At 46.4% G+C, this 499,201-nt stretch overlaps 16 protein-coding genes, 3 long non-coding RNA genes, 1 other non-coding gene and 3 pseudogenes across 49 annotated transcripts; 7 read left to right on the top strand and 16 right to left on the bottom strand.

Annotated features, from left to right (window-relative positions):
• The first annotated feature begins 1,458 nt into the window (after window positions 1–1,458).
• Window positions 1,459–10,359, top strand: DGAT1 (diacylglycerol O-acyltransferase 1). 6 transcript variants are annotated; one of them, XM_077166508.1, is made up of 16 exons: window positions 1,459–1,761; window positions 5,485–5,572; window positions 7,673–7,713; window positions 7,786–7,871; window positions 7,950–8,002; window positions 8,101–8,206; window positions 8,372–8,614; window positions 8,688–8,791; window positions 8,887–8,925; window positions 9,015–9,056; window positions 9,150–9,194; window positions 9,269–9,381; window positions 9,453–9,518; window positions 9,646–9,733; window positions 9,822–9,884; window positions 9,972–10,359. In XM_077166508.1, the coding sequence occupies exons 1-16, from the start codon at window positions 1,550–1,552 to the stop codon at window positions 10,146–10,148; spliced, it is 1,566 nt and encodes a 521-aa protein (XP_077022623.1). In that variant the 5' UTR covers window positions 1,459–1,549; the 3' UTR covers window positions 10,149–10,359. The 6 variants fall into 6 exon arrangements, 5 of the variants coding, with proteins under 5 accessions (XP_077022623.1, XP_077022625.1, XP_077022626.1 ...); XM_077166507.1 differs by lacking the exon at window positions 1,459–1,761 and adding an exon at window positions 4,473–5,061; XR_013178103.1 differs by lacking the exons at window positions 1,459–1,761; window positions 9,646–9,733 and adding an exon at window positions 3,009–5,061 and having other exon boundaries at window positions 9,972–10,032.
• Window positions 10,104–35,560, bottom strand: HSF1 (heat shock transcription factor 1). 4 transcript variants are annotated; one of them, XM_077166513.1, is made up of 13 exons: window positions 35,392–35,560; window positions 16,695–16,803; window positions 15,622–15,758; window positions 15,383–15,507; window positions 14,534–14,609; window positions 14,354–14,415; window positions 14,183–14,279; window positions 13,944–14,080; window positions 13,583–13,846; window positions 12,390–12,495; window positions 12,256–12,321; window positions 12,020–12,089; window positions 10,104–11,939 (listed from the first exon to the last, which is right to left on the bottom strand). In XM_077166513.1, the coding sequence occupies exons 1-13, from the start codon at window positions 35,506–35,508 to the stop codon at window positions 11,752–11,754; spliced, it is 1,554 nt and encodes a 517-aa protein (XP_077022628.1). In that variant the 5' UTR covers window positions 35,509–35,560; the 3' UTR covers window positions 10,104–11,751. The 4 variants fall into 4 exon arrangements, with proteins under 4 accessions (XP_077022628.1, XP_077022627.1, XP_077022630.1 ...); XM_077166512.1 differs by having other exon boundaries at window positions 10,113–11,913; window positions 35,392–35,558; XM_077166515.1 differs by lacking the exon at window positions 35,392–35,560 and adding an exon at window positions 35,211–35,334 and having other exon boundaries at window positions 10,113–11,913.
• Window positions 35,561–35,793: 233 nt separating this feature from the next.
• BOP1 (BOP1 ribosomal biogenesis factor) lies at window positions 35,794–59,850 on the top strand. Its single transcript, XM_077166528.1, has 16 exons — window positions 35,794–35,930; window positions 37,322–37,519; window positions 47,465–47,548; window positions 56,896–57,050; window positions 57,134–57,251; window positions 57,328–57,429; window positions 57,570–57,782; window positions 57,858–58,019; window positions 58,105–58,185; window positions 58,261–58,330; window positions 58,413–58,545; window positions 58,620–58,800; window positions 58,877–59,165; window positions 59,256–59,340; window positions 59,419–59,526; window positions 59,603–59,850. Exons 1-16 carry the CDS (start codon window positions 35,865–35,867, stop codon window positions 59,754–59,756), a joined length of 2,199 nt encoding a protein of 732 aa, XP_077022643.1. The 5' UTR covers window positions 35,794–35,864; the 3' UTR covers window positions 59,757–59,850.
• On the bottom strand, window positions 53,714–55,538 carry SCX (scleraxis bHLH transcription factor). Its single transcript, XM_077163165.1, has 2 exons — window positions 54,903–55,538; window positions 53,714–54,076 (listed from the first exon to the last, which is right to left on the bottom strand). The coding sequence occupies exons 1-2, from the start codon at window positions 55,488–55,490 to the stop codon at window positions 54,038–54,040; spliced, it is 627 nt and encodes a 208-aa protein (XP_077019280.1). The 5' UTR covers window positions 55,491–55,538; the 3' UTR covers window positions 53,714–54,037.
• Window positions 59,851–59,969: 119 nt separating the features above from the next.
• Window positions 59,970–261,628, bottom strand: MROH1 (maestro heat like repeat family member 1). 11 transcript variants are annotated; one of them, XM_077166519.1, is made up of 45 exons: window positions 260,799–260,856; window positions 217,556–217,861; window positions 215,363–215,480; window positions 215,086–215,163; window positions 212,363–212,508; window positions 189,988–190,119; window positions 189,284–189,446; window positions 188,934–189,032; window positions 178,377–178,528; window positions 177,613–177,753; window positions 177,038–177,130; window positions 143,115–143,193; window positions 141,727–141,840; window positions 131,165–131,337; window positions 129,596–129,718; window positions 84,950–85,060; window positions 84,424–84,568; window positions 84,291–84,331; window positions 83,826–83,967; window positions 83,401–83,453; window positions 82,859–82,966; window positions 81,944–82,063; window positions 81,343–81,465; window positions 80,333–80,479; window positions 80,182–80,208; window positions 79,017–79,139; window positions 78,802–78,881; window positions 78,424–78,538; window positions 78,251–78,346; window positions 77,716–77,820; window positions 75,059–75,194; window positions 74,861–74,973; window positions 73,832–73,984; window positions 68,965–69,119; window positions 65,456–65,621; window positions 64,606–64,802; window positions 62,834–62,971; window positions 62,376–62,490; window positions 61,766–61,912; window positions 61,509–61,697; window positions 61,150–61,305; window positions 60,936–61,070; window positions 60,736–60,838; window positions 60,569–60,634; window positions 59,970–60,179 (listed from the first exon to the last, which is right to left on the bottom strand). In XM_077166519.1, exons 4-45 carry the CDS (start codon window positions 215,105–215,107, stop codon window positions 60,094–60,096), a joined length of 5,028 nt encoding a protein of 1,675 aa, XP_077022634.1. In that variant the 5' UTR covers window positions 215,108–215,163; window positions 215,363–215,480; window positions 217,556–217,861; window positions 260,799–260,856; the 3' UTR covers window positions 59,970–60,093. The 11 variants fall into 11 exon arrangements, with proteins under 11 accessions (XP_077022634.1, XP_077022635.1, XP_077022636.1 ...); XM_077166520.1 differs by lacking the exon at window positions 217,556–217,861 and adding an exon at window positions 242,774–242,866 and having other exon boundaries at window positions 260,799–260,833; XM_077166521.1 differs by lacking the exons at window positions 217,556–217,861; window positions 260,799–260,856 and adding an exon at window positions 261,378–261,628.
• Window positions 227,278–227,662, top strand: LOC143688503 (BET1 homolog pseudogene; annotated as a pseudogene).
• Window positions 261,629–265,211: 3,583 nt separating the features above from the next.
• LOC143688508 (uncharacterized) lies at window positions 265,212–267,932 on the top strand. 2 transcript variants are annotated; one of them, XR_013178104.1, is made up of 5 exons: window positions 265,212–265,377; window positions 266,463–266,518; window positions 266,691–266,821; window positions 266,914–267,024; window positions 267,391–267,932. It is a non-coding gene; the product is annotated as an uncharacterized LOC143688508 (long non-coding RNA). The 2 variants fall into 2 exon arrangements; XR_013178105.1 differs by having other exon boundaries at window positions 266,948–267,024.
• Window positions 267,473–270,818, bottom strand: HGH1 (HGH1 cochaperone). The gene is made up of 6 exons (XM_077166530.1): window positions 270,118–270,818; window positions 269,946–270,046; window positions 269,757–269,855; window positions 269,471–269,562; window positions 269,254–269,376; window positions 267,473–269,155 (listed from the first exon to the last, which is right to left on the bottom strand). The coding sequence occupies exons 1-6, from the start codon at window positions 270,744–270,746 to the stop codon at window positions 268,988–268,990; spliced, it is 1,212 nt and encodes a 403-aa protein (XP_077022645.1). The 5' UTR covers window positions 270,747–270,818; the 3' UTR covers window positions 267,473–268,987.
• A 47,022-nt stretch (window positions 270,819–317,840) lies between these two features.
• On the bottom strand, window positions 317,841–327,303 carry WDR97 (WD repeat domain 97). Of its 3 annotated transcripts, none has more exons than XM_077166532.1 (24): window positions 327,051–327,303; window positions 326,729–326,865; window positions 326,009–326,637; window positions 325,730–325,851; window positions 324,822–325,524; window positions 324,598–324,740; window positions 324,257–324,493; window positions 324,085–324,175; window positions 323,752–323,884; window positions 323,538–323,659; window positions 323,252–323,318; window positions 322,933–323,082; window positions 322,613–322,837; window positions 322,405–322,530; window positions 322,244–322,324; window positions 320,623–320,751; window positions 320,280–320,498; window positions 320,032–320,196; window positions 319,713–319,910; window positions 319,497–319,618; window positions 319,253–319,415; window positions 318,424–318,845; window positions 318,252–318,310; window positions 317,841–318,130 (listed from the first exon to the last, which is right to left on the bottom strand). In XM_077166532.1, the coding sequence occupies exons 1-24, from the start codon at window positions 327,295–327,297 to the stop codon at window positions 317,955–317,957; spliced, it is 4,866 nt and encodes a 1,621-aa protein (XP_077022647.1). In that variant the 5' UTR covers window positions 327,298–327,303; the 3' UTR covers window positions 317,841–317,954. The 3 variants fall into 3 exon arrangements, with proteins under 3 accessions (XP_077022647.1, XP_077022646.1, XP_077022648.1); XM_077166531.1 differs by having other exon boundaries at window positions 317,841–318,163; XM_077166533.1 differs by lacking the exons at window positions 322,405–322,530; window positions 322,613–322,837 and having other exon boundaries at window positions 317,841–318,163.
• Window positions 327,304–327,320: 17 nt separating this feature from the next.
• On the bottom strand, window positions 327,321–330,470 carry MAF1 (MAF1 negative regulator of RNA polymerase III). The gene is made up of 8 exons (XM_077166536.1): window positions 330,102–330,470; window positions 329,218–329,351; window positions 328,999–329,127; window positions 328,753–328,918; window positions 328,493–328,614; window positions 328,292–328,411; window positions 327,977–328,120; window positions 327,321–327,863 (listed from the first exon to the last, which is right to left on the bottom strand). The coding sequence occupies exons 2-8, from the start codon at window positions 329,298–329,300 to the stop codon at window positions 327,842–327,844; spliced, it is 786 nt and encodes a 261-aa protein (XP_077022651.1). The 5' UTR covers window positions 329,301–329,351; window positions 330,102–330,470; the 3' UTR covers window positions 327,321–327,841.
• LOC143688513 (uncharacterized) lies at window positions 327,977–330,498 on the top strand. Its single transcript, XR_013178106.1, has 3 exons — window positions 327,977–328,619; window positions 329,477–329,532; window positions 329,775–330,498. It is a non-coding gene; the product is annotated as an uncharacterized LOC143688513 (long non-coding RNA).
• Window positions 330,499–330,628: 130 nt separating this feature from the next.
• SHARPIN (SHANK associated RH domain interactor) lies at window positions 330,629–334,970 on the top strand. Its single transcript, XM_077166535.1, has 9 exons — window positions 330,629–331,367; window positions 331,656–331,830; window positions 333,552–333,689; window positions 333,772–333,913; window positions 334,006–334,096; window positions 334,176–334,329; window positions 334,406–334,524; window positions 334,606–334,734; window positions 334,812–334,970. The coding sequence occupies exons 1-9, from the start codon at window positions 331,170–331,172 to the stop codon at window positions 334,893–334,895; spliced, it is 1,230 nt and encodes a 409-aa protein (XP_077022650.1). The 5' UTR covers window positions 330,629–331,169; the 3' UTR covers window positions 334,896–334,970.
• A 1,070-nt stretch (window positions 334,971–336,040) lies between these two features.
• CYC1 (cytochrome c1) lies at window positions 336,041–338,452 on the bottom strand. Its single transcript, XM_077166534.1, has 7 exons — window positions 338,309–338,452; window positions 337,494–337,690; window positions 337,270–337,396; window positions 337,026–337,183; window positions 336,776–336,936; window positions 336,448–336,548; window positions 336,041–336,344 (listed from the first exon to the last, which is right to left on the bottom strand). Exons 1-7 carry the CDS (start codon window positions 338,435–338,437, stop codon window positions 336,240–336,242), a joined length of 978 nt encoding a protein of 325 aa, XP_077022649.1. The 5' UTR covers window positions 338,438–338,452; the 3' UTR covers window positions 336,041–336,239.
• Window positions 338,453–348,206: 9,754 nt separating this feature from the next.
• On the bottom strand, window positions 348,207–351,648 carry GPAA1 (glycosylphosphatidylinositol anchor attachment 1). Of its 2 annotated transcripts, none has more exons than XM_077166539.1 (12): window positions 351,458–351,648; window positions 351,099–351,278; window positions 350,902–351,013; window positions 350,566–350,713; window positions 350,391–350,492; window positions 350,105–350,301; window positions 349,834–350,030; window positions 349,532–349,685; window positions 349,284–349,379; window positions 348,942–349,132; window positions 348,688–348,858; window positions 348,207–348,537 (listed from the first exon to the last, which is right to left on the bottom strand). In XM_077166539.1, the coding sequence occupies exons 1-12, from the start codon at window positions 351,529–351,531 to the stop codon at window positions 348,294–348,296; spliced, it is 1,866 nt and encodes a 621-aa protein (XP_077022654.1). In that variant the 5' UTR covers window positions 351,532–351,648; the 3' UTR covers window positions 348,207–348,293. The 2 variants fall into 2 exon arrangements, with proteins under 2 accessions (XP_077022654.1, XP_077022653.1); XM_077166538.1 differs by having other exon boundaries at window positions 350,872–351,013.
• A 1,270-nt stretch (window positions 351,649–352,918) lies between these two features.
• Window positions 352,919–354,857, bottom strand: EXOSC4 (exosome component 4). Its single transcript, XM_077166548.1, has 3 exons — window positions 354,576–354,857; window positions 353,411–353,617; window positions 352,919–353,316 (listed from the first exon to the last, which is right to left on the bottom strand). Exons 1-3 carry the CDS (start codon window positions 354,744–354,746, stop codon window positions 352,957–352,959), a joined length of 738 nt encoding a protein of 245 aa, XP_077022663.1. The 5' UTR covers window positions 354,747–354,857; the 3' UTR covers window positions 352,919–352,956.
• A 7,323-nt stretch (window positions 354,858–362,180) lies between these two features.
• Window positions 362,181–370,399, bottom strand: LOC143688518 (uncharacterized). Its single transcript, XR_013178107.1, has 3 exons — window positions 368,090–370,399; window positions 365,087–367,399; window positions 362,181–364,392 (listed from the first exon to the last, which is right to left on the bottom strand). It is a non-coding gene; the product is annotated as an uncharacterized LOC143688518 (long non-coding RNA).
• OPLAH (5-oxoprolinase, ATP-hydrolysing) lies at window positions 368,255–379,538 on the top strand. Of its 5 annotated transcripts, none has more exons than XM_077166540.1 (27): window positions 368,255–368,574; window positions 369,292–369,414; window positions 370,955–371,178; window positions 371,258–371,449; window positions 371,730–371,829; window positions 371,916–372,235; window positions 372,358–372,523; window positions 372,611–372,749; window positions 372,822–372,889; window positions 372,976–373,241; window positions 373,476–373,588; window positions 373,671–373,841; window positions 373,938–374,075; window positions 374,168–374,306; window positions 374,421–374,533; window positions 374,700–374,851; window positions 375,426–375,586; window positions 375,785–375,886; window positions 375,974–376,148; window positions 377,462–377,646; window positions 377,724–377,870; window positions 377,954–378,088; window positions 378,199–378,348; window positions 378,486–378,643; window positions 378,730–378,890; window positions 378,998–379,095; window positions 379,331–379,538. In XM_077166540.1, exons 1-27 carry the CDS (start codon window positions 368,340–368,342, stop codon window positions 379,475–379,477), a joined length of 4,278 nt encoding a protein of 1,425 aa, XP_077022655.1. In that variant the 5' UTR covers window positions 368,255–368,339; the 3' UTR covers window positions 379,478–379,538. The 5 variants fall into 5 exon arrangements, with proteins under 5 accessions (XP_077022655.1, XP_077022656.1, XP_077022658.1 ...); XM_077166542.1 differs by lacking the exon at window positions 369,292–369,414 and adding an exon at window positions 370,276–370,327 and having other exon boundaries at window positions 368,449–368,574; XM_077166541.1 differs by lacking the exon at window positions 369,292–369,414.
• On the bottom strand, window positions 379,473–383,527 carry LOC143688516 (sphingomyelin phosphodiesterase 5-like). Of its 2 annotated transcripts, XM_077166547.1 has the most exons (9): window positions 382,989–383,525; window positions 382,068–382,209; window positions 380,716–381,751; window positions 380,560–380,632; window positions 380,293–380,433; window positions 380,126–380,215; window positions 379,971–380,034; window positions 379,764–379,899; window positions 379,473–379,690 (listed from the first exon to the last, which is right to left on the bottom strand). In XM_077166547.1, the coding sequence occupies exons 3-9, from the start codon at window positions 381,541–381,543 to the stop codon at window positions 379,598–379,600; spliced, it is 1,425 nt and encodes a 474-aa protein (XP_077022662.1). In that variant the 5' UTR covers window positions 381,544–381,751; window positions 382,068–382,209; window positions 382,989–383,525; the 3' UTR covers window positions 379,473–379,597. The 2 variants fall into 2 exon arrangements, with proteins under 2 accessions (XP_077022662.1, XP_077022661.1); XM_077166546.1 differs by having other exon boundaries at window positions 380,293–380,632; window positions 382,989–383,527.
• A 97-nt stretch (window positions 383,528–383,624) lies between these two features.
• Window positions 383,625–439,527, bottom strand: SPATC1 (spermatogenesis and centriole associated 1). 3 transcript variants are annotated; one of them, XM_077166550.1, is made up of 6 exons: window positions 438,254–438,367; window positions 429,480–429,619; window positions 400,090–400,659; window positions 399,411–399,929; window positions 399,122–399,261; window positions 383,625–384,032 (listed from the first exon to the last, which is right to left on the bottom strand). In XM_077166550.1, the coding sequence occupies exons 3-6, from the start codon at window positions 400,595–400,597 to the stop codon at window positions 383,703–383,705; spliced, it is 1,497 nt and encodes a 498-aa protein (XP_077022665.1). In that variant the 5' UTR covers window positions 400,598–400,659; window positions 429,480–429,619; window positions 438,254–438,367; the 3' UTR covers window positions 383,625–383,702. The 3 variants fall into 3 exon arrangements, with proteins under 3 accessions (XP_077022665.1, XP_077022666.1, XP_077022664.1); XM_077166551.1 differs by lacking the exons at window positions 429,480–429,619; window positions 438,254–438,367 and adding an exon at window positions 438,968–439,527; XM_077166549.1 differs by lacking the exon at window positions 429,480–429,619 and having other exon boundaries at window positions 383,626–384,032; window positions 438,254–439,525.
• On the bottom strand, window positions 410,346–411,725 carry LOC143686175 (protein tyrosine phosphatase type IVA 1 pseudogene; annotated as a pseudogene).
• Window positions 411,792–411,898, bottom strand: LOC143689156 (U6 spliceosomal RNA). The gene has a single exon (XR_013178620.1). It is a non-coding gene; the product is annotated as a U6 spliceosomal RNA (small nuclear RNA).
• On the bottom strand, window positions 421,712–434,292 carry LOC143685685 (SAM and SH3 domain-containing protein 1-like; annotated as a pseudogene).
• Window positions 439,528–487,475: 47,948 nt separating the features above from the next.
• Window positions 487,476–490,712, bottom strand: GRINA (glutamate ionotropic receptor NMDA type subunit associated protein 1). Its single transcript, XM_077166552.1, has 7 exons — window positions 490,601–490,712; window positions 489,255–489,627; window positions 489,060–489,169; window positions 488,788–488,988; window positions 488,515–488,643; window positions 488,287–488,430; window positions 487,476–488,212 (listed from the first exon to the last, which is right to left on the bottom strand). Exons 2-7 carry the CDS (start codon window positions 489,601–489,603, stop codon window positions 488,063–488,065), a joined length of 1,083 nt encoding a protein of 360 aa, XP_077022667.1. The 5' UTR covers window positions 489,604–489,627; window positions 490,601–490,712; the 3' UTR covers window positions 487,476–488,062.
• Window positions 490,713–499,201: the final 8,489 nt, after the last annotated feature.

Consider the following 499,201-nt stretch of genomic DNA (forward strand, 5'->3'; position numbering starts at 1 on the left):
CTTCAACCCATGCGGTGGAACGGAGGGGTGAGCCCACAGGAGGGGGCTACATAAGGAGACACCCCTTCCCCCGGCTCTGCGCACCTCAGAGGAGTGAATGACTGATGCGAGAGGTGCTTACTGGGTGAGGCCTCCGCACCCCGAGATGGAGCCCACTCGCACTCGACGTTCGGGGAATGGCGCCCGCCCGAGGGTCGCGCCCTGCTGCTGTTCTGGTTGATTCATTGCTTCATGGTGTCCCATTGCTTCATGGTGTCCCAGAAAGCAAGATGCGGAATATCCTGCTGAGTGGCCTCAGCAGTCGCCAGGCCCTGCACGCCGAACCCCTTCGAGCCGGAGGAAGGAGAGTCTCCTTGTGTAGGGGGCGAGCATAGGCCTGCTCCAAGAAACCAAAGCGAGGGAGCAAGGAGTGCGCTTCTCCCGTACCCCAGCGCCGTCAGGTTTTAAGAAAGAGAACCTCCCTCTCGGGCTGGGGCCCGGGAAGCGGTCTTGGCGCAGACGGAGCTTGGGTAGGGGACCCGAGAGGCACGCGCCTGGCCGCGGCATTGCGCGACTTCTGAGGGCGTCTTTCGGGAGGGGTCTCCGGTGGAATCAGGTCCGGCCAAGTGGGGAGTCGTGTAGTCGCTCCCCCGACTTTTATAGGGAGACCTTGGGCCCCGCGGGCGGGCCGGGGCCTGGTGAGGGCTTGGGGGCCGCCTGAGTAGCCTGCACCTTGCCCTCCGCTCTGCCGGCTCTGCAGAAAGGTAGTAGGCGAGGTCCCAGTGACGCGGGCCGGGGCCTTTCTCCAGCTGGGCCCTCTGACCCGGCTGTGTCGGGGACCCTCTGAGCCGCAGATAATCGGTCCCTCCTGTGTTAAAAAGAGGGCTCCTACCATGGTAGCGCCGCGAAGGGTTACGGCACGGAGCGCTCTGGACAGCGCACATTCTGCGAGTCAGGCAGCTCGAGCACCCATGCACACCCAGCCCCACACGGGTCATCCTAAATAAATCGCAAAACGACTCTGCGGCGCTGAGAATAATGATAAAATATTACGTTTATAAAACTGGGACAACGGACCAGCCAGCGGGTCAGGGAAGGCGTATGCTGCCAGGAAACTGGCACACCACTGTGTTTCTCGGAGACCCTCGGGTCATCGGGAGAACAGGGTCTTGCCACCCTCACTCCTCACGTGCACATGGCAGCTCCGACCAGCGCAGGACTACAGCTCCCAGGGCGCCCTGAGCCGGCCCACCCTCACGCGGGACTACAGCTCCCAGAGTGCCATGCGCTCGCGCAGGACTACAGTTCCCAGGGTGCCACGCGCCGGCCCGCCCCCACCTCGCCTAGTCCCGGGCCCGCGGACTACAAATGGACGTGCGCGGCGGCCACGGGCCACTGAGCGGCTTGCGATGCGTCCGGACCGTCATCCGTGAGGCGTGCGCGCGCTGACGGGCATAGCGGACTACGGCGGCCGGCAGGGGGCGGCGGCGGCGGCGGCCGTTGGCGGGAGGCGGGCCTCGGGTGCTGCGAGCCCCGAGAGCACCGGTCTTGGCCGCGGCGGACTGGGGCCATGGGAGACCGCGGTGGCGCGGGCGTCTCCCGGCGCCAGAGGTCGGGCCCGCGGCACTCGAGTCAGGACGGCATCTGCCGGTCCGCGGCGGCGGATGAGGGGGTGCGGGACGCAGCGGCGGGCCCCGACCTGGGTGGCGGGGGCGACGCTCCGGCTCCGGCTCCAGGCGAAGACGGAACCGCCCACGTGGGCAGCGGTCCTTTGGAGCTAAGGTAACGGTGGGCCTCGACTCGGATCTCTGATCCCCTGAACCCTCGGGACCTGCTGGGACCGGGAGCGGCCGCAACAGCGCGGGTTCAGTGTGCGGGAACCTGGCCCCCCTGACCTCACCTGCCAGCGTGCCCCCTGGGAAACTGAGGCTTGGGGGGGCGGGTAACCTGCCAAGGTCACCAGGTGAGGCCCAGCGCAGCCGCTCCTGCAGACCCCTCTCAGTCCGTGTAACTTCAGATGTGTCCAGCCAGGAGCCCCAACTTTAGTGGGTTCTCTCCGTGCCTGCAAAAGTTTGGTGCCCGGTGGGATAGAAATGGGTCTGGCCCAGGTCTCCTTGGGGAGCTTCGCCAGTACCTTGGGTGTAGGGAAGCCTCCCAGAGGAGAGCCAGCCCGCATGGGAGCAGTGTCTGCCTGGGGCAGGGGGCAGTGCACATTGTGACAGTCACAGGGCTCCTTCCCTTCCTAGCTCGATCGCCATTTTCACGCTATCTAAAGGAGCAGGAGCTGAGTCCTGTGCTTTGGTGGAGAGGTGGGCTCTCCTTCGTTGGAGGAAGCTGGGGAGGCCAGGGGAGTGGGGGTTGGGGGTGGAGATAGCTTAGCCTAGCCATTGGCTCTGGGTACACAGACGTCTCAGGTCCTTGGGGGTTCTGGTTTAGGGAGTAGCCAAGGGGCTGGAGGTTCACCAGGAGGAAGTGGGTAATTGGTTAATCAGCTGGCTGAGATTGCCACACAGTAAGCAAGGACTGAGGCTCTGGGGTGTGGGAGTCTTGGGGTGTTCACAGTCCACCTGAGAGATAAGGTAACTTCAGAGTCAGGTGGGCAGAGAACAGTGAGCAAAGGTCGGCAGGGTGGGTGCCACAGGCTCTGAAGGGGAGGGCGTGGCTCTACTGGGGAGTGCTTGCTGCCCTTAGGCCCGGATCTGGGGGGTGAGCGCAGCTGGCCCAGCAGGCAGGAGGCTCCCTGAAGGATTCACCTCTACCGCCTGGCCCCATTTATCCTTCTCTCCAGGGGTCTGGGGTGGCTAGTTTGCCTCCAGAGAGGGTGGTCAGTAGGGTGCTTTTGTGTGAGATGAAGGCGTCTGGCCTTGGGATTGGCAGGGTGGGTAGTCATTTTCCTATTCAGTGCTCGTTCTTGCACAAGCTGCTGCTGAGGAGTGGAATCCTGGGCCCCATAGGAGGAGGGGCAGTGGAAGGTGGGGATGGGTAGCAGGGGCCAACTAACTGCAGCCCGCCCCTGGGTCCGGAGAACATGCCTGCTCTGGGTGCTGGTGGGTGGGCAGTGGGGCCAGCTGTACTCTGGCTGCCCTGCTTGAACTTGGCTTCTGGCCCGTCCTTCCTGCTTCCCTTCCTTACTGCAGCTGCCTCTAGGTCCAGCCCTGCCTGGACCTAGAAGGCTGTGTCATAGTCTTCCTTCTAGCCTCCTCCCCTCCCCTGAGACTTCCTGCTCGTCTAGGGCTGGGCAGGCTCAGGTTCAGGTTCAGGATCTGGGTCTGTACTCTTCCTTCTGACTCCAAAGCAGGGTGTGGCTGTGGGGCAGGAATGAAAGTTGCCACCCTCCTGCGGGACCTCATGTTCCCCTCAGCCCGGATCTCTGTACCGAGTACAGTACCCAGGACCTCTTCATAGCTCTACTGTTCTGAGGGTGTTCTGTCTCCCTTTCCACTGTCCCCCATGCTCATCCAGAGGCCAAGTGGCCATGGGAAGGTAGCTTGGTTCCTGGGCTGGGCTGTCGTGGCTGGCCTTTGGGCCAGAACCTTGTGGGGGTGGCTGGGATCCACTCTCCACGTTGATGTGAAGACGCACAGTGATGCCCTGTTGTGAGGAAGGAGGCCAGTGCCTGCAGTCCAGGGCAAGGCTGCTCCATCAAGGGGAGGGCTGGCTACATGTCCACTTGTAGCTGGGAAGCAGAGGCCTGGGAGCATGGCAGGCCCCAGGCAGGGAGCGGATGGCCAATGGCTCTGGGCACGCTCTCCATACTATCTCCCTGTGCCAGCACTCTGCCTGTTCTCTGCTCCACTTGCAGCTGATCCTGCTGGCACATCCAGACTATTGTGGGCCCTCGCGGAGGGGGGCTTCTTCTGTGGGTTAGGGGACCTGGGAGCAGGGCAGCACAGGGAGGTGGGAGCAGAACAGTGGGGAGCTACCAGAGCTGAGGGTGGGGATCAGGAGGCTGAGGGGGGCCGAGGAGCTGGGGATGGCCTGTGGGATGGTTGGGGCCGAGGTGTCTACTCCCTACTTCAAGGTCACCTGCTGTGATGTCTGATGTCAGAGTGGGACCTGCCACCCTTCCCCTCATGTTGTCTGCAAGCTGCTGCGCAGAAGCGGTACAGCCTTCCTTGTACCGGGCCAAGCGTGGGGCCAGAGGGCCAGGGGTACCTGTGAAACAGCCATGGGGACAGCCAGGAGGCTTAGGGATGGTTCTGGGGAAAAACCATGGGCTTAAACTTGGGGTGGGGCAGGCAGTAGGGAGGCTGGTCTGTTTAGGTCCAGAGACCACCCTGTGGTTCCATGTGGTGACTTCTACCTCCCTGGGTGCCTGGGACGCCCTGGCAGGTGGGAGAGCAGGGTCTGGCTGTGGAGGGAGGGGTCTGGGCACAGGGTAGGCAGGGCCAGAGAGGGAAGGCCCAGCCTTGACCTAGGAATTCAGTCAGGCCCCATACCACCATCCAGGCTAATGAGTGGTGGGGTGGCCCCCAGTGTCCCCTTGGCCCCTGGCCTTGGGCAGGGCCATTGGGCATGGGTGTCACTTAGCCAGGCAGCACCTGAGGCCCGTGTAGCCCTGCCTGGTGCCTCTGCCACTTGCTCTTGCTCCTCACCCCTGCCTGGGGCCTTGCAGGGAAAGGCATGTGTGCATGGGGCGCTGTAGTGTACATGTGTGGGACCCAGAGCTGGAAGGGGAAGACGTAGGCCCTGACTTTTTCTGCTTCCAATACTAGAGAGACTTTGCTCACTGCCATCAGCGCCTCCTGGCCGAGAAGCAGCTACCGGGTGCCCCTTCTGCCTCCATGTTGGCCGTGAGGAATGGGGAGGGGCATGAGGGCCTGCTCTTGTGTTTCTCCCCTGGGCCAGGGACCCCTCACAGATGGGCCCTCGCCCTTGTCTCTGGGGTGCCACAGGCAGGAGCACAGTTATACTGTCCCAGGCACTTGGGAAGGCCCAAGGACAGAGCATAGAGGGCAGTGTTGACGACATCCATCAGCCAGAGCTCTCAGCTGGCCCTCAGACCACAGATGGAGCAGCAGGCCTTGCTGCCTTGGAGGCTGGCCCTGCCTTCCCTCCTCCCCAGCCAGCAGAGGTCTGCAGGTGGGACTCTCCCTGTGGCCCTGATGCCATTTTGTAGCCAGGCCTGTGGGAGCAGTGCCCTGGCTCCAGCCTAGGGTGCCCTGGGTTCCAGGCAGGACTTGTAGTTTTGTAGCAGCCCCTTCCTCTGCCTAAGGGTGCTGGTAGCTTGACGTGTGGGGTTGCTGGGCCCTGGCCCCCTAGCATGCAGGCTGTTGGGACCAGGGGAGAGGTTTGGGGTGGAGTGGCTATTGCAGTCGGTGGCTGGGGCAGAGGGGCCTTGCCTTGTGTGCTTGGGGGCTGGGGCCAGCTTGTGGTTGTGTGCTAGCTCCCACAGAAGGTGTGCCCAGTGTTCACGTCCAAGGAAGGTGTCCTAAGGCCCTGGAGGGCCAGGTCACTGCCCACACTGGGGTGGCTACACCCAAGGTTTCGCTTTTTGCTTGCCAGCTGTCACCGCGTGCAAGACTCTCTGTTTAGCTCGGACAGTGGCTTCAGCAACTACCGTGGCATCCTGAACTGGTGTGTGGTGATGCTGGTGAGTGGGGAATGTCGGGGGACAGGGGGCAGGCCAGGTGTTTGCCTTCTGGGGTGCTGGGTCCAGGTTCTCTCCTGGTGACTGTTTTCCTAGCAGGGTGTGGGACCATGCCTCTCTGTCTCAGGGGACCTTCTGTTCTGGCAGTGGCTGCCCAGGGGCTTCTGGGGGCCAGATTCTCAGTGCTTACTGCTGTGGGAAGAGGACAGCCCTTGGGGGGCCCTAGGGGTGGACTGCACCTGGTAGGCCCAGGGTATTCCCAGGTGGCTTCACTGGGTGGGTATAAGCCCCGGGAGGTAGGCAGGCCCAGTGGGAGGGCGGGAGCAGGAGGGGATCGGCTGGGTGGGGCTGTGGGTTTGTAGACGGGGCATCTGGGGGAGCCCTGGGGTTGGGGCTGGAGCCCCAGCAACCTGCCTGGGGGGGCACAGCAGAGAAGATGGCTCCCTGTGCTGCTCCGGGCTGTGGGCCCAGTTGGGCAGCCCCAGGCCACAGCTCTGTCCCCTGGTCCCCTGACCCCTCTCTCTCTGTGCCTGGCCCCAGGAGATCCCCAGAAAGATGATTGGCTGGAGTGGTCTGAGGCTGTGTCTGGGGAGGAGGAGCCTGCTCTCTCTGGGAACCTCACCTTAGTTGGGGTGGGCCTGGCAGGCCTGTCCTGGCAGAAGCTGGCGCCAGCTCCAGGGGCCAGCCAGTGGGTGACTGGGAAGGGCCAGGGCCTAGCTGTGGCCCCTCAGCCCCTTGGGCTGACTTGGCCTGAAGTCCTGGCCCAGCTCAGACTTGTGACGTGAGCCTCTCACCTGTGACTCCTGTATGGAGGGGCTCCACCTGCACCCAGGCCCTGCTTAGTGTCCCAGCATGTTTCCGGCACCCTGAGCCTGGCTGCACCTTGGGCCTCAGTCAGCTAGGGGGGTGGGGGTCATGCAGTCTGCTGGAGTGAGAAGCTGGCTGCTTTGCATAGCCCAGGGACTCAGTGAGCGGACACTGGGCTTGTGCCAACCCTGGCCCCAGAAGATATTTCAAGGTGCAGGCTGTTCCTGGCCAGGGTGCATCTGTTGGGAGCCAGGGAAGGGCCAGCTGCCACCCCTGGGCAGCCCTGGCCGGTCTCTTTGGGCTGCCTGCCTTTGGCTTGGCCCCTGAGACTTTCCCCTGTTGGGCCACCTCTGCCACCCTGTCCCTGCAGAGTGGTTTGCATGCTCTGGGGGTCCCACTCTTTCACCCTGTGGCCTGGCTCCACAGTGAGCTCTTTCTGGACAGGCTACCCTGAGGCAGCTCTGAGGCTGGGGAACCCCGTGGGGCCGTGTGTCCTGGGGCCCGGCAGGAGGTGGGTAGGCGGAACCTGCTGCTGGGGTGGGGTGGTGGGTGTCTGGACGGTCCTGCAGTTGGCCCCTTCCTCTCTGATCTTGTTGCCCCCTGAGGGAGGGCACACCTCGCATCAGTATTGCTCTTCTCTAGTGCTTGCTTGGCTCCTCTGTACCCTGCTGACCCCTATGCAGGATCCAGGCTCTGGGTGGCATTAGTGGGCTGGGGTCAGCATGCCTTTGGGTGGGACTCAGGCCTGGGAAGCTCCTTTGGGAGCTCCAGGCTGGGTCTGCAGGGCTGCCCAGGGGCTGCAGAGGTGGGACTGCTGGTCTCCTGACCCCTCCCAGACTCTGACCAGTAGCTTTCTGCTGCCTCCTGGTACCCAGACCTTTTGCTACAGCCTCTTGCTGCACATTGGGTGCTGCAGGGATGGCCTGGAGGGGACAAGCCCTGGTCAGGTGGGCGCCACCCTCCTTGGCCTGGGCCACCAGCAGCGGCCAGCCTCTGGGGCTCTGCCAGGCCTGGCTTCCCTGGGCCAAGGACTTCCTGGGATCTGGGTAGGGCTTTGGAGCTGTGGCCTGGCGGTGCTGTGTGGGCTGTGGGAGCTAGGTGCCTGTGGTGTTGCAGTGGGTGCCCTGTTGTGGCAGTGAGGAGTTTGGACTTGCCCTGCACGGAGTGGTACCAGGCCTAGGAGCCCGCAGGACTCAGGCTGTGTCACTGGCCTGGGGGTGCTGGGGCTGCTGGGGTACTATGTCCAAGGTAACTGGGGCATTGACTTACCCGTCCCCTCCCCGCCCTCTCTTGCAGATCTTGAGCAATGCACGGTTATTTTTAGAGAACCTCATCAAGTGAGTGGTTTCTCCCTTGCCCGCGTTGGCTCCCTGTGGCCTGGCTCCCCTGCTCAGGTCCTGTTCCTCCAGGTACGGCATCCTGGTGGACCCCATCCAGGTGGTATCTTTGTTCCTGAAGGACCCCTACAGCTGGCCTGCCCTGTGCCTGGTGATTGGTGAGCTGGGTGCCAGGTTGGGGCGGCAGGTGGGTGGCACAAGCTCAGCCCTGAACCTGCATGGCCTTCTGTCCTCAGTGGCCAATGCCTTTGCTCTGGCTGCGCTCCAGGTCGAGAAGCGCCTGGCAGTGGTAAGCAGTGCCTCTGGATCCAGCCCTGCCCAAGCCCCCAAGTCCCTGTCCAGCCATCCTACGCCCACCCTGGCTGATGCTTGCCCCCCTTGCCCTAGGGTGCCCTGACGGAGAACATGGGGCTGCTGCTGCATGCCACCAACCTGGCCACTGTGCTCTGCTTCCCTGCGGCGGTGGCCTTCCTGGTGGAATCCATCACGCCAGGTGCACCCAGCCCCCACCCTGGTCTGGCCTCAGGAGAGAGATGGGTGCTGCAGGTTCTGCCCCTGGCACAGTTCTCCAGTGGGCAGTGATGGGGGGTTGGAGTGAGGGGGCAGTGGGCTTAGCAGTACGTGGGGAGCGTGCCCCTGAGCCCACCTCTGTCCGCAGTGGGCTCCGTGCTTGCGCTGTTGGTCTACACCATCCTCTTCCTCAAGCTCTTTTCCTACCGCGATGTGAACCTGTGGTGCCGGGAGCGCAGGGGCAGGGCCAAGGCTGGCGGGGGGTGGCCCGCTGGGGCCCCCGCTCCCAACCCCTCGCCGTCTGCTCTGCCCATGGCCTCTGGAGACAAGAAGGTCAACAGGGGCCTGGTTCAGCGTGTTGTGAGCTATCCTGACAACCTGACCCACCGTGGTGAGGCCCTGTCGGGGCTGGGAGGCATGGTGCCAGGCCTGTGCTGGTGCCAGCCCCTGCCCTCCTGTTCCAGATTTGTACTACTTCCTCTTTGCCCCCACCCTGTGCTACGAGCTCAACTTTCCCCGCTCACCCCGGATTCGGAAGCGCTTCCTGCTGCGGCGGATCTTTGAGATGGTGAGGTTGGGGAGCTGCCTGGGTACAGTGGGGGTGTTGGGGGATGGCTTACACTGGGACTCGCACTCAGCTACTGCTCCCTGCTTGCTCCTCAGCTTTTCTTCACCCAGCTCCAGGTGGGGCTGATCCAACAGGTAAGGGGCCATGCACAGTGGGTGGGGCATGGTTGGGTAGGTGGCTGTGGGGTGGGTGGCTGCAGCCTTGACACTGCACCCCTTTGCAGTGGATGGTCCCCACCATCCAGAACTCCATGAAGCCGTTCAAGGTGAGCACTGCAGTACCTGGGGCTGGGGGCCTGTGGGCCTGGGGCCCGGGGCCAGGGCCAGGGCCCAGCACAGGCTGACCCCCGTTTCTACAGGACATGGATTACTCCCGCATCATCGAGCGACTCCTGAAGCTGGCGGTAAGCAGTGAGGATGCGCTGGGGCTGGGGGTGGGGCTGGGGTGTCCCTGAACTGGAGCCTGTCCCCTTTGCAGGTCCCCAACCACCTCATCTGGCTCATTTTCTTCTATTGGTTCTTCCACTCATGCCTGAACGCTGTGGCCGAGCTCATGCAGTTTGCAGACCGAGAGTTCTACCGTGACTGGTGGTGGGTGGCAGGGAGGGTGGCGGTGGGGTCAGGGGCACAGCCTGCGCTGAGCTACACTGCCCCCTCCCCAGGAATTCTGAGTCGGTCACCTACTTCTGGCAGAACTGGAACATCCCTGTGCACAAGTGGTGCAACAGGTGAGTGGGTGAGCGTGCATGTCACAGGGGTGAGCTGTTGGGTGGAGAGGCTTGTGTGTGTGCACACGGGCAGGGTGTGTGTGTGGGGGGGCATAGGCCCCGTCCCACCCTGGTCCCTGCTCCGCAGACACTTCTACAAACCTATGCTGCGCCGAGGCACCAGCAAGTGGGTGGCCAGGATGGGGGTGTTCCTGGCCTCGGCCTTCTTCCATGAGGTCAGTTGTCCCTGCAGGTGTGATCCACCTGCCCTCTGTGGGCCAGAGCTGCCCAGGAACTGACCTGACCTGCCCCCTGTCCCCCCAGTACCTGGTGAGCATCCCCCTGCGCATGTTCCGCCTGTGGGCATTTGCAGGCATGATGGCCCAGGTGAGCCCCCACACCCCTCCCCTGGGTCCAGAAGGGGCTAGGTGACCCCCAGACCTTGCTAACCGAGGTCCTGCCCATATACCCCAGATTCCGCTGGCCTGGATTGTGAGCCGCTTCTTCCGAGGCAACTATGGCAATGCAGCTGTGTGGCTGACGCTCATCATAGGGCAGCCTGTGGCTGTGCTCATGTACGTCCATGACTATTATGTGCTCAACCATGAGGCCCCCCACGCTGGCCCTTCCTCACTGCTGCCCGCTCCCTGACAGAGGGCGAGTCACAGGCCCCTGGGACCCTCCCCCCTCCTTCTGGATGGGACAAGACGGGCCAAACACACCCACTGGCCTGGCTGTGCCCCCTCCACTGGGCCTGGCCACCACCCAGCCTGACTTGCATCCACCCTGGCCACCCGTCCTGGGCCTGTCCACCCGAGGGCCAAGTGTGTCAATAAAGTGCTGTCTTGAGTGACCTCCCTCAGCGTATTGGGGCACTCGTGGTACCCTCAGAAACCCCTGGGGTTGGTCTCAGGGCCTGGGGTGGAGGGGAGCAGCTCTGGGGCATGTGCTTTGGGGGATTAGGGACAAATTTCCTGTCTACCCAGGGCCTCAGGCCATGGTGCTAGTGGGAGGGGATGCTGGGGTGCATGATGGCCAGCAGGGGGAGCAGCAGGCCCAGGCAGCACCCTCACAGGACTTGCATCCTGGCACCACTGCTCAGCCTGTGTGCAGTAGGGTGGCCTCCCAGGAGTGCCCAGTTCACCCAGTGAGGGTGTGAGTGGGTGTATGTGTGGAGTGTGTGGTGCTGGCAATGTCTGGTGGGAATCTGGGCACAAACCTTTACCCTGGGGTTTTTCCTCCCTGCCCCACCTGGCATAAATACATGTTTGTGGAGGGAAGGGGGTGGGTAGGCAGAAGGTCAAAAATGGAGGGAGCAGTTTGGGGAAAGGGTGGCACAGGCTAGCCTGCTTCAGGGCCAGGCCATAGCCCCTTGACGTGTCCCAGGACTGGAGGGGTGCTCAACTGAGGTCTGAGGGTGGTGACCCCAGGATCCAGTTTCTGAGGCCCCCAGGCTGTGGGCAGAACAGGGTCCCATCTGGTCACCCAGCCAGCACACCTGGCCTCTGCTCCTGTCCCAGCCATGGGGGCACTGCCAGGTTAGGGTGCTTTTGGCCCCAGGGGTGGGCAGGACTGGTGGGAACCCCAGTGTCACGACATACCCAGTGCGCCCATCCTCCCCTCCCCTGGCCTGAGTGTGAGTAGAGCCCTCAGGAAGGGAGCCCAGCTGCCTCCCCCCACCCTCTGAGGCAAACTGTTAGGTCTTGTAATAGTTGTGGGTAAACCCTGGTCCCTTACAATCAGTGTGCCCTGGGCAGCCACCTCCCTCCTGGAGGCTGTGGCAGCCCAGCCTCAGGGCAGGAAGAGAAACAGACACTGAAACCATAAGCACAGAGCTTGTCTGTTTATACATTTCTGTGCGTCCTGTCTGTCCATTTGTCCACCTGTACTTGTATCTGTTATCTACATCAAGGGAACATGGACTTCTCATGTAAAAATCCAAAATACAAATCTGCCTATTAACAATCTGCAGGGTCAGTCCACGGTGTGCCAAAGATGTCCCCCACAGCCCAGGGGGCATGTGAAGCTGGGGCAAAGCATCGAACTGCTGCGGCCATCACCTGTCAGTGGCCGACCTGAGTGCCCCCTTCCTCACCTGGCCAGAGGGTTGGGCGGCCAATGGCAGTGGCCCCCGTGAGCCTGCCTTTCGCCATGGCCAGCCCTGTGCTAGGAGGGAGGGCGGGCAGCCCTGGCTTGCTCCTTCCAGGGCTCTAGGAGACAGTAGGGTCCTGGGCTTTGGGGGGCTCCGAGCCCGTCAGCAGGGAGATGGTGGGGTCCTCTGTGTAGTCATCCGCCTCAGAGAAGTAGGAGCCCTCCCCCAGCTCAAAGAGCACAGGCAGGTCGGTGCTTGTAACATCCACGGGGCTGGGTTCCACCAGCAGCAGGGGCTGTGCTGTGTAGTGCACCAGCTGCTTCCCTGCGGGGTGGGCCGGGGAGGTAGAGCTAGGGGAGGACCAAGGTGGGGGGTCCGGGAGGGGTGGGGGCTGTGGGTGGGGTAGGCAGGGGTGTTTGGGTTGGCTCACCTGAGTCGGGGCCACAGTTCTCAGCATCCAGCTGCCTGGGTGGCTCCTGGGGGGAGAGGAGCTCCTGGATCTGCCAGGACCCCAGGGGGGGCGGAGTGAGGGCCCCACAGTTGGCTCCCCTGCCCCACCTGGCTCTGCTGCAGAACACACATATGGCTGGCCTCCCCACTGCTGGCTGCCTCTCTACCCCATGCACTGTCCCCCATTCCCCGTCCCACAATCCCCCCACCACGCACACTGGCCAGGCTGCTGTCGAGGTCAGGCAGGCTCACGTCAGGCACAGCCACCGAGGGACTGAACAGCTGTGGGGAGAAGGGAGGTCAGGGCCAGCCCAAGGTGGGGTCATGGGGGGTGACAGGTGGGCACTCACATCCAGCAGGGCACTGGTGTCCACACTGAAGCCATGGCTGCTCAGCAGACTCTGCAGGTTGTCCAAGTTGGAGTCCATGGCGTCCAGGTGGTCGCTGAGCTCGTTCCTGGCCAAGGTGAGTGGGAGGCAGTGAGGATGAGCCCCTGGCTGCCTCAGGAACACGAGGACACTGGGGCTCTGTTAAGGAAGCTCCCCTCCCCTGGAAGCGGTGGCCCTCGTTTGCCAGGGGCCTGTGGGGCAGGAGTGGCTGGGATCAGATGGAGAGTGACGGGCGCTGCACACCGAGGGGCCTGCACTGGGCTGGAAGCCTGTCTGGTCCCTGGGAGGCACCAAGTGCAGCTGGGGTTTTAGCTCTTGTAGTGGATAGGGGCAGGCGGCAGCTTCTCTGGCTCGACAACTTCTCCTTCAATTTGGAAGATGAAGGATGGACATGTGCTAGGCATGTGACTGTGGCCAGCCCACTCCCTAGTGCTGAGGGGACATGCCCTGACCCAGGCCAACCCACCTATGCCTTGGCTGCCAAGCACTAGAGGGGCCTGTCCTGTCCGCATCAGTGACTGGGCCCCTGGCTCTGGCCTAGGCAGACCCAAGAGGCCCCCCTGCTGCAGGGGCCCCGATGACCCGTCAGCAGTCAAGGCCAGGCCAGGTCTGGCTGGGTGAGGGCCTGAGCTCACTGGGAGCCCTCCTCCCACCCCCAGTCGGGGCAACGCTAACCCTGGCTGGACTTGGCCATGTAGAGAGAAAGAGGAGGGGCAGGGGAAGAGGCGGGTGACCCCAGACATCTGTGGAGTATGAGACAAACTGCAAGATACAAAGACAACGGCCACCCGCAGCTCCATGCCGGCCTCCCTACCCCACCCCTGCTCAGCACCTCTGTCCTGGCCAGGCCGGCAGCACACAGAATGAGGCCACAGGGCTCAGGGCACAGGAGCTGGGAGGCTCCAGGGCCCCTGGCAGCAGGCCAACCCACCCTCCCTGTACCTCAGGCTCCTATCTCAGTACGGGTGCTGTGGGTGGCCTGGCCAGTGACCCTCCTCAACCCCACACAGGCCTGTGATGAGCACATGGGTAGGCCTAGCAGGCCAGGGGTAAGGGTGTCTGAGGCCAAACAGTGGCCTGCAATCCAGGACAGACCTAGCCGCCCTGGCCCTGCTTCTAGGGGCTTGGGGGTAGGGTGGGCCCAAGGTACTCACTTGTCCAGGCAGGCGACGCTGAGGCACTTCTCAGGAACCGAAACAGGTGGGGACGTGGGGGTGCGGCCCCCAGCAGGGGTGGGCAGTGGGGCTGTGGGGACAGGTTCACCTTCGCCCAGGATGGAGTCGATGAGGGTAGATGGGGACAGGGGTGTCTCCACAATGGAGACTGGCTGCCCAGGGCTTGCCTCCTCCACCTGGGGGCTCCGAGGGGGGCTGGGTGGCTCCTCCTTGACGCGCACCAAGGGGCTGCTGGACAGGGGCCTGGATGGTGCAGACCCGGATGGGGGACATATACTCAGTGAGGGCCTGGCTGGTGGCCCCTGCACCTCCCCCTGTTCTGCCCGGGCCCTGGTCCCACCTCTCGGCTCGGCTCCTGCCGGTGGCTGCCAAGGGGCTGGCAGGGGCCAGCTCAGTGACGTCAGAGATGATGGGCCCAGAGCTGGTGACAGCGTCCGATGAGTAGAGGCTGGAGCTGCTGTAGGCCGGGGACGGCGCCTAAGAGCAGAGCTGAGCTGGCTGCGTGTGGGGGCCCCGGCAGCTCCTGCCCCCTGGCTGCCCCAACCCTGGGCTGAGGCCCCGTGTCTGCCGCGAGCTCACCGAGTATGAGGCAGCGCCGTGGAGGTGCTCCAGGGAGAACTGGCGGCCATACTTGGGCACGGAATGTGCTGGGCTGCCATCGTTCAACATCAGGGGGCTGCGGAGAGGGTCCAGGTTAGTGCTGGGCGCCCCCAGGCCTCGCCCCGGGCGCAGGTCTCCCCGGCACCTCACATCTTTCTCTTCACCCCCAGGATCCGGTTCGACTGCACCAGGGAAATCAGGAACTGGATGAGCTGCAGACAGAGGGGATAGGTCACCAAGGGCACAGGGGTCAGGGACGTGGTCACTGCAGAGGCAGGGGCTGGGGTTGCAGCCTCCCTGGCTGCTGGCACTGCCCTTGCCTGTCCACACCTTGTTGACCACCTTCTGCTGCTGCGCATGCTTCTGCCGCAGGCTGGCCACCTCCCGCCACAGGGCTTCATTCTCACTGCAGGGAACCAAGGTGGGCAGTCCATAAGCACTCAGCTCTGACCCTGCATGACCCAGGGCCCCTGGGAAGGAGGAGGGCACCAGACCCTCCCACCCCTATCCCAGAAGGTGTGGGGCTTCACCACCAAGGTGGGGTATAGTCAGGAGCCTGGCTACTAGCCAGGCCCCACCCGCAAACATTTTAAGGAGGAGACAGACGTAAAGGTAGCAGCTGGTGAGGGTGGACAAGGTTGGGGCCCTTCTTGGGCCAGGTTCAAGGTGTCTGATCCTGCGCTCTGCCCACTACCCTCCTCATCCATGAGACCACACTGCCAGGTTCATGGAGGGGCCTGAGAGCCCAGCTCTTCAGACCACAGAGCAGCACACAGGGTGTACTGCATCTCTGGGGAGAAGGTATTTCATGTCCAGGAAGGTGAAGCCCACTGGGCCCACTTCCAGGTCATAGGTGTCCCAGATATGGCATCCCAAGGACCTGCCTCCCCAGGCCACACTAGAGAAAGCTGCCTGAGCTGCAGTTCATACGGCCCCCAGAGCCCCAGGCAGGTGGGAAGGGGCCAGGCAGCTCTTCTACTGCCCTGCCCCAGAAAAGGGACCCCCAGCCTAAGATGCTGAAGGAAGGCTGCAGGGCGGTGCTCTGAGAGGAACAGGCCAGAACGGGGTGGTTTCAGGGAAGGGTGAGGGCAGAGGTGCAGGGGTGGGGGGTGGTGGCTCCTTCTGGGGACCCTGGCAGGCAGAGCTGCTAGGGGGTGGGGGGCCTTGAGCAGCACCCACTGCTTCATGGCCAGGAGCTTTGAGTCCATGTTCTCTTGTTTGCCCTTCATGAGCTGCACATCCGTCAGCAGCTTGCTGACGCTGTCCTGGCGCATCCTGACATCCTCACTCTTCAGGGTGGACACCTGGCCAGGGGGGAGGGCAGGTCACCAGGTGGCCAGGAGCCACCAGTCCCCTGCCTCCCATCCTCACGCCTGACCCGTGCTGCAGGTCAGTGGTTCGTGGGTGGCAGCACTCACGCTGGTCACTTTCCTCTTGATGTTCTCCAGCAGCTGCTCCTGGCCGCGCAGGAAGCATGGGTGCTGGAACTCTGTGTCGTCCTTCTCTGGCTTGACCAAGCCGCCCTGCTCAATGTGCACCACTTTCCGGAAGCCATCTGTACATGACAGAGATGGGGTTAGCACTACCTAAGGCCAGGACCTAATAAACCATGACAGCCAGGCCACTGCCCTGCTGGCAGGTGATGGAAGGTTCCAGAGAAAGGCTGAGAAGGGTCTGGTTTGAGGCCTGGTCTTCCCTGCCCCATTGCCCAGACCTATGGAGACTGGTGACCTGAGTGGGGCCTCTCCAGCTGTGCTGCGCAGGGGGATGGACAAGGTGACCTGGGCAGGGCAGTTGGTGTGGGCGGCAGTCCCTGGTGTGGGCTGATGGGTGAGTGACCTGGGAAGGGCTGGGGCCACTCTCCTCGGCTGCTCCCCTGGGCATTCCTGGGCCCTGGCCCTTGGGGAAGACGGTGGGCCAGGGCGGTTGGGACAAGGAAGAGCAGGCCACAGCGCCCTGCCTACGGCTGGCTTCTGCAGATGCCCCTGGCTATCTGTGTAGCTGTATCCCACCACCCTCACCGCTGCGTGACTGAGGGCCAGCCACTGTCCTCACACAGAGGGCCAGATAGGCTGCTGCGGGTGCCAGGGGTAAATGAGTGCTCAGAAAAACTCTGAAAGGAGCGTTACCAGGGCACTGCTGCCGCTGTCTGCAGACATGCCCGGTGGCCAGATGGACAGATGTTGTTGGCACTGGTGTACAGGGAAGCCGCCTGACCCCTCTAGGCCACCACGAGAAGGACCTGGCCCCAAGGCTGAGCAACACTGGTGGAGTACCCCCGCCCCCCAACAACCCCACTACCACCGCCTGTGCACGGCAGCCCCAGGCTCCAACCCCAGGCCTTTCCTCCCCAAACGCCCTGGGCTCCGCACGACACCCTTGGCAGGTGCACAGACAAGGTCTAGTGGCGCCACCGTCGCCCAACGGGCCACGACAGGGATCCGGGCTGCTGTGGGTGGTTTCCCACATCCGGCCCACAGCTGGTACTCACACATGTTGAGCTGCCGCACGAAGCTGGCCATGTTGTTGTGCTTGAAGTACTTGGGCAGCACCTCCTTGGCAAACTGGCCCTGGTCGAACACGTGGAAGCTGGTCCCGCTCTGTGAGAGACAGTGGGCAGGGTCACTGCAGCTGGTGACCAGGGGAGGGCTGGCGGGAGACAGCGTCCACCCCTGCTCACCAACCAGACACAATGTGCCCTGCCCTATCCCTCTGCCCAGATCTGCCTGCTAAGGCCCGGGCCCCAGACGAAGAAGGCCCTGGGCCTAAGAAGCCACACGGGCCCCAGACGAAGACTTCTTCGCAAAGATGCGGCTCGCTCACCTCAGCGGTTCTCTCCTGGGCAGCCGGGGCGCTCCCTGGTGCTCCCAGAAATCCCAGATGCTAAATGTCAACACATTGACACTTCTGACATCCTGAGCCCTTTCCTTTGGAAATCTGTTTCTTGTCATTAATCAGCAATTTTTCCCTAAAAAAGCTAAGACCTCAAATTAAGGCATCCAAGGAAAGGGGAATCTAATTTCAGTGGACAAGATGGAGTTTTGTTCAGAAACACAATTTCACTATTCTTTTGGCTGTGAGACAGGAAACAGACTGTTAAAAAAGTTGCACACACTGCTCTTCCTCTTCCCTTTCTCTCCTTGGTCCTGCAGCCATCAGGGCGGCAAGACAGGTGCCCTTGCTGGCTGGAGGCAGGGTGGCCGGGGTGGGTGTCTGAGACTGAGTAGTGTAGAGGCGGCGGCTAGCCTGGGGCGGGGGTCCAGAGCAGGGCCAGAGGATGGTAACGGGACAGTGCCACACTCAGGGGGAATGACAAAGGACAGCGGGAGCCAATGTCCCATGGTGCAGTGCAGGAAGGGAGGTGCAGACACAGGAAGGAGAAAACCAGAATAATCCCTATGGTGCTGGATGAGAATTGGAACACTGTGTTTCAAAATATATAGAGATATTAAAATGTAGATTTAAATGTGTGACTTGACTGAAAATTTTCTCCTCCAAAAAAACAATGAGAAAACTGGCAAGAGATGTCAGAATCAAGTGTTTAAGAACTCAGGGAAAAGCCAAAGAACTGCAGCAACCCAGAGAGCAGGTACTCAAGAAAAACAACGGTATCTTGGTAAAAACATCAAACTTTGAGGCATTTTTACTTGCTCTATCCCCACCCTATTCTCCCTAGTTCTTTGGTGGCCTTGAAAACCAACAGCCCAGAACCACAGAGAACCAGGAGGCCAGCAGACAGGGGTGGGTAGGGGGTGGGGGGCGCAGAGCAGGCTGAGGCTCCTTGGATGCCTCCTTCCTGGAGAACTTTATCTCACCTGCCTGTGGTTTCCTGGAAGATGCCGCCTGTAAGACTGTCTTTATTGGACTTGACTTATACTCTCCCAGAGCTTCTCCTCAAGGATGTTTGTTGAAAACATTTAGAGGTAACTTAAAAATCCTGTGACTACCTGGGACAGTGGATAACAGTTGGGCAAACAATAGGCTAAATACAACGGTGAAAAGGAAAAGCTGAGAGATGACATGGGGCTAAGGGCTTTGAAAAGCACGAAATATTCCTGAGAAGCTAGAAGCCAACCAAGCGTAGGAAAGACCTCAAGAGGCCCTACGCACTTCCTCTGGCTGACTGGGGGGTTCTCTGTAAGCAGGAAGCGAAGGCTAAGGTAGAACCATCAAATGCCTGCCTGAATGTTGAAGGCACATGCCCTAACATCCAAAGGAGACCCCTGACTTATTGGTCCCAGGCATTTAAGGAGATCTGTTTTATTATTAGTTGACCAACAGAGACTTCAGTAGCCTAAACCAACAAAGAATATAGACTCTGTAGAATTAGAAAATCACTAAAGAATGACGATAAACAGCAACAACAACAAACCCTGGGGACAGGAAGAATCTGATTTCCAGAGTTGACACTTTATATTCAAAACGTTCAATTTTCAACAAAAATTAAATGAGACATGCAAAAAAAAAATATGAGCCACACAAAGGAAAAAAATCAATAAACAGAAACTGTCCCTGAGGAAGGCCAGGTGTTGGACTTACTAGACAAAGATTTAAAATCATCTATTTTATTATTTTATTTTTTTAATCACCGATTTTCAATATGTTTACAGAACTAAAGAAAACCGTATCTAAAGAACTAAAGTATGAGAATGATGTTTTACCAAAAATCACCTATTTTAAATTGTTTAAAAAACTAAAGAAAACTGTATGTAAAGAACTAAAGTAAAGTAAGAGAATGATGTTTTACCACATTGAGACTATCAAGAAAGGTGTGGAAATGATAAAAAGGAACCAAACAGATGTCCTGGAGTTAAAAAAAAAATGCAGTAACTAAAGTAAAAAAATCATTAGTGGGGCTCAAAAGCAAATTTTAGTAGGAACAAGAATTAACGAACTTGAAGATGGGTCAGTTGAGATTATTGAGTCTGAGAAACAAATGGAAAAAAGAATGAAGAAAAATGAACAGAACCTCAGAGGCTTGTGTGACATCATTAAGTGTACAAAGATATGTGTAATAGGAGTCCCAGAAAGCAAGAAAAGCAGAAAAGGGTAAAAGGAATATCTGAAGAAATAAATGTGTTCCAAATTTGAAGGCAAACACGAATCCACACATCCAGGAATCCCAACAAACTCCAAGTTGGATAAACTCAAATCCAAAGCTAGGCACATTATAATCCCATTGCTGAAAGCCAAATACATAGAATCTTGGAAGCAAGAGAACTGGCTCGTCATGTGTCAGGGATGCTCAGTGAGGTTAACAGCCCCTTTCTCTGTTATTTCTCACTAGAAATGACTGGAGGTCAGAAGGCAGTATTACAAGTGCTCAAAGAAAAGAGCACAGTCAACCAAGAACTCTACATACAGCAAAAATGATTCTTCAAATGTGAAGAGATTTCCATTTCTAGGATGGCAGCATGGGTAGTTCTATGGAACAACAGTGAAACAAGCAAAGCAGGTGAAAACTATTTTAAAAACCTCAACCATTTCTAAAGTGTATGGAACTTGTCCTAAAGGCACATAGCAAATACAGAAACATTTATTCATGAAAATGTACAAAAACTCAGTAAGAAAGAGAGGGTCAAAAGGGACTCGGCCCAACCATTGCCGCCAGGGTGCCCGAGCCATGCTGAGGAGTGATGCAGGGGGGAGACAACCTATTCACACAGCCCAGCCAAGCACCGCACACAAGCCCTGGGGTTCAACCCACACCGCTGCATGTGCAAGGACTTTCTTCCTTTCTCATGCTAAGTAAGAGTTGTTTGTCCATGGCTGACCCTCAGCTTGCTTATCCACCCATCAGCTCATGCACATATATGCTGTACCAAGTTTTGGGCTACCACGAACAAGACTGCTATAAATATTGTGTACAGATCTTTGCGTTGACTTATGTTTTCATTTATCTTGAGAAAAACCTAGGAGTAAAATGGTTGGATCGTGTGGTATGTTTAACTTTATAAGAAACTGCCAAATTGTTTTCCAAGTGGACCAACTATTTTGCATTCCCAAAAATGTCCTGGAGTTTCAGTGGCTCCACATCCTTGCCAGCCCCCAATACATCAGTTAAGCTTAGCCATTCTAGTAAGTGTGTGGTGGTGCTTATTCTTTTCATGTGCTTATTTGTGATTTGTATAACTCCTTTTAGCTAAATACTTATTCAAATCTTTTGCCTTTTAAAACTTTTCTGAGTTTTTTGTCTTACTGATAAAACATTAAGAGTACCTAGTAATATTTTGGATACAAGTCCTGTATCAGATACATAAGTAGTTTTTGCAAATATTTATCCCCCTAGTTTTTGGATTGCTGTCTTCTTAACAGTGCATTTGGAGGGACAAGTTTTCAACTTTAATAAGGTTCACTTTACCAAATTTTTCATTTTGTGCTTTTTAAGTCCTAAGAAATCTTTGCCTAACTCAAGATCACGAAGATTTTCCTCCTTTCTTCTACAAGTTTCAGTTTTAGCTCTTATATTTAGATCTATAATTCACTTTGAATTAATTTTTGAATAGAGTGTGAGATAAAGGACGAGTTTCACTTTTTTTTTGCATATGGGTGTCTAATTACTGCAGCAGTTGATTGAAAAGACTATTCTTTCTTCATGAATTACCTTGGCACTTTTGTCAAAAATCAATTGGCCTCAGATGTGTGGGTCAATTTCTGACCTCTTTTCTGTTGCATTGTTTTCTATCTTTATACTTGGGCCATATCACTCAGTAATGATTACTGTAGCTTTCTGTAGATTTCTTGAAAATCTACTGTAGATTTCTTGAAATCAGATGGTGTGAATTTTCCAACTTTGTTCTAGTGAAAAAAAACCTGTTTGGCTATTCTCCATCCTTTGCTTTTTTGGATTTGACTTAATTTGATTGGCATTAAATCTATGAGTCATCTGTCCTAGTCTATGGTATTTATCTCCATTTATTTAAATCTTTTGTAATTTTTCTCAGCAATGTTTTGTATTTTCAACGTATAAATATTGCACATATTTTGCAAGTATCAATGTGGTAGCAAGCCTACAGACAATCCCCACTGATCCCTACCTCCAGGTATCCATCCCCTTGTGCTACCTCCTTCAGCAATGCACCAGGGGTTGTTGTGTCTAACAGGGGCAACCAGCAGAAGTGACAGTATTTGAGAATACTATACAAAGTTCGCCTTGAGCTCCAGGGGAAGCAAGCTGACATGCTATAAGCAGCCCTATGGAGAGGACCCCTAATGGGACACTAAAGTTTCCAGTCAACAGCCAGAGAGGAGCTGAGGTCTGCCAACAACCACTTGAATAAGTTTGGAAGCAGAAACTTCACCCCCAGTGTCCAGCAGTGGTGTCCAACAATGCCTGCAACCTCACGAGAGACCTTGAGCCAGAATCAATCTGTGACTCTCAGAAACTGAGCCAGTAACACATGCTTGTTGCTTGAAGCTGTCAAGTCTGGGAGTAGTTGTTTAGAGCAATAGGTAGCTACCGCAACTCCTAAATATATATATGTATATATATTTTTGTGTGCATGTGCAATTATAAATGACTTTTTTAATTTTTTAATTTTATTTTTTTAAATACCAAAAGACACCAAATAAATGCAAACATTCCTATTTTGATCATTCCATTCTACATACATAATCAGTAATTCACAGTATCATTACATAGTTGCATGTTCATCATTCATCATCATGATCATTTCTTAGAATATTTGCATCTATTCAGAAAAAGAAATAAAACGAAAATAGAAAAAAAATTTATACATACCATACCCCTAACCCCTTCCTTTCATTGATCACTAGCATATAAATGCCTTTTAAAAATATATATTTTCAATAGTTTGCTGTTAATATGTAGAAGCACATCTGACTTTCATGTATTGACCTTGTATTCTGTAACCTCACTAAACCCATTTATTAGTTCTAATAACTTTTTTTATGTAGACTCTGTGGGATTTTCCAAGTAGACAGCCATACTGTCTATGACTGGAATCACTTTTATTTCTTCCTTTCCAATCTATTTCTTTTAAAAAATTTGCTAGACTGCCCTGGCTAGGATGTCCAATACACTGCTAAACAGAAATGGAAAAGCAGACATCTTGCCTTTCCCCTCCAATCTTAGGGGAAAAGATTCAGTTTTCCACTATTAAGTATAATGGTAGCTGTGGGATTCTTGTAGACGTTCTTTATGTGATTGATTACTTTGAAATTCCCTTTTATTCCTAGTTTGCTGAGTTTTTATCATAAAATAGAGGTTAAATTTTGTCAAATGCCCTTTCTGTCTCTGAGATGATCATATGGTTTTCCTTCTTTTCTCTGTTGATATGATAAACTACCTAGGGTCTTGTTTGGTAAACCAGCTTTGCATCTTAAGAATTTTATTCCAGTCTTATGCCTTAGGTAGTTTCTGATGAGAAACCTGCAGTCTTTCTTATCTTTGTTCTCCTATATGCAGTTTCCTTTCTTTTTCTCTGTATCACTTCTTTCCACATTTGATTGAGACATATTTGATATGGTTTTGTGTTAATCCTGCTTGGGATTCATTTGTGGATTTCTGGGTTTACTGTTTTTTTAAAAAAAATTGGGAAAAATTCAGCTATTATAAAAAATTCCAGCTATTATCCCCCCTCCCTTTTTTTCTGGGACTTCAACTGCATGTTAGATTAACTGATATCATTCCACCTAGACTGTTCATTTTCTTTCAGTTTTTTTTGTTTCTTTTTGTGCATGTATCACATCTCTTTCAGCTGCCATAACAAAGTACTAAAAAATGGTTGGCTTAAAACAGAATCTTGGGCGGGCCACGGTGGCTCAGGAGGCAAGAATGCTTGCCTGACAGGCCAGAGGACCTGGGTTCGATTCCCGGTGCCTGCCCATGTATATAAAAAAAAATAAAAAAAAACAACAACAGAATCTTATCATTTTCCACTTCTGGAGTCTAGATGTCTGAACTCAAGGCATCAGCAGGGCCATGCTCCCTCTGAAACCCGTAGGGAAGCATCCTTCCTTGCCTGTTCTAGCTTCTGGTGTTTGCCAACCATCCCTGACCTTCCTTGGCTTATGGATGCTCACCCCACTCACTGCCTCCACCTCCCCCTCTTGTCTGCCATTTCCCCTCTTCGTATAAGGACACCAGCCACCCTGGATTAGGGACTGTCCTACTCCAGTACAACCTCATCTTAGCTAATTCCATCTGCATTCACTATTTCCAAATAAGGTCCCATTCCCAGGACTTGAACACAGCATTCTGAGGGCACAAAAGGGTCGCTGTGGACAGCACTGCTCTTCCAGGTCAGTCCTTTACTTCTGCAGGTTCTCATCTGCTGTTAATCCCTTCCAAGGACTTTTAAAAAATAAGGTTTTAAGTTTAGAATAGTTTTAAATTTACAGAAAAGTTGTAAGGGTAATAGAGTTCCACATACTCCATTCCAAGTTTCCCTATTACTAGAATTTTACATTAATGTGGTCTACGTACTCCAATTAACAAGCCAATATCGATACATTATTATTAACTAAAGTCTACACTTGATTCAGATTTCCCTAGATATGCCTAATGTCTTTTTCTGTCCCACGATCACCTCAGGAGACAAATTACATTTGATCAATTTACCAGTTCTCTTTAGGCTTCCCCTGGCTATGAATTTTCTGTCTTTTTAATGACCTTGGCCATTTTTTAAAAAAGTAAAAAATTTTTTTTAATTAGAGAAGTTATAAGTGTACAGAAAAAAACACGGAGAAAACACAGAATTCACACATCGCCCCCATTGTTAGATTACAGTTCACTGTCCAGTCCTTTCGTGTTTTCCTTTTTTTAAATTTTTACTCTAGTAACACATATACAACCTAACATTTCCCCTTTTAGCCACATTCAAATATACAATTCAGTAGTGTTAACTACATTCAATGTTGTACTACTATCACTACCATCCATTACCAAAACTTTTTCATCACCCTAAACAGAAATTCTTAATCGAGGATTAGTCTGTCATTCCCTACAGTATGACTGCATGAATTAGCTATTAGCTAAGTATTTCATAAGAGAGATCACATAATATTTATCATTTTGTGTCTGGCTTATACTATTCAACAAAATGTCTTCAAGGGTCATTTACGTTTTCATATGTCTTAGAACTTCACTCCTTTTTACAGCTGAATATTTCATTGTATGGACACACGACATATTTTGTTCATCAGTTGTTGGACACTTGGGGTGCTTCCATCTTTTGGCTATTGTGAATAATGCCACTATGATCAGTGGTGTCAAAATATCTGTTCAAGTGCCTACCTTCAGGTTTTTTTTTGGTATATACCCAGAAGTGTGATTGTCGGGTCATATGATAATTCCATATGTAACTTTCTGAGGAATGTCAAACTTTTCCACAGTGGCTGCACCATTTTATATTTCCACCAACAATAACTGAGAGTTCCTATTTCTCTACATCCTCTCCAATACTAGTCGTTTTTTAAAATAGCGGCATACTTTTGGGTACGGAACGGTATCCCATGGTTTTGATTTGCATTTCCCTAATGGCTGATGATGCTGAGATCTCTTCATGTACTTTTTGGCCATTTGTATATCTTCTTTGGAGAAATGTCTATTTAAGGCTTTTTGCCCACTGTTTTTTTTTTTAGTGCATGGGCTGGGACTTGAAAGAATTCTACTACTGAACTACCCATGCACCCTCTTTTCACCACTTTTTAATTGGGTTGTTCATACTTTTGTTATTGAATTGCAGGCATTTCTTTTATATTCTGGATATTAAACCCTTATCAGGTATGCGGTTAACATATTTTCTCCCATTGTGTAGGTTGTCTTTTTATTTTCATGATGAAATGCTTGGATGCACAAAAGTTTTCAATTTTGATGAAGTCCCATTTATCTATTTTCTATTTTGCTTCTCATGCTTTTGGTATAAAATGTAAGAAACTATTGCCTAAAACAAGGTCCTGAAGATGTGTCCCCTATATTTTCTTTTAGGAGCTTTATATATAGTCCTGGTTCTTATATTTAGGTCGTTAGATCCATTTTGAGTTAATATTTGTTTATGGTGTGAAGTAGGGGTTCTCCTTCATTCTTTTGCACACAGATATCCAATTTTCCCAGCATGACTTGTTGAAGAGTCTATTCTTGTCCAACTGAGTGGACTTGACACCTTGTCAAAAATCAACGGTCATACATAGATATGAGGGTCTATTTCTGAATTCACAATTTGATTCCACTAGTCAATGTGTCCATCCTTGTGCCAGTACCATGCTAATTTGACCACTGTAGCATTGTCATAGGTTTTAAAACTGGGAATTGTGAGTCCTCCACTTTATTATTCTTTTTCAAGATGGCTTTGGTCCCTTACTCTTCCATATAAATTTGAGGATTGGCTCTTCCATTTCTACACAGAAGGCTGCTGGAATTTTGATTGGGATTGCAATGAATCTGTAAATTGCCTGAAAAGAACTGACATCTTAACACTATTTAGTCTTTCAATCTATAAGCATAAGATGGCCTTCCAATTATTTAGGTCTTCTCTGATTTCTTTTAACAATGTTGTGTAATCTTCTGTAGAAGTCCTTTACATCCTTGGTTAAATTTATTCCCAGACATTTCAATCTTTAAGTTTAAGACATTTCAATCTTTAAGTTGCTATTGTAAATGGAATTTTTTCTTGATTTGCTCTTCAGATTGTTCCTTACTAGTATATAGACACACTACTGATTTTATTAGCTCTAGTAGTTTTCTTGTGGATTTTTTCAGGATATTCTACATAAAGGATCATGTTCTGTACAAATAAGGAAAGTCCTACTTCTTTTTTTTCGGTTTTGCATGCCTTTTATTTCTTTTTCTTGCCTAGTGGCTCTGGCTAGAACTTCCAGGACAATGTTGAGTAACAGTGGTAACACTGGGTATCCTTCTGACATTAGAGGTCTTTCAGTCTTGTACCATATGTACATTAGCTGTACATTTTTCATATCTGTCCTTTATCATGCTGAAGAAGTTTCTTTCTATTCCTAGTTTTCTAAGTGTTTCAATCAAGAAAACATCCTGGATTTTGTCAAATGTCTTTTCTGTGTCAATGGTGATAATGTGCTTTTTTCTCCCTTTGTCCTATTTATGTGTGTTTTACATTGATTGATTCTCTTATGTTAAACCACCCTTGTATTACTGGGATAATTCCTACCTGATCATGGCGTATGATTTTTTAATGTGCGGTGGCTTTGTTTTCTAACAAATAACTAAATAACTAAATACTATTTAGTTGGGGATTTTTACACCTATATTCAAAAATGTTTCTTGGACCTTTATCTGACTTTAGAATTAGGGTGATGTTGGCTTCATACAATGAGTTAGGGAATGTTTCTTCCTCTTGAATTTTATGAAAGACTGAGCAGGATGGGTGTTAATTCTTGGAATATTTGACAAAATTCACCAGTGAAGACATCTGGTTTTGGGCTTTTGTTGGGAGGTTTTGATTACTAATTCAAATTCTTTACTTGTTATTGATCTGTTGAGAGCTTCTATTTCTTCCTGAATCAGTGTAAGTAGTTTGTGTGTTCCTAGAAAGTTATTCATTTCACTTAGCACATATAATTTGTTAGTGTAGAGTTGTTCATAGTATCCCTTTATGATCTTTTTTGTTTCTGTGGAGTTGGTAGTAATGTTCTCCCTTCAATTTCTGTTTTTCAGTTACTTATGTCCTTTCTCGTTTTCTTTGTCAGACTAGCTAAAGTTTTGGCTATTTTGTTGAACTTTTCAAAGAACCAACTTTTGGCTTCATGGATTTTCTTTACTTTTTATTCTCTAATCCATTTATCTCTGCTGTAATTTTTGTTATTTTGTTCCTTCTGTTCAATTTGGTTCAGTCTGCTCCTCTTTTTCTAGCTCCAGTGTGAAGTTAGATCTCTGACTTGAGGTCTTTCTTTTTTAATGTGAGCACTTAGAGTTATAAATTTTCTTATCAGCATTGACTTTTGCGGCATCCCATACATTTTGGCATGTTGTGTTTTCATTTCCTTTCACATCAAGATACTTCCTAATTTCCCTGTGATTTCTTCTTTGATCCATTGGTTAAGAGTGCACTGTTTAATTTACACATATTTGTTAATTTTCCAGTTGTCCCTCTGTAATTGGTTTCTAGCTTCATTCCATTGTGGCCAGAGGAAATACATTGTGTTATTTAGTCTTTTTTGTGACCAAATACATGGCCTATCCTGGAGAATGAGCTGTGTGTACCAGAAAAGCATGCATCATGCTGCTGAGTGAATAGTTCTAGCTATGTCCTTCAGGTCTCATTGGTGTATAGTAATGTGCCAGTCTTCTATTTCCTTGTTGATGTTCTGTCTAAATGTTTGATCCATTTTTAAAACTGGTATATAGAAGTCTACTATTAATTTAGAACCATTTACTTCTCCCTTCAAATCTGTCAGTATTTGCTTCATATATTTTGGGGCTCTGTCCTTAGGTACATTAATATTCATAATTAAGTCTTCTTGTTGAATTGACCCCATTATCAGTACGTACTGGCTTTCCCTGTCCCTCATAACAAGTTTTTTGCGTAAAGGTTATTTTATATGTTACTATAGGTGCTTGAGCTTTCTTTTGTTACTAAATGCAGAGTACTTTTATTTTTTGCCATTCTTTCACTTTCAGCCTAATTGGGTCTTTGAATTTAAGGCAAGTCTCTTGTAAATAGCATGCAGCTGAGTCTTGCTTTTTAATCCATGCTGCAAATCCATTTCTTTTTGTGTGAAAAGTCCAATCCACTTACACTTAAAATAACTACTGTTAATGTAGGACTTTCTTCTGCCATTTTGCTGTTAAGATCTTTTTAAGTTTCATGCTTTTTTATCCCTCAACTCTTCCATTAATGCCTATATTCATAACTATGATTTTTTTTGTATTGTATAATTCTGAGTCCCTTCTCATTTCTTTCTGTATATATTTTCTTTGTGGTGGTTACCAGGGGGCTAACATTTAATACCCCAAATCTATAATAATCACGCTTGATTTGATACCAACGTAAACACATATACTGTTCCTATAATCCTCCATACCCCAACCTTTTTGCCATCTTCATTACAAGTTGTATCTTTATATAGCATATGTCCCAAACCATGGGTTTAACATTATTATTTTTAAAATTTTTTATTAATTAAAAAAATTACAAGAAAGAAACATAAACATTCCCAACACATACACTCAGCAATTAACATTATTTTTAATTCATTTTCATTTTAGAACCTGTAAGAAGTAAAAAGTGGAATTACATACCAAAATACAATAGTCCTGATATTAATAGTCACCATATGGTTACTTTTACTAGAAGTCTTCATTTCGTTATGCTTCTTTGATTCATTATGTAGAATTCTTTCCTTTGAGTATGAAGAGCTCCCTTTAGCATTGCTTGTAGGGTCAGTCAAGGGGTGAACTCTGGGAATGTCTTAATCTCTCCCTCACCAGATAAAACATTCTTGTTTGGCAATTGTTTTCTTTCTGCACTATAATTATTTTGTCCCACTGCCTTCTTGCCTCCATGGCTTCTGATAAGAAACTGGGACTTAATCTTACTGGAATTCCTTTGTACATAACATATTGCTTTCTCCTTGAAGCTTTCAGAACCCTCTCCTTGTCTGTGGCACTCAATAGTCTGACTACTATGGGTCCGGTGTGTTCTCTTCTAGTTTATCCTGATTGGGCTTCGTTAGGCTTCTTGAATGTGCATATTTGTTGGAAGTCTTCTGCCATTATTTGTTTGAATATTCCATCTGCCCCTTTTCATTCTGGGACTCCTAAAATGCATATATTGGTACCCTTGATGGGGTCCCAAACATCTCTAAGGCTCTGTTTGCTATTTTAAAATTCTCTCTGCTCCAGAATCATTTCAATGGCCTCATCTTTTAGTTCCCTGATTCTTCCTTTTGACAGCTCCAATCTGCTTTTTTTTTTTTTTTTTTTTCATGGGCAGGCACTGGGAATCGAACCCAGGTCTCCAGTACAGCAGATGAGAATTCTCCCTGCTGAGCCATCGTGGCCCGCCCCCAATCTGCTTTTGAAACCACTAGTGAATTTTTCATTTCAGTTACAGTAGTCTTCAACTCCAGTATTTCTGTTTGGTTCCTTTTAAAAATTTCTCCCTTTATAAGCTCATAGGAGGTGACTTTTTTAAAGTCTTTTTCTGGTATGTCCCCAATCTGGTTTTCTACATTGATGTTATCTGAACTTCTATCTTATTCCTTTGAGTTGGCCATCACTTTCTGTTTCTTTGATTTGTAATCATCTGTTGCACACTGTATTTTTTTAATATTTTAAAGTGTTAATTTTAAAGGAACCAGTCCTTGAGATGGCTGTTCCTTAAGTTTGTATCCAGCTAGTGAAATGATAGAGATTTCCTTGAGTACCAGGAGCTAACAAAAGCAGACATACCAACGCAAAGCCCAGGCTTTGTTTAGGTTTTCCCTCTCTGCACTGGAGTCTGAAAATTGCCTCTAAGTGGAAAACCTGGGCAGTTCCATGGTTCACCTAAGTCCTGCCTTCCCTATTTTCCAATATTTCTCAGGACTTAAAGGCTGAATTCAAGTTGAATGTGCCATGTAAGCACTCCCTGAACAGCTATACTGAGGCTATTAGAGAATACACATTTCATCCCCCTCACCCTAGTAAGTCCAGGTTTCTTCTCTGACGATTACAGACATCTCCTGGAGAATGTCTTAACGTGTACTTGGGATACAACGAAAACCAGGAAGAAGTAACAGGGAGAAGCAGTTCCTAGCTACTGGCTGGTGAGCAATGTTTTTGCATCCTGAAATGCAGTTCTCAGTAAATGCCAAGTGTTGTCATAATTCTCTGTCTGTGGCCTTATTTTCTACAACACTGTTCCCTCCCTGAAAGCATTACATTTTTTGCATGTTTGTATATTTTTTACAGGGAGAGGTCCATGTCTTTTAAAAGCTTCCATGACCCAAAATAAGTTAAAAACAATTGTACTACAGGAGAAGGCCCATCTTAATTTGTTAAGCTCCTGCCCAGGAACACAAGCCCCCCCCCCCCCCTTTTTTTTTTACATGGGCAGGCACGGGGAATCGAACCCGGGGTCCTCGGGCATGGCAGGCAAGCACTCTTACCTGCTGAACTACCGTGGCCCACCCAGCCCTCCCCTTTTTATTCCCCCCCCATCAGAAGACTAGTCAGTATTATGTGCTGTTTCCTAGACATGACTGACTGCGTTCTAGGTCCCCAAATGTGGGGCTGGGCTTTAGGAACAGCAAGAAAATGTAGTGAGTGGCTGGAGCTGGCAGATAAATCCTGTTTGCAAGGAGAGACTGGAGCAGACAGGTCATCCCAAGCTGGGTCCGAGAAGGGGCAGCTCTCAAGGGTCTTCCCCCAGACCCAGTTTTGTCCTTACATGTGGCATCTAAGAGAGAGACCTTCTTATATACAAATGTCCTGCTTCTGCTTAAGGCAGCAATGGTCAGCTTCCCTGCAACACAAGCACCCTAACCAACACAACCCTCCTCAATCTGGCTACAGGTCACCTGCCCTACAAGACCCTGGAGCACTGGACCCTCAGAGGTTTGCCAACTTGTCCCCTGGCCAACAGGCTCACCTTCAGTCAGAAAATGTTTTGGCGGACTGGCCTCTCTTCCTTCCCTGGCAGCTCAGGTGACCCCTCCTCTGCTCTCTCAGTGGACAGACAATGGCTCCCCATGAACCAGGGACTCCAGGGTTGGGCTGACCACTTCTCCTTCCCCCTCCAGACCTTCAACAGTTGTAAGCAAACCCTGGTCCTGTGCAGTGTGGTAGGCTTGGGTGTATCCTGGGTATTTTCTCATCCCTCCTGGAGGCTGCGGCAGTCCAGACCTTCCGGCCCCTTCCATGGCCTCCACACCCTTCCTCACTGTACCAGGCCACCCACTGCCTGCTTTCCCTCCCTAGGCCAGGAAGAGGCCCCAAAAGTAGAGGCTGTCCGTTTATAGCTCTCTGTGTGTCCTGTCCACCTGTGCATGTGTCTGTCTATCTGTACCCTAGGAGAAAGTGGGACTTATCATGTAAAAGTCCAAGATTCAATTCTGACTAGTAATCAGTTTTGTTGGTCAGTTCAAAGTGGCATGAGGTCTAATTAAGAAAGCAACCTGAGCCAATGGGGTATGAGTCAGGCAGGGGCTTGACCCTGAGGACGTGGAACGGGTGGTGTATGATGCTGTCCTCAACTTGGACAGCATAGACTTTGGCTTTGACCTTACCAATTTCTAGCTCTTACTTGGTTAAGCTTCCTGATTGCCTAGAGATTCAATTTTCTCATCTATAAAATGGGAATTCTGTCACCTACTCACACAGTGATGGATGGAACAGACATAAATGACATGAGAGGCTTAACTGGAGGCTGGCACATTAAATAACCCAGCTGTGTGGTCCCGCCAAAGTCTGCCAAGGAGGTCTCAGGGGGCCTCTGGCCATGCCCACTATATTGATGCAATAGCCTAGGATGCTCCTTCAGCATTTTGGGGCTAGGTTTTTCAGTCCCAGGTCAATGCGCAGATCCGCCAGGGCAGGGCTCGGTCTGGCTGCCCTTTGCCCCCTGGTACGCATGCAAAGCCCTGCCCCGGCTGTCTAAGAACTGGGCTGCCTCACCTATCTCTCAGAGTCAGGGAAGCTATGGAGCAGCTTCCTGCCAGGGTTCCAGGAAGCTGTATGTGAGCAGAACCTTAGCTAGTTGAACCCCCACCCCTGGAACCACACCTGGCCCTAAGGTCATGCTTCCGCCTGTCTCCTTCCTGGCTCTGGTCCCGGAGCTGGCTTCCTTCTGCTTATCCCTTGTGGAACCTCACAAAGAACTGCTACTTCTGGCCCCACCGCGCCAAGTACTTTTACCTGTAAATGCCTACATGGAGACCAGTCTGGACCAGGGTGCTTCCTCATCCTCAGGTACCCCTGGCCCTTACCTCAGCTCTCAGCCTTGCCCTTGCTCCTAGGGAGAAGGGAAGAATCAAGGCTGGGATCTGGGATGGAAGTTAGGAGGCACTCGCTCTCAGGGCTGGCCTTGAAGACGAGAGTGCCTCCTTGACTTCTGGGCCCCAGCCGCCTCTCTCTGGCCTCTCCCTACCCCTGCTCCTTGGGCCCAATGGTCTGCCCTGGCCCTGCAATGGTGAGCTGCTAGTGCCCCCTCATTTGTTTGGAACAAAAATGTGCCCGTGGACCTTGCCTCTCATGTCCCCAGCCAGTGGTCAGCTTCCGGGGCCGGAAAGCTCCCTGAGCCCAGCTCTGGGCTGGCCATGGGCAGGCACCATCAGCAGTAGAGGGAGACAGCGGGGAGGGACACATGGCTGGGAAGGTTCCTTTTAAAAAGGTCTATCAGGACAGTGACCTGGGTGAGTTACCAGGTTGAAAACATCTGCCCTCTGGATTCTGAAAAATATGTTTACTTCAGAAAAGTCAGAAATAAGATTATAATGATAATGATTATCACCTATAATCCCTCCATCCAGGGATAACAAGTGTTAACTTTCACTTCTCCTTTCAGTCGTTCTAAAGGACTCAGTGGAACATGCTCTTGGACACACTGGGATTCTAGAGTATGGGGGTTTCCAGCCTTTACTTCTCACTATGCTTGGCTGTATCTCCATGTTTTAAAACTCCCTGAAGAGGCTGCTGTCCTCCTGGCTTAGCCTAGTGCTCTGCAAACAGCCTAAAGAGAGTCTTGCAAAAGGAAGTAGTTCAGTAGTGGAAAGAGGGGTCACTGAGCAGAGGGGAGTGGGGAGGCTCAGAGAGGATGCTAGGAAGGCTCTGGGCTCTATGCGCAGAACTTTCAACACAGCTGTTCAGCCCTGTCTGAGTCTCTGGGCACCTCTGGGACAAGACATGGAGAAGCCAGTGGGGTGGGGTAGGGGGCATTCTTATGGCTCTCTTCCCAACACCCACCAGGTCCGTCCGTCTGGTCCCAGGTCTCCCTCTACTACAGCAGAGACCCAAGCCCCAGGAGTCCACCCCATGCTCATGCCTTCATGCTAACCCTTGCAGTCACTAAAGACCCCCTGTAAAGGATAAGCATGGGCTGTGCCGTCCTTTGGGACCTATCTGAGGAGCACCTGATCTCAGGAGGCCCTGGCCTGCTCTGGTAAAATCACTGTACCCGGTGCATCTTTGATGAACAGAGGTTTGTGGGGTGGGAAGATAACACTCCCAAGGATGTAGCAGCTGCGGCAAGCCCATCGCCACCAACCAAGGGTTAGGGAGGGGGTCCAGAATCTTAGCCTGGGGGAAGCTGCCAGCATCCGCAGGCAGTGAGAAGTGTTCAGCACAAAGACAGGGCACCTGAGAGCACAACCATATCAGCCTCCTAAGGCCCGGTGGGCTGGGTTCTGGGCAGCCAGATCTGCAGAAAGAGCTGGACTTTCCTTTGCGGCTGTGGGGCTTTCACCTGCGCCCTTGGAAGCCATGGCCTGGGGGTGACCGCTCTTTTCTTGGGGCCAGCAGTCCTCTGCCCCCCCTGGAAATGGGCCTCCCTCCACCTTTCAGCCAGTACTTTTTCTGTACTCTCTGAGAACAGCAGCCCCACAACCCACCAACTCTAGCTGTTTGGTCTAAAGCTGACCAGCAGAACTACCTCTCCATGTTCCAACCTGTCCCTTCACGGACAGAACCTGTTGACAGGACCCACAGGGAATGTGTCTGGCTGGGAGCAAGAGAGCAGAGCACCCTGGAGAGGCCACCGTGGACAGCACTGGTGGAGGCTGGCCATAGACTTGATCTGATAAGTCTGTGCCATGCAGGGCCGAGACTGTGAGCACGACAGGGTAGGATGCATCTCCTGAGGAACAGGCTTAGAATATCTGGAGGAGCCTGATGTCTGCCCCAGCTGGCTAAGAGTGTTTCCAGCTAGTTCAGAAGAACGAGGACCAGATAGAAGGAGAGGCTAGGATAAAGGAAGAGAGAGATGTGGAATCATTTCCCTTAGTTGGGAAAGCTCGAGGCTGAGGATGAACGAATGACTATGACATGGAGATAGCTTGAGGAAAAGTACACTGCCCCTTGCAGGACTTGTGCCTCCATAGAGGAGAGGAAGGTGGGCAAAACCTAACAAGAATGCTGCAGTGAGGGCAGTGAACGCCCTTCAGGCTGGGCAGGGCTTTAGCAACAGGCGCCCCAGAAGGTGGAGAGCCTCCGCCTGGGTACGCGTCACTGTCAAGGGCTCACAGGCCTGGCCTCTTTAGAGGGAAGCGCTCAGCAGGGTTAAACTCTGCCCTTTTCGCTCCCAGATCAAGCGTGCCCAGACGCGCTCAGCCCTATTCCCTTCCAGACAGGGCAGCCTTCAGGCCACTAGTCATTTGCCAGCCCAGGCAAGGGCGTTTGCCAAACACGATGGACAGTAGACCCGGATTTCCAACTCCAGACACAATCACGGACTTCCCTCTGCAAACCGGAGCTGCCCAGTCTTGCAGGGCCTAACGGTGTAAACAAAACTGCTACCAGGCAACTGAAGACAGGGACTCAAGCAGAGACGGCCCATAAAGAATGAAAACAAAACCACTTTTGGGAAACCCGTAGGAGAGAAACTTGTGCATCCTGACGCTGTACTTTCTGTTCTCATTCCCCTTTCTCTCCCAATACAGCAGTGCCCTGCGACCACGGGCAGAGTCCTGTTATTCTCTGCCGAACTGCTGATCATACCACCCTAGGAAACACTTTGGCGTGATGTTTTTAGTGAAACAAATGCTTGTTCTAAGGACAGCTATGCTTCTGCAACGTCTAACACTTAGCAAAAGACCAAAGCAGGAGGCCCATTCTCCCCCTCCTAACAAAACTTCAGCTGAGCAGGAGCTGAGCAAGGAGGAGGGTGAGGAATGCGGTAGGCTTGAACCTGCTACAGTGACAGCAGCCTCCGAACCAATTCGTGTGTGTGTGAAGACTACAAGCATTTCTTCCTGGGGCTCAAAACACCCTTCAAAGGGGACTGAGTTTCAGAGCCGCTTTTCCTCTCAAGGGTTCTGGGTCTGGGACCACTGAAAAATCCCCCTTCGTGGCCCCGCGGCGGTTGTTGGGCGGTACCTCAAGCTTGGTGGGTTAGCAGGTGGGAACACGGCCCCCGCCTTTCTCGAGTTCCACGGGTGGAAGCTCCCTCACCGGAGACTGGCGGGCCGCCTGCCCCCATTTCCAGGGAGGCCCCCGCGCCCCGCGCCCCGGCAGGCCGGCCTCCAGCGCGCACGCGTGCCCGCGCCCAGCCCCTCACCGGGCTCCAGCAGATGAGCGCATCGGTGTCCGGGTCGCTCACGAGAGTCCACAGCTTGGTGAGGAAGGCCGGGACGTTGCTGGGCCCCGCCGCTCCGGGGCCCACGGGCAGATCCATGTTGGGCCACGCGAGGAGAGGCCAGGAGGCCGACCGCGAGCAGGGGCCGAGGACCGCGCTAGAGCCGCCGCCGCGCCTGCCGCCTGGGCCGCGCCGCCGCCACCCGCTGCGCACACACGGCCCCGGGGCCTGGCATGGCCGCCGCCATCTTGCGACGGGCGCGCTCCAGACGGCACCGCCCACGACCCAGCGGCGCGCGCGCGCGCGCGCGCAGACGGCACCGCCCCGCCGCCGCCCGCCAATCGGAGTGGGGCGGAACCGATCGTGCCCTCTGACCCGGTCCCGCCCCGCGTGCGTTGGGCCTCTTCGCTGCCGGAAGAGGACGTTAGCCGAGCCAAGCGGGCGCGCTGCGAAGCATGCCGGGGACGCGGGGTTCGCGGTCCGGAAAGCGGCCCGCGGGGCCGGAGCAGGAACCGGAGGAGGTGGGCACGGGGCACCGGCGTGGCGTGTGTGATGGTAGCGCGGTGGGGGTGCAGCCGAACCCGGGGCGGCGCGCACGTGGGGACTGGGGCCGGAGCGCACGTGCTGCGCACGGGGCTCGGCACTGGCGCCACCTCCCTGCCTTGGTCCTACCGGGGGGTTGCTGGCGCTGTACCCCCGGCCTATGTTATCCACGCGGTCAGCGGCGAACAAGAGACGACTTGGCAGGCCCTAGCGCCCTCCCAGCGCGCGGACACTGGGAACCTGCGCGCTGTTGTTGGACCCGGGTGGCTGGGCCTTCTTGGAGCCGCAGCGTCGGGAGTCGCGGGCGGAGCACAGCCGTGCAAAGGGGTGGTCCCGCGTCGGGTGCAGTTACGTGGGCTTGAGGAACAGTATCTGAGGAGGGAAATGGGAGGGAGGGGGGTCCTGTACCAGTTGTGTCCTTAGTACTTTTTTTTGTGTTGTGTTATTTCATTAACATATTGCTTGGCTTCTCATAAAAAGTAAAAGCTTAAGAGAACGAAATAGGCAAATACAACCCACCTCAGCAGCGGCAGGGCCACTGCCCCTCAGCTCTGGCTTGTCCGAGGCTTACCTGCATCCAGGGCTTGCATGGTTGAGCTCTCCCAGTCGGCTCCACTCAGCTGCACTGCTTGGAGGTGTGGGCACTGTGACCCCCAGCCAGCCAGCAGCCTTTTGGGTCTGAGCATGGTGTTCCCTCCAGTTTGGCGGATGCCTCAGTAGTTCGTTGTGTTTGCTCCCAAGCCCTTTTAGGCTATGTTTCTTGCCGTCACCTGATGTAACTAACTAAATATTAGAGATAAATCCTGTGAGAGAGTCATGTCTGTGGATGAAAACAGGCTGTCCAGATAGGTGACATAGTTGTAAAATTTCAAAGGAAGAGGGAGATCTCAGATTCTGCTTTCAGAGTTTGGGTTCTTCTTCTGCCTTAGTGACCCATGACTGGCCTGCTCACCTGGCTCCAGAGCATGTGGACAGGTGGGCCATCAGCTCTGCTGGCCCTCCCCAGAGAGGGCAGGTGGATGTGTACAAGGGGGTCTGTCTCTAGCTGTTGGTCCTCTTCTCGATGGATAAGGAGACTTCTACTGTAGGTGGTCAAAGCCTGGAGGGTCTGTGCCCTGCCTCCTTTGCCCCCTAGTGCATTCCTGACTGGGGTGGTGTAGAACATCTGGGGAGGCTTTGGGGCTTTAGGTGCCGGTGGAGGGCTGGTGCTGGTGACAGGGTGGGAACTGAGCATGAAGCTGAGAGAACACTTGTCTATCCTAGGGGCAGGTGGGGTGCAGAAGATGAGAAAGGATTGGGTGAGGCTAGGTGATTTGGGTGAGGGGTTCTGCTGGGGTCCAGCTGTAACCAGTGCTGTGCTTCCTTGTAGCCTTCTCTACTCTGCCCGACTGTTCCCAGCCACAGTGAAGCCAGTGACTCGGGCCTCTCCGACAGTGAGGAGAGTGTGTTCTCAGGCCTAGAAGATTCTGGCAGTGATAGTGGCGAGGATGGCGACAAGGGAGAGGATGGAACCAGCAGCGACGAGAGCCACTGCAGGGCGTATAGAACTGCTGAAGCACAGCCGCAGGTGGGTGGTTTCTCCCTGGCTCTGGGCTGCTGGGCCCCATGGCTTTCTTCCAGTATGCTTGGGAGCCCTGAGGGCATGTTTCTCCTCTATGTTCTGGGGTCGTCTGGGGTTAGTGAAACCTGCCTGCTTGAAGCTGGGGGTGGTCTGCACGCCAGGGTGCCAGTTTTAAACCTCAGCATGTGGGTCAGTCTGTGGGGAGCTCCCAGCATTCCACGGAATGCAGGTAGTAACTGGACTTGGCTGCAGCTGACCCCGAGTGGGGGTCTTTCCCCCACTCTGGCATGAATTTACACCTGTGTGTGATCTTTAACTCTGATCCGTAGTCAAGAACCATGGCTTAACATACCTTTCATGCCTAAAAAGAGTTTGAGAGGAGCTTAACTATTACAGTATAAAATCATTGACTTCAGAAGGCCGTGAAACTCATTTATAACAAATTACCAGGGTGAGCACAGCAGTCCCTCGCCCAGGTGGAAGCCATGAGAGCCGGGGCTTGCTGGTGCCTGGCTATGGGAGTGGATCTTCTTAAAGAGGCAGAAGGGTTAAGAAGAAATGAAAGCTTCCCGCCTGGCCAGATACCCGCGTGGTGCAGAGCTGCGCCCGCTGTCCTCAGAAAGGGCGCTCCTGGTATAGCTCTGGCTTATAGGACCATGGGAACCTTTTTTGTTGCCTCCTCCTTTTTTCCAATGATTTTTTATTTGCACATTTTAACAACTGCTGTTTTCAAAATATATAACAAAAATATTTTTCTAAACGCAAAGTAAGTACCTCTGTGGTATAGAATTTATACCTATGTGTGATCTTTAATTCTGACCCGTAGTCAAGAACCATGGCTTACATGCTGGGCACAGCTGCCCTTTGCCGTCAGTTCATCCCCTTCACAGACCTGCTGTGGGTTTCAGAGTAGTGTTTGTACAGTCTTTGTAATGCCCAAAGCATCAAGATGTCACATCGAAATGTCACAGAGGTTGTAGGGGAGAGAATCAGTGGGCCTAATTGTTGATGCTTATGGTAACAAGCCATCAAAAAAGAAAAAGCAACACATGAGATAAAAGAGAAGTAAAAAACAATTGTCCCTAAGATCAGGGAATATGAAAACCATCACACTGTTTAAATTTGAGGCATTAGAAACAGCGAAACTTCTTTAAAGTTATATAAAACAACTGTAGCTCAGAACCCTGGCATGGTCAGGGCGCATGTGAGGCAGTGACAGATGTACAGACAGGCCAGGTACAGGAAACACTAATTACTCAAGCAGTTAGTTAAACAAGTAGAGAAATTATGCATTCTTTCCAGACAGGCCTTCATTTTCTGAAGTAAAAGCTTTTAAAGAAATATATGTGTGCCATATATTTTAAAAAGCAATCATCAAAATTTAAATCCCCATAAAGAGGACTTTTTTTGTAAGTAAATAAATAATCTTGCTAAAAATTGGTGAGAGAATAGCTTTAGTCACATTTGCCACCTCTCTTTTTTATTCAGGAAACATTTGGCAAGTGTTTTTAGTCAGCAAAAACACTGACTGCTGGAGTGGTGGGGAAATTGGGCCTGGGGAGCAGTCTCTGCTGCTGGCAGCCGTGGTCACAGTTACCTCCTTCGGTTGGTAAAATGAGGCCAGCCTACAGTGTCTCCTTCAACTCTGTCGTTCTTGGAACCTTGTTGCAAAATGAACAGTGGTCTTCCTGGTAGAATACTGGGGTCCTGTGTCATGGCTGATATTCTCTACTGATGAAATCAGCTCTCATACCCATAACTTGCATTGTCAAAAATTACATCATAAAAATCAAGAAAACCAAGAAAAATTTCATTCTGAATACACAGAACAGCTATAAAGAGATTATTCTGTGGAATGTGTCCAAATACATATAAGTAGGGAGTAGGCTTCCCTTGAGGGAGGTGGAAGGCTCTTTCTAGCAGTGGAGAGGCGCAGAGGGTTGGGGTGTTGGCCACCTCAGGCTGTGGCCGAATAGAAGTCTCTGGCTGCTCTGTGAGCATCCTGGGGTCATCAGTTGTGTCCTCTTTGGGGGTTATCTGTCCTCCAGTTCACCCCTCGTAGTTGTTTGACCCCTCCCAGACCAGGAAAAAGGATTGCAGTGGAGGAGGTGCCACCGTTTCCTGCATCTGCCCCCTCGCTCTTCAGTGGGGGTAGTGGGAACTGAGCCGGCAGGTCAGCCGCTGTTTGCTGAAGGTGCTCGGTCCCCTGAGTTGGACCCTCAGGTCAGTGCCCTTCATCCTGGATTGGTGTCCTTGGTGAGGCTAGCAGCTGTGGTTGCCCTCCACTGTCCACACGGGGGCCCAGCCATGGGGGCCTGCAGGACTAGTGGCCCCTAAGTTGGAGGAACCCTTGCTGGCTGTGGCTCTCCTTGTTGGGGACTCTCCTGTGGATGGCACCTGGCCATGGGCCCTAGGAAGTGAGTTACTTTGCAAGTGGAAAGAACAGTACCAGGACCCGCTGAAGTACGAGGGGACTTTTCTGTGACAACAGGTAGCCCTACTTGGCTTTTCCCTGTTGTCCCCTTTGTGGTCTGGTTTCTGCAAGGTCTTTGCCGAGTTCACTTTTGCCTTGCCCTCACTGTTCTCACTTGGCCAGCTACCACACCGTTTCCCCCACTGTCTACCCCATTGTCGATAAGACCCTAACCCTCGAGCCTTCCTAAGGCTTCACCACTTCTTAACAGGAGGTGATATGGAGAGTAGCCCCCCTCCTCATGCTAGGAAGCACCATGGCGTTGGGGCTCCTGTGGGGTGGGTGGGCCAGAGCAGGTGTGGTGTTGGGGCTGGACCCAGTGGTGAGGTCAGGAGACAGGTCAGATATATGTACCAGGGCATGGAGAACAGGGGCAGCCACAGCCATGGCTCAGGAGGTGGGAGGCTGTGCTGCTCGCACAGGGGCAGGTGGTTGCTTGGTGGCTGTGGCATGTCTGGAGCCTGCCGTGAGTACTTGGCGTGTGCTTGGGCTCCCATTATCCTTGTCCTGCCCCGGGAGCAGATGGCCTGGCTGCGATTGTCCCTGGTCAGCTCGTCCCCATGGAGACATGATGGGTATTGCCACCTTCCCACCCTGTTCCCACCAGAGCCACCTGTGAGGGACCCACCTCACTCACAGCTGAGCCGCCAGGGGCTCGGGCCCTTTTCAGAGCAGTGAGGGTGCTGAGCCCCTGTCTATTCTGCCTTGGTGTGCACCTGTGAACACATGGAGCCTGTGCGCGGCCTCTTGGGGTTTTGAGCGCCTCCTGCCATCTGGTCCCGTTCCTGTGTCCAGGCAGCCACTGTGTCCTGCTTCTTGGGGACCTTCCTGGGGTATTCCTTGCCTGTCCACACTGCTGTGTCTGTATAGAGCTTTCCATTGTTTCCTGACATGGGAACACGTGGTGTATGGTTTAGGTCATCATTTGCGGATGGTTTGGGGGATGTGTGGTGCCCCCCGCGGACAGCCATGGTGAGTGTGCCAGGCTGCAGATAGACACTCGCCCCCTTTGCTGTTACCCATGGGTGACAGCCATGGCCTCGCTTATTTCGCTTCTCATGTGCTAGGGTTCCTGGTATCACTTCTGAGCAGGGTTTCTAGGTCAGGGTGGACGCACTTTCCATTGTGACAGGCATTCCCAGCATTCCCTTCTGGGCAGTGTCCCAGCCCAGCAGCCACATTTGGCAGGGCTGTGCCCACGCTCAGGCCCCATTCACTCTCATCTCTGCATCCCGGTCCTGGCACGTCCTTCCTTCTGTGATGAACAGGCCGTTTTCACTCCTCGTGTTTTGAAGGTCAGGCTCTAAAGTCTGGTTTCTGTCTGTTCTAGTTTGCTAGGTGCCAGAATGTAATAGAAACAGAACAGCTTTTTTTTTTTTTTTTTTACATGGGCAGGCACCGGAAATCGAACCCGGGTCCTCTGGCACGGCAGGCGAGCCTGCTGAGCCACCGTGGCCCGCCCCAGAACAGCTTTTAAAAGGGGGAATTTATTAAGGCTGAGAAAATGTCCCAATTAAAGCAAGTCTATAAAAATGTCCAAATTAAGGCACCAACGAGATGTTAAGTTCAGGGTTTCTCTCAACTGGAAAGACACGCGGTGAAGTCTGCTAGCTTTCTCTCCAGGCTTCCTGTTTCAGGAAGCTCCCCTGGGGGTGTTTTCCTTGTTCGTCTCCAAAGGTCTTAGGCTCCATGGGCTCTTGTGGTTCTCATGGGTGTCCTGGCTCTGCTGCTCTTTCCAAAAGATGTTTCCTCTTTTAAAGGATTCCAATAAAGTAATCAAGACCCACCTGGAATGGGCAGAGTTCCATCTCCTTCTCATGAAAGGTTAATACCACAATTGGGTGGGCCACATCTCCTTGGAGATAATCTTATCAAGTTTCCAACCTATAGTGCTGAATACGATGAAAGGAAATGGCTGCTTCCGCAATCCCAAGATGGATCAGGATTAAAACATGGCTTTTCTAGGGTGCATCATTCTTTTAAACCAGCACATTCCACCCTCTGGACCCTAAAAACCACATATTTTTCCCACATACAAAATACATTCATTCCGTCACAATATCAGAAAGTTTTAAACCATTTCAGTAGTAGTAAAAATGCAATACAAAGTTAAAGCCAGTACAGAGTTGATGAAAGTCTGTTACAGGCATGGTCTGTTCTAAGGCAAAATTCTCTTCAGGCTCTGGACCTATAAAACTCAGAACAAGTTATTTGCTGCCAACATACAAAGGAGGAACGGTTGTAGGATATATGTTCCCATTTCCATAGGAGAAATTGGGAGGAACACAGGGTTCAAGGGACCCAAGTAGTTTCAAAAACGTGCAGGGCGAACTCATAGTCATTTATCTTTGGGGTTTTAGAAAGTGGCAGTCCCACCCTTTCCAAGGGCCTATGCAGCAGCCCACACCTCTCCGAATGCAACCTTGGGGGACATTGGGGAGCCCACCTTTTTCTCAGCTCCATCCTCTCCAAGCATCGGGGCCACACCAGGGCTCTCTGCCATCTCTAGGGTACACGTTCAGCCCCTCCGTGTGGTGGCAGCCAGGCTCTCCCCAAACCCCAAGGAATGTGCTTCACCCTCTCCAAGGTGGAACAAGTCTTCCACTGTAAGGTGGAAGGCCCATCCTGTCTTTGGGGCAAACTTCTTCCTCTCCAAGTGCTTGGGTGGGTCTGCTCTTTTGGCCCAAGGCTTCTTGACTTCAGCCCCACTTTCCTGGTTCTTCCCATTTATACAGGTTCCACAGCAGTTTTGTAGGCTTTCTATATAGCCAGCAAGGATTGTGCCCATAAGACAGGAAGAGTTTCCACAGATCCTTCCCGAATAACTCCGTCTCCAATCCTGGCTTTCTCTGAAATGTCTGGCTGGATCCACATTTGGTTAAATCCTCACGTGGGGCACCACCATTCTCTGGGGTCTCTCGTCCTGGAAGCCCAGAATTTTCCAGAACATCAGTTTCTGGTTTCTTTGTACCTAAGAGTTCAGTTCCCAGCTTATCTCTTTCCTGTGGCATTTCACTATAAGCTGCAAGGAAAAACCAGGCTACACTTTCCACATTTAATTTGGAGATCTCTTCTGCTAAATATTCAAGTTCATGACTTTTAAAATCTGCCTTCCAGCCAAAGCCACTAGTCAAGTTTGCCAGATTTTCTGCTATTTTCAAACAAGAATTGCCTTCCTTCCAGTTTGCAGTAACACACACTTCATTTCTGTCTAGAGCCTTGTCAGAAGTATCTTTAGAGTCCACATTTCTACCAACAGTTTCTTCAAAGCATTCTAGGCCTTCTCAGTCAAACTCCTCACAACTGTTACAGAATTTTCCCCTTAATTATTTAAAAAGCCGTTCTAACATGTTTGTTATTTATGAACCACAGCAGCACCCCACTTCTTTGGTATCGAACTCTGTTCTAGTTTGCTAGCTGTGGGAATGTGATGTTCCAGAAATGGAATGGCTTTTTAAAAGGGGAATTTTTTAAGTTGCTAGTTTACAGTTCTAAGACTGTGGAAATGTCCAAATTAAAGCAAGGTTATAGAAATATCCAATCTAAGGCATCCAGGGAAAGATACCTTGGTTCAAGAAGACCAGTGATGTTCAGGGTTTCTCTTTCAACTGGAAAGGCACGTGGTGAATGTCGTGGTGTCTACTACCTTTCTCTCCAGGCTTTAAAAATTTTTTTGTTGAGAAATATCTTCACACACATACTTTCTATGCATGGTGCACAATCAGTGGCTCACAGTATCATCACGTAGTTGTGTATTCATCACTATGATAATTTTTTTGAACATTCGCATCACTCCAGAAAAATAAATTAAAAGAAAAAATTCGTACATACTATATACCTTACCCCTCCCTCTAATGGACCACTAGTGTTCCCATCTACCTAATTTATTTTACCCCACCTTGTTTATTTATTATTTATATCTATATTTTTTGCTCATCTGTCTGTATCCTGGATATAATGAGCATCAGACACAGGTTCTCACAATCACACAGTCACATTGTAAACGTTTTATCTTTACACGGTCATTTTCAAGAATCTAGGCTACTGGAACACAGCTCAACAGTTTGAGGTACTTCCCTCCAGCCTTTCCAATACACCATAAACTGAAAAGGGATATCTGTATAATGGTAAGAATAACCTCCAGATAACCTCTTGACTCTGTTTGAAATCTCTAACCCACTGAAACTTTATTTTTTCTTATTTCTCTCTTCCCTCTTTTGGTCAGGAAGGCTTTCTCAGTCTCTTAATGCTGGGTCCTGGCTTATCCCAGACTTTCTGTCCCTTGTTACCAAGGAGATATGTACCCCTGGGAGTCATGACCCGTGTAGGAGGAAGGGCAGTGAGTTCACATGCTGAGTTGACTTAGAGAGAGGGGCCACATATGAGCAACAAAAGAGGTTCTCTGAAGGTGACTTTAGGCCTAATTTTAAGTGGCTTAGTCTATCCTTTGCAGGGATAAATTTCATAGGGGCGAACCCCAAGATCAAGGGCTTGGCCTATTGATTTGGTTGTCCCCACTGCCTGCGAGAATATCAGAAATTCTCCAAATGGGGGAGTTAAATATTTCCCCCTTCTTCCCATTCCCCCAAGGGGACCCCACAAAAACTTCTTTATTCACTGCCCAAATCGCTCTGGATTTATCAGAGCATGACTCTAAGCTGGACAAACCAACAAAATCTCATGTCCTATTCCAGATTCCATGTACTTTTATGGGGTTCAACTAAACTGACCATAAAAGTTAAATTAGGAAATGCACTACCCATAATATAAATTTTAAATCAAATAAACATCTCACCCTTGAGTCTCACCCAGAAGTTGAGGTTTTAAAATATGCAGGATATCATCCTTTACCCAGTCTTCATTCATTCATACCTCTAGTTGAAGTCTAATCCCTTTTCAACTTTTTAAACAGTTCCTGGATGAGGTACTGTTCACTTTCATAGCTTTGGAGCTCTAACTCTGAGTCTCAGATGTCACATAAGTACCCAGCATTTCTGGGAATGACCATGTTCTCTGTAGGGTTCTTGTTTCATGAAGCTCCCCCGGGTGCATTTTCCTTCTTCATCTCCAAAGGTCTCTGTGTGGGCTCTTGTAGTTCTAGTGGCTCTGCGATTCTTTCCAAAAAATGTTTACTCTTTTAAAGGATTCCAGTAAACTAATCAAGACCCACCTGGAATGGGTGGAGTCACATCTCCCTCTAATTAGAGGTTAATACCCACAATTGAGTGAGCCACATCTCTGTGGAGATAACCTAATCAAATTCCTACCCAGCAGTGTTGAGTGAGGGTTAAAGAACATTGCTTTCCTGGGGTACACCACAGATTCAGACCGTCACACCACCCCCCGTTCATGGGTGGGTCCTCTCTGAGCTCTGCCCGGGCCTCTGTGCCATGTGGCCTGTGGCCCCTGCCCGGCCCCTGCTGGACCTCAGCTCCAGGAAATGCCCTCGAGGCTGCCTGAATTGCAGGAAAGGTGTAGGGCTCTTTCTGGTCCTTTTTTCCAGGACTTTGGCCTGGCCCCTGCTCCTCTGTTGTGCGTCTGCTGCCCCTGTGACAGCTGTGTGCCCCACGCCACTCACCCCCACATGCTGCAGCAGCAGGCCTCGGGCCTCCCGTGCCATCCGCGTCTGAGGCATGCGATGGTGGCGCGGTGGCTGTCCTCCTCCCCGGGGTGCTGTTGGTTACCCATCACTGTGTGATGGGATCTCAGCAGTTTAGAACAGCTGGCATTTGCCCCTACCTTTATCTGGGGCTCGTGGCCAGGATGTTGGTAGCAGCTGAGTTTGCCAAAGGCAAAGGTTCTCTGGCTCACGGGGCCACCAGCAGGAGCTCAGATGGGGAGGAGTCTGCAGATGCTGGTGGGGGCCTTGTGGTGGGGGGACTGGGGACAGCAGGGCCGGGTGCTGTGGTTTTTGGCCCCGGCCCTGGCAGATCTGGTAGTGGAGAATGCTCGCCTACAAGGCTGTGCCCCTGCATGCTCAGGCCCCCAACCTTGCCCCATCATACCTTCCCCAAGGGTGGGCTGCGGAGTCCCCTTGGGTTGCAGGGACAGCGCAGTGCCACAGGCCTTCATCTGCAGTTTCCGGGTTGGTGTCCTTTTTCCCTTTCACCATATCTTGTTTTTTAAGTGAAAAAAAAATTAGCATTAGCTTAAGAGCACTGTGTGCAAAATGTGGAGGCGCCCATGCAGCCTCGCTGCTGCCCTCTTGTGGCCACTGCATGCCCACATGGGGGACACCCCTGGCCAGGCTGCACTGGTGGCTGCCGGCCTCCAACCACAGCGTCTCCACCCTCCCCTGTTGTTTGGTTTCTCTGGATTGGTACCTCTAGGGTCAGACCTCAGGACAGGCCTGCTCAACCCTCTGCCCCCAGCTGGACTCCCACCCCCATGGTTGCGAGGCCCAGAAGTGCTGTGGGCAGTGGACAGGTGAGCAAGCCTTGGCTCTGCTGTAGGAGGCTGTGCCCAGGAGGCCCTGTGGTTGATGGCTCAGAAGGTGGATCCTGGCTGGAGGCAGGGGCTTCAGTCCCCCTCCCTGCCCTCTGCCCACTCAGCCCAGGGGCCCTGGCCCACTTGGGGTGGCAGGCAGATGTACCCCCTCTCCTGCGCACATAGTCAGGAGAGTGGGGTGTGTAGGAGGGAAAGTGGAAATAGGATCCAGCCTCGCTTCTGGCCTGGAAAAGAACTTAACCTCCTATCCCTGTGCACAGCGCAGGGGAGAGCAGGCGGGAGGACCTCAGGCCTTTGGCTTCTGCTGCTCAGCCCGGCTTCAACTTCTTCTGCTCCTGTGAGCACTTACTGCCCCCGGGGCTGGGAGGTAGGGGCTGCCTTTCCCATCAGCAGCCCTGTTGCCAGTAAACCTGATCTGTCCGAGCCTGCCTCCCCCATCTAGGGAGAATCTCTTTTCCAGGTTAGGGTCTAAGTTCTGGTTGCACCCACTTGCTGACCTGGAGCAGGGGCTGCCTGGCAGCCGGGGGATGGAGTGGGAGGTGGGGTCCGGGAGGGGATAGAGGGGGGACAGGGTCCCTGGCTGGCCACAGTTCCATGCTGCTCTGGGTGCCTGGGGTGGATTCTGCTAGCCCTGTCCTTGCTGCCCCATGCCCCTCCACCCCCCAGGTTGGGACTGAGCCCACGGTGAGCTGAGGGTGCGGGGGCCGCTTTTGGGTCAGGAGCTATCCAGCTGGGTTTTAAGTTACTGGTGTGTGGGGGAAGATGGAAGCAGGGTGGGGGTGGTGATGGCTCTTTCTGTCCCTGGGGGTCTGGCTGGGGGGCCCTTGCCTGTGCCTGGCAGGCTTCTTGGGAGGAAGAATGTCAAAGCTGGGGGTTCCGAGGCTGGGGCAGATATGGTGCTAGGAGATGAGGTGGCAGGTGGCCTGTGGGCCTGGGTCCAGCATCAGGTTGGGGAGGACATGCAGGGACCCAGGCCCACCCCAGGTCAGAGAGCATTTTGTGGCCCCTGATGACTGCTCATCTCTCCGCAGGCTGGATCTCCTTCCCTGAAGACGGCAGTGGCGGGGAAAGCCCAGTGTGAGGATGAATACGTGGAGGACAGCTCTGATGAGGAGGTGGGCTTGTATGCCTTCCTGCCATGTAGGGTGGGCATGCACTGTGGTGGTGTGGGAAGTGGGCTGTGCCAGGTGGGGTTTGCACCCAGCTCTGGACAGCACCGTGGGGTCTGAGCGGCGGCTTCTGGGCCCAGGGCAGAGGGTGGGGGCCACAGCTATTGGGGCTCACTGTCAGAGGGTGGGTGCTGGGGGGGGGCGCTGACTGGGCGGAGTTGGGGCATGCCTGGGCCTGGCAGTTCAGGAGGGAGCCGGGCACACCATCCATGCCCAGGGGTGGCCAGTGAGGGCAGTGCGTGTCCCCTTTCTGTGCCTGTGACTCCAGGCTGTGACCCAGCTCCTGTGCCCCTGGGTGGCTGGGGTTGGGTGTCTTGGAGTTCTCGGGAGGGGCCTTTGGTTCGGGGCCTTGGGGATGGGTTCCTCACTCAGGTCAGTCAGGGGCTGCCTCCCCGGGAGCTCTTCCTCCCTGCCGGCAGCCCCTCCCCCACCGGCAGTCCCTCCCTCTGCTCCTGGCCGTGGCTGCACGCGCCTTGGCCGCCTGCCTGCTCCTATCCGCCGTGCGCTCTGAGAGGAGAGACAAAACAAAATAAATTGGTTTCCTGGCCGGAGTACGGGCGCTGGGCTCCCGGCCTGCCTCCCCCCGTGGCGTCGCTGGCGGCGGCCACATCCTGGCGGCTCCTGGGTTCTGGGTGCCGGGAGGACGCGAGGAGGGCCGTGGATGGTGGGCGGGGCCGGGTGGGGGTCTCCCGCTGCCCGGGCCCTGCGGGGGCGCTCGGCGTGGGCAGCCCGCCGGGCCAGGAGGAAGCTGGCGGGGGCCGCAGGGGCCTCCTCAGCGATGACTTTCCCACATGTGGGCTGTGAGTGGCGGAGCTGAGCCCCCCGCCCACCCTGCTGCTGCCAGGATGGCGGTGCAGCCCGAGGGGGCGGCCCAGCTCAGCTTTCAGGGGCCAGGCCGGACCTTGCAGATGCTGCTGACTCCCCCAAGAGAAATGGCCGGCATCTGGGGTCTGCTTGGACCTGGGGGGCGGGCGGAGGAGAGGGGCTTTAAAGCCTAGCCAACAGCCATGGCTGATTTCTCCTGGGTGCCCAGGATGGAGCTCAGTGCCTGTGGGCTGGCTCCACCCTCCCCCACTGCCTGGGGGTACCCACACTGTAGCCTTTCCTGGGTGGGGGACACCCCCCCCCCACGCTGAGTGCTGTGGTCAGCAGCTCAAAGGGGCATATCGTGCATCTGCAAGGCCGAGCACCTGTCAGAGCCTCCTGGCAGGCCCTTTCTGCCCAGTGGGGTTGCCTTATCTCTACAGATTCCTCCTTACGTACCCCCAGTGGTGGTGGCCTAGGGGTCAGGATCCCAGTTCCTTGGCTGGCTGTTGGGCTGCACCGCAGAGCCAGCCTCCCTTCGGCCAGGCACAGCTGTGTGGCACATCAGCCTGGCTGCTGGTGCTGGCCTGGCGGGTGGGTGCGGCCTGCAGCTGGAGGAAGCCAGGCTCAGGCACCCTGATGGAGTGTGTGTCTGGAAGATGGGACCTCGGCGGGAGCCAGGGGGCATGCAGCTGGGGGTGTGGGGTGGACTTGCCCCCTGGCACCCCTCCCCTGTGGCCTTTGCTCCTATCATCTGGGCCTGCGGGTGGTGAGGGGTCCAGAGGGCTGGGCCTTCTGACAGCTGGTCTGCTAAGACCTGTCTTTGGGGCACCCCTGGCTCCTGACACTGGGACCTAACTGCCTAAATCTGATTAGCCAGTTCCAGGGGAGCGCTCAGTCCACCTGCCCAGCCCCCTCCCCCAGCTCAAACGCCTGGGAGCAGGGCTTGTGCTGCTACTGCCCCTCCCCCGGCTCCACAGACGTGATCTCATCCTGGGAGGTGGGCGGGGTGGGGGTGGGGCCAGCTCCCTGCTATCCCCCTCCCAGAGAGAGCAGCTGTGAGAAACTGAGGCTGCAGGGCTGTCTGGGGAGGAGCAGTGCCCCCCCCCCACAGGAAGTGTGGTTGGGTAGGGGACGTTTGCCCTTGAACTTGGCCCAGAGGGGCTAGGGAAGCCACCACTAGTTGCTGGGCCTGGGCCTGATTGTTGCGGGCGAGGCTGCCGCCCTGGCCCCCCGCCTGGCCCCCCCTCCGCCCAGCCGTCCCTTGGGGCCCCGCGGGGCCGGGCCGGCGTCTGCCTCCAGCCTCTGCGATCCCCTCTGCTCTCGCGCCAAGCGCCATTAATGGCTTCTCCCGGCTACTGAACCGGCAGCTGCCTCCGTGCTGGCGGCTGCTCCCCTTCCCCCAGCGGGCGCGGGAACGCCTGCAGCCCCGACTCAGGCCCCCAGCTGCGCTTATGTGGCCCTCCCAGAGCCCGGCACCCTTGGCTCCTCCCGGGCCTGCACCCACCCTCTGCCCTGGCCATGGCTGGAAGGCCCCAGCTCTGAACTGGGGTGGGGAGTGGGGGTGTCACGGTGTCCCTCGGTAGGGCCTGGTCCCGTTTTCCCAGACTGGGCCCTGGGCCTACTCTGGCCTCACTGCCTGTGGGTTTCTTTGGCCTCCGTTTTCTTTTGCCTCTGGCTGGGAGGGGACCCTCCAGGAGGCCTGGGGCTGGGGCAGCAGCTAATGGCCAGGGAGGGGCTGCAGGAAGCGGGGCACAGACTCCCCAGTGCCGAGGGGCTGCTCCAGGCAGTTAGGTGGGTGAAGGGTCCTGGGACGGATTCTTGTCGTGGGGGGGGGGCTTCACCTTGGGGCTGGGAGCATGAGAAAAGGGGTGAGGGGTGCTGGCTGGCTGCAGGGACAGTGGGGCCCTCAGGCAGGGCCGAGAGGGGGCTCTTTCAAGGGGTGCCCAGAGTTGGGATGGAGAGGAGATTGGGCAAGTGTGGGACACCAGGAACCCCAGACTTAGGACCATTGCGTCTGTGGGTCTGAAGGGTAGGGCTCTGAGCAGGCCCAGGTTTGAAGGTGAGTGGGTTGGAGTGGGTGACTGATTCAGGATAGGTCAGACAGGCGAGGAGGGGGCTGGGGCTGAGCCCCTGCCCCTCAGTGCTTGTCATTCCCTGGACAGGGTGTCCCTGGGGTGCCTGGGTCAGGTATGAGGCCATGGGAGCAGGGTCGCCTCAGTGTTACCTACCCTGTGAAACCCCCAGCTGTGGCAGTGCCCGCAGGAGGCTGAGCAGGGCTGAGAAGGGGGCTCCACCCACACGTGAGCGCCTCAGCCCATGGGGGCGCCAAGGGCCGCAGTGCAGTCAGAAGATCGGGGCATCACCAGTAGAGGCAGTCCTAGGGAGGAGAGGATGCCTTGGTGGTGTTGGGGGACGGCAGGAAGATGAGCCGGCTCTGCCCACCCCTTGTACCAAGTTCTGGTTTCTACTCCAAGGATCGCATCCTGCTAGAACTTTATGCCTGCTCCAAGGCAGCAGGTGAGCCTGGGGTGGTGTGGCTCCAGCCTCCCCCCTCCCCTGAGCAGTTCGACAGAGATAAGCCCCCCACCCCCAGTAGAGGGGGTGCACAGGAAGGCCAGGGGCGCTGGAGACAGAGGCGGGGCTCACGCGCAGGGCTGGAGGCTAGAACACTGCGGCATTGTAACCCGAGAGGGGCCGGAGGGAAGCGAGCGCGCCCGGGCGGGGGCGGCGGACCCCGCACTCCCGGGGGACAGGTGGGGAGCAGAACGAGGAGTGAGTGAGAGATTCCAGAGGTGGGCCGGCTTCCTCTCCCGGCAGACGGCCCCGGGGGGCGGGCGGCGGGCCAGGCGTACCTGCACTTCCAGTCTGCGCCCCGACAGCTGCAGCCACTTTGGGGAGGGGGTGGGGGAAGGGGGAGGGGTGGGGGAGGGGGGTGTCTAAAGAGCGGAAAAACCCCAGCCGCTGCAGGCCAGCGTGCGGTTCAGCCTGGGGGTGGGGGTCCTTGTCCAGCCTCCTCCTGGGCTCAGAGGTCGGGGTCAGGGCTGATGCTAGGCTCCTCCGCCCTGCCCGCCCGTGGGGACACGTGTTTCCTGGCAGCCACAGGTGCTGAGCAGGGCGGGGGTGGCTGGCCTGGAGTGGGGGCGGCTGTGATGGATCATGTGGCGCTGCCAGCAGCTCGTTCCCAGGATGGGGACAGGAGCTGACAGCTTCCAGCCCGGCTTGGCCCCAGCCATGGCCGCCCGCCCTCCCTGCCTCCGCCTTGCCTGCCCAGCCTCTGGGCGCCCTGCAACCCACGGCCCCAGCCCCCAGGGAGGACACTGTGGGGGTGGGGGGGCCCTGTGCCTCAGGTCTGGTTTGGATTTCTAGAGCAGCAGAGGGTGACGCGCTCCCCGCCTAGGCCCCGCCGTTGCTACCGGCTCTCATGGGGAGCTGCTGGGTGGCTGCCCAGGCCCCAGGCCGGCCAAGCTGCAGCCACTGCAGGAGCTGCCGGCAGAGCCATGGACAGCCTGGGAGGGCCCCGAGGTGTGGAGGCACGTGCCCTGCACCCCTGCTGTGGGGAATCTGTGGCCAGACTGGCCCTGGGGTTACTGGGTTCAAGGCTGCTGACTCTTACCCCCTTTCCCCAAGCCTGCACCCCCAAATCTCAGCTCTTGTCTGGAGGCCTGAAGTTGACTGCCCCCTGTGTTCTCACTGGGCCTGCCCAGATCCCCTCCCTGCCCCATAAGGCCCTGCTCTTGATGGCAGCAGCCCCAGTCTGTCTGGGGGGACCTGTCCTGCCTGCCGTGACCCTGTATGTCTGACAACTTGGTCTCCACAGTGTTTGCTGCCCCAGCCCCACGTGCTCAGCCCTGGAGGCATTTCTGGAACCTGTAGCTTCTTCCCTCTGCCCCACCCCCCCAATCGCTGGGCTCCAAGCACTGTGTGCTGTCCACAGGGCAGGCCATTAGGAAGACCTCCCATCTTGGCTCCCAGTGCACATGTTCCCTCAGTTCCCGAGGGGGCTCCCAGCTGATCCCCACTCTCTAGCTTTGTGCAGAGGGCCCTGGTAGGGGGCATGCGAGTCCTGTGGATATAGGGCAGGCGAACACGGAGACTCCAAGCCTCTGCAGGGTGCACTCCTCCAGCCTCACCCTGGATTCTACCAGCTGCCTGACTGTCTTCTCCTGGAAGGTTAGGGCCGCATGTACAAGGCAAGGGGGTCCAGCCGCGGCTCCCGGCTGGACTCCACCCCCATCCTGGTCCTGGCTTCTGCCAAGATGGGTGCCCTCCTCCCTCCCTCTGGCCAGCTGTAGACTCATAGGACTAGGGAACGGAAGCACGGGGTGGGGTTTCTCTCTCAGTGCACTCTGCCTTTGTGGCTTTCTTACCCTATTTCTATCAGATGACTGCGACTCCTCCAGGGTCTCAATAGCCCTGATTTTGAGGACTTTCTCCAGAGTTACAGCATTCCTCCGTGCGCCCGAGGGCCCCTCCAAGAGCAGGCAGCTATGGCCTCACCCCTGGGCCTCTGGGAGTGCTCAGTTCAGGAGGGCAGCCCACTGCTCTGAGCAGGGCCCAGTGGCGCCTGCACCTGGTGCTTCGGCCACTTCCCAGCTCAGGGAGGGGGCCTGCACACAGGGCCCAGGAGCTCCCTCTGCTACGCTGAGACTGTCACCTGCAGGATTTTAATGGGTGGCCAGCTGTGCACAGCACATGGGGGGCTGGGGGACGGCCAAGTCCCTGCTCCCCATGGGGCAGTCTGGGCAGGGACAGCAGGAAGAGGGCGTGCAGGCTGGGTTGGGCTCCCTGGGCTGTCTCTCGCCTCTGCTGTGGCTGGGGGAGTGGGGAGACATTGGAGCTGAAGAGCGCCCCCGCTCCCCACTCCCTGCCTCTACCCCACAGGGAAGGACTTGGGGGCAGCCTGGCTGTTATGGGAGATGTGCAGGTTTTGAGGGCTGTGCCCCAGCCCTGACTCAGCCTCTCTTCAGGGAGTGTCACTGGCGCCGGCCAGTCTGCAGGGAGAAGGGCCCAGTGCGGACCCCTCTTGGCCTCTCCCGGGCACCCTGCTCTCCACCTACTCTGGCCCCACAGCCACAGTCCATGCAGCCAGGCCCGTCTCCTTGCTTGGCCTGGGTTCCCCAAGGGGCCACCCATACCCTGAATGAACGGTGGGGTCCCTCTCAGAAAACTAGGGTGTCTCTAACTCCCAGGGGTGGGTACACACGGGAGGAGACAGCCACTGTTGCCGTGGTGACCCCTGCCCCAAGACTGTGGGGAGGGTGGCTGCTTAGGTTGCTCGAGAGGATATGGTGCCTGCGTGTTCACAAGATATGGTTTTGTTTTTAATTATACAAAGTTTTCAGAATTTATATTATGTCAAAGACATGAAATGCCAGCACAAGGTGACCCAGAAGAAACCAAGGTGGGAAAAGTCCAGGTGGGCCTGGGTGGGTGCTGGGGGCTAGCTCTGAGCTCCGCTGCCACCGCCTGTCCAACTGTCTGGCTGCTCTCGCCATCTGCCCACAGCCTGTGGGCTCACCGGGCCTGATGCAGCAGGCAGCTCTGTCCCCATCAGGTCCGTAGTGGGGGGCCATCCTTGCCGTCCCCCCCCCCAGCGCCATCCGTCCCCGGGCTGATGTTGCAGGCCTCCTAGCTCCGAATCGCCGTCTTTCTGTCCCGATCCTTGCTCTGTGGGGGGAGGGGCAGGGTGTCAGGGTGGGGCTGACGGACATCATCTCTGCAGCCCCCCTGTCCCGGCGCTCCCTGGGGTGGCAGGCGCAGAAGCAGTCCCTTTCCTGGTTTGCCCTAACTTTCTCCATGCAGTGTGGGGAGGGGAGCACGCTGTTACACAGCCGAAATTGTAAAATTAAATTTCCCAGATGTTCAGGCCCCAGGAGCTCACGCTCGTGCTGTCTGGAGAGGAAGTGGGGATTGGGGAAGGCCGGTGCTGTATTTTCTCCCCGCTCACCCTGCTTTCCGGTGCCCCCAGGTACTGCAGGGCTGTAAATCTCAGCCGGCCCCTGCCCCAGCCCCCCACCAGTCTCTGGCTGCCCCAGGCAGCACTGCGGCCTGGTGTCTGTGCCTGGAGCTCTGCTTCAGCCATGGGGTGAAGGGCAGCAGGTGCCCGAGCTGGCTGCAGGTGCCAGGAGGTGTGTGGTGGCCAACAGAACCCAGGGGCTCTTCTTCCTCACTGCCTACCCCCAGCCCCCACTCTCCCCTGAGCCTATTTCCAGTCTCCCTGAGGCTGGTGCATCTGCACTGCCTTTCCTCCTGGAACCCCCTCTAGGTCTTCCCTGTGTTGTGTCCCCTGGCCCCATAGTTCCCCTAAGCATCTGAGGGTCCTGGGACAGGACTGAGTGAAGGCCTAGTCCTGTTTCCCATCTCCTGGGGCTGTCCCCTGTCTGGGGCCTCCCTGTTCCACCAGCCTGGCCAGGTGTCTAGTCCCATGTGCCCTGGAGGCCCCTCTGCTTTGCTGCAGCCTCTTCTGACTCCTCCGTGGCCCTGTGGCACTCACCAGCTTTCTCTGGTTGCTGAGGCAGAAGGTGCAGATCTGCTTGGGCTGCGCGTTCTCGCCGTCTCGGGCTGGGGGCGGCGGCGGCGGCGGCGGCGGTGGTGGCGGTGGGGGGGGGCTCCCAGCGTGCGCAGGGTGGCAGAAGGCGGGTCCCGAGTGGCAGGGCTGCCCATCGCCGCAGGCCTCGCCCACCAGCAGCACGTTGCCCAGGTGGGAGATGTAGCTGGAGGCCAGGCGCAGCGTCTCGATCTTGGAGAGCTTGCGGTCAGCCGGCTCGGTTGGGATGAGTGTGCGTAGCGCCGTGAAGGCCGTGTTCACGCTGTTGGTGCGGTCCCGCTCGCGTGCGTTGGCCGTGTGCCGCTGCCGGGGCTCCCGGCCCGCCCGGCCCCCAGGCCCCGGGCCACTTCCCGCCCGCCGGCCCCCGGCCCGGCGCCGGGCACCCTGGAGGCCACAGCGGGCCGCGTGCACGCGACACGGCTTCTCATCGGAGCCCGAGCTCTCGCTACCGTTGTCCTCGTCCTCCGACAGCATGCTGACCTCGGGGTACAGGTAGCGGCCCGGTGGCGCCGCGCGCAGCATGGCGAAGGACATGGGGCCACCGTCAGCTCCACTGCTTGCCGCTCATGCCGCCGCCGCGGGCCTGGGGCCGCCCGGGGCCAGGTCCGCCTGCCGGGCGCCGCGCACACGTGCGTCCCGAGCTGGAAGGCGGCTGCGAGTTCGGCCTTTAGAGCCGCGGGGCCCGCCCCGCCCCTGCGCAGGCCCCGCCCCCGCCCCGCCTTCAAGGCTCCTTTGAGAGGGCCTCGGTCCCGTGGCCCTGCCCTCTCCCAGCCGCTTGCGGGGGCCTCTGTCCATGGAGGATGCGGGGGTGGAAATGGGCCACGGGGGAAATGGGCCCCGGAGGCCGGCTGCTCCAAGGGGAGGAGGGTCGGGCAGGATGCTGCTGGCCCTGCAGTCTTGGTCTCCAGCTCTTCTGTCCTAGGTGCGCTTGGGCCCTCTGTGCCCACCTATGTGCAAGGGTGGGGACAGAGAGGGGGCGTGCAGACATGCATCTCCGGCTGTGAGGCCTGCCTGTGTGCCTGCACCTGCTCTCTTGGCCTGGCACAGCTGTGCCCTCCATGGGAGCCCTGGACCTCCCTGTCCTGGGTTCCTGTAATGCCCAGAATGGGGCATAAATGATCTCTGAAACACTCATCCTGTTGATGTAGTGCTCAATTCAGGATGCCATTGTACATTTGGGGGCTGGGCACTGAAACACCCCAACCCCATGAAGAGGGAGGGAAGGGCACCCCCTGCAGGGGGCAGAGGCATAGGGGCTGCTTTGGGAAAGGGGCAGAGGTCTAGAGTCGTGTTCTGCTGCATGGGGGGGGGGGTGGTCTTGGGCTCCATCTGTGCTCAGGCCTGCCCAGGGCCCCTCCCCACGTGGCTACTGTTGCAGGAAGTCGCCTCTGGCCAAGCGGCTGCCTGGGCAGCAGCCCTGGGCTGGGTGGAGGGAGGTGGTGGCTGGCAGGGGCTGTGGCCAGGAATGTGTGTCCAGGAATGCAAGGGCTCTGCCCTGGGGGGTGGGGGTGGAGTGCCCATAAGGGGTGCCTGGGTGAGGTGGGGGAGGGGAGTGAAGGCTTACTGGCTGAGCCGTGCTGCCTCCTCTGTGGGATGGGTCAGGGGCTTCCCTCAGCCCCTGCCCTGTGGCTACTGCCTGCGAAGGGCCCCGCCGACGAGCGCCCACGGCGATGAGGTCACCTCTGTCTGTGGCTGCCGGGAGCCCCGGCCAAGCGGTCCTGGGGGGGGTGCTGGCACCTCTTCAGTGGAAAATGTGAAGGTGCAGCCCGGCGCCTCTGAGGACGGGTGGGGGCAGTGCTGGCGGTCATGCCACGTCACAACCCAGGCCAGGAGAGGGCATGGGCCGGGGTCTTGCAGCCACAGGACCCCTTCAGCGCCCCCTCCTGTAGCTCCTTGGTGGTGCGCAGCATGTGGGGCTGACAAAGGGTGCCCACCACAGGACATCCGGAACACGGTGGGCAATGTGCCGCTGGAGTGGTATGAGGACTTCCCGCACGTTGGCTACGACCTGGATGGCAGGCGTATCTACAAGCCCCTGCGCAGCCGCGACGAGCTCGACCAGTTCCTGGAGAAGATGGACGACCCTGACTATTGGTAGGTGTGGTGCAGGACTGGACAGAGGTGGGCAGGGTGGTGGGCTCAAGTGATGGGCTGGGCCCTGACAGATGGGTCCCCAGGCGCACAGTGCGGGACCAAATGACTGGGCGGGACATACGGCTGACTGATGAGCAGGTGGCCCTGGTGTGGCGGCTGCAGAGGGGTCAGTTTGGGGATGTGACCTTCGACCCTTATGAGGTACGTGGTGGGGAGGCTGACCCGGGGGCCCGGGTTGTGTGGGAGGGCCAGGCTGGCATGTGTGCTCATCCTCCAGCCCGCCGTGGACTTCTTCAGTGGTGACCCCATGATCCACCCAGTGACCAACCGTCCAGCTGACAAGCGCAGCTTCATCCCGTCCCTGCTGGAGAAGGAAAAGGTGCACCCCAGCCCCCAAGCCAGGAACCTGCCCAAGCTGGCCCCCACCCTGGCTGTACTCCCAGCCGGCCCCCCCCCCCAACTGACCCCTTTGTTTCTTGTTGAGCCCCCAGCCTTGGCCCTAAATCCTACTGTGCCCAGGTCTCCCGGCTTGTGCACGCCATCAAGATGGGCTGGATCCAGCCTCGCCGGCCGCAGGACCCAGTCCCCAGCTACTACGACCTCTGGGCCCAGGAGGACCCCAATGCTGTCCTGGGGCGCCACAAGATGCATGTACCTGCACCCAAGCTGGCCCTGCCTGGTCATGCAGAGTCATACAACCCGCCCCCTGAGTACCTGCCCAGTGAGGAGGAGGTGGGCCGGGCTTGGGTACAGGTGGGGCTGGGGCTGGGGCCTGGGCGGGGTCTGGGCTCACCCCTGTCTCCACAGCGCCTGGCCTGGGAGCAGCAGGAGCCTGGTGAGAGGACGCACAGCTTCCTGCCGCGGAGGTTCCCCAGCCTCCGGGCTGTGCCCGCCTATGGCCGTTTCATCCAGGAACGCTTCGAGCGCTGCCTTGATCTGTACCTGTGCCCACGGCAGCGCAAGATGCGAGTATGTGGGGGGTGGGTTGTGGTTGTGGGGGCACTACATGGGAGGTGGCTGTAGGGTGGCAGGCTGGTGATATCCCCTGCCCTAGGTGAACGTGGACCCCGAGGACCTCATCCCCAAGCTGCCACGTCCTCAGGCCCTGCAGCCCTTCCCCACATGCCAGGCCCTGGTGAGCAGAGGCAGGGAGGGGTGGGGAGGGATGGGGAAATACGTGTGTGCAGCCAATCAGCCTTCTGCTTTTCAGGTCTACAGGGGCCACAGTGACTTGGTCCGCAGTCTCAGCATCTCCCCAGGGGGCCAATGGCTGGCTTCAGGTGGGTTGGGGGCAGTGAGGGAAGGGCTGACGAGCCTGGAAGACAGGCTGAACGGACTACCAAATGCTCTTGCCATGTGCAGGCTCGGATGATGGCTCGCTGAGGCTCTGGGAGGTGGCCACCGCCCGCTGCTTGAATGCTGTGCCCTTGGGGGCTGTGGTGAGGAGTGTCGCCTGGAACCCCAATCCCTGCATCTGCTTGGTGGCTGTGGCCGTGTAAGTGGGGGTCCGGGCAGGGCCTGGGGCAGCAGGTAGCCTTGTGCTGAGGGTGGGCTCTGACTCTCCCACAGGGAAGATGCAGTGCTGTTGCTGAACCCGGGCCTGGGGGACTGGCTGGTGATAGGCAGGACTGACCAGCTGCTGGGCACCTTTGTCCCCCCTGAGGAGCCCCCACTGCAGCTGGCCCAGTGGCTGGAGGTGTCGGAGGAGGAGCGTCAGGGGGGCCTGCGGCTGCGCATCAGCCACGGCAAGGTGTCAGGGGTGTGGGGCTAGTGGGCAGGGGCAAGGCCAGTGGGTGGGCTCCTCAGTCACCAGCTGCTCTTCCCAGCCCGTGGCTCAGGTGGCCTGGCACGGGCGTGGGGACTACCTGGCCGTGGTGCTGGCGGTGCAGAGCCACGTGCAGGTGCTGATCCACCAGCTGAGTCGGCGCCGCAGCCAAAGCCCGTTTCGCCGCAGCCATGGGCAGGTGCAGCGCGTTGCCTTCCACCCCACCCGGCCATTCCTGCTCGTGGCCACACAACGCAGCATTCGCCTCTACCACCTGCTGCGCCAGGAGCTCACCAAGAAGCTGGCACCCAACTGCAAGTGGGTGTCCAGCCTGGCTGTGCACCCCGCAGGTGAGGGCAGGGGCTGGGGGCCTAGGGGGGGTTGGGGGCTGGGCTGCAGACTGCAGGGCCTTGGGAACTTGCCCCCACCCCCATCCCCAGGTGACAACATCATCTGTGGCAGCTACGACAGCAAGCTGGTGTGGTTCGACCTGGACCTTTCTACCCGCCCGTACCGGGTGCTGAGGTGAGGGGCAGGCTGTGGCTCCCCAACCCCGCCCCGCCCCCAACCGGGCATCCTCCAGCCTCTCTCTCCTCACCACAGGCACCACAAGAAGGCCTTGCGGGCCGTGGCCTTCCATCCCCACTACCCGCTTTTTGCGTCTGGCTCTGATGACGGCAGTGTCATTGTCTGCCACGGCACAGTGTACAGGTGAGCCCCCTGGCCTCCCCCGCCCCCACGTAGGCCTCTTTTGTTCTGCCGCTGAGCCTCCCCCCTCCCCCCACAGTGACCTGCTGCAGAACCCGCTGCTGGTGCCCGTGAAGGTGCTCAAGGGACACACGCTGACCCGCGGCCTGGGTGTGCTGGATGTGGCTTTCCACCCCAGCCAGCCCTGGCTGATCTCTGCCGGGGCTGATAGCACTCTGCGCCTCTTCACTTAGGCCTGCTGCCCCTCATGCCACTGCCTGTGGGATCCCTGGGCCCCCCCCCCCCCATGCTCAGGACCTTAAATAGAGGCTTTGCTGCTGTTTTTGATCCTGGTGTGACCTTGTGTTTTGACGAGGGGCCCTGGGTTCCCCCAAATGGACAGGTCAGGTTACTGGCTAGGCCTGCAGCCTGGACCTTGTCCCATAAGGAAAGGCTGTGTCGCCACCAAGGAGCAAACAGCTTTATTGAAAAATAAGGGGTACACGAGGGCTTGTCCTCCATACCCTTGGGCCTCTGGGGTCATCACCCCAGCGGCAGGCTGCCCAGCTGCTGCCGAGGGGGCCGGTGGCCTCAGACGAACTTCACCAGGCGGCCCAGGGTCTCGGCAGCCCTCATGCGCACCATGGGGGCAGGGTCCTTCAGCAGGAGCTGGAGAGCTGGGGGTGCAGAGGAGCCAGTGCCGGGTCTTCCGCCCCACCCGGCTCAGCTCCCGCAGCTAAGGTAGGGAGGACCCGGTCTCTGCTGGAAGGGGGCCTGGACTGTGCCGCCCGGGAGGGCTCAGGAGCCAGCGGAAAGATAGTTTTTCCTTTTTTAGTGTTTTTTAAGCTCTCTTGGAACAGTTAGGAAGTTTCCGTGAATTACCAGAGACGATGAGGTCACCAGTGACAGGGAAAAAATCCTTGAAATCCAGGAAAATCACTTAGTCCCCCTGTTGCCCACGGGGTCAGCACAGCCCCAGCAGAGTCTTGCAGGTTGGGGAGCAGCGGGGGCGGAGGTGGGGGGGGTGGGGGCGGGTAGAGCTGGCCTGGCCTCAGCTGCCACTCACCAGCTATGAGCTGTTCCAGGTCCACCTGGGGGGCCTGCTCGGGCTCGGCATGCAGCACCAGGAAGCCTGCGTGTGGGGTGGGAGGGTGGGGGGGTGTGGTCAGGGGCACTGGGAAAGAAGAGTCAGGGGCGTGGGGGTTGTGGGTGGGGGGCGCAGGCTGAGCTCACCTATGAGCATGGGTGCAGCAGCGCGCACACCTTCCCAGCTGCTCTTGAAGTAGAAAAGACTGGTGCTCAGCAGGCGGCCCAGCACGTCTGGGAAGTGGTGCATCTGTGGGGATTGGGAACCATCAGCATGTGTCCCCATTCCTACTGGCCCGCGACTTAATCCGTGCAAGTCGGCCCCATGCCCTGCCCACGCCCCTCACCAGGCACTTGCTGGCCGCATTGAGGAACTCGCCGACGTGCAGAATACGGCCCTCCTGCAGGTGCTTCTGGAATGCGGCCGCCAACTCCTCGCATTCCAGGTTGGGACCGCACATGCACAGAGCGAACCTGCAGGCCTGCAGGGCAAGGCGCTGAGGCCCTGCTGTTGCCCCGGTGCCCGCCCCACCCACACCCACGAGCCCCACTGTCACTCACGCTGACCACGCGAGCTTGGGGGTCCTGCAGGTGCAGAAGCAGGGGTGTCAGTCCGCTCAGGGTCTGCTCTAGGAACGCGTCCTCGCAATTGCCATGGCAGGCCTGGTTCAGGTGGCCGAATAGGCTGAAGGACGCCCTGCGCAGCTCAGTCTTCTCCTGGAGGCGGCACCGCGTCAGCAGGCCGGGTGTGGGGGGTGGGGGCAGGGGCCTGGGGTCAGGACGCTCAGGCCCAGCATTGAGCGCCAGGCAGGACCCTGTATCCCTGGGGCTGATGGGATGGGTAAGGGCAGGGGACAGAGGCTCTGGGGAAAGGGGCGGCAAGGGCAAGGTGCATTGGAAAACCCCTTCTGCGGGCCTACACTGTCGAAGAAGGGCCGGACGCGGATGGCGACATGCAGTAGCACTGAGTGCAGCTCCGTGGGCTCCAGCAGGGCCAGCAGCCGGGCCAGGCCCTCCATGGCTTCCAGAGCCACCAGCCCATGCGGCTCATCTGTGTCGTCCAGTCCTCCCAGCATGGCCGTCAGCAGTCGCAGGCCGTGCGTCCGTACCTGGGGACAGCTGTGCTCAGACTGCGCCCTGGCCGCCTCACTCTGCCCATCCCCCACCCACAGCCCACCTGGTCTGGGGAGCCAGCCATGGCGTTGGCTAGACCACGGAGCACGAGCCGCCGCACGCGGGCACTGGTATCCTTCTGCCGGGCAGTTAGGTGGTCCAGCAGTGACTCGAGCAGCAGCAGGTCGTTCACCACGTTGCTGCAGAGCAGCTGGAGGCAGAGTGGCCAAAGCAGGGGAGCACGGGGTGGGGTGGGGGGCTCAGGACGAGGCCTGGGGTGCCCACTCGTTCCCTACAGCACCTCTGCTTGGGGCTCCACCTCTTGGCTTGGACAAACCTCCATCCACCCCAACCCCAAGAAAAACCGTCTTACTTCCAGGACAGGATTTTGATCTATCAGCCACAGGGAAAGCCTGCTTTGCCTGGGGAGCCTTGGAGCCCAGGTCTGCAGCCTCTCCTCACTCCCACCCTTAGGCTCGCCAGACCACGGCCTCCAGCCCCCCTTCAACCACCAAAGTCCTCACCATCCGTGGCAGGGTGAGGGCCAGGCCATGTAGCCACTGCAGAGCAAGTGGCTGCCCTTCTTGCAGCTCACAGGGCTGGAGCTTGTCACTTGGTTAGAGGGGCAGGTGAGGCTGGCCTGCCCATCGGGGGACCCTCCCCAGGGTCCTCACCTCTGCAAAGAAGGCTGTGGAGGTGACCCTCTGGGCCTCATAGATATTGTTCTGCGTGGAAACCAACGTCCTCATCACCAGTGGGAGCCGGGGGCCCGCATGCTTGGCCATGGCACTGAAGAGTGTGTAGGAGAGTAGGGCCGGCAGGGACCCGGTAGAGGGTTGCTGCCATTCCTCCCCCAAGCCTTCCTCCCGTTCTTGACACCCCTCCTAGTCAGACTTCTGCAGGAAGGGGGCATAAGCCGTCTGCAACCTGTGCTGCACGCCATCCTCCCTGCTCCCCACTGCATGGGGACCTGCCAAGCAACTCGGCCTCCTTCCACATGCTGCTGGGGTCCCCAATCTGGTGACCACCCCATTGGGGTCCTGTGCTTCCCTAGGTGTCCCAAGGCCCAGAGACATGCCCTGAACAGACCTGTCCTGGCTGTGACAATAGGCAGGGACCCTGCCCCGCTTACCTGGCCAGCTGGGCAACCCCTTCCTCATGTCCTTCGGAAGTTCTCAGCAGCTCCCAGCCTCCCTCCTGTCCCATAAGCTGGACCACGTCTTCGCTGCCAGCCCGCCGCAGCATGGTTTGCAGGGCATCCACTGCCAAGCTGCTTGGGACACCAGGCACTCGATCCTTCCACCTGGCATCTGCCACCCCACCAGGGAGCACAGTGTGGCTCCCACACATCCACACAGCTAATGCACATGCACACATGACATACTCATGCAAAATATATCCCCACTAGGAAGATTATCTGAGGGGAATGGGTGCAGTAGAAGTGTCTCTGTCCCAAGAGCTCCCAGTGAGAAGCACCCCCACATGGAGCAGATCTGAGGGGCCACTCTGGGACCAGGCCGGCGCAGGGGACGTGTGGGAGGTATAAAAGTGGGCAGAGTTGGGGCACCAGGCTGGGGCACTAACTCTTCCCATAGCCTTTTGGGGTGGTGCCACTATACCTCTGGTGGGGAATAGACAGTGTGAGGCCACAGAACAAGGCACCAGGCATGTGGGCTCAGCTGCAGGCCTCACCAAGGGCAGTGCATGAGGTCTGAGGGGTGGGAGAGTAGCCACCTTGGAGCCCACACCCAGGCTGCCCTCTGCCTGTCCTGACCCCACTGCCCACAAGGCCTCTTCAGGGGGCTCGAGCCCCCATCACCCAGCCAACCTGAGCATATGGATAGCCATGGCAGTGCCTCAACCTGCCCATGGCCTTGTGCTAGGATGGGTGCTCCTAACTACTAGCTGCTCCTGTGACAAGGTGGCACGGGGTGCTTTGGAACTGAGACCATGAGCGGCTGCTGACCGGGCTCAGACTCACAAGCTGTGGCTGCAGACAAGCTTCTGTGCCCAGGCAGTGCAGGGCAAGCGGGGGTTGGGGGGAGCAGGGGGAGCAGAAAGGCCAGGACCCAGAGTGGGGGAGGCCTTCTAGAGCACCATGCAGGGATGGGGGCCCTGCAGTGTGCTTGCGGACCAATTCCGACATCACTGTGGGAAGGATAGGGGGCCTGGGGCAGCCGCAGCACCCAGAGGCAGGCACCCAGCCCAGGGGCTCCCACCTGACACGTTCCCTGAAATCCTTCCGGGCTAGGCCCTTGTGAGGCCCCGGACTCTTACGGACCCCTTCCCTGAGAGGATATGCCAGAATGAAGCTCACTGTGCCCCAGGAACCCCGTGATCCAAGGCTGCACAGTTGTGGGAGCTTCTGCCCCTGGGTAAGGGGCGGTTCTGGGAGATGCCCATGTTGCATCCCCAAGTCAGGGCTGGGGAAGGAGCCATTGCCCCAGCGACCCCTTAGCCCAAGACGGGGGTGTTGGCTGGCTGTGCAGGCTGGAGACAGGGATACAGACCACCAAGGTTTGGCCTGCTGGGTCCAGTGGCCTCAGGAAGCAGCTGAGGAGGCCACCGGTGAGGTGAGGAGACTCAACCCCTAGAGCCACCCTGTGCAGAACTCGGGACTCAAACCCACACCAGCTCATGGCTTAGACGGCCTACAGGCAAGCAGTCCCCACAGGGAGGCAGCTGGCATCTGAAGCATGAGAAGGAGCTGGTCTGGGCTCTGAGGCTAAGGGCTGGTTCCCTGACTACCCAGCTGGATTGCTAAAACTGCAGGAAATGCCCCTCAGGAGGCCTGGGAGATGTGTGTACATGCACTCGTTGCACAAGCCCCATGCAAACGCCTGCACGCAGACCCACGTATGTGCTGGAGCTCACACGTTCTGGGTGGGAAGGCAGGGCTCTTACCTGCAGGGCTCAAGGGCTCTGGCAGGGGCGGTACTGCCAGGACCCCTCCTCTCCTTGGCTTGAAGATTTCGGGGTAGCTGGATACCCATGGAGCAGCCGATGCGCAGCAGCAGGGCCGCAAACAGCTCGGGGTACAGCTCCAACACCGCTGGCCCGGACGCGGGGGCTGACATGACTTCAAGCAGCGCACATGTGGCCTGGGGGTTGGGGTGGCTGGTCTGGGGTTCTCCTGCCCAGGTGGGACCTGCACCCTCAGGGCTGGGGTGGGGATGGCCCAGAGGCCCGAGCAGCCCAAGTCTCCCTCCTGTGCCCCTCTCCCTGCCCCACCACTCTGAAAAAACAAGGGAGGGGTAGGAAGGGCCCTCCGGGGGGCCCCGTCCTAACCCTCTGGGGTGAGGAAGCAGGAAAGGGGCAGGGTGGGCTCCACAAGGCGGACCTCGGACCATCTGTTCTCGGTTCTTTAGAAAGGAGGAGGAAATTTTCACAGCTGCTTTGCTGCTTAAATGTTGCCAAGCTGGGTTTTTTTCTTCACCACAGTATAAAGCACAAAACGATCTCCCCTGGGAGCAAACACCTGAGAGGCCCTTTATAGGCCTGGGTTAAGAGCCGCAGGCAGCAAGCAGCTCTGTGTGCCACAAATGGGGCCCAGGTGCCCGCAGGGGTGGAGGTGGGCGGCACTCAAGGACACCTGGGGGGTTGCTTCTCCCACTGACTTAGCAACACTGTCCCCTCCCAGGCTCCCTGGCACATGCCCTGGGGGAGGGGAGAAAGCAAATATCCAGGGAGAGGAAGGCGAATGGGCGAGGCGGGGGTAGGGTGAGAACCTCGGACCTCCCCAGTCTGCACTCACTGCGAGGGGCAGCACGGTGGCCACACGCTCAGGCGTGCTGCTCAGCAGGAAGGGCCGGCTCTCTTTGAACGGGATGTCCCTGCCCATCTTCTCCAGTAGAAGTCCCAGAACCTGAGCAGTGAGGCTGGGGGCCACGGCCAGGGCCCGCCACAGGGTGCAGGTATGGCTGGAGCAGAGTGGGAAGGGGATACCTAAAGGCTACTGCCAGCCGTGGGCAGTTCAGTCACCGCTGTTGCCTACCACCCTGGGGCCTCATGCTGCTCAGCAGGGCACGGTAGGCTCCGTCCCAGCTGGCTGTCTGATAAGTGGTGCCTCGACACCCTCCCCGACCCTAGGGCGCTGTCCAGGTTGCCTCTGGTGCTGAGCAGGCAGGAGAGAAAGAACAAGGAAGAAAGATGTGGAGGGCCTGGGGCTGGACAGGTCCCAGTTGAGGCCCCAGAGGCAGCCAGAAGCAAGCCCAGCTTCTCTGGGGGAGGTGGTGCCCATCCCAGCCTGGGTACTCCTCCCAGGAAATTCCCAGGAGCAAGGACCAGCACATGGTGAGAGAAGCAGGCACACAAGGAAGAAGGTGGCATCCCAGACGGCCAGGCAGGGGTGCTCAGACACAATGGAGCTGTTCCTTCGTGTTTAAAGAGAAATGACCAAGCTCAAAATATCTCAGGAAAACTGGATACTCTAAAAATGGATGCATCAAATTTGAAAGATGTGGTGGTTTGAAATTATGTACCCAGAAAAGCCATGTTGTTTTCCTAATTCAATCTTGTGGGGCAGATCTTTTGTTTAGGGTGGAAATTGACTGGATTATTTCCATGGAGATGTGATATGCCCAATTGTGGGTGTAAGCTTTTGATTAGATGGAGATGTGACTCCATCCATTCAAGATGGGCCTTGATTAGTTTACTGGAGTCCTTTAAAAAGGGAAACATTTTGGAGAAAGCTCAGAGGCCACAGAAACACAGACATTTAAAGATGCTTGGAATGCCAACAGAGAGAGAAGACACCTGGATACAGGCAGGTATTCTGTATCTGATTCCACCACGTGCCTTCCTGTGAGATGCTAAGCAAGTCAGAGCTGTGTCCCAGAGGAGCTAAATGAAGGCCCAGAGACACTTAGAGAGGAACCCACTGGCATGAGAAGCTGGAAGCAACAAAACTGGGAACAAGTATCAGCAGACACCAGCCACGTGCCTTCCCATGTGACAGACATCGGCCTTTCTTGAATCAAGGTATCTTTCTCTAGATGCCTTAATTTGGATATTTAAAACTGTAAACTTGTAATTTTTAAAATACCCCTTATAAAAGCCAAACCATTTCTGGTATATGACATTTCTGGCAGTATTGACAAACCAAACCAAAAGAGAACCAAACAGCCCTTTCAGAAATGGGAAACCTGACCTGGAAGGCCAGCCAGAATCCGGTGCAGAGGACAGGCATGGTGGACAGAAGTCAGAGTGCTAAGGTAGAACTTGCAATCGACCCGAGTCCCAGGAGCGGGGAGAGGAGGCAGCAGTGGTAATGTCTGAAAGTTAGAGGTTGAGAACTTTCCAGAACAGATAAGATGGCAGTCCCCAGGCCCAAGCAGCCCAGCAGCTCCCTGGCAGGACAAACAGAAAAAGATCCCCACCTGGACTGCAGTGAGACCGCAGAAACCAGCAACAGGTGGAGAAAAAGCAAGCAGTGTCGTGCAGCTGCTAGCTTGAGCACCACAGGTACAAGAAAAAAAGAACAGGTTCTCTCAGTGCACTTTGCCAAAGCATGGGCCGAAAAGAATCCTCCACCCTGCCTACGCAACACTCAAGGATGAAGAGTTTGTCACAACGATCCTTGCCAAGGAGGTGGTTCTGGAAGGTGTTTCAGGCAGAAGGAAAAGTGGTAGAGATCTGAGGCGGAAGGAGGGGCTTGTGGGGAATGTGTGAACTAGCGCACACCCTGCTACGATGGATGGCGAGAGAGCCACCCTGGGAGGCCCAAAAAACTTCCAAACAGGGCCAGGGAGCAAGCGGTTTATGCTCTGTGGGCTGGATGATCTCTGTCTCCACCAGTCACCCCATCACTGCAGTGTGAAAGCAGCCCCAGGCAATAGAAACCAGTAGGCATAACCATGCCCAATAAAACTCCACTCAGGGTTCCTGAAATGTGAATCTCATACGATATTTATGTGTCATAAAATGTTATTCTTTTTTTGCTTTTTAAAAGGCATTGATGAACACATCATGGTTCTTAAGGAAATGGCCCACGGCCAAGCTCTGCTCCTGGACATATGTATGAAAGAAGAGGTGGCTTCTGCACAGCCGGGGGTGGGGGCCAGTGTGTTCACAGCCTTGTGCCCCTAGCAGCTCTGGGCCAAACACAACCCCAGTGCCCATCCAACAGGGATGGTGTATTTATTTATCCACAGGAATCGGATTCCAAAGCCATGAAAAGCAGCAAGCCAGCATCCACCGGACGTGTGTCCTGAGGTCAGCCACCCCTCAATGACAAGCCAAGAGAAGGAGAGGAAGGAGACACATGGGCAGGCCACGAGAAGTGAGCGCACACAGGTGTTAACTGGTGTCTTGACAAAAGCCTCTGGCCAAGCATGACCGCACTCCGCAGCCTTAGATCTTCTGGACGGGGACTTATCTAACGCTTTTAGGGAACGACTAGAAGAAAAGAAGCAGAGCATATGATTTATAGACTAATGGAGTAGGAAATCTAAAATTACAGAAAATATCCTGTCACTCTATAAGAAAAAAGAAGAGAACAGGAGGTGAGACAAACAGAAAGTTAGAAACAGGGGACTTAGACCACACCATCTCAGTGGCAAGATACAGCTGTTTACCATGTGAAAGGGACATGCCTCAAACAGCACAGAAAGGCTGAAAGCAACATAACAGGAGAGGGGATGCCGCAGACGCCAGCCAAAAGGTCTGGTGATGAGAGCTGAAGAGCGGCGTGCCACTGCTAGGCCAGGCGGCCGAGAGCAGCAGGCAGTGAGGAGGGGTCAGGCCTGGGGTGGGGACAGAGGACCTGGCAGAGTACTGCAAAGAGCAAAACATCGATGGAAGCTGGGAGGTGCGAGTTTGGGAAGAACCTGGGTTGTAGGTGGTGGTCACCAGCCGACCATTGAAGTAGGCATTGGGACTCAGACCTGGGGTCTGCTCAAGGGTCAGTGGCTGCCCTGGAGGACTAGAATGAAACAGGCAGACAGCCAAGGCTCCAGTGAGCTCCCCAGAGCGGGCAGGACAGAATGGCAGGGAGCCAAGGAGCAGCGCCAACACCACCCAGGAAGTGCCACAGCTGCAGGCAGAGCCCAGCATGCAGGACAGACACCAGGAAGGTCTTAAGCAGGGATGGCACATGAGTGAGCCAGGTCTCTTCCCAGGTGCAGATCTGGCTCTGCCCCACATTTGACCCAGGGTGTTCATGAGGAAGTTCCAGGTGACACAGGTGCGGTGGGGGGCTCAGGGTGGAAGACCCATGGCAGAGCCCAGCCCACCCACCTCTCAGGCTGGAAGACATTTGGATACCTGTCGAAGGGCAGGGGGCTGCCCAGGAGGCTGGCTACCACGGCGGCACAGTGCTGGGATGCCAGAAGGTAGACACTGTGCTGGGCGGTCCTCAGGACATGCTCCTCTGGGGGCTCCTGGAGCTTGGAGCGCAGCACGTTCATGATCTCTGGCACCTGGGGATTGGCAGGCCATCACACCTGTGCCAAGGCAGGCTCCCTGGGACATGCCCCTATACCAGGGGCTTCATGACCAGGACAAAGCAGGGGGGCATCCTCCGGAAGGTCTGCTGTGAGCCCTGCTGCTGGGGGCTGGCAGACACAGCCCCTCACTGGGGAGCCTTTGGGGCCTGGCAAACCGTGGGAAGCAAGCAGCTAGGGCCTGTGCTCTGTCTCCATAAATTTCTTTAGTTTTGCCCTCACTGTCAAAGGACAAGTAACAATGCAGAAGTCCAGGGGCCAAAAGACACTGGGAAGTCTGCAGTATCTCCTAGGGCCCCCCAGGCATCTGCCTCTGCTCTCTTAACTTTCCAATTTGTCCTTGGAGTTTTATAGTTTTCCCATGGGCCCATGTGTGAATTTAGTTGTTTATGCTTTCTTTTCCAAGAACTAAAAAAGTTTTTGAGTACATTATACATTCAAAATTCACAGAAGGAATAACAGTGAAGTGTCCTTCTGCCCCTAGGACCCTAGGTGCTCAGCCTCCCCAGGGGCAGCAGAGTGCAGGGCTTTGAGCCCACCCAGGCACGCACACAGCTTCAGTTTTATGCATTCTGCTTTCACTCCGTGAGTCCCCCCACCCCCACTCTTTTCTCTCCCCTTGGGGCTCCTACCACAATGCCCAGGTAGGGGGTCCCTTCCCAGCATCGGTGCCTCCTGGGCACCTCCCCTCCTCCTCTGTGAGCATCCCGGTCTCTTTTAACCCATCTATTCAGTTTTCATGCTGCTGATTCCACCTTCTGTTCCACGAAGGACCAGCTGCGTACTCTGGCATTCTCGTCTTTTCTCATTGTGCCATGTTTTTTCATTGTGGTTTCTATGACTCCTTACCTTGTTAATGATTTTCAAAATAATTTACTTTTAACTGTGGTAAAACATATAACATAAAATCATTTTAGTCATTTTAAGCAGACAATTCTTTGATATTAGGTGCACTGTGTTAAAGAGAGCATTCATTGAATGAATTTGGCACCCTTGTCAAAAATCAGTAGACATGTGAATTTATCTCTGGTCTCTCAATTCTATTCCGTTGGTCTGTATGTCTGTCCTTATGCCAGTACCACAGTTTTAATTGCTGTAGCTTTGTGCTAACTTCTGAAATCAGAAATGTGAATCTTCTAACTGATCTTCTTCAAGGCTATTTTGGCTCATGTGGATTTGAGGACCAGCTTTTCCATTTCTGTAGAGAAAGGCTGTTGGGATTTTGATAGGGATTACACTGAATTTGCAAATTGCTTTAGGTAGTAAATGTGGCACGTAAGCTTTACTGAGATGTAATTCAAAGTACCATATAATTCACCCATTAAACTGTACCATTCAATAATGGCTTTTAGTATATTCACATAGTTGTACAATCATTACAATTTTAGAGCATTTTTCATCACCCCCAAAAATAACCCCATACCCATTAGCAGTCACTCACCACTTCTTCCCCTTCCCCCAGCCCCTGGAAACCACTACACTACTTTCTGTCTCAACAGATTTGCCTACTCTGGACATTTCATGTAAATGCAATCTTTGTGCCTGGCTTCTTTCACTTAGCATGACATCTTCAAGGTTCACCCACACTGTGGCACGAGTGCACTTCTTTCCTTCTAATGGCTGAACAATATTACATTGCACAGACATACCACATTTTGTTTATTCACCCACAAACTGATAGATATTTGGGCTGTTTCTACCTTTTGGCTGTTGTGAATAATGCTATGAACATCTGTGTCCAAATTTTTGTGTAGACAGACATCCTCAATTCTTTTGGATTTATACCTATACATGGAATTGCTGAGACATAAGTAAATGTTTAACCCTTCGAGAAACCACCTGACTGACTGCTTCCCAAAGTGCTGTACCACTTCATAGTCCCACCTGTTGTTGTTTCCACTTTAACTCTTTTTAAGTGTACACTCCAGTGGCAACAAGCAGGTTTACAGTGCTGTAAACCAGCACCCCAGAGACTTAGCCTGCATCAAGCATTACTGTCATATTCTCTTCCCCCAGCCCCTGGCAACCCCTAATCTATTTCTGTCTCTGTGAATTTGCCTATCCTAGGTATTTCCTATAAGTGGAATCACGAAATATCTGTCCTTTCGTGTCTGGCTTATTTCACTCAAAGTGATGTTTTCAAGGTTTATCTGTGCTGTAGCATGCATCCGTGCAGAAGGTACATTCTGTGGCATCAGAATCTTATTTCTTTTATGGCTGAGTAATATTCCATTGCATGGATGGCTGCACTACATTGTGTTGTATCCATCATCTGTTGATAAAGACTTGGGTTGTTTTCACCTTTTGGCTATTGTGGAAAATGCTGTTGTGAACAATGGTGTACAAGAATCTGAGTCTCTGCTTTCAATCCCTTTGGCTATATATGTAAGAGTGGAGTTTTGGGTCATATGAAAATTCAATATTTAACTTTTTGAGGGATACCCATACTACTTCCCATTGCAGCTGCCCCATCTCACATTCCAACTATCAGTGCATGAGGGTTCCAGTTTCTCCACGTCCTCACCAACACTTGATATTTTTTGTTTTTAAAATAACAGCTATCCTAGCATCTCATTGTGGTTCTGAAGAGTAATTACGTTGAGCATCTTTTTACATTCTTATGGCCATATGTGAACCTTCTTTGGAGAAATGTCCATTTGAGTCCTTGGCCCACTCTTTAATTGGTTTGTCTTTCTGTTGTTGAGTTGTTAGGATTTCTTTATATATTTTGGATGCTAATCCATTACCAACATATGACTTGCAAATATCTTCTCTCATTCTGTGGACTGTCTTTTCACTCTTTTGATAGTAACCTTTAATGTACAAAATATACCTATTTTTTTCTTGTGAAACTTGTACTTTTGGTGTCATACTTAAAAATCCATTGCCAAATCTAAAGTCATGAAGATTTTATCTTATGTTTTTTTTTTCCTCCTATGTTTTATTCTAAGAGTTTTGTAGTATCAGCTCTTACATTTAGGTTTTCAATACATTTTGAGTTTATTTTGTATATGGTATAAAATAGGGGTCCAATTTTGTTCTTCTACATGTGGCTTGTTGTTGAAAAGACCATCCTTTCCACACTGAACAGTCTTGGGGCCCTTGTTGAAAGTCAGTGGGCCATAGATGTGAGGATTTATCTCTGGCCTGTCCTTCGGTGGAGTCTCTGCTTTTACTGTTTTTTTTTTTTTTTTGCATGGCTTCCTCACATGTTCCCTTTGCAGCAAGTCCTCACCCCCCCACAACACGACCTACATAGAACCCATGGCGTCATCTTCCAGCTCATCCCCTGAGCACGTTTCTGCTGTGTGCTCCAGTCTACAATCACTGCACTGTGTGGGGGAAAGGGATGTTTAGTCTGGTCACATGGCCTGTGCTGTAACTACATTTTCTGATACCACGTCTGGGAGTCTTCATGCCAGGGTCTCACAGGACAGGGAAGAAAACAGCCCCCCAAGTGCTCGTGTGGTAGGTCACGTGGGCCAGGTCATGTGTGCCAGGAAGGTGGATGCATAGGCAGTTAAAAAGTATAAACCGGGAGTCAGGACTCCCTTTCCCAAGTGGGATGTGGTGAGTGTCATGTGTGAACCAGAGCTGGGAAAGAGGCAGCTCAGTAGCCCCACTATGAAGACAGCAGCACACTCAGAACCCAGGGGAGGGTGGTGTGCAAGCATGTGTGTGAAATACACCCTACTTCCTGCACAGCCCTCAGCCTCCAGGAAGGAGGCATGCCTGCTACCCCATAACCCCCTGCTGCAGACCTAGCATGTTCCAAGGGCCCCAAAGGCCCAGACCTCAGAAGCATTCTAGGGAGGGCCCCAATGCTTGCTGACATCCAAGTAGACAAGGACATAACCAGGCACCAAGTCAGATGGCTCTCATAGGCTGACAATGCACAGGAGGGACCCACAAAGAGCCCCAACATGGGAAGCGCTCACGAAGACAGGTGAGACCTCGTTTCTCCATGTTGTGGGGGAACCTGAGGGCTCCTGGAGCTGCTTGAACGCTTCGCATCAGGGCACCGAAAGGTTGCCACCCTGTCTCTTTAGGAACAGCCCACTTTTCTGCTGTGGGTTTCGCCTCAACATGATAAAAAAGTCCTCTCCCATGTAACCAGGGGCAGAGCCCTTTCGTTGGCTGCCTCTGTGTGACTCACACACTCCCACTCAGCAGCCCCCGTGCCATTGGAACCACTGCCAGACCCGGCCTCTGGACATGGGGATGTGCCTTCAGCCCTCACCTCCCACAACAGACGATGCTTGCTTGGGAATCAACACATGAACAGCCAATGGATGCCCGCAACAAGAGAGGAAAGATGGGGGCTTAAGAAGTTTGCTAGGTGGATGAAGAAATGGTAGGGTTGAGGGGGTAGTTGCAATGAGGGCTGGTGGACTATGTGGGACCCTGGGGCCACTACAGCCACCCAGCGGTGCCTGCCCCCAAGCTCCCTGAAGATAATGCTGAATAAGACAGCCAGCTCTGCTATTTCCCTTTCCACGTCCTACTGTCTCCTTGATTTCTTAACAGAGATGCTTTTGCCAAATTCTAACCTTTGTCTTCAAACAGAGGAAAGTGATTTGCCCACACCAGGTCCAGGAGGCAAAAGGGCAGAGTAGTGACTGTGAGACCCCAGCCAAGGGGGAGGGCAGACCCACCTGCAGTGCTCTCCAGCCTGCCCCAGGCCTCACCTTCTCCAGCAGCAGGGGGCCGCGTTCCTTCAGCAAGCAGCTGATCATGACTGCCGCGGCTCGGGAGCAGTTCTTGTCAGGATCTTCCAGGCCCTCGAACAGGGTCAGGAGGAGGCCGATGAGCTGATCTGGTGGGAGGCGCTTCCCAATGATCTAAGGAGAGGCTGATGGTGTCAGAAGGAGGCAGGGAGCCCCCTGAGGTCTCAGGGAAGCAGTCATGAAAGGAAGTCAGCATCCCTCAAGGCACCTCCAGCCAGATGGGAAGGAGGCGCTACAACTCTTGGGACGGGCTGCGGGTGGGACAATGTGTTCCTACCTCCCACCTCCAGCCCTTTCCCTGCCTTACCCAGGACCCTGTGTCTTCCAGGAGCTCCCGCCGGGGGCTTCTCCTGACCAGCAAGCCCAATCTTGGACCATGGTGAGTTATGGGCAGATGTGCCCAGGATGGAGCTCTGCAGGCCAGGACCTTGACTCACCCCCCGCTCAGAAACCCATCCAAATGCCTTTCCTCTCTCCCTTTAGCACAGCACACATCAGCCATAAGCATCTGCCAATGAGCAGCCTTAGAGCCACTGGGAGGTGCTGGCAGAAGCAAAACACGCACATCCTCTGGATGGGGCCCTCACTGGGGTCTGCTGAAACTGGTTCTTGGTACCTCTGCGAGCTTCTGGCTCAGCATCAGCCACCACATCGAGTCTATCCACTGCACTGGAGAACACCAGCACACCCACAGCCTGCACGGTTCTGCTCAGAAGTCTGTATTTCAATGCATACAGGTGACGCTAATGTAGGTGGAAGGCAGGAGACTGGAAGGACCTGGGACTCAGCTTCCTCACAGGTCTGCAGCTCTCACACCTTCCTCGGGTGGATGGCACTGCCTGGCTGGCCAGCAGTGATATAACAAAACTGGCACTTGGACATCCTACCAGATGGCTCGTTCCCCGAAGAAGGCCTACCCAGGGTGATCTGCCCCAGGCCTACACCACAAGCGATGGCCAGCACCTGCCTGCCCTTCAGCAGGAGAAGTACCTGGCCTATGCTGTGGCAGGTGTGAAAGAGGATGGTAGGGTCTGGGTGTGCAAGTCCATCTCGAAGGGTGAGGAGTCTTTCAGCCACGTCATCTCGGTAGTCTCGGGCAAAGCCTGCAGAAACAGGCGGATAAGGGTGGGGCTGGTGACCCTCCCAGTGCTACAGGAGGTGCAGGGGGGAGGGACGGCAGGCACTCACCCTCGTAGCCCAGCTGAAGGTAGAGCAGGGAGTGGACACAGCCCACGGCCTCCTGGCGGGTGGTAGGCCACATGTCTGCACAGCGCGGGGAGAAGAGGCCGACGAGGAGGCCCAGGTTGTGGAAGGGCACCAGTGCCTGGGGGAACGACAGGCTAAGAGGACACTCAAGGAGGCAGGTGCCCGGGAGAGGCAGGTACCAGTCTCCAGCCCACGCTGACATGGGTGAAGACTCTCAGTCGGAGTTGGAACTCAGGCTACAGGCAGCAGTGCAGGGCCAGGAGGGCAGCCTGTCCACTCAGCCTCAGCGCTCTACTGCCTGAGCCTCTCTGGCATTGGCGAGCTTCCCCCGCCAGGGTCATCCTGCCCCTGCCCGGGTCACCCTGCCCCTGTCCACCCCTGCCTGGATGCGTGGCTCTGACCACACTTGGTCCACCTGGTCCCTAAGCAGGGAGGAGGGCCACACTGCAGAAGATGCCAGGACAGGTAGGCAGGGCCCACCACCCAGGGCCCCAGACAAGTGGGGAGCTCACCAAGTCAGCTGCCCCCTAAGAAATGCCCTCCCCCAGGAGGTTCTGTCTGCAGACACAGGGCTGGATCCCTGTCCCTTGGAGCCCTTCCTGCTCTCCTCAAATACCAGCCCTATCCTCTGTCCCCAAATGGTCTTGCTTATTACTTCCATAGGTCCCGCGACAGCCATTACCCACCCCCATGCCAGTCATCTGGCTCACAAAGATACTCAGGTTCTCCTCCCCTGAATGCCATGGGCTAACCAGGAGGTGTCCTCACTCCGCCCTCTCCCAGACTCCCTCAGGAAGCACACACTCCTGCTCCTACATATCCTACCAAGAAGGCCTCTACCTAGCATGCCTGCCTGCAACCACCCATCCCAAAGTCACCAGGATGAGAAAGCAGAAGGCTGAGGCAGGAGGTTAGTAGTACGTCTCTCCACACACCAGGCCCCAGCTGGGTAAGCTACATGAACTTGGACCACAGGAGAATAGAAAGGAAGAGGCCCTTCCTAGCATGCACAGGGGCACCAACCATCACGAACACAAGGATGGACATGCCTAACCTGATAGATGACAAAAGCCACTATTTGTTCCTTTTAAGAATCCTCACTTCTGGAACTGGCAACCCGATCAGGCATCATGCCTAACGGTGAAATCCTCAGATAAGGTGCTGACGCCATGCCAGTCATGCCTGGAAGTGCCGGCAACAAGGCCAAGCCACATCAGCTCCATCGACACGGGGCAGAGGCAGCCCTGACTGCTGCATGCACAAGAAGCCCAAGGGTGCTGTCATGGTTAGGGACAGGTGTCAACTTGGCCAAGTTGTGGTACCTGTTCATCTGATTGGGCAAACGCTGGCCTGTCTGTTGCAATGAGGACATTTCATAGGATTAGGTCATGATCACGTCAGCTACATCCACAGCTGATTCCATTTGTAATCAGCCAAAGGGGAGTGTCTTCTGCAATTAGTGATGCTAAATGCAATCATGGAAAGCCATTTAAGGAGGACTCAGAGGAGACAGGTTCCATTCCTGCTTTGGCTGGTGAGCCTCTCCTGTGGAGTTCATCCAGGCCATCCATTGGAGTCATCGGCTTCGCAGCCTGCCCTGTGGATTTTGGACTCTGTGTTCCTATGGTCACGTGAGACACTTTCATAAATTTTATATTTGCAAGTGTTCCCTGTTGATTCTGTTTCTCTAGAGAACCCTAACTAATACAGGTGCCCACTCGGGAGCCACTGCAAATAACAAGGGGGTTCCACAAACCACGAGCAGTGTCTGTGTACTGGAAAATCCAATTTTCCATGTCACCAGCCATAACCAAGTGTTAAACATAATCAAAGAAAAAACTATATTGACGATGGCAACAAAATCTTAAAACTAAGCATGTGAGGTCCACATGAAGGAAACCAGACTGTTGGAGGGACTAAAAGAGGAAGAAGGGAGTGAAAGATACACCTTTGTGGAGCATAACACTTGTTACTAAAGACATCACTGCTCAACAGGTTAGTTCCCCAATTTGGTGGCACCCATCCAAATGCCCCTAGGATGGTTTAGGACAGGGTCACTTATCCTAGAGATCACCTGGGTTAACAATCTTATGAAAACAACTGGGAAAATTGTGAAAAAGCATATGAGCTAATCACTCTGAGTGAATGTTAAAAAGCATAGCATGAGGCCTAAGGCCCCACGCTCCTACTCCAGACCCAGGCCCGACCCCACCTCCAGATACTCCCCACCCCAGCCTGGGTACTTCCTTCCAATCCAGGCACTCCCCACCATGGCTGTGTGATCCACCCTAGGACATGCACTTAGGGCACCCTGCCTTCGCCCCAACTGCCACTTCTATCCAAGTTGCACAGCTTTGCCTCTTTTACACCTGGCTCCACATCCCTGTTCTCCCAGCTGGGGAGATATATCAAACTTGTTAGTCCTGGCCAGCAGGGGTCCCCAGGGCCAAGGATGTAGGTCGTATTTGACAGTGAGTGGCCAGCCCCAAATAACTCCTGGGCCAACAAGTCTTGACCCTGAATCTCCAAAAAGTAGGTTCTAGCAGCCGGTGGGGCGCAGCTGAGGCCACGCAGGAGGGTCAGGGTAGGCGGCAGCTCCCCAACAGCAGAGCAGGGTGCCTCCTGGGTGTGGTACTCACGCTGACATGCAGGTGTTCCAAGAAGTAGTGCAGCAGGCTGGCACTCAGGCCCAGGGCCCGCTCTCGCTCGTGACCCCGTGGGGACTTGATCCAGGGGACCAGGTGCTAAAGAAGAGGGGCAGGGCTGCATCACAGGCACCGGTACTACAGGGTCAAGTGAGGGCTGTGCCAAAGGATGCCCTCCTGGCAGCACCAGTCTCATGTGGCCCTTCCCTCTTGGCCCTGGCACCCCTCCCAAGGCTCCACCAAACCTGGGCCCAGAAGCTGAACAGCTCCAGAAGGGCGTACAGAAGGTCAGGGGAGAGCCCTCCTTGGTCTCAGAAGGACATTCCTGGGAGGAACGTGCTGCGAACTACCGCAGCACAGGGAAGGGCAGGGAAGAGGGATGCAGCACTGCCACAGGCTCCCTTTCCATCCCGCACTGCACACACAGAGACAGAGCTGCAACCGCCTCCCTCCCAGGATCAGAGACAAGTCAAGAGGGGGTTCTGGGACAGATGCTAGCTCACATGTCTGTGCCACGCACACCACCTACCTCAACCATGACCTGCAGGCCCTGAGGGGTCATGTTCCTGTGTAAAAGACCTGTCAACAAGTCCTCCAGGGAGCGGACTGTGTCTAGATGCAGGGACTGGAAAAGGAGAGTGAGTGACCCCACCAGGACGGCCTGTGCCCTTCCCACCGCCCGCCCAATGGGAGGGGCAATACCTCCTGGCTGCTGGAGCCTTCCCCGTCGTGCTCAGGGGGCAGGGCCAGGACGCTGTGGAGGCAGCTGTGGACCACATCTGCCCGCATCTGCTCTTCAAGTGCTGGCTCCAAGGAGCTGAGCAGTTGGTTAAGGGGTACCCAGGGCAATGGCCAGTGGCAGGGTCATCTCCAGCCTGGCTTCTGCACAGCTTCCAGTCCCCACATTGGTCAGCACAGAAGCCTGCGTTCCCACGTGTTCCCTGCCAGGGCTGAGCCCAACCCCAAGGTATATGTGAGCATACTCTTTACATACACCATACCCCACAAGCAGGCACCCCCACGTATATCCATGCACACCCACACACATGCAGACGTGTACCCGTAGAGAGGGCAGGATACACCAGGTATGTGCAGGCAGCCATGGCTTTCTTCCGAAGAGGTGTTCTCAAGGAGTCCAGGGGCTCTGCCCTGATGAGCTCCTGGAAAAGCACCATGGGGCTCATCCCTTGTAAGAATGGCCGGCTGCTCTTGCTGACCAGCTCCTGCCCCTCTGACCCTCATCAAGTGGCCAGACAGGAGCTCTGAGGAGCAGGACCACAGCCCAATCCACTCACCATCATCCGTGCCATCAGCTCAGCTTTCTGTGCAAAGTGGAAGGTGCTGGCCTGTGGGCTGCTACAGACAGCCTGGCTCACCATGCAGACACTCTGGACAAGACACAGCTTCAGGGTCGGGTCCTGGAGGGACACCCAGGCTGCAGGTAGGCTGTAGAAGCTGTTGCCTCTTGGCCCATGAGTGTGATGCCCATAGCAGGCGGCTTCCCACCAGCAGCAGAGTTCTGGCCACAGGCCCCTCTTTCTCTCCCCAGCCAGGACAGGCCCTTCTTGCAGTGGACCTCAAGAAGGCATCCTGCCCTAGCTCTCACCCACAGCCACATGGGGCCGAGAGCCACCAGCCCAGCGGTATTGCTAGGTCCTATAAGGGTCCTGAGCAGGACTCAAGAGCAGACACTGCACCCTATGTGCCCTGCACCATATTCAGTTTGGTGGGAGGAGGGCGCATCCCAGAAAAGCCACAGCACAGCAGGCCCCCTTCCTACCTGTTCCACCCACTGGTCTCTATGGGGTCAGAGAGTTGTTGCTTTGTGGCCGTTGGTAGGGAATCTAGAAGGGCTGCTAGGAAACGGCCACAAATCCCAGGACACAGCACACTGCTGCTTCTCTCACTCCCCCCACCCCAGCCAGGTCCAGGTGAAGGGCCCGAATATCTCCAAAGCAGGGCTTCCCATTGCCAGGGCAGGCTGCCTCATCAGGTTAGTGCACAGGTTCCAGAAGGGAAGCAGGTTAGTGTGGCCAGCAGACTGGGGCTGGGGCATGAGTGGGCACAGGTCGGACATCCCGTCCACTTCCCAGTCTTGGACCTGGCCATACTCCTGGAAGCTGGGTGGAGTCTGGAGAGACACGGCCCCAGTGGGCACTGGGGATCAGAGCCAGAGGAGGTACCTGGAGCTTTCTGAGGCTGGGGCTATGACCCTGAGGTGGAGGGAGCCCCCTCCTCCTTCCCCACCCCGTGTCCACGACCCAGGGACAAAGAAGAGGTCCTGAGCCCCCATTTAGCCCCAAAGGCAGGGGCTGCTCCATAGGAAAAGCAGGGCCTGGAGGGCCCTGGAGTGTGCTCTGGGGGTTCTCACCCTCTGGCTCTGCTTTGAAGCCCCCAGCCCAGCCCAGAAGGAGACCCAACAGGGAGGCTGAGTTCAGACTTAACTCCTAAACACTGTACCTTAGTCTCTACCTTTATTCCCAGAACCTGAGCAACAAAAAGTAAAATAGGTTAAAAAGTGAGATGCTGGCTGGTCCAGTCTCCGACCACACAGAAGGCTCCCGGGGTGCCGGCAGATCCCAGTTCGCTCAGTAGCTGCTGAGGGGCCCACCTTGGTGTAGAAGTACTGGAATATGTTTCGGAGGATGTCTGACTCGACCCGGGCTAGCACCAGCTCGCGGGGGGCCTGCGCCGCCACATGCCCATAGCACAGGATCAGTGCACTCTTGACTTTTTCTACCTCGCTTTCATTCCGGTCCTGAGAAGTCAGAGGAATTGGCAAAACTTCAACTATTCAATGAAACTCTCACCCCCACAGGATGCCATGGACTCCAACTAGGGAGTCTCCAAACTCTTGAAGTCCTTCTAGGGAAGATAGGCTAGAGCTGGGGAATGAGGTCAGAGGCCTAACCCTGAGTACAGCCTGGAGGGCCCATCTCTCTTCAGAGCAGGAGGAGGAGGGGCCAGGCTGGCCAGGTGCAGGCCCTATAGGACCAAGTTCAGAGGACAGTGCAGCAGGAAGGCATGGGGGCTCCACAATGCGGGGGGGGGGGGGGGGGTGAGGGCCCACATTACAGGGGCTGAGGGTATCAGAGAGGACACAGAGACCTGAACGTCTGCCCAACTGTGGGAACTGGGGGTGAGCTTCTCCATGCTCAGGTCCAACTATCCAAGGACAATGACAAAGGCAAGCTCCAGGAGCAGAAACTCAGGGTAGCAGTGGGCAGGTGAGGGTGCAGGGCAAATGGGGGTATGTAGCGATGACCAGCTCTCAGCCCCACTGGGTAGACCACCTGCGCTTCGGAGGAACACAGCCTGTCAGCCACCAGGGGACGGAGGGCCAAGACCAGCAGGACAGCAGGAAGGACTGGTCGGAGTGCTCTTGCCTACCCTTGCCAACAGGACCTACCAATGCCCTCCTGCCCCCCAACCACGCAGAGGCATCGCCTGAGCCTCAGCACAGCCCAGGCCCTGGTTTCATGCTGGATCGGACACTTGTGAAAAGACAGAGCTGCCCTGAGTTCGAACCCAGTAATATATATATCACAATACCCAGGCACAGAAGCCAAGGAAGAATCAGGGGATGGCCATCCCACCCCAGACATCAGACTGACTCCGCACCTTAAAAATGCTGAAAATGCCGATGGATTTTCTGAATGTGTCCGATTTGACAAAATCTGTGAGCTGGGCCAGGGTGTCATCAAGGTGGGAAATAGCACAGATTCCAAAACAAGAGGCAAGGCCCTGGGAAGGCACGTGGACACACTCACATGGGGCAAGGAGGGTAGGGCTCAACCTGAGGCCCCAGGGTGGGCAACAATTCCCCTTCCGTAAAAACACAGGGAGGGAGTCTGCAGGTGGGTGGGCCACAAGGGACAGGAAGCAGCAACTCAGCTGTCTGCCCTGGGGCGCTATTACACCTGGACCTCCAGCAAGGGCCCCAACTCTGCCTGCTGCTGACTCACAGAAGGGACATGAGTGGGCCCAGGAGACCTCTGGCACACATGCGCACATACACAGGCACATGCATGGTGAACACAGCACACACACACACACACAAGTGCACACACACATACCATGTGTACGCACGCAGGGTGCACACAAGCCCCTGCACAAGCCAGCACCACAAGCGCAGTACTGGCTGCCTGAGTAGGGGTAGAGGGGCCTGCTGTCGGCTGGGATTCGTGGCACCCTGGGCTTCCCGGGGGGAGGGCACAGCCACCTCGCGTTCTGTCTCTTCCTGGAACCTGGCTGTCTCCAGTAGCTCCTGAAGATGCTTCCGCACCACGTCCTTACTTGAAGTTGCCCCCAGGGTGGACCCAATGCACTTGTACAGGAAAGTCTGGAACAGAGCCAAGAGGAGAGTTGTGCTGAACCCCAGAGTTGGGGGCTGGACAAGGGCCAGGGGAACCCAGCTAGTCTCTGAGTGTCTGCGGGGAGTGCAGGAGCCTGTGGGCCACTGCACTGCACAGCACCAGCCCTAACTGCAAGGTCACAGGCCTTCCCTTCCCAGTCAGCCAGGACCACACAAGCCAGAAGCTCAGGCAGCAAGTGGTTCACAATGAAAGTGCTGAGACTCAGAGTTCAAAGGGTGGGGCACCCAGGAATGGTGCCTGTACTGAGGACACCTCCGAGCACCATGGGCACCTTGAGCTGCGGCAGGCCCCCCAAAGGACAGGAGGCCCTGCAGCCACTGGAGGCTGTGTGGAGACAAGGCCCTCGATACACCGCTACAGGCGCAGGACTTGACTACAGGAACAGGGGGAGGCAGAGGCTTTGTGGCTTAAATGCTTAAGTGAGGCGACCTAGGAGTCAGTTCACATGGTAGAGCCTGGCTCCCCTCTGCACCCTGTGCAGCTGTGGCCAGACACCCATCTCCCAGCCTGCTCTCCTGAGGGCCTGTGCCCCTCCCTGGTGCCCCTTATCCCAGGGCACCTCCTCCTGGAGCACCCCCTCCCACGGCACATCTTTCCGGAACCCCACTCCCTGCACCTCCTCCTGGAGTGCTCTCCCACTCTTCACACTCCCTCACAAGGTGTACCCTCCCTGCACATCCTCCTGAGGTGCTCCCTCCCCATAACTCCTGGGGCACTCCCCCACTCCCCACACCTCCTCCCAAAGTATCTCCGCCTCACACCTTCTCCTGGGGTGCTGCGTTGTAGCAAGGCAGCTGCTTGCACATCTCCAGGCTCAGCTGGCAGATCCAGGTGTTGTCAGAGATGACAGCCAGAGTGTCCCGCAGGAACTGTGAGCAAGAGCAGACGCTGTAAGGCCAGGAGGCACTAGTGAGGGTCCTACTGGGAAGGTGCCACTGCGGCATCACCTGCCCGAGGCTCTGGCACAGTCCACAGGTGGCCCTCTAACAGAGCAAGGGTAGCAGAGGGGAGGCTCAGCTCGCAGTGCCCGGGCAGGCAAGGCCAGGGTTGGGCTTGGCTGGGAGGCTCAAAAGCCCTTGAAGTGAGCATGGCCACAGGCTGGTCCCCATTCCAGCAGCGTGAACAACTGGGTGGTGATGCTCAGGCCCCACAGCAAACCTGCCGCCTCCAGCCCTCCCACCAGGTAAAAACAGACAGTGTGCCCCTGAGAACAAGCACCACCCCACCCCAAAGGTCTGCTCTCTAAGGCCAGACATGGTCTCTGTGCCCCGCCAGGATGCGCCCTGGACTTCCAGTCTCTTACCATCAGTAGCTTTTCCTCCCATTCCTTCTGAGACAGGGTTTCCTTGGTGTGCTCTGAAATAGCCCATTACCCTGTCACCCACGCCCTGCCAAGTAGGCTTGTCCCAACATGCACATGCAGGTTCCCTGAGCTGGCACCTGGCCCTCAGGAGCAGCTGACCAGCCTTGGGCGGAGTTCATGTCCCCCACCTCCCCTGGGAACCCAGTCGGGACCCTCTCCTAACCCACATCAGCAGCTGCTTCTTCTACTGCACAACACCCTCCTCCCCATGTTTGTTTTTATAACATGGGCAGGCACCAGGAATTGAACCTGGGTCTCTGGCACGGCAGGCGAGAACTCTGCCGCTGAGCCACCGTTGCCTGCCCCCTCCTCCCCATGCTGAGCCCTCCTCTTATGGAAACACCTCCAGCAGGACTAGGTCTTACCGTCCAGGTGCTCTACCAGTAGGCGAATGGCGGTCCCCCAGCACTGACCCAGTGAAGGGTGGATGTCATGATGCAAAACACTCAGGAGCCGCAGGGAGGCTGCACCCCGACCGTCCCCAAGGTAGGGGCTGGCAGAGACAACCTGGAGTGTGGGCAGGAGGGGTAGCATGGGAGCAGGACAGGGTCTGTGCATGGCTCACTCCTGGCTCCCAGGCATCTACTGCCCAGGGTCCTGAGACCCTTGGACTCAGCTCTTCGCGTTGCACAGTTCTCTCAGAACATGGGCAGAACCTGACGACCAGCAGCAAATAAGATGCTCCACCAGAGACAGTGTCCTCCCCATCTCCCCCACACCCAGGGGAAAGCCCTCCCCATGGACCTGGGTTAGCACCCACAGGCTCCCACCTAGGATAGGCGATTCAGCCCAATTTCCTATGCAATTAAACACTGAAGTGCAAGACTCACCAGGAGTCTGGTGGTGATGGCATAGGGGGATGGGAGGTTCACTGAAAATGAGAGAGGCAGAATTATCACACGGCAGGAAGCCCCCAGGGCTAAGGTCTGGAGCTGGCTCAGGCTGAAGGCCAACAACACATACCATTGCTGTCATATGGGATGAGGAAGGCATCTGTACCCGCCTCCTGCCTCTTCAGGGCCAGGTGCACGAGGCTCCTGCAGAGCGGGCTCAGAGCCTGGGTGAACTGCACAGGGGTGAGGAACTCGAGCAGATATGGCCAGAGTACCTGGGTGGGAGCGGGCCTGGTCTGTGGAGCGTGGGCCACCCAGAGCAGGAGGGTCCAACCCAAAGGCCGGCCTCCTCAAAACAGGTCGTGCAGGGCAGAGAAAGGCAAGGACCCAGAGGACTCTCCAGTGCAAGGATGAACCTGTGGGTTTTTCTGTCCAGGTAAGAGAATGCCCACAGAATGCACATGCCGCTCAGGTGAGGGCTGTGCTGCCCAGATCACCAGGGTTCCGGAGGGGGTGCTGCCAGTTGCAAGGCTGGGGCTAGCCAGCTGCAGAGGGTGGAGTGGGAGGGTGAGGTCCCTGGGAGAAAGCGGGCGGGAGTCCCAGGGACCCAGCCAGAAAGCCCAGCTGCTCCCCCCAGGCAGGGGTTGCACACTCACATCATCCATTCTGTCCACAGTGGCACTGATGAGGAAGAGGGTACTGACACTGATGGACCGAACACTGTCTGTGTTGGGGTCCTCACTGTCAGGACCCATCTTCTCAGGCTGCTGGAGGCAGGAGAGCAGGGAGAGCGGGGAGGAAGCAAAAGGCAAAGTGTGAAAAATTAAAAGGGCAGGAGAGGTGTGTGTATGCAAGGGTAGTTCAGTGATAGAAATCTCGCCTGCCATGCCGGAGACCCAGGATCGATTACCGGTCTATGCACTTTCCAAAAAACAAACAAACGAAAATTCAACAAATGGTGCTGCAATAATGGGATATTCACATGGAAAAATAATGAAATGTGACCACACCATACAGCATGCAAAAAAAATAAAGGCAAAGCATGTGGGGGCTGCATGGCCCACTGCACCATGCCGACTCTGCGGGGAGGCAAGGCAGGAATAGACGTTGCCTCTGGAGAAACAGGACGAGCACTTGGGCACATCTGCGTCACCCACCAGATAGCAAACATGCTCCGAGTCAAAGTCACTCAGGAGTACAGGCTCACCAGCTTTGGTTCCTGATCTCCAAAGTAAAAAAACCCTGTGCATTTCTGTGCTGAATCTCTAAGAAAAACATCTTCAGCCCTAGGCTTGACAGAGTGCCATCTGGAGAAAGGAGATGTCCCTATGTGGACATGAGGCTGAGAAATTTCCATTTCCCTATCAGCAAGAGTCTCTAGGCTCGGCAGCAATGGGATCTCCCTGAGATGTGGGCACCCCCACCTGCTGTGCCAGGCTCCCAGGCCTGCATGTCCTGGAGAGCTTCCGCAAAAGGAAGACTCGCTTTCCAAATACCTTTCCTGAGTCTTCCGTTCATGCTTTGAAATTCAAAGAGAAAGCGGCAAACTGTAGTGACTGTAGGATGTTTGTAACATCTCTCAGAAATTCAAGATAAAGTAGAAAACATAGGGATATTTAGGTCTTGAAAAATAATTTTAAAATATGCTATGAAAATATGGATAGAACTTATACCAACACACATGAACACTTTAAAACCTAACCAGCTATTTGGGTACAAAGAAAATCTGTTGAACAAATTCTTAAAAATAGAAATCATACTGGCCAAATTCAATGAACACAATACAATAAGATGACAAATCCACAATAGCCCTGAAAAAGTATTCCCTTGGATATTTTTAAACATCTTAAAAGAAACACTTGTGCTAAAACAAACTCTCAATTATCTGATAATTAAACAACGAGCGCACACTGTCGCACATTCCATCAGAAGCACAAGTACTAGGGTACACTGACTTGGTAAGCATCCTATTTAAGCAAGGGAGAGTATATCAACATGAGCCCAAAATAAGGAAACTAAAAACAACAAATACTATGTGAAAAATGGTAGCAGTTGAAATAAAGAATTGGATGTAGCTGGGGATACTGGTTTGAATCTATTATGTACCCCAGAAAAGTCGTATTTTAATCCTGATCCAATCTTGTGGGGGCAGCCATTTCTTCTAATCCTGATTCAATACTTTAGGTTGGAATCATTTGATTAGATTTTATCCAGGGAGATGTGACACACCCAACTGTGGGTATTAACTTTGATTACATGGAGATGTGACTCCATCCATTCCAGGTGGGTCTTGACTAATTTACTGGAATCCTTTAAAAGACGAAACATTTTGGAAAGAGAGCCAGAGACAACGGAGCCTAGAGAAAGGACAGATGTCTTAGAGCTGACAGAAATGACAGAAACCTCAGAGTTGACACAGGGCTGATAGAAACTTCAGAGCAGAGCTGGCACAGATGCTGACATTTGGAGAACAGAGACACAGATGTTTACAGATGCTTGGAGCCCAGCAGACATTACCATGAGATGTTAAGCAAGCCAGAACCCGGAGAGAGCCAAGGGAAGCCAAGAGATGAAAGCCAGCCCCAGAGAAAAAAAGTAAAGAATCCCCACAGGAACAAAGGCTGAATGAAAGCAACGGAATCCAGAAGCAAGGGACCAGTATGCCTTCCCATTTGACCATCGGCCTTCCTTGAATTAAGGTAACCTCTTGTTGGTGCATTAGTTTAGACATTTCTAAAGGCTTAGAACTGTAAACTTGTAGCTTATTAAATTCCATCTATAATAGCCATTCCAAGGGGGTGCAAGGGTAGTTCAGTGGTAGAATTCTTGCCTAACATGTAGGAGATCCGGGTTCAATTCCCAGTCCATGCACTTCCCAAAAAACAAACAAAAAATTCAACAAATGGTGCTGCAATAATGGGATACTCATGTGGAAAAATAATGAAATGTGACCCTGCCATATAGCATACAAAAAAAAAAAGTCATTCCATTTCTGGAATATCACATTCTGGCAGCAGGGAAACTAATACACTGAGGAAGAAATTACTCAGAAGGAAGGGGAGGAAGAAAGAATGAAATCTGAAAGACAGACTAATATTATAGAAGCACAAATGCCAACATTCAGACAATAGAAGTATCAATATTAGAGAGAAATACAAATGGAGGATAAGAAATATTTAAAGAAATTCAAAAGATAAATTCCCCAAAAAGAAAAGATAAAAAGACCTCATCTTGGAAAGCCCAGAGTGGGGACAAGGGAGGCATGAGGTGAGCCTGGAACATCCTTTTGTGCCAGAAAGTTAGGAGCGGCCCAGAGAGTGATGGGTCCAGTCAATGTCCCATGAAAGGGCTGCCATGGGCCATGTCCAGGGTACTGTGAGTTGCAGACGCCTGCATAAACTGGTCTCCATTAGTGGGTGTGGGTGTGTGAACACATGGGTAAGAAAAGCCCTCTGTTACAACAGACTGCCATTAGAAAAACTAACAGAGCTAGAAGATGGTCAATTAATGCTACAACTTGTAGGGGGAAGGGTGATGAACAGGAGAATATTTACTTAGTCTTAAAGTCTTATTCTTACTAACTAGTAAGAATAGTTACTAATCATAAGGGGCAAATAGTAACTTTGCAGGGCAGAGCCCTGGCACCCACCAGTGATGGGAATAGCAGCCCCATCTTGCACACTCAATACTTCCAAGGGGCTCCTACCTAAAACGCAGCACCTGAATCTAGTCACAGGGAGATACCAGCCACACCCCAATTGAGAGCCATTGCCACAGAATCCCTGGACTGAACTCTTAAAAAACATCAAGGTCAAGAAACACAAAGAGAGGTGATTAGAGGAGGATAACAACTAAGCATAAACGCATGACTATGGATCGGACCCTGGACCAGGAAGTAGCCAGAGAGGACACAAGTAAGAAAACCGATGGCAAGTGAGTATGGATGAGGCGAGCACAAAGCCTCCACGGAACAGTTACCGGTTTTGACAACTGTGCTATAGTTACGTGGGAGAGTATCCTTATTCTCAGGAAACAAACACTTGAGTATTTAGTATTTAGGAATAAAAGGATACAATGTCTCCAACTTATTCTCAAGTGATTCAGAAGACAAAATCTGTGGGTGTATGTCTGTGTATAAAATATATAAAGAATGCAAAATACATGAGAAAACCAGAGACAAATACCTCTTATGAACAATGACATAAAAATCCTCAACAATGTATTAGCAAACTAAGTATAGCAATATATAAAACCAAATATACACCATCACTGTGCTGGTTTGAATCTGTGGTGTACCCCAAAAAAGTCATGTCCTTTAATCCTCATTCAATATTGTTAGGTGGGAGCATCTTGATTTTCCATGGAGATGTGACCCACCCAATTGTGGGTGGTAACTTTTGATTAGATAGTGTACTGGTCTGAAAAGGTTTATGTACCCTAGAAAAGCCATGTTTTAATCCTAATCCCATTTTGTGGGAGCAACAGTTTCTTGTAATCCCTATTCAGCACTATAGGGCAGAAACTTGATTAAGTTAGTTCCAAGGAGATGTGACTCAATGAATTGTGGATATTAAAATTTACTAGGTAGAGGCAACTCCACTCATTCTATGTGGGTCTTGATTAGTTTACTGGAATCCTATAAAAGAGGAAACACTTTGGAGAAAGTTGGAGATTCAGAGAGAGCAGAGACGAACAACATAGCCGTGTGAAAGCCATGACAGAGAACGCCGCAGAACCACGAAGCAGAGTCTACCAGCCAGCGACTTTTGGAGATAAAGAAGGAAAACTCTTTTATCTCCTGATAAAAGATATCAGCTTCCTGATAGCTGGAGAGGAAGCTAGCAGATGACGCTGTGTTCATCATGTGCCCTTCCAGCTGAGAGAGAAACCCCGACTGTGTTCACCATGTGCTTTTCCACTTGAGAGAGAAACCCTGAACTTCATCGGCCTTCTTGAATCAAGGTATCTTTCCTCGGATGCCTTAGATTGGACATTTCTATAGACCTGTTTTAACTGGAACATTTCCATGGCCTAAAAATTGTTAATATGCAACTTATTAACTTCCCCTTTTTAAAAGCCATTCCATTTCTGGTATATTGCATTTTGGCACCTAGCAAACTAGAACAGATGGCTTCCATGGAGTTGCGTCTTCACCTATTCAAGGTAGGGTTGCTTACTGGAGCCCTTTAAGAGGGAACCCTTTTGGGAAAAAGTTTGAGAGCCATGAGAGCCCATGTAGCCAGAGACCTTTGAATATAAGGAAGGAAAACGGCCCCAGGAGCTTCATGAAACAAGAAGCCAGGAGAGAAAGCTAGTTGACTTCGCCATGTGCCCTTCCAGCTGAGAGAGAAACCCTGAACTTCAGTGGTCTTTCTTGAGTGAAGGTAACCTCTTCTTGGTGCTTTAATTTGGACATTTTTATAGCCTTGCTTTAATTTGGACATTTTCACAGCCTTAGAACTGTAAGCTCGCAACTTAATAAATTCCCCTTTTTAAAAGCCATTCTGTTTCTGGTATATCGCTTTCCGGCAGCTTTCAAACTAGAACAATGGCCAAATGCAGTTTATCCGAGTAATGCTAAGTTCTCTTAATATCCAAAAATCAATTATTGAAATACACCATATCACTAGAAAAAAGGACAAAACCATATGATCACTTTAATAAACACAGAAAAAGTGTGTGACAAAATTCAGCACCTTTTCATGATAAAAAGATTCCAGCAAACTGAAAGAAAAGAGAATGCTCTCAACCTGATAAAGGGCACCTGTGGAAACCCTCCCACTAAGCTCTTGCTGGCATGAAGGAGCAAATGCCCCCAAGGTCAGGAATGAAACAAGATTCCTGACCCACTCTTACCACTCTTACTCAACACTATCCTGGAAGGTCTGGCCAGGGCAAATGGGCAACAAAATTAAATTAAAGACATTTGGATTGTAAAGGGAGAAGTAAAACCATATTTGTAGATGACATGATATTATATATAGAAAGTGCTAAGGAATCCACTAAAAGTTAAAATCGGAGTAAGAAAGGTCACCAAGTTACAGAATACAAGGTCAATATTAAAAAACAAAATTCAACTCCTATAAAGTAGCAGTGATTGAAAACAAAGCTAAGAAAACAATTCAATGTACAATAGCATAAAAACTACCTAGGGATTCCCATGGGACCAAAGGAGGAGGTGCCCAAGGCTCTGGAACTACTCAGGCTGTGTTCACTGCTTGCTGGTTGTGAGTGAAAACCAAGAGGAAGACCGTCGTCGGTTGAGTACAGAGAATGGAGTGAGTGAACTTGAAAGAGGTAGTTAGACTTCACCAGGAAGAGTGGTCCCTGCTGGACACATCCCAGAAAAAGCTGCCCACAGATGTGATGCTGGACAATGTCAGTCATTTGCTCTCAATGGGCGTGTTTCCCTTTGCTGACCTGCAATGTCCACCTTATTCTTCTCTGGTCACTGTGGTGCTCTGAAGCTGCATGAATGAAAGAAATACATGTTCTTAAAACTATTTCACTCCTGTGAGTGCAGATCCATTGTAAGATGAGGTTGCTTCAGTTTAGCTGTGTGTTAGTTAGATTCAGTTGTCAACTTGGCCAGGTGAGCATACCTAATCTTGTTGCTGCGGACATAAGCCAACCGTATGTGAACCTCAACTGTTGCTAATTACATCTGCAGTTGGCTAGGAGGCGTGTCTGCTGCAATGAGTGACATTTAACTTAATTGGCTTGTGCTTAAATGAGAGAACGCAATGTAGCACAGCCTAGCAGCTCAGCATTCCTCATCTCAGCACTTGCAGCTCAGCCCAGGCCTTTGGAGAAGTCACCCCGGGGAAAGTTGTTGGAACCCAGGGGCCTGGAGAGAAGACCAGCAGAGACCATCCTGTGCCTTCCACGTAAGAAAAGAGCCTCAGTGGAAAGTTAGCTGCCTTTCCTCTGAAGAACCAACAAAATAAATCCCCTTTTATTAAAAGCCAATCCATCTCTGGTGTGTTGCATTCCGGCAGCTAGCAAACTAGAACAAGCTGCGACCCACCTGATTCAGGATGGGTTTTAATCTTATTACTGGAGTCCTTTATAAGAGAACAACATTTAGACAGGGAGAGAAAGAACCATAGGAAGTAAGAAGCTGAAACCCAGAAGACAAGGAAGAGACACAGGTATGCTGCCATGTGCCTGGCCATGTGACAAGCTTACAACCAAGAGTCTCCAGCAGCCAGCCCGAAATGCCACAATTCTGGGGAGAAAATGGTTGGACTTTTTGCTTGCCTTAAAACCATAAGCTAGACTTCTGGGAAGACGGAAGGGTAGGCTGGGGTTGCCTCTGCTCCATGGAGTAATAAGAAAGGGGATGGAAAAGAAGACTGAGCCTATGGTCCCAGGGGGGTAAGTGATCAAAGAGGGTCTTCAGCATTCCATAGGGAGGTCCTAGTAGAGAGAGGCAGGGGTATCGGGACGGGGAGAACAGGGTGGGTCTGTTCAGTCCCAGACACGTGCAGATCTGAGGAAGTGGACTGTCCCTCCCCTCCAGCTTGTGCTAGCAGCTAGATGGAGAGACCTCCCAACATGGCTCTGTAGCTGGCATGCCCAGCCATCTACAGCAGAAAGTGACACTCCTGGGCACTCAGATCAGTTGCCCCACCAGGTGCCACAAGTGGCTGTCCTATCAGGAGCTCTGGGTGTCAGATCTGCTGGGGACCAGGCGCTGTGGTCACCTGCCTTGCTGGATGTTGTGATAAGCCACCCCATCCTGTGCGCTGAGACTGGCTGCTCCCCATCCCACCTGCCACACATGCCATCTTGTCCACCCAGATGCAACAGCTGGGAAAGGATGGGCCTAAGGGGAGGAGGTGGCTCAAAAGCATAATCTGCTGGGAAGAAGCGGCAAGTGCAGCTATCAAACTTCCTATCTGCCTAGTTTTTATCTGGGGGTGGTGGTGCATGGGCCAGTAATTAAGCCTGTGTCTCCTGCATGGTGGGTGGTTGTTTGGCCACGGAACTACCTGTGCATCCTAGCATAGCTTTTAAAGGAACCCTTAGGTAGAACTGCACCACCTACACGAGATCCAGGCCTTGGTTTGGCAGGGAATTACTGACACACCAAGTGTAAAAAGAAACCTACAATGCAAACCAACTAAATAGAAAACTTTAGACAAACGAAGGAAGACAATTCGCAAAATAACTTTACTAAGATAATCCAATGCCCTCAAAACAACAGAATATCACAAAGTACATGAAGTTCCAGGCAGTATTAGACCAGCTAAATGACCAAATCAAAAGACTAGAGGGATCAGAGAATACAGAACAATTACTCAAGGATATTTATAAAGAAATAAATGATATTAAAAAGAGTATAAAGAATTTTAAAAATTAAACAGCAAAATGACAGACCTCACAGAGATGAAAGATACAGTAGACCAAATTAGAAATATACTAGACAATGACAGCAGATTAGAAGAAGCAGAAGGAAAAATAAGTGAGCTAGAAGACAGAACAGTTGAAGTAGAGTGGAAAAAAAAACAAACAGCAAGAAAGATGGAAAAATGAGACTGTATCTCAGGGAAATTATGGACTACAAAAGGTGAGCAAATACAAGAAACACTGGTATGCCAGAAGGAAAAGAGAAGAGTACACACGGCTGGGAAGGTTAGTTGAAGGTATAATCGGGAAAACTTCTCAACCCTTATAAAAGACATAAACATGTAAATCAAAGAACCCAACTAACCCCAAATAGAATAAACCCAAATAGTCCAGTTCCAAGACGTATACTAATCAAACAGTCAAATACTGAAGAAAAGCAGAAAGTCCTGAAAGCAGCACAAGAAAAGCAATCTACTACATACAAGGGAAACCACATAAGACTGAATTTGAACTACTCAACAGATACTATGGAGGCAAGTAGGCAGGGATATGACATATTTAAGAACCTGAACAAGAAAGACATCCAGCTAAGAATTCTATATTCAGGCAAGTTGTCTTCCAAAAAGAACAAAGACAATCCTGCTCAAACTCTTCCAAAACACTGAGGAAAAATGAATGCTATCTTACTCATTTTATGAAGCAAACATCACTTTAATAAGAAAACCAACCATCAAGCAGGAGACCTGGGCTCAACTCCTGGCCCATGCAACCCCTTCCCCCTCAAAAACTACCTCAGCAATAAGCAGACCCTGAAGACAAAAGGAGACATCCCAAGATAGATTGAGAATGAACTCAGGCTGGTGCCCACAGAAAAGAGGGGAAAAAAAAACAAAAAACAAAAAAACTATGACAAAGCTATTTGAGCTAATAAACAAATTCAGCAAAGTAGTGGGATACAAGATTCACGTACAAAAATCAGTAATGTTCCTATATACAAGTAATGACCTATCTGAGGAAACAATTAAAGAAAAAAAATTTATTAAAAATGGAGACCAAAAGAATCAGGTATCCAGGAATAAGTCCAATCAGGGATGTCAAGGACTTCTACGCAGAAAACTAAAGAACATTGCTAAAACAAATTTAAAAATGACCTAAATAGATGAAAAGACATTCCATGTTCATGGATAGGAAGGTTGAATGTCATTACAATGTCAATTCTACCCAAACTGATGTACAAATAAATGCAATATGAATTAAAATCCCCATAACATACTTTGAAGACTTGGAACAGCTGGTTATCAAATTCACTTGGATAGTGTTTTAGTTTGCTAAAGCTGCCAGGATGCAACACACCAGAGATGGATTGGCTTTTTTGTTTGATCGGCTTTTAATAAGAGGACTTTAGTTACAAATTTATAGTTCTTCAGAGGAAAGGCAACTAGCTTTCATCTGAGTTTCTCTGTCACATGGGATGGCAAATGGTGATGACAGCTGGTCTACTCTCCTGACTTTTGGGTTCAAACGACTTTCCCCAGGGTGATTCCTTCCTGCATCTCCAAATATCTGGGATGAACTGCAAGTGCTGAGATAAGGTATGCTGAGTAGCTTGGGTGCTGTGTTGAGCTCCCTTCTGACCTCTCCCTTTTAAACCCTCAGCTAGTTAAATTAAACATCACTTATTATGGAAGGCACTCCCCTTAGACAACCACAAATGTAATCAGTCATAGGGGAATTTCACATGCTGGTGATTTAAGCCCACAGCAAGAGAACAAAGGGGTATGATCATCCCGCCAAGCTGACACCTGAACCTAACTATCACATAAGGGAAAGACACCCTGAATAGCTAAATATAGCAGAAAAAAGAAAAGCAAACTGGAAGGACTAACACTTCCTGACTTTGAAACAGTATAAATCCACAGTGATCAAAATAGCATGGTACTGGCACAAAGATAAAAGTATTAAATAGAATAGAATCAAATAGAGAGTGCGGAGAAAGACCACCAGATCTATGGACAATTCATCTTTGATAAGGCCCCCAAACCCACTGAACTGAGACAGAATAGCCTCTCCAATAAGTGGGCATGGAAGAATTGGATATCAATAGTCAAAAGAATGAGAGAGGACACGTACCTTATACCCTATACAAAAATTAATTCAGAATGGATTAAAGACCTATATATAAGAGCCAGTACCATAAAACTTCTAGAAGAAAATATAGGAAAACATTGTCAAGACCTAGTAATAGCAGACAGCTTCTTAAACTTTACACTCAAAGCACAAGTAACAACATTAAAAACTGATAAATGGGAACTCCTTAAAATCAAAATTTTCTGGGCCTCAAAGGACTTTATAAAAAAGGTGAAGAGGTGTTATTCAAGATGTAATGGAGAGGCTGGAGGGAACGGCCTGAAAATGTGCAGCTGTGTTCCAGTAGCCATGTTTCTTGAAGATGATTTTATAATGATACAGTTTTTACAATGTGACTGTGTGATTGTGAAAACCTTGCATGTGATGCTCCTTTTATCTACCTTGTCAACAGACGAGTAGAACATATGGAATAAAAATAAATAATAGGGGGAACAGTTGTTAAATTTAGTTTGAAATGCTAGTGGTCAATGAAAGGGAGGGGTAAGGGGTATGGTATGTATAAATTTTTTTTCTGCTTTCATTTTATTTCTTTTTCTGAATAGATGCAAATGTTTCAAGAAATGATCATGATGATGAATATGCAACTATGTGATGATATTGTGAATTACTGATTATATATGTAGAACGGAATGATCATAATAGGAATGTTTGTGTTTGTTTGGTGTTTTTTAGTATTTAAAAAAATAAAATAAAATAATTTTTAAAAAAAGGTGAAGAGGCAACCAACTCAATGAGAAAAAATATTTGGAAACCACCTACGGGATAAAAGTTTGATATCATATGTACATAGAGAAATTTTACAGCTCAACAACAAAAGAACAAACAATCAATTATAAAAGGCAAAGGATATGCGTAGACACTTTTCCACAGCAAATACAAATGGCTAAAAGGTACACGAAGAGATACTCATCTTCATTAGCTATAACGGAAATGTAAAACAAGACTACAATGAGATATCACCTCACAAACTATAAGACTGGCTGCTATTAAACACCTAGAAAACTACACATGTTGGAGAGGAATGGAGGAACTGGAACACTTATTCACTGTGGCTGGGAATATATACTGTTGTAGCTGCTGTGGAAGACACTTTGGCAGTGCCTCAGAAAACTAAATATTGAGCTTCCCAATGACCTGGCAATGCCAATACTTAATATATACCCAGAAGAGCTGAAAGCAGTGACACAAACAGACATTTGCACACCAATGTTCACAGTGACATTATTCACAAATGCCAAAAGATGGAAACAATCCAAGTGCCTATCAATGGACAACTGGATAAACAAACTGTGGTACACACATAGGTGGAATATTATGCAGCAGTAAGATGGAATGTGATCTCAAAACATGACAATGTGGATGAACCTTGAAAAAATAATGCTGAGTGAAATAAATCAGACAAAAACACTGTATGATTTTGCTATTATGACTCTAGTAAAGGTAATTTTAGAGGTTACACTACAGAATATAGCAAACCTAGAGGTATACAAAAGCTAGAGACAGAGGAAAGGTTATCCAATGAGGTTGAACTTAGATTTAAGGGAATGGATAGAAGTGATGGTAGCTAATTAGTGGGATTATAAGTAACATTGCCTTATTGAAGGTGAATATGATTGAAAGAAGTTGCACAGTGTCATGGATCCCACCAATTCTACAATTATAAATAAGTTCTCCTGTTGAAATGTTTTCAACAAGAAAGGATGTTGAATTTTGTCAAATGCCTTTTTTGCATCAATCGAGATGATCATGTGGTTTCTCTACTTTGATTTGTTGATATGGTGTATTACATTAATTGATTTTCTTAAGTTGAACCATCCTTGCATACCTGGGATGAATCCTACTTAGTTATGGTGTATAATTCTTTTAATGTGCTGCTGGATTCAATTTGCAAGAATATATATATATATATATATATATATATATATATATATATATATATATATATATATATATATATTGCAATGATCTGCAAGAATTTTGTTGAGGATTTTTACATCTATATTCATTAAAGATTGGTCTGTAATTTTCTTTTCTTGTAGTATCTTTGGCTTTGGTATGAGAGTGATGTTGGCTTCATAGAATGAGTTAGGAAGATTTCCCTCCTCTTCAATTTTTTGAAGAGTTTGAGCAGGATTAGTACTAATTCTCTCTTGAATGTCTGGTAGAATTCACATGTGAAGCCATCTGGTCCTGGACTTTTGTTTTTGGGAGCTTCTTAAAGCTCCCTGGACTGATTCACTTTCTTTACTTGTGATTGGTTTGTTGAGGTCATATATTTCTTCTCAAGACAATGTTCATTGTCATGGCTTTCTAGGAAGTTGTCCATTTCATCTACATTGTCTAGTTTATTAGCATAAAGTTGTTCACAGTATCCTCTCATTACCTCCTTTATTTCTGCAGGGTTGGTAGTTATGTCTCCTCTTCCATTTCTGATTTTATTTATTTACATCCTCTCTCTTCTTCTTTTTGTCAACCTTGCTATGGGTCCATCAATTTTATTGATTTTCTCATAGAACCAACTTCTGGTTTTGTTGATTTTCTCAATTGTTTTCATGTTCTCAATTTCATTTATTTCTGCTCTGATCTTCATTACTTCTTTCCTTTTGCTTGCTTTGGGGTTAGTTTGTTGTGAGGCCTGGTAATTCTGTATAGCTTAATGTAACACTCAGAAACATTCCACACTATGGTGGGCTGAAAAATAAAAAGTATTGGTAGAGTTCAATTCCTGCCCACCCCCTCCCCCAAAATAAAAAATTACAAGTGGTGCTACAATAACAGGATAATCACATGGAAAAAAAAAAAGAATGAAATGTGACCCCCATCATATAGCATATCAAAAAAAAAGCATTGGTAGAGTCTCTCAAGGGAATGGAGAAAAAATATGAAACTATTAAACTTTCCCATTTGGAAAACCTTGATGCTCTCTCAAACATTAGGAACTCATAAGAAAATATACCACAACCTTAATTTTGAAGCTTGCCCATATGAAACTTATTTCTATATTGGAAAAGGTGAGAACACCTATAATTATGCCTAAGAGAGGCTTCCAGGAAATGTCTGTACTTGATCATATGTGACTTCTCTTTCTCTAAGGTTAACTCTGCAAGGAAAATCATTACCTTCCTCCCTACATGAGAGATGACATTCAGGGGTGAAAGTTTCCCCAGCAATGTGGGACGTGATCCCAGGGATGAGCCTGGCCCTGTCACTGTGGGATCAATAATACTTTTCAGACCAAAAGGGGGAAAAGAAATGTAACAAAACAAGGTATCAGTGGCTGAGAGAGTTCAAATAGAGTCGAGAGGCTATTCTGGAGGATTCTCTTATGCAATCTTCAGCTAGACTTTGCTAATTACAAGGGTTTGCCAAGCCCCAACCAATGTCATGCCTATTAAACCTAAAGAACACTTCAGGCTCTAACTGAGACGCCATAAAAGTTTCATGCACTAAGTTTATTTTCCTGAAACCCATGACCTCCAGGGTATTCCTAGGCCAGAGAAGCCCTGAAACCCAGAGGGGTCAGCCTCTCTAAGAATATCAACTAATTCCATCCCTCCTATTCTATATTTTTGACACTTTTTTCAACATGACAAAATTATAAAGATCTTTATAGATTGGAAGAAGGGTCAAAGGAGAAGAAGGAGTTATATCAGAGAAGACAGGATTTAACAAACAAGTATGACTGCTGAATTACTATATCAATGTTTCTTTCAGCTTCTAGTATTTTGGAACAGCTAGAAGGAAAAACCTGACACTGAAATGTAACCCATACCAAAGTACACAATCTGTTCCTCAGTGCCTGTTGGAGCGCACTTTGAAAATTATTGTTTTATATATATATGTTATATTTCACAATAAAATACATTTTAAAGAGCCTACAAAGCTAATAAATTTCCACTGCATAAAAAGCCTAGGAAACCAAAACAAATTTTGGTACCAGGAAACCAAAACAAATTCTGCCTCGCAAATAAAAAAATATGAAAACAGGTTCGGAACTGATTAATGGGTAGAGGCTGAAAGACTTGTGAGGCTCTTGATAGTAAAGGCCTAGATTGCTTTGAAGAGACTGTCGGTAGAAACATGGATGCTAAAGGTACTTCTGATGAGGCCTTAAAAGAAAATGATGAATTGTTCTTGGAAATTGGAGGAAAGGCAACTTTTGTTTTTAAAAGTGGCAGAGAAGTTGGGGAAATTGAGTTTTGATGTTTGATGGAAGGCAGAACTTGACAGTGGTCAATGTGGATATTTAGCTGAGGCAATTTTCAAGCTAAGTAAAGCCTAGTTTCTCCTTGCATCTTATAGTTTAATGTGAAGGAAAGGGATAAGCTGGGAACAGCACTCCTGGGCATATAGAATTCAGAAACTGGTAACTTCTGGAAAGTGAGTCCCCAGAGACTAGTGCACCACATAGGGATTAACTAAACATGGGACCAATCAGCAATTTCCAAGGAAGTCGCCGATAGGAGGTGCAGTTATCCAGGAAGGATTTATGGAAAGTCCTCTTGTCTGATGGTTTGAACCTCTGCAAACTACATGCAAAACCCACAATTTTTTTGTGTGAGATCTGTATGAATGGAACCACTGCCAGCCTGAACTAAAAGGGAAGGAAAAGGATCAGATTGAATGAGAAATCACTTCAAGGGCAGAGTCATGGAAGCTTTGACAAAAGATATCACAGGCTAAGAGATCGAGCCCACCCATACGCATGGAGAGCATGAGCCTGCCCTGAAGCTGGAGATGGCGGGCCTTCCTTCCCAATGTTCAGGGAGAGTGCTGCCATCTCAATGTTCTCAGAGGCTGGGACCTGTGGTCCAGGGACTATGGAGAGTTTTGCCACTAGACCACTGTGCTCAGAGGGTGGAACTTTCATTCCAGTGTGTGGGGAGAGCATCCTATTAAAGCAAGGGAGAGTAAATCAGCATGAATAAAAATAAGAAAACTCTGAAAACAACAAATACCATGTGAAAAATGATAGCAGTTGAAATAAAGAATTGGGTGTGGATTTGGAAGAAACTACTCAGAATGAAGTCACAAAGTAGAGAAGTTGATCTGAAAACTGGCATGGCATTGCAAGGGACCTAGAAAAACCAAGGCATTCTGCAACAGAAGAACACATTTGAAGGAATCGCACTTGCCAATTTCAAAATTGCCAAAAAGCTACAGTTAGTAGAGTATGGAGCTGTCCTACGGATAGATGTACAGGCCAATGGAAAAGAATTAAGAATCCAGAGATAAACCCTCTCCTTTACAGTCAATTGATATTTTTTTAAACATAACAACATACAAACATGAACATTCTTACCATAGGATCATTCCATTCTTGGTATATAATCAATAACTCACAGTATCATCATATAATTGCATATTCATCACGATGATCATTTCTTGGAACATTTGCATCAATTCAGAAAAAAAAAAAGAAAAAAACTCATACAAACCATATCCCTTACCCCTTCCTCTCATTGACTGCTAGTGTTTCCATCTACCCCATATATTTTAGCCTTTGTTTCCCCTAATTTTTTCTATACCCTTTACCACTCCCTTTCATTGATCACTAGCACTTCAATCTACTAAATTTATTTTAACATTTGTTCCCCCATTATTTATTTTTAATCCATATGTTTTACTCATCTGTCCATACTGTACATAAAAGAAGCATCAGATACAAGGTTTTCACAATCACACAGTCACATTGTAAAAGCTGTATCTTTATATAATTGTCTTCAAGAATTAAGGCTACTGGAACACAGCTCAACAGTTTCAGATACTTCTCTCCAGCCATGCCAAAACACCATAAATTAAAACAGGTACCTATATAATGCACAAGAATAACCTCCAGGATAAGCTCTTAACTCTGTTTGAAATCTCTCAGCTACTGAAACTTTATTTTGCCTCATTTCTCTCTTCCCCGTTTTGGTCAAGAAGGTTTTCTCAATCCTATGATGCTGGATTCCAACTCATCTTGGGATTTCTCTCCCATGTTGCCAGGGAGATTTACAACCCTGGAAGTCAAATCCCATGTAGTAGGAGGGAAGGCAGTGAGTTTACCTGTTAAGCTGGCTTAAGAGAGAAGCCACATCTGAGCAACAAGAGGTTCTCTAGGGGTGACTCTTAAGCCTAATTTTAAGTAGGGTTAGCCTATCCTTTGCAGGAATAAGTTTCATAGGGGAGAACCCCAAGATAAAGTGATTAGCCTATTGATTTGTTTATCCCCACTGCTTGCAAGAATATCAGGAATTCCCCAGATGGGGAAGTTGAGTATTTCCTCCTTTCTCCCAAGTGCCCCAAAGTGAGGTATGGTATTATTTATCTTCTTGTTTCTGAAATTTCATTCAACATACAGTCCTTAAGTTTCATTCACCTAGTTGCATCCTTCACAACTTCATTCCTTCTTGTGGCTGCTCAGTAGTCCACTGCATGTATATACCGCAGTTCCCCCTTTGTTCCCTAAGTTATTGTACCTTTAGGCCGCCCCCATCCACTGTGGATAAACACTAGTATGCAAATACCCACTCAAGTCCCCACACTCAGTTTCTCTAGGTAAATACCAAGCAACAGCGTTGCAGGATCACATGGCAACCCTATCTCTAGCCTCCTGTGGAGCCACCACACAGCCCTCCAAGGGGCTGCACCTGTCAGTTTCCCTACCAAGAGTGAATAAGTACACCTCTTTCTCCACATTTTCTCTAACACTTTTTTCTCTCCGTTCACTTTTTTTTCGTCTTTCAGTTTCCCTTAGTCTTTTTTTTAACTTTTTTTCATTGCAAAATATAACACATATATTAAAAAGCAATAAATCTCCAAGCCTCTTCCAACACGAAAAAGTTAGAATAGGCATAGCCCAAATACCCCTAAAAAGTGGGAGAAAGATCAAAGGTGATAGTGGAGATATATAGAGAGGTCTCTGGTCATTTTTAAACAGTTTTATTCATACATCGCACATTCCAACATAAGTAAACAGACATGCCTTCATCATCATGATCTATATGAAGACATTTCCTTTTCTTCCACAAAGAATCCATTTTGGCATAATGCCTTTGTTACATTCAGTGGAAGCATATTACAATGTTACTGCTGACTATAGACCCTAGCTCGCACTGACTGTTCTTTTTCTTGTATACTATCCACTTTAAACACTCTGCAATGCTGATATTCATTTGTTTTCCCTCATGCAAAAATATTTTTATATTTGGATATTTAATCACACCATCGTCCACCCCAGGCATTCCTGTTATATTGTCTCAGTATTTATCCTCTATCTTTCCTTCTGGTTTCATATGTGCCCCCAGTCCTTCTCCCTCAATCATACTCACATTCAGCATACTTATATTATAGTGTTATAATAGTCAATTGATTTTTGATAAGAGTGCAGAGAAAACTCAACAGGGAACGAGTAGTCTATTCAACGAACAGTGCTAGGGTCGCCAGATAGCCACATAGAAAAGAATGAATGTGGACCCCTACTTCACACCATACACAAAAGTTAACTCAAAATGGATCACAGAACCAAATGTAAGAGTTAAAACTATAAAACTCTTAGAAGAAAATGTCGACAAAAATCCTTGTGACCTTGGATTGGGCAACAGTTTCTGAATCAGACACTAAAAGTACAAATAATAAAATAATACATAAATTGGACATTGAATTAAAAATATTTTTGCTTCAGAAAACTGAAGCAAAACATAAAACACTGTCAAAAAAGTGTAAGGGCAGGCAATGATGGCTCAGTGGCAGAGCTCTCACCTGCCATGCCAGGGACCTGGTTCGATACCCGGTGCCTGCCCATGTATGAAAAGAAAAAAAATTTTTATATAAGTGTAAAGAAAAAAAAAAAACCCCACAAGAATGGGAGAAAAAATTTTAAAAATGAGTTATCTGTTAAGAGAGTTCTAACCCCCCCAAAATGAGAAAAAATAAAAAGTTCTACCTAAGATATAAAAAGAACTCTCATATCAGTAATAAAAAAATAAACTAATTAAGAAGTATGTAAAGGAACTGAATGGCCATTTCTTCAAAAAAGATATGCAAATAGTCAATAAGGACATAAAAATATACCCAATATCATTAGCCATCAGGGAAATGCAAATCAAAACCACAATCAGAGACCACTTTACCCAACTAAGATGGCTATGATTAAAAAGGCAGATAATAACAAGTGTTGAAGAGGATGTGGAGATACTGGAACACTTATATACTACTGCTGGGGATACAAAATGGTGCAGATATTTTGAAAACAGGCAGTTCCCCAAAAGGTTAAGCATACAGTGACCACGTTCCTAGGTATATACCCATGAAAACTAAAAATACCTGTTCATGCAAAAACTTTACATGAATGTTCACAGCAGCATGATTCCCAACAGTCAAAAAGTAGAAACAACTCAATAAATAACAACTGGTAAACGGATAAATAAAATATAGTATATCCATATAATAGAATATTTTTTGGACTATCATTTGGCAATAAAAAGGAAGTACTGATACATGTTACAACATGCAAGACCTTGAAAACATTATGCTAGGTAAGTCAGTCACAAAGATCACATATTTTATGATTCCATTTACATGAAATGTCCCGAACAGGCAAATCCATGGAGACAGGAAGTGAATTAACGGTTGCTTAGGGCTTGGGAAGGGGAGAGCTGGGAAGATAACAGTGCTTACTAAAGGGTATGAAGTTTCTTTTTGAATTGATGAAATGTTCTAATATTAGAACATGGTACTGGTTGCACAATGCTGTGAACATACTAAAATCACTGAATTGAGATTGTAGGAAGATGGCAGAGTAAGCTCTAGAAATCGGACCCTCAACCAAAACAACTAGTGAACTGGCAGCAACTGTCTGGATCAACCACCTTGAAACTCCAGAGTTTAGGGTAATACTGTGCAGCATCCAGAGAAATGCTAGCATTCTCTCTGGAGAGAGAAATGGAGAGGCTAGCAAACTGATAAAAACCATGAATTTCACCTTCCTCATAGTGACTACCACCCTTAGCCCCCAATCACGTGGCAGGCAGCTGGGGGAACTGTAGTCCAAGTCCCTGGTGCAATGTGCTGGTGACAGGGTGGACTCTAAGGACTTCCTTGGCCTCTAGAAACTGGGTGAGTGTATCTGTTGCTAATCACTGTTTTGCTTGCTCCTTCTTTCACCAGGGGGCTGGCAAGGAAAGTGGCCAATGTCTCAACCCCACAAACAGAATGGAAGAGCAGTCTGAGAGAAAGAGTACTCTTTTGTTCTTTATCTCCTTTCTCTGTGTGGACACAAGAATATTCTGTAAAAGTCACAATCTGAGGCTCCAGCTTGCAATAAGAAAAAGAAAAAAACAATGAAAATCAGCAATCCCAAAAGAGTGGGATAATAAGATATCCAGAGTTATAGTTTAACATTTAGAATGTCAAGTTCTCACACAAAAAAATTACACAACACATGAAGAAGCGGGAAAGTGTGGCCTATTCATAGGGAAAAGCTGCACAGAAACCATCCTTGAGGAAGACCATACCTTGGAACTATGCATCAGAGACTTTTGTATCAACTGTTTTGGAACTAAAACAGGGACAAAAACTCAAGGAAATTAGGAAAACATTGTCTAATCCAAATAATGAGGCAAAAATTATAGAAAGACAGAAACTGTGGGCTTGAAAAGTACAATAATTGAAATAAAAAACCCATCAGAGCGATTCAAAAACAGCTTTGAGCAGGCAGAAGAAAGGATAGGTAAACCTGAAAACAATATTAATGAAATTATCCAGTGAGGGGCTGTGGTAATTAGATTCAGTTGTCTACTTGGCCAGGTGAAGGCACCTAGTTCTGTTGCTGTGGACATAAGCCAATGGCACGTGAACCTCATCTGTCTCTAATTACATCTGCAGTAGGCTAGGAGGCATGCCTGCTGCAATGAATGATGTTTGACTTAATTGGCTGGTGCTTAAATGAGAGAGCACAACGTAACACAGCCCAAGCAGCTCAGCATACCGCATCTCAGCACTCGCAGCTCAGCCCAGGACTTTGGAGATGCAGAAAGAAATCCTCCTGGGGAAGGCTGTTGGAACCCAGAGGCCTGGAGAGAAGCCCAGAGACTATCCTGTGCCCACGTAAGAAAGAACCTCAGTGGAAAATTAGCTGCCTTTCCTCTGAAGAAATGACAAAATAAATATCCTTTTATTAAAAGCCAATCCGTCTCTGGTGTGTTGCAGTCTGGCAGCTAGCAAGCTAGAACAGGGGCTGATAGGAAAAAAAGCATGAAGTAAAATGAACAGAACTTGAAGAACCTGTGAGATATCATCAAATTTATGAACACTGTCTCAAAGGAGTCCCAGAAGGACAAGAGAGAAAGGGGGAGAAATACCTTTGAAGAAAAAATGGCCAAAAACTTCTGAAAGCTGAGGAAAAGCATGAATTTACACATCCAAGAATTTCAATTCCAGGCATGATAAATACAAAGAGATCTAAAATAGGACACATTATAAAAAATTGTCAAAATCCAAAAACAAAATAAAATTTTGAAAGACCCAAGGGAAAAATAACTTTTCATATTACAAGGGATCTTCATTAGGATTAACATCAGGTTTCTCATGAAGGCAGTGGGATGACATATTTAAAGTCTTTAAAGAAAAATACTGTCAATGAAGAATTCTTTACCTGAAAAAAATTATCCTTCTAAAATGAAGGAGAAATCCAGTAATTTATAGATAAACAGAAGATGAAAGAGTTCATTATCAGAAAAAATTGGTCTACAAAAAACATGAAAGGTCCAGTGCAACCAGTGGTCCTGTGGATCTGTCTCTTGTTTCAACAGAGTTTGTACGAAACAGTCCCAGGGACTACCTCCCCATGTGTTTAGACCCCCACCCCCAACTGCCTCTCCAGTGCAATGTCCAGTACCATCTTCTCGGCCATCCCCTACTTCCAGAACCAACTAACACTGTTTTTGTTTTGTTTTGTTTTTGTGGTTAGCTCCTCAGTGTTGACCAACATGAGCTTCCAAAGCCACCAGGATTTACCAAAGAGGAGGCCTCTGTTAACGGCCTGGTCAACCTGCATCTGCTGGCCTCTTTCAGCAACCTCTCTGAGGGTTTCTGTTTCTACGGCGATGAGGTAGACCAGAAGGGCATGGACCACTTCTTGTGCAAGTTGGTAAAAGAGAAGTGCAAGGGCACAAAGTGTCTCGGAAGAGGCAAAACCAATGTGGCAGCCATGCCCTCTTCCAGGAAATGCAGAAGCCATCCCAAAATGAGTGGGGTAAAACCCTGGATGCCAAGGAACCTGGTCTTGGAGGAAAGGCTGAACCAGACCCTTTGGGGATCTGCATGCATTGGGTTGCGCCAACACAGACCCTCAACTGTACGACTTTGTGGAGAACCATTTCCTAAAAGAGGAGGTAAAACTCATAAAAAAGATGGACAATCACTTGACCAACCTCCACAGGCTGGCCAGCCTGCAGACTGGGCTGGACAAATTTGTCTTTGAAAGGCTAAGCCACAAAGGTCCAGAGGCCTTTGCAGTGGGGGTACCGTCGGCATTCCCTTAGCATCCAAGCTTCTGCCTGAGTCCCTCCCTCCAGACAGGAGATGTCTTTTTTCTTTTTAGCATGGGTAGGCTCCGGGAATCAAAGGAGATGTCGTTTTAACTAGTCCCCCTGAAGTCCTTTAACAAGCCAGTGAACCAACTGTAAACAATAAAAGAATACAGATTTTTGCAGGAAAAAAAAAAAGAAGTGCAAGAGAAAATCCTTCAGGCTGAAAGTAAAAGGACAGTAGACAGTAAGTCAAAGCCCAAATTACAAATACTGATAAAGGTAACTACCAAGGTAAATATAAAATCATTTATTATTGTATTTTTAGTTTATAACTGCTTTTTCACCACAATGACTTAATATGAGAATTAAAAAAAACATTTAAAATCTATGTTAATAGACATACAATGTATAAAGACTTAATCTAAGGTAAAAAACAATACAAAGGGGGTAGAGATTAAGATTCCTAGTAGTAGAAAGTTTATATACTATGCAAACTAGGTTGGTACTAGTCAAGCTAGGTTGTTAGCTTTGATGTTAACTTAATTACAATGCTAACTACAAAGAAAATAATTTAAAAACACAGAATAGGACAAAAGAAAAAATCAAAATGATACTCTAAAAAAGGAAAATATTTTTTATAAAGGCAATAATGGAGTAATTAAGGAACAAAATACATGTAAGAGATATGGAAAACGAATAGCTTAATGACAAAAGTAACTCATTCCCTCTCAGTAATTACCTTAAATATTGATGGATTAAAGTACCCTATTAAAGACAGAAATTGGTAAATTAGACAAAAAAGCTTGATCAACAAAATACTTGCAAATTGCATCCAAGAGAACATTAAAAGAATTATACATCACGATAAAATAGGTTTTCTTCTAGCTAAGCAAGGATGGTTCAATACAAGAAAATGATTAATGTAAGATACCACATTAACAAATCAAAAGAGAAAAACCACATATTCACCTCATTTGATGCAGAAAAGGCAACTGACAAATCCAAGCATTGTTTCTTCTTAAAAAAAACTTCAAAAACAGGAATAGAAGGAAACTTCCTCAACTTGATAAAGGGCATATAAAAAGAGCCCTCAGCTAATAGCATACTCAATAGTGAAAGGCTGAAAGCTTCCCTTTAAGACTGGAAACAAGAAAAGGATGCTAAATGTCACCACTGTTATTCAACATTGTGCTACAAGTTCTACCTAGAGCAATTAGGCAAGAAAAATAAATAAAAGACATCCAAATCAGAAAGGAAGAAGTAAAACTTTCACTATTTGGAGGCCATATATTTAGAAAGTCCCCCCAAAACTGATGACAAAGTTTCTAGAGCTAATAAGCAAGTTCAGAAAAGTGGCAAGATACAAGATCAACATGCAAAAATCAGCAGTGTTTCTATACAATAGCAATGAGCTATCTGAGGACGAAATCAATAAAAAAATTCCATTCATAATAGCAACTAAAAGAAAAACATCTTTTAACTAAAACATCTAGGAACAAACTTAACCAAGGATTTAAAGGACATGTATACAGAAAACCAAAAAAACATTGCTAAAAGAGTCTCCTTGGGGAAATGGCAAGAAAGGAGGAAAATTCAACTTCCCCAAGTGGAGAACTCCTGATATTCTCACAAGCGGTGGGGACAACCAAAGCAATAGGTTGAGCCCTCAATCTTGGGGTTTGTTCATAGGAAACTTAATCCTGCAAAGGATAGGCTTATCCTACTTAAAATTAGGCCTAAGAGTCACCGCCAGAGAACCTCTTTTGTTGCTCAGATATGGCCTCTCTCTCCAGCCAACACAACAAGCAAACTCACTGCCCTCCCCCTGTCTACATAGGTCATAATTCCCAGGAGTGTGGACCTTCCTGGCAATGTGGGACAGAAATCCTAGAATGAGCTTGGACTCAGCATCAAGGAATTGAGAAAACCTTCTCTACCAAAAGGAGGAGTGAAATGAGACAACATAAAGTGTCAGTGGCTGAGAGATTCCAAACGGAGTCGAGAGGTTATCCTGGAGGTTATTCTTACGCATTATACAGATATCCCCTTTTTAGTTTAAGGTATATTAGTGAGGCTAGAAGGAAGTGCTTGAAACTGTAGAGCCATGTTCCAGTAGCCTTGTTTGTTGATGATGATTGTATAATGATATAGCTTTCACAGTGTGACTGTGTGATTGTGAAAATCTTGTGTCTAATGCTCCTTTTTTCTCACCTTATTGACAGATGAGTAAAACACATGGATTAAAAATAAATAAATAATAGGGGGAACAAATGTTCAAATAAATTTAGTAAATTGAATTGCTGGTGATCGGTGTGGGGGAGGGGTACGGTATGTATGAATTTTTTTCTTTTTTCTTTTTATTTCTTTTCCTGGATTGATGCAAATGTTCTGAGAGGTGATTGTGGTGATGAATATAAAACTATGTGATGATACTGTGAGTTATTGATTATATACCAAGAATGGAATGATCATATGGTAAGAACATTCATGTTTGTAAACTGTTATGTTCAAAAAAATTTTTTTTAATTAAAAAAAACAAAAACATTGCTAAAAGAAATCAAAGAAGACCTAAACAAATAGAGAGGCATATCATATTCATGGGTTGGAAAGCTAAATTATGTTAAGATGTCAATTCTGCCCAAACTGATCTACAGATTCAATGCAATACCAATTCCAATAGTCTACTGAAATGGAAAAGATAATATCAAATTTATTCTGGACAGAAAGGAACCATGAATAGCCAAAGACATCTTGAAAAAAGAAAAATGAAGTGGGAAGACTCATGCTTCCTGACTTTAAAGCATATCATAAAGCTGCCATGGTCAAAACAGCATAAAGATAGACATATTGAACAATGGAATTGAACTGAGAGTTCAGAAATAGACCCTCAAATCTGTAATCCAAATAAAGACAAATAACCCAGTTTAAAAGTGAAAAAAAGACATCGTTCCAAAGAGGAAATATAAAAGATAAAACTTCAATATCTGAGTGAGAGTAAAGCAAGAAATGTTTATTTGGTACAAAATTTATGTTTTATGTTTTGACTAGTGTATTTCCTAATTTAACTTATATGGACAGCTTACTTGAACATCGTAAGTGGAACCTTGATTTTCAAGGGCATGAGATTTTATAGGTTTGTCCAGGTTAGTGTGATGCCCCAATAAATCCCAGAGGGATTTGAATAGTGAATAAAGAAGTATTTGCAAAGTCCCCTTGGGGGGATGGGGAGAAAGGGAGAAAATTCAAACTTCCCACTTGGAGAATTCCTGATAATTCTCACAAGCAGTAGGGACAACAAAATCATAGGCTAGGCCCTCAGTCTTAGGGTTTGCTCCTATGAAACTTATCCCCACAAAGCATAGGCTAAGCCTACTTAGAATTAGGTCTAAGAGTCAACCCAGAGAACCTCTTTTGTTTCTCAGATGTGGCCTCTTTCTCTCTCAGCCAACATAGCAGCGAACTCACTGGCTCCCCCTTCTCTATGTGGGACATGACTCCCAGAAGTGTGAATCTTCCTGGCAAAGTGGGACCAAAATCCTAGAATGAGCTGACTCAGCATCAAGGGATTGAGAGAAATTTCTTGACCAAAAGGAGGAAGAGAGAAATGAGATAAAATAGGGTATTGGTGGCTGAGAGATTTCAAACAGAATCAAGAGGGTATACTGGAGGTTATTCTTATGTATTAAATAGATATCACCTCGTTAGTCAAGATGTAATGGAGAGGCTGGAGGGAACTGCCTGAAAATGTAGAGCTGTGTTCCAGTAGCCATGTTTCTTGAAGATGATTGTATAATGATATAGCGATTGTGAAAACCTTGTGTCTGAAGCTCCTTTTATCTATGGTATGGACAGATGAGTGAAAAATATAGATTAAAAAATAAACAAATAATAGGGGGAACAGGTTAAAATAAATTGAGTAGATTGAAATACTAGTGGTCAATGAAAGGGAGTGGTAAGGGGTATGGCCTGCATGAGTTTTTTCTTTTTTCCTTCTTTTGCTGGAGAGATGCAAATGTTCAAAAAGATGATCATGGTGATGAATACGCAACTATGTGATGATATTGTGAGCCACTGATTGAAACCATGTCAACAATGTTTGTACGTCAATTGGTATGGGAGAAGGAGTCAAGATGGCGGCTTAGCAATGTGTGCGTTTTAGTTTGTCCTCCAGAACAACTACTAAATAACCAGAAACAGTACAGAACAGCTCCCGGAGGCACATCAGTGACCAGACACACAGCGTACCCCAGTCTGGACCAGCTGGACCGGCTGCAAGCCTCCCCAAAACCGTGAGTTCCTCAAGCCGTGGTGGCCGGTGCCAGGCGCCCCTCCCCCACAGGCGGCTTCCCAGAGGGAAAGGAAAGAGACTCTAAACCTGGTCAAGAGGAGTTCACTCATTGTGCTCACGGAAAAACAGGAAAGGGGGAGGAAACAGAGGTTTTAGTGGCTGTGTTTCTACAGAGACTTGGCAGCCTCTGGATTCAGCAGTGGGACTTCTTGGGCTGCAACTGCCCCAGGCATAGGCAGAAACGAGCTGCTTTCAGGGCTGTCTCCCACCTGTGCCTTCCCCAGGGGAGAGGTGAAGCCCAACTCAGGTGGAATCCCTCTCTCAAGGAATTCAGACCCCAGGGCTTGGCAATTTGAAGCCATTAAAACCAGCCTACAACCTCTCCAGTGATCCCTGTTTTCCTTCCACAGATAACTTGCTCTAAGGTCACAGGTTCACAGCCAAAGAAGAATTTTACCTTAGGACAGACCATGTCTGCAACTGATTTTGATGAGATTTTGTATTGTTTCTGACTTTGTATTGTATTTTTATTGTTACTGAAATGGTAACTGGTAATTGGTAGGCTTATGTGATTCTGTGAATAGAAGGAATGCATGTTGTATATGGAAAGTACATGTCTTTGGGGGGTCCAGAGGGTAGAATGTGCTGGTTTGAAACTGTTAGGCATCCGAGAAAAGCCATATTCTTTATTCTAATCCAATCTTGTGGGAGCAGACCTACTGTTGGACCAGATCTTTTTGATTAAGTTGTTTCCATGGAGATGTAACCAACCCAACTGTGGGTAGGACCTTTTCATTAGGCAGTGTCCATGGAGATCTATCTCCACCCATTCAAGGTGGGTCTTAATCCATTTATTGGAGTAAAAAGTTCAGAGCTGACACAAAGACATTTGGAGATGCAGAAAGAAAACACCCCTGGGGAAGTTGTTTGAAAGCAGAAGCCACAGGACTAGCAACACCAGCCATGTGCCGTGCCAGAGGACAGAGGTGTTCTGGACACACCAGCCTTTCTTAAATCAAGGTATCATTGTCTAGATTTCTTAGTTTGGACATTTTTATGGCCTTAGAACTGTAAACTTGTACTTAATAAATCCCTTTGTGCTGGTTTAAAAGGATGTATGTACCCTAGAAAAGCCATGTTTTAATCCTTATCCCATTTTTTAAAGGCAACTGTTTCTTCTAATCCCTATTCAGTAACTGTATGTTTGAAACTGTAATTAGATCACCTCCCTGGAGATGTGACTTAGGGAGTAACATCTTGATGTGATCTTGAATGATCAAGAGTGGTTGTTAAAATGGATTAGGTGGAGGCATGTCTTCACCCATTAGGGTAGGTCTTGATTGGTTTACTGGAATTCTATAAAAGAGGAAACATTTTGGAGAATGAGAGAGATTCGGAGAGAGCAGAGAATGCTGCAGTACAACAAAGCAGAGAGTCTACAAGCCAGTGACCCTTGGAGGTGAAGAAGGAATAAGCCTCCTGGAGAGCTTCATGAAACAGGAAGCCAGGGGAGAAAGCTAGCAGATAATGCTGTGTTCACCATGTGCCTTTCTAGATGAGAGAGAAACCCTGACTATGTTCGCCATCTGCCTACTCACTTGAGAGAGAGAAACCCTGAACTTCATCGGCCTTCTTGAACTAAGTATCTTTCTCCGGATGCTTTTGATAGGACATTTCTATAGACTTGTTTTAATTGGGACATTTTCTTGGTCTTAGAACTGTAAACTAGAAACTGATTAAATTCTCCTTTTAAAAAGCCATTCCATTCCTGGTATATTACATTCCAGCAGCTAGCAAACTAGAACACGCTTTATAAAAGGCAACCCATTTTTCATATATTGCAATCTGGAAGCATTAGCAAACTAAAATATATATGTACTAGCATGAAAATGTGTTCAAAATCTATTACATTTACGGAAAGCAAGTGGAAAAACAATTCTTACAACAGGACACTTTCTTTTAATATTATATTATTTGTATAAGCTACAGATTTATGCAAATACATGAAACAATATTTAAGTAACATACAAAAATGCTAATCATCCTAACCTCTAGAAAGCTATACTTTACTTTTCTATGGGCATAGGCATATCCGTGGTGTTTTGATAGTTTATCAGGATGATAAGTTAATGTATTATTTTTTATTTTTTTTTTTTTTTTTTTTAAAGGAAAGACAGAGAGAAGGAAGGAAGGATAGAAGGAAGGAAGGAAGGAAGAAAGGGAAACATCTTTAAACATTTTCTTGTTTTATTGTATTCTGTTTCTCCGTTTTTGTTACATGGGCTGGGGCCGGGAATCGAACCGAGGTCCTCCGGCATAGCAGGCAAGCACTTTGCCCGCTGAGCCACCGCGGCCCGCCCAGTTAATGTATTATTATTGTGCTTAAAAAAGCAAACCGAGCACCAAAAAAGGGATAAAGAAATTCCAAGATCTTTATATTTAAAAGCTCATTTAAGGATTAAAGTTTACTTCAATAATTAATCAATTAATTAGATAAATTTTTAAAATTATAGTTTTTAAAAATTAAAAAATCATAAATCTCTAACTGAAAATTAATGACAGTGGGGGTAAGTGCCAAGATAGCAGCTTAGCAAAGTGCGCAATTTAGTTCATCCTCCAGAACAGCTACTAAATAACCAAAACAGTACAGAACAGCTCCTGGGGCCATGTCAGTCACTGGATACACAGCATACCCTAGTCTGGACTAGCTGGACCAGCTGCGAGCCCCCCCAGAACCGTGAGTTCCCCAAGCAGCAGGGCCGGCGCCCCTCCCCCATGGCTGCTTCCCAGAGGGGAAAGGAAAGAGACTTTACCAGCAGCAGGGGCTGAGCCTAATCAAACACCAATTGTGGCATTAATTAACAAATTCTCACAACTAAAAATAGGTCCCCAGCTCAGATGAACCTGGTCAAAGCAGAGGTCGCTCATTTATGCCCCGGCACCAAGGGGGCAGGGCTGACAGAAAAAGAAAATAAAAAAAGAAACAGAGGTTTTTGTGGCTGTGTTTCTACAAAGGCCTGACAGCCTTTGGATACAGCCGCAGGACTTCTCAGGCTGCAACTGCCCCAGGCATAGGGAGAAACAAGCTCGTTTGAGGGCTTCTCTGGAGCTTGTGCCTTCCCAAGGGGAAGAGTGAAGCCCGACAAGGTGAAATCCCTCTATCAAGGAATTCAGACACCAGAGCTTGGTAATTTGAAGCCATTAAAATCACCCTACAACCTCTCCTCTGTCTCCACCATGCCCCCCGCAGGAAGAGTCTGCCAAAGTTAAAGGTACCGCATCATCTTATGCTGGTGGGACCTGCAGGCAGACAAGCGCCACATACTGGGCAGGATAAGAAAAATAGAACCCAGAGACTTCACAGGAAAGTCTTACAACCAGCTGGGTCTCACCCTCAGGGAAAATTGAAGCAGGTGATTCTTTCCTCTTGACGGGAGGCCAGCTTGGTCTGGGAAAATGCAGCTGGAGTCTGTAATACCTATGTAGACCCTCCTAAGGGTGGGGAGGGAAAGGCACCATATAGGCAGGGCAAGAAACAAAAAAAAAAGAACTGAAAAAATTCACCTCTGTTAAACAAAACCTAAGGTAGAGGTCCAGAAAAAGCTGAACTGAATGTCAAAGAACAGACAGACAACAAATTCATCCAGCAAGAAAACCCTAGTAAAAAAAGTGAAAACAATCTCCAGAATAAACTAATTAAGGTAATTAAATGCTTAGACATCAGCAAAAAATAACAAATCACACTAGGAAAACTAAAGATGTGGCCCAATCAAAGGAACAAACCAACAATTCAAATGAGATCAGGAGTTGAAACAATTAATTCAGAATATACGAAAGGACATGGAAAACCTCATCAAATATCAAATCAACGAATTGAGGGAGGATATAAGAAAGGCAAGGAATCAACAAAAAGAAGAAATCGAAAGCCTTAAAAAACAAATCACAGAACTTACGGGAATGAAAGGCACAGTAGAAGAGATGAAAAAAACAATGGAAACCTACAATATTAGATTTCAAGTGGCAGAAGATAGGATTAGTGAACTGGAGGACGGAACACCTGAAATCCAAAAAGCAAAAGAAAATACAGGGGACTTCGGGAGAAGATGGCGGCGTAGTAAGACGCGCGGGTCTTAGTTCCTCCTCCAGAACAGCTACTAGAGAAGTAAAAACGATTCAGAACAGCTCTCGGAGCCACGACAGAGACCAAGAAGACAGCATACCCCATTCTGGAACAGCTGACTGGCTGGGAGAACTCGCTCTGGTGAGATCGCCAAGGGGCGCGGGCTTCCCCGGACCGGGGCGGCAGGCGGCTGAGGTCCCTCCCTCCCTCCTTCCCGGGCCGGCTGGGAGAATTGGACAGGCGGTCCCCTCAAGCCACGGCGGCTGGCACCACCCCCACACGCAGCCCCCAGGACCAGCTGGGAGAATTGGATCGGAGATCCCCAAGCTGCAGAGAACGGCGACCGGGGTCCCTTCCAAACACGTGGCTTCCCGGTCCAGCTGGGAACGGTGGATAGACACTTCCCCAAGCTACGGCGGCTGGCGCCCACCCCCCAAGCTTGGCGCCCCGGGCCGGCTGGGAAATTTGGACAGGCGTTCCCCCAAGCCACAGAGGCCGGCGACCCTCCCCACGCGCGGATCCCCAGGCCGGCTGGGAGATACGGATTGGCACTCCCCTAAGCTGCTTCGGCTGGCGACCCCCCCCACCTAGAGCAAGAGTTTTCCAAAGTTAAAGGGGCCACAGCATCTTTTACTGGTGGGACCCGCAGACAGATGAGCGCCACGATCGCCACCTACTGGGCAGGATAAGAAAAACAGAGCCCAGAGATTTCACAGAAATCTTTCAACCTGCGGGGTCTTACACCCAGGGAAATCCGATTAAATGCCCAGACGCCAGGAGAAGATAATGGATCACGCTCAGAAAATTGAAAATATGGCCCAGTCAAAGGAACAAATCAATAGTTCAAAAGAGATACAGGAGCTGAGACAACTAATGCTGAATATACGAACAGAAATGGAAAACCTCTTCAAAAATCAAATCGATAAATTGAGGGAGGACATGAAGAAGGCATGGGCTGAACAAAAAGAAGAAATAGAAAAACTGAAAAAACAAATCACAGAACTTATGGGAATGAAGGACAAAGTAGAAAAGCTGGAAAAAAACAATGGATACCTATAATGGTAGATTTAAAGAGACAGAAGATAGAATTAGTGAATTGGAGGATGGAACATCTGGATTCCAAAAAGAAACAGAAACTATAGGGAAAAGAATGGAAAAATTTGAACAAGGGATCAGGGAACTCAAGGACAATATGAAGTGCACAAATATACGTGTTGTGGGTGTCCCAGAAGGAGAAGAGAAGGGAAAAGGAGGAGAAAAACTAATGGAAGGAATTATCACTGAAAATTTCCCAACTCTTATGAAAGACCTAAAATTACAGATCCAAGAAGTGCAGCGCACCCCAAAGAGAATAGACCCAAATAGGCGTTCTCCAAGACACTTACTAGTTAGAATGTCAGAGGTCAAAGAGAAAGAGAGGATCTTGAAAGCAGCAAGAGAAAAACAATCCATCACATACAAGGGAAACCCATTAAGACTATGTATAGATTTCTCAGCAGAAACCATGGAAGCTAGAAGACAGTAGGATGATATATTTAAATTTAAAAAAAAAAAAAATTGCCAACCAAGACTCCTATATCCAGCAAAGTTGTCCTTCAAAAATGAGGGAGAAATTAAAACATTCTCAGACAAAAAGTCACCGAGAGAATTTGTGACCAAGAGACCAGCTCTGCAAGAAATACTAAAGGGAGCACTAGAGTCAGATACGAAAAGACAGAAGAGAGAGGTATGGAGAAGAGTGTAGAAAGAAGGAAAATCAGATATGATATATATAATACAAAAGGCAAAATGGTAGAGGAAAATATTATCCAAACAGTAATAACACTAAATGTTAATGGACTGAATTCCCCAATCAAAAGACATAGAATGGCAGAATGGATTAAAAAACAGGATCCTTCTATATGCTGTCTACAGGAAACACATCTTAGACCCAAAGATAAACATAGGTTGAAAGTGAAAGGTTAGGAAAAGATATTTCATGCAAATAACAACCAGAAAAGAGCAGGAGTGGCGATACTAATATCCAACAAATTAGACTTCAAATGTAAAACAGTTAAAAGAGACAAAGAAGGACACTATCTACTAATAAAAGGAACAATTAAACAAGAAGACATAACAATCATAAATATTTATGCACCGAACCAGAATGCCCCAAAATACGTGAGGAATACACTGCAAACACTGAAAAGGGAAATGGACACATATACCATAATAATTGGAGACTTCAATTCACCACTCTCATCAATGGACAGAACATCTAAACAGAGGATCAATAAAGAAATAGAGAATCTGAATATTACTATAAATGAGCTAGACTTAACAGACATTTATAGGACATTACATCCCACAACAGCAGGATACACCTTTTTCTCAAGTGATCATGGATCATTCTCAAAGATAGACCACATGCTGGGTCACAAAGCAAGTCTTAACAAATTTAAAAAGATTGAAATCATACACAATACATTCTCAGATCATAAAGGAATGAAGTTGGATATCAATAATAGACGGAGTGCCAGAAAATTCACAAATACGTGGAGGCTCAACAACACACTCTTAAACAACGAGTGGGTCAAGGAAGAAATTGCAAGAGAAATTAGTAAATACCTCGAGGCGAATGAAAACGAAAACACAACATATCAAAACCTATGGGACCCAGCAAAGGCAGTGCTAAGAGGGAAATTTATTGCCTTAAATGCCTATACCAGAAAAGAAGAAAAGGCAAAAATTCAGGAATTAACAGTCCACTTGGGAGAACTGGAGAAAGAACAGCAAACTAACCCCAAAGCAAGCAAAAGGAAAGAAATAACAAAGATTAGAGCAGAAATAAATGAAATTGAAAACATGAAAACAATAGAGAAAATCAATAAGACCAGAAGTTGGTTCTATGAGAAAATCAATAAGATTGATGGGCCCTTAGCAAGATTGACAAAAAAAAGAAGAGAGGATGCAAATAAATAAGATCAGAAATGGAAGAGGAGACATAACTACTGACATCACAGAAATAAAGAAGGTAATAGCAGGATACTATGAACAACTTTACGCTAATAAATACAACAATTTAGATGAAATGGACGGGTTCCTGGAAAGACATGAACAACCAACTTTGACTCAAGAAGAAATAGATGACCTCAACAAACCAATCACAAGTAAAGAGATTGAATTAGTCATTCAAAAGCTCCCTAAAAAGAAAAGTCCAGGACCAGACGGCTTCACATGTGAATTCTATCAAACATTCCAGAAAGAATTAGTACCAACTCTCCTCAAACTCTTCAAAATAATCGAAGTAGAGGGAAAACTACCTAATTCATTCTATGAAGCCAACATCACCCTCATACCAAAACCAGGCAAAGATATTACAAGAAAAGAAAACTACAGGCCGATCTCTCTAATGAATATAGATGCAAAAATCCTCAACAAAATTCTAGCAAATCATATCCAACAACACATTAAAAGAATTATACATCATGACCAAGTAGGATTCATCCCAGGTATGCAAGGATGGTTCAACATAAGAAAATCAATTAATGTAATACACCACATCAACAAATCAAAGCAGAAAAATCACATGATCATCTCAATTGATGCAGAGAAGGCATTTGACAAGATTCAACATCCTTTCCTGTTGAAAACACTTCAAAAGATAGGAATACAAGGGAACTTCCTTAAAATGATAGAGGGAATATATGAAAAACCCACAGCTAATATCATCCTCAATGGGGAAAAAATTGAAAACTTTCCCCCTAAGATCAGGAACAAGACAAGGATGTCCACTATCACCACTATTATTCAACATTGTGTTGGAGGTTCTAGCCAGAGCAATTAGACAAGAAAAAGAAATACAAGGCTTCAAAATTGGAAAGGAAGAAGTAAAACTATCACTGTTTGCAGATGATATGATACTATACGTCGAAAACCCGGAAAAATCCACAACAAAACTACTAGAGCTAATAAATGAGTACAGCAAAGTAGCAGGTTACAAGATCAACATTCAAAAATCTGTAGCATTTCTATACACTAGTAATGAACAAGCTGAGGGTGAAATCAAGAAACGAATCCCATTTATAATTGAAACTAAAAGAATAAAATACCTAGGAATAAATTTAACTAAAGAGACAAAAAACCTATACAAAGAAAACTACAAAAAACTGCTAAAAGAAATCACAGAAGACCTAAATAGATGGAAGGGCATACCGTGTTCATGAATTGGAAGACTAAATATAGTTAATATGTCAACCCTACCTAAATTGATTTACAGATTCAACGCAATACCAATCAAAATCCCAACAACTTACTTTTCAGAAATAGAAAAACCAATAAGCAAATTTATCTGGAAGGGCAGGGTGCCCTGAGTTGCTAAAAGTATCTTGAGGAAAAAAAACGAAGCTGGAGGTCTCACGCTGCCGGACTTTAAGGCATATTATGAAGCCACAGTGGTCAAAACAGCATGGTATTGGCATAAAGATAGATATATCGACCAATGGAATCGAATAGAGTGCTCAGATATAGACCCTCTCATCTATAGACATCTGATCTTTGATAAGGCCGTCAAGCCAACTCACCTGGGACAGAACAGTCTCTTCAATAAATGGTGCCTAGAGAATTGGATATCTATATGCAAAAGAATGAAAGAAGACCTGTATCTCATACCCTATACAAAAGTTAACTCAAAATGGATCAAAGATCTAAACATTAGGTCTAAGACCATAAAACAGTTAGAGGAAAATGTAGGGAGATATCTTATGAAACTTACAATTGGAGGCAGTTTTATGGACCTTAAACCTAAACCAAGAGCACTGAAGAAAGAAAGAAATAAATGGGAGCTCCTCAAAATTAAACATTTTTGTGCATCAAAGAACTTCATCAAGAAAGTAGAAAGACAGCCTACACAATGGGAGACAATATTTGGAAACGACATATCAGATAAAGCTCTAGTATCCAGAATTTATAAAGAGATTGTCCAACTCAACAACAAAAAGACAGACAACCCAATAACAAAATGGGAAAAAGACTTGAACAGACACCTCTCAGAAGAGGAAATACAAATGGCCAAAAGGCACATGAAGAGATGCTCAATGTCCCTGGTCATTAGAGAAATGCAAATCAAAACCACAATGAGATATCATCTCACACCCACCAGAATGGCCATTATCAACCAAACAGAAAATGACAAGTGCTGGAGAGGATGCGGAGAAAGAGGCACACTTATCCACTGTTGGTGGGAATGTCAAATGGTGCAACCACTGTGGAAGGCTGTTTGGTGGTTCCTCAAAAAGCTGAATATAGAATTGCCATACGACCCAGCAATACCATTGCTAGGTATCTACTCAAAGGACTTAAGGGCAAAGACACAAACAGACATTTGCACACCAATGTTTATAGCAGCATTATTTACAATTGCAAAGAGATGGAAACAGCCAAAATGTCCATCAACAGACGAGTGGCTAAACAAACTGTGGTATATACATACAATGGAATATTATGCAGCTTTAAGACAGAATAAACTTATGAAGTATGTAATAACATGGATGGACCTAGAGAACATTATGCTGAGTGAGTCTAGCCAAAAACTAAAGGACAAATACTGTATGGTCCCACTGATGTGAACCGACATTCGATAATAAACTTGGAATATGTCATTGGTAACAGAGACCAGCAGAAATTAGAAACAGGGTAAGATAATGGGTAATTGGAGCTGAAGGGATACAGACTGTGCAACAGGCCTAGATACAAAAACTCAAAAATGGACAGCACAATAATACCTAATTGTAAAGTAATCATGTTAAAACACTGAATGAAGCTGCATTTGAGCTATAGGTTTTTTTTTTGTCTGTTTGTTTGTCTTTTTTTTTTTTACTATTATTATTTTTATTTTTTCTGTATATTAACATTTTATATCTATTTCTGTTGTTCTGCTAGTTCTTTTCCTAAATTGATGCAAATGTACTAAGAAATGATGATCATGCATCTATGTGATGATGTTAAGAATTACTGATTGCATATGTAGAATGGAATGATTTCTAAATGTTGTGTTAATTTCTTTTTTTTCTTTAATTCATGAAGAAAAAAAGAAAATACAGGGAAAAAAATGGAAAAATATGAGCAGGGACTCAGGGAATTGAATGACCATATGAAGTGCACGAATATATGTGTTGTGGGTGTCCAAGAAGGAGAAGAGAAGGGAAAAGGAGGAGAAAAACTAATGGAGGAAATTATCACTGAAAATTTCCCAACTCTAATGAAAGACTTAAAATTACAGATCCAAGAAGTGCAGTGTACCCCAAAGAGAATAGATCCAAATAGACGTACTCCAAGACACTTACTAATCAGAATGTCAGAGGTCAAAGAGAAAGAGAGGATCTTGAAAGCAGCAAGAGAAAAGCAATCCATCACATACAAGGGAAGCCCAATAAGACATGTGAAGATTTCTCAGCAGAAACCATGGAGGCGAGAAGACAGTGGGATGATATATTTAAATTACAAAAAGAGAAAAACTGCCAACCAAGAATTCTATATGCTGTGGAAGGCAATGTGGCAGTTCCTCAAAAAGCTGAATATAGAATTGCCATATGACCCGGCAATACCACTGCTAGGTATCTACTCAGAGGACATGAGGCCAAGGACACAAATGGACATTTGCACACCAATGTTTATAGCAGCATTATTTACAATTGCGGAGAGATGGAAACAACCAAAATGTCCATCAACAGACGAGTGGCTAAACAAACTGTGGTATATACATACGATGGAATATTATGCAGCCGTAAGACAGAATAAAGTTATGAAGTATGTAACAACATGGATGGACCTTAAGGACATTATGCTGAGTGAGATTAGCCAGAAACCAAAGGACAAATACTGTATGGTCTCACTGATATGAACTGACATTAGTGAATAAACTTGGAGAATTTTATTGGTCACAGAGACCATCAGGAGATAGAAATAGGGTAAGATATTGGGTAATTGGAGCTGAAGGGATACAGATTGTACAACAGGACTGAATGTAAAAACTCAGAAATGGACAGCACAATACTATCTAACTGTAATACAATTATGTTAAAACACCAAACGAAGCTGAATGTGAGAATGATAGAGGAGGAGGGCTGGGGGCATAAATGAAATCAGAAAGAAAGATACACGACAAAGATTGAGATGGTATAATCTAGGAATGCCTAGAATGTATAATGATAGTGACAAAATGTACAAATTAAAAAAATGTTTTTGCATGAGGAAGAAAAAAGGAATGTCATTACTGCAGGGTGCTGAAAATAGATGGCAATTAATATTTTAAAATTTGAACTCATGTGTGAGACTAAAGCAAAAAATGTTTATTTGGTACAAAATTTATATTTTGAATAGTGCATTTCCTAATATAACTTATGTAGACAGCTTAATTGAACACCATAAGTACATGGAACCTTGAGCAGGACATGAGATTTTGTTGGTTTGTCCAGAGTGATACCCTGATAAATCCCAGAGTGATTTGATCAGTGAATAAAAAAATACTCTCCTTCGGGGAATGGTGACTACAGGGGAAAATTCAATTTCCCCAAATTGAATTCTTGATATTCTCACAAGCAGTGTGGACAACCAAAGCTATAGGCTGAGCCCCCAGTCTTGGGGTTTGTTCATATGAAACTTAACTCCACAAAGGATAGGTCAAGCCTACTTAGAATTAATTCTAAAAGTCACCCCATAGAGAACCTCTTTTGTTGCTCAGATGTGGCCTCTCTCTCCAGCCAACACTACAAGCAAACTCACCACCCTCCCCCTGTCTGCATGGGACATGACTCCCAGGTGTATAGACCTTCCTGGCAACGTGGGACAGAAATCCTGGAATGAGCTGAGACTCAGCATCAAGCGATTGAGAAAAACCCTAGAATGAGCTGAGACTCAGCATCAAGGGACTGAGAAAACCGTCTTCACCAAAAGGGGGAAGAGTGAAATGAGACAAAGTGTCAATGCCTGAGAAATTCCAAACAGAGTCGAGAGGTTATACTGGAGGTTATTCTTACGTATTAAGTAGATATCACCCTGTTATTCAAGATGTAATGGAGAGGCTGGAGGGAACTGCCTGAAAATACAGAGCTGTGTTCCAGTAGCCATGTTTCTTGAAGATGATTGTATAACGATATAGCTTTCACAATGTGACCATGTGATTGTGAAAACCTTGTGTCTGATGCTCCTTCTATCTACCTTGTGAACAGATAAGAACATATGGAACAAAAGTAAATTATAGGGGGAACAAATGTTAAAATAAATTTAGTTTGAAATGCTAGTGATCAATGAAAGGGAGGGGTAAGGGGTATGGTATGTATAAATTTTTTTCTGTTTTCATTTTAGTTCTTTTTCTGAACAGATGCAAATGTTCCAAGAAATGATCATGATGATGAATATGCAACTATGTGATGATATTGTGTATTACTGATTATATATGTAGAATGGAATGATCAAAATAGGAATGTTTGCGTTTGGTATTTTTTTTGGTATTTAAAAAAATTAAATAAAAAATTTTTAAAAAAGGAAAATTAATGATAGTAAAAATATCAATAACTCAGCAGTGATAAGCTTAAAGTCCATCCATCACATAGAAAAACAATTAAAAATCTGTATTGACAATCTGTTGAAAGAGCAAACTAGTTTTTCTCTCCCTACTGTGGTATAATTCTTCAATAAATGATTTCCATCTGTTTTCCTGAAATTAACACAGTGTAATCACTTTTCTTTCATTAAACTTTTTCTTCCACAAGGGTAAAACAAGGGGGTGCATGGATGATTCAGTGGTAGAATTTTTGCCTGCCACGCAGAAGACCAGTGTTTGATTCGTAGCCGATGTACTAACAACCCTCTACCCACATCCCCAAAAAGAGTAAAGCAGTGAATCAAGTAAAACAAACAATATAAACAAGGGCACAGCACAAATGAATGAAATGACAAAGAGAGAAATGGAAAAGAGTACAATTACAAAATATGGTAACCTGAAACAATAAATGAGGTAATTCTCTGACAAGACTGCTGAGCATGTGTCTCATGAACTAAAGCACAAGATTATCTCAACACCTTGTACCTAAAGATTAAGAAAGAGGAAGGTCCTACAGACACTCAAGGAACAGACGTGGGGAGAGCACCAATTCATTCTGAGGCTGCTACAGCTTTGACTCCAAACACGACAGGCCTAGCAGAATGGGACAGGAATGGGGAGGGTAAAGACAGAAGGGCTAGAAGCCATCTCTTTATTTATAAATTTTAAAATACCAAATAAAAAGTGATCAAGTTAAAATCCAAGTAAAGTTTATGTGTGATATGCAAACATGTTTTAAACATTAATAAATCTTACCTCACAGAGTAAGGAATAAAACAATAATTTAATAGAGGCTATAAATGGAAGCCATTCTTGATAAAAACCCAAAGCAAGAACAAAACATGTAACTTCTCTAATTTGATAAAAGACATCTACCTGAAATCTAGGGCAACTGTCAAACTGAATTACAATGCATGGAACCTGTTTTGGTTAAAACCAGTAGGAGCTATGGGCATTCAACATCACGCTAGAGTCCCAGCCAGTGTCATGAGAAAAGAAAAAGGAATGAGGTATAAATATCTTTAATAAGAGATAAAACCACCAGCTAGAAAAAAAATCTTCCTGCTAGAAAACCCAAGGAAATTAGCTGACAAACTATTAGAACTAAAAATAGTTCCATAGGGTGTAATCAACATATCAAAAATAAAATGCTTTACTATGTATTAGAAAGAAGAAATAAATGTGCAAATACAGTATGAAAAGATCCCACTTATACTAGCACCATAAATATTTGAAATACCTAAGAAGAAATGTAAATATATAATACATAAAACTTTACTGAAGGACATGCAAAAAAAGGACATGAGGGCACGCCACGGTGGCTCAGTAGGTAAGAATGCTTGCCTGCCAAGCCCGAGGACCCGGTTTCGATTCCCGGTGCCTGCCCATGTAAAAAAAAAAAAAAAAAAAAAGGACATGAATAGGTTCTAAACAAACTGGAAACACGGACCATGATGTTTCCCTTTCATTAATGTGTAAATTTATATCAATTCAAACAAAAATAAAAAAAGAGACATAAATGGAATAATAAAATAAGTTAATTAATCCAAAAGCAGGCAGAACAAAAGTACAAAAGAATAGAGAAAGAACAGATGGAACAAAAACAAAACAGCTACAAGACGGTAGATTTTAACCCAATATATCAATGATTACAGTGAATTTAAATGTTCTAAACAATCCAATTAAAAAAAAAAGCAAAACTAAAGTACATATTGTCAACAGGAAACTCACTTTAAATATAAAGATATAGGCTAAAAGTGAAAGGATGGAAAAAAGGTATACCATGTAAACACTGATTGATGAAAAGCTGGAGTGACTATATATTAATATCAAGGCAAATTTCAGAACAAGAAATAATACTGGGACAAGGAGTAACATTTCATAATGAGAAAGGGGTAAACACATCAAGAAGACAACTGATCATGAAAGTGTGTGTATCTAACAGTAGAGCTTTAAAATTCATAAATCCAAAAGTAACAGAAATTAAAGGAGAGACAGACAAACTCACAACTGTAGTTGGGGGACTTCAATACTCCTCTCTCAATAACTGACAAAAAAGGGGGCCAGAAAATCAGAAAGGATATAGAACTAAAAATACCTCCAACCAACTGAACCTAATGATATTTATAGAATACTTCACCCAACAACAACAGTGCACATGGAACTTCCACCAATATATGCCTAATTCTGAGACACAAAACAGCCTCAAACAATTTAAAAGAATTAAAATCATACAAAGTTCTCTGACCACAACAAAATTTAACTAGAAATCAATAACAGAAAGATATCGAGAAACCTCCCAAATATTTGGAAATTAAACTACACACATATAAATACTCCACAGGGTAACAGAGAAAACCACAAGAAAAATTAGAAAATATTTTGAACTGAATAAAAATGAAAACACAGCATAGTGAAATTGTGACATGCAGGTAAAGCAGTTCTTAGAGGGAGACTTACAGCATTAAATGTTTACATTAGAAATGAAGAAAGGCCTGACTCAAATCAATGATCTAAGCTTCCACTCTAAGAAAGGAGTAAAAGAACAAATTAAACCCAAAGCAAGCAGAAGAAAAGAATGAAGAGCAGAAATCAATAATTTAAAAATGAAAATAGAATCAACAAAACCAAATCCTGAATTATTTGAGATCAATAAAATTAATAAACCTCTAGCAAAATTGATCAAGAAAAAAAAAGACAAACTGTCAATATCTGTTATGAAAGAGATATTACCATAGATCTTACAAACATGACAAAGTTAATAAAGGAATATTATGTAGAATTTTATGCCCATAAATTTGACACCTTAGATGAAAGGACAAAATTACTGAAAGAAGATGTATAGGAAAGAGCTGACCTAGCAGGCTGGGTGTTTGCAGGGTTGACCTGTGAGTGGAGTCTGGGAACTTGGCTTTTTCAACAGTCCCTAATAATAAGATTGTTCTATGGCCTAAGCCTGAACTCCTTTCCTCTGGAAGTCTGGAATTAGGATGGCTGTGGCTGACAGACACACAACTAGCCTCTGATAAAAATCTTGAGCTCTGAATCTCAAACAAACTCCCCCAGGCAGAAATACTACACTTTTACAGATGCATTTTGACACATTCCTGCTTTGGACAACAGTTTCCTATTCAGATAAAACATACATTTCCCATTTGTTATAGCATCCCAGTCCTGGGTATTAATATTTATTTACTCAAAGGAGGGGCTTGGGCCAAGATGGCAGCTTAGCAATGTGCGCATTTTAGTTCGTCCTCCAGAACAACTACTAAATAACCAGAAACAGTACAGAACAGCTCCTGGAGCCATGTCAGTGACCAGATACATAGCATAGCCCAGTCTGGACCAGCTGGACCAGCTGTGAGCCTCCCCAGAACTGTGAGTTCCCCAAGCCGCGGCGGCCAGCACCCATCCACCACAGGCTGCTTCCCAGAGGGGAAAGGAAAGAGACTTAACCAGCAGCAGGAACTGAGCCCAACTAAACGCCAACTGTGGAATTAATTAACAAATTCTGACTACTAAAAATAGGCCCCCGGGTTAGGTGAACCTGGTCAAAGCGGAGGTCACTCATTGGGCTAATGGAAAAAGAGGAAAGGGGAGGAAACGGAGGTTTTTGTGGCTTTCTACGGAGGCTTGGTTGCCTCTGGATTCAGCGGTGAGACTTCTTGGGCTGCAACTGCCCCAGGCATAGGCAGAAACAGGCTGCATTCAGGGCTTGTTCCCGCCTGTGCCTTTCCCAGGGGAGGGAATCCCTCCCTCAAGGAATTCAGACCCCAGGGCTTGGCAATTTGAAGCCATTAAAACCAGCCTACAACCTCTCCTCTGTCTCCACCATGCCCCCAGCAGGGAGAGTCTGCCAAAGTTAAAGGTACTGCATCATCTTATGCTGGTGGGACCTGCAGGCAGACAAGCGCCACATACTGGGCAGGATAAGAAAAACAGAGCCCAAAGACTTCACAGGAAAGTCTTTTAACCTGCTGGGTCTCACCCTCAGGGAAAATCAATGCAGGTGACTCCTTCCCCATGATAGGAGGCCAGTTTAGTCCAGGAAAATCCGACTGGAGTCTATAATACCTACGTAGACCCTCCTAAGGGTGGGGGGAGGGGGGAAAGGCACCATATAGGCAGGGCAAGAAACAAGAAAACAAGAACCGAAAAATTATCCTCTGTTAAACAAAACCTAAGCTAGAGGTCCAGAAAAAGCTGAACTGAATGTCAAAGAACAGATAGACAACAAATTCATCCAGCAAGAAAACCCTTGGTAAGAGAAATGAAAGCAACCTCCAGAATAAATAATTAAGGTAATTAAATGTCTAGACGCCAGCAAAAATAACAAATCACACCAGGAAAATTGAAGATATGGCCCAGTCAAAGGAACAAACCAATAGTTCAAATGAGATACAAGAGCTGAAACAATTAATTCAGAGTATACGAGCAGACATGGAAAACCTCATCAAAAACCAAATCAATGAATTGAGGGAGGATATGAAGAAGGCAAGGAATGAACAAAAAGAAGAAATGGAAAGTCTGAAAAAACAAATCACAGAACTTATGGGAATGAAAGGCATGGTAGAAGAGATGTAAAAAACAATGGAAACCTACAATGGTAGATTTCGAGAGACAGAGGAAGGGGTTAGTGAACTGGAGGACGGAACATCTGAAATCCCACAAGAAACAGAAACTATAGGGGAAAAAATGGAAAAATATGAGCAGGGACTCAGGGAATTGAGTGATAATATGAAGCGCACGAACATACGTGTTGTGGGTATCCCGGAAGAAGAGAAGGGAAAAGGAGGAGAAAAACTAATGGAAGAAATTATCACTGAAAATTTCCCAACTCTTATGAAAGACCTAAAATTATAGATCCAAGAAGTACAGGATACCCCAAAGAGAATAGATCCAAATAGACGTTCTCCAAGACACTTACTAATCAGAATGTTAGAGGTCAAAGAGAAAGAGAGGATCTTGAAAGCAGCAAGAGAAAAGCAATCCATCACATACAAGGGAAATCCAATAAGACTATATGTAGATTTCTCAGCAGAAACCACGGAGGCGAGAAGACAGTGGGATGATATATTTAAATTACTAAAACAGAAAACTGCCAACCAAGAATTCTATACCCAGCAAAATTGTCCTTCAAAAATGAGGGGGGATATTAAAACATTTTCAGACAAAAAATCACTGAGAGAATTTGTGACCAAGACACCAGCTCTGCAAGAAACACTAAAGGGAGCACCAGAGACAGATATGAAATATTTTTTTACTCAAGGAAACAAAAATGTGTGTTCTCATGAAAACCCATACCGAAATATTCATGGAGACTTTATTCACAGTTGACAAACCTGGAAACAACTTAAATGTCTTTTCACTGTTGAGTGGATAAACTAACTACTGTGGTGCCTCCAAATGATGGAATGCTACACTGCAGTTAAAGGAACAAATTGCTGATATATGTTGTAACTTGGACAAACCTCCAGTGCATTATAACAATAAAGAATGCAGACTCAAAGAGTACATACTACATGATTCCATTTAAATGACATCCCAGAAAAGGCAAAACTCTAGGGACAGAAAACAAATCAAGGCTGCCAGGGGCTAGGGGCTGTCAGTGCTGATTACTAAGAGGCAAAGGGAAGTCTGGGGATAATGGGCATGTTATCTTCCTTCAGTTCATGCCTAACAACCTACAAAACTGTCGGAAGGACACCAAAGTCAAAATGGGTCAAACTAACAGTGGACTTTTCTTTTGTGGCTTCCAGGAAAAAAGCAGCAAACCTGACTGCCTTTTCATAACAGGTTTATAGTCAAGAAATTCTCCTCTTATTAAATGCAAAGTAAACTACCTGCACTCACTTTTGGTGAACTGCATTGTTTTGATGTACACTTGGTCTGGGGGTGTAGGGAACTGGAGGGACATGAACAGTGGGCCAGGAAGCAGGCAGGCAACTCTGTGCTGACCAGGGAAGAATGGCTGGTCCCAAGGCCGTGGAATCCTTTGGCAGTTCTGGCAATTCAGTGTGACATTGAGGTCACCTGGTCACAGCTACAGTTTATTTCCACAACATTCTAACTGACTCCCCTGCAAGAAAACTGGCTTTTGTTGGGCACTTTTTACATGGAAAACCCGCAAGAGAATGAGGCTCTTCTGCCCTTGCTCTCAGTCCTCCAAGAGCTAACCCAGCTAACCAGGACTCCCTGGTGGCTGAGAGCCCAATGCCCAACAATGGCCAGGCAGCACGTAGATCAAGCATGCTTACTGGTTCCAGGCCCAAAGGACACAGGAGAGGGGCCTTTCCTTACCTCCAGCTCAGGGACCAGCGCACACTGCTGCACGATGTACTCCACCATTGCCCTGCCTCCAGGCTGCTCCAGGTAACCATGGTGGGCCATGGCACTGATCACCTGCACCACAGCCCGCTTCACCTGTCCATGACCAAAGGGAGATAAGGAAGGGGTCTAGAAGCAGAGCGCTCAGATAGTGTCACAATGGTCGGTCTGGGGACAAGAACTTCACCCGCACCCACACCTGCACCCAGACACACACCTATACCTTCACCGGCACTGGTACCCACATCTGCACTCACATCTACACTCACACCCGTATCCATACCTACTCTTACAGCTGTACTACACATATACCTATATCCACATCTGTACCCACAACTGTACTTGCACCCACCTCTGCATCCATATCTGCACTTGGATCCACAGCACATCTATACATGCACCCACATCCACACCTGTATTACACAGAAACTGCTCTGCACCCATACCTATAGCTATAGTCACAACTGTACCCACACCTGCATCTATATTTGCACTCACACCTGTATCCAGACATGCACCTGTACCCACAACTGCCTGTACCTTCATCCATACCCACATCTGTACCTATACCCACATGTGCACTCATATCTGCACCTGCATCCACATCTGTACCTGCGTCCACACCTGCACCCACAAGTGCACCCACACCCGCATCTGTATTTGCACTCACAACTATACCCCCCACACAGCTGTACCCAGACATGCAAGTATAAATGCACCTGCATCGGTACCCACACCTGCACTGGGGGAAATATAATGAGATTCTCATAATGGTCCTGATGAGCAGGCCCAGGGACCCACAGGATACCTAGGACCAATGCAAAGACTGGAGTAGCTCCAGAGGGGCTGGAGGGTTCTCCTCAGTCCCTGAGCCAAACAGATCCTGGGCTGATCATAGAGTGGCTGGCCACGGTCCCTGGGTAACTTGGTGAAGGGTAAAGGATTGGCCTTTCCCCTGGGCCATGGCCACTGGGCCTATGGACTGTATATCTGTTAAGAAAACTGTCTACTGGGGACCTCGGGCCATGCCATACAGTCCATGCCTAAGGTGAGATTCATGGGCGCAAGCTAGGGCCACCATCACAGCCTACAGTCTGATTTTGGGTGGTGGAGGCTTTGGACCTTGGGAAGTCAACCACATGGCAACCAACCACGTCTTCATGACTGACCACCCCATGGAAAAACCCTAGTCCCAAGTGCAGGCCAGCCTCCTTGGATGGCACTCCTCCAAGGGTGTGGTCACACGTCACTGCCTGGAAGAGTTGCTCCTGTTCTGATTCCCTGGGGAGAGGACACCTGGTAGTGCCCCATTTGGGGCCCTCCTGGGCTCTGCCCGGGTCCTTCCCTTGGCTGACTGCAATCTGCACCCTCGGCTGGAAGGGACCATGGCCACAGGTAGGGCAGCTTCCTAAGTTCCATGAGCCCCTCAGGTGAGCCACTGAGCCTGCGAGTGGTCTCGCAGAATGCTCCCCAACTTCACATTTGGTTCATATCTTACTCTTCCTATCAAGAGCAAGAAATGGAAGTGCTCTCTGCACTTGCCTGTGCTTCCCATCCAAGGGCTGGCAGCCTAGCCGGGCAGTCCTGGCCACATGCAATGCAGCAAATTAGGTGAGGCTCAAGCTGACCCATCCAGGTTACCTTGTTGTTGGTGTCCAGAAGAGGAAGCCTCATGGAAGAGAGAATGAAGGGTTTCTTAGCTTCCATCTGAGTAGCTGCAAAAAACCAACAAGATGACTCAGTCTCCCAGTGAGATGGAGAGTGTCTGCCACATTCAGGCCTGCTGAAGCCAGAGGACACCCACCCCACCCTGAGGGCCAAGGCCACATTCCACAGGTCTGGCCACCCATGAAAGGGAGAAAGGGAGCATAAGAGCAAAACACACTTGCTTAACTCATGGGAACAAGTTGACTTTTTCCCTTTGAAAATAACATGATTTTTCCTAACTAAAAAGTTAAAAGACAGGCAGTTTGTAAAAAAGAACAGGCTTAAGGGTTTAAATTCTGGGGCAGTGACTTTAGTGGTTCACAAACATAGCAGCATCAGAACCAGCTGGGGAGCTCATTACAAAGCATGGCCCTGGCTTGTTCCGACACAACAGGTGTGGAGTGAGGGGCCCTGAGTTGGTGTTTCCCACATGTCATTCAGTGAGCTGGGGCTGCTGGTCTAAGGAGCTCACTCTGAAAACCACCATATAACCCTTCATTTCCTGATATTTTAATGGGGATAAAGAAGTCACTATCATAGAAGCAGCTGAGTGATTAGGAAAGATAAAAACAGTGTGCCCAGCAGTGTTCTGGGCTGGCTCTAGCGTCAGGCAGGCTATGTGTGCCAACTCTTATTCTCTGGATGGAGAACTACCTTCCACTACACAGAGGAAGAGCCCAGGCCCGGGGCTGGTGAAGTCTCAGTGCTGGTGAGCAGCTGAGCCCGTGCTCCACACCACAAGAGAGCTGATGTCAGCTCGTGGTTATAATGTGGCAAAACAGCAAAAAAACACATCTACTGTACATGCTGAGAAAATAGAGATTATAGACTGAATTACAAGACAAAACTTTAAAGCTTTTACCAAATAGCACAGAAAGATATTTTCATGACCTTGGAACTGGTAAGTAATTAACAAGATACAAAAAGCACTAACCATTGAGAAAAAGGTGATAACAGATCACAGTGAAGGTTAGTATGCCTGTTCATCAGAGACAGCATGAAGCAGACTGAAAGGTACACAACGAGTTCCAACAAGCTGCTGAGAAAGCAACAGACAATCCACAGAAAAATGAGCAGAAGACTCGAATGGTTCCATGGCAGAAGAAGAAACCCCAGCAACTAACACACATTCAGGGGTACTGGGGCCCATCGATATCAGAGAGAGGCAGGATGGCACAGATGGCTGGGGTGAGTCAGAACGGGCATGAAAGCAACCGGGACTGAGGGAAGATCAATCCAAGCCGGAAGGAGACCAAGCAAGGAAGTCCCCAAGATGAAGCTGCCACACAGACAACAGAAGAGTGGGCTCCTATATAAGATTGTAAATTAACGCATAAAAATGAGCAGCAGAAAAAGTTCTGAGGGCAAATCCTGTACATGGTAATCATAAGAAAAGAGGGAGTAAGGAGCTGAATGACATCTCTACAAACAGGAGAAAAACAGACCAGAAAGCCCACAAAACAAAGCAAAACTGCAACTTGGTTTCAAGACAAGCTAAGTGGCATTAAGAAAATGAAACAAGACATGAAAGAAAGGCTTAAAGAGACAGGTGACAGAACAAAGGAACAAATTATAAATAAGAGAAAAAAATCATCTCAGAAATGAAGACCAAACTAGCAGAAACACAGTGAGTAAATACAGTAAGTGAAGCCTTAAGAGAAACAGGAGATAAAGAGGCAAGATCTAAATATGCAGAAGAAATGAAGAGATAAAAATGGCAGCACAACATTGTGAACTAAGAACACTAAGGTAAATATCTGAATGTGATTAAACAGGGGGTATGTTGGGACTGTATACATGGTAGTAGAATAAAAATGTTTAAAACACCCAAGAAACTACACTACACAAATGGTGAAGTTAAATCACGGACTCTAGTTAATGGTTCAAGTATAAAAATGTGCTCTCCTCAATTGTAGCAGATGTTCTGCAATGATGTGGGGTGGTGTACGGGAATCCTGTTTTATGCATGATGGTTCTGTAAACCTACAACTAAAATAAAAAAAATTAAAAATTGGAAAATAAGGAATGAGCTAACAAGCCAATGGACGACTGGAATGCATACCACAATGCCAAAGAAGCCAGTCCAATTGTATACTTTTATTTATATGGTATTTTGAAAAAGGGGAAAAAAATTATACAAAGTAAACTGGTAAGAGGTTGCCAGGGGTTTTCAGAAAGAGAGAGAGGGTTGAATAAGTGAAGCATGGGGGATTTTTAGGGCCATAAAACTATTCTGTATGATATTTTAATTGTGGATATATGACATTATGCTTTTTTTAATTCTTTAATAAATTTTTAAATTAAAAAAATTTATAGGAAACACAAACTTTCTTAATATACGATCATTCCGTTCTGCATGTATAATCAGTAATTCACAATATCATCACATAGTTGCATATTCATCATCATGATTATTTCTTAGAACATTTGCATCAATTCAGAGAACGAAATAAAAAGACAAGAGAAAAATAAAGTGAAAACAGAAAGAAAAAAAAAGTATACATACCATACCCCTTGCCCCTCCCTTTCATTGATCACTAGCATTTCAAACTAAATTTATTTTAACAGTTGTTCCCCCTATTATTTATTTTCATTCCATATGTTCTACTCATCTGTTGACAAAGTAGATAAAAGGAGCGTCAGACACAAGGTTTTCACAATCACACAGTCACATTGTGAAAGCTATATCATTATACAATCATCACCAAGAAACATGGCTACTGGAACACGGCTCTACATTTTCAAGCAGTTCCTTCCAGCCTCTCCATTACATCTTGTATAATAAGGTGATATCTACTTAATGCATAAGAATAACCTCCAGGATAACCTCTCAACTCTGTTTCAAATCTCTCAGCGATTGATGTTTTGTCTCATTTCATTTTTCCCCCTTTTGGTCGAGAAGGTTTTCTCAATCCCTTGATGCTGGGTCTCAGCTCATTCTAGAGTTTTTCTCAATCCCTTCATGCTGAGTCTCAGTTCATTCTAGGATTTCTGTCCCATGTTGCCAGGAAGGTCCACACCCCTGGGAGTCATGTCCCATGTAGACAGGGGGAGGGTGACGAGTTTGCTTGTAGTGTTGGCTGGAGAGAGAGGCCACATTTGAACACAAAAGAGGTTCTCTTGGGGGTGACTCTTAGGCCTAATTTTAGGTAGGCTTGACCTATCCTTTGTGGGGTTAAGTTTCATATGAACAAACCCCAAGCCTGGGGACTCAGTCTATAGCTTTGGTTGTCCACACTGCTTGTGAGAATATCAAGAATTCAACTTGGGGAGGTTGAATTTTCGCCCATACTCACCATTCCTCAAAGGGGACTTTGCAAATACTTTTCTACTCACTCATCTAATCACTCTGGGATTCATCGGGGCATCACTCTGGACAAACCAACAAAATCTCATGTCCTATGAGACAAAGTGTCAATGGCTGAGAGATTCCAAACAGAGTCGAGAGGTTATCCTGGACGTTATTCTTACACATTAAGTACATATCACCTTGTTATTCAAGATGTAATGGAGAGGCTGGAGGGAACTGCCTGAAAATGTAGAGCTGTGTTCCAGTAGTCATGTTTGTTGATGATTATTGTATAATGATATAGCTTTCACAAAGTGACTGTGTGATTGTGAAAACCTTGTGTCTGATACTCCTTTTATCTACCTTGTCAACAGACGAGTAGAACATACAGAATAAAAATAAATAATAGGGGTAACAAATGTTAAAATAAATTTTTCTGAATTGATGCAAATGTTCTAAGAAATTATGAATATGCAACTAAGTGATGGTATTGTGAATTACTGATTATATATGTTGGTGTTTTACTTGGTTTGTTAAACTTTTTTAATTCATGAATTAAAAAAAAATCTCATGTCCTATCCAAGGTTCCGTGTACTTATGTTGTTCAACCAACTATCTACATAAGTTATATTAAGAAATGCACTAGTCTAAATATAAATTTTGACTGGATACAAAAAACTCAGAAATGGACAGCACAATACTACCTTACTGTAATATAATTATGTTAAAATACTGAATGAAGCTGCATGTGAGAATGATAGAGGGAGTAGGGCTGGGGACATATTGAAATCAGAAAGAAAAATAGATGTTAAAGATTGAGATGGTATAATCTAGGAATGCCTAGAGTGTATAATAATAGTGAAATGTACAAGGTACAATTTTAAAAATGTTTTTCCGTGAGGAAGAACAAAGGAATGTCATTATTGCAGGGTACTGAAAATAGATGGTAATTAACATTTTAAAATGTCACCTTCTGTGTGAGACTAAAGCAAAAAATGTTTATTTGGTAGAAAATTAAAATTTTGACTAGTGCATTTCCTAATATAACTTATATAGATAGTTTGATTGAACGCCATAAGTACTTGGAATCTCAGGTAGGACATGAGATTTTGTTGGTTTGTCCAGAGTGATGTCCCGATGAATCCTAGAGTGATTCGATCAGTGAGTGGAAAAGTATCTGCAAAGCCCCCTTTGGGGAGTGGTGAGAACGGGGAGAAATTCAACTTCCCCAAGTTGAATTCTTGATATTCTCACAAACAGTGTGGACAACCAAAGCTATAGGCAGAGCCCCCAGTCTTGGGGTTTGTTCATATGAAACTTAACCCCATAAAGGATAGGTCAAGCCTACTTAAAATTAGGCCTAAGAGTCACCCCCAAGAGAGCCTCTTTTGTTGCTCAGATGTGACCCCTCTCTCCAGCCAACACAACGAGCAGTCTCACCACCCTACCCCTCTGTAAGCGGGACATGACTCCCAGGGGTGTGGACCTTCCTGGCAAAGTAGGACAGAGATCTTGGAATGAGCGGATACTCAGCATCAAGGGATTGAGAAAACCTTCTGGACCAAAAGGGGGAAGAGGGAAATGAGACAAAATGGCAATGGCTGAGAGATTCCGTTTCAAACAGAGTCAAGAGGTTATTCTGGAGGTTATTCTTATGCATCAAGTAGATATCATCTTGTTATTCAAGATGTAATGGAGAGGCTGGAGGGAACTGCCTGAAAATGTAGAGCTGTGTTCCAGTAGCCATGTTTCTTGATGATGATTGTATAATGATATAGCTTTCACAATGTGACTGTGTGATTGTGAAAATCTTGTGTCTGATGCTCCTTTTATCTACTTTGTCAACAGACGAGTAGAACATATGGAATAAAAATAAATAATAGGGGGAAGAAATGTTAAAATAAAAAAAAATATATATATATGTAAATATATATATAAATTTTGTACCAAATAAACACTTTTTGCTTTAGTCTCACACGAGTTGAAATTTTAAAATATTAATTACCATCTATTTTCAGCACCCTGCAGTAAGTACATTCCTTTGTTCTTCCTCATGCAAAAATATTTTTAAAATTTGTACATTTAGTCATTAATTATACACTCTAGGCACTCCTAGATTATACCATCTCAATCTTTATCGTCTCTCTTTCTTTGTGATTTCATTTATGTACCCCGCCCTCCTCCCTCTATCATTCTCACATTCAGCTTCATTCAGTGTTTTAACATAATTGTATTACAGTTAGGCAGTATTGTGCTGTCCATTTCTGAGTTTTTATATTCAGTTCTGTTGTACAATCTGTATCCCTTCAGCTCCAATTACCCAATATCTTACCTTATTTCTCTCCTGATGGTCTCTGTTACCAACAAAATATTCCAAGTTTATTCACTAATGTCAGCTAATATGAGTGAGACCATAGAGTATGTGTCCTTTTGTTTTTGGCTAATCTCACTCAGCATAATGTCCTTAAAGTCCATCCATGTTGTTACATACTTCATAACTTTATTCTGTCTTACAGCTGCATAATATTCCATTGTATGTATATGCCACAGTTTGTTTAGCCACCCATCTGCTGATGGACATTTTGGCTGTTTCCATCTCTTGGTAATTGTAAATAATGCTGCTATAAACATTGGTGGGCAAATGTCCGTTTGTGTCCTTGCCATCATGTCCTTTGAGTAGAGACAGCATATAGATGGGTCCTGTTTTTTAATCCATTCTGCCAGACTATGTCTTTTGATTGGGGAGTTTAATCCATTAACATTTAGTGTTATTACTGTATGGGTAGTACTTTCTTCTACCATTTTGCCTTTTGGATTTTATATGTCATAGCTAATTTTCCTTCTTTTTACCTTTACTCATAGTCTTCCTTTCTACACTCTTCTCCACACCTCTTTCTTCTGTCTTTTCGTATCTGTCTCTAGTGCTCCCTTTAGTATTTCATGCAGAGCTGGTCTCTTAGTCACAAATTCTCTCAGTGATTTTTTGTCTGAAAATGTTTTAATTTCTCGCTCATTTTTGAAGGACAATTTTGCTGGATATAGAATTCTTGGTTGGCAGTTTTTCTCTTTTTGTAATTTAAATATATCATCCCACTGTCTTCTCGCCTCCATGGTTTCTGCTGAGAAATCTTCACATGTCTTATTGGGCTTCCCTTGTATGTGATGGATTGCTTTTCTCTTGCTGCTTTCAAGATCCTCTCTTTCTCTTTGACCTCTGACATTCTGATTAGTAAGTGTCTTGGAGTATGTCTATTTGGATCTATTCTCTTTGGGGTACACTGCACTTCTTGGATCTGTAATTTTAAGTCTTTCATTAGAGTTGGGAAATTTTCAGTGATAATTTCCTCCATTAGTTTTTCTCCTCCTTTTCCCTTCTCTTCTCCTTCTTGGACACCCACAACACATATATTCGTGCACTTCATATGGTCATTCAATTCCCTGAGTCCCTGCTCATATTTTTCCATTATTTTCCCTATATTTTCTTTTTGTTGTTGGATTTCAGGTGTTCCATCCTCCAGTTCACTAATCCTATCTTCTGCCTCTCAAAATCTACCATTGTAGGTTTCCATTGTTTTTTACATCTCTTCTACCATGACTTTCATTCCCATAAGTTCTGTGATTTGTTTTTCAGACTTTTGATTTCTTCTTTTTGTTCATTCCTTGCCTTCTTTATATCCTCCCTCAATTCATTGATTTGGTTTTTGATGAGGTTTTCCATGTCTGTTCATATATTCTGAATTGTTTCAGCTCCTGTATATCTCATCTGAAGTGTTGGCTTGTTCCTTTGACTGGGCCATATCTTCAATTTTCCTGGTGTGATTTGTTATTTTTGCTGGCGCCTAGACATTTAATTACCTTAATTAGTTTATTTTGGAGATTGCTTTCACTTCTTTTACCTAGGGTTTTCCTGCTGGATGAGTTTGTTGTCTATCTGTTCTTTGACATTCGGTTCAGCTTTTTCTGGACTTCTAGCTTAGGTTTTGTTTAACAGAGGATAATTTTTCAGTTCTTGTTTCTTGCCCTGCTTGTATGGTGCCTTTTCCCCCCACCCTTAGGAGGGTATACATAGGTATTATAGACCCCAGTTGGATTTTCCCAGACCAAACTGGCCTTCTATCAGGAGGAAAGAGTCACCTGCGTCGGTTTTCCCTGAGGGTGAGACCCAGCAGGTTGAAAGACACTCCTGTGAAGTCTCTGGACTCTGTTTTTCTTATCCTGCCCAGTTTGAAGCGCATGTCTGCCTGCATGTCCCACCAGTATAAGATGATGTGGTATTTTAACTTCGGTAGACTCTCCCTGCTGGGGGCGTGGTGGAGACAGAGGAGAGGTTGTAGGGTGATTTTAATGGCTTCAAATTACCAAGCCCTGGTGTCTGAATTCCTTGATGGAGGGATTCCACCTGAGTTGGGCTTCACCCCTCCCCTGGGGAAGGCACAGGCTCCAGACAAGCCTTCAAAAAAGCTTGTTTCTGCCTATGCCTGGGGCAGTTACAGCCTGAGAAGCCCTGTCGCTGTGTCCAAAGGCAGTCAAGCCTTTGTAGAAACACAGCCACAAAAACCTCTGTTTCTTTTTTTATATTCTTTTTACATCAGCCCTGCCCCACTGGCGCCAGGGCAAAAATGAGCGACCTCTGCTTTGACCAGGTTCACCTGAGCTGCGGCCTATTTTTAGTAGTAAGAATTTGTGAATTAATTCCACAGTCAGCATTTGGTTGGGCTCAGCCCCTGCTGCTGGTAAAGTCTCTTTCCTTTCCCCTCTGGGAAGCAGCCTGTGGGGGAGGGGTGCTGGCCACCGCAGCTTGGGGAACTCACGGTTCTGGGGGGGCTCTCAGCCGGTCCAGCTGGTCCAGACGGGGGTACGCTGTGTGTCCGGTCACTGACGTGGCTCCAGGAGCTGTTCTCTACTGTTTCTGGTTATTTAGTACTTGTTCTGGAGGACGAACTAAAAGGCGCACATTGCTAAGCCGCCACCTTGGCCCAGAATCGACACTATGCTTTTATTAAATCTCATAAAACTTGACAGCACAAAGAGTAAACCCAATGTATACAAATTTTAAAAAGTCATTTAGAAGTCAGAGGATCTCAGAATGGGAATGCAGAGTATTACAAAATAATCTGACTATATAATAAACCGAGTTGTATGAAATAAACTCATTGAAAGGGGTAGGGGCAGACTTAAGGAAGTTTTGAAATGAGAGGAGACTAAAAAAGCAAAAGGACCTGTTCATAAGCACACAGCATAGATGATAACATTGTTTTTCAAAGGCGTATACAGTTTAACAATTCTGAAACCATTATGCACATACCTCGGACATGAACAACTAAATACGTGATGGTAAATGGTGGACAGCCAAGTTTCTCACCGATACAGTGGTAGATTACAGAGAAGCAAGGGGCAGAAGCAAGAATGATCCCTGTGGTGATGGACTAGAGCTGGAGGTATCTGCATGAGTCAACAATTACCTTAATAGAAGTGGATTTGGATACATATACATATTTATATATTTGTGTATGTACACAGATTAGGAAAAACATGCATTTCCTTGCTAAGTCAACATTACCAAGTAGAAATAAGCATATGTAGAGTCCAGACCTTGATTTTTAAAATCATTCTCCAATAAAAGGCACTAAACTCTTTGGAAAAAAGATTCTAGGCTGGGGTAAGGAATGAAATGAGCCTGGAGCCCTGAATACTGCCTGAAAGCAAAGAGGTGCTTTAAAAAAGCACAATGGGAGCATGTCAAGGGGACAAGGGAGCACATTGAAAGAGCTCTCAATGGTTAAAGCTGGAACAATTTGAGTTAGAAAATTTTTAAAACAGCATTGGATTTTTCCTTTTTGAAGAGGTTGTGGGTTTACACAGAAATCATGAGGAAAGTACAGAGTTCTCATTTACCACCCTCATACATACAGTTTTCCCTACTGTTAACATTTTGTATTGGTATGGTACCTTTGTTACAATTAATAAAACAATAGAAAAAAAAAAAGGAGTCAAGAGAAAGTGATAAATGTTGAAGACAGGTAAGGAAGACTGAATATACAGATAACAGGAGCCCCTGAAGAAGAAAACCAAAGCAAGGGGACAATATGAAATGCTAGAACCCAACATACTGGAAGAACAGGCCAGGCACCTGAGGATACCGACCCATTGCCCCAAAATGACCAATACAAGGCAGTCTAATAAAATTACAGCACTATCAAAAAAACACCTCTCAACATCTAAGGATACAAGCAGAACCAAAAACAAAACAAACAAAATACATGGCATATAAGAGGAGAGAAAATTATCACCTGACTTTGACAGCAATGCTTCATGCCAGAATAGGGTTCCCAGATAAAATATGGGCCGCCCGGTTAAATTTGAATTTCAGTTAAACAACAAATAATTTAGTGTAGGAATGTCCCATGCAATATTTGGGACATCTGTTTGCTTGCTTGCTTTTGCTAAATCTAGCAAACCTATGCCACAAGAAAATGCAGTAACATATTTAAAGATACTCAAGGAAGTAAAATATGAACCAAGAATTTTATAGCCAAAAAACTGACCTTTAAATAAAAAGGGTACAGGTAAAGTGTTATCAACATACAACTCAAGAACTATTGTTCCTCTGAGTCCTTCCTCTGGAATCTTCTAGAGAATGAGCTTCAGAGAAGAGAACGGCAAGAGAGACGTGGGCCTAAGAGCACTCCACCTGCAGTTACCTTGGAACTAAGACTAATGGAGGACCAGGAGGGAACCAGCAAAGTGGAAAGGCTATTTCCTCAGACCATGAAAGACAAAGGACACATTTGTTCAAACAATGAAGGATAGGGGAGCACACAAAAACATTTTCCTTGTTTTCTGTGATTTTTTATTGATGGTGGCAGCATTAATGCCATTCCAGTGCTGGTGCAGTGTTGTTGGAGCACAAGGCCCAAGGCAGATGTGGATGGCTGTACTAGTTTTGCAACTATTCAAAAAGCTCAAGATTTTATAAAACAGAAAACTGGGGTAAATATTTTTGAGAATTAAAATCAGGCTGCTTCTTTTCATCTAACAAGGGATGGCATATGCCTTCTTCAGACACCACACCCACGGGAAGGCAGCCCATATGTGTGAGCGCACTCACCGGCCGAGTTGATGACGTGCCTCACGACCTGCAGGGTGCCCACACGGACCCTCTCATGGCTGGTGTCCAGCTTGGGCAGCAGGAAGGCCAGTAGGCGGTCTGGAGAACAGCAGGCTGCAGAGCAACACAAACAGCCAGTCACTCTACTCTTCTCACTGATGAGCCTCTCTACTGTGGGAAGCTGACAGCATCTCAGGAAGCTCCTGGTTCTGACTGTCCTTTCCACAGGGCCTGTCCAGGCCGCAGGGTCTCAATATAGCAGCAGTGGCATTGCCCAGTGTGGAGACGTAGGTCACGCTGAGGGGCAGGCGCCCTGTTCCAACATGGGGGATCAGTGCACCCTCCTTGCCCTCCTAGCTGGGGCCAATCTAAAGCTGGGGGGTGACTTGGGACCCCAATGAGGCCCCCATGCAGGGCATCTGGATCTGTCTTTCTCAAAGGGCTCTTCACCCACCACAGGAATGGGAACTTTCTAGCAATCACCTCTGCAGGTTCTTTAACCTTGGCTAACCTTGTCATCACCCATCAGGTGGTCTCTGCACACCTGCTCTGCAGGGTCCACCCGAGGATTCAGGGACAGTCAGGCCTGCTGTCCTATGCCCACCATATTCCTCCCCTTGCAGCAGGTGGGGCTCCGGCCTCTCTTCCCCTCAACCACTGTTCCCCCTGCCCCACCTTAGCAAGCAGGGACCCACTCCCTCAACAGCAGACTCAGTCACTCCTGAAGAGTCTTGTTTAAAGACACAATGCTGAAAAGACCGGGTCTCTGCTCTCCAAGAAACCAGAGCACCCTGGCGGGGGGGTGGGCAACAACAAGCAGCCAGTGACCTTCCAAGTTGAGGGATTAATGGAGGCCATGCAGATTGACCATCTCAGGAGCCCCATGAAAAATGGGGGAGGGGGTCACATGCCTAGCAGAGGAAAAGCAGAGGAGACAGGTGCAAAGACCTGGAAGGAACTGGACTGAGCGTTCTGAAGCAAAGAGGCCAAGGGAGCAAGTGGTAGGCAAGGGGCCAGGAGAAGGAGCCCCTGGATGGTGAGTCGGAAGCCTCTGGAAGGGGTATAAGCAAGGGAATAACAATGTCCTTAGGACAGGGCCCGCCTCTGTGTGGAGAACAGGTGCTTGGGGCTGCTGCCATCACCAGGCCCAGCCACTAAAGACCCTGGAGTGAGGGTCCTGGGTACACCAGCCACACACAGGCCCTGGAAGTGGTGGAAGAAAGAAGCCTCCTCCCCTCCCAACCTGCCCCAAATCTGCCACCGTACTCTGCCCATAAGCAGTCAGTCAGCCAAGCACAGCAGGCTCAGTCATGCCCTTCTGCTCACGGGCTGGGCCCCAGAGGCTCATGGCGCACCAGGGGCTAGGGAACACGCCACCTAAAGCTCACCTAGCACGGTGAAGCAGCGCAGCACTTCCTTCTGGTTGTTTACTACCAAGGGGCTCGACAACTCCACAGGCATGCAGATCTGCAACAGGACAAAGGACACAGGTCACAAGGGTGGCTCTGCCTGCTGGAGCCCAGCTCTGGCCCCAGGAAGTCCACGCGTTCTCCATAAATGCTGGGCCCCAAGGAGTCCGAGCTGAAGGTCCAGTTCCCACCTCAGCAGCATGCAGAAGGTGCTCATCACTTTCTGCCCCTTCTCACGCGGGCGGAGGTGAGGCCCAATCCCCTGATGCAGGAAGCCTCACCCAAAGAACTACAGGCTGCTCCAGGGTCCGCACCTTAACCCGTGCGGTGGGAAGAGAAATAAGCAGACAGACAGACAACAACATGCACAAGCACAATGGGAAAATTCTGGCTCCTTCTACATCTTGCCCTTCCCACCAGGAGGAGCTTGTTTTCTAAAAAGGAGAACAAGAGTTAAAAAAAAAAAAAGGAGACATTGAGATGAACTCAATTTAAAAATGGGCAAAAGATATGAACAGATAATTTTCCACAGAGGAAATACAAATGGCTAAAAAGCACGTGAAAAGATGTTCATCTTCACTAGCTATTAGGGAAACACAAATCAAAATCCCAATGAGATATCATCTGACACCTGTAAGAATGACCACAATTAAGCAAACAGGAAACTACAAGTGTTGGAGAAAACGTGGACAAATAGGAACACTTATTCACTGCTGGTGGGAATGTACAATAGTACAGCCACCATGGAGGACAGTTTGGCGTTTCCTCAGGAAGCGAAGTATATAGAGTTGTCTTATGAACGGGCAATCCCACTACTCAGTATTTCCTCAGAAGAACTGAAAGCAGGGACACGAACAGACATTTGCACACTGAAGTTCACAGCAGCATTATCCACAACTGTCAAAAAACGGAAACAAGCCCAGCGTCCATCAACAGATGAATGGATAAGTAAAATGTGATCTATACACATTATGAAATATTATTCAGCAATAGGAAAGAAATTAAATCCTAAAGCATAGGACAACACAGCTGAACCCTGAGGACATAATGTTGAGTGAAATAAGCCAGACTAAAAAGGAGAAATATTTTATGATCTCATGAATATGAACTAATTATAATATATAAACTCATAAACATAAAATACAGAATATAGGTTACCCAGATACAGAATGAGGCTAAAGAATGGGGCGCAGTTGTTTAATATGTTCAGAATGTTTACCTCAGGTGAATTTAAAACATTTGGAAATGATTATAGGTGACAGTAGCATGGTATTGTCAGAATAATTAACAGTGCCAAATGGTGGGTGAGTGGGGTGGAAAGGGGAAGTTTAGAGCCATGTATGTCACCAGAAGGAAAGCTGGAGGTTAAAACATGGGAATATGTAAAGACGGTGAATTGGGAATATGTAAAGACAGTGAATCTTGTGATGGACAATGATTGTGATTAACAGCACAAATATAGAAAAGTTTTTTCATGAACTAGAACAAATGAATGGCCCTATTATGAGGGGCTAATAGTAGACAGATACATGAGGAAAAATGTACCTATTGTAAACTGTGGACTATAGTTAACAGTAATTTTTTTTTTTTAACATGGGCAGGCACCAGGAATCGAACCCAGGTCCTCTGGCATCGCAGGCAAGCATTCCTACCTGCTGAGCCACTGTGGCCTGCCCAACAGTAATATTTTAATACTCTTTCATTAACAAGTAACAAATGTACCACACCAATATTTAATGGGTGAATAACCGAGGTGGAGGATTTGGGTTTTCATTTTTCTTTTTCTTTTCTGGAGTAATAACAATGTCCTAAAATTGATCATGGTGATGCACAGACAACTATGTGATGACACTGTGAGCAACTGATTGTACACTTCAGATGTTTTGTATGGTGGGTGAATACATCTCAGTATAATTGCAAAAACAAAAAAGAGACCAGGTCTTGCTTCTGAGGGCATTCGTCTAGAGTACAGAATACTCTGGAAATCAAAACACCAAATTTCACTAATTTAAATTTTTTTAAGTTGCATTGGTAAAAGTAAAAAGCAGATGTGTTTTTGAGGGGATAGTCGAAGTACCCCCACCTCACCCCCCAGCATGGGCTACTTGTAGTCTCCCAGGGTGCTCACTCTCACTAGGACAGGGCACTCAGGGCTCTAAAGCAACTCTTTGGCCAATACTGTCTTACAAGTGAGAGGAGATGGCCAACAGTACGGAGGAAACAGACCTCCCAAACAGACTAGCAGGGCAGCTGACCAGGGTCCACCCCACACTGGATGCAGCCTGCTCTAGGGTCCTAGGTAGCTCCCTGTTATTTCTATTCTAAATATCACAGCTCATCGTGAAAGGGACTGCAGCATCCTGCTACACTCTGCAGGAAGGCAGTGCTACCACTTCTCAAGGACATTAAAGCAGCCCTACAGAGAGGCCTACATGGTAAGGAGAGGAGGCCTCCCACCAACAGCCCAGTGAGTGCACCATGTAGGCAGCAGATCCCCCAGCAGTTCCAACTGGCAAATGGATGGTGACCTCAGGAAAGGCCCTGAGCCAAAACCAAGCCCCTCAGCCTCAGCCAGATTATGGACCTTCACTGACTGTGAGATAATAAACAGTTGTGGCTTTAAAGTGGTGAGTTTTTGGGTAATTTGTTACACAGCAATACATAACTAATGCAAATGGAGAGTCAACTGGAAAAAAAGATAAAGCTGGATTCTCATTCATTCCTTCCCTAAAATAATTTTTAGATTATTTTAAAAGTAGAGGGAAAAATGAGAAAACATGAAAAATAATCTTTGCATTTGAAAGCTTTTCAAGTAAAACAAAACCTGAACCACAGCACAAAATGTGAATAAATGATGATGCAAAGCTGAAATAATTTTGCATGGCAGAAAAGCACCATAAGGTATCAGTGGCTAAGAAGGTTCAAATGGAGTCAGGAGGCTATTCTGGAGGCTACTCTTACGCAAGCCTCAGCGAGATACTGTTAATTACCATGGTTTGCCAAACCCCAAACAAAACCATTCCTCTTAACCCCAAAGAACACCCAGGACTCTATTCAGCAAAAGTTTCACACATTCAGATGATTTTCCAGAAACCTACAAACTCCAGATGGGTTCTTAGGCCAGATAAGTCCTGAAATCCAGAGGGGCCAACCTCTTCAAGAACATCAACTATTTCCTTCCCCTTATCCCATACTGTCAACATCCCTTTCCAACATGAAAAAGTTAGAATGGCATAGCCCAACTATCCCTAAAGATTGGGAGAAGGATCAGAGAAGCAGGAGTTATAACAGAGAAAATAGGATTGAACAAATGAATATGACTGTTGAATCATTATATTGATATTTCCTTCAGTCTCTGGGGTCTTAGAGCAGCTAGAAGGAAAAAACTGAAATTGTGGGACCATAACCCATACCAAACTCTGAAATCTGTTCTAAAACTACTCGTTACAATGTAGTTTGTAACTGTGAAAGTTTTTGGGTTTTTGTATATATTTCACAATAAAAAATTTTGAAAAAGCACCATAAGCAGAGTAAAAAAATAAAGGACAAAGAAGGAATGAATATTTGTATATATATGAGTCAGGCTTAAAGAATTACTACAGATTAAAATGAAAAAAAGATCTAAAACCCAATTTAAAAAATGAAAGACATGTACAGTTCAAAGAACAGAAAATACTGTTTTTTACCTGAGCTATTATATTTGCATTTTCCCTCTTAGAGCCATTCTCTGCTCCCACCCTAACAGATAATCATTCTAGATTAACAAGCATCATTGTCTTTATGATTTACAGTTTTTATAGCTTATACTTTTTGGAAATGTCTATTGTTTTGTGAGACTATTTTTATATTAAGAAGATGGTGCTATGCTATATCTCCCATTTTTTCTCGAAGGTTTATAGAGTTGTAAACTTTCAAAGTGTACAGCCAATGATCTTCAGTATGTTCAGAGTTGTGCCTTTATCACCATAATCAATTTCAGAACATTTTCATTACTCAAAGAAGAAAAACCCCATACCCCTGAGCAGTCACCTCTCAATTCCTTTATTTTCCCTCAGCACTACAAATCCACTAATCAATTTCTGTCTCTATAGATGTATTTATACTTATATAAATGGAATCATACAATATATAGTACTTTGTGTCTGGCTTCTTTCACTTATCAGGTTTAAAAAAATTATTTTTATTTAGAGAAGTTGTAGGTTTACTGAAAAGTCATGTAAAAAAATACAACGTTCCCATACACTTCCCTATTTTTGACACTGCATTGGTGTGGTACCTTTGTTACAATTGATGAAAGAATATTAAAACAGTACCATTAACTTTAGTCCTTAGTTTATATTAGGTGTATTTTTTCTCATATATCACCATATTATTAATACCCTGCATTAGTGTCATACCTTTGTTATAATTCATTAAAGAACATTCTTACACTTGTACTACTGACCCCAAACCATCATCCGTGAAGGGTTCATTGTGTTATACAGCCCTATGGTTTATCTTCTAGCTTTCATTCTAGTAACATAAATGACCCAATACTTTGTCCTTTAACCACATTCACAAACATAATTCAGTGCTGTTAATTACACTCACAATAATGTGTTACCATTACCACCAGCCATTTCTTAAATGTTTACAACCAATCTAAATAGAAATTCTGTACAAATTAGGCATCAGCTCCCCATACTCTACTCCTGATCTATCCCTTGGTAACCTATTTCCAGATTCTAACTCTATGTGTTTGCTTATTATAATTAGTTCACATCAGTGAGATAATACAATAATATTTGTCATTTTCTGCCTAGATTATTTCACTCAGCACAACGCCCTCAAAGTTCATCCATGTTGTCACATGCTTTGCAACCTCATTCCTTCCTCCTGCTATATAACGTTCCATTGTATATATAACCACATTTTTGTATCCAAAATGTGATGGACACTGGGGTTGTTTCTATATTTTGGCAATTCTGAATAACAATGTGCAAATATCTGTATAAGTCCCTGCTTCCAAGTCTTGTGGGTATATACCTAGTAGCAGGATTACCGGGTCATAAGGAAATTCTATACGTAACTTCCTGTGGAACTGTCAAACTATCTTACACAGCAGCCACAACATTCAGCACTCCCACAAGCCATGAATGACTGTTTCTGTTTCTCCACATCCTCTCCAACACTTGTCATTTTTGCTTTTTTAATAGTAGCCAGTCTTATGGATGTGAAATGATATCTCACTGTGCTTCTGATTTACATTTCTGTTAATAGCTAGTGCTGTTAAGCGCCTTTTCATGTGCTTTTTTTGGCCATTCCTATATCCTCTTTAGAGAGATGTCTATTCAAGTCTTTTCCCATTTTTCAAGTGGGCTGTCTTTTATCTTTGAGTTGTAGGATTTCTTAATACATTCTGGATATTAAACCCTTACCAGATATGCGGTTTCCAAATATTTTTTCCACTAAGTAGGCTATCTTTTCACTTTAATGTACAAGTTTTTAACTTAATTTTGATATGGTCCAATTTATCTGTTTTTTTCTTTTGTTGTTTGTGCTTTAGGTATAAAGTCTAAGAAACCATTGCCTAACACAAGATCCTGAAGATACTTTGCTATTTTTCTTCTAGGAATTTTATAGTTCTGGCTCTTATATTTAGGTGTCTGATGTAATTTGAGTTAGTTTTTTGTATGAAGTGTGAGATAGGAGTCCTCCTTCATTCTTTTCCACATGAAGATCCAGTTCTCTTAGCACCATTTGCAGAGGACACTATTCTTTCCTAGTTTAGTGGACTTGACACCCTATTCAAAATTCAATCAGACTCTTAGTGGTACAGGACATGAGGAGTGAAAGTCTTCCTGACAACGCAGGGCATGAGTCCCAGGGCTGAGTCTGGCACTGGTACCGTGAGATCAACAATCCCTTTTGGACCAAAAGGTGGAAAAGAAGTGTAACAAAATAAAGCATTAGTGGCCAAGAGAGATCAAATAAACTCAAAATGCTATTCTGGAGGCTGCTCTTATGCAAGCTTCAGTTAGATAGTGCTAATTGCCATGGTATGCTAAACCCCAATCAATACCACTCTTGTTGACTCTTAAGAACACACAGGGCTCAAACTGAAACTCTATACAAGTTTCATGCACTAAGTTTGCTTTCCTGGGACCTATAATTCCCAGAGTGTTCCTAGGTCAGAGAAATCCTGAAATCTAGGGGGACCGGCTTCTCAAAGATTATCAATTAATTACATCTCCTGATCCTTTATGTCGATACTCCTTCTCAACATGAAAAAATCAAAATGCTCATTGTTCAAAGATTCCTATAGACTGGGAGAAAGATCAAAGGACAAGGAGGAGGTATAACAGACTGTGACTACAGAATCACTATATTGATACTTCTTCTAGCCACCACTGTTCTGGAGCATAGAAGGAAAAATCTGAGATGGCAGAATGGTAGTCCATGACAAATTCTCTGGGACCTGCTCTCTAACTATTTGTTCAGCTATAATTTAAAAATTATTGCTGTTTTCTTCCTTTGCTATGTATATACATTATATTTTACAATAAAAAACATTTTTGTAAATGTTTATTTCTTACAAAATTTATATTTTGACTAGTGCATTTCCTAATATAACTTATGTAGATAGTTTGATTGAACACCATAAGTACTTGGAACCTCAGGTAGGACATGAGATTTTGTTGGTTTGTCCAGAGTGATGCCCCGATGAATCCCAGAGTAATTCGATCAGTGAGTGGAAAAGTATTTGCAAAGCCCCCTTCGGGGAATGGTGAGAACAGGGAGAAATTCAACTTCCCCAAGTTGAATTCTTGATATTCTCACAAGCAGTGTGGACAATCAAAGCTATAGGCTGAGCCCCCAGTCTTGGGGTTTGTTCATATGAAACTTAACCCCACAAAGGATAGGTCAAACCTACTTAAAATTAGGCCGAAGAGCCACCCCCAAGAGAGCCTCTTTTGTTGCTCAGATGTGGCCCCTCTCTCCAGCCAACACGATGAGCAGTCTCACCACTCTCTCCCCTCTACCTAGGACATGACTCCCAGGGGTGTGGACCTTCCTAGCAACATGGGACAGAGATCCTGGAATGAGCTGAGACTCAGCATCAAGGGATTGAGAAATCCTTCTGGACCAAAAGGGGGAAGAGTGAAATGAGACAAAGAGTCAATGGCTGAGAGATTCCAGAGTCAAGAGGTTATCCTGGAGGTTATTCTTATGCATCAAGTAGATAACATCTTGTTATTCAAGATGTAATGGAGAGGCTGGAGGGAAGTGCCTGAAAATGTAGAGCTGTGTTCCAGTAGCCATGTTTCTTAAGGATGATTGAATAATGATACAGCTGTCACAATGTTACTGTGTGATTGTGAAAACCTTGTGTTTGATGCTCCTTTTATCTACTTTGTCAACAAAGGAGTAGAACATATGGAATAAAAATAAATAATAGGGGGAAAAATGCTAAAATAAATTTAGTTTGAAATGCTAGTGATCAATGAAAGTGAGGGTAAGGGGTATGGTAGGTATAATCTTTTTTTTTTTTTTCTTTCCTGTGTTCGTTTTATTTCTTTTTCTATTGTCTTTTTATTTCTTTTTCTGAATTAATGCAAATGTTCTAAGAAATGATGAATATGCAACTAAGTGATGATATTGTGATTATCTACGTTGATGTTTAAAACAAACAAACAAACAAGTAAAAAACGTTTCTGTCTTTTTAAAAAAAAAGCCTCAACCAGCCATAGATGTGAGGGGCTATTTCTGAACTCTCAATTCAATTCCATTGGTTAATATATCTATCCTTCTGACAATACCATGCTGTTTTGACCATGGCAGCTTTGTAATATGCTTTAAAGTCAGGAAGTGAGGAGTGCTCTGACTTCATTTTTCTTTTTCAAGAAGTTTTTGGCTATATGGGGCCCTATACCTTTTCAAATACATTTGAACATTGGCTTCTCCATTTCTGAAAAATAGGCTGTTGGGATTTGGGGATTGTTTTGAGTTTGTAAATCATTTTGCATAGGATTAACATCTTAATATTTAGTCTTCCAAACCATGAACATGGAATGTAATTCCATTTATTTAGTCTTCTTTGATTTATTTTAGCAATGTTTTATAGTTTTCTGTGTGCAAGTCCTTTACAACTTTGGTTAAATTTATTCTGAGATATATGATCTCACAGAAATGAAAGATACAGTAGACCAAATCAGAAATTAAATACTAAAGACACCTGTTAGCAGATTTGAAGAAGGAGAAGGAAGAATAAGTGAGCTACAAGAGAGAAAAACTGAATTAGAGCTCACAAAAGAACAAATGGCAAGAAAGATGGAAAAATTGCACCTAGATCTTGGAAATGATGGACAACAAGAGGCACATGAATGTAAGTATCACTGGTGTCCCAGGAGGAGAAGAGAAGAGTAAAGGGTTGTGAAAGTTAGTTGAAGATATGATTGAAGAAAACTTTTCAACCCCTATAAAAGGCATAAATATACAAATCAAAGAGGCCCAACAAACTCCATATAGAATAAATCTGAACAGGTCTATTCCAAGACACATACTAAACAAACTGTCAGGTGTTGAAAGTCCTTAAAGAAGCATGAGAAAAGCAATCTATTACATAAAAGAGAAAACACATAAGACTGACTTGAGACTACTCAACAGGTACCATGGAAGCAAGAAGGCAGTAGTATGATATCTTTAAGATCCTGAATGAGAAAGGATTTCAGCCAAGAATTCTTTATCCTGTCAAGTTATCCCTGATAATTGAGGGAGAGATTAAAATCTTCAAAGACAAAGAAAGATTGAGAGAACTAGTCAACAAGAGAATTGCCCTACAAGAAATACTAAAGGGAGTCCTGTCAGCTGGGAAAAAAAAAATAAAAGATATGAGAGGGAGGCTTTGAGGAGGGCACAGAACTGAAGAATATGAGTAATGGTAATTTAAAGGAAAAAAGAGAGAGAAAGAAAATAATATAGAGATCTGACAGAAAGTAAAGGTTAAGATGGCAGAGTCAAGAACTGCTTAACTGCATCCCATTTGAATGTTAATGAGCTAAACTCACCAATTAAAAGATAGACTGGCAGAATGGTTTAAAAAACATAATCTATCTATCAGTTTACAAGAGATGCATCTTAGACTCAAGGACACAGTTAGACTGAACGTGAAAGATTGGAAAACATCATCTATGAAAGCTGTAACCAAAAGAAAGAAGGAGTAGCTATACTAATTTCTGACAAAATAGACGTTAAATGTAAAGATATCCTAACAGAAAAAGGAGGACACTACATATTAATAAAAGGGACAATTCACCAAGAAGAAATATCAATCATAAATGTGTATGGCCCCAATCAAGGAGCTCCAAAGTATATGAAGCACACATTGAAAAAACTGAAGGGAGCTATAGACATAGCATCAGTAAAAGTGGGAGACTTCAATACACCACTCTCCACTAGAGACAGAACAACCGACAGAGGGTCAACAAAGAAAGAGAATTTAAACAATATAATAAATAAAAAATAATAAGACACATATAGATCATTACACCCCCAAACACCAGGATATACATTCTTCTCTAGTGCACATGGAACGTTCTCTAGGATAGATCATATGATGGGATACTGAGTCTTTATAAATGTAGTAAGATTGAAATTATCTAAAGCACTTTCTCTGATCATAAATGCAATAAAGCTGGAAATTAATAATCACCAAAGAACCAGAGCTTTCACAAATATATGGAGATTAAACAACACACTCTTAACTAATCAGTAGGTCAAAGAAGAAGTTGCTTGAGAAATCAGTAAATATCTGGAGACAAATGATAATGAGTATACAACACATCAAAATTATGGGATGCAGCAAAGGTAGTGCTGAGAGGGAAATTTATTGCCCTGACTGACTATATTAAAAAACATGAATAAGCAAAACTTGATGATTTAACTGCTCATCTGGAGAATTCAGAGAAAGAACAGCAAACTAACCCCAAAGTAAATAAAAGAAATACTAAAGATTAAAACAGAAATAAACAAACTGGAGAGAAATAAAACAATAGAAAGAATCAACAAAACTAAAAGTTGGCTCTTTGAGAAAATCAATAAAATTGATAGACCCCTAACTAGGCTAAGGAAGAAAAAAAGAGGACTCAAATAAACAAAATCAGAAATGAGAGGGGGGGTCATTACCACAGATTATGAAGAAAATTTTAAAATCTTAAAATAATATTATGAACAATTATATTCCAACTAGACAAATGAGATGAAATGGAAAAATTTCTAGAAACACATGAATTATCTATACTCAAGGAGACTCAAGGAGAAATAGAAGATTTCAACAAACTAATTACAAATAAAGAGATTCAATCAGTCATTAAAAATCTTCTCGCAACAGAGGCCTAGATTGTAAGCATTTAGAGCCATGCACTACAGTAACTTTCGAGAAACCTGCAACCTCAAGATGGGTCCCTGGTCCAGGTAAGTCCTGAAACCTAGCCCAACCTCTCCAGAACATCAGATAGGTCCATCTCCCTACCCCATATTTGTGACAGACCCTTCCAATATGAAAAATTTAGAATTGCCATAGCCCAAACATCCCTAAAGAGAGAGATGGAAAGATCAAAGGTCATGGTAGAGTTATACAGTGAAGATAGGAATTAACAGATGAATATGAATGCTGAATCATTAAATTGTTATCTCTTTTAGTCATCAGTATCTTAGAGTAGCTAGAAGAAAAAACCTAAAACTGTGGAAGGGTAACCCATTTCAAATCTGAAATATATTCTACAACTAATTGTGGTGCTGTGCTTTGACATTTATAGCTTTTTTGCATATATGTAATTTTTCACAGAAAAAAGAAGGAAAAAAGTCTATTGTGGTGATAAAAAATACTTAAGTACTCTAGCCTCTATATTCTGGAGCAGGTAGAAGGAAAATTATGAGAGGATCATATGGTAGCACATGACAAACTCTGGGGTCAATCCTGTAACTACTTATTGAAGAGTGCTTTGAAAACTATTGCTTTCAAAATTAAAAAAACAAACAAACAAAACAAAAAATATATATTTATTACAACTGTTCTCTGTATGTTCAAGAAGCTTGGGGCAAGATTGGACCTATTAAGTAAAGATGTGGAAGATTTTACAATAAAAGACCCAAAACAAGCAAACAAAAAAACTATTGCTATTTTATTTCTTTGCTTTGTGTATATGTTATACTATACAATTAAAAACTTAAAAATAAAAAATAAAAGCAACAAAAATAAAATAAGTCCAACATTACCACCTCTCCGAAAATAAACCTGACATATCAAAAAGTTAAAAAAAAAAATCTTCTCACAAAATCTTCTCAATCGAAAGGGGGAACAGAAAAATGAGACAAAATAAAGTCTCAGTGGCTGAGAGATTTCAAACAGTCGAGAGGTTATCTTGGAGGTTATTCTTACACATTATATAGATATTCCCCTTTTAGTTTTAAGGTGTATTAGAGTGGCTAGATGGAGGTGCCTGAAACTGCAGAGCTGTGTTCCAGTAGCCATGTTTCTTGAAGATGATTGTATACTGATACAGCTTCGCAATGAGACTGTGTGATTGTGAAAACCTTGTGTCTGATGCTCCTTTTATCTACGATATGGACAGATGAGTAAAAAATATAGATTAAAAAATAAACAAATAATAGGGTTAACAAATGTTAAAATAAATTGAGTTGACTGAAATACTAGTGATTAATGAAAGGGAGTGGTAAGGGTATGAGAAAAAAATGGGGGAACAAAGGCTAAAATATATTGGGTCGATGGAAATACTAGTGGTCAACGAGAGGGAGGGGTAAGGGGAATGGTATGTATGAGTTTTTTTCTTTTTATTACTTTTTCTGGAGTGATGCAAATGTTCTCAGAAATGATCATGGTGATGAACATATAACTACATGATGAAATCATGAGCCACTGATTGCACACCAAATATGGAATGTTCCCATATGTTAAGAATGCTGTGTTTGTATGTTGTTTTGTCAATAAAACTATTCAAAAAAAATCTTCTCACAAAGAAAAGCCCAGGCCAGTTTGGCTTCACAGAAGAATTTTACCAAACATTTCAAAAAGAACTAACACCAATCTTCCTCAAACTCTTCCAAAAAATTGAGTAAAAAGGAATGTTACCTAACATTTTATGAAGCTAACATCATTCTAATACCAAAATCAGATAAAGACAATACAAGAAAACTACAGACCAAACTCCCTAATGAACACAGATGCAAAAATTCTTAACAAAATGCTAGCAAATAAAAAAAATTTTTTTTAACCAAAATACTAGCAAATTGAATCCAATGACATATCAAAGGAATTATATATCATGATCAAGTGTAATTCATACCAGGAATGCAAGGGTGGCTCAACATAAGAAAATCAATTGATGTAATACAGCATATTAACAACTGAAAGGGAAAAATCACATGATCATATTGATTGATGCTGAAAAAGCATTCAACAAAATCCAGCATCTTTTCCTGATAAAAACACTTAAAAAGCTAGGAATTGAAGGAACCTTTCTCCATATCATTTACATATATGTAAAAGCCATAGCCAGCATCATACTTACTGGTGAGAAATGGAAAACATTCCCCTTAAGATTGGGAATGAGACAAGGATACTCATTGTCACACTATTTTTCAACGCTGTAATAGAAGTTCTAGCTGGCGTGATTAGACAAGAGAAAGAAATTAACAGAATCCAGGCAGGAAAGGAAGAAGTAAAACTTTCATTATTTTCAGATGACATGATCCTATACTTAGAAAATCCTGAGAAATCTACAGCATTGCTATCTGAGCTAATAAAAACATTCAGCAGTAGTGGGATACAAGATTACGGTCCAAAAATCAGTAATGTTTCTATTCACAAGCTATGACCTGTCTGAGGTGACAATCAAGGAAAAAATTCTATTCAAAATAGCAACCAGAAGAATTATGTAATAGGAAAACGCCTAACTAGGGATGTCAAGGACATTCCATACTCCTGGATAGGAAGGTTGAATGTCATCAAGATGTCAATTCTACCCAAGCTGATCTACAGATTCAATACAATACCAATCAAAATCTCAACAACCTACTTTGAAGACTTGGAAAAAACTGGTTATCAAATTTACACAGAAGGGAAAGAGACCTTGAACAGCTAAAGATAGCTTAGAAGAGTGAAGTGGGTGGACTATCACTTCCTGACTTTAAAGCTTACTATAAAGCCACGGTGGTCAAAACAGCATGGTACTCACACAAAGACAGAAGGACTGACCAATGGAATAGAATTGAGAGTGTAGAGATTGACCACGACATCTGATCTTCAGTAAGGACCCCAAATCCACTGAACTGGGACAGAATAACCTTCTCAATAAATGGGCATGGGCTCTTTGTCCGCCGGCCCGCCGCGCGAGGCGCCCACGCCCCACAGCAGCCAACCCGCCCGCCCTCCTCTCTCCTCTTTGTCCGCCGGCCTGCCGCGCGACACCCACGCCCCACGGCAGCCGACCCGCCCGCCCTCCTCTCCCCTCTTTCCCCTCCTGCTCCGGCGGCTCTCCAATCACCACGGTGCCCTCTTCCGCCTTCACCGGCTCGTCCGCCACCAGCCTCGACAGCCTTGCCACCCTCACCTTTCCTCCTCCAGAACAGCTACTGGGGGAGTGGAGACAATACAGAGCAGTTCCCGGAACCACGACGGAGATCAAAGGGACAGTGTAACCCCATCCTGGAAGGGCTGACTGGGAGAACCAGATCTGGTGAGATCACCGAGGGACGCGGGCTTTCCTGGGCGGGACGGCAAGCGGCCGGAGTGCCTCCCTTCCTCCTTCCCAGGCCAGCTGGCAGAATTGGGCAGGCGGTCCCCTTGGGCCGCGGCAGCTGGCATCTCCACCACGCGAGGCCCCCCAGACCAACTGAGAGAGTTGGGTCGGAAATCCCCAGACTGCGGAGAACGGTGACCAGGGGGTCCCTTCCAAACACGTGACTCCCCGGTCCGGCTGGGAACAGTGCACTCTCCCGGGCTGCGACAGCTGGCGCCCTTCTGCCACGCTTGGCGCCCCGGGCCGACTAGGAAATTCAGTCGGGCGCTCTCACGTGCTGCGTCGGCCGGCGACCCTCCCCGCGTTCGAACCCCCGGGCCGGCTGGCACTCTTCCAAGATGCTTCGGCTGCCGAACCTCCCCCATGGCGAGAGTTTTCCAGAGTTAAAGGACCCACAGCAACTTTTACTGGTGGATCCCGTAGACAAACGTGTGCCACGAGCGCCACCTACTGGGCAGGATAAGAAAAACAGAACCCAGAGATTTCACAGAAAAATCTTTCAATCTGTGGGGTCCAACACTCAGGGAAATCTGACTAAATGCCCAGACACCAGCAGAAGATAACGGATCACGCTCAGAAAATTGAAAATATGGCCCAGTCAAAGGAACAAACCAATAGTTCAAATGAGATACAGGAGCTGAAACAACTAATGCTGAATATACGAACAGAAATGGAAAACCTCTTCAAAAACGAAATCGATAAATTGAGGGAGGACATGAAGAAGACATGGGCTGATCAAAAAGAAGAAATAGAAAAACTGAAAAAACAAATCACAGAGCTTATGGAAGTGAAGGATAAAGTAGAAAAGATGGAAAAAACAATGAATACCTACAATGATAGATTTAAAGAGACAGAAGACAGAATTAGTGATTTGGAGGATGGAACATCTGAATTCCAAAAACAAACAGAAACTATCCGGAAAAGAATGGAAAAATTGGAACAGGGTATCAGGGAACTCAAGGACAATATGAACCGCACAAATATACGTGTTGTGGGTGTCCCAGAAGGAGAAGAGAAGGGAAAAGGAGGAGAAAAACTAATGGAAGAAATTATCACTGAAATTTCCCAACTCTTATGAAAGACCTAAAATTACAGATACAAGAAGTGCAGCGCACCCCAAAGAGATTAGACCCAAATAGGCGTTCCCCAAGACACTTATTAGTTAGAATGTCAGAGGTCAAAGAGAAAGAGAGGATCTTGAAAGCAGCGAGAGAGAAGCAATCCATCACATACAAGGGAAACCCAATAAGACTATGTGTAGATTTCTCAGCAGAAACCATGGAAGCTAGAAGACAGTGGGATGATATATTTAAGTTACTAAAAGAGAAAAACTGCCAACCAAGACTCCTATATCCAGCAAAATGGTCCCTCAAAAATGAGGGAGAAATTAAAACATTCTCAGACAAAATGTCACTGAGAGAATTTGTGACCAAGAGACCAGCTCTGCAAGAAATACTAAAGGGAGCACTAGAGTCATATATGAAAAGACAGAAGAGAGAGGTGTGGAGAAGAGTGTAGAAAGAAGGAAAATTAGATATGATATATATAATACAAAAGGCAAAATGGTGGGGAAAGTATTACCCAAACAGTAATAACACTAAATGTTAATGGACTGAATTCTCCAATCAAAAGATATAGACTGGCAGAATGGATTAAAAAACAGGTTCCTTCTATATGCTGTCTACAGGAAACACATTTTAGATCCAAAGATAAACATAGGTTGAAAGTGAAAGGTTGGGAAAAGATATTTCATGCAAATAACAACCAGAAAAGAGCAGGAGTGGCTATACTAATATTCAACAAATCAGACTTCAAATGTAAAACAGTTAAAAGAGACAAAGAAGGACACTATCTACTAATAAAAGGAACAATTAAACAAGAAGACATAACAATCATAAATATTTACGCACTGAACCAGAATGCCCCAAAATACGTGAGGAATACACTGCAAATACTGGAAAGGGAAATAGACACATCTATCATAATAGTTGGAGACTTCAATTCCCCACTCTCATCAATGGACAGAACATCTAGACAGAGGATCAATAAAGAAACAGAAAATTTGAATATTACAATAAATGAGCTAGACTTAACAGACATTTATAGGACATTACAACCCACAACAGCAGGATACACCTTTTTCTCAAGTGCTCATGGATCATTCTCAAAGATAGACCATATGCTGGGTCACTAAGAAAGTCCTAACAAATTTAAAAAGATTGAAATCATACACAACACTTTCTCGGATCATAAAGGAATGAAGGTGGAAATCAATAATAGGCGGAGTGCCAGAAAATTCACAAACACATGGAGGCTCAACAACACACTCTTAAAAAACAAGTGGGTCAAAGAAGAAATTCCAAGAGAAATTAGTAAATACCTAGAGGCAAATGAAAATGAAAACACAACATATCAAAACTTATGGGACACAGCAAAGGCAGTGCTAAGAGGGAAATTTATTGCCCTAAATGCCTTTATCAGAAAAGAAGAAAAGGCAAAAATGCAGGAATTAACTGTCCACTTGGAAGAACTGGAGAAAGAACAGCAAACTAATCCCAAAGCAAGCAAAAGGAAAGAAATAACAAAGATTAGAGCAGAAATAAATGAAATTGAAAACAATAGAGAAAATCAATAAGACCAGAAGTTGGTTCTATGAGAAAATCAATAAGATTGAGGGGCCCTTAGCAAGATTGACAAAAAGAAGAAGAGAGAGGATGCAAATAAATAAGATCAGAAATGGAAGAGGAGACATAACTACTGACCTCACAGAAATAAAGGAGGTAATAACAGGATACTATGAACAACTTTACGCTAATAAATACAACAATTTAGATGAAATGGACGGGTTCCTGGAAAGACATGAACAACCAACTTTGACTCAAGAAGAAATAGATGACCTCAACAAACCAATCACAAGTAAAGAGATTGAATTAGTCATTCAAAAGCTCCCTAAAAAGAAAAGTCCAGGACCAGACGGCTTCACATGTGAATTCTATCAAACATTCCAGAAAGAATTAGTACCAACTCTCCTCAAACTCTGCAAAAAAATCGAAGTGGAGGGAAAACTACCTAATTCATTCTATGAAGCCAACATCACCCTCATACCAAAACCAGGCAAAGATATTACAAGAAAAGAAAACTACAGGCCGATCTCTCTAATGAATATAGATGCAAAAATTCTCAACAAAATTCTAGCAAATCATATCCAACAACACATTAAAAGAATTATACATCATGACCAAGTAGGATTCATCCCAGGTATGCAAGGATGGTTCAACGTAAGAAAATCAATTAATGTAATACACCACATCAACAAATCAAAGCAGAAAAATCACATGATCATCTCAATTGATGCAGAGAAGGCATTTGACAAGATTCAACATCCTTTCCTGTTGAAAACACTTCAAAAGATAGGAATACAAGGGAACTTCCTTAAAATGATAGAGGGAATATATGAAAAACCCACAGCTAATATCATCCTCAATGGGGAAAAATTGAAAACTTTCCCCCTAAGATCAGGAACAAGACAAGGATCCACTATCACCACTATTATTCAACATTGTGTTGGAAGTTCTAGCCAAAGCAATTAGACAAGAAAAAGAAATACAAGGCATCAAAATTGGAAAGGAAGAAGTAAAACTATCACTGTTTGCAGACGATATGATACTATACGTCGAAAACCCGGAAAAATCCACAACAAAACTCCTAGAGCTAATAAATGAGTACAGCAAAGTAGCAGGCTACAAGATCAACATTCAAAAATCTGTAGCTTTTCTATACACTAGTAATGAACAAGCGTGGGGGGAAATCAAGAAACGAATCCCATTTACAATCGCAACTAAAAGAATAAAATACCTAGGAATAAATTTAACCAAAGAGACAAAAAACCTATATAAAGAAAACTACAGAAAACTGCTAAAAGAAATCACACAAGACCTAAATAGATGGAAGGGCATACCGTGTTCATGGATTGGAAGACTAAATATAATTAAGATGTCAATCCTACCTAAACTGATCTACAGATTCAATGCAATACCAATCAAAATCCCAACAACTTATTTTTCAGAAATAGAAAAACCAATAAGCAAATTTATCTGGAAGGGCAGGGTGCCCCGAATTGCTAAAAACATTTTGAGGAAAAAAAAACGAAGCTGGAGGTCTTGCACTGCCTGACTTTAAGGCATATTATGAAGCCACAGTGGTCAAAACAGCATGGTATTGGCATAAAGATAGATATATCGACCAATGGAATCGAATAGAGTGCTCAGATATAGACCCTCTCATCTATGGACATTTGATCTTTGATAAGGCAGTCAAGCCAACTCACCTGGGACAGAACAGTCTCTTCAATAAATGGTGCCTAGAGAACTGGATATCCATATGTAAAAGAATGAAAGAAGACCCGCATCTCACACCTTATACAAAAGTTAACTCAAAATGGATCAAAGATCTAAACATTAGGTCTAAGACCATAAAACAGTTAGAGGAAAATGTAGGGAGATATCTTATGAATCTTACAACTGGAGGTGGTTTTATGGACCTTAAACCTAAAGCAAGAGCACTGAAGAAAGAAATAAATAAATGGGAGCTTCTCAAAATTAAACACTTTTGTGCATCAAAGAACTTCATCAAGAAAGTAGAAAGACAGCCTACACAATGGGAGATAATATTTGGAAATGACATATCAGATAAAGGTCTAGTATCCAGAATATATGAAGAGATTGTTCAACTCAACAACAAAAAGACAGCCAATCCAATTACAGAATGGGAAAAAGACTTGAACAGACACCTGCCAGAAGAGGAAACACAGATGGCCAAGAGGCACATGAAGAGATGCTCAATGTCCCTGGCCATTAGAGATATGCAAATCAAAACCACAATGAGATATCATCTCACACCCACCAGAATGGCCATTATCAACAAAACAGAAAATGACAAGTGCTGGAGAGCATGCGGAGAAAGAGGCACACTTATCCACTGTTGGTGGGAATGTCAAATGGTGCAACCACTGTGGAAGGCAGTTTGACAGTTCCTCAAAAAGCTGAATATAGAATTGCCATACGACCCAGCAATACCATTGCTAGGTATCTACTCAAAGGACTTAAGGGCAAAGACACAAACGGACATTTGCACACCAATGTTTATAGCAGCGTTATTTACAATTGCAAAGAGATGGAAACAGCCAAAATGTCCATCAACAGAAGAATGGCTAAATAAACTGTGGTATATACGTACGATGGAATATTATGCAGCTTTAAGACAAGATAAACTTATGAAGCATGTAATAACATGGATGGACCTAGAAAATATTACGCTGAGTAAGTCCAGCCAAAAACTAAAGGACAAATACCGTATGGTCCCACTGATGTTAACACACATTCGAGAATAAACTTGAAATATGTCATTGGTAACAGACTCCAGCAGGAGTTAGAAACAGGGTAAGATAATGGGTAATTGGAGCTGAAGGGATACAGACTGTGCAACAGGACTAGATACAAAAACTCAAAAATGGACAGCACAATAATACCTAATTGTAAAGTAATCATGTTAAAACACTGAATGAAGCTGCATCTGAGCTACAGGGTTTTTTTGTTGTTGTTGTTTTTTACTATTATTACTACTTTTCTATATTAACATTTTATATCTTTTTCTGTTGTGTTGCTAGTTCCTCTAAACCGATGCAAATGTACTAAGAAACGATGATCATGCATCTATGTGATGATGTTAAGAATTACTGAGTGCATATGTAGAACGGTATGATTTCTAAATGTTGTGTTAATTTCTTTTTTTTTTCTTTCTTTCCGTTAATAAAAAAAATAAAAATAAAAAAAAATAAATGGGCATGGGAGAACAGGATAGCAACAGCCAAAAGAATGAAAGAGGACCCCATCTTATACTGTATACAAAAATTAATTAAAAATTGATTAAAGACCTAAATATAAGAGCCAGTACCATAAGACTCTTAGGAGAAAATGTAGGGGTATATCTTCAAGATCTAGTAGTAGGAGGTAGCTTCTTAATCTTTCCACCTAAAGCACAAGATGTTTAAGAAAAAATAGACAAATGGGAACTCCTTAAAATCAAGAGCTTCTGTGCCTCAAAGGACTTTGTTTAAAGAGTGAAGAGGCAACCAACTCAATGGGAGAAAATATTTGGAAACCACATATAAGATAAAGGTTTGATATCCTATGTACCTAAAGGAATTCTAAAGCTCAACAGCAAAAGAACAAACAAACCAATTATAAAATGGGCAGAGGATATGAATAGGCAGCCTTCTGAAAAGCAAATACAGATGGCTATAAAGCACATGAAGAGCTGCTCATATTCATTGGTTGTAAGGGAGACACAAATTTAAGACTAAAAGGAGATATCACCTCACACCTATAAGAATGGCTGCTATAAAACAAACTGGGAAAAAAAACAGATAAAAATATAAACAAACAGGAAACTAAATGTTGGTAAGGATGTGGAGAAATTGGAATACTTATCACTGCTGTATAATGGTTCAGCTGCTGTGGAAGTCAGTTTGGCAATTCCTCAAAAAACTAAATACTGAGTTGCCCTATGACCCAGCAATACCAATACTCAGTCTATAACCAGAAGAGCTGAAAGCAGTGACATAAACAGACATTTGCACACTGATGTTCATGGTGACATTATTCACAATTGCCAAGAGATAGAAACAATCCAGGTGCCCATCAACAGACAAGCGGATAAACAAAATATGGCACAGACTTCCAGGAAGATGGCCGACCAGAGTAGCTCCAAATTAGCCCTGCTCCACAGAAAATTTAGAGAAGGGGCAGGAGGGCAACTGAGGCAGCAATTTGGGAGTGCGGATGACCCAAGAGAGTCTTCTGCACCATATGTAGCAGCCCTGGTTGCAGAGGACAAAGAAATTGAGAAACAGAAAGCCGGAGCCTGGCACAGAGACATGCAGGCTCAGAGCCCACGGGAGTGCACGGGCTGGAAAATGGGACTAGGAAGTAAGCAAGGCCGCATTCCTTGGCTGCGCTACCCTCACCAGCACAACCCCGTGACCAGCGACATCCACACCCCATACAACTGAAGCCCATCACCCACTCCCCTTACCCGCCCTCCAGGCACCCCCACCCCACCAGCACCAGGTGCACATACCTGCCCCACACTCCCACCCCAAGTGCAGCCCACCCCACCTCTCCTGCACCCCTCCAGAGAACTACCTCTCCCTCCCTGTTTCCTTCAGGCTGTTGACAGTGCATTAAGGTTGCGAGTACTAACCTTCATACCTAGGCTACCACCACCCCCGCCCCCCCCCCCACCCCATCCATAGTGTCGCACAGTCTCACCCCGCCTGAGCTCAGCGCATCCCTTTATGGCACTCCCAGGTCCATGCACGCACACAGGCCCCCAATCACATCATTCAGCTCTGGGAACCACACTTCACAGCAGTCCTAGAACCACATATGTGCACAGCCCTCAGCCTCACTTCCCAGCTCTGAGAAAGTGCCGACCTGTGCAGCCAGGTCACATCTGCCCTGTGCTGGTTTGAAAGGATGTATGGATCCTAGAAAAGCCATGTTTTAATCAAAATCCCATTTAGTAAAGGCAGAATAATATCTATTCAATAATGTATGTTTGAAACAGTAATCAGATTGATCACAGACTGGAGATGTGATTTAGTTGAGTAGTTGTTAAACTGGATTAGGTGACATGTCTCCACCCACTGGGGTGGGTGTTGATAAGTTTCTGGAGTCCTATAAAAGAGGAAACATTTTGGAGAATTAAAGATTCAGAGAGAGCAGAGCAGAAAGACATAGCCATAAGAACCAGGGTCCAAAAGCCGGCGACTTTTGGAGATGAAGAAGGAAAATGCCTCCTGGGGAGCTTCATGAAATAAGAAGCCAGGAGAGAAAGCTAGCAGATGATGCCTTGCTCACCATGTGCCTTTCCAGATGAGAGAGAAACCATGACTGTGTTCACCATGTGCCTTCTCAGATGCAAGAGACCCTGAACTTCATCAGCCTTCTTGAACCAAGGTATCTTTCCCTGGATACCTTTGATTGGACATTTCTATAGACTTGTTGTAATTGGGACATTATCTCGACCTTAGAACTGTAAACTAGCAACTCATTAAATTCCCCTTTTAAAAGCCATTCTGTTTCTGGTATATTGCATTCTGGCAGCTAGCAAACTACAACATGCCCCCAATCCATGAAGGCATAACGCCATCCTGCTGCCACAGCTCTGCACGTGTGCACAAGGAGCCCCGTGCCTTAGACCAGCACACACCAGGGTTAGGCCCCCCAGACTGGTGCACCCACACAGCTACATCTTCCCTGGCTGCTGAGCGCCCATGTTCACAAGCATCAGTGTAACATCCCCAACTACACCCATACCCGCCCTGAAACAAATTACTATACTGAGTGCTCCACCCCATGCCCTGTTTCCTTCTGTACAACCATCCTGCAAACACAAAGCCTTAAGACGACTGAAAGAAATCAACTCCCAAAGTAAATCAATCAAGATATTTACATGTGACGAAGACAGCAGAAGATCACTAAACATATCACAATGCAGACAGATATAGCCCTGCCTAATAACCAAATTAAAATACTAGAGGAGACACAGCCATTGGAACAACTAATCAAAGACGTTCATACAACTCTACTTAATAAAATAAGTGGGATAGCAAATGACATAAAGGAGATCAAGAGGACAGTAGAAGAGCATAAAGAGGAATTCTAAAGAACAGAAAAATAGCAGAAATCACAGAGATTACTCTGTTGACCAAATAAAAAACATACTAGGGGCACACAACACCAGATTTGAAGAGACAGAAGAAAGAGTAAGTGATAGAGAGGACAGGATGATTGATTTCAAAGACTCAAAACAGCAAATGGCAAAAAAGATGGAAATAATTTAATGGGAACTCAGGGAAATGACAGACAAAACAAAGCACACAAATAAAAGAATCACAGTTGTCCCAGAAGGAAAAGAGAGGAGTAAAGGGCTAGGAAGAGTAGTTGAGGATATAATGGAGGAAAACTTCCCAACCCTCATAAAGGATATAAATATACAAGTCAAAGAAGCCCAATGAACTCCAAACAAAATAAACCCAAACAGGCCTTCCCCAAGGCATGTATTAGTGCGTCTAATGTTGAAGAGAAGCAGAAAATCCTGAAAGCAGCAAGAGAAAAACAATCTACTACATACAAGGGAAATTAAATAAGACTGAGTTCAGACTACTCAACTAGCACCCTGGAGGCAAGAAGGCAGTGAGTGGTATGATACACTCAAGATTCTGAAAGAGAAAGAGTTCCAGCCAAGAATTTTATACCCAACCAAACTGTCCTTCAAAATTGAGGGAGAGATTAAAGTTTCCACAGACAAAGAAGTCCTGAAAGAATTTGTCAACAAGAGACCAGCCCTACAAGAAATACTAAAAGATGTTCTGCTGGCTGAAAAAAAAAAAAATACAGGGGAGGGAGGTCTGGAGGAGGGCACAGAACTGAAGTGCACCACTAAGGGTAATTTATTTATTTATTTATTATTATTATTTTTTTTTTTTAAAGGGGAATTTAATAAGTTGCTAATTTACAGTTCTCAGGCCGAGAAAATGTGCCAGTTAGAACAAGTCTATAGAAATGTCCAGTCAAAGCATCCAGGAAAAGATACCTTGGTTCAAGAAGGCTGATGAAGTTCAGGGTTTCTCTCTCAAGTGGAAAGGCACATGGTGAACACGATCAGGGTTCCTCTCTCATCTGGAAGGGCACATGGTGAACACAGCATCATCTTCTAGCTTTCTCTCCTGGCTTTCTGTTTTATGAAGCTCCCTGGGGGGCATTTTCCTTCTTCATCTCCAAAGGTCTCTGGCTGTTGGACTCTGCTTCTCGTGGCTATGTCATTCTACTCTCTCTGAATCTCCTGCTTTCTCCAAAATGTTTCCTCTTTTATAGGATTCCAGTAAAGTAATCAAGACCCACCTAGACTAGGTGGAGACACGTCTCCACCTAATCCAATTTAACAACCACTCTTGATTGAGTCACATCAATCAAGAGTTTCAAACGTCCAGTGCTGAATAGGGATTAGAAGAAACGGCTGCCTTTACAAAATGGGATTAGGATTAAAACATGGCTTTTCTAGGATCCATAACATCCTTTTAAGCCAACATACACGCTCCCCACTCTCTCCCCTAAGCCCCTCAGCCCTGGAAGCCCGAGCCTGCTCTGTCTCTGCAGTCTTGCCTGTTCAGGGCATTTCACAGAAGTGGAATCCCACAGGGCGGGTCAGCCCTGGCCCCGTGTCTTCAGGCCTCGTGTCCCCCGTAGCTGTGTCAGGACTTCATTCCTTTTTATGGCCGAGTAACGCCCCGTGGCCTGGATGGCACTCACTGCGTTGAGTCCTTCTCCTGTTCCTCTGTCCTGAGAGTCCTGCTCCCCAGCTCTGTGAGCTGGTTCCCAGGCGAGGCAGGACTCCTGCCGGAGGGTGGGAACTATGCAACTTATTTTGCTCACAACCAGGCTCCTCTTAACACTCCATAGTGCTCTCTTTTCCGTTCTCTTTCTCTTCCATTCCATTAAAATGTGCTAGTATCAAGCCACTGAGCTGATTTCAGGACTCGCTGTAGGCTGTCTCTTGGGGGGGTTCCGTGGGCAAAGCCGAGTCTCAGGCCCCTCCCAGGGCTACACAAGCTGCATCTTTACCCCAGGGAGCCAGGGTTTGAGAAGTGTGGCTGTCAGTCGTGGCGAGAACACCCATCAGGTGGAGATCTGGGAACTGGGACTTCGACGTCCTGCACGGGGACGTGGTGTTCAGCCTGTACCACACGCGGCGGGAGCTCGGGCCGGGCATCCAGGAGCCGGGGGCCAGCGGGCGGCTGGAGGCCAGAGGCCGGGGCTGGGGCATGGACTACAGCTGCGTGGAGGCGCCCCTCGTCTCTTTCCTCTCCAGGGGTTCCATGTCCAGCCTGGAATCCTGCACCAGCGGCTTCTCCCAGCTCAGCGCTGCCACCTCCTCTTCCTCTTCCAGCCAGTCCCACAGCAGCTCTCTCATCTCCAGATAGCTGGGAGCCCACTCACCTCCCATGTCCAGGACCAAAAAACAGAGTTGGTGTGAAGCCAGGGCCCAGCTGCGTTCCAGGGGCCGTCAGGAGCCACGGCACTGACCCAGCTCCGTGGCCTGTGTGCAGCACAAGTCAGGGCCATCTAGTTCCGGCTCGTGTCAGGAAAAGCCCGGGGCCCATCCGGCCACCTGCAGGTCTGCCTGCAGCTGCGGCCTCTGCCATGTCTTCAGGACTCAGCCCTGCGCTCTACACTTCTAGCTTTGCTTTCCCTGGGGTCAGCTTCATTTTCAGGCTGGCTTTCCCCATGCAGGGAACCCCAATTGCATTTGGTTCCCCTACTTCCTTCAGCTGCAGAAGAGAACCTGTGTCCCCAAAATGTTCCAACTGTCACCCCAGACTCTTAGCCTGCTTGGACATCAGACCAATTCCTGACCCAGGAGCCACTGCCATGGCAATGAGCTAAGGGTAATTTAAATAATACAAAGAGAAAGAGGGAATATATAGATCTAACAAATAAAATAAAAAAGATAAGATGGTGGAATCAAGAAATGCCTTTTCAAGGCCCATGAGTACAAAGACCAATAGGGAAGGGCAGTCACTGAAGCACTGTGTGGAGTCAATAAAACTGGGAAGAGCCCACATCCCAGCAATAAGTGACTAAATAAAGTAAAACAAGAATAATGGTAGGAGACTTCAATACGCCACTCTCTTCTATAGATAGGACAACCAGACAGACGATCAACAACTTGTTAAAAACAAGTTATTTAACTTCAATCAAGAAGTTAAATAACTTGATAAATGAATTAGATCTAAGCCTCCCTGGCAACGTGGCACAGAAGTCCTAGAATGAGCTCGGACTCAGCATCAAGGGATTGAGAAAATCTTCTCAACCAAAAGGGGGAAGAGAGAAATGAGACAAAATAAAGTGTCAATGCCTGAGAGATTTCAAACAGTTGAGGTTATCCTGGAAGTTATTCTTATGCATTATATAGGTATCACCTTTTTAGCTAAGGTGTATTGGAGAGGCTGGAGGGAAGTGCCTGAAAATGTAGAGCTGTTTCCCAGTAGCCAAGTTTCTTGATGACTGTATAATGATATAGCTTTCGCAATGTGACTGTGTGATTGTGAAATCCTTGTGTCTGATGCTTCTTTTATCTACATCATGGGCAGATAAGTAAAACATATGGATTATAAATATAGGGGGAACAAATGTTAAAATAAATTTAGTAGGTTGAAATGTTAGTGATCAATGAAAGGGAATGGTAAGGGGTATAGAAAAAAAATAGGGGAAACAAAGGCTAAAATATATTGGGTAGATGGAAATACTAGCAGTCGATGAGAGGGAGGGGGTAAGGGGTATGGTATGTAGAGTTTTTTTCTTTTTTCTTTTTATTTCTTTTTCTAAATTGATGCAAATGTTCTAAGAAATGATCATGGTAATGATACTGTAAGTTTGTGATTATATACCAAGAATGGAATGATCATATGGTAAGAATATTTATGTTTGCATGTTGTTATGCTTAAAAAAATTAAAAAATTAAAAAAAAATAAATATGATGTGGGAAAAAAATGTGGTATATACATACGATGGAATATTATGCAGCAGTTAAGACAAAATGATGTCCCAAAACATATGACAACATGGATGAACCTTGGGGACATAATGCTGAGTGAAATAAGTCAGACACAAAAGGATACATACTGTGTGATTTCATCACTCTGACTCTAGTCGAGCCTCCAGTATTTTGGTGCAGCTAGAAGGAAAAATCTGAGATGAGCGAATGTTAGCCCATAACAAACTCTGGGACCTGTTTTGTAGCTGCTTATTGAAGTATACTTTGAAAATTATTGGTTTTTGCTTTCTTTACTTTGTATATATATGCTATATTTTATATAAAAAAAAGGTTAAAGAAAAACAAAAACCTACAGGCAGCTATAGCAATATTAGATAATATAAATTCCTGAAACCAAAAATTTGAAAATGTTTAGTAACATAGGTCACTACTACAGCAAACCAATATTTATAATAACTTTCTACTTGATACTTTGAGAATGTAGTTTTGATAGTTAACCAAATGGTATTTAAGACAGTGTTTAATATTCAGAATCTAAGAAACTCTTATATCTGTAACTGTAGATTTTTTCCTTCCTTGTTTAATTTTAAATTGGTTATGAAACATATTGTGCAAATAAAGCTTTACAATGATTATTTAGGTATTTTATTTAAATATGCTCATGAATAAGCTAACTAATATATTCATTTTAGGTGTTTAAGATTTTCATGTTATGGTGATACATATACAACTATGTGATGATATTGTGAGTTACTGATTATATACCAAGAATGGAATTATCACATGGTAAGAATACTCAAGTTTGTACGTTATTATGTTAAAAGAAAAAAAAACTTTTTTTTAAATTTCAAAGCACAGTAAAAAAAGATTTTCAATGTAATTGTAAAAAATTTGTATCTTCATATGTTTACTAACATAGGTTATTATTATAGCAATGCAGATATCTGTAACAATTTTCTATTTGCTATTATGAGAACATTCACCGTTTTGACAGCTGATCAAATGATATTTAAGTTATTGTTTAATATTTAAAATTTAAGATAATGTGCTGTATGAACTTGGATATTTTCTTCCTTGATGTCTTGTTTTTTTCTTTAACCTGGGCAGGCTCAAGGAATTGAACCCAGGTCTCTGGCATGGCAGGCAAGAATTTCATCACTGAGCCATGGTTGCACCTGCCTTAATTTTAAATTGGGTTATGAAACTTAACTGTGCAAACACAGGTTTTACAATGATTATTTGGATACTTTATTTAAATATGCCTAAAGTTAAGCTAACTAAGATACCCATTTTTGGTGGTTCTAAGTGTATTGTTTGTTTTCTTAAAAAGAAAAGAAAAAGAATTTTTAAAAAGAGAGAGTGAGAGAGCGTATGCTTGTATTTTGAGGATACAGTCCTACTGGGTTTTACATTTACCCTTTTAAGCAATCCTTACTGATGATCTTCATTTCTCCACAACTACTTCAAGCCACTCTCTTCTGTCTTTTCCTTTCACAACCTGCATAGTTCCCTTTAGTAATTCTTGTAGGGCAGACCTCTTGTTGATAACCTCCCAGCTTCTGTTGATCTGTGAGTATTTTAAACTCTCCCTCATTTTGCTACACTTTTTTAAAACATATTTTATTGTAAAATATAACTTATATACAAAAAAGAAACAATTTTCAAAGTACATTTTAACAAGTAGTTACAGAACAGATTTCAAAATTTGGCATGGGTTATAGTTCCAGAATTTCAGGTGTTTCCTTCCAGCTGTTCCAAGATACTGCAGTCTAAAAAGAAATATCAATATAATGATTCAGTAGTCATTCTCATTTGTTAAATTCTAACTTCTCCGTTATAACTCCTTTTTCTCTTTTGATCCTTCTCCCAATCTTGAAGGATATTTGGGTTATGCCCATTCTAACTTTTTCATGTTGCAAAAGGGTGTCAACATTATGGAATAGGGGAATGGAACTAGTTAATGTTCTTGGAGAGACTAGCACCTCTGGATTTCAAGACTTATTAGATCTAGGAACCATCTGAAGGTTTTAGGTTTCTGGAAAGTAATCTTAGCATGTGAAACTTTTGTAGGATCTCAGATAGAGCCCTAGGTGTTCTTTAAGGTTAACAGGAATGATGTTGGTTGGAATTTGGCAAACCGTGGCCATTAGCAACATCTAGCTGAAGCTTGCACAGTAGCATCCAGAATAGCCTCTCAACTCTATTTGAACTCTCTCAGCCACTGACAGCTTATTTTGTTACATTTCTTTTCCACATTTTGGTCAGGAAGGCATTGCCAATCCCACGGTGCCAGACCAGGCTTGTCTCTGGAAGTAATGTCCCATGTTGCCAGGGAGACTTTACACCTGGATGCCATGTCCCATGTAGAGGGGAAGGGCAATGAGTTTACTTACCAAGTAGGGCTTAGAGATGCTCCCTCATTTTTTTGGGGGGGAGGGGGTACATGGTCCAGGAATCGAACCCAGGTCTCCCGCATGGAAGGCAAGCATTCTACCACTGAACCACCCGTGTACTGTCCCCCTCATTTTTTTTTTAAATTTCCAAGAACATTTTAACAAGTAGTTATAGAACAGATTTTAACATTTAACTACATTCCACAATTTGTCATTTTTCCTTGTAGCTGCTGCTCCAAGACACTGGAGTCCAACAGAAATATCAATATAATGATTCCACAGTCATACTCATTTGTTAAATCCTATCTTCTCTGTTATACTCCTCCTTCTCTTTAAATAACATATACATAAAAGCAGTAAATTTCAAAATACATTGCAACAATTAGTTATAGAACAGATTTCAGAGCTTGGTATGGTCTACAATTCCACAATTTTAGGTTCTTATTTCTAGCTGCTCGAAGGTACTGGAGGCCAAGGCATACTTTTTTGTTGTTGTTGTTGTATAACATATACAAAGCAAAGAAAGAAAAAAACAGTAATTTTCAGAGCATTCTTCAACAAGCAGTTATAGGACAGATCCCAGAGTCTGTCATGGGCTACCATACCATCCTCTCAGATTTTTCCTTCTAGCTGCTCCAGAACATTCCTCCCCCTCATTTCCGAGAGATTGTTTTAAAGGATAAAAAAAACAGGTGCTGACAGTTTTCTTTTTCAGTACCTTAAATATAATGTACCACTGTCTTCTTGCCTCCATGGTTTCTAATGAACACCACTTGAGTCTCACTGAGGATCCCTTGTATATGATGAACTACATTTCTTTTGCTGCTTTTCAAATTCTCTTTATCTTAGGCATTTGACACTCTGATTAGCTTGTGTCTTAGAGTAGATCTGTTAGGATTTATTCTGTTTGGAATACACTGAGCTTCTTGGACATTTATATTTGTGTCTCTCAACCACTCTCAATTTTTTCTGTTCTTTTCTCCACCCATTCTTCTGACTGTATAATTTTGATTGCAAGTCTTCCAGTTCACCAATTCTTTGTTTCTGTCTGTTCAAATGTGTTGTATGCCTCTAGTGTATTTTTAATCTCCAGCACTTTGCCTTTCATCCTCAGTTTATGTTTCTTTTCAAACTTTTTTTTTGGCACCAGGAATCAAATCTGGGTCTCCAGAATGGCAGGCAAGAATTCTGCCACTGAGCCACTGCCACACCACCCTGTTTCTTTTTATAGTTACAAATTCTTCTTCATGCTCATACACTGTCTTCTTGATATCTTTTATCTCTTTATGAATATATTCCTTCATCTTCTTAAATTGATTTAGATTTGTTTGGACATCTTTGAATAGTCATTCCAATTTCTGAGTCTCCTCTGATGTTTTAGTTTGTTCCCTTGGCTAAGCCATATCGTCCTGCTTTTTAGTATGGCTTCTAATTTTTTGCTATGTCTAGGTATCTATCCTGTCTTAGAGCAGTTCAATTTTTAAAAAATTTTTATTAATAAAATCAATCAACATACAATATGAACATTCTTTTTTTTCATCACATAGTTGTATATTCAACATCATAATCATTTCTTAGGACATTTGCATCAATTCAGAAAAAGAAATAGGAAAACAGAAAAAAAATTCATATATACCATACCACTTACTCCTCCCTTTCATTGATCACTAGCATTTCAATCTACTAAATTTATTTTAACATTTGTTCCCCCTATTATTTATTTATTTTTAATCCATATGTTTTCCTCATCTGTCCATAAGGTAGATAAAAGAAGCAACAGACACAAGATTTTCACAATCACACAGTCATATTGTGAAAGCTATATCATTATGCAATCATCTTCCAGAAACACGGCTACTGGAACACAGCTCTACATTTTCAGGCAGTTCCCTCCAGCCTCTCTATTAATGCCTTAACTAAAAAGGTGATATCTATTTAAGGCATAAGAATAACCTCCAGGATAACCTCTCAACTCTATTTGGAATCTCTCAACCACTGACACTTTATTTTGTCTCATTTCTCTCTTCCCCTTTTTGGTCAAGAAGGTTTTCTCAATTCCTTGGTGCTGAGTCCCAGCTCATTCTAGGATTTCTGTCCCACGTTGCTAGGAAGGTCCACACCCCTGGGAGTCATGCCCCATGTAGAAAGGGGGAGGGCAGTGAGTTTGCTTGTTGTGTTGGCTGGAGAGAGAGGCCACATCTGAGCAACAAAAGAGGTTCTCTTGGGGGTGACTCTCAGGCCTATTTTTAAGTAGGCTTAGCCTATCCTTTGTGGGGTTAAGTTTCATATGAACAAACCCCAAGATTGGGGGCTCAGCCTATTAGAGCAGTTCAATTTTAAACACACATACACACACACACATAATGCTGTTCTCTGAGGCTTTTCTCCCTCCAGTTTCTTAACTATTAGGGTTTCCTGAGACCAGGAAATTTAGGGTTTCCTGATTGAGGTCAATCCAGAAAGACAGTCACTTTAGAAAAGTCAGTACTGCCGTTACATGTTCAGCCAACTGAAAGTGGACTAAGGGCAGAACAGTTCTTACCAGCTTTTCTATTATGATCTCCCTTTTTTCTGTTTCCCCCAACTTGGGACCCTTTTGTATGCAGTACTCGGTAGTGGCTTGTGTTCTGCTCTGGGTCTCTGTGGACGTAGGTCCCTGTACCTGGATATGCATGGGCCCCTAACTTGCAGCTGTGAGTCTACCCTCTCCGTCTGCAGTGGGAGAGAGCTGGATCATGCTGCCTTACTCCCAGGCTGGCTGGAATGAGTGACGTGGAGGTGGGGAACAGGCTCATCTCCTACATGAGATTTTTCTGTTTCTTCTATTCAGCATTTTGGAATCCATCTCTACCATTCTCCAGAGTTCTAAGCAACTGGAGTTTGTCCTCTTATTTGCTGAATCTCTGTGGCAGCTTTGTTAGGGGATGTTTTATATCGCTATATTGATGACGTTAAGAGTTGTAAACTTTTTCTCCATAGAGGACTGGCATTCTTGTTTAGGTTAATTCATAGATACATCATAATAAATACTTTTTAAACACCATCTAGTCAGTCACTGCTGATGCGGAAAAACGCTATTCATTTTTACAGTTTGTCTCATATATGTACTTGCTGAACTTTCTCATCAGTTCTAATAGTTTGTGTACTGATTTAGCTTTTCTAGATGAATGATTCAATAGTTCATAAAATAATTCCTAGTGAGCACTTGCTATGTAACTAGATACTATGTACAACTGTGAACAAAATAGACAAAAATTCCCACTTTACACAGTAAGCATTCTAGACAGGAGTGACAAGCAATAAACAAGGAGCAGACAAGGGGAGAGTAGAGGACAGATGACAGCTCCATTTGCACTTCAAGCTTGACCAAGTTCTTTCCCTGTAGCTGAGGACTCCATCAGCAGTGATAGTGGAGGGTCCTTCTGCTCTCCAACTTAAGAGGAATGTGCCCAAAGTTCCCTCTTAATTATGCCACGTGCTGAAAGACTTGGGTATACTCTTCCTTTATCCAGTTAAGGAAGTTCCTCTCTAATCCTTCTTTGTTAAAGGTTTATAAAGGTAACTAGGTGTTGGACTTCATCAAAAACTTTTTCCATATCAACTGACATCAGATGATATTTAATTTAATAAATGACAGAAATCAATTACTGTAATGACATACATGGATAACTCTTCAATGCTGAGCAAACCTAGAATTCCAGGGTCAAGTCCTAACTGATAATATGGTTTTAAAGGAGAGCATGAGGTTCAGTTAGCTGTTATTTTGTACAAGATCTTTACATCTATCCCACTTATAATCTTAGATTTTCTTGCTTGACCCTGTATTGGATTTGTAATGAAGACCAGCCTCACAGACTGAATCAGGCAGCAGCGGATCTTTTTCTGATTTTCAAAGCAACTTGTTTAGGATGGGAATTAATTGTTCCTTGAAAGTTGGGTAGAACTCAACCATAAGACCATTTGGGTCCAATTTTTGTTTTAAGAAGGAAAGATCTAGGAATATCGTTTCTACTTCTTTATTGGTTTATTCAAGTTCTCTATTTCTTCTCCTGCCAATGCTGACATTTCCAATCTTTCTATGAATCTATTTCATACAGTTTTTCAAATTCATTATCACATAATTGTTTATAATTGTTACATTATTTTTTAAAAGCTCTCTTGAGGCCCCTTTCTCCCTGTCCCTTTACCCTCTAGCAGGATTCCTCAGGAGGGTGAGTTGGGGTTGGGACTGACATTCTAGCTGCGTGGGATGGGCTGGCAGAGCAGAAGAGAAAAGGGGGTAGGGGACACAGAGCAAAGAAGGTGACACCCTTTGCTTCTCTTTCAGGGACTCCTTAGAGAGCCACCTACCCTTGCTGTCTCCAACTTCGCACCCTCCCCACTTCTCTTGCAACAGTCCCATCAGACTTGCACCCTGCCGGTCCACCTAACAGGCCCTCTGTTGTCACCTGTGACCCAACATTCCAGCTGGCTGTTCCTGCTGGGTCTTCAAGACAGCCCCTAGCTTAGCCTCCCTCCACCTCCTCCACTGGCTCTCTGACAGGTAGTCTGCAACTCAGGGGTGCCCAGTGCCCATCCAGGGGCTCACCTCTGTCCTACTTCAGTCTCACAAGGACCCTCTACCCAACGAGCTCTGGGCTACAAGTGCCTTGTGAAGCCTCTCCCTGGCCTGACTCCTCTAACTGCCGGCCTGCAGTGGCTCAAAGAGGCCTACAGGAGACCCACACTGCACAGCCCCTTGGGGAACAGTCACCCTGTTTCCCCATCCCTTCCCCCAGAATACAGCCACTCCCCAGGCCTGCGCCATGCCTGAACCAACTCTGCCCTGCTCCTGGCCTCTATCTCCTCTCGCTGGATGCTACAGGACTCCTGAGTGGCTGCCCACCACTACCTGGGCTCACAATCTAATCTCACAGCAGCCTGAGTGAGCCCTTCTAGGTCAGTCCTCTGCTCAGGAGTCTGCCATGGGTCCTACTCCTCACAGGATGCAGTGACCCATCCAACCCCACTGTCCCCTCAGTTTCTTTATCATTCTTGGACCAGACGCCATGCAAGCAAGCCACATCTCTACACCGCCTCTCCCCTCACCTACCTGGGCATGTAGGGCGGCCAGGAGAGCGTCAAGCTGGATCTCCAGTGTGCGGCTACCCACACTCACAGATGCTTCAAGGATCTGGCCTAGACTCTATCCAGGCAGGTAAAAGACAAATAGTCAATCAGAGCTTCCAGTGTTTTGCAGGAAGACATTCAGAGATCAGGGACCCTGTTTCAGGGCTCAAAAGAGGAGGTACTACTTTGCCCTAGGAATACAGAGACATACAGGAGTGGATGGGCCAAGGAAGGGCATTCCCAGGTCAGAGGGGAATCCCAGGCCCATCTGGCTGGGGCAGTGGGACAAAATTTGACTGGGTCCCCAGGCCCAGCTGGCAGACTGGGCCTCTCCTGCATGACCAGACAGCCCTGCCCTCCACAGCTTCTGCTGAATCCTATGGATAACAATCCAGGGCCACTACTCTTCCACAGGGAAGGTATTCCTGCCTGGCATCCTCCACCCTCCAAATGAAGGCTGGTCCTCGGGAACCTTTTGGTACGCTCCATCCTCAACAGGGCCATGGGACTGCCCCGTGTATGTGCAAATGTGCAAGGCTTCTCAGGGCTGGAGTGTACCTTGGACACGTGGAAGGCCTCAGAGTGCTTCTTGTAGAGGGAGAGGATCCCAGGGATGAGCTTGGGCAGCTGCTCCTCCAGTTTCTCATTGGGCAGCAGGTGACTCATGGGCCCTAGGGCCTGTACCACGGCGAGCCGGAGCTGCAAGGAGGGTGACAAGTGCTCACATCAAACCAGCACCAGCCTGTCACAGTCAGCAAAAGCCAGAGCCTAGAGCAGGTAGAAGGAAGCTGGATCCAAACGGCCACCCCTCCGCAGCCCTGTGGTCATGTCATGACCATTGCAGCCAGGGGTTGGGGGAGGACACATACATAAAACCCACTGTGACATCAGCACCCTGTGCCATCATGCTGGGCCCCTGCCCTCCTACCAGTGCTAGGGAAACTCAGGGTGGAAAGGGTGGGGTCAGAAGGAATGTCCAGTACATCTGGGCCCAGGAGAAAGTTCCTACAAGGACAGGGCAAGTCACACAGCCCAGCCCAGGCACCGCACTGGTGTGGGGACCTACAGGTGAGACCATGCAGGTGTAAGGACCCACAGGGAAGAGACCACACTGTGTGGTGACTCACAGATAAGAGATCATGCAGGTGTGGTGCCCAGCAGGGGAGAGACTGTGCAGGTGTGGGGACCTGCAAGTGGACACTGCACAGGACCCCAGGGAAGGGGAGAAAACAGAAGCCTCTAGTGGACCCACAGAGCAGAGGCCAGAGCTGAACATGAGGACTTCAGGAGCAAAGGGTCCTGTGGGTGCTGCTGGGCGGTACCTTGGCTTCACGACTCTGCAGCCAACGAGTGAAGAGAACCTCATAAGCACTGAAGATATCGCTGGAAAAGGCGTCCCTCCTGACGGTGGGGTCCGGAGCCTGGTCCAGGTTGGCCAGGTACTCCAGGGTGCTCTCGCTGAAGCGCTGCAGAGCTGTGGGGAGCCCCACAGCAGTGAGGATGGTCACACAATCTCCTGAGCGGTGCTCTGCCAGCTCACACTGCAGTCCCCGCAGGGATGGTCCAGCAACAACCGGCAGGACAGCCTCCCGCCATCCCACTATGGGCCCAAGGAGACACTCTTCCTGAACACAGAGGGAATGTGCTGGGGTACTAGAACCCCAGCAAACAGCCCAGATTTAGGGCTGGGTGAGGTAAGGGAAACTAGAAAGGAAGATGCAGGAAGCGGAGGGAGTGCCTGAACCCCTAGCCCCTCTCTGCTCCATCCTCTCCCGTCTCTTCTCTCTGTGCTGTGCAGTAACAAGCTGTGGGTCTGGACAGATGGGTCCGTGCCTTGCCATCAAGCTGGGGACTCTGGACGGTTAAAGAGGTATTACAGAGTACTGTGGAGCCCATGGGGCATGTGGGCTGCCCAGCCTAGGGCTCCTGCAAGAGGTATCTCCATGGCAACTTGTGGGTTGGGTTGGGTGGGATGGGGACAGAACGCGGACAACACTGGCCTGGGTTGCGGCCTCATTTTGGTTCTTCACCATAGAAAGGAGGTAGAAGCTTCAGACCCTCAAGAGACTTAAACCAATCAATGGATTTTACCACTGTTTATTTTCCTTGTATAGGTTATAAAATTTTATTAGTACTTCAAGCAACGAAATGACATAAAAATGACGGGAACCACTCCGTAAATCATCTCCTAGACTAAGATAGAACACGTCACTAGTGCCACTAGGGTCCTGCACTCGTCCCCAAGCCTACCCTGGCCCTCCCCAGGGCATTCCCAGCCCTCACCCGTAGCACGATAAACGATCCCCAAAGCCATCTTGAGAGCATGGCCTTGGGGGCCAGAGTCTTGCTATTTGATGCTGTCAGCGGGACGGGCAAAGGGCACCATGCCACAGTGTTGTGGCTGCAGTGCTCAACACAGAAGCCATAGGCCATGTGTACCCACTGAAATTAAAATTAACTTGCATTTAAAATTCAGCTCCTCAGCCACATGGGCTGCATGACAAGTGCTCAAAAGCCACACACTCACATCCCCGCCTCTCTGTCCTCAGCTACTCATTCCATGCAGGAGTGCCCATGGGCGCAGCCATAGGACGTGCGAGTATCCTCTGCACTACCGTCCTGGGAGCCTCTGTGCATGCCGCAGGTGGATCACCCTGTGTACATGAGTCTCCTGGGGGCATAAGCCACAGTTGTGAGTGTTCCGTGTACCTCAGCTATTTTTACCGTGTAACACCGTACACCAAAACTCAGTAGCCTGAGCACACTCATCTGCTTCCTGGTCAGGAATGCAGGTGCAGCTTTGCCAGGCCCTGGTGCCTGCTTCACCTCACGGCTCGGCTGAGGAAGACTCTGCTTCTCAGTTCACTCTCCTGGCTACAGACCAGCCTCAAGACCTCGCTGGCTACTCTCTGGACACATTGGTTCCTTGCTGCGTGGGCCTCTCCGCAGGGCAGGAAGGAGGGAGAGAGCAGGAGAGTGAGCAAGATGGAAGCCACAATCTCGGAAGTGACAGCCCATCGCTGAGAGTGGGCTCCATTCATTCAAAACGAGTCCACAGGTTCAGGCATACCCCAAGGAAGGGAGCATGGGGCACTTGGAGGGCCTGACTCGAGAGTGCCCACTGGCTCCACGGAGGCGTTTAATAAATTACTGTCCCAGCAGTTCATGCTGACTTCTACTCGCAACCATTTCTTTCCTCACTGGTTTGAGATTCTAACTGAGTCATATTCAGTCACCCTGTTTCTAAGGACAGTGGTTCTCACACTCTAGCAGTGTCAGGAACCCTGCGGGTTCCACCTACCCCAGAGCTTCACATTCAGCAGGTCTAACAAGCTCCCAGGGAGAGCCACTGAGAAATCCCAAAGTTGGAGAACCTCTGAATGTTCCAATGTAAACGGGATTTTCTTCAGCCAAGTATCCCAATACCAGGATGACCCAGTAGAGTATCTCAGTCTGCCTGGGACTGACAGGTTTCCTGGGATACAACTTCAGAACTAAACCAGGACACTTCCAACACATTCCACTGAAAAAGTTAAATCTCTGAGCTCAGGGTTTCCTGGTCCACACAGAAAGAATAAACTTGAACACTAAATCTACACGAAGGCAAACCGATGGTTACAAATTCTCAGGACAGAGAATGAAAAACACATCAAACTACCACCCAGAGCCCATGTCAAGGCAGAAGCATCACTGTCTCTTTGTCAGGGAGTAAATTTCTCACCAGCTGCCTTGTACCAAGCACGGGCTTTGGAGGGCCCAGTTTGAGTGGGTTTGGGCCCCCATCTTACACATAACAAGTCCTTGATGGCTAAAAACCAGGCCCAAGGTGCTTTGGAGCCATGGGCTCCGCACCCCTCCAGACCTCAGCTCCTGTCCTGTCCAGGGATGTCGCTTCTGCTTTCTGGAGTTATGCAACTAACAGGTATTTGTTAAACCAACACAATACTTCCAGATGTTCTGTAGCAGGGAGGTTTTCAGGCTAATACAGTACCACACTGCCAGAGGGAGTACCCCCTCCTCCAATGTTATATACACATAAAGGTTAAAACAGCAATGCCCACATACCTATGCCACTCCAATCTCCCCTACTCTAGAAGCAAACGCTTTGATTAGGATTTTAACTCTAAAAAATCCATCTGTGATGTTTCTTACTAGTTTGCAATTTTGGCTTTACTTAGCGACTTCCTGCAGGACCAGGTACCATCTCATTCCATCCCTTCTTCCAAGGACACAACTACAACTTTCCAGTCTACGCCAGAGCAAAGGTGTATTTCAAAGTGCAAAGAGAAGCATGGCTCCCTGCCCATGGTGGACATAGGTTTGCCCAGACAGGGACTGCCTTGAAAGGCTGAGGCACTCTGCTCCCTTTATTGCCAGCTATGCTGCTGGTGGGCAGTGCACTCATCACCAAATGTTTGATTTGCTAAAGCTGACAAAGTGCAATATACCAGAAATGAGCTGGCTTTTACAATGGGGATTTATTAACTTACAAGTTTACAATTCCAAGGCCATGAACAACATCTAAATTAAGGCACCAACAGGATAATGCCTTCTCCCCCTGGACTGGCTGCCAGCATCTCATTCCTCTGTCACACAGCCAGGTACATGGTGTGTCTGCTGGGCTCTCCCTTTTCTCCTAGATTTCGTTACTTCCACCTTCTAGCTTCGATGGCTTCCTCTCTTCACTTCTGCATGTTCTCTCTTTTAACTCTGTCTCTCTTCACTTCTGTGGGGCTTTTTTCTCTCTTTTATTCTCATAAAGGACTCTTGAGAGAATTGAGACCCACCTTAAATGAGGCAGGTTACATCTCAATGCAAATAACCTAATAAAAAATCCCACCCACATATTTGTTTGGCACCTGAGACTCAGAGTTAGAGCTCTGAAGCTGTGAAAGTCAGCATTACCCTGTACAGCAACTGTTAAAAATGGTGAAAAGGTGATCAGACTTCAACTAGAGATATGAATGAAGCTGATCTGGACAGAACTAAAGTAAAAAGAATACAGGGTGAAGGATGATATGGTCTTTATTTTAAAACTTCAACTTCTGTGTGAGACCAAAGGGAGAGAGATTTATTTGGTGCAAAATTTATATTTTGGTTAATACATTATCTAATTTAACTTGCATGGTAAGCACCATAATTACATGGAATCTTGAATAGGAAGTGAGATCTAATTGGTTTGGACAAGTTTAGTGTGATGTCTCAATACATCCTAGAGTAATTTGAGCAGAGAATAAAAAAGTATTTGCAAGTACCCTAGGGGTACTAGGGAGAAAGGAGGAAATTTTCAACTTCCCCATTTGGGGAATTCTTGATATTCTTGCAAGCAGTGAGGACAACCAATTCAATAGGCTGAGCCTCAATCTTGGGGCTTGCCCCTATGAAATTTATTTCTGTAAAGGAAAACCTAAGCCCATTTATAATTATGCCCAGAGAACCTCTTTGCTGCTCAGATGTGGCCTCTCTCTAAGCAAACTCGGCACTAAACTCACTGCTTTCCCCACTACATAGGACATGACTCCAAGGGGTGTAAATATCCCTGGCAACATGGAACAAAGTCCCAGGATGAGGCAGGACCTGGCATCAAGGGATTGAGAAAACCTTGTGGCTGATACTCCCCTTATCCAGTGTATGGACAGATGAAAAAAGAAATAAGGACAAAAAATAAATAAATAATGGGGAAGAGATAAAGGGAAAAAATGGGTAGATTGCAATTGTAATAGTCAATGAAATAGAGGAGTAAAGTTTATGGGATGTATGAATTTTTTCTTTTTTCTTTTTATTTCTTTTTTCTGAAGTGATGCAAATATTCTAAAAATGATCATGGTGATGAATACACAACTATGTGATGATATTGTGAGCCAATGATTGTATACTTTGGATGGACTGTATGGAAGTGAAGATTTCTCAATAAAAATACTAAAAGAAAAAAAAGACCCCACCCACAAAAGGTCTACAACACATGGGAATGGATTAAAAAAGCATAGCCTTATAGGCTAAGCCTACTTAAAATTAGGCCAAAGAGTCACCCCCAGAGAACCTCTTTTGTTGCTCAGATATGGCCTCTCTCTCTCAGCCAATATGACAAGCAAATTCACTGTCTTCCCCCTCTCTTTGTAGAATATGACTCCCAGGGGTGTAAACTTTCCTGGCAATGTGGGACAGAAATCGTAGAATGAGCTGGGACTCAACATCACGGGATTGAGAAAACCTCCTAGACCAAAAGGGGGAAAAGCGAAATGAACAAAATAAAGTGTCAATGGCTGAGAGATTCCAGAGTCGAGAGGTTATCCTGGAGGTTATTCTTATGCATTAAGTAGATATCACCTTGTTATCCAAGATATAATGGAGAAGCTGGAAGGAACTGCCTGAAAATGTAGAGCTGTGTTCCAGTAGCCATGTTTCTTGAAGATAATTGTATAATGACATAGCTTTCACAATGCGACTATGTGATTATGAAAACCTTGTGTCTGATGCTCCTTTTATCTACCTTATTGACAGACGAGTAAAACATATGGATTAAAAACAAATAAATAATGGGGGAACAAATGTTAAAATAAATTTAGTAGATTGAAATGCCGGTGATCGGTGTGGGGGGTGGAGTATGGTATGTATGCATTTTTTTCTTTTTTCTTTTTATTTCTTTTTCTGGATTGATGCAAATGTTCTGAGAGGTGATTGTGATGATGAACGCACAACTATGTGATGATATTGTGAGTTATTGTTTATACAGCAAGAATGGAATGATCATATGGTAAGAATGTTCATGTTTGTATATTATGTTTAAAAAAAATTAAAATAAAAAAACCAAAAAAAACCACATGACCTTTTCTAGGGTACATACAGCTTCAAACCAGCATACCAGCTGCAAACACTGGCTGCTCAATTTGTGGTGACAGGCATCAGAATGGAGAATACACCTGGCATGAGCCCTTAAGATAGCAGCCTCTACTTGCCAAACCCAGTTGTCACTCAAGAAAGGAAATATCAATACAGTAAAGATGGGAGAAGATGTCAGACCTACAAAGGGGAAGGGGACCAAGAGTGTTCCAAAACAGCAGGTCAGTTTCGGTGCAAAGCCTCAACTTAGGTGCAGCTGGAAGGATCTGCGGCATCGACATCACATGGCGGTGGGGAGGAGTATCATGCCCGAGTCAAGCGACACACTCATGGCTGTGTACTGGCCTTCCTATGAGAAGCTGCCCCCTCCAGCTCATGGATGGCCTGCCTTAAGCTGTCCTGCCTGAGCACTCTCGGCCATATTCTCATGGCCCTGTGAGAATTACTGCGTATTCACACCCACAACCTCCATAACACCCCACCTGTCTTCCAGGCACTGCCAAGACCTACTTCTCCCTTCAGCAGGCAGCTCACACGCAGAGTCTCAAGTCTGTGGAGATTCAGTCACAAATTCCTTTTTTACCCAAGGGCTACTATTCTCTCCACTCAAGGAGCCCCATCATTGTTGTAATGCCAAAGGAGCTGCAGAGAGGAAGATGTTGATGATGAGGGGAAGAGCCCAGCACTGTGGGAAGATGGGAGAGCCAGAAGCTCCAGGAACCAGTCCTTCCACCAGAACGACAACAGAACTAGCAGGAATTGTCAGAATCAACTATTTTAAAACTTTGGAATCCGATCCAGGGGAAAATGGAAGGAAGAGGGAGGTAAAATGGGGTAAATATCAGTGAATTTCACCCTCTGTGTAGTGGCTACAGTCCCCTGTTCCCCTTTCCCCAGCCATGTGGCCAGCAGGAACTGGGGCTGCAGCCTGGGCTCCTGGTACAGCTCACTGGTGCCAGGATATGCTGTTAGGACCTGGGCCTCCAAAACCTGAGGGGGTGTGGTCTGATCCCTGACCACTGCTTTGAATCAGCTGCATTGGATGGCGGGAGGCTCTGAGGGCCACCACTGCTCCAACCCCCTCAGGCAAAAGCAGCAGAGGATTATTAAAAGGCAGCACATACCTTTTTTCACTCCTCTTGAAATTTTCTGTCCCCCATTTGGGAGCAAAAAAAGTTTGGAAAAATCACAAATTGACACCTCCAGACCTCAACAACAAATAATAATACAAACATCTAGCAATTCCAGGGGATTGGGAGAACTAGATTTCCATATTAATAGCAACATAATACTCAAGATGTGCAGTTCTCAAAATGAGCTAAAGGAATGCATATGCAAAGAACTAAAGGAAATTAGGAAAATGCTGTCTGTATAAACAAAAAGAAATTACAAAAAGAAACTAAACAGGAAATTTGGATGGGAAAATTACAGTAATTAAAATAAAAAAACAACTCATAAACAGTTTCAACTACAAATGTGAACACACAGCAGAAAGGATTAATGAATTTCCAGATAAGACAACTGAAACTATCTAGCGTAAAAAGGCAGAAAGAAAAAAATAAATAACAAAGAACCAATTTTTGTTTTTTGTAAATTCTCTCTATTGCTTCTTTTTGTTATTGTTGTTCTCCAATTCATTCATTTCTACTTTAATCTTTATTTGTTTTCTTCTGCTTACTTTAGGTTTAGTTTGCTGCTCTTTCTCTAGTTTCTTCTGTTATTCGGTTAGCTCTTCAGTTTTAGTTCTTTCTTCCATTTTAAGGTAGGCATTTAGAACTATAAATTTCCCTCTCAGTACAACCTTTGCTGCATCCCATAGGTATTCATACATTGTTGGTTTCGTTTGCTAAAGCTGTCAGAATGCAATATATCAGAAATGGGTTGGCTTTCTCAATCGGGATTTATTAGGTTACAAATTTATAGTTCTAAGGCACTGAAAATGTTCAAATTAAGGCATCAAGAGGAAGATATCTTCTCTGAAGAAAGGTTGCTGGCATCCGAGGGCCCTGTCACATGGGAGGCACATGACAATATCTGCTGGTCCTTCTCTCCTGGGTTGGTTTCAATGTCTCTCTCTTATCTCCAGCAACTTTTTTCTGGATTTCATCTTTTAGCTTCTCTGAGCTCTCTGAGTTTCATCTGTCTTTTATCAGCTCATGAAGCACCCCAGCAAGGTGATTAAAACCCACCTTGAATGGGTTGGGTCACATCTCCATGGAAACAACCTAATCAAAAGGTCCCACCCAACAATAGGTCTACCTCCACAGGGAAGGATTAAGAGATCATGGCCTTCAATAGGGTATATAAAAACTTCAAACCAGCACAATTGTATTCTCACTTTCATTTGTCTCCAGATATTTACCGATTTCTCTTGCAATTTATTCTTTGACCTACTGATTATTTAAGTGTGTGTTGTTTAGCCTCCATATATTTGTGAAAGTTCTGGTTTTTTAGTGGTTATTGATTTCCAGCTTCTTTCTGTTATGGTCAGAGAAAGTGCTTTGAATAACTTTAATCTTCTAAAGTTTATTGAGACCTATTCTGTATTCCAGCATGTGATCTACCCTGGAGAACAATCCATGAGCACTAGAGAAGAATGTATATCCCGGTGTTTTGGAGTGCAATGATCTATATATTTGTTAGGTCTAATTCATTTATCACATTATTTGTAGGTCTTGTTGTTCTGGTGTACTGAAGTCTCCCACTATCGCTGTAGAACCATCTATTGCTCCCTTAAGTTTTACCAATGTTTGCCTCGTGTACGTGGGAGCTCCTTGATCAGGCACATAAACATTTATGATTGTCACATCTTCTGGGTGAATCATCCCTTTTATTAATAAATAGTGTCCTTTCTTGACTCTTTTACTATTCTTGCATTTAAAGTCTATTTTATCTGGTATTAGTATAAGCTACCTGTGCTAGTTTGAAACCATTATATACCCCAGAAAAGCCATATTCTCTTAATCTAATCTTGTGAGGGCAAAGCTATCGTCGGGTGGGACCTTTTAACTAGGTTGCTTCCATGGAGATGTGACCCCACTCATTCAGGGACTCCCCATTCCATTAACTAGAGTCCTTTAAGAGAGAGACATTTTGGAGAAATGATGCTTGGAGATAGAAAATGCCCCGGGAGATGCTAAGCTAAGACATGAAATGAGTTTACCCTGGAGAAGCTAAAAGAGGACCCTGGAATCAGAAGCTGAAAGCATCAAATCAGGAGTAAGGTCCAGAAGATGCCAGCCACAAGCCTTCCCAGCTGACAGGTATTCCAGATGTCAGCAGCCTTTCTTCAGAGTTCAGGTATCATCTTGTTGATACCTTAATTTGGACATCTTCAGGGTTTTAGAACTGTAAACTTGTAACCTAACAAATTTCCTTTGTAAAATCCAATCAATTTCTGGTATATTGCACTCTGGCAGCTTTAGCAAAGCAAAACTCTACCCCTGCTTTCTTTTGGCTACAACTTGAATGGAATATCTTTCCACTTTCAGCCTATTCCTATCTTTGGGTCTAAGATGAGTCTTTCGTAAACAGCATATAGATGGATCACATATAGTTTTTAATCTATTCTGCCAATCTGTATCAAAACTAACTAATTGTTGCAATGTGCTTTGAATATTCCTTTTTGGTATATATATTATTTTTCACACAAAGGAAAAAATATATTTCTTCTAACCTTCAGTGTTTTGTAGCAGCTAGAAGGAAATATCTGAAATAGTGGAATGGGAACCCATAACAAACTCTGAAATCTTTTCTGTATCTACTTATTGAAGTGTTCTTTGAAAACCATTACTTTTGTTTCTTTTGTATATATGTTATATTTAACATTTTTAAAATGTTAAGCAAGAATTGCCATATGACCCAGCAATTCCACTCCTAATTATATACCAAAAGAACTGAAAGCAGGAATTTGGACAGATAATTGTACACCAGTGTTCATCATAGTATTACTCACAATAGCCACAAATTCGAAGTCACCTAATAAATGAATACACAAAACATGGTTTATGTACACAATAGAAAATATATTCAGCTGTAAAAATAAGTGCACTGCTGTTACATGCTTCAGTGTGGATGAACCTGAATACATCATGTAAGTGAAAGAAGCCAGACCCAAGAGGACAAATATTATATGATGTCTCTTATATGAAGTAATAGAATAAAGACAAAAAGTAGAATAGTGGTTACCAGGGTGAGGGGAAGAGGGAATTAGGACTTATTGTCTAATGAGTATGAGTTTTGGTTTGGGATGATGAAAACAGTCTGGAAATAGACAATGGTGAAAGTTATACAATATCGTCAACATACTTAATGTCAAAGAATTGTCCACTTAAAGTGGGTAAAGTGATTTTTGTTATGTGTATTTTATCACAATTAAAAATAGTGAATTATTTTATAAAAGAAAGGAAGGAGGAGGCTGGGAAGGAGAAGTGGGAGTAGACACTCTGAGAAGAGTCCCCCATTCCCACACCCCTTCCCCATCCCCACATTCTGTCACAGGGCACTGGGGAGCCTAAACAAAATCAGCCCCCTTTCCCAAATGGACTCAGAGGCAGGGACTCCATAGTTGATCCTGAGAGAAACACAGGTGTCCAGAGTCCTATTCTAGAACTCGCCCAAGCTAAGAAGCCATAAGACTAACATGGCCCCTCAGTGCCCCGGCCCAAGTGGGCCCAGACATGAGAATCCTCAGGTGGCCAGTAAAGAGAACACATCTGCCTCCTTTTTAGGAAGTCCTGCAGGCCTGGGGACCATTCCAGCATGGAGGGGAGAGTGGTGGCCTGGGAGTTCATGCTTTGGGGAGACAGTTGTCCTGCACCTTCCAGACCCCTCCCACCTGATGTCTTCCAGGGGAGGCCCCATAACAGCAGAGAAATCCCTCAGGGCAACAACCTGAGGCCAACACCCACCCCCTACTGCCAGCAACTACTGAAGGCAGAGGTCCCTCCTTCCCCAGGGCCACCCTCCCCAGAACGCCTAGGGCTGTTGTCCTGAGACCCGTGCCCGCCCTGTCCCCACCCCAGGCCATGCCATCTCACCACAGCAGAACACGGCTTTCAGGGTGTCATTCTTAGCCAGGCCCAGCATGGGCAGCATGGTGCTCAGGATGGAGGTCAGGAAGGGCACCGTACCGAAGACTGCCAGAGGGGAGGCATGTCACAGGTGGCTCATTGCAGCAGCCCCACCCTGTGACCCCAACCCTGGCCCACCCTCCTGTCCTTCCAGCACTGCCTGTGCTCCTTACAGGGAGCAAAGCCAGGTTGGGGGAAGTGCCCAATGGGAGCTGATAGGGGTTGGGGCAGGACACTTAACCCAAGGGCCTGAGGGCCTGAGGGGCCAGTGTGGATTCTCAAAGGCTTTGAGTCACAATGAGCTCAGGGCCACCCACCATTGGCGACAGAGAGGCTGGCAAATGTCTGCACCACGATGCAGTGCGGCAGCACCCCAGGCACAAACTTGCCCAGCAGCTCCTCCATCACCTCATTGATGAACCGTCTGCCCACTGCCACGAGGACACTGCTGGCAGCCTGCTGCCAATCGCTAACCAGTTCCTAAATACAGAACACACACATCTGAGCTGATAGCTCTGCAAAGGGAAAGCAAGGCCTCACCCGGGCATCTCCCAAAAGCATGTTCTTTATCAGTCAAGGGCGGCCAGGAAGGCAGTACCCTATATGCAGTGACCCATAGTGAGGAGGGGCAAAGAACATGACTCAGGGCTGTGCAACCCCACTCCTCCTGCCCTGAAAGGGCTGTCCAGGATCCAGAGCCTGAGTGGAGCTCAGGGTACCAGCCAGGGCAGGTGAGAGGCTGCAAGAGGCAAAGTGCTGCCCCCATCCCCAGCCCTGGGAAGCAGTCCTGCTGCATGGCCCCCATGCCCTGCATTTGCCAGGGGAGTTGGCCATCTTGCTCGCAGCTCATTTCCCCTGAAGCCATGAGGCAAGTCCCATCCCTCTCAGGTGGTCAATGTGCATGGCAGCAGCAACTAACATAGACCACCTTGGACACAGCAGCTATCATTAAGGCAGAGAAGCCTCCTTCTGGACCAGAAGGCAGGTGTATGAGGGAGCGTGAAGGCAGGGTGCCACTCACCTTGACCTTGGTCATCTCGCTGGAGGCCAGCAAGATGACAGCCTTGGCTGTGCTCTGGTCCAACCGGCTGAGGTGGCTGCTCACAACAGCCTCCATGGCCTTCAGAATCATCGTCCGGTGAGGATGAGCCAGCTGCAGAGAGAGGTGGTCCTCATAAGCCCACTTCCCTGCCCACACCACTTCCTTTCTCCACGGAGACAGCGTGTAGGTAGGGGAAGAATGGCATTCGCTCATCCTCCAAGTGCCTTGTGTGTAAGACCCTGGGTGAATGCATATAGGGTGCAGGGTCTTCAGAAGGCAGGTTTTCCATGCAAGGCAGACAGAGAGCGGAGGGTGTGCCATCAGCCCTCCCATCTGAGGACCAGCTGCTCCCCCATCCTTGGGTCCTACTGGAACCCCTTAGGGTTTACAGATGTGCTTAAGCTGCCCAGACTTAAATGTGAAACAGCAGCAGCACCATCCCAAACCCTATTCTGCCATAACCCATCACTCTGGCCCTGCTTTGGCTGGGACTTGCTTACCTGCCTCCACAGTGTACCCTCCACAAAGTGCTGCCACTACCCCCGCTCTACCCTGACTATAAATCCAGCAGGTGCTCTGTCCTCACCTCTCCTGAGGACAGGTAATGGCTGTGGTGAGGGAAGGGCAGCCAGCAAAGGGAACTGAGGTACTTGGCTGTGACAGAGGAAACTCCAGAGAAGCCTAAAGTCCCAGGAGCCCTGGTGTGAGGGTCGAGCAAGGTGAGGCCTGGCGAGAGGGAACCCCTCCAGGTCACAGTCTGCCAGCAGCATGGCCAGGAAGAGGCTCAGTTAACAGGAAGTTGGAGGTAGTGGAGTTTGGAGAGATGCAGACCAAACCTTCCCCGTGAATGTGGGGCAGGGGGCAGGGTGTGAGCACAGATGGGGTGCACAAACAATGGAAAGGCAGCAGGGGGGCCTGCACCCCAGGGCTGGGCAGAGGTGCAGAGACAGGGCTATAGGGGAAAGGAAGCAGCTCTGTGCCAGCAGGGAAAGCAGAGGTGGCTTCAGCCCATGGGGCACTAGCCCTGGCCCGATCGCTACACACCTCAGGGGGAACATGGCTAAACCCAAAGAAAAAGGGTCTCAGAACAACTGCCACAGAAAGCACAGAGCAGTCTTGGGATGAAAACTCACTGCCTCCCTGACAGAGAAGTTTCTGCACCCTTGTCAGGGTTGCAATAAGGCACCCTAACACCAGGAGACCAATGGCCCACACAGTCTGCTGAGGGAAGGAAGTGCAGGGGCACTGGGGACAGGGGGATGCATCCACATGCAGGAGATTCAGCCCTGGAGCCACTTGGGTTAAGAAAGCCACATTGTTCTTGGCTGGAACTTGAGGGCCAAGTGCCAAGAAACACTATACGACCGTGGGCGGTGATGGCAGCCTTGGGCAGTGGTGGCAGTCTTGGGCAGTGGTGGCAGCAGCCACAGGCACTGGTGGCAGTCTTGGGCAGTGGTGGCAGTCTTGGGCAGTGGTGGCAGCCGTGGGCGGTGGTGACAGCTGCCATGCTGCTGGGCCTAGCCATGGCATGCCTTATAAACACAAGGGACACTGTCAAACTCAAGGGCTCTTTCAGTGTCTGCATTCGATAGCTGAAATGTATGCATCCGTTTGCAAAGTCAGCTGAGCCTGTGACACACACACCATTCGTTTTATCACCAGGCTTACACAGAAGGGTGATTTTTATTCTTGTAAAAAGCCACTGGGGATAGAACGCATCTCTGAGTACACTAAAATTTCACACAAAACCTGTAACAGCATGGGGTGGAGGGACTTCAATTTTAGGTTCTGTGTTCCTACTACCTCAATGGTGAGGAAACATGGCAAAAATTGTACCCTCTGATGGGTTGGGAGATGACCATCCTGAGCCTGCAGCTTCCCCTTGGCAAGCAGACTTTAGTTTCTATTTAAATTCTGAATTAGATAATAAATAATTTCAAACTTTTATAAAATTGGGTACATTTTCCAGGTGAGCGACAGAGAAGCTTACCTCTTTCCTCACTGGGAGCAGCTCACTCTATAGAGACCATCTTTGAGAAGTGGCTCAACGCGGATGAGAAAAACTGATGGAATCAGAAATTGGTGGGGTTTTGTACTTTTTCTTTGTCCAGCAAGGGAATTTTTGGAAAGTATGGAAGATTAATATCAACCAGTCAGACTCTGAAATCAGCAGTTGCTCAGTTGTCAAGAGCAGCCTAGATAAAGCAGCTAGAACTTTTATTCCCTCTCGATTTGGATTCATATTGCTTCAGTTTTCTTAAAATACTTCATTTTTTGGTTCCTGGTCTCAGAAATACATACCAAGGTGTACTATATGCTATTTTTATTTTAAGCCACTTTTATTTCCTTTTCACACATCTGAGCAAGTTCTTGGGGAGCTTTGCTTCACCCCAACTTCCTCTGCCCCCCCCCCCCAAAGAGACGGATTCCCTGGGCGCCAATTCTATGGCCTCACTTGTGGCCACCAGCACATCCCTCCGTCCGTCTTGGCCAGGTGACCCACCAATGCCAGATCACTAACCCTGAAGTTCATTGCATTCAACTGAGCCACTGCAACCATGATACGTTCTATAAAGGAAAATCTGGGTGCCCACAAAAAAGAGGCATTCTCCATGAAAAATGTTTTGTAGCAATCTACATTTAAAAAACAAACAAACAAACAAAAAAAACCTCCAAATATGTCTCTCTGACTTCTGTTCTAGGATTTGGTCTGAATTTTGTTTTACTTTATAGCTATAATTCTTATGTTTTATTTTTAAACCTCCTCCCTTAACAGTTGTCCTATCTAGGAAAGTTTTTTTAAAAACACTCTCTTTGCTCAAACGAACAAGGTAAACAGCACCTTTAAAATAAAATTACACGATGGATATTTGATGAAAATAACTACCTATTGGTGGATCATTCAGAGTTGTTTGTTTTTAAAGAAAATCTTTATTTCCATTTTATACTGCTCTTTAAAGTTCAACGGCTGATCAGATATGTCTCACTTTCTCTAAGCCCAACTCTGCAAGTGAAATCATTGCCCTCCCCTCTACATGGGACATGACATTCAGGGGTGAAAGTCTTCTTGGCAACGTGGGAGAGGACTCCCAGGGATGAATCTGACCCTGGCACCATGAGATCAATAATCCCATCCTGACCAAAAGGGGGAAAAGAAGTGTAACTAATAAAGTCCTCAGTGGCAGAGAGAGTTCAAATAGAGTCAAGAGGCTACCCTGGAGGTTGTTTTAAGCAAGTTTCAGTTAGACATTGCTACCTATCATAACCTGCCAAACCCCAACCAGGACCATACCAGCCAATCCTAAAGAACACCTAGGACAATATATAAGATTCCTCAAGTGTTCCATGCACTAGTGTAACTTTCCAGAAACCTACAACCTCCAGATGGGTCCCTGGTCCAGATAAGTCCTGAAACCTAAAAGGTCCAGCCTCTCCAGAACATCAGATATTTCTCTCTCCCTACCTCATATTAGTTACAGATCCTTCCAACATGAAAAAGTTAGAATGGCCATAGCACAAACACCCCCAAAGAGAGGGATAGAAAGAGCAAAGGTGATGGTGGAGTTCTACAGAGAAGATAGGATTTAACAAATAAATATGACTGCTGAATCATTAAAGTGCTATCTCTTTTGGTCTCCAGTATCTTAGGGTAGCTAGAAGTAAAAACCTAAAATTGTGGAAGTGTAACCCATGTCAAACTCTGAAATATGTTCTAAAACTAATTGTGGTGCTGCACTTTGAAATTCGTTTTTTTTTTTTTTTGGTATATATATTATTTCTTATAAAAAGAAAGAAAGTTGATTGTGCTGATAAAAAAAAATATTTAGGCCTTCTAGACTCCAATGTTCTGCAGCACACAGAAGGAAAAACCTGAGAGGATCGTATGGTAGCCCATGACAAACTCTGGGATCAGTCCTGTAACTACTCGCTGAAGAATGCTTTGAAAACTACTACCTTCTTTTATTTCTTTGCCTTGTATATATGTCATATTATGCAATAAAGAAGTAAAAAAAAAAAAAAAAGTTCAATGGCTGAAAAGCAGCCATCATAACTGACAAGTATCCATGGCAGCCCAGCCCCACAGCCAACCATCCTGAGGCCTCGCTGGGGTCTAAGCTGGTGGAGGGATGTGCCAGTAGTGATGTCAATGCCTAGAACAGCAAGCGGACAGTGCCCTGGGGCTGCTGACTGCCCACTAATGGGCTCTCAGCCCACCTACCCACCCATTTGTAATCAAGGACAGGTGAATGAGCTTTCCCGGTTCACCGACGCAGGTGTGATTTCCAGATCAACTACTCTGACATCCCAGCAGGTTGCCAAGGGGCCCATGCCCACTGGCCTTTCCTGCAGGACTGACTGCAGTGATGGAGTGGACAGAACTAAGTACCCGGGTACTCTACAAACATGATGCCAAATGGCCGCCATGCTGTCCATCCTGTGTGCAGTCCATCAGCGTATGCCCCACATCTTTAATGGAGACAGGCAAAAAACATTCACTTAAGTAGACTTTAATTTTAACCCCTACTATAATGACCAGGAACTAAAGTCTCCATTCCACCTGAGAATGTACCAAGAGTTAACGTGTCTTTTGAGACTGGGCTTACGCTCCCTTATAATAACCTTAAAACCAATGTACATCTAACAAAACCCAACTACATCAACTAGTTCCATCCCCCTATCCCATATTATTGACAGCCCCTTCCAACATGAAAAAGTTGGAATAAGCATAGCCCAAGTACCCCTAAAGAGTGGGAAAAAGACGAAAGGTGATGATGGAGTTACACAGAGACAGTAGGGTTTAACAAATGAGTGACTGCTGAATTGTTACATTAACTTTTCTTAATCTGTAGTATCTCAGAGTAGCTAGCAGTAAAAACCCAAAATTGTGGAACTGTAACCCTTACCAAACTCTGAAATTGGTTCTACAATTGTTACAACATGCTTTGAAATTTATTGCTTTTTTGTATATATGTTATTTTTCACAAAAAAAAAGAAGAAAAAAGGAGGAGGAGTATAACAGAGAAGATAGGGTTTAACAAATGAGTACGACTGCTGAACCATTACATTGATATTTCTTTTGGTCTCTAGTGTCGTGGAGCACTAGCAGAAAAAATGAAAAATCGTGGAACGGTAACCCATAACAAACTTTAAAATCTGTTTCTATAAAAACTACTTAAAATGTACTTGGAAATTTATTGCTTTTTTGTATATGCTATATTTCAAAATGTAAAAAAATGTTAAAAAAATGCCTTGATGTGCATCAAAGAACTTCATCAAGAAAGTAGAAAGACAGCCTACACAATGGGAGACAATATTTGGAAATGACATATCAGATAAAGGTCTAGTATCCAGAATTTATAAAGAGATTGTCCAACTCAACAACAAAAAGACAGACAACCCAATTACAGAATGGGAAAAAGACTTGAACAGACACCTCTCAGAAGAGGAAACACAAATGGCCAAAAGGCACATGAAGAGATGCTCAATGTCCCTGGCCATTAGAGAAATGCAAATCAAAACCACAATGAGATATCATCTCACACCCACCAGAATGGCCATTATCAACAAAACAGAAAATGACAAGTGCTGGAGAGGATGCGGAGAAAGAGGCACACTTATCCACTGTTGGTGGGAATGTCAAATGGTGCAACCACTGTGGAAGGCAGTTTGGCGGTTCCTCAAAAAGCTGAATATAGAATTGCCATACGACCCAGCAATACCATTGCTAGGTATCTACTCAAAGAACTTAAGGGCAAAGACACAAACGGACATTTGCACACCAATGTTTATAGCAGCATTATTTACAATTGCAAAGAGATGGAAACAGCCAAAATGTCCATCAACAGACGAGTGGCTAAACAAACTGTGGTATATACATACGATGGAATATTATGCAGCTTTAAGACAGAATAAACGTATGAAGCATGTAATAACATGGATGGACCTAGAGAACATTATGCTGAGTGAGTCTAGCCAAAAACTTAAGGACAAATACTGTATGGTCCCACTGATGTGAACCAACATTCGAGAATAAACTTGGAATATGTCATTGGTAACAGAGTCCAGCAGGAGTTAGAAACAGGGTAAGATAATGGGTAATTGGAGCTGAAGGGATACAGACTGTGCAACAGGACTAGATACAAAAACTCAAAAATGGACAGCACAATAATACCTAATTGTAAAGTATTCATGTTAAAACACTGAATGAAGCTGCATCTGAGCTATAGGTTTTTTTTTTGTCTGTCTGTTTGTTTGTCTTTTTTTTTTTTACTATTATTATTTTTTTCTCTATATTAACATTCTATATCTTTTTCTGTTGTTTTGCTAGTTCTTTTCCTAAATCGATGCAAATGTACTAAGAAATGATGATCATGCACCTATGTGATGATGTTAAGAATTACTGATTGCATGTGTAGAATGGAATGATTTCTAAATGTTGTGTTAATTTCTTTTTTTTTCCTTTAATTAATTAAAAAAAAATGCCTTGAGACAGTTCCACTCAAAGTGTGGTCTTCACACGAGTGCCAGTGTGTTACAATATAAGTACAGAAATCAAAATTAGCCTTTAGAATTTTGGTTATTTGGCCATAAGTTACCTTGGTATGTGGAAGAACTTGAATTTGTAGTGGCTTTGTTAATGTCCATCAGTATACTGTTGCTATTAAATGCTGTAATGACTAGAAAAGATGTAATTCTTAGCTTCAAACAGTTTATACTCTAATTAGAATTACACATGTACTAGGAAATGGTATAAGACAATAGTAATATAGGAATAAAAATGCTGGACAAATTTAAAAAGCAGATAAAGCATTCTTTAATTCTTTAAGAAGACCTCATAGAAGAGATGACACTTGTAAGAACTTTAAGAAAGAAGCACTTAAATAGAGCACTCTAAATTAGATTTCTAGAAGCCATAACTTGATTTTGTGAATATTCCTGCTATGATTTAGCATTTAGGAATAATGTTGAGAAAAAATTGAGTTTTTTTTCCCTGGATGTATTTTCATGATCAAAAACCTGATTATATTTCAAACTTGAGCTTCTATGACCTTTGAAGATAGTGCTGAATTGGACCAAGAGATTTTAGGCATATTGTAATCATTTGTGTGTTCTGAGTATAAAGTATATAGATGCCCAGTTGTACTTCAAACACAAGCATAAATTTCTTCCTCTCTCTATTATTTAGTAGCATCGCTATCTCTTCTTCCCTTCATGAATACTGTTATTGAAAGGAAGTATGGGGGGATCCAAGATGGCGGCTTAGTAAGGTACATGCGTCTTACTTCCTCTGACTCCAAATCAACCAATAGGTGAACAGAAACAGTACAGAACAGCTCCCGGGGCTACAGCAGGGAATGGACACACAGCGTAACCCAGTCTGGACTGGCTAGTCTGACTGCGAAACTCGGCTGCGGTGAGATCCCCGAGCAGCGCGCGATTTCCCGAGCAGCCGCAGCTGCAGCGGTCCGAGCTAATCCCTCCCTCCTTCCCGGGCCGGCTGAGAGTATCGGAGAGGCAAGCTTCCCAGCCAAGGCGGCCGGTGCCACACTTTTGCGGGCAGCTTCGAGTCTCGCCTTCGAGTCCGCGGCTACGAGTCTCGGATCAGAGGGCTATCCAAAGTCTGGGCTGCCTAGTCTGACTGCGAGACTCGGCTGCGGTGAGACCCCCGAGTGGCGCGCTATTTCCCGAGCAGCCGCAGCTGCGGCGGTCCGAGCTACTCCCTCCCTCCTTCCCGGGCCGGCTGAGAGTATCGGAGAAGCAAGTTTCCCAAGCCGAGGCAGGCGGCGCCCCTCTTTTGCGGGCAGCTTCAAGTCTCGGCTTTGAGTCCGCGGCTATGAATCTCGGATCAGAGGGCTATCCAAAGTCTGGGCTGGCTAGTCTGACTGCGAGACTCGGCTGCGGTGAGACCCCCGAGTGGCGCGCGATTTCCTGATCAGCGGCAGCTGTGGCGCTCCGAGCTACTCCCTCCCTCCTTCCCGGGCCGGCTAAGAGTCTCGGAGAGGCAAGTTCCCCAAGTCGAGGCAGCCGGCACCCCTCTTTTGCGGGCGGCTTTAGTTTTGGCTTCGAGTCCGCGGATACGAGTCTCGGATCGGAGGGTTATCCAAGCCGTGGTGGCCCCCCCCCGCGGGAGGCTTCCTGATCCGGTGGGGAAACCCCCAGGCCCGCGGTGGCCCGCGACCAGCCACAGGGTCCCCTCAAGCCGCGGAAGCTGATGCCCCCACTACGCGCGGCCCCTGAACCAACGGAGAGAATTGGATCCGAAACCCCAGGCCGCGGAGATCGGTGACTGGGGGAGACCCATTCCAAACACTTGAGACAAACGTGTGCCACGTGCGCCACCTACTGGGCAAGATAAGAAAAACAGATCCCAGAGATTTCACAGAAAAATCTTACAACCTTGCTGGGTCCGACACCCAGAGAAATCTGAATAAATGCCCAGATGCCAGCAGCAGAAGATAACTGTCCACGCTCAAAAGATTGAGAATATGGCCCAGTCAAAGGAACAAACCAATAGCTCAAATGAGATACAAGAGCTGAGACAACTAATGCTGAATATACGAACAGAAATGGAAAACCTCTTCAAAAAGGAAATCGATAAATTGAGGGAGGACATGAAGAGGACATGGGCTGAACATGAAGAAATAGAAAAACTGAAAAAACAAATCACAGAGCTTATGGAAGTGAAGGATAAAGTAGCAAACATGGAAAAAATAATGGATACCTACAATGATAGATTTAAAGAGACAGAAGATAGAATTAGTGATTTGGAGGATGGAACATCTGAATTCCAAAAAGAAACAGAAACTATCGGGAAAAGAACGGAAAAATTTGAACAGGGTATCAGGGAACTCAAGGACAATATGAACTGCACAAATATACGTGTTATGGGTGTCCCAGAAGGAGAAGAGAAGGGAAAAGGAGGAGAAAAACTAATGGAAGAAATTATCACTGAAAATTTCCCAACTCTTATGAAAGACCTAAAATTACAGATCCAAGAAGTGCAGCGCACCCCAAAGAGATTAGACCCAAATAGGAGTTCTCCAAGACACTTACTAGTTAGAATGTCAGAGGTCAAAGAGAAAGAGAGGATCTTGAAAGCAGCAAGAGAAAAACAATCCATCACATACAAGGGAAACCCAATAAGACTATGTGTAGATTTCTCAGCAGAAACCATGGAAGCTAGAAGACAGTGGGATGATATATTTAAATTACTAAAAGAGAAAAACTGCCAACCAAGACTCCTATATCCAGCAAAATTATCCTTCAAAAATGAGGGAGAAATTAAAAAACATTCTCAGACAAAAAGTCACTGAGAGAATAGGTGATCAAGAGACCAGCTCTGCAAGAAATACTAAAGGGAGCACTAGAGTCAGATACGAAAAGACAGAAGAGAGAGGTATGGAGAAGAGTGTAGAAAGAAGGAAAATCAGATATGATATATATAATACAAAAGGCAAAATGTTAGAGGAAAATATTATCCAAACAGTAATAACACTAAATGTCAATGGACTGAATTCCCCAATCAAAAGACACAGATTGGCAGAATGGATTAAAAAACAGGACCCTTCTATATGCTGTCTACAGGAAACACACCTTAGACCCAAAGATAAACATAGGATGAAAGTGAAAGGTTGGGAAAAGATATTTCATGCAAATAACAACCAGAAAAGAGCAGGAGTGGCGATACTAATATCCAACAAATTAGACTTCAAATGTAAAAGAGTTAAAAGAGACAAAGAAGGACACTATCTACTAATAAAAGGAACAATTAAACAAGAAGACATAACAATCATAAATATTTATGCACCGAACCAGAATGCCCCAAAATACGTGAGGAATACACTGCAAACACTGAAAAGGGAAATAGACTCATATACCATAATAGTTGGAGACTTCAACTCACCACTCTCATCAGTGGACAGAACATCTAGACAGAGGATCAACAAAGAAATAGAGAATCTGAATATTACTATAAATGAACTAGACTTAATAGACATTTATAGGACATTACATGCCACAACAGCAGGATACACGCTTTTCTCAGGTGCTCATGGATCATTCTCAAAGATAGACCATATGCTGGGTCACAAAGCAAGTTTTAACAAATTTAAAAAGATTGAAATCATACACAACACTTTCTCGGACCATAAAGGAATGATGTTGGAAATCAATAATAGGCAGAGTGCCAGAAAATTCACAAATACGTGGAGGCTCAACAACACACTCCTAAAGAACGAGTGGGTCAAAGAACAAATTGCTAGAGAAATTAGTAAATACCTAGAGGCGAATGAAAATGAAAACACAACATATCAAAACTTATGGGACGCAGCAAAGGCAGTGCTAAGAGGGAAATTTATTGCTCTAAATGCCTATATCAGAAAAGAAGAAAAGGCAAAAATTCAGGAATTAACTATCCATTTGGAAGAACTGGAGAAAGAACAGCAAGCTAACCCCAAAGCAAGCAAAAGGAAAGAAATAACAAAGATTAGAGCAGAAATAAATGAAATTGAAAACATGAAAACAATAGAGAAAATCAATAAGGCCAGAAGTTGGTTCTATGAGAAAATCAATAAGATTGATGGGCCCTTAGCAAGATTGACAAAAAGAAGAAGAGAGAGGATGCAAATAAATAAGATCAGAAATAGAAGAGGAGACATAACTACTGACCTCACAGAAATAAAGGAGGTAATAACAGGATACTATGAACAACTTTACGCTAATAAATACAACAATTTAGAGGAAATGGACGGGTTCCTGGAAAGACATGAACAACCAACTTTGACTCAAGAAGACACAGATGACCTCAACAAACCAATCACAAGTAAAGAGATTGAATCAGTCATTCAAAAGCTTCCTAAAAAGAAAAGTCCAGGACCAGACGGCTTCACATGTGAATTCTATCAAACATTCCAGAAAGAATTAGTACCAACTCTCCTCACACTCTTCAAAAAAATCGAAGCAGAGGGAAAACTACCTAATTCATTCTATGAAGCCAACATTACCCTCATACCAAAACCAGGCAAAGATATTACAAGAAAAGAAAACTACAGGCTGATCTCTCTAATGAATATAGATGCAAAAATCCTCAATAAAATTCTAGCAAATCGTATCCAACAACACGTTAAAAGAATTATTCATCATGACCAAGTAGGATTCATCCCAGGTATGCAAGGATGGTTCAACATAAGAAAATCAATTAATGTAATACACCACATCAACAAATCAAAGCAGAAAAATCACATGATCATCTCAATTGATGCAGAGAAGGCATTTGACAAGATTCAACATCCTTTCCTGTTGAAAACACTTCAAAGGATAGGAATACAAGGGAACTTCCTTAAAATGATAGAGGGAATATATGAAAAACCCACAGCTAATATCATCCTTAATGGGGAAAAATTGAAAACTTTCCCCCTAAGATCAGGAACAAGACAAGGATGTCCACTATCACCACTATTATTCAACATTGTGTTGGAGGTTCTAGCCAGAGCAATTAGACAAGAAAAAGAAATACAAGGCATCAAAATTGGAAAGGAAGAAGTAAAACTATCACTGTTTGCAGACGATATGATACTATACGTCGAAAACCCGGAAAAATCCACAACAAAACTCCTAGAGCTAATAAATGAGTACAGCAAAGTAGCAGGCTACAAGATCAACATTCAAAAATCTGTAGCTTTTCTATACACTAGTAATGAACAAGCTGAGGGGGAAATCAAGAAACGAATCCCATTTACAATCGCAACTAAAAGAATAAAATACCTAGGAATAAATTTAACCAAAGAGACAAAAAACCTATATAAAGAAAACTACAAAAAACTGCTAAAAGAAATCACAGAAGACCTAAACAGATGGAAGGGCATACCGTGTTCATGGATTGGAAGACTAAATATAGTTAAGATGTCAATCCTACCTAAATTGATTTACAGATTCAATGCAATACCAATCAAAATCCCAACAACTTATTTTTCAGAAATAGAAAAACCAATAAGCAAATTTATCTGGAAAGGCAGGGTGCCCCGAATTGCTAAAAACATTTTGAGGAAAAAAAACGAAGCTGGAGGTCTTGCACTGCCTGACTTTAAGGCATATTATGAAGCCACAGTGGTCAAAACAGCATGGTATTGGCATAAAGATAGATATATCGACCAATGGAATCGAATAGAGTGCTCAGATATAGACCCTCTCATCTATGGACATTTGATCTTTGATAAGGCAGTCAAGCCAACTCACCTGGGACAGAACAGTCTCTTCAATAAATGGTGCCTAGAGAACTGGATATCCATATGCAAAAGAATGAAAGAAGACCCATATCTCACACCCTACACAAAAGTTAACTCAAAATGGATCAAAGATCTAAACATTAGGTCTAAGACCATAGAACAGTTAGAGGAAAATGTAGGGAGATATCTTATGAATCTTACAATTGGAGGCGGTTTTATGGACCTTACACCTAAAGCAAGAGCAGTGAAGAAGGAAATAAATAAATGGGAACTCCTCAAAATTAAACACTTTTGTGCATCAAAGAACTCCATCAAGAAAGTAGAAAGACAGCCTACACAATGGGAATCAATATTTGGAAACGACATATCAGATAAAGGTCTAGTATCCAGAATTTATAATGAGATTGTTCAACTCAACAACAAAAAGATAGCCAACCCAATTACAAAATGGGAAAAAGACTTGAATAGACACCTCTCAGAGGAGGAAATACAAATGGCCAAAAGGCACATGAAGAGATGCTCAATGTTCCTGGCCATTAGAGAAATGCAAATCAAAACCACAATGGGATATCATCTCACACCCACCAGAATGGCCATTATCAACAAAACAGAAAATGACAAGTGCTGGAGAGGATGCGGAGAAAGAGGCACACTTATCCACTGTTGGTGGGAATGTCAAATGGTGCAACCACTGTGGAAGGCAGTTTGGCGGTTCCTCAAAAAGCTGAATATAGAATTGCCATACGACCCAGCAATACCATTGCTGGGAATCTACTCAAAGGAATTAAGGGCAAAAACTCAAACGGACATTTGCACACCAATGTTTCTAGCAGCGTTATTTACAATTGCAAAGAGATGGAAACAGCCAAAATGTCCATCAACAGACGAGTGGCTAAACAAACTGTGGTATATACATACGATGGAATATTATGCAGCTTTAAGGCAGGATAAACTTATGAAGCATGTAATAACATGGATGGACCTAGAGAACATTATGCTGAGTGAGTCTAGCCAAAAACTAAAAGACAAATACTGTATGGTCCCAATGATGTGAATCGACACTCGAGAATAAACTTGGAATATGTCATTGGTAACAGAGTTCAGCAGGAGTTAGAAACAGGGTAAGATAATGGGTAATTGGAGCTGATGGAATACAGACTTTGCAATAGGACTAGATACAAAAACTCAAAAATGGACAGCACAATAATACCTAATTGTAAAGTAATCATGTTAAAATACTGAATGAAGCTGCATTCGAGCTATAGGTTTTTGTTTTGTTTTGTTCTTATTATTATTACTTTTATTTTTTTTCTCTATATTAACATTCTATATCTTTTTCGGTTATATTGCTAGTTCTTCTAAACCGATGCAAATGTACTAAGAAACGATGATCATGCATCTATGTGATGATGTTAAGAATTACTGACTGCATATGTAGAATGGTATGATTTCTAAAAAAAAAAAAAAAAAAAAGGTCAGCACAATACTGCCTAATTGTAATGTAATCATGTTGGAACGCTGAATGAAGCTGCATCTGAGCTATAGTTTTTTTTTCTCTTATATATTTTTGTACGTTTTATTTTTATTTTTGTTTTCTCTCTGTGTTATCACTTTATTTCTTTTTCTGTTGTCTTGCTATTTCTTTCTCTAAATCGATGCATATGTACTGAGAAATGATGACCATACACCTATGTGATGATATTAAGAATTACTGATTGCATATGTAGAATGGAATGATTTCTAAATGTTGTGTTAGTTAATTTTTTTTTAATTAATAAAAAAATAAAACAAAATTAAAAAAAGAAAAAAAAAGAAAGGAAGTATGCAGGATCAAAAGCTTTGTGAATTTATTATCAAATTTATCTCTGATTATCTGCACTCTAGATAAATACAAACTATAGTGGAATAGTTATGGAAGATGATAGAAAGTTTAATGAAACAGATTGTGCTTTTTATAGTCATTGTTGTCTGTAAGCTCTGAATGAATGTAGAGAGTTGTAAAAAGGAGCTTATGAAAGTGAATTCTGTTTGTCATAGCACTGACCATAATTTACTAAGTCTATTTATTTATTTAAAAAAAAAAAGCTTTTGTGTCTAACTGGTATTTATAAAAACTAAAGTTTAGTTTCCTCCCTGTTAAAATAATGTGGTCTTCAAAAGGCACGTGAATAAAAAAATTTAAAAAATAAATAAATAAAAAATTTAAAAAGGCACATGAAAAGATGCTGTACTTTCTTGGCTATTAGGGAAATGCAAATCAAAACCATGATGAGATATCACACCCACCAGAATGGCCATTATCAATACAACAGAAAATGACAAGTTCTGGCGAGGATGTGGAGAAAGAAGCACACTTATCCACTGTTGGTGGGAATGTAAAATGTTACAACCGCTGTGGAAAGCAGTTTGGAAGTTTCTCAGGAAGCTAAGTATAGAATTGCCAATTGATCTGGCAATACCATTGCTAGGTATCTACTCAGAGGACATGAGGGCAAGGACACAAACAGACATTTGCACACCAATGTTTATAGCAGCATTATTTACGATTGCCAAGAAATGGAAACAGCCCAAATGTCCATCAACAGACGAGTGGCTAAACAAGCTGCGGTATATACACATAATGGAATATTATGCAGCTGTAAGACAGAATAAAGTTATGAAGTATGTAACAACATGGATGGACTTTGAGGACATTATGCTGAGTGAGATTAGCCAGAAACAAAAGGACAAATACTGTATGGTCTCACTGATATGAACTAACATTAGTGAATGAACTTGGAGAATTTCAGCTAAGAACAGAGACCATCAGGAGATAGAAATAGGGTAGATATTGGGTAACTGGAGCTGAAGAGATATAGACTGTGCAAGAGGACTGATTGTAAAAATTAAGAAACAGATAACACAATACTAATTAGCTGTAATACAACAATGTTAGTACACTGAATGAAGCTGAATGTGAGAATGATAGAGAGGAGGACTGAGGGCACAAATGAAATCAGAAGGAAAGATAGATGATAAAAATTGAGATGGTATAAGCTAGAAATGCCTAGAGTATACAATGATACTGACTAAACGTACAAATTTAAAAATGTTTTTGCATGAGGAAGAACAAAGGAACGTCAAAACTGAAGGGTGCTGAAAATAGACAGTAATCCATATTTTAAAACTTTAACATATGTGTAAGACTAAGGCAGAACATGTTTATTTGGTACAAAATTCATCATTTCACTAGTGCGTTTCCTAATATAACTTATGTGGACAGTTTAATTGAACACCATAAGTATATGGAAACTTGAGTAGGGCACGAGATTTTGTAGGTTTGTCCAGAGCGATGCCCCGATAAATCTCAGAGTGATTTTAACAGTGAATAAAGTATTTGCAAGGTCCCCTTGGGGGAATGGCAAGATAGGGGGAAAATTCAACTTTCCCAAGTGGAGAATTCCTGATATTCTCACAAGCAGTGGGGACAACCAAAGCATAGGCTGAGCCCTCAATCTTGAGGTTTGTTCATAAGAAACATATCCCTGCAAAGAATAGGCTAAGCCTACTTAAAATTAGGCTTAAGAGTCACCCCCAGAGAACCTCTTTTGTTGCTCAGATGTGGCCTCTCTCTCTCAACCAACATGATAAGCAAACTCACTGCCCTCCCCCTCTCTATGTGGGACATGACTTCCAGGGGTGTAAACCTGGCAATGTGGGACAGAAATCCTAGAATGAGCTGGGACTCAGCATCAAGGAATTGAGAAAACCTTCTCGACCAAAAGGAGGAAGACAGAAATGAGACAAAATAAACTGCCAATGGCTGAGAGATTTCAAACAGATCAAGAGGTTATCCTGGAGGTTATTCTTACGCATTATATAGATATCACCTTTTTAGTTAAAGCATATTGGAGAGGCTGGAGGGAAGTGCCCGAAAATGTAGAGCTGTGTTCTGGTAGCCAAGTTTCTTGAAGATGATTGTATAATGATATTAATGATATAGTTTTCGCAGTGGGACTGTGTGATTGTGAAAACCTTGTGCCTGATGCACCTTTTGTCTACGGTATGGACAGGTGAGTAAAACATACGGATTAAAAATAAATAAATAATGGGGGGAACAAATGTTAAATTTAGTAGATTGAAATGCTAGTGATCAATGAAAGAAAGGGGTAAGGGGTATTGTACGTATGAATTTTTTTCTTTTTTCTTTTTATTTCTTTTTCTGAATTGATGCAAATGTTCTAAGAAATGATCATGATGATGAATATACAGCTATGTGATGATGCTGTGAGTTACTGATTATATAACAAGAATGGAATGATCATATAGTAAGAATGTTTGTGTTTGTATGTGGTTATGTTTCATAAATAACAAAAAGAAATGCTAGTGATCAATGAAAGGGAGTGGTAAGGGGTATAGAAAAAAATAGGGGAAACAAAGGCTAAAATATATTGGGTAGATGGAAATACGAGCAGTCAATGAGAAGGAAGGGTAAGGGGTATGGCATGTATGAGTTTTCTACTTTTTTCTTTTTCTTCTTTTTTCTGAACTGATGCAAATGCTCTAAGAAATGACCATGGTGATGATGTTGTGAGTTATTGATTATATACCAAGAAAGGAATGATCGTATGGCAAAAATGTTCATGTTTGTATGTTGTTATGGTTAAAAAAAAAGTAAAATAACATGGTCCTGGCACCATGGGATCAACGGTGCCATCCTGACCAAAAGGAGGAACAGAAGTATAACAAATAAGGTATCAGTGGCTAAGAGAATTTAAATAGAGTTGAGAGATAACTCTGGAGGCCACTCTCACATAAGCTTCAGTCAGACATTGCTACCTACCATAAATTACCAAACCCCAACCAAAACCATTCCAGCCAATTCTAAATAATACCTAGGGTGTTATATAAGATTCTACAAAAGTTCCATGCACTAGGGTAACTTTCCAGAAACCTACAACCTCCAGATGGTCCCTGGAATGGATAAGTCCTGAAATGAAGAGGGGCCAGCCTCTCCAACTAGTTTAATTCTCCATCCCATATTACTGACAGCCCCTTCCAACATGAAAAACTTAGAATGAGCATAGCCCAAATACCCCTAAAGAGCGGGAGAAAGATCAAAGGTGATGGTGGAGTTATACAGAGAAGGTAGGGCTTAACAAACGAGTATGACTGCTGAATAATTATACTGATACTTCTTTTAGTCTGGTACCTTAGATCAGCTAGAAGCAAAAACCTAAAATTATGGAATTGTAACCCATAATTTGGATTATCTGAAATCTGTTCTAAAACTAATTGTTACAATGTGCTTTGACATATATTGCTTTTTTTTTTTGTATGTTATTTTTCCCAAAAAAGAAATAAAAATTTCTTCTAGCCTCCAAGTGTTTTGGAGCAGCTAGAAGGAAAAACCTGAAATAGAAGAATGGTAACCCATAACAAACTCTGCAATCTGTTCTATAACTACTTGAAGTGTACTTTGAAAACCATACCTCTTTCATTCTATATATGTTATATTTAACAATAAAAAATGTTTAAAAAAAAAATTCCTCATCAGTAGGAGGGCTCACTGTGACTGTCTCTGGAAGGGCACTGTCCCAGGCCCTGCCCCTGTGGTCATACAGGTCACCATGCAGCCCCTGCTCTGGTACTTCAAAACGGACATGCGGTCTGTGGCTAAATTGTAGCTAAAATTCCCTCAATAGAATGAGCATCTTGACAGAAGGCCACGGATTAGAAAACAGATGATAGTTTTTGAAGGTAAAGCCAGGAAAAAAAAAGAGAACTTAAAGAACAAAAATTCAGTCATTACTTTAAAATTTGTTCTATTTCTGCCTCTTGTATTAGCTAGGGTTCTCTAGAGAAATAGAATCAGGAGATAGCCATAGATACAAAATTTATAAAAGTGTCTCACCCAAAGGTAAATAATGGGGGGAGGGACAAGAATTAAGAGGAGGTTCAGATTTCCTATTTGGTGAGGGTGTGCTTATTGGTTTTCTGTCTCTTGGGAATAATGAAATTATCTAAAATTGAGAATGGTGATGGATTGTAGACTTTGGGCCCTACACATGATGCCTGATGAAAGCAGGTGGCTGAAGGATGTGCTGACTGAGAAGTAGATTGGCAAATGATGGTGTATACTTATGAATGAAGGTTGTGCTGCTACAAAAAGGAACAAAGTCACAAGGCATGCAATGATGTGAATGAACACGTGGGACGTTTCCTGAGACAAAATACGCCAGGAACAAAAGAACAACAATGGTATGGTCTCCTTTAGAAAATGCTTATAGGAAAACAGGGACCTAGATTGTAAGCTTCTAGAGCAGATACATTAAGTTCGGAGTGGTGATTATTATTTCCGGATTTTGAGAGGCTGTTTTATATATAAAATAATATATATATTATGAATACATATAAAATACATTTGTTCTACAACTAATTGTGGTGCTGTGCTTTGAAATTTATAGCTTTTTTGTATATATGTTATTTTTCACAAAAACTAGAAGGAAAAAAGTCTATTGTGATGATAAAACAATATCTAAGCCTTTTAGCCTCCTATATTCTGGAGTAGCTAGGAGGAAAAAAATCTGAGAGGATCGTATGGTAGCCTATGACAAACTCTGGGATCTGTCCTGTAACTACTTGTTGAAGAGTGCTCTGAAAACTATTGCTTTTTTATTTCTTTGCTTCATATATATGCTATAAAGCCTTCTGGTGATTAGATTAAGCATCACTCATTCACAAGACACTCCCCTTTGCTGATTATAAATGGAATCAGCTGTGGATGCAGTCAACGTAATCATTATTTAAGTTCATGAAATGTCCTCAGTTCAATAGGCAGGTCAGTGCTTGCCAATCAGACAACCGGGCATCACCACCTGGCCAAATTCATTCGTGAACCTGACCATGACATCTCTCTTCCCCAAATCAAGCCCCCCTGGCTTGACAACCTACATGAAGGAGCTCTTGCCCATTAACTCTGCCTTCCTGCACTGGCCTCAGCTGACACGTAAGACTGGATCTGTCCATCTGACGTCACCCTCTTCCAATGCACAGGCTGGGTCCCGCTGGCGGAAAAGCACCTCACAGTGCTCCACAGAGCACTAACTCATGTGCTGCCATGCCACAGGCCCTCAGTTTTGCACGCATGTAGCTGTAATTACACTGACACAGGTCGGAGCAGCTTAAAAATATCACCCATATCTCAAAATATGAGTGATGGTCCAATGAGGCTGCATGTTTTCCCTGTTCTCTGTATCTCTCAGGAGACAGATTTAATAAGATGTGAAATATGTACACTATGTAAGATGCATGGTTAAGTTGAAATAAATAATATGCAAAGGACAGGAATAGGAAGCAGTCCAAATCTCTGGGAAGCAGTCTGCAGGATTATACAACATGAGAGGGAGAGGAGCAAGGTGCCTGGCAAAACCCTAGGATCTGCGGGATTAGAACTTCCAATTTAATTTTTACTTACATAAATGTACAATTGTAAAGGAAGAATAAAAAAATAAATTCATTGAAAAAAACTAAAAAGGTTAAATGATGGGTAAAGAAATAACTTAGAAAATCTAAGAAGTGTAGAGAACACTTTATTTTGCCACAAACTGCTAAAAGTAGTAAAGACTCTTCTGAACACTCCTGGGACACCATGATGAGTCTGTCAGCTGACCCCAGAAGGCACGGATGAATACAGCATGCCATGTGCACTGCAAGCAGCCACAGCAGGAAGGGGTCTCATCAAAAGGCACCAAAGAAGAAGTGACACAGGGAGACACACTGCGTACAGGCAGGAGGGGCAACTCCACACCCCACCTCAAGTAACTGATAAATTCGATGCAATGCTTATCAAAGTCCCACCAGGCTGGCCTTAAGATTCATACGAGAACCTCCATAAAGGACCAAGAGTGGCTCAGACAGCCCAGGCCAGGAGAGGGGGAAGAGGGACCCTGAGTAGATTTGAAAACTTCAACTGGGGATTACACAGACTGCAGAAACGCAATCATTTCAGTCCACTCTAATGACCTGGAGTCAGGCAGACCCTGCAGGGACAGAGCAGACCCCTCCAAGGTCACACTGAGGGCACCAGTCACAAGTTCAGAGGTCCAAGCCATCTGCACCTCTGACCAACTGGATACAACTGTGGGGGTTTCCACCACCCACTCAGGTTTGGTAATTCACTGTAATGACTCACAGAAGTGCTGTACTCACAGTTATTGTTTATTGAAGTAATAGGACACAAACAAGTAGCCAAAAGATGACATGAAGAAAGCAAGTCTTGGAAGGTTTCAGAGGCTGCCTCTGTGATCGAGCTACAACGATCCGAACAGAGTAGAAATATGTGTCTTAACAATCAGGGAAGCTCCCGTGAGCATCTACTGCCCTGAGTTTACATGGGGTGCTATTAAATAGGAGTGACTTTTAGAATTGAAGTTCACATGGGTGAACTCAATTTGCGGTTCCCTCTCCTCCCAGGGGTCGGAGAGGTGGGCTGATAACGATGTGGATCAAAGCCCCTACCCATTATAATCTGCTGTCTTTTTGGTGTGGCTGCCCCTCCCTGTAACTACCATGAAGAACAAAAACCACTTCTGGCACAGGAAATTCCAAACAGTCAGAGGCTAATTTCCCAAGAACTGAAGACAAAGGCCAGCCAAGTTTTTCTGCAGACCCTCAGGCACAAGCTCTCATAAAGCCATAGCACAGGAAGCTCACAGCCACTCACCAAATGTTTTTGTGGAGCTGGGCTGCTTTCCCCCTGTGATGGTGAAGTTCAGAGGTCAGCACTGCTCAGTTATGGTGTCCAGTGGTTTGATTTGTCAAACATCAGCCTGACTGCTACTGTGTGGGTATTTCATGTACTGTGGAGGTGGATTTGCATTATAGTCAATTAACTGCATCTACAGCTCACTACATCTACCATTAATACAGAAGACTCTCCTCAGCAATGAGGGGAGTTTCCTTATCCAATCAGTTGAAGGTCTTAACAACAGACTTTTTTCTCTCTACTTTGCCAGCCAGCTTTTTCTGGTAATTCAACTTCACCTCCACCGAGTTTCCAACTTGCAGCCTGCCCTGTGGAATCGAGACTTTACAGTCCCTGAGGTCGCATAAGCCAATTCCTACATTAAATTTTTAAATATTTACATGTATGTTACATACATATAACCTTGACTGATTTAGGATCTAACATTTCACAGATAAGAGGGAAGTAATTCACATTGCATACACTGCCCTTTCTACATATCAAGATATATAAAACAAAAGGAAAATGGTCTATTTAGACCACAAAAGCCTCTTCCTCTACCAGGAATGGCCCAAACCACACACTGGGGAAAACTAGAAAAGGTGGATAATTACTTAAGACAACAGTATGCTAAAAAGGAAGCAGAAAATTGCTGAACTCAGGCCTAAGACCAGGCATAAATCCAAGGTGGTAAAAGTACCTGAGGGGACTCCCCCCAGGGGGCACCAGCAGTGTTGGGACACCCCTGCAGACTAAGTAAGCTGGAGAAAAAACTCTGTGTGTGTACAAAAAGACATTCTAGAGTAGTAAAGCTACAGCCCTGTGCTACCCTTGCCCAGAGACCCTTGTTCAATTCCAGGGTGAGAGGAAGCCCCTCTGGAGGATGAAAGGGACACGACCTCCAACATAACCTAACAACCTAACATGGGTCCCCTTGTGGTTCACTCTCACCCTATGCATTTTAATTTCTGTGACTTTTTCTTTTAAGTCACTGTCTCTCCCTCTGGGCAGGGATCAAGTAGTCTGTCCCTCTAGCAGCACCAAACCCAGTGCCAGTGCCCGGGCACTGGGTGACAGGGTCACACACAGGGCCTCTGTCCTCAAGCCAGCAGCACTCACACTTGTGTGTGAAACACTGCAACAGGGACTGCCAACCATTTTGAGAGATGGCCCCTCCCTTGCCCCTTTGGGAGACACAGCCACACACACACACAATAAGACAAGGCCAAGCCATCTCTGCCCCAGAAGGGCCCTTCCCTTGGTCCTGGACTAATCCAAGGGAGCCAGGACAGTCCTGGGCTTGACTCCCTGACCCCCACTTGCCCCAGCCAATCCACCACACGATCCACTGCACCCCACTGAGAGCTGCTCCTTCCCAAGAAGGGCCAGGCCAGAATGGCAGTACCTTCTCGTGCTGCCGCAGATGCTCCTGACAGGCATTAAGTGTCTGTTCCGGCTGAGACTCCCCCAGCACGCACAGCGCACTGTACACCTGCTCCTGGACCAGAGGGTCCTTGTCGGTGATGGCATCCATCAGGGTGGCAGAAAGCTCTGCAATGATAAAGCCCCAGTTCAGTATCTCTTCCCGACACTTCAGGCCATTCTGACCCACAACCTCCCCCTCTGCCTCTCACCTGGCTGGGACTTCCTGTGGGGCCTGCCCATCACTACCCACCCTAAGCCCACCATCTAACAGAATATCACCGTCTTCCTCCCTGCTGGGCTGCGGGCTACAGGGGGCACAGGCAGAGCTCAGTCAGGCTGCACTTTCACCACCCTCCCAGCCCACTCCCACCCGACCTCCTTGCCCAGCACCTGCCACAGCAGTCAGCAGTACAGCCAAGCAGGTGCCTGCAAGGGGTCAGAGTCCAGCCCACTGCGAGAAACTGCCTGACCGGCACCAAGTGCTGAGGCCCTAACTGGACAGGCCCCACCCCTGCCCTACCGCCTGCACTTACACAAAATCAGACCCTCTGATGCTGCTTGCTGGACATGGACTCACTGTGCTCCACGAGGGGCTACACAGACACACCCACTTTGAGCCCATGCCCAGCCCCCTGCTGTGTAGAGCCCACAGATGCCCTGGGCCCCAGCCTCCTCCGATCCTCTGCTCTGTGTGCTGATAGCAATCCCGCAGCCCTGCAAGAGGGAAGGTGCTAGGGGTGGACCACAGTGGCTCAGCAGGCAGGAATGCTTGCCTTCGATACCAGAGGACCCGGGTTCGATTCCTGGTGCCTGCCCATGTAAAAAAAAGAAAAAAAAAAAAAAAGAGGGAAGGTGCTGGGCAAACTGGAGACACCATGAACCCAGCTGTCCCTGCCCTCATGGCACCTACAGCCTCACAGTCAAAGAATTGCTGAATGTGTAACTCCCAACAACAAGTGCTTTGAGTGTAAGGCTGCGGTGCTACAGGGGGCCCAGCAGGGATGACCTGGCCCCTGACCTTTCTTGGTCACACACTGTGAAAGGCATCTGAGAACACCAAATCCAGCTACCCGCGCTGGGACAACTGCCTCTTCTGAAGACTGTCTGTCCCCTGAGACTCTAGACCACAAACCCTGGACAAGAGTTGTGTTTCACTCTGCAGCGTGGTTCTGCAGGGATGGTGCTTGCCCTCACTGCAGGCCCGTGTGCCCCAGGGAGCACAGAAGGAGCCCTCGGCCAACAGACACTCTGGCATCAGATCTCACTGCTGTTGTGAGACACCTGCCCCTACAGGGCTCTTAAAAGCCCTTCATCGCTAAAGTTCCATAGCTAAACAAATTTGCTGATCCAAAGTAGTAAGATCTAATTATATCTAAGGTCAAGTTCACCCCCGAAAACCAAGTATGACCTCTTCTACCTTCCCATTCCAGAGTTTCTTGCATTTGTTTTTCTAATTATGATACTTCATCTGTGGATTCTTCTGAGTGTCTATAGGTACCTGCAATCCACCAGCTATGACTGATGCCACTGTCTCTTTCCTTCCTCATCTTTTGCTGGTTGGGACCCAGGACCTACCTGCATCTAGCTCGTCATCACCTGGTTCTTCCTGCCAAGGCCCACACCCCATTTCTGGCCCCTGAGGCTGTCTTCTGTCTGCCCTCACAGAGTCCCCAGGAAGAATGCCACTGCTGCCACTCTGTAAGCCACAGGAAACCATGGTCTTGACTGTGGGGTACTGAGGTCACGCACAGTAGGTGCAGGATCCACTTTGGAGCTTGTTTAGAAAAGGGGGTGTCGGCTCAGTGATTCTGGGAAAGTCCCATCTAGGTCTTTTCACCATCAGCACAGAGACCCCACGCCCCATCTTCTTCTTGGAACTGTGCTGGCAAACCCACTCAAGCAGCTCTGATATGTTCCCTGTTTATTCAACACTCACATCTTCAAAACTACTCCCAAATGCAAGGATAAGAGGTGGGAGCCCCAGGCTTGACAACCACGCCCTACTCCAGAACAGCTGAGACTCCCGGCTGAGCAGACATACCAGCAGTAAGGACCCATGGAGAAACCTTCGTGGAACATTCTCGAGGCCTCATTCTGACATGCCCCCAGCTGGGCCCGCCTCCAGGAGCACATCCCACACTCTACTTGCCTTGCATTGCCTCCTGGAGCACACCCCACACTCCACCAGCCCTATCTTATCTCCCAGAACACACCTCACATTCCACCTGACTCCCATCGCCTTCCAGAAAACACCCTACACTCCAGCTGCCTCCTCTTACCTTCCACAATATTCCCCACATTCCAGCTGCCCCTTACCCCTTGGAGTGTACCCCACACTCCATCTGCCTCCCAGAGCACACCCCATAATCCATAACCTCCTCGAGTGCACCCCATACTCTGCCCGCCACTGTCACCTCCAGGAGCATACCCCACACTCCACCACCTCCGCTCACCCCCAGCAAACAGCCCACACTCCATTTGCCTCCTCTCACCTCACATTCCACCTGGCTCCTGTTGCATCCCAGACTGCACTGTACACTCCACCTACCTTCCGTCACCTCCCAAAGCATACCCCACACCCCACGTGCCTCCTCTCATCTCCTGGAGCACAGCCCACACACCATCTGCCTCATCTCACCTCCCAGAGTGCACCCCATACTCCACCTGCCTTTTGTCGCCTCGCGGAGCACACACCACACTTACTCTTTACATACACCTTAGCCATTGCTGTTAGTTGAGTTTCCTCTTGAAAGTTATGAAGATGTCAGCTTCTTCTCAAACCTGAGATAACCAAAAAAATGCAAGATTTTAAGCTTCAGCCTCTAAATGCCTAAGGCCTAAGTCTACAAGCAATTATTACTTTTGTGTAAAACACATCATGTAAATGAATTCGTTCTGGGGGAAGTGCCTCTGCCATATGCCAGAGTAAAGCCATTCACTGGAATAAAAGGCACCATCATTTACCCTCTTTACCGCTTACTTTCCGTCTGTGATTGCCTGACAGCTTCCCTCAGCAAGTCATACACGGAGCTCATTTACACAGAGCAGACCCGGAGGAGGGTGGCAGCTCTCTGACCTATGGCATCCTCCTCTTCACTCTGTAAAGAAAAGGGGAAACCCACATTGTTCACAGCAGGCAACACCTTCTTCTTTAGGCCCAGAAACAATGGGCTATAGTAGTTGGGATTTCCCAAGCCTCAGAATTCTAACACAATATTAAACGAGCATCCTGGCAGCTCTTAGTGAGACTGGGTACTCCAAGCAGCAATCTCAAGGAACAATGGTGTTCAAAACCACAATCTCAAACACATCCCATGTTGATTCCCCAGCCGCAGCTTCCAAGGAGCACAGGTCTCGAAGCACCAGTTGCCACAGGTAGTACCCAAAAAATGAAGTCTACCAAGACTGCAAGTGCCCACAGCGCTGAGCAGTCAGCTGTTCAAGTCCTCAGCTGTAATCCCGCAGGGAACTGTAAGCAGCAGACAATCTCTTCCCCAATACCACAGGTCTGCTCTCTGCTAGAGACCCCACTGACCTTTCTTCTTTTGCTTGCCTCCCAGTTGTCCACTCCCCATCCCAACCTTGACAGGAACGCCACAGGAAAGAGGCCACCACCCACCCTGGCAAGGCAGGACATGTTCACCTGGTTGTACATACATAGGAGGAAGCCAAGTGAGAAGACATGTGACAAATGGAAAGTAACGTAATTAAAATTAAGTAAGAAGGATCTTCCGGGAAGATGGCTGAATAGGGTAGTTTGAGATTAGCCCTGCTCCAGGGAAAAGTTCGAGAAGGTACAGGAAGGCGACTGAGGCGGCGATTCGGGAGTGTGGCTGACCTGGGAGAGCCTTCTGCACCACATAGGGCAACCCTGGTTGCAGAGGCAGAGGAACTGAGAGGCAGAAAGCTGGAGCCTGGAGTGGAGGCGCAAAGCCTGCGGGAGTACACAGATGGCAGCTGGGTACTAGGAAGTAAGCCAGGCCAAGTTCTTTGGGCATGCTACCCTCACCAGCACAGCCCCGTGACTGGGGACTCACCCCATTCCCCACACACGTGAACCCTGTCACCGGCTCCCGTTCCCTGTACTCCAGGTGCCCCCACCCCAGCAGCCCTCAGAGCAGGTACCTGCCCAACACCCCCACCCCAAGTGCAGCCCGACCTACCTCTCCTGCACCCTTCCTGAACACTACCTCACCCTCCCGGTTCCCGTAGGCTGTCACCAGCACAAAAAGGCTGCAGGCATTAACCTCCATATCTGGGCTACCCCCGACGTCCCTGCCCACAGTGTTGTACAACCTCACCCTGGCCCCCTAAGCTCTGTGCATCAGTTTACGGCATTCCTAGGCCTACACATGCGCCCAGGCCCCCAATCATGTCATTCAGCTCTGGGAACCCCACTTTACAGTCCTAGAAATGCACACATGCACAGACCTCAGCCACACTTCCCAGATCTGAGAAAGTGCTGACCTGCGCAGCAGGGTCACATCTGCCTCCGATCCTTGAAGGTATAATGACGACCTACTGCCAAGGCTCTACACCTGCGCACAAACGGCCCCGTGCCTCAGACCAGCACACACCAGGGTTACACTCCCCAGACCAGTGCACCTGCACAGCTACATCCTCCCTGGCCACTGGGTGCCCACGTTCACAAGCATTAGCATAATACTCCCAACCTGCACCCATACCTACCCTGAAACAAATCACCATACTGAGTGCTCCACCCCATGCCTGTTGCCTTCTGCACAACCATCCCACAAACACAAGACCTTAGACTACTGAAAGAAATCAACTGCCAAAGTAAATCAATCAAGATACTTATATGTGACAAAGACAGCAGAAGATCACTAAGCATATCACAATGCAGAGAGATAAAGCCCTGCCTAATGACCAAATTAAAACACCAGAGGAGACACAGACGTTGGAGCAACTAATCAAAGATGATCACACAACTCTACTTAATAAAATAAGTGGGATAGCAAATGACATAAAAGAAGATAGTAAAAGAGCACTGTTGTAGTTTACTAGCTGCCGGAATGCAATATACCAGAAACAGAGTGGCGTTTAAAAAGGGGAATTTAATAGGTTACTAGTTTACAGTTCTAAGGCTGAGAAAATGTTCCAGTTAAAACAAGTCTATAGAAATGTCCAATCAAAGGTATTCAGGGAAAGATACCTTGGTTTGAGAAGGCCGATAAAGTTCAGGGTTTCTCTCTCAAGTGAGAAGGCACATGGTGAACACAGTTACAGTTTCTCTCTCAGCTGGAAAGGCATATCGCGAGCAAGTCATCATCTGCTAGCTTTCTCTCCTGGCTTCCTGTTTCATTAAGCTCCCCGGAAGACGTTTTCCTTCTTCATCTCCAAGGTCGCTGGCTTATGGGGTCTCTGCTTCGTGGTGCTGCAGCATTCTCTGCTCTCTCCAAATCTCCTTCACTCTCCAAAATGTTTCCTCTTTTATAGGACTCCAGAAACTTATCAAGATCTGCCCAAATGGGTAGAGACATGTCGTCACCTAATCCAGTTTAACAACCACTCTCGATTAAATCACATCTCCAGGGAGATGATCTGATTACAGTTTCAAACACACAATATTGAATAGGAAATATTCTGCCTTTATGAAATGGAATTTAGATTAAAATATGGCTTTTCTAGGGGACATACATCCTTTCAAACTAGTACAAGCATTAAGAGGAATTTGAAAGAATAAATACAAAAATAGCAGACATCACAGAGATTAAAGACTCTGTTGACCAAATAAAAAACATACTAGAGGCACACTACACCAGATTTGAAGAGACAGAAGAAAGAATAAGTGATATAGAGGACAGGATAACTGACCTAGAAGACTCAAAATAGCAAATGGGAAAAAAGATGGAAAAAACTGATTTGGATCTCAGGGAAATGATAGCCAAAACAAAGCGCACAAACGTAAGAATCATTGGTGTCCCAGAAGCAAAAGAGGAATAAAGGGCTAGGAAGAGTAGTTGAGGCTATAATGGAGGAAAACTTCCCAACCCTCATAAAGGACATAAATATACAAGTCAAAGAAGCCCAATGAACTCCAAACAAAATAAATCCAAATGGTCCTTCCCCAAGGCATATATTAATAAGTCTGTCAATTGCGGAAGAGAAGCAGAAAATCCTGAAAGCAACAAGAGAAAAACAATCTACTACATACATGGGAAACCAAATAAAACTGAATTCAGACTACTCAACTAGCACCCTGGAGGCAAGAAGGCAGTGGTACGATATATTCAAGATCCTGAAACAGAAGGACTTACAGGCAAATTGTCCTTCAAAACTGAGGGAGAGATTAAAGTTTTCACAGACAAAGAAGTCCTGCAAGAATTTGTCAGCAAGAGACTGGCCCTACAAGAAATACTAAAAGGAGTTCTGCCGGCTAATAAAAAAAAAAAAAAAAGACAGGGAGGGATGTCTGGAGAAGGGTACAAAACTGAAGAGCACCGCTAAGGGTAACTCAAAGAATACAGAGAGAAAGAGAGAAAAGAATACATGGATCTGACAAATAAAATAAAAAAGATAAGATGGTAGAATCAAGAAACGTCTTTTCAGTACAACTTTGAATGTTAAAGGATTAAATTTACCATTTAAAAGATACAGATTGGCAGAATGGATTAAGAAATATAATCCAGTTAAAGAGACTAATCTTACACACAAGGATACAAATAGATTGAAAGTGAAAGGATTGGAAAAAGGTTTCTCACGCAAGTTGTAACCAAAAGAAAGCAGGAGTACCTATATTAATATCGGACAAAATGGACTTTAAATGTAAAGACATCATGAGAGACAAAAAAGATCACTACATACTAATTAAAGGGTCAAATCACCAAGAAGATATAACAATCATAAATGTTTATGCTCCCAATCAAGGAGCTCCAAAGTACATGAGACAGACATTGGCAAAACTAAAGGGAGCAACAGATATTTCAACAATAATAGTAGGAGACTTTCATACACCACTTTCCTCTAAAGACAGAACAACCAGACAGAAGAAAACAAGGAAAAAGAAATGTCAACTTGTTAAATGAATTAGACCTAACATATATATAAAGGTCACTGCACCCCAAAGCACAAGGATATATATTCTTCTCTGGTGCTCATGGAACATTCTCCGGGACAGAACATATGCTGGGGCACAAAAACAGGTCTTTATGAATTTAAAACACTGAACATCTGGTGAAACAGGATTAATCACTCTAGAGCTAATCCTTTCAAGTGGAGGTTGGATGGCCAACTCCTCAAGGCAGGCTGGAGGTGGGGCGGCTATGTCCTCAGGGCAGACTATTACAGGGTTATCTAGAGAGACTCAGCAGGACCTCGGGTTTCAACCTCACCACGGACATCATTATCAATCCATATGTCACCATCCCATTTTTCAGAGTCCCACTCCTTTCCAATCAATGCCCTCACTTTGACGGCTTATACCATGCAAGATCGCGATTTCAGTTTACATTGTAAAGCTGCTATTCTAACAAAAAGATTCTGAGTCTGGTGTGATTGTGAAAACCTTGTGTCTGATGCTCCTTTTATCTACCTTATCAACAAACGAGTAAAACATATGGAATAAAAATTTAAAATAGGGGGAACAAAGGTTAAAATAAATTTAGTAGATTGAAATGCTAGTGATCAATAAAAGGGAGGGGTACGTTTATAGTATGTATGAATTTTTTTCTGCTGTCTTTTTATTTCTTTTTCTGAATTGATGCAAATGTTCTAAAAAATGATCATGATGATGAACATGCAATTATGTGATGATATTGTAAATTACTGATATATGTAGAACGGAATGATCATATGTTAAGAATGTTTGTATTTGTTGCTATATTTTTTAAAAATTTAAAAATTAATAAAAAACAGATTCTGAGTCTGATTTTCGGAGATCTCAAGTCTACGGCTACAGGAAATTAGATTTTCCTTCTGAACACTCATAGAAGCGTTTATATCTGTCAGATGCTGTGTAAGCTTCTCATTTGAAGCATTAAGCCTAACCCTTTCAGTCATTAATGTATACAGCATATCTAATAATAACCAGCCAACATCTCTATACCTCCTATTTCCATAAAACTCCATAAAGATGTCAAAAGCATTATCCCCCAGACCCTGGCTCCATGCAAGCAAAGCCTTAGAAGAATCAAATGGTTGATATTTTGACTATCTCTTTTGCCAACTCACCCCATGGACTGGCAGTATCGTTTTGATTACGGGAATCAGAGTCCTTAGTGCCTCTGAGTCCAGTCAGAGTACAAAACCAATCGAAAATTCCATTTTTAAGATTCTGTTTCTTAAGAACGACTCCCGGTATCAGGCTGTATCAGTTAGGGTTCTCTAAAGAAACAGAATCAACAGGAAATATCCATAAATATAAAATTTATAAAACTGTCTCATGTAACCATGGGAACACAGAGTCCAAAATCTGTAGGGCAGGCTGTGAAGCTGATGATTCTGATGGAGGGTCTGGATGAACTCCACAGGAGAGTCTCACCAGCAGAAGCAGAAAGAGAGCCTGTCACTTCTGAATCCTCCTTAAAAGGCTTCCAGTGATTAGATTAAGCATCATTCATTGCAGAAGACACTCCCCTTCGCTGATTACAAATGGAATCAGCTGTGGATTTAGCCAACGTGGTTATGATTTAATTCTATGAAATGTCCTCATAGCAACAGAAAGGCCAGCACTTGCCCAACCAGAAAAACAGGTACCACCACTTGGCCAAGTTGACACATGAACCTGACCATAACAGTGTGTTTACTGGTTTTCTTTCTCTTGGGAACAATGAAATTATCTAAAATTGAGAATGTTGATGGACTGTGGACTTTGGGCCCACTACATGATGCCCAATGAATGCAGGTGGCTGAAGGAGGCACTAACTGAGATTGGCGAACAATGGTGTACACTTATGAATGAAGGTTGTACTGCTATAAAAAGGAACAGAGTCATGAGGCATGCAACGACGTGAATGAAGATGTGGGACATTTCGTGAGACAGAATACGCCAGAAACAAAAGAACAAGAATGGTTCTTTTATAAGCATCTTCACAAAATGCTTATAAGAAAACAGGGGCCTAGATTGTAAGCTTTTAGAGCAGACACATTAAGTCTGAAGTAGTGATTATTATTTCTGGATTTTGAGAGGTTTGTTTTATACATATAACCTGATATTTAGAGATAAGAATGAAGCCGAAAAGGTTGGGGTTAAAGTAATTCAGAACATAGGGGCGAGTAAGACAGTGTCTACATTTTAGAACCACACATACCCTTTGAGACCAATGGAAGAAAGGTTTATATGGGAGAAAGACTATGGAATTATTAATTAAACCTTACCATCATGGGATCCCCTGACAATGTGTCAAACATTAGGGACACCCAAATCAATAGGCCATGCCCTTGATCATAAGGCTTACTCTTGTGAAGCTTATGTAGGTAACAGAGAAGCTTAGCCTACCTACAGGCATGCTTAAGAGTTACTTCTGGAGGACCTCTATTGTTGCTCAGGTGTGGCCTCACTCTCTCTAAGCCCAATTCTGCAAGTGAAATCATTGCCATCCCCCCTACATGGGACATTGACATCCAGGGGTGAAAGTCTCCCTGGCAACGTGGAAGATGACTCCCAGGGATAAATCCAGACACAGCACTGTGGGATCAACAATTTCATTCTTACCAAAAGAGGGAAAAGAAGTATAACTAATAAAGTATCATGGCAGAGAGAGTTCAAATAGAGTCAAGAGGTTACTCTGGAGGTTGCTCTTAAGCAAGCTTCAGTTGGACCTTGCTACTTCTCACAACCTGCCAACCCCGAGCCAGGACCATTCCAGCCAATCCTAAAGAACACCTAGGGTAACATATAAGATTCCAAAAGGGTTCCATGTACTAGAGTAACTTTTCAGAAACTTACAACCTCCAGATGGGTCCCTGGACCAGTTAAGTCTTGAAACTTAGAAGGCCCAGCCTCTCCAGAACATCCGAATGTTCCATCTCCCTAACCCATATTAGCAACAGGCCCTTCCAATATGAAAAAGTTAGAATGGCCCTAGCCCAAACACCCCTAAAGAGAAAGCTGGGAAGATCAAAGGTGATAGTGGAGTTATACAATGAAGATAGGATTTAATGAATGAATGTGAATGCTGAATCATTAAATTGCTATCTCTTTTAGTCTCCAGTATCTTAGAGCAGTTAGAAGTAAAAACCTAAAATTGTGGAATTGCAACCCATATCAAACTCTGCAATACGTTCTACAACTAACTGTGGCGCTGTGCTTTATAAATTTATTGCTTTTCTGTATATATGTTATTTTTCACAAAATAAGAAGGAAAAAAGTCAACTGTGATGATAAAAAAGTATTTAAGCCTTCTAGCCTACTACATTCCAGAGCAGCTAGAAGGAAAATTTGAAGGATTGTATGGTGGCCCATGACAAACTCTGGGATCTGTCCTGTATACCTGTTGAAGAGTGCTTTGAAACTATTGCTTTTTTATTTCTTTCCTTTGTATATACATTATACTGTAAGAGAAAAAAATTATTTTTAAATGTATTGGCAAAGTTTCTTGAAGGATGGGAGAAAAATTAAGAACTGTTAAACTTTACCACTGGGGAAACCCTGGATATTTTGCCAAACATTAGGGACACACAAATCAATAAGCCAAGTCCTTGAGCTTAAGGCTTGCTCATGTGTACCTTATGTATATAGCAGAGAAGCTTAGTCTACCTATGGGAATGTCTAAGAGTCATCTGCAAGAACCTCTTTTGTTGCTCAGGTGTGGCCTTTCTCTCTCTAAGCCCAACTCTACAAGTGAAATCATTTGCCCTCCCCCTACGTGGGACAGCCAGGGAGGAAAGTCTCCCTGGTGGCATAGGAGATGACCCATCTCCCAGATGAGTCTGGTGTTGGTACCATGAGATCAGCAATGCCATCCTGAGAAAAAGGGGGAAAAGAAGTGTAACAAATAAGGTATCAGTAGCTGAGAGAATTCAAATAGCGTCACGAGGCTACGCTGGAGGTCACTCTTATGCATGCTTCAGTCAGACATTGCTACCTATAATAACTTGTCAAACCCCAAAGAAAACCATTCCTGCCAATCGTACAGAATACCTAGGGTATTATATAAGATTCTACAAAGGTTCCATGCACTAGGGTAACTCGCCAAAACCTACAAACTCCAGATGGGTCCCTGTACCACATAAGTCCTGAAATGCAGAGGGGCCAGCCTTTCTAGAATATCAACTAGTTCCATCCCCCTATCCCATATTATCGACAGCCCCTTTCCAAAATGAAAAAGTTAGAGTGAGTACAGATGAAATAGTCCTTAAAGAGTGGGAGAAAGATCAAATGTGATGGTGGTGTTATACAGAGAAGGCTGAGTTTAACAAATGAGTACAAGTGCTGAATCTTTATACTGATATTTCTTTTAGCCTCCAATACCTTATATCAGCTAGAAATAAAAACCTAAAATTATGGAATTGTAAAAAGAAAAAAAATTGTATTCTGGCAAAATCATCTTTCAAAAGTAAAAAAGAGAAATTAAGACGTTTACAGATAAACAAAAGCTGAAGGAGTTCATTATCAGAAGAACTGCCCTACAGGAAATGCTAAAGGTGATCCTTCAGGCTGAAAAGAAAAGGACACTATATGATAACTTAAACACAAATAAGAACTAAAAAGCATTGGTAAAGGTAACTACAGAGGTAAACATAAAATTCTGTATTATTGTACTTTTGGTGTGTAACTGACTTCTTCCCCCTAAATGACTTAAAAAGGCAAATGTGTAAAAGAACATTTAAAATCTATGTTAACAGGCATACAATGTATAAAGATGCAATCTGAGACAATGACAATATAGAGAGGTAGGGACGGAAATACACAGGAGTAGAGTTTGTATATTACTGAAACTATGTTAGTACTAGTTTGGTTGTTATTAGATTAAAATGTTAATTGTAATTACTGAGGCGACAACTAAAAAAATAAAAGATACAAAAGAAGCAAAGAGGAAGGGAATAAAAATGGTTTACTGCAATAAAGCAACTAAACACAAAACAGGCAGTAATGGAGCATTTGAGGAACAAAAATCATACAAGACAAACAGAAAACAAATAGCTAAAAGGCATAAGTAAATGTTTCTTTCTCAGTTACTACCTTAAATGTCGATGGACTGAAGTTCCCTACTAAAAGGCAAAGATTGACAGCGGGGATGAAAAAACATGACCCACCTATATGCTATCTATAGGTGACTCACTTTAAGAACAAAGACACAGAGACAGAGAGATTGAAAGCTAAAGAGTGGGAAAAGATATTTCCTGCAAACAGTAATCAAAACAGAGCCAGAATGTCTATATTATTGTCAGACAAAATAGGGCTTAAGTCAAAAAAGGATTACAAGAGACAAAGAAGGACATTACACATTGAGAAAAGGTCCAATCCAGCACAAGGATATAACATACATACATACATACATATATATATATATATATATGCACCTCACAACAGAGCCTCAAAGTACATAAAGCAAAAATTGATAGAACAGAAAAGGGAGAAATAGATAACATTATAATAGCAGTGGGAGACTTTCAATACCACTTTCAACACTTAAAAGAACATTTAAACAGAAGATCAATAGGAAACCAGAGAACTTGAACATTATTAACCAATTAGACCTAATGGACAGCTGGACATAAAACCTAAAATTGGGGAATTGTAAAAAGGAGAAAAAATTTTATATCTGGCAAAATTATCTTTCAAAAGTTAAAAAAGAGAAATTACCCAACTACAGAAGAACACACATTCTTCTCAAATGCACAAGGAATGTTTTCCCAAATACAGCATACATCAGGCTACATATCAATTTTAATAAATTTTAAAATATTGAAACCATAAAAAAATCACCTGGGACCACAAAGAATAAAGCTCGAAATGTATGACAAAATAAAAACTGCAAAATTTGCAAATATGTGAAGATTAAAATACATACTTTTTTTATTTTTTATTTTTTTCTATTATTGTTTTATTTCTTTTTCTGTTGTCTTTCTATTTCTTTTTCTAAATCGATGCAAATGTACTAAGAAATGATGAATATGCATCTATGTGATGATATTAAAATATATACTTTTAAAAAAGCAGTGGGTCAAAGCAGAAATTAGGGAAATTAGGAAATATATTGAAATGAATAAATACAAAAATTAACATACCAAAACTTATGAGATGCCAGGAAAGCAATGCTAAGGGAAATTTATGGCTGTAAATGACAAAACTAAAAATGAAGAAAGAATACAAATAAATAATTTCACACATAAAGAAACTAGAACAAGAAGGGCAAACTAAATCTAAAGTTAGTAGAGGAAAAGAAATAATAATGATTAGGCAGAGATAAATGAAATAGAGAGAATCAACAAAATCAAAAAAAGCTTAAAAAAAAAAAAAGTCAATAAAAGTAACAAACATTTACCCAGAGTGACAAAGAAATAGAGGGAAAAGGCACAAATAACTAAAATCCAGACTGAAAGTGGGAAACTAAGAGGATCATATGAGTGTATTATATGCCAAAAATTAGAAAACCTGGATGAAACAAAGTCCTCAAAATCACCTAATCTAATGCAGGAGGAAATAAAAAAATCTCAATAATCCTATGACAAGTAAAGAAACTGAATCATTACTTAAAAATGAAGAAGTCCAGGACTGGATGGTTTCAAGCTGTATTCTATCAAGCTGTCAAAAAAACCCTGATACCAACCCTTTCAAATTCTTCCAAAAAAACAGAAGGACTACTTCCTAGCTCATTTTATTAGGCCAGCATTACCATGATCAGAAAGTCAGATAAAGACAGCATGAATAAAGAAAATTACAGATCGGCAAACCGAATCCAACAGTACATTAAAAGGATTATAGGCCATGGCCAAATGGGACTTTTTCTAGGAATGCAAGGATGGATCACATAAGAAATTCAATGTAATATGGCACATCGACTGAATGACAGAAAAAAAAAAAAACATGATCATCTCAATTGACTCAGAAATGGCACTTGAAATCTAACATCTTTTCATGATAAAAAACACTCAGAAAAGCAGGAATAAAGAACTTTCTCAACACGATAAAGGGCATTTATGTAAAATCCACAGCAAATATCATACTCGATGGTGAAAGTATGAAAGCTTTCTCCCTAAGATCAGAAGTAAGACAAGACTGCCCACTGTCAACACTGTTATTCACCTTGTACTGCAAGTTCTAGCTACAGCCATTAGGTAACAGAAAGACATAAATGCATCCAAATTGGAAAGGAAGAAGTCAAATTATCCCCATTCACAGAAGACATGAACCTATTTCTAGAAAATCCATAAGAATCCATAAACTTCTAGGACCAATAAATTCAACGCGGTATAAGTACACAGAATTTAATTGGATTCTATATTATCAGTAAGAATGTCAAAAGGAAATCAAGAACTCCATTTAAAATTGCATCTAAAAGAAGCAAAAAATCCTAAGAATAACTTTAACCAGGGAGGTGAAAGAGTTCCTACAAAAGCTGGAAGAAATTAAAGAAGACCTAAATAAATAGAAAGACACTGTGTAATAATGGATTGGAAGACTTAATATTGTCAAGATGTCAATACTGTCTCCAAAGTAATAATTCAATGCAATGCCTATAAAAACATAAGCAGTCTTTTTTGAGGAACTGTAAAAGCTAATCCTCACATTCATATGGAATTGCAAGTGGACCCAAGAGTCAAAACAACTCTGAAAAATAAGAAAAAAGTTAAAGGACTCACACTTCCTAATTTCAAAAGTTACTACAGGCGCGATGTTTGGACCCCACTGATGTCACGGCACTTCAGGGGAAGAAGTCGGTGTTGTGCAGGGCACTGAAAACGCGGTCTGGGTCATCCCTGGCCCCTTCCTACTCAATCCCGCCCCTGCCTTTTCCCTCATCCTCTGGCAGGATGAGGCGTGCAGGCCTGGGTGAAGGAGTACCTTCTGGCAACTACGGCTATGCTAACAGTGGGTATAGTGCCTGCGAAGAAGAAAATGAGAAGCTCACTGAAAGTCTGAGAAATAAAGTAACTGCTATAAAATCCCTTTCCACTGAAATAGGCCATGAAGTGAAAAATCAAAATAAACTACTAGCTGAAATGGATTCACAGTTTGATTCTACAACTGGATTTCTACATAACACATGGAGAAACTGAAGATTTTATCCAAAGGGAGCCAAACAAAGTTGCTGTGCTATATGATGCTGTTTTCAATGCCTTTTTTGTCATTTATTGGATTATTAAACTGAGGTGATGCAAGTAAGTGTGAGTTTGGAATTTATTCCAACTTAATGACTTGAAGTTACACTTGGATAAAAATCAGCATCAAAACACTTATTTTACAAATACTATGGCATTTTCCATTGAAGATTACCAAAGTTTACTTGTTTTATAAATCATATTACATAAGATAGTGTTCCTGGATATCATTTCTTAATGACTCATTTTTAACCCCTGTCTCCAGGGGTATTGAGATGGCTTGAAGTCAGTCTGGACCTAAGAATCTTTTTCTACTGCTTGTTTACCATCAAATTAAATAGCAATATAATAATCTGTTGTTAATACAAACGTAGGTTTGTGTTCTATATAAAGAAATTTAGAGGGACAGGAGCAAAAATATCTGCAGAGCCTGATGCTGAGCTCTTGAAGGGGGCGAACACAGTTGTGACAGAGTAGTGAATGCATTATCTTGAACTATCATCAGCGGTGAACTTCTACTCCCCTTTGCTCCTCTACTCAGCTAAAATTGTGGGCCAATTTCTTTTTATCTCCTCTTTATAATTTTTTACGAGAAAACTTCTCTTCCTCTTCTGCCCAAAGACAGACATTCTTTTAAAGTCTGTCAATTTGGCATATTTTAGTAGGGCCCAGCACAAATGTGTACCAGTACAGTTATTTGATATTGACTTTATAAATTCCATAAACTTGGCTTTAAGTAATTTTTTATGGCTTTGGCTACTTAGGTAGGTCATTTGGTTATCATTTGTGACAGAATAATGTGACACTAAGTAAATTGCTAAGCTCTGAGTGGAAATAAAATGTTCAAGAAAATTAACTGCTGCTGCTTTACTGTGCTCAAAGTAGATACTGAAAATTTTCAAGCACTGAATCTGGATTGAGTATTGTTATTTTAATCCAGTATGTTTGTTTATAAAAAGCAAAACATAAAAGTGGACTGTTGAGTAGAAAGAAATATTAAAATGTTAAATACTCTGTGTTGCTCCATTTAGAAATTTATCCATGTATAGACTCCAAAATTAAATTGTTTAATGAAAAAAAAGTTACTACAAAGCTACAATAACTTAAACAGTTTGGTACTGGCATAAGCACAGACATATATACGAATGGAAAAGAATCAAGCATCCAGACATAAATCCACATGTCTATGGCCAGCTGAGTATTTTTTTATTTCAAAGCACATTTTACGGCCAGTTGATTTTTTAAAAAATATTGAGAAATCGTCACACATATATATTCCACACATATATATTCCACAATCAGTGGCTCACAATATCATCACATAGTTGTGTATTCATCACCATGATCAGTTTTTATAACATTTGCATCATTCCAGAAAAAAAATAAAAAGAAAAAAGAAAGAACTCATACATCCCATACTTCTTAACCCTCCCTCCTCTCACTGACCTCTAGTATTTCCATCTATCCAATTTATTTTACCATTTGTCACCCATATGATTTTTTTCTATCCATATTTTTTACTCATCTGTCCACACCCTAGATAACAGGAGCATCAGACACAATGCTCCCACAATCACACTGCAAATGCCGTATCTTTATACAATTGTCTTCAAGAATCTTGAAGACAGAACAAAGTTCAACAGTTTAAGGTATTTCTCTCCACCCACTCCAATATACCATAAACTAAAAAGGGATATCTATATAATGTATAAGAATAACTTCAAGGATAACCTCTCAACTCCGTTTGAAATCTCTCAGTCACTGAAACTTTATTTTGTCTCACTTCTCTCTTTCCCTTTCAGTCAAGGATTACTCAATCCCTTGATGCTGGGTCCAGACTCATCCTGAGATTTCTGTCCCACATTGCCAGGGAGATTTATACCCCTGGGAGTCATGTCCCATGTAGAGGTGGAGGGCAGTGAGTTCACCTGCCAAATTGAATTAAAGAGGCCATATCTGGGCAACAAAACAGTTCTCTAAGAATGACTCTTAGGCCTAATTTTAAGTAGGCTTAGTTTTGTGTCTATCCTTTGCAGGAAAGTTTCATAGGATCAAATCCCAAAACCCAGGGCTCATCCTCTCTATCTGTGTATCGTCACTGCTTGTGAGAGTTATGAGAAATTCTACAAATGGAGAAGTTGAATATTTCCTCCTTTTTCCAGAGTACCCCGAGGGGACTTTGTAAATACTTTTTTATTCACTGCCTAAATTACACTGGGATTTATCAGGGAATCACACTAACTTGGACAAAACAACAAAATCTCATGCCCTATTCAAAATTCCATGCACATATGGTGTTCAACTAAATGACCACACAAGTTAAATTAGGAAACGCACTACCCATATGTGCCGGTTGGAATCTGTGATGGACCCCAGAAAACCCATGTCCTTTAATCTTCATTCAACATTGCTGGCTGGGAACATTTTGATTGTTCCCATGGAGATGTGACCCACCCAACTGATGGAGAGAATCCCTTTTTAGAGCCACGAGAAAGCCACAGAAAGCCTCAGCTCAGCCGAGCAGAGCCAAGAGGTCGAGAGAGCCCATGCTGCAAGAGACGTCTGGAGAAGAAAAAGGAAAATGCCTGCCGGAGAACTTCATGAAACAAAAAGCTGGTAGAGAAAGCTGAGAGACTTTGCCATGTGCCCTTCCAGTTGAGAAAAAAACCTTGAACTTCATTCACCGTTCTTGAATGAAGGTATCCTCTTGTTGATGCCTCTATTTGGACATTTCTATAGACTTGCTTTAATTGAGACATTTTCATGGCCTTAGAACTATAAACTAGCAACTTGTTAAATTCCCCTTTTTAAAAGCTGCTCTGTTTCTGGTATCTTGCATTCTAGCAACTAGCAAGTTAGAACACCATAATAAAAATTTTGTACCAAATAAACATCTCTCCCTTTAGTCTCACGCAGAAGTTGAAGTTTTACCCTGTATTCTGATATACCTTAGTCCTAGCCACATCAGCTTCATTCACATCTCTACTCAAAGTCTGATCACTTTTTCAACTTTTTAAAAAGTTCCTGTATAGGGTACTACTGACCTCCATAGCTTCAGAGCTCTACATTTGAGTCTCATATCACATAAACACCCAAAGTTTCTGCGACAACCATGCTATCTACAAACATCTCAGCATCTCAAAATTGAGAATTAACAGCTATACCTCATGAGTATATGTGACTGCCATAAGAGCTCACAATCTAGGACCCTTTACAATAGGCCCCAACCTGATACCCATGCTCTTGACTTCAGTTCACCAAGTTTTTACATTACATTTAGTCCATATGATTTGAGGCATGATAATATTTGTCTTTTTGTTCCTGAGATTTCATTGAATATACAGTCCTTAAGGTTCATTCACCTAGTTGCATGCCTCACGACTTCATTTCTTCTTGCAGCCGCTCAGTAGTCCATTGTATGTATACCTCAAAGATCCCCCTTCTATTCCTCTGTCGATGTACCTCCATTCACTGTGGATCTGGAACACTGTGGTCATAAACACCAGTGTGCAGATGTCCATTCAAGTCCCCGCACTCAGTCCCCCCAGGAATATACTAAACAACAGGTTTCAGGATCATATCTAAACCCACCCGTGGCCTCTTGTGAAACCATCACACTGCCCTCCAAGGGGCTGCACCTCTCAGTTTCCCTACCGACAGTGAATAGATACAAATCTCTTTCTCCACATTTTCTCTAGAACTTGTTTCTCTCCATTTATTTGTGGGTTTTTTTTAGAGTGTACATATATTATTTGAATAAGCATTTTTTAAAATTTATTTTGTATTATCAAACCAAAACAACATACAAACATGAACATTGCTAACATACATTCTGTATATGGTGTACAATCAATGGCTCACAATATCATAACAGTATATTCATCACCATGATCTCTCTCTCTGTTCATTTTTAAAGTTTTATTCCCACATCATACAATCCAGCCTGAATGTATAGACATGCCTTTGCCACCATACTCTATCTGAAGACATTTCCTTTTCTTCCACAAAGAATTCATATCCCTTCCCCATGCCCCTGGCCTGCTGACATTCAGTTTTGGCATCATGCCTCTGTTACATTCAGTGGAAGCATATTACAATATTACTGTTGACTACAGGCCCAAGCTTGCACTGATTGTACTTTTTTTGCCATATACCATCTATTTTTAATACCCTGCAATACTGACATTCATTTGTTCTCCCTCATATAAAAACATTTTTTAATTTGTACATTTAATCACCATCACCGTCCATTCTAGACATTCCTAAATTATACCACTCATTCTTGATTCTCATATGTGCCCCCAGCTCTTCTGTGTCTATTATACTCACATTCGGCTTCATTCAGTATATGTATATTATTCTGCTACAATCAGGTAGTATTGTGCTATCCATTTCCGAATTTTTACAATCAGTCCTGTTGTACAATCTGCATCCCCTTCAAAACCGATTACCCAATATCTAACCTATTTCTATCTCCTGATAACCTATTTTCTTAATTGAAATTCTCTAAGTTCACTCATTAATGGAAGTTCATGTCAGTGAGACCACACAGTAGCTGTCCTTTGTTTCTGGCTAATTTCACTCACCTTAATATCCTCAAGGTCCATCCATGTTGTTATATGCTTCATGACTTTATTTTGTCTTACAGTTGCATAATATTCCATTGTATCTATATATCACAGCTTGTTTAGCCACACATCTGCTGGTGGACATTGGGTTGTTTCCATCTCATGGCAATCGTAAATAATGCTGCTATAAACATTGGTGTCCATATATCTGTGTCCTGGCCCTGAAATCTTCTGATTAGATAACAATGGGATGGCTGGATCTTATGGCAATTCTATACTTAGCTTCCTGAGGAACCACCAAACTGCCTTCCAGAGTGGTTGTATCATTTTACATTCCTGCCAACAGAGGATAAGTGTGCCTCTTTCTCCACAACCTCTACAGCTCTTCTCATTTTCTGATTTTTTGATAATGGCCATTCTAGTGGGTGTCAGATGATATCTAGTGGTTTTGACCTGAATTTCCCTAATAGTGAGTAAAGTTGGGATCTTTTCATGTGCTTTTTAGTCATTTGTACTTCCTCTTCTGAGAAGAGTCTGTTCATGTTTTTTGCCCACTTTTTTTTTTTTTTTCAAGGGCAGGCACTAGGAATTGAACATGGGTCTCGGCATGGCAGGCAAGAATTCTGCCACTGAGCCACCATGGCACTGCTTGTTTGCCCACTTTTTAATTGGGTTGCTTGTTTTTTGTTGTTGAGTTGAAGAACCCCTTTATATATATTATTGTCTATTTGCACTGGCTAGAAGGTCCAGCACAATGTTGAATAACAATGCTGACAATGGGCATCTTGTCTTGTTCCTATGTTCCTAATTTTACAGGGAAAGCTTTCATTCTTTCCCCATTGAGGATGATGTTAGCTGGGGGTTTCTCATATATTCCCTTTATCATGTTGAGGAAGCTACATACTACTCCTATTCTTTAAAATGTTTTCATCAAGGAAAAATGTTGAGTTTACCATATGGCTTTTCTGCCTCAATCGAGATGCTCATATCGTTTTTCTGCTTGGATTTGTAGATATGGTGTATTACATTAATTGATTTTCTTACACTGAATGAACCTTGCATATCTGGATTAACTCCTACCTACTTGGTCATGGAGTATAATTCTTATATTGTGCTGCTGGCGTCAATTTCAAGTATTTTGTTGAGGATTTTTGCACCTACATTCATTAGAGAGAATAGTCTGTAATTTTCTTATCTTGCAGTGTCTTCGTTTGGCTTTGTTATTAGGATGATGTTAGCTTCACAGAATGAATTAGGGAGCTTTCCCTCCTCTTCCCTTTTTTTGAAGCATTTGAGCAGGACTGGTACTAATTCTTTCTTGAATGTTTGGTAGAATTCATATTGAAGTCATCTGGTCCTGGACTTTTCTTTTCCAAGCAGCTTTTTGATAACTGATTCAATCTTTTATTTGTGGTTCATTGTTGACGTTATCTATTTCTTCTCAAGCCAGTGTGATTGTTCATGCCTTTCTAGGAAGCTGTCCATTTCATCTACATTGTTGAATCTATTAGCATAAAGTTGCTCTATAGTATCCTGTCATTACTTCCTTTATTTCTGTGGGGTCAGTGGTTATGTCTCCTCTTCCATTTCTGGTTTTATTTATTTGCATCTTCACTCTTTTTCTTTTTCTCAACCAGGCTAAGGGTCCATTAATTTTATTGATTTTCTAAAACAACCAATTTCTGGTTTTGATCATTTTCTCAGTTGTTTTCACGTTCTCAATTCCATTTACTTCTGCTCTAATTGTCATTATTTATTTTTGTTTGCTTTGGAGTTAGTTTGGTGTTCTTTCTCTAGTTCTTCCAAGTGAACAGCTAATTCCTCGATTTCTGCTCTTTCTGCTTTTTTAATATACGCATCTAAGGAAATGAATTTTCCTCTTAGCACTGCCTTTGCTGCATACCATGCATTTTGGTGTGCTGTGTTTTTATTCTCCTTTGCCTCAAGATATTTACTGATTTCTCCTGTAATTTCTTTCTTGGCCCACTGGTTGTTTAAGAGTGCATTGTTTAGCCTCCATATATTTGTGAATTTTCTGGCCCTCTGCATGTTACTGATTTCCAACTTCATTCCATTATGATCTGAGAAAGTGTTTTGATATAATTTCAATCTTTTTACATTTATTGCAACTTGTTTTGTGACCCTGCTTATGGTTCATCTTTGAGAATGATCCATGAGCATTTAAGGAAAATGTGGACATGAGAGGAGCCAAGATAGCGGCTTAGCGAGGAGTGGGATTTAGTTCATCCTCCAGAGCAGCTAATAAATAGCCAGAAACAGTACAGAACAACTGCTGGGGTCACGTCAGTGACCGAACACACAGTGTACCCCAGTTTGGGCCAGCTGGACCAGATGCAAGCCCCCCAGAACCATGAGTTCCCCAAGCTGTGGCAACCAGCGCCCCTCCCCCACAGGCTGCTTCCAAGAGGGGAAAGGAAAGAGACTTTACTAGCACCAGGGGCTGAGCACAACCAAACACCAATTGTGGAATTACTTAACAAATTCTGACTACTAAAAATAGGCCCCCAGCTCAGCTGAACCTTGAGTAAAAGAGGAGGTCACTGGTTTTGCCCCAGCACAGAGGGGGCAGGGCTGACAGAAAAAGAAAAAAAGAAAAAAAAACAACAAAACAGGATTTTTGGATCTGAAAAGTCTGGGCCCTGCAGGAAAGGAGGGGGCACCTGGAGATACATGGCACAACATACCAATTTAAGCTCTTGATTGGCAAACCTGAGGAACCAGATCCTGCTCTGAAAAGGATTTTTCTTTTTCTCTTTGTGGCTGTGTTTCTATGGATTAATTACTCTTTGGATACAGCTGCAAGGCTTCTCTGACTCCACTGCCCCAGGCATAGGCAGAAACAGGCTTGTTTGAGAGCTTGTCTGGAGCCTGTGCCTTTGCCAGGAGAGGAGTGGAGCCCAGCACAGCTGGAATCCTTCCCTCAAAGAATTAAGACCCCAGGGTCTGGAAACGTAAAGCGATTAAAACCAGCCTACAACCTTTCCTCCGTCTTCACCATGTCCCCAGCAGGAAGAGTCTGCTGAAGTTAAAGGTACCGCATCACCTTATGCCGGTAGGACCCGTTGGCAGAAAAGGGCCACATACTGGTCAGGGTAGGGAAAAGGTAGAGTCCAGAAACTACATAGGAAAACCTTTTAATTTGCTGGGTCTAACCCTCAGGGAAAACTGACACAGGTGACGCTTTCCTCCTGAGAAGAGATCAGTTTGATCTGGGAAAATCTGACTGGGGTCTATAATACCTAAGCAGACGCTCCTAAGAGGTGGGGGAAAGGCACCATACAAGCAGGGCAAGAAGCAAAAAAAACAAGAACTGAAAAATTCTGATCTATTAAAAAAAACCTAAGCTAGAGGACTAAATTAAGGTGAACTGAACATCAAAGAACAGATAGACAACAAAGACACCCAGGAAAAAATTCCTAGGGGAAAAAAAAGTGAAAGCAATCTCCACAATAAACTAATTAAGGTAATTAAATGCCCAGAGGCCAGAAAAAAATAACAAATCACACTAGGAAAATTACAGAAATGGCCTAGTCAAAGGAACGCATCAACAGTTCAAATGAGATACAGGAGTTGAAACAATTAATTCACAATGTTCGAACAGACATGGAAAACCTTACCAAATATCAAATGAACGAATTGAGGGAGGATATAAAGAGGGCAAGGAATGAACAAAAAGAAATCGAAAGTCTGAAAACACAAATCACAGAACTTATGGGAATGAAACGCACGGTAGAGGAGATGAAAAAAACAATGGAAACCTACAATGATAGATTTCAAGAGGCAGAACACTGGATTAGTGAAGTGGAGGACGGAACATCTGAAATCCGGCAAGAAAAAGAAAATATAGGAAAAAAAATGGAAAAATATGAGCAGGGACTCAGGGAATTGAATGACAACATGAAGCGCACGAATATACGTGTTGTGGGTGTCCCAGAAGGAGAAGAGAAGGGAAAAGGAGGAGGAAATTATCACTGAAAATTTCCCAACTCTTATGAAAGACTTAAAATTACAGATCCAAGAAGTGCAGCGTACCCCAAAGAGAATAGATCCAAATAGACATACTCCAAGACATTTACTAATCAGAATGTCACAGGTCAAAGAGAAAGAGAGAATCTTGAAAGCAGCAAGAGAAAAGCAATCCATCACATACAAGGGAAACCCAATAAGACTATGTGTAGATTTCTCAGCAGAAACCATGGAGGCAAGAAGACACCGGGATGATATATTTAAATTATTAAAAGAGAAAAACTGCCAACCAAGAATTCTGTATCCAGCAAAATTATCCTTCAAAAATGAGAGAGAAATTAAAACATTTTCAGACAAAAAAATCACTGAGAGAATTTGTGACCAAGAGACCAGCTCTGCAAAAAATACTAAAGGGAGCACTAGAGACAGGTATGAAAAGACAGAAAAGAGAGTTGTGGAGAAGAGTGTAGAAATGAAGAATATGAATAAAGGTAAAAAGAAGGAAAATTAGATATGATGTATAAAATCCAAAACACAAAATGGTAGAAGAAAGGACCGCCCATACAGTAATGACACTAAATGTTAATGGATTAAACTCCCGAATCAAAAGACATAGACTGGACCTAGAGAATATTATGCTGAGTGAGTCCAGCCAAAAACTAAAGGACAAATACTGTATGGTCCCACTGATGTGAATGGACATTCGAGAATAAACTTGAAATATGTCATTGGTAACAGAGTCCAGCAGGAGTTAGAAACAGGGTAAGATAATGGATAATTGGAGCGGAAGGGATACAGACTGTGCAACAGGACTAGATACAAAAACTCAAAAATGGTCAGCACAATAATACCTAATTGTAAAGTAATCATGTTAAAACACTGAATGAAGCTGCATCTGAGCTATAGGGTTTTTTTTTTTGTACTATTATTACTACTTTTATTTCTTTTCTCTATATTAACATTTTATATCTTTTTCTGTTGTGTTGCTAGATCCTCTAAACCGATGCAAATGTACTAAGAAATGATGATCATGCATCTATGTGATGATGTTAAGAATTACTGAGTGCATATGTAGAACGGTAAAAAAAAAAAAAAAAAGACATAGACTGGCAGAATGGATTAAAAAACAGGACCCATCTATATGCTGTCTACAGGAAACACATCTTAGACCCAAGGATAAACACAGGTTGAAAGTGAAAGGTTGGGAAAAGATATTTCATGGAAATAACAATCAGAAAAGAGCAAGAGTAGCTATACTAATATCCAACAAATTAGACTTCAAATGTAAAACAGTTCAAAGCGACAAAGAAGGATACTATGTATTAATAAAAGGAACAATTCAGCAAGAACATATAACAATCATAAATATTTATACACCGAGCCAGAATGCTCCAAAATACATGCGGCAAACACTGAAAAGAGAAACAGACACATCCACCAATTCACCACTTCAATTCACCACTCTCATCAATGGACAGAACATCTAGAGACAGAATCTACTATAAAGAAACACAGAATTTGAAAAATATAATAAATCAGCTAGACTTAACAGACATTTATAGAACATTACACCTCACAACAGCAGGATACACATTTTTCTCAAGTGCTCATGGATCATTCTTAAGAAAAGCCAAGCTGGGTCACAAAGCAAGTCTCAATAAATTTTAAAAGATTGAAATCATACAAAACACTTTCTGAGATCACAAAGGAATGAAGTTGGAAATCAATAATAGGCAGAGTGCCAGAAAAATTCACAAATATATGGAGGCTCAACAACACACTCTTAAACAACCAGTGGGTCAAGGAAGAAATTACAAGAGAAATCAGTAAATATCTTAAGGCAAATGAAAATGAAAACACAACATATCAAAACTTATGGGATGCAGCAAAGGCAGTGCTAAGGGGGAAATTTATTGCCCTAAATGCCTATATCAAAAAAGAAGAAAGAAGAAAAATCAAGGAATTAACTGTACACTTGGAAGAACTAGAGAAAGAACAGTAAACTAACCCCAAAGCAAGCAAAAGAAAAGAAATAATTAAGATTACAACAGAAATAAATGAAATTGAGAACATGAAAACAATTGAGAAAATCAACAAAACTAGAAGCTGGTTTTATGAGAAAATCAGTAAGACTGACAAGGCTGGCAAGCTTTGCAAGCTGGCAAGACTAGCAAGGCTGACAAAAAGAAGAAGAGAGAGGATGCAAATAAAGAAGATTAGAAATGGAAGAGGAGACATAATCACTGACCCTACAGAAATAAAGGAAGTAATGACAGGATACTATGAACAACTTTATGCTAATAAATTAGACAATGTAGATGAAATGAACAACTTCCTAGAAAGACATGAACAACCAACATTGACTCGAGAAGAAATAGACGACCTCACAAACCAATCACAAGTAAAGAAACTGAATCAGTCATTAAGAAGCTCCACAAAAAGAAAAGTCCAGGACCAGATGGCTTCACAAGTCAATTCTACCAAACATTCAAGAAAGAATTAGTACCAATCCTGCTCAAACTCTTCAAAAAAATTGAAGAGGATAGAAAGCTACCTAACTCATTCTACAAAGCAAACATCACCCTCATGCCAAAGCCAGACAAAGACATTACAAGAAAAGAAAACTACAGGCCAATCTCCCTAATGAATATAGATACAAAAATCCTTAACAAAAATAGATGCAAAAATCCTCAAACAAAATTCTTGCAAATCGAATCCAGCAGCATATTAAAAAAATTATATACCATCACCAAGTATGATTCATCCCAGGCACACAAGGATGATTCAACATGAGAAAATCAATTAATGTAATACATCATATCAACAAATCAAAGCAGAAAAACCACATGATCATCTCGAATGATGCAGAAAAGGCATTTGACAAAATTCAACATCTTTTCTCGTTGAAAACACTTCAAAGGATAGGAATAGAAGGGAACTTTCTCAACATAATAAAGGGAATATATGAAAAGCCCACAGCTAATATCATCCTCAATGGGGAAAAACCGAAAACTTTCCCCCTAAGATCAGGAACAAGACAAGGATGTCTACTATCACCATTGTTATTCAACACTGTGTTGGAATTTCTAACCAGAGCAATTAGACAAGAAAAAGAAATACAAGGCATCAAACTTGGAAAGGAAGAAGTAAACTCTCACTATTTGCAGATGATAAGATAATACATGTCAAAATATTGAAAAACCCACAGCAAAACTATTAGAGCTAATAAATGAGTACAGCAAAGTGGCACATTACAAGATCAGCACTCAAAAATCTGTAGTGTTTCTATATAAAGTAATGAAGAATCTGAGGAGAAAATCAAGAAAAAAATTCCATTTACAACTGTAACCAAAAAAATAAAATATTACGAATAAACTTACCTAAAGATACAAAAGATCTATACAAAGAAAACTACAAGAAATTGTCAAAAGAAATCACAGAAGACTTAAATAAATGGAAGGGCATATGATTTTCATGGATTGGAAGACTAAATATAATTAAGATGTCAATTCTACCTAAATTGATTTACAGATTCAATGCAACACCAACTAAAATCCCAAAACCTTACTTTTCAGAATTAGAAAAATGAATAACCAAATTTATCTGGAGGGGGAGGGTGCCCCAAATAGCTAAAAATATCCTGAGAAAGAAAAATGAAATTGGAGGCATCATGCTACTGACTTGAAGGCATATTATGAAGCTACAGTGATCAAAACAACATGGTACTGGCCTAAAGATAGATACACTGACCAAAAGAATAGAATAGAGTGTTCAGATATAGACCCTCTCATATATGGACAATTGATCTTTGATAAGGCAGTCAAGCCAACTCACCTGGGACAGAACAATCTCTTCAATAAATGGGGCCTAGAGAACTAGATATCCACATGCAAAAGAATGAAAGAGGATCCACGTCTCACACTCTATACAAAATTAACTCAAAATGGATCAAAGACCTAAACATTAGATCTAAGACCATAAAACTGTTAGAAGAAAATGTAGGGAAACATCTTATAAATCTTTTAATAGGAGGCAGTTTCCCAGACCTTACACCCAAAGCACAAGCACTAAAGAAAGAAAGAAAGTTAAATTTTTAAAATATTAATTACTATCAGTTTTCAACACTCTGAAATAATGACATTCCTATGTTCTTCCTCATGCAAAAACAATGCTAAACTAAACACTTTTGCGCATCAAAGAACTTCATCAAGAAAGTAAAAAGACAGCCTACACAATGGGAAACAATATTTGGAAACGATATATCAGATAAAGGTCTAGTATCCAGAATATATAAAGAGACTGTTCAACTCAACCACAAAAGGACAGACAACCCAAATACAAAATGGGCAAAAGACTTGAACAGACACTTCTCAGAAGAGGAAATACAAATGGCCAAAAGGCACATGAAGAGATGTTCAACTTCCCTGGCTATTAGAGAAATGCAAATCAAAACCATAATGAGGTATCATCTCACACCCACAAGAATGGCCATTATCAACACAACAGAAAATGACAAATGCTGGAGAGGATGTGGAGAAAGAGGCACACTTATCCATTGTTGGTGGGAATGTCAAATGGTATAACCGCTGTGGAAGGCAGTTTGGTGGCTCCTCAGGAAGCTAAATATAGAATTGCCATATGACCTGGCAATACCATTGTTAGGTATCTACTCAGAGGACATGAGGGCAAGGACACAAGCAGGCATTTGCACACCAATTTTTATAGCAGCATTTTTACAATTGCCAGAAATGGAAAACAGCCCAAATATTCATCAACAGACAAGTCGCTAAACAAACTGTGGTATATACATATGACAAAATATTATGCAGCCGTTAAGACAGAATAAAGTTATAAAGTATGTAAAAACATGGACGGCCCTTAAGGACATTACGCTGAGTGAGATGAGCCAGAAACAAAAGGAAAAATACTGTACAGTCTCACTGATATGAACTGACATTAGTGAATAAACTTGGAGAATTTCGTTGGTAACAGAGACCATCAGGGGATAGAAATAGGGTACGATATTGGGTGATTGGAGCTGAAGTGATACAGATTGTGCAACAGGACTGAACGTAAAAACTCAGAAATGGACAGCACAATACTACCTAACTGTAATACAATTACGTTAAAACACTGAATAAAGCTGAGTGTGAGAATGATAGAGGGAGGAGGGCTGGGGGCACACATGAAATCAGAAGGAAAGACAATAAAAACTGAGATGGTATAATCTAGGAATGTCTAGAGTGTATAATGATAGTGACTAAATGTACAAATTTTAAAAATTGTTTTTGCATGAGGAAGAACATAGGAATGTCATTATTGCAGAGTGTTGAAAACTGATAGTAATTAATATTTTAAAATTTTAACTTATGTGTGAGACTAAAGCAAAAAACGTTTATTTGGTGCAAAATTTATATTTGACTAGTGCATTTCCTAATGTAACTTATGTAGACAGCTTAATGGAACACCGTAAGTACATGGAACCTTGAGTAGGGCATGATATTTTGTTGGTTTGTCCAGAGTGATGCCCCGATAAATCCCAGAGTGATTTGAACAGTGAATAAAAAAGTACTTGCAAGGTCCCTGTTCTAGTTTACTAGCTGCCAGAACGCAATATACCAGAAACAGAATGACTTTTAACAAGGGGAATTTAATAAGTTGCCAGTTTACAGTTCTAAGGCCGAGAAAATGTCCCAGTCAAAACAAGTCTATAGAAGTGTCCAATTTAAGGCATCTGGGGAAAGACACCTTGGTTCAAGAAGGCTGATGATGTTCAACGTTTCTCTCTCAGCTGGAAGGGCACATGGCGAACACAGCGGCGTCCGCTGGCTTTCACGTGGCTCTACCAAAAAGGAACTCTCTCCCAAACGTTTCCTACTTTAAAGGATTCCAGTAAGCAACTCCACCTTCAGTGGGTGGAGATACACCTCCATGGAAATCATCTAATCAAAAGTTACCACCCACAATTGGTTGGGTCACATCTTCATGTAAACAATCAAAATGCTCCCACCCAGCAACACTGAATGAGGATTAAAGGGCATGGCTTTTCTGGGGTCCACCACAGATTCAGACCAACACATCCCCTTTGAGGAATGGTGGAAGGTGGGGAGGATTCAACTTCCCCAAGTTGAATTCTTGATCTTCTCACAAGCAGTGAAGACGGCCAGGGCAATGGGCTGAGCCCCCAATGTTGGGGTTTGTTCATGTGAAGCTTGGCCCAACAAAGGACAGGTCAAGCCTACCTAAAATTAGGCCTAAGAGTCACCCCCAAGAGAACTTCTTTTGTTGCTCAGATGTGGCTTCTCTCTCCAGCCAACACAACAAGCAAACTCACTGCCTTCCCCTTGGCTACATGGGACATGACTCCGAGGGGTGTGAACCCTCCTGGCAACATGGGACAGAAATTCTAAAACGAGCTGAGAAGCAGCATTAAGGGATTGAGAAAAATCCTTGAATGAGCTGAGCCTCAGCATCAAAGGATTGAGAAAAGCTTCTCGACCAAAAGGGGGAAGAGTGAAATCAGACAAAATAAAATGTCAATGGCCGAGAGATTCTAAACTGAGTCCAGAGATTATCCCAGAGGTTATTCTTACACATTAAATAGGTATCACCTTGTTAGTCAAGATGTAGTGGAGAGGAGACTTCCGGAGAAGATGGCAGCTTAGTAAGACGTGCAGGTCTTAGTTCCTTCTCCAGAACAGCTACTAAAGAAATAGAAACAGGCTCTCTTTCTCCGCTGGTGGTGCTCCCACCGCCAGTCAGCCAGCCCTCCTCTCCCTCTTTCTCCGCCGGAGGCGCTCCCGCCGCCAGCCAGCCCGCCCTCCTCTCCCTCTTTCTCCGGTGGCGGCGCTCCCGCCGCCAGCCAGCCAGCCCTCCTCTTCCCCCTTCTCTGCCACCATCTTGCCCTTTTCTTTCCCCTTCTGCTCTGGCGGCGCTCCATCCGCCATCTTATCCTTCCCTTTCTCCTCCTCTCCGGCGGCTCTCCAACCACCACCGTGCCCTCTTCCGCCTTCACCAGCTCCTCCGCCACCGTCCCCGACAGTCTTGCCACCCTGACCTTTCCTCCTCCAGAACAGGCACTGGGGGAGTGGAGACGATACAGAGCAGCTCCCGGAGCCATGACGGAAATCAAAGGGACGGCGTACCCCATCCTGGAACGACTGACTGTCTGGGAGAACCAGCTCCGGTGAGATCGCCGAGGGGCGCGGGCTTTCCCGGGCGGGACGGCAAGCGGCCGGGGTCCCTCCCTTCCTCCTTCCCAGGCCAGCTGCCAGAATTGGGCAGGCGGTCCCCTCGGGCTGCGGCGGCTGGCGTTTCCACCACGCGAGGCCCCCCAGACCAACTGAGAGAGTTGGGTCGGAAATCCCCAGACCGCGGAGAACAGTGACCGGGAGGGTCCCTTCCAAACACGTGACTCCCCGGTCCGGCTGGGAATGGTGCACTCTCCCGGGCTGCGGCGGCTGGCGCCCTCCCGCCATGCTTGGCGCCCCGGGCCGACAAGGAAATTCGGTCGGGCGCTCTCCCGGGCTGCAGCAGCCAGCGACCCTCCCCGCGTTCAGACCCCCGGGCCGGCTGGCACTCTTCCAAGCGGCTTTGGCTGGCGAACCTCCCCCATGGCGAGAGTTTTCCAAAGTTAAAGGACCCACAGCACCTGTAACTGGTGGAACCCGCAGACAAATGTGTGCCACGAGCACCACCTACTGGGCAGGATAAGAAAAACAGAACCCAGAGATTTCACAGAAAAATTTTTCACCCTGTTGGGTCCAACACCCAGGGAAATCTGACTAAATGCCCAGATGCCAGCAGAAGATAACGGATCACGCTCAGAATTGAAAATATGGCTCAGTCAAAGAAACAAACCAATAGTTCAAATGAGATACAGGAGCTGAAACAACTAATGCTGAACATACGAACAGAAATGGAAAACCTCTTCAAAAATGAAATCGATAAATTGAGGGAGGACATGAAGAAGACATGGGCTGATCAAAAAGAAGAAATAGAAAAACTGAAAAAACAAACCACAGAGCTTGTGGAAGTGAAGGATAAAGTAGAAAAGATGGAAACAACAATGGATACCTACAATGATAGATTTAAAGAGACAGAAGATAGAATTAGTGATTTGGAGGATGGAACATCTGAATTCCAAAAAGAAACAGAAACTATCGGGAAAAGAATGGAAAATCGGAATAGGGTATCAGGAAACTCAAGGACAATATGAACCGCACAAATATACGTGTTGCGGGTGTCCCAGAAGGAGAAGAGAAGGGAAAAGGAGGAGAAAAACTAATGGAAGGAATTATCACTGAAAATTTCCCAACTCTTATGAAAGACCTAAAATTACAGATCCAAGAAGTGCAGCGCACCCCAAAGAGATTAGACCCAAATAGGCGTTCTCCAAGACACTTACTAGTTAGAATGTCAGAGGTCAAAGAGAAAGAGAGGATCTTGAAAGCAGCAAGAGAAAAACAATCCATCACATACAAGGGAAACCCAATAAGACTATGTGTAGATTTCTCAGCAGAAACCATGGAAGCTAGAAGACAGTGGGATGATATATTTAAGTTACTAAAAGAGAAAAACTGCCAACCAAGACTCCTATATCAAGCAAAATTGTCCTTCAAAAATGAGGGAAAAATTAAAACATTCTCAGACAAAAAGTCACTGAGAGAATTTGTGACCAAGAGACCAGCTCTGCAAGAAATACTAAAGGGAGCACTAGAGTCAGATACGAAAAGACAGAAGAGAGAGGTATGGAGAAGAGTGTAGAAAGAAGGAAAATCAGATATGATATATATAATACAAAAGGCAAAATGGTAGAGGAAAATATTATCCAAACAGTAATAACACTAAATGTTAATGGACTGAATTCCCCAATCAAAAGACACAGACTGGCAGAAGGGATTAAAAAACAGGATCCTTCTATATGCTGTCTACAGGAAACACATCTTAGACCCAAAGATAAACATAGGTTGAAAGTGAAAGGTTGGGAAAAGATATTTCATGCAAATAACAACCAGAAAAGAGCAGGAGTGGCTACACTAATATCCAACAAATTAACTTCAACTGTAAAACAGTTAGAAGAGACAAAGAAGGACACTATATACTAATAAAAGGAACAATTAAACAAGAAGACATAACAATCATAAATATTTATGTACCGAACCAGAATGCCCCAAAATACGTGAGGAATACACTGCAAACACTGAAAAGGGAAACAGACTCATATACCATAATAGTTGGAGACTTCAATTCACCACTCTCATCAATGGACAGAACATCTAGACAGAGGATCAATAAAGAAATAGAGAATTTGAATATTACAATAAATGAGCTAGACTTAACAGACATTTATAGGACATTACATCCCACAACAGCAGGATACACCTTTTTCTCAAGTGCTCATGGATCATTCTCAAAGATAGATCATATGCTGGGTCACAAAGCAAGTCTTAACAAATTTAAAAAGATTGAAATCATACACAACACTTTCTCGGATCACAAAGGAATGAAGTTGGAAATCAAAAATAGGCGGTGTGCCAGAAAATTCACAAATACGTGGAGGCTCAACAACACACTCTTAAACAACGAGTGGATCAAAGAAGAAATTGCAAGAGAAATTAGCAAATACCTCGAGGCGAATGAAAATGAAAATACAACATATCAAAACTTTTGGAACGCAGCAAAGGCAGTGCTAAGAGGGAAATTTATTGCCCTAAATGCCTATATCAGAAAAGAAGAAAAGGCAAAAATGCAGGAATTAACTGTCCACTTGGAAGAACTGGAGAAAGAACAGCAAACTAATCCCAAAGCAAGCAAAAGGAAAGAAATAACAAAGATTAGAGCAGAAATAAATGAAATTGAAAACAATAGAGAAAATCAATAAGACCAGAAGTTGGTTCTATGAGAAAATCAATAAGATTGATGGGCCCTTAGCAAGATTGACAAAAAGAAGAAGAGAGAGGATGCAAATAAATAAGATCAGAAATGGAAGAGGAGACATAACTACTGACCTCACAGAAATAAAGGAGGTAATAACAGGATACTATGAACAACTTTACGCTAATAAATACAACAATTTAGATGAAATGGACGGGTTCCTGGAAAGACATGAACAACCAACTTTTACTCAAGAAGACATAGATGACCTCAACAAACCAATCACAAGTAAAGAGATTGAATTAGTCATTCAAAAGCTTCCTAAAAAGAAAAGTCCAGGACCAGATGGCTTCACATGTGAATTCTACCAAACATTCCAGAAAGAATTAGTACCAACTCTCCTCACACTCTTCAAAAAAATCGAAGCGGAGGGAAAACTACCTATTTCATTCTATGAAGCCAACATCACCCTCATACCAAAACCAAGCAAAGATATTACAAAAAAAGAAAACTACAGGCCAATCTCTCTAATGAATATAGATGCAAAAATCCTCAATAAAATTCTAGCAAATCGTATCCAACAACACATTAAAAGAATTATACATCATGACCAAGTAGGATTCATCCCAGGTATGCAAGGATGTTTCAACATAAGAAAATCAATTAATGTAATACACCATATCAACAAATCAAAGCAGAAAAATCACATGATCATCTCAACTGATGCAGAGAAGGCATTTGACAAGATTCAACATCCTTTCCTGTTGAAAACACTTCAAAAGATAGGAATACAAGGGAACTTCCTTAAAATGATAGAGGGAATATATGAAAAACCCACCGCTAATATCATCCTCAATGGGGAAAAATTGAAAACTTTCCCCCTAAGATCAGGAACAAGACAATGATGTCCACTATCACCACTATTATTCAACATTGTGTTGGAGGTTCTAGCCAGAGCAATTAGACAAGAAAAAGAAATACAAGGCATCAAAATTGGAAAGGAAGAAGTAAAACTATCACTGTTTGCAGACGATATGATACTATACATCAAAAACCTGGAAAAATCCACAACAAAACTCCTAGAGCTAATAAATGAGTACACCAAAGTAGCAGGCTACAAGATCAACATTCAAAAATCTGTAGCTTTTCTATACACTAGTAATGAACAAGCTGAGGGGGAAATCAAGAAACGAATCCCATTTACAATTGCAACTAAAAGAATCAAATACCTAGGAATAAATTTAACCAAAGAGACAAAAAAACCTATATAAAGAAAACTACAAAAAACTGCTAAAAGAAATCACAGAAGACCTAAACAGATGGAAGGGCATACCGTGTTCATGGATTGGAAGACTAAATATAATTAAGATGTCAATCCTACCTAAACTGATCTACAGATTCAATGCAATACCAATCAAAATCCCAACAACTTATTTTTCAGAATTAGAAAAACCAATAAGCAAATTTATCTGGAAGGGCAGGGTGCCCCGAATTGCTAAAAACATCTTGAGGAAAAAAAACAAAGCTGGAGGTCTCGCAATGCCAGACTTTAAGGCATATTATGAAGCCACAGTGGTCAAAACAGCATGGTATTGGCATAAAGATAGATATATCGACCAATGGAATCGAATAGAGTGCTCAGATATAGACCCTCTCATCTATGGACATTTGATCTTTGATAAGGCAGTCAAGCCAACTCACCTGGGACAGAACAGTCTCTTCAATAAATGGTGCCTAGAGAACTGGATATCCATATGTAAAAGAATGAAAGAAGACCCGCATCTCACACCTTATACAAAAGTTAACTCAAAATGGATCAAAGATCTAAACATTAGGTCTAAGACCATAAAACAGTTAGAGGAAAATGTAGGGTGATATCTTATGAATCTTACAACTGGAGGCGGTTTTATGGACCTTAAACCTAAAGCAAGAGCACTGAAGAAAGAAAGAAAGAAATGGGAGCTCCTCAAAATTAAACACTTTTGTGCATCAAAGAACTTCATCAAGAAAGTAAAAAGACAGCCTACGCAATGGGAGACAATATTTGGAAATGACACATCAGACAAAGGTCTAGTATCCAGAATTGCCATACGACCCAACAATACCATTGCTAGGTATCTACTCAAAGGACTTAAGGGCAAAGACACAAATGGACATTTGCACACCAATGTTTATAGCAGCATTATTTACAATTGCAAAGAGATGGAAACAGCCAAAATGTCCATGAACAGATGAGTGGCTAAACAAATTGTGGTATATACATACGATGGAATATTATGCAGCTTAAGACAGAATAAACTTATGAAGCATGTAATAACATGGATGGACCTAGAGAACATTATGCTGAGTGAGTCCAGCCAAAAACTAAAGGACAAATACTGTATGGTCCCACTGATGTGAACCGACGTTCGAGAATAAACTTGGAATATGTCATTGGTAACAGAGACCAGCAGGAGTTAGAAACAGGGTAAGATAATGGGTAATTGGAGCTGAAGGGATACAGACTGTGCAACGGGACTAGATACAAAAACTCAAAAATGGACAGCACAATACTACCTAATTGTAATGTAATTTTGTTAAAACACTGAAGCTGCATCTGAGCTATAGTTTTGTTTGTTTGTGTGTTTTTATATATATATATTTTTTTTTATTATTTTTTTCTCTATATTATCATTCTATCTTTTTCTGTTGTTTTGCTAGTTCTTTTCCTAAATCGATGCAAATGTACTAAGAAATGATGATCATACAGCTATGTGATATTAAGAATTGCTGATTGCATATGTAGAATGGAATGATTTCTAAATGTTGTGTTATTTTTTTAATTAATTAAAAAAATAGTAAATAAATAAATAAATAAATAAAGGGGGAACAAATGTTAAAAATAAATTTAGTTTAAAGTGCTAGTGGTAAATGAAAGCGAGGGGTAAGGGGTATGGCATGTATAATATTTTTTTTTTCTGTTATCATTTTATTTCTTTTTCTGTTGTCTTTTTTATTTTTTTCTAAATCGAAGCAAATGTTCTAGAAATGATGAATATGCAACTATGTGATGATATTAAGAATTACTGATTGTATATGTAGAATGGAATGATATCTTAATGTTTTGTCTTTTAATTTTTTGTAATTAATTAAAAAATTAAAAAAAAAAAAAAGATGTAGTGGAGAGGCTGGAGACAACTGCCTGAAGGTGTGGAGCTGTGTTCCAGTAGCCATGTTTCTTGAAGATGACTGTATAATGATAAAGCTTTCACAATGTGACTGTGTGATTGTGAAAACCTTGTATCTGATGCTCCTTTTATCTACCTTATCAACAGGTTTATCTACCTTATCAACAGGTTTATCCACTTTAAAACATACTAAATAAAAACAAATAATAGGGGGAACAAATGTTAAAATAAACTTAGACTGAAATGCTAGTGATCAATGAAGGGAAGGGGTAAATGGCATGGTATGTATGTTTTTTTTCTGTTGTCTTTTTAGTTCTTCTGAATTGATGCAAATGTTCTAAGAAATGATCATGATGATGAATATGCAACTATGTGATGATACTGTGAATTACTGATTATATATGTAGAATGGAATGATCATATGTTAACAATGTTTCTTTGTTGTCATACTTAAATTAATAAAAAATTTAAAAATAAAAAGCAAAAAAATGGATAATGTGTATACCACTGTTATGGCACGTAATGTTTTGTAAATGTCTGTCAAGTTTAGTTCATTCATTTTATTATTCAAAATCATTGCTTCTTCATTTATCCTCTCTGTAGGTGCTTTATCCAATGATAAGAGTGGGGAACTTATATCTCTATTGTTGTAGAGGCGTCTACTTCACTATTTAGTGTTTTCAGTGATTGCCTCATATATTTTGGAGCACTCTAGCTTGGTGCATAAACATTTAAGATTGTTATGTTTTCTTGCTGAATTGTTCCTTTTATTAATACATAGTGTCCTTCTTTGTCTCTTTTTAAATTATACATTTGCAGTCTAATTTGTTGACTCTTAGTCCTGTTCTTTTCTGATTGTTTTTGCATAAAATACCTTTTTCCAACCTTTCACTTTCAACCTATTTTTGTCAATGGATATAAAATGAGCCTTCTTTAGACAACACATAGATGGGCCCTGTTTTTAATCCATTCTGCTGATTTATGTCTTTTGATTGGGGAGTTTAATCCATTAACATTTAGTATTATTACTGTAAAGGCAGTGTTCTTCTACCATTTTGCCTTTTAGATTTTATATGTCATATCTAATTTTCTTCTCTCTTTTTACCTTTACTGATAGTCTTCATTTCTATCCTCTTCTCCACACCTCTCTCTCTCCTGCCTTTTCCTCGCTGCCTGTATTGCTACCTTTAGTATTTCTTGCAGAGCTGGTCTCTTGGTCACAAATTCTCTCAGTGATTGTTTGTCTGAAAGTATTTTAATCTCTCCCTCAATTTTGAAGGACAATTTTGCTGGATATAGAATTCTTGGTTGGCAGTGTTTCTCCTTTAGAATCATAAATATATCATATGGTTGCCTTCTTGCCTTCATGGTTTTTCCTGAGAAATCCACCATCTTATTGGGCTTCCCTTGTATGTGATGAATTGCTTTTCTCTTGCTGCTTTCAAAATTCTTTCTCTTTGACATCTGACAATCTGAGTATTAAGTGTCTTGGAGGATGTCTTTTTGAATCTGTTCTGTTTGGGGTATGCTATACTTCTCAGATCTGTAATTTTATGTCTTTCATAAGAGTTGGAAAATTTTCAGTGATTATTTCCTCCATTAGTTTTTCTCTTTTTCTTTCTCTTCTCCTTCTGGGACAATCTCAATGCATATATTCATGTGCTTATGTTCTCTGAGACCTTGCTCATATTTTTCAATTCTATTGCCTATATTTTCATTTGGGTATCATATTTCAGATGTCCTGCCCTCTAGTCCACTAATCCTTTCTTCTGCCTCTTCAAATCCATTGCTGTAGGTTTCCATTCTTCTTTTTTTTTATGGCTTCTATCGTGCCTTTCATTCTTTTCAAACTTTTGATATCCTTCTTTTTGTTTGCCCACTGTCTTCTCTATATCCTCCCTCAACTGTATGATTTGATTTTTGATGAGATTTTCCATGTCTGTCGAACATCCTGATTAAGTTGTTTGAACTCCTGCCTCTCAACTGAATTGCTGGTTTGTTCCTTTGATTGGGCCTTGTGCTGGTTTGAAAAGACATATGTCCTATAGAAAAGCCATGTTTTAATCTAAATCCCATTTCACAAATGCAGAATAATCCCTATTCGATACTGTATGTTTGAAACTGTAAGCAGATCATCTCCCTGATGTGATTTAATAAGAGTGGTTGTTAAGTTGGATTAGGTGACGACATGTCTCCACCCACTTGGGCGGATCTTGATAAGTTTCTGGAGTCCTATAAAAGAGGAGACATTTTGGAGAATGAAAGAGATTCAGAGAGAGCAGAGAATGCTGCAGCACCATGAATCAGAGAGTCCACAAGCCAGCGACCTTTAGAGATGAAGAAGGAAAACGCCTCCCAGGAGCTTCATGAAACCGGAAGCCAGGAGAGAAGAAACTAGCAGATGATGCCGTGTTCACCATGTGTCCTTCCAGATGACAGAGGAACCCTGACCATGTTCACCATGTGCCTTTCCTGATGAGAGAGAAACTCTGACTGTGCTCGCAATGTGCCACTCCACTTAAGAGAGAAACCCTGAACTTCACTGGCCTTCTTGAACCAAGGTATCTTTCCCTGGATGCCTTAGATTGGACATTTCTATAGACTTGTTGTAATTAGGACATTTTCTTGGCCTTAGAACTGTAAACTAGCATCTGATTAAATTCCCTTTAAAGGCCATTCCGTTTCTGGTATATTGCATTCTGGCAGGTAGCAAACTAGAACGCCTTATCATCAATTCTTCTAGTATGACTCGTCAATTTTTGCAGGCATCTAGGCATTTGATTTCCTTAATCAGTTTATTCTGGTGGCTGTTTTCACTATTTTACCTACAATTTTCTTGCTATATGGCTTTACTCTCTAACTGTTCTTTAGCATTCAGTTCAACTTACTCTAAATCTCTAGCATAGGTTCAGTTTGAGTAATCAGAATTTTTCAGTTCTTGTTTTTCTGTTTCTTGCCCTGCCTATATGGAACTCTTTTTTTCTTTTCAGGAGGGTCACCTCAGAAATTACAGACCCCTGTCAGATTTTCCCAGACCAGATGGCCTCCTCTCAGGAGAAAAAAGTTGCCAGCATCAGTTTTCCCTGAGGGTGAGGCCCATAAGTTTGTCACACTTCCTGATGAAACCTCTAAACTCTGAGCTTTCCTATCCTGCCCAGCATGTGGTGCTTGTCTTCCCGTGGCTTCCCACCAGGGTAAAGTGATATGGTGTCTTTAATTTCAGCACTCTCCCTGCCAGTGGGTGGTTGATACAGAGGTGAGGTTGTAGGAAGGCTTTAATTGCTTCAGTTTTCGAGTCCCTGGGGCCTGAATTCCTTGAAGGAGGAATTTCATTTGAGCTGGGCACCACCTTTCTCTTGGTGAAGGTACTGCCTTTAGGGAATTAAATCCTTCCACATGACTGGTGACTTTGTCTCTCAGACAAGCTTAATTAGGTCCTTGCCTGGGACAGTGATGGAAGCTAAGAAGGCTTTCAGTTCTATTTAATGAATTGCTAAGGAGTAGGGGGAAAAAAGCAAAAATAAAAAGCCTTATCAGAGCAGGACCCCCACTCCTCAAGTTTGTTAATCAAGAGCTTAAGTTGGTACATTGCTGTATGTATCTCCAGGTTCTATGCGCCCCCTTTCCATGGGGTCCAGCCCTTTTCCAATATTTTGTGCTGTCCAACTCAAAAAGCCTCTGTTGTTGGTGGTGGTTTTTTTCTGTCAGCCCTGCCACATCTCTGCCAAGGTAAAAACTCCTAGTAGCTTTAGTGCTTATTTCATGTTTATCTGTAGAGAAAGCCTGTTTTCAGTAGTCAGAATTCGTTAATTAATTCTGCAACTGGAGCTTGGATGAGCTAATCCCTTGTTGCTAGTACAGTCTGTTTCCTTTCCCCTTAGGAAACTAGCCCACCATGCCTATGCAGGAGGGGTGCCAGCCTCCACGGCTTAGGGGACTTAGAGTTCCATGTGGTGTCTCAGCTGGTTCACCTGGTCCACACTGGTGTACGCTGTGTGTCCAGTCACTGCTATAATCCCAGCAGTTGTTCTGTATTGTTCCTGGCTTTTTACTAGCTGTTCTGGAGGATGAACTAAATTCCACAGCTCACTAAGCCACCGTCTTGCCCCATCTATGGCCAGTTGATTTTTGACAAGGGTGCCAAGGCCATTCAATGCAAAAAGACTAATCTCACTAACAAATGGTGCTGAGACCTTGAAATCCACTGCAAAAAAAAAAAAAGAATATGGAACCTACCTCTAACCATAAACAAAATTTAATTCAATGTGAAGCTGGAAATCGGTAATAGGCAAAAGACAGGAAAATGAACAAATTTATGGCGGTTAAACAGCACAATTCTAAACAACCAGTGAATCAAAGAAGAAAGTGTAAGAGAAATCAGTAAATATCCTGAGATGAATGAAAACAAGAACATAACATATAAAAGCATGTGGGATATTACAAAAGCAGTGCTGAGAGGGAAATATTTAGGCTTAAACATGTACATTCAAAAGGAATAAAGAGCTAAAATCAAAACCTAACTATATAGCTGGACAAATCAGAAAAAGAACAGCAAACTAATCCCAAACCAAGCAGAAGGAAAGAAACAACAGTTTAGAGCAGAAACAAATGAAATTGAGAGGAAAAAAAAATAGAGAATCAAAAAAAGGTGAGCAAATTGACAAACCCTTACCTACACTGACAAAGCAAAAAAAGAGAGAAGACCAAACAGAGTCAAGGGAGGTTATCCTGGAGATTATCTTGCACATTAAATAGATATCATCTGTTTAGTTAAGGTGTAATGGAGAGGCTGGAGGGAACTGCCTGAAAATGTAGAGCTGCATTCCAGTAGCCATGTTTCTTGAAGATGATTGTATAATGATATAGCTTTCACAATATGACTGTGTGGTTGTGAAAACCTTGTGTCTGATGCTCCTTTTATCTACCTTATCAACAGATGATTAAAACATATGGATTGAAAATAAATAAATAATTGGGGGAACAAATGTTAAAATAAACTTAGACTGAAATGCTAGTGATCAAAGAAAGGGTAAGGGGTATGGTATGTATGAATTTTTTCTGTTTTCTTTTTATTTCTTTTTCTGAATCGATGCAAATGTTCTAAGAAGTGATCATGATGATGAATATACAACTATGTGACAATATTGTGATTTATTGATTATATACCAAGAATGGAATGATCCATGGTAAGAATGTTTGTGTTTGTATGTGGTTATGTTTCATAAATAAATAAATAAACGGAGAGAAAGAAAGATGAAAATAAAGAAAATCCAAAATGAGAAGGGGGTCATCACCATGGACCCCAAAGAAATAAAAAAGATCATAAGAGGATATTATGAAAACTGTACACCAACAAACTAGAAAACTTTTTTTTAGGTGAAATAGATAATTTTGTAGAAATACACAAATAACCTACACTGAATCCGAATAAATAGAAGACCTCAACAAATCAATCATAAGAGACTGAAACAGTCATCAAATACCTCCCAATAAGATGACTCCCAGGGATGAGTCAGCCCTGGCATTGTGGGATCAACAACTGTGTGATCAACAACGCTATCTTCACCAAAAGGGGGACGGTATCAGTGGCTGAGGAAGTTCAAATAGAGTCAAGAGGCTACTCTGAAGTAGCTCTTATGCAAAGTTCAGTTAGACATTGCTACCTATCATAACCTGCCAAACACCCAACCAAAACCATTCCAGCCAATCCTAAAGAACACCTAGGGCAATATAAGATTCTACAAGGATTCCATGCACTAGGTTAACTTTCCAGAAACCTACAACCTGTAGATGGGTCCCTGGTCCAGATAAGTCCTGAAACCTAGAAGGGTCGGCCTTCCAGAACATCAGCTAGTTTCATCTTCTGACTCCTTATTATTGACAGCCCTTCCAACATAAAAAAGGTAGAATGGTCATAGCCCAAATCACTTTAAAGAGTGGAAGAAAGATCAAAGGTGATAGTAGAGTTCAACAGAGAAAGAAGAGTTTAACAAACGAGTATGAGTGCTGAATCATTATATTGATATTTATTTTAGTATCCAGTATTTTAGAGCAGTTAGGAGTAAAAACCTAAAATCGTGGAATTTTAACCTATACCAAACTCTAAATCTGTTCTACAACTAATTGTTGGACTGTGTTTTGAAATTTATTGCTTTTTTTATATATGTTATTCTTCACAACAAAGAAAAAAAGTCAATTGTGATGATGATAAAATATTTATCCCTTCTAGCCTCCAATGTTCTGAAGCAGCTAGAAGGAAAAATCTGAGAGGATGATATGGTAGCCCACGACAAACTCTGGGATCTGCCCTGTAACTACTTATTGAGAGCTTTGAAACTTACTGCTTTTTTCTTTCTTACATTATTCATTATACAATAAAAAAAGTTAAAAAGAAAAAAGAGACAGAGAGAGCAAACATAGTCTAGATTAAAAGAGACTTGAGAGACTCATCAAAAAAAAAAAAAACCCTCCTAACAAGGAAAAGCCCAGGATCAGGATCAGACGGCTTCACAGGTGAATTCTAACAATCAAAGAAGAATTAATATTAATCCTGCTCAAACTCTGAAAAAGTTGAGGAAGAAGGAACATCACCTAACTCATTCTATGAAACCAACATCACCTTAATACCAAAGCTAGATAAAGATACTATAAGAACACTAGAGACCAATCTCACTAATGTATATAAATGCAAAAATCCTCAACAAAACAGTGGCAAATTGAGTCAAACAGCATATGAAAAGAATTATACACCATAACCAAGTGGGCTTTATCCCAGGTATGCAAGGGAGGGGTGGAACACAAGAAAATCAATTACTGTAATACACCACATTAACAAACTGAAGAACCACATGATCATCTCAATTGATGAAGAAAAGGCATTTGAAAAAGTCCAGCACCCTTTTTGATAAAAACACTTTGAAAGGAATAGAAGGAAACTTTCTCAACATGATTTAGGGCATATATGAAAAACTCACAGCTAACACCTTACTTGGTGAAAAAACTGAAAGCTTTCCCGTTAAGATCAGGAATAAGAAAAGGATGGATGCCCACTGTCACCACTGTTATTCCAACTGTGATAGAAATTCTAGTTAGAGCAATTAAGGGGGGGATAAAAGGCATCCGGGAGGTGGGGCAAGATGGCAGCACAGTGAGGTGTGGAATTTAGTTCGTCCTCCAAAGCAGCTAATAAATAGCCAGAAACAGTACAGAAGAACTGCTGGGCCACGTTAATGACCGGACACACAGCGTACCCCAGTCTGGATCAGCTGGCCCGGCTGCGAGCCCACCCAGAACTGGGAGTCCCCCAAGCCATGCTGCCCTTCCCAGAGAGGAAAGGAAAGAGAGTTTACCAGGAGCAAAGGCTGAGCACAACCAAACTCCAATTGTGGAGTTAATTAACAAATTCTGACTGCTAAAAATAGGCCCCCAGCTCAGCTGAACCTCAAGTAAAAGCGGAGGTCAATGGTTTTTGCCTGGGCGCAGAGGGGGCAGGGCTGACGGAAAAAGAAAAAAAAAATTAGGTTTTTTTTCGATCTGAAAAGGTCTGGGCCCTGAAGGAAAGGAGGAGGCACATAGGACCTGGAGATACACAGAGCAACGTACTAACTTAAGCTCTTGATTGGCAAACCCGAGGAAAGGGGATCCTATTCTGAAAAGAATTTTTCTCTTTCGTTTTGGTGGCTGTGTTTCTACTGCTTGACTGCTCTTTGGATACAGCTGCAAGGCTTCCTGGGCTCCACTGCCCCAGGCATAGGCAGAATTAAGCTTGTTTGAGTGTTTGTCTGGAGACTGTACCTTCCCCAGGAGAGGGGTGGGGCCCAGCTCAGGTGGAATCCCTACCTCAAGGAGTTCAGACCCCTGGGTCTGGAAAAGTAAAGCGATTAAAACCAGACTACAACCTCTCCTCTGTCTCCACCACGCCCCCAGCAGGGTGAGTTTCTTGAATTTAAAGGTACCACATCACCTTATGCTGGGGGGACCTGCAGGCAGACAAGCACCACATACTGGGCAGGATAGGAAAAACGGAGAGCTCACAGGTTTCACAGGAAAGTCTTCCAACCTGCTGGGTCTGACTCTCAGGGAAATTACCTTATCGACAGATGAGTAAAACATGTGGATTAAAAATAAATAAATAATAGGGGGAACAAATATTAAAATAAATTTAGTTGACTGAAATGCTAGTGATCAAAGAAAGGGAGAGGTAAGGGGTATGGTATGGAAGATTTTTTTTGTTTTCTTTTTATTTCTTTTTCTGAATTGATACAAACGTTGTAAGAAATGATCATGATGATGAATATACAACAATGTGATAAAAGAATGTTCATATTGTATGTTGATTGTTTTATTAATAAAAATTAAAAAAAGAAATATCATCTCACACCCACTAGAATGACAACTATTAAAAAAATAAGTGTTGGAGAGGATACTGAGAAATAGGAATACTCATTCATTGCTAGTGACGATGTGAAATGATACAGCCATTGTGGAAAACAGTTTGGCAATTAACTCAGAAAGTCAGTATAGAACTACCACGTGATCTGGTAATCCCACTTTTAGGTGTATACTCAAAAGAATTGAAAGAGGGAGTCAACCAAGTATTTGCACACCAATGTTCACAGTGGCATTATTCACCATTGCCAAAAAGTGGAATTCATCAACCGATCAATGGGTAACAGAAGTAGTACATACATGCAATGGAGTATTATTTGGTCATAAAAAAGAAAGGTGTTCCAGTACATGCTACAAACTTGTATGAACCTTGAACACATTATATTGCGTGAATAAGCCAGCTGCAAAAGGAAATACTGAATGAGCTAAACTTACGTGAAATAAGCAGAATAAGCAAATTCATAAAATCAGAAACTAGAATACAAGTTATCAGGGGCTGGTTTGTGAAGGAGAATGGGGGGTTAATGTTTCTATTTGGGGTGAAGGAAAAATTGTGTTAATGGGTGAGGATGCTGGAGGCAAACTGTGAATATAATTAATGCCACTGAATATTATATCTGAAAATGGATAAAAAGGGAAATTTTAGATTACATTTAAGTTAACACACAGAGATATACATCTACACAACAGAACTGTACAGCCCAGAGAATGAACCCTAATGTAAATAATGAACTAATGTTAATAGCTTAATTATAATAAAATTGTTTGATCAATTGTTGCAAAATATCACACTAACGCAAAATGTTAATCAATGGGAAAACTTGTGAGAGGAAGGTATGTGGGAACTCTGCCTTTTCCGTATTATTTTTTCTGTAAATCTACAATTGCTCTAATAAAATAATATTGATAACGACAAAAACATCTATTTTTAAAAAACTAAAAAAAAAAGAAATCAATGAGTAAGATATCTGAGAAATCCCCACATAGTTAGAAACTAACATAACAAAGTCTTGCTATGTTAAGCAAGCTTGTCCAGAATATTTATTAACTCTCCTGGGCATCAGAATCACCTGCAGATTTTTAAATTTTCCAATGATGCTGGGCCGCAATTAAATCATCAACATCAGTAGGGGGGACCCAGATATGTGCATTTCCAAAAGGCTCCGCAGGGGAGAATAATGTGCAGCAAGAGGTAAGACCCTGCAGACTCATCAGCTCAAGCAATCTCGCTCAGGTGGCATCACCCTCATCACCATGACCATTTCGTTTGTACCTGATGGTCTTCTACTGACCTCAGGATGCCACACCTGCACCCTCCTCACACCCCTAGCCCATAGGACCTTCCCTCAGCACAGGTGACAGAGAGAGAACTTGGGCTGACCACCTAGGGAAATACAATTCTATACCTCATAAAAATACCATTTCTCAACATAAGCCATGCCCAGCTATAATTCATATTCAAATTTCCCAAAGCCATGGGGGTCCTCAAGGTTCAGTGCAGAAAGAATGTCTCATAGTCAAACAGCAAGTATTTCCTCAGCAGCGAGTACAACCCACATGAGTCTTTCCTGAGGTACTTACTTCAAGAACATTAAGCTGAGTGAACCAAGACAAAGAGTCTTTCAACTTCAATAATTCAGCTAATGAAAGGGGGAACACTGATTACAAACAAGTAGTAACTCGAAAATCCTCATCTGAGTCTCTGTGTGATCCCGGGTCAGAAAAATTCCTTCGGGGGGTTCTGCCTCTCACCTGCCAGTCTTCTCGCCACACACAGCAAACAACACTGGAGGAAGAGGACAACTGAGATCCAGGTGTAAACGAGCCATGGCATCCTGGATATTCAAGTCAAGATAGCAAAACCCTACCTCAGGACATTCCACGAACCCCAAAAACCAGGAGTCTGGACACAGATCCTGCTGACAGCAGCACTGGAGCCTCCTGCCCGCAAGGGCGGTGCAGGCAGCAGCATCACAGACCTCTGCCACCACGGAATGGCCCTGGCCCATGACTCCCACAGGGTATCCAGCTCTCACCTCCCCCAGAACCCAGAGCCTGCCAGGCATCTTCACTCAAACACAACAGCAATAAAGCCCAAGTCACCGTCTTTTCACCCCAGACCTCACCCCAACCCAGTTCCACCTTCCTCTTTTCCTAGATCATCATGTGCTCAGCTCTCTGGATCAGAAGTCACCATCACCCGTGGTTCCTCCGTCTTCCTCCCAACACCCTAACAGACCACCCATCTATCCCCTTCTTCTCCACCTCTATCCACTGCCACCACGCCCTTCCAGAGTAGGCCCTGCTGTAAGCACTGCCCCCTCCCAAGGCAGCCTCAGCCTGCCCACCAGTGTCCTTCACGTCCCTGATGGCCACTCCACCACTCCAGTTTATGCCCCCACGGGCAGGGCTCCACTGGCTCCTGCCCAGTCCTTTCGGTCGCCCTCACATGCCTCTTTCGGGCTGAAGTCTCTGTACAGTCTCTGCCTGTCCCACTCCGTCTGGGCACCAACCTCCGTAACAGTGCGGAGAACCTAACGCACCCGAGGCACCCGAGGCTTCGGGGCGTTCAAGGCCCAGGCTTAGCTTCCATTACTGAGGATCCTCCGCTGGGGGATGGGGGAGCGGAGGCGTGACCCTGACGTGGCCCCTGGGCTGGAGAGGAGGCCAGGACAGGGACCCGGTCCCCACCCCCAGGTAAGGGCCAGGGCAAGGGATCAGGGACCCCACACCCCCAAATAAGAGCCAGTGAAGGGAACCCGGACCCCGCGCCCCCAAGGAAGGACCAGGGCCCGAGGGCCCCGCGCCCCCAGAGAAAAGAAAGGGCCCGAGGACCCCGCGCCCCCAGAGAAAAGAAAGGGCCCGAGGACCCCGCGCCCCTAGGGAAGAGCCAGGACAGGGGACCCGGACCCCGCGCAGCGCTCAGAAGGAAAGGGAGTCGCAAGGTTCCCGGCCCCTCTTCCGGGTCGAGACGCTGTGCAGCCGGCTCGGAGGGGAGGCTGGGCGCCCCAAAGCGCACCTGAGCCCAGGAACCGGGCGGGCCTCCGGGCCCCGCAACGCCCTTCGGACTCTCGCTCGGCGGTGACCTTGGAGCAGGAACCCCGTTCTGCTTCCACCCTTGGCCCAGTCGAAGGGGCGACGCAGGCCTACCCCGCCCAGGATTCCCCCAGCGCCGCAAATGGCGTGGTTCCCGCCCGCCTCTTACCTGAGGAGAAGCCGCTACAGCCGCCAGGGTGCTGCCCTCCCGCCCAGCGCCAGACGGAGTGGGCGGAGCAGCCGCACGCGGAGCCCGCCCGCGCCACCTGCTAGCCAACCGCGGCCCTCACACAGCATCTGGGCCCGCCCCCTCCGCCTGCTAGCCAACCGCGGCCCTCACACAGCATCTGGGCCTGCCTCCGCCGCCTGCTAGCCAACCGCGGCCCGCACGCAGCATCCGGGCCCGCCCCAGCCGCCTCCTAGCCAACCGCGGCCCTCACTCAGTATCCGAGCCCGACCCCCGCCAGCTCCTAGTCCATCGGTGGGGAGGGTTGGGGTGGGGCGAAAAGCTGTTGGCGTAGACCGCGCTATGCCCTGTCCAGTGCCCGAAACGACGCGAACGCGCAGGCTCCGACTCGGCCTCGGCCTCAGCCCGCCCCCGGCCGCCAAGTGACCCCTGCACCTGACTGTCGAGCGCGAGCGCTGCGACGAGGGCCAGAGGCCAAGAAGCCCGCGTGGGTACAGCCGGTCTCTGCACAGATGCCAGCCTCGGGGCGGCGCGGGCCCGTCTCGGGAGCGGTTTCCTTACCTGCGCGCACCGAGGGCCCGGGGTGAACACGCGCAGGACGCCTGACGCCCCCACCCGGCGCAGCAAACGGGCTCCCGGGAGGACGGCAAGGAGAGCTGTTCTGCCGGGGCCGCGGGGGTGACCAGGAGGACAAGTGCGTCCACGGGGAGGGCTTCAAGAACCGTGCCCCTGGGACTCGCGAAAAAGCCGAAGATGCAGAACTATCTCCCGAAAGACCCGGAGCGCCAGATGTGCACGTCAACACGCGCTCAGCAAGGGTGCTCCGCAGTGGGGGTAAGGACCGCCCCCACCGCGCCGGCGCGGTTCTCCTTGAGAGTCCCCAAACGAGCGCTGTACTTCGGCTGCCTGCGTACCTGCCACCACTTTCAAAACCCTATAGTCAACTAACAGCGGGTTATCAAATAAAATTATTAAATAACTGCAAAGAAAATTCAACTCCAGCTCACATACATGCTGTGAAGGGGTGCCGCTGGCTTTGGGAGGTGCCACTGGGTCTGAGAAAGGATGAAAAGGAGCCAGATCCCCGAGAACTGGGGGAGAGGCTTCCTGGGCAGATGTACTCACGTGCACAGAGGCCCCGGGGCTGAAACCGCCCTTAAGCATTCATACACCAAAAAGCGGGGAATAGTGTTCTAAGGAAGTGATAGGTAGCAAGCACTACGTACAGGACTGAATGATGGTCCGTTAAAGGGGCCATCAGGCCGACTTGCTGCAGGCGGGTTGGGGGAGAGCAGGAGGCATGGGGTGCAAAGTGTAGACCGGGGGGTAAAACCCACCGCTGGGTGCTGCTGAAGCAATGCAGGCAGAAGAACCGTTTTCCACAAGGGAGACAGACTTGAACCTGTTTTTGTTGTGGGGAGGGAGCCCAGTAGAGAGGGAAGGAATGAAGGCCAGAAAGAGAGGGGGTGCTCTGCAAATGGGGGATCTGGCAGGGGAACAGCTCTAGGAAGAGAAGCAGGGAAGGGCTGTGTGGCAAAGGGTACCCAGAGCCTCAGGAAGTTTCTGGGGAGGAAGGCAGGAGGCCTTTTCCAACATAAAACCTTGGCAGTGTCTCCCTGTGGCCCACCTGCTTCAACAGCTTCCAGCCAGGGAGGCTCTGGCCTCCCCAACTTCTGTAGCCATCGTTTTACTCCTGGAGCACACACAGCTCTGGGGATGCATCATTGTGGTTAGTCTATATGGCATACTCTGCCTATGCCAGTCTCCCTTCCTCCACCATAAGCTCTACAGAAGCAAGGCCAGGTGTTCCTTTTGCTCCTGGCACATCAACGAAATAGATGAGAGTTCCAGTGAGAAGAAAGAGAAGGAAAATCAAGACTTGCAAAGGAAGGGTGGACAGGAGCAGATGGCTCTTGTGGCCCCTGCCTGCTGTCTCTCAGCCCAGCCCTGTCTTCCCGTTGGCCCTGACGACAGAAGCCAGGAAGCAGAGGACAGAATGGCCACTGGCTGCAGCTCCAGGGAGACCAATTCCTTTGACTCTACCTACCCCCTTGTGCTTCTCCAGCTCTTGTAAACACCTAAGTAACCAATCCCCTGTATTCAGCTCCTGCTGCTTGAGATAACTGCTGCAGTTCCTTCTTCATATCATATTTTCTAGGTAATTTGCTAGACAAGAACTGTGGGTGGAAGAGGGGATATCAAGCACAAGCCCTGCTTTCCAGAAGCCACTGGTCTAGCAGGAATGAGGACACAGGTCTCACCTGCTCACGCCAGGCAGTTCCCAGCTTCACTGCAGAGAGCCCACCTCCACCCGTGAATCCCCAGACCTTCACTGGGAAGCCAGGCTCTAGAGGGACCTGCCAGGAAGGCAGACTGGCCAGGCTGGCTCCCACCCTCCAGACCCACAGCCACCATGCCTTGCAGCTCACAGCAGAGAGACACTTGCACCTGGGCTCTGCCACAATTGGAATCTGCAAAATGGGCATGACCAGGTCATGTTCAGATTGGAGGTCATAGATGTGGATGGCCTGGCTCAGGGTGAGCAGAGCAGGGGTGCCTGGAAACAGTGGCTTAGTTAATGTGTACACAGCACAGAGCAGGCGCTCAGTGAAGGTGGCAGCCCCTCCCGGCAGACTAGAGAAGGAAGAGGTCCTGTTGTGCCTCGCTACTGGAACTGGAGTGTTCCAGGGGGGCCCAGGCCTAGGGAAGGGGGGTGGTTCAGTCTGCAGAGAGGTTAGGGCTGTTGGCCTGGCGAGGTTGGCCACCTGCACCAGGGCCTTGGCCCAGACTGGAGAAGCTTCCACGGCCCAGGGAAGGAAGGCCAGAATGCTCCCCTCCACCCCAACTCCCACCCCATGACCACCTCCTGGCTCAGCTCTTTTACAGCCCACCTAGCCACCTCCTGGGCACCCTCCCAGAGGGCAAAGAGGTACATTAGATACAGTTACTGTTTTCCTGTAGACAAAGGGATTTTCCCTTTTTTCTTTCCCTGTGTCCTTAGTCTTGGGGGGTTTAAGAAAAACCCTATAAGACTCAAGCAAAAAATGTTTATTTGGTACAAATTTATACTTTGACTAGTGCGTCTCCTAATATAGCTTATGTAGATATTTGGTTGAACACCTTAAGTACATGGAACTTTGTATAGGACAGAAGATTTTGTTGGTTTGTCCAGGTGATGCCCTGATGAATCCCAGAGTGATTTGATCAGTGAGTGGAAAAGTATTTGCAAAGTCCCCTTCAGGGAATGGTGAGAACGGGGGAAAACTCAACTTCCCCAAGTTGAATTCTTGATATTATCACAAGCAGTGTGGACAACCAAAGCTACAGGCTGAGCCCCCAGTCTTGGGGGTTGTTCATATGAAACTTAACCCCACAGGGGATAGGTCATGCCTACTTAAAATTAGGCCTAAGAGTCACCTCTAGGAGAACCTCTTTTGTGGCTCAGATGTGGCCTCTCTCTCTCTCCAGCCAACACAGCAAGCAAACTCACCACCCTTCCCCTGTCTACTGGGACATGACTCCCAGGGGTGTGGATCTTCCTGGCAACGTGGGACACAAATCCCAGAATAAGCTGAGATTCAGCATCAAGGGATTGAGAACACCTCAACCAAAAGGGGGAAGAGTGAAATGAGACAAAGTGTCAATGGCTGAGAGATTCCAGAGTCCAGAGGTTATCTTGGAGGTTATTCTTACGCATTAAGTAGATATCACCTTGTTACCAAGATGTAATGGAGAGGCTGGAGAGAACTGACTGAAAATATAGAGCTGTGTTCCAGTAGCCATGTTTCTTGATGATGATTGAATAATGATATAGCTTTCACAATGTGACTGTGTGATTGTGAAAACCTTGTGTCTGATGCTCCTTTTATCTACCTTTTCAACAGACGAGTAGAACATATGGAATAAAAATAAATAATAGGGGGAACAAATGTTAAAACAAATTTAGTTTGAAATGCTAGTGATAAATGAAAGCAAGGGATAAGGGGTATGGTATGTATAATCTTTTTTTTCTCTCTGTTATCGTTTTATTTCTTTTTCTGTTCTCTTTTTATTTCTTTTTCTGAACTGAGGCAAATGTTCTAAGAAATGATGAATATGCAACTATGTGATGATATTGAGAATTACTGATTATATATGTAGAATGAAAGAAAAACCCTAGCCTCCTTTCTTGATCTCCCCTCCAGGTTTATTTAAAGGCCTTTTGTGTTAGCCACCTCCAGGGCAGCCCCCAGAGGCCAGATCTGTGGTTCTAGCCTTGTGCTGAGTGCTCTCCCCTCAGGAAATGGGCCTCACACTGGACAGAGCAGATGCTGGGGCAAGGAGGAATCCCTCTTCAAGGGCACAATGTAGGCACAGCTCTAGAACCCTCCATTCTAGAACCTGCCCCAGCTTCCCCAGAGTCTGTTCTCCCCCGTACCAGTTCACACTGTGTTAAGTCTCCCACCCTGAACACTGAGCCCTGGTTGAGCCCCAGCATCTGGCCCAACCCTGGAAGTCTCTAGAGACTACTTGGCTGCCACCTGGACAGGTCTCCTGCAGCCTGTCACCTGCTGCCCTTGCAGTAAGTTAGATCTCAGCTATGCCCCCACCACCCCTCCCATGGCCCAGGTCTGAGCTGGACCACCACACCCCCTCCCGCAGCCCCATCCTCGATGAAGGGCAGTGGCAGGCACAAGCTGGACCAGCGAGCCTTCGTGGAACAGGTGCAAGAGTGCCGGCACAAGGGCTACCTACTGTCCTCCAAAAAAGATCGGCTCCTGTCCTAGATTCTGCTCACCCCCAGTCCTGCTTCCTCCCAGGGGCTGCAGAAGACCCGGGGAATGCAGCCTGGCTTCCCCAGGCTGGCCCCTCCCAGTCCCAGCAGGCCCTGAGCAGGCCCTGAGGAGATAAGGGGCCTGGGAAGGAGGAAGGGGGAAGGGCAGCCATCTGAGAAGACTGCCTATCCAGCAGAGCCCTTGCCAAGCACAGCAGGGTGCAAGAAGGACATGGGGTTTGTCCTGCCCTGCCTCCAGGGGTGCTGTGGTCCACACCCAGCAGCCATTCTGCAATCCCAGGTGGCCATTAAGGTGGTCTGCACGGCCAAGGCCCCTGTGGAGCTCTCCCGCAAGTTCCTGCCCCGTGAGATCTCATACCCCACACCTGAATGTGGTGGGCAGACGCCCCAGGGACAGCCCGCACCCTACCCCACCCCACCCTCCTGGCACCTGCTGCCCACCCAGGCCCGGCCCCGCCCCTACCTGGGACTTCCCGGTGGCCCTCAGGTTCAGCGCTCAAGCCCACCCTGAGAGCCCACTTAAGGGTACAGGGCAGTCTGGCACCTTCTCAGTTGACGGGGGGTAAGTGGGGTCCAACAGGTTCAGCTCTATGAGATGTACCAAAACAGCCAGCGTTCCTACCTGGTGCTGGAGCTGGCCGCCTGCGGCAACCTCTTGGAGCACATCAACACCATTTCGGACCACGGCTGCTACCCGGGGTTGGAAGAGGAGGAAGCCTGCAGGCTGTTCTGGCAGCTGGTCAGCTCCGTGGCCAACTACCACAGCGTGGGTGTCTTGCACCCGTGAGGGCGCTGCCCCACCCACCCACGTGACACATTGACCCCAGCCCACCTCAGCTCAGGTTCAGCCACCCCTTTCCAACCCCACGCAGGGACCTAAAGTGTGAGAACATCCTGCTGGATAACCGAGGTTTCCTGAAGCTGACTGGTGAGTGGGTGTCCACAGTGGCACCCAGTCTGACCCCAGGCCCCATCCTCACCCACAGTAGAACCCTACTGGCCCACACTCCGTGTACCCACTCCCTCCACCGTCTCTCCAGACCACCCAGCCTCCTGCACCCAACCCCCAACCATGGTTGCCCTCCTTGCATGCTCTGCAGACTTAGGCTTCGCCAACCGCACCGGGATCAAGAACAGGCTGTTGAGCACCTTCTGCGGCTCTGTGGCCTACACGGCCCCGAAAGCCTATGAGCAAGAAGTATAGTGGGGAGCAAGCCGGCAGGGGAAACCTGTGAGTGCCGCCCCAGGGCGCCCCGGCGGCGGCCTTTCCCAGAGGGGAGGGGGGGCTGGGGAGGGCGCGCCCTGAGGAGTCCGTGCCCCCAGAGGTGTCATCCTCTATGCCGTGGTGACCGGGAAGCTGCCCTTCAAGGAGCGCCAGCCTCACCGCATGCTGCGCCTGATGCGCCGCGGGCCCACCTTCCGGCTTGTCCCCACGTGAGTGTCGAGTTTCTGTCCCTCCCAGGTCCCAGCTGAGGGACCTGAGCCCAGAAAAGGCTCATCCCACTGGTGGCAGGGAGACCACCTGGCATCAATGCACCGAACTGCCCGGCTGGGAAACAGGCGGTCCGCGCCCGGCGGCGACGGGGAGGCCTGGGCGGAGGGCCCGACTCAGCCCTGCGCTCAGCAAGGGCGAACTCGGTCTCCTGTCGGGGAAACGCGCACGCCCGCCAGCAGCCGCGAGGATGCGACCGGGCGAGCGCTCAGGGCCGCGCGCAGTGTTTGTTGGCCGTGACGAGGGTGGGGGGTGGGGGTGGACTGGGGCGGTGGCATGAGGCCAGGGCGGTGCGCTCTCGCCCGCAGACTGCAGGGACCTGGTCGGCGGCCTGCTCCAGCTACGTCCGCGCGCGCGCGCGTCTAAGCCTGTAGCAGGTGGCTGCGCATAGCTGTATGCTGCCCACCGTGCATGCGCTCTTCCGCACCGCCCTAGACGCCAAACCAGGTGGGAGCGGCTTCGCCACCGTCTGCCCCTCCCCGGTCGGATCCCGCGGCGGTTCGCTGCAGACAAGCAGATTGAGGCCAAACTCATGGCGCCCCCGGACTACGAGGTCGCTCCTGCAGATGCAGTGCCCCCAGCGGCAGGGCGTCCCCTACGAGAGAGCCCCCGGTCCTACGCCTGGCTACGGGGAACCCACGTCTCCGGAAGCCCACCCCCCGGGAGGAGGGGTTTCTGCTGTGCTGGGGCTCCAGAGTTCAGGGTTGGACAACCGGAGGGTCCCTGGCGCCTCCAGGCAGCTGCTATCCCTGTTCTCGTGTCTGCCCTTAGGAAGGCACCTCGGTGCCACCCAGACAATTGATGGGTTGGCTGGGCAAAGGACGAGGGAGGCCAGATAAAGCATTTATTTCTGTCAGAGCCCAGGGCGTGGACTTGTAATGTGAGAGAGCGCTGGGTGGCCTGGGGGCTCACTTACCATGCTGCCACCAGTTCTGCCCCAGGGAGAGATACAGAGGGGACCTCAAAGTACTGATCAGGTGTCCCAGGGGGAGATGGGAGAGTACAGGAAGAGCCTCAGAGAGAGGGGCAACTGAAGATATATGAGGTGGTGGTGGGGGGCAGAGATCCATGGATTCAGAGGGGCCCAGAGCACCCACGAGTGAGGAGCAGAGTAGGGAGAGAGTGTCCCCCAACAGTCAGGGAGGCTCAGCGGCTGCAGAATGGGGAGGGAGCAGTGCTAATGGGCTCCAAGGGAGCAGAGAATAGCTGAGGATAGGGTGAGCAACACAGGCAAGGAACCCTGAGGGTGCAAGACCTGGAAGGTCTTGAGCCCTGAGGCTCAGGGGAGCTAAGCAGGGAGAGGCCCTGGCTAGAGGGGGTGAGGCACCAGTTCAGTTGAGCACTGGGACACGGAGGACCTGTGCTGAGGACAGACAGTAGAGATCGTAAAGGCAGAGCAGCACCCAGCAGCCTGGCCAGGTCAGGCAGAGGCAAGTTCAGACTTGGGAGGGCAGCAGTCCTCAGAAGGCCCCAGAAAACAAGATCCAGGTCATGGCTGGGTCACGGGAAAAAGTCCCAAGAGCACTTTGGGGCTGGGTCTCAGGCAGGCTGAGCTTGAGGAGGCCCCACAGTGCCTTCAGGACTGGGACATTCCAGCTTGCCCCTCAGGGATGTGACATTTTGCTGTCTGGTCCACTGCTGTGCCACGGAGGGGACCTGCACCCTGCTGGCCACCCTTCCACTCTCTCTGATGTTAGAGGGAGCTGAGAGCCACAGAGCCTGGGGGCAGCAACCAGGTGCAAGACCCAGTCCTGCCATGCCCAGCGGACACTCGTCCTAGAACCAGGAGACCAGAGTTCTTAGCAGACACCTGGAGCCTAAGTGCAGCTCTGACTCTTAGAAGGGCACTGCCTCTGAGCTGCAGGGACCAGAGGGGCCTGGAGCAGGTGGCAGGCTGCAGGGGCCTCAGGTAGGCTCCGGTGCCAGCTCCCGCTCCTGCCGTTCCAGCCGTTCCCGCTCACACTGCTCCTGTTCCTGGAGATCCAGCTGTTTCAGCTGCTGCTCCACATCCTCAGGCACCTGCACCTGCAGCAGGTTTTCCATGCCTTGCTCTGGCTCATCCCCAATAAGCACCTGCAGGCAGGGGAGGCAAATGAACAGCTGAACAGCAGTATTCCCCCTAACCCACCAACCCCCAGCCTAGCAATTCTCTCCCCCGCCCTTGCATCCACCTGAATGAGCTTCTCACAAGTCACCCGCACATCAGGTTCTGGTTCCCAACTGTGCAGCTCTCGCAGGATCAGGTAGGCTCCCTGGTCCCGCACCTGCTGCCGACCAGGTGCCGTGGCTGTCAGCTGGGGAGGGACAGAGGCCACCCAGAGATCAGGATTTGCATTCATGGTGGGGGAGTGCATAATGTGGCCCGAAGCAGGGTGCCTGCCTGCTCACCAGCATGATGGCCTCAATCAGCATCTTGCGGATGTCAGCATCAGACTCTCGCTGCTTATCTGGCGGCAGGTACTGCAAGTCAACAGGCAACCCTAGGAGCAGGCATGAAAGCCACTGGGTCCCTGGGCTGGGCTAGGTCCTACCTGTGTAAGCCCCCCTGTGCTCAGCAGGACTCCCTGCTGGAACACTTAAGAAAGAGCCAGGTCTGGACACCCCTTTACCCTCACCCCTACTGACCTCCTCCACCTGGTAGGCCCACCCTAAGGCCCCTACCCAAGCCACTCACTCGCCATTTCCACCTCAGAGAAGTCTTCAGGCCCAGCCAGGGGCAGTAGCAAAAAGGGGAGAATGTCCACTTCTGGCCCAAGCAACCACTCGTGGTGTCCTGGAAAATAGGGAAAGGGCGTCCAGAAGGCCACCGGAATCCAGTTCCCACTCAGGCAGTGCCCCCACTCCCACCCCCACTGCCACTTACCATGCTCGAAGCAGCAGTTGCGCAGCGTCCCCACCACTCCACCCCTGCGCACAGAGGACTCTGGGTATTGGGTAAAGGGCAGCAGCCGCTGGATCACGCACCTGGGAAGGGAGTCCTTCAGTGCCGGCCCTGCTCGCTTCTACCCACTCCCGCCGGCCGCCCTGGGCTTCACCTGTCGTGGTCCAGCAGGAAGGCGCGCGCCGCGGGCAGCTGGCTGAGGTTGGAAAGCAGGGGCCCCAGATAATCCAAGGACGCGCGGGAGTTGTAACCCGGCGTGCACAGCGCGCGCACCAGCCCCTCCAAGACCGAATCCCCCGGCTCCGCGGTCGCCACCACCGCCATCAGCGCGACACAAGGCTCCGGCTCACGGCTGAGGTTGGCTAGGGCTGCAGCCGCCTCCTCGGCCCAGGGCCACTGCGGATCCAACACGCGCCCCAGCAGGCGGGCAGGCAGCCCGGGCTCGGCCGCCAGCAGCGCCTCGTGCAGCCGGGGATCAGCAGCCAAGTTCACTAACGCGCGGGCAGCGTCGCGGGTCGGGGCCGGGGCCGGGGCCTCCGCTAGCTCAGCCAGCGCCCGCAGCAGCGCCGCTTGCCCCGCCAGCAGCGCGCGGCCCGGCTGGGAGCCTGTCAGCGCCAACACGTGCCTCGCCGCCGCCGCCTTCAAGTCCGCGCGCGCCCCGGGCGCCAGGAAGGGCAGCAGTTCCGCAGCCTCTGCTTCCGTGCGGGTCTCTCGTCTCGGCGACCCTATGGGGTCGACGGCGCCGCGCCCCATCCCTCCGGTGCCAGCCTCGGGCTCCCCCATGCGGGCCGCAACTTCTGGTGTGCGGGAGGCCAGTCAGTTCAACTCGCGGTTCAGCTGTGCGGCCGCGGCCCCGCCCACTAGGGAAGCGGAAGCCGAAGTGGCCAATCCGAGGCTGCGGCCTCCGCGCTGGGGGCGGGGCGACGCCGGAGCCCGAGGGATTGTGGGGCTCCGCGCGCAACCAGAAGTCGCTGATGTAGGGCCCTGACTGTCCCGGAGGCGCGTTGCCCGGCGGCTAAGGGAGACAGCTGGCAGGGCCGGCAGGCCGCGGCCCCTCACTCCGAGCCCTGCTTCGCTGTGATCCGTCAATACCCCGGCTGTCGTAATTAGGAAGGTCCGGGGGCGCCCCTGCGCCCTCTCCTTAGCCTGCAGCCGAGGCCCCCGCAATCTGGCCCGACACCCGTTTCCACACTCGCCGGGGTCAAATGGTTTTCCAAAATTTGGAGAAGTAGGATTAGCAGACATCCTTGGGGCTAAACCCATTAGTATGGTTATAATAAAGGCACATATGTACACACCCTCGAAAGCAGTACTACGATCAAGATAACGGACGTTTATCCATCACCTCCCAAAATTTCCTCCTGTCCCTTTGCAATCTCTCTCACCCCTTCTCCCCCATATCTTAACAACCACTAATTTGCTTTCTGTCACTTAGACTACTTTGCATGTTCTAAATGCTTTTCAAATTTTTGCTATTAGAAATGCAGCTACTATGAACATCCACGTGCAAGCCTTGGTGCAGATGTATATTGTCGTTTTCCTCGGGTAGATACTCAGAAGGAAAATGGCTGGGTATTATGGAAGGTGGATGCTATTTCTGCTTGAGCCACTTACCGGTTTATCCCCTCCACTCCAAAACCACTCTCCTTTCCTACTCTTTGTTGAGGGAGCTGGAAGCGCAAACCCTAATTCCTCCCAGCTGACATGATGTTGTGCTTTGTCAAAGGAAGGTCCTGGAGCCACATTATTCATGGGGATCCAGTGTTCATCAGGACCTGCCACTCAACAGTGGGGGCCTATGGCCATCAGATGACAGATGTAGTTTTAGCTCAAGTTTGATTCACAGGGGCCCAGTAGGTCCATGGACTTTTGCTGGTATTATTTTCCTAGTCACTCAATGTATAATTGGGGTAGACACAGTCACTCAATGTATAATTGGGGTAGACACACTTGGCTGTCACCCATGGTGTAAAGGCCATAGTGATGGGAAGGGCTAAATGGTAGTCCCTGGAACCTTTTTTGGGGAGGGTGAGGGTGGGGGTGTGCTGTGTGTGCATGGTCTGGGAATTGAACCCAGGTCTCCCACATGAAAGGCAAGCATTCTACTACAGAACCACCCCTGCACCCAGTTCCTGGAACTTTGCCACCCTGCCAAGATGTTTAAGCAGAAACAATGCTGTATTCCTGGGAAAGTGCAAAACACAGTGCCACTATCAGGAGATCAACTTGGGGCAAGAAAGCATAAGAAGCTCCAGGTACCTGCTTCCCAGTCAAACATGGTTGGACCTTTAAAACTTTATGCCAAGTGAAAGTTTTTTTCTTTATGCTATGATCATTTCTTGGAACACTTGCATGTATTCAGAAAAAGAAAACAGAAAAAAATTCATACATACCATACCTCACACCCTTCCCCCTCACAAATCACCAGCATTTCACTCTAAATTTATTTTAACATTTGTTCCCCCCATTATTCATCTTTATTCCATATGTTTTACTTGTCTGTTGATAAGGTAGATAAAAGGAGCATCAGACAAGGTTTTCACAATCACAGTCACATTATGAAAACTGTATCATTATACAATCATCTTCAAGAAACATGGCTACTGGAACACAGCTCTACATTTTCAGGCAGTTCCCTCCAGCCTCTCTATTACATCTTGAATAACAAGGTGATATCTACTTAATGCGTAAGAATAATCTCCAAGGAGAACCTCTCTACTCTGTTTGGAATCTCTCGGCCATTGACACTTTATTTTGTCTAATTTCACTCTTTCCCCTTTTGGTCTAGAAGGTTTTCTTAATCCCCTGATGCTGAGTCTCAGCTTATTCTAGGGTTTTCCTCAGTTCCTTCATGCTGAGTTTCAGCTCATTCTAGGATTTCTGTCCCACATTGCCAGGAAGGACCACACCCCTGGGAGTCATGTCCCATGTAGACAGGGGGAGAGTGGTGAGTTTGCTTGTTGTGTTGGCTGGAGAGAGAGTCCACATCTGAGCAAGAAAAGAGGTTCTCTTGGGAGTGACTCTTAGACCTAATTTTAAGTAGACTTCACCTGTCCTTTGTGGGATTAAGTTTCATATGAACAAACCCCAAGATTGGGGGCTTAGCCTATAGCTTTGATTGTCCGCAGTGCTTGTGAGAATATTAAGAATTCAGCTTGGGGAAGTTGAATTTTCCCCCTTTCTCACCATTCCCCAAAGGGGACTTTGAAAATACTTTTTTATTCACTGTTCCAATCACTCTGGGATTTACTGGGGTATGATTCCATTCTTATTAAATGTTCACAATAGGGAAATCTACAGTGACAGAAAGTAGATTGCTCATGGCTGAAGAAGCCGGAAGGATGGGGGTGGTAATCGTTAAAGGGTATGGGGTTTCTTTTTGAGGTAATGAAAATGTTCAAATTGATTGGGTGATGTGCAGGTTTGAAACTCTAGTGTACCCCAGTTCTTTAATCCTGATTCAATATTGTTGGTTGGGATCTTTTTGATTAAGTTGTTTTCAGGGAAATGTGACCCACCTGATTGTAGGTCGGACCTTTTGATTAGGTGGTTTCCCTGGAGATATGTCTCTGCCCATCAAGGTTGGGTCACTTACTAGAGCCCTTTAGGAGGGAATCATTTTGGAAAAAGCTTCAGATGAAGACTTTTGGAGATGAAGAAAGAAAATGCCCTCAATATCACGGGAATTTGTGATATTCTCACAAGCAGTGGGGACAACCAAAGCAATAGGCTGAGTTCCCAATCTTGGGATTTGTTCATATGAAACTTAACCCCACAAAGGACAGGTCAAGCCTACTTAAAATTAGGCCTAAGAGTTACCCCCAAGAGAACCTCTTTTCTTGCTCAGATGTGGCCTCTCTCTCCAGCCAACACAACAAGCAAACTCACTGCCCTCCCTCTGTCTACGTGGGACATGACTCCCAAGGGTGTGGACCTTCCTGGCAACATGGGACAGAAATCCTAGAATGAGCTGAGACTCAGCATCAAGGGATTGAGGGAAACTTCTTGACCAAAAGGGGGAAGAGAGAAATGAAATAAAATAAAGTGTCAGTGACTGAGAGATTTCAAACAGAGTTGAGAGGTTATCCTGGAGGTTAGTCTTAGGCATTAAATAGATATCACCTTGTTAGTCAAGATGTAATGGAGAGACTGGAGGGAACTGCCTGAAAATGCGGAGCTGTGTTCCAGTAGCCATGTTTCTTGAAGATGATTGTATGATATAACTTTCACAATGTGACTGTGTGATTGTGAAAACCTTGTGTCTGATCTCCTTTTATCTACCTTATCAACAGATGAGTAAAACATATGAAATAAAAATCAATAATAGGGGAAACAAATGTTAAAATAAATTTAGATTGAATTGCTAGTGATCAATGAAAAGGAGGGGTAAGGGGTATGGTATGTATGATTTTTTTTTCTGTTGTTTTTTATTTCTTTTTCTGAATTGATGCAAATGTTCTATGAAATGATCATGATGATGAATATGCAACTGTGTGATGATATTGTGAATTACTGATTATATATGTAGAACGGAATGATCATATGTTAAGAATGTTTGTGTTTGTTGTTATATATTTTTTTAATTTAAAAATTATTTTAAAAAATGAAAAAGAAAAATGCCCTCAGGGAAGCCATTTTGAAATGAGAGGCCTTGAGAGAAAACTGGCAGAAGTCACCCTGTGCCTTCCTAGCTGACAAAGAAATCCCAAACATCATTGGATCTTTCTTGAGTCAAGGCATCTGTCTCTGGATGCCTTAGTTTGGACATTTTTCTTGCCTTAGAACTGTAAACTTGTAACTTAGTAAATTTCTTTTATAGAAGCCAACCCATCTGTGGTATATTGCATTTCCGGCAGCATTAACAAACCAAAACAGGTGATTACACATATCTTTGAATAGTCTAAAAACCACTGAATTGAACACTTCAGTGGTGAATTGTGTAGTATGTGAATCAAATCTCAATTAAACTGTTAAAAAAAAGAAATTAGTTAATGCCTATCGAAGGTGAATATGATTGAAAGGGGTTGTCTAAAGTCATGTATTTCACTGTTTAACACTACAAATATAATTAAGTTCTTGCACAAACTACTTCAAATTATAACACTTGTACAAAGAATTAATAATAGAACGGTATATGGGAAAAATTACATATTGCATGCTGTGGACTGTACTTAACAGCAATACCTTACTAGCACCACATTAATGCTAGGGGTAAATAATTGAGAGAGATAAGGATTATGGGATGTTTTGTGTTTTCTTCTTTTTGTGGCTGTGTATACCTGTTATTTTTCTCATTGGAGCAATGAAAATTGTCTAAAATTGAGAGGATCATCATACAACTAAGTGAGGATACTGTGAGACATTGAATGTACACTTTGGATAGAATATATGGTATGTGACTATATTTCAACAAAACCTGCAGATTCAAAAAAATTAAATAAATGGACAGAAAGATTCAAGTGCTGGAGAAGAGATGGAGAGAGAGGTATACCTATTCAGTGTGGGTAGGGTAGAAGAATGGTGCAGCCCCTCTGGAGGGAATTGTAGTGGATCCACAGGAGGCTAAATATAGGGTTGTCATAGGAGTAGGCAATCCCATTACTAAGAATAGACATGGGAGCACTAAAATCAGGGACACAACATTGCACTCTGATGTTTATGGCAGCATTACTCTCAACAGTCAATGGATGGAGGTGACCAAAGGTTCCATCAACTGATGAGCAGAAACTCAGATGCAGACACTTGGAGAACTGTTGCTTCAGAACAGACAGAGACACAGACGTTTGGAGGTGCCTGGAGTGCCAACAGAGAGTGCAGATGGCCTAGACACTGGCAGAGCCCAGCAGATGCTGCCATGTGCCTTCCCATGAAATGCTAAGCAGGCCAGAACCCAGAGTTGTGTCCCAGAGTAGCTAAGAAAAGGCCCACAGATATTTACAGAGGAAACCACAGCTGGAAGCAACAGAACCAGGAACAGTGACCAGCAGATGCCAGCCACATGCCTTCCCATGTGACAGCGGATTTTCTTAAATCAAGGTAGCTTTTCCTGGATGCCTTAGTTTGGACATTTTTCTGGCCTTAGAACTGTAAACTTATAATAAATTCCCTTTTTAAAAGCTACTCCATTTCTGGTATTTTGTATCCTGGCAGCTTTAGCAAACCACAACAGTAAATCCAAATACTGGGTAAAGGATGATATTATCTGTATTTTAAAACTTCAACATCTGTGGAGACCAAAAGAAGTGATTTTTATTTTGTCCAAAATTTAAATTTTTTGTAACACATTTTCTAACTTAATTTGTTTGGCCAGTTTATTTAAACAACTTCAATACATGAAGACTAAAATAGGGAATGAGATCTTGTGATTCTGTATAGCGTAATATAATACCATCATACATTCCAGAGTATTATGGGCAGATAATAAAAAAGTATTTGCAGAGTCTCTTGAGAGACTAGAAAAAAAAATGGAAATATTAAACTTCCCTACCTGGGAAATTCCTGATATTCTCTCAAGCATTGGGGACTCCCAATTTAATAAACCAAGCCCTTAATCTTGAGGCTAGCCCTTTTGAAAGTTATTTCTGTAATGGTGAAGCTAAGCCTACTTATAAACATGCCTAAGAGTCACCCCCAGAGAACCTCTTTGTTGCTCGAATGTGGCCTCCCTCTCTCTAAGCCAAACTCTGCAAATAAACTCATTACCCTCCCCCTTATATGGGACATCACTCAAAGATGTCAGTCTCCCTGACAACGTGGGACATGACTCCCAGGGACGAGCCTGACCCTTCCATGGTGGGATTGAGAATGCTTTCTTGAACAAAAGGGGAAAAGAAAAGTAACAAAATAAATTTTCTGTGGCTAAGAGATTTCAAATAGAGTTGAAATCAAGAGATTTCAAATGCTGGAGGTTACTCTCATGCACGTATTAGCCAGATATTTCAAATTGCCACAGTATGCCAAGTCCCAACCAGCAGTGTTTCTGAAAACCCTAAAGAAAACCCAGGGCTCTATCTAAGACTCTATAAAAATTTTACTTAGTAAGTTTATATTTCAGATACTTAAAACTTTCAGATTTTCCTATGCCAGATAAGCCCTGAAAACCAGAGGTACCAGTCTCTCCCATAATATCAAAAGGTCCACCATAGCCGATCAATTTAGCCTGTGAAGTTGGAGGATTCTTGGAGAAAGCTGTGAATTATCGTTAATTTTGTCAGAAGGGGTCTCTAATTACAGCTGCTGTCCCAGATGTGCTCAATCAACGTGATTCCTGGCCTTTACTATGGACTTGGCGGATACATTTTTCTCCACGCTGATTTGCAAGGAAGGACCACCAGACATTGTTTGCTTTAAGTAGCAGGGCCAGCAGCACAGCTCCCAGCTTCTAGGCGACATCAGTTCTCCTGCTTTCTTCCATAACATAGTCCTCAGAGATCTTTGTTATCTCCACAAATTGTCACATTGGTCCATGACATTCCCGACTAGCAGAAAATAGCACAATTTGATGTGCCTTTGTAAGATATTTTACCAAGACGGTGGGAGCTAAACCTCACAACATTTCAAAGGCTCCAACTTCAGTGAAGTTTCTGGGATTTCAGTGGCTGGGGACCTGTCCATTGTGAAAAGAAACTTGTAAAGACAAATAACTGCGTCTCACCCCACCCAACCTAGGAAAAAAAGGCACACCACTCGACATGCACTTTTCAATTTTGAGGGCCGCATATCGCATCATGTGTTACTTTGAACTATCTGTAGATTCACCCCCAAAGCTGCCAGTACCGAATCGGCACCATTCAAAAGGCTTTGCAACAAGTCCAGGTAGCACTGAAAGCTGTTCTACCACTTGAGCCTTTATGATGTTGCAGAATAAATGATACACATGATGTGCCCATGGCAAATGAGGCTGCTGTACATGCTCTGGCAAGTACAAATTTTAAAAATCACAGTGCAGAATGCCAGGATTTTGGAACAAATCTCCTCCCCCAAATGCAGAATATTGTCCTGGTTTTGAGAGGCAGCTCTTGGCTTGCTCCTGGGCCAGGGTAGAGTGAGCATCTAACCACAGGACCTCAGAAGACCATGCAGCCTGAGCTTCCATCATGAAGCTGATGTTGTCCCACCTACCTGGGCAGCAGATTGAATAGGTGCAACAGCAAAAGATCATCAAATGGAAATTACCGAGCTCGGACAGGTCCGGAAATTACCAGTGAGTTCATCAGGAAGTGGCTCAGCCTCCTTTACCAATTCCTGTTGCATTGCTTCCTTTTCTTCAGTCAATGCCCAGGGCCTCTTGGAGAGTTTCTTAAAAGCAGCTGACAAAAGAGAAAAAAAAATTGAGCTTGACTTTCAAACAGGCCTGCATGATCTTGTGGTACCACCCAAATGTGGACAGCTGCACATGACAGCTGTCATTTTCTCTGAAAAATAAGGGTGAAAGATAATCTTCTCAGTGGGCAGGACTTCAAGTAATATATTTTGTGTGCCACTATGGTGAAGTGAGAGGTGGCCAAGAGGCAGGGGTCTGCACGGGTAGTTGAAGGCAATTTGGCTGGATGGCCTGGTTAGGGAGAAATGACTGGAAGATTGGTGATAAGGAAAGCTGGGAACAAGGCATGAGTGCTGATCTCTCAAAACGGGCACTGTGTCCCATTTGAATGACAACAAAGGACAGCCTCTGCAGACGACTTATCCTAGCAATCATGTGACAAAATGGCATATGCTGTGCATATTCCTTCTCTTTCCCTACACCTTCCAATGCTTGCCTAATGGGCTTGGGAAACAAGGTGTTTTTTCCATTTGCCAAGGCCGATTTGGCTAACACTGCTGTTGAGTGCCTACTCTGCCAATGGAAGAGACAACCACTGAGCCCCCAATATGGTGCCATTCCTGGGACGACAAGCCAGCTGCCTGATATCAGACTGGTTATACTGGCTGTGCCAGTTTGAAAGGATTTATGTACACCAGAAAGGCCAAGTTCTGATCGTAATCAGTCTGGTGGGAGCAACGGTTTCTTCTAATCCCTGTTTCAGTACTATAGGTTGGAAACTCGATTGGGTTATCTCCGCAAGATGTGACTCAATCAAGAATGGGTATTAACCTCGATTAGGTGAAGACGTGTCTCCAACTATTCCAGGTGGGTCTTGATTAGTTTCCTGGAATCCTTTAAAAGAAGAAGCATTTTGGAGAGAATGTCTCTTGAGAACAACCAGAAAGCAACAGCAGAGCTGAATGGAGCCACGAGGCGAAGAGAGCCACAGAGTCCACCAGCCAGCGGCCTTTGGAGATTCTGAGAGAGCAGAGAACACTGCAGAACCACGAAGCAGCGAGTCCCACAAACCAGCGGCTTTTGGAGATGAAGAAGGAAAACGCCTCCCGAGGAGGTTCACAAAACAAGAGGCCTGGAGAGGAAGCCAGCAGATGCCGCCATGTTCGCCATGTTCCCTTCCAGCTGAGAAACGCTGAACTTCATCGACCTTGAACCAAGGTGTCTTTCCCTGGATACCTTGGTTTGGGCATTGCTATAGACTTGTTTTAATTTGGACAATTTCACAACCTTAGAACTGTAAACTAGCAACTCAGTAAATTCTCCTTTTTAAAAGGTTCTGTTTCTGGTGTGCTGCATTCCGGCAGCTAGCAAACTAGAGCACTGGCCCTCTTCCATCATGGCGGGGCTGAGTCCTCCTCACTGGAACTGTCATATAACCAGTTACACTGATTGATCTGCAGATGCTAAGCCAGCCTTGTATTCCTGCAATAATCTCCATTTGGACAAAGGTTACCATTTGTAAGTGCTTTTTAATTCAATTTGCTAAAATTTTGTTTAGAACTTTTGCATCTATGTTGATGATATTAGTCTGTAGGTTTCTTCCCTTGTAGTATCTTTGTCTGGTTTTGGGATCTTGAGATCAGAACGACTGGGAACACATTCCCTCCTTCTCAACTTCCTGGAAGAGTTCTCTCTTTATATGTTTGGGACTGGAATTTTCTTTCTGGGAAGATTTTCCCACCACAAATGCAATCCTTTTAATAGATGTAGGGCTATTCAAGTTATAATTTTCTTCTTGGTTAATATTTGGTAGTATGTGCCTTTCAAGGAGTTACTCTATTTCATCTCAATTGTCAAATTCATTGACATAAAGTTATAATGTTCCTTTTTTATTGGTATAGGCGGGCTCCGGGAATCAAACCCGGGTCTCTGGCTTGGCAGGTAAGAATTCTGCCACTAAGCCACCATCACACCTCCCTAGTTTCTTTTTAATATCTGTGAAAACTGTAGTGATCTCCTCTCTCCCATATTGATAATTTGTGCCTTCTTTCGTTTTTTCTTTGTCCATATTGCTAGAGGTTTATCCCATCTAGTTTTTTGTTCCCTTTTCTTCTTTTACTGCCTTCTTTTGCATCAATCAAGAACCTTTTTTTTCATGATTCTATTTTATCTCCTTTGTTGGCTTATTAGTTATAATTTTTTTATTGTTATTTTAGTGGTTGCTTTGGAGTTTATGGTATAGATCTTTATCACAATCCACCTTCAGGTGGCTTTATGCCCCTTCGCATAGGAGATAAGTGCCTTACAACAGCGAATGTCCACTCCTGCTCCAACCCTTGTGCTTTGTTGTCATGTGTGTCACTTCCACGCTGCGAGCCCCACCATACATTGATATGAATATTCTCCCACACTAAGGGTTAGGATGACGCCTCTAGAAGTGTGATGACCAAGAGAGCCACTCAGGGGGACAACCTCCTCCCAGAGTCAGCGGGTCATAAATTCCAAGAGCTGGGACTTACACCAGGGTGAGACTCTGGGAAGGGGACTGTGCATGGAAGTGCCATGGGAATTGAGGAGGAGGGTGTATGACTCCATGGAAGTGGTCACCTCTGCAAAAGAAACCACATGTTTGATGCACACAGATCCCTGCCTTAAAAATTGAAAAATTGTCAAGAAATCCAATTGGAATATTATGGATTATCTAGGCTAATGGTGCCCTCTAGTGGATAAAGTTGACTAAGACAAAAATGTGCATCCTCAAAGCTCTTGGTCAACGCTAGCTGGGGAGTCTTAAATATTCCCCAGATAAATGAAAAGATCTAGAGCTTTGGGAAATAATTTCAAAGTTACAGAAAAGGAACAAGAAAAATACAAAGAACTTCCAAATACCTCATGTGGTAGTTAGATTCAGGTGTCAACTTGGCCAGGTGAAGGCACCTAGTTCTGTTGCTGTAGATATGAGCCAGTGGTACGTGAACCTCATCTGTTGCTCATTACATCTGCAGTCGGCTTGGAGGCGTGTCTGCTGCAATGAATAATGTTTGACTTAATTGGCTGGATGCTTAAAGGAGAGAGCTCTACGTAGTACAGCCCAAGCAGCTCAGCATATCTCATCTGGGCACTTGCAGCTCAGCCCAGGCCTTTCAAGATGCAGAAAGGAACCACCCTGGGGAAAGTTGTTGGAACCCAGAGTCCTGGAGAGAAGGCCAGCAGAGATCACCCTGTGCCTTCCACATAAGAAAGTTGAAAGTTAGCTGCCTTTCCTCTGAAGAACTAACAAAATAAATCCCCTTTTATTAAAAGCCAATCTGTCTCTGGTGTGTTGCATTCCGGCAGCTAGCAAATACCTCATAACTCAGGGACCTCAGTCAAGTTCCCAAGTTCCACCGGTCAGTCCAGCAATGACCTTTTATTTAGCAAAAGGCGTTGTCACGACTCTTGCCTCCTTCAGTCCAGAGCAGTTCTTCAGACTTTCCTGCACTTTCACACCCTTGACACTTGAAGAGACCGGCCAGCTATTTGGTAGAATGCTCCCAAATGTCAGGTGTTACCTCACGATTGATTCAGCCTGAACATTCTGGTGGAAATATCATAAAAGGGCTCTGTGCTCCTTTCGTTGCATCCAAAAACGTGGAACACGATGTCGACTTGTCCCAAGTCCTGCCCATTATGAATGTAATGGTGGTGGAGGCAGGTCAGACTTCCCCACTATCGTTAGCCCTTTTCTCTTTGTATCTTCTCTAATCATTTTTAAAGGATCTCAGGGAAGATGCTTTGAGACTATGTTATTATCTCATTCCTTATGGACATCAGGTTTTTCATGTATTTTTTTTCCTCTGATGGTTGTCGAACAGTGATTTTCTAATTTCATCATTTTCACTGTAGGAAAGAGCTTTCTCTTTTCTTTCTTTACTTGTTTTATCAATGAGGGCTAATGAATTCCTATTCTATTCAAAGAAATATAGTACTTTACTATGATTAGTTTGATGCACAAGCAGTCCTGAAGTTGGCCAGTTCAGCCTTCAGGGAGGCTCTGGGGTCCTTCTGACTGGCCCCTACTGCTCTTTGAGCCCTTCCTTAACCAATTTTTTGGGGGGAGGTGCATGGTCCAGGAATCAAACCCCGGTCTCCCGCATGAAAGGCAAGTAATTTGCCAGTGAACCTTCTTAACCTTTTGGCACAAAAAAGATGTTCCATCTCACAACTCAACAATGAAGAGACAAATAGCCCCGACTTAAATGGCCTTAGGATTTGAATAGACATTTCTCCAAAGAGATATGCAAATAGCCTGGAGGCACATGAAAAGTTGCTCAACACCATCCCCACTAGAGAAATGCTTGTCAAAGCCACAAGGAGATGCCACTTCACACACCGAAGAATGGCTATAACCAGGAGAGACCAGAACAAGTGCTGGCAAGGCTCTGCAGAAACTGGACCCCTCATACACTGGTGGGAAGATGCAACACTGCAATGACTGAAAAACGGTCTGGCAGTTACTCAAATGGTTAAACACAGATTTACCATACGACCCAGCAATTTCACTCCTTGGTATAGACTGATGAGAACTGAAAACAATGTATACTCACACAAAAACTTGTACACAGGGCGGGCCATGGTGGCTCAGTGGCAGAGTTCTCGCCTGCCACGCCGGAGACCCGGGTTCGATTCCTGGTGCCTGCCTATGTTAAAAAAACAAACAAACAAAAAAAAACTTGTACACAACTGTTCAAGCAGCATCATTCCCAGTAGCCAAAAGTGGAAACAACCCACATGTCCATCATCTGATGAAAAGATAAACAAAATACAGTATATCCACACAAGGAAAATAATTAAGCCTTAAAACGAAGTGAATCGGGCGGGCCACGGTGGCTCACTGGCAGAATTCTCGCCTGCCATGCCAGAGGCCTGGGTTCGATTCCCAGAGCCTGCCCTAAGCCAAAAAAAAAAAAGGAAGTGACTCATCTGTACACTAATGTGCACTGAAAACATGTAACCCACCCAAATGTCCACCAGCAGATAATGGCTAAGCAGAACGTGTCCGTCCATATCATGGATTATAACTCGGGCACGGAGAGAAGTGTAGGGCTGGTACATGCTATGACAATGACGAAGTCATCACGCTGAGCGAAATAAGCCAGACACAACAGGACACATATTGTACGATTCCATTATTTTGAAAGGTACAGAATAGGGAGAGAAAGTAAATTAGTGGTTGGCAGGGGCTTGGGAAGAGGGTGGCGGGTCCTGACTGCTTGTGGGGAGGGCCCTCCTTTTGAGGTGCTGAGAACGCTCTGGGATTCCATCATGGTGACTCCCAATCCCAGAATACGCAACATACTGCTGACGGCAAACTGTTTTTTTTTTTTAGTTGACTCTTTAAAAAAAATTATTTATTAATTAAAAAATAAAGAAACAAAATAAAACAACATACATAATCCATAATTCACAATATCATCACTTAGTTGCATATTCATCATTTCTTAGAACATTTGCATTACAAAGGAGTAGAACATATGGAATAAAAAATAAATAAAAGGGGGAACAAATGCTAAAATAAATTTAGTTTGAAATGCTAGTGATCAATGAAAGCGAGGGGTAAGGGGTCTGGTAGCTATAATCCTTTTTTTTTTTTCTTTCCTGTGTTCGTTTTATTTCTTTTTCTATTGTCTTTTTATTTCTTTTTCTGAATTAATGATGGCAAACTTTGAAGGGGCGGATCTTATGGTATGTGAATCATATCTCAAATTTAAAAAGACATTCCAGATTCACTTTGAACTTGTGTCTCTGTCTTGGAACCAGCCATTTCTCCCCGGAGCCTGGATCCCTTCGATGGAGAGCGCTAGTTAGACTGGGGGAGATGGGTGCCGGATGTTTGCTTTGGGTTTTCAGAGCCGTTTGAGTGAATGAAGCTGAGACTGTGTGCACACGCGCAGCACTCACTCTGGTACCACTCCCTCTGTCTTCATTCTGGTGTTCCCCTTTATATCTTGGCACCTCTGGGCTAAACTCTGGCTGAGAGGCAGCAGGTCACATGCAGGGGGGCAGAGCGAGCTTTGCTGTGTTGGGGCCCCAGCCTGGGTGCAGTGGCCGGCAGAGGCCCGGGGAAGAGTTGGAGCTTTTGTTGGGACCAAGGGGCACAATGTGGGAAAGTCATTTGAAAACAAATGCCCAAGTAGGCCCTAAATCAAGACTCTCTCTCTGGGCTTCCTCTCGGTGGGCCACCCCCAGCGCTAATGCCCTAACCGCTAAGGCGACGGGAACCCTAAAGCGCCACGGGGCCCTGTCAGGCCCTGCCCTCCACTGGACAGCGCCCTGGTCAGGGTGGCCTGTGGTCCCTGGAGCAACCAGAGGCTTCCACAGCTGCCCTCTGCCCTGGAGCTAGTGGAAACAGAATAATGCAGGCCCCGGGGGACGAGAGGAACACCTGCAGTGTGAGCACATGCCTCTTTTCAGGGGAATGAATGAATTAATTAATGAACAATTAGGAAACACTCTCTGTGGGCTTACAGGCATCTTAAAGGAGGTAGATGCTATAAAACTATCCAGCCTGCTTGGATCAGAAGGTGGAGAAATTAGGCAATGACGATGCTGGCGTCCGGACAGAACCTCCCTGTCTTCCAGTGGAATGAGGGCCCTCCTGACACTCTTCCCTGCTGGCCCACGGGCAGAGCAACGTGCTCCTGCTGGGAAATCGAGGTATCACCACACACGTCCAGGGCCTTCGTGCCATGGCATCAGAACTCCCCAAAGTGTGACCAAAAGAGGAGAAAGAAGCGTAACAAAAAAGGTATCAGTGACAGAGAGAGTATTTCAAATGGAGTCGAGACGCCACCCTGTAAGGTTGCTCTTCTGCAAGCTTCAGTTAGACATTGCCGCCTGATGGAACCAAAGCCATTCCTGCCAACCCGAAAGAACACCTAGGGCGATATTTAAGATTCCACAAAGGTTCCATGCACTAGGGTAACTTTCCAAAACCTGCAACTTCCAGATGGGTCCGTGGACCCGATAAGTCCTGAAATGCAGAGGGGCCAGCCTTTCCAGAACATCAACTAGTTCCATCCCCTGTCCCATATTATCGACAGCCCCTTCCAACATGAAAGTGTTAGCATGGGCATAGCTCAAATACTACTAAAGAGTGGGAGAAAGATCAAAGGTGATGGTGGAGTTATACAGAGAAGGTAGGGTTTAACAAATTAGTTTGATTGCTGAATCATTATACTGATATTTCTTTTAGTCTCCAGTATGTTAGAGCAGCTGGAAGTAAAAGCCTAAAACTGTGGAATTGTAGCCCACACCAAACTCTGAAGTCTGTTCTACAGCTAACTGTTGTGATATGCTTTGAAATTTATTGCTCTTTTGTATATATGTTATTTTTCACATTAAATAGAAAAAGTCGATTGTGATGATAAATGCGCAAGCTATATGATGATATTGTGAACCATTGATTGTAAACTTGGATGATTACATGGTATGTGAACATATAATATATATCAAGTAAAATATTAATTAAAAAGTCTATAAAACATTAAAAAATAAATGAGAAATTAAGACATTTACAGATAAACAAAAGCCAAATGAGTTCATTACCAGAAGACCTGCCTGCAAGAAATGCTGAAGGGAATCTTACAGACTAAAATAAAAGCACACTAGACAATAACTCAAACATATAAGAAGACATAAAGAACATTCATAAAGGTAACTACAAATATAAAATCCTGCATTATTGTACTTTGGGTTTGTAACTGGTTTTTTCCCAAATGACTTCACAGGCAAATGTGTAAAATAACATTTAAAAATCTATGTTAATGGGTATACACAGTATAAAGAAGTAATGTGAGGCAATAACAATACAACGGAGGAGGGACAGAGATATAAAGGAGAGTTTGCATACTACAGAAAATACGTTGGTATTAGTAGAACTAGGTTGTTATTAGTTGAAGACATTAATTGTGATTACTAAGGTACCCACTAGAAAAGTAACTATAAATTATAGGGAAAAAGAACAAAGGAGGGAATCAAAGAGGTTCGCTATAAAAAAAAACCCAGCTAAATACACTGGAGTAATTGAGGATCAAAAAACATATAGGACATATAGAAAATTAAATGCTGAATGGCAGAAGTAAATCCTTCCTTCTCAGTTACTACCTTGAATGTCCGTAGATTGAACTCCCCTACTAAAGGCAGAGTCTGGCAGACTGGATGAAAAAGCAAGTTCCGCCTATAAGCTATCTACGCGAGACTCACTCTAGGTACAAAGACACAAAGTAGTTGAAAGCAAAAGGGTGGAAAGAGAGAGTCCATGCAAACAGTAACCAAAAGAGAGCCAGAGTGAATATATTAACATTAGATAAATAGACTTAAAGTAAAAATAAATACATTACAAGAGACAAAGAAGGTGTTCTAGTTTGCTAGCTGCTGGAATGCAACACACCAGAGACCAGAGCTTTAAATCCCCTTTTATTTCATTAGTTCTTCAGAGGAAAGGCAGCTAACTTTCATCTGAGGTTCTTTCTTACGTGGGAAGGCTCAGGGTAATCTCTGCTGGCCTTCTCTCCAGGCCTCTGGGTTCCAACAACCTTCCCTAGGGTGATTCCTTTCTGCATCGCCAAAGGGCTGGGCTGAGCTGCGAGTGCTAAGCTGCGAGTGCAGAGATGAGTGAGGTATACTGAGCTGCTTGGCTGTGCTACATTGAGCTCTTTCATTTAAGCACCAGCCAATTAAGTCAAATGTCATTCATTGCAGCAGGCATGCCTCCTAGCCGACTGCAGATGTAATTAGCAACAGATGAGGTTCACATGCCATTGGCTCATGTCCACAGCAACAGAACTAGGTGCCTTCACCTGGCCAGGTTGACAACTGAATCTAACTACCACAGAAGGCTATTATCTGTTGTTAAAAGGATCAGTCCAGAAAGCAGTTATAACAATTATAAACCTTTATTCACCTTACAAAGAGCCCCAAAACATATGTAACAGATATTGGCAGAATTGAAAGGGGGAGAAATAGATAGTTCTACAATAATAGTTGGAGACTTCAATATATCACTTTCAATAATTGATAGGACAAACAAAAAAATTAATAAATAAATATAGGACTTGAACAACACTATTACCAAATCAGACCAGTGTTTATTGTATATAGAATTCTTCACCCAACAACAGCAGAATGCATACGCTTCTCAAATGCACATGGGACATTTTCCAGGATACACATATCTTAGATCACAAGTCAAATTTTAATAAATTTAATAATATTGAAATAATGTAATGTATCGTCTCAGACCACAATAAAGCTAGAAATTGATACCAGAAGGAAAACTGAAAATTTACATATGTGTGTAACACACTATGAAACAACCAGTAGGTCAGAGAAGAAGTCATAAGGGAAATTAAGAAATATCTTGAGACAAATGAAAATGAAAACACAATATACCAAAACTTATGGGAAGCAGCGAAGCATTGGTAAGAGGGAAATTTATAGCTCTAAATGCATACATTAAAAAAGAAGAATGACCACAAATCAATAACCTAACTTCACATCTAAAGAAATAACTAGAAGAGGAAGAGAATATTAATCCCAAAGTTGGGAAGGAGGAAGGAAATAGGAAAAATGAATGCAGAGATATATGAAATGGATTAAAAACAATAGAGAACTTTAAAAAAATAAAAAGTTGTGGGTTTTTTAATAGCATAATTAAAATCAACAAACCTTTAGCCAGACTGATAGAGAAAAAGAGAAAGATGACACAAATAACTAAAATCAGGAGTAAAAAGAAAACATTACTACTGACTTTACAGAAATAAAAAGGATTATATGAGGGTACTCTAAACAATTATGTGCCAACAGATTAGAAAACCTGGATGTATAAATTCCTATATGCACACTAACTACCTACACTGAGTCAAGAAGAAATAGAAGATCTCACCAAACCAATATCTAGTAAAGAGGTTGAATCAGTACCCAAAAACCTCCCAACAAAGTAAAACCCAGAACCAACTGGCTTCAAAGGGGAATTTACTAAATATTCCACAGAAGGATTAATGTAAATAGTGCTCAAACATTCCAAAAAACTGAAGAGATGGGAACTCTTCCTAATTGACTTTACGAGTCCAACATCACCCTCATATCAAAGCCAGATGGAGATACCACAAGAAAAGAAAATTTCAGACCAATACCCCTGTGAATATAAATGCAAAAATCCTCAATAAAATACTGGCAAACCAAATACAACAGTACATTAAAAGAATTATACACCATGATCAAGTGAGATTTATTCAAGGTATGCAACCATCCTTCAACATAAGAAAATCAATTAATGAAATACACCACATTAACAGAACACATGACCTGATCGTCTCAATTGATGCAAAAAGGCATTTGACAAAATGCCAGCACCCATTCTTAATAAATAAAAAATCTTAGAAAACTTCCTCAACATGATAAAAGGCATGTATCAAAATCCCTAAGCTAAAATCATATCCAGTGGTAAAAGACTGAAAGCATTCCTCTAAGATTAGTAACAAGGCAAGGATACCCAGTGTCACCACTGTTATTCAACAATTGTACTGGAAATTCTTGCCAGAGCAATCAGGCAAAGAAAGAAAGAGTCATCCAAATTGGAAAGGAAGAGGCAAAACTTTCCCTATTTGCAGATGACATAATCCTAAATACAGAAAACCCTGAAAAATCCACCACAAACCTACTAAAACTTATTTAAAAGTTCAGCAAAAGTTGAAAGTACATCGGGAGGTGGGGCAAGATGGCAGCTTAGTGAGGCATGGAATTTAGTTCCTCCTCCAAAGCAGCTAGTAAGGAGCCAGGAACTGGATGGAAAAACTGCTGGGGGGACATCAGTGACTGGATACACAGCATACACCAGTCTGGAATGGGTGGAACAGTTGAGAGCCCACACAGAACTGTAAGTCCCCCAAACCATGGAGTTCAGCGCAGGCTAGCTCTCCGAGGCAAAGGAAACAGACTTTACTAGTAGCAAGGGCTTAGCTCAATCGAGCTCCAATTGTGGAATTAATTAACAAATTCTGATGACTGAAAATAGGTCCTGAGCACAGATAAACCTGGAATAAGCCCTAAAGGTACCAGGAGTTTTCATCCCTGAAAAGAGAGGGCAGGGCTGATGGGAAGAAAAAAAAAAACACAACAGAGGCTTTTTCCCCCCATTATTTATTTATTTAATTTTTATTAATAAAACCAATCAACATGCAATACGAATATTTTTATCATATTTATTTATTTTTAATCCATATGTTTTACTCATCTGTCCATACCATAGATAAAAGGAACATCAGACACAAGGTTTTCACAATCACACAGTCACATTGTGAAAGCTATATGCTTATACAATCATCTTCAAGAAAAATGGCTACCGGAACACAGCTCTGCAGTTTCAGGTACTAGCCACTCTAATACACTATAAACTAAAAAGGGGATATCTATATAATGCATAAGAACAAATTCTCCAAGCTCACTCAGCATAATGTCCTCAAGGTCCACCCATGTTTTTCCGTGTTTCATGACTTTATTCTGTCTTACAGCTGTGTAATATTCCTTCATATGTATATACCACAGCTTGTTTAGCTACTTGTCTGTTGATGGACATTTGGGCTATTTCCATCTCTTGGCAATTGTAAATAATGGTGCTATAAACATTGGTGTGTAGATGTCCATTTGTGTCCTTGCCCTCATGTCCTCTGAATAGATACCTAGCAATGGTATTGCCGGATCATATGGCAATTCTATACTTAGCTTCCTGAGGAACTGCCAAACTGCCCTCCACAGCAGTTTTACCATTTGACATTCCCACCAACAGTGGATAAGTGTGCCTCTTTCTCCACATCCTCTCCAGTACTTGTTGTTTTCTGTTTTTTTTTTTTGGTTTTTTGTTTGTTTTATAATGGCCATTCTTGTGGGTTTGAAATGATATCTCATTGTTGCTTTTTTTCCAGTTATTAACGTATTTTTGTTAATACTTTTGTTATATAATAAGACACAAAAATTTCTCCTTCATTGACAAATGTTCTAGTTTGCTAGCTGCTGGAATGCAATATACCAGAATCAGAATGGCTTTTAAAAAGGGGAATTTAAGAAGTTGCTAGTTTACAGTTCTAAGGCCGAGAAAATGTCCAATTAAAACAAGTCTATAGAAATGTCCAATCAAAGGTATCCAGAGAAAGATACCTTGGTTCAAGAAGGCCGATGACATTCAGGGTTTCTCTCTCATCTGGAAAGGCACATGGTGAGCATGACATCATCTGCTACTTTCTCTGCTGGCTTCCTGTTTCATGAAGCTCCCTAGAAGGTGTTTTCCTTCTTCGTCTCCAAAGGTCACTGGCTTGTGGGCTCTCTACTTCTCGTAGCTATGTCATTCTGCTCTGCTCTCTCTGAATCTCTTTCATTCTCCAAAATGTTTCCTCTTTTATAGGACTTCAGAAACTAATCAAGACCCACCCAAATGAGTGGAGACACGCCTCTATCTAATCCAGTTAACAACCACTCTTGATTAAATCACACCTCCAGGGAGATGATCTAATTACAGTTTTAAACATACAATGCTGAATAGGGATTAGAAGAAACAGTTGCCTTTACAAAATGTTTAATAGGATTAAAACATGGCTTTTTTAGGGTACATACATCCTTTCAAACCAGCACAACAGGCTTTATTTATTTATTTATTTATTTATTTTCTATTATCAAACCAAAACAGCATACAAACATGAACATTCTTTTTTTTTTATTAATTAACGGAAAAAAAGAAATTAAGCCAACATTTAGAAATCATACCATTCTACATATGCAATCAGTAATTCTTAACATCATCACATAGATGCATGATCATTGTTTCTTAGTACATTTGCATCGGTTTAGAAGAACCAGCAACACAACCGAAAAAGATATAGAATGTTAATACAGAGAAAAAAATAAAAGTAATAATAGTAAAAACAACAAAACAAAACAAAAACCTATAGCTCGGATGCAGCTTCATTCAGTGTTTTAACATGATTACTTTACAATTAGGTATTATTGCGCTGTCCATTTTTGAGTTTTTGTATCTAGTCCTGTTGCACAGTCTGTATCCCATCAGCTCCAATTACCCATTATCTTACCCTGTTTCTAACTCCTGCTGGACTGTTACCAATGACATATTCCAAGTTTATTCTCGAATGTCGATTCACATCATTGGGACCATACAGTATTTGTCTTTTAGTTTTTGGCTAGACTCACTCAGCATAATGTTCTCTAGGTCCATCCATGTTAATACATGCTTCATAAGTTTATCCTGTCTTAAAGCTGCATAATATTCCATCGTATGTATATACCACAGTTTGTTTAGCCACTCGTCTGTTGATGGACATTTTGGCTGTTTCCATCTCTTTGCAATTGTAAATAACGCTGCTATAAACATTGGTGTGCAAATGTCCGTTTGAATTTTTGCCCTTAATTCCTTTGAGTAGATTCCCAGTAATGGTATTGCTGGGTCGTATGGCAATTCTATATTCAGCTTTTTGAGGAACCGCCAAACTGCCTTCCACAGTGGTTGCAACATTTGACATTCCCACCAACAGTGGATAAGTGTGCCTCTTTCTCCGCATCCTCTCCAGCACTTGTCATTTTCTGTTTTGTTGATAATGGCCATTCTGGTGGGTGTGAGATGATATCTCATTGTGGTTTTGATTTGCATTTCTCTAATGGCCAGGGACATTGAGCATCTCTTCATGTGCCTTTTGGCCATTTGTATTTCCTCTTCTGAGAGGTGTCTATTCAAGTCTTTTTCCCATTTTGTAATTGGGTTGGCTGTCTTTTTGTTGTTGAGTTGAACAATCTCTTTATAAATTCTGGATACTAGACCTTTATCTGATATGTCATTTCCAAATATTGTCTCCCATTGTGTAGGCTGTCTTTCTACTTTCTTGATGAAGTTCTTTGATGCACAAAAGTGTTTAATTTTGAGGAGTTCCCATTTAATTATTTCATTCTTCAGTGCTCTTGCTTTAGGTTTAAGGTCCATAAAACCGCCTCCAATTGTAAGATTCATAAGATATCTCCCTACATTGTCCTCTAACTGTTTTATGGTCTTAGACCTAATGTTTAGATCTTTGATCCATTTTGAGTTAACTTTTGTATAGGGTGTGAGATATGGGTCTTCTTTCATTCTTTTGCATATGGATATCCAGTTCTCTAGGCACCATTTATTGAAGAGACTGTTCTGTCCCAGGTGAGTTGGCTTGACTGCCTTATCAAAGATCAAATGTCCATAGATGAGAGGGTCTATATCTGAGCACTCTATTCGATTCCATTGGTCAATATATCTATCTTTATGCCAATACCATGCTGTTTTGACCACTGTGGCTTCATAATATGCCTTAAAGTCAGGCAGCGCGAGACCTCCAGCTTTGTTTTTTTTCCTCAAGATGTTTTTAGCAATTCGGGGCACCCTGCCCTTCCAGATAAATTTGCTTATTGGTTTTTCTATTTCTGAAAAATAAGTTGTTGGGATTTTGATTGGTATTGCATTGAATCTGTAAATCAATTTAGGTAGGATTGACATCTTAACTATATTTAGTCTTCCAATCCATGAACATGATATGCCCTTCCATCTATTTAGGTCTTCTGTGATTTCTTTTAACAATTTTTTGTAGTTTTCCTTATATATGTTTTTTGTCTCTTTAGTTAAATTTATTCCTAGGTATTTCATTCTTTTAGTTGCAATTGTAAATGGGATTCGTTTCTTGATTTCCCCCTCAGCTTGTTCATTACTAGTGTACAGAAATGCTACAGATTTTTGAATGCTGATCTTGTAACCTGCTACTTTGCTGTACTCATTTATTAGCTCTCGTAGTTTTGTTGTGGATTTTTCTGGGTTTTCGACGTATAGTATCATATCGTCTGCAAACAGTGATAGTTTTACTTCTTCCTTTCCAATTTTGAAGCCTTGTATTTCTTTTTCTTGTCTAATTGCTCTGGCTAGAACCTCCAACACAATGTTGAATAATAGTGGTGATAGTGGACATCATTGTCTTGTTCCTGATCTTAGGGGGAAAGTTTTCAATTTTTCCCCATTAAGGATGATATTAGCTGTGGGTTTTTCATATATTCCCTCTATCATTTTAAGGAAGTTCCCTTGTATTCCTATCTTTTGAAGTGTTTTCAACAGGAAAGGATGTTGAATCTTGTCAAATGCCTTCTCTGCATCAATTGAGATGATCATGTGATTTTTCTGTTTTGATTTGTTGATGTGGTGTATTACATTAATTGATTTTCTTATGTTGAACCATCCTTGCATACCTGGGATGAATCCTACTTGGTCATGATGTATACTTCTTTTAATGTGTTGTGGGATACGATTTGCTAGAATTTTATTGAGGATTTTTGCATCTATGTTCATTAGAGAGATTGGCCTGTAGTTTTCCTTTTTTGTAATATCTTTGCCTGGTTTTGGTATGAGGGTGATGTTGGCTTCATAGAATGAATTAGGTAGTTTTCCCTCCGCTTCAATTTTTTTGAAGAATTTGAGGAGAGTTGGTACTAATTCTTTCTGGAGTGTTTGATAGAATTCACATGTGAAGCCGTCTGGTCCTGGACTTTTCTTTTTAGGAAGCTTTTGAATGACTAATTCAATTTCTTTACTTGTGATTGGTTTGTTGAGGTCATCTATGTCTTCTTGAGTCAAAGTTGGTTGTTCATGTCTTTCCAGGAACCCATCCATTTCATCTAAATTGTTGTATTTATTAGCGTAAAGTTGTTCATAGTATCCTGTTATTACCTCCTTTATTTCTGTGAGGTCAGTAGTTATGTCTCCTCTTCCATTTCTGATCTTATTTATTTGCATTCTCTCTCTTCTTCTTTTTGTCAATCTTGCTAAGGGCCCATCAATCTTATTGATTTTCTCATAGAACCAACTTCTGGTCTTATTGATTTTCTCTATTGTTTTCATGTTTTCAATTTCATTTATTTCTGCTCTGATCTTTGTTATTTCTTTCCTTTTGCTTGCTTTGGGATTAGTTTGCTGTTCTTTCTCCAGTTCTTCCAAGTGGACAGTTAATTCCTGCATTTTTGCCTTTTCTTCTTTTCTGATATAGACATTTAGGGCAATAAATTTCCCTCTTAGCACTGCCTTTGCTGCGTCCCATAAGTTTTGATATGTTGTGTCTTCATTTTCATTCGCCTCGAGGTATTTGCTAATTTCTCTAGCAATTTGTTCTTTGACCCACTCGTTGTTTAAGAGTATGCTGTTGAGCCTCCACGTATTTGTGAATTTTCTGGCACTCCGTCTATTATTGATTTCCAACTTCATTCCTTTATGATCCGAGAAAGTGTTGTGTATGATTTCAATCTTTTTAAATTTGTTAAGACTTGCTTTGTGACCCAGCATATAGTCTATCTTTGAGAATGATCCATGAGCACTTGAGAAAAAGGTGTATCCTGCTGTTATGGGATGTAATGTCCTATAAATGTCTGTTAAGTCTAGCTCATTTATAGTAATATTCAGATTCTCTATTTCTTTATTGATCCTCTGTCTAGATGTTCTGTCCATTGATGAGAGTGGTGAATTGAAGTCTCCAACTATTATGGTATATGAATCTATTTCCCTTTTCAGTGTTTGCAGTGTATTCCTCATGTATTTTGGGGCATTCTGGTTCGGTGCGTAATATTTATGATTGTTATGTCTTCTTGTTTAATTGTTCCTTTTATTAGTAGATAGTGTCCTTCTTTGTCTCTTTTAACTCTTTTACATTTGAAGTCTAATTTGTTGGATATTAGTATAGCCACTCCTGCTCTTTTCTGGTTGTTATTTGCATGAAATATCTTTTCCCAACCTTTCACTTTCAACCTATGTTTATCTTTGGGTCTAAGATGTGTTTCCTGTAGACAGCATATAGAAGGGTCCTGTATTTTAATCCCTTCTGCCAATCTATGTCTTTTGATTGGGGAATTCAGTCCATTAACATTTAGTGTTATTACTGTTTGGATAATATTTTCCTCTAATATTTTGCCTTTTGTATTATATATTTCATATCTGATTTTCCTTCTTTCTACACTCTTCTCCATACCTCTCTCTTCTGTCTTTTTGTATCTGACTCTAGTGCTCCCTTTAGTATTTCTTGCAGAGCTGGTCTCTTGGTCACAAATTCTCTCAGTGACTTTTTGTCTGAGAATGTTTTAATTTCTCCCTCATTTTTGAAGGACAATTTTGCTTGATATAGGAGTCTTGGTTGGCAGTTTTTCTCTTTTAGTAATTTAAATATATCATCCCACTGTCTTCTAGCTTCCATGGTTTCTGCTGAGAAATCTACACATAGTCTTATTGGGTTTCCCTTGTATATGATGGATTTTTTTTCTCTTGCTGCTTTCAAGATCCTCTCTTTCTCTTTGACCTCTGACATTCTAACTAGTAAGTGTCTTGGAGAACGCCTATTTGGGTCTAATCTCTTTGGGGTGCGCTGCACTTCTTGGATCTGTAATTTTAGGTCTTTCATAAGAGTTGGGAAATTTTCAGTGATAATTTCTTCCATTAGTTTTTCTCCTCCTTTTCCCTTCTCTTCTCCTTCTGGGACACCCACAACACGTATATTTGTGCGGTTCATATTGTCCTTGAGTTCCCTGATACCCTGTTCAAATTTTTCCATTCTTTTCCCAATAGTTTCTGTTTCTTTTTGGAATTCAGATGTTCCATCCTCCAAATCACTAATTCTATCTTCTGTTTCTTTAAATCTATCATTGTAGGTATCCATTGTTGTTTCCATCTTTTCTACTTTATCCTTCACTTCCATAAGTTCTGTGATTTGTTTTTTCAGTTTTTCTATTTCTTCTTTTTGATCAGCCCATGTCTTCTTCATGTCCTCCCTCAATTTATCGATTTCATTTTTGAAGAGGTTTTCCATTTCTGTTTGTATATTCAGCATTAGTTGTCTCAGCTCCTGTATCTCATTTGAACTATTGGTTTGTTCCTTTGACTGGGCCATATTCTCAATCTTCTGAGCATGAACTGTTATCTTCTGCTGGCGTCTGGGCATTTAGTTAGATTTCCCTGGGTGTCGGACCCAACAAGGTTGTAAGATTTTTCTGTGAAATCTCTGGGTTCTGTTTTTCTTATCCTGCCCAGTAGGTGGTGCTCGTGGCACGCGTTTGTCTCACGTGTTTGGAAGGGATCCCCCTGGTCACTGTTCTCCGCGGCCTGGGAATTTCCGATCCAATTCTCTCAGTTGGTCCGGGGGGCCGCGCGTGGTTGGGGCGTCAGCCGCCGCGGCTTGAGGGGACCCTGTGGCTCCTTTATTAATTCCCCTATTGGTGTTTGGTTGGACCCAGTCACTGCCACTGTCGGAAATTCCCTCCTCTCCCTGGAGGGGTGTCAGTCACCGGCCGCAGCGGCCCGGGGAATTCGCCACCAGACCAAGAAGCCACCCGCGGGGGAGGGGCGTTGGCCTCTGCGGCCTGGGGAATTCGCCACCCGACCAGGAAGCCGCCCGCGTGGGAGGGCCACCGTGGCTTGGGTAGCCCTCTGATCCGAGACTCGTAGCCGGTCCAGGAAGCCGCCCGCAAAAGAGGGGCGCCGGCCGCCGTGGCTTGGGAAACTTGCCTCTCCGAGATTCTCAGCCGGCCCGGGAAGGAGGGAGGGAGGAGCTCCGGCTGGCACAGCTGCCGCTGCTCGGGGAATCGTGCGCTGCTCGGGGATCTCACCACAGCAGAGTCTCACAGTCAGACTAGCCAGTCCAGACTGGGGTACGCTGTGTGTCCATTCCCTGCCGTGGCCCCGGGAGCTGTTCTGCACTGTTTCTGTTCACCTAGTAGTTGCTCTGGAGGAGGAAGTAAGACGCACGTACCTTACTAAGCCGCCATCTTGGCCCCTCCCTCCTCAACATGAACATTCTTAACATACAATCATTCTGTGTATGATGTAAAATCAATGCCTTCCAATATCATATATTAGTATATTAATCACCATGATCATTTTTTAGAACATTTGCATCATTCCAGAAAAAGAAAAAAGAAGAAACTCACACATACCAGATCCCTTACCCCTCCCTCTCATTGACCACTAATATTTCCATCTACTCAATAGATTTTAACCTATTTTCTCCCTATCTTTTTCTATACCCCTTACCACTCCCTTTCATTGTTCACTAATATATCAACCTACTAAATTTATTTTAACATTTATTCCCCCTATTAATTTTTAATCTGTATTTTATACTCATCTGTCAATATTGTAGATAAACAGAACATCAGACACAAGGTTTTCACAATCACATAGTCACATTGCGAAAGCTGTATCATTATACGTTCATCTTCAAGAAACATGACTCCTAGAAAACAGCTCTACAGTTTCAGGCACCTCCCTCTATCTCCCTAATACACCTTAAACTAAAAAGGGGATATCTATAAAAGCATAAGAATAACTTCCAGGATAACTTCTTGACTCTGTTTGAACTCCCTCAACCACTGACACTTTATTTTGCCTCATTTCTCTCTTCTCCCTTTCAGTCGAGAAAGTTTTCTCAATCCCTTGATGCTGAGTCCCAGCTCATTCTAGGATTTCTGTCCCACATTGCCAGGGAGGTTTACACCCCTAGGAGTCATGTCCCACATAGAGAGGGGGAGGGCAGTGAGTTTGCGTGTCATGTTGGCTGAGAGAGAGAGGCCACATCTGAGCAACAAAAGAGGTTTCTTGGGAGTGACTCTTAGGCCTAATTTTAAGTAGGCTTAGCCTATTCTTTGTAGGGTTAAGTTTCATATGAACAAACCCCAAGATTGGGGGCTCAGCCTATTGCTTTGGTTGTCCTTACTGCTTGCCAGAATATCACGAATTCTCCACATGGAGAAGTTGAATTTCCCCCCTTTCTTGCCATTCTCTCAAGGGGATTTTGCAAATACTTTTTAAATCACTATTCAAATCACTCTGGGATTTATCAGGGCATCACTCTGGACAAACCTATAAAACCTTACACCCTATTCAAGGTTCCATATCTCATTGTGGTTTTGATTTGCATTTCCCTAATAGCCAGGGAAGTTGAGCATCTTTTCATTTGCCTTTTAGCCATTTTCTGAAAAGTGTTTGTTCATGTCTTTTGCCCATTTTTTTTATTGGGTTGTTTGTCTTTTTGTTGTTGAGTTGAACAATCTCTTTACATATTCTGGATACTAGACCCTTATCTGGTATGTCGATTCCTAATATAAGACAGAACACTTTTTGACAATAACTGCTTTCCTTCAATCAAACACTGTAGAAAAACCCCAGCTGCTCCAACCCCACCCCCACCAACAAAAACCCAATGGGGAGTGGGGACATCCATCCACTCCCAGCAGCACCACTCCCTGTCCCTGTGGGATGAGGCTGGGTGGGTCTGGGATTCCACCCCCACTGGCCCCCACCACCTCCATGATGCTGTCAGCAGAGGTCTGTGAAACAGAAGATTTCTATAAGATGCTGTCTCATAACAAAATACCCAAAATGCCCAGGGCACAATAGAAAGTTACGTGTTGTTCCAACAACCAAGAAAATCCCAACTTGAGAAAGAAAGGACAGTCGACAGTTATATCGCTGAGATGACAGATATTGGAATTATTTGACAGGTGTTCAGAGGCTAAACACCAAATAATAAAAATGTTTCAGTAAGAAATTACTGACATCTTGAAATAAATGAGAAATAGAAGTCTCAGGAAAAAAAGATATAAAGAAGAATCAAACGGAAATCTTAGAACTGATAAATACAATCACTAAAATAAAAAAAAATTGCTGGCTAGTTTCAATAGTGGAATGGAGATGTTGAAAGGAAAATTCAGTGAACTTCAAGACAGAACAATAGAAATTACCCAATTGGAACAACAGAGAGTAAACAGACTAAAAAAGAAAAAAACAAAACAAAACGTGGACAGATCATACCATATCCAGACATGAACGCAAAATGGATCAAAGACCTAAATGTAAAAGTATAAAACTCCTAGAAAAAAATACATAGGTTTCAATCTTTGTAACTTTGGGTTTGGCAATGCATTCTTAGATATAACATCAAAAAGCACAAGCAACAAAAGAAAAACTGGCTCAATAGGACTTTATCAGAAAACAGTTGTTCTTCAATGGACACCACCAAGAAAATAAAAACCCAGAGAATGGGAGAAAATATTGCAAATTGTATATTTGAAAAGGAACTTGCATTTTAAACCTGTAAAGAGCTCCTGCAACCCAAATAATATAAAAATAAACAACCCAGCTTACAAATGGGCAGAGGACTTCCACTCAGTGCCGATGGCACTAGAGGTGGCAGAGCCACATTAGAAGACAGCTTGGCCGTTGCATAATTATGAAACTAAAGGAGGCTTCCCATTCATTCATTCCAGCAGTCATGCGTGGGCTTTGACCCAAATGGGTTGACAACTTACGCCCACACAAAAACATGACATGTATGTCTATAGCAGTTTTATTCGTAATTGCTCCGATTTGCAAGCCACCAAGATGTCCTCCAGTAGGTGAATGGATAAGTAAATTCTAGTGTATCTACACAGTGGAGTATTATTCAGCAATGAAAAGAAATGAGCTACCAAGCTATGAAAAGAGAAACTTCTATGCCCATTGTTAGGTAAGGAAGCCACTCTGAATAGGCTGCGTACTCTGTGATTCCAATTATATGACATTCTAGAAGAGGCAAAACTATAGAGATAACAAAAAGGTATCCCAGGGTCTCAGGGTGGCGGGATAAATAAAAGGAGCACAGAGGATTTTTAGGGCAGTGAAACTATTCGTATGGTTGATACATGGCATCACGCATTTTGCCCAAATCCGTAGAATTATATGCACAAAGAGTGAACCCTAATGTAAACTAAGGATGTGAGTGAATGAGTTCTTCAAATGTAACGAAACCTGATGACGCATAGTAATAATAGGGGAAACCTGTTCAGGAATGAGAAGACAGAGGGAGTATATGGGGGTTCTCTGTAATGTCTGTATAATTTTTCTATAACCTAAAACTGTTCTTAAAGTTTATTAAAAGAAAAATGGGAGAGGATCTGAATAAACATTTCTCCAAAGAGGTACAAATGGCCAATGTGTTCATGAAAAGATGCTCAACATCTACAAACTAAGCCACAATGAGATTCTATTTCACATCCACCAGGATGGCTATAACTAAAAAAAAACATTAATAAGTGTTAGCAGGTATATAGAGAAATTGAAAATAGGTGTTCGAACAAAAACTTATGCATAAATGTTCATAGTAACACTGTTCGCAATAGACAAAAAGTGGAAGAAACCTTAATCACCAACAATAGAAGAATGGATGAACAAAATGTGGTATATCCATACAATGGGATATTACTCAGCCTCACTAGGTAAGTCTATGCAAAATCTGTATCTCAATTTTTCAAAACATCAGTGAAGCACCCCAGAATGGCCATTATCAATAAAACAGAAAACGACAAGTGCTAGAGAGGCTGTGGAGAAAGAGGCACTTACCCACTGTTGGTGGGAATGTCAAATGGTAAAATTGCTGTGGAAGTCAGTTTGGCGGTTCCTGAGGAAGCTCAGTATAGAACTGCCATATAACCTGGCAATACCATTGCTAGGTATCTAAACAGAGGACATGAGGGCAAGGACACAAACGGACATTTGCACACCAATATTTATAGCAGCATTATTTACAATTGCCAAGAGATGGAAACAGCCCAAATGTCCATCAACAGATTAGTGACTAAACAAACTGTGGTATATACATACAATGGAATATTATGCAGCTGTAAGACAGAATAAAGTCATGAAGCATATAACAACCTGGATGGACCTTGAGGACATTATGCTGAGTGAGATTAGCCAGAAACAAAAGAACAAATTCTGCATGGTCCCACTGCTATGAAGCTCAGCCTGCTTAAAATTAGGCCTAAGAGTCACCCCCAGAGAACCTCCTTTGTTGCTCAGATGTGGCCTCTCTCTCAACCAACAGGGCAAGCAAACTCATTGCCCTCCCCCTCTCTATATGGGATATGACTCCCAGGAGTGTAAACCACCCTGGCAATGTGAGACAGAAATCCTAGATAAACTGGAACTCAGCATCAAGGGATTGAGAAAACCTTTTCAACCAAACAGGGGAAGAGAGAAATGAGATAAAATAAAGTGTTAGTGGCTGAGAGATGCCAAAATGATTTAGGAGTTTATGCCCGTTTTTCTTTTTTTTTTTTAATTTTTAATTTTTTTGAAAGCATAACATACAAATACGAACATTCTTACCATACGATCATTCCATTCTTGGTATATAATCAATAACTCACAATATCATTGCATAGTTGCATTTTCATTGTCATGATTATTTCTTAGAACATTTGCAACAATTAAGAAAAAGAAATAAAAAGAAAAGAGAAAAAAATTCATACATTACCCTTCCCTTTCATTGATCACTAGCATTTCAATCTACTAAATTTATTTTAACATTGTTCCCCCTATTATTTATTTATTTTTAATCCATTTGCTTTACTCATCTTTCCATAAGGCAGATAAAGGAGCAGGGACTGGGCACGATCAAATGCCAATTGTGGAACTAATTAACAAATTCTGACTACTAAAAATAGGCCCCCAGCTTAGGTGAACCTGATCAAACCGGAGGTTGCTCATTTTTGCCCCAGCGCCAAGGGGGCAGGACTGACAGAAAAAGGGAGAAAAAAAAGAGAAGGAAACAGAGGTTTTTGTGGCTGTGTATCTACAAAGGCTTGACTGCCTCTGGATACAGCGGCAGGCCTTTTCAGGCTGCAACTGCCCCAGGCATAGGCAGAAGTGAGCTCTTTGGGGGCTTGTCTGGAGCCTGTGCCTTCCCCAGGGGAGGGGTGAAGCCCAACTCAGTTGGAATCCCTCCATCAAGGAATTCAGACACCAGGGCTTGGTAATTTGAAGCCATTAAAACCAGCCTACAACCTCTCCTCTGTCTCCACCAGGCCCCCAGCAGGGAGAGTCCGCCAAAGTTAAAGGTACCGCATCATCTTATGCTGGTGGGACCTGCAGTCAAACAAGCGCCACACACAGGGCAGGATAAGAAAAACAGAGTCCAGAGACTTACAGGAAAGTCTTTCAACCTGCTGGGTCTCACCCTCGGGGAAAACTGACGCAGGTGACTCTTTCCTCCTGATAGGAGGCCAATTTGGTCTGGGAAAATCTGGCTGGGGTCTATAATATCTAAGTAGACCCTCCTAAGTGTGTGTATGGGGGGAAGGCATCACACAAGCAGGGCAAGAAATAAGAAAACAAGAACTGAAAAATTCTCCTCTGTTAAACAAAACTTAAGCTAAAGGTCCAGATAAAGCTGAACGGAATGTCAAAGAACAGATAGACAACAAATTCATCCAGCAAGAAAACCCTAGACAAAAGAAGTGAAAGCAATCTCCAGAATAAACTAATTAAGGTAATTAAATGCCTAGACACCAGCAAAAAATAACAAATCACAGTAGGAAAATTGAGGATATGGCCAGTCAAAGGAACAAACCAACAATTCAAATGACATACAGGAGCTGAAACAATTAATTTAGAATGTACGAACAGACATGGAAAACCTCATTAAAACCAAATCAATGAATTGAGGGAGGATATAAAGAAGGCAAGGAGAGAACAAAAAGAAGAAACTGAAAGTCTGGAAAAACAAATCACAGAACTTATGGGAATGAAAGACACAGTAGAAGAGATGAAGAAAACAATGGAAACCTACAATGGTAGATTTTGAGAGACAGAACATAGGATTTCTGAACTGGAGGACGGAACATCTGAAATCCAACAAGAAACAGAAACTATAGGAAAAAAAATGGAAAAATATGAGCAGGGACTCAGGGAATTGAAAGCCATTATGAAGCACATGAATATATGTGTTGTGGGTGTCCCAGAAGAAGAGAAGGGAAAAGGAGGAGAAAAACTAATGGAGGAAATTATCACTGAAAATTTCCCAACTCTTATGAAAGACTTAAAATTACAGATCCAAGAAGTGCAGCGTACCCCAAAGAGAATAGATCCAAATAGAAGTACTCCAAGACATTTAATAATCAGAATGTCAGAGGTCAAAGAGAAAGAGAGGATCTTGAAAGCAGCAAGAGAAAAGCAATCCATCACATACAAGGGAAGCCCAATAAGACTATATGCAGATCTCTCAGCAGAAACCATGGAGGCGAGAAGACAGTAGGATAATATATTTAAATTATTAAAAGAGAAGAACCGCCAGCCAAGAATTCTATATCCAGCAAAATTGTCCTTCAAAAAAGAGGGATAAATTAAAACATTTTCAGACAAAAAATCACTGAGAGAATTTGTGACCAAGAGACCAGCTCTGCAAGAAATACTAAAGGGAGCACTAGAGACAGATATGAAAAGACAGAAAAGAGAGGTGTGGAGAACAGTATAGAAATGAAGAATATGAATAAAGGTAAAAAGAAGGAAAATTAGATATGATGTATAAAATCCAGAAGGCAAAATAGTAGAAGAAAGTACTACCTATGCAGTAATAACTCTGAATGTTAATGGATTAAGCTCTCCAATCAAAAGACATAGTCTGGCAGAATGGATTAAAAAACAGGACCCATCTATATGCTGTCTCTACTCAAAGGACACGAGGCCAAGGACACAAATGGACATTTACACACCAATGTTTATAGCAGCATTATTAACAATTACCACGAGATGGAAACAGCCAAAATGTCCATCAACAGAGAGTTGGCTAAACAAACTGTGACATTTACATAAGATGGAATATTATGCAGCTGTAAGACAGAATAAAGTTATGAAGTATGTAACAACATGAATGCACCTTAAGGACATTATGCTGAGTGTGATTAGCCAGAAACAAAAGGACAAATACTGTATGGTCTCACTGATATGAACTGACATTAGTGAATAAACTTGGAATATTTCATTGGTAACAGAGACCATCAGGAGATAGAAATAGGGTAAGGTATTGGGTAACTGGAGCTGAAGGGATACAGATTGTGCAACAGGACTGAATATAAAAGCTCAGAAATGGACAGCACAATATTACCTAACTGTAATACAATTATGTTAAACACTGAATGAAGCTGCAAATGAGAATGATAGAGGGAGGAGGGCTGGGGCATAAATGAAATCACAAAGAAAGATAGATGATAGAGACTGAGATGGTGTAATCTAGAAATGCCTAGAGTGTATAATGATAGTGACTATATGTACAAATTTAAAAAATGTTTTTGCATGAGGAAGAACAAAAGAATGTCATTACTGCAGTGTGCTGAAAATAGATGGTACTTAATATTTTAAAATTTCAACTAATATGTGAGACTAAAGCAAAAAATGTTTATTTGGTACAAATCTATACTTTGACTAGTGCATCTTCTAATATAACTATGTAGATAGTTGATTGAACACCTTAAGTACATGGAACTTTGTATAGGACACGAGATTTTGTTGGTTTGTCCAGGTGATGCCCTGATGAATCCCAGAGTTATTTGATCAGTGAGTGGAAAAGTATTTGCAAAGTCCCCTTTGGGGAATGGTGAGAACGGGGGAAAACTCAACTTCCCCAAGTTGAATTCTTGATATTCTCACAAGCAGTGTGAACAACCAAAGCTATAGGCTAGCCCCCAGGCTTGGGGTTTGTTCATATGAAACTTAACCCCACAGGGGATAGGTCAAGCCTACTTTAAATTAAGCCTAAGAGTCAACCCCAAGAGAAACTCTTTTGTTGCTCAGATGTGGCCTCTCTCTCCAGCCAACACAACAAGCAATCTCACCACCCTCCCTCTGTCTACGTGGGACATGACCCCCAGGGGTGTGGACCTTCCCGGCAACGTGGGACAGAAATCCTAGAATAAGCTGAGACTCAGCCAAGGGATTGAGAAAAACCCTAGAATGAGCTGAGACTCAGCATCAAGGGATTGAGAAAACCTTCTCAACCAAAAGGAGGAAGAGTGAAATGAGACAAAGTGTCAATGGCTGAGAGATTCCAGACAGAGTCGAGAGGTTATCCTGGAGATTATTCTTATGCATTAAGTAGATATCACCTTGTTATTCAAGATGTAATGGAGAGGCTGGAGGGAAGTGCCTGAAAATGTAGAGTTGTGTTCCAGTAGCCATGTTTCTTGATGATGATTGTATAATGATATAGCTTTCACAATGTGACTGTGTGATTGTGAAAACCTTGAGTTTGATGCTCCTTTTATCTACCTTGTCAACAGATGAGAGGAACATATAGAATAAAAGTAAATAATATTAGGGAACAAATGTTAAAATAGATTTAGTTTGAAATGCTAGTGATCAATGAAAGGGATTAGTAAGGAGTATGGCATGTAAAAAATTTTTTTTCTCTACTTGTTATATTTTTTTGTTGTCTTTTTATTTCTTTTTCTGAATTGATGCTAATGTTCTGGGAAGTGATCATGATGATGAATATGCAACTATGTGGTGATATTGTGAATTGCTGAGTGTATGTGTTGGGAATGTTTGTGTTTCTTGTAATTTTTTTAATTAATAAAAAATTTTAAAAAAAAAGAGGTTCTCAGGGGGTGACTCTTAGGCCTAATTTTTAAATTAATTTTTAAATTAAAAAAAATGTGACAAGGAAGAAACACATTCTTAACATATGATCATTGCATTCTACATATATAATCAGTAATTTACAATATCATCACATAGTTGCATATTCATCATCATGACAAGTTTTTAGAACATTTGCATCAATTCAGAAAAAGAAATTAAAGGACATCAGAAAAAGAAATAAAATGAAAACAGAAAAAAAATTGCACAAACCATACCCCTTATCCCTCCCTTTCATTGATCACTAACATTTCAAACTAAATTTATTTTAACATTTGTTCCCACTATTATTTATTTTTATTCCATATGTTCTTATCTGTTGACAAGGTAGATAAAAGGAGCATCAGACACAAGGTTTTCACAATCACACAGTCACATTGTGAAAGCTATATTACTACACAATCATCATCAAGAAACATGGCTACTGGAACACAGCTCTACATTTTCAGACAGTTCCCTCCAGCCTCTCCATTACATCTTGAATAAGAAGGTGATATCTACTTGATGCATAAGAATAACCTCCAGGAGAACCTCTTGACTCTGTTTGGAATCTCTCAGCCACTGACACTTTGTCTCATTTCACTCTTCCCCCTTTTGGTCGAGAAGGTTTACTCAATCCCTTGATGCTGAGTCTCATCTCATTCTAGGATTTCTGTCCCACGTTGCCAGGAAGGTCCACACCCCAGGGAGTCATGTCCCACGTAGACAGGGGGAGGGTGGTGTGTTTGCTTGTTGTGTTGGCTGAGAGAGAAAGGCCACATCTGAGCAACAAAAGAGGTTCTCTTGGGGGTGACTCTTAGGCCTAATTTTAAGTAGGCTTGACCTATCCTTTGTGGGGTTAAGTTTCATATGAACAAACCCCCAAACTGGGGGCTCAACCTATAGCTTTGGTTGTCCATACTGTTTGTGAGAATATCAAGAATTCAACTTGGGGAGGTTGAATTTTCCCCCGTTCTCACCATTCCGAAGGGGACTTTGTAAATACTTTTTTATTCACTGTTCAAATCACTCCGGGATTTATCAGGGCATCACTCAGGACAAACCTACAAGATTTCATGCCCTACTCAAGGTTCCATGTACTGATGGTGTTGAATTAAACTGTTCACATAAGTTATATTAGGGAATACACTAGTCAAAATATAAATTTTGTACCAAATAAACATTTTTTGCTTTAGTCTCACACATAAGTTAAAGTTTTTAAATATGAATTATCATCTATTTTCAACACTCTGCAGTATTGACATTCCTTTGTTCTTCCTCATGCAAAAACGTTTTTAAATTTGTACATTTAGTCACTATCATTGTACACGCTAGGCACTTCTAGATTATACCCTCTCAATCTTTATCATCTATCTTTCCTTCTGATTTCATTTGTGTCCCCAGCCCTCCTCCCTCTGTCATTCTCACATTCAAATTCAATCAGTGTACTTACATCACTGTATTATGTAGTTAGGTAGTATTGTGCTATCCATCCTGTCACTCAGTCTGTATCCCTTCAGCTCCAATAACCCGATATCTACCCTATTTCTATCTCCTGATGGTCTCTGTTCTTAACTGAAATTCTCCAAGTTCATTCACTAATGTCAGTCCATAGCAGTGAGACCATACAGTATTTATGCTTTTGTTTCTGGCTAAATTCACTCAGCACAATGCTCTTAGGGTCCATCCATGTTGTTACATACTTCATTTATTCTGTCTTACAGCTGCATAATATTCCATCATATGTATATACCACAGCTTGTTTAGCTACTCGTCTGTTGATGGACATTTGGGCTGTTTCCATCTCTTTGCAATTGTAAATAATGCTGCTATAAACATTGGTGTGCAAATATCCATTTGTGTCCTTGCACTCATGTCCTCTGAATACATACCTAGCAATGGTATTGCTGGGTCATATGGCAGTTCTATACTTAGCTTCCTGAGGAACCGCCAAACTGCCCTCCACAGCGGTTTTACCATTTGACATTCCCACCAACAGTGGATAAGTGTGCCTCTTTCTCCATATTCTCTCCAGTACATGTTGTTTTCTGTTTTATTGATAATGGCCATTCTGGTGGGTGTGAGATGATATCTCATTGTGGTTTTGATTTGCATTTCCCATAGTCAGGGAAGTTGAGCATCTTTTCAGGTGCCTTTTAGCCATTTGTATTTCCTATTCTGAGAAGTATCTGTTCATGTCTTTTGCTCATTTTGTAATTGGGTTGTTTGCCTTTTTGTTTGAGTTGAACAGTCTCTTTATATATTCTGGATACTAGACCCTTATCTGATAAATCGTTTCCAAATATTTTCTCCCATTGTTTAGGCTGTCTTTTTATTTCTTGATGAAGTTCTCTAATGCACAAAAGTGTTTAATTTTGAGGCGTTCCCATTTATTTATATCTTTCTTTAATGCTCATGCTTTTGGTGTAAGATCTAGGAAACCGTGCTGGAGGTTATTCTTACACATTATATAGATATCCCCTTTTTAGTCTAAGGTGTATTAGAGTGGCTAGACAGAAGTGCCTGAAACTGTACAGCTGTGTTCCAGTAGCCATTTTCTTGAAGATGATTGTATAATGATATAGCTCTTGCAATGTGACTGTGTGATTGTGAAAATCTTGTGATGAGTAAAACATATGCATTAAAAACAAATAAATAGCCTGGGGGCACAAATGAAATCAGAAGGAAAGATAGATGATAAAGACTGGGGTGGTATAATCTAGAAATGCCTAGAGTGTACACTGAGAGTGACTAAATGTACAAATTTCAAAACGTTTTTGCATGAGGAAGAACAGAGGAATGTCAATACTGCAGGGTATTGAAAATAGATGGTAATTCATATTTTAAAACTTTAACTTATGTGTGAGACTAAAGCAAAAAAATGCTTATTTGGTACAAAATTTATATTTTGACCAGTGTATTTCCTAATATAACTTATGTAGTTTGATTGAACACCTTAAGTACTTGGAATCTCAGGTAGGACATGAGATTTTGTTGGTTTGTCCAGAGTGATGCCCCGATGAATCCCAGAGTGATTCTATCAGTGAGTGGAAAAGTATCTGCAAAGCCCCCTTTGGGGAATGGTGAGAATGGGGAGAAATTCAACTTCCCCAAGTTGAATTCATGATATTCTCACAAGCAGTGTGGACAACCAAAGCTATAGGCTGAGCCCTCAGTCTTGGGGTTCATTCATATGAAACTTAACCCCACAAAGGATAGGTCAAGTCTACTTAAAATTTAGGCCTAAGAGTCACCCCCAAGAGAACCTCTTTTGTTGCTTAGATGTGGCCTCTCTCTCCAGCCAACACAACAAGCAATCTCACCACCCTCCCTCTGTCTACGTGGGACATGACCCCCAGGGGTGTGGACCTTTCCGGCAACGTGGGACAGAAATCCTAGAATAAGCTGAGACTCAGCCAAGGGATTGAGAAAAACCCTAGAATGAGCTGAGACTCAGCATCAAGGGATTGAGAAAACCTTCTCAACCAAAAGGAGGAAGAGTGAAATGAGACAAAGTGTCAATGGCTGAGAGATTCCAGACAGAGTAGAGAGGTTATCCTGGAGATTATTCTTATGCATTAAGTAGATATCACCTTGTTATTCAAGATGTAATGGAGAGGCTGGAGGGAACTGCCTGAAAATGTAGAGCTGTGTTCCAGTAGCCATGTTTCTTGATGATGATTGTATAATGATATAGCTTTCACAATGTGACTGTGTGATTGTGAAAACCTTGTGTCTGATGCTCCTTTTATCTACCTTGTCAACAAACGAGTAGAACATATGGAATAAAAGTAAATAATAGTGGGAACAAATGTTAAAATAGATTTAGTTTGAAATGCTAGTGATCAATGAAAGGGAGGGGTAAGGGGTATGGTATGTATAAATTTTTTTTCTGTTTTCGTTTTATTTCTTCTTCTGAATAGATGCAAATGTTCCAAGAAATGATCATGATGATGAATATGCAACTATGTGATGATATTGTGAATTACTGGTTATATACGTAGAACAGAATGATCAAAATAGGAATGTTTGCGTTTGTTTGGTGTTTTTTGGTATTTAAAAAAATAAAATTAAAAAATTAAAAAAAAAGTCTCTGTGTGGTAAGTCCAATATCTGGGCTTCCTTGGGAATATTTTCTGTCCAACTGTTTTTTTTTTTTCTCCTGGGAATGAGCCATATTTTCATGTTTCTTTGTATAATTTGTATTTTTTGTTGAGAACTGGACATTTTGAGAATGATAACGTGGTAACTCTGGAAATCAGATTCTCTGCTTCCTTAGGGATTGCTTTCAAGAATCAGTCTTCTGCTTGTGTAATGACTTTTCCAGATTATTTTTTATAAGGTCTGCATTCCTTGTTGTGTGTAGTCCCTGAAGTCTCTTCTCTGTCAGCCTGTGACCTGACAGAGATTTCCTTAAATGTCAAGTTTCAGCAGCTTCTCACTTCATCAAGTACTCCCCCGGTTGCTGGAAGGGACTGGTCAGATTTAAAAGTTCCCAAATAGTTTATTCTGGTTGTTGTTCCCCAGCTTAATTGCTGTTTTGGTGGAGAAGCGAACCCCTGAGTCTTCCCACTCCCTCCCTTTCCTGTGATATCACCCCTCAGTGGTTGCCCCCTACATCAGTATAGAATAAGATCTTGTCACACGTGTAGACCATGGAACCAGAACCCACCCCAAGCAAAGCAAAGTTCCATTACCACAAAAGTCTCTCTCGTGCTACCTTTATAGGTCCACCCATCCACTTTACCCACCCCACCCCTCAACCAGGCCACAACCAGCTGTCCCTCATGTCTATAGTTTGACATTTTGAGAATGTTATAAAAATGAAGATCTACTTTCACTCAGCATAAAGCCCCTGAGATCCACCCAAGTTGTCCTGTATATTGATGGTCTGCTCCTTTCCGTTTCTGAGTGGTAATCCATTGTATGGCTATAACACAGTCTGGTTAGCCATCCCCCATTTAAGGACCTGATTTAGTTTCCCATCTACTAAGACAAATACCATAAAATGGGTTAGCTTTAACAATGCGAACTTACCGGTCCACAGGTTTGAGGATAAGAGAACTCCAAACTCAAGGTGTCAGCAAGGTGATGGTTTCTCCCTGAAGACGGCATTTTGGGCTGGCTGCTGGCCATCTGCGGGGTTCCTTGGCTTTTCTTTTCTCTTTTCTCTTCTGAGATGCTGACTTCCAGCTTCTGGCAGTTCCTTGTGGCTTCTCCCTCTGTGGCTTTCTCTATAAAGCCTCCAGGGACAGGATTAAAACCCATCCTGACTGAGGAGGGCCACGCCTTAACTGAAGGAGCCTCATCAAAATGTCCTATTTATACTCGGTGCACACCCACAGGAATGGATTAAGATTAAGAACATGGTTTTCCCCTGGGGTACATAACCCCAAGCAGCCAAAGGACCTTTGTGTCATTTCTAGTTTTGGTGTATTACCAATAAAGCTGATATAAATATCCAAATGCAGATTTTGTATGAACATAAGCCTTCATTTCTCAGGGATAAGTGGCCAGGAGTGCAGCTGTTGGATTGCATGGTAGTTGCATATTTAGTTTTATAAGAAACTGCCATACTTTTCCTTAGCAGCTGCACCGTTTCACATTTCCAGCAGCTAGTGTGATGAGTGAGGCTCAGCTGCGCCACACCGGTAATACCATTTGGCATTATCACCTCTTTTTTTTTTTAATCACCTCTTTTGTTTTAATCATTCTTTTACTTCTTTCATAATTTAGATTTTATTGGTTGTTTTGAAGATCACACCAAGACGTCACGAACAATTTGCACACAGTTCTCAATGTCTGTACCAAAAATCTAAAAAGCCGTGTAACTGTAATTCTGTTTAGCGTTATTCCAGTGAGTTTCAGCTTAAAATGTGGGGGGCAAGTTTTCCTTAAGAGAATGTCAAGTACCAGCATCTTCAAATGTTGATAAGCTGTTACATTGTAAGTCTCACTAGTTCACAATTTAGGTGATACACACCACACACTCACATTTCCAGTCTTTCACAGCATATGACAAAATTGTTAGGAGACATGGAGAGTCACAACCAAAGATGTTAGGGTGTGCACACAGCTTCAACAGGAAGCCCAGACCTGGGAGCACTTTTAAGAATGAATTCTACTAAAAAACATAGGAACAGATGTAACGGAAAATGTCCAACACATATTAAATGCATGACTGTGACTCCAAGTCGCCATCTAGTATCATTGTATGATAGAGTATAAAACCTACCACCCCTGCTCTATGGAATGTTAAGTTGATTTCCAGGACAAGCAAACCTCTCTGTAATTTAATATCCCACTATTTTCCGGTTGTACCAAAAAAATAAAACATCTGAAATTACTTCCCTTTTTAAAAAAAAAAAAGCAATTATACTTTCAAAATAGGGTGAAATAAGACTTCAATCTCCTTTAAAATTTTTCTTCTGAGCTACTAAAAAACTTGCATTTACAAAATAAGTGATAATTTTTCTCTTAATTGTACAGAACACTATTAGTACTAACTAACATGGTAATCAATATTAGACAGACTTCAGCTACTTCAACTTCAAATGGACTTTTCTTATTTTCAGTTTTTCCATATTCTACCAACAAGTATTTCGTTGGTTGCTTAGCTAGCCACTTCCACTTTTCCTTTTGGTTGCACCTTTTTTTTTTTTTTTGGTTTTTTTTTGTTGTTGTTGTTGGTCTAAATATCCTTACCCATTGCCTTTTTTTGGCTTCATCTGCACTTTTGCTGGAGCAGGTTTAGCTGACAGCCTGGAGACCTCCTCCTGGGCAGCAGGGGCTGCAGGAGGGTTCAGGCCCAGGGGATGCTGGGACTGTTCTTAATTTGCATTTTCCTAATGGTCTGTGATGTTGAACGTTTTTTCATATGCTTATTTGCCATCTGCTTATCCCCTGGTGAAACGTCTGTTCATGTCTTTTGCGCATTTTCTAATGGGATTATTTGATTTCTTTGCTGTTGAATTTTAGCGTTGTATATATATTTTGGATGTGTACCCTTTGTCAGACGGGAGCCTTATCTTCTCATCCTCTTAACAAGCCATTTACCAGAGCAAGATTTTGAAGGTTTTATGATGTCCAACTTACTGATTTTTTTCCCCCTTCCTTTGGTGGCATCTGTAGGAGCTCTTCACCCATCAGGGCATCTTGAAGGTTTTTCTCTTATGGTCTCTTCTAATAAAAATTTTATGTTTTGCATTTAAATCTATGATCCATTTTGAGTTTGGCCTTTGATTTTAGGATGTTTTTTGCCGTAGTTTTTTTAGTCATCACATTTGTCAACCTGTTCTTTCTTAGTATTGTCCCTACATTAAAATTTTATCTAAACTGTTCTTCTAATATACTAATTCCTTTATTTTCTATGACCACATCCACACAAAGTGCTTCCTCTGTGCTAGGCACTGCCCGCCCTGTAGAAACTCACTCAGCAAAAAAGCAGCCCTGCCCGAGAGTCATCTGAGCAGGATTGTCCCTTTTATAGTCAGGAACCTGGGACATTGGAGGACTTGGGTAATTGGTTATGGTCATGGTTAGGAAGGGGAGGGACTCTGCCTGAACGTGGGCAGCCAGCCTCAGGGTGGGTCCTTGTGCATGCCACCCTGCCCATTTGTGGACAGCCAACCTCGGCCAGAACCATTTATGCACCCAACCGTGTCTTCCCCACTGAGATGCAATGACAAGGTGGATGTAAATTAAATACATGTGTATGCAATGGATAGATGCCTGGGTTATCTGGTCTGTGCCACTATTTCCCAGTTATGATATCAATGCTTGTCTTCGTTTGCCAGAGCTGCTATCATATATGCCACAAGCCAATTTGGGTTTACCAACAGGAACGTACTGGCCCATGGTTCTGAGGCTAGGAGAGGTCCAACCTCAAGATACTAGGGAATCGGGAGGTGCAACGGTGGCTCAGTGGCAGAATTCTCCCTTGCTATGTCGGAGACCTAGTTTCAGTTCCCAGTGCCTGCCCATGCAAAAAAAAAAAAATTCTAGGGAATGTGGGACATGACTCCCAGGGGTGTAAACTTCCCTGGCAACGTGGGATCGAAATCCTAGAATGAGCTTGGATTTAGCCCATCAAGGGATTGAGAAAACCTTCTCTACTGAAAGGGGGAAGAGAGAAATGAGACAAAATAAAGTGTCAGTGGCTGAGAGATTTCAGAGTCGAGAGGTTATCCTGGAGGTTATTCTGATGCATGATATAGATATCCCCTTTTTAGTCTAAGGTGTTATGGAGTGGCTAGAGGGAAATGCCTGAAACTGTTGAGCTTTGTCTCAGTAGCCATGTTTCTTGAAGATAATTGTATAACGATGTAGCTTTCACAAAGTGACTGTGTGATTGTGAAAACCTTGCATCTGATGCTCTTTCTATCTATGGTATGGACAGGTGAGTAAAAAATATGGATTAAAAATGAGTAACTAATAGGGGGAACAAATGTTAAAATAAGTTGGGTAGATAGATATAATAGTGGTCAATGAGAGGGAGGGTTAGGGGTATGGCATGTATGCATTTTTCTTTTTATTTCTTTTGGTGGAGTGATGCAAATGTTCTAAGAAATGATCATGGTGATGAATACACAGATATGTGATGATACTGTGAGCCATTGATTGTACACCAAATATGGAATGTTCATATGTCAAGAATGTTCGTGTTTGTATGCTGTTTTTTAAAAAAACGAAAAGACACCAGCGAGGGTTTCTTTCTCCCATAGTCCCCGCGCATGCCCGGGTGTTGGCTGCCAGCATCCTGGGGCACTTGGCTTGACTCTCCGCCTGTCATACAGCAACGTCCTCTCCTTTCTGCTCCCCTGGCTTCTGGTTTCTTCTCCTCAAAGGCCCCCAGTAAGATGGATTGAGACACCCCCCCATTCAGGTGGACCCCCCCCCCCTTAACTAAAAATACCATGTCCCAGAAGTCCTGGTTACTTTGGGCTCACAGGGAATGTGGATTCAGATTACGAGCACATCCATGCCGGGCTCCTGATTCACCCAGCGGGCTCCGCTCCCCCTGCGGGGTGGACAGTAAATACAGACATTCGAGGCGGTCCCCACTTGCTCACAGTGCAAGAATAACTGCCGAATGGCCACTATTTAACATCTTCCTGGTAGTCCTGGTCAAACAAAAAAGGAAAGGAAGTCAGATGTATAGTTTTTTGCATTTTTTTATTAATTAAAAAAAATTAACTAACACAACCTTTAGAAACCATTCCATTCTACATATGCAATCAGTAATTCTTAATATCATCACATAGATATGTGATCATCATTTCTTAGTACATTTGCATCGATTTAGGAAAAGAATTTGCAAAACAACAGAAAAAGATATAGAATGATAATATAGAGAAAAAATAATAATAATACAAATAAAAAATATATAAAAAAGGAAAAAAACAAAAAACACAAACAAACAAACAAAAAAAACTATAGCTCAGATGCAGCTTCATTCAGTGTTTTAACATAATTACATTACAATTAGATAGTATTGTGCATTGGTTTTTTTTTTATTTCTTATTTTAAAAAATTGTTTTAGATGAATAGTCTTGCAAAGACAGAAGAAATGGGCATTATTTGCCAGTGCTCTGACTGCCTGCTTAGGAGATTCAAGACAGTTAAGAAACTGTCAGCAGGAAGCACTGGACTCACCAGTGGCCATGTGCCAGCCGACCAGAGCTTCCCAGTCCCCAGCAGACCCTGAGGACCCAGCTGGAACCACAGTAAGCATCTCTCAGCAGAGGGGATTTAACTCGGGGACTCGATGACACAGGTGCTGGGTGATCAAGAGGAGCAAATAGGACCTCTGCAAGGCAAAAACCGCAGGAAGCGGCTACCACCCCTAGGCCAGAGGAACCAACTGGAGGGGGAGCGGGGGGGGGGGGGGGCTGTGGTTACCAGCTCTGCAGACACCCGCGCAGCCCCTTTGATCTGTGGATCAAAGCAGAGCACCAGAATCTGAAGGTGTCAGCAATACATTTCCGTCCTCGTGGTGGGAGGGGCCAGGTGACATGAGGTGACCTCCGTCCCAAGGGGCTGTCTCAGTGCACCCAGCTCACCGGTGCCTTAAGGACTGCACCCAGGTAAGCCCTCCCAGGCAAACCCCTTCTTACCAAGTTCTCCCAGGATGACGTGTGTGTCCCCACCTAAGTATGCGTCTCTAAACCACACAGTCCCACCCTGGCAGTGTCGTGAATTTTATCCAGATGGCATCGCCAGCCCACGCTCTTCCCAGCGTCAGAGGATTTGGGGCTCTGCCGAGAATTTAGTCATCAGGTTTTTTGCTGGCAGGCAGATGGGGCATTTGCAGTTTTACACGATTTTGAACAACGCTGCCTCCACCATTCCCATCTGCGTGGCCTGTCCCACCTGTGCCTACTTTCTCTAGAGTTTATCCTGAGGCGTGGAATTACTGGGTCAGGGGAAGGACATGCAGCCAACTTTCCAGGTAACGCCAAGAGCCTCCCAGATGGCCAGGGGGCACGCTCTCCACATCCTCACATTTCGCCACCATCAGATCTAAATGTAAGATTTTGTAAATCTAGGGAGCATGAAGTGGTACACCTGAATGGTTTTCTTTTCCTTTTTTCCTGATTATTGAGGTTGAAAAAATATATGAATGGGCTATTTTGACTTCTTTTGTGCAGTGCCTAGTCTGAGCTTTTGTACATGCTCCTCTTTGGTTGTCTGAGTTTTCCTATTTTTTAATTGCTGTTGATTTAATGGAGTGTGCTGTAAGTTCGAGAAGTCCTGGAGGTATTCTCCTCCTACTCTGTGGCTTGCCTTTTTACTCTGCGTGGTATACTCAGATTAATAAATTTCTCAATTTTAAAAATCATATAGTAGTATCCTCTTAGTTTCCCAGCTGTTAAAACAAACACCATGCAACTGGTTGGTTTAAACAACAGTATTCGAGTTGGCTCATGGTTTGGAGGCTCAAGAAGTCAAAAACTGAGGTGTCAGCAAGATGACACTTTCTCCCCAGAGAATGTGGCGCTCGAGGCTGGCTGGCCTCGATCCCTGGGCGTTGGCTTTTGTCACGTGGCAATGCACGGGGCGGCTTTTCTCCTTTCTCTTCCCAGTCCCGGTCCCTTTGACTTCCAGCCCCTCGCTGCTCCCTGCAGTTTCTCTTGCCATGTCCGATTTCCTTGGCTCATAAGGGCTTCAGCCACATGGATTAAGACCTGCCCTTTTTCAGGGGGGCCACATTTTAAATAGGAACATCTTCCAAGGTCCCTACTTACAGGTGGGCTCTGACCCATAGGGCCAGGAGCTGGGCCCTGAACACGCCTTTCGTGGGAAACATGATTCAATTCCCCCAAAATATGCATATTAATCTTTTCCTTCATGATCAGAGCTTTTCTGTGACTTGTTTACAATCTTTCCTACTTTCTCGTGTTTCTGTTTTTAGAAACATTGTTTTCATAATTTAAAAAGTGAAACACCAAAAGAAAAAAAAAATAATAAAACACCAGAACTACTCTTACGGGCCTCATGTTTCTTGACTGCCATTTATGATTCCTTTTTAAAAAATGCTCAATCTCCCATTTCCCTAGGCCATGCACAGGCAGGCTTCCTCCCAGCAAATGAAGCCCTGCCTGGCCATAGAAAGGGTCACAACTTGCAGCCCCACAACATGAGAGCTGTGCAGTTTGGGGTTTCCCAGAGAGGTGCACAAGCCGCTGAGAAGAAACTTCTCAAGTGGGAGTCTGACGGTAACTCAGACTATCCTTCAGAAGACTGTCCACAAACCCTGGCAGGACTGCAGGGGTGCGAAGCTGCACCCGGAGCCCTGGGCTTCCCTCCACTCTTCCCCCTTTGGCCCTAAAGGCAGGTAGATGTGAGGTCCCTTCAGACTGCTGGTCTCACCGAGTGCCACATCACTGTGTAAATACCCCCCTCATACCAATCCCCTGGCCACTGGCAGCCTGGGAACCACCATGGGCTTGCATCCCCCAGTCTCAGCATCCAGTAACTGACTGAGTGCTGACAGCTGAGCCAGGAGGGTCCCCCAGGTAAGACAGGTTCACTCCCTGCAGTCAGTGCACCCATCTCGACTCCCCTATCCATTCCAGGCACCCCCTCCCCCAAAACAGAAGTGGCGTCCAGTGTGTTGGGGGGCCACTTCTGAACTTTATTCCAGCTCCAGGGAGACAGCGGGGGTCCCAAGCCTGATATGGGAGGCGAGGGCAGGCAGGGGCCACCAGCCGGGTCAGCTGTAGCTGTCGGGGTCCGCGTCCCGGGGCAGAAAATAGCGCTGCAGGGCAGGCTGTAGGAGCAGCGGGGGCAGTGGGCGGGCTGGGGTGGGCCAGTCTGGGGGGAAGGGCTGGGGCTCCACCCTGGGCAGTGGCAGCTTCAGGATCCGGATGGCACCGTCTAGGAAGCGGCCTGCGGGGCGCAACCACGGCGGCGGTTCGGGGCCTGCAGGGAACTCGCAGTGACGCCAGGCCCAGCGATGGGGCGGTGCGCGTCAGGGTGTCGCCTCTCCCGGTCGCTCGGCACTACTCACCCCGCGCGCTCATCTCGGGCTGAGCCTTGGCTTCCAGCAGCCGTGGGATGGGGCCACGCCTGCGGGACCCGGAGGCGTGTTGAGCGGCGCCGGGCCTCACCCCCGCGTTGCGGGGACCCCATCCCTACCCCGCACCCCACGCAGGCCTCAGCCCGCCCCCGACCCCGCGCACCGGCAGTCCAGGGGCTGCCGCACCACTGTGTCCGGCACCCGCGAGCGCGGTCGCTCCTCCTCTTTCTCTTCCTTCCTCAGCAGGCCCCGGTGCCGCGCCAGCTGCCGCTCGCAGAAGAAGTTGAGCGCGTCGATGGACTCCAGGTCCAGAATCTGCCTTTGCGACCAGACCGTCATATGCAGGGGCAGGGGCACGCTCGGCAGCACGGCAGGGGCCGAGGTACGCAAGGCCACCCCCGGCGATGCGCTGAAGGGCTGCAGCGACTCCGAGAGGGTGCGTCTCGTCCGCCCGGCGCGCGCCGGCCTTGCCTGCGGTTCCCGGGCCGAGAGCAGCATGATCTGCGAGGGTGTCTCGGAGACGCGGGTGTGCGGCCAGATGCTCGAGGGCGCAGCGGAGACGGCGAAGGCCTGCGACAGGCTCTCCTTGGGGGCAATCAAGGAAAGCTCCACAGTCTCTGGGACCTTAGGCAGCACCACGGACAGCTTGGCTGGACCCGGCTGCCAGGTTCCCATCTGTGGGTGAGGCAGGAAGCAGCGCCTGCTCCTGGGGAGCTCACAGCTCATCGAGCTCCGGGCCCAGGGAGGACGTCCCTACACTTACAGTAAAGTCTTGGGGTCCCAGCCCGAGGCCCCAGCTGTACATCGTCAGCGCCGGGAGCCACCAGGTCCCCAAGATGCACGCAAGGGGGCGCCGAGCTGAAGGACGGCAGAGTCTGCCAGCCTCATCTGCCACCCCCACCCCCACCCCAGCCAGCACCTGGGGAAAGCCTCAGGGGAGGAGGTGAGAGGCCCCTGCGGCAGGTGGGTGGCCCGGCCCTCCCCGCCCAGACCTGCAGCTTCTGGACCATGTCCTCCAGCTTCTGGCCACAGCGAGTACGCAGAGAGGCCTTGCAGCCCAGCTCGGAGCCCTGGACCCAAGTCACCATCTCCCTGAACAGGAAGCCCTGAGGGTCCTGGAGTCCCAGCCCACTCAGCAGCTTCTTGAGCTCTGGCCTGGGGAGAGGTGAGCGAGTCTCAGGCCGGAGTCGAGGCCAAGGTGGACTGGTAGTGGTGGTGGGAGTGCGCGGGTCTCACTGGCAGGCAGCAGGTGAGTAAAGGAAGTAGCTGAGCAGCTCCAGCACCACGTCCCGGGACTCCAGGGTGCAGGCCAGGAGCAGCTGCAGCGCCAGCATCACGAACTGCTTCTGCTTCCCGTCCTGAGGGGAGCCCGAGGGGAGGGCTGTGGGTGCCGGAGGCCACGTGGGTGGCGGAGGCCACGTGTGGCCGGGTGGGGCGGGCCGAGAGCCGCACCTGGAGGCTGGGGGGCCGGTCTAGGTTGAGCAGGTGCACGAGGGCGCGCTGCAACCGGCCACGGAGGTTGCAGCTCACGTCGGGCAGTAGGCGCAGCAATGCGCTCAAGATGTTCACGCCGTCGCTCCAGGAGGCCGCCTCCAACGCGCCCACCAGCAGGGAGGCCAGGCCCTCCGCCGTGCTCACCTCCGGGTACGCCTGTGGGCCCGCGGGCTGAAAGCCTGCCCACGCGCCTCCCTCCCCACCCCGGTGCCCCCACCCCGCCCTGCCCGTTCCTCCCCAGCCCCTCTGCCATCCCCCCTCCCCCTCCCCACCGAACCTCCAGGGTGAAGAGTGGGAACAGCTTCTTGAACCAGTTCTGGCAGAGGAAGAAACGCAGGGAGCTGGGCAGATGCCCGAAGCTCTCTTCCCAGAGCGAGGGGCCCAAGGAAAGTGCAGAGATGGCCTCGACTTCGCCGGGGGCCGGGGAACCGTCCGCGGAGCTCTAGGGAGAGCAGTGGCAGCTGCAGGCCCCCTCTCCCAGCCGTCGCCACCAAGCCGCCCTCCGGCGGGGCCCCGGGCGCGTACCAGCGACTTCTGCTCCAAAGGCACTAGCGGCTCTTCCGAGGGCGTCCCCTGCGAGCTCAGGGAAGGCAAGCTCCAGTCCAGCTCCTCCTCCGTCTCCTCCTCCGCCGGTTGCTCGTCCCCAGGCTGTTCTCCTAGCCACTGGACCAGCTTCCGCTGCCACAAAGCGCCGTGTCGCCCGCTGCTCCGCGACAGCCAAAAGTCGTCCCAGCTCGCGCCTGCCTACGGGAAGGGAGGGCGAGAGACGCGGGCGGCTGGCGGTCTGTGGGGCCACCGCCCCCTGCCTTGCCCCGCTCTGCCCTACCTTGCCCCGCCCCTGCCCACCCCGCCCCACCTCGCCCCTTGCCTTGGGGGCCCTTTTGGAGGCCAGCTGGGCCAGGGCTCCCGCGCCGCCCATCGCCGTCTGTGGCCACAGCCGCTGCAACACCACCGAGTTGGGCACAAAGCCTGGGAAGTGGAGGGGCCGCAGGAAGTGCTGCAGGGGGCCAGAGCAGGTGTGGTGAGGGCCTGAATGCCTACCCCACCCCTTGGCAGCACCCAGACCACGGCCCCAGTCCTCCCAACACACACACAGCGGGAAGGGTGGACGGGGAGGCCTCAATCGCCATAAGCAAAGTCAAGGAACCCCTGACATGCCCCACATGCTCTCAACAAAGTCCAGTCTCCAGCCTCAGGACAGGAAAGTCTGTAAGACCCAGGTGCCCAACCCTAAACAACACCTTAAGGCTCTACCTGAGATTCTACAAAGGTTTCATGCACTATGATTACTTTCCAGAAACCTACAACCTCCAGATAGTTTCTAGGCCAGCTAAGTCCTGAAACCCAGAGGGATCAGCCTCTCTAGAACATCAACTAGTCCCATCCCCCGACATCCCTTTTTAACATGAAATAGTTAGAATGGGCAGAGCCAATCACCACTAAAGACTAGCAGAAAGACCAAAGGAGAAGGAGTTACACAGAGAAGACAGGATTTACTTATTATTATTACTTTTTTTTATATGAGCAGGCTCCAGGAATCAAACCCAGTCTTTGGCATGGCAGGCGAGAATTCTGCCACTGAGCCACCATTGCCCACCCGAGAAGACAGGATTTAACAAATGAATATGACTATGGAATCATTATATTGATATTTCTTTTAGTTTCTGGTGTCTTGGAGCAGCTAGAAGGAAAAACCTGAAATTGTGGAACTATAACCAATACCAAATCCTGAAATCTGTTCCATAACTAATTGTTACAGAGTGCTTTGAAAATTATTGTTTTCTTTTTTTTTTTTTTGTATATATGTTATTTTCCACAATAGGAGGATGTTAAATGAATAAGCAAAAAGGAAAAAAAAAAGTGCTCTCATCGATTGTAACAAATGTTTCACATCAATGCAAAGTGTTGGTGTAATTGTAGGACACCTGTATCTTAGGAACCATTGCTCTGTAAACTCACAACTTCTCTAATAATAAAATGTTTTAAAATGAAAACAAATTTTAAAAAAAGGAGCAGGTCCCAGAGTTTGGGCAGACTGTGCAGCAGCCTGGGTAGGTGACAGTGGGGGGAAGGGAGGAGGCCGCGGGCTGCCGGGTGGGGGGCGGGTACGTGTGTTGGGAAGCAGCAGATTGCAAGGTGCCAATCCAGGCGGGACAGGGACTGGGTCTCCCAGGGGCCACTGTAAAGTCCATGGATCCCCACCTTCCCCAACAGGGGACAGGTGGAGGCTCTGGCTCTGTTTGTCCCCAGTCTGCCCTGGGAGCCCTGGATCCCTGGCCCCCAGCAGCAGGGAACCCCAGAGGGTGGCCAGGCAGGGGAGGGGGTGGAGGGACCTGGACCCTGGGCCCCTGGGCTACAAGTGGACATAGTCTCTGGTCAGATTTGGACACAAAGGTTTTCAGCAATGGGGCACTGAGGTGGGCAAGAAGAGTGCCCCCCCATCTCCAAGGGGGCTGCCACTGGGAGGGCTGGGAGGAACGCTTGCTCACTTTGTCTCGGAGATGAATGGTGGCAGGAAAGAAGCCTCCGAGCTTAGACAGTGGCTCCAGGTGATGTTTCTTGTATGGGGTCTGAAGACAAGATAGGAGCTCAGAGTGGAGCACAGACCCCACACCCTTGCACCCCACCCATGGATGGCTGGAGCCCTGACCTTGGGCTGAAGATGGGAGGGTGATGGGTCCAGGGCCACCTGCATCTCCTTTTGGAGCCTCTCGGACTGCAGCTGCAGGTCCAGACTGAGACCCAGCCTGGAGCTCAGGGAAGAGCAGGCCAACAGCTGGACGTGGGAGAAGCAGCCATGGGCTGGTGCAGGGGCTGAGAGGCCAGTAAGGGGGCGTGGGAGAGCTGGGAGGCCTCACCTGGGATGCCTTGCTGTGCACACTGCCGGAGGCAGGTGGCATGGGCAAGAGGACCCGGGGCGCTAAGCGCTGCCACAGGGCCCCCAGGTCCTGTGGGTGCAGGGCTTTTGGTGCCATCTGAAGCTTGGTGCGGACCCCAGTGCGCCTGGGCACATTGCTGGCATCTCTCTCTACGGGGATGGTCACATTACTCCAGTCCTGGGATACCCTTCCGAGTTGCATCCCCTGGGAGGGGTATTGGGAGGCAGGTGGCATCAAAGGCCCCAATGCCCAGGAAAGGGGAGGGGCACGAACCAGGCCGGAGAGAGCCCTGCACCTACCAGCAAGCCAGGGCCATAGATCAGGTGCAAGTAGTTGTCAAAGGCTTCTTGGTGCTGCTGCCAAGATAGTGGGGGCTGGGCTGCAGGGATCACCAGCCCCAACCTCAGCTGCTGAAGGTCATGGTCCCGGGCAGCTAGGGCTTTGATGGCCTGGGGTGGGAGACAGCAGTTAGCCCATTCTTTTTTGGACTTGGTCATGCACTCCCCAAGTAACTGTTGGGATTTCTTGCCTGCCTCAGGGACTGAAGGTTGAGGTCTGAGTCTGGGTGGGGGTTGGGGCTGGGGCATTGTTGGGCTGAGAAGATTGAGACCACCCCACCTCCTCCAACACTGGCTGTGGCTGCTGAGGTGTCGCCTTCTGATGGTGGATGGGAGACAGGGCCGCACTGCAGACAGGACAGAGTGAGTGCAGATGACGTTACCGGTGGGATCAGGCTGGGGCTGGGACATGGTTCCAGCCAGGAATGGGATTGCCAGGGCTGGGACAGGCTTGTGGCATCCCCTGATAGCACCCAGAGCCCTGGGGCCTCATGGTGAGGACATGTAGCCATGCCCTGACCCAGGTGCTGCTGGGTAGGGGCCTTTAGGATGTGTGGGCCGCGAACCTCAGGCTGGTAGACCTATGCAAGCTGGCGAGCCTCTGCAGCTGGGCTGAGGTCAGCGATTCCAGGCTGGTTAGTGGCAGTGGAGGGTCATCCACCACTTCGGGGACCTTCCGGCACAGCTTCTGAGCAGGGGAGAGCAGCCTGCAGCCCCGACCTAGAGACGCGTGTCCTCCCTGAACAGCCCCGTCTAGCCCACCTTGTGGACGATGCACACCTTCACCAGGTAGGAAGTGGGCAGGTAGAGCGTGTGGGCCACCAGGCAGAGGCGGGAGCCCAGTGCCATCATGAGGTCTCCACTGCTGCTGCAGAAGGCCAGGGCCTGGGGGGCGCCATTCAGCTGCAAGAGCCTGGAGGGTTGCCCAGGGGCCAGAGTCCAGCCCCTGCTTCATGGGCTGGGAAAGGGAGGCAGGAGCAGCAGCAAGACCTTCTCCCCCCACCCAGCTAGTGGTATCTGGTGAGAGCAGAAGGAGAAGCCCCTGGCTGTCCACCTCCCCCATTTCCATCCCTGGCCCCACCTACTCCTGCCTCCCTCACTGGCCCAGCGCACCGCAGCAGGCGGTTCTCCCAGGACCAGATGCGGACGGTGCAATCCAGGCTGGAGGAGGCATACAGCTTGAGCATGGGGCAGCAGCACAGGCCTGGGGTTGGGGGTGGGGGAAGAGGTGTCAAGGAGCAGAGAGGTACCCTGCCTGAGCCTCGGCTTTGCCCTGCCCCCTCACCGGTGATGTGGTCCGTGGGGTCATCCTGGGGCCGGTGGTCAAAGCGTCGGCTGTTCCTCAGGCAGAATTGCACCAGGCCATAGGTGGCACTGGCTGGGGCTTCAAAGCCCACGGTGACGCGCGTGCCAAATGGGCAGAGCACCACGGCTGGGTGGCAGCAGGAGAAGGTGCGCAGCAGGCTCAGGCTCTCCTCGGCGTAGGGGAAGACACGCCACATCTTCACCGTCAGGTCCCCGCCTGAGAGTGGCCGGAGCCGGGGCTGGGCTTGGGGGTGGGGGTAGGGTAGGGGCGCTCCCAGAAGATGACCCGGACGGGGCTGGGGTGGGGGTTGGGAAACTTACCCGAAGACACGACGCAGTTCCAGGTGGACGCAATGGCAGTGACTGGGCCCGGGCTGTGCGCCTCCGTGTGGAAGACGGTCTGCGACGAGCGCCAGTCGAGCACCAGCAGCGCACCGTCAGTGCATCCGACCACTGGCAGGTACCTGCGGAGGTTAGAGGAGCCCGCTGGCTCAGGCCCAGCTACCCCGCCCGGTCGTCCGGCCCTCGCCAGCTCTGACGCCTACCGATTCTTGTCCTTCCAGGCCCCGGCTGCGTCGCTGCGGTCTAGTTCGCCCCCGTGCTGGCGTACGAGCTCCCAGGAGGTACGCGCGCTCGCGGGGTCCGTGAGATGGTTGTACAGGTGCAAGCAGCAGGGCCGCGGGGCCGGAGCCGGCGGCGGGCAGACGCGGTGCAGCACGCGCATGGGATAGCACGCCGCATTGGCACGCACCAGGTGCCCAGAGCGCGTCAGTAGCCACAGCACCTCGCGCGGCAGGCAGTAGGCCACCGCGGCCGCGCAGTCCTCCGACCCGAGCAGCAGAGCGCACACCACGTGCCCGGTGGAGGCCGATACCAAGCAGACCGAGCCGTCGGCGCACGCACACACGAGGCGCATGGGCAGCGCTGGGAACGCGGGCGCGGGTAGCGGCGGCGCCAGGTGCAGATGGAGCACCGGCGCCGGCAGCTGCGCCAAAGGCGAGTAGAGCTCGCGCACTTGCCACAGTTCCACGGCGCTCGCGCTCAGCGAGAGCACCGGCCAGCCTGGCCTGGCGGGCGCCAGCAGGCGGCTCACTCTCCTGGACTTCAGGTCCCCCGCATCCCAGGAGCAGCGCGCCACCTCGCCCACCTGCGCCGCTGCCTGCAGGTCCCACGTGCGCAGCGTTCCGTCCTGCGAGGCGGACAGCACCAGAGCCGTGTTTGGGAGCACGGCTATAGCGGTCACCGGGCCTGCGGGAGGGGCGCGGGTCACACGGGCGCGCGGGGGCGAAGGGGGGGAAAGGGGGTGGGGCCAGCAGCCCAGTTGCTGCCCACGCAGAGGAGCGTGATCAGAGCGGTCCGGGAGTCCCAGACAAGCCTAGGGCTTTTGAAGGCAGAGAGGCCCGCGCCTGGGTAGGGGAGAACGGGCCTCAAGAGCCGCTGGGGCACGGCGCACCTCCGTGGCCCACGAATACCATCCGGATCTGCCAGTTGGCCTCCCACACCTTCACCGTGCTGTCCCGGGAAGCTGTCACCATGGCCTCCACCGCCTCACAGTACGCCAGGTCGGAGATGGTGCTGGGGTGGAGGAGGCCCGGCGGACTCAGGATAGCCACTCCGGCCCCTCCCTATGCCCGGCGTGTGCACCCTCTCCACTGTCGTGACCGGCTGCCCCCATAACTCGTGCCTGCCCATCAACATCCCCTGGCGTCCCCAAACCCCCTACCATCCTCACGTTTTGTGCAAATCGCGCCGCACATCTACGAGAGCCCAGGCGTGCAGATCCAAGGTGAGCACTGCCGAGCCGTAGGCCGCGAAGCAGCGCGGGGCGTGGTAGGGCCGCGGGGGCCCCAGAGCCAGGCGGCTCAGCGGACCCGCGGGGCTCGGCGGCAGCTGCAGCGGAACCCCGCACTGCATCAGGCGACGAGACCCTGACCGGAACCTCCAGAGTGCAATGCTGCCGCCCGCCTCGGCCACAAGCAACAGCCCGGCCTGGGGCACTAGCAAGCAGCAGATGGGCTCGCAGCCTTGCTCCCTGCCCGCCCCGGGCTTGCTCAGCCACAACAGTCTGAGATCGGTCCCTAATATGGCAAGCCCTACGGGGCCCCACCCTACAAAGCGGCCCACGTCGCCCAGTGAGCCCGGGACGGTCACCAGCCCCGTGAGCGCGACAGGGGCCAGCAGTTTCTCGTGTGCCCAGCCATCCTCTCTGTGCAGGTGCAGGCAGCCCGCCCCATCCAGCACCACCAAGCGACCGCCCGCCGGGTCCTGGGCCACCGAGCGGAGCCCTGCGGCCAATTCTAGGCGGCGCAGCGGTTCCAGCCCATGCGTCAAGCATGCCACGTGCAGCTCGGCTCTCTTTTCCTGCGGGCCAGGACGAGCAGACCTGCAATCAGGCAGGAGACTGGGCGACAGGGACGTGCTGGGAACTCCTGAGGGAAGGGCCTGGCCACACCTTTTCCACAATGCCGTGGAGCCCTTTGCGCAGCAGCAACCACAGCTGGCGGGCTCGGGCACTCATGGTCATCATGCGCCACTGCGGGTGCGTCGCGAAATAGTGCAGGGCCTGCTGCGTCTCCGAGAACGATGGCTCTGCGGAAGGGTGGCGGAAGCCATTAGTGCGTGGTCCTCGTCCTCAACACTGGGAATCCCCTGTGGCTACTGCTAGGTCAAGGGCCTGCTCAGAGTGCGGTGGGCGCGCAGGGATGGAGCCTGCACCTAGGCCTGCTTCCCTGCTTTGGGAGCGACATGCGTGGGGCAAAGCCAGGCCGCCTCACCATTCTTCTCCTTGAGCAACCCCGGGTCTGGGACCTCATAGACATCCGTGTCGTATAGATCTGTTTCCAGAGCCAAGTTGTCGCTTTCGCCTGAAAAGGGGTTGGCTGCATCCGACACTTCCGACTCCATGGGGGCGGCTGAGGGTCCAGGCAGCCCAACAGCTGCCGAAAACCGTCCAGGCAGGCCGTTGCTAAGATACCTGACGCCGCTGGCCCCGCCCCTGACGCCCGCCCCGCCCCTTACCATACCAGACCACCCCAGAACTGCGCTAAATCACAGAAACTTTTATTGGAAAGAAACGAGCTGCAGCAAACTGACACTCAGTGCACGCGGCCGGGCAGGTGAGGTTGGGAGGGGGGTGTATAGGTGGGTGTCAGTGTCCGGCCCAAGCTCCGCAGACCACTGGGGTCTCCATGCTGGGTCTCTGACCGCCGAACCCCAAGGCGGGAGTGTGAAGGGCCAGGCCTTGCCAGTACAAAATACAAAAATAAACTCTGTGGTCCAGCTGACCCTGCCTCCTGCAGTTCCTTTGGGCAGGCTCCCTCTTACCAGGCCCCTGCTGTCCAGTCCAGCCGCAGTATGGGCAGCAGGGGCCTGAGGGGGAGAGGTTAGGTGAACAGTCACAGGCTGGAGCCCAATGGCTCAGTGGGCGAGGCCTCGGGTGGCGCCATGGCTGTGGCAGCAACAGGCTCTGGCCAGCAGTGGGGGAGGCCCTGGGGCCCCTCAGGCAGACAGGCAGGTCCAGGCATCAATTGGAGCTGGATGAAGCTGGGGCCTCTGTTCCTCCTTGTCACATGCAGATCACCTGGACCCTGGGCAGAGGTTGGTACAAAGGCCTTTGAGGAGCCACAACTAGGAGACCAGGCAGAAGATCCCACCATGTCCACCCACCTTGGGAAGCTGGGCCATGGCCACCATCACACACCTGTCCTCCTCAATGGCGCTGGTCTCCTCGGGCCCACCTTCACGGCCTGAGCCTCCACGTTCCTCCTCATCCTCTTCCTCCTCCTCTTCTCCCAACTCCATGTCCAGCTCGTTGCCCACCTCCGAGCGTGTATAAGTGGAGCCACTGGGGGAGGAGGGAGCATCGATCTTTGGATCACCCGACCCCAGGCTGCCACTGGTCCCTGAGGGACCCAGGGAGGATGACCTAAGACAAAGTTGGGGAGCAAGGTGGGGAGAATGGGGGTGGTCGGGGGGAATGGTGTGTGGGCCCCATGGGGCACTGAGGGGGGCCCACCTGATGGAGCGGCAGCTGAAGAAAACAATCCGCTTGAGCCGCTTGTTGTAGAAGAAGTAGTTGAAGGACCAGAGACTCCCATCCTCCCCGAAGGGGTCTGAGTCCAAGTCTGGGTTGTAACTGGGAAGTATGGGTAAGAGGTGGCATGAGGCCCCAAAGTGCCACCCCACCTGGAGTCTCCCTGCAAGGACACTGGCCCACCTGTAGATGTCACATTCAGCCAGGCAGATCTCCTCATCCACTGCATTCCACAACTGCGGTTTCAGGGCCTTGAAGTCCTCCCGCACAGCCGAGAAGAGACTGCAGTTGACTGCATTCACCACCTAAGGTGGGTCACAGTTAGGAGCGGCAAGGACCCAGGGCAGCACTAATGGACTGGGTGGGAGCCCAGGGGCCACCAGGGTGGGGGTGTACAGTGGGGATGGCTGTGAGGCCACAGTCTCTTCCCCCGACCCCCTCACCCAGCTGAGACTGGGTTCCCGGCTGAATTCATGGCTGCGGGCTGCGCTGAAGTCATAATCAGGCCGGAAGGATTCGTTGAGAGTTGCAATCAGGTAGAAGAGAGTCTTACGGCTGCACTTGTCACTGAGGGGGCCCTCATCCTCACCTCCTTGGCTCTTGCTTAATCTGTATGGAAAGACTGTCAGCCCAGCCCTGTATGCCTCAGTTCCACAATCATCCCACTGGCAGGCCCCACCCTGGCTCACCTGCTGGGGCTGAGGCCTGAGGTCTGGGGTGGGGACAGGGCCTCCAGCACATGTGGCTGGCCCTCCTGGCAGAACTGCTTGAACATGTGCTTGTCATCTCCCGCCATCTTACATGAGTAACTTTCAATCCTGCAGAAACATAGGTGGGACATGGCGCACCCCCACCCACTCAATTCAGGGGTCAGGACACAGTGTCTCTCTGGGGAGCCCCAGCCTCACCTCCCAATGATGTGGGCATCTCCTGTTTCCACAGTCAGCTGCGAGTTGATGGCCTCAAAGCTGGAGTTCTCCAATAGCTTCATGGTCCTTGGTTGGGGGGGGGGGGGTCTGGGCGCCACAGGGGCTAGTGGTGCCTGGGGGTGGGTGAGCAGGCTATGGATACCTGGCCATGTGGGACTCCATCTCCAGTGAGTGTAGATGCATAAACAAGCTGGATCTATCCCTGCCCATGCTTCAAGGATGCACACCCCTCCCTCAGCCTGCTCTGGAGCCCTGGTCAGAGAAATGATGAGATCCTGCTACCTGAGGCTAATGGTAAGTCCAAGCACCAGGTAAGCCACACCCCCAAAACTTCCTGTGAGTTCTGGGTTCAGGCTTTGAAAGGGCACCGGGAATCCTGGGATTGCTGGTTTAGTCTTGCCCTCAATGCCACTCCTTAGGTCAGAAGAACCCACACACACCATGAGGGTCACACAGAGTCGGCTTAGGGATATGCGTTCCGCAGTACCCCTTGGGTCGGGTTGAGATCCGCAGCCAGAGCAGAAACGCCCTTCCAGGTTAGGAATTAGGACACCTGGAGCTCCCGGCTTGCGGTCACCTGCACCAGGTGCACTTCACTGCTCTACTGGCTGCTTTCCGAAGAGGAGCAGAGGAAACCCAGGGGCGCCACCGTTCTTCTCCGCAAAGACGCCAAGGAGTAAAGGGAGGCCCCGCGGGGCAGGGCCGGCCGCCGGGGCTAGGGGAAGCCCGACCTGGCCGCGGTGGAACTACAAGTCCCAGGAAGCAGTGCGCCCGGAAGAGCGCACGCGCACTGGCGCGAGGCCTGCTGGGGACTGTGGTCCCGACGGCCGGAGACACCGGCCCGGCACAGGGCGGACGCCTACCTGCTTGGCTGGGCCGAGCCCGGTAGGGCGGCAGTGGTGCCGGTGAGAAGGCAGTAGGTGCTGCGGCTGCGGGCAGAGCGGGCTCCTTAGGTCCGGAGAGCGGCGCCGCGACCTCCACTCTGGCCGCACTGTATCCGGGGGAAGAAGCTCCGCGGCGACGTCCCGTTACTCCCGGCCCGGCCGGCCCATCGGGACTGCCACCGCGACATAGCCTCGCCCCACCCCTCACAGCGCCCGCCTCTCCCGACCGAACTGCCCGCCGACCGCCACAGATAGCCCCGGCGACCGAGCAAGCAAGCGACCTCCGCCTCCTCCGGCTGGACAACAACAAGCGTCCGCAAGGCCCGGCCCCACTCCTCTGAATGGTCCACTCCAGCTTTCGGGGTCCAGAGTTCGAGTTGCTATTGGGTACGTTATCCGCCGCTCATTCTTATTTCTCGCTTCTACTGGCTGGCGCGTCTGTCTGTCACCGTCCTAGGCCCCCTCCCCAAGAACACGCCTTCCCGCTGGCGCTCATTGGCCGCGGCCGCGCCCGCTCCATCCCCGCGGCGGTCGTTTCCGTAGAGGCGGCTCGCAGATTTTGCGCGCTGCGTGGGCGGGGCGGAGGCCGAGAATCTCTTAGGAGAGTGTCCCTGCTTGAGTGTGCGGCTGGGGCGGCGGGATGCCCCCGGAGCTGGCGACTTGCGGCAGAACTTCGTCTGAAGGCGATGTCCATCTCCAGCTGAGGCAGCGGCGGGGACTGGACACTGACTTTTGCGCGGCTCCCGCTTTCTAGGTCCGGCTCGTGCTTCCTTCCAGTGACACAGGCCCGCAGGTTGGCCTCAAGGCCGCAGCGAAGCGCCCCGGCGCGCTGCACGGGCTCGGCCCAACCCCGCCGTCTCCAGCCTGGGTAAAGCGGGCGAGTCAGGCCCGCCAGGCTCACTTTGCTCGACTCCCCCTCCTGGTCCCCGACGCCCCGGCTGTGCCCGGAACCTCAAGTTCACGGCTGTGTTTCCAGCCGGCGGTGGCGCTCAGTCGGCCCGGCGCACGGAAGCGGGCTCGGAGGGCCCAAACGCTGCTGGACCGGAGATGGCGCCCCCGGCTGGCGGTGCGGCGGCGGCCTCGGACCCTGGCTCGGCTGCGGTGCTCCTGGCTGTACACGCCACCGTGAGGCCGCTGGGCGATGGGCCGGGCGCCGAGGCGCAGCTGCGGAGGCTACAACTAAGCGTGAACCCCGAGCGGCCCGGGTGCTTCCGACTGGAACTGCGGGGCGCGGGGCCCGGGGCGGTGAGTAGGGGGCGGCGGGGCGTGCAGCCGGGCCGACCTGGGCCCCGGCGGGACGCGCGCGACTCCCCTTTTTGTCAGACATCGAGCAGTTCCTTCGCCTTGCTTTCCATTTCCTCGAGTGTAAAAGGGAGATGATACTGGTACTTATCTGTATAGGTCTTTTTGCAGATTTCATAAAATAATTTGCGTAAGGGGCTTAGGACAGTGTAAGTGGACTGTGTTACCTCTCACTTTGATTATCATGGGGTGTCGGGGAAGCTATTGAACGTTGTTTCTCCCCTTTCTCAGATCAACTTGGAGTGGCCCTTGGAGTCCATCTCCTACACCGTCTTAAGCCCCAACCAGCATGAGCTGCGGCCTCCATCTGGAGGACCTGGGGCCCTCAGCCTGCATTTCTCCAACCCTCAAGAAGCTCAGCGGTGGGCAGCCCTGATCCAGAGTGCCACCACGGAGGGGCAGAATGGTCAGTACCTGGAGCAGATACTTATTTGTTGTGCAAAGGACTATGGCTGTTCAGAGAGAACTCCAGAGCAGTCAGGGCCCTGGTCCTAGGTGGGAGCTGTAGCAAGGAAAGCCAGGCCTACCCATCCCCTGCTGAGGTCTGGGAAGTCCCCAGAGGAAGAAGAGTTAGAGATTAAGGAGCTGGGATGTGTCAAACCAGAGAGAAACTGCGGGAGCAGAAGCAGCAGGGCCTCAGTGTAGGGTTGGGTGGGAAGAACAAATGATCTCAAGACCACTGGGAGGGTTTTCAAGTGGGGAGGTAACAAGCTGAGGCTAATAGAAACTTACATAGTCACGTGGGGTGGTGCAGCTAGAGCTGGAGTGGAAAAACATTTCCAGAGATATTGAAGAAATGGAACTGGCCAGATGGAAGAATTAGTGGTTGAGGCTGAGAAAGATGGAATGACCAAAGGTAGGAGGGTGCCCAGATGAAGTCCTATTTGGGAGGGCATGCAGAGTCTGGGCTGGAAAGGTATGGATTGGGAATTGAAGAGGCCAACTGAGGTTACCAGGAGAGAGAAACAAAGAAGGGAATGTGGGCATGCAGACAGTGCCGTGGGGAAAGCAAAGAGAGCCCGTGAGCAGATGAGGAAGAAAACCAGATGGCACAGTAGAGCAGAGGCCCAAGCAGCTCAGCTGTCCAAGAGAGGGTTTTTTGCTAGTTCATTTGTCCATTTACTAGATGGTGTTCAGTGCCTGGGTGCTGGTGATTCCACAGTGAACAAGACCTCAAACCCCAGCCCTCTTGGAGCTTGCATTTCTGGGGGTGGGGGTGGGGAAGCAGACATACAATATGAGTAAATAAAATTTCTCATTGGTGGAGGGATGAGATTGCTGGGGCTGGTAGGGTGGCAAGGCCTTGCTGAGGAGCGACAGTGAGTGAAAGTGGAAGGTTCTGGCATGAGCCACGGGCCAAGGGAGCAACAAGTACAGAGGTGCTGGTTTGAGCACATGCAGGCAACTTGAGGCTCAGAAGAAGCACTGGCACTGGGTGCTTGGCACTCCTATTTTACTGGGGAGACACTTCAGATAACTGGGGGACTGCTGAAGGCCATCCCAAGATCTGTTTGCCCTGGGTGGGGCCCTTCCCCACAATAGGACTTGAGGTGGAGGTAAAAAAGGGAGATGGCAGGCATGCTCCTTTCTGTGAAGTTGCAGAAAGGAGGCAGTAAATACATAGGCTTTATTTGGAATGGCTTTGTGCTCAAGGTGGTGGCAAGAGAAAGGGGCATGGACATCCCACTCACTGGGGCTGATGGGCAGGGTCCTATCTGAGAGGTTGCTTGGCTTTTGCTCTGAGCTGAGTGGGAATCCCTTGCTGGCAGATAGGGCCTATAGAGAGTAGGTGAAGTGACCTGGCCTTTGTGGAGCATTGGGGCAGGTAGGCCTGGGCAGTAGAAGGGGTCCAATAGGACTCCAGAGCCCAAGGATGAACCAAGTGCTGCTCTATTCATGGAGAGAGGTCAGGGCAAGGTCCTGGGAGGGAGTTTGCAAGGGCCAGTGATGAGGAGAGAAGAGATGGCTTGAATTGGGGCCCCATGTGGTTTCTGGCTATGCTGGCCTGAAGAAGTCCAAAGCAAAGACCTTAAAACTCAAAACCAAAGGGCAGAGACCAGGGGCTGAACTGAGTTGGGGAGCCAGATCACCAGAGGCCACCTGCCCACCCCACATCTTTCTTCCCAGGTAGGAGCAACCCACCTCCAGGTCTGGCCCCAGAAACGTGCTCTGTTTCCCCACCCAGCCCTCCTGAAGCCCCCACACCCAAGGGCCCCCAACTCGAGATAGATTCTCCTTGGAGCTCCGGAAACTTGAAGGAGAAAGGTGAGGAGGGGCAGATTGCTGAAGGGGTTTGGGGAAATGGCCAGTGCCCCGTATTTATGGCTGGCCTTACCTCCCCCCACAGAAGAGCTGGTGGGGTGCCTGGCCCGGGCCATCGCCAGTGGGGATGAGAAGGGCGCAGCCCGAGTGGCTGCCATGCTGGCCCACAAGCAGGTAGCTCTCAGCGTCCAGCTCCCGGAGGCCTACTTTCCTCCAGGACCTGTCAGGTGAGCTCGGCCAGGCCCTTCAGCCTCACCCCCTGATTTTCCAGCTCTCCTCAGTACCCCAGTCTGTCCCACTGACCCATATTCTGGCTTAGGTTACAGGTCACGGTGGAAGATGCTGCATCTTCAGCCCATGTCGCAATGCAGGTCCATCCCCACTGCACCATTGCAACCCTTCAGGACCAAGTGAGCACAGGATGTGGGGAGCCCTGCTGGAAGGGGTGGTTGGGGTGACACCACCCTGGTCCTGATGCTCTGGCCACAGGTGTTCTCGGAGTACGGCTTCCCACCTGCCGTGCAGCGTTGGGTCATTGGGCAGTGCCTGTGCATGCCTGAGCGCAGCCTTGCCTCCTATGGGGTCCGGCGAGATGGGGACCCTGCTTTCCTCTACCTGCTGTCAGCCCCTCACAAAGTCTCAGGTTAGTCCTCTGGCGGGGTGGGTGAGGGGGCTGGGGTATAGCTTGAGTCAGCCCTGAACCCTACTTTCTGCCACAGGACGCAGCCTTCAGTGCCCCCACAAGATGGATGGGGAACTAAGCCACCTGTTCTCCCAGTCACTGGGGCTGCCACAAACCCTCCAGCAGACTAGCACCAGCTTCCCTAGCTCCTTGCAGGTAGGCCAAGAGACTAGACAGGGTGGGGGCAGGGCTTGGTGGCTGAGGGCAGAATCAGTGAAGAGTATCCCCCCTCTGCAGCCTGGATGGCCGTGTCCCTCCTGCACGTTCATCAATGCCCCAAGCCGCCCTGGCTGTGAGATGTGTAGCACTCAGAGACCCTGTACTCCAGACCCTCTTCCCACCGCCTCTACCCAGCAGCCACCAAAGGTCTCAGAGGTGTGGGGTGGGGGTGGCGGGAGGTAGGGCAGCAGAACAAGCAGGAATAACCCATCTCTCCTTGCCAGGTCACAAGGAGAGAGGATGGCCCATCCCTCCCAGGCGTGAGGTCCCTAGACTCCCTCTTGAACCTCTCAGGGGACCTCTTGTGACTCTACTGCAAACAAGAGGACTAAGGGAGGGATCTACAGTCTAGGGAATATTAAAGATATTTCTGAGCCAGCCAAGTGCCTTTCAGCTTGCCTTCATGCAAACCATCCTCAGCCAGCCAGGGTCATAGGTGGATAGAGAGCTGGCCAGGCCAAGGTTTCAGGGCCACTTATTCCCTGCAGATAAGGACGTTGCAGAGGTGGGGTGTCCCCCACCCAGGCAGTTACTAGAGTAGACTTGGACCCCAAATTCACTGCTCACAGGAGCATGGCACTGGGTCCCCTGGCCACTGACCTTGGGGTTGAGACACAATGGGTGGAACTGCCCCTGGCTTGCTGTTCTGCAGAGATGACATCCTGGCTCTGTCCACACACCTTCCAGCATGCACTCCTGTCCTCCTTCCTTAGCTGGAGTCTATGTACAGTTCTGGGTTGCTCCAGTCAGCATTGCATTTACTAACAGTGGAGGTGGGTGCATTAATTCCCTTAGGAGAGGCAGGAAAAGCTCAAGAGGCTCAGCCCTGGACCAGTACTGCTGAGGCCAGGCCTTTTTGGTTCTCCTGTCACTGATTCTCACTGCTATGTAAACTGGCCCCTGTATCACTGCCTCTTGTGGACTGCTGCAGTGTGCCTCTCATGTCAAACACTGGCATCTACACAACACACCCAGTCACCTCTTCCCTGTCCCTCCCCAACATGAACCTTTTCCATGGAGGGCACCTCTAGGAGTCATTCCAGGCAACACTTCCCATAGAGGATTGCTTGAGCCTTGCCCCATTCCCCATCCTGCACCCCAAATTAGTGACTAGGTATCACCCCTTGCTGAAATGCTGGCCACAGGATGGATGCCAAAGGGCTCACCATACTGATACCTGACATATTCCAGCAGGTGTCAGGCTCCTGGGCCATGGCCAGCCCAGGAAGCCATTTAATTTCTCTGCCTGGAAACGCCCTTCCCTGCTGAGCCACCTCTGAGCAGCCATCTGTCTGCTTCTTGTCCTGTCAGTGATCAGTCCTTTCTGGACTTTGCCCCAACCACTAGTCCAGGGTCATGTTGCATCAATGTCCCAGAGCATCACAAAGACAAGGGCCTTAGTCCCAAGGTCCCCTGCAAACTTCATCCTTTCATAAAATAACTCAAGGGTATGTACATGTTGAGAAACTTAATTTATTCCCATGATGGGGGTGCTGGAGAATCAGGAGCTACAGCCAGATCTCCTGTCCCCCTCCCTCTTATCCCAAAGGAAGAGAAGCTTGGCCACACAGGCCTTGAGGTCTGACCAGGCCCAGGTGTCTCCTGGGTACAAAGCCCTGTTTAGGTTGGATGGCAGGCATACGTTGGCAGGGTCACTTGGGTGGCCGATACGCCAGTTTCCGGCTCTTGAGGACTGACCATTTGTGCCGTTTCATGGCATAGAGGAGGGGTAGCAGCAAGCCCATCATCATCAACATCTGGGGGGCAGGGTGGGTCAGAAGAGAGGGGAAGAAGAGGGGCCCCAGCCCAGCTCCCAGCCCCTGTCTGACGTCCACCATGTCCCTTGCCCACCCCTCTCACCTTGAGTCCCATGCGTTTGCGATGGTCATGCTCTGGCTCAGCTGCCCAGCGCAAAAAGGTGCAGACATCCTTGGCTACCTGGGACATGGTGGCTGGGGTGCCTGACCAAGGACAGGTAAGTGATGTCTATACTTGCCCCAACCAGGGGCAGCCCTCAGAGTACACCCCTCCATGGAGCAAAAGGAGAACAGCCCCTGCCAAAGGCTTCAAAGGGATGCAGACTTGAGGATGCATACATGGGTCCACGCCAGACACAGAGTTAGTTGTGGGAGCTGCCTGTGAGCACCTAAGCTGATGAGAGGGACAGACAGCATGCCCAGAGTCTTACCATCATCGAACTCTAAAACTTCATTGTAGATGGGAGGTGCCATGCCGATGGCCTGGCCAGGGAAGAAAGGGTTGAAGTAGAGGCCTTCCCGCAGTGACACTCCAGTGGGTGGCTCACAGTAGCCAGTGAGCAGGGAGAAGACGTAGTCCTCGCCACCATGCCTGGAGCCAAGATCTGCAGCTCATCAGAACCTGCAGGCGTTAGCGCCTCCTCCCTACCCCCAGCACCAAGCCACAGGTGGCTTGCGTACCTAGCTCGCACGATGTAGCTGAGGTCAGGGGGCAAAGCCCCATTGTTGGCAGCACGAGCAGCCTCAGGGTTGGGATATGGTTTTGGGAAATAGTCTGACAGCTTCCCTGGCCGCATGAACATCTCCCCATCTTCGTTGGGGCCGTCCTGCACCTCCACCTGCCACCGAGAGTCCCATCACAATCCTGCTGTCCACCAGAGTGGGAGCCCCAAACCCTGGATCCTCCATAGCCCAAGCCCTGTACCTCCTCAGCCAGTGCCTTGACTTCATCCTCTGTGTAGCACACGCCCACCAGATGGCGATAAGCCAGATAGTCCATACTGTGGCAGGAGGAACATACCTGCTTATATACCTGGAAGCCCCTCCGGATGCTAGACAGAGATGGAAAAGAGAAAGGTTAGGAAAGCCCAGGGTTCCACCCCAACCAAGCCGCCCCAAATTTCCCAACGTCCCTAGCTAGCAGCACACCTGGTGTGGTCCAGAGAGGAGAGGAGGCCACGGTGAGACCAAGGATAGCTGGGAGGGTGCAGCTCCAGGTCACTGGCACTCACGGCAGAATGCAGAGCCACAGCCAGCCCCGCACCCCCTGCCGCCAACATGCCTAGGGCTGACAGCATCACTTTCCGACCCCGGGACAGGCCGGAGTTCGACGACAAGGACACTGCCTGAAAGAGGCCCGCTCAGCGCCTGCCAGAACAGGCCCACTCCACCTAGGGTGTGACTCTCAGCGCCCACCGCTTACACTCACCCACCCAGCAGTGTCACCTTCCGCAGAGAGCAGCAGGAGACCCTACCCTACCCTCCCAAATTCGCTGCGGACTCCTGGACCGGAATTCGACCCTGAGGAGGGGTGTGAGGCATGTTCTTGGATCCTGGGCCAAGGCACGGGCCGAGGTGAGCAAGGGAGCTGGGGCAGGCCAAGGTCACAAGCAGCTTGGTCGAGGTCAGACTGGCATTACTAAAGGACGTGACCCAGTCTGGACAACCAGAGGCGGGAGCGGGCCCGGGGCGCGCCCTTCAGGAAAAGCCCCCAGACCCGGCAGCGAGCCCGCCCCGCCGCCCCCCACCCTCGGACCAGGCGCCCTGGCGGTGAGAGGAGTTGGCGCCCGGCCCTGCTCCTGGGAGTCCAAAGTGGGCGGGCAGCGCGGAGCCTGGCCGGGGCGGGAGCGCCGGGGCTCCTGGGTCGTTGCCTGTCCGCCCCTGCCCGCGCCCGAAGCCTCCCCGCCGTGACCTTCACGGGGCTACGGGGCCGTGTGACGGGCATGGCCTGGGTAAGCGCTCACCTGAGGCGTCTGCAGCGAGAGCTTCCCGGGCCGCGCACAACACAGCAGCCCCCGGGCCCGGGCGCCCGGGAGCCCTGCACCTCGTGGGCCCAGGACCGCCCCGCGCAGCGAAGCCGCTGCCGCCGCCATCTTGGCCCTCTTCAGCGAGGCCGCCGCTCCCGGCGGCCCCGGAGCACCGCCAAGCCCAATCCTCGCGAGAGCTGGTGCGGAAGGGGGCGGGGCCTGCGCAGAAGGACCGCAAGCCGGCGCAGCGGTGTAGGTTGGTTTGGGCGCGCGCGCTGTGTTGGAAACCCAGGGTTGGACGGGACGCCTTCGCGTTCGCGTCTCCCTGTTGCCGTGACAACGCCATGGCATTCCTATCCTGCTCCGCCGGCCCGGTCTCCCCGGTGGCCGGCGTCCTCCGACGCCTGAGTGCCCCCACCGCGAAACCTGCGACATCATCGAGACCCCCGAGTGCTTGCTGGGTCGGCACTGCCAGGCGGGACCCTCCAGGATGCGGCGGAGAGAGTCGTCCGGTCGGCCGCTACCTAACGTGCGCCTCGGCGGCACGCGGGCCCTGGCTCCAAGAAAGGGCGGCGGCCTCAGGTTTGCAACCCGCACCCTGGGACTAGCACAGGGGTAGGTTGGCCCCCCCTTCAGGCTGAACCCCTGCCCTCTCCTTCATCAGTACGACGAGGATTTATTAGGCATATACTGTGCCCTGAAACAGCCGCAAAGACCCCTAACAGAGCAGCCAAGTTCCCTGAAGAAATTGTAGTCTGTAGTCCGGCAAATGGTAGAGTAAGTAAATTCAAAAATTCATCCCTCCATAAAAGAACAAAAATACTGGCGTAAATGGCCAGAATCAGCTTTTTCAGAACTTGGGAGTTTAAAGGTTTGCAGCATCGGGGGAAATGTTTATTCTTAAAAACAAAACAACACAAAATTGAGTCTTGGTAAGAATAGAAAGCTTTGCGGTGGCTTAACTTTTCCTAGTTCCATCCCAACTCTCCAGCTCACTGGAAACCATGAAAAATAACAACCTGCATTCCTGGCACAGGAGGGGCAAAAACGGACTTCATTTGCAAAAAAACCAAAATTGCCATTACTTATCCTGTCTGGTGCACCGTTGTAGACCCCACTTACAAGATGACTGGAAGCTCACCCATTGTCAATAACTTTCTTCCTGGGAGTGTCAGAAGCAGTGGCAGACAAGCGTTTAACTCTGTAGCCAAGTGGGGCAATAGATACTAGCTGGGACAAACAACAGGCCAACCAAATAGCAAAAAAAAAGAAAATCTGGAAATTAGATGTCCCCAGAGCTCTGAAAAGCCCAACATGTTCCTGGGAATATAAAAAGTCACACACATATGTAAGGCCGTATGCTAGCTCAAAAAGACCTGAGAAAGCCCCAAATTTTCACCTCTGGCTGACCTTGAGGCTCTGGGCAAGCAGAAAGTGAAGGCTAAGGCAGCACGCCAAAGCACACACAGGGCCCTTAGAGAAAGACTGCGAGATTATCAGTTCCAGGATTTTTTTTTAATTATTTTTTTAAACATTTTTAAATTGTGAAACATACATACAAAAAATATATACATTTCCAAGTATGTTTTAACAAGTAGTAATAGAACAAATTTCAGAGTTTGGTATGGCTAACCAAATAGAGACTTCAGTTGCTACACAAGACTTGGAAGATTTAGTTGAGAAAAATCACCAAATAAACAACAACAAAACCCAGGAGAGAAGAGAACCTGATATCCAAAGTTATCACATATTTTGTTAAATGTTCAGTTTTTAACAAGTAATTATGAAACATGAAAATATACACAAGAAAGTATGGGCCATAAATAGTACAGAAACACTAATCACAAGAAACCAGTCCAGATCTTGAACATATGGGACAAAGACTTTAAATTAGTCACTTTAAATATATGTTCAAAGAGCTACAGAATCCATGTGTAAAGAAATGAAGGAAAATAAAAGAATGAGGTCTTAGTCTTTTGGTTTCATGGGCTACTCAAGCAAATACCATGTAATGGCTTGTCTTAAATAATGGAAACATATTAGCTCACTGTTTTGAGGTTAAGAGAAATTCCAAAACAAGGCATCATCAAGGGATGCTTTCTCCTGGAACACCGTGGCGTTCTGGGGCTGGTTGCTGGCAATCCTTGGTCCACACGGCAAGGCATGTGGCGACCTCTCCTGATGTCTGATTCTCTTCCAGGTTCCATTGATTTCAGCTTCTGGCTGCTCTCTCTGTGGCATTCTCTCTCTCTGTCTAATTTTCATTCTGCTTATGAAGAACTCCAGCAATAGGATTAAGACCTGTCTTAATTCAGGTGGGGCACACCTTAACTGAAATAGCCTCATCAAAAGATCCTACTTACAGTGGGGTTAAAGAACATGTTTTGCTGGGCTATGTACAGCTCCAAACCACCACACTAACCAAACAGAGAATATCGGTAATAAGACAGAAATGATAAAACAGTCACATAGAATACTGGAGTTGGAAAGTACAGTAATGAAAATAAAAAGTCATAAGAGGAATTGAGCAGATTTGAGCAGGCAGAAGAAAAAATCAGTAAACAGGAAGATAGTCAATTGAGATCATCCCATCTATGAAATAGAAAGGGGGGAAAAAAAGAATAAAAATGGAAAGAGCCCCAGAGGGCTGTGTGACACCATCCAATATACCAGCATAAATGTCACAAGAGTCCCAGAAAGTTAGGAGAGATAGAAAGGCCCAGAAGAAATATTTGAAGAAATAATGGCTGAAAACTTCCCAAATTTGATAGAGAACATTAATCTACATATCCAAGAAGCTCAATGATTTCCAAGTAGAATAAACCCAAAGAAATCCACAATTAGTTTGCTGGTTTGAGACTTTTATGTACCCCAGAAAAGCCATGCTTTTAAAATCTGATCTTTTGGGTATAGACTTATTGTAGCTGGGATCTTTTGATTAGATTATTTCATGGAGATGAGGTCTTAATTAGTTTATTGGCATCCTTAAAAGAGCTCATGGAGAGAGAGAGAGAGACAGCAGAGAGATGGAACCAACGTACTGATGTTTAGAGATGCTAAGCCAAGAGATGAATTCCACATTTGCCCTGGAGAAACTAAGTGAGGAACCACAAACATTCAGAGTGAGTTACTGGAAATAGGAGCTTAGAAGCTGTTTGAAACCGGAAGCCAAGAGAGAAGGACAGCAGACATCACCATGTGTTTCCCATGTGACAGAGAAACCCTGGACACCACCAGCCTTTCTTCAGAGTCAAGGTATCTTGGTCTGGATGCCTTAACTCAGACATTTTCATGCCCTTAGGACTGTACATGTGTAACTTAATAAATCCCTTTTGAAAAAGCCAATCCATTTCTGGTATATTGCATTCTGGCAGCTTTAGAAAGCTGAAATACCTAGACAAATAATCAATACAATCAAAGGCCAAAGATAGAAACGATCTTGAAAGCAGCAAGAGAGAAGTAACTGATCACATACAAGGGAGGCTCAGTAGGACTAACAGCCCATTTCTCATCAGAAACCATGGAATCCAGAAGGCAGTAGGAGGATACTATTGAAATTTATTTAGTATTATCTGAACAAGATCATTATGAATTAAGATGTTGATTATACCCTCCAGGGCACTCATTAAGAAATTGACTAAAAATATATAGTAAAAGAAACAATAAGGAAATCAAAATGGTACACCAGGAAAATGCTAGCCCAAAAGGAGGCAGTAATGGAGGAATTGAGGAACAATAAAGACGCAAGACATATAGAAAACAGATAGCAAAACAGCAGATGTAAATCCTACTTATCACCGACTACATTCATCTCCAATAAAAAAAAAAAAAAACAGTTTGGCAGAATGGATAAAAATAATAAGAGAACATGATCCAATATACGCTGTATACAAGAGAACTGCCTTAGAGTCAGAGACACAGGTTGAATGTAAAAGATTGGAAAAAGATGCACCATGCAAACAGTAACCAGAAGATTTGGAGCAGTTTACTAATATTAATAAAGTAGGCTTTATGGTGAAAACTGTTACTAGAGTCAAATAAATACTTTTATACTGAAGAAAGGGTGAATATATTAAGAAAGACATAAAAATTATAAACATATACATCTAACAACAGACGCCCAAAGTAAATAAAGCAAAAACTGACAATGTTGAGGGAGATATAGACAGTTCTACAGTGATGGCTGGAGACATCAATACCCCACTTTCAGTAAGGAAGAGAACAACCAGAGAGAAGATTGGCAGGGAGAACAGAAGATTTGATCAGTGCTATAAACCAACCAGACCGAGCAGACAGCTACAGAACATTCATCCACAACAACAGAGTACACATCGTCCTCAAGTCATGTGGAACGCTCTCCCAGATAGGTGATATTTTGGGCCATAAAATAAGTCCCAATAAACTTAAAATTATTGAAATCATACAAAGTATTTTCAACAGAACAAAATTAGAAATCAGTAACAGTTGGAAATTTGGGAAATTCATAAATACATGGGAATTAAACAGGCACTCCTAAGTAACTGATGAGTCAAAACAGAAATCACAAAGAATATATATGAAATACCTTTAGGTAAATTGGAAATATATCACAGCACACCAAAACTTATGGGATGCACTGCAGGCAGTGCTTTGAGAGAAGTTTAGGGCTGTAAATGCCTATGTTTAAGAGAAAGAAGATCTTAAATCATTAATGTAGCCTTCCGACTTAAAAATACTAGAAAAAGAAGAGTAAATTTATACCCAGAACAAGAAGAGATGATAAAAATCAGAGTGGAAATTAGTGAAATAAAAATAGAAAAAATAATAGAGAAAAAAAAACCCCCAGCAATAACCAAAGGATGGTTCTTTGAAAAGATCAACAAAATTGACAAACCTTTTAGCGAGACTGATCAAGAGGAAAAATGAGAAGTCCAAAATTACCAGGGTTGATGAGGGCAATAGAAAGTGACCGCTAATGGTATGGTTTCTTTTAGGGGTGATGGGAATGTTCTGGGATTAGACAGTGGTGGCAGCTGCACGGACTCGTGAAGATGCTAAACCCACAAACTGCATACCCTGAAGTGGTCAAGTTTACAGTATGTGTCTTGGTTTCCCAGGACTGGCTTAACATGGCAGAAATGTCCTCTTTCACAGCTCTGCAGGCCGGAAGTGTGAAATCAAGGTGCCAGCAGTGCCTTGCTCCTGGCGTCCTGTGGGGGAGGCTCCTGCCTGGCCTCCTGAGCGCATGGTCTCGCCTGGGTCGGGGCCATCCCATCTGCAGCGGCCTAAGCAGCCCTACCTCCAAACACCATCACAGCCATGGGGACCGAAGGTTGGGACTCGCACATGAATTTCCAAGGGAGCAAGTCAGCCTGTAACAACGTGAATTTAAAAATGTTTGTCCAAGTTTATATCTGTCATGTTCTTGAAAGCTGAGAGGTCCAGCCACTCTCTTATGGCTGTGTATCATGTCTAGCATATTTTAGGCACTTAAATGTTGGATGGACTTGGAAAAAAAAAAAGAACATCTTGTGGGGAGAATGAGACAGGATAGATTGCAGCAGTTACTGCTATGGCGGCGGGGGGTGGGATGTAGGGGTTGGGGGGGTGGGGTGGGGACACAGGAAGGGCCCATGTGGGATGCCTGGGTGCCCCTGTGGGGCCCTGGCCCTTAAACTGAGAGGACTGAAAGAAGATGGGTGCAAAGCGGGGCTCAAGGGGAGGAGTGGGCACAGGCCTCGGTGAACAGATGTGCCAGTTTGAATCTATGGTGGACCCCAGAAAAGCCATGTCCTTTTTTCATCATTCAATATTGCTGGCTGGGAGCTTTTTGATTGTTCCCATGGAGATGTGACCCACCCAATTGTGGGTGGTAATTTTTGATTAGATGGTTTCTATGGAGTTGTGACTCCACCCATTCCAGGTGGGTCTTGATTCATTTACTGGAATCCTTTAAAAAGAGGAAACATTTTTTGGAAAGAGCAGCAGAGCCAAGAAAAGCAGAGAGCCCATGCAGCCAGTTGGAGATGAAGAAGGAAAAATGCCCCTGGAGGAACTTAATGAAGCAAGAAGCCTAGAGAGAAAGCTAGCAGACGCCACCATGTTTGCTACATGCCTTTCCAGTTGAGAGAGGAACCCTGAACTTCATTGGCCTTCTTGAACCAAGCTGTCTTTCCCTGGATGCCTTACATTGGACATTTCTATAGCCTTGCTTTAATTGGGACATTATCAGGGGCTTAGAACTGTAAACTTGCAACTTAATAAATTTCCCATTTTAAAAGCTTTCCGTTTCTGGTGTATTGCATTCCGGCAGCTAGCAAACTAGAACACCAGGTGTGTTAGTTAGATTCAGTTGTCAACTTGGTCAGGTGAGCATACCTAGTCTTATTGCTGCGGACATAAGCCAATGGTAGGTGAACCTCATCTGTTGCTGATTACATCTGCAGTCGGCTAGGAGGCGTATCTGCTGCAATGAGTGATGTTTGACTTAATTGGCTGGTGCTTAAATGAGAGATCGCAATGTAGCAAAGCTAAGAAGCTAGGCATTCCTCATCTCAGCACTTGCAGCTCAGCCCAGGCCTTTGGAGATGCAGAAAGAAGTCACCCCGGGGAAAGTTGTTGGAACCCAGGGGTCTGGAAAGAAGACCAGCAGAGATCATCCTGTGCCTTCCACTTAAGAAAGAACCTCAGTGGAAAGTTAGCTGCCTTTCCTCTGAAGAACCAACAAAATAAATCCCCTTTTATTAAAAGCCAATCTGTCTCTGGTGTGTTGCATTCCGGCAGCTAGCAAACCAGAACACCAGGTAATGCCTGAGTTTATCCTAAAGGCTATGTGCTTCTGCTGTAGTGAAAGCCGGGAATGCCAGGCCAGGTCTGCCCTGTGTGAGACCTTAGGGGCTGTTAGCAGCTCGGAGGAGGCCAGCAGCAGAGGGGAGGCCCAACTGCACCCCAGCCCACCCACCAGCCCCAGCCAGAGGCTGGACACAGCAACCTCTGCGAGGAGGGCAGGAAGCACCCTGGAGGAAAAGAGAGGAGCCCGAAGGGGAGGTGGGTGGGGGCAGGGTAGGGGAGCACCCGGATTGGCGGCTCAGGAGGTGGGGGTGCTGCGGGATGGAGCTGCTCTCCTGAGACCACAGAAGGGACCCTGCAAACCTGAGGAGGGGTGCCACTGACTTGAGCCAAAAACCAACTCTGAACTTTTCACCTCCAAGGCGGAACCCCCAGCCCTCCTCCAGCTGTCCCTCCCCAGCCCGGCTGCACCTCCAGCTCTCCCCCTGCGGCGGCTGCAGCGCAGGGCACCCCACGTCTCCAAAACCCGTACCTGTCCTCGGGATCAGTCGCTGGACTCGCCCCGACCCCCTCCGCCTCTACCAGGGAGGAGGTCCTGGCTCCTCGGCTTCCACCAGCCAGGAGAGGGGCTAGGAGGGCGTGCGCCAAAGGATTGAGCGGATGAATGAATGAGAGGCCACAGTGCAGGGTTTGGGTTTGGTCCCTGATGCGCAACCCCCGTGTCTCCTGTGCCCCTGGAGCCTCCTCCCGGTCCCAGCGCTCGGCTCCTCCCGCTGCCCCTGGGCTCTCCACCCGACACCCTCCCCAACCTCCCGCCGCCGCCTTCCCTGCGCCGGGCCTGGACGGAACGTGGAGGGAGCAGGACCGGGCCGCGCCGCTCTTCCCCTCTGCGAAACCAGCAGCAGACAGACTTGACCCTCGGTCCAGGAGGCCGCACAGCCAACGACGACGACACACTCACTTGTAAACCCTCCGCTACAGGGGGTGGGCATATCCCATCACATCCACATTCCAGCGGCAGGAAAGAGGGACGGGCAAGGAGGGGCACAGCCGCGCTAGGTGAGGGCTCTTCCTGGAATTTGCATCTGAGGTGTCTGCTGTCAGCCTTATGGCCACAGCTTGGTCATAGCCACACCTTGCTGCCTGGGAGCCTGGGAACGTGGTATTTGTTTTGGGTGATCTGTGCTCAAGCAAAATGTGGGGTTCTATGACTAAGGAGGCAGAGAATGGTTATTGGAGGACAAGCAACAGATTCTGCCTCCCCCAAAATAAAACATTTAGAATCACATCCTCATCCCTTCTACATTTTGAAGCCAGAATTGGAGAGGGGACAGGGAGAGAGTCAGGGTTTAGCAGGAACACAGAATAGAAAGGACATTTGCCATATGAAAGGAAACCAAGAGCCCCAAGGATGCCGGCAGCAAGCAGGCCAGAGTCTTTAGGGAACAAGCCTCACGGATGTCTAGACTTTGGACTTCTAACCTCAAGGCCACGAGGCAATAAATTTCTTTGGTTTAAGCCGCACCATATGTGGTGTCTGTGAGAAGAGCTGAACAAACTAAGACACCTACAAAGGAATTTGGTATCAAATGTTATTCCACAAAGGCAAAAAGAACAGAAGAGATGATGGAACAAAAGTTCCTATAAGTTTTAGAACCAGGAGTGGTACCTGACTTGGCAGGGGGGAGAATGGAGAGAAGCCAGTCCCCTAAATGTGGGGTAAAACCAGTGGGGCAGTTTATTTATCAGAGAACTGATGTGAGAGGCTCCAGCCTTGGGGATAAGTGAGCTGATTCAGGCAAGTTATCAGGGCTGCTCCAAACAGTGCGGTCCTTGCCCCAGAACCCCAACAATACCAGCTGCTGATGACCTATATCTCCTCCCTGGAGAAAGTAGCCCTTGAGAAAAAGGGGATCACCCCATTGTACAACCTAGCCAACTCCCTCCTCTAGCCTGGAACTCCTCCCATGGGAAGGCAAGGCCCCAAGGAGCAGCTGTCCTACCGTGTGGCCACAGTGGGGAGTGGGGGAGTGATGGGGGGGTCTCTTACCCCCAGGGATACTCAACATTCTGATGTGATGCTAGAGGGGACACCAGTCCTTCAAGTGGACTCCTACAGAGCCTCCTGGCTTCTCCAGGGATCAGAGCCACATCCTGTCTTCATTCCTAACACTGACATGGCATTGGCAGGGACACTGTGTCCTGTGATGAGAAGCCTCCGAGTCATGCCACTGGGGTCTCTGATGTGACCCTGGCATCACCAAAGGGTCACACAATACCTTTCTCATTCTCCAAATCGGCACTGATTATCCAGTTCCCCTCAGCAGCCTCTGGTAGCGAATGGCTTCTCTCCCAGCCCAACAAAGTAAAGATTTCTTTGTGCTGGCCCAATGCCCTCCCAGGCTCAGGAGCACCCAGCCCTGCTGCCTTTGGGGCTGACAACTCCAGTGCCAGCTGCACTGCCTGGGTGACGCTGGGTGGGCTCCACAGTCTGCCTGTCCTTGCCTGGGCACCTATTCCTTTGGTTCTGCTCTAAGGAGGCTGGGTCAGGGCCCAATCTCACACCAAGGCTGCGGCTTCAGCTGTCCCCTCCACACAGCCTGTGGCCCTGGGCCTCCTCCACAGACACTAGGTCCCACTGGGCTGCTTCTGCCGCTCAGTCCCTGCAGTGAAGATAGCCTTCTGTAACTGCCAGTCCCTGGGTACCTAGCTTCCCTCAGGCCCATGAGCCCACGACTTCCTGTCCTCAAAGCCTCTTCATCAGCACTGTACCTTGTAGGAGGCAACCATGCATGGAGACCTCCAAACCCAAGCAGACCCCCTGGACCAGTATGGCATGTGGTTGGCGAGGACAGGTCTGAACAGTGGCCTTTTCAGGGTCCATGCCCTAGGGTCTGAGGCTTTCCTATTCCCAAGGCTATGCAGTTCAGTGTCCCTTACCCCTCAGCAGTGCTGCACGTGGCCAGAGATGCCACCCCAGCAGCTGAGCAAGGGCATCTGTGGTCTGTGGGGTCCATGCACATACACCTTCAGGGAGAAGAGGCAGGAATACCTCATTCCTGCAAGATGGGGCTTCTTGTCCCAATGTTCTGGGCCCCTTGTGCACAGTGAGCAGGATCCCAAAGAGTGACTGAAAACTCCTGTTTATTTCCCAGGAAGAGGAAGAGGGATGGGGGCCTGGAGCCTCTGGTTGCAAGTCCAGAGCAAGTGGATGTCACTTCCAGAAGAGTACGTTCCAGAAGAGGAGCCAGCAGGGGTAGAGGCCAAGGGACAACAGAGGGAAGAGCAGGGCGCCATAGGTATAGTGCTCCAGCACGCCCTGTGCCAGCGCCGCCAGGAAGAGCTGCCAGCCCTCAACCAATGACAGTGGCATCTCTTGCAGCTCCCGCCACAAGAAAAGACTGCCCAGGAGGATGGCTGCCGGGCTTGTCAGCAGTAGTAGCACAGCGTACAGCAACCTGGTGGTGGTAGGGGTGCTGTCAGGCAGGCTAAGTGGTGGGGGGCACAGGTACTAGGAGGGGATGGGGGCCATACCAGGTGGGCTCCATGGTGGGGGGGGGGGGGCTGTGCCAAGGACAGGCTCTGTGGCAGGGGTGGTCAGCACGTACCGGGGCCCATGGGGCTTGGTGAGTGCTGCAGCAGGCACCATGGTAGCAGCGAGCAGGAAGCCCAGTGAGAAATTGGTGATGGCAATGCAGCCCAGTTGCAGTGCCAGGCAACTCAAGGCCACCAGCTTCAGTGCCATCCAGCTCCTGTCCGGGTCCTGTGCACTCATTACCCTGCAAGGCCAGGGGCTCAGAGGCAGCCCAGAGGCGTGGAGACAGCCATGGCCCCTGCCCCCACCTCCAGCCCAGCCCCTCACCGTTGGGTATTGTGCGGAAGGGCCAGGCCAGCTGCAGAGATGGCCAGCAGTGTCAGAACCACGGCCTCGGCCTCAGCCACGGGGAAGTGCTGGGCAGCCACATGCTGGCCCAGTACCGGCAGAACGTAGAGTGCCAGGCCCATGGCCTGTGAGATCAGCAGAGGTGCCACAAGCGAAGCCAGCCCCACGCCCTGCAGGCACACAGGATACTTGAAGATGGGCCATGGGGCCACTGGGACCCCAAGCTCCACCCCCCACTCCAAAACTGAAGTTGTCATGGCAGCAAGAGCCATAACCTGGATCCTGGAGGACAACCCTGATTCCAGGAGGGGGTGCCATCACCTGTGCTGGGGCGAGGGGGGGGCTCTGTCCAGGGGCCCCCCCGGCCTCCTTGGGACCTACTCCAGCCTCATGGAGTTGCATCCACAGTTCCAGAGCGTGGCCCAGTCAAGGACCCAGACAGAGACGTGATGGGATGTGCTAGGTGAGGAACCCGGGCTCACCCCCTTCCCCCCAACCCAGGGCAGGATGGTGGCCTCGCCCAGCCTAAGGTGGCGAGAACCAGGCACTGTCACGATGGGAGAGGATATCTTGAGACCGAGAACCAGGAGTAAGAAGCTGATGGCGGGCATGTACAGGCCGATGGATACAAAGCGGGAGAGAGCAGGGAGCAGGTAGAGGAAAAAGGACTGGTGCAGTCGCTCCAGGAGGTGGTTGAGCTTGCGGAACATCCCTTCGAGAGCCCTGCCGGCATGAGGGAGGATTACGGCTGGCTAGACCCCCGAGAGGGTGCCAGTTTTGGGCCCTCCCCAAGCCCAGACACTGGAGGCCCTGGTCCCCACCCACCCTAGCTGGACACTGCCTTGAGCACAGGAGAATAGACGCCACTTACTTGCCCACTGCCACCAGGTCATATTTGTACTGGCGGAAACTGTTGATGCCACGGAGGGTCAGGGCCTCCACACGGTAGCGCAGGAAGAGGCCATGAGGGCCATGGGGACAGCCAGAGGCTTGCCGCAGAACCATGAGCAGTAGTGTCTGCAGGCCTTGCAGTGGCCCATCCACTGAAGTCCAGTCCTGGGGCTGCAGCTTTGGGGGCACAGGCACAGGGTCAGATAATACCTCCCCTGGTTCCCTGGCCCCAGGCAGGTATCCTGCCCCACCTTGCCTTGCAGTGTGCACAGCAGCCCCCCTTTCTGGCAGAAGGTCTGGAAGAGGTTGAGCAGGTCAAGGTTGGGCAGCTGACCATTGAGGCCCTCCACAGCCACATCCAGACTGGTGACGACGTCACTGCTCAGCTCCAGGGCCACGGCCGCCTGGATGGCCCCAGCCCGGCCCTGCAGGGGGGATGACTGCATACCTGAAGGGGCAGGTGAATGAGCTGCCAGTGGGGCCTGGTGGGAAGAATAGCCCCAGGGGAGGGAGTTGAAGCAGCTTCAGGGCACCTACCAGTGATGTTGACATCATGGTAGGCCTCAAGCCAAGCCTCAGTGCCCAGCAGGTCGTGCTCCGTCACGAGAAAGATGATATCCTTGGCCCAGTAAATCTGCCCTGGAATCCAGGAGGGTCAGCAGGGGCTGAGGGAATGATCCCACCCTCCCAGCCCCTGGCCCCTGAGCCTCACCCCGGAAGTGGGCAGCAAGTGCCAGTAGCAGCCCTACAGCCTGGCTGTTAGCAGAGTTGGAACCGCAGGGTACAGTAAGCATCAGCGACTCTGTGCTGGCAGCGCGTGGGGCCCGCAGAATGCCATACACATTGGTGCCCGATACCATCTGTGTACAGTGTTGGTGGGAAAGCCTCAGTATGGGTTTATCATGGAGGGTGGACCCCCCCTTTCTAGCCATAGAACGCCCCTACCAGAGATGTCCTGGCTCCAATGCCCCCGTCCCCACTGGACTTCCCAGCCCCGCGCTTCCCTCTACCCAGGTGCCTTTTGGTTCCAGGCACAACCCCCGAATACATAGCGCTCGTGGGCTTCATCTGGGAAAGGTAGTTTCCGGGAGAAAGTCTGCGTGTAGACCTCCAGCCCCACTGACCGCATTGTCCGTTCCAGCCAAGTTACTGGCAGAGCCCTGGAGACACAAAGAGAGTCCCTGAGCAGCCTCCCCGGAGTTGCCTGCCATGGCTTTTCCCCGTGCCCACGGCTCTGACGCTCACCCCAGCTTCCTGCGGTGGGCCGCGAAGTCCCGGGCGAAGCCCCGGGCACGGTCTCCGCCCGCAAACTGCTCCTCCACCATGGTGGACCCCATGGCGTTCTCCGACATGTAAGTGCGCTGGGCTAGCGGGGGGAAAGCCAGCGCAAGGAACCAGGCGATACCCGCCACGTAACTGAGCACGCTGCGGGGAGAGGGGGCGAGGAGCGTTAGCGAGACCCGGGCTCCCAGCCGGAGGCCTTGATCTCCATGTGAGGGATCGAGGGGGGCATCCCTCGATGGCTCAGACCCGGGCATCCGGGACGCCAAGCGCGAGAGCGCAGCACGCGCCCTGGGCCCCGTTTCCCCAGGCCCGGCCCTTACCAGAGAGGCGTGTTGAGGCGCAGCACTAGGCGGGCGAGCGCACGCCGGCGCACGGGGTCGGACAGGAGACCCATGGCGGAGCGGAACGGCTCCTGAGCCCGGTTCCGCCCGCCAGCTCTGACCGCCTAGGGCGCGCCGCCCCTTTCAGACTCTCGGCTCTGCAGCCGCTAGCACTTCCGGTCCCCACGGGCCCGGCGCATGCCCAGAGAGAGGCCCAGACCCCGTCCCAACACCGCCTTCGCGCATGCCCAGAGCAGAGGCACGGCGTGAAGGGGCGGGACCGGAGTCCAGTTCTCCAGCCTGCGCGACGAGGGACCTGGAGGCCGCCCTCCGCACCGGTGGGGGGCGCTGCCACGCGGCCGGGACAAGTAGTGATGACCGACCACGGACCGGGCTGGTCAGGGGCAGCGAGAACGCGCCGGCTCGAAGGCTCGACCGCAGGAGAATCAGAAGGGTCAGTGGTGGGCAGGGGCAACACCAAGGAGGTGCAGAGATATTGGAGGTGCTGCTGCTGGCAGTGACGGGTCTGAATGGCCATGGAGTGAATGGGAAGTAGGACAGGTTGTGTGGAATGAAGCCAAGGCGGTGGAAGAATCCTTCCCATGGACATCATGGCAACAAAAATGGCAAGTTCCCGAGTGGGGTCGGCGTGAGCTCAGTGCTGTCACCTTGACATCAGCGGAGTGGAGAGCTCCCGTCGGGTAGGAGTGACACCACCGGTGGAAACTGCTTCCAGCGAGAGACCTCATGTGGAGTAGGAAGTGGGGAGCCTAACTCCTGCCCAGGTGAGGAGGCTCCTTGGATATTAGAGATGCCCCTGATGCCGGGGGCTCAGGAAGGGTTGAGGGCAGGAGGAGGTGGTGCCCCTATTCAGAAAGGAGACTGAGGAAGAGGAGCTTGCTGAAGCAGAGGTTGCCTTGGTAGGACAGGGCGAGGGTCTATCTCAGTCTAGGGGGCAAATGAGGGGAGAAAACTGCAGTTGAGAATGGGTGCCTGTGGTATTTTAGGAGCCCAAAATAAATGGTTAAGATGCACTCCAGGAGCTCCTAGGGGAAGGGGGTCAGCCAGTCCAAGCTGTGGTCCAGAGGATATGGGAGAAGTCCCCTATCTCCATGGTGGATACCCAAGGCCCCTTGAATTCACCCTCAGCCCCTGTGCTTAGGGCTCTGGAAGCCAGGGCCATATCTGCTGGTGTGAGGATAACAGACTGTGTGGTCTAATGGCCTGGCTCATCCTGCCAAGGTAAGCTGCCTTGACCCCTTCCCGGCACACACTGTTCTCTCAACCCAGGGACCCCTCTTCTGGCCCAACTACATCTTCCTTTTCAGGGCTTCAATCCAGACACCCCAAGAGGTATGTGTCTATGAAGGGGGAGGGTCCTAGGTCACCTCCAGAAGCCAGCACCAGGGCAGGGAAGTGCTGTGAGGAGGCAGGGGATTGAAACACTGGGGCACATCCAGGTAGGGGAACAGGGCTTTATTCTGGGGGATGGCTGGGGGTCAGTCCCCCAGCAAGAGGGAGGCCTCCTGCACATGCTGCCGGACCACGCGGTCCAGCAGCGTATGCACGGCATGGGCAGCCCGAGTGCCAGCCTCCAGCACCTGCTCCAGGTGGTCCTCATGGAGCCGGGCATCCATCTCCAGCAGCGCAATCTGGCCTGAAGCTGGCAGCAGGGCCAGGGCCAACTGGGGTCCACCAGCTGCTTCCTCCACGTGGCTCAAGTCTGCCAGCGCTGTGCCATCCACAAACCCAGCTGAACAGGCACACACAAAGTCTCTCATAGGTATCCCAGCATCCAGCACTGCCAGCGTGGCTGCATTCACACAAGCTGCATAGGTCCCGCCATCTGCCTGCAACACCTGCCAAAGGGACACCAAAGCCATTTGTCCATGAGGCTGCTGACTCCCTACCCTTTGTTCCTCCTATCCAGGCTGAGGGCTGTTGCCTGCTCACTTGGACATAGATGTCAATCTGGGAGCGTGGGTGCAACTGTGTGAGGATGGCTGCCTCGAAGGTCTGGCGCAGCTGCAGGCCCATCTCATAGGACTTGCGGTCCCCATGTGGCCGTCGCTTGCGCTCACCGGTGCTGAAGGTGGCCGAACTGTACTGGCAGTTGACCAGCGCCCTGTCAGGTAGAGCTCGTGCCCGGGAGCCCCGGATCTGGGGGAAGGAAAGGCACATGAGCCAGCCCCCTCTTCCCAGTACACACTATCCTGTTCTGTGACTCACAGTCTTACCTCAGCTCTCTCTCTCCACCTCCAACTCTCAGCAAGGAGCACCTACATTACCTCCAAAGCATGCCCCCAGGAAAGGCCACTCCCCAGTTTCTAAGCCACTGTCTTCTCTGGCTGTGTATGCCTTAATTGGCTTTCCCGTTACCATGCTTCCTGACCCTGAGTATGCTTACAAATATCAAGTCTGACTCATTTCATGCTTACCTTTCAAAGGCTTTCCGTCAAACATAAAATAAAATCCCAAGTCCTTTCCTCTTTTGAAACCACTCAACCTCACTTAGAATTTATACCCTGTCCCTCACCTGCAGCCTTTGTGCCCTGCAAACATGCCTTGCTTGTCCCCACCCCTCCAGCCTTCATGTTTCTGATCCCATCGCCAGGGCAGCTGAGCTCCTAGACTCACACGCTTAAGCAGACATTACTTCGGTGCTTTCACGGCGGGCACTGTTCTGGCACTAGCGATAGGGCAATAAAACAAGTGGCACAAAAGTCCCTGTTCTTATGGAGATTACATTCCAGGGGAGGAGACAAACGATGAGGAGGTCAAAATTGATGTCTAAGGCGATGGGAGGGAAGGGGATGGGAAGTGTATGCTGGCAGGGGTGGGTATATGCCACGCGCAGACGGTGGTCTGGGAAGACGCGGCCCTGGGACGGCGACTTCGGAGCAGACCTGAGAGGGGCGAAGGAGGGAGCGGTGCAGCCGGGAGAGTACGGACGCCACCGAGGGCGAGCACTCGACACCTCAGACAACAGCAAGGAGAAGTGCAGGCCGCACGGGACGGGGGCCGACGACCACCGTGGGAGCGGAGGGGCGAGAGGCCCCGCGTGGCCCCAGTGCCCGCCGGGGAGCTGCCCGGCCCGCGCATTCCCACGCCCACTCGCCTCGTGAGGCCCGTACACCACCGCCAGCGCCTTGGTGTTGCCCTGTTCGATATAGGCGGACCCGTCGGCCTGCGCAAATACGCCCATCCGCGCCTGGATCTTGCGCAGTTCCCCAGCGCGCCGCCCGTCCACGCGGTAGCCCTGGTCCGACAGTAGCTCCAGCCCTGCCATGCCGACAGCCGCCCGCCCAAAATCCCCGCGGCGCGGAGAGCTACGGCACCCGTTTCCGGCCCCAGCGAACTACGGCTCCCGGCGGCCGCAGGTTCCACTTCCGGCCCCAGGAAGCTACAACTCCGGGCGGACACACCATTTCCGGTTCCGGGTAGCTGGGGGTCTTGACCCTGGGGATGGGGAGGCGGAGCTGCGGCGCTTTTGAAACTGGTCTCCCGCGGCTGCTGGTTCCCGGGCGGGGCGGGGCGGGGAGCCCCGACGAGGACGAAATCCCTCAGCCGCGTCCCCGCCCTCCTGCCCCGGGGGTGTGTCGCGGAAAGCCCTTCTCGCGGGCCCCGGGGCTCCGCACCTCCTGGTCTGCCCGCTGGCCCCTCGTGCCCCCGTCCGGCCCACCTCCGGCCCGACCCTCGGCAGCCTGGCTCCACCTTTCTTCTTTTTGGATGAACAACCTTCCTTAGCCAACTTCATCTGTTCGCTGTGTCGACGCCCCGCACGGGGCGGCGAGTGTGTTCTGAAGCCAGTTCTGCACCAGCATGAGTAGATTAACAATCGTCTCTAGCATCGACTTCGCTGGCCGGAGCCTGACCAAATCCTCCCCCCTCAGCCCCCGCGGGACGAGCCCCCAAACGCCCACTCCAGCTCTACCCCGCAGAAGAGGAAGTGAGTCAAAGCAGGTGGTTTGAAATAAAGTTTGTTTTTCCTTCTTCTTTTTTTAAAAATATGTGAGCCTGTTTTCCAAGCTCGGACAAATAGCGGCCGGCCCACAAGGGGTGGACATCCACTGGCAGGGTGGAGGGCCTTCTGCGTGCCCTGTCTCTGGATTCCCTTAGTCTGATGGGGGGCTTGTAAGATCAGTCCCTTGATCAGGAGCTTGTCTCTTTGTCTGTCTTGTTCAGTTTTGTTCACTTCAGGCTCCTGGTGAACCAGCAAAGCTCTTCACCACTGCCGTGGAGGTGGTGGCTATGTGTATCTCAGGCTACCTCTTCTTGTCCATAGCAAGTGGATAACCAAATATACCTTGCATTTCTGCCCATTGGGAGGTTTCCCTTCACCACTGTCCTTCAGCGCCACCCCCTCCCATATAGAAGGGCTGCCACGTGCAACAGGCCACCCATGACAAGTGCTGATCTGTCCCACTAGCCCACCTTTTTTTAATAATTTTTTTAATTTTTTTAAATATAAAAAAACCCACCAAATGAATGCAAGCATTCCTATTTTGATCATTCCATTCTATATATATAATCAGTAATTCACAACATCATCATATAGTTGCATATGCATCATCATGATCATTTCTTAGACTATTTGCATCAATTCAGAAAAATAGACAACAGAAAAAGAAATAAAACAAAAACAAAAAATTATACAAACCATACCCCTTACCCCTCCCTTTCATTGATTGCTAGCATTTCAAACTAAATTTATTTTAACATTTTCCCCCCTATTATTTATTTTTATTCCATATGTTCTACTCCTCTGTTGACAAGGTAGATAAAAGGAGCATCACACACAAGGTTTTCACAATCACACAGTCACATTGTGAAAGCTCTAGCATTATTCAATCATCATCAAGAAACATGGCTACTGGAACACAGCTCTACATTTTCAGGCAGTTCCCTCCAGCCTCTCCATTACATCTTGAATAACAAGGTTATGATATCTACTTAATGCGTAAGAATAACCTCCAAGATAACCTCTCCACTCTGTTTGGAATTTCTCAGCCTTTGACACTTTGTCTCATTTCACTCTTCCCTCTTTTGGTCTAGAAGGTTTTCTCAATCCCCTGATGCTGAGTCGCAGCTCATTCTAGGGTTTTTCTCAATCCTTTGATGCTGAGTCTCAGCTCATTCTAGGATTTCTGTCCCACATTGCCAGGAAGGTCCACACCCCTGGGAATCATGTCCCACGTAGACAGGGGGAGGGTGGTGAGTTAGCTTGTGTTGCCACTAGCCCACCTTTGAGTCAGATCTGTTGTTTCCTTCTCTGTCACCTGGCTGCTGGAAGAAGGCCATGGGTCAACGTTGATTGAAGAAAGGGTGTTGGCATGGCAAGTTACATGGGAGACTGGCCCACCTGCCAGTCATTTGTTCACATCTGAGCTGCTTGAGACAGGTAGTTGCAGGCGTCTCTTTTGAGGCTGGCTGGATGTTGACTGCACATGCCTGGCCTGTAACTTGGTGGACCAGAGACTGGCCAGGGTTAGCATTCACCATCACTTGTGTCCCAGGCCAGACCAGCAGTCTGCATGAGCACCTGCTTTTTTAAATTTAGACTACTCTGCTATGGGGGGCAGGGCCTTGCTCTGGAATCCTAGGGCTGGGCTCATCAGAGACTCCGTACTGCATCCACCCAGATATGTCCATGTTAGATCTGCCATGAAAAGTGAGTAGCCTTTGAGTTTCTTTACTAAAGGGCAAAGAAGAAAAATCATTCACTAAACCAGTGGCTGTATGTCAAGTACAGAGGTTGTGTGGATAAGCTCTAGTAAAGATACCACATTCAAAACAGTAGCTGTGATTAGGGTTACCACCTGCTCAAATTTACATCGGCCAGCAGGCCGTCTGCCATGATCCATTCGGTTTTCAGGATTACACAGGTGATTAGATGAGGATATGAGAGAGACCACCACCCCTGCCTCTAATTTCCCCAGGGTTAGGACATTGCTTTCACTTACTCTTCTGGTGGGGAAGAAACATTTTTGAGGCACTTCTACGTGTGTCTTCCTCTAATAAAGGCTCACCTCCACAGGTCAAGTAACCAGTGTGTGCGTCTTCCACCTTCCAGTTCTTTGGGGAACAAGGGAAATAGCCACAAAGCCCAAGAGCCCTTGGATCCACTTGGACAGATTTGGGGCAAAACCTGACCTTCATACATTCCCAATCTAATAGGAGAATCACGCTGATGCTTTGTGGGGCCCTTATGCAAACAATGTGATAGAAAATGTATTCAAATTCAGGGGCCACATGAGGTATAGTGACTTAGTGGTGAAAATTTAAGATAGTATTAGAAAAGAGGTAGCTATGCATTTGTTTATTGTCCAGTCAGTGCACAGAAAGGGTCTTTGTAGGGTCCGAGAACCATCGCTTCCTCTTCAGGTTCATTAACCATCATTTACGGTTTTTTATTGTTTATAATTATTATGTATCTGATGAACTGACCCTTTTATCATTATAAAATATCCCTCTTTGTTCTCTAGGAACATTTTCTGTCTTAAAGTCTGTTTTGTCTGACATTGGTCACTCCAGCTTTATTATGATGGCTGTTTGCATGGCATTTCTTTTTCCATTCTTTTGGTTTCATTCTATTTGTATCTCTGAATTTAAAATGTGTTCCTTGTATGGATAGTGTGTTTGGCTGGGGTTCCACCAGGTAAACAGAACCAGTAGGAGATACACGAGAGAGAGATGTATTGCAGGGAATTGGCTTACATGATTGCAGAGGCTGATGAGGCAAGTGCTAAATCCTAGGGCAGGCAGGAAACTCCCAGGCAGGATTTAATGATGCACTATACAGGCAGAATTCCTTCCTCAGGAGGACCTCAGTTTATCTCTTAAGGCCTTTCAACTGATTGGATCAGGTCACCAGAATTGTGGAGGGTAATCTCCTTTACACATAGTCAGCTGATTGTGGTTGTTGATCACAAGTATAAGTTTCTTCAGGGCAACACGTAGATTAGTGTTTGAGTATCTGGGTAGGATCGCCTATCTAAATTGACACAAAACCGACAGTTGTGCACACAGCCTATGATTGGATCTTGTTTATATATCCAGTCTGACAATCTGCCTTGTGATTAGATCTTTAGGTTCCTTCATATTTAACGTTATTATTAATATGGTTGGATTTACAGTGGCCATTTTGCTATTCATTTTCTCTATGTATTTTGTCTTTTTTGTTCCTGATCCTCCTTTATTGCATATTACATGGGTATTTTTAATGTGCCATTTTAATTCCTTTATTGATTTTAGCTATATTTTATTAGCTGTTGTCTTAGGAATTACAATATATGATTTAATTTATGGAATCTGGTTGTTTTTTTTGGCATGGTCAGACTCCGGGTATCGAACCTAGGTCTCTGGCATGGCAGGTGAGAATTCTGCCACTGAGCCACTGTGAGATATAGAAACTTAATTCCAGTGAGATATAGAAAATTTGCCGCATTATAGCTCCATCCCCTCCCCTCTTTGTGCTATAATTATCACATATGACACATCTGCATGTGTTACAAATAATGCTGCCCTAATGATCCTGCAGCCTACTGCCTGGGGTCTGTAAGTGTTATTTTATGTGCCATAAGCGCCTCAGGTTGATTGAAGCAAGGGCCTTGAGATGTGAAGGTGCCTGGGGGGTTTGGGGTTTTGAACAGTGGCTGCACCATTTTACATTCCCACAATGTATGAAGGTTCCCGTTTCTCCATATCCTTACCCATCCCTGTTACTTTCAGTTTTTTAAATAGTAGCCATCCCAGTGGGTATGAAGTGGTATCATCGTAGTTTTAACATCCATTTATTTAGTGGCTAATGGTGTTGAGCATGTTTTCATATACTTATTGGTCACTTGAATATCTCCTTTGGAGAAATGTCTATTCAAGTCTTTGACCCATTTGTTTTAAAATTTATTTATTAAATGTCCCAACATACAAACATAAACATTCTTATCATATGATCATTCCATCCTACATATATAATCAGTAATTCACAGTATCATCACATAGTTGTGTATTCATCATCATGATCAATTCTTAGAACATTTGCATCAATTCAGAAAAAGAAATAAAAAGAAAGCAGGAAAAAGTTCATACATACCATGCCCCTTATCCCTCTGTGCTGGTTTGAAAGAATGTATCTTAGAAAAACCATGTTTTAATCAAAACCCCATTTCGTAGAGGCAGAATAATCCCTATTCAATACTGTATGTAATTAGATCATCTCCCTGGAGATGTAACCTAATCAAGAGTGGTTGCTAAACTGGATTAGGGGAGACATGTCTCCATCCATTTGTGCGGGTCTTGATTAGTTTCTGAAGTTCTAATAAAAGAGGAAACATTTTGGAGAATGAGAGATTCCGAGAGAGCAGAGAATGCTGCAGTGCCATGAAGCAGAGAGTCCATGAGCCAGGGACCTTTGGAAATGAAGAAGGAAAATGCCTCCCAGGGAGCTTTATGAAACCAGAAGCCAGGAGAGAGAGCTAGCAGATGACGCCCTGTTCACCATGTGCCCTTCCAGCTGAGAGAGAAACCCTGACTGTTCACCATGTGCCTTCTTACTTGAGAAAGAGACCCTGAACTTCATTGGCCTTCTTGAACCAAGGTATCTTTCCCTGGATGCCTTTGATTGGACATTTCTATAGATTTGTCTTAATTGGGACATTTTCTTGGCCTTAGAACTGTAAACACACAACTTATTAAATTCTCCTTTTTAAAAGCCATTCCATTTCTGGTATATTGCATTCCAGCAGCTTGCAAACTAGAACGCCCTCCCTTTCACTGATCACTAGCATTTCAATCTACTAAATTTATCTTTTTTTTTTTTGATTTGAAAAATTTCTTTTTTTTAACATGGGCGGGCACCGGGAATCGAACCCAGGTCCTCTGGCATGGCAGGCGAGCATTCTTGCCTGCTGAGCCACCGTGGCCCACCCTCAATCTACTAAATTTATCTTAACATTTGTTCCCCCTTTTATTTATTTTTAATCCATATGTTTTGTTCATCTGTCCATAAGGTAGATAAAAGAAGCATCAGACAAAAGGTTTTCATCATCACACAGTCACATTGCGAAACCTGTATCATTATACAGTCATTTTCAAGAAACATGGCTACTGGAACACAGCTCGACATTTTCAGGCAGTTCCCTCCAGCCTCTCTGTTACACCTTAACTAAAAAGGTGATATCTATTTAATGCATTAGAATAACCTCCAGAATAACCTCTTGACTCTGTTTGGAATCTCTCAGCCATTGACACTTTATTTTGTCTCATTTCACTCTTCCCCCTTTCGGTCGAGAAGGTTTTCTCAATCCCTTGTTGCTGAGTCCCAGCTCATTCTAGGATTTCTGTCCCATGTTGCCAGGAGGGTCCACACCCCTGGGAGTCATGTCCTACGTAGAGAGGGGGAGGGCAGTGAATTTGCCTGTCATGTTGGCTGAGAGAGAGGCCAGATCTGGGCAACTAAAGATTTCTCTTGGGGGTGACTCTTAGGCCTAATTTTTTTTTCTACTTAAATATTATTTATTATTAAAAGTTTAATTTTTAAAATTTTAGTCATTTGCCTTTAGATTATTTAGAGACCTGCTAAATTCATTTAATATTATCAACTGCTATGTCACTGAATAGAACTGTGATATCATCTATTTTCCATGACTTTGGGGTATAGGAACTCACATTTCTCCCTTTTGTCTATCATCCAGTGTCTCCTCCCCCAAACCAATATTCAGACCCTTTAGCTTTAGTCAGAGAAATGCCTTTGACTGCTGGCAACTTAAAAAAATTGTGGCCACAAGTTGTATTCAGTTCTCAGACACATTTTGATCCATTTACACGGGATTCATTTTCAAGTAGGCTAACATTAAAAACTGGGAGAGTCACTTAGGAAATTAGATTTCTGGCTTTTGATAAATAAGAATCTCTGTAAACACTTCATCCACATTTTTGCATGGTAATGATCAACGGAATGATATTGAGGCTGTTCTGTTTAAACATAGTGAGACTGTTCTAATTCACCACATTCTCCTCCACCCATACTCATTCACTTATTTGGGACGTATCTGGTCCTCAAACATATTCAGGTTATGATACAAAATGATGGGATTCAGGGTGGTGCAATGGTGGTTCAGTGGCAGAGTTCTTGGCTGTCATGCTAGAGACCTGGGTTCGATTCCCGGTACATTTAAAAAAGAAGAGACCTTCCAGGGAAGATGGCAAATTACGGAGCTCCAAAACTCATTCCTTCTTCCAAAATAGCTTGTGAACAGCAGGAACTGTCTGAATCAACGGTTCTGGGGCTCCAAAAACCAGAATAACACTTGGTTCAAGAAGGATGATGTTCAGGGTTTCTCTCTCAAGTGAGAAGGCACATGGCGAACACAGTCAGGGTTTCTCTCTCATCTGGAAGGGCACATGGTGAACACAGCTTCATCTGCTAGCTTTCTCTCCTGGCTACCTGTTTCATGAAGCTCCCCGGAAGGTGTTTTCCTTCTTTATCTCCAAAGGTCGCTGGCTTATGGGCTCCCTGCCTCTCATGGCTATGTTGTTCTTCTGGGCTCTCTCTGAATCTCCTTAGGCCTAATTTTAAGTAGGCTTAGCCTATCCCCTGTGGGGTTAAGTTTCATATGAACAAATCCCAAGATTGGGGGCTCAGCCTATTGCTTTGGTTGTCCCCACTGCTTGGGAAAATATCAAGAATTCTCCACTTCGGGAAGCTGAATGTTACCCCTTTCTCACCATTCCCCCAAGGGGACTTTGCAAATACTTTTTAATTCACTGTTCAAATCCCTCTGGGATTTATTGGGGCATCACTCTGGACAAACCTACAAAATCTCATGCCCTACTCAAGATTCCATGTACTTATAGTCTTTTACCCATTTTTTAAAAAATATTTTTATTGATAAAACAACATATAAACAATCTTAACGTACAAACATTCCATACATGGTATACAATCACTGGCTCATGATGTCATCACATAGTTGTGTATTCATCACCATGATCATTTTTTGAACATTTGCATCACTCCAGAAAAATAAAGAAAAAAGGAAAAAGAAAAAACTCATATATACCATACCCCTTGCCCCTCCCTCTTATTGACCATTAGTATTTCCATCTACCCAATTTATTTTAACCTTTGTTCCCCCTATTATTTATTTTTTAATCCATATTTTTTACTCATCTGTCCATACCCTAGATAAAATGTGCATCAGACACAATGTTTTCACCATCACACAGCCTTGACCCATTTTAAAACTGTTATTTATCCTTTTGTTATTCAGTTGTAGGAGCTCTTTATGCTGGTTTGAAAATATTATGAACCCCAGAAAAGCCATGTTTTAATCCTAATTCAGTCTTGTGGGATCAGCCATTTCTTTTAATCCTAATTCAAAATACTGTAAATTGGAAACTTTGATTATCTCCATGGAGATGTGACATACCCAATTGTGGGTGTGATCTTTTGATTAGATGAAGGTGTGGCTCTACCCATTCCAGGTGGGTCTTGATTCCTTTAAAAGAGGAAACATTTTGGAGACAGAAAAACTTCATAGAAGCTGACATAGGTATGGACCGATGGAGAACACAGACACGGATGTCTGGAGATGCTTGGAGCCCAGCAGACATTGCCATGAGATGTTAAGCAAGTCAGAACCTGGAGAGAGCCAAGTGAAGCCAAGAGATGAAATCTAGCCCTGGAGAAGTAAAGTGAGGAACCCCCACACGAATAGAGGCTGAAAGCAACAGAGCCCAGGAGCAAGGGACCAGCAGACGCCAGCCACGTGACTACTCAGTGACAGAGGTGTTCCTGACCCATCGACCTTTCTTGAGTGAAGGTACCCTCTTGTTGGTGCCTTAATTTGGACACTTACACTTCCTTAGAACTGTATTAAATTCCCTCTTTTAAAAGCCATTCCAGTTCTGGTATATTGCATTCTAGCAGCTTACAAACTAACACAGGATGCTAAACCCTTATCAGAAAAATGGTTTCCAAATGTTTTCTCCCATTCTATAGGTTGTGTTTTCATTTTTTGGACATTATCCTGTTTCTTTCTATGTCTCATAATTTTTTGCTGAAAGCTAGCTATTTTCGATAATTATGATGGCAACTCTGGATTATGATTAGCTACCCGTAGGCTTGTTGATGTTGCTGTTCTCATTAGTTTGTTTATTGGTTTGCTTGGACCAATTTTGCAAAGTCTGTTTTCCCCACAGTGGGCAGCTTCTGATGTCATGCTCAGTGCCCACCACGCCTAGTTTAATTTTTTTTGTTTGTTTGGTTTTTGTTTGCTTGGGTAGGCACCAGGAATTGAACCTAGGTCTCCAGCATGGCAGGCGAGAATTCTGCCATACCCCCAGCTTAATTTTTTATTCCCCAGTTTAATTTTAAACATGGCTTCTTAGAAGTCATACCTCAGTCAGCATAGCTCAATGTTCAGCCACTGTTGAGTCGGTGGTTGTACTTAAGCTTCTCAAGCCAGTGAGGCTCCAATCCTTTTCAGATCAAGCTGGGTGTTGCTTGCGGAATGCTTTCATGTCTGCCCCACATTTGACCACTGTGGTGGTCTGAATAACACCCCCTAAAGATATCCGGTTCCCCTCTCTGAAGCTCATAAATGTTGCCTTCCCTGCCAAAGAGGAGTTTGTAGATGTGGTTAATTTCAGAATCTTGAGATGGGGAGGGTCTCCTGAATCATGGAGGTGGGCCCTAGATATAATTACAAGTGTCTGCTAAGAAGGAGCCATAGGAAATTCATCTACAGAAGAGGAGAAGGCAGTGCAACCATGAGGCAGAGATTGGAGTGATACAAGCCAAAGAAGCCAGCAGTCACCAGGGGCAGGAAAAGGCAAGGAACAGATTCTTCCCTGGAGCCTCCAGAACGAAGCAGCTCTGCTGACACCTTGATTTTAGTCCTATAATACTGAGTTCCAATTTCTGGCCACCAGAACTGTAAGAGAATGAGTCTGCGTTAAGTCACTACGTTCATGGTAATGTGTCACGGCAGCTACAGGAAACGAGTATATCCGGGACCGTGGCTTTCACAGCCCGCTCTGGTTGCCCCATGTGCACAGCCCTGTGCCATCACAGCACTTTCTGTACCCCTAGGAATGGACGTGACTTTAGCAGTGGCTCTTCTCCTGATTCTCTTTTTAGACTTCTGGCTGGCCTGCTGTTTCCTTTGTTACCCTTATTTCCTGGAGTGATTGGCTTTTCCATCATTTCTCACCACCGACATCTCCGTTGTTTTCAATACTGCCTTATGACAGGATTTTCTCCACTCTGTCCCCAATAAATGCAGGCCCCTCAGCAGAGCTGTGGAGCTGCCAGTCCCCCTATCTTCCCTCTTACCCTGGGCAGAACCTTTGTGCCATAGCACTGGAGCTGGGGGTAGGAAGCCCCAGTCTTCTCGGATGCACCTGCCTGGATGAGAGGCTCTGCACACAGAGGAGGACTGGGAGACTCAGTGGTATGCCCCTCTGTTCTAGTTTGCTAGCTGCTGGAATGTAATATACCAGAAATGGAATGGCTTTTAAAAAGGGGAATTTAACGAGTTGCTCGTTTACAGTTCTAAGGCCAAGAAAATGTCCCAATTAAAACAAGTCTATAGAAATGTCCAATCAAAGGCATCCAGGGAAAGATACCTTGGTTCAAGAAGGCCGATGAAGTTCAGGGTTTCTCTCTCAAGTGAGAAGGCACATGGCGAACACAGTCAGGGCTTCTCTCTCTCATCTGGAAGGGCACATGGAGAATACGGTGTCATCTGCTAGCTTTCTCTCCTGGCTTCCGGTTTCATGAAGCTCCCCGGGAGGCATTTTCCTTCTTCATCTCCAAAGGTCACTGGCTGGTGGACTCTCTGCTTCGTGGTGCTGCTCTTTCTGAATCTCTTTCTCCAAAATGTTTCCTGTTTTATAGGACTCCAGTAAACCAATCAAGACCCACCCAAATGGGTGGAGACATGTCATCACCTAATCCCATTTAACAACCACTCTTGACTAAATCACATCATCCCAGGAGATGATCTGATTACAGTTTCAAATATACAGTATTGAATAGGGATTATTCTGTCTTTATGAAATGGGATTTATATTAAAACATGGCTTTTCTTAGGGGGGCATACTTCCTTTCAAACCAGCACACCCTCCCAGGATGAAAACCGAGTCCTGTGACTGGAAACCAGGGGAGTTAAGGGGCTCCTGTCTGCTGGCTGTTCTCTTCCAGAGTAGTGCTTCTAAAACCCAGAGCCGCAGGGCAGGGGCGCAGGGAGGGGAGCAGGCAGGCTCAAATGCTCAGTTCCTGCTAGGGTTTAGTACATTTTCTTGTGTAAATGCTTTTCAACTTGCTGGTATTGGTCAATATCCAGAGGCTTTACATGCTTTGTACATTATACTTTTTCGACAATTCAATGGGGAGCTTTCTCACTGGGGAGAGAGCCCACCGACCTCCTCACACAGCCATTCCACAAGTCCCACCCTTGCCTGGCCTCTAAAAGTCAAGTCCTGGAACTGGGACGCAGTCACTTCTGCCACATTCTACAGGTTCAAGGAAGGCAAAAGCCAGTTCAGAGTGAAAGAACTGGGAAAGAGGATCCTCCTCCGGAGGAGCAGGTTTTCTAAAGCTGGGGACATCTCCCATCACTGCCCAGTCTCCTCTGATGAGGTAGAAGTGGCTGCTTCTGCAGGTGGTGGGGGCTCAGGGGTTTTGGTGGGGCAAGCTCTACACTTAGCTCAGTCTCAAGTCCTGACGTTGACATGGGATATCAGCACATCTCATTTTCTTTGCAACCATGCTCCTTTATTATCAGGTCCCAGGACCCCTCTAGAGCTGATATGGAGGCTACATTAGCTTTCTGTGGCTGCAACTAACAAAATATCACAAACTAAGTTAACTTCTTAGCTCCTAGCATGGTGGGTCAGCAGTCTGGGCATGGCACGGCTGAGTAAGGTCTCGCCGCAGGGTCTCAGAAGGCAGAAGCCAAGGAACTGACTGGTTGCACTCCTGCCCAGCAGCTCTGGGCAACAATCCACTTCTGAGCTCATGCAGGTTGTTGGCTGAATTCAGTCCCTGGCGTTGTAGGACTCTGTTCTGCTCCCTTGCTGGCTGTCGGTTCCCAAGGGCCAAAAGCACACCACATTCTCTCACGCTTTGAATCAACTCTGCCAGCAAGAGCTGGGTGGGCTGATCCCTAAGGCGGCCTCGTCATGGGAATAAGCTCCCACGCACAAAGGAAACCTGGGGCCTACTTGGAGCTGGGCCGGCCCCAGCCTACCCTCAGATTCCCAGAACCAATCAACCTCTGGGAGTTGGATCTCTAGTATTGCCACAAGTACTTCACTCCCCAACCATTATAGGGAGTATGAAAGTTGTCATTTCCATAGAGATTAAGTCTGGTTGCCACCCAGTCTCCTAGAGAATTGTGTTCAGCTAGTGCCTCCCTCCTCCCCATCACCATAGGTGATAGCTCCCCACCAGGATCCCAGTATCCCACACAACCAGCCCAGGGGAATGTGAGGTACTTGGCAGGGGGATGGAAACACCCCAGAGAACCTACCAGTTAACAAGTAGAAACTCGAGCAATCAAACCAGCAAAAAGGAAATGATGCAATGAAATGACTGATAATGCTAATGAGAGAGGATAGAAAATCACAGTACCATGCCAAATCGTCCACCAAAATAACGACTCGGTAGAAGAACAAAATCCTCTGTATACCCCAAAATGCAAGCCCACTTGTCACTTCGCCACTAGCCCACCCTATCCAGGGTGGAGCCTGGCATCCTCAGCCTCAGGGGATGTCCTGGCTGCCTTCACCTGCCCCTTCCCCAAGGCTGCCCTGTGTGCCCATGTTGTTACCCCAGCGCCCAGTTCTTCATGCTCCTGGGCTCTTGCTGGCCCACCTGGTCCCCTGTGGGTCCTTGCGCCCTCATCTCTGGTGCTGGTTTGAAAGGATGTATGTCCCCTAGAAAAGCCATATTTTAATCAAAATCCCATTTCATAAAGGCAGATTAATCCCTATTCAATACTGTTACTGTATGTGATTACATCATCTCCCTGGAAATGTAACCCAGTCAAGATTGGTTGTTAAACTGGATTAGGGGAAACGCATCTCCACCCATTTGGGTGGGTCTTGATTGGTTTACTGGAGTCCTATAAAAGAGGAAATATTTTGGAGAATGAGAGAGATTCAGAGAGAGCAAAGAAAAACAACATAGCCACGAGAAGCAGAGAGCCCACAAGCCAGCGACCTTTGGATACGAAGAAAGAAAACTCTTCCTGGTGAGCTTCACGAAACAGGAAGCCAGGAGAGAAAGCTAGCAGATGATGCCTTGCTCGCCATGTGCTCTTCCAGCCAAAACAGAAACTGTGTACACCATGTGACTTCTCACTTGAGGGAGAAACCCTGAACTTCATCAGCCTTCTTAAACCAAGATATCTTTCCCTAGATGCCTTAGATTGGACATTTCTATAGACTTGCTTTAATTGGGACTGTAAACTAGCAACTTATTAAATTCCCCTTTTTAAAAGTCATTCCGTTTCTGGTATATTGCATTCCAGTAGCAAGCAAGCTAGAACACCTTCCACTCTCCACCCCTGCTGTGGCTGGACCAGACATGCAACACCCCCCCTGTAGGGGCCCTCAAACACCCACCTCCTGTTGTCTTTGGGAGATGCTTCTCCTGGGGGCTCCCAGGATCGGGGGCAGGGATGGGCCCCATCAGTGGTCCATCCCATAGGGGGCAAAGGTCAGAGGTCAGGTGGCCCCTGCCCATGGTTGGGTCTGGAAGCCCTGGAATGTGGCCGAGGCCCAAGAACAGGGGCAGCCTCTGACCTCACAATGGCGGGGTCTGCTGTCCAAGGTGAGCCGCTGGCGGCCCCCCAGCTGCTGCCCCCTGCCCGGCATGTCCCTCCTCAGCAGCTATGAGGGCCTGCGGCAGGAGATCCGGCGGCTGGCGCAGGAGAACGAGGAGCTGCGGCGGCTTGTGCAGCTCATCCAGGAGAACCAGGAGCTAAAGCTGGTGCTCAGAAATCGGGGCAGTGGCCTGGGCTTCTACAACTCTGCATTCCTGGCCGAGGTGGCCGCCAGCCCCTGGCCAGCCCGGCGCAGGACCATCAAGTTTAAGGATGCCAAGAGAGGTGAGCCAGGCCAGGGGCTCACGGGGCCTACCCAGAGCCCACCAGCTGCCCTCTCATCAGTGGGGGCTTCATGCAGTCAACTTGTGCCAAGAGGGCGAGCAAGTGGGCAAAAGCCCCCGCCCTGGGGAGCTAGGACATGGCAGGTGCCAGTATGAGCCAGGAGGGAGTATGGGGCACAGGAAAGGGCAAGAAGCTCTTTTAGGAAGGGCCAAAAGAGAAGGTGGTGTTTTTGAGAACATGGTGTGCAAGCAGGGCTGCGAACAGAGCTGGAATGAAGCGAGGGAGCCACGAAGCTGGACTGCAGCTTTGCAGCCTCCAGAATGGTCTATGCAAAGGGCCCTGAGGTGGCAGTGAGCTGGGCGTGCAGAGCCCAGAACCATGTCACTGCATGGGGTGCATGAAGGAGGGCAAGAGGGGGGATCAGGTATGCCTTATAGGGCAGAGGGAGCCTCTAGGTGCTCTCTTCGTTCCCTGGACTGTCAGGGGGAGGGGAAGGATGGGGTGTGAGAGAAGTCAAACTGAATGGATTTTAAAGATTGAAGTATCAGGATTTCTGGGAGGTTGGACTTGGGGAATGAGAGAAAGGGGCTGGAGTGAGGGGTTGTGTGTGAGCCCTAGAAGGGTGGAACTGCCCTTGTGACCTCCAGGCCCGCTGGAGGGGCGGAGCCAAATGGAGCCAGTGGGCATATTGGGGCTCAACTTAATTCTGGCCTGCAGAAGTTGGCACCAGGGCTGGACTGTGTGGCTTTACCAAGGAGACAGTGTCACTAGAGGGAACCACCCAGGGCATGCTGACATGTAAGGCAGAGAGGATATCGCCAGGAAGGGGTCAGAACACAGGTGGGTGGCCAGAGAGGACTAGCTCAGCTGACCTCCCAGGGCCCCCATGGCTACTGCTCCACTGGGATCCCTTCTTATGGCAGACCTGCTTACCTCCCAGAAGCTGACAGATGGACAGACAGAGTTCCCTACTGGGTCCCAACTTCCCAGGCCCCTCAGGTCCTGAGTACCAGTGCTCCCCCCACCCCCAGCTGCCATGAGACTCACCTGCGTAGGCTCCTCCTGGGGTGATCCCTTAGCCCAGCCTCTGCCCCTGCCCCACCACTCTCCAGCCAGGGGGATGGAATGCCAGCTGAGGTTTCCTTGAATGTGTCAGCAAATCCAGTGAAGGCTGGCTCCAGGACAGGAAGGGTCCACGGGGGAGGAGACTTGTTTTCCTGGGGCTTAGATAAGAAACACAGCAGCTATGGCCCTCTTGCCTGCCTGTGGACACAGTGATGGCTGCCCTAGGGAGGAGCTGGGGCGGGGGGGCTGTCCCCTAGGGGACAAGTCCCTGCCAAGATCTGCTGGGAGGGCATCCAGGCCCTGGGAAGGGAGAGGGCAGGGTCCAGAGGGCGGCCGAGCCTGCAGAGGAGCCAGCGGACAGGCAGTGGTGCCTGGTGAAAGGAGCCGAAGACTCAGGTCTAGGAGCCTGGGGCCTGCGCAGCGCTGGGTGGGACCTACTCAACGCTTTAGGTGGAGACGGGAGGCCCCCAGGAGGCAGCATCCTGCCCGGAGTGCCTCCACCCTCAGGGCAGCGCCTGGACCACCCTTCCCCAGGGCTCCCCTCACCGCCCCTCTCCGAGGGTTCTGGGGGGGGGGGAGGAGGGCGAATTGCGTCCCCCGCACAGCAGAGCAAAAACGCCAGGCCCCCCCCCTCAGCCCCAGCCGGCCCTGACCTCCAGGAAACGCGCCTCCTGCTGGGTGGTCCCGGGTAAGCGGAGGCGTGGGGCCCCTTGTGATCCCGCCCCTTCGAGCCCTGATCACCAAATGGTGTGTGTGCGTGTGTGAGGGAGGGAGGGAGGGAGGGAGGGTGCGGGCCGCGACAGCAGACGGTGGTGTGTGCCCCGTGTCCCTGGCGGCGGGGCAGGGTCCGCGACCGCAGCGACACCCGCAAGCAAGCGGCTGGAGAGAGACCCCGCGGCCGCCCCCGGCCGGCTCGCCCCGCCCCGCGGCCTCGCGCTGGCGCCGACAGGAGAAGGACGCGCGCTGCCCGGACAGGCCGCACTGACGCAACCGCACACCACGCGCCCGGGACCCGCCCCGCCTCCGCCGTGTCCCCGCGCGCCCCGGGCGCCCGCCCTGCGCCTGCGCCCTCCGCCCGCCGCGCTCCGACGGGTCGGCTGACACCCCCACACCCCCTCCCCCCTCCCCTCGCTTTGCTCCGGCCGGGCGCGCTCGGCCACGGCTTGAAGGTCGCCTGCGGAGTAATTGGCATTCCTGCCCCCGCCGCCGTCCCCTCCCCTCCCGCTCCCGGGAGAAGGCTGGAGGCTCCGGCCCGAGGGGCTCCCGCATCCGAGCCCTCGCAGGGCAGTCCTTGCTGACCGCGCGTCCCGTCCAGTTCTCCCAGGGCTCCCCGCGGAAGAGCGGCTCCTGGACGGCGGCCCTTCCGTCATGGGCAGCCCCGAGGGGCGCTTTCACTTCGCCATTGACCGCGGAGGCACCTTCACGGACGTCTTTGCCCAGTGTCCCGGCGGGCACGTGCGGGTCCTGAAGCTGCTGTCCGAGGACCCTGCCAACTATGCAGATGCCCCCACCGAGGGCATCCGCCGCATCCTGGAGCAGGTGGGCCGGGGTTGGGGGTGCGCGCAGGCCGGGCGGGGGCCCCGGGGCAGGGCCCTGACGCTGACTGTGCGCTCCCCAGGATGGGGGCGTGCTGTTGCCCCGGGATCGGCCTCTCGACACCAGCCGCATTGCCAGCATCCGCATGGGCACCACCGTGGCTACCAACGCGCTGCTGGAGCGGCGCGGGGAGCGCGTCGCTCTGCTGGTGACTCGAGGTTTCCGGGACCTGCTGCACATGGGCACTCAGGCCCGCCAGGACTTGTTCGACTTGGTGAGCTGCCCCCATGACCCCCAGGCAGCCCCACCCTTCCGCAGGGGTGCCATGGAACGACCCTGGATCCCAGTATCCCAGAGTGGGCACACAAAGGGGCCTGAGCCTGGGCCCTGGGGGTTCAGGTTGGGGTGGGAGCCCCTGCTGGGAAGGAGCTGTTGGGGGGGGGAGAAAGTGCCTCCTGGGGGTCCTACTGGAGCCCTGCTCACTCTGCCTGTTTCCTGGGTCCTCTGGTCTGCCCTGCCCACCCACCAGCCTCTGAGCCTCTGCCTGCCCCCAGGCAGTACCCATGCCCGAAGTGCTGTACGAAGAAGTGCTGGAGGTGGACGAGCGTGTGGTGCTGTATCGTGGGGAGCCGGGCACCGGGACGCCCCTCAAAGGTGTGGGTGCCTCTGGGTGTTGGGGGTGAGGGCGTGCCCAGACAGCCGTCTCTGGGCTGTGGCCAGCAGCGATGGGCTTCCCACAGGCTGCACGGGGGCCCTGCTGGAGGTGCAGCAGCCGGTGGACCTGGACAGCCTACGCGGGAAGCTGGAGGGGCTCCTGGCACGTGGGATCCGCAGCCTGGCGGTGGTGCTCATGCACTCGTACGCCTGGGCCCAGCATGAGCAGCAGGTGGGCACGCTGGCCCGTGAGCTGGGTTTCACCCATGTGGCGCTGTCCTCTGAGGCCATGCCCATGGTGCGCATTGTGCCACGCGGGCACACGGCCTGTGCCGACGCCTACCTCACACCCACCATCCAGCGGTACGTGCAGGGCTTCCGCCATGGCTTCCAGGGCCAGCTCAAGGTAAGGCTGCTCCCCTGCCCAGCCCCTTGCTGCCCATCCTTCACTGCCCACCTGCCTGCTTACCCCTCCCCCTGCACCTGCTCACTCGCCCGGGTCACCGCTCACCCGTCTCCCGCCTTCAGGACGTGCAGGTGCTGTTCATGCGCTCTGACGGCGGCCTGGCACCCATGGATGCCTTCAGTGGCTCCCGGGCTGTGCTCTCGGGTCCTGCAGGGGGTGTGGTTGGCTACTCGGCCACCACCCACCGGGCTGAGGGCTGCCAGCCTGTTATCGGCTTTGACATGGGAGGTACGAGGGCCACGGGGTGGGCGCCGGGCATGGCTGGGCGTCCAGGCTGCAGGATGACTCCCTGCACCCACCCACCTCGCCCCCCAGGTACGTCCACTGATGTGAGCCGCTACGCTGGAGAATTCGAGCATGTCTTCGAGGCCAGTACAGCCGGCATCACCCTCCAGGCCCCCCAGCTGGACATCAACACGGTGGCAGCTGGTGGGGGCTCCCGCCTCTTCTTCAGGTCAGCCCCCTACCTGGGATGGGCACCCAGGCTTCCATCCTGCCCAGTGCCAACTCTGGCCCCTTCCCTCAGGTCAGGCCTCTTCGTGGTTGGGCCTGAATCAGCAGGAGCCCACCCGGGGCCCGCCTGCTACCGCAAAGGTAAGGGTCCCCGCACCTCCAGGCCCTGGGCTGCCTACCCCGCACCCCGTCTCCAGCCCCCAGCCCTCATTGTGCCCATCTCCCAGGGGGTCCTGTAACGGTGACGGATGCTAATCTGGTCCTGGGCCGCCTGCTGCCTGCCTCCTTCCCCTGCATTTTTGGGCCGGGAGAGAACCAGCCACTGTCCCCAGAGGCCTCCCGCAAGGCCCTGGAGGCTGTGGCCACCGAGGTGAACAGCTTCCTGACCAATGGGCCCTGCCCATCCTCCCCGCTGAGCCTGGAGGAGGTGGCCATGGGCTTCGTGCGTGTAGCCAATGAGGCTATGTGCCGGCCTATCCGTGCACTCACCCAGGTACACCTGCCTCCCTGTGCTCCCACCCCATGCTCCTCCTCCCTGCCCCTACCCCTAGGCCCACGCTTCCACCACCCTCTCCCCTCCGTGCCCCCAAACCATCCCCCGGCCCCACCTTGCCCAGGCCGCCCGCTGGCTGGCTCTGCAGCCTCCCTTGCCAGCTTGACCTGGTGAGGGGATGCAGGGCCAGACAGGGTGGGGTGATTGAAGCCACTGTCCCCGCCGGCTCCCCAGGCGCGAGGCCACGACCCCTCAGCCCACGTGCTGGCCTGCTTCGGGGGAGCTGGTGGGCAGCATGCCTGCGCCATCGCCCGGGCCCTGGGCATGGACACCGTGCACATTCACAGGTGCCTTGGGGTGGGGTGGGCCCTGAGCTTGCAGCCCTGGGGTTGGGACCTGCCCTCCCTCCTCACGCAGCTGTCCTCACAGGCACAGTGGGCTGCTCTCTGCACTGGGGCTGGCCCTGGCAGACGTGGTGCACGAGGCCCAGGAGCCCTGCTCCCTGCCCTACGCACCTGAGACCTTCACGCAGCTGGACCAGAGGCTGAGCCGCCTGGAGGAACAGTGTGTGGATGCCCTGTGTGCCCAGGGTTTCCCCAGGTGGGAAAGCAGAGATGTCACGGGGCCCTTCATACCGGACCGGGGAGTCCCAGCTCGGTGGCCCAGGAGGCCCTGCTGAACTCCCATTGCCCGCAGGTCCCAGGTCAGCACTGAGGGCTTCCTGCACCTGCGCTACCAGGGCACTGACTGTGCCCTGATGGTGTCTGCCCACCAGCACCCGGCCTCCACCTGCTCGCCCCGGGCCGGGGACTTCGGGGCTGCCTTCGTGGAGAGGTGTGTGGCGCCGTGCCCGGGGGTCCTATGGAGGTGCCTGCCGGCCATGGTGCTGCCCCCTGACTGCTCTCCCGGGGCCGGTGGGCCTCCAGGTACATGAGGGAATTCGGCTTCATCATTCCTGAGCGACCGGTGATAGTGGACGACGTGCGGGTGCGGGGGACTGGTCGCAGCGGCCTTTGCCTTGAGGACACCCCCAAACCCCAGACTGGGCCTCCCCGGGTTGACAAGGTGCGTGCCACTGCCTGTGCGGCCTACTCCAAGCCAGGGGACGTGGGGACCCCCCTGGGGAGATCCAGGAAGGGTGCTGGACTGAGGGGCTCACTCACCCTATACTCCTCACAGATGACCCAGTGCTACTTTGAAGGGGGCTACCAGGAGACCCCTGTGTACTTGTTGGGAGAGCTGGGCCATGGGCACAAGCTTCAGGGGCCCTGCCTCATCATCGACAGCAACAGGTGAGTGAGGGCCCGTGTGGGAGGGGCCATGGCAGGGGAGGGGAGCTGTGGGCCCATGGTGCAGGGCTGAGGGGTCCTCTGGGTAGGGTGTCTGCTGGCTGGAGCCACGTAGTGGAAGGGCTTGGTCTTGCCTGGCCCTTGCATCCCCTCTGTGTGTCCCCCCCAGCACCATCCTGGTGGAACCTGGTTGCCAGGCAGAGGTGACAGACACTGGGGACATCCGCATCTCTGTGGGGGCCGAGACCACCGGCACTGTGAGTGCCCAGCTAGACCCCATCCAGCTGTCCATCTTCTCTCATCGCTTCATGAGCATTGCTGGTGAGTGGCTGTGGCCGTCCTCCCGCAGCCCTGGCTCCTAGGACCCAGCCTGCCCTTCCTTGAAGGGTGGGCACCAGGGGTGGTCTGTGGACAGGGCAGGGGTAGGCGCCGAGGCCATGGCAGATAGTACTGCCCACTGGGCTGGGTGGCAGGCTGGCTGGGGGCCAGGGGCGGCAATGGGGTGAGCAGTGTGGCCCTGGGATAGCCGGAGCAGGTCCTGGGCAGGAGGGTGCCAGTGTCATGTGCACAGCAGCTGCATGGCGTGGGGCTGCCTCTCCTTTCTGCTCCAGGAAACTGAGGCTGGGGGTAGCCAGCCACCAGTTTTGGGCTGGACCCAGAGCAGAGTGGAGGGGTGCTGGGCAGGGCCAGAGCATCTGAAAGGGACACCAGGGCCACCGTTGAGACCCCAGGTCAGGTCCTGGGGGCCCGAGTCAGGTGGGCAGGCTCCAGGGATCCTGAGTCCCCAGCGCACATGCCCCCGTGGGGCCCTACTTCCCACAGGCATTGCTGTGCTCAGTGAGGCACGGCCAACACCCTGGCCTTCACCAGGCGCCTGGTCCCTCTGTGTCCCCAGAGCAGATGGGGCGCATCCTGCAGCGCACAGCCATCTCCACCAACATCAAGGAGCGGCTGGACTTCTCCTGCGCCCTCTTCGGGCCTGACGGCGGGCTGGTCTCCAACGCGCCCCACATCCCTGTGCATCTGGGTGCCATGCAGGAGACTGTGCAGTTCCAGGTCTTGCTGAACCTGCCTGGTCCCCCAGCCCCTGTGACCTCCTTCCCCTCCTCCACTCCCTGGTCCCCCAGCCCCGCCCCTCTACCTCACCTGCCCCTCCCCCCACCCTGCCCCCAGCCCACCCGCTGGTGTTCCCCCATACCCTGCCCTTCCCCGTGTTGTACCCCCAGCTCTGCCTTGCCTATCTCCTGGTTGCAGATCCAGCACCTGGGGGCTGAACTCCACCCCGGTGATGTGCTCCTGAGCAACCACCCCAGAGCAGGGGGCAGCCATCTGCCCGACCTGACTGTCATCACGCCGGTGAGGGCTGCTGTCCCACTACCCGTGGTGGTGGTGGTGGGGGGTGGCGCTGGCTGGGCTGCTGACTGCCGCCCTGCCCCTCTTTAGGTGTTCTGGCCTGGCCAGACGCGGCCTGTGTTCTACGTGGCCAGCCGGGGGCATCACGCTGATATTGGGGGCATCACCCCGGGCTCCATGCCCCCCCATTCTACCATGTTGCAGCAGGAGGGTGCTGTCTTCCTCTCCTTCAAGCTCGTCCAGGGGGGCGTCTTCCAGGAGGAGGGTGAGCAGGAGGGGGCTGTGGCTAGGGGCTGGAGGGTCAGTGGGTGGGCACCCTGGCCGCTGCCCTCAGTGGGCCAGGCTGGTCAGGTGCTGGGACACAGTCCATGGTGCTAGAGTGCTCTAGGGGGCAGGGGAGGGGGTGATGACCTCACAGGGCTGGGCAGCAACCATGAGAATTTGAGGCAAGCTCTGTCCGAGTCCAGGCAGGCGCTGTGGGAGGTGGTTTGGGATGCAGTGAGTTGGTTGAGACTCCCAAGGGTTGGGGTGCCATAGAGAGAGGAGATTATTTCATGGGGTGGCAGCCGCTCCTGGTGTCTGCCTTGGGTCTAGGCACTGGAGAGAAACAGTGGGGGTGGGGGGGCAAGGCCCCCCTTCCCCCAGCTCTGGAGGGCTTTGCTGGCTGTTGCAAGGACCTGGGCCCGAGCCCCTGGGCCTGGGTGGTGGGGAAGGCTCTGAGCTGGGAGTACATTGGGCAGCCTGCGTACCATGAGAGGCTGGGAGGACCCAAGAAAGCCTTGGGATGGGGGTGGAGGGGTGGGGTGCACTGCAGCCCTCCTGGGTAGGGGATATGCTGAGCCTTCAGCCTGGCAGCAAGGTGAGGGGTTCTTGGCTGGTACTGGATGGGATTTGGGGTGGAAGTGGCTAGAGGGTGGAGACCCTGGCTGGGCACAAAGCTGTAGGATGGTGGGATTCCTAGGAGACAGGGAGCAGGAAATACAGGGCCACAGAGGGCTGGGAGCCCCAGGAGCGGTTGCCCCAGAGTGAGGGGAGGTGACATGGGTGGGTGTGGTAGCAGAGCCACCAGCTGCTCTGGGTGCTGTGAACACAAAGCAGGTTGAGTCAGGCCTGGTCTTTCCTGGTCAGTGCAGGGCATGGGTGGTGGTGGAGGAGAAGGAAGCAGTTTTTCTCCTGGGAGAGGGGGCAGGAGGGGATGAGCCAGGTGGTAGGGAGGCAGGGCAGGGCCCTTGAAGCCTCTGGCTTTGGGCAGCAGGAAGGATGGCAAGAGGAATGTGCTGAGGGACTTGCCCCCCTTCCCCTCTCAGTGTAGCTTCTCCCTCTGGTGTAGCTCCTGGCCAAGGCCTTGGGTGCCCCTAGGTGCTGGGTGCAGGAGGGAGAAGGTTCAGCAGAAGGGTGGAGAATGGGGTGCTTGGGCACAGGGGGGCCGAGATCCCTCGAAGAGCCAAGTTGGGGGAGCACCCAATCCTAAGGTGGAGGGGTACAGCAGGCACAGAAGAGGTCCCAGATTACCATGGTGATGGGGAGGGAGGGCCCAGGTTGGAGGACGCCTCAGATGGTGGTTCCCTGGCCATCCAGCGGTGACCGAGGCCCTCCAGGCACCAGGCAAGATCCCGGGCTGCAGTGGGACCCGGAACCTGCACGACAACCTGTCAGACCTCCGTGCCCAGGTGGCCGCCAACCAGAAGGGCATCCAGCTGGTGGGGGAGCTCATCGGGCAGTACAGCCTGGAGGTGGTGCAGGCCTACATGGGCCACATCCAGGTGGGCCCCAGGGGCACTGATGGGGGCAGGATGGTGGGCAGGCAGGGGGTGGGCAGTGCTAACACTGGTCCTTCCAGGCGAATGCCGAGCTGGCCGTGCGGGACATGCTCCGGGCTTTCGGGTCGGCCCGGCAGGCCCGGGGCCTGCCCCTGGAGGTGTCTGCCGAGGACCACATGGACGACGGTTCCCCCATCCGGCTCCGTGTGCAGATCAACCTGAGTCAGGTGGGGCTCATGGGCGGGCGACCCCCCTCTTCCCCGGCGCGGCCGCGCTGCTGACGCTGGGCACCTCCCTCCCACCCCCGCAGGGCAGTGCGGTGTTTGACTTCAGCGGCTCAGGCCCGGAGGTGTTGGGCAACCTGAATGCCCCGCGCGCCATCACGCTTTCTGCCCTCATCTACTGCTTGCGCTGCCTCGTGGGCCGCGACATCCCGCTCAACCAGGTGGGCGGGGCCCCCGGAGGGGAGGGGCCCGACCCCCACGCGAATCCAGGGACGCCACCGGGGCCCACCCCCACCCGCCACCCTGAAAGCCGTTCCCCGCCCCCCTCCAGGGCTGCCTGGCGCCCGTGCAGGTTGTGATTCCGCGGGGCTCCCTCCTGGACCCGTCCCCGGAGGCGGCCGTGGTTGGGGGCAACGTGCTGACCTCCCAGCGTGTGGTGGACGTCATCCTGGGGGCCTTCGGGGCCTGCGCCGCCTCCCAGGTGCGGCCGGGGTGGGCGCCAACGCCGGGGCGGCGGGCTGTGTGGGGGTCGGGGTGGGGGCCCTCGGGGGGGCGGGGCAAGCCGGGATGCCCCCACCCACCCACGCACGCGCGCGCGGGCGGCGCTCGCCTCTCCAGGGCTGCATGAACAACGTGACGCTGGGCAACGAGCACATGGGCTACTACGAGACAGTGGCGGGCGGCGCGGGCGCGGGTCCCGGCTGGCACGGACGCAGCGGGGTGCACAGCCACATGACCAACACGCGCATCACTGATCCCGAGATCCTGGAGAGTAGGTGAGCGGTGCTGCCCGCAGGGGTCGGGGGGAGGCGAGGGTGGCGGCAGCCGGGCCGGGGACGCGCTGAGTCCCGGCTCCGCGCAGGTACCCGGTCATTCTGCGCCGCTTCGAGCTGAGAAGCGGCTCCGGGGGCCGCGGCCGCTTCCGGGGCGGCGACGGCGTCATCCGTGAGCTGCTGTTCCGCGAGGAGGCGCTGCTGTCCGTGCTGACCGAGCGCCGCGCCTTTCGGCCCTACGGCCTCCATGGTGAGGGCGCCGTCGCCGCCGCCGGGAGAGACCCCCTCCCCGGAACCCCCCACTCCCGGCCCCCAGCCCCCATCCTCGGACCTCGCTCCTCTGTTCTTTCCCTGCAGGGGGTGAGCCCGGCGCCCGCGGCCTCAATCTGCTGATCCGCAAGGACGGCCGGACGGTGAATCTGGGCGGGAAGACGTCGGTGACCGTGTACCCCGGAGTAAGAGTTTCGGCCTTCCATGCTCCCCTTCGACGGTCCCCTTTCCAAAGTGGGGGTGGGGGGTGGGGTGAACAGAATCGCAAAACTGACCAGAAACCGAATTTAATTTGGCTTCCGACAAAAAAAAAAAAAAAAAAAAAAAGCCGTGCACGGGGCCTGGGAGGTCCAGGCTGGCAGGGAGATAGGGTGCCATGGGAGGCACACCCTGCATTGAGCCCGCCCTTCTGTCTCCCAGGACGTGTTCTGCCTCCACACGCCCGGCGGGGGGGGCTATGGGGATCCCGAAGACCCAGCCCCACCGCCGGGATCGCCCCCGCAGGCCCCGGCCTTCCCGGAGCGCGGCAGCGTCTATGAGTATCGCCGGGCGCAAGAGGCCGTGTAAAGGCCCCCAGAATAAAGGGCCCTGAAGTCGCTCCCTTCCCAGGCGCGGCGACCCCTGCCAAGCTTCTGCGTTGCGTCTCTCTTCCCATCGGCCGCCCTGCCTGTCCCCTGCGTGTCCGGGTCACGAGGGCGTTGACACTCGCAGCCGCAGCCCCACCGCCAGGTGGTCCGAGAGTCCCGCCAGGGCGGTGCTGAAGGTCACCTGCTCCACCTCCTAGGGGTGGGGGGTCGGGTTGAGGGGCTGCCCCGCTTCTCTGCCCGCCCGCCATCCCAGCCCAGACACTCACCGGGCTCAGCGGGCCCCCCGGTGCTCCTCGGTATGTGATGTAATCCAGGCGCCGGCCCCGCCAGGGCTCCGAGGGGCGGCTTCCACGAGGTGGGCCTGCCAGGTACCTGAGGCGCCCTTCCTTCTGCTCCAGGGCCCTGCGAAGAGGTGGGGTCACCAAGGCCAGGGCATTCCTCCAGGTCTTGGATAGGCTCAGTGCTCCCCTCACCTCCGCAGCATCTCCGGGGAGCAGGCCACTGAGTGGTTGAGCGCGGAGGTGCTCAGCAGCGTCCCTGGGGGAGGGGCAGGGGCATGAGGGGCGGGGTCAGCGTGAGCTATGGCCGTCGGGTCCTTCTCAGGCCGCAGCCCTCCCGGGTGCTGTACCCAGGGCCCAGGGTTGTTCTAGGCGCGTGCCCAGCCGACAGGGGTCCCGGAAGCTGTTGAAGAGCTGGTGCTCCTGCTCGCGGGCATCGTCTGCGGAGAGAGGGGGGCTCGGTGTGCGCTCGGTGGCCGGGCCCGGCCGCTCCCGCCCCGCCGGGGCCGCCGCTCACTCAGCGAGCAGTTGTCGAAGTTGAAGTCGCCCAGCAGCATGCTGAAGGCCACAGCCTCGGCCTCCTGGCGGCTCTCGGCCTCGAAGTGCTCGACCCAGTCCAGCAGCAGCCTGAGCTGCTCGCAGCGCACGGGCCCGTCCTCTGCGGGGAGGGCGCCCTCAGTCCCGGGTGCGGATTCGTCCTGAGCCTTCTCCCTCCCCTCAGCCCCCACCGCCGGGGTCGGGGGGCGGCCTGCCCAGGAGCCCTTGGATCCCACCCCCAGCTCACCGCTTGGAGCATGCAAGTGTGTGCAGTGCAGGAAGCCCACGACACGGCGCCCGTCCAGGAAGCCCAGCTGCGCCTGCAACACCACGGTCGGCCCAGCTCCCCTCACCCTGGGCCCCCTCGCCCCGCCCTCTCCCGGGCCAGGGCGGCCCACCGTACCTGTGCGGACAGCAGCCCCTTGGAGGCCAGCGCGTCCTCGCGGCGGGCGTTGGGGAAGGCGCGGAAAGCTGCGCGCAGCAGCGGGTACCGCGAGGCCAGCAGCAGCCCGCTGCCCAGCAGCTTGAGGTACGGCCCCGGCTGCAGGCCGAGCGCGCCCACATCGTACAGCACCGGGCCCAGATTGGGCGCCAGGAGACGCACCAGGCGGCGCGCCGCGCGCAGGTCGAACACCTCCTGAAGGCACACGAAGTCCAGGCCCGCGGGCACTGCGGTCACCAGCATCCCGCGCGGCGCCCCGGTTGGCTGCAGGCTGCAGCCTGTGGCCCCGTAGCGCGCTGACCGTAGGCCAGCGAGCAGCGCGGCGCCCACGGCCTCCGCCCGCTGTTGGCTATGCGGAAGGTTGCTGAAGCGCGCCAGCCCGTGGGGCAGCAGGCACACGTTGGCGCTGAGGAAGCCGAAGCAGCGCGCGGGTTCAGCGGGCGGGCGCCAGGGAGCGGGCGGAGTCCAGCACTGCGGAGGGGGCTGGTAACAGAAAGGGCGGCGCCAGGTCTGCAGTGGGAGCCAGAGCAGGAGGCCGGGCAGCGCCAGGGGCAGGCAGGCGAGCAGCAGCAGTAGCGCGGCCACAGCGCCCGCCGCCGAGCTCAGCCATTGCAGGCCACTGGGGCGCGCCGCTGGCGCCCAGTAGCCCAGCAGCTGGTCCAAGGCCCAGTAGGCCGGGAAGAGCAGCACGCGCGCCAGGGCGTGGAGGGCGTGCAGCACCGGGTGCGGGAAAGGCGAGGGCCGCAGGGTGCTTGGAGCCGGGGGCCTGGAGTCCGACGGGGACTGCATGGCACAGGAGGCTTTTTGGCCACAGGACGTCCCGGCAGGAAGCGTGTGAATGGACCCTCAGAGCGCCTGCAGGGGAGCCACACTGGCCAAGGCCACGTGGCAGCGGCCGTAGAGGCTCCGTGTCCCGCGAGCCTGCGGCCTTGGGCGCAAGCGAGAGGGGCGCGCCCGGGACGCTGCCCTCTACTCACCCGCGCGAAACTCGGCGGCGCTTAGGAAGAACGAAAGGGAAAATGAAAGAGACTCTGGCCTCGCAGCCCCGCCCCCAGCCGTCCTCGCCCCGCCCGCACCTCCCCAGAAGGCCGCCGGGGAGCCCCGGAACCCCTTCAAGCGCGAGTGGGAACTGGGCACAGCCAGCAGCAACATGTGGAGACCGACCCATTAGGTGCGCGTTTTCCCGCTGGCGGGCTAAGTGCCGTGGGCGCTGCATCCCGTCGCCCTTCCCCCACCCCCGGCAGGTCAGCGTGGAATCCGCCGGGAGCTCCCGCTGCCTAGATGGAGGAGCCCACCCCGCGCCCACTACATACCATCTCCCCGGGTCCGCGAGGTCCGCGCCTGAGTCCAAAGACGCGACAACAGGCGACATGAACGGCCTGACCTGCCTTCTTCCGCCTAGCGTCTTGCAGAGCCCCCCAAAGGCAGGCAGGCGGTGTTGGCGTCACTGCGACCCTACCGCAAGAAGTTTCCAAACCGGGGTGAGGAACCGTTGATTCCGCTTGCCGGGCGGCTCCCAGGGGGCCACGCGAGCCAGATAGAAGGCAGCTGCCCGGTCCGCGGAGCCCTCTCGCACCCACTCCGTTGGTTTCCAAGACCTGGCTGCCACGCGCTTCCAGGCGCAGTTCTATACCTTGGGTCTGGGGCACTGCTCGCCTACTCCTACAGCCCCACGTTCCCTTCTGTGAACCAGCCTCTACGTCCCCCCACCGCACCCCCTCCCCAGTCCGGGAACAGGAGTTTTTTTATATTGCCCTGGAGTTTGGGTCAGGTCTGCCCTTTAGCCTGGCTGGGGGACCTTGGGGGTGGGGGGTGGGGAGGTCTGTGGGCTCCTCCGGGCTTGGCTCCAAGTTGTCCTCTGGGTCCAGCATCCTTCCCTGCCCAGGAGCTAAGCAAGAGGCTCACTCATCTGGCTGGATCCCCTAAAGCTGTAGTACTCCTGGGAGGGAGTGCTAAGAAGCAGTGAGCTTCTGGGGTTCTGGGCAACTGGAATGTAGGGTCTGCCCCCCAGTGCTCACCTTGCACACATTTTCCATTTGCTGCAGGAACCCACTTGTGCCCTACACCCCTTGCAGGTTGTTGATATGCATTCCCCTCTTTGAACCTCAGACTTGGTGGTGGCCCCATTCCACTCTGCCCTTCTTTGGCTGCACCGCTCCAGGACCCTCACTGTGGTCTGCACTTCCGCCCCTGTCCGCCCTCTGCCCGTGCAGCCCCGGCTTCCTCCCCCTTACCTTACTGAGGCAACTCTCCTTTTCCACCTTGTGGATTGGAGACCAGCCTGCAGGGTTGCCTGAGCTGCCCCTCCCTCCTCTCCCAGAGACACACCATCCTGGTCGATGCCACTTTGGGTTCCGGCCCCTCCCACAATCCTTCCCCCTCCTGAATCTAGAGGTTTCCTCCTGCGTCCCACCCTATAGCACTGCTCCCCTCCTCCTTCCGTTTTTCTCCTCCCCTGCCCTGCTCTCCCCATCCTGCCTGTACCCCTGCAGGGGTCACTCTACCCTCATAGCTTGGAATCCCCCACCCCCAGGTTTCCAGGCACCTGGTGGAGCAGTCTCCTGCCGGTAACCCTCTTTTGTCCCTGCCTAGTATGGAGGAAGGAACTGTACACCCACACCCTTGTCCCCTCCCACCTCTGCCTTCTGCTCCCCACCCATTTCAGATCAGTGCACCTCTCCAGTCACCCTGGCTGGCCCCTAGCCACTCCCCGTCCTTCCCACTCCCCTGCATCCCAGTCCCAGTCTCAGGGGCTTGGGAGGGGTCCTCCGCCCTCAGACCCGTCCCTCGGCCCCAGTGGGGGCCAGACCCCGAGGGTAGGCAGGACCGGAGGGGGTGGGGCAGCGTGGGGAAGGCAGCACCGCCCAGGGGTGCGGGAGCGAGCTCGGGCCCAGCGGCCAGCATCTGTGCAGAGCTTTAATGACCGAGCGGAGCGTGGAGGGGCCTTGTCACCAGATGAACATGGGCTTGCAGTCGTCGTGCGCCAGCTGGCTGAGGCAGGAGAGCAGCAGCAGCGCGTCGGTGAGCATGCTGGGGTGCACGGTCTCCACCAGCACGCGCTGCAGGAATTCCACCGTGTAAGACCCGCCCTCTGAGGCCGCCAGCTCGGGACGCTCGCGCAGGATGCCGTAGGCATTCACCAGCTGTTCGGTCAGCGCCGGGTGCACGCGCCCGTTGTATCCCAGGCTCTGCAGGCGGTTCATGATGCTTACGTAACGCTGCGTCAGCGTCTGGCATAGCTCCTCGTCCAGCTTGTGGTCGCTGGGGTTCAGGGAGGCCTGCGCGAGAGCTGCTGTCAGAGGCCCTGCCCGCCCCAACTCTGGCACAAGGGTTTGCAGGTGAGACCCAGGGGCTCATGAAGGGGGTAGGGGAGTGCTGTGGGTATGGCTAGTGGAGGCTGGGGATCAGGGGCTATGCTCCCAGCCAGGGGCCCTGGAGGTCCCAGGAAGTGCCAAACCAGCCCGGAGGGGCTGCTGCTGGATTTGGGGGTTGGGGGAGGGGGTTGTTGAGTCTGAGCAGAGGGCAGGGAGAAGTTGCCAAGGCATGGCAGGCAGGCTTCCTACAGGAAAGAGAGGCTCCCTCGCTTGGCAAATCCTATGCTGTGGCTGTCTTGAGATTCTTAATTTTTGAGCAAAGAGGCCCCACATATTGTTTGCCTGGGGTCCTGCAAATTATGGGGCCTGTCCCAGGTGCTGCTGTCCGCACCTGCCCCCCTGCACCCAGCCTCAGCTCCTAGACCTTTCTCTCCATACCTCCACAGTCAAATTCCAGTCCGACGGGGCCACTCCCTGTCTGAACCCCTCCATTGTCCCCACTGCTCAGCCAGCCTCCAAGATCTTCCTGAGCTGGTCCTGCACTACCACCACCCAGCTCCACCTCCACTGTCCCCTCTGTGCACCCTTGTTCTCCACCTGCTGGGAATGCTCTTTCCCACTTATTGCTCTGAAGTTCCTCAGGCATCACCTCTTCCAGGAAGACTCCCAGGGTTGCCCCCTCCCTGGCTGGTGCTCTCTGAGCAGCGGGGATGGAGTACGGGCATGTGGGCCAATCCCTGGGGATTGTCATCGAGGGCCGTGGGCAGCAGTGGACGCTCCTCCCTGGTGCTTCTGGAACCCAGGCAACTGCCTGGGGACACACCCGTGGGCAGCAGTGGACGCTCCTCCCTGGTGCTTCTGGAACCCAGTCAGCTGCCTGGGGACACACCAGTCCCCCCAACTAAGGCTCCTCACTGCCTGAGCCTTCCCCTTCTCCCCCACCCTGTTCTCAACTTCCCCATGTCAGACACGTTACAGGAGCTCAGCAAACATTTGTGGGTGGGTGAACCCAAGGCCATTGATGTCTGCGTGGTACCCAGAAAAGTGGGTGCAAATCTTTAAGCCCCAGCCCCTGCTGAAGAGTTGGGGCTCATTGCCTGTTCATGCCACCAGTGTAGCTGAGCTTCCACTCTATGCCAGGCCTGGTGCCCGCAGCTCGAGACCCAGCAGTCCACTGCAGACAGACACATACCCACATCACAAGGGAGCCTGAGCGAGGAGAGCAGTAGACACGTTTAGACCAAGAGATAAGGCTGGGGCTGCCGCCAGCAGGAGTCCCAAGGACGGAGGGTGGGTGAGGAGGAGCAAGAGCAGGACGAGCACCCTTCAGAGGGGGCTGTCATCATGAGGCCCCCCAGGAGCAAGGAATCTAGGTGGGGTTAGAGCAGGGTATTGTGGGAAGACTTGCTAAGGATGAGGCTGCCTCGTCCTACTCCTGGGCAGGGAAGCTGACCGGAAAGGGCAGGAGGCTCTGTTCATTTGCTGCACAGGTCTTCTCTCAGCCCCTCCTTGCTTTGGGTGCTGCACCAGGTGATGGTAATTCCAGGGTGAGCAAAGGATCCTGAGTTTACCATTATGACCAGGGCTAGGAAGGTGAGGGCCACATGTTGTGATCACTTCATGGGGCTGCGGTCTGCACAGGCCTCAGGGAGGATATCCTGGAGTGAGAGGGTGTTGTGCAGAGATCAGGAGGGCAGGAAGGAGGAGAGAGCCTTCCAGGCTGAGGGACCAGGGGCAGGAGCAAGGGGCATGCTGGGAGAGGGGGTTCAATGGCTGCCTCTGTTGCTATCTTGGGTCTGAGCCTCAGTTTCCCTGCTGAGACCCGAGGCAATCCCAGGAGCCCCCTCCCCCAGCAGGGTTGTTTTAGGAGTGAGCCCTAAGCACAGCACCCACAGGTCTGTTATGGGGAGACTGCATCCCCATCCTGATGCCTGAACATCTGGCAGAGCTGTGTTCCTAAACTTTTGCTCTGGGTGCCACATAAAGGCATAGAGAAGGGGAGGGGTGGTGCCAGGCTAGTGTCCCAGGGTGAGGCCAAGGCCGGGTTGTGGGTGGGGAGGAGACGGGCGTGGCAGCACTGCTACTATCTCAGCTCCCAACTCCCCACCTTCGTCTCCTGCCCCTTGCAGCATGACCTGGCCCCTCTGTCATTCTTTGATTGCCTTACTCATTTCTGGAAGGCCCCTCCAGGATGAGCTCCCCGAGGGCAGGGACAGGGCCTGGCTGGTATACACTTGGCATACACTGAACGCTTGATACTGGTCAAGGAATGAATGGTTGGAGAAGTGACTAGAGGGCTGGGACTGGAGACAGGAAGGAGGAGTGTGAAGTGGGTGGAGGTATTAATTAGAGGGAGAGTGTCTAGTTGTTGGTGTTGGATGGGAGGCGGGGTGAGAGAACAGGTACAACCAGGTGCCGGGCTACCCTGAAGCTGGGAGCATGTGGCCTCCATCCAGCCTCTCCATCCTGGGACTTGTGACACTGACTACAGGCTCCCTCAGAGGGAAATGGTAGCAAATATTTCTGAATCAGTCTCATACAGACCTTGTGTTCTGATCACAGGGCGAAGGAGTTAGACAGTGAGATAGCTCCATGCCCCTCCAAAGGTGGAAGCTTGAAGCGCCTCATAATCCACTCAAGAGTTACAGAAGAAATCAAATGCAGTTGATACTAGATTTAACCCACACGTCTGACCCTGGGGTGGCACCCAGAGACGCCCTGAGGAGGCTGGTACTTCAGCGGGCACACTGGCCCGTGGCATCCACCCTGGCAGCTGCCCCATCTGGAGACCCCCCAGGTCAGCATTCACCTGACCAACCGCTGGGTGCTGAGTTGTTAAAGATTTTGAATAGCTCCCTTACTAGAGGGAACATCATTGCCCAAAATGCATGTAGTTAAAAACAAAAGGGATGTAAAATAGAATGTTAGAGGCTTCAATTGCAGAAAAGAATATAGCGAAGTAAATGTAAAGGTAGCAGGGGGACGGAAATAACAAACAGCAGAAATCAGGAAGCAGAACCGCAAAGAATCAGCCAAGTAGAGCAGCTCATGGAGAGCACAGCCCCTTGAGCCCAGGGCGATTTCAGCCCAGGCCACCCAGTCCAGGCCACCTTCTCACCTTCCCGGCACCCGCCCCCCCCCCACCGGCCTGGCTGCCAGGTCTCACCCTTCATTAAGTTCAAGCCACTGGGGTTAGTGTATGACCGAATGACCGAGCCCTGACCCCGGGAAACCTAGCCCCGCCCTGGAGGAGCGAGCCCTGCGCCTGCGGCTGCGCCCCAGGGCTGATCTGACCCTGACCTAGTCAAAGCAGCTAGTCCCTCACTCAGGGCGGGGCAAGGCAGCAGAGGTCACACATCACAGCAAGTTAGCATCCCGTGTCCTAAAAAACCGCCTCCTCCTGTCTCAGTTTGACCCCAGGGACCCGTGGGGCTTAACAGAAAATCTAGTGCATTGAGAGATGGGAGAGAAAAAAGAACGCGATTAACTGTTGAGCTGTGTTCCAGCAGCCTTGATTCTTGAAGACGATTATATAAAGATATAAAGTTTACAGTGTGATTGTGTGATTGTGAAAACCTTATGTCTGATGCCCCTTTTATCCAGGGTATGGACAGATGAGTAAAAAAATATGGATAAAAAATAAATAATGGAGGGGGGGTAAGAAGTAAAATAAATTGGGTAGATTGAAATACTAGTGGTCAGTGAGAGGGAGGGGTAAGGGCTATGGTATGTATGAGTTTTCTCTTTTTATTTATTTTTCTGGAGTGATGCAAATGTTTTTAAAATGGCCATGGTGATGAATACACAGCTATGTGATGATACTGTAAGCCACTGATTATACACCATGTATGGACAGTATGAAGATTTGCAATAAAAATATTAAAAATTAAAAAAGCATGTGATCATCTCAGAGAAAAAGCCTTCTACAAAGCTCGGTATTTGTTCATGGTAAAAGATCCCAACATAACAAGTAGAGGGAAAGTATCTTAATCTGATGTGGCAGATACTGAAATGGGCTCACGCAGCTTTCCTTCTAGCATCTTCTATTGCTTTCCTGAATCCTAAAAGATTGGAAGCTAAAAATCACCTTTTCCAGACTTCCCTGCAGCGCGACCCACCCCCTCGAGCTGAGCTTCCGCCAAGCAGGTGCATGTGGGGAGGGAGGGGGGCTTGAGGGCAGGAGTGGGCAACTCCAGGAGGTCCCTGCAGGGATGCAGGTTTCCTGGGGAGTGGGTGGCTGCAGGACGTGTACCCCGGGGGCCTCTGGCACAGCGGGGGCAAAGGTGAGCCCACCGGAGATGTCTCTTGGTGTGCTGGCGTTTTTACTGGTTGTACAGCAAACTCCTCTGCCTGTCTGGAGCCTCTCCAACCACCTAAATGTCTTTAATAAACCCTGTTCTGCTTCAGCCAGCTGGATGCTGTTGTTTGCAGCCCAGAACTCTGGCTGATTTGCCTAATAAAGAAGATCTGTCAAAAAGCCTAGAACACATATCATACTGAACGGTGAGACGAGAAGCAGTGCCAGTAAAGTCAGAAACAAGGATACAGTTGCTCGTATTATGTGCTTCTTTTAAAAACTACTGAGAATCAAGCCAATGTGAGAGATGATATGATAGAGAAATGAGATTTAAGAATTAGAAGAGCTGCAACTGTCCTGATTTGTAGGTCATAGGAATGTCTAGATAGAAAAGCCAAGGTGATTTACAAGCTGTTAGGACTAGGAAGAGAGGTTTGGTAAGGGATCTGGATACAAGAATTAAAAACATTTGCAGCAGGCTCGCAGATGGAACTCGGAGAGCCTGGGGGCACCCCAGACCCCGTGGGCACAGCCACGAGCCCGTCTACCCACAGTCCTCACAGTTGTCCTCATGCTGGGCCTAAGAGGCTAAGAGGATGGGGCTCGGAGCAGCTCCCCCAGAGCCATCCCAAACCCCAGAACCACCAGGCATGCCTGTTTCAACAAGGGCCACCAAAATTCTGGCTGCTGAGGTCTCCTGGTCAATGAGAGACAGTCCTGGCAGTTGGGTAGAAGAGGTGGCAGCATGAGCACAGGAGCAATTGTTAGTTGGGCTTAAAAGATGGCATAGCCCCCTGCAAAGTCATGATAAAACCACCAAGCCAAAAATCTACAGCAAAGCTACTAGAGCTAATAAATGAGTATGGCAAAGTGGCACAGGGTACAAGATTTTTCCCAAAACCAGTAGTGTTCCTATACACTAGTAATGAGCACTTGGAGGAGGAAATCAAGAAAAAAAATTTCCATTTACAATAGCAACCAAAAGAATAAATTACTTAGGAATAAATTTAATGAAGAATACAAAAGACCTATACACGGAAAACTACAAGAAATTGCTAAAAGAAATCATGGAAGACCTAAATAAATGGAAGAGCATACTGTGTTCATGGATTAGAAGACTAAATGTAGTTAAGATGTCAATTCTACCCAAATTGATTTATCAATTCCATGTAATATCAATTGAAATCCCAAAAACTTACTTTGCAGGACTAGAAAAACCAATGACCGAATTTATTTGGAAGGGAAGGATGCCCCGAAATCGTTAAAAGTATCTTGAGAAAGAAAAATGAAGTGGGAAGTCTCACACGACCTGCCTTTAAAGCATATTTCGAAGCTACAGTTATCAAAAAAGCATGGTACTGGAATAAAGATAGATATAGTGATCAATGGAATTGAATAGAGTGTTCAGATATAAACCCTCTCATCTATGGACAATTGATCTTTGATGAGGCAGTGAAGCCAACCCACCTGGGACAGGGCAGTCTCTTCAATAAATGGTGCCTGGAGAACTGGACATCCATAGGCAAAAGAATGAAAGAGGATCCATGTTTTAGTTTGCTAGCTGCTGGAATGCAAAATACCAGATACGGAACAGCTTTTTAAAGGGAGAATTTAATAAGTTGCAAGTTTACAGATCTAAGGCCGAGAAAATGTCCCAATTAAAGCAAGTCTATAGAAATGTTCAATATAAGGCATCCAGGGAAAGATACTTTGATTCAAGAAGGCCGATGAAGTTCAGGGTTTCTCTCTCATCTGGAAGGGCACGTGGCAAATGCGGAATCATCTGCTAGCTTTCTCTCCTGGCTTCCTGGTTCATGAAGCTCCCCAGGAGGTGTCTTCCTTCTTCATCTCCAAAGGCCATTGGCTGGTGAACTCTTTGCTTCTTGTGGCTATATCGTTCTCTGCTCTCTCCAAAACTTTCATTCTCCAAAATGTTTCCTCTTTTATAGGATTCCAGTAAACTAATCAAGACCCACCCAAATGGGTGGAGACATATTTCCCCCAATCCAGCTTAACAACCACTCTTGATTGAGTCACATCTCCAGGGAGATGATCTAATTACAGTTTCAAACATACAGTACTGAATAGGGATTAGAAGAAATGGCTGCCTTTACAAAATGGGATTAAGATTAAAACATGGTTTTTCTAGGGGACGTACATCCTTTCAAACTGGCACATTCCACCCTCTGGACCCTAAAAAAAGACATATTTTTCCAATATACAAAATACATTAATTCCATCAAATATCAGAAATCCTTAAACCATTTCAGTAGCAATACAGATGAAATACAATATTAGAAATAGTACAAACTCCTATCAAAATTAGTTACAGGTATGGTCTGTTCTAAGGCAAAATAATCCTTTAGCTCTGGACCTGTGAAACTCAAAACAAGTTATTTGTTGCCAACATACAAAGGAGGAGCATTCATAGGATACATATACCCATTTCCATAGGGAGGAGGGAACACAGGAGTCACCAGACCTGAGCAGTTTTGAAAACCTGCAGGGCAAACTCCATTAGATTTCAAAGTCTAAGAGATACTTATCTTCAGGGCTTTTGAAAGCGTCAGTCCCACCCTTTCTAAGGGCCTACACAGAGGCCTGCTTCTCTCTGAACACAACTGTGGGGAACATTGGGGAGACCACCTTTCTCTCAGCTCCAACCTCTCCAAGCATCTGGCTGCACCGGGCTCTCTGCAGTCTCTGGGGCATATGCTCAACTCCTCCATATGGTGGCAACCAGGCTCTCCCCAAACCCCAAGGACTGTGTTGCACCCTCTCCAAGGCCTGAGGCAGGCTGACTCTTCCACTACAACAAAGTCCTCTCCACATGCTTGGGTGGGTCCACTCTCCCGGCCTGAGGTTTCTTGACTTCAGACCCCAGGCTCCTTGGCTTTGCCTCTGAAGTTATTTTTCCTCCAAAATATTCCTTCTTTGTCATTCTCAGTCCCGACTGGCAGTGGTTCTCTTTATACAGATCCCACAGCACTCTCATTGGCTTCCTATGCAGTAGCCTTGGATTGTGCCCATCAAACATAAGGAGTTTCCACAAATCTTTCCTGGATAACTCCATGTCCAATCCTGGCTTTCTCTGAAATGGCTGACTGGTTCCACATTTGGTTAAATCCTCACATGGAGCACTATTCTCTGGGGTTTCCCTTTCTGGAGGCCAAGAATTATCCAGAACTTAAATTTCTGGTTTCTTTGCACCCAAGAGTTCAGTTTTTTAGCTTATCTCTTTCCTGTCACATTTCGCTATAAGCTGTGAGGAGAAACCAGGCTGCACTTTCCACATTTTATATGGAAATTGCTTCTGTTAAATATCCAAGTTCATGGCTTTTAAAATCTGCCTTCAAGCCAAAGCCATTAGTCAATTTTGCCAGATTATCTGTATTTTAAAACAAGGATCACCTTCCTTCCAGTTTGCAATAACGCATGCCTCATTTCTGTCTAGGACCTTATCAAAAGTGTCTTTAGAGTTCACATTCCTACCAACACTTTCTTCAAAGTATTCTAGGCCTTCTCTATCAGGCTCCTGGAAACTCGTCCAAAATCTTCCCCTTAGCCATTTAAGAACAGTTCCAACATGTTTGGTATTTGCAAGCCACAGCAGCACCCCACTCCTGGTACCAAAATCTGTTTTAGTTTGCTAGCTGCTGGAATGCAATATACCAGAAACGGAATGGCTTTTAAAAAGGGGAATTTAATAAGTTGCAAGTTTGTAGTTCTAGGGCCGAAAAAATGTCCCAATTAAAGCAAGTCTATAGAAATGTTCAATCTAAGGCATCCAGGGAAAGATACCTTGATTCACGAAGGCTGATGAAGTTCAGGGTTTCTCTCTCAAGTGGAAGGGCACATGACAAACACAGTCAGAGTTTCTTTCTCATCTGGAAAGGCACATGGTGAACACGGTCAGGGTTTCTCTCTCATCTGGAAAGGCATGTGGTGAGCACAGTGTCATCTGCTAGCTTTCTCTCCTGGCTTCCTGTTTCTCGAAGTTCCCCGGGAGGCAATTTCCTTCTTCATCTCCAAAGGCCGCTGGCTGGTGAACTCTCTGCTTCTCATGGCTATGTCATTTTGTGCTCTCTCAGAATCTCCCACATTCTCCAAAATGTTTCCTCTCTTATAGGCTTCCAGCAAACTAATCAAGACCTACCTGAATGGGTGGAGACACGTCTCCACTTAATCCAGTTTAACAACCACTCCTGATTGAGTCACATCTCCAGGGAGATAATCTAATTACAGTTTCAAACATATAGTACTAAATAGGGATTAGAAGAAATGGCTGCCTTTACAAAATGGGATTAGGATTAAAACGTGGCTTTTTGAGGGTACATACATCCTTTCAAACTGGCACAATCCATCTCCAACCTTACCCAAAAATTAACTCAAAATGATCAAAGACCTAAATATTAGGGCTATGGCCATAAAACTTTTAGAAAAAAATGTAGGGAAGTATCTTGCAAATCTTGTAAGAGGAGGTGGTTCCTAGACCTTATACCTAAAGCACGAGCACTTGAAAAAAAAAAGATAAATGGGAACTCCTCAAAATTAAACACTTTTGTGCATCAATAATTTTGTCAAGAAAGCAAAAAGGTAAACCTATGCAATGGGAGACAATATTTGGAAACCACAAATCAGATAAGGTTTTAGTATCCAGTAAATATAAAGAGATTCTTCAACTCAACAACAAAAAGACAAACAACCCAATTACAAAATGGACAAAAGCCATGAACAGACACTTCTCAGAAGAGGAAATACAACTGGCTAAAAGGCACACAAAAACCTGTTCAGCTTCACTGGCTATTAGGGAAGTGCAAATCAAAACCACAATGAGATATCATCTGACATCCACTAAAATCTCCATTATATATATATAAAAAAAACAGAAAACAAGTGCTGGAGAGGATGGGAAAAGAGGCACATTTATCCACTGTTGTAGGGAATGTAAAATGGTACAACCGCTGTGGAAGGCAGTTTGGTGGTTCCTCAGGAAGCTAAGTAAAGAATTGCCATATGATCCAGCAATACCAATGCTAGGTATATACGCAGAGGACCTGAGGACAAGGACACAAATGGACATTTACATACCAATGTTTATAGCAGCATTATTTACTTTGCCAAGAGATAGAAATAGCCCAAATGTCCATCAATGGACGAGTGGTTTAACAAGCTGTGGTATAAACATATAATGTAATATTACACAGCTGTAAGACAGAATGAAGTCTGCCCATTGTGGTTCACATGGATGGACCTTGAGGACATTGTGCTGAGTGAAATTAGCCAGAAACAAAAGGACAAATACTGATGGTCCCACTGATATGAACTAACATTAATGAGTGAACTTGGGAGAGCTGAAGTTAAGAACACAGGTTATCAGGAGATAGAAATAGGGTAGAGATTGGGCAATTGATGCTGAAGGAATACAAATTGTGCATCAGGACTGATTGTAAAAATTCAGAAATGGATAGCACACTACTATCTGATTATAGCACAACAATGTAAGTACACTGAAGCAGAATGTAGGTATGATTGAGGGAGAAGTGCTGGGGCATGTATGAAACCAGAAGGAAAGATAAAGGATAAAAACTGAGATGGTATAATTTAGGAATGCTTAGAATGGACAATCATGGTGATTAAATGTATAAATATAAACATGGTTTTGCATGAGGGAGAACAAATGAATGTCAATATTGCAGTATATACCTGGAGGAACTGAGTGTGGGCACACGAATGGACATTTGCACACTGGTGTTTATGGTGGCAGTGTTTGCTGATCCACAACGGATGGAGGTGGTCTAAGGGTACATTGACCGAGGAATGGAAGAGGGAACTATGGTGTATACATACAATGGACTACTGAGCGGTGGCAAGAAGGAATGAAGTTGTGAGGCACGCAAGTATATATATTAAGGACTGTATATTGAACGAAATATCCGGAACAAAAAGACAAATATTATCATGCCTCAATCATATATATGGACTAACTATAATATAAAAACTCGGTATCAGGTTGGGGCTTTTGTAAAGGGTCCTAGATTGTAAGCTCTTACAGCAGTCACATCTATTCAGGAGGCATAACTGTTATTTCTAAATTCGAAGATACTGAGCTGCTTATAATCTGGTCGTACCCAGAAACTTTAGGTATTTATATGACACCTGAGACTCAGAGAAAAGTCCCATACGGTGATTGTTTAAAAAGTTGAAAAAGGGATCAGACTTTGAGTAAAGATATGAATGAAGCTGTTCTGGGTAGGACTACAGCAAATTAGAATACAGGGTAAAGGGTGATATCGTTCATATTTTAAAACTTCATCTTCTGTATGAGACTAAAGGGAGAGATGTCTATTTGGTGCAAAACTTAAATTTTGGGTAGTGCATTTCCTAATTTAAACTGTATGGTTAAAGTTTAGTTAACACCAAAATCTTGAATAGGGTGTGAGATTTAGTTGGTTTGTCCAGGTTAATGTAATGCCCCAATATATCCCAGAGTAATCTGGCAGTGAATAAAGAAGTATTTACAAAGTCCCTTTGGGGGACTGGGGAGAAAGAAGGAAATATGGAACTTCCCCATTTGAAGAATTTCTGATATTCTCGCAAGCAGTGGGCACAACCAAATCAACAGGCTGAGCCCTCAATCCTATGAAAGTTATTCCTGCAAAGGACAGGCTAAGCCTCCCTCAAATTAGGCCTAAGAGTCACCTCCAGACATCTGTTGCTCAGATGGAGCCTCTCTCTCTAAGCCAACTCGGCAGGTGAACTCATTGCCCTCCCTCCTATGTGGGACATGACTCCCAGGGGTGTAAATCTCCCTGGCAATACAGTATAGAAATCCCAGGATGAGCCAGGACCTGACATCAAGGGATTAAGAAAGTCTTTTTGACAAAAGGGGGAAGAGAGAAATGAGACAAAATAAAGTGTCAGTGGCTGAGAGATTTCAAACAGAGTTGAGAGGTTATCCTGGAGGTTATTCTGACGTATTCTATAGATATCCCCTTTTTAGTTTATGGTGTGTTGGAGTGGCTGGAGGGAAGTACCTGAAACTGTTGTTAGTCAAGTTGTACTGGAGAGACTGGAAGGAACAGCCTGAAAATGTGGAGCTGTGTTCCAGTAGCCTTGATTCTTGAAGATGATTGTATAAAGATATAACTTTTACAGTGCGACTATGCGATTGTGAAAACCTTGTGTCTGATGCTCCTTTTTTTCAGGGTGTGGACAGATGAGTAAAAAATATGGATGAAAAACTAAATAAACAATAGGGGGGACAAAGATTAAAATAAATTGAGTAGCTGGAAATACTAGTGGTCAATGAGAGGAAGTGTTAAAGGCTATCATATGTATGAGTTTTTTTTAATTTCTTTTTGTGGAGTGATGTAAATATTCTAAAAAATGATCATGGTGATGAATACATGGCTATGCGATGATACTGTGAGTCACTGATTGTACACCATGTTGGAACTGTATGTGTGTGAAGATTTCTCAATAAAAATGTTAAAAAACAAACAAACCACAGCCCATTCAGGGAGGAGATCTAGCTAGTCCTCATTACACAGTGCCTTCGGTGTAAAGCTATACAGGATTCGTGAGGCAAAAGAGCTGGTTTTGGACATACCAATTTTGGTCAGGTTCAGTGGGTCTCTGTAGTATGTAGGGCTTCTATGCCACTGCTGACATGGAAAAGAAAAAGAAAAACAAACAAACACCCAAGATTTTTTAAGGAAAGAAAGCCAGAGGCTGGGCAAAATGGAATCAGACGCAGATGGAACAAATGGCGAGGCCAGGCAGAAAGGATAGGCTTGGGGAGACAGAGGCGTCTTCACAGTCCCCAAATGAGACTGGACCTCAGTCAGCCTGCAGCAGCCCTGCAAGGACCAGCCAGGAGGAGGCCACTGGGCCTCCCGGGACCAGTGCATGGCTCTGGGCTAGGCAACAACTGATCCCAGCAGAGCCGATCACTGCTGATGGAAATTAAGGAATGGGGTTCACAAATCTGGGATCCCTGACAGTGACTACTGTGCAACAGGCCAGCAGGGGTGTGGGGTAGAAGCCAGGCTCCGGGGAAGCCGAGCTGGCCTTGCCATCCTCAGACACTGGAAGGATATACTTTCCTTTGTCATCCTCCTGCCACTTCCCTGCCACTTCCAGCCACTTGGGGCTGTTCGATTCTATGGCATAACCAGTATCTTTCGAGTGAAGGCAAGAAGCCAATTCTTCCATTAAACAGCCAGGCATTCGTAGAATCTTCTACTCAAAGTGAATTTCCAAGCAATGTGAAACTTAAGTTTAATATTTAATTTCTGGGTGGAAGTGTATGTAGGCTTATGGTCAAAATTAAATGTGGTCTTTGACAATGAAATATCAGGTGCAGCATTTCAGAGACACAAATGGCCATGTGCCTCCAGCACTGTGTGTCCATTTTCAGGCAGTCACGCCCAGTGGGCCCTGGGAGAAGCACTGGGAGGCGGACAACTGGGTAGGCAGCGGCAAAGGATGCCGGATGCAGGCCCTGGCAGGAGCCTCAGAGACAACAGGTGCTCAGGCGTCATCGACACTGCAGAGGTGCAGACTTCCCCCTACTATCATCTATAACTCCATTCAAAATTACACAACTTTTTGCCTGGAACTTAACAAACTGACCCTAAAAGTCATATTGAGGAGCAAACAATTTGGAGCAAGAATGGGGTAGGATTATCCCAGACTTGCACTGGGCCCTGTGGCGGAGGGGGCCTTACTGACCACAGGGGCTGGGCAGTGGTGCTTTGCCCCCATCCTCTGCCTACTTGAGCCCTGGGAGGCTGACCCAACTGATCCTGTCAGTGGACTCTGTCCTCCTTGGCCACCAGGAGCCCCCCAGGAGCTGGAGGAGGAGTGGGGGGCCATGTAGGACTACCATGGGTTGGCTGTGTCCCTGGAAGGAGGGTCTCAGCTCCCGCCTGTGTCCTGTCCGCCCTGCCCTCTCTGTCTTCTGGTCTCGGGGCCCCCTCCCCTCCCCACGCCCTCCAGGCCCTGGTCCTGTGCTCCCTCTTGGAGGCCTCTGCATTCTCTACCTCATGTCTCCCCACATCATTCTCTGTGGGTGCCCCCCCCCCCCACTGGGTCCATACACAGGGCGGGGGGCACGGGTTCCCAGCCTGTTCACAGTGGTCACTCACAGGTGAATTAGAGATTCAGATGGGAAAAACAAAGTTTTAAAGCTTAGAAGAAAATACAGAGTAATTTTAGGAACTTCTCACAGGGAAGGCTTTCTTTTTTTTTTTTGTTTAATTTTTTTAATTAATTTTTAATTTTTTTTTAAATACTAAAAAACATCAAACAAACGCAAACATTCTTAACTTTTGATCATTCCGTTCTACATATATAATCAGTAATTTACAATATCATCACATAGTTGCATATTCATCATAATGATCATTTCTTGGAACATTTGCATCAATTCAGAAAAAGAAATAAAAAGAAAACAGAAAAAAATCCACACATACTATAACCCTTACCCCTCCCTTTCACTGATTACTAGCATTTCAAACTAAATTTGTTTTAACATTTGTTCCTCCTATTATTTATTTTTATTCCGTATGTTTTACTCATCTGTGGATAAGATAGATAAAAGGAGCATCAGACACAAGGTTTTCACAATCACACAGTCACATTGCAAAAGCTATATCATTATACAATCATCATCAAGAAACAGGGCTACTGGAACACAGCTCTACATTTTCAGGCAGTTCCCTCTGTTACACCTTAACTAAAAATGGGATGTCTAATGCGTAAGAATAACCTCCAGGATAACCTCTCGACTCTGTTTGGAATCTCTCAGCCACTGACACTTTATTTTGTCTTATTTCTCTCTTCCCCCTTTTGGTCAAGAAGGTTTTCTCAATCCCTTGATGCTGAGTCTCAGCTCATTCTAGGGTTTTTCTCAATCCCTTGATGCTGAATCTCAGCTCATTCTAGGATTTCTGTCCCAGGTTGCCAGGAAGGTCCACACCCCTGGGAGTCATGTCCCACTTAGAGAGGGGGAGGGCAGTGAGTTTGCTTGTGTTGGCTGGAGAGAGAGAGGCCACATCTGAATAACAAAAGAGGTTCTCATGGGGGTGACTCTTAGGCCTAATTTTAAGTAGGCTTAGCCTATCCTTTGTGGGGTTAAGTTTCATATGAACAAACCCTAAGCCTGGGGGCTCAGCCTATAGCTTTGGTTGTCCACACTGCTTGTGAGAATATCAAGAATTCAACTTGGGGAAGCTGAATTTTCAGGGAAGGCTTTCTTAAGCAAGAGGTGAAAAGTACAAATAAAAAATGGAATGTTGCATCATTCTGACCACATTGAAAACTTAAAACCGGCGACACAAGACCCTTAAAACAAAAGGAAACTGCAACCTTCAGACCTGGATGCAAAACCAATCCAGGCAACCCAAAGCACCTGGCATACCGGTTACACCCAGATGGGCAACAGCACCAAGATGAAGACGCGAGAGAAGCACAGCAGGGACACGGACAGGCTGTGTCCAAAGGGCAGCACGAGTGGCCCACTAGCAGCGGCCATGATGGCAGCCCACCCCTACGTGGGCACAGTGGCACCCCTCTATGGGCCACTGGGGCTGGCCCGCAGGTTCTTCCCGGGCCAGACTCCCTGGGGCACCCCTCTGGCTCGGTGGACTGAAGAAGATCCCCCCACTCCCACCCCGCCCCGTCCTGGCCAGGGCCTTCGGGTCCCCACATTTCTGCGCGGTGCCCGGAGGCGGGGTGGGGGGCTGCACACCTGGATGATCTTCTCGGGAATGTTGGAGACGGTGAAGCCGTAGAGGCGCACGCGCTCGGGGAAGATACTGGAGAGGATCCTGCGGTCCAGCTGGAAAGCGATCTCTCCCACCAGCCTCTCCCAGGCTACCTGCTTCGGCTCTGGGGGCGAGAAAGGGTCTCAGTCAGCCGAGCCTCTGGCGGAGAGGCCGGTCAGGAGCCACGGTCAGGGGCCAGGCGGCGCGACAAGAGGTTTCCCCCGGCCCCATCCCCACCCGGAACTTGTCCCGAACCTCCGCGACGTGGCTCACCGCGCGGGCCGTCGGGGAACTTGCTGGTCTTGCGGTGGGCCAGCTTCCGCTCCAGCTCCAGGAGGCTCTTTCGAGATGGCTCCGCGGGCCGTGGGCCCCGGGTGGCAGTCACTGAGGTCGGGGAGGGCGAGGAGCAGGGCGGGGATTCGGGGTTGCGCGGAGGGGAGTGAGGCACTAGCGCGGGCTGGGTGGGGGAGCTGGAGGGCTGCTGGGTGACAGCTGTGCTCGATGGGGTGCAGTTGGCTGCGACAGCCTGGGGGGCAGAAGCGGCGGCGGTGGGCAGGGCTGTGGTGGCGGAGGGGGTGTTTGGGGAAAGGGGCATGGGGGCAGGGATGGCCTGTCCCTGGGGGGCGCTGGGCTGTGCCCCGGGGGCCGCGGTGCTGAAGAAGGAGGCCCCCGTGGGGCCGGGCGTGCCCACGGTGCTGATGGGTGTGGAGGTCTGGATGGGCGTGCCCATGAGTGAAGTGCCGAGGGCCTCTGGGTCCTGGGCCGGCCTGGGCTGCTCGGCAACGGGGGGTGCTGGAGGCGAGGTACCGGGACAGAAATGATAAGAGGAGGATTAGAGCCCAGCGGGACCAGGGCCTGGGAGGGGCCCACGGGGTGTCCCCTCGGTGACCTCTTGCCCCTCTGGCCCTAGGGCACCTGCCCCCTTGCCCTCCCCCCACCCCACACCTGTTACCTTTGCAGGCAGCTGCCGGCCCTGGGCCTGCCGAAAGTGGGGGCCCAGAGGGGAATCCATGGAGGGGCTCTGCCAGCCTCACCTTCGTGTTCTCCGACACCGCCTGGTTGCCCATGGGGTTGGCCAGAAGGTTCTGAGATACACCCAGGGGGGCAACTGGGGGGGGGAGCAGGGGGCTGCCCAGTGGAACGGTCAGGGGGCCAGGCATTGGGGCCATCAGGGTGCCAGTTGACGGCAGGCCCAGGGAGCTGGTCAGCGTGCCCGCTGGAGCCACTGCCATGGGGCTGGTCAGAGGACTGGATAGGTGGCCAGTCAGGGGCCCCGTTGATGGCAGGCCCAGGGAGCTGGTCAGTGTGCCCGTCGGAGCCACTGCCACGGGGCTGGCCAAGAGGCCGGTCAGGGGCCTGTTCTGGGACACGGCTCCTGAGCAGGACAGCAATGTGTTCATAGGGCCCGTCAGGCCGGGCTGCGGGCTGCCCAGCATGTCAGCCAGGGGCGCCAGGGTCATCGTGCCCACTTCTTCCAGGTGTGCTTCATTTGCTGCTGCCGGGGGTGGGGACAGGAAGACACCTAGGGGGACAGAGGAGGCACTGAGACCCCAGGTGAGTACCTCTGGGAGCGAGGAGGGTAGCGATGGGGTCCCAATCTAATTGCAGTTCTGCCTCTGGCCACTGACAGCCTCAGCTGCACCTTGCCTTCAAGGTGGGCCTCCAGGGGTGGCATGGGGCCCGGAGGATGGCTTCCTCATAGGCCCCCGAGGGGCTGGGCCCCTCTCTCCACCTTTGCAGAGATCTCCAGAGGCTTCACCTCCAGTTTGCCCAGGCTCTGAATGCTGACCCCCCAAGCCCCACGGACGTCCAGCTGCCCTGCCCTCAAGTCTGCCTAGGGGCCGGCTCCTGACGCCCCTCTCTGAGGAGAGGGGTCTCCTCCTGGCTGGTCTCAGGGGTCACCAAGTTGGCCTGCTATTTCCTGGCCTCCTGTCCCCACCCTTGTGGGGATGAGGCATGACATGATACACAAGGTTGGGGCTCCTCGGGGAGGCACAGCTGGGACCCACGGAGCCCCAGTATCCCTGGCTCAGCCCTGTGGGTGCTGCTGTGGGAACAGTAAATGCAGACACAGCCCCAAGAGGCGCAGGGGCAGCCCCCCAGCCCTGCCTCGTCTAGCACCCCCTCCTGCCAGGGCCTGCTCACCATCCATCTGTTTGGGTGGAAATGGGAGGTGGCCACTCAGAGGCACAGCAGCTTGTGGGGGCGGGGGGGAGAGCAGGGAAAGCTTTTGTGAGTATGTTAATTAAAACGTCTACATTAAAAAAATGTTTTTATTCATATGAAAGCAGCATATGCTCATTATGGGGTAAAATGGAAATACAGAAAAGTCAAAAAATAAAATAAGGAGGCACAGGTGGTTCAGTGACAGAAAGCTTGCTTTACATGCGGGAGACCTGGGTTCAATTCCTGGACCATGCACCCAAATAAATAAAATAAAGTAAAAGCCGCTGCTAATCCAGCCATCCCATAATCAGTCAGTAGCAAAAGCTTGGCGTGGCCCAGAAGGTTTTCTCCACATGCTCACATGGCTTAGGGGCCAGTAAGAGTCTTCTGTAAAGGGCGTCCAGTGAGAAATACCTCCGGCCTTGTGGCTGTTAGTCAACCCTGCAGTAGTGGTGTAAGACTGTTCTAGTTTGCTAGCTGCCTAAGTGCAATATACCAGAAACAGAATGACTTTTAAAAAGGGGAATTTAATAAGTTGCTAGTTTACAGTTCCAAGGCCGAGAAAATGTCCCAATTAAAACAAGTCTATAGAAATGTTCAATCAAAGGCATCCAGGGAAAGATACTTGGTTCAAGAAGGCCGATGAAGTTCAGGGTTTCTCTCTCAAGTGAGAAGGCACATGGTGTACACAGTTTTTCTCCTGGCTGGAAGGGCACATGTCAAGCATGACATCATCTGCTAGCTTTCTCTCTTGGCTTCCTGTTTCATGAAGCTCCCCGGGAGGCATTTTCCTTCTTCATCTCCAAAGGTCGCTGGCTGGTGGACTCTGCTTCTCGTGACTATGTCATTCTGCTCTGCTTTCTCTGAATCTCTCTCATTCTCCAAAATGTTTCCTCTTTTACAGGACTCCAGTAAACCAATCAAGACCCACCCAGATGGGTGGAGACATATCTCCCCTAATCCAGCTTAACAACCACTGTTGATTGCGTTACATCTCCAAGGAGATGATCTAAGCACACATAATATTGAATAGGGATTATTCTGCCTCTACGAAATGGGATTTTGATTAAAACATGGCTTTTCTAGATCCATCCTTTCAAGCCAGCACAGAGACCATCCGCAGACACAGGGACATGCATGGACGTGGCTGTGTTCTCATCAGACTTCATTTACGGACACATGATGTGCAGGAAATAGTCTTCTCTTGATTTTCATTCAGCCATTTAAAAAGTAAAATCCATTCCTTGCTTGTAGGCAGTGCAGGCGGGCGGGGGCGGGGTCCCAGGCCCCTTTGGGCCTGCCCCTTCATGCTGGGCTCACACCCCAGCTGCTTCCAGCAGCATCAGCCTTTGAAAACAGTAGAGATTTCATCTTCGGGATGTGCCGCTGTCTACCGAGCCTACTCCAATTGTTAGCCATTTAAATAGATCCCAGTTTTTCCCAGTGAAAAATAAGCCTACATATCATTAGCAGGGCCCCCTGGCCTGGCAGGCACGTTAAAGGCTCCACAGGCTGGAGCAGGGAGAAGGGCCGGTTTTGGGCCTCCCATTCTCACAGCCAGTGTAGCCAGTGACCAGAGCAGCCAGGCAAGAAGAGAGGAGCCATCTTGGTCCACACCTAGATGGGGAGGTGGCTGCTGTGAGGTGACGGGCAGGCTGGGGGCAGAACCAGAGCTCTTGGCCGCTGCTGAGTGTCAGAGTGCATGAGAGGGGCTGGAGCTGGGTCCCGAGGGAAAGGCCATAAAACGCATTTTGGACAAAGTTGAATTCTGGGTGAAAAGCCTTAAACAGGACAGAGACGGGAAGTTATGAGCCCATGGGTGTGATTCAAAGAGAGATACTACCAATACGTATAAGGGAAGCCCACGGCACCCCCAGGAAGCAGTGGAGGGGAGCTGCCCAGCCCAGGGAGGAGGGGACAGGCCAGAGCCTGGGGGTCTGGGTCACCCGACTGGTAAAGGGGACCTAATGCCAATGCCACATGCTGGGAAGGGGTGGAGGTGGGCGTCAGCGGCAGGAAAAGGGGCTCCAAGTGAGACAGAGGCTGATGGAGGCAGAGGCAGGGCAGGCCTGGGGCAGGCCAGGGACCTCCTCTCTGGGACCCCCTCTCTGGGACCCCAGAGCCTGTGGGGAGGGAGGGGTATATGTCAGTCCTTACAAAGACCATCCTCTTGTTGGTTCTGTTATGGTAAAAACTGGAAACAACCAAATCCAGACAAATCCTTAACAAATTATGAAACACTCAAATATAGCTTTGATGAGAAATAACTTAGGGGGTGCTGTTTTGAAAGACCTTAAAAACCACAATGGAAAATGTTTATAATGATAATGTAAAAATATGGACTAAAAATGAAGGTGTATATTTTCCATTTTTGTTTGAAAAAAAAAAAACCAAACAGGTGAATAAAGACTCCCACGTTTCTCCTCTCTCAATGTAGAGTTGATTCTTTTTTCCTTCTTTATAGTTCGGTAAAATTTCCAGAAGTTTTATAATGTACATGTATATATTTTTTGTCATTCACTTTTCTGCATACTGCTATAAACATACAATTTTTAAAATACAAACTGTAAAACTCCATTTGCAAAAGTCTGCTCCTGTAAGGGTGCACACCAGCAGGATTCTTAAACTTTTTTTTCTGTCAATTTTGCTTGTTATATATGTATTTATTTAATTTATTTTCGTTATACATATATATTTTTAATTTTTTATTAATTAAAAAAATTACAAGAAAGAAACGTTTTTAATATATGCTTATTCTGTTCTACATACAAATCAGTAATTCACAATATCATCACATAGTTGCATATTCATCATCATGATCATTTCTTAGAACATTTGCATCAATTCAGAAAAAGAAATAAAAAGACAACAGAAAAATAAAACGAAAACAGAAAAAAAGAAAAATTTTACATACCATACCCCTTACCCCTTCCTTTCATTTATCATTAGCATTTCAAACTGAATTTATTTTAGCATTTGCTCCCCCTATTATTTGTTTTTATTCCATATGTTCCTCTCATCTGTTGACAAGGCAGATAAAAGGAGCATTAGACACAAGGTTTTCACAATCACACAATCACACTGTGAAAGCTATATCATTATACAATCATCCTCAAGAAACATGGCTACTGGAACTCAGCTCTACATTTTCAGGCAGTTCCCTCCAGCCTCTCCATTACATCTTGAATAACAAGGTGATACCTACTTAATGCGTAAGAATAACCACCAGGATAACCTCTTGACTGTTTGGAATCTCTCAGCCATTGACACTTTGTCTCATTTCACTTTTCCCCCTTTTGGTCGGGAAGGTTTTCTCAATCCCTTGATGCTGGGTCTCAGCTCATTCTGGGATTTGTGTCTCAAGTTGCGAGGAAGGTCCACATCCCTGAGAGTCGTCCCACGTAGACAGGGGGAGGGTGGTGAGTTTGCTCGTTGTGTTGGCTGGAGAGAGAGGCCACATCTGAGCAACAAAAGAGGTTCTCTTGGGGGTGACTCTTAGGCCTAATTTTAAGTAGGCTTGACCTATCCTTTGTGGGGTTATGTTTCATATGAACAAACCCCAAGACTGGGGGCTCAGCCTATAGCTTTGGTTGTCCACACTGCTTGTGAGAATACAAGAATTCAACTTGGGGAGGTTGAATTTTCCCCGGTTCTCACCATTCCCTGAAGGGGGCTTTGCAAATACTTTTCCACTCACTGATCAAATCCCTCTGGGATTCATCGGGGCATCACCCTGGACAAACCAACAAAATCTCACATCCTACTCAAGGTTCCATGCACTTATGGTGTTCAACCAACTCTACATAAGTTATATTAGGAGATGCACTAGTCAAAAAATAAATTTTGTACCAAATAAACATTTTTTGCTATAGTCTCACACATAAGTTGAAATTTTAAAATATTAATTACCATCTATTTTCAGCACCCTGCAGTAATGACATTACTTTGTTCTTCCTCGTGTAAAAACATTTTTAAATTTGTACATTTAATCACTATCATTATACACTCTAGGCATTCCTAGATTATACCATCTCAATCTTTATTGTCTGTCTTTCTTTGTGATTTCATTTATGCCCCCAGCCCTCCTCCATCATTCTCACATGCAGCTTCATTCAGTGTTTTAACATAATTGTACGAGAGTTAGGTAGTATTATGCTGTCCATTTCTGAGTTTTTATATTCAGTCCTGTTGCACAATCTGTATCCCTTCAGCTCCAATTACCTAATATCTTACCCTATTTCTATCTCCTGATGGTCTCTGTTACCAACGAAATATTCCAAGTTTATTCACTAATGTCAGTTCATATCAGTGAGACCATACAGTATTTGTCCTTTTGCTTTTGGCTAATCACATTCAGCATAATGTCCTTAAGGTCCATCCATGTTTTTACATACTTCATAACTTTATTCTGTCTTACAGCTGCATAATATTCCATCCTACGTATATGCCACAGTTTGTTTTGCCACTCGTCTGTTGATGGACATTTTGGCTGTTTCCATCTCTTGGTAATTGTAAATAATGCTGCTATAAACACTGGTGTGCAAATGTCCATTTGTGTCCTTGCCCTCATGTCCTTTGAGTAGAGACAGCATATAGATGGGTCCTGTTTTTTAATCCATTCTGCCAGACTATGTCTTTTGATTGGGGAGTTTAATCCATTAACATTTAGTGTTATTACTGCATGGGTAGTACTTTCTTCTACTATTTTGCCTTCTGGATTTTATATTTCATATCTATTTTTCCTTCTTTTTACCTTTACTCATAGTTTTCCTTTCTACACTCTTCTCCACACCTCTCTCTTCTGTCCTTTTGTATCTGTCTCTAGTGCTCCCTTTAGTATTTCTTGCAGAGCTGGTCTCTTGGTCACAAATTCTCTCAGTGATTTTTTGGTCTGAAAATGTTTTAATTTCTCCCTCATTTTTGAAGGACAATTTTTCTAGATATAGAATTCTTGGTTGGCAGTTTTTCTTCTTTAATAATTTAAATATATCATCCCACTGTCTTCTTGCTTCCATGGTGTCTGCTGAGAGATCTACGCATAGTCTTATTGGGCTTCTCTTGTATGTGATGGATTGCTTTTCTCTTGCTGCTTTCAAGATTCTCTCTTTCTCTTCGACCTCTCACATGCTGATTAGTAAATGTCTTGGTGTACATCTATTTGGATCTATTCTCTTTGGGGTATGCTGCACTTCTTGGATCTGTAATTTTAAGTCTTTCATAAGAGTTGGGAAATTTTCAGTGATAATTTCCTCCATTAGTTTTTTTCCCGCCTTTTCCCTTCTCTTCTCCTTCTGGGATACCCACAACACGTATATTCATGTGCTTCATATTGTCTTTCAATTCCCTGAGTCCCTGCTCATATTTTTCCATTTTTTCCCTATAGTTTCTTTTTCTTGCTGGATTTCAGATGTTCCATCCTCCAGTTCACTAATCCTGTGTTCTGTCTCTCTAAATCTACCATTGTAGGTTTCCATTGTTTTTTTCATCTCTTCTACCGTGACTTTCATTCCTTAAGTTCTGTGATTTATTGTTTCAGACTTTCGTGTTCTTCTTTTTGTTAATTCCTTGCCTTCTTTATATCCTCCCTCAATTCATTGATCTGGTTTTTGATGAGGTTTTCCATGTCTGTTTGTATATTCTGAATTAATTGCTTCAACTCCTGTATCTCATTTGAATTGTTGGTTTGTTCCTTTGACTGGGCCATATCTTCAATTTTCCTAGTGTGATCTGTTATTTTTTGCTGGTGTCTAGGCATTTAATTACCTTACTTAGTTTATTCTGGAGATTGCTTTCACTTCTTTTACCTAGGGTTTTCTTGCTGGATGAATTTGTTGTCTCTCTGTTCTTTGACATTCAGTTCAGCTTATTATGGACCTCTAGCTTAAGTTTTAACAGAGAATTTTTCAGTTCTTGTTTTCTTGTTTCTTGCCCTGCTTGTATGATGCCTTTTTCCCCCTACCCTGAGGAGGGTCTACATAGGTATTATAGACCCCAGCTGGATTTTCCCAGACCAAACTGACCTCCTATGAGGAGGAAAAATTCACCTGCACTGGTTTTCCCTGAGGGTGAGACCCAGCAGGTTGAAAGACTTTCCTGTGAAGTCTCTGGACTCTGTTTTTCTTATCCTGCCCAGTATGTGGTGCTTGTCTGCCTGCAGGTCCCACCAGCATAAGATAATGTGGTACCTTAAACTTTGGTTGGGGGTGTGGTGGAGACAGAGGAGAGGTTGTAGGCTGGTTTTAATGGCTTCAAATTACCAAGCCCTGGTGTCTAAATTCCTTGAGAGAGGGATTCCACCTGGGTCGGGCCCACCCCTCCCCTGGGGAAGGCACAGCTTCCAGACAAGCCCTCAAAACGAGTTTGTTTCTGCCTATGCCTGGGGTAGTTGCAGCCTGGGGCAGTTGTGTTGTATCCAGAGGCAGTCAAGCCTTTGTAGAAACACAGCCACAAAAACCTGTTTTCTTCTCTTTTTTTCCTTTTTCAGTCAGCCCTGCCCTCTTGGCGCCAGAGCAAAAATGAGCGACCTCTGCTTTGACCAGGTTCACCTGAGCTGGGGGCCTATTTTTAGTAGTCAGAATTTGTTAATTAATTCCAAAATTGGTGTTTGGTTGGGCTCAGCCCCTGCTGCTGGTAAAGTCTCTTTCCTTTCCCCTCTGGGAAGCAGCCGTGGGGTGGGGCACCAGCAGCCGCGGCTTGGGGAACTCACGGTTCTGGGGTGGTTCGCCGTCGGTACAGCTGGTCCAGACTGTGGTATGCTGTGTGTCCAGTCACTGATGTGCCCCCAGGAGCTGTTCTGTATTGTTTCTGGTTATTTACTAGTTGTTCTGGAGGACGAACTAAAATGCACGCATTGCTAAGCTGCCATCTTGGCCCGGAAGTCCTCCTTTTTTTTTTTTTTTTAACTTCATTATTGGCCCCAGGTATTTAAGGAGATTTCTGTCGAACCATGAACTGACCACTAAACCAATGCACCAAATTTCAATGACCACACAGGAGAAAGAATATGGTCTTTACAAAAATGGTTTATAAAAATCACCGGACAATTAAAATTCACAGTGAACAGGGACGATAAACAATGGAAATTAGGGAAAATGTGATTTCCAGAGTTACCACATTATAATATTGTAAATGTCCAGTTTCAACAAAAAATTATGAGGCATGCAAAGAAAGGAGAATGTATGGTTCAATCACAGAAAAATATTTTAATGAAAACTGTCCTGGAGGAAGCTCATACATTGGACTTACTACACAGAGATTTTAAATCAACTGTTCTAAATATGCTCAAAAAGCACAATGAAACCATGGACAGAGAGATAAAGGAAATCAGGAGAATATTGTCTCACCAAATAGAGAGTATCATGAAAGAGATGGAAAGTAAAAAGTTCTTTATGAAATTCTGGAGAGGAAAAATACAATAACTGAAATGAAAACATGACTCGAGGGGATCAGCAGCAGATTTAAGCAAAAGAAAGAATCAACACAGTTGAAGACAGGCCAATTGAGATCATCCAGATCAAGGAACAGAGAGAAAGCAGTGAAGATGAGCAGAGCCTCAGAGACCTGAGACACCATCAAGTGCACTAACAGACGTCACTGGAGCCTACTTGGAAAAGAGAAAGGGGAAGAAAAATATTTGAGGAAATAATGGCTCCCGAATTCCCAAATTTGATGAAAGACACAAGTCTACACATTCAAGAATCTCAATGAACCCACAGAGATCCACTTTGGGACACATTATAGTCAAATTGTCAAAAGACAAAAACAAAGAAAATCCTCAGAGCAGCAAGAGAGAAGCAATTCATCACATCCAAGGGATACTCAATTAGATTGAGTGTTGATTTCTTATATATATTAAAAAAAAAAATCTGGAGGCCAGAAGGCAATGGGTTGACATATTTAACGTGCTGAAAGATAAAAACTGTATATTCTATACCCAACAAAACTATCCTTAAAGAATGAAGAAGAAATTAAGACATTTCCACTTAAGCCATAGCTAAGGGAGCTCATTATTAGTAGACCTGTCTTACAAGAATGTTAAAGGGAGTCCTACAGGCTAAAATGAAAGGACATTGGATAGTAACTCAAAGCACTATGAAGAAATAAACTGGTAAAAGAAACCACACCGTGAACATAAAAGTCAATATTCTTGTAATATGTTATTATTATTATTATTTTTGCATTTCATTATTTATTTAGATGTTTAAGCTCTCACACTAAGTTTTTACAAGCTGGTGAACACGGACAAATTATTTCTCTCACAGAACTATAACCATACATTCCCTGACAGTATAAATATATGGCTGAACTAATTTTAATACACATCACCATTTATCAATTACAAAATAAAACAAATTATAAAGTATCCAAATATTAAGTCACACACAGCTCAAAAGGCATGTAAAATAGTAGATGTCTGCTGAATCACTAGCAGAAACTTACTTCTTTTTTGCAAGAGGTTGGGAAAAAAAGGAAAAAAAAAATCACACCAAACAAAAATAATAGTTGATAAACAACTTTCAACAGATAAGGGAAAAAATTATGAGAATTTCAGAAATTTTGATTAAGAATTATTGTAGCTACCCCAACAAAGCATCTTAAAAATTACTAAAATTAAAGTGCATATCCTACATGTTCTGAATAAAACAAAAGCAACATTTTACTAAAAAATATTTAATAACCCCCTTCCATTTGTCATATCTTCCTGGTTAAGTTGTACCCCAAAGTGTATACATTAAATTAACTGTAATTTTTTTTTTGTCTGGAGACATTAAAGACGTGTTTCTGTACACTGTAGATTTTCAAAATGGAGGTTTCCTCTAATGTCACAAAATGAGTTATAGATAGACATTAAAAAATCACCATAAGAGTTGGTAAAAATCTAACAAAATTCTATCGCTGTGCAAACTTTATGTATACTGGAACGAATGTGGGATATGTAAACATACAGTAAACAGGAAAATAACCATACAGGTGCTACTTTCAATGTTTGAAATGACTGAAGAATAAACCACATAAGGTCTAGAGTGTTATAGTTGCTGGGATTTTAAGTTCTTTATGATACTGAAAATATACAAATATTGTGCTGGGTATTTTGGCACCTAATCTCTAAATTTCTTATATATTGATAAAATTCTGGCATGAGAAGAGATTTAAAGATGGCTTATAATACAATACAGCATGATTTCAGGAAAGGTCAACTGTTACAAATGGCAAGCCCATTTTAAATGTTGACCAGCAAGAATTTTTTGCTAAGGGTCCAAACAGGCTGACTGTAGCCCAAACGTGTAGCATGGTAAAACTGCTTTTCAGTACTCCTATGGAAGCTTCCCTGGACTTAGTCACCAACATGTTGGCTAATACATGTGACAAATTAGGTCCTTCTTCTCTCATTAGGTCCTTCCTCTCTCAAGTTCTACTTCCAAGGCCATAGCATCAGGCACCCCCGTTTTACTGAATGCAACAGTTGTTTCTGTGACCACTGGAGCCTTTGAAGCACAGCTGCATCTTAGGATGATACTTCTCCAAATATGAAAGTTGCTTGTTAAAAGCTCCATGCAGCTTTTGTCTTATGAACCATACTGCGTCTTCATATTTCATTCCGCCTTCACTCAGTGGTGGGGCAACAAGCTCTGCTGCTCTCCCAAGACCTGCCACACAATGAATGGCAATGCAGCCACCAGATCTTCATGAAACTTAATTTTTACAAGACTTAACCAATCATCAACATTCTGATCAGATGGTGTTGCACCACCATCAAAAGGCCAATCAAGAACATGAATGCTTTCTTTCTCCATAAGAGCATTGTTGTAAGTTGCTTTACCTACTCTTACTATCGTGCTGACTCCGTACTTGAGTTCCTCGATAAACTTGTTTAAGGTTGTATTGGTTGGATTATGTATGATGCGATATCTCATGTTTTTGCACGTGACTTCCATAGGAGCTGGGTGGTCCATTCAAGCCATGCCAATTTAGTTAAAAACACTTCAATAGGGTAATGAAAGAATTAAAAAAAATCGAATACAGAAATGATGTAAAGAAACCTCAATCCACTCCACTTGAAACCCTGCGCTTTGAGTGTTAAGTTGGGAGTAATGGGAAATGCAATGAGCCTCCCGATAAGAAGCAGCAGTTCTTCAATCCAGTAATACTGAGGCCATATAAAGCAGTGCACTGACCCGGCCCGTTTCAGTTCCGCAGGTTAACCACTCTCATGGGGGTTTCTTGGCGGGTAGTGATGAGTTTCTACAGTTCATCTGTCTGCATAGAGATTGTGCAGTATGCTCCACTGCCATTCAGAAACTCCATAAGAACAACGCAGAACTGAGGAATATGTTTACCCATTGAAGATTGTGTTTCTGCATGAGCAGACTCTGGGAACTGAACCCGGGTTTCCTGCATGCGAGGCAATCATTCTACAACTGAGCTACCCTTGCATCGCCCTATAATTTGGCATTAACCTGTCTTTCTCTTCCTTCATAATTTTTTTTAAAAAATATGGAATGCTTCAAGAATCTGTGTGTCATCCTTGTGCAGGAGCCATGCTAATCTTCTCTGTATCATTCCAATTTTAGTAGATGAGCCACCGAGGCAAGCACTCTTTCTTTACAATTTAAAAGACAAATGTATAAAACAATAATTATAAATCTATGCTAACGACACAATATAGAGAGGTATGATCAGTGACAATAACAATGTGCAGGGGAGAGGTGGAGGTATACAGGAGGGTTTGTGTAGCACTGAATCTACATTGGTATTATTCAAACTACAATGCTACTAATTTAAGATGCTATTTTTAATCCCCAAGGTAACAACTAAGAAAATAACTAAAACATATGGAGAAAAGGAAATGAGAAGGGAATCAAAATGTGTACACTAGAAAAAGTTACACACAAAGAAGGCACTAAAAGGGGCAGGTGATGGTGGCTCAGCAGCAGAGTTCTAGCCTGCTATGCCGGAGACCCAGGTTCGATTCCCAGTGTCTGCCCATGAAAAAAAAAAAAAGTTCATGGACAATTACCTTTCATGCAGAAGACCCGGGTTTCAATTCCTGAATCGTGCTTCCCCCCCACCAAAAAAAAAAAAAAAAAAAAGTTAACAAACAAAAAACACAGGTATTAATTGTAAAGTAATCATGTTAAAACACTGAATGAAGTTGCATCTGAGCTATAGGTTTTTGTTTTGTTTTGTTTTGTTTTTGTTTTTTGTTTTACTATTATTATTACTTTCATTTTTTTCTCTATATTAACATTCTATATCTTTTTCTGTTGTGTTGCTAGTTCTTCTAAACTGATGCAAATGTACTAAGAAACGATGATCATGCATCTATGTGATGATGTTAAGAACTACTGAATGCATATGTAGAATGGTATGATTTCTAAACGTTGGGTTAATTTCTTTTTTTCCGTTAATTAATTAAAAAAAAAAGTGAGTAACTGCAGGAAAAAAAAAAGAAGGCACTAAGGAGGAACAGAAAATAAAAATATTTACAACATATAGAAAACAAACAGCAAAATTGCAGAAGTCCTTCCTCATCAGTAATTCAAATGTAGATGGAGTAAACTCTCCAGTTAAAAAGCAGACACTGGCAGAGTGGATAAAACATGATCCAACTATATGCTGTTTATAGGAGACTGACTTAAGATCTAAAGAACCAAATAGGTTGAGAATAAAAGGATGAAAAAGATAGTCCATGCAAACAGTAATCAAAACAGAGTTGCTGTACTAATAGCAGGCAAACAGACTTTAAGAAAGTTTATTACAAGACAAAGGACATGATATATTGAGAAATCAATCCATCACAAGATATAAAAAATATATATTTACAACTCTGATGTCCCAAATCTGTGAAGCAAATACAGAATTGCACAGCAAAACAGACAGTTCTACAACAATAGTTGGAGACTTCAGTACTCCCACATTCACTGATGCATACAACAACCAGGCAGCAAATCAGTAAGGAAAGAGGATTTGAACAACACCCCAAAACAATTACATTAGTGGAAATATACATAAAAAAACTGTTACCCAGTAACTGTGGAATACACATTTCTCTCAGGTGTATGTGGGACATTCTTCAGGATAGATCATATGTTAGGACACAAATAAAATCTTAATAAATTTAAACATGTTGAAATGATACAAAGTATCTTCCTTGACCACAATGAAAAGAAGCTAGAAATTGATAACAAAAGGAAAACTGGAAAATTTACAAATATGTGGAAATTAAACAGTACATGTTTAAACAAACAACGAGTCAAAGAAGAAATCACAAAGGGAATTAGAAAACACCTACAGACAAATACAAACAAAAACACAACCACCAAAACATACAGGATTCAGTGAAGGCCATGCTCAGAGGGAAATTTATAGCTGTAAATGCCTGCATTAATAGAAAAGAACACAAATTAATAATCCAACCTCACACCTAAAGGAATTACAAAAACAGCAAACTAATCCAAAAGTTAGCAGAAGGAAGAAAGTAGTAAAGATTATTACAGAGATAAATGAAATAGAGAAAAAAACCCAAAAGTTGGTTGTTTCAAAAGATCAATAAAACAAAAAACTTTTAGCTAGACTGACAAATAAAAAAAATAAGAGCAGGGACACAAGTAAAATCGAGAATGAAAGGGGGGCCATTACTACTGACCTTAGAAAAGTAAAAAGGATTATAAGAAATAAAAAAGGATTATAAGAGGATATGAGGAACAATTGTACACCAACAAACGAGATAAAGTAGATGAAAAGTACAGATTCCTAGACACATACAAATTACCTGAACCGACCCAAGAAGAAATGGAAACTCTAGACAGACCTATAACAAGTTAAGAGATAAAGAATAAATCGAAAACCTCCCAACAAAAAAAACTTAAAGGTTTCTAATGACATTAGTTCCCAAACTAATGAATTATCAGAATTACCTGGGGAGATCATTAAAAATAAATATTCCTGAAGCCATGTGATTCGGATGACTAGTCAGGTTTGGGAATCACTGATCAACACAATCAATCATTCACCTGAAACGTTATTCCTGTCTTAGGTATTCCTTCGATATCTACCTATGCTTAAATGTCTTTGTCAGGAACTCATTATCTCCTGAAAAAAATCCATTGTTACATGGGGTTGAAATCTTTCCACCTGGAGTTTCTATCTGTTGATTCTAGTGCCACGTGCTGCCCCAAACAAGTCAAACTGCTATATTCCACACAACAGCCCTTCAGTTATTTGAAGCAGTAGGCACATCCCTGTAAGCACAGCTTCCTATTTGGTTGTTTTAAGTCTTCTCATACAATACCTCATGAAAATAAGGGACATCTTATTACATTTGAAGATTAAAGTTCATGTGCTGCAAATGGCTCCTGCTTCATACCACCCTTCTTCATTTTCCCCCATTTTCTTTGGTTTTCTCTAAAGCCATAGAAAAAGACAAGTCTTACATCATCACACAAATTAAAATGCACATAAATATCCATCTGTGTGTTAAAACCCAGGGCTTTAGGATGGTGCCACGGTGGCTCAGTGGCAGAATTCTCACCTGCCATGCCAGAGACACGGGTTGATTCCTGGTGCCTGCCCATGCCCCCCCCAAAACAAACCAAAACAAAAAACTCAGGGCTTTAAAATGGATGAAGAAGGATCTCATACCTTTCATGGATGCCTCTAAATCACCTATGGCTAAATTATTTAGCAGACAATGGACCATGGTAAAGCTGGGTATCTGGGGTGCGGCTGGGGTTGAGTTGGGGGATGCCGGATTTCTCTGGATGGGGTTTGTATCATCTTTGTAACTGTCCTTAAGTTTGTCCTGTAAGTACTTTAAAATAACAGTTAAAAATTTAAAAACAAACAAATAAAAACCTCCCAGCAGTTCGTGTACAGAATAACCCCTGTGTACATGCGCAGTGCCTGGATGTCAGTGCCACTCTATCAGGTGGCAGCCTGAAAGCCTGAACCAGGACACTCACCTCTGTCTTGCCCTCCCAGAATGTGTCCTTCAGGCAGACAGAAGCAGTGTGCTATAGCTAAGGCAATGTAAGAAACAATTAAAGCGGATTGGCGCAAAAGATTACCCGCTTTAAGGCAGACAATAGAGCACCTGGGATTGGGGCTGGGAGTGTATTTTATGGAGAGGAGAGGGGCATACAGAAAAGACATAGAGGACCTCACAGTTTTGCCCGAGACTGATCTTTTTGGAGGAGTAAAAGGAGAGAAAAATAATATTCCATGCAAATAATTATCAAAAGAGAGCTGAGATAACTATACTAACATTAGGTAAAATAGACTTTAAATAAAAAACTGGTCAGGGGCAAAGAAGGACACTATATACTGATAATGGGATAAATTCAACAAGAAGACATAATAATTATAAATATATATGCACCTCATGGCAGAGCCCCAAAATCAATGATGCAAATATTGACATATTTGAAGGATAAATACATGGTTCTACATTAAGAGTATGAGACTTAAATACATGACTTACGATAGTGAATAGAACATCTAGTTGGAAGATCAAAGATGAAGTAGAGGACATGAACAAGACTGTAAACCAACCAGACCTAACAGACTTATATAGAACGCTTCATCCAACAGCAACTGAGTACATATTTTTCTACAGTGCGCACGAGTCATTCTCCAGGATAGACCATATGCTTGTTCACAAAAAAAGTCTCAATAAATTAAAAAATGTCAAAATTCTACAATTTATCTTCTCTGACCACAATGGAATGAAGCTAAAAATCAGTAAGGGAGAGCTGGAAAAATGCACAAATATATGTAAATTGACACACTCAAACAACTAATAGGTCAAAGGAGAAATCATAAGTGAATTATGGGGTACAGCAAAGACAGTGACGAGAGGAAATTTATAACTCTAAAAGCCTATATTAAAAAAGATATTATCACAATTGGAATAACTAGAAAAAGAAGAGCAAACTAAACCCCAAGTGAGCAGGAGGAAAGAAATAAATATTAAAGTGGAGATAAATGGAATAAAGAATTAAGAAAAAACAATACAGGGAATCAATGAAATGGAAAGTTGGTTCTTAAAAAAGATTAATAAAATTGACAAACCTTTAGCTAGACTCATAAACAGAAAAAGAAAGAGTGCACATAACTAAAATCAGAAAGGAACGGGGGACGTTACTACTGACCCCATGAAAATAAAAAGGAATGTAAGAGGATATTATGAACAATTTGATGCCAACAAATTAGATAACCTAGCCAAAATGGACAAATTCCTAGAAACATACAAACTATACTAACTCAAGAAACATAACGTTTCAACAGATTGAATCAGTGAAGTTTCCTAGACTGCTTAAACAAATACCATGAAATGGATTGGTTTAAACAGTGGGAATTTATTAGCTCATGGTTTCGAGGCTAAAAGAAAGCTTAAATCAAAGCATTATCAAGGCAGTGCTTTCTCCCAGGAGACTGTGGTATTCTGGGGCTGGCTGCCAGCAATTCTTGGTTGGCAAATGGTAAGGTATATCGTGGCATCTCCTGGTCTCTCTCATCTCTTCAGAGCTTCGTTGATTTGAGCTTCTTATTTCTTGTGGCTTTCTCTCAGCCTAAATTTCATTCTCTTAAGAGGACTCCAGTAATAGGATATTAAGACCAATCCTGGGTCACACCCTAACTTAAGTAACCTCACCACAAGATCCTACTTATAATGGGGTTCATACCCACAAAATGGATTAAGTTTCAGAACATGTTTATCTGGGATACATATGGCTGCAAACCACCAAAATCAGTAAAAGGCATCTAAATTGGAAAGGCAGAAGAAAAACTTTCCCTATTTCCAGATGACATGCTCCTATATATAAAAAATCCTAAAAAATAAATAATAAAGATACTAGTGCTAATAAACAAATTTATTAAAGTGGTGGGGTACAGTATCAACATGGAAAAATCAGTAATGTTTCTATATACTAGTAATAAAATTCTGAAAAGGAATTCAAGAAAAAAAATTTCATTTGTAATAGCAACCAAAAGAATCAAGCATCTAAGAATAAATTAAACCAAGTATATAAAGGACTTCTACATGGAAAACTACAAAACATTGCTAAAAGAAATCAAAGAAGAAATAAGTAAATGGACATTCTGTGCTGAAGGACTGGAAGAATAAATTTTGTTAAGATGTAAGTCCAAAGGGATTTGCAGATTCAACACAATCCCAATAAAACTTCCAACAGCATTCTTTGCAGAAATGGAAAAATCAATGATCAAATTTATATGGGAGGGTAAGGGGCCTGAATAACCAAAGCCATCTTTAAAAAGAAGAATGAAGTTGGAGAGCTCAAACTTTTCAATCTCAAAACTTATTACAAAGCTATAGTAACCAAACAGCATGATAGTGGCACAAGGATGGACATATAGACTGATGGAATTGAATTGAGAGTTCAGAAATAAGCACTTATATCTACAGTCAACTGATTTTTGACAAGGGTGCCATATCAATGGGGAAAGAATGATCTCTTCAACAAAGAATGCTGGGGAAACTGGATATCCATATGCAAATGAATGAATATACCATATACCAAATCAATCCAAATGGATCAAAGACCTAAATATAAGAACCAGAACTATAAAACTACTCCTGGAAGAACACACAGGACCTTATGTTAGACAATAGTTTATTATACTTTACACCAAAAGCACAAGCTATATATATAAATGGTATGTCATCAAAATTGAAAACAAAGGGCTTAATTATGAAAGTAAAGACAACCTATAGAATGGGAGAAAATATTTGGAAACCCTACATCTAATAAAAGTTTAATATCCAGAATATATTAATGATCTTAAACTCATCAGCAAAAAGGTAAAGTCAATTAAAAATGCTCTAAAGACTTGAATAGATAATTCTTCAAAGATTATGTACAAATGGCCAAAAAGTACATGAAAAAATGCCCAATCTAATTAGCCACTAAGGAAATGCAAATCAAAACCAGAATGAGATACCATTTCGTATATGCTAAAATGGTTACTATTTTTTTAAAAAAGCAGAAAGTAAGTGTTGAAGAGGATGCAGAGAAAAGGGAATGCTCATTTAATGCTGTTGGGAATGCAAAATTATGTAGCAATTCCTCAGAAAGCTAGGTTTAGAATTTCTATATGACCTGGTAATCCCATTTCTGGGTATATACCCCAAAGAACTGAGCAGTGACTCAAACATATTTGCACAGCAATGTACACAGTGCCATTATGTCAACCCATTTGCCCATCAACAGATGAATGGATAAACAAAATGTGGTACATACATATATTTTAGTTTCCTGGGCTGCTCAAGCAAAAACCATGCATGGTTTGGGTTAAACAACGGGAATTTATTTGCTTATGGTTTTGAGGCTAAGAGAAAGTCATCAAGGCAATGCTTTCTTCCCGAACACTGACAATTGGAGCTGGTGCTCCTTAATCCTGGGGTCCTCTGTCACATGGCAATGCACATGGTGGCCTCTCTTGGTCTCTCTCGGTTCTGTGGATGACCAGCTTCTGATTGCTCCCTCTGGCTTTCTCTCTCTCTCTTTGTCTGAATTTCATTCTGTTTATAAAAGACTAGTAATAGGACTAAGATCCATACTGAGGTGGCCATATGTAAACAGAAATAGCCTCCATCAGAAAGTCTTACTTACAATGGATCCACATCCCCAGGAATGGATTAAGTTTTTCTGGAATACTGCCTCGGTTTGCTAAAGCTGCCAGAATGCAATATACCAGAAATGGATTGGCCTTTTCTTTTTTTGGCATAGGTAGGCACCAGGAAAAGAACCCGAGTCTCTCGTATGGCAGGCAAGAACTCTGCCTGCTGAGCCACAGTGGTCCGCCCTGAATTGACTTTTTACAATGGGGATTTATTAATTTACAATTTACAGTTCTTAGGCCATGAAAATATCCAAATTAAGGCATTAACAGGATGATACCTGGACTCAGAAGAAAGGCTGCCAGCATCTGGGATACTCTGTCCACTGGGAAGCACATGACAGGTGTCTGCTGGTCCTTCATTACCTTCAGCTCTGGTTTCCAGTGGCTTCCTCCGTGGGTCCTCTCTTAGCTCCTTCTGGGGCTTTTCTCTGTGTTTTCTCAATTTTTTCTGTCCTTTATCCTCATAAAGGGCTCCAGTAAAAGGGTTAAGACCCATCTTGAAGGCCTGGGTCATATCTCAAATTGAAATAACCTAACCAAAAGGCCCTACCCACCACAAGTCTACACCTACAGGAATGGATTAAAAGAACGTGGCCTTTCTGGGGTGCAAAACAGCTTCAAACCAGCACAGGTACTTACAGCTCCACACCATCACAACATATAATAAATACTCAGCTGCAAAAAGTGATGGAGTTCTAATATATGCTACGACATCCATGAACCTTGAAGATATCATGCTAAGTGAAATAAGGCAGAAACAAAAGGACAAATATTTAGGATCTCACTTACATGAATATGCAAGTTCATAGAGTCAGATGCTAGAATTCAGATTACCAGGACTAGGATGGAGTAGGGAATGTGGAGTTAATACTTAATTGGTAAAGAGTTTTCTTCAGGTTGAAATCAAAGAATACTAGATAACAATGTGAAGCCATTAAGAGAAATAAAAAACATAGGTAAAGGTAACTACACAGGTAAATATAAAATCCCGTGTTGTTGTCCTTTAGTTTGTAATTGCTCCCCCTACCCCCCATGACTTACCTGCAAAAATGTAAAATGACATTTTGAATCTATGTTAGTGGGCATACAATGTGTAAGAATGCAATCTGAGCCAGTGACAACATAAAGGGGGAGGGACAGAGACATACAGGAATAGAGAGGTCATAGACTGCTACAACTAGGTTGTTACTAGCTGAACCAGGCTATCATTAGTTTAAGATGTTAAGAGTAATTATAAAGGCAATGACTAAAAAGATAAACAAAAAATAGAAAAAAAGGAAAGAAGGGAATCAAAATTGTATACTACAAAACAACTAAATACATAATAGGTAATAATGGAATAGTTGAGGAACAAAAAACATACAAGACATACAGAAAAATAGCTCAATGGAAGAAGTAATTTATTGCTTCTCATTTATTAGATGTCAATGTCAATGGATTAAACTCCCCTATTGAAAGGCAGAGAATGGTAGATTGGATGCAAAAGGATGATACATCATCATGCTGTCTACAAGAGAGCCACTTTAGGTAAAAAGACATAAGGAATTAAATGTAGAAGGGTAGAAAAGGATATTCCATGTAAACAGTAATCAAAAGAGAGCTTAAGTGGCTATATAATTGTCAGACAAAATAGACTTTAAGTAAAAAAAGATTACAAGAGACAAAGAAGGATAATGCATATTGATGAAACTTTCCATCAAGCAAGAAGATACAACAATTGTAAACATAAATGCACCTCTCAGCAGAGCCCCCAAATATATGAAGCAAAAATGACAGAATTGAAGGGAGAAATGGATAGTTGCTCAATAATAGTTGGAGACTTTAATACACCACTTTCAATATTGACAGAACATTTAAACAAAAGATCAAAAAGGAAATGGCAAAAAAAAAAAAAAAAAAGGAAATGGCACATTTGAACAATACTTTTATCCAGTTAGACCTAATGAACTTGTATAGAACACTCTACCCAGTAACGGCTGAAACCAAATTCTTTTCCAGGACACATGGGACATTTTCCAGGACAGGCCACATCTTATGGCCACAAAACAAATCTTAATAAATTTTGTAATATTAAAATCAAAGTATCTCCAGAAGCACCAGCCTCTGCAAAACATTAATTAATTCCATCCTCCTATCCCATATTATTGACAGCCCTTTCCAACATGGAAAAGCAAAAATGAACATAACCGAAATACCCCTAAAGGGTGGGAGAATGATCAAAGTTGGTGGTAGAGTTATGCAGAGAAGATAGGGTTTGACAAATGAATATGAGTGTTGAATCAATATACTAATATCTTTTAGTCTCCAGTATCTTAGAGCAGCTAGAACTAAAAACCTAAAATTGTGAAATTATAATCCATACCAAACTCTGAAATCCATCCTATAGCTAATTGCTGTAAGATAATTTGAAATTCATTGCTTTTTTGTATATGTGTTATTTTTCACAAAAAAAGAAAAAGAAGAGTATAACAGAGAAGACAGGATTTAACAAATGAGAATGACTGTTCATTATATTGATATTTCATTTGATCTGCAGTATCTCAGAGCAGGTAGAAGAAAAAATGAAAAAATATGGAACTGTAATCCATACAAATTTGAAAAGCTGTTCTATAACTACTTGTTAAAATATACTTGGAAATTTGTTGCTTTTTTTGTACATATGTTCTATTTCATAATAAAAAAGTTTTAAAATAAAAAATTAAAAAAAAATCAAAGTATCATCTTAGATCACAATAGAGTAAAGACAGAGATTAACACTGGGAGGAAACCAGAAAACATACAAATATATGGAAATTAAACAGCACTTCTATTTTATGAACATAAAACTTTTTAATAATACAGAAACAGAAATTATGACCCACAAACTAGAACAACCAGGTTTCAAACAGCATGTTCACTGTTGTGTATACCCACAGAGAAAGGGTTAGCCGTGCTGGGATGAAGGATGATTCCCACTTTTTTTCTTTTGAGTTGATTCCTGCTCAAAGACTGGAAACTGGGGGCTGGCAAAATCTTGGTGTGTTGGGACCCAGTTTTCCATGCTTTGCCATTGTCCTGGGTCTTGCTGCTTTCATAGAACCCCGAGTCTCACAGTGACCATCCACTCAGGCCCTGGCTGTCCATAAGCAGCTTCTCCTGTGATCCTGACTGGTCACTGTTACTGTCCTACTCCTGTAGCAGCTCCACCGCCATTAGGAGTCAAGCCCTGTGCTCTGGGTCCCTGATATTCAGCTCGTCCATGTCTTTCTCCTCCAGGAGCTGGAATGTGTCCACATACTCGTAGCCATTCAACAGGAACGTGGGCATCTGCTCTCTCAGGTTGCTCGGAGGGAGGAGATCCTCCACAGATCTGGGCTGGGGCAGCCTTCCCTTTCTTCTCCTCCTGGTGGGGAGCTTGGGCCGCTCATCCTCCTCATTGAGCACGTCCACATAGATGAACTTGAAGGTGCCGACCTTGTTGACCAAAGGCCCATCCAAGGGCCCATGGGTGGCTTGCTGATGAGATCAGTGACACTGATGGCATGACCTTTCTTGAGTGTGAACAAGTCTGTCGTAGGGGGTAGGCATGAAGTCCGTGCGCACCCTGGCACACCCGCAGAGGGGCCCCGGTAGGGGGGTGCTTCATCGTCCCCATCTTCTGACTTGACACTTACCCTGTTGCTGATGGAGCAATCAGTGGCGCTCACTGACCACTCACTGAGCTCTGCAGGCTCTCCACAGAGCCCTGGGCCTTGAGCTTAGGCCTGTCCAAGTGGGCAGCACCAGGCTGGGAAGAGGGAGGGGAGCCTCCAGCATGCCACTGAGGCTGGAGTCTGCTCAGAGGCCAGGCTGCTGCATTTTTTTCACATTCTCTTCCTCATTGCCTCTTTCACTGATTTCACCTTTTTTTCTAAGAGAGATGTGGGAGTAAGTGGGTGATTTGATTATTTCCCTGTACAAAAAAAATCTTCTTTACCTACTTGGGTGGAATTATTACTGCCAATGTGCACAGAACAGTTGGTCAAGTCAAATCCTCCATAGCTGGAGGTTCTCCTATGGTACAGAGACCCGAGATCCTTCTTTATCTCCCCCTTGGTTAGTGAGGTGGAGACCTTCTGCAGCTTTTCTTCTTCTGGGCAGGAGAAGAACATCCTCATCTTCTTGGGGGGCTTAATCAGGCCTTGACCATCTCCTTTGCTGAACATTCTGACCAACTTCTGCCTAGCTCCCCAGGTGTCCAGGTTGCTGGATGGCAGAGAAGGATGAGGGGGTGTGAGTAATTTCCCAGAGCCTTCTTGGGGCAGCCCTCAAAGGAGAATGGCTTCCTGTGCACCCCGGAGTAAAAGTCGGGTCATCGACCCACAGCTGGGGGGCTCTCGAATATGTGCTGCTCCCCACCTTCAGTGCTTTTCATTTCTTCCGTCCTCATGAGCTTCTTTCTGAACCGGTGATTAGAGCTGACCAGATTGTGGAGCCTCTTAGACATTCTATTTGTTGTCTTGAATTGCAGCTGGATGAGCCCTCATATGCCAGGTGGGGGCCATCAGGCCAGTCGGCAGACTCCAGGCAGGCTGCCAGCGCTGGGCTCTGTACTCCTTGGGCCTTGCAAACGCTTCAACGGTTATCATCTTGTCCTTGACCAGCTCTCTTCACAGCTGGATCTGTTCCTCATCACTCATCCTCATTTCACTCGCAACATGTGGTAGTTAGATTCAGGTGTCAACTTGGCTAGGTGAAGGTGCTTAGTTCTACTGCTGTGGACATAATGGCATGTGAACCTCATCTGTTGTTGATTACATCTGCAGTCGGCTAGGAGGCATCGGACATCCTAGGGCTGGCCTGACCCGGGCCTCGGCCTCTGCAACTGCTCCATCTTCCATGGCGCGCCCCACCTGGGGTTCTGCGAGCCAGTCCCGCAAGCACCCCTGCAGGCTCCAAGGACACTGTCTGCATGCTGTGGAAAGGCTGGCGCCTCTGGCAGGAGCCCGGTCTGCCTGGAGCTGCTGCCGCCAGATGGCCTTTCCTGCAGCAACAACCAACAGCACCCTATTAAACAACCAATGGATCAAGGGCAAAATCACAATGACGAAATTAGGAAATCTTTAGACCAAACAAAACACAGCTCATGGGATGCAGTGAAGGCAGTGCTCCTAGAAAAAACGTATAGCTCTGAATGTCTACATTAAAAAGGAAGCACAATTACAAATCCATAACCTAGCTTCACATTTGAAAATACTAAATAGGAAGAACTTAAAAGCTAGTAGAAGGAAGAAAATAGGAAAGATTAGAGCAGAGACAAATGAAATAGACAATGGAAAAACAACAGAATCAACAAAACCAAAAGTTTATTTTCTAAAAGATCAATAAAGCTGACAAACCTTCAACCAGACTTACAAAGAAAAAGAGAGAGTATACATATAATAAAATCAGGAATGAAAGTGAGATCAGTACTACCGATCTTACAGAAATAAAAAAATTATAAACAAAATCTTTATTAATTTTTAAATTTTTTTAAATATAACAAACACAAACATTCTTACTATATGATCATTCCATCTACATATATAATCAGTAATTCACAGCATCATCACATAGTTGCATATTCATCATCATGATAATTTCTTAGAACACTTGCATCAATTCAGAAAAAGAAATAAAAAGAAAACAAAAAAATTCATATATACCATACCCCTTACCCCTCCCTTTCACTGATCACTATCATTTCAATCTACTAAAGTTATTTTAACATTTGTTCCCTCTATTATTTATTTTTAATCCATATGGTTACTCGTCTGTTGAAAAGCTGAGCTGGGGGCCTATTTTTAGTAGTTAGAATTTATGAATTAATTCCACAATTGGAGCTTGGTTCGGCTCAGCCCCTGCTGCTGGTAATGCCCCTTTCCTTTCCCCTCTGGGAAGGAGCCTGTGGGGGAGGTGCACCGGCCACCGCGGCTTGGGTAACTCACGGTTCTGGGGGGCTCACAGCTGGTCCAGCTGGTCCAGACTGGGGTATGCTGTGCGTCTGATCACTGACATGGCCCCAGCAGTTGTTCCATACTGTTCCTTGCTATTTACTAGCTGCTCTGCAGGATGAACTAAATCCCACACCTTGCTAAGCCGTTATCTTGGCCACCCACTTATTGGTCAGATAAACAAAATCTTTTTTGTTTATAAAAAAGAATATGAACAAAATATGGCAACAAATTAGAAAACCTAGATGAAATGAAAAGATTCCCAGAAACATCCAAAATTGCTTAATCTGATACAAGAAGAAATAGAAAATCAGACCTAAAACAAGTAAAGAGACCTAAAACAAGTAAAGAGATTGAATCAGTGATTAAAAACCTTCCAACAAAATCCAGGATCAGATAGTTTCACTGCTGAATTCTATTAAACATTTAAGGAAGATTTAACACCAATCCTTTTCAAACTCTTCCAAAAAATGGAAGAGGGAGGATTACTTCCTAACTTATTCTATGAAGGCAGCTTTACCCTGATACCAAAGCCAAATAAATAACACAAGAAAATAGAATTCCCTGTGGTAGTCTGGAGTTTGTGTATACCCAAAGGTCATATTTTTAAATCCATTCCTGTGGGTACAGACCTGATGTAGGTGGGAATTATTTTTTAGATTATTTCTCATTTACCAATAAGTTGTAAAGGCAAATACATTTCTAATTGGAAGAGACTTTAGTCATTTAATCACACATTGATTTTTCATCACATAGCTGTGCATTTATTATCACAATCAACTTTTTGTGAAAAATAACATACATACAAAAAGCAATACATTTCAAAGCACATCATAACAATTAACTGTAGAACAGATTACAAAGTCTGCTATGAGTTATAATTCCACAATTTTTGGTTTTTACTTCTAGCTGCTCTAAGATACTGGAGACTAAAACAAATATCAATATAATGATTCAGCACTCACACTCACTTGTTAAATCCTATCTTGTCTGTATAACTCCACCATCACCTTTGATCTTTCTCCCACTCTTTTTCAGGTTGGAAGGGGCTGTTGATAATATGGGATGGGGGATGGAACTAGTTGATGCTCTGGAGAGGCTGGCCCTCTGCATTTCAGGACTTAGCTGGTCTAGGGACCCATCTAGTGGTTGAAGGTTTCTGGAAAGTTACCCTGGTACACAAAACCTTTGTAGAATTTTATATAATACCCCAGATATGATTTAGGATTGGCAGGAATGGTTTTGGTTGGGGTTTGCGATAGGTAGCAATGTCTAACTGAAGTTTGTGTAAGAGTGACCTCCAGAATAGCCTCTCGACTCTATTTGAACTCTCTCAGCCACTGATACCTTGTTTGTTACACTACTTGTCCGCTTTAGATCAGGATGGTATTGTGATCCCACAGCGCGAGGGCCAGGTTCATCCCTGGGAGTCATGTCCCACACCACCAAGGAGACTTTCACTCCTGGTCGTCATGTCCACGCAGGCGGGAGGGCAATGGTTTCACTTGCAGAGTTAGGCTTACAGAGAGAGGTCACATCTGAGCAGCAAAAGAGGTCCGTCCTCTGGAAGTAACTCTTAGGCATACTGATAGGTGGGCTAAGCTTCTCTACTACATACACAAGCTTCACAAGAACAAGCCTCAAGATCAAGGGCTTGGCCTATTGATTTGGGTGTCTCTAAGGTTGGACACAGTCTCAGGGGTTTCCCCGGTAGTAAAGTTTAATACTCTGTATTTTTATTCCCTTCTCCTCAAAGGACTTTTGCCAATACTTTTTAATTATCTGCTTAATATACTCTGGGATGTATCCAGGCATTACATTAAGCTATACAGGATTAAAGGCCCTCATTCTTATTCTGGCCTCCCTGTGTTTGGCTTGTTTAAATTAGCTATCTAGACAGGTTGAGTTAGATTATGTGCTACAGAAAAATTTAGGTTCTGGACAAAATAAACTTTTCTTCCTTTGCTCTCAAAGAGTAGATGAGGTTCTAAAATACAGACAATGTCTTCCTTACCCCTGTTTTCTGAATTACTTTAATCCCGACCTGATCAGCTTTGTTCTTATCTCTAAATACCTGGTTATTTTATTAAACACCCTCTCAAAATCCAGAAATAACAATTACCACCCTGGACTAAATGTGACTGCCATAAGAGCTTATAACCTAGGCCCCTGTTTTCTAATACGTATTTTCTAAATGAAACTGTACAATATTTGCTCAAGGTGGGACTTTTTGATTATTTAGGTTATTACAGTTGAGGCCTGCCCCAGGGTGGGTCTTAATTTCCTTACTGGAGCCCTTTATAAGAGATGAAATTAAGAGAAGCTCATAGAGAAAGGCTCTGAAGAAGCTAAGAAAGGACCCACAGAAGCTCAGAGAGGAAGCCACTGGAACCAGAAGCTGAAAGCAATGAAACCCAGGAACTAAGGACCAAGCAGATGCTGGCCATGTGCGTTTCCAACTTTTGTCCCAGATGCTGGCAGCCTGTCTTCAGAGTCCAAATATCTTCATGTCAATGCCTTGAGTTGGACATTTTTACAGGCTAAGAACTGTAAATTGTTGATTAATAAACCCCCATTGTAAAAGCCAAACCATTTCTGGTATATTGCATACCAGCAGCTTTAGCAAGCCAAAACAATCCCTGATGAATATAAATGCAAAAATTCTCACCAAAATACTAACAAACTAAACCAATGGTATATTGAATGGATTAGACACCATGATCAAGAGGGATTTAGTCCAGGAATGCAAAGATGGTTTCACCCAGGAAAATCAATCAATGTAATACCCCGCTTTTACAGAATGAAAAGAAAAAAAAAAAAAACAATGATCATACAATTAATGCTGAAAAGACATATGACAAAACTCAGCACCATTTCTTTATAAAAACACTTAGAAAACTAGGAACAGAAGGAACTTCCTTAACATGATAAACGGCATTTATGAAAAATCTACAGCTAACATCATACCTAATTGTGAATGACCGAAAGCTTTCCCTCTAAGATTAGGAAGAAGATAAAGATGCCCAGTGTCAGGTATAATATTCAAAATTTTATTGGACATTCTAGACAGAGAAATCAGGGAAGAAAAAGAAATAAAAGTCATCCAAAGCAGAAAGGAAGAAGTAACTTTCCCTATTTGCAGATGACATGATCCTTTATACAGAAAATAGCAAGGAATCCACAAGAAAGCTACTAGAGCTAATAAAGGAGTTCAGCAAGGTGTGAGAGGACAAAATCAACATGCGCTAATCAGTAGTGTTTCTATATACTACTAATGAACCAGCTAAAGACGGCAAGAACAAAAATTATATTTATAATAGCAACCAAAAGAAACAAATATCTGGGAGTAAATGTAAAGGATGAGTACATAGAAAACTACAAAACATGGTTACAAGAAATCAAAGAAGAACTAAACAAATGGAAGACCATTCTGTGTTTATGGATTGGAAGACCAAATATTGTTAAGATGTCAATTATATCCAAAGTAATACACAGATTCAACGCATCCCTATCAAAACTCCAACAGTATGTTTTCAGAATGGGAAAGTCAATCATCAATTTTTTATGGAAGGGTAGGGTCCCCAAACAGCCAAAACCATCTTGAAAATGAAAAATGACATTGGAAGACTCACATTTCCAATCTTAAACGTAATACAAAGCTACAGTACTCAAAACAGAATGGTACTGGCACAAGGACAGACATGGAGTAATGAAATAAAATTAAGAGTTCAGAAATAAATCCTCACAGCTACGACCAATTGAGTTTTTTTTCCCGGTTCAGATGATCTGGGTTTTTAAAGTAGTTTTATTGGGATATATTCATTCCCCACAGAGTCCACCCAAAATATACAATCAATGGATCACTGTATCATCACATAGCTGTGCAGTCATCACCACAATCACCACAATCTAAAATGGGGGAGGGTATACAGGTGGTTCAGTGGTAGAATGCTCACCTTTCATGAGGGAGACCCAGGTTCGATTCCTGGACCATGCACCCCGCCCCACCCGTGTGGTGGGGAGTGGTGTGGGACTTTTTGTTTTGTAACTGATTTTTTTTTTTAGGTGCATGGTCCGGGAATTGAATCCATGTCTCCCGCATAGAAGGCTATATCAATTTATTTTTGACAAGGGTGCAAAGTCCACTCAATGGGGAAAAGATAGTCTCTTCAACAAATGGTACTGGGAAAACCAGATGTCTACATGCAAAGAATGAAGATGGACCTCTACCTCATACCATACACACAAAAATCAACTCAAAATGGATCAAAGACCTAAATATAAGAACAAAAATTATGAAACTCCTAGAAGAAAACACCGGGAAGTATCTTTAGGATCCTGTGTTAGGCAATGGTTTCTTAGACTTTATACCAAAAGCATGAGCAATAAAAGAAAAAATAGATTAATGGAAGTCAGCAAAATTTAAAATCCTTTGGGCACCAAGGGATTTTATCATGAAAATAAAACCACAATCTACACATCAGAAGAAAATATTTGGAAACCACATGTTTAGTTTCTTTGGCTGCTTAAGTAAATACCATGCACTTGGTTGGCTTTAAACAACGGGAATTTATTTGCTTACGGTTTGAGGCTAGAAAAGGCCAAATCAAGGTGTCATCTAATCAATGCTTTCTTCCTGAAGACTGGTGTTCTAGAACTGGCTGCTGGCGACACTCGGTCTTTGGCTCCTCTGTCACATGGTATTTCAGTTTGTTAAAGCTGCTGGAATGCAATATGCCAGAAATGGATTGACTTTTATAAAAGGGATTTATTAGATTACAACTTTACAGTTCTAAGGCAATGAAATTGTCCAAATGAAGGCATCAACAAGAGGATACTTTCATTCAAGGTAGGTCAATTATGTCCTGGGTTTCTCTGTCACATGGGAAGGCAAATGGTGGCATCTGCTGTTCTTCTCTCCCAGCTTCTGGTTTCAAACAGCTCTTTCAGCTTCTGGCATCTCTCAGGGTGCCCTCCTCTATCTCCAAATGTTTGTGCCTGAGCTTTCTCCAAAATGTTTTCTTCTTAAAGGACTCCAGTAAGCTGATTAAGACCCACCTTGAATGGGTGGGGTGACACATTTCCATGGAAACAACCTAATTAAAAGCTCCCACCCAACAACAGGTCTGCCCCCACAAGACTGGATTAAAGGAATATAGGCTTTTCTAGGATACGTAACAGTTTCAAACCAGCACACATGACAACACAACTGGCCACCTCTCCTGTCTCTCCCCTCTCTTCCAGTTTCTGTTGAACCTCAGCTTTTTGCCTCCCTGACTTTCTCTCTCTCTCTCTGTCTGAGTTTCATTCTCTTATAAAGGACTCCATGAGTAGGAATAAGTCCCATCCTGGTCCACACTTTAAGCAGCTTCATCAAGAGTTCCTATTTACAATAGGTTCACACCTACAGGAATGGATTAAGTTTAAGAATTTGTTTTTCTGTGACATATACAGCTTGAAATCACCACACCACACACGCAATAAGGGTTTAACATCCAGAATATATAAAGAAATCCTACAACTCAATAATAAAAAGGCTAACAACCCAATTAAAAAAAAAACCAGGCTAGAGGCTTGAACAGACATTTCTCCAAAGGAGATATACTAAAAACCAAAAAACACATGAAAAAATGTTCAATATCATTAACCATTAGGGAACTGCAAATCAAAACCACAATGGTATATCATACCACACCTACTAACATGGCAATGATTTAAAAAACTGAAAATAAGAGTTGGCAAGGATGAGGAGAAATAGGAAGCTTCATACATTGTTGGTGGATATAAAGCGGTGCTGCCACTGTGGAAAACAGGATGGTGGTTTCTCAAAAATTTAAATAAGAATTACTATATGACCTGGTAATTCAACTCCTAGATACATATCCCAAAGGAACTGAAAACAGGAATCCAGACATTTTTGTACATCAGTGTTCACTGCAGCATTAGCCACAACAGCCAAAGGTGGAAGCAACCCAAGTGTCCATTAACAGCTGAATGGATAAGCTAAATGCGGTGAAACGATGGAAACTATTCCACAGTAAAAGGAATCAAATTCTGGTACATGGGACAACATGGATGAAACTTGAAGACATCATGTTGAGAGGAATAAGCCAGACACAAAAGGACAAATATTGTTTGAAGTCACTGATATAAGTATAATAAGAAATTTCATTGAGTCAGAAAAATATAGATTACGAGGGGCCAGGGTGGGGGTAAGGAATGGGGAGTCAATGCTTAAATTGTACTGAGTTTTTATTTAGGGTGATGGAAAAGTTCTGGTAATGAAGGTGGTGATGGTAGCACAACATTGTGAATGTAATTAACACAACCAAATTACGTATTTGCATGTGCTTTAAAGGGGGAACTTTAAGTTTTATATATGCTACTAGGGGAAAAAAAACCCCACAGGACTGTACAAAACAAATAGTGAACCCTTATGTAAACCATATGCTACACATAATAGTACAATTTTAAAAAGTTCTTTCATCAGTTGCAATAAAGGCACCACACTAAGGCAAGGTGTTACTAATAGAGGGCATATGGGGACTGTGCCTTTTAGACATGATTTTTCTGTAAACCTACAATTTCTGTAATATAAACAAATAAAAGCCAAAGTCCTAAATTTATAAATGCAGTTAACAATTTCTTACACTGTTTAATGGAACTTCTGATTTCTCCCCAAAACTTGCTGCTCCCAGATCCCCGACTCCCCATCACAGGGGAAGCTTCGTGTTTCTCCGTGCCTTGGCCAAAACTCTGGGATCGGCCTCGACCCCTGCCCCACTCACCCACGTGCAATGGATCTCACCGCCCCTCCCGGGACCCTGCTGGACTCTCCCGGGCCTCGGGTCGCCCCTCCGCCCCTCAGGCACTCCGCTGGGGCGACACGCTATAGGGGTCCTGCGAGGGCCAGATGAACCCACCCACGTCCAACGGCGAGCCTGAGGCGCCGCGACCGGCCGCCGCATGGCGCACCCGAAGCTAGCCACGGGCGCAAGACCTTCCTCCGGGTTCCCATCCAGGACGTGGGCGGGGCCAACGCGTGGGGGCGGGGCCAACGCGTGGGGGCGGGGCCAAGGCATGGGGCGGGATCAGGCTGGGGGCGGAGTCGGGCCAGGGGTAGGGTCAGAGTTTGGGCAGGAGGTTGAGGCCCTCAGGTTGAGGACAGAGAGAAGGGCCCAGCAGATGAAGTGAGACCTGTGAGTGAATGCGCTGTTGGGAAATTCCTGAGGCGGAACGTGTCCTGAGGGGGAGACATACCTTGAGGGTAGGACGTGTCCTGAGAGGTGATGGGTTCTGAGGGGTCAACAGATCCTGAGGGGGATGGGCCCTGAAGGGGGATGAGTCCTGAGGGGGGGATGGGTCCTGAGGGGTGACGGGTCCTGAGGGGGGATGGGTCCTGAGGAGGGATAGGTCCTGAGGGGGGGATGGGTCCTGAGGAGGGAATGGGTCCTGAGTGGGGATGGGTCCTGAAGTGGGAATAGGTCCTGAGGGGGGACGGGTCCTGAGGGGGGGATGGGTCCTGAGGGGGGGACGAGTCCTGAGGGGGATGTTTTGTGAGGGGGGATGGATCCTGAAGGGGGATGGGTCCTGAGGGGGGGACGAGTCCTGAGGGGGATGTGTCCTGAGGGGGACAGGTCCTGAGGGGGCTGAGCCCTGAGGGGGGCTGGGTGCTGAGGGAGGTGGGTCCTGAGCAGTGAAGGGTCCTGTGGGGCTCAGGTCCTGCCCTACCTGAAGAGAGGTATAGCTGAGCGGTGGGTAGACAGGGTGGGGAGGTAGGGGCAAGGAGGGTAGTTAAAACCTCTCCTGAGAAAGGAAGGCCGCCTCCTGTCCTGGACACCCACATGCCTGCAATCCACAGAGGACCGTGCTCAGGCAGGAAGGGGAGGGGAGAGTGAGCAGTGGGGCCAAGGCCTTTCAGCTGTCCCATCCTGTCTGCCTGTCATGTCCTGACTGCCTGTCCTATCCTGTCTGCCTGTCATGTCCTGACTGCCTGTTCCATCCTGTCTGCCTGTCATGTCCTGACCGCCTGTCCTATCCTGTCGGCCTGTCATGTCCTGACCGCCTGTCCTATCCTGTCTGCCTGTCCCATCCTGTCTGCCTGCCGTGTCCTGACCACCTGTCCCATCCTGTCTGCCTGCCATGTCCTGACCGCCTATCCCATCCTATCCGCCTGTCCCATCCTGTCTGCCTGCCATGTCCTGACCACCTGTCCCATCCTGTCTGCCTGCCTGTCCTGACCACCTGTCCCAACTTGTCTGCCTGCCATGTCCTGACCGCCTGTCCTATCCTGTCTGCCTGTCATGTACTGACCACCTGTCCCATCCTGTCTGCCTGTCATGTCCTGACCACCTGTCCCATCCTGTCTTCCTGTCATGTCCCGACTGCCTGTCCCATCCTGTCCACCTGTCATGACCTGACCGCCTGTCCCATCCTGACTACCTGTCATGCCCTCATTGTCTGTCCCGTCCTCACCGCCTGTCCTGTTCTGACTGACTGTCCTGTCCTGACTACCTGTTCTGTTCTGACTGGCTGTCCTCTCTTGATCATGTCTGCATGGAGGAGCCAGGTCTGATCCAGTGGGGGCAGGAGGCAGTCTTGGTAAAGTCACTGTTTTAGAGCCTTGGTCATCACTGGGTTTGGCCCTCCTTTCCTGGCTCCTTGGCTACTCCTACAACCCTGCCGTTCCATCCATCTCCCCCATCTTCTTCAGAGAGCTTTCTGACAGGACTCAGAGTAATTTCTGGCCTTTCAAGAGCGGGAGGCCTTGGAGTCCTCATCATGCCCTGCCTCCACCTGCCACGAACATGGGGCTAAAGACTGAAGCTCTTGGGTCCCGTTTTGTCCCTCGGAAGTGAACTTGGCCAGCATCTACTGATTTCTTGCTACTCAGGTCACCCACTGTGCTGCAATAGTTGGCCCTTCTGGCTTCTTTTTCCTGCTGTTGAAGCCTCTCCAGATTGCTAGTGCCCTGGGCTTTCTGTCCTCCCCCTCTGACACCCTCTGGGCCGTGCTTCCCTTTCAGCCAGTGCAATCTACCATGCAGCAATACTCTTGCTGAGTCATCCTCAGTGCCTCTCCCAGGCACTGGCCGCTGCTGGGGAGAGGGTGGGGGCGCTGTCTCCTCTTATATTTCTAATCCATTGGCACTAATGCCATCAGAGCTGCTGCGTGGCCAGGCAGCCTTCCCCCTCCCCTCTTCTTTTACTTTCAGTCCCTTTTAGACCTTCCCCATCCCACCCCCACTCCACCCCTACTCTCAGAGAATCACATCTTTACAGAGAACACTGAAGCCACAGGTCTGCAGTTTCCTCAGCTCCCACCCCTTTTCCCCAGCCCTACTTGCCTGCCAGCGCTTGCTTCCCTTCCTCCTTCTGCAGGACAGTGGAAGACATGTTCTTCCTGCTGTCAAGGCCAGTCCACCCTGCTCCCTGCCCAGACCGTGGCTCTATCAAGTGCACCTTTCTCTTTGATATTTTCACACTGTCTCTCCTGGCTCTTTCCCCTCCATAGCTAAACAGATTCAGGTCTCTGCATCTAGGAAAGAAACTCTTGACTCGTTGCCTCTCTCCAGCTATCACCCTCGCTCCCCACCACTTCCTGAAAGCCAGAGGTCTTGACCTGAGTGTGGGCATATTCTATGTCCATTTTCTCACCCACTCTTCCCCTCATTCCATATGCCTTTCGCATTTACCCTGGTGTTGAAATTGCACTGACCGAGGTCATTACTGCCTCCAAGTTATTAAAGGCTGTGACCTAGTTTTAGGGGAACTTTTCTTGCTTGACCTTTGACATTTACCCTGCTGACACCCCATCCCCTGTGAAGGTGATGTTTGCCTGCCTGGGTGCTCCTGGACTGACTCCTCCTCCAGCCCTCTTCACTCAGGACCTCACTCAGCCTCCTTCCTTCCCAGTGGATACTCTCTTCCTGGATGGTCTTACTCCCTCCCACAGCTTCAGTGATCGACAACTCTCTGATCTTTCCTCTCTAGCCTTGAGCTCACCAGTCCTTCCTGCACACTCCATGCAGATGTCATGTCTATATGTTAAAGCCAGTTTGTCCAAACTACAACTCATGCTCTTCCTCCAAAACTGTACTTCCTTCTCCCAGGCTGACCCCTAACATTTGCAGGGCCCTGGTAAGGGCACAAATGGAGGGCCACATACCCTATGTGGAAATACTTCAAAGTCATCAGTCAATTAATAGACTGTTAAATTACAGTCTCTCTTTCTAATCACACAATAGAGCCTTAGTAACAACTTGAAAGGTCACATTTGAATTTAGTTCTCGGACGCTGTGGTGTTTTGTGCCCGAATGTGGCTTTGGGCCCTAACCCTCATCCTGCACCCCTCCTTCCCGCCCTGGGCTCGGTGCTGCCCTGCAAGGGGCCTGGTACACTCCTGTAAGCACCCACAGCCCATGAATTCAAGCTGTGCTCGCATCTCCCAAGCTGCATTTCCTCCTGCCCCTGCTGAATGGGGGTGGACCACAGCTCTGGACAGCGGTGCTCATGAGGGAGCGCAGTGCACAAAAGCACAGGGCAGAAGAAGGGTGGGCCCAGAAGAGAGGAAAAGGTTAAGTTCATAGGAGTGAACCAAGAATTAGAGCCTGACCCCTGGAGGGCTTCTTGGCACTGTCTTTATCCCTCACATCCGATCAGCTAGGGTGTCCACATTCCTTATTTAATAACTCGAACCAATTTCTCTTCACCGTCTAGTTCCCACTGTCGTCGCCCACCCAGCCGACTGCAGCTTCCTCTGTCTAACTCATTTTCATGGTCTGCTTTGAAGCCATTTTCCCTGCAGCAGCTGTAGTGAGCACTCCCTCCTTGGAATCATCCATTTCGGACAGCAGTCTCTAGGGTCAAATCGACTCCTTAGCACGTCATTCACCGTCCTTCACCGCCTGATCTCTGCCAGCCTCCATAGCTGCTCTCAAATCTCATCCGCTTCCAACACACATACGCCATGCTCACTGTGTATACCAAACACCCTCACACATACACTCACACCTCCCACCCCCTCCATGCACACCATACTCACACACAAGCCACACTCTGCACTCACATCTCATACACCCATATAGTCACATACTTTCACCCACATTGAAGTACACCTCACGCTCAGGCACACTCACACCACACACACAGGTTCACTCAGTCACACAAACACACACACCATACTCTACATACACTCACGCAGACCCTACGCTTGTACACATATTCACACATACCACATGCATGCCACAACCACCACACTCACCACAACATACAGTTGACACAATTCACTATACCCTCACACAAACACGCTCATGCAAACACTCACAGTTACACACCAGAGACCAATACTCACACCATACACTCACAAATACCACACACACACCACACTATACATATATGCCCCAAACACAAACCACATGCCACTTTACTTTCTCTGACACACACCCTCACACATGCCACATTCTTATAAACACACACATAATCTAGGCTTTAGCCCACTGAAGAATTTGTCATTCCCACGAGTCCCAGGCCTTTGCTGGAGCTGCTCCCTCTACTTGTGGTGCCCTTGCCCCTTCCCCAATGTGGATGTCTTAGCTCACTTCCTCCAGAAAGCCTTTCCCAGTCCCCTAAGCTTGATTTTTAGGGTGCTGGAGGATCTGAAGTGGTTCAAGGATTCCCTTAACCATCAAACCTCAAAGGAGGAGGCTTACTGGGTTCACCTGGGAGTAGGAAACCAGAGTCTAGCCATGAGGCTCCTTCAGCGTCCTCCCCACCCCCCATGTGTATTTTTGGTTTCCCTGCCTGCCGGTGTCCCTGTAACCTTTAACAGAAAAGGCCTGTGATCAGTTAGACTGGCCTCACTCCTCAGGTGGATGACAGAGAATCCAATGGGCAAGGAACAAGTGGGGATGGCATTTAGGAGTTCAGGCAAGGGGGCTTTGAGGTGGGAGAAAGGAGAATAGGAAGTGAGTGCACACCCCAGGGCCTGAGCACCCTAGCGGGGAGCCCAAGTTGTGTCAGAAACATGTCTGTTCAGGGATTTGCTGAGAGACCCTCTGAGGGATGCCTGAATTTTGCACAGTGTGTGGACACCTTGCAGTGGAGGGCAGGTTCAGGGGCTGGGGTTGGACACAGAGCTTGGAAACTGCAACTATGGCAATGAGCCTGGGGGCAGGAGGCCTGGCAGAGGGCCATCTTAGTCACTGAGAAAGAGGGGTGAGGAAGAGGGGTTATCAGTCCCAAATGCCACACAGAGGTTGAGAAGGATGCAGCAGGAAGCCACCAGTGATCTTTCTGGAGCAGCATAGTGCCAGGGCCGCTGCCAGGCAGTCGAGGCTCAAGTAGGCAGAGACCAGGAAGGGCCTCATAGCACATACCACTCTTCAGGGAAAGGAGGAAGGTTTCAAGCCCAAGTGTGGATGAGGGGGAGGGTGTGTGGCAGACAGGTCACTGCAGGGGTGGATGTTCCAAGAACATGTGGAGAGGTGGGGACCCAGCCTCCTCCAGGACAGGATGGAAGTTGTGGGGGAGGGCGCGAATGGTATAGCCACTAGTCTTCTGTTCACATGCTCATCCTGGGTAACCTTTGCCAAGACCCCATTTCAGCCACTGATTGCTCTGCCCACATCCTGGCACCTTGCTGCCCCCAGAAATTCTCTCAGATATCTCCAACGTAAGCCACTGTCTGCCACAGCTTTTCATCCTTCCAGTACCTTGCTCATTCCTGCCCCCACTCTTAGCATCCTGCCTCTCTGGCCTCCAAAACTCAGAACTTAGGCCTACCGTAGGGGTCAGCACTGCCACTGTTTTTCTTCAATTGTCTGCAGTTTCTTCACCCCTTCTCTGTCTCACCTACTCTGTTAATCTTCTCTGTCCCCAGGCTCCCATTGCACACAAGTGAGTCTCAAGTTTCCATCTCAGTCCTGGCTTCTCTCCCGAGCTTCTAGACTATTATGTTCTCAGTTGCCTATTGGCCATCTCCAACTGGAGAATGATGGAGGAGTCTAAGAGAAAAGGATGGGGGTGGTTGGTGGTGAGGAATAGGGTAAGGGAGGGGAGGCGAACGTGAGGGATACACTGGATCCAGCGTGTAGCATGTTTGGCTTCCAGGGCAGGGAAATGCCTGCTCTATGTATGGAGCTGCTTGGAAGATTGGCTGAGGGGAGGAGGCGGCATGGGACAAGGGCTTCTACAGTAGGTAACTGTAACTGGGGCCTAGTCTTGCCTTTTTATACAGATGGTTCTTGTCCTCATGCCCCCACCCCCACCCCCACTGTGGGGTCTCTGCTCATAAGTTTGTTTCTATCTTCCTGCATTCGCAAGACCCCAGCCTCACCCTCCCCCTTCCCTTTCTTACAGTTGCCCTGGCGAGGAGGGCCAGCTGCCATCTCGTTAAGTCCGCTGGTGAACCCACTGATGCCCAGGTCTCCTGCTTGAGTCTTGATTGCCGACTTGAGCTCATGATTCTCCCGAATGAGCCGCACCAGCTTCTTGAGTTCCTCATTCTCCCGCACCAGCCTCTCTATCTGATGCCGAAGCCCCTCGTAATTGGTGAGGAGAGACATGCCCTGGGGCAGCAGGGAAGGTGCGGCCCCAGGAGGGCACTACACTTGGAGGCTGCCCAGGGCCCCGGGCCTTGCCCGGGCTGGAAGAAGGCACCAGGGTTTGCAAGGCTAGCCAAGCAGGGCCCTGGGTATTGTGAGGTCAGAGGTTGTGCCCTCCTCTTTGGCCTCTCAGCTCTAACAGGCTCTACTCACCACGCCCCTGGGCTTTTGCACAAGACATGCCTTCTCTGTTCAGCCAGCTTGCCTCTCAATATGCCTCCTCTGAAGCTTCCTTTCACCACTGGGAGCTAATTTCTGCTTTTTGGGCCTCCCCAGCCAATGTCTCTTCTGCCGTAGCACTTTTCATTGCTCCCTGCAGTTCTCTTTATGATCTCATTTCATTCACTTTATGGCAAGGGCAGGGCTTTGTGCCACTTACCCTGGAATCACCAGAATCCAGCCCACGGCCTGGCACAGTGTAGGTGGATAAGCAGGGAACACTTGTTGAATAGAGAATGAAAACTCACCATCTGCCTTCCCAGCCAGGCTGTCCCTTCCATTGCGGTCCTGGGCATGCCTGGATGCAGTCTGTCAGCCTTCCCCCGGGCACACACTGCCTGTGCTGGTGTCCGACCCTGGACCCTCAGCATCTTCTGGCTACACAATCGGCCTGGGCCTCCCTTGACCCAGCACCTGGCTCCCTGAAGCTTGGAGGTTCCATTTCTGATGACTCAGGTTCCACAACTTTTAAATTCCTAGCAGAAACTCTTCTGCTCCTGGATCTGTGCTTCCTGTCTCCTTGAACTGTCCTGAATTTAGTCCTTTAAGAACACAAGACTGCATTCCTCTTCTGGTCTCAAGAACTCAAGGCCTCCTTTTCCAGACCTCACGTCCTCATCTTTTCCAGACCCCACGTCCTCATCACACTCCTTTCTCTTAGTTATCTACGCGGAGAGCTCCATGGGTCTGATCTTGCAGGTGGCAGGGTGAGGCTAGATAGTGAGTCCTGGTGGAGGGTGGGGGGCCAAGCAGGGGGAAAGCAGCCTGGACTGGAGCCAGTCTGAGTTGAGCATTCTACCCAGACCTCACAATGGGGGGCCAGCCCCCACCCCTCCTTGAGGCCCCAGACTGTAACCCCTGCTGAGTCAGTTTCTCTCTCTCTTTTCAATGCCTGTTCACTGTCCAACCTTGCCCCTGTCAGCCTTCTGCTTGGGTTGATGCCGTCTTTCTTTATTATTATTATTAACTTTATTTGCACACACTCCATCTCATTAAACATAACACCCTTTCCTCCTGCCCCCTCCCCTGATAACCGCTATTTTGCTTTCTTTCTCTGCTATTTCTAAACCTCTTATAAATGACATCATGCAATATTATCTTTATGCATCTGGTTTATTTCACTGAGCATGATATTTTAAGGTTCTTCCCTGTTGCAGCCTGTCTCAGAATTTCTTTCTTATGGCTGAATAACATCCCATTGTGTGTATGAACCATATTTGATTTATCTGTTCATCTGGTGGTGGACACCTAGGTTGTTTCCACTTTTTGGAGGTTGAGAATAAGGCTGCTATGAACATTGGTGTACAAGCATCAGTTTGTGACACTGTTTCCACTCTCTTTAGCTATACACCTAGCAGTGGGATTGCCTAGTCTTTGGTAATTCTATATTTAACTTTTTGAGGAGCCAAAATGTTGTTTTGTGCAGCAGGCTCCATTGGTGCCAACTTTGCAGGCTCCGTTTCCTTTGTGCCAGTGCTTCTTGCCTCTTAAATGTATACACTGAGCAGCCACTGTGGCAGGCATCATGCTAGCAATTGGAGATTCTATGCTAATTAAACCCAAGCACTGCCCCTGCCTGGGGAACTTCCAGTGTCCTGGAGGAGCAGATATTAATAAAAAAAATAACATGTAAATATGTCATTTCACTCGTGACACATGCCATAGAGGGGAAGTGCCTGCTGCTAGGAGAGGGTGTGGTGGGTGGATTAGACCTGGCAGAGTAGGACAGCCTTCCCTGAGAAAGCTGAGATAACAGGAAGGTATGTCTAGTGACTACACCAGGACAGCTGTCCAGCACAGGGGGTGGGAGGGTGGGGAAGGAGGAGGGAGAGAGGATGAGCCCCAGAAGGAGCGAGAAGAAAGTGTGTGTGGTACACTGCAAAGGGTGACAGGGGCCTCGGGCCACAATGCTGGGGCTGTCCTTTATCCTGTGTGCCTTGGGCAACCTTTGAAGGGTTTTAACAGTGTGGGTGTGTAGAACAGATAGGAGAGGAAGTACACTGAGTAGAGGGCAGTAAGGAGGCCATTGCTGCCCCCCAAGCCATAAGTGAGGGTAGCTTGGCTCTGACAGGTGCCAATGGTGGGAAGTGGACAGAGTTGAGAAATATTTTGCAGGTACAAAACAGATGGGTTTGGGTGATGGCTGGAAATGGGGAGGAGCAGGGGGTGAAAGCAACGCTGACTGCTCAGTCTCCGGTCTGGGGAATCGGGGAAGCCCAGCAGGGAGGAAGGCCAAATGTGGAGCCATGATCCTGAGCTAGGCGGTGCTTGCTGAGGGCAGGATGCTGTCAAGACCTCCAAAGAGCCCATGGGTGTCCTGCTGTGGGTTCAGAGGAGAACCAGCAGGGTGGGCAGGAGGAAACTTCTTGGATTCATGAGCTTCAGTGTGGCAAGTGAAGTCATAGGAATGGATTAGGCCACTCAAGAGTCAGCCTTGGATGGAAAGAGAAGAGGCCTTAGGAACCCTTGGGGAGCCACACAGCGAGGAGGCTGAACCCACCCAGCCACAGAGCAGACCTAGGCTGCTGAGAGGGCACGGGAAGGCAGAGGGTGTGCATCAGGTTAGAGCCTTGGAAGCCACTGGTCCCTTAGTGAGGCTGTGTTGATGGAGTAATTTGTCTACATCAGACCCAAGGGTTTGAGAAGCAAGTGGGAGGGTCAAGTGGGGGTGGTAGGCGGGCACAGAGGTGTGTGGGTGGAGCTGCAGGCAGATTCTCCCTGGCCCTAGGCCTGACTGCCATGTGTCATTGGCAGTGTGCAATGAGGGTCCATGGGAAATGCCCATGTCCCTCAGGAAGTCTCACACAGCTCAGGCTCTTTCCAGATGTCACCTATGCTCTCTTCTCTTACTCTTCTCTTCATTGTGACTTTATCTGTTTTGGGGGGGGAATGGGTGGGTGGGTGTGTTATGTCATGTGTAGAAAACTTCTCTTTGGTATCCAAATCTATTGGGTCTGAGTTTTGAGTTTGGGATAGAGATAGAAAAAATTGAGGGAGTGGGAAATTCAGCCCTAAATTTATTTGCTTTAATCTGGACCATGTGTTCAGGGGCCGAGAATACGTGGAACAAGGGATGTTGGGGTCTATACTGTCTTCAGTCAGCTGTCTGAGCCCTTGAGTTTGTCCTTGGCATGCAGCAGGGGCCTGCAGAAGGGGCTGGAACAAATCCATCCAGTGTCCATGCAGCCCCAGAGCCAGCCAGGGCTTCTGTCCCTAACAGGCTCATTTGGAATTCACTGCACACCAACCTCGAGCGTTTTCCCACTTGCTGACTCAGTGCTCCTCCCACCCTGTTCTGGGGTTATTGGCTTCTGCACAGTTTGTCCCTATTCAAATTTGCCTCATTATATTCAGCCCATCCCTTCAGCTTGGTGAGCCTTTTGGAATCTTTGCTCTCCCTCTTGGCTTTGGATTCTTTCCAGTTTTAGCCAGCTTCCCTCTAAAGTTGTCTTTTCAAGGCTACGACTGCTACAGAGCAGAAAACTCTGGAGGCTCCTTTCCAGCCTGCTCCCCACAACACCCCCCACCATGTCCCTTCGGCCTCTAAGCTGGGTCTGGAATGGGCTGGGCAGTGGAGCCATGCTGCTGGAGACAGTGAAAGCGTCATCTTGGCGGTGGAATGGTTGGCTCTTGCCCACCGAGCTCTTTTTAACCTCAGTGTCTGCCAGCCTTGCTGTGGGTCCAGGTCACCTCCTATTCTGATAGGCGCTCCTGAGGGGTGGCGGTGGGGGGAAGCCGTCCAGTTTCACTCCCTCAGATTCAGCTGGAGCTTCCCGCTGATGCCGGATCCGGCGCCTGTCTTTCCCTTGTCCTACTTTTCAGGGAAAGGGCCACAGCCAACATTTCTTGTAAGCTCCCTCCTAGCAGCCCTACCAGGCACACACTGTGATTCCCTCACCTGGCAGGTGTGGGCCCTGGGGTTCTGATCCCCCATTGGCTTGAAGGTTTGTTCCCAGTGGGGACGAGCCACCACCTGAAAGCCCAGATCCCACGGCAGGTCTGACACACAGCAGGTGCAAGGAAGGTCTCGGCGCCCAACCAGGCCAGCTCTGTTCTTTTTTCCAAGCGAATCCCATCATGTAGTTGGAAATGATAGTGTGCTAACTTCAAGCAGACTCAGGCAAAAAAAAAAAGGCACACTGGCTTTCTGAGGGTGGCCCTCGGCTTCCTAGGGAGCCAGCCCCCTTGACAAGTCTGCACAGCCCAGAAAAGGCAGACAGCTCCTGGGGGAGCAAGAGCATCTGCTCTTCTACCAGGGCCTGCCAGCCCAGCCTAGGGAGAGGCTCCTCTGAAGAAAACTTCTAGGTCTTGGCTGGAGGCAGAGTCTGGTGGGAGTGTGATCTTGGTCACCAGCTCCAGGAGTTGTCCTCATAAAGGGTTCAGGACGAAAGGCCAAGGACCAAGACCAGAAGGGCTCTGTTGGGTTTCAGAGCCTTGGTAATTCCTCTGATGGCTAGTTTCTCTGCTCCTCACAAAGCATTGTTTAGAGGACAGCAGGCAGGGGGAAGCTGGGGGACTCAGCGTCCAGGCCAAGGATTGGGAGCTGCCAAGAGCAGAGCAGCTGGCCCAAAGCGGGAGAGCACTCGGCCTGCTGGAGGAGGTGCAGGGGGGCTGGCTGACTTGAGGCCCGATGGTTCTTGCTTTTCTAGTCCCTAGGCCCAGCCTCAGACCTGTGTCTCCCTACTCTCAGTCCCAGCAAGGCTGCCTGGATTCACCCCGTCAAAGCCACCACTAAGCTCCCTGTCATAAGGCAAGGCTACCCAGAGTCCTCCAGCAGCCTGACTGACATTGCCAGACTCTGGCCCCAAAACCGCAGCAGTCACATGGTTCCACTAGCCAATAACCAGTGTGCAAAAGGGGTCTAGCACTCTGGAACTGAGAAAGGGTTTTGCAGCCTGCTTTTCCCCCACCTGAGTTCTAGCTAGATTCCAGTTGCAGGATTTCCTATGGGGAAACTTAACTCCTTCTTTTGTAATTTTAGACCAGCCTTTTTTTCCTAGACCTAGGAATGTGTCTTCTTCCTTCTTCCGACAATCAAAAGTTTCCCACATCCCATTCTCCTTCTAATATCCCATGGGTTCTGGATTTATGACCCAGGGGAAACTTTCTGGATCTAAGCTCATTTGCTGAGGCCACTCAACACTTAGATCTTGCCCTGGGCAATTTTCGACTCCTCTCCCTGTGGCTGAGCCTCCCATTCTAGCATCACCACCAAAACATTCAGTAAAGGTCTAGGTATACACTGGCACCCCTTAGATGGAAGACTCCTCATTCCAGAACACCTCTCCTACCAGTCTGGATCTCTGGGCCTCTGTTGGACAAATACTGTGTTCCAGTTTTACTACATAGATGAGTATGCCTGACTGGTACAGTCTGGACTCATAGTTGGCAGTGTTATGGAAAAAGCTGGTTAAAGCAGGGGATCATAAAAATATATGTAAGTCTGTTTTGTTTGGAAAATGTGAATTTTCTTTTGGCAATTATGAATAATGATGCTATGGACATTGGTGTACAAATACATGTTAGAGTCCCTGCTTTCAATTCTTTTGGATATACACCTAGAAGTGGGATTGCTGGGTCATATGGTAATTTATACTTAACTTTCTGAAGGACTGCCAAACTATTTTCCACAGTAGCCACACCATTTTGCATTCCTACCAACATGGAAAAATGGATGTTTTCCTAGTTCTCTACATCCTCTCCAACACTATTTTTTTTAATAGTAACCATTCTAGTGGGTGTGAAATGGTATTTCATTGTGCATTTCTTCAATGGTTAATGATATTGAGCATCTTTTCATGTGCTTTTTGGCCATTTGTATATCTTCTTTGAAGAACTGGCCAGTCAGTTGTTTGCCCACTTTTTAATTTGGTTATCTTTTGTGGTTGAGATGTAGATTTCTTTGTGTATTCTGGATATTGAACCCTTATTGGATACGTGGTTCCCAATATTTTCTCCCATTCTGTATCCCTACCCAAGGTCCTGAAGATGCTTCCCTGTGTTTTCTTCTAGGAGCTTCATAATCCTGGTTCTTATATTTAGGTCTTTGATCTATTTTGAGTTTATTTTTGTATATGGTGTGAGGTAGGGGTCCACCTTCATTCTTTTGCATCTGGACATCCAATTTTCCCAGCACCATATGTTGAAGAGACTATTCTTTCCCCATTGAATGGACTTGACACCCTTGTCAAAAACAATTGGCTGAGAAGGAAGGGCCAAGATGGCAGCTTAGCGAGGTGTGGGATTTAGTTCGTCCTCCAGAACAGCTAATAAATAGCTGGGGCTACAGATTTTTATCTGTATAAAATAGCCAGGAACAGTACAGAACTACTGCTGGGGACATGTAAGTGATTGGACACAGCATACTCCAATCTGGGCCAGCTGGAATGGCTGCGAGCCCACCTAGAACCATGAGTTCCTCAAACCTCAGCAGCCAGCACCCTTTCCCCCCCAGGCTGCTTCCCAGAGGGGAAAGGAAAGAGACTTAATCAGCAGCAGGGGCTGAGCACAACGAAACTCTAATTGTGGAATTAGTTAACAAATTCTGACTACTAAAAAATAGGCCCCTAACTCAGCTGAACCTCCAGTAAAAGCTGAGGTTGCTGGTTTTTGCCCTGGCACAGATGGGGCAGGGCTGATGGAAAAACCAAAACAAACAAAAGAAAAAAAAAAAACAAAGGGTTTTTGGATTTGAAAAGGTCTGGGCCCTCAAGGAAAGGAGGGGGCACATAGGACCTGGAGATACACAGAGCAGCATACCAACTTAAGCTCTTGATTGGAAAACCTGAGGAATAGGGGTTCTGCTCTGAAAAGGATTTTTCTCTTTCATTTTGGTGGCTGTGTTTCTATGGCTTGACCACTCTGTGAATACAGCTGCAAGGCTTCTTGGGCTCCACTGCCCCAGGCTTAGGCAGAATTAAGCTTGTTTGAGTGTTTTTCTGGAGCCTGTGCCTTCCCCAGGGGAAGGGTGGGGTCCAGCTCAGGTGGAATCCCTCCTTCAAGGAGTTCAGACCCCAGGGTCTAGAAAAGTGAAGCGATTAAAACCAGACTACAACCTCTCTTCTGTCTCCGTCATGCCCCCAGCAGGGAGAGTCTGCTGAAGTTAAAGGTACCGCATCACCTTATGCTGGTGGGACCTGCAGGCAGGCAAGTGCCACATACTGAGCAGGATAGGAAAAATGGAGATCCCAGAGGTTTCATAAGAAAGCCTTTCAATCTGCTGGGTCTCACCCTCAGGGAAAATTGATGCAATGACTCTTTCCTCCTAGCAGGAGGCCACTTTTGTCTGGGAAAGACTGGCTGGGGTCTATAATACCTAAGTAGATCCTCCTAAGGGGGCAAAAAAGGCACCATATAGGCAGGGAAAGAAACAAGAAAACAAGAACAGAAAAATTCTGATCTGTTAAACAAAACCTAAGCTAGAGGTCCAGAATAAGGTGAACTGAATGTCAAAGAACAGATAGTCAACAAAGTCATCCAGCAAGAAAATCCTAGGAAAAAAAAGTGAAAACAATCTCCAAAATAAACTAATTGAGGAAATTAAATGCCTAGACACCAGCAAAAAATAATGAATCATACAGGAAAATTGAAGATATGGCCCAGTCAAAAGGAACAAACCAATAATTCAAATGAGATACAGGAGTTGAAACAATTAATTCAGAATGTCCGAACAGACATGGAAAATCTCATCAAAAATCAAATCAGTGAATTGAGGGAGGATATAAAGAAGGCAAGGAATGAACAAAAAGAAGAAATCTAAAGTCTGAAAAAACAAATCACAAAACTTATGGGAATGAAAGGCACAGTAGAAAAGATGAAAAAACCAATGGAAGCCTACAATGTCAGATTGCAAGAGGCAGAAGATAGGATTAGTGAACTGGAGGATGGGACATCTGAAATCTGACAAGCAAAAGAAAATATAGGGAAAATAATTGAAAAATATGAGCAGGGACTCAGGAAATTGAATGACAATATGAAGTGTATGAATATATGTGTTGAGAGTGTCCCAGAAGGAGAAGAGAAGGGAAAAGGAGGAGGAAAACTAATGGAGGAAATTATCACTGAAAATTTCCCAACTCTTATAAAAGACTTATAATTACAGATCCAAGAATTGCAGCATACCCCAAACAGAATAGATCCAAATAGATATACTCCAAGACACTTACTAATCAGAATGTCAGATATCAAAAAGAAAGAGAGAATCTTGAAAGCAGCAAGAGAAAAACAATCCATCACATATAAGGGAAGCCCAATAAGACTATGCATAGATTTCTCAGCAGAATCCATGGAGGAGAGAAGACAGTGGGAAGATATATTTAAATTATTAAAAGAGAAAAACTGCCAACCAAGAATTCTGTATCCAGCAAAATTGTCCTTCAAAAATGAGGGAGAAATTAAAACATTTTCAGACAAAAAAATCACTGAGAGAATTTGTGACCAAGAGACTGATTCTGCAAGAAATATTAAAAGGAGTGTTAGACACAGATATGAAAAGACAGGAGAGAGGTGGGAAGAAGAGGGTAGAAATGAAGACCATCAGTAAAGGTAAAAAGAAGGAAAATTAGATATGATATATAAAATCCAAAAAGCAAAATGGTAGAAGAAAGTACTGCCTGTACAGTAATAACATTAAATGCTAATGGACTAAACTCCCCAATCAAAGCACATAGACTGGCAGAATACATTTAAAAACCGGACCCATCTTTATGCTGTCTACAGAAAATGCATCTTAGACCTAAGGATAAACATGGGTTGAAAGTGAAAAGTTGGGAAAAGATATTTCATGCAAATAACAATCAGAAAAGAGCAGAAAAAGCTATACTAATATCCAACAAATTAGACTTCAAATGTAAAACAGTCAAAAGAAACAAAGAAGGACACTATGTATTAAAAGAAGGAACAATTCAACAAGAAGACATAAAAATCATAAATATTTATGCACCGAGTCAAAATACTCCAAAATACGTGAGGCAAACACTGAAAAGAGAAATAGACACATCTACCATAATAGTTGAAGACTTCAATTCCCCACTCTCATCAATGGACAGAACATCTAGACAGAGGGTCAATAAAGAAACAGAGAATTTGAATAATACAATAAATGAGCTAGACTTAGCAAACATTTATAGAACATTACACCCCACAACAGCAGGATACACCTTTTTCTCAAGTGCTCATGGATCATTCTCAAAGACCATATGCTGGGTCACAAAGCAAGTCTCAATAAATTTAAAAAGATTGAAATCATACAAAACACTTTGTGAAAGGGGGAAAATTCAACTTCCTCAAGTGGAGAATTCTTGATATTCTCACAAGTAGTGGGGACAACCAAAGCAATAGGCTGAGCCCCCAATCTTGGGGTTTGTTAATATGAAACTTAACCCCGCAAAGAATAGGCTAAGCCTACTTAAAATTAGGCCTAAGAGTCAGTCCCAAGAAACCTCTTTTGTTGCTCAGATGTGGCCTCTCTCTCTCAGCCAACATGACAAGCAAACTCTCTGCCCTCCCCCTCTCTACATGGGACATGACTCCCAGGGGTGTGGACCTTCCTGGCAATGTGGAACAGAAATCCTAGAATGAGCTGGGACTCAGCACCAAGGGATTGAGAAAACCTTCTCGACTGAAAGGGGAAAGAGAGAAATGAGACAAAATAAAGTGTCAATGGCTGAGATATTCCAAACAGAGTCAAGAGGTATCCTGGAGGTTATTCTTACACATTCTATAGACATTGCCTTTTTAGTTAAGGTGTAATAGAGAGGCTGGGGGAAACTGCCTAAAAATGTAGAGCTGTGTTCCAATAGCCATGTTTCTTGAAGATGATTGTATATGATAAAGCTTTCACAATGTGACTGTGTGACTGTGAAAACCTTGTGTCTGATGCTCCTTTTATCTACCTTATCAACAGATGAGTAAAATATATGGAATAAAAATAAATAATAGGGGGAACAAATGTTAAAATAAATTTAGTAGATTGAAATGCTAGTGATCAATGAAAGGGAGGGGTAAGGGGTATGGTATGTATGAAACTTTTTCTGCTGTCTTTTTATTTCTTTTTCTGAATTGATGCAAATGTTCTAAGAAATGATCATGATGATAAATATACAACTATGTGATAAAAAAGAATATTCATATTGTATGTTGATTGGTTTTATTAATTAAAAAATGATCATGATGATGAATATACAACTATGTGATGATATTGTGAGCCATTGATTGTATACCATGCATGGAATGTTTGTATGTTAAGAATGTATGTGTTGTACATTGCATCAATATAAAAAAAAAATCAATTGGCCTAGAAGGAAGCGCCTGAAACTGTAGAGCTATGTTCCAGTAACCATGTTTCTTTAAGATGATTGTATAATGATATATAACTTTTGCAAAGTGACTGTGTGATTGTGAAAACCTTGTTCTGATGCTCCTTTTATCTATGGTGTGGACAGATGAGTAAAAGATATGGATTAAAAATAAATAAGTAAATAATGGGGGAACTAATGTTAAAATAAATTGGGTAGAGGGAAATACTAGTGGTCAATGAGAGGGAGGGGTAAGGGTAGTGGTATGTATGAGTTTTTTCTTTTTTGTTTTTATTTCTTTTTCTGGAGTGATGCAAATGTTCTAAGAAATGATCATGGTGATGAATATACAACTACGTGATAATATTGTGAGCCATTGATTGCACACCAAGTATGGAATGTTATTTGTTAAGAATGTTCGTGTTTGTATGTTGTTTAGTTTTATTAATAAAAATTTTAAAAAACAAAACCCAAACCCAAGCCTCTATGTTTCTGAGACCAGAAAACACTGCCAGAGATTCAGCTCAGCTGTTAGATCTTAAGTTTTCAGGTTCCTCTTATTTTTCATTCCTGAACATTTCCCTAACAAGCTCAGCCATGCATATAAATGGATCTTACACTTCACCTAGTACTCCTACTTTGTATGCAATGGTTTCTAGTTATTTAAACCATTATGTTACCAGAAACTAAAGTTCTTAAGTATTTTTTTAGTATGAATTATCAGAGCTGTAATTGCAAATTTGACATGTATATTTTTACTGATCTCATACATTTGAATTTATTAACTAATATACAAGATTGAAAGCAGCTTGTCCTCTTTAGAATATCTTCTGTGTGTAATTCAAGAACTCATTAATGAACATGGCTGAGCTATTAAAGTATTTCTTGACTCTTTGGCTAAAAAAAAATCAGTTGGCCATCGATGCAAGGATTTATTTCTGAACTTTTAATTCTATTCTTTTGCTCTATATGTCTGCCCTTCTGCCAATACCCCAGTGTATTGATCACTTGTAGCTTCATAATAACTTTTAAAATAGGGAATCTGAGTCTTCCAATGTCATTCTTCTTTTTCAAGATGATTTTGGCTATTTGGGACTCTTACGCTTCCGTATAAAGGTGGTGATTGGTTTTTCCATTTCTGCAAAGAGATTGTTGGAATTTTGATTGGGATTACATTGAATCTATAAATTGCTTTGGATAGAATTGACATCATGACAATATTTAGTCTTCCAATCCATGAACACAGAATGGCTTTCCATTTATTTAGGTTTTCTTTGATTTCTTTTAGCAATGTTTTATGGTTTTCTATGTATAAATCCTTTACATCCTTTGTTAACTTTAACCCTGAAGCATTGATTCTTTTAGTTGATGCTGTAAATATTTTTTTCTTGATTTCCCCTTCAGATTGTTCATTACTAGTGTATAGGAGCACTACTGATTTTTTTATATGAATTCTCAGAGCTGTAATTGCGAATTTGACAGGTATGTTTTTACTGATCTCATACATTTGAGATCAGTTGCTCTTGTGTTGCTCTTGCATACCTCCATGTTGCTGAATTTGTTTATGGGCTTTAGTGGCTTTTTTGTGGATTATTTTAGGATTTAGAGGATCATGTCATCTTTGCAAATAGGGAAAGTTTTACTTCTTCCTTTCCAATTTGGATGGCTTTAATTCTATTTCTTGCCTAATTGCTCCAGCTAGAACTTAATGTTGGCCTCTGTGATGGTTAAGTTCAATGTGTCAACTTGGCCGGATTTTGGTATCCAGTTATTTGGTTAAGCAAGCATTAGTCTGATTAAGTGTGAGGATATTTCATGGATTTAAATCTTTGGTCAGTTGACCGCATCTATGGCTGATTATATCTACAATCAACAAAGATAGAAATCTCAGCCAATCAGGTTGAAGGCTTTAAAAGGAGAAGTGATAATTTCAGCAGTCAGAAGAGAAAATTCCCATCTCGCAGCTAGCCAGCTTCTCATGGGGAAGTCATTAAAAACCTTCATTGGATTCCCAGCTGGCAGCCTGCCTATGGAATTTGGACTTGCCCATCCCCACAGTCATGTTAGCCAATTCCTATTTTAAAAATCTCATAATATTTATGTAATACATATTACATATATATGTATTATATATACACATGCATATATATTACATACGTATATCAGCAACCTTCTCTTGTTCTTGATCTTAGAGGGAAACCTTTCAATCTTTCTTTTTTTTTTCCCCAGAGGTTAAGCACTCTTTCACTTTCATAGCTATACAGTATTACATTATATGAATATGCACACTTTATTGTTCATTCCACTGTTAATAGACATATGGGTTGTTTCCAGTTTGTGGCTATTACAAACAATACTGCTATGAACATTATTGTATATTTTTGGGGGTGTACTTATGACTTCACTTCTGTTAGGTAGGTACCTTGGAATGGAATCACTGGGTCATAGAGAATGTGTGATGGCCTTTACTTTCTTCATCTAGTAAATGGGGCGACACTACCTAATTTCAAGAGTGTCTGTGAGTATCAGATACAAAAATTTGGAGAAAGTCTAACATAGTACTTTGCAGACAGTAGGCAATTAAGCTTTCAATCTTTCACCATTGAGTATGTTGATAGCTTTGAGTTTTTCATAAATGCTCTTTATCATATAGAGGAAGTTTCCTTCATTCTTAGTTTTATGAGCATTCTATCAAGAAGGGATGTTTGACTTTGTCAAATGGCTTTTCTGTGTGAATTGAGGTGGACATGAGCTTTCCTTCCTTTGTCCTATTAATGTGGTATATTACATTGAATTTTTAATTTTGAACCACCATAGCATGCCTGAGATAAATCCCACTTGATTATGGTGTTTAACTATGTTTGTGTGATGTTGGATTTGGTTTACTAGTATTTTGTTGAGAATTTTTGCATCTATATTCATAAGGGATACAGATTTGTAACTTTCTCTTCTTGTAGTTCTTTATCTGGCTTTGGTAATAGGGTGTTGTTGGATTCATAGAATGAGCTAGGAAGTATTCCCTACTCTTCAATATTTTTGAAGAATTTGAGCAGGATTTGTATTAATCCTTCTTGGAATGTTTGCTAAATTCACCAGTGAAGCCTGTTGGTCTTGGGCCTTTCTTTGTTGGAAGGTTTCTGATGATGGGTTCATCTCTTTACTTGTTATTAATCTGTTGAAATATTCTGTTTCTTCTTGAGTCACTGTAGGTAGTTTATAGGAATTTGTCCATTTCATATAGGTTGTCTGTTTGTTGGCATAGAATTGTTCATAGTTTCCTCTTATAATCCCTTTTATTTCTGTGGGGTCAGTACTAATGTTGCCCCTTCCATTTCTTATTTTAATTATATACGTCCTCTCTCTTTTTCTCTTTGTCAGTCTAGATGAAGTTTGTCAATCTTCAAAGAAGCAACTTTTGGTTTTCCTGATTCTCTCTATTGGTTTTTTTTTTTTTTTTTTTTTTACTTTTTTTTATTGTATAGTATAACATATATACAAAGCAAAGAAATAATAAAGCAATAGTTTTCAAAGCACTCTTCAAAAAGTGGTTACAGGACAGATCCCAGAGTTTGTCATGGGCTGCTATACGATCCTCTCATATTTTTCCTTCTAGCTACTCCAGATTATAGGAGGCTAGAGGGCTTAAATACTTTATCATCACAATCAATTTTTTCCTTCTTTTTTTGTGCACAATAGCATATATACAAAAAAGCTATAAATTTCAAAGCACAGCACCACAATTAGTTGTAGAATATATTTCAGACTTAAACATGGGTTACAATTTCACAATTTTAGGTTTTTACTTCTACTTGCTCTAAAATACTGGAGACTAAAAGAGATATCAATTTAATGATCAGCATTCACATTCATTTGTTAAGTCCTATCTTCTATGTATTATTCCACCATCACTTTTGATCTTTCTTTTGGGTTGTTTGGGCTATGGCGATTCTAAATTTTTCATATTGGAAGGGCCTTCACTAATATCGGGTGAGGAGATGGAACTATCTGATGCTCTGGAGAGGCTGGGCTAGGTTTCAGGACTTATCTGGACCAGGGATCCATCTGGAGGTTGTAGGTTTCTGGAAAGTTACTCTAGTGCCTGGAACCTTGTGGAATCTTATATATTGCCCTAGGTGTTCTCTAGGATTGCCTAGAATAGTCGTGGTTGGGGATTGGCAGGTTATGTAGGTAGAAGGTCTACCTGAAGTTTGCATAAGAGCAACCTCCAGAGTAGCCTCTACTCTATTTGTACTCTCTCTGCCACTGATACCTTATTAATTACAATTCTTTCCCCCCTTTTGATCAGGATGTAATTGTTGATCCCGTGGTGCCAGGTCTGAATTCATCCCTGGCAGTCCTTTCCCACATCGCCAGGGAGACTTTCACCCCTGGATGTCATGTCCCACGTAAGGGGGAGGGCAATGATTTCACTTGCAGAGTTGGGCTTAGAGAAACTGAGGCCACATCTGAGCAACAACAGAGGTCCTCCAGAAGTAACTCTTAGGCATGCCTATAAGTAGTCTAAGTTTCTTCACTACCTATGTAAGCTTCGCAAGAGTAAGCCTCATTATTGTGGGCATGGCCTATTGATTTGGATATCCCTAAAGTTTGACACGGTATCAGGGGATTCCCTGATGGTAAGGTTTAAAAGTTCCATATTCTTTCTCCCCTCCCTCAGGGGACTTAACCAATACTTTTTGATTATCTATTTAATATAGTCTAGGATGTTTCCAGGCATTACGATAATCTATGCAGGATTAAAGGACTACTTTCTTATTCTGTGCTTCCTGTGTTTCAGTTGTTCAAATGAGCTATACAGATACGTTGGATTAGATTATGTGCTACAGAAAATTTCAGTTCCAGATCGAATAAAACTTTCTTCCGTTGGTCTCAACGAGTATGTGTGATTCTAAAATATAGACACTGTCTTCCTTACCCTTATGTTCTGAATTACTTTAACCCCAACCTGTTCAGCTTCATTCTTATCTCTAAATATCAGGTTATATATATAAAACAGCCTCTCAAAATCCAGAAATAATAATCACCACTCGGACTTAATATGTCTGCTCTAAAAGCTTACAATCTAGGCCCCTGTTTTCTTATAAACATTTTCTAAAGGTGACCATACTGTAAGGTTTAGGAGGCGAAAGAAAGAAGAGGCAGACCAAAAAAGCTTACAGTGAGAGAGTTTATTCCTGCGCTCCTGGGCAGAGCTCACAGCACTCCAGGTAGGGAGTTGTGAGCTCGCCGCTGGGTCCTGGTGCGGGCAATTTTTAAGCAAGGGGGTTAGGTGACGTCTAGAAGGGGCAGCACGTTTTACACAGCTCGAGTCATGGTGACCTTCCCTGTTCCCCCGACTAACACATACCGTTGTTGTTTTTTCGTTTCTGGCTTATTTTGTCTCAACAAATGTCCCACATGTTCATTCACATCATTGCATGCCTCATGACATTGTTCTTTTTTGTAGCAGCACAAACTTCGTTCATAAGTATCCACCACCGTTCGCCAATTTACTTCTCCGTCAGTGCATCCTTCAGCCACCTGCATTCATCGGGCATCATGTAGAGGGTCCAAAGTCCACAGTCCATCAACATTCTCAGTTTTAGATAATTTCATTGTTCCCAAGAGACAGAAAACCAATAAACACACCCTTGCCAAATAGGAAATTTAAACCTCATCTTAACCCTTGTCCGTCACCCCATTGTTTACCTCTGCTGGTGCTGTGGTAGTGCTAATGGTTTCCTTTTGAACATAGTTCACAGCATGTAGTAGCAGTTTTCCCCTTGTACCCTGGATTTAAACACTATTTATACAAGAATCGTATCTTTGAAGTAATTCTTATGAGAACTCATTCGTATTTCTAGTGTGAGTCCGTAGGACACGTAGGTCTGTATAACCCCTTTCAATCTTGTTCATCTTCAATATGGTAATATTACTTCTAGACCCACTAGAGAACCACCTTCACTCCTACCTATTCCCTTACATTGGAGTTCAACCTCATTAGCTAACAGTTCACCCATCTCTAGCATTTATATATCTCTAAGCCCCTTATGTTCTGTATTATAAGTCTCTGATTCTATTGTTTTTTTTTTAATCCAAGTTTCATTTATCTCTGCTCTAATCTTTGTTATTTTCTTCCTTCTGCTCAGTTTGGGTTTGGTTTGCTCTTCTTTTTCTAGTTCCTTCAGTTGTAAGATTAGGTCTTTGATTTGAGAACTTTTTTCTTTCTGTAGGTGATTACAGCTATAAATTTCCCTCTGATCACTAACTTTGCTGCATCCCATAAGTTTTAGTATGTGTGTTTTCCATTTCATTTACCTCAACATATTTCCTTATTTCCCTTATGAGTTTTTCTTTTACCTATTGATTTTTAAAGAGTGTTTTATTTAATTTCCTTGTCTTTGACAATTTGACTACTATGTGTCTGGGCATAGTTTTCTTTGACTTTATCCTGTTAGTGGCTCATTGCACTTCTTAAATGTGTATATTCATATCTTTTGTTAAACTTGGGATGTTTTCTGCCATTATTTTCTACTATTCTTTGTGTCCACTTCTCTCTTTGTTCCTTTTCTGGGCCTCCCATGATGCATATATTGGTGTGCTTGATCATCATAGATTAGCACTGACGTACAGGCCCTGCAATTGCACACAGGGGTTACTCTGCTACCTCTGAAATAGTGCCAGACACCCACCATGGGAGGAGAGGCCAGCTCCACCCTGTGCACTATGCAGGGGGAAGGAGGCAGAGGGGAGGGACAAACAAGGGTGCTTCTCATACCATTTTTTTTTTTAAGTGTGGAAGATAATTTATTTGGCTTTGTGAGCCTTTACTTACACAATAATAACATACTCTTGGCACAGGAAGACCTTATTAAAGTTTCAGAATTGCTTTAATAAGGTAAATATTTAGGTTGATTTTATGAGGCTTTCGGATATTAAGTTTGAGAAAGTTGCTGGGTTATCAGGATTTGCATTCATGATCACAAACAAAAAAGCAATACATTTCAAAGCACACCACAACAATTAGTTGTAGAATAGATTTCAGAGTTTGGTATGGGTTACAATTCCACAATTTTCGGCTTTTCTTTCTAGCTGTCCCAAAACACTGGAAACTTAAGGAAATATCAATATAATGATTCAGCCATCATACTCATTTGTTAAACCGTACCTTCTCTGTATAACTCCACCATCTCCTTTGATCTTTCTCCAAATCTTTAGGGTTATTTAGGCTATGGCCATTTTATCTTTTCCATGTAGAAGAGGCTGTCAATAATACGGGATAGAGGGATGGAACTAGTTGATGTTCTGGAGAGGCTGGCCCCGCTGGGTTTTAGGACTTATCTAGCCTAGGGACCCATTTGGAGGTTGTAGGCTCTTGAAAGTAATCATAGTGAATGGGAACTTAGATAAATCTCAGATAAAGCCCTAGGTGTTCTTTAGGGTTGGCAGGAATGGTTTTGGTTGGGGTTTGGCAAACTATGAAACTATGATAGGTAGCAAAGGGTAGCTGAAGCTTGCATCTAAGAATAGCTTTCAGAATAGCCTCTTACTTCTTATTTGAACTCTCTCAAATAAGAGATTTGTTTGATATCTTATTTGTTACACTCCCTTTCCCCCTTTTGTTCAGGAAAGCATTGTCAATCCTACAGTGCCAGGGCCAGGCTCATCCCTGGGAGTCATATGCCACGTTGCCAGGGAGACTTTCACCCCTGGATGTCGTGTCCCACGTAGTGGGGAGAATAATGATTTTGTTTGCAGAGAAGAACACGACATTTCAACATCCACCAAAACATAATTGCAATTTCTAGTCAAACACTTATTTCTATACTATATTCACTGAACTCTTAATTCATTTTCTTTTTATACTCTTTCACATTTTTTCTGAATGTAGGTTACAAATAATAATCTTTTGTGTTATCTCCCCAGTTCCAATACCACCAGGTCACCTGTTTCACCTTGCCTATATTTTTGACCTTTAGAATAGCACATGCTTATTAAGGCAGTTATACTCCAGTAACATTGTCAACGTAAAAATATTAAAGAATTGAGAACAAATAATGTAGTCATAATTTCATTGATCCTAATCAGCAGCAATTTTGCCTGATGAATTCTTTCTATGTCTAAACAGCACCTGAAAGAAAAATGAAATTAGGGGTGAAAGTCTCGGGCTGGGTAGAAGTCAGAGACGCGAAGCAGAGACACAGACATGACACTGGCAGTGGGGGAAGGAAGATTTATTAGCAGAGAGACAGTGTTCTAGCTTGCTAGCTGCTGAGTGCAATATACCAGAAATAGAACAACTTTTAAAAAGGAAAATTTAATAAGTTGCTAGTTTACAGTTCTAAGGCTGTGAAATTGTTCAAATTAAAACGTTTATAGAAATTGCCCGATCTAAGGCATCCAGGGAAGGAAACCTTGATTCAAGAAGGCCGATGAAGGTCAGCATTTCTCTCTCAGCTGGAAGGGTACATGGTGAACATGGCGGTGTCTGATAGCTTTCTCTCCAGGCCTCTTGATTCATGAAGCTGCTCAGGAGGTGTTTTCTTTTTTATTTATTTATTTATTTTTTTTATTTTTTATTTTTTTATTAATTAAAGAAAAAAAAGAAATTAACCCAACATTTAGAAATCATTCCATTCTACATATGCAATCAGTAATTCTTAACATCATCACAAGGAGGTGTTTTCATTCTTCATTTCCAAAGGTAGCTAGCTGGTGGACTCTGCTTCATGATTCTGTGGCGTTCTGTCATCTTTCTCTGCTCTTGCAGAATCTCCAAAGGTTATTGGCTGGTGGATTCTGTGATTCTCTCAGCCTTGTGGTTCTGCTCCGCTCTACTGTGTCTTTCTCATCATTCTCAAAAGGCATTCTCTCCAAAAAATGTCTTCTCTTTGTAGAAAAGTAAACTATTCAAGACTCATATATTACGGGTGGAGACACGTCTCCATCTAACCAAGTTTAATACCCATAAATGATTGAGTCACATCTCTATAGAGATAGCCTAGTCAAGTTTCCAATTTATAGTACTGAATAGGGATTAGAAGAAACCGTTGCTCCCACAAGATTGATTAGGATTAACATGGCTTTTCTAGCCATAAATCCTTTCAAACCAGCATAGACAGCATGGAGAGTTGACTCAAGAAATCAACTCCAGCCTGCATGAATTCGAGTAGGAGTTTTAAAGAGAGTAAGGGGTAAAGTTAGGCGGGTTTTTCACAGGTGGGTTCTTGGGAGTTTGGCAGCTTTCCATTGGTGAAAACACCGCTTTAATGCTGCAAGGTTGTTACTGCCAGAGGGTGGATGTTTGGGCACAAGGGTCTATCACTGGAATGCAGCTGCTAAAGGTGTGGGTCGGAGAGTTTTGAGATGTTGATTCTTTACGGCGGTATTTTTGTCCTTGCTTGTTTTTCCAGCTCAGCTCTCACATATTCCAGTCTTTCTTATTATATAAAAGAAAGAAAAATTAGGGGAGGTTGAGAAGAAGGGAAGACGTAGAGGATGGTGTTGGAGCAGTGGTATCGGAGTCAGATCTAGCTACTTCCTGCTGTTAGGGGAAGTCAGATGGGGTGGTCTCCTTTCCTCTTCACTGGGGGAGTGGAGATATAGTTCTAATTGATTATATTATTCACCAACATTAAAGTGATGATGATATTTGTAATCTTGGAGAAGGAGAACATAATTAATTTGGGTTTGAGTTATAGATTGAATAATTCTTTGCAGAAATTGAGTAAAGAGTTTGAAAACATATGGCCCTAGAGATAGGAAAAGGAGTACTAATAGGAGGGGAGTTAGGAATGGCAGAAGGATAAGCATCTAGGAAAAGGGTTGAAGCCAGGACTCGGTTGCTTGTTGCCTAATTTTGGCTGCTCTTTTTAGAATTTTTGAGTTAGATTGAGTATGGATTTGAGGTGTTGGAAGGATAAGAGTTGCCAGATTGGTGTGGCAGCATAACACAAGGGGGAAGGATGAAGTAGGGAATGGATAAAGGGGAGGAGGATGACAGGGAGAGGGGTGTTTAAGAAAATAGGTCTATGATGTATGTGCTGGTTTGAAAGGATGTATGGACCCTACAAAAGCCGTGTTTTAATCCTAATCCCATTTGGTAAAGGCAGCCGTTTCTTCTAATCCCTATTCAGTATTGTATCTTTGAAACCGTAATCAGATCATCTCCCTGGAGATGTGATTTAATCGAGAGTGGTTGTTAAACTGGATTAGATAGAGGTATGTCTCCACCCATTTGGGTGGGTCTTGATTAGTTTCTGAAGTCCTATAAAAGAGGAAACATTTTGGGAGATTCAGAGGGAGATTCGGAGAGAGCCAAGAATGCTGCAGCACCATGAAGCAGAGTCCATGAGCCAGCGATGAGGAGCTTCATGAAACCAGAAGCCAGGAGAGAAAGCTAGCAAATGACGCCGTGTTCGCCATGTGCCCTTCCAGCCGAGAGAGAAGCCCTGACTGTGTTCGCCATGTGCCTTCTCACTTGAGAGAGAAACCCTGAACTTCATTGGCCTTCTTGAACCAAGGTATCTTTCTCTGGATGCCTTTGATTAAACATTTCTATAGACTTGTTGTAATTGGGACATTTTCTCGACCTTGACTGTAAACTAGCAACTTATTAAATTCCCCCTTTTAAAAGTCATTCTATTTCTGGTATATTGCATTCTGGCAGCTAGCAAACCAGAACAATGCATGTTGAGAGAATGAAATTATAGAACTGAATTTCTTCAGGGGTGAAATCTTATAGGTCACCCTGTAACCAGGTTTCCCAGATAAAATGGAGGGACTCGGTGACCTATTGGGCCACAGGATGTTCTTGATGGTGTTCTGTTATTTTATTTCTGTAAGCAGAACTGAGAAGGTCTGGTTAAACAAAAAACCATGACATGTCTTCTACTGACAGAAGGTTAGAAAATGTTTTAATTTCTATAACATTTTAGAGACATTATTTTATGTAACCTAAAACGTATCAAATGAGCTTTATTTTTGGCATTTCATTTGTGACCTCTTTTATGAAATGAATTTAAGTACACAAGATGCTATTGAAATTTTAAGACCCAATCTTAGGATCTTAAATACCATTTTGGAATAAAGGTGGCCAATTGCCAATGTCCCATGTGACTTCCTCCAGGACTTAATCCCAGGGAGGCAGCTAGGCTCCCAAGGATATTTTTTAGAGCTTAAACATCTTTATCAAGAACACCCCCTTCGAAATTCTCTAAGAAGGAATGTGCATAAACAACCCCAAATCATGTAGTTGTAAAGGTCACTACAGGGACAGTAAAGATTTTTCCTTTTTTTTTAAACCTTTAATTGGCTTTAGAATCTGAAATGTTCACCACATAATTTGTTAACACTTTCGGGGTTATTGTCAAATATATTTTACATATTTTTTGGTACACGTAACAGTTAGAAGACAATAATATAATGAAAAGTACAGGTAGCTGTGGGTGGCTGTGGTGGTTGCGGTGGCCAAGATGTCAACCAGGAACTTCTGAGTCAGTGACGGGGACTGGATTTGTCCTGACAAGAAATGTGGAAATGTAAACTTTGCTAGAAGAACCAGCTGTAATCAATGTGGTTGGGAGAAGACAACTGAGGCCGAGATGATGAAAGCTAGAGGCACTGAAATAGGAAAGACACTTATAGAAAAGAGCCGAGGCCTGTTAAGTGCTAATCATCACACTCATCCTCCCGCTCAAGTTCAAGATCAGGTCCAGGTCCCGTCAGGATGTTCTTCCAGTTCGCAGTCAAGATCCTGTTCCAGTTCCAGAGAACTTTCGAGATCTTGTGGGTCGAAATCAAGGTCCAGAGCCAGGTCCCACAGGGGCTCTTCTTCCCCGAGAAAAACAGCGTATTCAAGTACATCATCTTCTCCTGAGAGGAGCAGAAGGAGAACTCATTCTAGATCTTCATCTGGTGATTGCAAAGAGAGACGAACAAAATCACGGTCACCTAGAAGGTCATGTTCTGGATCGTCTCATTCTGGTTCCCATTCAAGTTCAAAAAAGAAATCATGTATTAAAATTCACATCTTAAAATATTCAGTGCAGTGCATGAAGCATATTTTTTAAGAAGTTGGTGTCTTATTTGGCCAGAAGTGCTAAATCTACCTAGAGGTGCAAGCCTTTCGTTGCTTTTCAAAAACAATACAACTGTGTTTATTTGTGAAATTAAAAGTAAATAGCATCTTAAGCCACAATGTTCCAAAACAGATGCTACATTTCGTATTCATTGTTTAAAAACATTTATTTCCATTATGTAAAACCAGCTCCACCATAACAAAGTACTTTATTTCCTAATTTGAACTCTGTATTTTATTCCAAAATATGTCCTTTTGACTAAGCTAGGATTGTCAAAACTTACCTGAACTCTGGACATGGAGAGAAGGACTACGGTAAAGTGTTTGGGAACAAGCTATTGACGTTAACCTGGGAAAAGAAGTCAACTTTAGATTAGCCTATGTCAAAGTGACTCTCATATCAGAAAAAGTTGAACTAAGCTGTAAAACAGCCAACTAAAACTGCTTTCTTTTCAAAGTCCCTATGTTTAGGGTGCCTTAGAATCATTGACTTAGTCAATTGTACTTTTTGCACAGCATATTTAATGTAAAAAAAATCTTGTGAATTGCAGAAGATATTACCCATTTCTCTTCCGCTAAAATGGGGCTGAAAGAAAGCTTAATCTAAGTTTCCCCCTTGATATGGTTGGCTGCAAAGAAAAGCATCTTCGAAATGTTTGGTTGTCATAATATTTTGAAAAGCTTTGTGTTATATCCTTCAAAAATCTGGTTATCAGATAGAGAGGCTAGAAAAGGCTAAATTATAGTTGTTAATGAGAAGCAAGTTGAAGAGAGCTTCTGAAGAATATTTTTCTTGGGATGAAACGCCAACCTGAGACATTGTGAATTTAAGTGAACAGTTGCCTTGAAATATTTAACTTTAAACATTTTGCATAAAATTTTCTCCTGAAGTGCAAGTTAATGCTTATTTCTACATGATGTTGAAATCATTGCTATCTCATTCATTTGAAATTACTTATGGCTTAAAATGCTTTTGGAAAATTCCCTAAATTAAAATCTGGTCACTCGAGTTCCATTTTTTTTTCTGGTTTAAAAATAAAAAGGTTTCTTTTAACAGGAGCTTTAGTAACAATGCAAGACAAGTATATTAAGGGAAATCATCCCTTGTTCTTTGGGGCTTTTTTGTCATGGGGTGTGGATTCTTTTTTCTCTTAAAATTAATGTCTGCTGCAATTTAAAAATTAAAACATTTTAGGGTATTTGGTAGATACAGCAAACAAAATTATTTGTTTTTAATTTTAAAATGTGTGTTTTTCTCTTCAACTGATCTAAAAGTGAAAACAAAATATCTTATGTAGAAATATTTTGATAATTATTTTTACAATGATCTTCTCCATGTTTTTTTTTATGTTTTATTTTCTTTGCTACATTTATTGTAGGTTGCACAAGAACTTTTACTCTCTTTTAATTGTGCCTCAGACTTCTTGAAAGTCCACCTTTTAAATAGCCCAGATCAGATGATTTTTTAGATTTTATGTTACCATTTGTTTATTCTTGTTCTTTATGTATTTAAAACTTTGGCTGTACTAAGCAAATGCAAGGTTATAAATTTAGCTAATAGTAGTTTACAGACAATTCGAATGATTATGATTTCATTTGGTTTAAACTGTACTAGTTCATTTCATAAGGAAATGATGCTGTAGACAAATGTAAATAAAGCCTGTGAGTCAAGCATCAGCAGTGTTTGTTAGAAATAAACTAGAGATTTTTAAGCTCTGAAAAAAAAATTATAGTAATAATAAAGATAGGGTAATTATAGCATTCCAATATTTTTGTACAGTTACAGAGTCGAATAAGAAATCATACCAATGATGATTAGTGTCAGTAACTATAACATGAGAAGCTTTAAACATACTTTTAACTATATTTACAAGGGATTGTAAGGAAATATAAACATTAGTTAAAGGTAAGGATTTTGGTGTGTGAGAGAGATAAACATTTTCCACATGGTTACGGAATAAATGCTACAGACATTAAGAGAAGAGGACAGTTAATTCCATCATGGCAAATTCAGTTACTTTATTACTTGTAATACATACGTGCTGTGCATAGAGAACTGAAAAGTTAGCTTGTGGAAATAGAAAAAGAGTGTAAAGATTAGAGGAATGTTGTAACTTACGTGGTTCCATTTCTTGAGTTAATTTAGCACAATTTAAGCCTTGGTTTGTTTTTATGCAGTTTAACAAGGTCTGAGTAACATTATATTCATAACTTGGTTACATTAGCATTACTTTCTCAATTTGCTAAAACAAATTTATTAAACAATTTCATGAATTGTGTATTAAAATTTAGTTCATTTTGATGGGGATTTATATGGGCTGTGAGAAGTGGAAGGAGCACTTTTGGGTAAGAGAATGGATTGGAGGTGGTTTTTTTTGTTTGTTTTTTTAGGTTTTTAAGGAGAGCTGCAGGAGCACAGTTGGCTGGAAATTTGGTTGTTGTGGAGTTATGGTTGGAAGGTGTATGACTGCATGTAACTCTACCGATAAGGGAACAGGGCAGGAAGGTATTATGAAAAAGGGATGAGTAAAGGTATGCTGGTTAAAAATGCAAGTTAGGGAAGGGACAGTATTGGGTTGGAATGTATTCCATTTACCTTAACAATAGAGATGGAGGAAGGAGAGACAGATTCAGCAAATTTTGGTAATTCGGAGTTAGGTGGCTCCAGTGTCTGAGAGCAAAGAAATTGGCTTATCTGTTACCGCTATTGTTACCCTGGGTTCAGCCGCAGTGATGGGAAGTGTTAGGGCCTCCGAACCCGGGCCTCGTTAATTGTCTGTGGCAAATCCGGGAAGGCCAGCGACAGTAAGATCCTGCTCCAGGTCCACAGCTGGGATGTGCATTCGGGGAGGTTGTCTTATTCCTCGTTCACAGACCAACGGGAAATCTGCCTTCCAGTGCTCACTCTGTTTGCACAGAGAACAAGGACCCAGCAGAGGTCGGGGTTAGAACAGGCTCTGGCCCAGTGTCCTTCTTCGTTGCACCTAAAACAAGGCCTCAGTGAGCATCTGGTGGTGGTAGCCTGTCTTCCCTGCAGCTGGCCTGTGGCTAGCATTAGGAATTTACCTTGGTCTTTTTCCTCCCATGCCTGTTCCCTTTTTTGGTTTGTTTCCTGTTTCTATTCCTCCTCTCTGTTGTTAAATACCCAGAAAGCTGCTTTAATTAGGTCCCACTGTGGAGTTTGGGACTCTCCTGTAGTTTTTGAAATTTTCCTTTTAGTATGAGGGCTGACTGAGATATGAAGTGCGTAGGAAGATAGAGGCTGCCAGCCTCTGAGTTGGGATTTAGATTAGTATGTTTGAGTACTGCTTTTGTAAGGTGACTCTTGAAGGCTGCTGGGTTTTCACTGGGTCCCTGGGTTATTTCCTCAACTTTATTATAGTTAACCACCCTGAGGGTGGCGTTTTCATATCTTCCGGTCCTGCTACTTCCCAGATGGGTAGGATGGGTTGAGATGAAGTTCGGGTTCTTGAATGGGTGTGTGTTGGTGAGATTAGGGGGATAGGCATGGAGGAGTCTGTGAAAGAGGGAGAGGAGGGCAGTGAAGTGGAAGCAGCAGCAGCAGCAGCAGCAGCAGCAGCAGCAGCAGAGAACGGGGAAAGGACTTGTGCAGAGCAATGCCGGGAAGGCTTTTCATTGAGAAGAAGAATTTGGAAGGCAGTACAGGATTGGTAGAGAGAAGGGTGCCTTTCGTAGAAAGCCCGGATATAGGGCATCTCAGACCATTTGCTGTTATGTTTAAGAAAATTGTTGAGGTCTAAAAGGATCCCATAATCAAATGTTCCACATTTAGGCCATTTGCTATGATCATCTAGCTGATATTGTGGCCAGGCCTTAGTGGAGAGGAAAATTAATTTTTTTTTAGCTTAAAAAAGAAATTGCAAAAAATATATATAATTTTTTTTTGCTTAATCTAGCAAATGCTTAATTGCATTTTCAAGATTAAGGGCTTTTATGTTTTTTCAATAGACATTCGAGAGGAGTGTCTTTAGGTGGATGTGACCGTCCTGAACCCATTTTGAGAAGGAGGGTAAGAGTCAAATTGAGCAACGAATGAGGAGGACTGGGAGGGGTAGACAGGTGTCCCCAGATCCCCTACCATAGTCTCTGAAACATGGAGTGAACCAGGAGTCAGGCGTCCCCACTCAAGGTCTGTCTGTATGCCGTGAGGAGACTCTGATCTAGTGCTAGGACTTCTCGAGAGGGGTGCCCTGAGTTGACAGGGGCTGAGGGCGAAAAGACAGAGTTCGCAGAGTGGATTGACACCCAAGAAATTTGCTGTGACCGGTGTTGTGTGCAAGTTTAATCAATGGCAGGGTTGAGATGTCCTAAGTCCAACAGTGCCATGGCAGCGTCTCAGGGGTGTGTGTTGGAAATCCCTGAGATCAAGGATCAGGAGATAGGGAGAGCCTCTCTCCCCAATGCTTAAAACCAAATGTGCCACCAGATGAAAGAGAAGTTGCAAGTAGGGCAGAGATGAGGGCAAGCCGATTCAAGGAGAGAGAGAATGACAAGATGGATAAGAAAAAGAAATAGTAAAAGGAAAACTGCAGATTAAGATACAGCAAACCACAGGGAAGTTCATGAATTTGAGACTAGTTTCCCTCCCAGGATGGGTGGAAAGGGCAACCCAATCCCCCAGTATGGAGGATTGGGGGAGAGGGAGGAACTCCCTTCCCAGGTTTCAGCACCAGAAATGAAACTTCTGGACTGGGCGGAGGTCAGAGACACAAAGCAGAGACAGAGACATGACACCAGCAACAAGGGAAGGAAGATTTATTAGCAGAGGGACAGCATGGAGAGTTGACTCAAGAAATCAACTCCCGCCTCCTGGATTCGAGTAGGAGTTTTAAAGAAAGTTGGGATAGAGTTAGGTGGGTTTTGTGCTGGTGGGTCCTTGGGAGTTTGGCAGCTTTCCATCAGTGAAAACACTGCTTTAGTTCTGCAAGGTTGTAACTGCTGGAGGGGAAACGTTTGGGGAAGGGAGTTTTATCACAAGAATGATGCAAGGTCGTAACTGCCAGAGGGTGGATGTTTGTGCACAAGGGTCTATCAACAGAATGCAGCTACTAGAGGTCAGGGCCAGAGAGTTTCGAGATGTAGGTTCTCTGCGGCGGTATTTTCGTCCTTGCTTTTTCTCCGGTTCAGCTTTCACAAGGGGAAACCTATGATGTTTTACCAGACATCATGTGCTTTTAATAGGTCAACAGTGGTAGAACTTAATAAGACTAAATTAATAGGCTAGAATTTTAAAATGCATACTTTAATAATTACAAAGCTTATAAATACTTTGGTAAGCTTGTGAAGAAGCTGACCAAGATACATAAATTAGGAGATACAAGTGTCCATCTAAATTTTCTTTCCTTTTTTTTTTTTTTGCATGGGTAGGCACCAGGACTCGAACCTGGGTCTCTGGCATTGCAGGTGAGAATTCTGCCACTGAGCCACCATCACACTTCCTTCTTTCATTTTTTAAAAATATAATGTTTTATTAAAGTTGTTTGATGTACAGTAGCTCATTTGTCATTTGGAGATCCCTTTATTGTAAAAATAATTCTTTTGTCTGATGCTAAACAGCAACACTGTCAGTGAATATTCTGAACCTCCATGTTGGATAAATTCCATTTCTTCTCGAGATGTAGGTTTCTTTCTGTATTTCTGAGGTAATAATTTTATTATTTCTGCAGTATCTAGAGGACCCGGATGCATCAAAGCTTCTGATATATTGAGTTTAGGGTTGTCTCTTCTGTCAGGGAACCTTATTAAGAAGTATGCGGGGGTGGGCCATGGTGGCGCAGTGGCAGGGTTCTCACCTGCCATGCCCGAGACTGGTGCCTGCCTATGCAAAAAAAAAAAGAAGTATGTGGCTTGATTATTTGAATGACCCTGCTGGCAGTTGCCATCTTGCTGCCTATCATGACCCCTGACTAAGCAGCAGCTCTTTCGTACCATTTTTTTTTTGTATGCTGCATAGTGGGGAGTCACATTCCATTCTTTTTCCATGTGAGTATCCCGTTATTGCAGCACCATTTGTTGAATTTTTGTTTGTTTTTTCTTTCTTTTGTTTGCTTGTTTGGGGGAAGTGCATGGGCCAGGAATTGAACCCAGGTCTCCCACATGGCAGGTGAGAATTCTACCGCTAAACTACCTTTGCACCGCCTCATACCATTTTTAAAGGTGTGCTTCCTTTTGATTTTTGAGGATTTTTGAGGAAGATGGCCCTGCCGTTTTTTGCTAGTTGTTCAAATATTCTGTGGGGGAATGGCACCCTAGAGCATCATATGCTCCTCTTGGTCAACCAGACTTCTCAAACATCCTTGTTTCAGTTTGGTAATGGTGCTGAATGCAATATACCAGGAATGGATTGGCTTTTACAAAGGGAATTTATCTGGTTACAAATTCGCAGTTCTAAGGCCATGAAAATGTCCAAATTAAGGCATCAACTAGAGGATGCCTTTACTCAAGAAAGACTTATCCCATCTGGGGTTTTGCTGTCACATGGGAAGGCACATGGCAACGTGTGCTGGCCCTTCTCTCCTGGGTTGGTTCCAGCATGGCTCTCTCAGGTCCTGTGGGTCCTTCTTTCTTGATTAATTTTTTTCTTATAAATGTTTCTGACTCTCTTTCATAAAGAGCTCTAGAAAAGGACTAAGACACACCTTGAATAGGCGTGGTCACATTTCCATGGAAACCTAATAAAAAGATCCCACCAAACAATAGGTCTGCCCTCACAAGATTGGATTAAAAGAATATGGCTTTTCTGAGGTACATAACAGTTTCAAACCAGAACATTCCACCCTCTAGACCTCGAAAAGACATGTTATTTCCATATACTAAATATATTCATTTCATCATAAAATCACCTTAAAAGCCTTAAAACATTTCAGTAACAATACAAATATAATATGAAGGAAAAGACAGTACAAAGTTTCATCAAAATCAGCTATAGACATGGTCTGTCCTAAGGCAAAATTCTCCTCTGGCTGTAAACCTGTGAAATTTAGAAGTTATTTGCTTCCGATATACAAAGGAGGGACAGTCATAGGATAAATGTTTCCATTTCCATAGGGGGAAATTGGAAGGAAAACAGAGGTCACTGGACCCAAACAGACCCAAGAAAACCTGAAGGGCATACTTCATTAAATTTTAAAGTCTGAGAGCCATTTATAGAATGGTGATTTATCACCAGGGCTGGAGAAAGCAGCAGTCCCACCCTTTCCAAGGGCTTACACAGCAGCCCTGTTCTTTGCAAACACCGAGGTGAGGGTTGCAACATTGGGGAACATTGAGGATACCACTTATCTTTGGCTCCACTCCCCTCAAGCATCTGGTTGGCACTCGGACTCTGCCATCTCAGGGCATACGCTCAACCCCTTCAGAAGAGTGGGGTGGTGGCTAGGTTCTCCTCAATCCCAGGGGGATGTGCACCACCCTTTCTGAGGCCTGAGGCAGCAACACTGTTCCTGAACAAAGAGGCGGAAGGTCTGTCCTCTAACTCCACCGCAAACTCACTCTCTCCGTATGCATGCATGGATCTGCTCTCCTGGCCCAAGATTTCCTGGCTCCAGACCTTTGCTTTCATGGTTCTGCCTTTGAAGTCATTTCATTTTTCCTTCAATCTGTCCTTTTTCTGTCCCTTTTATTCCAGACTGGCAAAAGTCCTGTTTCCTACAGAGCTCACAAAAATTTTTTTTGGCTTGGCATCAGCATACAAGGGTCACAACAGTCTTCCATAAATATTTTCTGGATAACTCCATTTCCAATCCTGGATTTTTCTGAAATGGCTGACTGGTTCCATGTTTGGTTAAATACTCATGTAGGGCTCTATTCTCTGGGGTCTCATCTTCTGGAAGCCTAGAATTTTCCAGTCCATCAATTTCTGATTTCTTTTCTACTCGAAAGTTCATATCTCAGCTTATTTCTTTCCTGTGACATTTATTTTTTATTTTAATTAATTAATTAATTTTTTTACATGGGCAGACACTGGGAATCAAACCCAGGTCTCCGGCATGGCAAGCAAGAACTCTGCCTGCTGAGCCACTGTGGCCTGCCCTTTCCTGTGGCATTTTACTGTAAGCTGCAGGGATAAGGCAGGTTGAATTTTTTTTAATTGAGATATCATCATGCATCATACAGTCCATCCAAAGTATATAATCAGTGGTTTCACAATAACATCACATAGTTGTGTATTCATCATCATGATCACTTTTAGAACATTTACATCACCCCAGAAAAAAATAAAAAGACAAAAGAAAAACCCATACCTCCCATAACGCTTGCCCGGACTCCCTCTCATTGGCCTCTAGTATTGCAATCTACCCAATTTATTTTACCCCTTATCACCCCTAGTATTTGTTTTTCATCCTTATTTGGGGGGGGGGGGTTGCATGGTCTGAGAATGTTATGCTTTTACTCATCTGTGCATACCCTGGATAAAGGGAGCATTAGACACAAATTTTTCACAATCACGTGTTCACATCATACAAGCTATATAGTTACATAATTGTCTTCAAGAATCAAGGCTACTGGAATACAGATCAACAGTTCCAGGTACGTCCCTCTAGCTACTCCATTACACCATAAACTAAAAAGGGTTATCTATATAGTGTATAAGAATAATCTCCAGGATAACTTCTTGACTCTGTTTGAAATCTCTCATCCACTGAAACTTTATTTTGTCTCATTTCTCTCCCCGCCTTCTAGTCAAGAAGTCTTTTTCAATCCCATGATGCTGGGTCCCAGCTCATCCCCAAGAGTTATGTCCAATGTTGCCAGGGAGACTTACACCCCTAGGAGTTGTGTCCCACATAGCAAGGAGGGCAATGAGTTTGCTAAATTGTCCTAAAGAGAGAGGCCAGATCTGAGCAATAAAAGAGGTTCTTTGTGTGTGGGGGGTGACTCTTAGATAATTCGAAGTAGACTTAGATCCTCCTTTGAGAGAAGATAATTCTAAGTAGGCTTAGACTCTCATTTGAGAGAAGATAATAGTAAGTAGGCTTAGATTCTTCTTTGAGAGAATATAATTGTAAGTAGGCTTAGATTCTCCTTTGCGTTCCTATGAAACTTTTTAAGTTCCATAGGGGCAAGCCCTAAGATTGAGGGCTCAACCTATTGAATTGGTTGTCCCACTGCTTGTGAGAATATCAGGAATTCCCCAGATAGGGAACTTTAATATTTCCTTCTTTCTTCCCAGTCCCCCAAGGGGACTTTGCAAATACCTTTTTATTCTCTGCCCAAATTACTCCGGGAAGTACATGGGCATCACACTAATCTACAAACCAAGAAGATCTCACCTCCTATTCAAGAGTCCCTGTACTTATGGTGTTCGAATAAACTGAACAGTCAAGTTAAATTAGATAATGTGCTACCAAAAATATAAATTTTACATGAAATAAACAGCTTTTCCTTTGGTCTCATAGAAGTTGAAGTTTGAAAATATAGACCATATCATCCTTTACCCTATATTCTGATTTACCTTAGTCCTATCCAAATCAGCTTCATTAATATCCCTACCTGAAGTTTGATCACTTTTTCACTTTCTTTTTTTTAAACGTATGCAACTTAATTTTAATCATAGAATTTCAGAAAATTTATGGAAGAGCAATTTTAAATCAGCAGAGGGGAGTGCACTAGTAGGAGGCATCTTCTTTCATTTCTCTCTCCTCTGGGGCTGGCTTCATTGGGGGCTGATGAATCTAAAGCTTAATACCCTCCAGCTTTAAAGAAGAGTGAGTGATTAGCCACACAATATAAAGTCCCTCCCATCAGAGTAAGCTGATCTTTAAGATGTTTATTTTTTCAAGTTTTCAACAATACTCTCTGTCTCCACTTGTAGGGGTGTTAAAGCTATATTTGTAGGGATAGGAAAGTTGATTGTCAGCAAACTTGGACATTATTTTTATAGTACTCCCCAAGGAAAAATGACTGCATCTCTCTCCAATTTATTATACAAATTCTTCATAGACTTAGTCTCATTTGCCTTCTTGAGAAAGGGCTTCCTGTAGATCATTTCAAAGGGACTCAAACCTAGTCCACTTCCAGAGACAACCTGGATTCTGAGGACAGCAATAGGCAATACCTTGTCCCAGGTGGGGTTAATTTCTTGGCATATTTTAGCAATAGTTTTTTTTTTTTTTTAAGTTTGATTCATTTTCTTAGTTTTTCTAATTGACTGAGGAATCCAGGTAGTTTCACTTTCTTTTAATAGTTGCTGTATAAGGTAATGCTGACTTTCATAGTTTCAGAGCTCTAACTCTTGAGTCTTGGGTGTCACACAAATACCTGAAATTCCAGGGAATGATCACGTTATAAACAAATTACCCAGCATCTCAGAATTTAGAAAATTGTTACAACTCTGGAATAGATGTGACTGCTGTAAGAGAATACAGTCTAGGACCCTTTACAATAGGCTCCAACCTAATAACCCATGCTCTTGACTTCAATTCTCTTGAGTTTGTATGTTATAGTTAGTCCAAATGAGTGAGTCATGATAATATTTATCTTTTTGTTTCTGACATTTCATTCAACATACTGTCCTCAAGTTTCATTCACCTAGTTGTATGCCTCACGACTTCATTCCTTCTTGCAGCCACTCAGTAGTCCTTTGTATGTACATTTCACAGTTCCCCCTTCCATTCCTCAGCCGTTGTATCCTTAGGTCACCTCCATCCATTGCAAATCTCCACTGCCATCATAAACACCAGTGTGCAAACGTCCATATGTGTCCCTCGCTCTCAGTTCCTTCAAGTATATACCTAGCAATCGGGTTGCAGGATCAGATGGCAACCCCACCTCTAGCCATCTCCGGAACTACCACACTGCCCACCAGAGGAGCTGCACCTCTCAACTTCCCTAACCAGCAGTGAATAGGTTCATGTCTTCTCCACATTTTCATCAGCACTTGTATCTCTCTGTTCATTTTTTTGTTTGTTTTTACAATGAGAATTTATTAGTTTACAAATTTACAGTTCTAAGCTGAGAAAATGCCCAAATTAAGGCATAAGCAGTATGATATCTTCTCCAAAGAAAGGCCACCAACATCTGGGACAACTCTGTTGCGGAGGAAGGCACATGGCTGGCATCTGCTCATCCTTCTCTCCAGGATTTTGTGACTTTGCTCTTCTGGCTTTAGTGGCTTTCCCAGTTCCTCCAGGGGCCTTTCCTCTCTCTAAGTTCTCCCCAGACTTCTCTTGATATTTCTCCCTAGTTTCCTCTCCTTTTTTTTTTTCTCTCTCGTTCTCTCATAAAGGACTCCAGTAAAGAATTAAGACTCACCTTAAATTGGGTGGGTCACATCTCAATTGAATCAACTTACTCAAAAATGCTGGTGATCAGTGAGCGGGAGGTGGAGGGGGGTATGGTATGTACGAATTTTTTTCTTTGTATTTCTTTTTCTGGATTGGTGCAAATGTTCTGATTGTGGTGATGAATATGCAACTATTGATGATATTGTGAGTTACTGTTTATATACCAAGAATGGAATGATCATATGGTAAGAATGTTCATGCTTCTATGTTGTTATGTTTAAAAAAAATTTTTTTAATTCTCCAAGAAGAGACTGAGGTGAAAGCAGTATCTGAAGATATAATAGCTCAGGATTTTTAAAAACTGAATAAAGATATTAAAAAAAAAAGAAGGTCCCACCCACAATAGGTCTGCAAAAACAGGAATGGATTAAAACATTATGGTCCTCTCTCTCTCTCCAAGCCAGCACTGCAAATAAACTTACTACCCTTCCCTCCACATGGGACATTTGCACATTTTCCTAGCAACATGGAGCATGACTCCCAGGGATGAGCCTGGCCCCTGGCATCACGGGATTGAGAAAACATTCTTGACCAAAATGGGGGAAAGAAATGAAACAAAATAAAGTTTCAGTTGCTAAGAGATTCCAAATAGATTCGTGAGGTCACTCGGGAGGTTCTTCCTGCATTATATAAATATTCCTTTTTAATCTCCATTGTATCAGAATAGCTAGAAGGAAATACCTGAAATTGGACTGTCAAATCTCATTCCTTAAAAAAAATAGCTTTATTCACACACCATACAATATGGTGTGAACTGTAATCCAGTAGCCTTGATTCTTGATGCTGACTGTATACTTACATAGCTTTCAAGGTGTGACCATGTGATTGTGAAAACCCTGTGACTTACAGTCCCTTTATCCAGAGAGAATACAAATAAATTTTATTTATAAAATTAGGAAAAAATAATAATATGGGGGATAAGAACTAAGGGATGCTTTGGGTGTTCTTTTTTATTTTTTGAGTAATGAAAAAGTTCTAAAATTTATTGTGATGATAGTGCACAACCATATGATAACATTACGAGCCATGTACTGTACACCCTGGATGATGATATGGTATGTAAATAAATCTCAATAAAATTGCATTAAAAAGTAGAATATGGCATTTTCTTGGGCACATAGTAGCTTCAAACCAGCACATGCACTTAGTATGGACTGTATGGTGTGTGAATAAAGCTATTTTTTTTAAGGAATGGGATTTGACAGTTCTAGTTTGCTAGCTGCCTGAATGCAATATACCTGAAATGGAATGGCTTTTAAAAAGGGGAATTTAATAAGTTGCTAGTTTACAGTTCTAAGGCTGAGAAAATGTCCTAATTAAAACAAGTCTATAGAAATATTCAATCAAAGGCATCCAGAGAAAGATACCTTGGTTCAAGAAGGCCGATGAAGTTCAGGGTTTCTCTTTCAAGTGAGAAGGCACATGGCTAACATAGTCAGGGTTTCTCTCTCAGCTGGAAAGGCATGTGGCGAATATGGTGTCATCTGCTAGCTTTCTCTCCTGGCTTCCTGTTTCGTGAAGCTACCCGGGAGGCATTTTCTTTCTTCATCTCCAAAGGTCACTGGCTCGTGGATTCTCTGCTTCTTGTGCTGCAGCATTCTCTGCTCTCTCTGAATCTCTTATTCTCCAAAATGTTTCCTCTTTTTAGGACTCCAGAAATTTATCAAGACCCACCCAAATGGGTGGAGACATGTCACCTAATCCAGTTTAACAACCACTCTTGATTAAATCACATCTCCAGGGCGATGATCTAATTACAGATTCAAACATGCAGTATTGAATAGGGATTATTCTGCCTTTACAAAATGGAATTTTGATTAAAACATGCCTTTTCTAGGGGACATACATCCTTTCAAACCAGCACAATGGTTTAGCCTCTTTTTTTACTGCATGTTACTCATCAGTGGCTGTGTGCTTCCCCCAGTGGGGATGAGGATGTGTGGAACTTCCTGGATTCTGCTGAAACAAATTCTCTGGAGAAAGGTGGTGTTCAGCTTTTTTATGCATAAGTTTTTAATGTGCTGGTAGATTTGGTTTGCTAGTGTTTTGTTGACTATTTTTGCATCTAGATCCATAAGACATATTGGTAGGTAATTTTCTTTTTTTGTGGTATCTTTATTTGGCTTTGATATCAGGATGATGTTACCTTGAAGAATGAGTTAAGGAGGGTTTCCTCCTCTTCAATTTTTTGGAAGAGTTAGAGCAAAATTGGAATTAAGTCTTCTTGGAATGTTTGGTAGAATTCCCCTGTAAAGTCATCTGGTCCTGGAGCTGGGTCTTTATTGGGAGGTTTTTGAAAGACTGATTCAATCTCTTTAATAGTAATTGGTTTGTTGAGATTTTTTATTTCTTCTTAGTCAATACAGGTAATTTATGTGTTTCTAAGAATTTGTCCATTTCATCTAGGTTATCTAATTTATTGCCAAGGAGCTGTTTATAATATCCTCTTATAGTCCTTTTTATTTCAATGGAATTGGCAGTAATGTCTCCTTTTCATTTCTGTTTTTCATTATTTGTATTCTCTGTTTTTTTCTTTGTCAGTCTAGCTAAAGGTTTGTCGATTTACTGATCTTTTCGAAGAAACAACTTTTGGTTTTGTTGATTCTCTCTTTTTTATTTATTGTTTTCGATTTCATTTATCTCTGTTCTAATCTTTGTTATTTCCTTCCTTCTGCTATCTCTGGGTTTAATTTTCTCTTCTTTTTCTAGTTCTACCAGTTTTGAGGTTAGGTCTCTGATTTGAAGTCTTTCTTCTTTTTCAATGTAAGCATTTAGTGCTATAAATTTCCCTTTCAGCACTGCTTTTGCTGCATTCCATAAGTTTTGGTGTATTGTTGTTTCATTTTCACTCACCTCAAGATATTTTCTAATTCTGCTTGTGATTTCCTCAGCTTGGTTGCTTAAAGTATGTATTTAATTTCCATGTATTTGTGAATTTTTCCTTTTTTTGAATTTAAAAAACATTTTATTAATAAAATCGATCAAAATACAATGTGAACATTCTTAGCGTATGAATATTCCATACTTGGTGTACAATCAATGGCTCACAACATCATCACATAGTTGTATATTCATCACCATGATCATTTCTCAGAACATTTATATCTGTCCAGAAAAAAAAAAGAAAAAACTCATACATGCCATATCCCTTTCCCCTTCCTCTCATTGACTGCTAGTGTTTCCATCTACTCAATTTATTTAACATTTGTTCCCCCTATTTTATTTATTTTTAAATAAATGTTTTATTTATATCCATATGTTTTACTCATTTGTCTATACTGTAGATAAAAGGAGCATCAGACACAAGGTTTTCACAATCACATAATCACTTTGCAAAAACTGTATCATTATATTATATCTTAAAGAAACATGACTACTAGAACACAGCTCTACAGTTTCAGGTACTTCCCTCCAGCTTCTCTGTGTATCTTTTTTTAAAAAATTTTTTTTACTAATTAAAAAAAATTACAAGAAAGAAACACAAACATTCTTAATATATGCTCATTCCGTTCTACATATATAATCAGTAATTCACATTATCATCACATAGTTGCATATTTATCATCATGATCATTTCTTAGAACATTTGCATCAATTCAGAAAAAGAAATAAAAAGACAACAGAAAAATAAAACGAAAACAGAAAAAAAGAATAATTTTACATTCTACACCTTTTACCCCTCCCTTTCATTGATCACTAGCATTTCAAACTAAATTTATTTTAACATTTGTTCCCCCTATTATTTATTTATTTATTTTATTTTTTCTTTTGTCTGTTTTTTTATTTAAGAAACCGAATGGTATAACTGGGAAAGGAGCTGTGGTCTTTAACTGGGCTTAGCAAAACCAAAGCCAAGACTTTCAACAACTATAATATGTGGAAGGCAGCAATTCCTCCCACAAGGCATTTGAAGGCACTGGCCATGACATTTCCTTGCTTGACCCTTTAAGGATTAAGTTCAGGTTTCTATAGAATCCTTTGCATTTTATCCTAGATCTACAGTTTGTTTTCCCACCACTGAGTGCCTCCCACTTTGTACTGCAGTCATTCCGAACACCCTGTTCTTGCCGGAGCTCCCTGAGGTGATGTGTATCTTGGTGCCCACTGATGCTGTGCATTCAACCCTCTACCCTCCTTCCCGTCACTTCCACATCCCCACCTGGATAACTCCTACGAGTCTCTCAAGACTCGGGTAGGTATCACCTCTTCCAGAAAGCCTTCTCCACACTTTGCATACTGGCTTAGGCTCTTCTCTGTGCTCTCACTGTTTTTCTGCTTCATTTCCCATTGTATTTATCCATCATACGATATTAAAATAGCCCACTAATATACATATCTCCCCTATTAGACCAGAGATCTTTAAGGGATGGAACTTCATGCCTTTATTTTGTATTTCTAATGTGTAGACATGTAATTTGTACTTAATACAAAATTTTTGACTGGAAATAAACTAGATTAAATTTTCCCCCTGTATCTTTTTTTTATTAATTAAAAAAATTAACAAACAAAACATTCAGAAATCATTCCATTCTACATATATAATCAGTAATTCTTAATATCCTCACATAGTTGCATATTCATCATATCTTAGTACATTTGCATCGATTTAGAAAAATAAATAAAAAGACAACTGTTCTAGTTTGCTAGCTGCCGGAATGCAATATACCAGAAACGGAATGGCTTTTAAAAGGGGTGATTTAATGAGTTGCTAGTTTACAGTTCTAAGGCCGAGAAAATGTCCCAATTACAACAAGTGTATAGTAATGTCCAATCAAAGGCATCCAGGGAAAGATACCTTGGTTCAAGAAGGCCAATGAAGTTCAGGGTTTCTCTCTCAAGTGAGATGGCACATGGTAAACACAGTTAGGGCTTCTCTCTCAGCTGGAAGGGCACATGGCAAATGCGGTGTCATCTGCTAGCTTTCTCTCCTGGTTTCCTATTTCATGAAGCTCCCCAGGAGACGTTTTCTTTCTTCATCTCCAAAGGTCAGTGGCTGGTGGACTCTGCTTCGTGGTGCTGCAGCATTCTCTGCCCTCTCTGAGTCTCTCTCTCCAAAATGTTTCCTCTTTTATAGGACTCCAATAAACCAATCAAGACCCACTCAAATGGGTGGAGACATGTCATCCCCTAATCCAGTTAAACAACCATTCTTGACTAAATCACATCACCTAGGGAGATGATCTCATTACAGTTTCAAATATACAGTATTGAATAGGGAGTATTCTACCTTTAAGAAATGGGATTTATGTCAAAACATGGCTTTTCTTAGGGGGCATATTTCCTTTCAAACCAGCACAACAACAGAAAAAGAAATAAAATGATAATAGAGAAAAAAAAAAAACTATACGTACCATACCCCTTACCCCTCGCTTTCATTTACCACTATTTCAAACTGAATTTATTTTAACATTTGTTCCCCCTATTATTTATTTTTATTCCATATGCTCTACTCTTCTGTTGATATAGTAGCTAAAAGGAGCATCAGACATAAGGTTTTCACATTCACAGAGTCTCATTGTGAAAGCTATATCATTGTTCAATCATCATCAAGAAACATGGCTACTGGAACACAGCACTACATTTTCAGGCAATTCCCTCCAGCCTCTCCACTACATCTTGAACAACAAGGTGATATCTACTTAATGCGTAAGAATAGCCCCCAGGATAACCTCTCGACTCTGTTTGGAATCTCTCAGCCATTGACACTTTGTCTCATTTCACTCTTCCCCCTTTTGGTCGAGAAGATTTTCTCAATCCCTTGATGCTGGGTCTCAGCTCATTCTAGAGTTTTTCTCAATCTCTTGATGCTGAATCTCAGCTCATTCTGGGACTTCTGTCCCATGTTGCCAGGAAGATCCACACCCCTGGGAGTCATGTTCCACATAGACAGGGGGAGGGTGGTGAGCTTGCTTGCTGTGTTGGCTGGAGACAGAGGCCACATCTGAGCAACAAAAGAGGTTCTCTTGGGGGGTGACACTTAGGCCTAATTTTAAGTAGGCTTGACCTATCCCGTGTGGGGTTAAGTTTCATATAAACAAACCCCAAGACAGGGGGCTCAGCCTATAGCTTTGGTTGTCCACACTACTTGTGTCATTCAGTGTTTTAACATAATTGTATTACAGTTAGGTAGTATTGTGCTGTCCATTTCTGAGTTTTTATATTCAGTCCTGTTGCACAGTCTGTATCCCTTCAGCTCCAATTACCCAATATCTTACCCTATTTCTATCTCCTGATGGTCTCTGTTACCAAGGAAATATTCCAAGTTATCACCTGGAATCTGAACTGACATCACTAATGTCAGTTCATATCAGTGAGACCGTACAGTATTTGTCCCTTTGTTTTTGGCTAATCTCACTCAGCATAATGTTCTCAAAGTCCATCCATGTTGTTACATACTTCATAACTTTATTCTATCTTATAGCTGCATAATATTCCATCGTATGTATATGCCACAGTTTGTTTAGCCGCCCATCTGTTGTTGGACATTTTGGCTGCTTCCATCTCTTGGTAATTGTAAATAATGCTGCTATAAACATTGGTATGCCAATGTCCGTTTCTGCCCTTGCCCTCATGTCCTTTGAGTAGAGACAGCATATAGATGGGTCCTGTTTTTTAATCCATTCTGCCAGACTATGTCTTTTGATTGGGGAGTTTAATTCATAAACATTCAGGGTTATTACTGCAGGGGTAGTACTTTCTTCTACTATTTTGCCTTCTGGATTTTATATGTCATATCTACTTTTCCTTCTTTTTACCTTTACTCATAGTCATCCTTTCTACACTCTTCTCCTCACCTCTCTCTTCTGTCTTTTCGTATCTGTCTCTAGTGCTCCCTTTAGTATTTCTTGCAGAGCTGGTCTCTTGGTCACAAATTCTCTCAGTGATTTTTTTGTCTGAAGATGTTTTAATTTCTCCCTCATTTTTGAAGGACAATTTTGCTGAATATAGAATTCTTGGTTGGCAGTTTTTCTTTTTTAATAATTTAAATATATCATCCCATTGTCTTCTTGCCTCCATGGTTTCTGCTGAGAGATCTGCGCATAGTCTTATTGGGCTTCCCTTGTATGTGATGGATTACTTTTCTCTTGCTGCTTTCAAGATTCTCTCTTTCTCTTTGACCTCTGACATTCTGATTAGTAACTGTCTTGGAGTACGTCTATTTGGATCTATTCTCTTTGGGGTACTCTGCACTTCTTGGATCTGTACTTTTAAGTCTTTCATAAGAGTTGGGAAATTTTCAGTGATAATTTCCTCCTCCTTTTCCCTTCTCTTCTCCTTCTGGGACACCCACAACACGTATATTCGTGCACTTCCTATTGTCTTTCAATTCCCTGAGTCCTTGCTCATAGTTTTCCATTTTTTCCTCTATATTTTCTTTTTCTTGCTGGATTTCAGAAATTCTGTACTCCAGTTAACTAATCCTGTGTTCTGGCTCTCGAAATCTACCATTGTAGGTTTCCATTTTTTTTTTTTATCTCTTTTACCTTGCCTTTCATTTCCATAAGTTCTGTGATTTGTTTTTTCAGACTTTCAATTTCTTCTTTTTGTTCATTCCTTGCCTTCTTTATAGCCTCCCTCAACTCATTGATTTGGGTTTTGATGAGGTTTTCCATGTGTTTGTATATTCTGAATTAATTGTTTCAGCTCCTGTATGTCATTTGAATTGTTGGTTTTGTTCCTTTGACTGAGCCATATCTTCAGTTTTCCTAGTGTGATCTGTTATTTTTTGCTGGTGTGTAGACATTCAATTACCTTAATTAGTTTATTCTGGAGATTGCTTTCACTTCTTTTACCTAGGGTTTTCTTGCTGGATGAATTTGTTGTCTATCTGTTCTTTGACATTCAGTTCAGCTTTATCTGGACCTCTAGCTTAAGTTTTGTTTAACAGAGGAGAATTTTTCAGTTCTTGTTTTCTTGTTTCTTGCCCTGCTTGTATGGTGCCTTCACCCCCACACACACACACTTAGGAGGGTCTACTTAGGTATTATAGACCCCAGCTGGATTTTCCCAGACCAAACTGGCTTCCTCTCAGGAGGAAAGAGTCACCTGCGTTGATTTTCCCTGAGGGTGAGACCCAACAGGTTGAAAGACTTTCCTGTGAAGTCTCTGGGCTCTGTTTTTCTTATCCTGCCCAGTATGTGGCACTTGTCTGCCTGTTTAACTTTGGCAGAGTCTCCCTGCTGGGAGTGTGGTGGAGACAGAGGATAGGTTGTAGGCTGGTTTTAATGGCTTCAAATTACCAAGCCCTGGGGTCTGAATTCCTTGAGGGAGGGATTCCACCTGAGTTGGGCTTCCCACCCCACCCCCACCCCCAGGGAAGGTACAGGCTCCAGACAAGCCCTCAAACGAGCTTGTTTCTGCCTATGCCTGGGACAGTTGCAGCCTGAGAAGCCCTACCGCTGTATTCTAAGGCAGTCAAGCCTTTGTAGAAACACAGCCACAAAAACCTCTGTTTCTGATTTTATTTATTTTTTCTTTTTCCGTCAGTGCTGTCCCCTTGGTGCTAGGGCAAAAATGAGTGACCTCGGCTTTGACCAGGTTCACCTGAGCTGGGGGCCTCTTTTTAGTAGTCAGAATTTGTTAATTAATTCCACAATTGGCGTTTGATTGCACTCAGCCCCTGCTGCTGGTAAAGTCTCTTTCCTTTCCCCCCTGGGAAGCAGCCTGTCGGGGAGGGGCGCTGGCCACTGCAGCTTGGGGAACTCATGGTTGGGGGGGCGCTCGCAGCCAGTCCAGCTGGTCCAGACTGGGGTGCGCCATGTCTCCAGTCACTGACATGGCCCCAGGAGCTGTTCTGTACTGTTTCTGGTTATTTAGTAGTTGTTGGAGGATGAACTCAAATGCGCACCTTGTTAAGCCGCCATCTTGGCCCAGAAGTTTCTCCAATGTAACTTAAACTAAAAAGGGGATAGCTTATATAATGCACAACAATAACCTTCAGGATAACCTATTGACTCTATTTGAAATCTCTCATCCAGTGACACTTTATTTTGTCTCATTTGTCTCTCACCCTTTCAGTCGAGGAGGTTTTCTCAATCCCTTGATGCTGAGTCTCAGCTCATTCTAGGATTTCTGTCCCACACTGCCAGGGAGATTTACACCCCTGGGAGTCATGTCCCATGTAGAGATGGGAAGGGCAGTGAATTTGCTTGCCGTGTTGGCTGAGAGATAGGCCACATCTGAGCAACAAAAGAGGTTCTCTGGGGGTGACTCTTAGGCCTAATTTTAAGTAGGCTTAGCCTATCCTTTGTGGGGATAAGTTTCATATGAACAAACGCCAAGATTGAGGGCTTGGCCTATTGCTTTGGTTGTCCCCGCTGCTTGTGAGAATATTAGATTTATTTTGCTGTTCATTTTCTAGGTTCTTGAATTAGAAGCTTAGCTTGTTGATATTCATTTTTCTTCTATACATTTCCCTTTAAACACTGCTTTAACTGCATCTGAAAAGTTATGAGACATTCGTATTTTCATTTTAATTTTGCTCATTTCAGATTGGGAAAATTTTCAGGCACCATCTCTTCAGACATTCTTACCTTTCTTCCTCTTCTTCTGTAACTCTAATTACACGTATTTCAGACCTTGTCCTCTCTATAGATTATGCTTTCCCCCCATCCATTCTTTTTTTCTCCTTGTGAGTTTGGATATTTACTATTTACAAGCCATTCTCTATTTTGAGTTGTTTATTGAATTTTTAAGTTAATTGCATTTATTCATTCAAGAAGCTCCATCTGACGCTATAGATTCCATTTTTCAGGAGGAAAATTTCCATATTTTCCCTTAATTTTCTCCATTTCCTGCTGTGTTTTTCTTAACATATTAATCATATTTATTTTAAAGTCCTCACTTGCTCTCTCCAATATTTGAGTCATCTCTAGATCTGTTTCTATCATCTTATTTTCCCTCTTGGTTTTCCATCACACAGTCCTGTCTTTCGAAATGCCTGGTAATTTTTGGCTGAACCACAGATGTTGTAGGTAAAATGTTGTGGAGGCTCTGGCCGAGGTTTTCTTCTTTCAAAGACGCTCCATGTGCCCTCTTCAGGGTGGCTCATCACCTCACTCCATCAGGGCTGAGCAGATTGGGGTGGTGGCTTTGGAGAGGTTCTGTCTGGCGCTACCTTTTCCCTGCATAGCCCTTCAGGCTTCCAGCCCAGAGCACCATGTTTCAGCCTGGTTCCCTCCTTTAGGGAACCTGTGACCAGAGCCCAGACTCCTACACTCACACTACCGTGGCTCTTCCTCACAGCTGAGTGTTCTCTTTATAGGTTTAGTTCTTGCATTTTTAAATGTTTTAAAACATATTTTGTCCAGCATTTTTACGTGTTAAGAATGGAAGTATGGCTCCCAGGTCAATTCAGCCTCCTGTCTTGATGAGAAGGTCACTAAAGGAGGTTCAGCTAGGGAGTGACAGCTTCTGGTCAGTTTTCAGAGATGTTACTGTCTGCAGATCTGATTGTGGCCTGGGCTGGAGGAAAAGGAGTAGACTTGAGAGGCATTCTGAAGATAGACCCCGAAGAGTTGTAGGCACTGACAGCCATGGGGTGGACAGGTGCTAATATCCTCCCAGAATGTGGATGAGTGACCAGGAATCTGAGTAACAGTGAAGCAACAGCCCAGAGTGTGGTAAAGGAGAGGAGAGGGTTTCAAAGGAGGAAGGCATTGCAGCAGACCCCAAAGGTTTGGAAATGGTTGCAAGGGAGGAGATATAAAGATGTAGCAAAGAGCTTCCAGAGGGCCAAGTGGTTGGAAGACCTTCAGGGGGAAGAGGTACTCTGTAGTGAAGGGGCAGGAGCTGAGAAATTGGGGGCTGTGGCTTGTGTTCTGAAGGGTTTCCCTTATCCTACATGCTTGAGACATTCAATAAATATTTGTATAATGGTTTGGTGCCAGAACTGGCCAAGGCCATCTTGCTGCCAGTGAAGCAGTATCTGCACCCCAGTCAGGAAGGGGCTGCCCTGGGAACCAGCAGGGCTGGGACCAGGCCTCCACTCGGTCTCTGCTTCTTTCCTCCCAATATCCTGGAACTCAAACCCCATTCACCTGCACCATTACTGTGGTCTGCTCTTTGACCCTCCTGCTTCTATGTACACCACTTGGGTCACTGTTCCAGCATTTCACCACTGCTTGCAAAACGGAGTTCAAAATCTTGGGCTTTCCACCCAAGGCTGTCCACTATCTGGCCTTGCCTCAGCTGTCCGCTACCACGACTCTCCTTGAGTCCTCTATTTCTTCCAGTCTGGCTGCTTCAAGCACGCCTCCACACATCCTCCTGTGCTTTAGGTTTTACTGCCCCCACTCCTGAAGCACCAGTGTGGTGCTGAGCCAAAGTCCGCATGTCTGGGTGTGCTCTGCTCCCTGGTCCTGGGGCAGTTAGTGCTGTTGCAGCTCTTGCCCCGTAAGGTTCACCTATCGTGTATACCTATTGTGTGCCAGGCCTTGGTGAAGTGTGGGGGTGGGTGTTAAAATGCACAGATCACATTTCCTATTCTGAAGGCGCTTCCAATTCAGAGATGCTACATGGCAGCCCTGCTTAGCCCGAGGCAGGTGGCACAGGGCGTGTTTTCAGTGGTGAGAGCTGGGGTCCTGTTCTGGGCTAGACCCTACCTGTGGTTCCAAAGAGGCCCTGACCTTAGAGTTATTTGGGAGTGTGCTGGTTTGAAATGATTTATGTACCCTAGAAAAGCCATGTTTTAATCCTAATCCCATTTGGTAAAGGCAGCCGTTTCTTCTAATCACTCTTCAGTACTGTATGTTTGAAACTGTACTTAGATCATCTCCCTGGAGATGTGACTCAATCAAGAGTGGTTGTTAAACTGGATTAGGTGGAGACGCATCTCCACCCATGCGGGTGGGTCTTGGTTAGTTTATTGGAATCCTACAAAAGAGGAAACTTTTTGGAGAAAGTGAGAGATTCAGAGAGAGCAGAGAAGAACGACATAGCCATGAGAAGCAGAGTCCGCCAGCCAGTGACCTTTGGAGGTGAAGAAGAAAAACAACCTCCTGAGAAGCTTCATGAAACAGGAAGCCAGGAGAGGAAGCTAGCAGATGATGCCGTGTTTGCCATGTGCCCTTCCAGCCAAGAGAGAAACCTTGACTGTGTTCACCATGTGCCTTCTCACTTGAGAGAGAAACCCTGAACTTCATTGGCCTTCTTGAACCAAGGTATATATCCCTGGATGCCTTTGATTAAAACTTGCTTTAATTGGGATATTTTCTCAGCCTTAGACCTGTAAACTAGCAACTTATTTAATTCCCCTTTTTAAAAGCCATTCCTTTTCTGGTATATTGCATTCCAGCAGCTAGCAAATTATAACGGGGGGCCAGGAAATCTGATGAGGACCCTAACACTTTTTTCCTTAGATGTTTATTCTGTTTAATATTTGAGATAGGATTTAATTATTTATGCAAATTAACATTTTAAATTGAAAAACAAATTAGCTTTCCCTTTGGCTTTAATATAGTTACCTGCATCAATGCCTTCTAGCAGGAGACCCCCAGGAACACACATGTGGTTGAACAACTGGGCTCGTTGCTCATTGCAGTGTGGGAGACCCACATTTTGGGGAGCTTTGGGGCTCCTCCATCAGAAGGCACTAGGAAATACTTGTGATAGGATTTGGAGTCCCAATATGTGACTTGGGGGAGGGTTTAAGGAAGTGGGGCTTAACTCTGGATTGTATGCTGTCAGGAATCAGGGAACTTCTACAACTAGGTGTCTTAATCTAAACTGGAAGGAGGGCAGACTCGAGGGAGGCTGCAGCTGTAGTTTGTAAAGAGGCAGATTGGCCAGGAGAGAGAACGTATGGTTGTGGTGACACGGACCGTGGATCACATTCTGCTGTGTGTAGATGTGATCACCAAATGGTCTCGTTTTTGTCCTGATCTATCACAGTCACGTAGCTGCCTCTTCTAATTTGATGTTCTGTGGAACTGTCAATATTCTAAACAGGACATGGGTATCAGGCCAGCTTCTAACACCCCCGAGAGAGGCTCTGGGGGGTGCCAGCTTAGACTCTGGAAGTCAGGGGCTGCTTTTCTTTCTCACCTGCAACTCAAGGGTGTTGACCACAGGCTGTCCTCATTCTGTTCAGCTCCATGAATCCTGATCTCCTTCTCTAGATACACCACACCATGGGATCACAAGGTTCTGGGCTCCTCATTCCACTACTTGGAAGGACACAGAGATAGCCAGCCCTCTCCCAGCTTGCCGAGTGCCCCTGCCTCCTTGTAACTCTGCTGACCCCTTGTAACCACTTTCAACTCCTCTCTGGAAGATCCCAGACACCACTGCCCTGCTTTCTTCACCCCTTCTCATCCCCACACCTTCTCCATACCTTCTGCTGCTGAATTCATCTTCCTAAACACAAATCCAGGCTCTACTCCTCACACCTCATACCCCTAGACCTGCACCCTGCCCCTGCCCCACACCCCCAGAACCGTGCCTCCCCCATCCCAGGGAGAGTCCTCTAAGCCAAAAGTTTGCCTCATCCTTCAACGCAAGAAAATGCTTTCCCTGCACATTTCGTATGGCAGTTTACTTCTTCCCTGTACTTCAATTGGTGTCATCTCTAACCATTTAGAGACCTGATGAGTCTGTGAGCTAGCATTCAGTTTTCTTTCTTCCCCTCAGTAGTGCTTAGAGGGCTAGAGGCACCTAGGGTAGGCAAGGATCCTGTTGGGGTTGGGGCATGTGGCCTACCCCTGCACTCAGGCTGTTCTCTGCGGAGAGAAGCATGTGGACCAAGTAGTGCCTGAGGTCCTCAGTGCCAAGATCCAAGCTGCTGCAGAGGCCCAGAGGACTGCAGGAAGGCGCCTAAGCTGCTGGGCAATCAGGCCGATGCCTAAGGGATCAACGAGTGAGAGGACAGCATGAGGCTGCTGGTGTAACCAGGAGGACAAAAAGCAAGGCTGGGTGCCAGGCCATGGAGTGTAGACCTATCCTGCAGACACCTGTTAAAGGAGCCCAAAGAGTGTCTGAAGAGCATGGCAGCTGGGTGGCTTGGGGAAGAGGGCCAGGGCATGGCGGTGAAAAGAGTGCAGAGGGAGCAGGACACTGGGGTATGGGGCTGGGGGGTGTTGTCGTTTACAGAAAGGAGACCTGCAGGACAGCAGGTTGGGGCTGTGAGAGGGCAGGATAGATGTGCCTTGGGCAGACCATGCCTGAGGACATCTAGGAGAGCCTGGCTCATGGTATGCTGAAGCATTTCCTCTACACTGAGGTTCTCCAGGGATGCTGGGTGCCACTTAAACAGAATTTTCAAGAGGGTGATCTGTAGAGGATGGACAGTGGGAGAGTCCAGACCCAAGGCTGGGCTCAGGGAATGGGATCCTCGGGGCAGAGATGGGCTCCCAGACTAGTGGGATTCATTGGAGAGGGAATGACCTCTCAACAGGCCCCAGAGCTGGAGGGATGAGGGGTAAAGTCTCCAGAGCTGAGGCAGCAGGAACCATGGGTGAGGGAATGTAGAATGAACTGGGGGGCTCAGGAGAGAGTAAGTCCCGCAGAAGGTGCTGGAATGAGACTGAGAAGCTGACTGGCAAGTCTTGGCCCAGCTATCTGATGGGACTCCAGCTGGCAGGCTTCCCGTGGGGAAAAGGGGCATGGAGGACTTTTTCCTGAGCCCTGTCCAGATGGTACGTGTCCAGGCACCCACTCAGCCTCCTGGGGACCTGACAGGGCCAGGCAGAGCCCGAGGCATAGGGCGGGCTGGCTCTAGGAGGGCTAGTGGCCCATGTTGCCCCTCAGGCTCTGGGAAGCAGAGGGTGACAGGGCTCAGAGGGCCGTCATCCTGTCTTTTCCCCTAATAAGCGAGTAGACCAGGATAATGCTGACCTCTGGGAGCCTCAGGGTCTCCGTGTGCCCAACGGGAAGGCCAGTGTAGAGCTGCAGTGGCTGGCAAGGTTAAAGAAAGGCAGTGGGATGGGTGGAGGAGGATTAACCACTGGCAGAAACTAAATAGTTTCTCCATCAGGCATGGACCCTGGGCCCTGCCTTTCTTGGCTCCAGAGCCCCCTCCCCATGCTGGAGAGGAAATGGCAGCGAAAAGGCCCTAGGAGGAAGAGTGGAGAGAGGAACGCAGAGAGCAGAGGATCCATTTATTGAAATTTTAAGAACAGCAGAATGTGGAAGGTGTCCGCCTCCCGGGACACGTTCCTAGCCTCTCTGCCTCAGGACTCAGCACAGGGATATGACCCCCCCCACACACACACACCTCGTCTCCCAGAGGGGAGCACTCCAGGGTGAGGGCAGGGAGGGGCCAGAGGGTACTCTATGCCAGGCTGGGGAGCGGGGACAGGAGGGAAGACGTGCACCCTCATCTCTTGGCTCAATCCCCCTTCCTCAGGACCTGGTGTTGCCCCCAGACCCTGGGATGGGCTGGCAGGCAGGGCTCATGCAACAATGAGTGGGCAGCAGGTGGCACAGACACCGTACCCCGTCACCACTTGGTGGGGGCAGAGGGGCTACAAGAGGCCATGCTGTGGCCACATTGGGTCCAAACGGAAGTATCTGCAGTGTACACACAGGGAATCAGGGAGGGGCTCCCTCAGCCCCAGGCTGCACCCAGGGGTGAGGCAGAGGGTACAGATGACACTGCCATGACAGGGACAGGGTCCAGGTCGGCCACCCCATCACAGTGGGTGCAGCCGGCCCGGTGGCTTGGGCCTACTCCTTGGCACGGCCGATGATGGCAAGGATGTACAGGAAGATGTTAATGATGTCCGTGTACAGGTTGAGCGCTGCAAACACGTACTCCTCCGGGCTCAGAGACAGCTGCTTATTCCCCAGAAGCAGCTGGGTATCCACTGCCAGGAACTGCAAGGGCGGTCAGCAATGTGCAAGAGAAGCCCGCTGCTCCCCAGCCCCTGCCCAGCCTGGCAAGCACTCACGCAGGTGAAGAGCAGCGCGCCCAGCGAGGCGTACACGATCTCCAGGATGTGGCTCCGGATGAAGATGCAGAGGATGGCAAAGACGAGCAGCACCACGACGCTCACCAGCAGCACCCCCATGCACGAGGTGAAGTCATAGCGGGTCTACGGGCAGCAGGGGGACAGAGGCCCTGGGTGCCAGGCCACCAGGGGCCTGGGCTAGGGGCCAACAGCCTGCCCGCACCTCACCTGCATAGAGAAGATGACCACGGAAAAGCAGACTGCGGTGGTGATGCCCACTGCCATGATGACTGCCTCTGTGTCGTAGAAGCTGGCGATCATGCCCACCATGTAGGACAGGCTGATGGTCAGGATGGACTGTGGGGAGGTGAGGCAGGTGGTTGAGACACCCAGCCTCAGTGTGCTGAGCCCCCTCCCCAGCCTCGGTATGCTGACCTCCCTCCCCAGCCTCAGTGTGCTGAACCCTCTGCCCCAGGGATGAGGGTCAGGCATTGGGGTTACCAGAGCAATGAGGTTCCAGGGGTGCTTCCGCCGGAAGTCCCCACAGCAGCTGAGGACAATGAGGGAGACAAAGAAGACGGCATAGGAGACATAATAGGTCCAGACATTATCTCTGACAAAGTCCTTCACACCCCCGACAAAGGTGAACACGGCCACTGAAGACAAGGTCACTGAGAGCTGCAGGGTCAGGACCAGGAACACCTGCGAGGGAGCTGATTCAGACGCTGCTCGGAGCCCAGCCCCTTTACCCACTTCCTGGCCACCGGGCCTACCTTCCGGATGAAGGCCTGTCGGATACTCTTGTCGTCCCAGTTGGCAGCAGGGAAGTCCTGGTTATCGTAGTAGGAGGGGGGGCCCTCCTCCTGGTAGTTTCCATGAGATGCTGTGGGAATGGGGGTGTGTGTGCATCAGTGTCCACTCAGGGCACACAGGCCAGGGTGGCCCCCACATCCCTTCCCACTACTCACGGTCAGGGTCCTGTGCCGGGAAGACCTGCGGTTGTCCATATGGGTTGGGGGGGAAGGGGCTCTGTGGATAGGGTCCCTGGGGATAGCCTCCTTGGGGGTAGGGGCCCTGGGGGTAGCCTCCTTGGGGGTAAGGGCTCTGGGGATAGGGGCCCTGAGGGTAGGGGGCAGGGCCCTGGGGATACCCGGGTTGACCATAGGGGGAAGGCTGGAAGGAGGGCTGAGGGTAAGGGACCCCAGGGTAAGGGGGCTGAGCATAGGGAGGCATAGGAGGCTGGGGCCCCCCAGGATATCCAGGGTTGGGGGGTGGATAGTGGTCCCCAGACACCAAGAAACTCTTTTCATGGGACATGGCCTCAGGCTCTGTGGTCTCCCCCTAGAGAAGAGAGACAGAGTTGTCAGCCAGGGTATCATCCAGGTAGGCCAGGGTGCAGGGAGAACAGCCCCATGGTTTAGCCTTTACCCCAGGCTGTCAGGGCCCAGGAAGAGACGCCAGAGGCAATGGTGGGGGTGGCGGTGGGATGGGGTGGCATCCGGCAGCCGTGGGACTGCACAAAGGGCTGCTCCAGACTGACCTCAAAAGCTGAGGGAGAAGGATGGACAGCACGGTCTCTAAGGTTTTTTTACAAGCCATGGGAGGCTCCTTCTCGCCACCGCTAGTGCCTCCAGAGTCAGGGCTCAGCCCCAGGTCCAGGTTAGGGGCGCAGCCGGGTGTGTGTGGGTGTTCCCGACCCTCCCCTTCGGACCTCCCCACCTCCACCTTAAGCAGCTTTAAGGGGCCAGAGCCGGCTATTTCTATCCCAGAAAATCCCCTTGCCATCTGTGATCAACAAGAGCCTGACCTCCCCCCCACCCCAAAGGGTAGGACCTGTCCGTCCCTCCGGCACCCCGCAGTCCTGGGACGCAGGCCTGGGGCGCTGTCACTGGGGTACGCCGGGAACAGCGGGGTGCGGAGGCGTGTGGGGGATGGAGGCGATCAGAGCGCGTGCGGGGGAACAAAGCAGGCATGGGGGCGACCGGGTGGGATCCGGGATCCGGGCGGGGGCTCCGGGAATCCGCACCAAGGGCGAGATAGGGCCTTCTGCCCAGCCCGGAGGGGCGCGGGGCCGCGGTTTTCGCCGCCACCGACCCCTCAACCCTGCTAGCGGCAGCCGCGGCTCCCCGCCCCCACCACAGTCTTCACCGGCCCCAAGCGAGCCGTGCGCTCCGGCCGGACCCCCGCCCACGGGTCCACAGGTCTGCCCCTCGGCTGCGCAGGGCCCGTGAGGGGGCGGGGGCGGCCGGCCTGACCATTCCCGCGGCTCCGAGGCGCCCCTGGGCTCGGGCTCGGGCTCGGGCTCGGGGCTCACCGCTCGCTGGGGCCGCAGGCCGGTGCGCGCGGCGTCCGCTGGGCGGCCGGACGGTCGGAGGCCGGTCCGCCTGCACCACTCGGGCCAGCTAGCTTGGCCTGCACCTGCAGCTCGGGAGACGCAGCGGAGCCTTGTGACGGCGCCGGGGCGGGGTTCCGCGGGAGGGGGCGGGGCCCCGCGGGAGGGGGCGGGGCTCTGCGGGTAGGGGTCCGATAGGGATGCTCGGCGGGGAGTGGGTCGGCGGGGGGAGGGCGGCTCCTCCGGAAGAGGGCTGGCGGGGCCGCTTTGCGTGCAGTCAGTCCGCTGGAGGGGGCGACTCCGCGAGAAGGGGCTCGGCAGGGGCGGGGCTTCACCGGAGGGGGCTCGGCAGGGGCGGGGCTTCGCCGGAAGGTGATTTCGCCGCGCGCGGCCCCTCTGTGGCCCGCAGCGCAGAGCAGGTCTCTGGAGCGGTGGGCGAGCTACTGCCGTTTCTTCTTCCCTTCCCAGGCTCGAACCGTTACTGTCCGGATGGGCAGTGAGTCTCAAAGACCACTGGAGACAGAGGCCTAGCCTGGCCAGTGTGGTTACCTGTTTTGAGGGTTGGGAAATTATTCCTCCATCGGAAATTTCTTGTGACTGCCAGGGGCTCTCCAGCCTCTAGCGGCCTTAAAACACCTCTTTCACTTCGTTTTTATTCCAGCCTTCCCGGAATCGAGAGACCCTGTGCTTTAAATGTCCTCCCTCTCTCTCTACCAGACAAGGAGACTAAACTATGTGCCAGGCATATTAGTTGAGCTTTTTCCCCCTTTGTTTAATTCTTTATTTTGAAATAATTTTGAGCTTACAGGGCAGTTGCAAAAAATACACAAACTCCGTACAGAAAACCCCAGATTACCCCTACACAGATGCCCAGATCCACCAACTTTTACTATTTTGCCACATTTGTCATATCATTCTTCCTATCTATCTATCTATGTATCTATCTATCTATCTATCTAATCTTTCTATTTTCTAAACATTTGAATCGGTTGTATACTTCATGCTCCTTGAACACATAATACTTCCATGTAATTTTCTGAGAACAAGAATATTTGCTTACTTAATCACCTTAAGTGCAGTTATCAAGTTCAAGAAATTTAACACTGATATAAAGCTTACAGACTATATTCCAATTTTTCATATGTCCCAATTATGTCCTTTTGGGCATTTTCGACTTCACTGTTAGATCCAATCTGGGATCATATAATGCATTAATTGCTACTGTTTTTTTAATCTTGTGCTTTCTCTCTTTCTTTAAATTTTGGGAACATACAGTATGAACTTTCTCTACTCGACCATGACAAAGTGCACCATTCAGTGGGATTATCACACTCACAATGTCGTGCTACCCTCACCACCATCCATCATCAGAACTCCTTTGTCATCCTGATCAGAATCCTTGCCCTCTTTTTGCATTAACTCCCTCTTTTCCCTCCTTCCTGCCCCTGTAACCTGCCCTTTCTGTTTCTGCGAATTTGCATATTGTAGGTATAACCTGTAAATGGAATCATACAATATCTGTCCTTTACTGCTTGGCTTATTTTATTCAACATGACATCTTCAAGGTTCATCAATGATGTAGCATGTATCAGAATTTATTCCTTTTTATGGCTGAATAATATTCCATGATGTGTGTGTGTGTGTATGATATATATATATTAATTTATGTTTATATTTACCACATTGTGTTTATCCATTCATTTGCTGATGGATCTTAGGGTTGTTTCCACCTTTTGGCAATTGTGAATAATGCCACTATTGACAATGGTGTACAAGTATCTGTCCAAGTCCCTGCTTTTAATTCTTTGGGGTTGTATACCTAGCAGTGGGATTGCCAGGTCATATGGTAATTCTGTGTTTTTGAGGAACTGTGAAACCATCTTCCATAGCAACTGCACCATTTTACATTCCCACCAACAACATACTAAGGTTCCTATTTTTCTGCATCCTCACTAGCACATTACTTTTCTGTTTTTTAAGTAATAGCCACTATTATGGGTATGAAATGGTATCTTACTGTGGTTTTGTTTGCATTTCCCTAATGGTTGGTGATGTTGAACATTTCTTTATATGCTTTCTCACCATTTGTATATCTTCTTTGGAGAAATGTCTGTTTAAGACCTTTGTTCATTTTTGTAGTGAACCCTTTAAAATCCCTTCTCATTTCTTTCTGTGCATATTTTTTTGTTCCAGATGTACGTTTATTTTAATATTCGAATAGATTCTTCTGCAAGATAATTGTTCACTTGCCAGTACAGCCACTCGTACCCCTACAATATTCACTTTTTCAGGGACAAAGGAAGAGAAAAGGGTGATGCATGACATTGATGACCACAATCTATCTTCTGTAACTCCCTTCCAGTATACTTTATATCTTTCTGAAGAATGCAATTGCTCACCATTTTGCTAACTACAAAGTACGTATAATCTAATAAATTCATCCCTTAAGATTCCATGTTTAAAAGACAAAAAGTATGAGGCAGAGAATAATAAACAGTAGACTGGATCCCTGAATCAGTCCATCCAGAATTGCAATGAGAAGAGTCTACCAAAATTCCTAATGACTCATCCCCCAGAGAAATTTCTTTGAAAATCAGATTACAAATGTCCCACGATCTCCTTCAAATTTTTTTCCGCAAATTAGAGTCAATATTTCCTTAGAAGAGGACATAAACAGCTTGTATCTCTGAATGAGGAATTTTTAAAACTTTAGAACCAACATTTAACGTATTTAAAAAAATTTTTATTAATTTTTAAATTAAAAAAAATATTACAAGAAAGAAACACAAACATTCTTAATATATGATCATTCCGTTCTACATATATAATCAGTAATTCACAATATCATCACAGTTGCATATTCATCATCATGATCATTTTCCAGAACATTTGCATCAATTCAGAAAAAAATATAAAGGCAACAGAAAAATAAAATGAAAACAGAAAAAAAAAATTATACCTACCATACCCCTTACCCTTTCCTTTCATTGATCACTAGCATTCAAAACTAAATTTATTTTAACATCTGTTCCCCCTATTATTTATTTTTATTCCATTAGTTCTACTTGTCTGTTGACAAGGTAGATAAAAGGAGCGTCAGACACAAGGTTTTCACAATCACACAGTCACATTGTGAAAGCTATATCATTATACAATCATCATCAAGAAACATGGCTACTGGAACACAGCTCTACATTTTCAGGCAGTTCCCTCCAGCCTCTCCATTACATCTTGGATAACAAGGTGATATCTACTTAATGCGTAAGAATAACCTCCAGGATAACCTCTCGACTCTGTTTGGAATCTCTCAGCCATTGACACTTTATTTTGTCTCATTTCACTCTTCCCCCTTTTGGTCGAGAAGCTTTTCTCAATCCCTTGATGCTGGGTCTCAGCTCATTCTAGGGTTTTCCTCAATCCCTTGATGCTGAGTCTCAGCTCATTCTAGGATTTCTGTCCCACATTGCCAGGAAGGTCCACACCCCTGGAAGTCATATGCCACGTAGACAGAGGGAGGGTAGTGTGTTTGCTTGTTGTGTTGGCTGAAGAGAGAGGCCACATCTAAGCAACAAAAGAGGTTCTCTTGGGGGTGACTCTTAGGCCTAATTTTAAGTAGGCTTGACATATCCCCTGTGGGATTAAGTTTCATATGAACAATCCCCAAGACTGGAGGCTCAGCCTATAGCTTTGGTTGTCCACACTGCTTGTGAGAATATCAAAAATTCAACTTGGGGAAGTTGAATTTCTCCCCATTCTTACCATTCCCCGAAGGGGGCTTTGCAAATACTTTTCCACTCACTGATCAAGGTACTCTGGGATTCATAAGGGCATCACTCTGGACAAACCAACAAAATCTCATGTCCTACCCAAGGTTCTATGTACTTATGTTGTTCAACCAAGCTATCTACATAAGTTATATTAGGAAATGCACTAGTCAAAATATAAATTTTGTACCAAATACACATTTTTTGCTTTAGTCTCACACATAAGTTGAAATTTTAAAATTTTAATTACCATCTATTTTCAGCAGTAATGACATTCCTTTGTTCTTCCTCATGCAAAAACGTTTTTTAAATTCGTACATTTAGTTGCTATCATTATACACTCTAGGCATTCCTAGATTATACCATCTCCGTCTTTATTGTCTATCTTTCTTTGTGATTTCATTTATGCCCCCAGCCCTCCTCCCTCTATCATTCTCACATGCAGCTTCATTCAGTGTTTTAACATAATTGTATTACAGTTAGGTAGTATTGTGCTGTCCATTTCTGAGATTTTATATTCAGTCCTGTTGCACAATCTGTATCCCTTCAGCTCCAATTACCCAATATCTTACCCTATTTCTATGTCCTGATGGTCTCTGTTACCAATGAAATATTCCAAGTTTATTCACTAATATCAGTTCATATCGGTGAGACCATACAATATTAGTCCTTTTATTTCTGGCTAGTCACACTCAGCATAACGTCCTTAAGGTCCATTCATGTTGTTACATACTTCATAACTTTATTGTGTCTTACAGCTGCATAATATTCCATCTTATGTATATGTCACAGTTTGTTTAGCCAGCCGTCTGTTGTTGGACATTTTGGCTGCTTCCATCTCTTGGTAATTGTAAATAATGCTGCTATAAACATTGGTGTGCCAATGTCCGTTTCTGTCCTTGCCCTCATGTCCTTTGAGTAGAGACAGCATATAGATGGGTCCTGTTTTTTAATCCATTCTGCCAGACTATGTCTTTTGATTGGAGAGTTTAATCCATAAACATTCAGGGTTATTACTGCATGGGTAGTACTTTCTTCTACTATTTTGCCTTCTGGATTTTATATGTCATATCTACTTTTCCTTCTTTTTACCTTTACTCATAGTCTTCCTTTCTACACTCTTCTCCACACCTCTCTCTTCTGTCTTTTCGTATCTGTCTCTAGTGCTCCCTTTAGTATTTCTTGCAGAGCTGGTCTCTTGGTCACAAATTCTCTCAGTGATTTTTTGTCTGAAGATGTTTTAATTTCTCCCTCATTTTTGAAGGACAATTTTGCTGAATATAGAATTCTTGGTTGGCAGTTTTTCTCTTTTAATAATTTAAATATATCATTCCATTGTCTTCTTGCCTCCATGGTTTCTGCTGAGAGATCAACGCATAGTCTTATTGGGCTTCCCTTGTATGTGATGGATTGCTTTTCTCTTGCTGCTTTCAAGATTCTCTCTTTCTCTTTGACCTCTGACATTCTGATTAGTAACTGTCTTGGAGTATGTCTATTTGGATCTATTCTCTTTGGGGTACTCTGCACTTCTTGGATCTGTACTTTTAAGTCTTTCATAAGAGTTGGGAAATTTTCAGTGATAATTTCCTCCTCCTTTTCCCTTCTCTTCTCCTTCTGGGACACCCACAACATGTATATTCATGTACTTCCTATTGTCTTTCAGTTCCCTGAATCCCTGCTCATATTTTTCCATTTTTTCCCTATATTTTCTTTTTCCTGTCAGATTCAGATGTTCCGACCTCTAGTCCACTAATCCTATCTTCTGCCATTGTAGGTTTCCATTGTTTTCTTCATCTCTTCTACTGTGCCTTTCATTCCCACAAGTTCTGTGATTTGTTTTTTCAGACTTTTCGATTTCTTCTTTTTGTTCATTCCTTGCCTTCTTTATATCCTCCCTCAACTCACTGATTTGGGTTGTGATGAGGTTTTCCATGTGTTTGTATATTCTGAATTAATTGTTGCAGCTCCTGTATGTCATCTGAATTGTTGATTTTTTCCTTTGGCTGGGACATATCTTCAATTTTCTTAGTGTGATCTGTTATTTTTTTGCTGGCATCTAGGCTTTTAATTACCTTAATTAGTTTATTCTGGAGATTGCTTGCACTTCTTTTGCCTAGGTTTTTCTTGCTGGATGAATTTGTTGTCTCTCTGTTCTTTGACATTCAGTTTAGCTTTTTCTGGACCTCTAGCTTAGGTTTTGTTTAACAGAGGAGAATTTTTCAGTTCTTGTTTTCTTGTTTCCTGCCTTGCTTGTATGGTGTCTTCTTCCCCCCACCCTTAGGCGGATCTACTTAGGTATTATAGACCCCAGCCAGATTTTCCCAGTCCAAATTTACCAGGAGGAAAGAGTCACCTGCGTCGGTTTTCCCTGAGGGTGAGACCCAGCAGGTTGACAGACTTTCCTGTGAAGTCCCTGGACTCTGTTTTTCTTATCCTGCCCAGTATGTGGTGCTTGTCTTCCTGCAGGTCCCACCACCATAAAATGACGTGGTACCTTTAACTTTGGCAGACTCTCCCTGCTGGGGATGTGGTGGAGACAGAGGAAAGGTTGTAGGCTGGTTTTAATGGCTTCAAATTACCAAGCCCTGGTGTCTGAATTCCTTCAGAGAGGGATTCCACCTGAGTTGGGCTTCACTCCTCCCCTGGGGAAGGCACACGCTCCAGACAAGCCCCCAAACGAGCTTGTTTCTGCCTCTGTCTGAGGCAGGTGCAACCTGAGAAGCCCTGCCACTGTATCAAAGGCAGTCAAGCCTTTGTAGAAACACAGCCACGAAAACCTCTGTTTCCTTTTTCTGTCAGTGCTGTCCCCTTGACAACGGGGCAAAAATGAGCGACCTCTGCTTTGACCAGGTTCACCAGAGCTGGGGGCCTATTTTTAGTAGTCAGAATTTGTTAATTAATTCCACAACTGGCGTTTGGTTGGGCTCAGGCCCTGCTGCTGGTAAAGTCTCTTTCCTTTCCCCTCTGGGAAGTGGCTTGTGGGGGAGGGGTGCTGGCTGCCATGGCTCGGGGAGCTCACGGTTCTGAGGGGGTTGCAGCTGGTCCAGCTGGTCCAGACTGGGGTATGCTGTGTGTCCAGTCACTGATGTGGCCCCAGGAGCTGTTCTGTACTGTTTCTGGTTATTTAGTAGTTGTTCTGGAGGACTCACTAAAACGCGCACATTGCTAAGCTGCCATCTTGATTCTCAGACCTAACATATTATTTAAGCTGAGAAAAGGGACAGTTATAATGTCCTCTCCTTGTTCACAGGTATTTTCGTTGCTGTTTCTTTAATAATAAACTTTCTGTGTAGAGTTTTAGGTTTATAGAAAAATTGCACAGAAAGTACCGAGTTCCCGTATTTTCCATCTCTTCCAGTTTCCCTATTATCAAGACCTTGGATTAGTATGGATTATTTGTTACAATTGAACAAATATTGATAAATGATCATTGAGTAAAGCCTGCAGTTTGCATTCAGGTTCACTTTGTGATGTTCAGTCCTGTGGGTATTGACAAATGTGCAGTGTCATATCTCCACCTTTACTGACCTTCCAGAGTAACCCCACTGCCCTGAAACTTCCCTGTATTCCACCTATTCATATTCCTCTCTCCCTAAATCCTTGGCAACTACTGATCTATTGTCTGTATAATTTGCCTTTTCCAGAATGTCATAACATTGAAATCATACAGTATGTAGCCTTTTAGCTGACGTTTTTAATCAAAGAGAGGGTGCCTCTTTTTGGGGTCCTATAAACCCATCTATTTCAGTTACAACAATTATCAGATGTCTTTAAGCTATAATTTCTGGGCCTTTCTTAATTTCCTTGAAAAAAGAAACGACTGTGGAAGCATGCATTACTTGCTTATTCAATTAGATATGAAGAAGTGCAAGAAAAGATCCACAGGCTGTTACCCTTTCTTAAATCATATATACTGCTTGAGTCTGAATGAGTCACACCTTAAATGACTCTGCTAGATAATTTGAGACTCTAAAATTAAAGAATTATATACCAAGTTGATAGGCAAATATGGTGGTATAATTTTAAAGCCAGATGTGTTTTTTAAAGATCATACCCAGCTCAATAAGTAAATTGTGCATCATAAAACATCAAAATAAGGATAAGGATTTAAAAGGCACACTCTAAAAGAAAAGTCCAAGAGTAGAAGAAACAGTTTGTTTGTTTCTAAGAAGACACATGAAGATGATCTTTTCAAGTGAAGGTTTCATTCCATCAGTTGGGAGAGACAATTACACTGGCTTCTTTCCGCCCTCACCTAAAGTGTCTCTTCTCTGGTTAGCATCTGAGAAAACACTTAGTCTTCTGTGTAGACTAAGTAGTTCAGGGCTTCAGCCAGCGCTGAGGTGGCTGGGATTACCCAGTTGGTCCACCACCTAGAATGAGAATCAACCGTTGTGATAAGAGTGTCCAAAGGTTTAATCATCTTTGATCTGTCATCTGAATGAAGCTACCCAATGATAGGGGTTTTGGACAGTACTCAAACATCTGTTGAGTGCCCAATATCCTCAAAGTTTTCTATTGCAATGCCTCCAGCTTGTTCTCCTAAGACTTCCTCTGCACCGGGATGCTGCTCCAGAAACGTGGTCAGATTGTCCACCTGGTGGTGCAGGGTGGCCTTGCTGTGTCTGTGCTTCTGGGTCTCCTCCAGTATGTGGCACTTCCCAACCCCAACCCATGGCTCCACCATCTGCACATGGCGAGCCTCAGGAGCTGAGCGCCTCTATGCATATTTTTTTAAAAATTTATTTATTAATTAAAATAAATTTTACAAATGAAATAAAACATTAGCATATATAATCAGTAATTCACAATATCATCA

The sequence above is a fragment of the Tamandua tetradactyla genome, chromosome 6 (genome assembly GCF_023851605.1).
Source record: "Tamandua tetradactyla isolate mTamTet1 chromosome 6, mTamTet1.pri, whole genome shotgun sequence".
Classification (NCBI taxonomy): Eukaryota; Metazoa; Chordata; class Mammalia; order Pilosa; family Myrmecophagidae; genus Tamandua; species Tamandua tetradactyla.

Excerpts from the sequence above, each read along its gene's own strand:
- DGAT1 (XM_077166507.1), top strand. The coding sequence starts at position 4,841 with ATGGGCCCTCGCCCTTGTCTCTGGGGTGCCACAGGCAGGAGCACAGTT. Across the intron at positions 8,003-8,100 it reads TCGAGAAGCGCCTGGCAGTG|GGTGCCCTGACGGAGAACAT; the intron begins GTAAGCAGTGCC and ends CCCTTGCCCTAG. Across the intron at positions 9,734-9,821 it reads CCTCGGCCTTCTTCCATGAG|TACCTGGTGAGCATCCCCCT; the intron begins GTCAGTTGTCCC and ends CTGTCCCCCCAG.
- HSF1 (XM_077166512.1), bottom strand. The coding sequence starts at position 35,508 with ATGGATCTGCCCGTGGGCCCCGGAGCGGCGGGGCCCAGCAACGTCCCG. Across the intron at positions 12,496-13,582 it reads AGCGTCGCCTGCCTGGACAA|GAACGAGCTCAGCGACCACC; the intron begins GTGAGTACCTTG and ends CACCTTGGCCAG. Across the intron at positions 11,914-12,019 it reads GAACTGTGGCCCCGACTCAG|GGAAGCAGCTGGTGCACTAC; the intron begins GTGAGCCAACCC and ends CCCACCCCGCAG.
- BOP1 (XM_077166528.1), top strand. The coding sequence starts at position 35,865 with ATGCCGGGGACGCGGGGTTCGCGGTCCGGAAAGCGGCCCGCGGGGCCG. Across the intron at positions 35,931-37,321 it reads CGGAGCAGGAACCGGAGGAG|CCTTCTCTACTCTGCCCGAC; the intron begins GTGGGCACGGGG and ends GCTTCCTTGTAG. Across the intron at positions 57,430-57,569 it reads CCCTGCTGGAGAAGGAAAAG|GTCTCCCGGCTTGTGCACGC; the intron begins GTGCACCCCAGC and ends TACTGTGCCCAG.
- SCX (XM_077163165.1), bottom strand. The coding sequence starts at position 55,490 with ATGTCCTTCGCCATGCTGCGCGCGGCGCCACCGGGCCGCTACCTGTAC. Across the intron at positions 54,077-54,902 it reads TCAGCAACCAGAGAAAGCTG|AGCAAGGATCGGGACAGAAA; the intron begins GTGAGTGCCACA and ends CTCCCCCCACAG.
- MROH1 (XM_077166521.1), bottom strand. The coding sequence starts at position 215,107 with ATGGCTAAGGTGTATGTAAAGA. Across the intron at positions 141,841-143,114 it reads GCGCTGCTTCACCGTGCTAG|CCTGCTGTTCTCCAGACCGC; the intron begins GTGAGCTTTAGG and ends GTTGCTCTGCAG. Across the intron at positions 64,803-65,455 it reads CCACCGTGCTGCCCCTCGCA|GCCACATGTGCGCTGCTTGA; the intron begins GTGAGTGCAGAC and ends CCCAACCCCCAG.
- HGH1 (XM_077166530.1), bottom strand. The coding sequence starts at position 270,746 with ATGGGGGAGCCCGAGGCTGGCACCGGAGGGATGGGGCGCGGCGCCGTC. Across the intron at positions 269,563-269,756 it reads CTCTGAGGTGGAAATGGCGA|GGTTGCCTGTTGACTTGCAG; the intron begins GTGAGTGGCTTG and ends GCCTGCTCCTAG. Across the intron at positions 269,377-269,470 it reads TGATTGAGGCCATCATGCTG|CTGACAGCCACGGCACCTGG; the intron begins GTGAGCAGGCAG and ends GTCCCTCCCCAG.
- WDR97 (XM_077166531.1), bottom strand. The coding sequence starts at position 327,297 with ATGGTAAGGGGCGGGGCGGGCGTCAGGGGCGGGGCCAGCGGCGTCAGG. Across the intron at positions 326,638-326,728 it reads TCCACGGCATTGTGGAAAAG|GAAAAGAGAGCCGAGCTGCA; the intron begins GTGTGGCCAGGC and ends CCTGGCCCGCAG. Across the intron at positions 318,164-318,251 it reads GCCCGAGATGAGCGCGCGGG|GCCCCGAACCGCCGCCGTGG; the intron begins GTGAGTAGTGCC and ends AGTTCCCTGCAG.
- MAF1 (XM_077166536.1), bottom strand. The coding sequence starts at position 329,300 with ATGAAGCTATTGGAGAACTCCAGCTTTGAGGCCATCAACTCGCAGCTG. Across the intron at positions 328,615-328,752 it reads GGGAACCCAGTCTCAGCTGG|GTGGTGAATGCAGTCAACTG; the intron begins GTGAGGGGGTCG and ends GACCCACCTTAG. Across the intron at positions 328,412-328,492 it reads GCTGAATGTGACATCTACAG|TTACAACCCAGACTTGGACT; the intron begins GTGGGCCAGTGT and ends CATACTTCCCAG.
- SHARPIN (XM_077166535.1), top strand. The coding sequence starts at position 331,170 with ATGGCGCCCCCGGCTGGCGGTGCGGCGGCGGCCTCGGACCCTGGCTCG. Across the intron at positions 334,525-334,605 it reads GCTTCCCTAGCTCCTTGCAG|CCTGGATGGCCGTGTCCCTC; the intron begins GTAGGCCAAGAG and ends CCCCCTCTGCAG. Across the intron at positions 334,735-334,811 it reads CTACCCAGCAGCCACCAAAG|GTCACAAGGAGAGAGGATGG; the intron begins GTCTCAGAGGTG and ends TCTCCTTGCCAG.
- CYC1 (XM_077166534.1), bottom strand. The coding sequence starts at position 338,437 with ATGGCGGCGGCAGCGGCTTCGCTGCGCGGGGCGGTCCTGGGCCCACGA. Across the intron at positions 336,937-337,025 it reads AGCTACATCGTGCGAGCTAG|GCATGGTGGCGAGGACTACG; the intron begins GTACGCAAGCCA and ends TCTTGGCTCCAG. Across the intron at positions 336,549-336,775 it reads AGTTTTAGAGTTCGATGATG|GCACCCCAGCCACCATGTCC; the intron begins GTAAGACTCTGG and ends GTCCTTGGTCAG.
- GPAA1 (XM_077166538.1), bottom strand. The coding sequence starts at position 351,531 with ATGGGTCTCCTGTCCGACCCCGTGCGCCGGCGTGCGCTCGCCCGCCTA. Across the intron at positions 351,279-351,457 it reads CGCCTCAACACGCCTCTCTG|CGTGCTCAGTTACGTGGCGG; the intron begins GTAAGGGCCGGG and ends CTCTCCCCGCAG. Across the intron at positions 351,014-351,098 it reads GCCCACCGCAGGAAGCTGGG|GGCTCTGCCAGTAACTTGGC; the intron begins GTGAGCGTCAGA and ends TTGTGTCTCCAG.
- EXOSC4 (XM_077166548.1), bottom strand. The coding sequence starts at position 354,746 with ATGGCAGGGCTGGAGCTACTGTCGGACCAGGGCTACCGCGTGGACGGG. Across the intron at positions 353,618-354,575 it reads TGGTGTACGGGCCTCACGAG|ATCCGGGGCTCCCGGGCACG; the intron begins GCGAGTGGGCGT and ends TCCTTCCCCCAG. Across the intron at positions 353,317-353,410 it reads AGATTGACATCTATGTCCAA|GTGTTGCAGGCAGATGGCGG; the intron begins GTGAGCAGGCAA and ends TCCCTTTGGCAG.
- OPLAH (XM_077166540.1), top strand. The coding sequence starts at position 368,340 with ATGTCCCTCCTCAGCAGCTATGAGGGCCTGCGGCAGGAGATCCGGCGG. Across the intron at positions 373,842-373,937 it reads TGTGCCCAGGGTTTCCCCAG|GTCCCAGGTCAGCACTGAGG; the intron begins GTGGGAAAGCAG and ends CATTGCCCGCAG. Across the intron at positions 376,149-377,461 it reads GGGCGTCTTCCAGGAGGAGG|CGGTGACCGAGGCCCTCCAG; the intron begins GTGAGCAGGAGG and ends CTGGCCATCCAG.
- LOC143688516 (XM_077166546.1), bottom strand. The coding sequence starts at position 381,543 with ATGCAGTCCCCGTCGGACTCCAGGCCCCCGGCTCCAAGCACCCTGCGG. Across the intron at positions 379,900-379,970 it reads TCCCCGGAGATGCTGCGGAG|GGCCCTGGAGCAGAAGGAAG; the intron begins GTGAGGGGAGCA and ends ACCTCTTCGCAG. Across the intron at positions 379,691-379,763 it reads CGGGGGGCCCGCTGAGCCCG|GAGGTGGAGCAGGTGACCTT; the intron begins GTGAGTGTCTGG and ends CCCCACCCCTAG.
- SPATC1 (XM_077166549.1), bottom strand. The coding sequence starts at position 438,461 with ATGTCTCTCCTCACCAATTACGAGGGGCTTCGGCATCAGATAGAGAGG. Across the intron at positions 400,660-438,253 it reads CCCTCCTCGCCAGGGCAACT|GTGTCTTCCTGTCCCCACCC; the intron begins GTAAGAAAGGGA and ends CTGTCCCCCTAG. Across the intron at positions 399,262-399,410 it reads GTTCCCCGACGGCCCGCGCG|AGCCGAAGCAGGTAGCCTGG; the intron begins GTGAGCCACGTC and ends TCTCGCCCCCAG.
- GRINA (XM_077166552.1), bottom strand. The coding sequence starts at position 489,603 with ATGTCCCATGAAAAGAGTTTCTTGGTGTCTGGGGACCACTATCCACCC. Across the intron at positions 489,170-489,254 it reads CCCGGCACAGGACCCTGACC|CATCTCATGGAAACTACCAG; the intron begins GTGAGTAGTGGG and ends CCATTCCCACAG. Across the intron at positions 488,644-488,787 it reads CCTGGAACCTCATTGCTCTG|TCCATCCTGACCATCAGCCT; the intron begins GTAACCCCAATG and ends ACCTCCCCACAG.